Source organism: Canis lupus, chromosome 11 (genome assembly GCF_011100685.1).
Source record: "Canis lupus familiaris isolate Mischka breed German Shepherd chromosome 11, alternate assembly UU_Cfam_GSD_1.0, whole genome shotgun sequence".
Classification (NCBI taxonomy): domain Eukaryota; kingdom Metazoa; phylum Chordata; class Mammalia; order Carnivora; family Canidae; genus Canis; species Canis lupus.
The window spans coordinates 25599714-26124894 of NC_049232.1; the positions used below are offsets into that span (position 1 = coordinate 25599714).

General features: G+C 41.9%; 15 protein-coding genes, 3 long non-coding RNA genes, 1 other non-coding gene and 2 pseudogenes across 78 annotated transcripts; 13 read left to right on the forward strand and 8 right to left on the reverse strand.

The window, feature by feature from the left end:
* Positions 1 to 8250: 8250 nt before the first annotated feature.
* Positions 8251 to 38609, reverse strand: LOC106559473. The gene is made up of 3 exons (XR_005366721.1): positions 38377 to 38609; positions 10954 to 11108; positions 8251 to 10326 (listed from the first exon to the last, which is right to left on the reverse strand). It is a non-coding gene; the product is annotated as an uncharacterized LOC106559473 (long non-coding RNA).
* Positions 18410 to 37095, forward strand: MYOT (myotilin). 3 transcript variants are annotated; one of them, XM_038552272.1, is made up of 11 exons: positions 18487 to 18564; positions 20915 to 20986; positions 21131 to 21694; positions 26730 to 26904; positions 28009 to 28113; positions 31191 to 31240; positions 32065 to 32197; positions 33434 to 33641; positions 35539 to 35704; positions 36129 to 36262; positions 36487 to 37095. In XM_038552272.1, the coding sequence occupies exons 3-11, from the start codon at positions 21339 to 21341 to the stop codon at positions 36657 to 36659; spliced, it is 1500 nt and encodes a 499-aa protein (XP_038408200.1). In that variant the 5' UTR covers positions 18487 to 18564; positions 20915 to 20986; positions 21131 to 21338; the 3' UTR covers positions 36660 to 37095. The 3 variants fall into 3 exon arrangements, with proteins under 3 accessions (XP_038408199.1, XP_038408201.1, XP_038408200.1); XM_038552271.1 differs by lacking the exon at positions 20915 to 20986 and having other exon boundaries at positions 18410 to 18564; XM_038552273.1 differs by lacking the exon at positions 20915 to 20986 and having other exon boundaries at positions 18410 to 18564; positions 31194 to 31240.
* A 73-nt stretch (positions 38610 to 38682) lies between the features above and the next one.
* On the forward strand, positions 38683 to 72861 carry PKD2L2 (polycystin 2 like 2, transient receptor potential cation channel). Of its 10 annotated transcripts, XR_005366717.1 has the most exons (16): positions 38683 to 38775; positions 39485 to 39586; positions 41399 to 41532; positions 43417 to 43673; positions 46206 to 46499; positions 49842 to 50070; positions 51871 to 52041; positions 52320 to 52501; positions 61763 to 61883; positions 63061 to 63162; positions 64566 to 64627; positions 65230 to 65281; positions 68830 to 68942; positions 69534 to 69654; positions 70725 to 70842; positions 72567 to 72590. XR_005366717.1 is itself a non-coding variant. In XM_038552266.1 (15 exons), the coding sequence occupies exons 1-14, from the start codon at positions 38745 to 38747 to the stop codon at positions 69628 to 69630; spliced, it is 1947 nt and encodes a 648-aa protein (XP_038408194.1). In that variant the 5' UTR covers positions 38683 to 38744; the 3' UTR covers positions 69631 to 69654; positions 72567 to 72705. The 10 variants fall into 10 exon arrangements, 6 of the variants coding, with proteins under 6 accessions (XP_038408194.1, XP_038408197.1, XP_038408195.1 ...); XR_005366718.1 differs by lacking the exon at positions 65230 to 65281; XM_038552266.1 differs by lacking the exon at positions 70725 to 70842 and having other exon boundaries at positions 72567 to 72705.
* FAM13B (family with sequence similarity 13 member B) lies at positions 70945 to 157481 on the reverse strand. Of its 16 annotated transcripts, none has more exons than XM_038552250.1 (25): positions 157347 to 157481; positions 132221 to 132387; positions 130776 to 130967; positions 130090 to 130302; positions 128931 to 129108; positions 128489 to 128630; positions 123668 to 123763; positions 121113 to 121273; positions 105254 to 105295; positions 104235 to 104390; positions 102431 to 102563; positions 95036 to 95100; positions 92823 to 92868; positions 92056 to 92206; positions 89287 to 89352; positions 87691 to 87901; positions 86455 to 86584; positions 85779 to 85860; positions 83379 to 83608; positions 81354 to 81437; positions 81028 to 81123; positions 77004 to 77087; positions 76751 to 76914; positions 75028 to 75129; positions 70945 to 73306 (listed from the first exon to the last, which is right to left on the reverse strand). In XM_038552250.1, the coding sequence occupies exons 3-25, from the start codon at positions 130930 to 130932 to the stop codon at positions 73183 to 73185; spliced, it is 2913 nt and encodes a 970-aa protein (XP_038408178.1). In that variant the 5' UTR covers positions 130933 to 130967; positions 132221 to 132387; positions 157347 to 157481; the 3' UTR covers positions 70945 to 73182. The 16 variants fall into 16 exon arrangements, with proteins under 16 accessions (XP_038408178.1, XP_038408180.1, XP_038408179.1 ...); XM_038552252.1 differs by lacking the exon at positions 157347 to 157481 and adding an exon at positions 153690 to 153769; XM_038552251.1 differs by lacking the exon at positions 157347 to 157481 and adding an exon at positions 152902 to 152991.
* WNT8A (Wnt family member 8A) lies at positions 151634 to 200321 on the forward strand. 6 transcript variants are annotated; one of them, XM_038552276.1, is made up of 7 exons: positions 192194 to 192444; positions 192536 to 192569; positions 192803 to 192941; positions 194327 to 194452; positions 195344 to 195486; positions 196795 to 197252; positions 200131 to 200321. In XM_038552276.1, exons 1-7 carry the CDS (start codon positions 192377 to 192379, stop codon positions 200177 to 200179), a joined length of 1017 nt encoding a protein of 338 aa, XP_038408204.1. In that variant the 5' UTR covers positions 192194 to 192376; the 3' UTR covers positions 200180 to 200321. The 6 variants fall into 6 exon arrangements, with proteins under 6 accessions (XP_038408206.1, XP_038408205.1, XP_038408203.1 ...); XM_038552279.1 differs by having other exon boundaries at positions 192196 to 192444; positions 200124 to 200272; XM_038552278.1 differs by lacking the exons at positions 192194 to 192444; positions 192536 to 192569; positions 200131 to 200321 and adding exons at positions 151634 to 151759; positions 179704 to 179858 and having other exon boundaries at positions 196795 to 198237.
* On the forward strand, positions 173639 to 174555 carry LOC100855733 (annotated as a pseudogene).
* Positions 200322 to 219311: 18990 nt separating the features above from the next.
* NME5 (NME/NM23 family member 5) lies at positions 219312 to 240078 on the reverse strand. Of its 3 annotated transcripts, XM_038552282.1 has the most exons (7): positions 239941 to 240078; positions 239217 to 239391; positions 231080 to 231285; positions 230055 to 230155; positions 224174 to 224292; positions 223024 to 223060; positions 219404 to 219512 (listed from the first exon to the last, which is right to left on the reverse strand). In XM_038552282.1, the coding sequence occupies exons 2-6, from the start codon at positions 239343 to 239345 to the stop codon at positions 223043 to 223045; spliced, it is 573 nt and encodes a 190-aa protein (XP_038408210.1). In that variant the 5' UTR covers positions 239346 to 239391; positions 239941 to 240078; the 3' UTR covers positions 219404 to 219512; positions 223024 to 223042. The 3 variants fall into 3 exon arrangements, with proteins under 3 accessions (XP_038408208.1, XP_038408209.1, XP_038408210.1); XM_038552280.1 differs by lacking the exon at positions 223024 to 223060 and having other exon boundaries at positions 219312 to 219512; positions 239941 to 240077; XM_038552281.1 differs by lacking the exons at positions 223024 to 223060; positions 239941 to 240078 and adding an exon at positions 239857 to 239924 and having other exon boundaries at positions 219312 to 219512.
* A 536-nt stretch (positions 240079 to 240614) lies between these two features.
* On the reverse strand, positions 240615 to 273282 carry BRD8 (bromodomain containing 8). 5 transcript variants are annotated; one of them, XM_038552283.1, is made up of 28 exons: positions 272934 to 273281; positions 271875 to 271971; positions 265902 to 265971; positions 265043 to 265092; positions 264707 to 264829; positions 264501 to 264581; positions 263506 to 263570; positions 262698 to 262834; positions 261945 to 262163; positions 261402 to 261546; positions 260314 to 260523; positions 259628 to 259908; positions 258836 to 259288; positions 258424 to 258517; positions 258176 to 258222; positions 257202 to 257416; positions 256928 to 257020; positions 256671 to 256739; positions 256133 to 256310; positions 254916 to 255020; positions 254398 to 254442; positions 249801 to 250082; positions 248493 to 248756; positions 247662 to 247819; positions 243322 to 243411; positions 243155 to 243223; positions 241565 to 241742; positions 240615 to 240996 (listed from the first exon to the last, which is right to left on the reverse strand). In XM_038552283.1, the coding sequence occupies exons 1-28, from the start codon at positions 272950 to 272952 to the stop codon at positions 240946 to 240948; spliced, it is 3888 nt and encodes a 1295-aa protein (XP_038408211.1). In that variant the 5' UTR covers positions 272953 to 273281; the 3' UTR covers positions 240615 to 240945. The 5 variants fall into 5 exon arrangements, with proteins under 5 accessions (XP_038408211.1, XP_038408213.1, XP_038408214.1 ...); XM_038552285.1 differs by lacking the exon at positions 260314 to 260523 and having other exon boundaries at positions 272934 to 273282; XM_038552286.1 differs by lacking the exon at positions 261945 to 262163.
* LOC119873901 lies at positions 252383 to 254387 on the reverse strand. Its single transcript, XR_005366723.1, has 2 exons — positions 253155 to 254387; positions 252383 to 252773 (listed from the first exon to the last, which is right to left on the reverse strand). It is a non-coding gene; the product is annotated as an uncharacterized LOC119873901 (long non-coding RNA).
* Positions 273042 to 285022, forward strand: KIF20A (kinesin family member 20A). The gene is made up of 19 exons (XM_038552288.1): positions 273042 to 273530; positions 273939 to 274127; positions 275449 to 275538; positions 275636 to 275755; positions 276347 to 276485; positions 276600 to 276787; positions 276874 to 277000; positions 277182 to 277376; positions 277484 to 277595; positions 277699 to 277767; positions 277988 to 278131; positions 278281 to 278446; positions 278555 to 278716; positions 278844 to 278983; positions 280860 to 280962; positions 282083 to 282281; positions 282529 to 282620; positions 282859 to 282996; positions 284470 to 285022. The coding sequence occupies exons 2-19, from the start codon at positions 273960 to 273962 to the stop codon at positions 284785 to 284787; spliced, it is 2670 nt and encodes an 889-aa protein (XP_038408216.1). The 5' UTR covers positions 273042 to 273530; positions 273939 to 273959; the 3' UTR covers positions 284788 to 285022.
* CDC23 (cell division cycle 23) lies at positions 285020 to 302383 on the reverse strand. Of its 2 annotated transcripts, XM_038552289.1 has the most exons (16): positions 302191 to 302383; positions 302036 to 302108; positions 300073 to 300210; positions 298054 to 298096; positions 296684 to 296789; positions 296445 to 296577; positions 294723 to 294900; positions 294539 to 294636; positions 294309 to 294390; positions 288048 to 288201; positions 287808 to 287927; positions 287482 to 287557; positions 287113 to 287174; positions 286916 to 286994; positions 286719 to 286838; positions 285020 to 286528 (listed from the first exon to the last, which is right to left on the reverse strand). In XM_038552289.1, exons 1-16 carry the CDS (start codon positions 302349 to 302351, stop codon positions 286358 to 286360), a joined length of 1794 nt encoding a protein of 597 aa, XP_038408217.1. In that variant the 5' UTR covers positions 302352 to 302383; the 3' UTR covers positions 285020 to 286357. The 2 variants fall into 2 exon arrangements, with proteins under 2 accessions (XP_038408217.1, XP_038408218.1); XM_038552290.1 differs by lacking the exon at positions 302036 to 302108 and having other exon boundaries at positions 302191 to 302328.
* Positions 302384 to 309447: 7064 nt separating this feature from the next.
* On the forward strand, positions 309448 to 309606 carry LOC119874105 (annotated as a pseudogene).
* Positions 309607 to 332964: 23358 nt separating this feature from the next.
* Positions 332965 to 348930, reverse strand: GFRA3 (GDNF family receptor alpha 3). The gene is made up of 8 exons (XM_038551616.1): positions 348780 to 348930; positions 343296 to 343577; positions 338470 to 338562; positions 336991 to 337303; positions 334175 to 334278; positions 333873 to 334007; positions 333398 to 333486; positions 332965 to 333197 (listed from the first exon to the last, which is right to left on the reverse strand). Exons 1-8 carry the CDS (start codon positions 348871 to 348873, stop codon positions 333108 to 333110), a joined length of 1200 nt encoding a protein of 399 aa, XP_038407544.1. The 5' UTR covers positions 348874 to 348930; the 3' UTR covers positions 332965 to 333107.
* A 5946-nt stretch (positions 348931 to 354876) lies between these two features.
* CDC25C (cell division cycle 25C) lies at positions 354877 to 391918 on the reverse strand. 15 transcript variants are annotated; one of them, XM_038552296.1, is made up of 17 exons: positions 391901 to 391918; positions 391075 to 391189; positions 389687 to 389768; positions 386490 to 386732; positions 384766 to 384971; positions 383867 to 383964; positions 383136 to 383181; positions 380649 to 380682; positions 380444 to 380533; positions 375460 to 375615; positions 360950 to 361102; positions 359734 to 359835; positions 358610 to 358672; positions 356817 to 356915; positions 356139 to 356272; positions 355654 to 355765; positions 354877 to 355452 (listed from the first exon to the last, which is right to left on the reverse strand). In XM_038552296.1, exons 5-17 carry the CDS (start codon positions 384957 to 384959, stop codon positions 355303 to 355305), a joined length of 1431 nt encoding a protein of 476 aa, XP_038408224.1. In that variant the 5' UTR covers positions 384960 to 384971; positions 386490 to 386732; positions 389687 to 389768; positions 391075 to 391189; positions 391901 to 391918; the 3' UTR covers positions 354877 to 355302. The 15 variants fall into 15 exon arrangements, with proteins under 15 accessions (XP_038408224.1, XP_038408223.1, XP_038408226.1 ...); XM_038552295.1 differs by lacking the exon at positions 391901 to 391918 and having other exon boundaries at positions 391075 to 391416; XM_038552298.1 differs by lacking the exons at positions 391075 to 391189; positions 391901 to 391918 and adding an exon at positions 390650 to 390856.
* Positions 386304 to 390202, forward strand: SLBP2 (uncharacterized LOC474694). Its single transcript, NM_001168345.2, has 6 exons — positions 386304 to 386497; positions 387641 to 387736; positions 387844 to 387948; positions 388813 to 388965; positions 389109 to 389229; positions 389995 to 390202. The coding sequence occupies exons 1-6, from the start codon at positions 386304 to 386306 to the stop codon at positions 390121 to 390123; spliced, it is 798 nt and encodes a 265-aa protein (NP_001161817.2). The 3' UTR covers positions 390124 to 390202.
* FAM53C (family with sequence similarity 53 member C) lies at positions 390658 to 401770 on the forward strand. Of its 2 annotated transcripts, none has more exons than XM_038552308.1 (5): positions 390658 to 390971; positions 394324 to 394553; positions 394944 to 395001; positions 396893 to 397677; positions 398706 to 401770. In XM_038552308.1, exons 2-5 carry the CDS (start codon positions 394476 to 394478, stop codon positions 398961 to 398963), a joined length of 1179 nt encoding a protein of 392 aa, XP_038408236.1. In that variant the 5' UTR covers positions 390658 to 390971; positions 394324 to 394475; the 3' UTR covers positions 398964 to 401770. The 2 variants fall into 2 exon arrangements, with proteins under 2 accessions (XP_038408236.1, XP_038408237.1); XM_038552309.1 differs by lacking the exon at positions 390658 to 390971 and adding an exon at positions 391275 to 391426.
* KDM3B (lysine demethylase 3B) lies at positions 399091 to 475497 on the forward strand. Of its 3 annotated transcripts, none has more exons than XM_038552292.1 (24): positions 399091 to 399210; positions 420183 to 420350; positions 425093 to 425206; positions 426458 to 426563; positions 428533 to 428657; positions 430898 to 430972; positions 433443 to 434042; positions 438715 to 439951; positions 440859 to 441060; positions 445265 to 445479; positions 446392 to 446544; positions 456837 to 456944; positions 458618 to 458745; positions 459866 to 460142; positions 460867 to 461123; positions 464345 to 464611; positions 465585 to 465756; positions 466127 to 466217; positions 466355 to 466485; positions 468986 to 469105; positions 470602 to 470741; positions 471235 to 471411; positions 471920 to 472054; positions 474068 to 475497. In XM_038552292.1, exons 1-24 carry the CDS (start codon positions 399196 to 399198, stop codon positions 474146 to 474148), a joined length of 5094 nt encoding a protein of 1697 aa, XP_038408220.1. In that variant the 5' UTR covers positions 399091 to 399195; the 3' UTR covers positions 474149 to 475497. The 3 variants fall into 3 exon arrangements, 2 of the variants coding, with proteins under 2 accessions (XP_038408220.1, XP_038408219.1); XM_038552291.1 differs by lacking the exon at positions 399091 to 399210 and adding an exon at positions 404822 to 405040; XR_005366724.1 differs by lacking the exons at positions 399091 to 399210; positions 471920 to 472054; positions 474068 to 475497 and adding an exon at positions 404822 to 405040 and having other exon boundaries at positions 468986 to 469187; positions 471235 to 471374.
* Positions 475498 to 477349: 1852 nt separating this feature from the next.
* REEP2 (receptor accessory protein 2) lies at positions 477350 to 483071 on the forward strand. Of its 4 annotated transcripts, none has more exons than XM_038552312.1 (8): positions 477350 to 477437; positions 479099 to 479171; positions 479458 to 479534; positions 480679 to 480799; positions 480973 to 481086; positions 481446 to 481593; positions 481697 to 481827; positions 481912 to 483071. In XM_038552312.1, the coding sequence occupies exons 1-8, from the start codon at positions 477406 to 477408 to the stop codon at positions 481978 to 481980; spliced, it is 765 nt and encodes a 254-aa protein (XP_038408240.1). In that variant the 5' UTR covers positions 477350 to 477405; the 3' UTR covers positions 481981 to 483071. The 4 variants fall into 4 exon arrangements, with proteins under 4 accessions (XP_038408240.1, XP_038408241.1, XP_038408239.1 ...); XM_038552313.1 differs by lacking the exon at positions 477350 to 477437 and adding an exon at positions 478520 to 478539; XM_038552311.1 differs by lacking the exon at positions 477350 to 477437 and adding an exon at positions 478604 to 478845 and having other exon boundaries at positions 481700 to 481827.
* Positions 483072 to 496439: 13368 nt separating this feature from the next.
* EGR1 (early growth response 1) lies at positions 496440 to 500283 on the forward strand. Its single transcript, XM_038552314.1, has 2 exons — positions 496440 to 497003; positions 497724 to 500283. Exons 1-2 carry the CDS (start codon positions 496703 to 496705, stop codon positions 499049 to 499051), a joined length of 1629 nt encoding a protein of 542 aa, XP_038408242.1. The 5' UTR covers positions 496440 to 496702; the 3' UTR covers positions 499052 to 500283.
* Positions 500284 to 509463: 9180 nt separating this feature from the next.
* TRNAK-UUU lies at positions 509464 to 509536 on the forward strand. The gene has a single exon. It is a non-coding gene; the product is annotated as a tRNA-Lys (tRNA).
* A 7708-nt stretch (positions 509537 to 517244) lies between these two features.
* Positions 517245 to 521084, forward strand: LOC106559474. 2 transcript variants are annotated; one of them, XR_005366726.1, is made up of 3 exons: positions 517245 to 517391; positions 518168 to 518388; positions 520760 to 521084. It is a non-coding gene; the product is annotated as an uncharacterized LOC106559474 (long non-coding RNA). The 2 variants fall into 2 exon arrangements; XR_005366725.1 differs by lacking the exon at positions 520760 to 521084 and adding an exon at positions 520533 to 520602.
* Positions 521085 to 525181: the final 4097 nt, after the last annotated feature.

The following is a 525181-nucleotide window of genomic DNA, read 5'->3' on the forward strand; positions in this document are numbered from 1 at the left end:
TAAACAAAAAAGCAGAGTCAGACCTACAAATACTGAGAAATAACAGCTGCCAGAAGGAAGGAGGGTGAGGAAATAAGCAAAATGGATGAAGGGGAGTGGAATATACAGGCTTTCAGTTACAAAATAATTAAGTCATGGAAATTAAAAGCACAGCACAGGATATACAGTTGATGATATTGTAATAACATCATATGGTAGATAGTAGCTACATTTGTGATGAGATTAGTATATTAGAGATGTGATATAAAGGAATCCCTACATCGTACACCTGAAATTAATGTAACATCGTATGTCAACTATGTCCAAATAACAGTGAGTATTTTACTCTAACATGGAAAGACATGACTGATACACTCCTTGATACAGATACTCTGCTTGGCACAGTGTGAAAGCAAGAAATCTGACCAATTCTGGGGAAGACCCAAAACATTAAGTATGATCAGGTAGGGATCCCTGGGTGGCGCAGCGGTTTGGCGCCTGCCTTTGGCTCAGGGCGTGATCCTGGAGACCGGGATCGAATCCCACATCGGGCTCCTGGTGCATGGAGCCTGCTTCTCCCTCTGCCTGTGTCTCTGCCTCTCTCTCTCTCTGTGACTATCATAAATAAATAAAAATTAAAAAAAAAAAAAAAGTATGATCAGGTAAAATTTCTAGTCATCTGGAAAGCAATAGCCTATCCTTCATATTATTTTAACATGTTGAAAATAAAAACAGGTTATTTGGGATCCCTGGGTGGCGCAGTGGTTTGGCGCCTGCCTTTGACCCAGGGCGCGATCCTGGAGACCCGGGATCGAATCCCACGTCGGGCTCCCAGTGCATGCAGCCTGCTTCTCCCTCTGCCTGTGTCTCTGCCTCTCTCTCTCTCTCTGTGTGACTATCATAAATAAAATAAAAAAATAAAAATAAAAATAAAAATAAAATAAAATAAATAAAAACAGGTTATTTCTTTTTTCTGAAAAGCAAGGGAAAAAGAATGACAGAGCCAAACATGAAAGTAGTATGGTAAAGCACAAAGACATAATAAAAATAAAAACCCACTATCGCCAGAAAATGGTCTAGAAAATACAGGGAAGAAATGATACAGTGCATTTGTAAAACTTCCTATATACTAAAACTTCCTTCAGAACTTTTTGAAAACATCATCAAAATACTCAATTGGGGCAACTGGGTTGGGCATCTGACTCTTGGTTTCAACTCAGGTCATGATCTCAGGGTGGTGAAATCCAGCCCTAAGTCAGGCTCCATGCTGGGTGTGGATCCTGCTGGAGATATTCTCTCTCTCTTCCTACCCCCTATCAGCTTGTATGCATATTCATCCTCTCCAAAAACAAAACAAAAAAACCCTCAATGGATGTCAAATATCATCTTCTCTTAAAACCTAAGTATGTTCACAAGTCAAATTCATTCATTTTTAAAGGGACTGATACTGGTGGGCCATATTTCAAAAAGTGACAGAAATCATCACACATACGTACAACTCATCACCTCCTTTCTGACTGGCCTCATGTACTTCTTTCATCAACTGTTTTTTTTCCTCCTCTTGCTCTGTTAGGTATAATGTGAAAATAATGTCTTCCACAGTTTCTGGTGCTTTGTAGACAATGCACATTAATTAGCTTTCTGTGAACATAGGTTATTTAGTACAGCATTTGTTATCAAGCAAAAGATAAATATTTAAAATAAACACTAAGTCATAAAATAGGCAAACAAAAGAAAGCATATTGTAACAACATAGTAAACTTCTCATCAAGTCAAATAAGTAACACTTAGTAAAGATACACCAACTTTAGCTTCTTATGTGAATTTTACTAAGTTTTCTTTCATGTGACATTAAAACATGTGAGGGATGCCTGGGTGGTTCAGTCAGTTAAGAATCAGACTCTTGATTTTGGCTCAGGTCATGACCTCAGGGTTGTGAGATCGAGACCTATGTTGGGCTCTACACTTGGCATGGAGCCTGCTTGAGATTCTCTCTTCCTTTGCCCCCTCTCCACAACTAACATACACATGCAAGCTCTCTCTCAAACAAAAAATAACAAAAATAAAACATTTTATGTTGCTAATCTGCCTTATATCACACTTCTCTTTGCCCAAATTTTGCCTGATGCAGCTTCTATCAGATTCTTAGCTGTTCACTTTTAAATAACTCTAACATTCTACTTTTCAAACCATTGAACCTACATTATATCCATGAAGCTAGTAGAACACTGCAGATATCCTAGCTATCCAGGCAATGTTATAAGGGCATCAGCATTGTTCATTTGTGTGATCTCTATGTATCTTGTAATCTTTCCAAGGTAAGACTGCCAAGGTCTTGGACTCTTCATTTGGCGGAGTCTAATTCTGTTCTCTTTACAAAGAGCTAGGGTTACACTCAGCAAAGGTTACCATTTACGTGAGCCATGAAGCCTGCTAGCATAACTCATCATGAAAGTAAAATCCCTAGCTATTTTTTCTCTCAAGGACATCCCGAGTGCTACCTAAAATCAAGAAGGAACACTTCAGGACAGGTCACATGTAGGGAGGGCCCACACATACTGAGAATCCACATTTTCACTCTAATATTTTGGAGGGTGGCATTATTTCACAGCAGCCAAATAAAGGGTTGTTGGTTTTCTTTTTTCCTCTGAAAACCTCCTTTTCTATCCCCCAGAGGAAAATACATGAGAACTGAATGTAAAGACTACAGTAGCTTTAGCAAGAGAAGTCAATATTTTAAAATGAACTCTGTTTTAGAAATTCATCCTTTTCTGGAAGTGGTTCTCATGTTCAGTTTTGTTTTACCACTGAACCAAATGAGTTCTGAAAGGTTTGCTTTCATAATAACATTTTAAACTGTTTAAGTAGTTTCTAAGGCTCAGTTCATCTTTCAAATCTCAGGGTTTGAGAGCAGCCTAAACTCTGATCACTTCTGCTTTTAGGTCCAATGTTTATCTTTCTTTCTCTTATCCTCTGATGTGACTTCATCTGCTCTGGTAATTACAAAAATCAGAGATTTTTAAAGCACAATCAGATTCTGAGAATTTAAAAATATTTAAAAAGAGCTAACAGACTTAGAAGAAACCTTAGGGACCATTTCACTTCTCACTTCTTATTAAACATGCAATAACTAGGACCCCAAAGAGTCTTCCCCAAAGTCATATAATGAGTTAACGACTAATCTAGAATCATAATGTAGATTTTTCTCAAGTCCTGAATTAGTGCTCTCTCTCTCTCCCAAACTACCTGGCCTCTCTATATTTTCATCCTTTTCTTTTCTTTTCTTTTTTATTTATTCATGATAGACAGAGAGAGAGAGAGAGGCAGAGACACAGGCAGAGGGAGAAGCAGGCTCCATTCAGGGAGCCCAACGCGGGACTCGATCCCGGGACTCCAGGATCGCGCCCTGGGCCAAAGGCAGGCGCTAAACCACTGAGCCATCCAGGGATCCCCTATTTTCATCCTTTTCTATATAATCTTCAGACACAGATTATCTAATTCATGTTAACCAGTGGTGTATCCCAAAGTAAGTGCTGGGTAGTTCTTGGTTCCATTAGTTATCACCATCTCCTTTCATTGGCTGGAAGATCAGGGACAGGAGAGAAGTCCTGCCAGGTCTCCTCACTCCGTGGATTAAATGACAGTATGGGCTATCTGGTGCCTTGCCCAGGAAGTTCGATTGTTCCTACTTACAACAGGAAGCATCTGGGATTTAGGAGGCCCAGTATTACTGAAATTTCCTTTATAAGGACTGGAGCTTCTCTTTGTTCTCATTAGCCTAGTACATTGGACATGTCAAGGTGGGCAAAAAAAAAAATAAAACCTCAAACTCATGTGCCACCAAAACTATTCTGTTGATATCTTCCAGCTCTCCTTTGAGATGTGCCAAGGGGCTTAGAAGAAACTCTAGCCTCTTGAACCAATTGACCTTATATTTAATTATAAGGTATGTTTCTTCCAAGAAGTCCCAAAAGTTTCATACACACTCTTTCATTTGATCCTTCTCTTCCCATGAGGGAAAGCACTTCATTTTTATCTTCCTACCACAGCCAGAGTGTCCCTGATGTATACAGGGTTTCTCTCTTCAGGGTCTAACACGCCAAGGTTAGAATCTCTAGAAGCCACACAAACATTCTCAGCTCAAGTCTCAGCCAACTCCACTATACTAGGCAACCAGGGATATACACAAAACAGACTAAGTCTCTGACCTCAAGCAGGTTATACACAAAGTAAAAGGACTGTTTGATTACCCACTTAATTCAGAACCATGAATACACTGTACCTAACAGAAGAAAAAAAATCACTGCAGGCTCAACTACTCAGACTAATATCCAGTTTTACATTTATCTGGTAATACAGAATCCATTTGCTAGAAGTGTATATGGATTGCACTAGAAGACAGGAGATTTATATTCTCATCCTGACTCTTGTACCAAGAGACTACATGACGTTTAGCAAATAATCTAACCTCTCTGGCCCTTAGTTTTATTCTTTGAAGATGTCATTAGACAAGATTTCAAAGTCTTTTCTTGGTCTGCAATGATTGGTGATTGGTTAACTCCACCTAAGATGGCTGGTGTGGTATGAGGACTTATATCAGAAGAGGAGGAATCTATTTCAACTGCTTTTATTTGTAGGATGGAGTTGAAGGAAACAGCACAATACAGCACACATCTCCTATGACTAATTAATAGGGAGATTAATAGCATCTCCCTATGCGTTAATCTATGAAATCAATCATCTCCACACCTACTATGTGTTTCAACCCTAGGCAAGATACTTTGAGGATGGGACACATTTGAAAAGATCTTTAATCTTAAGGAACTTCTAAATGAAAATATACAATAATAAATAATGAAAACAAAAGCATATGAAAGAGGTTTTAAGTTCATAAGAAAAGAAAATCAAAGAGAACTAAATTAGAAACTTGTGAGAAAAGGTAGAACTTCATCTGGATCTCTATAGAACCACGATAATAATAATAATAGCAGCTAACCTTTAATAAGCACCTGATAACATGGCACATGGCATGCATTAAGTGCTTCTGTGGGCTATCTCACTTAATCCTCAAAACAACCCCAGAAATAAATACTATTATTGTGCCTATTTTACAGACTGGGAAACGTGACACTTAAAGAGAAGCCTAACATACCTTAAGAGTAAATCTGGACAATCTGAACCCAGAGCATCTCTCACTACTGAATGGCTATGGGATGCTTTCTCCCCATGTGACATAAAGAGATCAGCACAGTGTCTGGCACACAGTTTAATGTTCCCTAAATGTCATTTACTTCCTTTTTCTATCCATCCCCCACCACTATTCACCCCACCACTATTATTTTTTACCCCACCACTATTAACTCACATTCTCAACTCACATACCTACACATCTCTGGTTTCCCAATTTTAACATTCTTCAAAGTTCAACTGAAGGTCCCACTGTGGGCGAGAAGTTTTCCTACACCAGTCGAGCTTCAGTCTCTGTCAGTGATAGCACTTATTTCCAACAGCCTATTGGGTGATGATGTGCTGTCTTGTGATGTCCCTGAATATTATTTAATGTCTACGACATTAATGTTATTAATGTCTTATGACCCTGCTTAGGTAGTTTCTATATTATCGTTGTTATTATTATGCATCTTTTGCACAACTTATCTTTTCATACAGTTTGTGTCAGCTAACTTTAACTCCTTTGTGTTACTCCTGGGGACCTGGCATAGGAGACATCAGGAAGTCGTCTACAGTTCAAAACCTGAAGTGTTTGTGAAGTTTTCATTCATTACAAAAATGATTCAAGTCAAATAAATAAAGCCAACACTTTCAAGTTTGATTCTGCCCTGTTTCGACAGTTTATAGGTATAGATCCTATGATCAGTTTTGGACATAAAGGTAATCTATGCATGTCTGTGATTCCTCTAGCACATGTATACTCACAGAACTGAACTCATCTTCTTCTGAACTACAAGAGAATAATTACCCTTTCAAAAAAGAAAAGGCAGTTCCAGTTCACAGATTTTGTTTTTAAGATTTTATTTATTTATTCATGAGAGACACACAGAGAGAGGCAGAGACACAGGCAGAGGGAGAAGCAGGCTCCATTCAAGGAGCCTGACGTGGGACTCGATCCCGGATCTCCAGGATCAAACCCTGGGCTGCAGGCAGCACGAAACTGCTGAGCCACTGGAGTTGCCCCAGATTTTTTTTTTAATCTGACAAATTATAAAATACTATGTACAGACAGTAGTAAATGTAATGTATTTGCACTTTTTTAAAAGGACTTATTTATTTATTTGAGAGAGAGAGAGTGTGTGTGCGGGTGACCACAGTAGAGGGGGAAAAGAAGAGAATGTTCAAGCAGACTCACTGCTGAGCAGGGAATCTGACATGGGGCTCAATCTCATGACCCATGGGATCACAATCTGACAATCTGATCCCAGAGCATTCCTCACTACTGAATGGCTATGGGATGCTTTCTACATAATAATACGTACATTCTGTAGCCACTGTCCACCTTTAGAAATGAAGCATGAAATAGTATTAGCACATCTTTTACATGGCTGAAATTTTAGCCTAAAGCAAATTAAGCACAAAATGGTTATTAAACTTCAAATTAAGGGAGTTTTTATTTTTATTTTTATTTTTTTAAAGATTTTATTTATTTATTCATGATAGTCACACAGAGAGAGAGAGAGGCAGAGACACAGGCAGAGGGAGAAGCAGCCTCCACGCAGGGAGCCCGATGTGGGATTCGATCCCGGGTCTCCAGGATCGCGCCCTGGGCCAAAGGCAGGCGCCAAACCGCTGCGCCACCCAGGGATCCCTAAGGGAGTTTTTAAAGACTGAAAAAGCCAGCAAGAATTATGACACTATATATTAAGATTAAAAGGATATTAGATAAATCTAATACAAATGGATGATATCAAACATTGTATGTACAAGATTTTTTTAAGCAGGAAATAATTTTTTCATTAAAGCACTGTAGTATAAAGTCACATTACAGACTAGGTTTTTCTAGAATAAGTACAATTTCAAATATTCTATTTACATAAGCCAACGGCTTTCTGAAAATTATAGTGTTTTGTTATTCAGGCTGGTCTATATAACTTCCAACCTATCTCTTTCACCTGGAAATAACATAGAAGTTCTTTATGGGGTCATGTGATCTAACTATCAATTTAGATAAATAAATCATTAGAGGCATAGTGAGGAAAAAATATCAGGTTACAAATTTAGGAGATCCTGACTCCAAACTCTGTTGAATTACTGGCTATGAGATGAACACCAGACTTTCAAATAGCTAACAGTAAATATAACCAATACTAAGATTTCCAGTATCTCCGAGGAAAAACTAAGCTAGTAGCACAGAAACATAATTATATGGGTTTTTTAAATATTTTATTTATTTATTTGAGAGAGATTGTGTGTGTGTGTGGAGGCACCTGAGTGAGGGAGAGAAGGAGAGATAAAACCTCAAGCAGACTCCATACTGAGCAGGGAGCCTAACATGGGACTCAATCTTACAACCCTGAGATCATGACCTGAGCAGAAACCAAGAGTTGGAAGCTTAACTGACTGAGCCGCCCAAGTGCCCCCTGATTATTCTCGATACTCAGAATTGAGATAGATTTCTCTACTGAGTACTTATATAGAGATAATATGAACATTGATAATATCCTTCATTGCAGCAATCTGTCAACAGATTTCCTATTATAACAAATATGCTGGGGCGCCTGGGTGGCTCAGTTAGGTATCTGCCTTCAGCTTGGGTCATGATCCCAGGGTCCTGAGATTGAGCCCCATGTCAGGCTCTCCACTCGGCAAGGAGTCTGCTTCTCCCTCTCTCTCTCTCTGAAATAAATAAAATTTAAAAAATAAATATACTGAAGACGTCAGACCAAAACAAATTCACAAGACAACAATATCTGCCCTATAAAATGCTGCTTTGGGGAACTAAATACCTGTTCTGGGTGCAACTACTATAGCTCTGTAAAGGTAAACATCTGGATTTTTAAAATTAGGAATATTAAAGTAGTCCCATGTTTAGTCAAGAATTCAGACAGCTGAGTGAAGTAAGTCAGTCGGAGAAGGACAAACATTATATGTTCTCATTCATTTGGGGAATATAAATAATAGTGAAAGGGAATATAAGGGAAGGGAGAAGAAATGTGTGGGAAATATCAGAAAGGGAGACAGAACGTAAAGACTGCTAACTCTGGGAAACGAACTAGGGGTGGTAGAAGGGGAGGAGGGCGGGGGGTGGGAGTGAATGGGTGACGGGCACTGGGGGTTATTCTGTATGTTAGTAAATTGAACACCAATAAAAAATAAATTAAAAAAAAAAGAATTCAGACATTCTGGATTGATCTGCTGCCTGTAACTAACTAATTTGCTAGTTGTACTGTGCATACAATACAAGTGGAACCACGGTTTATTAAATTACAAGGAGATCCACACAGAATTTTCTTTTTTCTCTTTCTTAGAAGGGAAGTGGGAAGAAAACATTTCTCTAATTGTGCTTGGAATATGCTACAGAAATGTCAGAGTAAGTATAGAACATGCATGTGAATGTGCATTTGTTGTCATACGAATATACAGGAAATTCTACTTTGAAAAAATAACCAAAAAAAACCCTAAAATTTCCCAAATTTTAAAGTGATTATTTGCCTTATATATTATTTCTTCTGCATAATTTGTGTTTAGTAACAGCTCACTGATTATCAGACTAAGACATATAAAATTTAAAGCAAAACTATTAAGAACTATAATCCACTAGCTGTTCAAAAAGAAAAAAATGGAAATTATTATGCAAATCAAAAAAATAAGGACTATAAGTAAAAATGTGATACATGCCAAATGAATACAGTGAGGCATTTCTATCAAAGCTGCCTCTAATCTTTCACCGGACTGTGTTTGGTTTTGTTTCCACAATAGGATAAAGAAGAAAACCACTAGAGTTTCTTTGACCATCGGTTCCCTGGTTAATGAAACCTCCAACATCAGATCAAGTTACTCTACCTTAGTTCAACCATTGTGTATTGACTCCCAAAGGGTATGTTCAGTTTTAAAAAGCCTTCTGAGAGGTCCCAGTAATGGAGACAGAGGCCCAGAGAAAAAGGAATCAATGTAACTTTCTTGAAAAGCATACATGAACAGAGCCTCCAGCTGTATGACCTCAAATAGAATAAGAAAAGAAATTCATTGATCTCAGAAATAACTCCATGGTAGTTCTGTGGGTTGACCATTTGTCTATGTGCCAAACCATAAGACAGTTGGTTTCTAGGAGTTTAGTCCATAACAGAGCATTGCAACTATTCATGGAATGAATTCCCTTTTAATTAAAAAGTGGGGGAGGGGAGATGCTTTTACAGAAACCTAACAGACAAGAGCAACTGTATAAAAATCTAGGGGGAAAATATCTAGTCAGTCAAATTTACAAGTTATTTATGCCTTTTACATACAGTCTCTAAATAACTGCCAAAGTTCATTTCTCAAATTAATTGCTCGGTGTTATATTTCACCATCTCAGCTAATGGAATGATGGAGGACAGGGAGGTAAAAAGGGTGGCACTGGAGCAGATAAGCAAAATGACATTTAAATTAAAAGCATTATCCTTTTCAAAGAGGACACTTGGGGTATGGCTGGTAGCATGCTAAAACTCACTGGGTGCAACTACTACCCACTGGTAGCAGCTAAAACTCACTGGGTGCAACTACTACCAACTACTGATTCGGTTGGCTCATTAGCACGATCCTCCTAGGTCTCAGGGCCTTGGCCGTATGGATGAGAGGGTCTCTTTTTCTTAAACCAGATGCAGAGTCCCTGCAGTAGCCTGTCCGGATCCACCTATGTTGTGGCCCCTGTGTTCACCAAGGTAATCTATCCATCCTGCATGGTGCAGTTAGGATTTTATCAATAAATTGTGGGCATCATCAAAAGGGTGAGAAGGAAAAGGAGAAACTAAAAAGAACCTCAGAAATTATTATTTTATGTATCAGAAAACTGAGTCCCAGAAGGGGTGAAATTACTGTTCAATGTCACAGAGCAACTCAGGGTCTTTCATATACTCTTTAGGCTTTTGCTGTCATCAATCCGTAGCTCTGAAGGGCGATGCTCAGACTGTCCTCCCCATGCAGACATTGCTCTACCTGACTACAAGGTTCATCTGATTCTCCCAACTAGCCATAAGACACTTTTTTGAGGTAGTCAATAAGAAAAGCAATATTTATTTCCTCCTTGGGTAACAGGGCTGGTGGTCACTGTGTCTCACCTGGTAGAATACTCAGAATACTCCCTCTCAGCCAAGTTATAACCTGTAAGGTTATTCTAGATTCTAGAAGACTCTGCAGCTGCAAACAGGAGAGAAGGGAGATCTGAACTTAACAGCCATATTTACCACAAATGCCACCCATTCATCTGTGCTCTGGGAGACCAAACCACCTATTTTTATAGACTTTTATGTAACAATGTAACTTTTCACTCCTTAAAGAAAGTCCTCAGATTATTTACCTGAAGTGAGCTTCAAAACCTCAAAAAAGGCTGAGTATCTTGCCAGCCCTATTTTGCAGATAAAAGTACCTGAGTTCCACAGAGGTTAAGAGTTTCTGAGTTCGTTCCTATGATTGGCTTCAACCAGCTAGTGGCAGAGTTGAGATACTGGTCCAGTCCTCTAAGTCATGATTCAGGATCTTTAACAAATACAATACTGCCCACACTATCTGACTGATAATGAAGGTTATATCTATGACTGTACGTGTACTCAATGAAGCAAAGGTGAGAGTTTTCAACTACTCTGTTTCGTATTTTGAAAAATGGCCCTTGGGGAAATGAGTAATAACTTTCTCTATGAAGTTAAGTAAAGATAACTTATACATGACTGTAAAGCACACTATAAAGCACTAGAAAATCCCAGCAATTCTTTGTTTTGATTAAAGTACAGAAGGGTTGTCAATAATTTTGGCAAAAAGCCTACTTACTGAAACTGGCATTCCAAATCATTGTATATGGTGAAAGTTTCTTCCATTCTGTGAATTCTGTTTGTTCTTCAGCATCTTCAAGACATTTCTACAACCAGCGGTCAGTTTGTCGCATTTGAATGCCGAGTCCAGGCAACAACCACAGTTCAAATTCACTGGTACAGAGAGAAAGAGCAGATAGCAGACTCTGAGGACTTCCAGATTCTGAGAAGTATTGTGATAAGCTTTTCAATTTGCTTTTTAATTTCAATTAACCCTGAAATCTAATTCATGTTTTAAAGTTTAATAGCTGACTTGTTACAGGCTCAGAAATTTCTATTGTTAAATAATTATGATTTCAAATCTAAAGGATTCCTCAATACAATCAGAAAAGACAGCAGTGTTTCTTTGATGAAACAATAGTTTTAAAAGCTGTGAAAAGACTGGTTTATTTTCGTAAATTAACTATTTTCTTAATGAGTTTTTAACATATAAACAAGAAATGTGAGAATAAACATTTTTTAGAGTAAAACAAATAGTGATGTATAGCTTTCTACTTTATTATTAATGTTACCTAATGTAAATTTAGAGAATAACAAGTATGATGACATACTTCATGCTAAACATGAAGTTCATACTTTATAAGCAACCTTTCATTCAATCTTCATGTCAAAATTTTGAAGTGTGCATTGTTATCTCCAATTTATAAGAAAACTGAAATCAGAACTATTAAATGCCTTACCCACAGTTACAAAGCTAATAAATGCTGTAGCCAGGGTTCAAGCCCAAAATAGTTCTCACCCCAAGTGAAGAAAATGTATTCACTTAAATACTGATAAAGCACAACTGAACTTTTGCACACCACATCCAGGGAAGAAAAACCTCTATTACACAATGTAGTATTAGCATAAAGAAGAAATTTTAAGTCACTCATGCCCACACCACCCAAATTATTAATCTTTTGTATATTTTTCTACAGTAATACTACATTTATAATGTAATATTCACCTGTATTTTAATTAGATTAAAAGAAAACATTTTCTTGGGAAAAAGAGAGCACCACAGGACCAGGGGTTCAGTAATTGGTTCCCATTCAGAGAACAGATAATTTCTTCATGTTAGAGATGAAGAACTAGAGCCCAGAGAAGTAATTTTCATAAAATCACAGAGCAAACAAAGACAAAAATACAGTTTTCCTGGCACCCTGCCAAGTGTTCATTCCATCATGTATTTTTTTCTGGGTTTCCACACAGTTTATAATCTGTGACTCCAGATTACAGTCAATCTTCTATGTGCTTTATTTATTCAAGATTTTTATCATATACACATAGTCCCTTCTCCAAATTAAATTAATTATCAACTTTTAAATTCTCTATTCCCTTGTTTTATTTTTCAGAAGCTTCTTTATCATCCGTTCCCGGTAAGCACAATTTTTCATCTCTTTTTTTTAAGACTGATTGATTTCAGAGAGAGAGAAAGAGAGAGAGTTCAAGCAGGGAAAGTAGGAGAGAGGGAGAGGGAGAAGCAGGCTCCCCACTGAGCGAGGAGCCTGACAGGGCTCGATCCCAAGACCCTGAGATCCCAATCTGAGCTGAAGGCAGACGTTTAACCGACTGAGGCACCCAGGCGTCCCCAATTTTTCAACATCTTGACAATAAATGATTAAGTCGAAATTACCATCAGAAGACTTTGTGTCCTTTAATCACTTTGCCTTCTTGAGTAGTTTTGAGGCTATAACAACTCTTGAGCTGGCACAACAAAAGCAGCAAGATAACTGGGATTTGTCAGTGTATTTATTCATCTATTCATTCACTCAACTTAGTTCAGAGGATACCACATTCCATTCTGGGCACTGAGGAGGTCTTTGCACTCATAGAGCATGTATTCATCCTCTAATCTGGGACTCATGAGCTCTACAGAGAGACAGTAAAGAGGTATGCTGACATCAAACATCCAAGTTGTTGGCTGTCCAAGAAGTAGGTGTAATGCTCATCACAATGTGGCTATTACTATACTAACAAACTATCCTGGCAATGACAATTTTTAGATCGGCTCAGAAAATTTGTCTATAGGACCCTGAACTCACAGTAGTAAGCAGAGGTGTCAGACAGTTGATAGGCACATTGTTGGGATTGTTTTAGGTTGCATTTTTAAGATGTATCTTCAGGAGCTCACTCAAAAATAACAAGTCTAATCAGATGGATTTTTTTTAAATCTCAGAAATACTGAGATTTGTATTTCTAGTACCTACTTTCCTGACATTCATCCACACTATTTGTTAATTTGGGGTCTCCAAATACTCTGGTCAAGTTGAATCTCTTGTCTTGCCAGAGGAAGTCTGCACCTTGATTATCACAGAAGCATTTCCTGAAAATGCTGGGGAATTCAAGTGCGTTGCAGAAAATGAGGCTGGGACTGCAGTCTCCACAGCAAGACTCTTCATTTCCCCAGGTAACTACTTTTCAGGATCTCCTTGCTCCAATTCAGCCAAGAGGAGGAGGAAGATTCTGTTTCTATCTAAGGTACATAATTATATTTTTCAGGAGGAAAAGAAGTGGAGAAATCAGAGAGTTCTCCAACATTACCCATGAGGAAACTTTCTCCAAAACTGGCCTCCTTTCCCTGGAGCAATGATACCCACACAAAGGACAAAAGTCCAGATGATATCCCAATGAACATTACTTCAACTATTACTGAACCAGCCAGTTTCAATGAACATGAGATCCAGGTTCCAAAGGAGGATCTCTGCAATGAAAATTTCCCTGAGCTACAACCACAATGGTAAGGGCAGACAGACCTCACACTCTGCTCATTCAACAAATGTTCTTGGTCCTGCAGATACAACAGTGGACAGGACAAAGTTCCTGCTCTTAGGGTGCTTGCCTTCTGAGCTGAATCACTTAATTCTGTCATTTCTCCCTTGCCCTCCATCAAATCTTTCACCAGGGCTGAAATAGTAAATCATGTGCTTAGATTCACATTTAAAGGTTTGTTACAGAGACTTACTGGGGGGAAAAAAAAAACAGCAGTGCTAAAATAGCACAAGACTTTGAATAAGTAGAATCTTTTCCCCCAAAATAATTCAGGGTTCTATCTCAATATAAACACATAAAACATCTTGTGATACAGGTTTCTTCTTGTTGTCTTAGAAAACGGACAGAATTGTCCTTGCATTTAGAAGGCAAGTATATAAATGGAAAGATAATTCAGTAGGTGAATTTGCCAACCAGGCTATATTCAGAACAATCCACCATCATCCCCAACCCCCAAACACAAACCTCAAACCAAAAGAGGGACTGGGATGGTGGAGGACCTGATACTTAAAAGAGTCATTCAAAATTTTTGTTTTACCAATGTCTAACATAGTACACTGAATATTTTACAAATCTAAAGTTACCTTTAGGTTGAATTTAGGTTAAATACCTTTAATAAAACCTAATAAATAAACATTCCTGTTTTCTAGTATAATTAAATGTAGATAATGAATTCTCTTTGAAGAAAAGATTTCTTGAGTAGTATCTGGGTCTATCAAGTGAATAAATTTATCACATTAGAGAGGAAAGGAATGGAGGTCACCTACATGGAAGTTCCTTATTCTGCAAATGACTAAAATTGTAGATGACTGGCTGACTTTTTTTTTTAAGATTTTATTTATTTATTCATAAGAGACACACAGAGAGAGGCAGACACACAGGCAGAGGGAGAAGCAGGCTCTTTGAAGGGAGCCCGATGCAGGACTCAATCCCGGGATCACGGCCTGGGCAAGGCAGAAGCCCAACCACTGAGCCACCCAGGCATCCCGACTGGCTGATACTTTTGAGGGCTGTTTTACCATTCTTCTATGACCTGGGGATAGGTACTTCCTCCACATTTTTCTCAATGAAGACAGTGAAGGAAAGAGTTTGTACTTGGAGAGTTTGTATTAACAGATATCCAACATATGTGAAGTACAGAGTAGGGATTCATAATAGTCGCCATTACTTCACTGCATTTTTTTCTTAGGATCAATGAATCTCCAATAACAGTCTATGACTGTCATTTCTCAGTTGGTCTCCTGGAACCCCTTTACCTTCTGGGATCTCTAGTTGCCTGGATATAGCTACCCTTCTAAATAAAGATTTCTCATGAGGTCAAAGAAGAATGAGTGTGTGAGACAAAAGACTGCAATTTATTCAACAAATATTTATTAAGCACATTCTATGCGTTTATGTCAGTTTCGGTGCGAGACTTCCCTTGAGAAGACAGCCAACACAGATATCTAAAACTTTTCTCCATGACTACCTATGTTTAGTAGTGAGCCTTTAAGACCTAAAAAGACATTGAATTTATGTGATCTTTCATAGGAGATGACCATCTTTTTCATTAAAAAAAATCATCTGTGGAAAAAAATTAATGCAAGTTCCAAAAAAGTTAGCCAGTTTTTACTGAATGTCAACTATGACCCACAATGTCCCAGGCTAAGATAAAAAATAAATAGTGTCTCCCTCAGAAAACATTTAACTTGAAGAGATACATTAAACCACGTAAGAGTCCATTATATGATTTCCTGTTTCATTTGAGTCTCTCAGCAAGCCTCTGATTAGGTTAGTAAAACAGATACTATCTTTGTTTTTCAGTTAATTATTAAAGCTCAGAGAGTTTAAGCAACTTGTCTAAAGTTACATCGCAAGTATACGGTATACGGCATAGTGGGCACTTACACTCAGGCCTCCAATACAGATAATAAGATTAATGGGTCTACAACATTACAGAACATTAACGAAAGTAATGTAACCATTTTTACTGCTGGGGTCCAAACCTAGTGTAATGTCCATTATTTCTCGCTTGAAAACAATACAAGATCAAATCAAGTGCTCAAAAGGAGATTTCAAATTACAAGTGCTACATTAGGACAGAACTCCAGTAATGATAGTGAATTATGCATAACCTGAAAATAAATGAAGTGGTCTTCACTCATTACTTCTTTCATTGCAATGTAGCATTTGCCTTCTCTCGGTTGATACAACAGAAAGTAGCCTCATCACATACATTTGACATCTGACTTTAAACAAACCTCCAAGCACCATTTTACAATAGTGTGTGTGTGCGTGTGTGTATAGTTTATATTTTAAAAAAACAAGAGCTATAAACTCTCTGAATGAGTGACAGCTAAAGAGCCAAGCCATCCTTCCACTGACGACAGGACAATAAAGAATTCCCCTAACATGCAACAAGAGATGGTTCCGTGAGACAGTAGGAAATTACCTACAGGGATCCCTGGGTGGCACAGCGGTTTGGCATCTGCCTTTGGCCCAGGGCGCGATTCTGGAGACCCGGGATTGAATCCCATGTCAGGCTCCCGGTGCATGGAGCCTGCTTCTCCCTCTGTGTCTCTGCCTCTCTCTCTTTCTCTCTGTATGACTATCATAAATAAATAAAAAATTAAAAAAAGGAAGTTACCTACATATTGTTAGGCACTAGAATGATTCACCAGAGGCCCTTACTGATAATTCAGAGAAATAAATGGAAAAGGTTGTCTTTGAGGATAGGTTGGAATATAGTTTACTCACGTGACATCTTATGGATTCTTTCAGTTTTGGGACAATTTTTCTTAAATAAGCAACTAAACCTTCAAATAGCCATATTTGTGAGGAAACAAAACACCATTCAAAAAAGTAAACCAACCGTTATAAAGAAGAAAAGTAGATCCATAACAGATTATTAAATATAGACCATTATATTGAGCATGGGGCCTTCAAAGACTTTCTTTACCTTTGTAAAATCAGTCCTTGACTCCCTTACTGTGGCAAGAACTTTAGACTAGACGTACCACAGAGCTACTACACTGAAACCAACATTACATCTTACACAGGCATAGGGGAAGAAAAGAGATAAAGCTTAAAGGATAAACAGTAAATGGAACTAAAATTCCTCAACTATAGTATGTTTAGAATCTGCCCTAGGCAAAGTTAGGGACTTCATAGTTTGTCCTGGGCATCTTCCCTACTCACCTGGTAGCATAACAACTTAAACTTTTAGGTACTAAGATACCTCAAATCTAGTATCCCCTCTTCCATACCATTCTGAACCAAGTATCAGTCACATATACCATACTTAAAGTGCTTACATCAAAGCCCTACTCATAGTAAATGCTATTACTTGTTGGTTATTCTTGCTACTTTGATTGTCACTTGCACTTACATTTTAAGTCTCCTTAATTTGGATTAAAACACTTTGTCCCTATTAATGGAATCTGAAATATCAGTAAACAGATGTAGAGAAATATTTTGGGAAATTCCTGAAATAAGACTTGGTAGGCAAACACCTACTCGTCCAGTCTAGTGTGCCTTTTCCACTAAGTAATGGCTGTGTGCCCAGGAAGCAATTATCAAACTTTCTCTGAACACCAAAAGAAGATACACCTACATGGTCAGCTGTGAAGAATTTTATATGGCTCATAAGCGCTCAAACATCAATTGGACCTTAATGTACATGGTAATTAAATCAATACTGGAGCACCCATTAAGGAAGTTAATAAATAGATATGCTTTAAACAGAAGAAACATACCAAAATTGAAAACACTAAATGGTGATAATTCCACTCAACTGATCTGATACTCATGCCACCTACCCCTCTTTACTACTTCTGTTGTTGATCTGAAAGTTTCTTCCTCTGTAATTATTTAGTTCCCTAACAAAAATGGAAACCAAAATACCAAGACAGTCTCCTCAGTTAAAAGAGAAAGGAAATTGTTTAACTGCTAAGAGTTAAGGGAGATGAGGGAAAGAGTTGACAATATAAAGCCCTAAATTTACAGAATGCTTATTTGTCTGGTAATTTCTTTCTTTCTTTTTTTTTTTTTTTTTGGTCTGGTAATTTCTTACGTGTTTCAAAACTCTTGAAGAACAAAAGAACAAGGTCATAGAGGCATATGCCATACAGATTCAGAAAACTTGCTAAGAAACCAAATCATGTTTTTCCACTTCACCACCTTCCCAGTGATACATCACCATCACCATGCTCTCTTGCTTTGCCAAGACCACACCCTGTCTCTTGAAACAAACTGCTTGGACTTTGCTCCACCCCTACTTCTATTTGGCAAGGGGGGTGGGGAGCCTTCAGAAGAACAACTACCCAATACAAATCAGTTTGGAACCCATCAATCCCTGTCTTGTTTCTGGAAAATTTTTTACTAGATAGAACATCAGTCTTGGAATACAGTCTCCCCTTTAGTCCTTTCTTAAATAGGAAAGATTCCAAGCCCTCATCACAATAAAGAAACTTGAGTTTCTTTAGACTTTTTTCCACTTCCCAACTCTTTGCTCTTCCTCCTGCATGAGCTTGCTAAAGCTCACAGTCAAAATTCGCATCTAAAATAAAGAGGCCTGCAAGAGAAGCTCATGTAATCCCACTCCTTAAATATCACTGAGACATCTGAGATATTGTTTAGATTGTGGACTCTTACTTTGACATGCCAGCATAGGTAGATGGACAGGCAAGCACATCAGATGTCACTGTTTGGCAGCTGATAAAAGTCAGTGGCGCTATAATACTAAGCACAGAGCCACTAGATTAGTCTGTGAGGGAAGGGGTTGCCTCTTCCTTCCCTTCAGTAGTGGGTTAAACCCAGCTGGCACCCTCTGGAACGACGGGTAAGTCCCATCTTTATTTCTGCTACAGTTTTGGGTTTTGTTTTTGTGTTTCTGTCCAAATCAGAGGAATGTGCACAAAGATGATTTTCACATAAGATGTTTGAAAGTCACAACATCATGTTGTTATACAGAAATGTGAGGAGAAAGTAACTTACTCATTACACTGAAACTGGAAGGCATTATAGAAAAGGTACAAGGAAAGATGGTCATGTGTTAGTATTTTTAAATCATTTTTTCTGGGATACTTGGTCTGACTGTAATTGATGTCCTGGGAAATACCCTCAATCAGTTTTTGTGCAAGTCTGAACTATATTAGAAAGAAAAAGTTAAGATTTTTAAATAGGAAACTGCATAGTATTTTACTTATAAAATCTTTGAAATGTATTTACGATTATTTGGAATAAAATGATACTGTTGTGTAAAAGAATCTATTATAGAATTAAGTCTGGACAGTGACTACAAATATGAAGAAAAGCTTCTCAGAGTTATCTATTTGAGCAACTGCATAAAATTTTGTTGAAACATGGGAACAATGAAACTTTTGAAAGAACATATTTTCAATTGAGCTTTGAAAATAACAGTAATTGTTAACTATGCTGGCTGATACCAAAATGTACAAGATAGTTGATATTCTAAAAACATATATTAAAAAAAAAACAGGGAACATTTGGAAAATATCTACTGGCTATTTGTTAAACAGTTTATTACTTGCTATATGAAATGAATCTGAATGATTTGCCTTCCTAAAAAGGAATTTAAGAACCAAATTTGAATTTGATTCTGCAATGCAATGAATAAGCCCATAACTATAAAACTACTGCCTTGAAATAGAGCCCTTTTTTGAGAAGATCTAATTAAAGCCTCCTTCTGGATGTTTTCCTCCAACAATTTAAAGGCCTAATATAGTTAATTACTAAAATGCACTCTAATTGAACATGTTTGTGTTCATAAACTTGAAATTAAGGAATATATGGATTTTTAAGTGTTCTTTTTCAACAGAATCTTCCTCTTCGCTGTTAAGTCACATTTGTTCTTTCCTAAAACTGCTAGTTTTAATTTAACTCTAAACTACATGCATAGCCTTAGGATAAAGCTATTTGGTCTGAATTTTGTTCATTAAAAATGATACGTTCTTCAAGATAGGAAATTAAACAACTTTAAGATTTCATTTTGATGATGACAGGTTAGCTTTATCAATTAAAAGTTTAATTTATCATTATCTCAGAGTTGGCTTATACTATGTAAAATTAAATGTATTTTGAACTAAATTACCTGATATTTTGATTAGAGACAGAATTAACGCCACAATTCATAGGGTTAGTCTGTGTGTGTAATGTCTACATATAGTTCCGCTTAGACTTACCATAATAATGGAAGAAATCAGAGACAAATATAATCCTTCAAGGTTGATTTTAGGGGCAAAAGATTCATCTAAGGAAAAATGGGGATCATAGGAAGTCAGAAGAACCAATGCAGAATTAAGTCAGAGAAATAGCACCCATCCTTTCTGGTAAGGCATAACTAGCTTCATACTGCCTTACATCCTTCTATACATCCTTGTCTGCCATTTTGGGAAAAAAAGTAAAAGAGAAGCTGAAACAATTTCAGAATTAGTCTAAAATACACATGAAATATGAAAAAATAGAAAGCAAACTAAGAATATTGACAGCAATAACTAGATAATCTAAAAATAACAAGAATTTATATAATGCTCTGGAATAGACATACATACATACACAAAGAAAGACACAGATTCCTTAATTATCATTTAGTTTGGCACTATGGTCAATTTGGAATCAAGGAAAGAAAAAGAGGCAGTACATTGAAAGGTAAAAAAAAAAAAAAAAAAAAAAGATTACACTCCAAGTTGACAACAATGATTTATACATGTTCCTTCTACTTTATGAAATTCTAAAAGGATGAAGGAGTAAATGCAGACGCTCATGTTCTTTATAAAAAAGCTTACTGTTCCCCTTGATTTACCAGGACATCATTCATCACAGATCACCAGGACATTAATTAACTGATGTATCAGAAGAGCTTTCATTGGTCTTCATGAGCAACAGGAAAAATACAGACTGAATGGGAGTTGACATGTTAGATATTTAACAGCTAATAATTTAAATCATTAAATCTCTGTGGTTAATAAAACTGAATCTTCTGGGCAAAAGTTAATCTTAAAACCATAAAATTATCACACTGAGCAACATCACAGAACTTCTTTCCGTAAGTAACCAACCACTTGGCAAACTCAAACTTCCCACTCCTTTATCTTGAAAGTCACTGGGCATGCTTTAAGAATTACCCAGAGGCAAACAAATATTAATAAATCATTTCTTCTTGTTCTCAGGAGAAAAGTCATTTGTACAAAGACAGAGAGCTAAAGGAAGAGGCCTAGAAGCCAGGGAAGTTCCACCTTGAGGTGACCTTGAAAGCATATAAGAAAAAAAAAAAAAAAAAACAAGCTGTATACGCTCCTAAAGATGTAAAACAAACAATAGTTTTTTATGAAAATATTTTAACTGAATCTTTTTTTTTTTTTTTTTTTTTTTTTTGCCTTTTGAAGGAACAATATTCTTCAAGAGAAGTCTACTCCATCAAAGACAGGAACACAATATTCCCAAGATCTCAACGAGGGGCAGACCAAGACTGCTTCTGATTCCTTGGGACCGTCTGTGATTCCAGGCTTGCCATCCCAAATTAAGGACCCCACCCTTCCAGGAGCAAATTATTACAGTAATAAATTGCCTTCATCTTCCATATATCAGCTAAGCATGTTTAACTACGAACGTCCAAAACACTTCATTCAATCCCAAAATCCATGTGGCTCCAGACTGCAGCCTCCCGGACCGGAAACCTCCAGCTATTCTAGCCAGACCAAACAGTCTTCCATTATCATCCAGCCCCGCCAATGCTCAGAGCAAAGATATTGTGCCTCCTCAACAGTGAGCTCTCATGTCACCATGTCCTCCTCTGCTTTCCCTGCTTCTCCCCAGCAGCATGCTGGCTCCAACCCAGGCCAAAGAGTTACAGCCACCTATAACCAGTCCCCAGCCAGCTTCCTCAGCTCCATATTACCATCACAGCCTGATTATAGTAGCAGTAAAATCCCTTCCAACGTGGACTCCAAGTAAGTGAATTTCTTTTATGTATAACTATATATTGCATATACACTGACCTTGCATCTGAAGAGTGGGGGGCGGGGGGATGTCCTGGTTCTCTATTTGTTATCTAAACAGGCAACTCGACCTCAAGGTCTCACATCATTCTCCTAAGACACCTTGAATCAGGATGCCGGCAGTAAGAGGTTTTATCTGATCCATTCTTTAGTGCTTATATTAAGCTAGACCCAAATTACCTATTATCACATACTATTACTTACCTATTTTCCATCTTCAAAAAAAAAAAAAAAGATTCCTAACATACCCATGAACAGTGAACTATTCTCTCCCAGTTCTAAGTTAAGGTTCTCATGCTGTAAATTTAATTCCTCTGGTTCTGGGCTCAGCTGAGATGAAGAACACCTGTCTGCTCTTCCTCAGATAGGATTTCCTCTCACACAAGCAGAGGCTATTAAATGTCTTCTCGGTCTCAGTCTTTTCTTCCTATTATCCATTTCCCCTCTGACCCTGAATATCCAGTTGGCTAAAAAAAAAAAAAAAAAAAAAAAAAAAAGTTTTTGTTTTTTTTTTTAAATAAAAACCTGGGATTCAGATGCTGAAGTGTATGAATTTTCCTTACTATAATCAGAAGAAAGGCTTGAACAGATACATGACCTTAGGATTCCCTTTGGTAATTAAAACCACACTCATCCAAACTGGTTGAGCTGATTGTTCTGTCTAAATAAAGAGAAGAATACCTGGTGCCTTATGCAAGCATGTACTACTTGCAAAGTCCCAAAACTATCCTAGGAGAACCTGATATGAATAAGGACACGGTGGCTGTGCTTTTTTTAAAACATGAACTAAATACTTTGTGCTTATGCAAACCTAGAGATATCAGTTTTCCTATCCCTTGGCTGGCTAAAACACCGGATAATTAATTCAGAGGCATCTGAAAAATTGTCTGATGGAATATGTTTTGTTACAGACTTATCAACAAATTTGCTGAGATGCTTGATAATTTCCCTCAGTCTTCTATGGAGGCTAATTTTTCTAGAGATTCCTATTGTTGGTGACAACTCTGGAAACAGTTGAACTACAGCAAGTCAATCTGCAAAAAATACAACATCTTAAAAAATCAAAATGAAGAAAGCCAAAAATATGTTAGAATCCTATATATATTAGGTTGAACCACTTGAAATGGCTGATAGTCAACTATTTTTCACCTACAAAAAATGGCATTCATTTGACCTAATATTTTTTTAACAGATTTTATTTATTTATTCATGAGAGAGACCCAGAGAGAGAGGCAGAGACACAGGCAGAGGGAGAAGTAGGCTCCTTGCAGGGAGCCCAATGCAGGACTTGATCCCAGGACCAGGGATCACGACCTGAGCCAAAGGCAGATGCTCAACCACTGAGCCATATAGGCATCCCAACCTAATATTTTTAAAAGATGCCTTTAAGAATTAGGAGCCCTCTCTTTCTCTTCCCTCCAAAATTTCCGTTATACCCATCATCACACATTGTAGATTTTTCTTGTTACATTTTACCCCAATGATCATTTTTCATCTACCTTTCTATTATTTTCAGATCTCCTATTGAGCATTTTTAATCTAAAATCATCTTTTCTGGGGACCCAGGCCAAATAAATAAACAACCTGTTCTGACTACACTCTTTGCCTTAGTCTTTCAACCCTATTCCAAATATCTGCCCAGAAAAGAAAGCTACAAATATTATGGAACCTCAATCATGTTCCTGGCTCTGTGCACAGAACTAAAAGAAAAAGGCAAAAATGGAGAGGATAAGAAATAAGCATAGGAAGTCCCCAAACCAGAGATCAAAGATACAGCTTTAGCTGCTCCATTTGCAGCAATCATAGATAACTCTTTTAATCTTCCCACAGCCACTTGATATCCATTGGGTGTCCAGCTGCACAGGGTGGAAAGCTCTGGCCCTTTGAACATTTGTGCACAGCTCCCTCATTGTTATGGTGGCCTGAAGTTCACCCTGCCTTCAAAAGTAATCCCTTGGATTCTGACCTAGATTGCTTTGAAAGCTTTATTTAGCTTTTCATCAGGAGGAAACCCTTAAGCAAACATTTTATTCAGTCGATCAGAAATTGAGGATATCTCTAATTCTAATTATTCCATTCAAAAAGCCTGCTGTGTGACATTCAGCAAGTGTGCCTTACCTGCTCGGTGATTCAGTTTTATGATCTAGAACAAAATTACTAATGTGGGTGATTAATGATAGGGAATAAAAAGACCTATGAAGCAGGGTTCAAGAATAATATTAGTTTATAAATATGAGCACATATCTAGTCTTAACATTTAGGCCATCTAAACTGATGGGAGGTGGGGGGGAACACCTGAGTGGCTCAGCAATTAAGCATCTGCCTTTGGCTCAAAGTGTGATCCTGGAGTCCCAGGATCAAGTCCCACATCGGGCTCCCTGCATGGAGCCTGCTCCTATCTCTGTCTGTGTCTCTGCCTCTCTCTCTCTCTGCGTCTCTCATGAATAAATGAAATATTAAAAAAGAAAAAAAAATCATGAGAGAGGGGCACCTGGGTGGCTCAGTGATTGAGCATCTTCTTTTGGCTTACATTGTGATCCTGGGGTCTTGGGGTTGAGTCCCACATCAGGCTCCTCAAGGAAGCCTGCTCTCCCTCTGCCTATGTCTCTCCCTTTCTCTGTGTCTCTCATGAATAAATAAATAAATAAATCTTTAAAAAAAATAAAAAATAAATTGATAGGGGAATTCAGTGAATAATGTGACTAGATCACATACATATCAGTGGTTCTCACACTTGGTTCTGATAATCCTTCAAGATTTCTTAGATATATTGCATTATATTATGACAGTATAAAAACAACTTTATTTGATTCTAATTCACTTTAACAAGTGTAAATTTTATAAAGATGGTAGGCTAACATCAAAAAAAAAAAAAAAAGAAAGAAAGAAAAGAAAAGAAAACAGGCTATGGGGCTCCTGAGTGGCTTAGTTGGTTAAATGTCTAATTTGGTTTCAGCTCAGGTCATGATTTCAGAGTTGAGAGATCAAGTCCCACATGGAATTCTGCACTCAGTGCAGAGTCTGCTTAAGATTCTCTCCCTCTCTCTCTCCACTCTCTAAAATAAATAAAAAATAAAATCTTAAAAAAATAGGCTATCAAAATTTCATATAGTAAGAATAATAGATCTGTAAGACCAAAGGAATTTTACCATTTTGACATGAGAATTCAATTTTAAAAAATAATAACTATTTAAACACTTGATTTATTTACTTAACTGAACAAATTAGACTTTAGTTAAGCATTAATATAGACAGCCCTGAAGACCTAAAATGTAAAGGGGAGAAATGTGTACCATCAACCTTCAATACAGAGCATCCTGAATACAATTAAAAACATTCATTCAACTGATAGAGTAATGCCTATACCATAACTTCTTGTGTGAAAATAAACATTACAATGGTCAGTAATAAGCCATCTTTTTTACTTCAGAATGTTTATAATCTAGAGATTAACCAAGTCTCCAAAGCCTGCAAGAATTAAAACTCCATCTCCTCTCAAATGAGATAAATTTCCACTTAGCTTGTAAGTTCTTTTATTTTTTTTAAGATTTTTTATTTATTTGAGAGTGAGCATGCATATGGAAGAGAGAGCAGAGAGGGAGAGTGTCAAGCAGACTCTCCACTTAGCAGGGAACCCGACACAGGGCTCCATCCCAGGGCCCCCAGATCATGATCTGAGGAGAGGGCAGACGCTTAACAGACTGAGCCAGCCACGGACCCGCTTGTAAGTTCTTTTAATGCCTTGAAAATATCTGGACAGGAACAGGTCAGAAAAGAGATCCAAGCTGCCTCATCTTGGTAACTAGAGGTTTATTATGAGACTGCTAAAATATTCAGTGAGGGTAGTGACCAGTTATCCTGCATTAAACAGATTTAAGTGCTTACCTGCTGGGCCCTAAATGAATAAACCAGGTGAAATCTGAACAAACAACTGGTAAAGTACAAGCTACCTAACAAATCTAGTAATACAGGAATCCCTACCCCCTGCACTCTGTCACAATCAACCGGGGAATGCAGGGAGGGGTTAAAACATCTTTCAAGATAACTTAGGATCAGAATTTGGAATACGGATTTAAACCAAACTCTTCAACTACTATTCAAATTTGCTTTTTTCCCTCCAACTCCCCTTTTCATTCAGGTTACATTTCTTACTCCTTCCTCCTCTAATCATTCCTTTCTTTCTCTAAAAATCATGTCAGCAACATTTAAGAAATCAGTTACTGTAAAAGCTATTTGTTACATAGTACCACATTTGAATTGTGTAAGCTAACAAATTAATAGGAATTGGAAGTTAAAAGAAAAGCCAGACTATGTCAACTGTAGACTACATTCAAATCAACAGAATATTCACTAAATACCAGTGGTCACGCTGGTAAATGTTTAACAATCAGCCCTGGAGAAAGGAGCTATGATTTGTGCTATTTTACCAATTTTCCTGTTGTACATACTCCCATCATCACCAATTTCAAACTTCAACATGAGATCATAGGGAGCTGAGAATGGTATTCATTCATGAAACAAACTTACCAAATTGAATTATAAGACTGTAAGAACTCTCAAGCAGCCAGTAACTAGACTTACTCTCTCACTACTTTAGGGAAGATCTTCCAGGAAGGACATCCTCCTTATGCCTAATCTAATTCATTCCTCCAGCCGCTAAATTTTAATTTGCCAAGACAAAAAAAAAAAAAGCTAGTAACCATTCTTATTAAATCCCTCTTGACTGTTGCTAGAAAATTGTTTTTAACAATGCTAATAGTACTAAGTGGTAGTTTCAACCTGTATAAAGGTAACTGACAGAGTAAGGTCAATTCTGTTTTAGTACATCTTACTTTGAAGACCTTTTTAAAAAAAATCTTTCTGGGGTGCCTGACTGGCTCAGTCACAGACCATGTGACTCTTGATCTCAAGGTCCTGATTTCAAGCCTCATGTTGGGTATAGAGATTAAATAAAAACTTTATTAAAATATATTTTTTCTTTTTAAAGCTACCAACAACCCTCATTTGGCCAACCTGTAAATGCTAAGCCATCCCAAAGTACAAATGCTAAGCCCATCCCAAGGACTCCTGACCATGAAATACAAGGATCAAAAGAAGCTCTGATTCAAGATTTGGAGAGAAAGCTAAAATGCAAAGACAGTCTTCTTCATAATGGAAATCAAGTAAGCTAAATGTCTATTTTACACAAAAAGCCAATTAAACTATAAAATCTAATCTAAGAAAGTTCTATCTCACAGATCTATGTCCATATAATCCGCAAGGGATAGGATTATCTAAAATGAAGAACTATTTGGATCCAATATCAAATACTACACATTAAACCACCTCTTGGTTTTCAGTAGTAGTAGAATGACACAAAAGAAGTAGAGAATGTAAAACAATGTAAAAGAATGAAGCAGGTAGCTCTGGTGGCTCAGCGGTTTAGTGCTGCCTTCAGCCTGGAGTGTGACCCTGGAGACCTGGGATCGAGTCCCACATCAGGCTCCTTGCATGAAACCTGCTTCTCCCTCTGCCTGTGTCTCTGCCTCTGTGTGTGTGTGTGTGTGTGTGTGTGTGTGTGTGTGTGTCTCGTGAATAAATAAAATCTTTAAAAAAAGAATGAAGCACGAGAAGAAAAAGAAATCTGAAAAATTTAATAGAAATTTTAAGCATTACTCTCTCATAAAATATGTCTGATGACCAAATAACCAACAGGAAATACTCTCGACTTCTTCGTATGCTGTGGTATTTACTATTGGACATATTAGCTATTGGACATATAACTATGAGATTTATGAGACAACTCTTCTGTACCTACTATATCAGTCACTTATCTTTGAAACAGTACTATACACCTTAAATCCAAATACATTTAACATACCAGTTGCACTGCTTTCAAACAGAAATTAAATTTAATATTTAATAAAAGTTCATTTAATAAAAGTTATTTCTCCATGTGAGGATATGTTGTACAATCTTCAAAGATGGAGCAAACGAGAACATCCAGAACAAAAAGGAAGGTGAAGAACTTCCCTTGACTTGGGATAGCCTTACTTAAGGGTGGTTATGCCTGCGTCTCCTAAGAGCAAGAGGAAAACAGATGAGGGAGGTAGCACTAGAATGGAAGGGAAATGCTTTGAATGAAAACAAAGTTTTAAAACATAATAAATAATTGTAATTCGACAGAACTATACTTCTTTAGTGTAATTCTTGGTAGTTTTAAGGTAAAGATATGCAAACAAGTTTTATTACATCTCATTACTATCTCCTTAATGATTTATTTAAAGCGGCTAACATATGAGGAGAAGATGGCTCGCAGATTGCTAGGACCACAGAATGCAGCTGCTGTGTTTCAAGCTCAAAATGACAGTGAGGCACAAGACTCACCACAGGTAAATTATAATCATCTTTACCTACTTTTCTTTGGTGTGATTTTTAAATGTCTTGTTTTCCAAATGCTTACAAATACCATTTGAAGCAAAAGTCAATCATTTCCATGCTCCATTATGTATAAAAAGGAGAGGCCACATGGGCTAAAATATACAAACTTAAAATTTTACCCCATTTTCTTGCCTTCTAATATCAGCATATGAAATGTCACAAAGTCAAAATATCAAAAGGCTAAGAGTGTCACTTTTCATCTGGACATTTAGTAGTCTGTTACACCTACAACTCTTTTTCCAAGGTTTGCAGGGATAGACAATTTATGAGTTGTAAATCTTTAATATGACAGAAGTTAAAACTCTAAGCTATAGTAATTATAACCTTTTCTCGTAAGCTGTTAATCATTTCAACGTTTTAAAATATAATTGTGAGGGCACCAGGGAGGCTCAGTCAGTTAAGTGTCTGACTTCAGCTCAGGTCACGATCTCAGGGTCCTGGGATTGAGCCACACTTCCAGCTCCCTGCTCAGCAAGGGAGTACACTTCTCCCTGTCTCTGCCTCTTTCCCTCCTTGTGCTCTTTCATAATTAAATAAATAAATAAATAAACAAACAAACAAATAAAATCTTAAATAAAATTGTGAAACTAATGAAACATCCAATTCCCTTTGTTCCTGTATTCAAAAATTCTTAGTAAAAACAAAACAAGCAACAGCAACAATAAAAAGGCCTTGAGTAACGGCTCTAAGATTAACAAAAGGATCCTTTCAAAGAACAGATAAACTTCATGGAGGGCATAAAGTGAATATCCCACAGGCTTGTTCCTGATCAGCTTCATTCCAACAAGTAAACTTAACCCTGAAGACAAATACACAGTTGAAGAACAGACTGAACTGTTACTGCTGTCTTCCTTGTGTAGTCACCTCTCATTTCTTGCCAAAAACTCCACAAGAAACTGGGAGCCAAAGGGATAAGATTCGACACCCAAGAACCCCAAGCCTCTAAGCACAGGAAATTGAAAATAGAATTTTTGTTTTGTTAAAGGTGATTAGACCTACTAAAAAGGATAGAGCAGGGTCTAATAGGGCAAGTAATGAGAAAATGAAAACAGAACTTGAATCTCTTTTCAGCTACTCAACAGTCCATACATTCATTCGATTAGTTCATTTATATGGAGCACCTACTCGGAGTTGGGCTCTGGACTGTACAGATTACAAGATGTGAAACTAACTCTGTTAGAAGGAACTCAAAACAACATTATATTGATGGCCAATGTTATAAATTCAGTGTATGGTTTTGAGGGCACCAATGTATCATTTTTCTCATACATTCCTTAAATACATTAAAATGAAGGTGATGATACCAAGAAAAAAGATAGCAGCAAAATATTATGAAATCAGAAAAAATAAACCCTAGATTTTGTATGCTTCAAACATTCTAATAACCCAAGATGTCATCAAATTATGTAAAACTGAAATATTAAATTCTGAAAATGAATATATATATTCAAACCACTACTATAGGAAAAAGTCAAAAAATTGGATATTTGAGGTTTAATCAGATGACTTCATCAAAAACTCAGCTGATTTGATAAATGAATTTTTTTGACATTTTGCTTAGATAACCTTAAGACTAGTCAAAATTTGTTAGTTTTAAGAATTTTATTTTAAAATGACCAAATACATTAAACATATTCATTACAAAATAACTTATACTCAGATTTGTTGCACATATATATATGTGTGTGTGTGTGTGCAATTTTTATATATATAAATGTTTTCCAGGTATTTGGATACATATATATTTTTCACTTGTCTTGCCTACTGTGCAATCCCACAGGCTTGTTCCTGATCAGCTTCATTCCAATAAGTAAATTTATCATTGCACATGTATTTTGTGAAATACACAAAATAAGTACTAAGTAATGAGAAGATATTTAATTATGATTTCCATCAATCTCTGGTTTTATTCCCAAATGGAAATAATTTCCTGGGGCTCAAATATAAATCCTAAAAGATGTTTCCTTGGGATGCCTGGGTGGCTCAGTGTTTGAGCACCCGCCTTAGGCCCAGGGCGTGATCCTGGAGTCCCAGGATTGAGTCCCACCTCAGGGTCCCTACATTGAGCCTGCTTTTCTTTCTGCCTATGTCTCTGCCTCTCTCTCTGTGTGCCTCCCATGAGTAAATAAATAAAATCTTAAAAAAAAAAAAAAGTTTCCTTAAATATACCTTTATTAAGCAGGAAATATTTAATGTTTCTTCAAACCTTCTCATAGCTCTACACATACCTTTCATGGTGTCCATCATGATTTTGTGCCATAAGCTAAAAAGAGAAGTATTTTCCAGTCTAATATGTGTTAACTGCTGCTAGTGCACTTTTGAACAGTAGGCATAATACCCTGAATAAATTGCCAACACAAGTGACTTCATGTCTATTCCTGTTTTACTAAAGGACAATCTGTACTATGTGCTCTCATTTCAAATACACCAGGGGGACACATCACCCTTTGTTGTAAAATACTCATATGAAAAATGAACCACCAAAAATTCCAAGGCTAGCTAATTTTCATATACCATGCCTGTTGAATAGTCCTATTAATTACGGGGATTTCTTGCTAGAGTATTAGAAGGTCAGTGTACTATATTTCAGTTGTTTTTAATACTTAACCTTTGAACAATGCAGGAGTTAGAGGTGCTGAGCCCCCCCAACAATAGTTCAAATCCACATATAACTTCTGACTCCCCAACAACTACTAATAGCCTACTGTTGACCAGAAGCCTTACCAATAAGTAGATTAACACAGATCTTGTGTGCTATATGTATTATATACTATATTCTTAAAATAAAGGGAAAAGATGCTGAGAAAATATAAAGTACTGTGCTGTACTATATTTATCTTTCAAAAAAACCTTCATATAAGTGAGTCTGTGCTGTTCAAACCAGTGTTGTCAAAGGATCAACTATATATGTGATTAACCATGACTGCCCAAATACAGTCAACAAAGAGATGTTCAACTATGATACTTAACTCTGCTTCATTTCAAGCTAACAATCATGTTGACAATCTCACTTTGTTCTAATTTCAAGCAGCACAACTTAGAACATGCACGACTGCAAGTTCCTACATCACAAGTAAGGTAAAAATAATTTTTCTTCTCACTTTTTTTTTCTTCTCATTCTTAAAGAAACATTTATTTTGCTACCAAAAATATTTTCAGCTTAAAAATGTAGTATCTATAAAACCTTACAAGCTTTCTACACTTTTTATTTTTAAAAATGTGAATTTTCTAATGCCTAAGAGGATGATCAAAATTTTTATCTGTTAATTATCAGAGCTAGATCTCAGAGGAAGTTTTTTTTATATGTTTTGGTCAAATAAGCCAGGGCCACATGTCCATGTTAAGCAACTTTCTCATGGTAATTGAAACCCAATTCCAATTACTAAATCATTGCACATAAGAACTGTCCATGGGAAGGGAGACAGAACATAAAGACTCCTAACTCTGGGAAGTGAATTGGGGGTGGTGGAAGGGGAGGAGGGCGGCGGGTGGGGATGAATGGGCGACGGGCACTGAGGGGGGCACTTGACGGGATGAGCACTGGGTGTTATTCTGTATGTTGGTAAATTGAACACCATTAAAAAATAAATTTATTATTAAAAAAAAGAACTGTCCATGGGGTACTCTGCATTGTAATCAGTTTCTTCATCAATTTATAGCATTGTATAGAAAACACAAAGATATATAATTTGTACCAGATGTTTCTAGATTGCTACCATTTCTAATAATCAACAAATATGCCACTGCTAAATAGGAGTTCCAAGGCTTCTCTCTATTGTTATTACACCAACATATCAAACACTAGACACTCTGGGTTCCAATCCAGTGGCTTAACTATATTTGTGTAAAAGGAAGAACAATGACAACTTTCCTACATAGTGATTATTAAAATATTTTTGTAGAAGTAGGTCGTCTTCAAGGGGAGATGTGAATGATCAGGATGCAATCCAGGAGAAATTTTACCCACCTCGTTTCATTCAAGTGCCAGAGAACATGTCAATTGAAGAAGGAAGATTCTGCAGAATGGATTTCAAAGTAAGAGCTCAAAAACACTGGAGGAAAATTACCAAGACACTACGTTTTGGAAAACGTCCTCTTGCTCTTCATATCTTGCTACACACCTGGGGCACATGGGTGGCTCAGTCAGTTAAGTGTTCAACTCTGAATTTCGGCTCAGGTTTTGATCTCAGGACTGTGAGATTGAGCCCCGCGTCAGACTCTGGGCTGGGCATGGAGCCCGTATAAGAGTCTCTCTCCCAGTCTGCCCCTGCCCGCCCCAACCCCCCCCGCAAAATAAATAAATAACTTACTGTACACCTTAACAAATAACACGTACAGTGGGTAAGAACAAAAATTTTGGAGCCAAGCTTACCTGGGTTTTAATCCTGGCTCTGGCACTATCCAGCTGTGTAACCTCAGATAGGGCAATTAACCTCTCTGTTTTCTGTGTCCTCTGTAAGATGGGAGTAACAAACGTACCTCCTCATAAAATTATGAGGCTTAACTGAGTAAACAGGCATAAAGTACTCCATAAGTGAAGCTACCAAAACAATAGAATTTTTTTTTTTAAAAACAATAGAATTTCTAAAGCCAAATGCCTCTTTAATTCTTCTCCATTAAGAAATTCAAGCTAACCTACTCAGTTGGCCTAGAAGAGTTCTTTAAGCTAGAAGGGATCTTTAGAAAGACCTCCATTTTTTACTATCCTCATTTTGGAATCCTTTTCTTATAAAATATTTTTCTGGATTCCTTATGAATCAAAGTATATGGATTTAATTATTAAGGGTTAAAGAAAAACACTTAAACTGGCATTTAAAAACCAGAATTATAGCTCAAGAACACTCTGTTTTGGTAAAGTCATTCATTAGATCAGCAAGCGTCACATGTATGTCCCCGTGGGACTTCATTTGCAGTCACCATTAGTGAAAAATGCCATAGCACTTCCTATTTCTTGTGGAGACCTACATAACATAAATTGATATTCTAAATATAGTAACTGAGAGATCTTAAGGAGCCTGAGGTTACATACAAAAGGGTTAGATCTGGTTTGAGGTAGTCTGAAAATACTAAGTTAATTTCGAGTTTTAATTTCCACTGTTTTGTTAAAAAAAAAAAAAAATCGTTGAAACCAAATACCTTTTTAAGCTCTTGCTTTGCATTTTGCATCACAAACCCACTCATATACTAGAATGGTTAAAATCTGTAAAAGGACAAATAGGTTCCAGTGATGATATAATTTAAAATACTGTCATCTTCTGTTTTCCTTTCCAGGTAAGCGGATTGCCAGCTCCTGATGTGTCATGGTATCTGAATGGAAGACCAGTTCAATCAGATGATTTTCACAAAATGATAGTGTCTGAAAAGGGTTTTCATTCACTCATCTTTGAAGTGGTCAGAGCTTCAGATGCAGGTGCTTATGCATGTGTTGCCAAGAATAGAGCAGGAGAAGCCACCTTTACCGTGCAGCTGGATGTCCTGGGTAAGCTTCAAAGAGATCTACAAGAGCTCCTTAAAATCTAGCAGTATTTTTAAAAGCAAGTGTTAAAAAAGAAAAGCCCAGGTGACTTCATATTTAAGGTTAATGTCTACACAACCCAGCAGAATACCAATTTTTATCTAAAAGCCACAGAGTAGTGGTGGTAGAAGAGAAGGGAGCATTTTTGAGGGAAACTCAGTGAAACTTCAATGACAGAGCTACAACCAAAGTTTTTCAGGAAAAGAAATAAAGAAATGGTGCAATTTCAGACAAAATAAGGCATACAGTTGACCCTTGAACATCAGTTTGAACAGCACATGTCCACTTACATGCAAATTTTTAACAACACAGTACTGAATATGTTATTTTCACTTACTCATGATTTTTTAAATATTTTCTCTGGTTCATTTTAGGAATCCAGTATATAATACATTTAACATACAAAATATGTTAATTGACTGTTTATATTATCATTAAAGCTTCCAGTCAAGCGTACGCTATTAGTAGTTAAGTTTTTGGGGAGTCAAAAGTTAATGCAGATTTTCAACTGCATAGGGTGGGGGGTGCTCCAACGCCCTAGCATTGTTCAAGGGTCAACTATACAAGCATTTTTAAATTTAACTAAAGGATCTAAAGTCTATTAGTCTAATCATTTCTCTGACATATAGTCCAAAATAATCTGATTCCTATTTTTACAGAATTGTCATGAACACACATAATTTAAAACTGAGGAATTAACGTTAACTTTTAGCCTTAGATTATGTTTTCTTTACTATGAAACTAGTCTCTAATTATAACAAAAACATGCGTACTTGCTTTAGAAAACAGGTATGGCTAAACTCATGCCTCGGATTTCTTTTCAGTAAGGCAGTTTCTTAGAAAACTTATGCAGTTACTTTAAAATATTACAGCTTAAGTACTTTAAATATATATTTCATTTGTAATGGTTTAAGCCCTAGTATATTGCAGAAGAGATATTTTGCTACAATTCACTGATGATTATATAAAATCTTGATCAAGTTGAAGGATGGACAACTTCCTTGAGTTTGCATTCTACTCGGAACAACGAAAAATCTTTAAGATTATTCTATGATACAATTAATAAAGGGCCTCAGCCTAACGGAAAAACTAGTGATCTGGGAATCAAAAAAAATCCAATTCAGGTGATTAACTTTGGGCAAATCCTTTTTGTGCCAAGAGCTCCAGAAATACTATAATGTTAGAGCTGAAAGAGGCTTTGGCAGGCATCTGTCCAATTTCATTTCTCCTTCAGAAAAGCTAGGGTTACAGTAGTATAGTATCAATTCCTCTTTTCCCTCAGGTAATTAAAGAAATGACGTAACAATTACAGACATTCGTATACTATTTTACAGTTTACAAAATGCTTCTTCATTCGTCATCCCAGCTGATCCTCACAGTAGTTTTGAAAGGTAGTGGTAGGCAGAGCAGTCATTATTACCTATATGTATTTTAGAGTGCATTATCTATTTAACTATTTTACAATAGATAAAACTGAGCTTCAGAGAAACTGAACAAATTTTTCCCAATTTGGCATAGCTGGTGGAGCAAATGGAGAATTTGAACCTAAGCTGTCTAGTCTTGCCACCACTGATGATGTTTCCTTATAGAAGAGACATAAATGAGAATATAACTTAAATTCTTTGAATGAAACATGATTATAAATTCAATACATTACATTACTGTTTTAGAACTCTAATTGGTATATTACCAAATAGTATTACTGTATGTTGTTTTAACTAATGCTAAAACATAAAGCTTCCAATCTTCTTGAATTAGTGTTTTTTAAACTTTTTATGTCAACATACAAATTTCATAACACCTTGGTTTGACTTATATTTTTATAATATTTCCAATACTTGAATTTTTTATTAATATGTAGCAAAAGAACATAGAAGAGCACCAATGTTTATCTACAAACCACAAAGCAAAAAAGTTTTTGAGGGAGACTCAGTGAAGCTAGAATGCCAAATCTCAGCTGTACCTCCACCAAAGCTTTTCTGGAAAAGAAATAATGAAATGGTACAATTCAACACTGATCGAATAAGGTAGGATAAGTATTTTTAGATGTTCCTCTAGTTTATTTGGGTGAATGCAGTTGCACTTGAAATGCATTATAAATGGCATGCATTTGTAATCTCACTGTCTAGTTCTTAAACCATGTGTAGAAATACAATAAACCTCATTAACCCTGATTCTACTAATAAAAAATTTAAGGCATAAAGCTAGGATTTACCTTTTTACTATCAATAAAGAAAGATGGCTCAAGGAAATTATGACACAAACAAAATTAAAGGGGGGATTAAACTCCATAAAACCAATACCTATTTGGCATTGACTAGGTGCAGTCTCAGAATTTCCAAATGCTTCGTTTTCTAACAATCAGACCCCCTGGGTCAGAGGCATCATAAATAAACATTCACAGGAAACTTAATTCCTATACTTCAATTTTTTATTATTGTTTCTTTTCAGTTTATATCATGATAACTCTGGAAGAGTTACTTTACTGATAAAAGATGTAAACAAGAAAGATGCTGGGTGGTATACTGTGTCTGCAGTTAATGAAGCTGGAGTGACCACATGTAACACAAGATTAGATGTTACAGGTATGTCATGCTATAAACCCAAGCATTATAAAGGACTAATCAGAAACATTTAGTTAGAAACACAAATCCCAGCAAAATATAAAAATGTATAGTATAAAATATGACATTTTCCCCATAATCAGTTCTGATTTTTTTTTTCTTTTCCTGTCTGATACTGAATACCTAGTGCAACCCATTTGTTTAGAACAGGTTTTCTGAATTAACCTCTATTTGATCTATTTCAGTCCGTCAAAACCAAACTCTTCCGGCCCCTAAGCAGTTACGTGTTCGACCAACTTTCAGTAAATATTTCGCACTTAACGGTAGAGGTCTGGATGTGAAACAAGCTTTTAACCCTGAAGGAGAATTTCAGCGTCTGGCAGCTCAATCTGGACTCTATGAAAGTGAAGAACTTTAATGAGGTTACCAACACTGGAAAACACAATAACTACATTATTAGTAATATATTCAATTAAATTAAATTTTTAAAATAAATAAATCCATGGCAGTATTAACAGATTATGGCTTTAATTAGGTAATATAACTAATATACATTTATATTTATCCTTTGACTCTTGCACATTCTATCTTCTTCTCTGGTTTGCGAAGCCTCTGGAAAATCTGGGCATATGAGTTTGTAATTGTAGAATCCATCTCAAAATGTGAGATTTTAACATTTAAGTCATACACATCAACTTTTTAAGCACATCTAATGCTTGTAATAAGGTTTACCGGTACTGCTTTCTAAATACCGTTTTACCTGTTTTCTCTTATAGGAATACTAACAAGGCATTGATTATCTGAGTGTTCCATAGTTCAATGTCAAAAGAGAATAAAATTTCAAATATTTCAAAGACTGTCTTCTCTTCACAAAAGTCTAGATATTTAAAATGTAACTTTCTGGTCTTTACATACTATACAACACTTAGCAAAACCTAAGAACAACAAGGTCCCAAAAAGCAACAATATCATGTTCTAGAACTGTGTCTCAATGAAGCTCACTTACAGCTCAGTCAATTCCTGACATTAGGCTAGACTTTTCTATGGTTTTCACTTCAAAAGCAAGCAACCACAATAACTTAAATTCCGACAGATCTCTCCTGAAATTGTGATTTTGTTTTAACCAAAAAAGTCCCTAAGCCTTCAAGATCTTGGAGCCTACTGAGCTCAACGGCTCAGTAAGAAGTTTATAGAGCCACCTGCCGAATTTTTGTATCTTAAGTAAATTTTGATGCCAGTGGGGGGAGGGGGGGTTCTTCCTACATTTCAAGTGCAGATAACCTATAACATTGGAAGGCATAATTTTGTGAGCATCTGAGAATCTAAGTACAGGAAGGGAAAATCCTTTTATTACACAATTCTTAAGCTAGGACATTAGCCCTTTCTTCTTAGGCCTCCTGTCCACTCGCCATGGCCTTTTGCTAGGCCTCTATTTCTTTTATCATTGGTAGTCTTTGACCCTCACTGCTGTGTGGCCTCGTTTTGCTTTTTATCTACACATGAAATAGCATTTATCAACATCACTCAACATCTCTTTCAGAGAAATCACAAAAGCGCCTTTTTTTTTTTTCTTTTTTTTTTTTTTTTACTTCCCCAACAGCTTGATGGTTTTTCTTTGCTGGCCAGCCCTAGGGCCTTTCTACTGAATTCCATTTCATTTTCCCTTTTTCCGACATGAGAGTCTCTCCTGTCTCATATCCTGGTGGGGTTTTGGATGCCTTCATTTACAGCCATTTTTTTTTTTTTTTTTTTTTTTTTGGTTTACAAACGTTCCCCATCTTTGCAAAGCTTCTGGGCCAGGTAGGAGTCTGGGCTCCCAAGGTCTCCTGTTTGGCCTCACTCATCCAAGACCTAATCACTTCAGAGCTGGAAATTTTTTTTTTTTTCTTTAATTTATCGCCTTCTTTAGCCACACTGGGTGGCAAGCGGGGTGGAAGCTATTTCCAGCAGCAGCTCTCGGTTAACGAGAACCGGCGTGGGCTCTGGCGTCCAGCACACCTGCCCCGACCACCTGTGCACTTCGGTAAGTCACTGACTCTCTCTCTCTCTCTCTCTCTCTCTCTCTCTCTCTCTCTCTTTCTCTCTCTCTCGGCGCCTCAGCGTCTCCAGACCTAAAATGACGATAAAACACCTACCTTTCAGGAAGGGGGATGTGAAGACTAAACAAGCCAATAAATGTAAAAGGTGTTCAAGACACAGTAGCCCGCTAGAATTAATTACTACGATTTTTACGACCAACCCCAGGCCCAAAGCCAGATTCGCCCGAGAAGCCGAGTCTCCCTCCGCCAGAGACAAACGCCGCAACTCCCAGCCCCGCCTCGGCCGCGGGCTTTCCAGAGCATCCTCGGTGCGCACGCGCGCTGGCCACTTGTAGCGCGGCTTGCGCCGGGGCAGGAGCGTGAGGGGGCGCGCAGGCGCAGGAGCCAGGGAGCGCGCGTCGCAAAGTTACGCGCAGGCGCGGCCAGCCGGGCAGGCCGAACGGGCGTCGTTGTCCAGGTCCGCCATGGCGGAGGCGTCGAGGTGGCACCGAGGCGGTGAGGGGTGACCCTAAGGCGTGGTGGGGCTGGGCCGACTTGCAATTGCAAGGAGCGTGGAAGGAGCGGCGGAGCCCCGTGTGTGCTCACGGGAAAGCTAGGATTCCCAGCACGTTTAGCCCGCACAGCCTTCCCGTGAGGAGGGGTGGACACCGGTCCCTTTTCACAGATGGGAAAACTGACGCTTGGAGGCGATATGGCGCCGGGGCTCGAGTTGGAGGCTCCGGGCTGCACACAGGCCGTCGCTAGGCCCTCCTGCGATGCCCTTTCCTGATCTGGGGAGTCTTCCCTTATAAGACCCAGGCGGGGTCCTTCCTCCTCCAGCAGGATCCAGCCCTTCCCGAGCAGCAGTGTAGACGGTAGAGAAAACGACTAGGGACAAATGGGTGGGGTTTTTTTTGTTTGTTTTTTTTTTTTGTTTTTGTATTTTGCTTTTTTCACTTTCAGACAGGGCTTCTGAGGAAACGTAATACATAAAATTCATTAGTGTTGAGTCGTAAAGTGACCGCCCGCTCACCCTCCGTGAGAAATGTTAGTAATTATTCCTCCTAAAAGTGACAGTAAAAAAAATAAATAACCAGAAGCCCTTGGAGCTCTCCTTCACAGAGTGTTATCAGCTAAAAGTGGCCGTGTTTTCCCATCATCGTAATTTGTATACATTATAAACTGCGTAATAATGTAAGGAACCAGTTTGTTTTGTGTCTCGCAGGGACTCCGAAACCTAAGCTGCATTACAGAAAGGAAGTAGAAATTAGAACCACACTTCAGGAGTTGGCACTCTACTTTATTTTTTTAATAAACCTATGTATATGTAAGTATGCAGATGTAGATGAAGACACTGTTTGAACTAAGACGTTATGTGGAGGTGAAAAATAAAACACGCACTTTATGAACCATAGGCTCTCAGACTAAGACCTGTGCAATAAAATAGCGACCACATTTTAGACTTACCTCTAATTCATGTAGATGGTACTGTTTCCATTTCTTAAAGGGCAAAGCTTTGCTGAGGTCACAGATGTAATGAAAACCTTTCATAGACGACACTGAACTGTTCCTTTCAGTTTTCAGTTCTATCCTGAATATAATTGTACCCTTGACTTGGCAATGTTGACACGATTTCTGCTAGAGCCATGTGAATACATTTGCTCAGTTTCATAGGTCATTCTACACACGAGACCAAAGAAGTTAGTCCTGGTGTCTGCTTTGTTCTTTCTCTGGCCTATTGCACAGTTAGTAAAATATGCTGGTGTTGAGTCGCAGAAGGTATGTATGGATCAATGCAAATCTTTAAGGAGACTGGGAAAACATCTCAATCTGCATTTCTCCTTTCTGTGGGTCAAGAGCATTGACTGACTCAGTAGTAAAGAGCACCTCATCATTAGAGCACCCAGCAAATAGTAGGTATAAGCTCATTGGCCAGACTTCTCTCACGTTGATATGGCCTGCATACTGGCAATTATGTTATCAGCTAACTAGTTGGAGTAGGAGTGAGTTTGAGTAAGATCTTGATTAAAAAGACAATTCTAGATCTTATAAATTAAGACAACTTAGACTGGTTTTTAAATGCTTCTTACAGAACATTAAGGGAATGGAAAAATATAAAAATCAAAATCTCACTATTCAGAAACATTTTAAAAAATCTTTATAATTAGGAAGAACTGAAAGCAACTTAAATCTTTATCAACAGAGGATTTGTAAAAAAAAAAAAAAAAACAAAAAAGACAGGATTTGTTTAACATTTTGGTATTTACAATGAAATAATATGGAACATTATAAAGTATGGCATAGGCTTATATGCTATAGAATAATGTTGAAGATAGATATTGGTAAAAACTAAAAGGCTTCTAGCAAAAAAAAAAAAAAAAGACCTAAATAGGTCTAAATATGACTAAATAGTCATACTGAAGAAAGACCCTGGGGATCCCTAGGTGGCGCAGCGGTTTGGCACCTGCCTTTGGCCCAGGGCGCGATCCTGGAGACCTGGGATCGAATCCCATGTCAGGCTCCCGGTGCATGGAGCCTGCTTCTCCCTCTCCCTGTGTCTCTGCCTCTCTCTCTCTCTCTCTCTGTGACTATCATAAATTTAAAAAAAAAAAAAAAAGAAAGACCCTGCTATAAAACCTACCCACCTACCCTTGAAATAGAACAAATACTAGTTAATTTTTAAAATTATTATCATATGCCAAAACATGGTTTTAAATGTTCCATATGCATTACCTCACTTCTCAAAACTATGAGGGAGGAGATGTCATCCTTATGTTAGGATTCAAATCATTATCTGTTTGAATTTAGAGTCCATAGCTTTATTCACTACATTACATTGTCTACTCAAAATAGAGAAAAAGCTTGGAGAATAGTATGCATAATGTGATCTCATTTCTGTAAAAATAAATTTATTTTCTTTATAAATGTGTAGGCATATGGGAATATCTGAAGAATACATGCTAAACCTAAGTCTAGCAACTTCTTCCTGTTTTGTATATTTCTGTTTCCTTTTTTAATTACTTTTATAATTAGTCAAAAAATTTGAATTTTCGAAACAAAATGGGGAACAAAATTTAATTTTTAATCCTGATAAACAGTTTTTAAAAATAAATTTTTAAACAAAAATTCTTTTCTTTAGTGACTTTTGGGATGGTAAACCCACATATGTATTACTTAAACAAAGTTATGTCATCTTTATTTTTGGACACTTCTGTGCCTGGTGATGAAAGAACCAACTTTAAATCTATACGCAGCATAACTGATTTTTGGAAGGTAAGGTATCATGTGACTGAGAATGAAGTAGCTTTTGGTATTGCATAAACTAACTCTTGGCACACATAATAGGCACTGGAGACATTTGTTGAAGGAATGAATAAAAATGAATATCGTTCCTTTAAACTTTTAGAATCAGCCAATCAGTGTATATTGAGAACGTATGCTCTCATTGTAACAGAGTTCTTAGAATTTTAAAAATTATCCCTTTTTTAACATTATCATTGCATAATTTAAAAAATTATCCTTTTTAACATTATTATTTGGAAAATAGTAGACTTGCTTATGTGAGGTTAGGATATGTGTCACACTGTAATTGTATACAGTGAAAATTATTCTTAAAAAATCCTTAAGTGTGGGGCAGCCCCAGTGGCTCAGCGGTTTAGCGCCGCCTTCAGCCCAGGGCCTAATCCTGGAGACCTGGGATCGAGTCCCATGTCAGCCTCCCTGCATAGAGCCTGTTTCTCCCTCTGCCTGTGTCTCTGCCTCTTCTATCTCTCTGTCTCTCTGTCTCTCTCTCTGCCTGTCTCTCATGAGTAAATAAATAAAATCTTTAAAAAAAAAAAATCCTTAAGTGTGAATGCCTCACTGGCTTAGTTGGAAGGGCATGGAACTCTTGGTCTCCGGGCTATGGGTTCAAGCCTCACTTTGGGTGTAGAGATTAATAAAAAAGTAAAACTTTAAAAAAATCCTTAAATGGCCCATTAAGTGAAATGTATATAATTTTGGTATACAGCCCTGTACTGTGTGTATTACAGTAGTGTACAGTATACAATCAAGTATAATAATAAAGTACATATGCAAAATATAACTTTATAGTGTTTTTAATTATGTGAGAGTATAACTCCTTCAGCTTTGGAATAGATTTGTTTTTTCCATTACATTTAACTTAGCAAGATGCTCACATTATTAGGAAAGAACAATTAAGAGAATGGAATTTTCAGGTACCAACTCACAAACATTAGGACATATAAGGAAGAGATAGGAAGGTTTTCCAGAGTTGATTACAATTCAGTTGCGTTTTCAAGGATGCATACCAGGAGGGCGTTTTAGGTTATGTGCTATAAGTAATTCTACACATGGAGCTATGTTTGGCATTATAGGAATATAGAAAATGAGGTTTAAAAAAACAGGCCAAACTATGAATTGAACAGAGGTCAAATTATGAATGCCATGCTGGGAATCTGAAACTTAGGAAGGAGGCAGGGTCCTTCTTTAGTGTTAGAGGGGAAGTTCGAGATGAGAAGCAGATGATTAGAGGTCATTTGTATAGGCCAGATGAAATAGAAAAGAACAAGGAGATCTTCCCCAAGACTAGGAATAGAGTTCACCCTGCTTTTTTTCATCGTGCTGTCTTGAAGTATGCATGGCCAATGACAAGACAAATGCAGGAGAGAAAAAACAGAATCCTGGGTTTAGGATCTCTTACAAGGGCAAAGCCAGGAAGGAGTAGCAGTCATCACCACTGGAGCTGGTGGGAAAGGAGAACAGACAACTTTGAGGGGAAGTCATGATTTGTGGCCATGACACCATGAGTGTGTGACTATGGGTTTATATACTCATGTATTGGGGACAGTTTTCAATATACCCTCAAACAGAGAAGAAGGGTTGTGAAATTAAATGAATTAATATTTGTAATTTTAAAAATCCTTAAATGGCAATGCTAGAGCAATGCATAGTACACAGAGCTTAGTGAATGTTAACCATCTTCATTATCATCATTGAATTCATTTCCTTTAATACTAGTGGTGACTTGGTCAGTAGTTTTCATACTCCTGAAAATCACTGATTTTCATGGTCTTAAGATAACATTTTGAATGTAGATTCTCTTATACAATTGACATGAAAATATTTTTCCTATAACATTTATCTTTCTATATGAAGTTTATGGAAGGACCCCTTTTGGAAGGTCTGTACTGGGACTCATGGTACACTAACAAGACGTTGTATGATTTAAAGAACAGCAGTCGCATCTACTATGAGAACATACTTTTAGGAGTCCCCAGAGTTCGTCAACTAAAAGTCCGCAACAACACATGCAAAGTCTATTCATCTTTTCAGTCTTTGATGAATGAATGTTATGATAAATATACTTCTAAAAGTGAAGACATGGATGAATTTGGCCTTAAACAGGAAACTGAGTAAGTAATGTAACTTTTTCTAACATCTTACCATTGTATGTTTTTTAAAAAATTAGGAAAATATATATTTTTTCCAAATAATACCAACAATGGTCTGACAGGTAAGGAGACTATTTTAATAATAGTATCAAAGGAAGGAGCGGTGTTTAGAAAAGTAAGAGTGAATGTGTTATTTTGATTACCAAAGGATATTAAGAGTATTTTTTCTAACAGAGTGTGAAGTGCTAAGTCATTTTGGACATAAGGTAAAGCATCCATTTTTGCTTTTACAATACTCAATCAGTTTTTCTGTCTCTGACCAGACTCCCTCAAACACATCCCAAAAGTGTCTTGGGACCCCTAGGGAGTATCTTAGGTGTGCCCTGCTGCTTTCCTCCTTCCTCACTCTGGCTCACTTCAGTGATATCTTGTGTTACTGCCAATATGGAAGAGGAGCAGTTATGCTCTGAAGGCATTGCATTTGATGATGTCTTCTAAAGATATTACAGCAGTGTTCTCCAAATTGGCTGAGGCTAATGCTGATGTACACTCATGTCTATACTGAAAACATAAAACCCAAAACCACTGACATTGCCTCCCCTTAATACAGAAGATTCTGGTATCATTGCTTTTATGATCCTATGAAAATCATAGGGAGAGGGAACAAATTTTTTAATGTAATATTTATCAAAATGATACAATTTTCTAGAAGCAGCTTCTTTGAGCTCTTCTAGTTATTTCTTCTGGTGTACTTCCTATTTCTAAATGATGTGCTTATCCTGCTGTTACTTGATTTTACAGTTATATGTATCTGTTGTCTCCGTCATAAAAGGTGTCTGTCCTGTGTCCCTCCCTCTACACATAACTTCCCATTTCTCTTGGCCTGTAGTTAGATCTTAATTTTTGCTAATCATTAGTCAATGTTTATATTATAAATATGAGCAATGATTACATTGCTTTTCTTCAACAACCTCTTCTGTAGCCCCAAGATTAATCACTGCTTTGCAGTTTTTGTTGACTCATTTTTTCTTTGTGTTAAGTTTTTGGTTATACTTTAGAATAATAAAGTGCTTGTATAATTCTTAGAAATATAATAAACTCAAAAGCATGGTGACACATTATCTTAGATACTACAGTACTATATACTACTCTTTCAATGAAAAATTACAAAATAAATCAGTTATTCAATTGCACATCTTAAATTGGAATCTGAAAACTAATCTGTTAGGTATTCTATTATTCCAAAATCTCCACAAACAACTACAATTAATTTAAATATCAAAATTAGGGACACTTGGGTGGCTCAGCAGTAGACTGTCTGCCTTCGGCCCAAGGCATGATCCTTGGATCCTGGGATCGAGTTCCGCATCGGACTCCCCATAGGGAGCCCGCTTCTCCCTCTGCCTGTGTCTCTGCCTCTCTATCTCTTATGAATAAATAAATAAAATATTTAAAAATAAATAAATACCAAAATTAACACCACAGATTTGGAATTACAGTACTTGTTATTCCCTAACAACCAAAATAAGCATCAGTCTGGGCATGTTTGTCTATCTAAAATGTAACATTCACTAATTAAAAACATAAAAAATTGGAAGTAGGAGAGGATTGGTGTAACAAATGTTTTTGTTCCAGTTTAACAACCATGTGGAAAACACTCAAAAATACAATGGAATTTTCATTAAATCTGAGTATTTTTTCTTAGTGGTATCACTTTTCCCCCCTCCTGAAAACAAACACAGTACTATTAATATTAATAGAAAAATTAGTTTAAGCAGTGCAGTGCACCTTTGGGAAATCATTCAAATCCTGTTTGGGGAGACCGAACAAGGACTTAAATGAGGAGTCAAGACTTTATTTTTTGATATCCCATAATTAAAAGTAGAAAAGATGGGGCGCCTGGATGGCTCATTCAGTTGAGCATGGGACTCTTGATATCAGCTCAGGTCATGATCTCAGGGTTGGGGGATCAGACCAGCCTCCCGCTCCACACTAAGCATGGAGTCCACTTGGGATTCTCTCTCTCTCCCTCTTCCCCTCCCCACCTCACGTGTGCTTGCTCGTTCTTGATAAATAAATAAATAGATGGAAACAAAATTCAGTTATGCATATTTTACTTTGATTTATGAACTTTCATTAAAATACCTATTTAACGATCTAGACATTGTAGGAAAGCCCTTGTTTATTGACATTTATACATGGCATATGACCTGTAGAAGACAGACTACGAAGCTCCTCTTTTACTGTATGGAGACCAGTATTTCTGAATCATAGTGCTTGATATTCTTGTCCTACAAAAAGACTAAAGATCTCATAAGACAACAGAAACATGTATTAAAGAAAAAAAAAAAACTCAGTCATGGTTTTCTAGATTATAAATTCCTTGAGGCAACAGATGGATTTTTTTAAAACCTTTTCTCATAGCATCTAGTCCAGTGTGTTGTCCACACTAAACACTAAAAAATGAAAACATACTAAATCCTTAACTCATTGTCTTGCTTCAAAACTACTATAATACTTATAAACTTAATACTGCTTTTTTTTTTTTTTAAGGTACCGTAAATTCTTAGAATACATCTCAGTCAGGCTTTCTCGTCTCTCCATTATTCTTTTTATACCTAACAGATGGAAGTATGCTGCTCCTACTAGTTCCTCCCCTTGGCACTGGGGATTTGTTGGTGTTTACCAAAATGGGGGATTTATTTTCACTTTATCAAAATCAAAATCTGAAACAAAAAACAAGTTCGTTGACCTTAAACTGAACAGCTGGATCACAAGAGGGACTAGAGTTATTTTTATTGATTTTTCATTATACAATGCTAACGTAAACCTGTTTTGCATTATCAGGTAAGTAACTCAAAACCTCTTTATTAGCCTCTTGAATTTAAAAAGCTTCCAAAGGGGTGGTTGGCTGGCTCAGTCACTGAAGCAGAGGACTTTTGATCTCAGGGTCATGAGTTTGGGCCCTACATTGGTGTGTAGCCTATTTCAAATACATGCATGCATATATAACATCCAGATACCTCATTAGGGTTTCCAGTTTGTGTGTGTACTGAGATTTAAATCATAAGCCCCAGGGGTGCCTGGGTGGCTCATTTGGTTAAGCATCTGACTCTTGATCTCATCTCAGGCTTTGATCTCACAGTCATGAGTCCAAGCACCATGTTGGGTTCCACACTGGGCCTGGAGCCTACTTAAAAAAAGAAATCATAAGCCTCAAATATAATGTAGTTATGCCAATAATGAAAACTATGGTAAAGCAACATCATATTCATTGTTTCACTGTTTTGAGATATATTCAAGAAAATGGAGAATTATAGTATGTTTTATATTAATGATATATAGTCCTATTGTCATTCTGCAGCTGTGCAGATCTAACATTTAGTCTTGATTTCTTCCTCTAGATCATTCAAATCTGTTGATGTCCTTTCAGAATGAGCTTCTTCATTAAGTTATTAATTTTTGTCTCAAGAATGAACAATATAAGTTCCAAACAATATACACCAATAGCCCATATCCTAGAAATGATTAGAGCCTGTGGTGATTTGCAAAAATGGCCCCCATTCTTCACATCTTCACAAGCACAATAACCTTGCAGTGCTCTGCCACCCAAGGCCAGGTACACTTACACCCAGCTCCTGATGCTGGGCTCAGCCTTGTGACTGGATGTGGTCAACAGAATGGGAACAGATGAGATACAAGCAGAAGTTTGAAATGAGTTTGTATTTTAAACCTGTTCCCTTGCATTTCTATCATTACATGAGAAGGACACACCCAGGTGATTTGGACCCAGGGAAGATGATAAGAGGTATTCCCTTATGAGGAAAAGGAGGAGGTGGTGGAGGAGAAAAAGGAGAAAGAGAAGGCAGGGGGAGAGAACCCTCTAAAGAGAAAAATTCTTTCCATTAGTCTGATGATCTTAGGTCATTTGCCTAACGTGGACCATGTTAATTGGCTTTAGGCCCATGTTCTAGAATCAAACACTGACAAAGGAAAGAGGATTACCATGATTGGATCTGTTTGATCCATGGATCCATTAATCCATGATTGGATCAGGTTGAATCAGCTTCCTCTGAGTGATCTGGGAATGAGTGGATACCTGATACAATCAGGGTTCTGTTAGAAAAGAGGAATGGGATAATGACCACTAGACAAGCAAACAGTAGTATCTACTGAAATCTCAGTGAGCCTTACATCTCTCCCATGAGTCTTACATTTTTACTCTGAATGGAATATGGAATTGGTGTCTACTCTGATAAGGGGATTTTGTTCAACAGGGACAGTGAAACACAACCATGGCCTTTAAAATCTGGAAAAATGAATAAAATGAATAAAACAAATCGATTGTCTTAAGTAGCCAATGGACATTATGTCATTTATAGTTTTTTTCTCTTCTTTCAGGGAATCAGAGTTTTTTTCTTTTTTTTAGTTTTTTAAAAGATTTTATTTTTATTTTTTAAATAAATTTATTAAATCAGAGCTTTTTTACCAACATTAATCACTTTTTCCAACAGTCCTGTTCAGAATAAAGTGAAGAATACAAATCATTTTTATGTTTTAAATATGAGGAAAAACATTGGGATAACTGGCTTAAAATCATGTGGAGAACTCCTTGTTACACTAGACTAAGTGCAGCTTTCCTGTCTCCGGGGTTTCTGCTTATTCTATGTTTCTGTCTTAAATGCTACTTTTTAGAAACCAGATTTTGAAACTTTAAACGGGTTGTATACCTAGTAAGTAGTTATATGGGAACACGTTACTTAAGACTTTATCCATTGATTTTCCTTTTGTAAACATGTCTGGCAAACTGAACTGAATGCTGTTCTTTTTTTCCCTTTCCACGAGTGTACAACTTCAGATCAAAATCTTGAATTCCTCTCACTGCACTCACTCACCATTCCACACCTACTACATGCAAAGCAAAAACAAACAGTTCTGTTTTCTCTTTAACTGGTTTTTGGGGTTTTTTGGCAGCACCTTCTTCCACTACCAGTATTTGCTAATATAGGAGTAACAGTCGGGGGATCCCTGGGTGGCGCAGCAGTTTGGCGCCTGCCTTTGGCCCAGGGCGCGATCCTGGAGACCCGGGATCAAATCCCACATCGGGCTCCCGGTGCATGGAGCCTGCTTCTCCCTCTGCCTGTGCCTCTGCCTCTCTCTCTCTCACTGTGTGCCTATCATAAATAAATAAAAAAAAATTAAAAAAAAAAAAAAAAAAAACTTTAAAAAAAAAAAAAAAAAAAAAAAAAAAAGGAGTAACAGTCGGAATAATTACATTGTGATAGAGATACTGGGTTCCTTAAATTACTGCCAATTCTTAGTTATTTGAAGTTACAGAGAAGATTAGACATACAGTGAACAACTTCAAAACCTTTAAATTTAGTGTTGGAATTCATTTTTATCCTTGTATTTGCCTGTAGATCCTTGAATCCAACATCGTGTGCCTAAAGTAAACAAGAAACATTTGTTTTAGTAGAATATGTAATCTTGACCCTTAGAAGCAAGACATGTCTCTGATAATCTAAAGGGGGAGAGGGTATTTTCCTTTTCTGAAATATTCAAGAATTATGTATTCTGGGCGGGGTGGGGGAGGAGTACTGATTAATAACAGTAAGTAACAGTGGGCAGCCCAGTTGGCTCAGCCGTTTAGCGCCGCCTTAGGCCCAGGGCCTGATCCTGGAGACCTGGGATCCAGTCCCACGTCGGGCTCCCTGCATGGAGCCTGCTTCTCCCTCTGCCAGTGTCTCTGCCTCTTTCTCTGTTTCTCATTAATAAATAAAATCTTAAAAACAACAACAAAAAAAAAAACCAGTAAGTAACAGTATAGCATTTTCTTGAACATCATCTCATTCTCCTGTGGAGATAAAATAGTATTCCCTGTTATGACCAAGCAAGCTGAACACAGAGTAGAAAGAATGTCTGGCTAAAATCACATCTTACTTTTCTCAAGTACATTGGTCTTTGGCCACTGAATATTCAGAGTACAAAAGAAGCGGAGCCATTAAAAAGATAAGTGAGTGCACTAGAATTCCGTGTGTATTAAACAACATGATCCCAAGAGGACATATTTTGTACAAAATAACCGATTATTACAGTACACATCATCCCAGAAGTTTCACACTGAGCTAGGCACTGAAATCGAAATGCTTGAAATAAATGCACAGTCACCCTCACAACCTAATTTTACAGATTGGCGGCAGAATTCCCGGCAACCGGAGGAATAATTACTTCCTGGCAGTTTTATTCTGTGAAGCTCCTCAGATACGTTAGCTACTATGATTATATCATTGCTTCCTGTGAAATCACATTTTGTATTTTTCTTATTGTCTTCACAACACAAGAAGCCCAAAAAATAAGAGAATTTAAGTCTGCCTATTTCAAAAGTGTTTGGAACTGGCTAGAATTACTACTCTTGGTGGTAAGTATACATTCCTGTGTATGGTTGGAGGGAATCACATCTGAACTCTCCAGGGAGGGAGGTATAAAAAGCAGGATTTTCTGTTCATCTGGGACTTACTTTAAAAGCTGCAAGTATCGATCATAAAAAGAACTGTCACACCATTAGTATGCTTCCAAAACTAAGAAGTCTTATTTTTTTTTAAATATTTTATTTAAAAAAATAAATAAATAAAATAAAATAAAATATTTTATTTATTTACCCATGAGAGACACAGAGAGAGAGAGAGAGAGAGAGAGAGAGGCAGAGACACAGGCAGAGAGAGAAGCAGGCTCCATGCAGGGAACCCGATGCAGGACTTGATCCCAGGACCCCAGGATCACGCCCTGGGCCAAACTGAGCCACCCAGGGATCCCTAGAAGTCTTATTTCTTTTTTCCTTCCTGATTTGATCCTTGAAATAATCAGCATAAACTTAGAAGAACAGGTGATTGTATAGGTATTAGGATTTAATGTGTACAGGTCTCCCTCCCCTCAAAAAAAATGTGTTTCTTATAGCACCTCATGTTGAAAATTGTGGTTATTTTTGGACATGTGCTCTGCTATGTTGCCTTAATCCACTTTCCTCTTTACACTGAATTTTGAAAGAATATGCAAAATCAAGCCTAGAAAGAATACTGAGAGGAGGGGCAGGTGGTAGTGAGCAACAGAGGGTAGCTCCTAGGTACAGAGAACACCAGGACTGGGGAGACAGTCTCTGAAAGAAATTCCAGAAACTGCCAGTTCTCATCACTGGAACGTACTAAAATACAAAGAGGTCGGCAGATGGCAAGACATTAGTCTTAGGAACAATGAACAAACATTTCTGGCTTCTACGCTCCTATTGACACTTAGAGCCAATCCAGGATACAGGTTTTGTTTCTCAAAATGAGATTAAAAGTTTCTTGGCCAGCATGGGTGGCTCAGCGGTTTAGCGCCACCTTCAGCCCAGAGCGTGATCCCGGAGATCCAGGATCGAGTCCCACGTCAGGCTCCCTGCGTGGAGCCTGCTTCTCCCTCTGCCTGTGTCTCTGCCTCTCTCTTTCTCTGTGTCTCTCATGAATAAATAAATAAAATCTTTAAAAAAAAAAAGTTTCTCATAGTGAGGAAATGTTCCATCTACATCTCTGGTGTCCTCATTTAGCATTTAACACACAACATGACATTGAATGTTTAACTATGATCATTTCAGGCCAAGGATGTTAAAGGAAGATTTTCATGACAGTTAGAAAGCTGTGATGCCTGACATACCCTGGTTCTGAAATCCTCTTCCAGAAGAATTGTCAAAGGGCTCTCAAAGGGCTTTTTTTTTTTTCCCCCACAGGAAAAATTCTTTTTAGTGTGGCAAGGTAGAAGATATTAAACTTTTAGGTATCATGTGTATGGACGTGTTGAACTACTACACAGTACACCTGAAACTAATATAACACTACCTGTCAACTACATTGGAATGAAAGACAAATAAAAATAGGCTTCTAAGAATCACATGGTTACATGAGGCAGAAATGTAGTCTTATCAGAATATTATATAAATTTGTGTTTCATGACTCAGGCAGATAGATTAGGTTGGTCAGGTGATCAGTATTTTTATACTTTTGTGATCCTGATGCTATCATAAACTTAAGTTGAGGTTTATTTCCATTCATGTAAAAGCCTTCACCTTAATTCTCCCTTCTTTTTTGTTAAACTTCTGGGGAACTTTTTCCTGTGTCTGTTCATAGGCTGCAGGAGATTTAGAAGTAGAAATTGTCTCTAATTTAACTTTTCTTATTTTTCCACTCAGTTGTGTTTTGTGACTGTTACCTTCAACATATACTGTAATGTACAAATTTTTCTCTTACTTGGAGACCTGTTAAAAAATACTGAAAAATATTCAGACTTCTATTTTCTTGCATATTGGCACACTTATTACAACAATGTAATTGCTATCACCATCTTTTTTGCATGGATAAAGGTATTTATAATTTATATTAAATACACCAGATATATTTTTTACTGTATTGGATAGCAAAACAGGAACTAAAGCTGCAAATTAGGGGGGAGGGGAAGGATTTTCTTAACTACAAAGTAATTTTAAAAGTAGCTTGGCCTTGCAATGATTGCGGGCAAATCCTCAAACACTCCTATCATTAAGTACTTCCTTTAATTTGAAGCAATTTTTTTCTGAAATTAATTTTACTCACTCTAAATAATTATATTATTCTTGTTTCAATTAACTTTGTTCTTTTTCAGATATTCAAATTTATAAGCTTTAATAAGACAATGTCTCAGCTGTCATCAACCTTGTCTCGCTGTCTCAAAGACATAGTAGGATTTGCCATCATGTTTTTTATAATATTCTTTGCTTATGCTCAGTTAGGATTTCTCGTTTTTGGATCACAAGTTGACGACTTTTCCACTTTTCAAAATGCCATGTAAGCTGCTAGTGTAAATGTAATTGTATTTACTAGCTTCTAAGAAAGAAAAATCATGGAAAGGCCTATAATAAGTAGTAACATATGTTTTAATAAATTTAGATTTGGCTTTTTATTTTCACTGATAGCAAAATACCTGGTCACACTCAAAGTAGTATTTAGCATTAAAAGATCCAAATGGATAGTACAGTCCATTTTTTAAATGTTAAGAGGTCAAGTTAGAAAAATAATTTTTCACTGGTAAAAATTTTATCAGATATAACAGAAATTGGCCTCTATGTCTCTATGATATTTATTGTCTGGAGAAAAGAAAGCTTAAATGTTTTTCTTTAAGGGCTCTACCTTCAGAATCCTTTTACTGATACTCACCTGATTGTTCTTTGCTGACCTGGCAAAGCTGTGTTTTGAAAATATTTTTATACACATAAAGCAATCAGCATGCAATGAACTTATACCACTTACCAGGTAGAATCCTTAGAAAGTATTCAGGCTTTTTTTTTTTTTTTTAAGTGAATAATTTAAATAAATTTGCTCTCCTTTTTGGGTAAAGTAAGTTCTGTTTGTGTAAGAAAATTACAATAGTCTGAAATATCAATTCTCAAAATATGTTCTGTGTAACTTAGATCAAGATTGGGGGGAAGTGGCTTCATATTTAAATAAGTTTTTCAAATTTGGCATCACTCTTTTGAAAATTTGCAGTGCATATTAACATACAGCCTTGAGGAAAACTGCAAGAAACTTCTTTAGGTTAGAAAAAATTACTTGTCGATTCCCTTTTACTTGGTTTTGGGAGAACTTTGGTCTAAAGAAACGTTTTAGGTTGCTCTCTCTTCACCATCCACATGGAAATCCTTGAAGTGCCAGTTCTAAGAAATACCATAATAATTTCTGGAATCCTTTATTAATCAGTGGACTAGGAACCAAGGGGATATAGCTCTACTCTCCAATTCTGCCACCAGCTATTCAACTTTTCTAGACCATTATTTCTTTTTTTTTTTTTAAGATTTTATTTATTTATTCATGAGAGACAGAGAGAGAGAGGCAGAGACACAGGCAGAGGGTGAAGCAGGCTCCATGCAGGGAGCCCGACGTGGGACTCGATACCAGGACCATGGGATCATGCCCTGAGCCGAAGGCAGATGCTCAACCACCCATCAACCTGGGTGTCCCTAGACCATTATTTCTTTATCTGCAAATGAAGAGACTGAACTAAATTAATCCCAAAGATCCTTTCCAATGTCAAACAGCCTATAATCTGCGAAGTTTAATTAGCTTTCTCATGAGTGAATTATGTTTGCAGTTCCTACTTCTTGGTCCTTTCCTAGGATCTTATTTCAAGCATTACTTAATAATAAAATGTAGTAGTATTGGACATTGAATATAAATGCAGTAATTTAAAGAACCTGGAGGGATGCCTGGGTGGCTCAGCGGTTGAGTGTCTGCCTCCGGCTCAGGTCATGATCCCAGGGGATCTAGTCACGCATTGGTTCTCCCTCTGCCTGTGTTTCTGCCTCTTTCTGGGTCTCTCATGAATAAATAAATAAAATCTTTTTTAAAAATTAAAAAATAAAATAAAGAACCTGGAAATTGGTCTTACTTGATATAGTGAGGAAGAAAGGAAGTATAAGGCGCAGAATAAATAGGTAGACAACTTTAGATTGCATTAATGAAGGGACTTCTGCTTTTGGTAATAATGTGCTAGGTTATTCAGATCAACCTCCATTCAGACAATTTAAAAAGCTAGATGAGGGGCACCTGGATGGCTCCATTAGTTAAGTGTCTGCCTTTAGCTCAGATCATGATCCCAGGGTCCTGGAATCAAGCCCCAAGTTGGGCTCCCTGCTCAGTGGGGAGACTGCTTCTCCCTCTCCTTCTGTCGTTCCCCCTGCTTGTGCTCTCTAGCTAGCTCTCTCTCTCTCAAATAAATAAATAAAATAGTAAAAAATAAAATAAAAATAAAAAGCTAGACAAAATCAGATAACATTGAAGAACTAACCAAAAAAATAGATAGTGGATCAGAACCAAAGAGCAAGAACCCAGAGAACTAAGCTCAGCATCCAAGGCTTCTCTTGCCCCAAAGGCTTTTCTTTAAGTTGATAAGAATTTCTTTTATTGTGTTAAAATATATATGCCACCCAGGCATCCCTCCAGGTTCTTTAAATTACTGCATTTATATTCAATGTCCAATACTACTACATTTTATTATTAAGTAATGCTTGAAATAAGATCCTAGGAAAGGACCAAGAAGTAGGAACTGCAAACATAATTCACTCATGAGAAAGCTAATTAAACTTCGCAGATTATAGGCTGTTTGACATTGGAAAGGATCTTTGGGATTAATTTAGTTCAGTCTCTTCATTTGCAGATAAATATTTTATATTTTTAGTCTCAAATAGTCAATATTCAGTCTCTTCATTTGCACTTAACCATTTCTAAGTGTACAATTCAGTGATATTAAGCACATTCATATTGTGCCACCATCACCACAATCCATCTCCAGAACTCTTTTCCTTTTGTAAAACTGAAACTATGCCTATTAATCAAGAATTCTCCATGTCCCCTTCCCCAGTAACCACCATTCTACCTTGTGTGTGTGTGTGTGTGTGTCCCTCTTATTAACTCTAGGTTCTTAGTGGGATCATACAGTATCTGTCTTTTCATGACTGATTTACTTCACTTAGCATGTCTCCAGGATTCATCAGTGCTGAGCAATATGTCAGAATTTCCTCCCTTTTTAAAGCTGAATAATATCCCATTCTATATATAAATCTCATTTTGATTATCCATTAATCTGTTAATAGCCACGTGGACTTCTTCCAAGTCTTAGCTTTTGTGAATAATGCTTCTATGAACATGGGCATACAAATCTCTTCGAGACTCTGCTTTCAATTCTTTTCGGTGTACACCCAGAGGTGGAATTGCTGAATCCCATGGAAATTCTATTCTAAATTTTTTTGAGGAACCACCATACTGTTTTCTACAGTGGCCGCATCATTTACATACCTACCAATGGTACACCAGGGTTTCAATTTCCCTACATCCTCATCAACACTTGTTATTTTCTGGGCTGCTTTTTTTTTTTTTTTTAATAGTAGACATCCTAATGGGTGTGAGGTGATATCTCATTGTGGTTGTGATTTGCATTTCCCTGATGGTTGGTGATATGGAGCATCTTTTCATGTCCTTAGGATATGTTGGTCTCTTGATGGTGTCCCAGAGGCTCTGTTCATTTTTCTTCAATCTTCTTCCTTTCTGTTTCCCAGGCTTGATAATATCAATCATCCTATCTTTAGGTTCACTGATTTTTTTTCTTCTGCCTACTCAAATATCCCTCTGACTCCCTCTAATGAACTTTGATGTCAATTATTGTATTTTTCAGCTCTACAATTTCCTCTTGGTTTCTTTTGGTTTTCTATATCTTTATAGATATTTCCATTTTGTTCATAAACCATTTTCTTGACTTCCTCCATGTCTTAGAGTTCTTTGAGCATCTCTAAGATGGCTGTTTTAAAGTCTTTGTCTAGTAGGCTTGCCATCTGGTTTTTCTCAGGGATAGTTTTTGTTGGTTTATTTTTTTCCTTCGATGGGTTCATAGTTCCCAGCTTCTTTGTATGTCCTGTCTTTTCTAGTTGTTGAAAACTGGACATTTGAATGCAGAATGTGGTAACCCTGGAAATAAGATTCTTGCCCTTCACCAGGTTTCCTGTTTTTATTATTATTATTATTATTATTATTATTATTATTATTATATACTGTCTTCATACCGAGGATTAGCCTAAAGTGTAAAAGTTCTTTTGTAAACAAATTTTATTCATTTATTTGACAGAGAGCATGCATGCACACAAGCAGGGGGAGTGGCAGGCAGAGGGAGAGGGAGAAGCAGGGATCCCGACACAGAGCTCGATCTCAGGACCCTGGCATCATGATGTGAGCCGAAGACAGAAATTTAACTAACTGAGCTACCCAAGTGCCCCATGTAAAGGTCTTCTTAGGTCTTTTCTGAGCCTGCATGTTTCTTGGAGATGCATGGTGACTTTCTAATTTCCTCTATATATGCAGTTGCTTTTGATGTCTTTAATGTCTGGCTCCTTTTCTTTAAAAAAGGAAAAATGAAGGAGGAGGGGAGGGCACCAGCCATTTAATCCCAAGGACATTTCTTCAGCAAGAGGGAGAGGGACATGCAACAGACAGGGGAATATGCCCACCTCTGTCTGCACCCCTACGATCAGAAGGAGCTATCAGCAATCAGAACACAGACCCTTAATGTTTGGAGAACAGTGTCCTGATTGCCCACCCTCACTCCCAGAGGTTGCATGCAAGCTGCCCCAGGGATACATGCATGGCTGTCTGCCATGGGCTCGGGGGTGGGAGATAGGTAGTTTTTGCCAACCTGAAACCTGAAATAGACCAAAGTTGTCTAAGCCATCCCCTGACCATTGCTAGCCTTAACGAGGCTCCAGAGCTCCAAAACAGTTACACCAAATTCTGCCTATGTCATTGTTGTCTAGGTGGGGACTTACATTAGTAAGTCCTAATGTTTCTTACTCCACCACCTTCCTCAAACCCTCCACCATGAAGGCATTTTTGATGATCCAGAGAAATAGTCAAGAAACTGTGCTCCTCTGAGGTGGGCACTTGATGGGATGAGCAGTGGGTGTTATTCTATATGTTGGCAAACTGAACACCAATAAAAAACAAATTTATAAAAAAAAAAAAAAAGAAAAGAAAGAAAAGAAAAGAAAAGAAAAGAAACGAAACTGAGCTCCTGGCCACCTCTCCCAGAAAGGAAACAGAAGGCAAAGTCCAGAGCTTGCCTGGGGGGTGTCAAGGAGAGGGCTTATCTGAGAACTTCTCCACACATCAGGCAAGGAAACTGAAGTGCTAGTGCCTCAAGTTAAAGGTGAACCAATCCCTCATAATTACCCAGTATCCAGGGAATTTCATGTCTTAAAGTTGGATTAAGATGGTCCTGGGCTAGAAGGTCTGTGTGCATCTGCAGAAACAAACAAAAAACCTCTCTGGAGAAAGGTTTATTCATTCTAAGTCTCAAATTACTTCTACAAGCAATTTTTCAAATATAACTTACTATTGATAGTCAAAACCAACCTGGTACAGAAGGGGTAAGAAATCATAAGCAAGAATTAGCAGATAACAAACAACAGACTCAAAGACTTCTGATACTGGAATAACCATGCAATACTTCCTATATTTAGAGAAATAAAACATAAGTCAGAAAATATCGTTATAGAACAGGACAGTATAAAAATTACATATTTGAAAAAGTATCAAAAACAATTCTAAAACTGAAAATTGTAGTAACTGAGATTTAAAACCTAGTTGACATGGGGCACCTGGGTGGCCCAGTCAATTGAGCTTTGGACTCTTTATCTTGGCTGGGGTCTTGATCTCAGGGTTGTGGATTTGAGGCCCACAGTGGGCTCCATGCTGCACATGGACCCTACTTAAAAATAAAAAATAAACAAAAAAAAAAACCCTAGTTGGTTTGACAGCAGGTTTGACAGCAAGTAAGAGATTAAGATAATGAATAAAGTAAAAAATAGGTCAGCAAAGAATTACTGAAAATGTGGCGTAGAGATACATCAGGTGGGAGAAGGTATGAGATAGACTGGAACAAGAAGGCCTAACATGTTTAACTTGAGTTACAGAAGACAGATAGTGGACTAGGCAATATTTGGAGAATGCTGAGAAATAGCTAAGTATCCAGGCATGTGAAGTCGTATTAACCATAATGATATATTATTATGGAATAATCTGTTAGCTGGAAGTTTTCTCAGTAAAAGAGAACTATAGAAAGTTACCAAGGGTAAAAATAGTATTTTCATTCAACATAACCCTGTATGCAAAGCAGTCATGGTGTTCCTTTTAGCTTAGGGTGGGAGGGTGGGAGGAGATAAACTCCAATTAGGAGGAGAAAAATGACAATTACATTGTTTGAAGTCTCCTGATTATAACCATTCAGCAAATTGGTTAGGGTTTTGTTATTCACATTACTTACACAGCAGGGGTATCTGGATATTTTCCTGATACAGAAGGGCTGAATGGGAGCTGTAGTTAATGAGCTAATTTCTGGAGAAGAGAAATGATGCCTCCTTAACGTTTCTCCTATAAATACACCTCAAAGATTACAGATCAAGCTTGATCTCCTATACCAGAGAGGAAAAAATATTTGTTAAGAGACTTTGTTCTTCTTCCAGGTCAGCTTATCTTTTTCTATCTTGTATAGAAGAACATTATGAAACAGTATTAAAAGCTGAATAAATGGAGTACCTAGGTGGTTCAGTCAGTTAAGTGGCCAACTCTTGGTTTCAGCTCATGTCATGATCTCAGGGTCGTGATCTCAGAGTCATGAGATCGAGCCCAGTGTCAGGCTCCGGGCTCAGCCTGTAGTGTGCTTAAGACGCTCCCTCTCTCTTTGCCCCTCCCCCCTGCTCTCTCTTGCTCTAAAATAAATAAATCTTTAAAAAAAGAAAAGAAAAGAAGGAAAGGCTGAATAAACACTTTAAGTATGATTTAATTGTGTCTTAGGTACCCAGGATGAAACTCCAGGTAACTCTTGAGTCCAAGTAGCCAATTTCTTTAAATACATTTTCTTCCTTCATTGGTTTTTTGTCTTATTCAAATTCAATTAATTAACATATGATGTATTATTAGTTTCAGAGGTAGAATTCAATGAATCATCAGCCTTATATAACACCCAGTGCTCATCACATCAAATGCCCTCCTTAATGCACATCACCCAGTTACCCCATCCCTCCACTCCCTCCCCTCCAGCGACCCTCACTTTGTTTCCTATGATTAAGAGTCTCTTCTGGTTTGTCTCCCTCTCTGGTTTTGTCTTATTTTTTTTCCTCTCTTCCCCTATGATCCTCTGTTTTGTTTCTTAAATTCCACATATGAGTGAGATCATAATTGTCTTTCTCTGACATTTCACTTAGCATAAGGCCTCTAGTTCCATCCACATCATTGCAAATGACAAGATTTCATTTTTTTGATCGCTAAGTAGTATTCCATTGTATTTATATTCCACATCTTCTTTATCTATTCATCTGTGGATGGACATCCAGGCTCTTTTCATAGTTTCTTCCTTCATTGTTTACAGCTATATGCTCCCTTTACATGCTGGGCAAAAGCAACCAGGAATAAGAAGACTTCCTCCTTTTGACTGACAAACCAATCAAGCAAAGTATCTACATACTACTAAAAAATTCCATCCCAGGCTTCCCCATAAAATAAAGAACTCATTTTAAGCATCTAATAGCAGTAACAATGGCATCAAAATATATCAAACATATATTCAAATAAGGCAAAAGTATCAAATGTGGTTATTCCTTTTTTCAAAATGTGGTTATTCCTAATTAGCTTATGAATTTTTAAAACTTTTTCTTTAGTACTTTCTAAAATTTCTCCCATGAACATGCATTATTATTATAATTAGAAAAACCGGACTGCTTTTTCCTCTTTTAATTGTCCAATATTAGAGTCCTGGCTATACATATGAAACATAAAATAGATGTTATCCATTCCAGAAAATATGAGTAATAAAGAAGCATGTTACTGTTACAAAGCAAGAGTAACAGAGATTATTTTCCTATGTACTGTTCACATAATACAAAGAAAAAGAATTTAGTTTCATCTAATTATTAGTAATTTTTAAGTTATTAATTTAAAATGATCAACTCAGGAACCTGGGTTTTAAAAATGGAAACGACAAATCTTTTTCTAACTTAATAACCTACTGACCCAATGACCTCCTTTGGAATATAGGTTAAATCTGGTATCATTTCCTTTGGAATTTAGTTTAAATCTGATTCCTGGGACTGTTGGCTCTATTAACATTAATTAAAATAATGCTGAAATTTAATTGCTGGTATAATACAGAACCCAAGCAACAATCCTTAACTATGTTTATCACCATTTATGCAAAATTCTAACTTGCTTCCGCAGATTGCTCAGTGTTTGTATTACAGCTAAAAAGATAATTATTCCTAAGAAAACCATTTTAACTTGTAAAGAAAGATCCAAATACTTTTTTTAAAATTTTTTATTTATTTATGATAGGCACACAGTGAGAGAGAGAGAGGCAGAGACACAGGCAGAGGGAGAAGCAGGCTCCATGCACGAGGAGCCCGATGTGGGATTCGATCCCGGGTCTCCAGGATCGCGCCCTGGGCCAAAGGCAGGCGCTAAACCGCTGCGCCACCCAGGGATCCCCCAAATACTTTTAAAATTAATTGTTTAATATATGAATAAAGATGAAATGAAACAGTTCTCAACTTAAAAAAATGAATAATCTACATAATGTATAACATATGCCTGGCATGTCTGGCAATGCCATTGCAAATTAATGATGAGAAAATAAGGTGTTAAATAATCCTAATTCTACCTCTCCTACTACTGTGCTCATTCAAAGCCTTAATTTCTTAATTTTCCACCTTTAGTATTAATAAAATGAAGATCTGTAATATCTTAAATATTATTTTACATCAAATCCAAGATTTACAGTTATTGAAGAGAATAAAATAAACCTCAGGGGGCGCTTGGGTGGCTCCATTGGTTGAGCATCTGACTCTTGATTTTGGCTCAGATCATGATCTCAGGGTCCTGGGATTGAGCCCTGAGTTGGGTTCCGCACTCAGCTGGGAGTCTTCTCTCTCTCATCCTCTCCCTCTGCCCCTTTCCCTGCTCACTGGCATGTGCTCTCCTTCAAAAAAACTAAAGAAAACAAAAAAACTCCAGATCATATTTGAGGATCATTACCAGCACTTGAGACTCAGCAAGTGACAAATTGTTGCATCTTATTTTAGCAGAAGAGGTGTATAATTTAAACAGCACATTTTTGATATTTGAAATTTTAGGGTTCTTGGGTCTAGGTACAAGTTGAAAATCCTGATTGGACAAGGTCAGGTATTCTAAGTTTTAGAAGAGCACAGGAAAGGCTAAGAAAGCTATAGCCAAGATTAATTGGTAAGCAGGTATCTCAAGGGCCAAATCTTGCAGGTGAACATTCAGTATGTGGCAGCCTGTCATTTCCTGAATCACCGCTGAGCTATTGAAGTACTTTGTCTTAACTGTGGGGCGACTTTCCACACCTAGTTTTATAGGACTGTGCTAACATGACTAACACCAGAGAACCTATGCCATATGCAGCTGGATGGATATTTTCCTAGACACAGTGGTAACCCCCATCAGTTGTCATTTATGTATGAGGGGATATAATGTTTTCCTTTCTTCCTATCAAAGATTTGCACAATTTCGAATTGTTCTTGGAGATTTTAATTTTGCTGGTATTCAGCAAGCCAATCGTATCCTGGGACCCATTTACTTCATCACTTTCATCTTTTTTGTGTTCTTTGTCCTGCTGGTAAGTATGACCGTATATGTTCCCTTTTTTGCTTATATTTTTTTAGAATAAAAAAATGAAATTGACTTAGAAGAAATTACAGTATCACTGCTTAGCTGTCAGAACTTTTTACATTTATTAGGAATTGTGTGGATTCCTAAGAATCCAGGCTATGTCCTGTGTCTAGATGTTTTCAATTTGTCCAAAGGAGACCATAATCACAGTAGTTACCATCTTGGTGTCTCCCGTGTGCTAGTCATGTGCTCAATCTTCTCCACATATAACTTGAATATCCCAGGTCTCTCCAGCCCGAGACATCCCACACTGGTAGGGATGAATATGCTCTGCCCATAGCTAAAAGCTCCTTTGTGATTTTTAGAAGTCTCCAGGATGGGTCTTCCATGTGTGCTCAGGACAAATTTATTTGGTCTTCCTAATCAGGAAAACTTGTTTTCCTAGTCCAGGCATTGCTGTAGTCCTCCTTAAAAACATTTTGTCAACGTGCAGCAGTTATGCCCTGGTGGTGGCCAAAAGTCCTCAGAGTGACAGAGTTGGGCCTCAGCGAATGGTAGGCAGAGAGTAAAATACCCTTACCACAGCTGTTTGTATTATCTGAACAGAGTATTCTTAAGAGCTTTAGTATGGCTGTGCATTTAAACAGCTTATGGAATTTTAAAAAAATACTCTTATGAACATATAGTTACATTATTCTATTTTCTTCTGATATGCAATGTTTACCAATTAGTGTATTTGCATGTGTGTATATATACATATATACCAGTTCATATGCATATTTTATATTTTCTCATTTACCATAAACATATTTTCCTATATCCACACTCAATACATTCCTCATTCTACTATGTTATAGTCTGCATGGCCATTTCTCTATTACTGATCATATGAGCTACGTTATTTTTATTTTTTTTAAAGATTTTATTTATTTATTCATGAGAGACACAGAGAGAGATAAAGAGCGTGATAAGCAGGCTCCATGCAGGGAGCCTGACATGGGACTCGATCCCAGGTCTCCAGGATCACGCCCTGGGCTGAAGGCAGCGCTAAACAGCTGAGCCACCAGGGCTGCCCCATATGAGCTACTTTAAAATTTTAAATCTAATTTTACAAATCCCAGCACTCATCAGAGTCACTAACATGTAAGTTTTTACTGAAATAATTATGTGATTTTTTTTTTCAGAACATGTTCTTGGCAATTATTAATGATACCTATTCTGAAGTGAAAGCTGATTACTCAATAGGCAGACGACCAGATTTTGAACTTGGTAAAATGATTAAAAAGGTATGTCCAAGTCTTTTCCTAACTCAAATTTTTTACGCTTTTATGTATTTATTCATGAGAGACACAGGAGGCTTTAGTTCACATTTGCAAGATTCAAGGACATGTTGAATTCTCACTGCCGACACTGGATTAGGGCCCCCCGCATATTCTTCACCCAGCCTTGAGTATAGTAACATCTTCTGGCCTCATTCCTGCGCCCGCCCAGCTATGTTATCACTTCTCTGCCAAAATTCTTCAGAGTTTCTCCGGGCCCATCAAATAAGTCCAAGGGCCTCCTTAAGTCTCACAGTCCCAACTTCTCTCTAATCACTATCACTGAACTACATATAGCGTTCCTACCTTCAACTCCATTTACAGCATTGTTATGTCCCAGCTCATGTTTAAGCACAATGCTGTGTACCATCTCTTGCTGTACCTCTCCCCCTGCGCCTCTGCTCATGTCACTCACTGACCCCAGCAATGCTCCCTCCATCCTGACATTCTGTTCTCCTTGACAGATTGGCATCTTCCCTGTCTTCTTCAGCACCTACTTCACTTGAGTTCTTAGCAGAGTCATGAGTGTGCCATCTTGCCCACCTCTGCATAGCCATGGCTCTAATCACATCACTTCACATAGCAAAAGTCCTAAAAGACGTGAGGTTATTAGTGTTTGAAAACCGTCCCAGAACTCACTTGTAAAATGAAACTATTAATATGCCCTCCAGTGAGCTAAAGTGTAGGTTTTTTCATCTTTTTAAAGATTTTTTTATTTATTCATGAGAGAGAGGCAGAGACACAGGCAGAGGAAGAAGCAGGCTCCATGCAGGGAGCCCAGTGAAGAACTTGATCCAGGGACTCGAGGATCACGCCCCGGGCCAAAGGCAGGCGCTAAACTGCTGAGCCACCCAGGGATCCCTCATCTTTCATCTCTTGATTACCATGCTGCTAATGTGCATTAGAGTGTTAACATTCTTTTTTTTTTTAAAGATTTTATTTATTTATTCATGAGAAACACAGAGAGAGGCAGAAATGTAGGCAGAAGGGAGAAGCAGGCTCCACACAGGGAGCCCAATGTGGGACTCGATCCCAGGACTCCAGAATCACAACCTGAGCTGAAGGCAGACACTCAACCACTGAGCCACAAGGCATCCCAAGTGTTAATATTCTTAAATGCAATAAATGTTAATAAAACTTCTTAATCATTTTTTTCAAGTGTGATGCCCACAAGAGCACCCCTTTTTTTCACTAGCAGGCAGAAAACATATGCAGTGACAAAGTGAAGGAAAGAAAATCATAGCATTGCCTCCATATTTCTTTAGGGTTGTAGTAGTCCCTAGAGACAAGCATTCCATATTTCTTTTTCCTTGATCAGAATATAGGATATTTATTTGCTGAAGTTTTAAACTATTTTTAATTATGTCTAGAGTTACAACAATGCTCTTGAAAAGCTCAGATTAAAGAAACCTGAACAGGATGAAGACATAAGGTAGGGTTTTTAACTTACCATTTAAGACTGTATATTATATGAGAAACTCACAATAAGTGAGGTCTTGATTGCAAAACAATCACCATCCAATGTGTTGATTCCAAATATGTTGTCAATACATCCTCCAATAGTGCCTAATTCTGAGAGTGCTATGATATTCTAAGCTAAGCTAATTAAAAATTAATAGAACATATGCCATGCCACTCAGAAAAAGCTTTAGCAGAAAACTGGACAGGACAATACAGACCCCCCTAAAAAGGTAGTTAAAAATTTTAGTCTGCACTAAGCACACTGACTTAGCTATCAAAATAAAAACATTTTTATACAAAATATTTAAGGATACCTTTATATTTAATAAATCATTTTGCTGCCAAAATGCTTCCCAAGACCAGGCCTGTGGCCATGGGACATAATATAAACACTTTTTTATATCTAGAGATGTGACACTCTGGAGAACTTATTAATGACCACATTTTCCAAATGACTGGTGTTATCAAAAAGACCAAAAATGCAGTTCAGAGCCTAACTATAGAGCTGATATTTTATGTTGGCATTTCCTTTTCTACTGTCATATGTCTCTGGTTTTTATTTTATATTCTTAGTATGAAAGGAGATTTGGCTGAGCAAGCCAGAAGAGAAGGCTTTGATGAAAATGTAAGATTTTAACTTTCTCATAAAGATAGCTTTATTAGAAATATGCCTACAGGAGTTCTGATTAATAATTGAAATGATCTGCATTCTTTAGAGCAGTAGCTGCCACCTCCAAAAACGTCTCCCAGTCTAGCTATTTTGTTTAGAACAAGTCATTTCAATGCTACAAGCTACCTGTCTTATTGTTGCTCTCAGCCAGATTCCTGGTCCTACAGCTGTACAGTCGCTGTGGGATTATCACACAGGATTTAGTGAGTATACTCTTATTGACATGATTATATAATTTTCCTCTTGATATCATTAATGTGATGAATCACTTTAATGTTTTATACAGTTGACCCTTGAACAACAGAAAGGTTATGTTTACAGTACTGTAAAAAAAATCCATGTGTAAGTGGACCCACACAGTTTAAACTTCACGGGTCCACTTATATGTGGGTTTAAAAAAAAATACAATATTTATTACAAATGTATTTTCTCTACCTTATGATCTTCTCAGTACCTTAATACAGTATATAATACATATTATATACAGAAAATGTTTTAATCAACTGTTTATAGTATAGGTAAGGCTTCAATCAACAATAGTCTATTAGTTAAGTTTTCAGGGAGTCAAAAGTTACACACACATTTTCAACTGCACAGGGGTTGGTGCCCCTGTGTTGTTCAGAGGTCAGTGGTACATGTACTGGAGTGAGGTTTCCAACTGTGAGGTAAGGGAGTCCCAAAATGGAAAGGCTGAAGGTTAAAATGAACTTTGTGGTGTTGGATTAGAATTGTAGATGTGCGTGTGTATTCTATAGCTCTATCTACGCACTAAGTCTAGAAGTAAAAACTAGGTTAGTTGCCCAGACCTTGGTTTCCAAATACCATTCTCTTCTAAAAGGAACCAGGGCCTCTGAGGAGATATGGCTACATTCCAGGGCTGGAAAATACAACGTGAGTCTGGAATATCTGGTTGAGCCAGAAAGTAAAAGCGCTCAAAGAATGATGAAGATCTGTTAAAAAGACAAAAGGTCAGGTTCAAGGGGCCCTCACTAGCCAAATCTGGGAATATTTAAGCACCATAATGAATAATATGTGTAACCCATTGAATAACATAGGATTCCACTGACCTAAACATATACATGGACAAAAATTGGAGGAAAATGGAACTTCTGCATACTTCTCCACAAAATGCATATTAATTACAAAAAAAAAAAAAAAGGAGTTATGTCAGGGTGGGGGAATCTGGCAGACAGTGCCTTGGTCAGTATGGGAAAAAACTGAAATCATACATCTTTTGATAAGATGCTAAGAGAACACAGCTTTTATAATGCTCTTGCCAAAGATGTGTAACATAACAAAATATCACACAAAACTAAACTACTGGCCTGTATTCTTCAAAAGTATCAAGAAAGCCAAGGTAAAGCTGAGGAACTACACCAGACTGAATGAGAGTAAAAGACAAATCATTGTAATGCCTAATCCTGGACTCTAGATCCTTTTACTATAAAGGGCATCACTGGGACAACCGGGAAATTCGAATGGGAGACTCAGCATTAGAGGATAATAATCTATCAATATCAATTTTCTGATTCTGATGTTTATGCTGTGATTATAAAGGAGAATGTCCTTGTAGCAGCAAATACACACCGATGTGCTCAGGGACAATGGGACATTCGTGTTGGCAACTCCAGATAGTTCGAAGGAAAAAAAAGTGTATTGTTTTCCCTAAGTTTGAGAGTCTTTAAATCATTTCTGAAATAAAAGATGATGTAAATTGAAAATCATACTGTGTTCCCAGGGGAAATCAGCTAGAATGAACATAATACTCATCCAAGTAAAATATGGACTTACAAGAGAGAAAGAAAACCAGGTTAGCATGACAACATTCAACACCATAATCAAAAGAACCATATCTACAATATGCAAGGAAAGAAAATGTAAGCCAAGCATATTTATATCCAGCAGACCTCTGCTTCAAGTGTAAAGGCTCAAGTAGTTTTAAACATGCAAGAAGACAGCGCTGGACACTTAACAAGCGCAGAGACGACAGTAAGAGGCAGCTGCTATCCACAGGGAAGATAGGAGATGATTAGGACCTTAGACCCGGGAGAAAGAGCCCCAGCATCGCTGCTTGGCTCGTGAGGGAAAGCACCACTTTGCCGTGAACATCAAGGCGGGTTTCACAGAAGTAGTGATGGTTGAGATGTGGTTTTTTTGAACAATGAGTCAAGTTAACTAGGCTGTCTATTTAACTCGTAGCACTGATACAGTCACATTTTAACAGGCCTGGTCATTTAGAAAGAATTGCAGGGCCTGCCACCTCAACACCACATTAAAGTGTAAGTGATTATGTCAGAACACGAATGCTTTGTGGGCAAAGTAAAACTAGCAGGATTGGAAGCCATCCTTTCCTACTTATGCTATGTTGGCTAAAGACAGACTATCTGATGGAGTAGTTTCTCCAACCAGAACAGCACACACTTATCCCGTAAACAGTGTACAAATTTGGTGTCACCATCCTCTCTGGGGAATGTAATCAGAATCCTCATAAAGGGATCCCTGGGTGACACAGCGGTTTGGCGCCTGCCTTTGGCCCAGGGCGCGATCCTGGAGACCCGGGATCGAATCCCACATCGGGCTCCCGGTGCATGGAGCCTGCTTCTCCCTCTGCCTATGTCTCTGCCTCTCTCTCTCTGTGACTATCATAAAAAAAATAAAAAATAAAAAAAAGAATCCTCATAAAGGGATCAACTTCGGTAACTTTGGTACTTCACATTATTGCTGGAGTAGGGCAGTATCATACTGATTCACCAAGAAGTCTTTGGATCACCTCTGGACACAAGGTGTCCTCTTTCCTATTTTTTTTAAAGTGCTATCCCTATTTTTTTACAACCTAAGAGTGCATTTTTTCTAAAGCTGGAAAAAAGTTCTTTGGACACGAAAAGGGAAGTGAGTGGTGGTGAGGACAAAACAGGAAGGACTCTGTAGGAGCAGAGACAAACGCAGCAACAAGAATTTTCTGGTATGCCGAACTTATTTTGGGGTCTGTGGACAGATTGGGAGTGCGCAGATTGATGCAGTAATACGGAAAAGGCGCCTGGGGACTCTAGTCAGGTAAGGCAACAGGGGTGTGGCTTCCAAGCAGCTGGGAGGGCAAATACCCACAGATGTACTCAGAAGTACATTGACTTCATTAAACAACAGAAGTACAGAAAAGAACAGCTTAGCCTTAGCCAAGCGAAGAACAGGGAACATCAGAAATTCAGCCAGAGAAGCAGAGAAGAGGCAGTAAAACAAGAATAAGCTGATGATTTTAATTAAAAAAAAAAAACCCTAGTTCCAACGAACAGTTCTTACACCAAGTCCTCTCAAATGAATCTGCCGACTCACAGACCTGAAAGCCGGGTAGGGCATCCATGGGGCTCAACATCACAGCCCTGGAGAGTGGACTAGTTTAAGATTCTCAACCCCATGGTGCTTGTGTGCCAAAGACTTCATTAAGACAGAAAATTTTAAAGGCTGCAGCTACAAATGGCAACTATATTTGTCCTCTGCCTTGACAGGAGATCCAAAGTGCAGAGCAGATGAAAAAGTGGAAAGACAGGCTTGAGAAAAAGTACTATTCCACAGAAATTCAAGATGACTACCAGCCTGTCACTCAACAAGAATTTCGAGAGTAAGTAACTTCCAACCAGGGCACTGTGGGCTATCATGATATGGGGGGACTGGGGACACAAGCTACAGTACTTTCCTGAAACTAGACCTTTTGGAGATGCCACCCCTTTTTCTCATTTTTACCCAGCTTTTTGTTTTTAAATATTTTTTTATTTATTTGAGAAAGAGCATGACCAAGAGGAGGGGCAGAGGGAGAAGCAGGCTCCCCGCTGAGCCGGGAGCCCAATGCAGGACTTGATCCCAGGACCCTGGGATCATGACCTGAGCCAAAGGCAGACACACAACTGACCACGCCACCCAGGTGCCCTTTTTACACAACTTTGAAATTGAACAGAAAGCACAACTCTACTTGTTTAGATCTAAGGTGAGAGTGAAACCAATTGTTTTTATCCTTTTATCTCCAAAGAGGACTGCTATTTATATTGGATATGAATGGCAGAAACTCTTCTCCAGTTTTAGAATAGAAGATCCATACTTGGCCACACTAGGCCATGTTTTAGAAACTCCCAAGTACTTCACGGTAGGTACTAACAACCTGCTGACTCTTTACGCACAAACGTATGTTACTCATTCTCTGTTACTCATCCTCTAGACTCTTTTTATATGCCGTGGAGCTGGAGAAGGAATTACACTATGTCAGTTTAAAACTAAACCGAGTGATGCGAAAGCTTTCAGCTCTACAATCTTGAGACAAGGGCATGTGAGAACATATGGTATGATCACTGAGCATTTCTAACAAAGATTTCTCCTTGTACTGAATTATTTGGTAAACATGTGCCCATTATAGATACACTGTAAAAACACTACACCTATCTATCATCAAACTATTTTCAGAGCCAATGATAATCCCAAGAGATTTCCAAATATTAAGTGCCCTTGAATGGGACCTCCTGTTCGATCCATGCGTATTACAGCAAGCATCCAGAGTACACACACTGTAACACATAAAGGATTTTATGAGATTTATTAAATTCTAGCAATGTGAAGATAAAGTACAAAATAATGCTGCTTATGGTTTGTGGGGAAGATCTCTAATAGGTCACTAAGTAGATAAAAACAGTTTTCTTAATGTTACCTAAAATATAGAAATGTTGGTGCTTTTATCATGTACCATACGTTGTAACTTCTTCTAGGATAAATTAATAAATCCTTAGGATTCTGGAAAACCATTATATAATATGGACCCCAAATAAAATAATCTCATCTCCATTCTTCCCAATTTGAGGTCACCTAGAAAAAGTTAAAATGTAGAAGAACAAACTTCCCAATTTCCTACAGAAATTTCACTAATACTGGAATACACACTGGAAATTCATCTAGAAAGCTTCTAAAGTAACACATTTAAGGTTTCCTAAAAGTGTTTCTTCAACTACTCTAAAAGCAAAATATACTTTAAAAAACAAAGAACTAGGTAGGAGTATCAGGGCTAAGAGAAGTCAACTTAATGTAGGAGAAGTATGAATAAGGGCACCCTGCTTGGGTGGTTGGAAAAATGTGTGAAGTAACTCTTCTAATTTCTTTAGTAGGTTCCTTCCATAAGCCCCCTTAAAAGAGCCATATGTTCTCTTGGCCCAAACAACAACATGAGACCATAACACTCAACTTCTACGTTGGTGCTCAATCAATTTTAAATCTATCCACCTCAGTCAGGGCAACCTTTTCTCTTAGAAATAGTACCTCAAGTTTGCTTATTAGGATAGTTCAAAAAAAAAAAAAAAAAAAAAAAAGGATAGTTCACTTGCAGTAAGAAGTGCTGACGGTTCTCTCTGCATCTTCCCCCTAGATTTCCACAAAGCTATCAACAAACAGCGTGGCCTTTCCTTGTCTTACCAATCCTCAGAGCTGCTGCCAGCCAAGAGACTTAGTCACACTCTTGTCCCCCAACATGGTCCCTGGTTGAGGTAACTCAAACAAAGCCTAAGAACATTAAGGGAAGGAAACACTTAAGGTCTCCATTTTCTTTAACTTCTAATGAAAACAAAACAAAAAACATTTACAATGACTTAGAACACTCAAGTTCTTTTATTACAAAAGTCTATACAATGAAGTGCCAGACACAGCAATGCAATTATATTGGTGGCCATATATATCTATATATTATTTGTATATAGATATACAGCTTCTACTTGTACCAAATAAAACTATCACAACTGCCTAATTCTACCACCTACTGCTCCACTATGACACACAATACTGTCACGCAGCAGGTACGTGCCACCATGCCACTTTTGACTATTCTACTCGCAGCCAAACATTAACAGTGAATAACCAATACCATGAAGCAGCTGTTAATTCTAAAATGAAACCAATCAGGCCACTGACTTATAAAAATATGGTACTCATATAGATTTAGCATTATAAAGAAGGAATATATTATTTAAAACATTTAAATAGTGCATATGGACATTTTTGCATGTGGTATATAAAACATTCATATAAAACAATATACAGTGCACATTAAATCAGATGTTTGGATATACTCCTGTCTGGAGACTGAAAGAAATTAAATGTACACTGCATGCTGGATTCAAATCAAAGTGATAATTTCTTTTGGCATTTTCAATTCATTTTTCTAGGTATACATTATGAATAATCTAGCTGTTATCAAAAGGAAATCACACGGAAAGGGCTGGATTTAGTGCTTTATTCCCGAACTACATGTTCACCACGAATGAACATTCCTTCCCCCCCAAAAAAGGCATTGCACACACAAGTGAAATGTGAAATACTAGAAACACTACTTATTCTCGAGCTACTTCATGTGCTTACTATGTAATAGTGCCAGAAGTATGAGGTTCATGCTTCCCTCACTTGATTAAAGTATGTTGCAGAAGTCCCATTTTTATATGGAACTGTTAGTATTCTCTAGTTAAGAAAACCATGCATGAGTCAATGCATGCAAAACATGGGCACAAAGTGAGACACTCATCAATCCAAAAAAGCACCAGGAAAAAAATTAACACTTAGATTAAGCCTAACCAGAATACACTGTTATGAACTATATTCTTAGCCCAAATAAAGTCACCGATCTGTGAAAATGATTAGCAGAATACCAGAAGAGTACCTGAAGAAAAGCCATGCAAAGCTAAAGAAAAAAAGATAAGCTTAGAGTATATGACAAGGGGCATACCACTACGCATCTCTGAACACCACTACACAACTGCTTTAAACAGCATGTGACTGAGCAAAGTGTTCCTGTTAAGAGGATGTTTTATGGATTTTGCTGATTAAAAGAGGAAAAAAAAAATGATGCAACCCCCTGAAGGTACATGTAAAAATGCAGTGGTATAGCCCTTGTTAAGAAAAGATTTAATTCAGGCATAATGATTCTTTTTGCCAACTTAGACCCATCTGACTGAACACACAAAGCTGAGCACCATCAGTGTTCCTACAGACACATGGCTATTTTCTCACATTTTCTGGAGGTGGATGGGGGAAAAAATACAGGATCTGATTCAGACAAAGCACATCATCACCAGCTAATAAACAGTAACTGAGGAAACAGTAACTTATGTCCCATAGGCAGCATGTGATATGATTCAGTTCTGTGTTGATGTGTGGTGTGTGTTTTCACTATACTAAAACAAGGTCACTTTTTGGTCTACCCTCTGTTATCTTCATCCAGGAGCTGTGTGACCAGTGAATTGGAAAATTTTGCTAACATACGACCTGTGAGAAAGTGTCACTTTGGAAATCAAACAGAAATGTGTTCCACAGTAGGACTTGAAATTTCAGTTGATTTTGGTTTTCTAAGAAAACATAGGACATAGTTGCATTTGTGCACATTTATATGCTTTTCTTTCAAATTTTCAGTCATTCTGTAAGAAAAAGGCAACCGAAGAATTCAATGTGAAGATGTTCCTCTGAATTTCCTTCAGTAATTAAAAAAATAATAAAAATAAAGTTGATGATAACAAAAAGCTTGTATCTCCAAAGTTCTTGAAGTTGAAAGAATAAAGTACTAGTCTTTTGCTAACAGGATGTATCTGTAGTACAAAACAATGAAGAAAACTGGATGTTTGCTAAAGGTGTGGAGAGGACAGTCTGTGGTTAATATGGAACACCACGCTCCCTAAAGAGGGTCTACTTACCCTCCCATTTTTCTCTAGTGGCACCACAACCAAGTACAAAATGATACTCCCGGAGTGCCTGACAAAATGAACTCAAGTACCAGCCAAGTACACACGATGATAGCTTCAGGGAATACAACTGATTTTTATGATGTTTTCAAAGAGCATACTTTATATGGATTTTGAAGAATCTTGTTTGCTGATAAGAACTTCAAGAAGCCTAAGTTTGGCTTTAATTTTCTTGTACTCCCTATACTCTTCAAGCACTGGAACACGATCCTCTTTCTGGGCATTCCTAGGGAAGAAAATAAAATCTGTAATATTCTAGAGATCATCTGAAAAATAAAGTTCCAGAAGCTGTCCTAATATGAGACACAATGTTATCAAATATAAACTCCAGTAAAAAATTCCTCTGCAAGAAAAAAGATTACTGGACTAATTCCCCCCATCTCCAAGAAACATTCCTAAAAAACTTCTATTTCTGACGAATTTCTCTGCTGACAGATTAAATAATGCTATATTTTTATCAATGATCATTGCAAAGAACTAGGAAGTAATTAAATATCTTATTAAGATATGCACTGCTAAGCTCAGTCAGGTCTATGAGTGTATGTCAAGCGCCAGAGGTTACAGTCATTTCATACATTTACCAAACTGTGGCTTCAATGAAGTGACATGTAAAACATCTTACCCACAGAAAAAAGTAGTTTCCTCACTTTGTATTAATGACCCAATGCATTTCAGTTTAATCTCTAGGTAAAGCATCAAACCATCCTGAGTATAATTATAAGCAAAGTTTTCTTCCATTCAGACAAAAAAAATAAGAAGATACTTGAAAAATGCATTCTTACACTGAGGGTTTTGTTTGTTTGTTTGTTTGTTTTTTTAAGATTTTATTTATTTATTTGAGAGCAAGAGAGAGAGACATGAGCAGGCGGGAAGAGTAGGGAGAGGGTGAAGCAGACTTCTCGCTGAGCAGGGAGCCTGATGTGAGGCTCGATCCCAAGACCCTGGGATCATGACCTGAGCTAAAGGCTGGCACTTAACCAACTGTACCACCCAGGCACCCACACTGAGATTTTTTTTTTTAAACCATTTTTGCCAACTACACAGAAGTTTCAAAGTAAACACATTTTGGAATTTGTAATGTAGCTACTGGCTTGGTAAGACCGCCCAGTTACAAACATGGAAAAACTTTTCTGAGGCCTGAGATAACACTCATTTCTGGCCACCATCTGATTTAGAATGTACTTTCCTTAAAAAAAAAAAAAAAAAAAAAAAAAGGAATATTTTTCTTACTTTTCAAAGAGTTCCACTGGGTCAGCTGTGCCCAATTAGATAAAAGCACATGCCATATTGTATTCTAGAAGCCACACTGCTGACTGGCACCCTGTTACATATCTTAGAAATGGGGAACCTGGAATGGCCCAATAGGTAGCCTAACCAGCGATGGTCTTAGTATAAGATCCACACTAGGTGACAATACCAATCATGTTAAGGGACCTTTCCTAAAAAGGAAAAATAGGGGCACCTGGGTGGCTCAGTCAGTTGAGTGTCTGACTCTTCATTTTGGCTCATGTTGTGATTCTCAGGGTTCTGAGAATGCTCATCTGGGAGTCTGCTTGCGATTCTCTCTCCCTCCCTTCTCTCCCCTCCCTCTCTCTAAAATAAATAAATAAATCTTTAAAAAGAAGGAAAAACAAAAATAAAAGGAAAACATCTTATTTCACAAACATTTCCAAAAGGGTGAGAATGTAGAATTCAAAAACACAACATAACTGCCACTCAACCAAGCCTAGAACAACTCTGAAATACTGTATCAGATGTTTACTCTGATTTTTTCTTGCAGTTAATAGCAGGCCTTCAAAGTAAGAAGGTATGTTTTATACTTTTATTTTCAATGGTAACATCCTTACATGCACCATTTATTTCTATTCCTATACATTCTTTTAATTTAGCATATAGGCACTTATAAGTTTAAGGAGAAAGGACTCAGTTTTGTGATGTTCAACAAACCTTCCATTCTGTTGATAAAATGCTTCTTCAAATTCCCGTAATGTTTTACGTAGTTTCTTTTTTTCAGCTCTGGCTTTCCAAAGTTGTTCCAGTAATTCAGGCCTAAAATTTTAATAGGAAGAAAACATTACTAAAAGAGCACTATGGTTCTTAGCAGAGGTCCAAACCCTGGCTGCAAACTAGTCAGCTGGGGAGCATTTAGAGTATCACCCATGCCTAAGCTACAGCCCAGACCAACTAAAAGGGAATAGCTCCAAGTAGGGTTCTGCATCAGTATTTAAAGAAAAATTAAAGTGAAACCAAGGCTCCTATGGAAAATAATATGGACGTTGCTCAAAAAATTGAAAACAGAAGTACCATATGATCCAGTAATTCCACTACTATTTACCCAAAGAAAACACAAACATTAATTCAAAAAGGTATCTGTACCCCTATGTTTATTAGGTCATTATTTAAATAGCAAAGATATGGAAGTAATCCAAATGTCCATCAACAGATGAATGGATAGGGACGCCTGCGTGGCTCAATGGTTTAGCGCCTGCCTTCCACCCAGGGCATGATCCTGGAGTCCAGGATTGAGTCCCACATCGGGCTCCCTACATGGAGCCTGCTTCTCCCTCTGCCTGTGTCTCTGTATCTCTCTGTGTGTGTCTCTCATGAATAAACAAATGAAATCTTAAAAAAAAAATAGATGAATAAAGAAGGTATGGTATGCGTGCATGTGCACACAAACACACACACATACCACTCACACTATGGAATATTACTTGGCCATAACAAAAGAATGAAATCCTGCCATTTGCAACAACATGGATGAACCTAGAGGGTATAATGCTAAATGAATTAAGTCATAGAAAGAAAAACAAATACCCTATGATTTCATTTATATGTGGAATCCAAAAAATAAAACAACCATATAACAACAGTATCACTAATATCGAGAACAAACTAGGTAGCTGTGAGGGAGAGAGCTGGGTGGGGAGCTAAGTAAAAAGGTAAAGGAGATTAGGAGGCACAAACTTCCAGTTATAAAATAACAGGTCACAGAAACAAAAAGTACAGCACCAGGATGTAGTCAATAATACTGTAGTAACATTGTATGGTGACTACACTTATTGTGGTGAGCACTGAGTAATATATAAAATTGCTGAATCACACACTGTATATCTGAAACTAATATAACATTTTATGCTAATTATACTTTAATATAAAAAAGGCGAAGCAAGGGTTGAAAATCACCATCACACACCGTTAACAGGGAAAGAGGCTGGCAGAGAACAAACCTAACTTTCAGCTAGTTTCAGCACTGTGTTATGAAACAAATGTAGGATTTTAGTTTAATTTTTAAAACACACTAATGTTTGATAAAGAAAATGTGAATGACAACATGTATTTGTAAATCACACCCTTTAAGAAGGGTGTATCTCTCTCTCTCTTTTTTTTTAATATTTTATTTAGTTATTCATGAGAGACACAGGCAGAGGGAGAAGCAGGCTCCATGCAGGGAGCCTGATATGGGACTCGATCCCAGGACCCCAGGATCACGCCTTGGACCAAATGCAGAGGTTCAACTGCTGAGCCCCCAAGGTGCCCCAAGAAGGGTGTATCTCTTGAGCATTACATTAATTCCCTCCAAGTGCCTGATTATATAACACTGAATTTCTTGCCATGTAAATTTCATTATACAAATAGATTAAAAAAAATCACAAACCAGCACACATACATAGAAGCTGCTCGAGTACTTGACAATCGGAGATCCAGAGCCAGTTTTTCTGGATTTTCTTCAACATCAGATTCAGAGTTTTCCAATGAAGATTGTGCCTGTACAGCAGTTTTCAAGATATCAGTTAGCTCAGAGGACAGGGTAACACCATCTTCTTCTTCTTCCTAAAAAGATATCAAACAAATCATCAAACAGGCCACGACTCTCAACTTTTTAAGGAAGATACGAGAGAAAGATTTCTCTTAAGGATTACCTTGATTTCTTCAAAAAAATGGGCAGTTTCTCCTTCTATGATTGGTTGTAGCATCTGACCCCTTCGCTTAGTAGATGGAGATCCCTGTAACATTAAACATGGTTTATACTTTAAATATCTAAATCAGGGATGCCTGGGTGGCTCAGCGGTTTTTGCGCCTGCCTTCGGCACAGGGCATAATACTGGAAGTCCCGGGATCGAGTCCCACATCAGGCGCTCTGCATGGAGTCTGCTTCTCCCTCTGCCTCTGCCTCTCTCTCTGTCTCTCATGAATAAATAAAATCTTTAAATAATAATAAATATCTAAATCATTCAAAGAAAGCTTCATTCACTACGGAACAGATACTAAACTTTATTTTCAAAATCTTAATCATACAATTTAAAATTTTTCAGCAATTCCTTACTAAATTCATTTTTGCTTATGTTTAATTGTTGTGTACCCACACAAATGCTAATTGATCATTTATGTCTGGATAATCTAAAATGGCTCATTCAATAAGTAAAAAATAAAGTATTACATGTAATTTTATTCAGAGCATTTTCCTTTTTAACAAGAGCTGTCAACTTTTTTGGTCTAGGACACCTTTTAAACTCCTTTTTAAAAAGTAACAGCTTCAGGGAGCCCCAGTGGCTCAGTGGTTTAGTGCTACCTTCAGCCGGAGGTGTGATCCTGGAGACCCAGGATAGAGTCCCACGTCAGGCTCCGCCCATGGAGCCTGCTTCTCCCTCTGCCTGTGTCTCTGCCTCTCTCTCCTTCTGTGTCTCTCATAAATAAATAAAATCTTAAAAAAAAAAAAAAGTAACAGCTTCATTGAGATATAATCCACATAACATAAAATTCACTCCTTTAAAGTGTACAATTTAGTGGTTTTTAGTATATTCAAAGTTGTGCTACTACCACCTCTAATTCTAGAATAGCTCAACACCCCCAAATGAAACTCTGTACTTATTTAGCTATTAACTAATTTGCCCTCTCTCCCTACCTACCCTACTTTCTCTCTATGGGCTGGCCTATTCTAGGTTGAATTTCACATAAATAAACCCTACAATATGTGGTCTTTTGTATTTCATTTCTCTCACTTGGCATGTTTTTAAGGTTTACTCATATTGTAGCATAGATCAGTACTTTCATTCCTTTTTCATGGCTAATATTCCATTATATGGATATACCACATTTTGTTTATCCATCAGCTGCTGCACATTTGGATTTCTTCTACATTTTAACCATTATAAATGATGCTATGAACATTTGTGTACAAGTTTTTGTGTAGACGTGTTTTCAATTCTTTCAGGCATATACCTAGGAGAACTGCTAAGTCAGATGGTAACCCTATGTTTAACCCTTTGAGGTACTGACAAACTATTTATCAAAGTGGCTGTACCATTTTCCATTCATCAGCAGTGTGTCATGTAAGCATTCCAATTTCTCCACATCCTGTCAAACTGTTGTCTTTTCGCATTAAAGCTATACTAGTGGGTATAAAGTGGCATCTGAATGTGGTTTTTATCTGCATTTCCTAGTAACTAATGATGTTGATCATCTTTTCACATGCTTAATGGCAATTTACTTATCTTCTCTAGAGAAATGTCTATTCAAGTCCTTTACCCAATTTTTTTAAAGATATATTTAAAAAAAATTAAAATCAAATGAGAGAGCTTGAGTGAGCAAGTGGTGGGAGGGGCAGAGGGAGAGAGAATCCTGAAGCAGAATCCCTGCTAGGCAGAGCCTGAAATGGGGCTTGACTCCAGGACCCTGAGATCATGGCCTGAGCTGAAATCAGTAGCTGCTTAAAAGACTGAGCCACCCAAGGTGCCCCTCCCCAATTTTTAATTGATTTATTCATCTTTTTATTACAGAACTATAAGAATTCTTTATATAGTCTAGATACCAATCCCTTATCAGATACATGATTTGCACACATTTTCTCCCATTCTGGGGGTTGTCTTTTCACTTTCTAAAATGTACTTTGAGGGATACCTGGGTGGCTCAGTGCTTGAGCATCTGCCTTTGGCTCAGGTCGTGATCCAGGGGTCCTGGAATAGAGTCCCACATGGGGCTCCACGTGGGGCATCCCAAGGGGAACCTGCTTCTCCCTCTGCCTGTGTCTCTACCTCTCTGTGTCTCTCAAGAATAAATAAATAGGGCAGCCCGAGTGGCTCAGCGGTTTAGCACCGCCTTCGGCCCAGGGCCTGATCCTGGAGACCCGGAATCAGTCCCACATCAGGATCCCTGCATGGAGCCTGCTTCTCTTTCTGCCTGTGTCTCTGCCTCTCTCTCTCTCTCTCTGTCTCTCATGAATAAATAATAATAATAATAATAACAATAATAATAATAATAATAATAAACAAAATCTTTAAAAATAAATACATAAATAAAATGTCCTTTGGGACACCTGCGTGGCTCAGCGGTTGAGCACCTGCCTTCAGCCCAGGGTGTGATCCTGGAGACCTGGGATCGAGTCCCACAACAGGCTCCCTGCATGGAGGCTGATTCTCTCTCTGCCTGTGTCTCAGCCTCTCTCATGAATAAGTAATTAAAAAAAATGTTCTTGATGCGCAAAACTTTTTAATTTTAATGAGGTCCTATTTATTTAATTAATTTAATTAATTAAATAAATTAAATAAATTAAAGGTCCTATTTATTTAATGAGGTCAGTGTTTTTAGTGTCATATCCAAGAAAACACTGCCTAATTCAAGGTCACAAAGATTTATTCTTCTATTTCCTATGAGTTTTAGTTCTTACATTTAAGTCAATGAACCATTCTGAGTTAAACTGTGTCATATAAGGATCTACATTTATCTTTTTTTGCATATGAATGCCCAATTGTCCCAGTACCATTTGTTGATAAACTGTTCTTTCCTATGCAACTGTCTTGGCTTAACTTTTATACTTCAAATTTCTCTGTATGATAGTCATATTTAGGAGTCCATAAGATCTAGCAATACTTGCTATTCCTTCAGTTTAAAAACAAACTTGTGGAGTTCTAAAATGGTTTTCATAAAGAAATTCAAAGGCTAATTGAATTTGAATTATGAATATGTCAATGATACACAAAAAAGCTTTGTAATCAAGGGTCAAAACTGTATGAAACTGTCTTATGTGCAAAGAACATAACCTATACAGGATTTCTTGTTCAAAATAATTGATTATATATAGTGTTGGGATGACCAACTCAAAAACAGCCATTTAAAAAGAATCTGTTTCTGAGGGTTAAAAAATGCTCAGAAGGCCAACATGAACCTTCTAATAATGAGTAGTCAGGTAGTCAAAGCCTGAAAGAAATGCCCATGCAAGTGACTATCGATTTAAAAATGACCTTGCATGCCTAAGCAAACCATATCTCCACTGAATTAATTCCTACAAGATGATTCAGAATGGGCTACATGCTGTTTTCTATTTAAGCCTAAGAGAAATCTAGAGCCATACTATCTATTGGTTAATTTGGAGACAGCACTTAATCTGCACATAAGTATTTGAGTTTTACTTTTTCTCTAAAAATATACACAATTGTAAATACGCATTAATACTTTTTCATTTAAAAAGATGAACTTAAAAAAAATAAAAATAAAAATAAAAAAAAAATAAAAAATAAAAAGATGAACTTGAAAAAAAAGGAATTTATTAGACTGTGTAATTAAGTCAATATCATCATAAGAGCCATCACAAAACTGGTATGTTTTCAAACACAATAATTTAATTTGAAAGAAACTAGGCCAGGGTCTGAAATATGTTTTGTTTTGTTTTCTTTTTTTAATTTCACAAGGTAGATGACCCTGGCACATCACTTCTTGCCCCAGTTTCATCATCTGTAAAATGATGCCATCATCTGCTACTTGTTGTGACTTGTCAGGATTTAATGACATCTTCATTTAGTGTCATACATAAAATGCTTTTACATGAGCCTGAGAGATGGTAGGTAGGCACTGATTATTAATTGCTTATTCTTTTAAAAGTAGTAACCTAACCTTACATAGTAGGTCTTGATAAAATGAACTAGATAAATCTTTGTGTGTTTTACTCACAAGGACAGGAGTGATGCTAGCTCTTGTCAGCATCTGTTTTACAAGTCTGTATCTCTCATAAAGAGGTTTCACAATGTGCCTTTCTTCCCTGGTCACCTAAAGTAAGAAAAATGGAAATTACCTAGTCATAAGAAATTCTAAATGTCCAAAACATTAAGCAATATGACTTTCTACCAACTTTTAAGAAGTTATTTTAAATAAGTAGACAATCTTATAAATGCAGAAAACTAGTCTCTATAAACTAGCTCAAGATGTGGGCCACAAAAGAAATTCATGCTCTTTTTTAAGGTAGAAAATGAAATTTCTTTAGCAAAAGAGACATTTACCGGCCTTCCATGCTGACTTTCATAGTAAAGAAGACTTTTTTGGAGAGAAGTTTTCTCTTCTATCAAATGATCTTTTGTCATTTTCTAGAATTTAAAAGAAAAAAAGAAAAACACTCATTGGCACCATCATTATTTTCCTCAATATCACAATGTAAATAATTAGGGTGAAAAGGGCAGCCCATCACCACTCCAGCCTACACTAATAAGGATACAGCCTTTCCTTACAAATTTGCAGACAACAGTTTTCAGTCGCCTGTAGAATCTGGTCTTCAAGTAAGTAGATATCCACTCTTGGTGAGCTTGGATAAGTTACTGAAATGCTTTTTGTCCAATATTCTAATCTATAAAATGGGGATACTTCACCCTACCTATCAGGGCTCTAATGAGAACTAAATGAGCTGATATGTTAAAAGGCATTTATAATTTATAACAGTGCCTACCTACCACACAAGAAATACACACAAATGCCTACTGTTTAATTTTACAGTCTTTTATTGGCATTATTACTCTAATTGTTTTTTTTCTAATTTTGTATAAACACACAAAACATACATATACCAACAGCACAGATCTTGTAATTCAGTATTTCTACTAAACTATTAAGTAAATCTGGCAGCAGTGTAAGTGGAAAAGATCCTGAAAAAGTACACTGCCAGTTTATGACCTAAACTTCTAATCTATGAGCTCAGCTTCCTTTCCTATGACACTTTCTTTACATTGCAATACTCATCTCCTATCTTTTAGTACTCTAAATTACAGAGGAGGAAGGGTATCCCAAATTTATTTGTCCGCAGAACCTTCCCAATTTGTTCCAATGGACCACCTTTAACATTCCATAAAATACCCTTTTGAATCTAGACATAAACTCTCTACTTATTCTCAGGATTAGATAATACTATCTTATTTCTCATCAGAGTGGAATAGAGGTTAAAAAAAGAAAAAAATAAATTTTCCTCTAACAAATATAAATTTAGATTATGTATAGTATATTCCTCTAACAAATATAAATTTAGATTATGTACATCCAGTAGAGGATAGCTGGGGTAAACTGCAAAACACTGACTTCAACCTCAAGCATGCACCTTAAATCTAGGACAATAAATGTGAATAAAGCTAATCCAATCAAAATCATTTCTAGGAAAAGGGGTGGAAGGAAGGGAAAGAAGGTTGGCTGATTCAACCCAAAATTAAAAAACAAAAAAAGCTAAGGGAAGGGAGTGATTAAAATTTCTAATCCAGCCCTGATCAAGGGAGATAAAACACTCCAATATTTAAACCATGAAAGAGGTGTACTCTGTTGTTTAGATAGGAATGAGCCATAGGGCTCATTACTGCCAAGACAAAAGTTTACATGAGGCCATCTCTGTATTCTTGCAGCAAACCTCATCTGATAAATAATTTGGGTTTCCAAGTGCTTTGACCAGGACTGCCCTAGGCTTGGGCTTTGAGGAATGGTTCTTCAAAAAAATTCATTTATTCAATCCTCATAACAACCATATTGTCTTAGTATTTTAACAGACATCCATATCTGTCATAGGACAGTTGAAGGGACTCAAGGGCAGAACCCAAATAAAATAATGAGTCAGGGCCTGGCAAAAGCTAAGAGCTCAATACATGTAACTATTAAGATACAAGGCCCAAGATTCAAGCTCAGTTATGTTTAAGCTTTATACACACTCATCTTGCCTATTGTTTCTAATATATATGAACAGATCACGACCTTTTTCTTAAGATTTTATTTTTAAGTAACCTCTCAATGCAGGGCTTGAACTCACAACCTTGAGATCAAGAGCCGTATGCTCTACCTACTGAGCCAACCAGGTGCCCTTTAGTTTTACTATTATGATTGTGTCCCAGAATGACTGGGCATTTCTGGTGTTCAGATAAAAACATGTTGTTTATCTATAAACCTGGGGAGCAGACTCAGGCCAGTAAGACTACCTACACATCTCCATGACACTGGGTAATTTTTTTGTTTTAGGGACTCTAAAGGCTAGTATGGGCAAAATCATAGCTCAAGATTACTTTGATATCTTCTGGAAGACACCGCTCAACACGTTTTTCTTTCAGTCTTTTCAGAATAAGTTCAAGTGTTGCTTCCTTAGATGGCTTCTTCTCCTTCGGAATGACCCTGGATTCATCCTCATTCTCTTCATCTTCATGGTCTAGAGAAGAGCCAAAGCTTTTCGGAAGAGTGTTACTACGTGGGCGTGTCTGAGGTACAAATTCTCCATCAGAGCTTTTGTGTTTTGCATCTATATTTCAGAACCAAGAGGACAGATAGATCAGTAATGATTTTGCTAAAGATCCAAGGGTTAAAAAAAAAAATCCAAGGGTAATAAGCAAGATATGTAACAGGATAGTGGACATTAACAGCACACAGGCTCAGATATTTCAAGGTTATATGAAATACTGAAATCTATATGTGGCAAGCTATACCATTCGTTCTTTCAATGACAATTCATAGAAAGCCTACCATAAAGTAAGATTCTCTGATAAGCACTGGTAATACAGGAGTAAACAGAGACATGACCCCTGTTCTTTTGGAGCATATATTCAAGAAAGTAAAAATAAAAACCAAGTAACCAGATTCATAAAATAATTTCAGAGAATGCTAAGTGCTATAAAGGAGAGAAGACACAATGGCATCACAGTGCTAAAAGGAATGTGCTTTGGGAAGAGCAATTATATTTAATGGACTGAAACAGGACTTTTTGAGATGGTAACACCCTAAGTGAACATGGAAGCAGCAGCAGCTAACCCAGCCTAGAAGATTTAGGGAAAGAGATCTTTTCCAGTTGAGGCAATAGCCAATGCACAGGCACTGAAACATGGCATGTTTAAGGAACAGGAAATGAGAGTGGAATGTGATAAAATGGCTAAGGACACAGTAGGCAAGGAAATGAGGTAGCTAAGGATCCATATAATCTCAGATCTACATGATCACTATTTCTCTCCATTATAAGGAGTTTAAGTTAAAAGGGAAGCTTACTGAGGGGTCTAAAGATAGTTAACAAAGTTTTTTATTCTGGCTGCTATGCAGAGAATGAACTTTGAGACAATAAAAGTGGAAGAAAACTGGAAAATTAGTTAAGAGACTAATGCTTGTCAATTTAATATAACCATTAGTAACACATTTAAGGTAATGATTTTGACTGATGGTTGGAAACTGGCATTTTATAAGAAACTGCTTCATAGAATTGTAGGGGAAAGTCTAAAGAGGTAAGGAAGCTTATTTTAACCACAGGGATGTTAACTCAATGACAACAGGGATACCGTCTTATTCACTGCCAAAGGCCCAGATGTCTACAAGTACTTGGTACTTAATGACAGTAAAAATTTTATTGAATAAACTCAAATGAATACACCAAAATGTGATGCTACAAATTATAAACCCATAGTAGGTGCAGATAATTTTTAAGTATTAACAATTACTAAAAAACATGCTGATTAAACACGCACAAAGTAAATATAAATTAGCAATTGCTGTGCTAGGCCAACACCCATAACACAGAACTAGTTTTTATTTAAAGACTTATAATTTTTGGTCTCTGTAGTATAAACAGTTGATTGTGATAGTGTTAAATACCCATCAAAAAATTTTTTTAACATTTTATTTATTTGAAAAGGAGAGAGAGTGAAAGACTCATAGTACAAGAGCAGGGGGAGGGAGAAGCAGACTCCCCACTGAGCAGGGAGCCCAACTCAAGGCTTGATCCCAGGACTCTCTGATGACAAGCCAAAGGCAGACAGACGCTCAACTGAATGAGCCACCCAGGCATTCCCCCATCAAAAATTCTTAATTCTTAATGAAATATCTACCAAAAATCAAAACCGTTTAATATGAACTATATTTCAGATAAACCTTATTATATCACCTATAAATATATAATCTAGGGCACCTTTCAAAAGACTATTACTAACAGAAACACCAGAACGACATATAGGAAAAAAAAAAAAAAAAAAAAAGACATACAGAAGAATATAGTAGTATAACTTTGACCATACCTAATAAAAGAACAGGGCCACCTGGGCGGCTCAGATGCCCTTGAGCATCTGCCTTCGGCCTACATCATGATCCTGGGGTCCTGGGATTGAGTCCCACATCAGGCTCCTGCAAGAAGCCTTCTCCCTCAGCCTATGTCTCTGCCTCTCTCTCAGTGTCTCTCATGATTAAATAAATAAAATCTTAAAAAAAAAAAAAACTAATAAAAAAAAGGAAACTTTTTTTTTGCCAAACAGCATCTCAAATTTAAATTATCAAAAATTATAACCATAATTGTCGTAGAATTTAATTCTCATTAATTCATGTCATAGAATTATTAATTCATATAATTCTCATGCAATTATGAGAATACTGTAATAATGAGAATTAAAAATACATTTAAAGCACATATAATATTATAAAAATGATATATTTCCTACCTTTAATTTGCTTCCGCAGTTTGGTAAGCTCTGTCATCCATTTTAATACCTTTGGATTGGCTGCAATATCACTGTAGGAGGGCTAAAAAATTAAGGAACACTGACACCTCTGTGGTAAGAGATAATCATTAAATTTTTTTTTTTTTGTTATTTGTTTTGGTTTTGAGGTTTTTTTTTTTTAATAATTATTAATGTATGCCTAAATAATACTTCACAGTTCCCACAGCAGAGATTTCACTCCATCCTTGTTTCATCTTATTTTATTTGTATACAGATGGTATATAAAGTAAAGCTCTCTCAGAGCAGAGTCTAGCCACTGACAAAAGCCAGATTTGAATATGAGTCTTCTGACTCCAAGTACAGGATTCTTTCCACTTCACATGTTCTAATTATTAAATCTCTCTCCCTCTCCCACTCCCCTTGCTATTTGTGGTCAATGTAAAGTATTTCCTTTAAAAATTATACAAGCTTTTTTGCCAAATGAAATATAAAGATGCAATGATAAGAATAGTGGTGTGGAATTAGAGTGCTAAGGATCTGTATGATCTCAGATCTACATGATCACTATTTCTCTGCACATCTCAACTTCATTATATAAGGAAAGAGATGGACTAATGCTCTCTAAGGAACCTCCTCCAATAGATCTACCAAATCCTGAACAATGTTACACACTTACCTTGCTATTTCTTTCCCTTTCAAACTGTTCCTCAAATTGTCTAATTTTTTTCTGAAATTTCTTCACTAATTGATATGGTGTTCTGTCTTCTCTTTTTTCATCTTTTGAACTGAAAGACGATCTCCGAATCCTGAATTAAAATTAAAACAAAAGGCAAACACTGTGTTAAAATTTCGAGTTATTACAGATGGTAGGGCATGATCTATCATGGGGTTCATTTCAATGTACAAAACTATCAAATTACTATGATGTACACCTGAAAACAACAGAATTTTTAATTTAATTTTTATATTTATTTTTAAGCAATCTCTATACTCATAGTGGGGCTTGAACCTACAACCTTGAGATCAAGAGTTGCCCACTCTACCAACTGAGCCAGAATGGCACCCTGAAATAAAAGAATAGTGTATGTTAGTTATATGTCAAAAAAAGGAAGAAGAAGAAGAAGAAGAAGAAGAAGAAGAAGAAGAAGAAGAAGAGGAGGAGGAGGAGGAGGAGGAGGAGGAGGAGGAGGAGGAGGAGGAGGAGGAGGAGGAGGAGGAGGAGGAGGAGGAGGAGGAGGAGGGAGGAGGAGGGAGGGAGGAGGAGGGAGGAGGAGAAAGGAAGAAGAAGAAGCAGCAGCAGCTGCTGCTGCTGCTACCCAGTCAAAAAATTTTTTTCCAAGTTATATCTCTTATCACTCTGATATAACATAACGCCGTTGCCAAGAAGCAAATCTTTAAAGTAAAAAATTAAGTACCTAACATTAAAGGACAGGTAGTAGTTAAAAAACAAACACTTTACACTATAGTTTTTAGAAACCACACCATTAGCTAACATCAGTACTGTTAAAAACAATTTGTAATCACTCAAAAGTTGTTTGGACAAAAGCAGAAAAGAAACAAATGCCTAGCAGCTCAGAATTCTTTTTGTCTTCAAACTGCAAAGGAAAGGTTTTGACATTTAGAATCAATTTTAAGTTTTAATAATAAAAATGCTAGAGATTGGTGGGCTCCACCTGCCTCCCTTCCAGAGTTCCATATTTCAGTCATAGGTGAATAAATGAATATGTATACTGTGAGAAAATGTCTATTAGAAAGCAAACCCCTACATCTCAATGCAGAATTAGAGGAGTCCCCTCCAAAAACTTACAAAAATATTTTTCATGATACAGGGGGGAAAGTCTGGATTAAATCTTTCAAAGGATTTAATGACATAATAAGAATTGCCTCTCGTAAATATGTAAGAACAATGTACCTAGTAAAAGAAAGTGCCTTCGATGAGGAATCCAATGTTTCTGGATCATGTAGGAAACGCTGACTTTGCCCAAAATCTAAACTACGGTGTGATAATACTGGAGGACAGTCCTCTTCCAAGGGGTGATGATTCATTCTTCCAGCTTGTGGAGAAAGCTGAGCTTCTCCAGACTCAGAGTCTTCCTGCCAAGACTTAAAAGCAGGAAATGGCTCTGTAAAACAAACACAAAGAATAGTACCCATGGGTTTCTTGGTTCCACATGAGAAAAGAAGTCACACAATTATCAGCTGTATTTTCTTTAAACCATATTATATAGTGGTTTATATAATATTTATTATATGCTTTAAAAAAACAAAGGATTTAGGACTTTCATAAAGCTACTGTCGTTTATAATTTTCTATGCTTCTTTTTTTTTTAGCTTAGAGTTCTATTTTTCATATAAGGAGTTATACTTAAATTTCTAAAGCCAGTCACAAAGCAAGAAAGGACACTGTCAAGCTCTTTAAAGTTATATTAGTTATATTATTTTTCAAGTGCTGTTTTATAGAGTAAACACGCAACAGTCCTCAATAGTTGCCAGGTGAATAAACTATCACTCATTGTCAAGTGACTGTTTTAAAAGTGGAAAGAAGCTATTCCCCATTCTATTCACAACACTCACTAAATGAAGCTCTCTGACCCCAAAAGAATTCTTAACATTTCCAAATGAGCAGCTAACTCACCTGACAGCACTTGGCCTCTAACATTAAATGTGGTTATTTTTTATTACAGAATTTCTGTTTAATATATATCTTAACAATTAAACATTCAACAGTATTATCAAGACAAAATTTAACAGCATTAGTCTTTCAGCACATTTATCTTACTGGAGTTATCCTGTATGTTTGCAAATGAAACCACACCGATATATTTGATGTCTGTGCACAGATGAGGTTTGATTACATACAAAACACATACAGATAAACATACAATCCACAAATATACTCCAAGAACAAAAATACAAGTATCACTGGAATCCAGAAGGGGGAAAATTTTTCCATCTACATATTAACTTTATTTATAACTACAATTTAAAACTTTGATATATGGCTATTAGCAATAGTAAAAGTGAGTTTTTAAGTATTTTTGGATGCAAAGATGGCTTGACAGTGTCAAAAAACAAGACTGATGTTTTTTCTTCACACAATAGCTAAGGATCGCTACTTTAGTAATTTAGTTTTAATTTATATATTAGCAACTAAAAGCATTACATAATTTTTCCAGGGTAATAAGAACATAATTTAGTTTTTAAAGCCCAGATCAATCTGATAACTAAAAATTGGGTAAAAGCGTGCAATCCCACAATAAACCCAGCAATAAAGTGATTTTCAAAGCAACCCTTGTACCTGCTTCCCAGCAAATAACTTGTAATAAACATTTTATGAGAAATCACCTGTTTTAAGAGGGAAGTAACAAAAATGAATTTTTCTGGGTATCATTTTTAACCCAGAACAGTTTTCCTAATATATGTGGACAGCAGGAGAAGGGCTCATAAAAAGGCAAACAAAGTGAACCATAAAAAGGCAAAAAAACTAAACTATGGTGAACCATACTTACCCTCCCCATCTCTCTGCAGATGCATTGTTTTGAAATCAATGAGGGGAAAAGTGATAGGGCATGACGCTAATAAAATGGAAAAAATGGCAAAAAATACTAAAGTGAACACACAGCACAGTCAGAACAAACCATACACATAACTAACACAAAGCCAAAGATACCAAAAACATTTCCCTAAAACCAGTTAGGCATTCTGCTCAAAAACTTTATTCAAAGAAATTACTACTAACCAAACTTTAAAAACAAACACAAACATACATTTCCATTTCAGCAAGCAAGGCAAAAAAATCAAAGTAGTGCTGTTTTATTAAAACTCAAACATAAAACTGAAGAAATGGAAACTCTTTAACACCAAGTACTGTTTGAAGCTTTTTAGTTTAATCGATTTGACAGAAAAATATCTCCCTTAGTTTGCTCTTTGAAAAGACACCACTTGTATTTCATTCAAGAGTTTTAGCAGGAGAGAATCTGAAGGAAAGATATTGCCCACTTCCATTAAAAGCCAAAACCTTTTGATTGGCTGCTACAAATTCAAACCGGTGGGTAGACGTGCACTACCTGCTTGCCAACTGCATTCTGTTGACTATCCTTTGAGCAATACAAAAAACAAAACCCACATACTAAGGAAGAGTAAGGTGGGCTTCTATGTGGAGACCCCAGTTCTCTATTAAACAAGGTAGGTCTCTGATTCCAAAGTACCTAGTGTCTAAAATTAACTTGGTCTCTTAAGGAAGACTTTCATTAGAGCATCCTAATTCCTAGATACAGAAAATCAATCTTTGTGTTGGTAGCAAAGTTGGAAGGAACAAAATGGTCTGCTAACAGGCATTCTTCCAAGCACATGCAGGGTTCATGGCAGAGAAGTTCACCCAAATGTCTATTGCCACTGGCTCTCTGAAAGTCATTGACCCCTATTCCTGTAAAAACCTGCAGGCGGCCTACATGGATTTGTCACAGCTGTTGAGCCAGGTTTCTAACAGGGCAGTTGAGGCACTGAAAATTAGAAGTCTATAGTTAGTTTCTTTCTGTACCACAAGCTGCAAGAGGTGGATTCTGACAGGCAAACAGTGAGCCCGGCATTAAGTTCTCTTTAGGTAAGCCTCCAGAAAGCTGAAGCTGAATACAGAAAAATCTATCTCCTCAGACCATGGAAAACAAGTGCTCTTCTGTGCTTAAAACTTAAGATCAATTTGGCCCAGGCCACAGATTATGAAAGGCTATTTATCTACATTCTCCAAAAAGGGTGAAGCATCCGCCCTCTGTCAGAATCCCAGCCTCATCTTTCAGAGACTGCTTTCCTACTACGGCTGGCTCCAAGGATGCTCTGTTGACCACCACTTCTTTTCAGGGACTATGCCAGGGTAAATAAATGAAAGGGACGGTTGATCTGTACTGCCACCAGGATGCTAACATATCCCCTAATTCTGGGGAGCATCTTCATAAATTCCAAACATCCTAATGACCCAGAACAAAGCAAATGAAAGACAACTTCCTGATTTAGTCTAAGTTAAGACACATAATATGCCACTTGGCATGCCAAACATCTAATACAAAAAAGGAAAAAAAAAAAAAGGAAGGGGGTGGAGAGACAGCAGTAAAGATTGGCACAGACGATGACTTGGTTGGGGCTTTAAAAAATTAGCTATACCTTAAAAAATAAATAAATAAAATTGAGTTGTGATCAAATGAGTAGACTTGAGGTGGCAAAACGAGCCCGTAGTATTAGCACTGCAATTCTTGTTATGGCTACTCTATGTCATCAGCTAACTTACCAAATGTGACATAACCAAGGGGACTTCAAGTGAATAAATAAGTAACTTGAAGATTCCTGAGTGTCTCAAAAACTCTTTACCTAGGAAGGTGTATGATCCAGGACTCCTAAATTCAAGTTTGTTGCTGGCTTCCACTCTCCCACCCCAACATTTTATTTCAAAGTTTATAAATATACCATAAACTTGAAAAAATTTTACACTGAACATTCAAACATCAATCACCTAGATACTACCATTAACATTTTACTATACTTGCTTTTTAACATTTATCCATCCCATCAACTTATTTTTTTCATGGATTTCAAAGTTAACTGCAAGTAATGATACATTCCTCATAAACATTTCAGCATGCAAATCATTCACTGGAGTTCAATATTTATTTAGGTTTTGCAACTTTTGATTAAAAAAAGAAAAACTTATATACAACGAAATCCGAGTCTTTACACATTTACTGAGTTCTGACAAACACATACACATGTGGCGTGCTTTTTAAACTTTTCTCTTTATGTAAAAACTGTTAGGACTCTGTATCCATGCTAATACACAGGTGCAGGGATATGGTATATTTGCTTAGAAATGCCTTTAAAGAACATTAAAAAAAAAGTATTCCTGATGATCATAAAGGAAAGATAGCTACATATAAGCCCCCTGTTTAAAGTGAAATCTCTAAGCCCTAACATATGAAATTTTCAAAGACTGGGAGACAGCACCGGTTTAACAATTAACAAAAGCCTATCCTGGAGATTTTATTTTTTTACTTCTAACTTCATCTTCAAAGCTAACGGATCAGATAAGAACTTCTAGTATATATGAGATAGTCACCCTACAATCTCGTTAGTGCATCTGAGTAACAACACTCACTCTTCTTATATGAAAGAAAGAACTGAAAGTCAAAATGAATAAGGCTGTCCAGAAAAGAACAGTAGTCTCATTATTGCTTTAGGTAATTTCAGTTACAAATAAGAGTATCAGGAAAATAACGTGTGGCTAAAATTACCTTCCCATTTATCACCATCAGAAACATTCTTCAGATCTAAATGTGGAATTTGGGTTCCACATGCTGCTTCCCCTTGAACACCAACACTTTGACCTCCTGGTACTTCTGATTCAGTGTTGGCATTCAAATCACATATCTTGCTACTAGAATCCTGTATTTTAAAATAAAGAATACATTTCATAACCACAAAGCTTTTCTCAATCAGCTTAAAAACAAGCAGCATATATCCTTGTATGGTCTCCATTAGTGTATTATTGTGCCTATCTATACTCAGCTGTCCCACTCCCACCATCGAAATTATTTTCAAATACATATTTGCAATTTTATAATATGTAGTGCTGGAAGACAAAGTCTGGATCCCAAATTCAGGGAAAAAAAATTTTAATATATTTTTTAAGATTTCTATTTATTAGAAAGAGAGCAAGCAAGCACAAAGGGGGGACATGGGGAAAGGTAGAAGGCTTCCCACTGAGTAGGTAGCCCTATGTGGGGCTTGATCCCAGGACCCTAAGATCATGACCTGAGCCAAAGGCAGGCACTAACCAAGTGAACCACCCAGGCACCCAAGAAAATGTTTTTATAACCAAGTTACTTATAATCAAAAGTGACTAATTAAGTCGCTGCTTAAATGTAAAATACCTGGTAAGAGAATCTGTATTTACATCTCCTTTAACCTATTCAACCTAAGAGTTGAAGGCCAGATATAATAATTGGTAGGTTAAACCTAGTCAAATTTGTAAGAATCACAAGAAAAAAATAATTCTTACCAGAATCAAGTGTGACAATGTATCACTGTCAAATGACACACATTCCCTAAAAATACAAGTACAGTTATTAGTCTTTTAGGAATAAGTAGGTTACTATCATTGCACATTTCTTACCTAGATTCCTCTCTTCCCCATATAGTCAGCATTTATAATGTGAGAGAAGAAAATGACAACTGAACATATGCCCATTCTTTGGAGCCCTATATCTGAAAATCACACACTACTGAAAAGATCCACAGAATTACTTCAAGTTTAGAAAAATTAAGTAACATTCACCACCCTCCCCCACACAACCACCCCCCAAAAGAAAAACATTTAAGAGTAAAATTAAAATCCACAATAAATAGAAACCAAACGGGGTTGACTAAATAATGGAAAGATTTTGTAAAGTAAATATTAGCTTTAACCAGAGCTTTATTATCCCCCACTCTGGGACTTCTTTCTCTTAAAGACTTTTTTGTAAAGGTATAGCGATGGTTCTTTATATTTTTTTATGGTCCTGTATTTTAAATCTGATTGTTTTCTATCACAATCAAAACAAGATTTCTACTTCTAAACTTCTCCTTCCTCAAAACATAATGGTAACATATAAAAAGGAATCTTTTTAAAATTTCAATTCACCCCATATTCTCCCCCATAAAAATGAACCCCTATTTAGAACAAGTAGTAGAGCAAGCTGTCACAAATGATCTCTACCTATTTGACCAACAATCCACAGAGCATCTAGTATCACAGTAGGTTGGCAATATAACTAATACAGTGGGAAAGTTCTTCTCCCCAAAGATATGGTGGCAATTTACAATGATACACAGATGTGGTTTCTCTCCCAGTGTGTACCAAGAAGACATGTCTTGACCTAACTATGGCAAATCATCTCATCATATGCATAATTACCTTATTCTTGCTGAGCATAAGAAATGAACTAAATTAAATTCTCTGGCAAGCTCAAAGGCCTTCCCTTGCTTAGAGTGGGAGCAAACGGTGGAATGAACTACATTCTACCTTACGACTACAAAAGACCCAATCACCTAAATTTGAGAAACATGAGTGTTAGGCATGCAAAATGTAATCCAACTAACCAAGGAACTCTTTGGATCTAAAAACAAGTTTGCTAACCTATACACAAGTTGAAGAGGAAAGAGCTTTTCCAAAAAGATTGAGTCCTCACTAAATGGATCCTTATTGTTCTACCAAATCCAGATGTCATCATTCTGGGGATGCCTGTTAATCTTATATCTTCAGCCCATAGCTCCAATACTCCCTGGGCTGGAAGAGGATCATTCCTGCCTCCTGAAAGGAAGCACAAGGAACTGCTGTAAGCAGGAAATCTGTGGACCTTCAGAGTATGGAGACACTCCAGAGACATGGCTCCAAAGAATTTACTTACCCTCAGAAAACAGGTTTCCTACTCACAATTAAGAGAGACAATGGCATTAACACAAGTTTACCTTTGCCAACAAGCTATCATCAAATCAGTAATATTTGAGAATCCTTAGTATTTATAATCTAGTCTGCATTTATTACAGATCTGTTTTCTGAATATCAATCATCCTTCCTAAGAAAGTTATAGTAACTGGCAATGTTCAAAGAATCAGAAAAAGGGTAACAAGATCCAAAACCCATTCAGTGACTGAAAACATTCTAGAAAGCTTCTGTTCAAAGGACTGTATCTGTTGAGTATCTATGGAGACTACATATGGCTGAAATACTCATTGCCTTAGTATCTCCCTCCCATTTTTCCTGGCCAAGGAAGTAAACAAGCACAAACTATGTAAGACTATGCTGGGATAAACCAAGGTGGAGCTGGAAAGGGAACAAAAATATCCTATACAAATGTGGTAAAGCAAATATGCTATAATCCTTCAGTTAGTTATCATAGTTCTAAGACTATGAATTAACTCACTGAATGGTATATTAATATCAACAAACTCCCAATTGTGCTACAAATCAAGTGAAAAATTTTGAGTGTCTCCAAGAAGGCTCAGTTTTCCTCCCTCTGAACATTTTCCAAGTTATAACTAATGTCTGTCTGAACCTGTGGCTCCCCTGAGTATTTATGAATATACTTTATATTTACTACTAAAACAAGAAGTTGGTTTTTTAGGTTATCAAAAATATATGTTATGACAGATTCATCTAAAAATCTCACCCCCAAATCTGTAAAGTGCTCTAATTCTCAAAATGATTAATTAGTAATGAGAGAAAATGCTTACCCCTCAAGGCAGCCATCTTCACTATCACCGTGGTCACTGCATGGCTCTAAGAGTATACCTATAGACTGACAAAAAAGAACACCACCACTGTATTAATGGAGCTCCCAATATTCACATATGAGAGAAGTTTCCCATCTAAATTATGGTATTAGATCACAAGTTAGTCAAATTCTTCATAGTAGTCTATAGGTGTTGGCATCTCTTTTTAAAGAGAGTAATTGGGCAGCCCTGGTGGCTCAGCAGTTTAGCACTGTCTTCAGCCCAGGGTGTGATCCTGGAGACCCGGGACTGAGTCCCAGAGAGAGAGAGAGAGAGAGAGACACAGGCAGAGGGAGAAGCAGGGGTCTCCAGGATCACGTCCTGGGCTGAAGGCGGTACTAAACTGCTGAGCCACCCAGGCTGCTCTAGAAGATGTTTTATTTAAAAACAAAGTTTTATATAGCTTTTTATTTTTATTAAGTTAAAAAAAGCAATAGTATTTATGGTACCTTGAATGAATTTAATAAACACTTTCTAATTTTTAAATTTTATTTTCTAATGTGGTAAATACTGATACACCTATGTAAACAAAACCCTTCTGGGATACTCAACCCTTTTAAGAGTATCAAGAAATCCTGAGACTCAAACTTTGAGAATCACTGATCTCCATATCAGACTTCATCAACCTTTCTGTCTAGGATATAACTTTACTTTTTCAAATTTGGGCCCATGAAATAATCATTACTAGACACAATATTTAAAATAAGCCTTGATGTTTTACTCAAAGAACCAAGTTCAAGTCCCAGCTCTACTTTTCTCATCACAAATATGAGAATAATCATTTATTTGCCTATCTCACAGTTACTGTGAATCAAAAGAAATAGCTTAGAAGAAAAACAAGGTTTTTTTTAAATTTTATTTATTCATGAGAGACACAGAGAGAGAGAGAGAGACAGAGAGAGAGAGACAGAGAGAGACAGAGACACAGGCAGAAGGAGAAGCAGGCTCCATGTGGGGAGCCCGACGCGGAATTTGATCCCAGGACTCCAGGATCAGGCCCCAGGCTGAAGGCAGCGCTAAACCGCTGAGCCACCTGGGCTGCCCACAAAGTTCTACTATAAAAACATACAATCATATCTCCAACTCTATTTAACCTACAATTCATTATACTATGAAATAACGGAAACAAATATAAAGACTGCTATAATACTTTCTAGCCAGATTTAGACAACATAATTATTTTTAAGATTTTATTTATTAGAGAGAGAGCGTGAGCACACACACACATGAGTTGGAGGTGAATAGAGGGAGAGCGAAGCCCGACACAATAACAGAAGACAAAAACTGATACACTAACAGTGAAGAAGGCAGATGGAATTCAGAGTAAGGTGCAGAGTTATCTTCTACATTATGCCCCAGGACAAAAAAAAAAAAAAAAAAAAAAGAGGTATTAAGGTCAGGTTAAAGTATGTCCAGACTTCAATTTAACAGATGAAAATAAACAATACTTTTTTGAGAACTAAAACTTTGAGTTTTATCACTTAAAGGAATTTTACTTCCTCAGAATTCACTCTACATAAAACATTCATTCCTTTGTAGATGGGTAGAAATAACTTGTTTTCTCTAAAACATTAGCCGGTAAACAAGCCCATACCTCCTCCTCCTACCCCTCTCTTCCCCCAAACCATCAGTCCTCAAAAGGAAGTCTAAGGTGCTCTAGTCTCCGTTAAGGTAAGCTAAAGAGCTTTGGTGGTGGTGGTGGTGGTGGTGGTGGTGGTGGTGGTGGTGGTGGTGGTGGAGGCAGTACTCTTGAGAGCAGCAGCTGCAGCATAATTGTAATGCCAATGTTTAGGGGCTGTTGGGGCTCAATTCCAGGAGCTAATTAAAGCCTAATGGGCATTTCTAGTAATTTTTCTGGCTTCCCCCCAGTCCTTATCCATCCATTACTGATGATTTCACAATATTTAGTTCTGCATCTCCCCATCTCCACCCACCCAATATTCCAAGCATGCTAAGGTACTTTCTTTTAAGTAAGCTAAATATCCCCACTCCATTCTACACATTTAATTTGCTTAGTAAACCTTACTACACAGTATATAAAGTATACTTCTAAGCCAATTTCTTCTACTGATTAAGGTGTATGTAAGTCACTACAGTAAAGGAAATCATCAACAAAATGAAAAGGCAACTAAACGGAGAAAATATTACCAAACAATATAGCTGACAGAGGTGCTTGAGTGGCTCGGTCAGTTAAGTGTCCAACTTGATTTCAGCTCACAATCTTTGGATTGTGAGACTGAGCCCCACATCAGGCTCTACGCTGGGCATAGAATGTGCTTGCAATTCTCTCTCCCCCTATGCCCCACCCCCAGATCAAGTACATGTACTCACGCTCTCAAAACAAACCCACAATATATCTGACAATGAGTTAATATCCAAAATGGATAAAAGAGCTCCTATAATTCGATAGGAAAAAACAACAGGATTTAAAAATGGGCAGAGGATTGGAAGAGAAATTTTTCCAAAGGCATATAAAATGTCAAAAGGTACATGAAAACATGCTCAACATCACTAATCATCAGAGAAATGCAAATCAAAACCACAATTAGATAGCAACTCACACCTGTCAGAATGGCTATTATCAAAAAGACTAGAAATAACAAGTGCTGGCAAAGATGTGAACCACAATATATTGTTGGTAGGAATGTAAACTGGTCCAGCTACTATGGAAAGAAGTCTAGATATTCCTCAAAAAATTAAAACCAGAACATATGATTATCAGCAATTCCAATTCAGGGCACTTATCCAAACACTTAAACAAAAACACTGCTTCAAAAAGATAACTGCACAGCCACTTTCACTGCAGAATTATTTACAAGAGTCAAAATGTGTTAACAACCTAAGAGTCCATCAATGGATGAATGAATAAAGAAAATGTAGTGCACATACTTATACAACGGAGTATTATTCTGCCATAAAAAGAGAAGCAAATCCTGCCATTGGTCACAACATGGATGGACCATCAGTGCATTACACTAAGTGAAAGAAGTCAGACAGAAAGACAGATGTCACATGATCTTACATGTGACATCTAAAAAACAACCTCTTTTATCATATGACCGCTACTCAAAAAATGCAAAGAACTCCTAAAACTCAACAGAAAACAACCCAATTAAAAAATGAGCTTGGAGTTTGAGAGATTAAAAAAAATATATATATATGGGCAGGGTCGCCTGGGTGGCTCAGTGGTTGAGCGTCTGCCTTTGGCTCAGGGTGTGATCCCAGAGTTCTGGGATCAACTGGGCTCAGACTGGGCTCCTGCATGGAGCCTGCTTATCCCTCTGCCTATGTCTCTGCCTCTCTCTCACTCATAAATAAATTAAAAAAAAAAAAATGGGCAGAAGGCCTGAAGTCACTGAAGATATAGATGGAAAACAGGCATATGAAAAGATGCTCAACATGGTATATCATTAAGGAACTGCAAATTAAAACAATGAAATACCACTACACACACTTATTAGAATGGCCAAAATCTGGAACACCAGTAACAGCAAATACTGGTGAGGTTGTGGAGCAACAGGAATATGCATACATTACTGATATTATATAAAAATGGTACGGCCATTTTGGAAAACAGTTGTGGGATTCTTATAAAACTTGTACCATATGATCTATCAATCATACTGCTTTAGTATTTACCCAAGGAGTTAAGAACTTATGTCTACACAAAGAAACAGATTTTTGTACCAGTATTATTCATAATCACAAAACTTGAAGCAACCAAGATGTCCTTCAGTAGGTGAATGGATAGAAAAGCTGTGGTACACTGAAACAATGGATTATGATTCAACATTAAGAAGAAATAAGCTATCAAGCCATGAAGAAAACATGAAGAAACCTTAAATGCATATGACTTAAGTAAAAGAAGTCAATATGAAAAAACCAAATACTATATAATTCCAACTATATGACATTCTGGAAAAGGCAAAACTATGTAGACAACAAAAAAATCAGGGTGGTGGGAGAGAAGAACAGAGTACAGGGGATTTTTAGGACAGTTTAAAAACCAGAGTATGATATTATAATGAATACCTGTCATACATTTGTTCAAATCCAGGAAATATACAACACCAAGAATAAACTTTTAGGTAAACTAGACTTTGAGTGTTTACAATGTGTCAGTGTAGGTTCATCCTTGGTAAAATATGTACCATTCAGGTGAGTGATAGTGATAATGCAGGAGGCTGTGCATGTGTTGCAGCAGGGAGCATATGGGAAATTACTTGTACCCTCCCTCTCAATTTTGTTGTAAACCTACAGCTGCTCTAAAAAACCAAGTTTTTGGAAAAAAAAAATTCTTGCATTCTTATCAAAGTAATCGATACACTACTTTCATTCAACACATTTACTTAGGGGGTGCCTGGCTGGCTCAGCTGGAGAGCATGACTCCTGACCATAGGGTTTAGAGCTCAAACCAAACATTAGGTGTGGAGCCTACTTAAAAGACAAAAGAGAAGAGAACAAGAACAAATTTACTTAGTTGTTCTAAGAGCCAGATGTTCTCCATTTGTTTGGTCACATATTCCACAAGTACTTAATGAATACCTATGTGTTCTAGATAATGGGGATGCAATAATGAACAAAACAGGTAAAAATCTCAACCCTCATAAAGGCTTAGGGTTTTACAGTCTAATAGTGGCAGAAAGACAATGAACTAATAATTTAAAAGATATGTACAACAGTAATAACACTACCAAGTGCAAGGAGGAGAAGGACAGGAAACTCCAGGACTAGATGGGAGTGGGTCAATGGGAAGACCCCCTAATACTAAAACAGAGTGATGAGGAGATTTAGCCTTACTGAAAAGGTAAAAGTGAGAAAACATCTGCAGGATCAAAGGAAGAAGCAAATCATGGAACACCTGGGAAAACAGCAATCCATACAGGACCTTAATACTAAGATGTCCATCAGTCAGTGTTTCTGAGTGCCTACTCCTATATGGCATTGGAAGAGTCTGAGAAGAGAAGTGACATTATATAATTTTCCTTTGAAAAGAATCGCTCTGGCTGCTGTGCTGAGAAAAGACCACAGGGAGTCAGAGATGATATCATTCAGGAAATTATATCAATCTATTAATCTAGGTGAAATATTGGTTTGGACCCACATGTTGGCAACAGATTCCATATAAACTTTGAAAGTATAGCCAAAAGGCCTCTCTGTAAAGGACTAGATATGCAGTGAAAGAAACCAAGGATGACTCAAGGTTTCTGGCTGATGCATATGGAAGAAATTCTCCTTTACTGAGATTGAGATTTGAGAAAAGCAGATATGTGGACAAGATTATAAATTCAGTTTGGTGCCTGTAAAATTCAAAATGCTTATAAGATATTTAAGTGGAAATGTTAAGCAGAGCAACTTGACACAGGAATTAAGTTTAAGAGAAAGATCTCACCTAGATATATAAATTTGGAAATCTTTAGCAAGTAGATGCTATTTTAAAAACCATTAGCCTAAATGAGATTATGGGGGGAGTGAATGAAAATAAGCAATATTGAGAACTGGGCACTGAGCCATTCCAAATTTCAAAGGTTCAGAACATGAAAAGCAATCAACAAAGAGAGCAGCCAGTCAAGTAGAAAAAAACCAGAGGAGAGAGAGATCCTAAAAGTCAAGGAAAAAAAGGTATCAAGGTAGTGGGAGTAATTAATTGAATTAAACTGTACTCATATATCAAGTAAAATATGCAACAGACATTATTGGTAACTTGCAAAAGCAGTTTCAGAAGAATGATGGGGGCAAAAAGTTACCTGAAGGAGGTTCAAGACAGAGTGGGAAGAGAAGAATTAAAGAGACAACACATTCAAGTTATTTTATTATGGGGGAAGCAAAAACATAGGGGCTTAACTACAGTGGGGTGAAGAGTCAAGAGAGAGTTATTTCCTAAACATGGGAAAATAACATTTTATATTGGTGGGAATGATCCAATAGATAGGCAGAAACTGATAATCCAGAGAAGGGCAAGGAGACAACTACAGAAGCAGTAACCACGAATAGATGAAAAGGGATTGATCTAACATATCAGTAGAAGTAAAAGCATTAATATACAAGTACAGTGAAAATAACATGAACAGCTTAACTTCTGTGAGCTTAACTTCTGTGAAACGTCTCCTAGCTTATAAAATAACTGTATACTTCTACTTCTCTGGATATCTCTAACAATCCCCTAATATAAATATTACTCCCCACCTGTCTATGGAAAAGCAAAGAGGAGATAAGGAAAGTTGGGTAATGTGGCTAAAGTCACAGTGCTATTAAGAGGCAAAGCCAGGGATCCCTGGGTGGCACAGCGGTTTGGCGCCTGCCTTTGGCCCAGGGCGCGATCCTGGAGACCCGGGATTGAATCCCACGTTGAGCTCCCGGTGCATGGAGCCTGCTTCTCCCTCTGCCTATGTCTCTGCCTCTCTCTCTCTCTGTGTGACTATCATAAATAAAAATTAAAAAAAAAAAAAAAAGAGGCAAAGCCAGAATACAAATCTCAGCTGACAGATCCTGAATTCTTTATTACACCTACACCTAAAGTTTATGCTTTAGTATGAAAACATGCTGAAGAAAACCTCCTTATTCATTAAGAATCTTATTTTAGGGCAGCCCAGGTGGCTCAGCGGTTTAGCACCGCCTTCAGCCCAGGGTGTGGTTCTGGAGACCTGGGATCGAGTCCCACGTCGGGCTCCCTGTATGGAGCCTGCTTCTCCCTCTGCCTGTGTCTCTGCCTCTCTCTGTGTGTGTCTCTCATGAATAAATAAATAAAATCTTAAAAAAAAAAATCTTATTTTAAAAAGTGTTATCAAAACTAAACTTTGAAACACGTCTTAGGATACTGCTTTGTATATTTATTGCCATTTTAAAAACAATGTTACCAATGCCAATTATCATCAATGAAAACAATTTACTTTTAAAATGATGTTCACCAGTTTTCTTTATGAAAAGATCCCATGCCAACGACCCCAAAATTCTGAGGCACTGAGGCAGCAAAACAGTACCCTTTGAGGAGCAGGAGGCCAATAAAAGGTTCAAAGGTAAAAAAAAAAAAAAAAAAAGAAGAGATCTCACATTCTTCAGAAAAAAATTGGGAAATAGAAAAAGCTATTAAAAGTAAGAAAATTCAACCATAACATCACCAACCACCTCAGCTAACATTTTAATGTTTCTTTCCAGGAAAACTATTTTTAAATATTTTATATATAATTCTCTACCCAATGATGGTTCTAGATCTTTACAGAGAGAGTTATGTTCTTGGGATTTATAATTAAGACAAGTATGTGTGTCAGTTTCTGGTATCAAAGGAACACATAAAGCAATCAGAGTTGTATGTTTAGCATACCTACACAAAGATTTTTTAGTCTGTGCATTTCTTACCTGATTATTTTCTTCATCCTCAAATACAAAATCTTGTTGCATAACTTCATTGTCTAAATTAGTGCTAGCCACAGGTTCTGAACAGTCTCTGTTACTTTCACTGGCATTAATAATATCATCAGCAATATCAACCCTAGTAATGAAGATTAAAAAATCAGATCAGGCCAAATGTTGATTATGTAATACCTTTAAAATAAATAAATACCAATGATCTCAAACTTACACACTAAGTTTATTTTTGTCTCTCAAGGGAATGTTGTAAGAAAATTACCTTGTTTGTTATTCTCTTTGATAATTTTTTTCTATTTTTTTTATAATTTTCAAAAACAAATCTGAAAAGATAATTTATGTGCCAAAATAATTTTCCTTAAAAATGTATACTCTCAATCATAATGATCTGTTCCAATAAAATATAAGCCTAGCACTAGACACAATAATATCAAACACTTTACCAAGTACTGTAGGAATAGCTTCCTATTGTAGATTTTTCATGTTATAGAATTTAGAATATGCAAAAATCCTGCAGCAGGCTTTGATTTACAAAGATGATACTACCAATAAAGTCAGAACATAAGTTACTTCCCCAGAAATAAAAATAAAAATATTGTCTGAGCATGGGCAAAGGTTTTCAGGATCTCTAGCCAGAATAAAGACAAACACTAAGGAATCTACTTATATTCATTTTATCCTTTGGAACACTTTCCCATTATTTCCAACTTCTAACTACTGTTTTTGGGGGTTTTTTTTCAGATACTGCTTTTTTCCTTTATATTCAGCCCAATAGTCGAGATCAATCCAGTTTTATTAGTTCTAATCATGCATTCAAAGCAACACAAATCAGGGCCATGGAGGTACACAGGCTAATGATGCCATCTATTCAGACTACACAGCAAACCTGCAGTTGTACAATATGGTATTTCTAAAATAAACATATTGTAACCACTAGTTTTCATATCTATTAACTTTTTCAGTTTCATTTAATATTTAATAGCTATTCTAGAGTGTACTATATATATTTGGCCTTTTAAAAATCAAACTCTTCAAAAGAAAAATCACTCTACCCATTTTTTTGTACATCTTTCTCATATGTCCTTCAAATAAAATCTGATAAATAAAAACAATGAAATTATTGTATTATGGTCTCAAAGAAAGACACCTTTATATCCCTCAAGTACAGGGCTGAGATAACAGGAAAGGAGAGGAGACCTTTCATCCATTTAAAGGTAACAAGTCAGATGAAGAGTGAAATAACCTCACAAATCGCATAGCACACAGAGGTACTTTTTAACTGATACAAAATTCAACTATTAACAGCTAAACAACAAAAAAGTATGGAGGGAGGGCAGCAGGGTAGTAGCTGGTGAAGGGATAAAATGTAAATTGCAAAAAATGATTCTGCTCACCATTTCACTCAATGACTATGACTGATGCCGATCTGCTGTCCCTGCACCCAGCTGTCTAGATCATTTCATGTCTCTCATTGGTGTGACCATTTGTTTCAAATAGTATGGGTCTAACTTTTTTAACATTTTTCATACAGCATAGTGAGGTAAGTTCACTACTTTATCTGGTGTTCAGGGAGGAAAATCTGGCAGTATTGAACTTAATGTCTACTAACTTAATTGAAGATTTAGATTTTCAATGTTAAGTGAGCATATACAATTTATATACAAAGTCACTTTCCACACACACCGAGAAATTCCCAAGATGAGATCCCATTATGTAAGTAAACTATGGTTTTTAAAAGATCATAAAATAATTTTATAACTGTTAATAATAGTAAAATGTTATAAAAGTTTCTTACTGGTTATTAGATCCTTCCCCATCACAATTAATACTTTCTGCTTCATTATTACACACCAGACTTTGCTGTTGTAAATTCTTAAGATCATGATCTATGCTGCTCTGCAGATCAAAAAGGTGCTGTTCCACAGCTGCTCTAATTGTTCTTTCTAAAATGCTACAAAATAGAACACATTTTAGTGAAAACCAGTCACCGAACTGGGCATTTGTCCACATAAATACAAACATTAAAACGTGGACTAAGGAGACAAATTAACAGGGTATTTAAGTGGGTAGAGTATAAAAAGAAACATAAAAGGAATTCATGATACTGGGCTAAAAGTTTAAAAGAAATTTACCCAAATAGATATTATACAAATCAATCACAGTATCACTATTACTACTTAGGTGGGAAGGATCAGTTGTCCCAGTAATTCATTCCTTGCTAGTATACCGAAAAACCATTTAAATACTTTTCAAAGCTACATTTATAAAGCAAAATAATTTGTCAATACTCAGCTAAATCAAAGAAACTAAGAGTCCTGCCCATATTTTTTACATGAAGTTTACTTCTTTAAGAAAATTTAATAGAGATGACATATCTCAATCATCTCAAAAGATTAAAAAAATCCTTTGTGGCAGCCCCGGTGGCACAGCAGTTTGGCACCTGCCTTCGGCCCAGGGCATGATCCTGGAGACCCGGGATCAAGTCCCACATCGGGCTCCCTGCATGGAGCTTGCTTCTCCCTCTGCTTATGTCTCTGCCTCTCTCTCTCTTTCTCTCTCTATGAATTAATAAATAAAATCTTTTAAAAAAATAAATAAATCCTCTGAAGAAAATTCAATTTTTATTTTATATATTAGGCAATGCATTCTTTCTTCATTTGTTCCTACTGCAGTACATAAAATATTAACTAGGTTCACTGCCTTATGTATAATCCTTCCCCTAAATTAAGCACAATAAATACATGATTTTCATTTCTAAAGTGAAGTAATATTTTTAAATTTTAAAAAATGGTCTTCTACAAGTATACTACTTACTCCGCAGAGGCTGGTAAGATGCTGATGGGAGATAAATGGGCACTGTAATTAAAGAAAGAAATTAGCTATAAAACTTTGCAATACTAATGACAAAAAGTGTTGAAAACTGTCACAGTTGCACTACCTTGACACAATCAACTTTCACATTCATTTCTGGCAGAATAGGATTCTAATTTTCTAAAGAATTTATTTCCACACAAAAAAACTAAATATACATATCCGTGTGTATGTGTAGCCAACTATTTCACTTGGTGCTCACTTGGAGAAACACTGACCTATATTCCAAGGCTGAAGGGAAAAAAGTGTACTACTAGCCCAACAAAACCACCTCATCTAGGATGGTATGAAGGCCTCAATGTTCACTCTGTACTCCTTGCCCGAAGTAACAGCATATGCTACTACTCAGAGGATGTACTCAAGTGACGAAAAAGGCAAAATTGATTCTAAAATTAGACTACTTCATTCACTGTAGCATTAACAGACTTTCCTTAGCAAATTTCGCACCACACTATCTACTAATACTTACAAAAACATAAATAGCCTCATCTTCATCATAGTTAAAAATTCAAGTGAAACCCATGAGATACGAATACCACTTAAGTGTTTAAAATTAAAATTGGGGGCACCTGTGTGGCTCAGTTAAGCATCTGCCTTAGGTTCAGGTCATGATCCCAGGGTCCTGGGATCAGGCTCACTGTTCACAGTCACCCATGGGGTGACTGGGTGATGGACATTAAGAAGGGCAGGGAATGCAATGAGCACTGGGTGTTACATAAGACTGATAAATCACTGAACTCTACGTTTGAAACTAATAATACACTATATGTTAATTAATTGAATTTAAATTTTAAAAAAGAAAAAAATATATTCTCAAGATTCTCTGTAGAAAATCCAATAAACATCATGCAGCAATCTTCAGGTCTCCCTTAGAGCAAACACATGAGTAGCAAATTGCACAACTGCTTTATAAGACAAAAGTAAGTCACCCTGGTTTGGCACATATAACATCCCTCAGCATTTTTTTTTTTTTAATATCTTGCATCCACTTTATTTTTTTTTAATTTTTATTTACTTATGATAGTCACAGAGAGAGAGAGAAAGAGAGAGAGAGAGAGGCAGAGACACAGGCAGAGGGAGAAGCAGGCTCCATGCACCGGGAGCCCAACGTGGGATTTGATCCCGGGTCTCCAGGATCGCGCCCTGGGCCAAAGGCAGGTGCCAAACCGCTGCACCACCCAGGGATCCCACATCCCTCAGCTTTATAAGAAAAATTTAACTGCCAACATTAGGCTAGTTTTCATGAATGGATTATTCTCAGCTCAAAATACTTTCAAGATAAGTACTTAAACCTAAGTTTTCAAATTTAAATGACATTTTTTGGAACTTTGTTTCTGAAGGAAACTGGGGAGAAAAATCACATGTATGTGCACAAAGAAGAGTTTAGCTGTGGGTCTGTTTCTAGTAGTTTCAGGTTAAAGTCAGTATTTAGTGACTTCTGCAGAAAAAAAAACAAAAACAAAAAAAAAGATAAATGAAGCTCTTCCTATAGCTTAAATGTTAACTAAGGTTAGATCTTTCTCTGTTATTTTGCTACAATGATTTGTTGTTTATATATGAGGTTGCCTATTTAATCATAAAAGTTAAATCTTTACATGGTCTGATCAGTTATATTTTACTCAATAATATTTGTAATTCCTAAGCTTAGGTATTAAAAGTAATTTTAGGGGGATCCCTGGGTGGCTTAGCGGTTTAGCGCCTGCCTTCGGCCCAGGGCGTGATCCTGGAGTTCCGGGATCGAGTCCCGCATCGGGCTCCCTGCATGGAGCCTGCTTCTCCCTCTGCCTCTTTCTCTCTCTCTATGTGTGTGTGTGTGTCTCATTAATAAATAAAATCTTTTTTAAAAGAAAGTAATTTTAATACCTAATTATAATCCACTGACAATGTAGTTATGTTGAATGGTGTAAAGAAAATTCCTAAATCCGGGATGCCTGGGTGGCTCAGTGGTTGAGCATCTGGCTTCGGCTCAGGTCACACGGGGCCCCCACAGGGAGCCTGCTTCTCCCTCTGTCTCTCTCATGTATAAAGAAATAAAATCTTAAAAAAAACAAATCTAAATCCAACATCCTTCCCTTCACCATTTAATTTGTGATTTCTAGTGTGCTTTGGTTTTTACCTTACACAAAAATCTCAAGAAGTTCTAACTCTCAGCTACTTTGTCCAGAAGTATGTTACTAAAGCCTAACACCATATTTTAACTTTTGTTACAGTTTATATCCTTTCTGTTCTTTTCCAAATTTGCCATTATTAGGCATCTACTTAATCTCCCAGAGGAATTATCTCACCTTTTTTGTCAGATTAGGTTATTACCAAAATGCTAGTAGAAAAATGGAAACACGACAACTAGAAATACAAATTTAAAATAGGATTAATATAAAATTAATATTTTTTGATGTTAATATACCATTCATGATGAGAAAGGCTATGAAACTGACAATTATACATTGCTGGTGAAAAAGTAACTTAGTACAATTCTTAGGGAGATCACTTTGGTGACATGGTTTCTGTTTGTTTTTAAAAGATTTTATTTATTTATTTGACAGAGAGAGAGAGCACAAACAGGGTGAGCAGCAGACAGAGACAGAGAAGGCTCCCCACTGAGCAAGAAGCCTGATGCGAGGCTCAATCCCAGGACCCTGAGATCATGACCTGAGCCCAATGCAGACACTTAACCATTTAACCAACTGAGCCACCCAGATGAACCTTGGCGAGGTGTTTTTAAAAGTAATGCATGCTCTTTGACTCAAAACTTCCACATCTGCACTCTATTTAGAGCCTATCAAGGGACTCCTGGGTGGCTAAGCGGTTGAGTGTCTGCCTTTGGCTCAGGGCTTGATCCCAGGGCCCATTCCAGGGCCCGGGATTGAGTTCCACACTGGGCTCCCTGCAAGGAGCCTGCTTCACCCTCTGCCTGTGTCTCTGCCTCTCTGTGTCTCTCATGAATAAATATATAAATTTTTTTTTAAAAGAATCTATCAAATCTCTCAAAATCTAAATTAAAAAAAATAATAGTATTTTGTGCCATAAAATTTTCTTTGAAACATTTTTCCCATTATTTTATTATAAAAACTTCCAAAAGCATGAAAAAGTTGAAAAATGATAAACACCCTCAGATATACCAACTCGATTCTTTTTTTTTTTTTTTTTTTTTTTTTTAACCAACTCGATTCTTAATTAATATGTTACCACAGGGCGCTTGGGTGGCTCAGCGTTTGAGCATCTGCCTTCGGCTCAAGGCATGATCCTGAGGTCCTGGGATCGAGTCCCACATCTGGCTCCTTACAGGGAGCTTGCTTCTCCCTCTGCCTGTGTCTCTGCCTCTCTCTCTGTGTGTCTCTCATGAATAAATTCATAAAATCTTTAAAAAGGGGTGGCCTGGGTGGCTCAGTGGTTTAGCGCTGCCTTCAGCCCAGGGCCTGATCCTGGAGACCTGGGATCGAGTCCCACGTCGGGCTCCCTGCATAGAGCCTGCTTATCCTTCTGCCTGTGTCTCTGCCTCTCTCTCTCTCTCTCTCTCTCATTAATTAATTAATAAATAAATAAATAAAATAAATAAATAAAAATAAAATCTTTAAAAAAAATTTAAGTTACCCTATTTGCAAAATTATTTTTAAGAAATATCAGAAAATAGGGGTGCCTGAGTTGCTCAGTTTTGTTCAGCATCCAGCTCTTGATTTCAGCTTAGGTCATGCAAGTCCTGTGGTGGGCTCCTGCTGGGCATGGAGCCTGCTTAAGATTTTCTCTTTCCCACTCCCTCTGTACTTCTCTCCCTCATCCCTTCTCTTTCTCTCAAAAAAAGAAAAGGAGTAAAACAAAGAAATAAATATATAAAATGGACTAAAGTACACACAGTCAATGGCCCAATTTGAAATTATCCATGTTCATAAAGATCAGGAAGTAACATGAGAAAGTGTTTTTGTATGTGCATAAATAATGTGTGCAACTATGTATCAAATGGCTACATTTAATAAACGTGTTTTTTAAAAAATAAAAAAGATTTTTAAATGTATTTTTAGAATTCTACATACAAGCTACTAAAGACTGTCAAAATGCGGGGGCTTTTCTACTACCCCTACCCCTAATACAAGAATGTGACCCAATGGCCACACTCTCCTGGAGTGGCAGTGTTATGTTATTTTATTGGAGATCTAGACCCCACTCCAGACCTAAAAATCAATAAAGCCAAAGTAAATAACAGCACTAACACAAGAAGAAACAAACAGAACACAAGTGGATCCATGCATACACACTTGCTTAAGAACAAAGGTAGCACTACAGAAAGCAGAGCAAGGGCAATCTTTTCAAAATGAGTACTGCACAATCTGGTATCCACACTGAAAAAAGTACTTTGGCCACACTTCCCACACCAAAGACAAAAATCAATTCCAGGTAGATTACACACCTAAATATGAAATGTGAAATAATACAGCTTTAGAAGTTAATACAGGAATGTTAACTATACTAGAATTAAAATTTAGAAATTAAAAATAGAAATAAATTAAAAATAAAAACATGTATATAAGCACTGGTAAAGAAAAAAAAGAATACGGAAATATATGTTCAGGAAAAGATCTCTTAAAACACAAAAAGCATTAACCAAAGAGGGAAAAGTATAGTAAACTTGATTAAAATTATGAATTCTTCTTCAGAAGACATAAGATGGAAAAGGCATAACATAAAATGAAGAAAAGATTAGCACAATACATATTTTTAAAGGGCTCCTACAACTCAACAAGAGAAAAATAGGAGGGGTGCTTGGTTGGCTTAGTCTAAGCATTCTACTCTTGATTTTGGCCCAGGTTATGATCTCAGGATTCTAAGATGAAGCTCCATGTCAAGCTCGACACTGGATGGGCAGCATACTTAAGATACTCTCTCTCCCTCTCCCTCAGCCCCTCTACTGCTTTCCCCCCCTCTTAAAAAAAAAAGAAAAATAGGAAACAATTGAAGAGCTATTTCAAAAAAGAACTGACGACAATACACATATAAAAAGGGGATGAAAAAAAAGGGGGGGATGAACCTATTAAAATGACAAGGAAATATTATTTCTATTCCTTCAGAATAGTTAATACCAAGTGTTAGCAAGGATGTGAAGCAATGGGAATGCTCAGACACTGTTTTTTTTTTTTAATTTTTATTTATTTATGATAGTCACACAGAGAGAGAGAGAGAGAGGCAGAGACACAGGCAGAGGGAGAAGCAGGCTCCATGCACCAGGAGCCGACGTGGGATTCGATCCCGGGTCTCCGGGATCGCGCCCTGGGCCAAAGGCAGGCACTAAACCGCTACGTCACCCAGGGATCCCTGCTCATACACTGTTAATGAGGGTGTAAACTGGGACAAGCACTTTAGAAAACAATTTGGTAATATTTACAGAAGTTAAAAGTCAAAAAAAAAAAAAAAAGTTGAAAGTCAGGTTCATGTCTTCATGTGCATGCATGTGTCACCAGAAGATGTATAGAAGAATGTACCGGGCAGCCCTTTCTGATGGTGACGACCTCCCCATGAGAACATGCCCCTCACAAAGGACCTCCTGCACCCATCCCCGGAAGAGAAAAGGAAGCACAAGAAGAAGCACCTGGTGCAGAGCCCCACAAGAAGTGCCCGGGATTCTACAAAAGCACCACCATCTTCAGCCACGCAGACAGTAGTTCTGTGTGTCAGCTGCTCCACCGTCCTCTGCCAGGCCACGGGAGGAAAAGCAAGGCTTACAGAAGGATGCCCCTTCAGGCAGAAACAGCACTAAAAGCTCCCTGAATCAAGATGAATAGGACACTGTCCCAATAAAAAGATTTTGAATTAAAAAAAAAAAAAATGGGGGCAGCCCTGGTGGCGCAGCAGTTTGGCGCCACCTGCAGCCTGGGGTGTGGTCCTGGAGACCGCGGATCGAGTCCCACGTCGGGCTCCCTGCATGGGGCCTGCTTCTCTCTCTGCCTGTGTCTCTGCCTTTCTCTGTCTATGAATAAATAAATAAAATCTTTTTTTTTAAATAAAATCTTAAAAAAAAAAAAAAGTAGCCAGAAAAGCTATTCAAAAAGTAAATGATCAAAAAGAACCAACTGGGGATCCCTGGGTGGCGCAGCGGTTTGGCGCCTGCCTTTGGCCCAGGGCACGATCCTGGAGACCCGGGATCGAATCCCACATCGGGCTCCCGGTGCATGGAGCCTGCTTCTCCCTCTGCCTGTGTCTCTGCGCCTCTCTCTCTCTCTCTCTGTGACTATCATAAATAAATAAAAATTTAAAAAAAAAATTAAAAAAAAAAGAACCAACTGTCCACCAAATTTAAACTAGATCACTGAGGCATAATTATATGATGGAATGCTTTACATCAGTGAAATAAACCACAATGACGTACAACATGGATAAATCTACAGTATTTACTGAAAAGGAGGAGGATGGCAGAGTAGTAGGGGACCCGAGTTTACTCTGGTCCCTGGAATTCAGCTTGACAGCTATCAAATCACCTGGACATCTGTGAACTCAACAGGTTTTGAGATGTAAGAAAATAATTACTGCAATTCGGGATCCCTGGGTGGCTCAGTGGTTTAGCGCCTGCCTTTGGCCCCGGGGTGTGATCTTGGAATCCCGGGACTGAGTCCCATCATATCGGGCTCCCTGCTTGGAGCCTGCTTCTCTCTCTGCTTGTGTCTCTGCCTCTCTCTCTCTTTCTCTGTGTGTCTCTCATGAATAAAATCTTAAAAAAAAAAAAAAAAAAAAAAAAAGATTTACTGCAATTCTACCAATAGAAAAGCAACCACATTTTCCAAGGTAGGAGGTGCAGAGAAGTAAATCTGAGAGGATATACTAGGAGGGAGCCCTTGGACGCTAGCTACTGGAAAGTGATATAGCAGCAGCAGAGGGCGAAATCCAAACTTTTAAAAGTCTGCTCTGGCGAAGGGGCGTCCCTGCCTGAAAGCTGTTCAGGTGGTGAAGTGGAGCATAATCCTAGATAAGACAGTGTGGTCTCGGGATCCCCGGGATCACAGTAAGAACCGGCATGCCTGAGTGCAGCAGAGTTCTCAAGCTTCAGAGCAGGGAAGCTAACTGCAAAGAGCCCAGAAATGGGCTTTCTGCTTAACGTTGCCATAAACCTTAAACTGTGGCGCAGTCCAACCTCTGTTCTCTGAGAAGGGATCCAACAAGTGGCAGAGGAGAAGCCCAACAGGTGTGTGCACCACAGGAGTCTGTAAAGTTTGGACACTTGAAAGGGGGTCCGCAAGCCTGAGATAAAAACATCTGGTCACAGGCTAGGCGAACAGAGTGTGGAGTCTTGTCTGTGAACAGTCAGACAAGAATGACTGACTGCTTTTCCACGAGGGCACAATGAAAAGTGAGGGTGTGTGAACTTTCAGCTCCTTGGCTCTTTCATTCCCATCACTCAAAGCAGCATGGGAAAAAAAAAAAAAAGCAGCATGGAAAGCCTTCCGGGAACAAGAGCTACACAGAGCAATCTGAAACTGTTTACACTGAACCCAGCCCCGTGGCAAGAGGGGGGGTGCAATTCCACCCAGGGAAAGATACCTGAGATTAGTGTAATAGGCCCCTCCCCCAGAAGACCAGCAGAAACATCCAGCTAAGAGACTAAGTTTACTGATCTCACAGAAGTATAAAGCAGAGCACCAGCACTAAGGGAAAAAAATACATAGAATTCATGGGTTTTTTTCTCATGATTCTTTTAGTGTTTCAATTTTAAATTTTTTTCCTTTTCAACTAATTTCTTTTTATCAACTTTTTAAAATCTTTTAAAATTTTCATTTTTACATTTATATATGTATATATATTTCTCAATTCTGGTTTCCTTTCATTATATTCAACTTTATTTTTTCTATATATGTAAGTTTTTCTTCTATACAATTTTGGCATCTAGTTTCTTGTAACAAACAGACCAAAATACACCAAGGATCTAGAGTATTGCTCTGTTCTGTTCACCTATTTGATTATATTCTCTCTTTCCACCACTACCCCCTTTATTAGTTTCTGGTCTCTTCTGATTTGTTTAGTGTCTATTTTTCTGGGTCCTTGTTGCTATTTTATTATTCTGTTCTCTAATTCATCTGTTCTTCTCTGGATAGAATGACAAGACAGAAGAACCCCCAAAAAAGAGAACAAGAGGCAGTACTGACTGCCAGGGACCTATCAGTAGGGATAAAAGTAAGATGTTAAAAACTAGAGTTCAGAATAACAATTATAAACATACCAGCTACGCTTGGGAAAAAACAAACAAACAAACAAACAAACAGAAGACACTAGAGAATCCCTCTCTGAAGAAATAAAAGAACTAAAATCTAATCAAGTCAAAATTTAAAAAGGCTATTAATGAGATGTAATAAAAAAAAATGGAGGCTCTAATTGCTAGAATAAATGAGGCAGAAGAGAGAATCAGTGATACATACAGAAGACCAACAGAGAATAAAGAAACTGAGAAAAAAGATAAACTACTGGATCACTAGGGAAAAACTCGAGAGATAAGTGATGCCATAAAACAAAACAATATTAGAATAATTGGGATCCCAGAGGAAGAGGAAATAGGGAGAGCAGAAGGTATAATTGAACAAATCATAGCTGAGAACTTCCAAATCTGGGGGAAGAAGCAAGCATCCAAGTACAGGAAGCATAGAGAAACTCCCCTCAAAATCAATAAAAATAGGTCAACACTTTGACATTTAATCGTGAAGCCTGAAAATCTCAGGCACAAAGAGAAAATCTTTAAAGTAGGTTGGGTCAAGAGATCCACAACCTACAAAGGTAGAAACATTAGACTGGCAGCAAACCTATCCACAGAGACCTGGCAGGACGGTATTCAAAGTGCTAAATGAGATAAATATGCAGCCAAGAATACTTTATCCAGCAAGGATGTCATGCAAAATAGAAGGAGATAAAAATAGAAACTAGGGATCCCTGGGTGGCACAGCAGTTTGGCGCCTGCCTTTGGACCAGGGCGCGATCCTGGAAACCCGGGATCGAATCCCACGTCAGGCTCCCAGCATGGAGCCTGCTTCTCCCTCTGCCTATGTCTCTGCCTCTCTCTCTCTGTGTGACTATCATAAATAAATAAAAAATTAAAAAAAAAAAAATAGAAACTAAAAGAATTTTTGATCACTAAACCAGCCCTGCAAGAAATGTTAAAGGGGATCCTTTAAGCAAAGAGAGAGCCCAAAAGTAACACAGACATAAAAGAAAAGAAACAATACATAGCAACAGAGACTTTGCAGGTAATACAAAGGCACTACATTCATTATCTTTCAATAGTTACTCTGAATGTCAATGGGCTAAATGCTCCAATCAAAAGACACGGGTTATCAGATTGGAAAAAAAAGCAAGACGGGGCAGCCTCGGTGGCTCAGTGGTTTAGCGTCGCCTTCAGCCCGGGGTGTGATCCTGGAGACCCAGGATCGAGTCCCGAATCAGGCTCCCTGCATGGAGTGTGTTTCTCCCTCTGCCTATGTCTCTGCCTCTCTCTCTCTCATGAATAAATAAATAAAATCTTAAAAAAAAAAAACAAAAACAAATACACATGGAACATTCTCCGGAACAGATCACATACTGGGTCACAAATTGACTCTCAACTGGAACCAGAAGACTGGGATTATTCCCTGCATATTTTCAGACCACAATACTTTGATACTTGACATCAATCCCAAAAGGAAATTTGGAAGGAACTCAAATACTTGGAGGTTAAAGAGCATCCTACTAAAGAATGAATGGGTCAATCAGAAAATTAAGGAAGAATTTTAAAAATTCATGGAAACAAATGCAAATGAAAACACAACTTTTTTTTTTTTTAAGATTTTATTTATTTATTCATAGAGACACGGCGGGGGGGGGGGGCAGAGGAACAGGCAGAGGGAGAAGCAGACTCCATGCAGGGAGCCCGATGTAGGAATCGATCCAGGGTCCCCAGGATCACACCCAGGCTGCAGGCGGCGCTAAACCGCTGCGCCACCAGGGCTGCCCCAAAACACAACTATTTTCTAAGAAGGAAGTATATAGAAATATGAGCTTTTCTCAAGAAACAAGGAAGACCTCAAATACACAACCTAACCTTACACCTAATGGAGCTAGACAAAGAACAGCAAATAAAGCCTAAACCCAGCAGGAGAATAATGATTAGAGCAGAAATCAATGAAATAGAAATCAAAAGAACAGTAGAACAGACCAATGAAACCAGGAGCTGGTTCTTTCAAAGAATAAGATTGATAAATCCCTGACCAGACTTATCAAAAAGAGAAAGAATCCAAATAAATAAAATCATGAACAAGAGAGGAGAGATCACAATCAAACACCAAAGAAATACAAACAATTGGGCAACCCCAGTGGCTCAGCGGTTTGGCGCCACCTGCAGCTCGGGTGTGATCCTGGAGACCCGGGATCGAGTCCCACATCGGGCTCCCTGCATGGAGTCTGCTTCTCCCTCTGCCTGTGTCTCTGCCTCTCTGTGTGTGTGTGTGTGTCTCCCATGAATAAATAAATAAAATCTTTTAAAAAAATAAAATAAATAAAATAAACCACTGGTTGTGAAAAGGTGGTCAGTCAACCAAAACACACAAACTATTTTCATAATATTTACCTTTTTCACTGTGCTGACTTTTGCATGATATACCAAATCAATGGTAGAAAAAAATGCTTGGGGTCTTAGCATAAATCAGGCAAGTGGTACCAGACTGAACCATGGCCACTGCATTCTTTACCACTACTCACTTGCAATTTTTTAAAAAGAGGACCAGTCCTGATGAAGGAGCAAAAATTATTAATTTTACCTCAGCCCTGAGTATAATTCATTTTTGTATTTGGTATGACAAAATGGGAGGCACATTTAGAAAAACACTTCTGCACAGCGTAGTACAATGCTTGTCTTATTTGAATTGTGAACTCAAGTTTTATCTGGGATCACCGTTTTCACTTGAAAGATAGGCTGACAAACTATATATAGTTATTCCAACCTGAATAATCTGGCAGACATTTTCTCAAAAATGAGCAAGACTGAGACTTCAAGAAAAACAAGTGACACAGCTGATAAGATTTGAGTTTTCAAGTAAAAAATTGAATTCTGGAAAACCTTTATCTTTACCATAAACTCATTAATGTCCCAGGACTTAAAAGATGTCTTTAATACAATCAGTGGTAATATTAAAGAATGTGAACTGTTGATACTATGTAACAAAATGTATCATCATTTGGAAGATCCAAGTAACTCCCTGAAGCCTCATTTTCTGAATGCCTAATTACCATGTTACAAAATCAAGCATGAATAAAATCACCACAGCACAAGACAGACCGACCAAAAGACCAGAGCATGAAAAATTCTCAGATATGGTTTCAAGTTATGCAATACAAATAACTTCTAAAACGCTGCTACTTACCATGTTTTGGCATATTATCAAGAAAGAATGGACACAATTATCTGAAAAGACTATGAATGTTCTATTTCCAGCTATATACTGGTGTGATGGCAAATTTTCTTCATATACTTAAACCAAAATAACATACAGCAACGAATGCAATGCAGAGGAAAATGAAAGAATTCAGCTGTCATCTACTAATGCCAGACATTAAAGAGATTTGTAAAAATATAAAACAAGTCACTAAAAAATTTTTCACTATGATGTTTTTTGGAGATTTTGGAAAACAGTTAACATTTTAGAATTTTACATTAACATGTAATGGATTTATTACTACTTTAAATATATATGTAAATCTCTCAGTTTTAATTCCTAATATAATAAATAACAACAGTTACAAGCTACAGAAACAAAAGTTCTTTGGATCCTAAATAATTTTTAAGTGTGTGAGGGGGGTTATAAGACCAAAGTTTGAGAACTAATGACCTAAACCTAATAGAGGAGGAGTAATCTATCAACCAAAAAACTGTTAGGTAAAAAAAAAAAAGAAAAACAAAACACAAAAAAGCCCCTTAGGTCATCAATGGCTATATACAAGCATCTTCCAAACTACAACTCAACAAAGATATACTTCCAATGGCTTAAATATGTTGCTTTAATTTATAATGTGGTAAGTGCCTGTAGGTAAAATCAACATTAACAGAGGTTGCGGGGGGGGCGGGGGGGGGGGGGGGGGCAGCCCTGGTGGCTTAGCGGCTTAGCACCACCTTCAGCCCAGGGTGTGACCCTGGAGACCCGGGATCAAGTCCCACGTCAGGCTCCCTGCAAGGAGCCTGCTTCTCCCTCTGCCTGTGTCTCTGCTCTCTCTCTCTCTGTGTCTGTCATGAATAAATAAATAAAATCTTAAAAAAAAAAGAAAAAAAGGTCTTGGGGATCCCTGGGTGGCTCAGCAGTTTAACACCTGCCTTTGGCCCAAGGAGTGATCTTGGAGTCCTGGGATTGAGTCCCACATCAGGCTTCTGCATGGAGTCTGCTTCTCCCTCTGCCTGTGTCTCTGCCTCCCTCTCTCTTTTCTCTGTGTCACTCATGAATAAATGAATAAAAATTTTTTTTTTTAAAAAAAGGTCTCTGGAGTTGTAAATAATTTTTAAGAATGTAACATTTAAAAGCAAAAAGTTTGAGAATTGCTATTTTTAAACTATCACTAAATGTTTATTCCCTTAGGTTTCTAACATATTTTCCCATAGTTACTTGTGAAGAAAAACAGAGTAGCTACCTAATACTCCAGTAAATATTTATAAAGTACCTCCCAGAAAAACTCAAAAAGATGGAACATTAAAAGTTACCAAAAGTTCAATCTCCAGTATCCACTAATTCCCTAAAACAAATTTATTAATAGCTCCCTATATCCTAGGGCTTATGCTTATGCATTCCCCTATTTTTCTTTCATCTATGGTAGACAATCAAAGAATGTATTTTTTGGGCAGTTTAGGTGGCTCAGCAGTTTAGCGCTGCCTTCAGCCCAGGGCCTGATCCTGGAGACCCAGGATTAAGTCCCATGTCGGGCTCCCTGCATGGAGCCTGCTTCTCCCTCTGTCTGTGTCTCTGCCTCTCTCTCTCTCTGTCTCTCATGAATAAATAAAATCTTGAAAAAAAAAAAAAAGAATGTATATTTTTACCTTTATGCAAGCAATCAGCCAACACTACAATAAAAGATTAATATATATATATTAACTGAAATTTTTATCATTACTAATTCTCAAAGACCACTTTGGTAGACACACCTGTTTTTGCTGCCTGATATCCCCAATCTTTTCTTTTGGTAAACAGCCCCATTTTTCTGTGGCAAATTAATCCCTCTTCTCATCCAATAATCTTGATACATAAATTACAATGACCAGCTCTATCTAACCAGACACTTGACCCAATTTAGACCAGACTCTCTTCCCTGCCACCCCACAGGAATCTGGTCTTGAGCAGAATGAGAGTAGGAAACAACTGGAAGGAACTCTCTGAGTAACAGCCCCATGCTAGAGATTCTCCCATAACCCCGCTACTAAATTCTCCAGGGCTTCCTGTGTTATCTCTGCTTTATCTGCAGACTCTGCAATCTATCCAGGATTCTTCTAATAAATTGCTTTTTTTCTTTCCTTTAACCAAGGTCCATTTTTGTGACATGTAATTAAAGGAATCCTGACTACCTATCTCCAAATCTCCAATGAATCTAAAAATTAGTTGGAAGGACTGTCTACAAAACTAGAAAGATAATCAAAAAGACGAAACTATTAGAAGTATCCATTTAAAATAATAACTTTGCTGATAATAAATAAAAATACTGAAAAAATTTCCCCTCTATCAGCGCTACTCAATAGAAATTTCTGCAATGACAGAAATGTTCTGTATCAACACTAATACAGTGGCCACTTATATGACTGTTGAACACTTGAACTGTGGCTAGTACAACTGTGAGAGTGATTTTTAAACTTTATTTAATTTTAACTGGTTCAAGTTCAAATTTAAATAGCCACATGTAGCTAGTAGCCACCTATTAGAGATGTAACTCTAACTTACCAAATTAAGAATATTCATTTAATCTACTGTTTTCAGGTCCTGGAGGAAAAAAATGCTAATGGCAATATAAATCAGGATAAGTCTCTTACGCTTGCTGGAAATACTTACTAGGCCAAAGAAAAGTTCACTATTTGAACCTAATAAATGAATGCAAATAATTCAAAAGAAGGAAAAAGGGGCCTAAGAAACCTAAAAAGGTTGTTCAGTAGCAGTTTAGTAGAGAGAAGCTAGCTACAATAATTCAAAACTTCCAGAAAAAAGGACAGGAAATATATAATTAAGATATAAACAGCTCAGCATATAATTTCTAAATATCTTAATATGTAATTATACTTAAGAGGCTCCCCCCTTCCCAAAAGTAAATTAGAAGAGCATGTACACAGGGATCCCTGGGTGGCGCAGCGGTTTGGCGCCTGCCTTTGGCCCAGGGCGTGATCCTGGAGACCCGGGATCGAATCCCACATCGGGCTTCTGGTGCATGGAGCCTGCTTCTCCCTCTGCCTATGTCTCTGCCTCTCTCTCTTTCTCTCTCTGTGACTATCATAAATAAAAATTAAAAAAAAAAAAAAAAAGAAGAGCATGTACACAGAAAAAGCACAAACATAATGTTAAATCAGGGGCAAAAGAGTAAACAAACATGTTGATATACCACAATTACAATCATGTTTGAAGAAATCATTTATAATATATAAAGATCCAGAGGCCCACAAAGAAATTTAATAGTTCTGTTTGGCAGTAAACATCTCAAGTTGTTTTATAATTTTCCTATATGAAATTGGACAGTTTCTCCCTTAGATATGAGTTATTTTATGTAATGAGTTAAATGACATTTTGCCTTCTGTTAAATTATTTCCTCTGCTTTTCAATCATTCTACTGAACATGGATTTAATAAAAGATATCTAGTGATTTAAATATACTGGGATCCCTGGGTGGCGCAGCGGGTTGGCGCCTGCCTTTGGCCCAGGGCGCGATCCTGGAGACCTGGGATCGAATCCCACGTCGGGCTCCCGGTACATGGAGCCTGCTTCTTCCTCTGCCTATGTCTCTGCCTCTCTCTCTCTCTCTCTCTCTCTGTGACTATCATAAATAAATAAAAATTAAAAATATATATATATATACTGCTGCTCTCCTAATTAGAAAGGGCTAGTTGACAAAACATGAGACACACCTACCTCTGGGAAATGAACAAGGGGTAGTGGAAAGGGAGGTGGGCGAGGGGTTGGGGTGACTGGGTGATGGGCACTGAGGGGGGCACTTGGCAGGATGAGCACTGGGTGTTATGCTATATGTTGGCAAATTGAACTCCAATTAAAAAAAAAAGGGTTAGTAAACCATAGAACTTTACAGAGAACTAACATACCTAGAGCTATGGGATTCTCGAATTCTCCAACGCTTCCTAAACAGTATGTTCAATGACTCCAGCTATGCATTAACATAGTGCCTCTACCCTACCACATTTATAAAGTACACAGTATGCCACGTAAGTAGTATTCCTTAACACACAAAAAAAAAAAATTGGAAAGAAATATCTTAATGCATCACAGAGTTCTCTTCTTACAGCCCAACTCAACCTAGTTCTAGTCTAGAAGCTGGAAATACAAGTTAATTTGACCACTTTATCTTTCCATTTCCAAAGGTCCTGAAATTTTACCCAACTCAAAAAAAAAAAAACTTTAAGAAGAAATGTAAAAGGCTGTATTTTGAAAAAAATATATAAATGCTGACACCTGAAATTTTCTTAGCAAGTTTGCTTAAAATTTTCTTGTTGCTCTTTTTCATACATAAATCAATCTTTCACACATCATTAAAATTTGTATGATTCAGTGCTTCAGTGAATCTACATCTAGAATAAAAAGTTCAAAGGCTAAAGTTCTTTCCATTGAAACACTACCTTGTTGATGCTGTAACACTATTTGGTTCCAGGATATTTTCAGTCATCCTTAACTGTACCACCTCTGCCATGTCACTTGATTTTTCTGCACCCTCTTCTGGAAGTTCTTCTATCTGTTCCAACTTTTCATCTTCCTCTTCTTCCTCAGAAAGTTCATTAACCTATATAAATAAGAGAAAATTGAAAATAAAAAATGAATACAACTGTTAACTGACATTAAGATAAACTAAGAAAACGTTCAACAGAACTCATTTTTTACTTCATTTCCTAGGACCAATTTTACTAATGGAATAAGTAATTGCCAACTCTCTCATATTAGAAGAAAACTGCAAACCAAATGTAACGTTTTAAAGCACAAAGCAATGATGACCTTCGTCTATCACTAAGAACATGAGTAAGACTGCAAACGATGAAAAGCTTGCACACTGCAGTTAGTTAACATTAAGAAAGCTTCATTTCCTAAGCATTCAGTTTTACAGACTGAATACGTAGGAAGATTTCTAACTGACCTCTCTGATTTCCAGGTGCATTTAACAAGTGATTTTAATATAGGGGAAGTGTCGGAAAAGGGCAGATAAATTTTGCCTTAAGGTGTTAACTTTATTTTAGAAAATGCCAGCTAACTTCTAAATGATTCAGACGGAATTTTTCACGAAAAGACTGGATCTTACAAGGGAGGACTCATTGTTTTGGCCAATAAGCACAACTGAAAACATTCAACACAACTCATTTTTTAGGTTAGAAGGTTATAATTCTAATTTTGGGAGGAGCTATAAAATGTCTTCCATTATCAAGCTGACTACCTAAATAAATAATCACTCTAATAATAATATCAGAGAAGGAAAACCAACAAAATATTCCCAAATGAGAAATAACTTTTCAAGCTATCCCAAAGAAGAAACCAGTCATAAATTGTCTTGACATCTTTTAATTTAATACTAGTCATTAAAAACACAGAGCAGCAAAAGTATATACCTTTATCCATTCTAGACAAGTGCACTGGAAATACCTAAAATAAATTCACCACTATGTGTAACAGTGGTGCTCCTTCCAGATAGTCAAACATATTCTCTGGAATACTCCAGAGAGTAAACTTCAACCAGAAGAAAAGTGATTTCCCTGTGGTATTCTCTACCACACTCGTAATAGGCAAGGACAGATGGCCTGCTTTCAAGTGTAATACAGTAAGTACTTAAAAGCCAGACTCTGAAGGCAGAAAGTTGTATGTCCACACTCCTACTGTGCCCTTAACTATCTCTCAGTTTACTTAATTTTTCCAAGTCTATGATTAAAATGGAGATGTCATATATACTATCTACGTCATAAGGCTAGTTGAAAGGATTAAGTAATATATGCAAACTCTTATACAGTGTCTATACATAATAAGCAATAAATAATAGCTATCACTATAACTGGAATTGTTATTTCTATATAGCACAGAGCCTAGTTTCTACATGTAACATCACTTCTTTTGAGAAAGACAGGCAATATTTGCCACCCAAACTAAAGCTGGAGCTCTCAACCACTGGTGTATCAAGGTCAGCAGTCAGCTGGGTCACTAAAAATTCCTTATTAATAATAATACTTAATAATTTCAATTTGTGAACCACTTATTTTATATATAAAGCATACTCAGCAGATTCAGCTGAATTTGTTGTGCTCCTAAAAGCTAACCCTCATCTATCCCCTATCATGTTGAACAGTGATGAAAAAGACTAAAAAACAGTAAATGATTATTAACTGAAAGGTAGTATTTATACACGAAGGTGAAAATTTCATATGATAAATCAATATTTAAACTGAATCAAATGGAAAATAATCCTCATTTCCATATATGTATTTAATAAATGAAATTAAAGAATATACTTAGTATCTACCTGATAATTCAAGAAAGAAAAAAATGCAAGAAAATACTGATTTCAGTAGTATTAAATGGGAATTACTGTGGCTGATCAATGAAGGTTTGGGCACCACAGAATTATTTAAAAAAAAAAAATTTAAGATAGCTATTTAAGCCGAGAATAAGTATTTATTCAGTCCACATATTTTTGGTACAGAGGTACTACTATTTTAACATGCACAACATATGTTTTAAAAACAACTCTGTGCCTGTAGTCAATAGCTCTCAGGAACTACAAATACCTTATACTCAATTATATTGAATATATTATATTCAATTCAATAAGCTTTATGTAAACTAATTGACATTGCCCACTATTTTCACCAATAATCATCCAATAAGATATGACATGAAAAATACCCTAGTGGGATTTCTTTTTCCCCTCTTCCCATTTCCCAGGCCTCCCAATATAACTTCCTGCAGTAAGAAATGATTAAATAACTTTGAGTGAGAGTATTAAAAACTTTAAAAATGCCCTCTCTCACTCCACACTTCACAAGTTCTTAATCCTTTCCTGGTCAGCCTGACCTTCTATTTATCATTGCTCTAATCTGTTCCTAAGTTATTCTGAACCTAGCCTATGTACGCAACTGCCTCAACTCCACTTCTAGAAAACCGCTCACTCCACTTATGGAAAATCCTCATCCATACTTACATCTCTTCTTTCTTTGACTGCTGTAATTCCCTTCTCTAGGGCCTCGTGAAATGCCTGCTCTCCAGACTCCAGCTTGTGGAGAACGCTGCTACCTGCCTTCTCAAATGTATAAAGAAACATAATTATCACCTACATCTTCAAACCACTCTACTGAATTTGCATTCATGTAGGGATCCCATACAAAGAACCTGTCCACCAACTCTGGGTCATTTCTCAAACACTCCCTATTCATCATCCCCAGTCATCTCTCTCACACTATTAATAAAAATATCTACCACCTTGAAAAGGCTCTAACAGCCAAATACTTGCATCAATGGTATAAAACTCCAAGAGAATAGAACACTAGATTAACTTTGCTTCCTTCAAATATAAAAAGTAGAAAAAAAATAATCAAAGCACTGCAAAGATGGGCCTGGTTTATCCACATCTTTAAATATGGGGAAAAGAAATGAGCAGCATTTAAGTCAGGTCGATTTAAAAATACAACCAAAATGTGCTAAATTTGAGGAAATTTTACTTTCACTCACTACATTATCACTTCAGTCTCACAAGTCAAATTAAAGTTACCAGATCTGCTTTCAAGAAAACAAACTTTCAGGTATCTGAATTCTGAAATAATTTGGTTGATTAGTAATGTGGGCCAAAATAATTAAATATGCATCACTGTTTCCTAGGACCCACAGCACTACTCCATTTATTGAGCATATTCTATTCAATATGCTAACATCCCTTTTTTCTTCCCCAAAGATTTTTAAATTTATTTGAGAGAAAGAGAATGTGCAAGAAAAGGAACAGAGAGAGAGGGACAAGCACACTCTGCACTGAGCAAGGAGCCCAACATGGGCTCGATCTCATAATACTGAGAATGAAAACCTGAGCCGAAATCAAAAGTCAGATACTCCACTGACTGAGCCACCTCAAAGAAAGAGGCATTAAGAAATGATTAAATGTAGATAAATGTGCAGAATTCAACATTACGTTTTGGTGTTAATTAACCACAATTCTATTTAATGTAAAGCACAACACTTGTTAAGTCAATTTTTCTAAATTTTTTTTTTAATTTTTATTTATTTATGATAGTCATCAGAGAGAGAGAGAGAGGCAGAGACACAGGCAGAGGGAGAAGCAGGCTCCATGCACCGGGAGCCCGACGTGGGATTCGATCCCGGGTCTCCAGGATCGTGCCCTGGGCCAAAGGCAGGCGCCAAACCGCTGTGCCACCCAGGGATCCCTAAGTCAATTTTTCTAGTGCTTAAACAAATATAAAAATACAAATGCATTAGATGTGAATTATTTGACCATACATAAGCTGCAAGATATCAGAAATATCAGGGAATTAGATCACAACATAAAACATAGTTAAGGCATACCCTGAAGCCTTCAGAGTCATCAAGATATAAATATTAGGGCAAACTGGCATCATCAGTTTCTTACAAGTCAAATCATCTTAGAAACGTAGGAAATGAGTAACACAAATGTATGCATATTATTTCATCCTGAGCAGCCATAAATTTTATCTAAAAAAATTACTAAACTAAAATATATTTTTTTTATTTTATTTTTTAAAGTAATTTCTACACCCAACTTAATACAGCTTGAACTTACAACCCCAAGAACAAGAGTCACATGCTCCACCAGCCAGACACCCCTAAACAAAACTAATTTAAAGAAAAGAAAGGTAGCATACAAGTCCCCAAAGATGGGATTTCTCATGAGCATCAAAAGATATTAAAGGTTTGGGACGCCTGGATGGCTTAGCAGTTGAGCGTCTGCTTTTGGCTCAGAGTGCGATCCCAGTTTAGGGATGGAGTTTCACATCGGGCTCCCCACAGGGAGCCTGCTTCTCCCTCTGCCTGTGTCTCTGCCTCTCTCTCTGGCTCTCTCTAATGAATGAATAAAATCTTAAAAAAGAGATATTAAAGGTTTAAGGAATATCTATCTCCCTGCTCTCTTCTTGTCATTTTCTTTAACGCAAGAATAATCTTGAAGAGGGTTCTGAAGAGGGGCACCTGGGACGCTCAGTAGGTTAAGCAGCTGCCTTCAGCTCAGGTCATGATCCCAGGGTCCCGGGATTGAGCCCTACATCAGGCTCCCTACTCAGCAGGGAACTTGCTTTTCCTTCTGCTTCCCCTCTTGTATGCTTGTATGCCTGTATGCGCACGTGCGCTCTCTTTCAAATAAATAAATCTTAAAAAAAAATTTTAAGTAATTTTGAAGAGATGTACCAAATTTTTAAGTCAGGACCTGTATATGATAGAAATTCAAAAAATATGCCAAAAGTTCCATGATCACTGATTCTGGCTATGAATTTCATTCACTTGATTTTACTTTAAATATGTATACATATGCATGTTTTCATTCTCAGATCATACATTACAAACTGCAATTTGGCTTGTTACTGTTTCCTTAAAGTTTCTAATACTTGAAAAGAAAGAGAAAAGAGGTGGGGAGAAGGAAAAGGGAAGAAGGGAAAGAGGGAGAGAAAATCAGACAAAGATACAAATGCCTACATGAAGAAAACATGAAAAACTAAGGAAGGTCTCAACACCAAGTATTTTAAAAAGACTTATCCATAGAAGTTCACAATAGTACAGAAACTGTTTTTTAAAAACGATGGGCTATCCAGAAAATAAAACTATTAAATTCACATTACCAGAATCAACACCTATAAAAACTAATGAAAATTTGTATGGTAAACTAACTTTCAAGAGATGCTGCTTCTTAATCTAAAAGCAAATGAGGGGCAGCCTGGGTGGCTCAGTGGTTATGCGCCACCATCAGCCCAGGGTGTGATCCTGGGGACCCGGGATCAAGTCCCACATCGGGCTCCCTGCATGGAGCCTGCTTCTCTCTCTGCCTGTGTCTCTGCCTCTCTCTCTCTCGCTCTCTGGTTTCTCATGAATTAAAAAAAAAAAAAAAAAAAATCTTAAAAAAATAAGTAAATAAATAAAAATAAAATAAAAGCAAATGAAGTCACCCAATGTGCATCAATAAATAATGACCATAAAATTAATCCTCAAAACGTGGATATATACAAGTGAAAAGGGGAGCTACTAATAATTACATGAGAAACAAATATAAACCAGAACTCTTCTGAAAAAAAGGGGTATACTATCATCTTTTTTAATGGAAATCAGTATACTAAATCAAATTATAATGTTGCATCCATACAATAGGGACCTATGCACATGTAAACAAAAGAGTATGTTCTCTATATTCCAATAAGAAAAGAATTCCATGGGCAACCCATGTGGCTCAGCAGTTTAGCACTGCCTTCAGCCCAGGGCCTGATCCTGGAGACCTGGGATCGAGTCCTGCATTAGGCTTCCTGCATGGAGCCTGCTTCTCCCTCTGCCTATCTCTGCCTCTCTCTCTGTATGTGTGTCTCTCATGAATAAAAATCTTTAAAAAAAAAAAAAGAAAGAAAGAAAAGAATTCCACAGTACACTGTTAGCTGACATACTTAAAAAAAAAAAAAAGGGACGCCTGGGTGGCTCAGTGGTTGAGTGTCTGCCTCTGGCTCAGGGCATGATCCTGGAGTCCTGGGATTGAGTTCCACATCAGGCTCCCTGCATGGAGCCTGCTTCTCCCTCTGCCTGTCTCTGCCTCTGTGTGTGTGTGTGTGTGTGTGTGTGTGTGTGTGTGTGTCTCATGAATAAATAAAATCTTAAAAAAAAATAAAAATAAAAAACTGAGCAAATATTTACTTTGCATAACAAAACTCTAAAAAAACATACATAAAAAACTAATGGGCCAAAGGAGTGGGTATGGGTAAAATCAAGAAATTTCACTATTTTACTTCTTTTTTTTAACCAGGTGAATGATTTACTCATAAAAAAAAAAAAATAGCAGCCCCACCCCATGTCCAAAATATAAGTAACTGCATAGGTTTTAACCTAATAGAAGTTTTTTGGGGACACCTGGGTGGCTCAGCGGTTGTGTGTCTGCCTTCGGCCCAGGGCGTGATCCTGGAGTCCTGGGATCGAGTCCTACATCGGGCTCCCTACATGGAGCCTCCTTCTCCCTCTGCCTATGTCTCTGCCTCTCTGTGTCTCTCATGGATAAATAAATGAAATCTTAAAAAAAAAAAAGTCTGACAAATTATTTCACTTAAGTGCAAAAGAAAAACCTGCACACAGACCTAAATTACAAATCCTAAAACATGAAAATTCTGAATTAATATGGCTTTACAATAAATTAATGACTCTGCATCAATATTCTCATTTCATGAAGGAGAAAGTAATCAGGTCCTTGTACCATCTCAACCATTAACGCATAGCAGAAAAACAAAATATAACGTAGCCAGAGAAATGGATGCTAACTTTCCAAAGACATAAAAGTTAAAAAACTACCGTGATGCTTCCCAGTAATGACAATGATTGCACTGCTCTATTGACTTGTGACTTTAATCCAGAAAAGCTTCCTATTTTTAAAAGTTTGTGTGAACTTTGTATTCAATCTTTCCCTCCCCCTTCTATTTCTCACCCTTTGCCTACATTCCTCCATGCTGGTTCTTCACAAAAGCAAAAAAGAACACCCTATTCTTACAAAATAAACAATGCTTAAGTTAGAAGAAAAACATACAAACCCCACAAAATATCTCAACATATACTCTGCTTTCAATGCCTTTTCCTTACTATTCAAATTGAGAACAAGAAAAAAATCACATTCATATATTACATGGATGTGTCACTCCATATTATTACATATAATAACCAAGAGAACTGCTTTGTTTAGTACTTTAAAATTTCACCTGAGTTTGCGTCAAGCCCTAAAGAGCATATTCTTTAAATATGCTCCGAGTATTTAAAATATTCTCACCTGTTCAGTAATTGAACTCAAATCATTAGATGAGAAATCTTCCTCTTCATTCTCAAAAAACTCATAGTAATTTTCCAGAAGTCCAGCCATTATCCTGCTCACTATTTCTTGTTCTTTCAGATCTTCCACATCTGTATAAATGCTACGAATAAAAGTCCACATTGAATTGAGAGTCCTTAAATCAAATACACGTAAAATTAGAAGACAACCAATGACTCACTTTATAAACCTGAGCAATTTATGTCATTCTGTGCCTCTGTTTTCCCATCTGTTAAGCCTACCTAATTTGTACCCTCTTCACAGAAATGCTGGGAGGATTAATCAGATCTACTATAAAAAATAATGGTTTACCAAGCAACCTATGATTCTTGGGAAATAATATAATGACTCTATTTCACAAATTCAATTTTTTTATTACATAAAAATTTCTGGAAAAACTTACTGGAAGACATCTGGACCAAAGACAGCAGCCAAAGAGTTTGCAGACCAAATTTCTTCATGATGTGATGCTACATTGGCTAAAAATCTACACAGAAACTTTAACAAACTGTAATTAACAGGTGGAAGCTGCTGTAAAAGGAACCTCAACTTTCTTCCAAATTCATCTTCATTATTATAATCTATAAAACATAATGACAGGTTTTTTTTTTAATGAAGTAAAAGTAAAGCTCAGATATTTTGCCAGGTTCACATTACTCCACCCACATCACCTTTTTACTATTAACAATTCAAAACCTCTTCACTTCCTCCACCAGAGGCCAAATGCCTTAGAGCTTCGCATTTCACTTAGGTGGAAGAGAAGAGTTGGAGAGAAGGAACTCAACCCCTCAATTGCTGAAGGATGTTTTCCCCTCAGTTACTCATCGGTCCAAACTCTCTAATTTAATTACTTTTCATTCTCATCATATTGCCTCTTGCATGACTGTACCTGTGTTTTAAAAGCAGTGCCAACTACAAGAAGTCAAAATGCACTGGCCAATGCTAATCAACAACTATGAGTGAATAAAAATGATTTAACCAGCACCACCAAAAATCTAACCCAACAAATACAAATCAGCCTTTTTCTCCTTTATTTGAAGTCCAATGTCCAATTTGGTATTTTACTTCCTTCAGGCATGAACCCAAGCATAAGTTTCAAGTATATTCTGAATCTGGAATCAAAGTTGTCTTCTGGTTTTTGCTAGAAGCTCTATCAAACCAGGGATAAATAATATCCTATAGTAACATCATCACTAAGGAACAGCACTGGCTATTATTGGAATAGTATGCCACACATACCACTTTATATGTATTTCTCTTCTTTCCCAACCATCCTATTCCTTATTCTTGTCTCTTGCCTTTCTTTCTCCTCCCCCTCCTTAACCTTAGCTTAGGTTTCTTGACCATCATAAAAAAAAAAATAGTACTACAGAGATCTAAGAAATTGCCATTCCTGTAGCTAGACCATATAGACCCAAAGAGCGTTAAGTCCCCAAATGGGAACATAAGCAATTAATCTCAGAACTATTATAATTACTGTTTACATGTCAAGATTTCCACAAGATAAAAAGACTTTGAAATTAATGGTAAAGGACTGATTGGTAAGAATCAAATTAGACTACCTTGAGAAAGCTGCATCAAGTGAATATGCAAACTGCCAGGGATAACAGGTTCAGGAAGTTCCTGAAGGAAAAATCTAAGAAGACTAATAGCTGAGGGAACATCTGCTTCCTTAACCAAATCCACCTCTTCTCCGCTGTCGTATCTCTGCCGAAGCCACTCCACTGTCTCAGCATTTCCATTGACTTGAAAAAGTCCTTGTTGCTCCAGACCTCCTAATTAGTTGACAGTAAAAATTAAGTAAGCTTCAACTTCAACTACCTGGCCATATATATTCATTTTCCAATCAACTTAAAATATTCATACATTTGAAAAGTCCTTCTTGGCTCTCCTGATTGGGCTAAACACCTTCAAATCACACATTTAGAAACATACTATCTCTGTCCTGAGAGAGATTCTATTTTATCCACCCCACCTCCATTAAAAATATTCATATCACCATCCCACTAAAAAATGCTCTATGCAAAAAAAAAAAAAAAAAAAAACACACACACAAAAAAAAAAAACACAAAAAAAAACTCTATGCTGGGCATGTCTGACTTTATGTAAGAAACTTCTTTCATTTTTCCTTACTGTATTTTGGACTTTCCATACTAGAAAGAAAAAAAGGAAAAAAAAATCCAAGGTCAAAGGGATAAGCTGTGTTTATTAAAACAAAGGCTAGCCCTCAAAGTAAGGAAATATATACCATGTTCCTCAATATAGTCCACAACGTGGCGGACTATGAACGGAACCTCATTGTCTGGATGTCCTCCCTGCTGCAGCTCATCAAGTGGAATTCCAAATATTTTGTTAGCAAGAACGGAGTTGCAGTTACTCAAGGAAGGGGAGGAGCTCTTCCTCATATCTTTTTTGCAGCCAGAAATCAAAGCTGTCTTTTCTGCCAAATGAAAGACAGAGATAGAGATAGAGAGAGAGAGACTAATAATCAACAGATGACAATATGCTTAAATACATTACAAAAAAAGCTTTACACCTGAATGTGTTTTCATCATTACATATGTTCCTGTTGTCAGACCCACAACATGTTCTACAAATAAAGCTCAATACAATCATCCAAACATTTTCTCTAGTATGTATAGTTAATTTTGAAAGCTGCCTTCAGTGTTTGAACATTTATCAAACAATAGCAAATACATCATTAAACTTAACAAAGGACATTAATGTCCCAAAGACAAATTAAGGGGCAAATGTGGCTCCAAGAGGACCTTTATTGACCAAGCTTATTGACACAGGTAAAAAAAAAATCAAACCCAATCATTTCTGCATTGTGCTATCTGAAGCCCATCTAATCCTGTAATTTATAAACACCCAAAATAGGAAAGAATCATTTTTTATAAAGTGATAAATAATCACTTTTCATCAACAACAGGCTAGTAAGAGCAAGATTAACCAGTTCTTCTTTCTACATGACAGAGCAGCCACAATACATTTTTATAAATGAAAGAAACTTTTTGGTTTTAGACATCAACTTTCAAATGAGAATGTTCTTTCATCAAGCCTGCTATTTCATTAATTATTTCAAAGAAAAATGTCCATAGCCAGTCTTGTTCAGAAGAAATAAGTTATTTGTCTTAACTTCGTAGGAATAGCGATCAGTAAAACAGTGAGAGAAAACAATGTTTTGAGTATCTGAAGCACAGAGAACAAGTAATCCCAAGAAAAAATTGTTTCCTAAAATAAAAGTTATTACTTTAAGTGGGAAATGGGTATTTTGAAAGAAAAACCTTTCAAAAGTTATGTTAACGAACAAAATGACACCAACTGGGCTGGCTTTTTTGATCACACCAGAGAAACAATTCCTTTTCTCACCACAAGAAAGAACAGAGCAAAAAAATAAAACTACTCGATATTCTAAAGTTTCCAAAAATAACTTCTATATTTATTACATAATAGCCGTACCAGTGGATCAAGAGTGTCACACTTACTTACAGAAACAAAAGAAATTAACTTAGGGGAAGCAAAATGCCATAAATTTACATAGCTTTAAACAAGCAAGACCCATTCTTCAACATATCTAGTGCCAGCTAATAACTACAAAACCTCAAGTTAATAATCAAATAGCAACAGGAGATAATCTCCAAATTTTTTCTGGATTTATACAGCACAAGAGTTATCATTTTAAAAACTTACCTTTGAGTACTTAAACACCTAAGTTTAAAAAATGGCTTCTGCACCAGCTACCCTCACTGAGCAAGCATTCTTTTGTCATTTATGGCTGTTTGAGATTATGGCAGAAGATCAGCCTGTAGTTCCTCATTGAAGAAACGCAGAACTCGATCAGTACTTCAGCAGTTAATCTAGAAGAAAAAAACAATTCTTTTCATTTTCCAAACCATCTCTTACTATGAGAAAGGACTAGAATAAGCAGTGAAATCCATTTAGGGAGGGCACCTACACTGAAAATCATTCTTCGGCCTCAAAATTTGCCTGTGACCTAGTTAGAGGGAAAATCTTGCACAAGATTTCAAATTATGATGGCCAACCTGGACAAGAATCTTTCTGGTAAAAGCAAATAAAGGAATTGCAAAGGAGAATCTTTAACAGTACAAACCTTCAGAGATTACACCACTCAAATAATCCATTTTCCTCAACAGATTCTTCATTTGAACACATATGAGGACCCACCCATCTCCACTGGGTCCCCACATACTCAGAACAAAATGCAGAAACATTTTCAGATCATAGAACAGAAGAAAGGATTTTAAGCTTGGAAAAGCACTCTATGTACTTTATTATTTTCTTTGTATACAGCAAATATTTTGTTTAGCAAGAATGTAGTTGTCTCAACTTTATGGCTTGGAGAAACAATAGCACATGCTGGGAAAAAAGCACCAAAAATGTTGACGTTCAAGTATTAAATACACCATCCGATAGATGTGAACCTGAACAACTTCCATGTCTTCATGTCTCTAATGTTAGGTTTCCTTTATAGAAGAGTAATACCTATATAGCTGTTTAACTGAGATAATACATGCAGGTAGTAGAGAACCAATTTTCTCTCTTTGTATTAAATGTTAAAAGGCTAGCAAACAGACTGAAGAGAGAGATCTGTACGACAATACATTTAATATATGATCTCATCTGTGAATTGTTGTTTCATCACCCTCTGTGAGTTGCAGTAATCTACTTTAAAAATCTTCTAATAAAAAAAAATCTTCTAATAAGCTCAGGAAACTACCCTCTAGCACTCTACTCAAGAGTCCAGGTAAGCAGAAGAGTATTACCATTCAGTGTGGTTTTCAAAAATAAAAATGTCTTATTAGTAACATATACGTCCAGGAAGAACATGAAAAATGGAGAGGAAGGAAAACCACATTCCTACAACAAATCTTCAGTAGATGATTACTTTCCAAACATCCTGAAATGCCTGCTAAAACATGTAGGCTATTCATCTGAAACACAACTTCAAAGTTAAGTTGCAGTAGATCCTTTAGAGAGGTTAATTTCAGAGATAAAATGTTTAACGCACTTACATTAAAGTCAGGTTGATACCTTCACAACAAAAAGAAAAAGAGGATTTGCTTGATGAACAATAAATGAACACTCATTAGAAGAGTCTTGTCAGAGGCAAGTTCTATGTATCATTAAAATGGGTACTCAGTGTTTCTGTATCTTGTTAATGAAACCAGGAATCAGCACCGTGCATATTTAGACTAGTATTTATTTTTTTTTTTTTTAATTTTTTTATTTATTTATGATAGTCACAGAGAGAGAGAGAGAGGCAGAGACACAGGCAGAGGGAGAAGCAGGCTCCATGCACCGGGAGCCCGACGTGGGATTCGATCCCGGGTCTCCAGGATCGCGCCCTGGGCCAAAGGCAGGCGCCAAACCGCTGCGCCACCCAGGGATCCCTAGACTAGTATTTAGTATTTAGACTAGAGAGTGGCCCAAAATAACATTTCTGCAAAATGCAAAGTAGTTTTTGACTTTATTTAATACTGTTCCCCACTCCTTGTCAGAGCTTATATCATGTAAATATTCCCTTCCTATCTGTAGTGGATTCAACTGTGCTCCTGAAAAAACGCATGTTCACCCAGGACTTCAAAATGTGAACTTATTTGGAAATAGGGTCTTTGCATATGCAATTAGTTAAAGATCTCAAGATGAAAGCATCCTGTGGGGCGGGGGTGGGGGGGGTGGGGCATGGGTAACTCAGGCCTCTGCCTTCTTCAGTTCAAGTCATCATCCCAGGGTCCTAGAATCAGGCCCCTGCTGGGTGGAGAGCCTGCTACTCCCTCTCCCTCTGATGTTCCCCCAGCTTGCGTTCTCTCTCCTCTCCTGACTCTCTCTCTCCTGACTCTCTCAAATAAATAAAATCTTAAAAAAAAAAAAAAGAAGTCATCATGGTTTTAGAATGGGTCCTAAATCTAATGATTGGTGTCCTTATAAGCAGAAGACAAGACACACAGAGAAACACAGAAAGGAAGAAGGCCATGTGAAGATAGAGGGAGAGACTAGGAGTTATGCTGTCATAATACAAGAAACACCAGGAGCCACCAAAGCTGGAAGAGGCAAAGGAAGATTCCTCCCCAGAAACTTCAGAGAGAATATGGCCTTGCCCACGCTTTGATTTTAGCCTTCTATCTAGCCTCTAAATTTGTGAGAAAAACAACTTCTGTTTTAGAGTTCTGTTTGTATTAATTTGTCATGGAACCCCTAGAAAATTCATGTGATATCTAAACTACAAAATCTAATTCTCAAAGAAAATAGTGTCACGTACCATAGAAAAATGTCCCAAAGAGATGTCTGATGAAATGTCTTAGCAGACAGGATCAATAAATGCAAAGAAAGCAGCTAATCAATAAAAAGGCTTGACACAAGAGATTACAATGTGCACACTTTCAAAATAACCAAGGATTTCCAAAAGCACAATTTTATTATAAATCAAAACAGCAAAACCATTTTAAGACTTTTAAAAATTTTAAGTACACTGTACCACCGCCCGCCAACATGGGACTTGAATGTACGACCTCAAGATCAAGAGTTGGGTACTCTAATGACTGAGCAAGCCTGGCACCCCTAAAACAGCAAAATAATCTTATATACAAATGACAGTTGCCTCCCACAGTGCTAATGACGAGTAAGAAACCATTTTGAATTTTACATGATGAGACAAAAGTGATTTAAAAAACCTCAATTAAATACCAATTTTCAATAACAGTGGGTGATAGGTACATTCAGTAAAGCGTACCTTCACATACCAGGCTATCAACTAAGGAGCAAGATATTGCTGCATTCCATTTAGTCCCACTTATACACACACACATATATATATGACAGCAAGATATACCTTTTTTAATAGCACAGAATCTTTTAAGTACCTAATAAAATTATCAGAGAGGGCTGGGGTTTTTTTGTTTTGTTTTGTTGTTGTTTTTTTAAAGATTCCATCCATTTATTCACGAGATATAAGAGAGGCAGAGGGAGGGCAGCCCTGGTGGCGCAGCGGTTTAGTGCCACCTGCAGCCCAGGGTGTGATCCTGGAGACCTGGGATCGAGTCCCACATCAGGCTCCTTGCATGGAGCCTGCTTCTCCCTCTGCCTGTGTCTCTGCCTCTCTCTCTCTCTCTCTCTGTGTCTCTCATGAATAAATAAATAAAATCTTTAAAAAAAAAAAAAAAAGAGAGAGGCAGAGGGAGAAACAGGCTCCCTGCAGGGAGCCTGATGCGGAACTAGATCCTGGAACCCGGGAATCTGGCCCTGAGCCAAAGGCAGACAGATGCTCATCCACTGAGCCACCCAGGTACCCCAAAAGGGGCTTTTTAAAAAAGGTAGCAGGCAGCCCCAGTGGCTTAGTGGTTTAGCACCGCCTTCAGCCCAGGGTGTGATCCTGGAGACCCGAGATCGAGTCCCACATCAGGCTCCTTGCATGGAGCCTGTTTCTCCCTCTGCCTGTGTCTCTGCCTCTCTCTCTCTCTCCGTATCTCTCATGAATAAATAAATATAATCTTAAAAAAAAAAAAAAAAAACAAGGTAGAATACCAACATCAATACGATGGACAAATAACTGAGCTCTTACAATAGGCCAGGAGCTATTTTTTTTAAGATTTTATTTATTTACTCAAGAGAGTAGGAAAGAATATACAGGGAAAGGAAGAAGCCAACTTCCTGCTGAGCCAGAACCAGACATGGGGCTCAATATCAAGACGCTGATAGGGGGCAGCCCAGGTGGCTCAGGGGTTTAGCACTGCCTTCAGCCCAGGGTGTGATCCTGGAGACCCCAGATCGAGTCCCACATCGGGCTCCCTGCATGGAGCCTGCTTCTCCCTCTGCCTGTGTCTCTGCCTCTCTCTCTGTGTGTGTGTCTCTCATGAATAAATAAATAAAATCTTTAAAAAAAAAAAAAAAAAGACGCTGATAGGATGACCCAAGCTGAAGACAAATGCTTAAAAGACTGAGCCACCGAGGCACCCCTTAAGGGCTTTAAATGTATTAATTCCTTTATCCTTACAACAATTCTATGGATGCAGATACTTTCATTATATCCATTTCAGTGACAAGAAAACCAAAAAAAAACTGAGAACTTTCTGGGGTGACAGAAATGTTCTATGTCATGACTGTGATAGTGGTGGTTACATGCATAATGCACATGTCAAACTTACTGAACTGAACTTTTTTTTTTTTTTAATTGAACTGGACATTTAAACTGATGAGTGCTACGGTACATAAATTGTTATTGCGGGCAGCCCCAGTGGTGCAGCGGTTTAGAGCCGCCTGCAGCCTAGGGCGTGATCCTGGAGACCCTGAATCGAGTCCCACATCAGGCTCTCTGCATGGAGCCTGCTTCTCCCTCTGCCTGTGTCTCTGCCTCTCTGTGTGTGTGTGTGTGTGTGTGTGTGTCTCTATGAATAGATAAGTAAAAATAGAAGAATAAAAAAAAATTGTTATTGCATATAAATGATACTTCAAAAAAACTGAAAATATTAAAAAGAAACCATACAGGGATCCCTGGGTGGCGCAGCGGTTTAGCGCCTGCCTTTGGCCCAGGGCGCGATCCTGGAGACCCGGGATCGAATCCCATGTCGGGCTCCCAGTGCATGGAGCCTGCTTCTCCCTCTCCCTGTGTCTCTGCCTCTCTCTCTCTCTCTGTGACCATCATAAATAAATAAAAATTAAAAAAAAAAGAAACCATACAAATCAAGACATAACATCACTTTAATAGGTTAACAAATACCAAGCTATTTTCATTATAGGGTATGTCATTTTTAAAATGTACTTCCCCATCCAAAAAAGAAAAATTAAAGATCTATTTTAACCAATTTCAAGAACCTATCCTATTCAGCCCTAGTAAATTATCCAGCACATTTAGAAGCTACTACATTTTCTATATCGCATTAAGAAAAATTAAAATTGGACTGAAGATAAGTCTTTTCAAAGCAAATAATGTAACAGAAAACTAATAGTAATAAGATTTGATCTGTGATACACAAATAAAGTTTTATCATTCTGCAAATAAGCAATCTAAGAGCAGCATCTGCCACGATAAAACCTCTACATTCAAAATGAGGAGAAAGGAACAGGAAAATTCACTTTTGCCCTAAATGCTTTTGACAAAATAGGACGCAATTCACACAGAAAAATTTAAAAGAGGTACCTTAATAATTGCTAATGCCAGAAAGAAAAAAAACATCCTATCACTTGTTTACTATGAGAGAAAAGCCAACAGGGAGCTGGGCCTCAATAAAGACGGTAAACTTTGGGAACAGAAATTTAAGTATGTAGACAATTACACTGCCTAAGTCAATGAACCAAAGCTTAAGACAAATAAATTTACCCCTGCTCCACACATTCAGCTTTTCATTAGCAAGCTCTAAACATTTCATCAAAGCACCTCTTTCATTCAAATTGAACAAAGATGGCTCTACAAAGATTCCCAAAATGCTAAATCAGTGTGTTCCTTCCTGATGTAAAAAACTGAACAACGGGGGGATCCCTGGGTGGCTCAGCAGTTTGGCGCCTGCCTTTGGCCCAGGGCGCAATCCTGGAATCCCGGGGTCAAATCCAGGGGTCAAGTCCCGTGTCAAGCTCCTGGCATGGAGCCTCCTTCTCCCTCTGCCTGTGTCTCTGCCCCCCTCTCTTTCTCTATCATAAATAAATAAATAAATAAATAAATAAATAAATAAACAAACAAACAGACAGACAGACAAGGCACTAATTTGTCAGAAACCCTTAACAATACACCCAACAAAAAGGAAGGCTGAACAAATGTCCCAAGAGCACATAAAGTTACCTGTCATGTGTTCATAGATGCTATTTTGATCAGGAAAAACACCAAGTCAATTAAATTATTAAATTCATATTGACTATGCCATTAAGTGACTATAGTATAAAACAATTCAGTATTAGAAATTTTTTTAAGTTAAAGAGCTATTATTACACTCAAAAGTTTAGGAACTTCTTTACCTTAAAAAACAGAAAAAAAGAGTATGAAATACTTCTTGTGACAATTTTTACCCCTATGCCTGAGGACTTGTTCACCTGAATGCACTTTAATATACTACTTGAAAGTACAATCTTCCTCCGTGGTGATTTTACAAAACTAAAATGAGCAATGGAATTAAGCCTATTTTGTAAGACAACAGTTGCCAAACTATACTAGATATAGCACATATACTTCAAATACTAAAACTCACTAAATGTAACCCATTTTACCTTGAGACAGCTTATTATTCCTCTCTTATTTAACATACTCAAGCAAAAATTGGTTGCCCTTGGAAATAAGCTATTGGTAAACAGCCTGGTTCATTCTGAAAAACTCTCAAAAGGGTTTCATGACCACAGTCAATTATTTTATAACCTCCAACCACGACTTCAAGCTATTCCAATCAAAACAAAGTAATAAAACCAGAGGGAGATGAAGTCTCCTGTAACTAAGTCCCCTCATCTCTTCTCCTCACTAATCTCCTCAAAACTAAAATCTAACCCAAATCCCCCTGGCACAAAATTCCACAATTGTGTTCCACTGCCTAGAGTCCTGGACCCCAAATTATTGATAAGGGAAAGAGACAGGAATTCACTCTTCATTTTTGTATTATATGCATATTTCTAAAGTAGAGTAGTAAATAATATACTAGTATATTATACATAAAATAAACATACACAAAAATAACTTTAAGATTAAAATATACATAAAAACACAAATTCTAGGGCACCTGGGTGGCTCATTTGGTTAAACATTAGACTCTAGGTTTCAACTCTGGTCATTATCTCAGGGTCGTGAGATCAAGCCCCACTTCAGGGCTCCACCCTCAGTGCAGAGTCAGCTTGGGAATTTTTCCCCCTTCCTCACTTTCCCCCTCTCCGTCCTCCTTCCCTCTCAGGCTGTATCTCTCAAATAAATAAAATCATTAAAAAGTAAACAAAATAAATAATTAATTAAAAACTGTAAATTTTACTACTGCTACACACACACATTTTTTTTTTAAAGATTTTATTTATTTATTTGACAGAGAAAGAGAGAGACAGAGAACAAGTAAGTGGAGCAGCAGGCAGAGGGAGAGGGAGAAGCTCAGCTGGGAGCCCGATGCTGGGCTCAATCCCAGTATCTTGGGATAATGACCTGAGATGAAGGCAGATGCTTATCCAACTGAGCCACCCAGGCACCCCCACATGCACACTTTAATATATCATCTTGTCCTTCCAAAGTACAAGAGCATCTCATGACATCAAAAAGCAAGCCAATTAAAAAATGAGCAAGGGACCTAAACAGACATTTTTCTAAAAAAGGCATACTGATGGCCAACAGACATGAAAAGATGCATAACATCAGTCTAATCGGGGAAATGTAAATCAAAAATACAATGAGATATCACCTAACACCTGTCAGAATGGCTAGTATAAAAAGAAAGAACACAGGTTGCAAGTACACAGACAAAAAGGAACCCTCCTGCACTATTGGTAGGCAAATAAACTGGTGCAGCAACTATGGGAAATAGTATTCCTCAAAAAAGTTCCTCAAAAAATTAAATACAGGAATACCATACAATCCAGTAATTCCACTCATGAGTATTTACCCAAAGAAAAAGAAAACACTATTCTGAAAAGATACATGCAACCCAATGCTTACTGCAGCATTATCTACAGTAGCCAAGACATGGACACAACCTAAATGTCCATCAGTCAATGAAGAAGATGTCGTGTATAGGGGATCCCTGGGTGGCTCAGCAGTTTAGTGCCTGCCTTCGGCCCAAGGCGTGATCCTGGAATCCTGGGATCGAGTCCCACATCAGGCTCCCTGCATGGAGCCTGCTTCTCCCTCTCCCTCTGCCTGTGTCTCTGCCTCTGTGTGTGTGTGTCTCAAGAATAAATAAAATAAAATCTTAAAAAAAAAAAAAAAAAAAAAAAAAAGATGGGATCCCTGGGTGGCGCAGCGGTTTGGCATCTGCCTTTGGCCCAGGGCGCGATCCTGGAGACCCGGGATCGAATCCCATGTCGGGCTCCCAGTGCACGGAGCCTGCTTCTCCCTCTGCCTGCATCTCTGCCTCTCTCTCTCTCTCTCTCTGTGTGACTATCATAAATAAAAAAAAAGAAAAAAAAAGAAAGAAAGAAGACGTAGTGTATATAGGCAATGAGATATTACTCAGCCATAAACAAAAAAGATCTTGCCATTTGCGACAACATGTATGGACCTGGAGGATATTACATTAAGTGAAATAAATCAGAAAGAAAGACAAATACCACACAATATCACGTGTATGTGGAATCTAAAAAACAATCAGAAACAGATTTGCAAACAGAATAAAATGGTAGTTGCCAGGGGTTGGGGAGGGGGGTGGATATGGGCAAAAAACTGGAGATAAAGAGGTACAAAATTCCAGTTACAAAATAAATTAAGTCACAGAGATGAAAAGTACACCATAGGGAATACAGTCAATAATAATGTGATAACTCTGTAGGGTGACAGATGGTAACTATACTTACTACAGTGAGCATTTCATAATGTATATAAATGTCAAACCACTATGTTGTACACTTGGAACTAATACAATATCATGTCAACTATACTTATGTTTAAAAAAAAAAATAGTGCCAGTACCCTCACTTCTGAGACCAGTGACCTAGAGCACTATTTCTCTCACTTGTCTGGGGATGGGGAGGGGCTTTGCTCAATATACAAAGTACAAAGCCACAACCCCAATCCAGTATCCATTGAGAGTATGGCTTGAACCTCTGTATGTTTAATAAGTTCTTCAGGTCATTATATCGCTTAGAAATATTTAAGAACTTCTGGTATACAAACTTAACCCTAAATTCCATTGCATGGCCTACAAGTACTTCACCCACCAGTACAATCTCCCTTCCTGCCACTCTTTGACCTCACTCTACTCTCCAGCAATACTAAGTTACATGACATTCACAATCTACACTTCTCAGGCTCTACACGTATCATTTTTTGTGCTTAAAGCCATAACTCTACACCATAATCAACCACCACTCTGACCAATCCTATCTTACTCACCAAACTTCTATTGATCTTCAAGTCCAATTCTAATTTCCTGTCAAACCTTGCCTAATTGCCAAAGCAGTTCTCCTTCTCCTTTGCTCCAGATGGACCTTACCTTTTTAGCAGTACCATAGAATTTAAAAGTATGTCTGTCTCTCCATAGATAGGATCTGTGAAGGTAGGAACCCTGTCATTTCATCTTTGTAACACTAAACACCTCACCCAATGCCTGACATACAGTTTTTTAAATATTTATTGAATAAAGACTTTATTCAATAAATACTGTCTATTCAAAGTTAAGATTAACAAGGGGAATCTCCTTACATGATTAAAAACTAAATAAAAATAAATAAATAAAAATAAAAATAAAAAATAAAATAAATAAAATTAAAAAAACTAAATAAAACATCAAAAATGGCTGCCATATCTACTTTCCACAATAACAATAAGCAAAGATAATCAAGTCATGAAGGGAAAGCAACTATTAGTTATGAAAATATCTAAAGCACTTTACAAGTTATTTCTCACACCTAGAATAATTCTGTGAATCAGACACTTTTACATATATAAAAAGTGAAAGTGGGGCACCTGGATGGCACAGTCAGTTGGGCAACTGACTCTTGTTTCAGCTCAGGTGATCTCAGGATCTTAAGATCACGAGATCCAGGCCTGAGTGGTGCTCCATGCCAGCAGAGTCTGCTTAAGACTACCTCTCCCTCTGCCTCTGCCCCTCTTTACCCTGTGCTGTCTCGCTCACTCTCCTCTCTCAAATGAATAAATCTTTTTAAAAAAGCGTAAGTGGGGATGCCTGGGTGGCTCAGTCAGTTAAGCATCTGCCTTTGGCTCAGGTCATGATCTCAGGGTTCTGGGATGGAGCCCCACATTGGGCTCTCTGCTCAGTAGTGTGTCTGCTTCTCCCTCTCTTTCTGTGTGATCTCCCTGGCTCTCTCTCAAATAAATAAACAAAATCTTTATAAAAATAAAAATAAAATTTTAAATATAAATTTAAATTTAAAAATAAATTTTTTAAATAAATTTTTTAAAAGTGAAAGTAGTATGAGCCTCAAGTTACTTACCTAACTTCAAATTTATAAATGGTGATGCTAAAATATGCTGCTGAATCTACTGCACATCTTTCTAACCCAAGTGACTTAAAAATCTTAAGAAGGGATCCCTGGGTGGCTCAGCGGTTTAGCACCTGCCTTCGGCCCAGGGTGTGATCCTGGAGTCCCGGGATCAAGTCCCACATTGGGCTCCCTGCATGGAGCCTGCTTCTCCCTCTGCCTGTGTCTCTGCCTCTCTGTGTGTGTGTGTGTCTCTCGTGAATAAACAAATAAAATCTTTAAAAAAACATAAAAATAAACTCAACAACAAAGAAACAATCCAATCATGAAATGGGCAAAAGACATGAACAGAAATTTCACAGAGGAAGACATGACCAATAACCACGTAAGAAAATGCTCCACATCACTTGCCATCAGGGAAATACAAAACAAAACCACAATGAGATACCACCTCACATCAGTGAGAATGGGGAAAATTAACAAGACAGGAAACAACAAATGTTGGGAGAGGATGTGAAGAAAGAAGAACCCTCTTGCACTGTTGGTGGGAATGTGAACTGGTGCAGCCACTCTGGAAAACTGTGGAGGTTCCTCAAAGAGTTAAAAATAGAGGGGATCCCTGGGTGGCGCAGCGGTTTGGCGCCTGCCTTTGGCCCAGGGCGCGATCCTGGAGACCCGGGATCGAATCCCACATCGGGCTCCCGGTGCATGGAGCCTGCTTCTCCCTCTGCCTGTGTCTCTGCCTCTCTCTCTCTCTCTGTGACTATCATGAATAAATAAATTAAAAAATCTTTAAAAAAAAAAAAAAAAAAAAAAAATAGAGCTACCCTAGGAATCCCTGGGTGGTGCAGCGGTTTAGCGCCTGCCTTTGGCTCAGGGCGCGATCCTGGAGACCCGGGATCGAATCCCACGTCAGGCTCCCGGTGCATGGAGCCTGCTTCTCCCTCTGCCTATGTCTCTGCCCCCCTCTCTCTCTCTGTGTGACTATCATAAATAAATAAATATTTTTTTTTTTTTTTTAAAAATAGAGCTACCCTACAACCCAGCAATTGCACTGCTGGGGATTTACCCCAAAGATACAGATGCAGTGAAAAGCCGAGACACCTGCACCCCAATGTTTATAGCAGCAATGTCCACAGTAGCCAAACTGTGGAAGGAGCCTCGGTGTTCATCGAAAGATGAATGGATAAAGAAGATGTGGTCTATGTATATAATGGAATATTACTCAGCCATTAGAAATGACAAATACCCACCATTTGCTTCAACATGGATAGAACTGGAGGGTATTAATGCTGAGTGAAGTAAGTCAGTCAGAGAAGGACAAACATTATATGGTCTCATTCATTTGGGGAATGTAAAAAATAGTGAAAGGGATTAAAGTGGAAAGGAGAGAAAATGAGTTGGAAATATCAAGAGAGGTGACAGAACATGAGAGACTCCTAACTCTGGAAAACGAACAAGCGGTGGTGGAAGGGGAAGTGGGTGGGGGAATGGGGTGACTGGGTGATGGGCACTGAGGGGGGCACTTGACGGGATGAGAACTGGATGTTATGCTATATGTTGGCAAATCGAACTCCAATAAAAAAATACACAAAAAATAATAATAATAAAGTAAAGTAATGCCTGTCTCCTGATTAAAAGGTAAGCCTGTAATGTGCTAGAGGAAGATGCCTCCCAACAGGTTCCCTTTTCCCACAGGCACTCCAGCGTCACTGGTCCACTAATATGGCATGATTTTCCATTAACTCAAAGTGACTATCAGCTAAATTAATCCTTCACACTAAGTATCTGTACAGTGAGTGACCCTTTTTTAAAAATAGCACTATAGGGCAGCCCGGGTGGCTCAGCGGTTTAATGCTGCCTTCAGCCTAGGGCGTGATCCTGGAGACCCGGGATCGAGTCCCACATCAGGCACCCTGCATGGAGCCTGCTTCTCCCTCTGCCTGTGTCTCTGCCTCTCTCTCTGTGTGTGTCTCATAAATAAAATAAAATAAAATAAAATAAAATAAAATAAAATAAAATAAAATAAAATAAAATAAATAAATAAAATAAAATAAAATAAAATAAAATAATAAAATAAAATAAAATAAAATAATAAAATAAAATAAAATAAAATAAAATAAAATAAAAAATAAATAAATAAATAAATAGCACTACAATTTAAAAGGTGGCAATAAGGCATACCTGGGTGGTTCAATCAGCTAAGTACCTGTCTTCAGCTCAGGTCATGATCCCAGGGTTCTAGGATGGAGCCCTACATGGGGCTCCCTGCTCAGCTAGGAGCCTGCTTCTCCCTCCTTCTTCTCCCCACTGCTCATTCTCTCTCTCTCTCAAGTAAAACTTTTAAAAAATATATAAAATAAAAGGTAACAAAAAAACATGTGAGAAAGCATATATACTGAAAACACATACTCTAGACAGTTAAATGTGTGCATGTAATCTCAATTTTTACAAATTTTGATTCTCCCAAACTCCTCTATCCTAGTAACCTTTCACCTCTTTTCCACTGGAAATATGCACAACCAGTGCCTACTGCAAACTAATGAACAAGGTTTTAGGAAGACTAGTTTATCATTTCCTACTGCACATAAATAAAAACCGTAACACTTCATTTTTTTCATGTAAGGGGCATTGTCGGTATTTCACAACTTTTTCTTTGGGTCCCTTGAAATCAGGATATTTCTCCTTTTGCACAAACTTGTGAAGAAACTTCTCTGGGGAAAAAAAGAAAGAAAAGCTAGCATATGAACAAAAAAACACTTAATATACTTATTTCTGTATGCGTTGTCCCCATTAGATTATGAACCTTGAGAGCAAAATATATGACTTCACCTTGTTTACCCATTTGTGAACACTAAACAAAAGGAGAACTCCAATATCTAAACTGATGCTATCATTTCTGGTGTACTTTCCATTTCCAGTTCACTATCCAAATGAATCCTCACAACCATCTTCTGTGAGATAAGCAGGATAGATCATCATTCCCTCTCTCAGAATAGAAACAAACAAACAAAAAATCTCAGAAAGCTGAAAAAACTAGTTCAAAGTCACTGAACTAGTGACTAGAACTCTAAGACTGCTATCTTTTAAGTGGATGCTCTCTTTCAGGCAACAATGACTACAATCATCACTGAAAATTTTGTTTAAAATTTCACTGAGATGTTTGAAGACACACAGGAGGTAAATTATAAAACACTTGGGCAGCCCCGGTGGCGCAGCGGTTTGGCGCTGCCTGCAGCCCGGGGTGTGATTCTGGAGACCCAGGATGGAGTCCCGCATCGGGCTCCTTGCATGGAACCTGCTTCTCCCTCTGCCTGTCTCTCTGCCTCTCTCTCTGTATGTGTCTCTCATGAATAAATAAATAAAATCTTTAAAAAAAATTATAAAACACTTAAATATTTTGTACCTGCTACCCAAAAAATCATTATTCAAACTACAACATTCCTTAGTAGAAAAAAGTTTATCTTTTGAAATTATAAGTTTCAAAAATGATTCTACAATCAATCATAATATGGTCTGCTTTTCCTATAAAAATTCTTTCATCTTATCTGATTCTAAATTTGAGTTCTTTTGCCTTTCCAATTTCTTTTCTTTAAGTAGGCTCCAGGCCCAGTATGGAGCCCAATGTGGGGCTTGAACTCACAACCCTGAGATCAAGGGCAGTCCCGGTGGCTCAACGATTTAGCACCACCTTCAGACCAGGATGTGATCCTGGGGTCCTGGGATTGAGTCCCATGTCAGGCTCCCTGCATGGAGCTTGCTTCTCCCTCTACCTGTGTCTCTGCCTCTCTCTCTGTGTGTCATGAATAAATAAATAAATAAAATAAAATAAAAATACTGTAATAATGTTGTGGCATATGGTGATCACACTTACTGTGGTGAGCACTGAATAATGTATTGAACTGTTGAGTCACTGTAATATACACCTGAAACTAATTTAACATTACAATGTCAACTATACTTCAACAATAAAAGAAATTTTAAGTTGTTTCTGCTATTTTCTTTTTTAAAGATTTTATTTGACAGAAAGAGGACGAGAGAACATAAGCAGGGAGAGTGGCAGACAGGGGGAGAGTGAGAAGCAGGCTCCTGGCTGAGCAGAGAGCTGGAAGTAGGCTCCTTCCCAGGACCCTGAGATCATTACCTGAGTGGAAGGCAGATACTTAACCAACTGAGCCACCCAGGCGCCCTTAAGTTTTCTTATTTATTTTATTTTATTTTATTTTTTACTTTTTCTCTCCAAATGTACGGAACAGCAGCTTGATAAACAAAAATAAATGTTTTAAGAATAAGTAAACAGCTCGATGTTTTGTTTTTAAATTCCCTAAAGAGGACAATAATAAACTTGACATTCCTCTGAAAGTTGTTTAAAATCAAAGAGATATGAATTATCATGCATCATATACACAAGGAAAAGAAAATACACACTAGAGCTAAGTAATAACCTGACAGAAAAGATTAGAGTATTTCCCTCTAACAGAAATCCAATAAATTTCATTAAGTTATCCCATCAACGCACCTCATTTTTCTCAACTGAAGACTTTCATGCATTCTGGTTTATCTACCTAAAACACTGTCCCCACTTCACCCTACTCATCTTCAGCTCTTACTCAAGTACCATTCTTGGAGAGGCTTTCTCCAATCCATTCAATCTAATGATCTCTGCCTGTTAAATTTTCTCAAGGTTTATCATTCCTTAGCTCCAAATCATTCACCACAGGTTTTACTATATACTCCTTTCATATTATATGTCTATTTCTCCCAAAACAGTATAAGCTCCATGAAGTCTGCTGGTGGGTTTAAAAAAAAAGGCTTCATTAAGGTATAATTTACATACCACAAAATTCACTCTTTTCAAGTGTACTATTTGAAAGTGTCTAGTAAATTTACAAAGTTATATAACTGTTACCAAGTGACTACTTGTTAACTCTGGAATTTAGAAGGAGATAAATATCTGATGAATGAATAAATCAATCTGATAATGACTTACTCTACTACTATGTGTTCAGTGTACCATGTGATTTCATAGGCAAAATTGCCTTTATTACTATTCTATTTCAAATTATCCTTCCTTATTTCCATTTCCAATCAAAGTCAGCTCTCCCTTAAGGCCCCAAATTGAAACTATTCACCTATTAGCCTACTGCCTCCCTTGGGGAACCATGACTCATTCAGGTCAAGTTCATGTATGCAGGGCAGCCTGGTTTAGCGCTGCCTTCGGCCTGGGGCATGATCCTGGAGACCCAGGATCAAGTTCCACATCAATTCCACATCAAGTTCTGCATCGGACTCCCTGCATGGAGTCTGATTCTCCCCTCTGCCTGTGTCTCTGCCTCTCTCTCTCTCTGGTCTCTCATGAATAAATAAATAAAATCTTAAAAAAAAAAAAATTCATGTATGCATACTACAATTCCTTTTTCTCTACCAAGTAATCTCCTCCTTTGCTCCCAGCCACATTAATAAAACACTCAAAAAACAAAGTTAAGTTTAGGAGCACTAATGTTACTCACTGGTGAAGACAGGACATTTATTTAATGGATGTACCTTTGTAATATTGAAGTGATGGAAATAAGTTCTTAGTACTGATATACATCTATTTGGGTTCTAAATAAAGAGTGACTTACAATATAATTGGAAATATTTTTCAGATATAATCAGTCCCTTTGTTGTTTATCCAACGTATAAAACAGAAATTTTCTAGCTGTTTTTTTTTTAATTTATTTATTCATGAGAGAGAGAGAGAGAGAGAGAGACAGGTAGAGACACAGGCAGAGGGAAAAGCAGGCTCCATGCAGGGAGTCCAATGTGGGACTTGATCCCAGAACCCCAGGATCACCACCTGAGCCAAAGGTAGATGCTCAACCACTGAGCCACACAGGTGCCCCTCTAGGTCTGTTTTTTAAATTTCAGTATTTCATTCACTTTTGGAACAGTTTTCAGATAAAAGATTTAATTCATGTATAAAATAACCTTAAGAACCTATTTTTAGGGATCCCTGGGTGGCGCAGCGGTTTGGCGCCTGCCTTTGGCCCGGGGCGGGATCCTGGAGACCCGGGATCGGATCCCACGCTGGACTCCCTGCATGGGGCCTGCTTCTCCCTCTGCCTCTCTCTCTCTCTCTCTCTCTCTCTGTGACTATCATGAATAAATAAATAAAATCTTTAAAAAAAAAAAAAAGAACCTATTTTTAATTAATCTTGTTTTAAAAATAACAAAGAAACAAAAAAATTCAAAAATGAGCAAAGGACAGGAATAGACATTTCTCCAAAGACACACATATGAAAAGTAGCTTTCTGACTTAAGGAAATGAAAATAAAAGCCAGCTCAACTCCATTAAGATGGCTATTACCAAACAAATAAATCAACCAAAAAAAAGGAAGAAAGTAACAACTGTTGGGAGAGGATGTGGAGAAAATGGAACCCTTGTGCTTTGCTAATAGGAATGCAAAATGGTACAGCAGCCCTGGAAAACATTTTGGATGTTCCCCAAAAAGTTAAACATAGAATTACCATATGATGCAGCAATTCCACTGCTAGATACATACCCAAAAGAGTCAAAAATAGGGACTCAAACAAACACTTGTATATCAATATTCATAGCAGCATTATTCACAAAAGTCAAAACGTGCATTAAAAAGGAAGACAACATGGTCACCTTGCTGGCTCTGTCAGTAAACATGCGACTCTTGATCTTCAGGGTATGAGTTCAAGCCTCACATTAAGCATGGAGCCTACTTTAAGAAAAAGAGACAGACAACAGGCCCAAAACAGAGTCACCTAGACTAAGCCTTCATCGCCAAACCAAGACTCTATATCTACCTAGCTGCTTCCCCAAAGAATGTAATCTTAACCAGTCAGTCTGGAATTTCCTGGTCAGCACTAGTGAAGTAATCTGCCTGAGAGACTCAGGCTGTCCAAAGTATGGTGACCTGCCCGAAACAACCCACTCTTTGCTAGTAACTTCCTTATCCTGCCTCCTTCTGCCTATAAGCCTTCCATTTTGTACAGCTCCTCAGAGCTCCTTTAGATCTGCTACATGGGATGCTGCTCATGAATAGTTGAATAAAGCCAGTAAGATTGTTAAAATTTGTTCAATTGAATTTTCTTTTTTAACAGGTAAAAACAATCCAAATGTCCATCAATAGATGAATAAACAAAACGTGGTATATGATACAATGGAATTCAGCCTTAAAAAGGAAGTAAATTCTGATACAAGCTATAATATAGATGACCATGGTCATCTAACATGGTTAAATGAAATAAGCCAAACACAAAAGGACAAACACATTCCACCTACTTAGGGTACCAAAAATAGGCAAATTTAAAGAGACAGAAGGTAGAATAAAGGTTATGGGGCTAAGAGTAAGAGGCAATAAGTAATTATTGTCTACTGAGTCTCTGGGATGATAAAAAAAAGTTCTGTAAATAGATAATGGTAATGGTTGCACAACACCGTAAATGTACTTAATGCCGTAAATTGTACATTTAAAAATGATTGAAATCGTAAATTTTGTTAAGTATCATTTACCACAATTTTTTCCAAGCATAGTTACAGTAACTTCTATTTTTATATCCCCCAATAGCAAATGTTAGTGTACAATGAAGGAGAAGCCATGCACAAAATGAGTGGTTATTCATAAACGAAAATAAAAATAGCTGTCATTTTACTGGTAAGGGAAAACTGACAAGTCGCAATGCATTCAATTTCAGCCATTTTCTGTCCTAAAACAATGGCAGTCTAATAAAAAAAACATACTGTAACATTTACTTCACTCGGTGAAAAATCTTCTGACACTGTTAATATGCCTTTCTACATCTTTCTAAGGACTTAGGTTGTGTCAAAATCCCTAACTGGTGACACAAACTGGAAAAAATACTGCCCTAATTTTAAAAACAGCATAGATTAATAAAGGAGCTCCCAATGGATATACAAATAGTGACCATCCAATTTCAACAAGTAATTAGTAAATGCACACACAGTACCCGTGAGAAACCCAGGCCAACAAGTATGGCTACTGCACTTGCAAAAAGGAAAGCTGAAGACACAGCCTCACATTTAACTCAGAGTCATTACTTCAAACTATCATTTAATGTCTGCCTCTAAAAGTGCATCCCAGTTATTTAACGTCCATAGTATGCATTACCTTGGTGCCGACTGTTATTTTTAGATTATCAGCTCCCTGAAAGGAAGGTAAATGCCCAACTTGAGGTACTTCTCTCGACAATTAGATGGCATAATGAGGAACCGAATGAAATTCTGCAACTGCCTAAAATTCAGTGATTTTTAATTGATCACAGACAAAGGTTACCAATTTCTCACTTCTCAAGTGTGCCAACCGATTCAATTTCCTATAACCTTATTTCGGAAAAGAGTCGCCCCAACTGAAACTTAAGGCTGTACCCCTCTCTGGGCTGCGTATTCAGAGTGCATTCTAGACAAGTCCCCAATATACCAATTTTGGCTATATTCTCTTAGCAATTTAAGGAAGTCAGAACCACTCATCTCACGTGATCTTAAAACGGGGCGCAGCTGAGCCTAGATTAAACCACACTTTTTTTTTTTTTGCATCAACTTCACCGACCAGCATCAAGGAAGTGGGCAGGGAGGTGGCGCAGTCTGGTGTTCAGGCGAGACTAGAAAACGCGTGGGCTGCTGTGCCTCGGACTTTGGGGGAGCTAGGAGATAAGAAGGCACACCAGCTCACGCGCATTGCAGCGGCTGAAAAATCGAAGATTGCCACACCCCCTCCCCCCCCACCCCCGCTGAAGCAGGCACTGCTTCACCTCCTCAAGCTCAGGCAGGAAGGGGGCCCGCTCTACGGGCTCGCCCACCGCAGGGCACTGCCGCTAACCCCGGCACCCCGACGTGCAACGCCCTTGAGCATCGCGCGGCTGGGACAAGGCGCTGGGGGGCGCAGGGCGGGGGGGGGGGAGCCGCGGCGCTGGGCGACCCGCGCATGCGCAGAGAAGGGTACCCGCCCGTTCACCTACCGTTGGAACCACGACGCCCCGTTCCCCGGCCGCGGCCGCTTCTCCAGGACCTGCGGCGACGGCACGAGAGAGAGAACTGAGGCCCCAGGTGGCTCCGCGGCCGGCGAGCCTCCTCCTGTGGCGGCCACTGGCGGGACGCTGAAGCGACGGCTGCGGCGCGGGGCCAGCCCGGTAAGCGACCCCCGGATGCCCCCGGCGGTGGCGGCGGCGAAGACGCGGAAGAAGGGGCAAGAGCGGCGACTGAAGCAGCGGCTGAGGCGCAGACCCTCCCTAACGGCGAGCGGGAGGAGAGCGGAGGGCGGAGGGCGGGCGGAGGCCGGGCCGGACGTGACGTGCGTGGGAGGGGGCGGGGCGGGGCGGGCCGCGGGTGGGGGCGGGGGCGGGGGCGGGGCGTGCGCGCGGGCTGGTGGGGGTCCCCGAAGGCCCTGGCCGCGGCCGGGGGGTTTGTGGGCGTCAGAACCACGTCTGCTTTTCCGGCCCCGAGCCTGGGCCCCTGCGCTAGGCTGCGAGAAGCCCGGCGCGCGCTTGAGGGAGGCGTGTGGGGGTCCTCAGCCCGGGGAGGCTGGAAAGAAGAGAAAACTCGGGAGGCGACGTAGGAGGGACACAGTGTCCATGTGTTAGACCGAGGCCCCCTGGTCTCTGCAGAGGCGGCCGTGGCCTCCTGCAGAAGCCCAGGAAAACCCGGGTGCCCTTGTCCAGGTGAGGAGCACGGGGTATGCCGAAAACCGCCAGGGAGGCCGAAGCGGTGACTCACGTGCCCACTTCCCAGCGTTGGGGGTCAGATCGGGACCCTGCCCCCGCCCCCACCCTTCCTCTTCACCGAAGGACCAGACCTTGACTCCAAAGAGAACATACAGGCCTCTAGCGCGGAAACCGTCTGGGAACATGCGCGTCGATAGGCGACATGCTCTCAGGGAGTTTCCTATACTGAACCAGAGTCTGAAAGCAGAGCTGGAAGGCGGAATCAGGCGCCCTGTGAGCTTGCATAGCCACCCAGACCGACCCTGCAGCTCCCACGCGCTCACAGAGGTGTGAATATTCAGCCAATCTCCTCTTTGCTTTAGTGTGTTAAGGGCTTTGAGATCTTCCGCTAAGTAGAACACGGTATTCCTGTTTTTGGACTCCTTGATGCCTGGTAGATCCACACCTGCACAAAGAACTCTGGGTGTCTGTAAAAATATAAATGGCTACAATTCGGTCGTCTCCTGTCTCCCGGAGGTGCGAGTCACCTACCGAGAACCAAGAAAATGCCAAACAAGAACCCTCACAGACCTTGGGACGAGATTTTAAAAAAAAAGAAAAGAAAAAGTCACCCTATGAGATGATCTGTAAATGTGTTACAGAGGCCAGGGTAGCTCCCAAATTTCATCAGAGAGTAAAATCACCTGTAACTTCAGTGTCACCTGCCCAGTGGATGCTGTCATAAAAGAAGGGTGGGGTCCATCAAGAGCCTAGAACCAGCAGAATCTGAGTAAGAATGTAGTGTGGGCCCCCACTCTGTCCAGAAGAGAGGCTACTGATTCTAATGACCAGGACCAATAGCTGTTATCAGGACAGGTAAAAACCTAATTCAATTTAAATCCCTCACTCAACAAATACTCACTGAATACTTACTGTGTTCTAGCCTCTCGTACTCCTCAGCAAGTAAGATCTCTGCCTTATTGAGTCTCTATACTAGCAAACCTAAGTTCTGGATATCCTTTAAGAACATGCAAAGACCCAGGCTCTGATGCCATACCCATGAAGTAGTCTTCCCATCACTTAAGGGGTCTCAAGTAAATAAACCCACTAAGAAGCAATTGTCCAAGGCACATGACTAGTACTAGTTAAACTTGCTATACACTCTTTCTCAATTAATAAATTCACATCAGGGTTATAAAATCAGCTTCTGTTCACTGGGTTGAATTATAAAGGTGTTTTATTCAAAAATAAATTTGTTTTATCCATATTAATTTTTCAGAGCCTGATTAAGCTTAAGTGAAGGGAAATATAAGTTTCTGAATATTGCCAAACTGAGGACCAGACAGGCCCAGTTTCATAGCAGCCCAATCAAGATGCAGCCTAGGCATCTTTCTTTAAACATCTTAAATGGAAGCTTTACCTGTGGTTCCATACTTGAAGAACAGGGGCAGCATGATTGCTTCTAAAGCTTAATCATAAGCCAGTGAAATTTAGAGTAAATCCGTAGCATGAAAACCTTCCTGTACCTGTCCTACCTATGCAACACAGGCTCTTGTTGACATAACTGACTGTAATAGATACATTACTCTGAGTATGCAACCTAAGACTAAGCTCCCAGGGAACAGAGAATGCTCTGCATTTATGGCCCTACTCCCACAAAGTAAGGGCTCCCAAAAAACAAACGAATCAGTTGAATGACCATTTTCCCCTGTAAAACTCAAGAACATGTCCTTGGAAGATATCTTTTCTAGATCCTGCTTTATAATATGTAACCAGAATGATATGTGACCAATATGAATCCGTGCAAGATTCAGGAGTATCATTTTAAAAAACAAAAACCCTTCATTTTTATCTTTCACCATCCTTTTAAACCTGGGCAGCAGTAGTACATCTGTTATATATTTGATTAAGGCAGGTTTCATGAGTTCCATGGTCACCCTCAGGAACAGAAAATTCCTAGGGTATCTGAGGGACGTCTGGCTGGCTCAGTCAATGGAACATATGACTCTTGATCTTGGGATCATGAGTTTAAGCCCCATGCTGGGCATAGAGCTTACTTAAAAATAAATAAATAAATAAATAAATAAATAAAGTCTTATGGTACTTGAGTCACAAAGAGTGACCCTTTTGCCTCTTCACCTGAGGCTAGCTCCCGCACTGCTCTCCCTAGAGGGGCACCAGGCCTGGTCATTCTAGTGCTCTCCCAGCTTCCCACCCAGAGGCAAAGGGAGGGAGACAGAGGTAAATCAGGATTCTTTACTTTCACGTGATGGTTTCACACTTGAGCAGATGTTTAAAGCCACCCATGAATATTTGTATGGTTACTCCAGAAACCAACCCCATCCCCATTCTCTGGTGGTTTCCTACCCATAGTTCCCTTGATTTGCACAAAAGTGTCTGTTCTGGCAGTTCTTTTACTCCCTCTTTCAGTCCCTTGGAATCTGGAGGTCTACCTCCAACTTCTTATCTGTTGAAACTTGTTTTTCTCTGTAAGGACCTTGTCGGTTAGGAGCTAAGGTCACTCTTGACACTGATCAGTCCATTTGCAAGTGGCCCTGGGGGCCACGCCTTCTAGTTGTGCTTGGGTCTCCACACCCGAGGGAGTGCCATTCACAGCATCCTTGTTGTAGATTTGTATCTTCATTTTGACAGTTTTCCAGCAGGTGGCAGTAAAGTGTTTTGTCCAAAGTAAACGTATTTTCCAATAAATGGAAAGTGTGAAGTGTCTGGATGAAGGAGAACTTCTTTCTCATGGTGCTGTTTATGCTCGAGGTAGCACTGTATGGTCCACACCTGGTCTGCGTGAATCTCTTATGCACTTCTGGCCCAAACAGACTGGGGAGCACAGGTCAAGCCCAGTGTGGTTTCAGCATTCCTCTGCTCTTTTGCCAAAACAGTTGCCAGCCCTTCTCTTGTCCTCTGTATTTTCCAGGCAGGAATCAGACAGAGGTCCACTGTGCCTCTCTCACCACAAGAGTACTCTGAGTAGTTCCATTGAAGGTTCCCTCCCTCAGCTTGAGGTAAAACTAAGGCAGGTGTGTAGTAAGAATTCATGGCATTGCAGCAACAGTCTCCAATGAAATAATATTCTCACTTGACTTTTTACAACTTGCTCTAAGCATTTAGAGTTATCTACGTGATTCTGTCTAAATTTCTAGGGGGAGTCCATCTCAGAACTCACTGTAATGAGTATTTTGGAGGGAAGGGGCAGTTGTTGGATATTTTTTGTAATATCCTGGTGTTTCATTAAAAACAGTAGTTCTTAACCATGGACAATTTTTATAGCCATGTCTAGAGACACTTCTATGAGCTATTGGTGCTGATGGCATCTAGCGGGGGAGGTGCTATTGGGCTCTAGCAGGCAGAGGTCCAGGACACTGCTAAACATCCTATGATATAGAGGACAGCCCTCTCCACAACAAAGAACTATCTGGCTGAAAATGTAACATCTTGTGACAGATAGTATTTCTACACTTGGCAATCACTGTAAGTAAGAAAACACCTCAAAATTACATCACTTTTTTCTTCCTTTTGCCTCCAAGTGTTTCACCTATGGATGCAGAGGTTACATTTTAATATATCATTAATGTCAACAACAGCATTTCACATAGCTGTATGGCCAGGATGAGAAGTGACTGGTGTGTTGCCAGGACTACCTCTGGAAGTGAGGCGTGCCAACAAAATTATTATTTCAGGTGAAATTTTTTTAGGTATTTCTCTGCAAGATGATTTTTATAGTCTAGGAAAATAAATACCTTACCCAGCTTCTCTGAGCAGAGGCTTTCAGCCCCTCAGAAGTAGAGTCAGGAGTCAAATACTATAGAAGAAATATCTAGTTGCTGCAATGCCCAGAACACATTCTAGCTGCTGGCTGGGGGGATGGGATGGGTTTTGGTGGAGTGGGGGGGACTTCAACCTGTCTGCTTCCCCGGGGTCACCAGTGTCACCGGGATGAGACTGAACTTAGGGAACAGCTGTCTCTAGACACTCTACCATGGACACCCTTACTATTCCTGGAGGATGCAAATGGACCCCGCCCCCCACCTCACCCAAGGAATACTTTGAATTCAGCTCTTGTAGATATAGCAGGACATGGAGTCCTGCTCTTGTGCCTCCAGTAAGGAAACTTTGATTATTTAGGTGTCCTCCTCACCCTTACTGATCCCCTATCTAGCCAAGGCTATTTGAGGACTAGCATAGAGATGAACTTTTGTTCACTCAAGGCTGCTATTATCTTTTTTAATACAGTGTTCACAAGAAACTGGAGCCATGCTAGCCAGCAAGAGCCAAAGAGGCATAATCCATCCCCACTGATCCTATCACTTAAAAAGTAAAACATTCAACACCCACAAATGTCGGACCTGGAATGAGAACATGGAACTTGTAATAAGAAAACCTGTATCTGAGTTCTAGCCCTTTCACTTAGTAGCCATGTGACTCTGATCCAGGTACTTAACCTAAATGCACCTTAGAGTCCCCATTGGTAAGATAGGAAAGAGGATACTGAAATTAACTGGTATGCATAAAAGCGTTTTATAAGCTGTGTACAATTCTTTTCACTCCTCCCTCCTGTGCCACTTTCAGAGACCTGAAGAAGTCTCTGGACATGTTTTGCCACCATCTGGGTTTTTATTGCTAGCAATGAGCCCCATGTGGAAGCCTTTCTTGGCAGAAGTTGCTAAATACTTGTAAATTTATTTTTAAGTGAAAACCAACAACCACTAAGAACCCCCAAACTCTTGGTGTTATTTTTAAGATAACCCTGAACCTTGTGAATTCTAATCCATATGAGCATACCGCCTCCCTACTTAGGATGCATATTTACACTGCCCACTTATAGAAGAAGACATGCATAGAGATAAGAATGGGAAACATACACAGTTTTATGTGCAGGAGAAACTATGGCACAGGACACAATGCTATAATTATGTGGATTCCCACAAAGCAGTAAAATGTTATCAAATTTCAATCAAACTCTGCCAATTGTCTCTTTCCTGAAGTATTCGTGTATATTGGGAAAAAAGAAAGGACTAAAAACTCCACAAAATTAAAATTTTCTCATAAAGAAGGAACTCACCATTAGACAGTGGTATTGCTGGCTCTCCTGAGGAATGCAATGGAATCTGTCTGTGCCACTTTCCCCAGGACCACTGTGCCAGCGTGCAAGAATGCATGTTCTTCACAAACAAAAAAAATATTACTAGCTGCAAAGAGAAGAAACTGTTCCAGGGTGTACAAATCCCACGCCAACATCCAAAATAATGGCAAATACTGTTCTGATCTTAGCAACCTAAAGTAACCTTTGAGCCATTTATTTATTCAACACATATTTCTTGAGCAACTATTAGGGGTCCAGCACTGTGTTAGGGGATATAATCATGATCTCTGCCCTGAAAAAGCTTCATCTTACATATCTCTGGAATAGAACATTTCTGGAATAGAACCAAAGCTAACATAATGTTTATTTCAGCTTCCATATTCACTCACACAGCTTCTGGTACCATCCAGTTTGGGGAGCTAGAACAATTAACAGTAACTCTCATCTTTGCCAAGTCCACATTTTTGGCCTGATCACTCAGAATTCACTGTATGACTGGGGGGTGGGGAGGCGCCTGGGTGGCTCAGTTGGTTAAGCATCTGCCTTCAGCTCAGGTCATGATCCCAGGGTCCTAGGATCAAGACCCCATTAGGCTCCCTCCTCATGGGGAGTCTGCTTCTCCTTCTCCTTTTGCCTGCTCCCCCCCCCCCCCCCCCCCCCCCCCCCCCGCTCTCTCCTCTCTCAATAAAATCTTTAAAAAAAAAGAAAAAGAAAAAGAAAGAAAGAAAAAAGACCTAAGTGTTTTGGTCTCTCTCTCTCTTTTTTTTTTTTTTTTTTTTTTTTAGTGTTCTGGTCTCTTGATTAAATTCCTGTAGTCAAGTAGGTATTTTTTTTCCAGTCAGAACTTTTCTGCTTTAAAAAAGGAAGGTTGGGGGCGCCTGGGTGGCTCAGTCAGTTAAGCATCTGCCTTTGGCTCAAGTCATGATCCCAGGGTCATAGAATCAACAGGGAGCCTGCTTCTGCCTGCTGCTCCCCCTGCTCCTGCTTACACTCTCGGGCGCTCTCTCTCTCTCTCTCTCTCTCTCTCTGTGTGTCAAAAAAATAAGATCTTTTAAAAATAAATAAAATAGGGCAGCCCCGGTGGCGCAGCGGTTTGGCGCCGCCTGCAGCCCAGGGCGTGATCCTAGAGACCTGGGATCGAGTCCCACGTCGGGCTCTCTGCATGGAGCCTGCTTCTCCCTCTGCCTGTGTCTCTGCCTCTCTCTCTAGCTGTGTCCCTATGAATAAATAAATAAATAAATAAATAAATAAATAAATAAATAAATAAATAAAATAAAATAAATAAATAAAATTAAAGCGGGGGATGGTACATGGCTGGCTTATTTGGTAGAGCATGTAAACTCTTGATCTCAGAGTTATGGGTTCAAGCCCCACATTGGAGGTAGGGTTTACTTAAAAAAAAAAAAAAAAAGATATCCCTTTCTCTTCTCCCCTCTCCCTATATCCATGTGGGGGAAATTTAAAAAGTGCTCAGAGATTCGATGAGATTATGACCTTCACAAAACCCAGGTAGGACAAAGAAATCCAGAAATCCAGGTAGGAAGATCTTGCCATTCTGCATACCCTTCCTCTTCCAAAGGCCTTAGGCTTTTGGATCTTCCTACCATTTGACCAGCCAGACTCCTCAAACTCATTAGGGCCACACCTTCTCTGGCAAACTAACAGCCCAAATATTTGCAGATTACAATCTAAATGCAACCACATTTTTGCCAAATATTTACACCTGACTGCTCTTTTCCACTAAAGACAGGATATAATGATTTACAGAAGCATCTAGTGTTTTTCCAGTTCCCAAGCTCCTCAGCAGAAAGACTCTGAAGTATGAAGGCTCACACTCTCCTTTCAGCCTTTCACAGTGACAGAAACCAAACTGTACATTGGACAGAAGTATCACAGTTATTATGCATGTGTCCTATCACCCTTTTAGAGAACGGCACTGCCTGTATCCTGAATGAGTGTCTTACCAAAAACAAAACACTTGCTGGAAAAAGAAATGGCCCATAGCGTAACCAAATTTGTTGTCTTTTAACAAGGTTTTGCTATTGGTTTCTTCATTTGCTTTATGTGTATTGTTTTCCTTCACCTGGACTACTTGGATGCTTCTTACTCATTGATACATTTAAAAATATTTATTGAGGGGGATCCCTGGGTGGCGCAGCGGTTTGGCGCCTGCCTTTGGCCCAGGGCGCGATCCTGGAGACCCGGGATCGAATCCCACGTCGGGCTCCCGGTGCATGGAGCCTGCTTCTCTCTCTGCCTGTGTCTCTGCCTCTCTCTCTCTCTTTCTCTCTCTCTCTCTCTCTCTCTGTGTGACTATCATAAATTAAAAAAAAAATTAAAAAAAAATTTATTGAGGGCAGCCTCGGTGGCTCAGCGGTTTAGCGCCGCCTGCAGCTCAGGGCGTGATCCTGGGGACTCGGGATCGAGTCCCACGTCGGGCTCCCTGCATGGAGCCTGCTTCTCCCTCTGCCTGTGTCTCTGCCTCTCTCTCTCTCTCTCTCTCTGTGACTATCATAAATAAATAAAAATTAAAATATATATATAAAAAATAAAAATAAAATAAAATCTTAAAAAAAAGTTTACTAAATAAATAAATAAATAATAAAAATATTTATTGAGCACCTAGTATGTACTGTGCCAAGTGCTGGAGAAATAGCAGTGAACACATTAGACACGATCCCTGCCTTGTGGGGAACACAGTGTAATTATGTCAATAAGCCTAAGTCCAGTTTAAATATCCTAAGTATGACTTTATCTGGGCATCCGTTGTGACCTCATTTAGGTTAGATAAAACATCTGTCTTCTCTGGGCTTCAGGCATCTTCCCCATATTTCACATTGGAGACTTCCCCCTCAACAGGAGAACATGAAAAAAATCTGACCTACCAAAGGAAAGGGTAAGGAAACTTGATGGTCTCTGCCTTAATTGAGGATGGAGTAAAGAAAAAGAAAACTCTCCTCTGAGATTTCCTAAACAAGTTTTATGAGCACATTGAGGGGAGCAAAATTTCATACAACCTGTGTGAACCAGAAAACACTGAGATGAAAATTCAAAAGCTGATCACTTTAGTGCCCCAGGCACCTCGCATAAGCAAAAGTAAAAATCCTCTGTGGAGATCCCACAGGTAAGGTTCCAAGAAATATGACTGATAATAAAATATTACTAAAATAACAAGGAAATCATGCATTTCATAATAATACCAGCAATGACTGCAAGGATTTTAGTTACCAGATATGGAATATAAATAAAATATGTGTGACACTGTAATATAATAAATAAATATTTGTTCTTTTCCCTAGTTCTTGGCACAGAGCTCCTAAAACCCTTGTCATTTCCTCAGTAATAGGGGTAAAAGGAGTGTATTTCATTATTCACAAGTCCCTTTTTCCATCACACCTGAGCTTATGCTAAGTTGAATTAGAGTGGGGCCCCTAAATAGGCCCATATGAGGCCGATGCCAGAAAGACCAAATGATTAGAGGGTTAGAACTTGGCAGCCCCACATCTGACCTCCTGGGAAGGAGAGAAGCTAGAGATTATAAGCTCTATAAAAACTGGAACAAGATTTGATGAGCTTCTGAGTAGGTGAATGCATCCATGAGCTGTGACAGTAGTATAGCCCAAATTCCTCAGTTTTTTGAACTTAGGATCCTTCTGTACCTTGCCCTAAGTACCTCTATCTGGCTAATCATTTGTATCTATTATAATATCCTTTACAATAAACCAGTAATAGAGAGTTAAGTGTTTCCATGGGTTCTGTGAGCCATTATAGGGAATTATTGAACCTGAGGAGAGGGTAGTGGGAACACCCCTGATTTGCAGCCAAGTCAGACAGGAGTGAGGGGAAACCTGGGGACCCTCTACTTGCAATTGTTATCTGAAAGGGGGAGTTATCTTTGTTTTGGAGTGATTAGATGTGCATTGCTGTCTTGAAAAAGGAAGGGGGTGCCAGTGCCATGAGCCAAGGTATATGGACAGCTTCTAAAAGCCAAGAAAAGCAAGGAAACAGATTCTCCCTAGAGATCTGAGAGCCCTGATTTTAGCCTAGTAAGATCCAAATGAGACTTCTGACCTACAGAACCATAAGGTACCGAAGTCATGGTTGTTGTTGTTTTTTTAAAGAAAAATAACTTTATATCTTGGAATAATTTCAGGCTTACAGAAAAGTTGCAAAGAAGGGAGCCTAGCTTGCTCAGTTGGTGGAGCATGAGACTCAATCTTGGGTTGTGAGTTCAAGCCTGATGTTGAGTATACAAGATTATTTAGAAATAAGTTTTTTTCTTAAAAAAAGTTGCAAAGGGGCAGCCCGGAGGGCTCAGCGGTTTAGCGCTGCCTTCAGCCCAGGGTGTGATCCTGGAGACCCAGGATGGAGTACCACATCAGGCTCCCTGCATGGAGCCTGCTTCTCCCTCTGCCTCTGTCTCTGCCTCGCTCTGTGTGTGTGTCTCTCATGAATAAATAAATAAAATCTTTAAACAGAAAAAAAGTTGCAAAGATCACACAGAGAGCTCCCAGTTTCCCTTAATGCTAGTACCTAATGCCTTTTTAAAAAACAAAAAACAAAAAACATGGACATTAGAGCAGTTTTAGGTTCACAGCAAAATTGAGCAGAAGGAAGAGATTTTGTAGATATCTTCTGCCCCCACGTATGAATTTGTATTTTTTAAGCCACTAAGTTTGTGGCAGTTTGTTAGAGCAGCAGTAAAAAATAAATATAAAGGCAAGTGGCATTTTGAGGAGGAAAAAAAAGAGAGATGTAGAGATATATAGAGATACTGTAAAATGCTGTTAAGAAACAAAATTGGCTTCACTGAACAATTCATGAATTGAGTAGCATCCCATCTAGCAAAGAGAGGGAGGGGAGCGCTGAGTTTGAAATGGAAGATTTTTATAGGCAGAAGCAAGATGGGACTAGGAAGTTAAAAGACTGGATTATTTCAGGCAAAATTACCTTCCCTTAGGAAAAGGCTGAGGTTTTATCAGACAGATTACCTCATTAGTGCTGACCAGGAAATTCCAGATTGACTTTTAAAATTCCACTCCCGAGAGAGGCTGAAACTGCAATTATGTGAGCTAAGTATTAAGTCTTGGTGGGGCTATACACAGGTGACTCCATGGGCCTGTTTTTTCTTTTTAACAACGCTAACAAAAAAATGAGAGAATAATTCATTCAAAATCCAATATAATTGTTACTTCTAGTGGAGGGTATGGAGCATATAAGAGGGACACCCTCCCCAAGAACAGGGCCACACTAGCCTGTAAGTCATCTCTATGGGAACTAGGAAAAGGGTTGTTCTTGAGCAAATGAATTAAAAAACAAGAGCCCAGAGGGCCCACAGTCTGCCCCGGCAGCCTTTGTACGCAAGGAAAAGACCCCATTCTCCAGGAGATCTCCCTCCCCTTGGCTAGGACCTTTATGAAGGTCCAACTCTCACCACAGTGCTGGCAGCCCCACCAGGGAACTTCAGAGTTTCTATAATATTTTACTATTCAAGCTGGGTAGAGGGTTTGTTTTTCATAATTAACCTTCAAACTCTATATACATGTATATACTATATACTCTTCCATTCGTACTGATCACAGTTTTTAAAGTGTTAAAATATTCAGCTATGTGATAAAATGTATACCATTCCATCCCATGCAGAGCTTTACCAGTACTTGGGCACCATTCTTGCTCTTTGTACAATCTAAGAATCAGGGGGTTCTGAAGAATACTGGAGTGACCCTTTCTTTTAATATATATTTTTTCAATTGTTCAGATATATTTTCTATTATCATTATTTCTCAGATATATTTTCTTTTTATTATCATTACTTTTTAAAAGTAATCTCTATACCTAACATGGGGCTTGAACTCACCACCTCAAGATCGAGAGTTATATGCTCTACTGACCAAGCCAGCCTCATGTCCCTAGGGTAATACTTTTCCTAACTCCACATAAGCTCTTTTCAGAGTAGGGGCAAGTCATCCATGAGCAGGAAAACAGGATTCCCCTTCTTTCAGCCCTTATCCCTATCTTAAATAAGAGATTTTGTCTGTGTTCTCACCCAGATATTGTACACAGTGGTAGGAGCTGAATGTGCAAATCACAAAGAAGTTAGTGGGCACCTATAATCCAAGAATGCTTCCTGAGACCTAAGAAAAATTTCATTATTAGAGATCTGGTATGTCTGATAAAATCTGACATGCTGACCTGAGAATAAGCAGACAGATGAACTTAGAAGGTTCTATCCCAGCCTAGGAGTCTTGGATCCTGGGATACTACAACTCCGAGATTGCCTTGACTCTTCCGAAGAAACCCAGGACCTTCTCTTTTCTTTTCTTTTTTCCTTTTCTCTGCTTTTCCTTTTTAAAAGGGCACCTGGGAAAAGGACAGAAGGCTACTGAAACACCTCTCCTTTATTCCCATGCAGACATGCTATCTTCAGAAGGGGTCACTTGGGTTCACTAGTCCATCAATCCAAACCTCAAACCAAGTTTTCCTACTCAAATACAAGCTTCTGCACCCTTCCAGACCTAAGAAGTGCATGGCTCTACTCAACTGTGATGTTGGATCTAGAGAAGTACTCAACTTACACAGTAGCTGAAAGATGGTCTAATTCACACTGCCACGCTTTTTTAAAAATTGTGTTTTTTTCAAATGGAAAAATAATACATAGTGACTGAGAAAATTTCAAAAAATTTAGAATAAAGAATAAATGGGACACCTCGGGGGGCTCAGTGGCTGAGCATCTGCCTTCGGCTCAGGGCGTGATCCCAGGGTCCTGGAATCGAGTCCCACATCAGGCTCCCCATGGGGAGCCTGCTTCTCTCTCTGCCTGTGTCTCTGTCTCTCATGAATAAATAAGATCTTTACAAAAAAAAAAAAGGAAGAAAGAATGAAAAGCAAAATTCTCTACCTGCTCATTTACTTTCCTCCCCACAAGTAAATTTTATGAAGTATATTCTCCCAGACTCCTTTCCATACATTTATATAATGCACACACTCACACAATTGCTTTTCTTGACATAAATGGGATCATACTGTAATATTCTATAATATGCTTTTTACACATAATTTTCCATAGAAATTCATCCATATTAGTAAAATATAGGTTGTTTCCAGTTTTCTCCGTTAAAAACCATAGTGAAAAAAATTCTTGTACCAAAAAAAAGGTCGAATGAAGAAACCTACATAAGCCACACAATAAAATTCTTTACAAAGGAGAAAACAAAGCAGTGGAATAAATGTTTGTATACTCATGTATATACTTGTGTATAACAGATTCCTAGAAACAAAATTGCTGATTTGAAGAGTAACACATTTAAACTTGGTAGATACTACCAAACCTCCCTCAGAAGAGGCTTTCTAGGAGATGCCTATTTGCTTAAACTTTCACCAACAATGGATATAATGTGTATTTTTATTTTTGGTCAATTAGATGAGCACATTATTTGACTTGCATTTCCCTAATTACAAAGAGTCATATATATGCTTCCTTGCCTGCTGTATTTCTTATTCAGTGAATTACCTATCCAACTCCATGGCCGATTTTTCTGCTTGCAACTTCCTCATTTTGATCATAAGTGTAGCTACTATATTTCAAGCACTTGGCTGTGTTCCAGACACCATGCTAGATGCTTGAAAATAAAGTTTGTCTTAAAACAACCCATGCTGTGGATGGGAAATACAAGAAGCATACAGAAATGAGATTCATACCCTAGTCTTTTTTACTCTTGAGGCTGCCCCTTCTCTCCTATGTCACTTTATCAAAAAGCCTCATTTTAGGGGCACCTGGCTGGTTCAGTCAATAGAGCATGCAACTGTTGATCTCAGAGTTGAGTCCAAGCCCCATGTTAGGTGGGGAGCCTACTTTAAAAAAAAAAAAAAAAAAAAAAAAAAAAGCCTCATTTTGCCCAAATGTGGAAACCGAAAGGGAAGTGACTCACCCAAACATTCATAGCCTCGTAGCTAGATGCCTATCTCAATGTAGACCACTGGTGGGCTTTTCACTACGCTGGTCTTCCCAGAAAACAACATTTCCCAGAGGCGATTCAGGCAAATATTTCAGATCGGCCAGCCTATTACCTGTGTTCTTAGAAATAAAGAACTAACACAAACTACAAAGGTCAAAGATAAATAAAACAGAAACCAAGAAACAGAGACTTTGGCCCCATTCCATCCATATCACATAGTCCAAGAAGAGGACTGATGGCCCTTCAAGTCAGCCTTAGGGTGTAAAATGGTCTCCCAGTTACTTCCCAACACCCACCTGCCAAATTACAGTTTTTTTTTTTTCAGATTTTATTCATTTATTTGAGAGAGAGAAAGTATTGGGAGGGATAGACAGAGAGAATCCCAAGCAGACTCCATGGCGAATGTGGAGCCTGGCATGGGGCTTGATCCCTCCACCCTGAGATCACGACCTAAGTCAAAGCCAAGAGTCCAACACTCAACCAACTGTGCCACCTAGGCGCCCCTTCAGCTTTAGAGTCTTAAAAAAAAATGGGGGCGAGGTGCAGTGGGTTAAGCGTCCAACTCTTGATTGTGGCTCAGGCCCTGATCTCAGAGTCATGAGATTGAGCCTCGGGTTGGGCTCCACACTCAGTGCAGTCTGTTAAAGCTTCTCTCCCTCTCCGTCTGCCCCTCCCACCCCTCTGCATGCTCACACTCTCTGTCTCACATAAATAAGCAAATCTTTAAAAAACACACACACACACACACAAAAACTCTGAATCTGAATGAACTATTAATCACAGACATGAGTAGCAAATAGTTTGAGTTTCTTCTTTCTATAAAGTTGAAACGTTCATTTTACAGTTCTTTATTTAATAATCCAGAATTCCAAGAATTCCACTCCTTTTTTTTCCTCAAAGTGATTAACCCAATGAGAAATACAGGAGGGGTGACTGGATAGCTCAATCAGTTAAGTGTCTGCTTTTGATCTCAGCTCAAATCTTGATCATGGGTTTGGGCCCCATTTAAAATATATATATATATATATAAAGCAGGATGGGGTAAATTATTTCTAAGAAACTGCTAAACTCTCTTCCTTCCAAAAGCATTGATTAAATGCCTATATAATGACTTGACAACAGTTTGAAGCCAGTTCATGGAGGTGCATTAAAATATTTTCTGGGGGGATCCCTGGGTGGCGCAGCGGTTTAGCGCCTGCCTTTGGCCCAGGGCACAATCCTGGAGACCCGGGATTGAATCCCATGTCGGGCTCCCGGTGCATGGAGCCTGCTTCTCCCTCTGCCTGTGACTCTGCCTCTCTCTCTGTGTGTGTGACTATCATAAATAAATAAAAATTAAAAAAAAAAATTTTCTGGGGATCCCTGGGTGGCGCAGCGGTTTAGTGCCTGCCTTTGGCCCAGGGAACGATCCTGGAGTCCCAGAATCGAGTCCTGTGTCAGGCTCCTGACATGGAGCCTGCTTCTCTCTCCTCCTGTGTCTCTGCCTCTCTCTCTCTATGTCTATCATAAATAAATAAATAAATAGTTTTTAAAAATAATAAATAAAATATTTTCTACCTTCAAAAAATTTAATTTTTCCAATCATAAAAAATTTTATTTTTTTCTTGACGAAATTGTCTTTATTTTTTTTTACTTTTTTTTTAATAAATTAATTTTTCATTGGTGTTCAATTTACCAACATACAGAATAACACCCAGTGCTCGTCCCGTCAAGTGCCCCCCTCAGTGCCCGTCACGCATTCATCCCCACCCCCCACCCTCCTCCCCTTCCACCACCCCTAGTTCGTTTCCCAGAGTTAGGAGTCTTCATGTTCTGTCTCCCTTTCTGATATTTCCCACACATTTCTTCTCCCTTCCCTTATATTCCCTTTCACTATTATTTATATTCCCCAAATGAATGAGACCATATAATGTTTGTCCTTCTCCGATTGACTTACTTCACTCAGCATCATACCCTCCAGTTCCATCCACGTTGAAGCAAATGGTGGGTATTTGTCGTTTCTAATGGCCGAGTAATATTCCATTGTATACATAGACCACATCTTCTTTATCCATTCATCTTTCGATGGACTCCTTCCACAGTTTGGCTATTGCGGACATTGCTGCTAGAAACATCGGGGTGCAGGTGTCCCGGCGTTTCATTGCATCTGAATCTTTGGGGTAAATCCCCAACAGTGCAATTGCTGGGTCATAGGGCATGTCTATTTTTAACTCTTTGAGGAACCTCCACACAGTTTTCCAGAGTGGCATAAAAAATAAAAAAGTCCTATGTGCCAAACACTAGATTGGACACTAGAAGTCCAGGGACAAATAGAACATAGTTCCTGTTCTTTTGAGGAGCAATAATCCCTCATGTTATCACGTTAACATGTTACACGTCATGAAGCACTTTAAATGTATTTTGAACACATAATACATTTGCAATTTATTGCAAATTTAACTTGGAAGCCATCTACTTTTTATTTTTCCTATGTTTTTTGTTTTGTTTTGTTTTCTGTGATAAATCCAGATCTCTAAAAGACCAGAACATGGTTTCAGGTTGGAGGGATGGGCTAGACCAGGAAGGAGAGATCTTTCTTTCTTTTACAAGTGGGACCCTGGTAAGAGTTGGTTTCAGGATGCTTCAGACAGTATTATCAAAATCTTTTTTTTTTTAAGATTTTATTTATTTATTCATAGAGACACAGAGAGAGAGAGAGGCAGAGACGCAGGCAGAAGGAGAAGCAGGCTCCATGCAGAGAGCCTGACGTGGGACTCGATCCCGGGTTCCCAGGATCACGCCCTGGGCTGCAGGCGGCGCGCTAAACCGCTGCGCCAACAGGGCTGCCCTATTAACAAAATCGTAAATGGCATCTCCACCCTTTTAAATACTTAGAGGGAGCCTTTCACTCACAAAATCCTTCTTTGAATTCAAGGTAATTCTCCTGTTTCAAGACAGTTAAACTGGGTCACAAAAAAAGAGCCACTTTCCCAGGATTAGATGGCAAGATGGAGTAAAATTTCATTACCTTCAACTCCCAGAGTCTCATTCGGTGAAGCCCAACCATGAAGGGCAGAGGACTGATGCTGACATCTAAATTATGTTTCCAATCAGATTGATCACGTGCTTGACAGAGCTGCTAGATTAGCCCATTAACCTCTGGAATGCTGTCAGCCTCAGGTCTCAGAGTCCACATGAATATGTCCTGCTGCAATTCTCTTTTAGAAGTTTCTACCTACTGGGGGGGCCTCACTGGCTCAGTCAGCAGAGCATGCAACTCTTGATCGTGGGTTGCAAGTTTGAGCCCCATGCTAGGTGTAGAGATTACCTAAAAATAAAATCTTTTAGGGGCACTTGGGTGGCTCAGTCAGTTGCTTAACTGACTCTTGATTTCGGCTCAGGTCATGATCTCAGGGTCATGAGACAGAGACTCAGGTCAGGCTCCATGCTCAGCTTAGAGCCTGCTTGAGATATCCTCTCCCTCTGTCTGTCCCCACCCTCTTTTTTTCTCCAAAACAAATAAGTAAAATTAAATAATCTTTAAAAAAATATTTTTTAATTAAAAAAAATAAATTTCTACATATCAATTCTCTCCCATGTGATTATAAATCCTTTACTGTATACAAATGCTCAATCAGTGAGCCATGAAAAACTTCTTTAAGGAGACCAGCTATATTGGGTGTGTTGTCTTGCTTTTTTGTTGTTGTTTTTTTCTTTCTTTCTTTAAAGATTTTAAGTAACCTATACACCCAACACGGGGCTCAAACAGTGCTGAGATCAAGAGTCACACATTCCCCCAACTGAGCCAGTCAGGCACCCTATTTGTTGTCTAATTCTTTTTTTTTTTTAAGATTTTTTTAGTTTGATTTTTTTAAAGATTTTATTTATTAATTCATAAGATACACACACAGAGAGAGGCAGAGACATAGGCAGAGGGAGAAGCAGGCTCCATGCAGGAAGCCCGATGTGGGACTTGATCCCGGGACTATGGGATCACGCCCTGAGCCAAAGGCAGACACCCAACCACTGAGCCACCCAGGCATCCCAAAGATTTTTTTTTTTAATTTGAGAGAAAGAGGAAAGAGAGTGGTGGGAGGTGAGGAGAGAATTTTCAGCAGACTCTGCACTGAGCCCAACATGAGGCTCAATCCCACAATCCCGAGACCATATCCTAAGCCAAAAATCAAGATTCGGACACTTCACAGACTAAGCCACCCAGGCACCTGCTGTCTAGCTTTTTTTTTTTTTTTTTTTAAGATTTTATTTATTTATTCATGAGAGACACAGAGAGAGAGGCAGAGACACAGGCAGAGAGAGAAGCAGGCTCCATGCAAGGAGCCCAACATGGGACTCAATCCCTGAACTCCAGGATCACGCCCTGGGCCGAAGGCAGCTGCTCAACCCCTGAGCCACCCAGGCATCCCTATTGTCTAGTTCTTAAGTGTGTGAGTTTATAAACACAGACTAGCCGGACTGTCAGAGATAAGCACTCACCTATTACTCCCACCTCATCCACAATTACTTCATTCTTCCTGTCTCGGTTTCCTTATTTGCAACCTAGAATTTGATCCTGCCTTCCTCCTTCCCAGGAAGTTTAGGTAGATTTTTGATGCAAAAGCAGGGCCAAGAGCTCTCCAATTTTTTTTAAACCAAATATCACCAGACAAACATTCTATTAGACTTAAATCCTATAAGGAATAAAGCTCTCAGTAAACCCGTCTTCCTGCTATCAAAACCCCATTATTTAACAGAATCAAGAACAAAAGATTGTTTGATGTATGCTTCAAAAACTGTTTGCAGGGGCGCCTGAGTGGCTCAGTCAGTTAAGCGTCTGCCTTCAGCTCAGGTCATGACCCCACTGAGCCCTGATTTGGTCTGCTCCCTGTTCAGGGGGGAGAGAGTTTGCTTCTCCCTCTCCCACTGCCCCTCCCCCTGCTTGTGCTTTCTCTTCTCTCAAATAAATAAATAAAATCTTTTTTTTTTTTAGATTCATTTATTATTTATTCACGAGAGACACAGAAACACAGGCAGAGGGAGAAGCAGGTCCCTGCAAGGAGCCCGATGCAGAATTTGATCCCAGGATCCCAGGGTCATGCCCTGAGCCAAAGGTAGATAGACGCTCAACCACCGAGCCATCCAGGCATCCCTAAATAAATAAAATCTTAAAAAAAAAAAAAAAAAACTATTTGCAGTTAGTGATGAAAGTCAAGGGAAAGGAAGGCAGAACTCCTGAGACAGACTTGTTTCCATGGTAAAAGTTCATTCTCACCTAAGAACTGATAGGCAAACAGGCATGAAAACCACTCTAATATCAAATATTGAGAACTGAATATTGGAGAAGGGAGCCCTGTTTCCACACTACAGGCAGAGGCTATTTGGAAACATAATTATACCTTTTATTCTAAATTGATTTAAACTTAAAATTGATGGAATATAGAGCGCTGGACTGTTCCATGGTGTTGTTTTTTTAAGGGCTTAAAAACAGCTGTTTTCTTTCTTTCTTTCTTTTCTTTCTTTCTTTCTTTCTTTCTTTCTTTCTTTCTTTCTTTCTTTCTTTCTTTTAAAGATTTTATTTATTTATGCATGAGAGACACACACACAGAGAGAGGCAGAGACACAGGCAGAGGGAGAAGCAGGCTCCATGCAGGGAGCCCGACCCAGGCAGGACTCGATCCCGGGAATCCAGGATCACGCCCTGGGCTGAAGGCAGGAGCTAAACCACTAAGCCACCGAGGGATCCCCCCCTTTTTTTAAACAGCTGTTTTCTAGGGAAAGAGACTAGAGGAGGATTGACTCCCTTTGGTACAGTGTAACTCCCACACAAGACTCTCTCTGCTCTGTGGCCAGCCTATTTTAAACCCAGTCCAGACTGCACCTAACAAGTTCCAATTGTCTCCGAATCTGTGGCAAACTCTCCAAACTCGAATTCTACAGAAGAGCAATGTTACCACATTGAAACAGGACTAAAAGATGGAGGGATAGGGTAACGGGGTGACGGGCATTAAGGAGGGCACATGAGGGATCCCTGGGTGGCTCAGTGGTTTAGTGCCTGCCTTTCGCCCAGGGTGTGATCCTGGAGTCCCAGGATCAAGTCCCGCATCAGGCTCCCTGCATGGAGCCTGCTTCTCCCTCTGCCTGTGTCTCTGCCTCTCTCTGTGTGTGTCTCTCATGAATAAATAAATAAAATCTTAAAAAAAAAAAAAAAAAAAAGATGCAAGTGTCTTAAAAAAAAAAAAAAAAAGGAGGGCACATGAGGTGATGAGCACCGGTGTCATACCCAGATGATAAATTATTGAACACTACATGTGACACTAATAATGTACTACATGTTAGCTAATAGAATTTAAACTTAAAGAAGAAGGAAGGAAGGAAGGAAGGAAGGAAGGAAGGAAGGAAGGAAGGAAGGAAGGAAGGAAGGAAGGAAGAAAGAAAGAAAGAAAGAAAGAAAGAAAGAAAGAAAGAAAGAAAGAAAGAGAGAGAGAGAGAGAGAGAGAGAAAGGAAGGAAGGAAGAAAGAGAGAGAGAGAGAAAAGAAAAAAAAGAAAACAAGACTAAAGACAAATCCTCTGGAGAGAATGGACTTGTATTTGGGGATTCCTGGGGAAATACACTGTGCAAAGTATAAACTGTGATGAAGAGACGAAGGGACCCTGAAAAAATTATTGCTCACCTTGGTGGTTTTGTCCCAGGTGCTTTATAAAATCTTTCACGGGGCACCTGGGTGGCTCAGATGGTTAAGCATCTGCCTTCTGCTCAGGTCATGATCCTAGCGTCCTGAGATAGAGCTCTGAGTTGGGCTCCCTGCTCCACCTTTTTCTCTGTCTGATTCTCTGTCTGCCTCTTCCCCTCTCCTTGCTCATGTGCTCACGTGCTTTCTCTCTTTCTCCCTCTCTCTTTCAAATACATAAATAAAATCTTTTTAAAAACCCAAACTTGGGTCACCTGGGTGGCTCAGTTGGCTGAACATATGCCTTCAGCTCAAGTCATGATCCTGGAATCCTGGGATCCAGCCCCATTTCGGGCTCCCTGCTCAGGGGGGAGTCTGCTTCTCCCTCCAACTGCTCGTGCTCTCTCTCTCTCTCTCAAACGAACAAAAATATTTTAAAACTAACTAACTAAAGAAATAAATAACCCAAACTTTTATCTGTGACACCTTCACTCATTCAGGTGGCCTGTATGCAGCACCTCCATGTGCCTAGTACTACTATTATAAAGATATGTCAAACACCTCTTGATTCATGCTTAGCTCCCACCACCACCAGAAATAAGCAGAGATAGCTCCCTGTTCCCTTTTGCGAGCTTCCTTAATAATTTTTACCATTTGGGGCACCTGGGTAGCTCAATCAGTTGAGCACCTGACTTCAGCTCAGATCATGATCTCAGAGTCCTGGGATCGAGCCCCAAGACAGGCTCCACACTCAGTGGGTAGTCGGCTTCTCTCTCGCCTTCTGCCCCTCCCCTCCATGTCTTCTCTCTTTCTCTCCCCTTTCTCTCTCTCTTTCTCTCAAATAAATAAATAAAATCTTTTTAAAAATATTTTTTACCATTTGTTGAGCACCTACAGTATGCCAAGTACTTTCCATATCAGAGGTCCCCAAAATTCCTCTGTTCACAGAACCATAGGAAAATTCAATAAGCTTGCCACCATTCCCTTGGGCCAAAGGAAATACCTAACAGCTCCATGTAGTAAATAATTAGATCCAAAAACACTAAGATGCATTAATATACTAACAACTTAGTAGTTGTTTGAAAAAATATTTTTATTTTATTCTTAAATAACTACAAGTATTTACAAATGGGATGTTCACACCTATAGTACACTGCTCAGCTTCTTAATCGGATTGGATACCATCGCCCTCCTTTTGTGTTCCACGCAGATTTTCACATGCTACTTGCCTTTTATCGTACTGAAAACCTCGCTTTGTGAAATAATACACAAAGCATCACAAGGCGTCAAGTAATATAGTGCAATCTAATGTTGAAATGACAAGCTACCTCTGCTTCATTGTGTTTGCCTCAGAAATTTGAAAAATTCCTCGGTGGTCTGGCGTGACTTCACTGCAGAGCTTTAGGGTGCCTGAACACACAGTTTGAGAACCATGGACATACACTGCTTCCCTTCAACTTCAAAACAGCTGTGAGTACAGCTATACATTTATAGATCTGGGCAACCAGGCTGAGGACAGTTGAATAATTTGCAAAGTTCACATAGTTAGTAGGTGGTGCTGGATCTAAATCTAGGCCTGGATCTTGCGTCCCCGCGTGTGTGCGCCTAACCTCAGCTGGTCCGCCCGAGACCCCCTCCGAGCGCCAACCCTAGTCCCCTGCGCGGTCCCATTTGCGCTCCAACAAGATGAAAGAAACTATCACGAGCCAGGAGAAACTCGCCAAACTGCAAGCACAACTGCGCATTGGTGGGAAAGGAACTGCTCGCCGAAAGAAGGTGGTTCATAGAACAGCTACAGCAGATGATAAAAAAACTTCAGTTCTCCTTAAAGAAGTTAGGGGTAAACAATATCTCTGGTTATTGAAGAAGTGAATATGTTCACAAACCAAGGAACAGTGATCCATTTTAACAACCCTAAAGTTCAGGCATCACTGGCAGCGAACACTTTCACCATTACAGGCCATGCTGAGACAAAGCAGCTGACAGAAATGCTACCCAGTTTCTTAAACCAGCTTGGTGCAGACAGTCTGACTAGTTTAAGAAGACTGGCTGAAGCTCTGCCCAAACAATCCGTGGATGGAAAAGCACCACTTGGGGGATCCCTTGGTGGCTCAGCGGTTTGGTGCCTGCCTTTGGCCCAGGGCGTGGTCCTGGAGTCCCAGGATCGAGTCCCAGGATCGAGTCCCAGGATCGAGTCCCACATCCGGCTCCCTGCATGGAGCCTGCTTCTCCCTCGGCCTGTGTCTCTGCCTCTCTCTCTCTCTCTCTCTCTCTGTGTGTGTGTCTCTCATGAATAAATAAATAAATCTTAAAAAAAAAAAAAAAAAGGAAAAACACCACTTGCTACTGGAGAGGATGATGATGATAAAGTTCCAGATCTTGTGGAGAATTTTGATGAAGCTTCCAAGAATGAAGCAAACTGAATTGAGTCAACTTCTGAAGAAGATAAAACTTGAAGAAGTTACTGGGAGCTGCTATTTTATATTATGACTGCTTTTTAAAATTTTGTTCATGGATCTGATAAAATCTAGATCTCTAATATTTTTAAGCCCAAGCCTCTTGGACACTGCAGCTCTTTTCAGTTTTTGCTATACAAAAACTTTATTTTTTGTATATTCATTCTTTGCAGCTAATTAAGTTGAAGAAGCCTGGGAATAAAGTTTGAAACAAGGTTAATAAAGTTCTTTACCTAGGAAATAATAAATAAATAAATAAATAAATAAATAAATAAATAAATAAATAAATTTATCTAGGCCTACTGGACTCAACATCCTGTTAATCGTGCTACCTCTCACCAGCTTTGCAGGATATTAGAATCACAGACTCTCAGATCTGGAGGGGATATGAGGCATGATATAGTCTCAGCACGTGGAAAACCAATGCCTGAAAAATGAAATGATCTGACCAAGGTGCACACTGCTTAAAGGCAGAGCTGGGGCCCAGGCTTCCAGGCTCCTAGTCTAGAGCTCTCTCCATTCCAACAGCCTACCATCCTTTTAGGAGGGTTTAACAGGAGGAGAAGTGTCCCCAAGAAGAATCTGCCCAATAAGTACCCATAAGTGGGGTCTCATGGGGTCCTTGGAAGCAAAGAAGGGCTACCCTCCAAAGATCAGAGGCTGCTGTTGGGGTACATATGGTAACTTACTTTCCTCCCTCTGGTGTCTTCCATTTGGAACTAATCTTCAAGCTAATCACTGCTCTCTCTGCTCTTTTTGGGCATCTTGTCGCTATCAAGTAAAGCCCCACCACCTGAGTCCCCTCTCCTCTTGACCTTCCTCCCATAGTTCAGGGCAGGGCTTCTGAAATGCCCAGGAGAATGATGGTTCTTCTTCTCATTGGTGGTCTTTGCATTTCTGTTGCAACAAGGAACCATTTGTGCAAGAAATGTTTCTGCAGTTTTAAGAAGCACTAAAATAAGCAAATGGCAAACATGTTAAGGTCATGCAAAGGTATATCTGAAATTTCCAAAGGAATTTTAGAGTTACAAATTTTTCATGAAAACAATAGCTCCCAGAAAACATCTTCTTGGGTTCCACGTTCCCACTGAGCTGTTCATAAGTATCAACTGCAGGTAAGAACGGGGACATAAGAGGTCCCTGGGTGGCTCAGTGGTTGAGCATCTGCCTTTGGCTCAAGGGGTGATCCTGGGGACCTGGGATGGAATTCTGCATCAGGCTCCCCTTCAAGGCTCCTGCTTCTCCCTCTGCCTGTGTCTCCTGCTTCTCTGTGTGTGTCTCTCATGAATAAATAAAATCTTAAAAAAAAAAAGGGGGGGAATGGGGACATAGGATAGCAGATCTTCCCATCCTACTATCCACCTGACAACTATCAAAAAAACAGAAAAAATAGAAAATCCCTTAATTTTCTCTCTGCAGTTTTATGTTTTCAGAACAGGAAGCTCTGGATTCAATTTTTTTCTGTGCAGACATAAAACCATTTCCTGGCTGGGCATTAATCCTCCCCTGCTTTTGCACACTCCTCTAGAAGACATCCCACACTCTTCTTCTATAGAAGCCAAGAGCTGAAAGCACTTGTTCAGGAATGGACAGCAAGGTCAGGATGATGATGATGATGATGATATTCAACTCTGGACATGTACTGTGTGCCAGGCCAGGCACTGTGCTAAGGGCTCTACATTTATTATTTATTTTCTTTTAATCCGAAATTTTATTTTTAAAAAATTTTTATTTATTTATTTATTTGATAGAAAGAGAGAGCTCAAGCAGGGGGAGCAGCAAAGGGAGAGGGAGAAGCAGATCTCCACTGAGCAGGGAGTTTGAAGTGGGGCTGGATCCCAGGACACTAAGATCATGACCTGAGCTAAAGGCAGATGCTTAACTGACTGAGCCACCCAGGTGGCCCTCATATGAAATTTTAAATGACTTATTTTCAAATATATACACAGAATATGGCATAAAGCATATATATAAAGTATATATATAAACATAATATATATATATATTTTTATATATTTTAAAATAGTTATAAAGCAGGTGCCTGCCTGGCTGGCTCAGTCAGTAGAGCATGTGGCTCTTGATCTCAGGGCCATGAGTTTGAGACCCATGTTGGGTGAAAAGCTTACTCAAAAAAAAAAAAAAAAAAGTTACAAAGCAATAGTCATGTAACATCACTCAGATCAAAAAAACAAAACATCACCAACACCTCAAAAGCTCCTCTCCCATCACAACCCCACCATTGTTTGTAGAGGTAACTTCTATTCTAATTTTTATAATCATCATTTCTTCATTTTTCTTCAAACTTTTACCAACTTTGACATAGCCATAAATAATATGTGGCTTAGACTATAAATCGCTTCCCTCCAGGATTCAGCCTCCTATTCCAGGGACCTTTGCTGCTCAGACTTCCCTTCACATCTTCCTGGCAAATCCTCTACTTCCTGGATTCTTCATCTAGCTGCTTCTTGAGAAACAGTAAAAAGCCAAAACTGCATATCTGAAATGTCTTTACTGTATCTTCAAACCTGATTGATAGATAGACTCAGAATAGAATTCTAGGTTAGAAACCAATTTCCATGGGACATTTGAAGGCATTTCTCCATTGCCTTTTAGCAATGGGATTTGCTAAAAATCTACTGGGATTTTTGAGATATCTGATGTCATTCTTATTCCTGTTCCTTTCTGGATGCCCTGTTTTTCCCCTCTGAAAGCTTTCAAGATCTTTTGTTTCCTTTTTAAGTTTGTTTGTTTGTTTGTTTGTTTAGTGATCTCTATATCCAAACGTGGGGCTTGAACTCACAATGCTATGATCAAGAGTCACATGCTATTCCAACTGAGCCAGCCAGGCGCCCCTGAGATCTTTACGCAGGATCTGGAATTTGGGAGTGATGAATGCTATACTGTACAATCCAGATCCCACTTCAAGAATGCAGGACTTAGGGATCCCTGGGTTGCTCAGTGGTTTGGCACCTGCCTTTGGCTCAGGGTGTGATCCCGGAGTCCCGGGATCGAGTCCCGCATCGGGCTTCCTCCATGGAGCCTGCTTCTCCCTCCTTCTGTGTCTCTGCCTCTCTCTGTCTCTTTTTGTGTCTCTCATGAATAAATGAATAAATTAAAAAAAAAAAAAAAGAATGCAGGACTTATCTCCCTCAGCTTCTGGGAATGCTGCCATGACCCTCAGCTATCAGTCCTCTTTGGAGAATGCTTTGGCTGAAGAAAACCTCCAGGACAGCCTGTACTGCATAAGCGACAAGATGGGAGTACGAAAGGTCCAGCTCCCTCACCACAATTGGCAAGTTCTGAAGGCTCATCCCAGCTCTACAGCTCCCCATGGGAGGTCAGCTGAGGTCTTCCCTGGGCCTGCAACACAGCCCACTTCTTCCTCTGCCCCATCTTGTTTCCTTCTCCTTCCTTCTATAAGTGTCGACCCCAAGAGCACTGTCTCATAAACACCCTGCCTGCTACTCTCCATCTTAGAGTTTGCTTCCTGGACAACCCAGCTTGAAACTACAACATGCTTTAGGTCCTTCTGCATTCACCATGTTGAACAATCCGTTGGCCGCATATTATTAGCTAATGTTTACCTTTACTGTGAGTCTGATGGCATTGTGCCTAGTTTATAGATGCACAAACCCAAGCTGTGGAAGCACAAAAACTTGCACAACAAGGCCACCCGGGTAGTAAGTAGCAGAAAGGGGATTTGAAACCAAGTCTGCCTCAGTGCAAAATCAGCACAGTGTTTGGGGCACCTGGGGGCGCTCAATGTTTGAGCATCTGCCTTTGGCTCAGATCGTGATCCTGGGGTCCTGGGATCGAGTCCTGCAACAGGTTTCCCAAGGGAGCCTGCTTCTCCCTCTGCCTATGTCTCTGCCTCTCTCTGTGTGTCTCATGAACAAATAAATAAAATCTTTTTTAAAAAATCAGTGCAGTGTTCATTTCTGGAGTAGCTGGGGAGTTTTGGCTATGCACCCAGGGTTTCAGGCTTTCTGAGGAAGGAAAGAGAAGCAGGCATCAGAATGAGTGGGTACACAGGAGTTAAGCACCCAGTATGAATACAGTTCTCCATCTTCTTTCAGGGCAAGGCATTTTGTTCCTATGGGAGAGCACTGACTCCGCAGGCTATGATGGATGTTGTGCCATCAGGAAGCATGGCATCCACTCAAATGAAAGCTGCATGTTTCTCCATGAAAAGTTATAATAAATATTGGACTGGTAAAAAAAAGAAAGAAGAAAGAAAGAAAGAAAGAAAGAAAGAAAGAAAGAAAGAAGAAAGAAAGAAAGAAAGAAAGAAAGAAAGAAAGAAAGAAAGAAAGAAAGAAAGAAAGAAAGAAAGATACAGTGGGGAAACAGAGGTTCTATCTAGCGCTTTTCTCATCTGACAAAGATTTAATATTTAATTTTATTGCCAGCCAAGTTCACGTGACATTGGAAAGAGTCCTTCTGGACCTCATTTTTTCTTTTGGCAAAATTTAAAAAGTGAAAATAGACAAATCCCATGGGTTTTAAATACTTCAAGAATCATGGGATGCCTGGGTGGCTCAGTGGTTGAGCGTCTGCCTTCAGCTCAGGTTGTGGTCCTGGGGTCCCGGAATCGAGTCCCGCATTGGGCTCCCTGCAAGGAGCCTGCTTCTTCCTCTGTCTGCGTCTCTGCCTCTCTCTCTATCTCTCTCATGAATAAATAAAATCTTTTAAAAAAAAAAGTCCTAATCTGTAAGAAAGGAGAGTCTTTGTAAGAATTTGGTGGTCCTCTAGCCCTTGGGTGAACCTTCTGGTGGTGACACTGGTTCTGCCCACACTCAAGACAAGCTCCCACAGAAAGTGGATGTCAGGGCAGCCTGGGCAAATTTCTGTATTGTTCCATTAGTGCTAGAAGGGCTCTCTGATATCACGTGGTCCAGGTACTATACTTTACCAAATGAGGGGGAACCCTCAGGCTCAAAGGGAAGACTCAGTGGCAGATGCAGAGATAGAAACCAGGCCTCCTAATGGGATGATCAATTGCCTCAGTTTTCCCAGAATATGGAAACCTTGGTGTCAAACTTGGGCAAGTCCAGGGAAAAACATGATGAGTTGGTCATTCTGCTTCTTGATTTTGCTTGTCCAGTGCTTTCTATAAATATCTTCAGGAAGCTGCATCATTCCCTGCTGATCCCAAGCTCAAGAAGAAAGTTTGTTTGTTTCCTTTAACTTCCCTTTCAAGTCTTACACAGAATTTTTGTGCACTGTGTGCTCCTCCTTATTGCCTATTTCTCTTCATTTCCTTTCCCTTGTTTTCTCTAGGAAAGTTGAGTCTGCAGGGCAAGCAGGGTGACAGTCCTTGAGGAATTGGGAGGGCATGAGTTTATCTCCATAAAACCAAGAAGTCCTATGACTGCATCTCAGTGGTCAAAATGATGTCCAGAGAGCAAAGCAGTATTCCTCATATCACATGGAAGGTAAGAGTTAGCCTTTGAGTAAGTAGACAGCTCCTGAAAAGGTGTTATTTCAGGGCCAGGGATGGTTCTGTGCTGTCCCTCCAACAAACACCTCTTCTTACTCCCTCAAGTCAATAATTCCATCATCAGGGCAGCGCCGGTGGCTCAGCGGTTTAGCTCTTCCTTCGGCCCAGGGTGTGCTTCTGGAGTCTCGGGATCAAGTCCCGCGTCGGGCTCCCTGCATGGAGCCTGCTTCTCCCTCTGCCTATGTCTCCGCTTCTCTCTGTGTGTGTCTCTCATGAATAAATAAATAAAATGTTTTTAAAAATTCCATCGGGGGGACACCTCTGTAGCTCAGTGGTTGAGTGTCTGCCTTAGGCTCAGGGCAGGATCCTGGGGTCCCAGGATCTAGTCCCATATGGGGCTTCCTTCATGAAGCCTGCTTCTCCCTTTGCCTGTGTCTCTGCCTCTCTCTCTCTGTCTCTCATGAATAAATAAATAAAATATTTTTTAAAAATTCCATCGGGGATCCCTGGGTGGCTCAGCGGTGTGGCGCCTGCCTTTGGCCCAGGGCGCAATCCTGGAGTGCCGGGATCGAGTCCCTCATTGGGTTCCCTGCGTGGAGCCTGCTTCTCCCTCTGCCTGTGTCTCTGCCTCTCTCTCTCTATGTCTATTATGAATAAATAAATACCATCTTAAAAAAAAATTTCCATCATCAGAGTTTAATTCCTGCAGCTTAGCCAAAGACTTTACTCTCATTACATGCAAATGTCCCTTGCAAAGGTTAATGAATCAGCCATCCATCTCTCCGAAGAAAAATACTTTCTCAGAAAGTATTCCCTGCCTTTCCAGTGCACCCATCCTAGTCTATGTTCACAGTTCAGGCTCACATGCACATGCAAACTCTTCACCAGTCTGCATCTCCTCTACCTACACTCCCTGTCATGTCCCCACAAGCTGGGGACATCCTTCCAACCAGCTCCCATTATAGGGTCCCATGAGAGCAGTGTCTCATAGAATAAAGTCTGAACACCTCTGCTTGCCTGTGAAGACCTGTCTGATTTGCTAATGGGTGTGCTCTGACGTACAGAGCCTTGGTTTCTTGGTTCACAGATATAGTCACAGAGCCTGACCTGGGGCACAGTTTGCAGGGATGCTAAAAAAATATATACATGTTGATCAACTAACTGATTCAGCTCCTTCTACACACATTTATCACTTATGATTTCCTGACTGAAGCCTCCTCTCACAAACTCCCAACAACACCCTGACTTTGCACACATACTCAATAGTCAGAAATTTCTGTTATACCTTGGTCCTTGGGCTTTTTTTTTTTAAGATTTTATTTATTTATTTGGCACAAAGAGAGAGAGAGTACAAGCAGGGGGAACAGCAGAGGGAGAAGCAGACTCCCCGCTGAGCAGGGAGCCCAAAGCAGAACTCAATCCCAGGACCCCAGGATCACAGCCTGAGCCAAAGGCAGACACTTAACCGACTGAGCCACCCAGGTGCCAGTTCTTGGGCTTTTTAGCCTGGAAATCCCTGCTTTCATCTCCATCAACCTAGTCAGTCTACCTGTCCTTCAAGATCTGTTCAAGGGGATCCCTGGGTGGCTCAATGGTTTGGCCTTTGGCCCAGGGCATGATCCTGGAGTCCTGGATCGAGTCCTGCATTGGGCTCCTTGCATGGAGCCTGCTTCTCCCTCTGCCTGTGTTTCTGTCTCTCTCTCTCTCTGCGTGTGTCTCTCATGAATAAATAATAAAATAAAATCTTAAAAATAAATAAATAAATGAATAAATGAATAAATAAATAAATATCTGTTCAAGTCCTGTTTCTGCCGCAACCCTTTGTGAGGATTCCAACCTGGCATAGCTCCTCCTTTGCTGTTGTGTTCACCTCTCAGCCGGCACTCTGGCTTAAGTAGTCCTGCATTTCTGCACTGCCCTGGTGCTGCAACCTTACAGTACTGTCCCTCTGCTGCTTTTGCTGGCATTGCTTCGGTCTTCTGCTCTTTTCTCTGAATCCCCTCTCTCAGATGGTTCATACAATCTCACAGCTTCAACTATTCCTTCTCCATAGGAGATCTGAAATCTAGACACTCAAAATTCTGTCCTTTCTCTGCAGCTCCTCAGCCAAATTTCCAGCTCCCAAACATTTCCATTGGGCTTTGCTGCCATCACTTTTTTCACCAAAAGAAGCCCTGATTTCTCAGGTCATGCTATCGCCTTTCTCTCCAGTCACATAGGCTGGAAAAATGCTAGGACTGAGGAGGAACGAGGAAGAATGGTAAATTAAGTAACGAGAACTGGTCAGTTCTTCTTAAGAGAGATCTGCCAATATCTTTGGCACCACCTCCACCACCAACTCATTGTCCACACAGCAGTCAGAGTAATCTTTTAAAAATGTCAGTCAGGGGCAGCCTGGGTGGCCCAGCAATTTAGTGCCTGCTTTCGGCCCACGGTGTGATCCTGGAGACCTGGGATCGAGTCCCACGTTGGGCTCCCTCCATGGAACCTGCTTCTCTCTCTGCCTCTCTCTCTTTTTCTCTGTGTCTCTCATGAATAAATAAAAAAATAAAATCTTTAAAAAAAAATGTCAGTCAGGGTGGGACACCTGGATAACTCAGGTAAGCATCCAACTCTTGATTTCCACTCTGGTAATGATCTTATTGCCAACTAAGCCATTCAGGCACCCCAGAATATTATTTTTTAAAGCATTATTCAAAGAATAAGATAAAACTCTTAGATATTAAAGATTTGATGCAGAAATTAAAAGAATGTAATCTAAAGGTTGGAAGATGGTGTGCCAAGGTGAGTCAGTCAGTTAAACATCTGACTCAATTTTGGCTCAGGTCATGATCTCTCAGGGTCATGAGCTTGAGCCCCATGTCAGGCTTTGCACTGGGTGTGGAGCCTGCTTAAGATTCTCTCCCTCTGGGATCCCTGGGTGGCGCAGCGGTTTGGCGCCTGCCTTTGGCCCAGGGCGCGATCCTGGAGACCCGGGATCGAATCCCACGTCGGGCTCCCGGTGCATGGAGCCTGCTTCTCCCTCTGCCAGTGTCTCTGCGCCTCTCTCTCTCTCTCTGTGACTATCATAAATAAATAAAAATTTAAAAAAAAAATTAAAAAAAGAAAAGATTCTCTCCCTCTTCCTCTGCTCCTCCCCCCACTCTACCCAGCACACACACTCTCTATCTAAAAATAAATAAGTAAACAAAAATAAATAAAGGTTGGAAGAAAAGTTGAGGAATTCCTCCTAGATAATAAACCAATAAAACAAAACAAAAACAGATGGAGTCCAGGCAAGAAGAGATAAAATGATAAAATGAAAGGATCAGCCAAGGAAGTCTGTTATCCTCACACAAACATACAAATACAATTGTAGAAAAAGAACATAGAAAATGAAAGGAGGGATCCCTGGGTGGCGCAGCAGTTTGGCGCCTGCCTTTGGCCCAGGGCGCGATCCTGGAGACCCGGGATCGAATCCCACGTCGGGCTCCCGGTGCCTGGAGCCTGCTTCTCCCTCTGCCTATGTCTCTGCCTCTCTCTCTCTCTCTGTGACTATCATAAATAAATAAAAATTTAAAAAAAAGAAAAGGAAAGGAAAGAAACTATCAAAGAAATAATACAAGAAAGTTTACCAAAACAAAAAGACATATGTTTACAGACTGAAAGAATGCATGAGTACTAAACAAGAAATAAAAAAGTTGTAAACCAAAGCCACATCATTGTGGAATTTCAGTATGCTGAGGAAAAAGAAAAGTTTCTACAAGTTTCCAAAGGGAGTAGGGGGAAGAAGCACAGGTAACCTATATAAGACTAGCATTCAAAATGGCATAAATTTCTCAACAGCAATACTGGAAACTAGAAGATATTGGAAAAATGACTTCAACATTGCATGGGAAAATTATTTCCAACCTACAACTCTATACCCTACCAATATATTAATCTAAGAAAAAAATTAAATATCAACAAGCGAGAGTAGAATAAAGATTTTCAGACATGTGAGGTCTCAAAAAATGTGTTTCCTATGCACCCATTCTCAGGAAGCTACTAAAATATGTTACCCACCAAAATGAGGGAGTAAACAGAGATTAAAAAACATAATATTTAAGAAACAGGATGCATAACAAAGTGGAGAAGCAAAGTGAACCCTATCCTGATAGTGAAAAAAGATACTCAAATGACAGCTTTTCAGTATGCAGAGAAACAGCTCAGCCCGACTGGAGCGGGTATGAGAATTCAGTGTCTTGAGAGGCATTTTAGAAGAGTGGCACAATTAGGGGCTGAAGTGGTAATAACTACATAGAAAAGAAGCAAACAACAAAAGAAAAGAAAACTATTCATTCCAGGCAAGACAGAAAGACTTGTAGGGAAAGAAAAGTAAGGCTGGTTTACCACATGCCCCTCCTCTAAATAGTATTTATATAATCATAGTGTAAACACTGAACACTTTCCTTTTTTTTAAATTTTTATTTATTTATGATAGTCACACACAGAGAGAGAGAGGCAGAGACATAGGCAGAGGGAGAAGCAGGCTCCATGCACCGGGAGCCCGACGTGGGATTCGATCCCGGGTCTCCAGGATCACGCCCCGGGCCAAAGGCAGGCGCTAAACCGCTGCGCCACCCAGGCATCCCACTGAACACTTTCCTAAGTAAAATTATAGTTTAACTATCTTGGGAGATGAGAGAATGAAAAAGATGGATTTCTATTTGGTAGATGGGGAAAGAAAAGAGAGGCAAATCCTCAACTTCCATGGTGGGAAGTCAACAGGTAATACCTAAAATTGAGGAATTAATAAATAGGATTCAAATATATTTTGTTTAGAAATATAGAAGTAGGGGTACCTGGCTGGCTCAGTTGGTTGAGCATGTGACACTTGACCTTGGGGTTGTGAATTCAAGTCCCAATGAGTGTAGAGTACTTAAAAACAAAATCTTAAAAGTAAAATTAAAAATTTTTTTAATTAAAAAAAAATTTTTTTAAGTTAAAAAAATAAATAAATAAAAACGTAAAATAAAATCTTTTAAAAAAAGAAATGTGGGGCAGCCCAGGTGGCTCAGCGGTTTGGCGCCACCTTCAGCCCAGGGCGTGATCCTGGAGACCCGGGATTGAGTCCCATGTCGGGCTCCCTGCATGGAGCGTGCTTCTCCCTCTGCCTGTGTCTCTACCTCTCTCTCTCTCCTCTCTGTGTTTCTCATGAATAAATAAATAAAATCATAAAAATTAATAATAATAATAATAAATAAAAATATAAAAAAAGAAATATGGAAGTAATACTAATAGCAACAAATAAAAAGAATTGAAAGTGGTTGCTTCTTAAGAAGAAAAAAGGGGGTATAATTGAAGGCTGTGCTTTTCTTAAATCCTATAAAACTTTTAACTCTTAGGAGCATGTTTTTTATTTAATATAAAAATTAAGAAAAAATAAGGTCGATTGTTTTGTAGTGTCACAGAAAGGGGTCCCTGAGGAAAAATTCAAAACCAAGCTGAGGAATAATAACACAGTTCTACTTTTTAAATTACATATGTATAAGGGAACCTGGCTGGCCCAATTGGTAGAGCATGTGACTCTTGGACTCAGAATCATGAGTTCTATCAAGCCCCAAGTTGGGCATGGAGTCTACTTAAAAAATTAAATAACAGAGCAGCCCAAATGGCTCAGTGGTTTAGCTCTACCTTCAGCCCAGGGCCTGATCCTGGAGACCCGGGATCGAGTCCCACATCGGGCTCCCTGCATGGAACCTGCTTCTCCCTCTGCCTATGTCTCTGCCTCTCTCTTTCTGTGTCTCTCATGAATAAATAAATAAAGAAAATCTTTTTTTAAACAATAATAAATAAATAAATAAAGTTAAATTAAATTAAATTAAAATAACATGTATATATCAACATGCAGAAAAAAGAATCCACACTAAAATTCATAATGGTTATCTACAGGGAATGGATGGGTGAGACTCATTTTTTAGATTATGTATTTCCATTTTGTTTAATTTTTTTGGTAACGAGCATGAATCATATATACAAAATTTTTTAAAGTTCATTTGTTCATGCATGCACATCAAGTATTTATTTGGCTGATAACTACCTTAATTATGCCTTACACTCACAAGCACAAGTTTTTCAAGGATGGAGATCATTTTAGAAGCTTTACTGTATGTGCCCCACCGTGCCAACCAATGGGCTGGCCATCCATCAGGCAGGTTCATACAGGCTGAAATTACAGTAGTGAAGCTTCCATCAGAGCAACAAGAAGCCTGTTGTACCATCTACTGTCACCAGATGGCAGGTCTCCATCAGAAGTCCCATTCTATGGACTTTTTCTCATTATTTTCATTCCTTACTCCACCAAAGTAATTTATCTCATTGTATTATTATAAATTGTTTAAACGTCTCTTTCAGACCAGACTGAAAACTTGTCCAGGATAAAAACATCAACTAAGAGACTCCTGGGTGGCTCAGTTGGTTAAACATCTGCCTTTGACTCAGGTCATGATCCTGAGGTCCCAGGATTGGGCTCTGTGTCATGGTCCCTGTTTCTCCCTCAGCAACCACCTCCCTCCCACACACACACACTGCTCATGCTCTCTCACTCACTCTCAAATAAATAAATACAATCTTTAAAAAAAAAATCAGCTAAGGGTAATTCATATTAGACTCATAAGTGTTGAGTCCTGGCCTGAATTCAAGTAGATACATTTTTTTTAGAATGAATAGATGGATGAATACTTCTCTGAAAACTAAAAATCCCACAATCATCTCCATACTTTCTTCCCCAACAATCAACTGAAAAACATTAATTGGGAATTTCTGTGTCCTATCCAAGGCTCACAGATGGGAGTTTAGAATGGTGAGAGAATAAAAAAACAGAATAAAGAAGTTTTAACCACCTGATATCTCTCTTCAGAGGAGCTCCTCCAACTCCAAACCTTCCAAGGCTAATAGTGAAGATATACCTTCTGCCATCTGGGCTTCTCCATCCAATGGGAGAAACTGCTGTTGTCCCTTGAGAGATCCCCCTGTGATTGGGATTTACAAAGCCTACCCTACAGAGCTTTCACAATGATGAAGGAAGCATCTTCAAACATGAAACAGTAATAGCTTGCAGATTTAGATCCTCTGATGGACCCCAGCCCTCACAAGCCCATGTGTTCAACAGACAACTAACTGTTTCCATTTCCCATACAGGAGGCCCCCTTTTTTTCTTCCCCACACCTGGAACTCTGGATCTGAGAGCCAGAGAACTTAAAGTATGCTCCTCTTCCTTCCTTGGACATACTGTGTGTGGAGGAACTTTGCAAGTCATTGAGAAGTTAAATTGGGGGGACCAAAGGGAGGGTCCAGGGTTCAAGCAGCTGTGGCATTTCGACTGGGAGTTGAGGATCCCCAGGGAGTGGGAAGAGAGCAATCTCCAAGGAGAAGGGGTGGAGACCAGAGATTGAAAGTCCCTGAGCTCTGCTCAGTGTCACACTTTAGAAGAATATGCATGGAGGTATATTCTCCCCCCCTGCTCCATCCCCCCTTATCTAATTAGCAGAGGAGTGTAAAAAGTCAGAAATCCTATCTCTCTTTCTCTTCTGTTATTTCTGGCTACCTCCACTCACTCACTCTACTGCCCCCATTCCAACTTGCTCCACAATCTAAGTGGTGCTAGTAGGGTCAGGGCCCTGGAAGGAGCCTGGAAAAGAAAAGTAGGGGAACCAGGAATTTGGGAGTTTAGTGAGAGTGTGCATTCGGAAAGAAACATTGGTCTAGGATGCACACCATCATCGTTGTAGGGTGACCAATCACCCAGCTTGCCCAACACTGCCGGGATGTAAGCACTGCAAGTTCCACTCTATGGGAAATCTTTCATCTAGAGCAAACCAGGATGGTAGGATCCAAGTGTTCTTGGCCTCAACTCACTGTGTAACCATGAGATGTCTCCTCTCTCTGGGCTTCATGTAGTTCAGAAAATGGGACCCTCTAGCTCAGATACTCTACTGTTCTTTGGATGGCCTCTAGATTTCCTGAAGCTGGGCACCACAAGGGCAACTCTGGCTTATTCCTCATTGATTATAATCCCCAGAGCTTTCCCTAGGATTCTTGAAACTTCAACATCCTTGAACAGTAGAGGTAGAGGGGGCCTTTAAGACTATCTGATCCTGGGCAGCCTCTGTGGCTCAGCAGTTTAGCGCCGCCTTCAGGCCAGGGTGTGATACTGGAGATCTGGGATCGAGTCCCACATCGGGCTCCCTGCATGGAGCCTGCTTCTCCCTCTGCCTGTGTCTCTCTGCCTCTGAGTGTGTGTGTCTCTCATGAATAAATAAGTAAATAAAATCTTAAAAAAAAAAAAAAGACTATCTGATCCTACTTCCTTTCTAGTTCTATGAACACCTTTCCAGAGGTACATGCATTTGTTCATTCATCATAGTTAAATATACACCTAAACCTCTATTTACTGTTTACTAGGTACTAAGCTCCTTGAGGGCAGGTAGCAAGATTTATGGCTCAGCAAGAGTGAAAGCCTTGCATATAACAAAATGATAAATAGATGGTGTTCAATTCCACATCGAAATCTTTTGCACTGTATCTCCCAGTGGCCTAGAGGGAGGACACAGGGCTCTAACGGTGTGCTGTGGGGTAGTTTGTCCCAGTTCAGAAAGCTGGGACAGGAATTTTGCAAACTGGTTGTTAAACACAGTCATTATTAAAAATTAAATTACATGGGGGAGCCTGGTTGGCTCAGTTGGTATAGCATGTGACTCTTGATCTTGGGGTCATGAGTTCAAGCTCCATGTTGGGGATAGAGATTACTTAACAATAAAACCTTGAGCAGCCCGGGTGGCTCAGCAGTTTAGCGCTGCCTTTGGCCCAGGGCCTGATCCTGGAGACCCGGGATCAAGTCCTACGTCGGGCTCCCTGCATGGAGCCTGCTTCTCCCTCTGCCTGTGTCTCTGCCTCTCTCTCTCTGTGTCTCTCATGAATAAATAGATAAAATCTTTTTTAAAAAATTAAGTTTCGTAACCAATAAAAACAAAGAGAACAAGTACTCAAAATTCATCTTTTCCTGATTACTTTCTGATATTTTACTACTATCTACACTCTTTTTTTAAAGATTTTTTATTTATTTATTCATAAATAAATAGAGACACAGAGAGAGAGAGAGAGAGAGAGAGAGAGAGAGGCAGAGACACAGGCAGAGGGAGAAGCAGACTCCCTGCAGGGAGCCCTACAAGGGACTGGATCCCGGGTCCCCAGGATCACGCCCTGGGCTGAAGGTGGCACTAAACGGTTGAGCCACCCAGGCTGCCCCTATTATCAATACTCTTAAGGTAATTTACATCTATTATAGCTATATGATAGAATATTACATAATGATGTGGTACTGTTCATCTCTTCCCAAGCCCACGTTGGTAGTTTGAAAAAGGCCATGGTGGGAGTATTTACACCATGGAAATCAGCAAACACTACCAATCATGGCTCCTGACACACCAGAACTGGTTGTTAAATACCTGTCTACCAGCACATCACTGGTTCAGAGACGTTATGGCCTTGTGATGGTACCACTCTATCTCCCTGTCATCATCTGCTCTGGTCTTCAGATCCAGATCTCCCTCTCTGGAAAAGAAAAACGAAGAGTTGGATCATCACTTAAAAACTAAAGAGATAGGGATGCCTGGGTGGTTCAGTGGTTGAGCATCTGCCTTTGGCTCATTGCCTTCGGCTCAGAGCATGATTCCAAGGTCCCAGGACTGAGTCCCGCATCAGGCTCCCCATGGGGAGCCTGCTTCTTCCTGTGCCTATGTCTCTGCCTCTCTCTGTGTCTCTCACAGAGACACAGAGAATAAATAAATAAAATCTTAAAAAAAAAAAAAAAAAAAAAACTAAACTAAAGAGATAGGAGCATGTGGCTGGCTTAGTCCATAGAGTTTAGTCTTAATCTTAGGGTTGTAAGTTCAAGCTCCACGTTGGGCATGGAACCTTTTTTTTTTTTTTTTTTAAAGGAGAGGGACACCTGTGTGGCTTAGTCTGTTAAGCAGTTGAAGGAAAAGTTCAACATTCTTTTCTTTTAATTTATTTTTAAAGATTTTATTTATTTATTCATAGAGAGAGAGAGAGAGAGAGAGAGGCAGAGTCACAGGCAGAGGGAGAAGCAGGATCCATGCAGGGAGCCCAACGTGGGACTCGATCCCGGGTCTCCAGGATCACACCCCGGGCTGCAGGCGGCTCTAAACCGCTGTGCCACCGGGGCTGCCCAAGTTAAACGTTCTTAAGAAGGAAAAGTTAAACATTAGATTCTTGACTGGAGAAAATAGTAAGCAAACTTCGGGGCTTTTCCCAAGTGACTCAAGTCTCAGATACTTCTTTTCCCCAAGGAGAGGAGCCCACAACCAAGCAAAGGAAGACAGCTTGCTGGGCTCAGAGGCCGAGCTTTAAGTCCATTAAGGACATTTTGCTTTTGTGACATTTGCGCCCATCCTCTTAGAAAAATGTAACAGGAAAAAATATATACAAAATAGGAATCCAAACGTCTTATTATTAGATTCAACATATCTAAAATTATACATCAGGGCACCTGGGTGGCTCAGTTGGTTAAACGTCCAACTCTTGATCTCACCTCAGGTCTTGATCTCAGGGTTGTGAGTTCAAGCCCTATGTTGGGTTCCAGGCTGGGCATGGAGACTACTTTTAAAAAAATTAAATTAAATTAATAAAATTGCATTTTAAAAATAGTAAAAAAAAAAAAAAAAGTAAAATAAAATCACTACATCAAATCATTGTAAAAATTTCTAAATACTGGGACACCTGGGTGGCTCAGAGGTTGTGTATCTGCCTTCAGCTCAGGGCATGATCCCAGGGTCCTGGGATCGAGTGCCACATCGAGCTCACTTCATGGAGCTTGCTTCTCCCTCTGCCTGTGTCTCTGCCTCTCTCTATGTCTCTCATGAATAAAATAAAATCTTTTTTAAAATTTCTTAATATTTTCATTTCTGTACTTAGTAACAGGTAGCAGTTTACAGAATGACACCAATCCTAGCCCATAATTTGAATGCACTGCCCTAAAAAGTAAAAAAGCCAGAAGACTCCTTGGCTCCTGGAACTCCTTTGATGAGGGGATGTCTGAGCTCCCTTTTTCACCAAATCAGGCCCTGGGGGGCTGGGATGTAATCTGGATACCATGGAAATGAGTCATGATGGTGACCTCCTGTTTGTATTTTCCTCTGAGTCTCTCTGGACTGCCTTCCCCAGTCCTAGAAAAGAGCTCCATCAACCAAGGAAGATCTTGACTCCTTGACCCCAAACCTATCTAAATGGTGCCTCAGGTCCCTATTAGGTAGTGGTCACAAATTTCTTTCATTAATTTGTTTGTCATCCAGGCATCTTCTCAAGCACTTAAGTGAATCTAAAGGAGGGATTCCTGGGGTGCCTGGCTGGCTCAGTTGGTAGATTGTGTGACTCTTTTTTTTTTTTAAGATTTTATTTATTTATTAATGAGAGACACAGAGAGAGAGAGAAAGAGAGAGAGAGGCAGAGACACAAGCAGACTCCATGCAAGGAGCCCGACATGGGACTCGATCCTCGGTCTCCAGGATCACGCCGTGGACTGAAGGCGGCGCTAAACCACTGAGCTACCCAGGTTGCCCAGATTGTGTCACTATTGATCTTGGGGTCATGAGTTCAAGCCCCAAGTTGGGCACAGAAATTACTTAAAATAATAATAATAATAACAAAAAATTAAATAAAAGAGAAATTCCTGCCTAAGGAGCTGATATCCTAGCAACAAAGTGATGTGAAAAGGGCATTCAGTTTTTCAAATACAGCCCTGGGTGGCCCAAAGGTTGATTTTCACATATAAAATGATAAACCCTCCTAGGAATGAAGGAAATTAGCCAGAACTTAGAATGTGGTAGAAGGGCCTGTTATGGAGATGGGCTCTGAAATGTTTCTGCTCCATGGTCCCATGATTCCACAACTTTACAGCCACCAAGGAAGGAGATAGGAAAGGTGTATCCATGTACTTTGGTAAAATGAGTAGGAGGGTGCACCAAATAGGGTTCCCCCTGTAAGTAGGAACACTTGGGGAAGAAGGCAGGACAAAGAGTGAAGTCTGGGTGACAGATGAGGACACGGTAGCTCACAGGAACTAGTGACCTACTTTCAGGGTTAGGAATCTCATCTGCTCTAGGCTCCAAGACTCTAAGAAATTGAACCATGTAGCAGAAAGAGAGCAGTCTGATCTATAGAGGAAAGAAACCTCAAGGGTAGGGAAAGGCTTCAGCCCCTCGGTCAGCCTGGGAGGGAAGAAGGGCTGGTGGGGCGGGGTGGGGCGGGGCTTTCCTTGGAGGCTTTGGGGCTGAGTCCTTCCTTTCTGGTCCCCCATTGGGTCAGTGGATCCTGCAGCCCTGCCAGGGAAGGACAAATGAGAAGAGCTGTTGGTTTTTCCCCTTTAGCCATTCAGAATTTTCCCACATAAATACCGAGAAAGACCCTGCTCTCCCCTCACTTCTCAGGAGTTGCCCCTGGGCTGGACCTGGCGCCCTCAGGGTGAGCAGGGCCATGGGGGACCTGTTTATGCTCAGGGTGGCCATGGGCATATGCTACGCCACCTTCAGTGCCTCTGCCTGGTAAGTACTTTCCATCCACCTTCCCCACCCAGGAAGCTCCCATGATCTCATTCCCATTCACCGCTGCTTCATTTTTTTCTCTTTTTGACAGGTCAGTGAACAATTTCCTGATAACAGGTCCCAAGGTAGGATGATCTCTGGCTTCTGTTTTTAGCCACCCAGGTTCCTAAGGGAACTCTTTTTGAGGAAAGAAAAGAGGGAAGGGGAAGGAGACAGTGACGGAAGTTCCCCACCCAGAGGAACCCATAATTGTTCCTTCATGGAGAGCGAGCCCACCTGAGTCCTGCTTGCCCCCCAGCAGCCCCGGACGACCTGACCCAAGTCAGGACTGACCTTCATAGTACTTTCCCTTTGCCAGGCCTATCTGACCTACACCACCAGCGTGGCCCTGGGCGCCCAGAGTGGCATAGAGGAGTGTAAATTCCAATTTGCTTGGGAACGCTGGAACTGCCCGGAAAGTGCTCTCCAGCTCTCCACTCACAACAGGCTGAGAAGTGGTAAGTTGTGCACTCGCACAAAGGGGTATATTGTGCATGGTGATAGTGCGCTTGCTGCACGTGTACGTTTTGTGTGTACGTTTGTGTGACATGTATACGCACAATGAAATGAAAACGTTATCAGTGATCTACTGACCTGCCACTTCCTGGCTGTGAAACCTTGACCGAGTTACCCCTCCCCTTTTTCAACCCCAGTGTTGTCATTGGGTCAATGAGGCCAGCTCTATTTAGCTCCCCAGGAATACTAGGAGGGTTGCATGGGGTGGATACAAAGGTATTTCCATACAAATGTCATCATTTCTCTATTTTTTTAAAATGCAGGGCTGTATGTGTGTGTTTGTATACACTTACCTTGCACTGAGTTGCATGAAATAAAAACAGGGAAAGGGTTCTGTGTTTGCAGCCGCTGAGGGGTTTCCCATCTGCCCAGCTGTCATAAACTCCCAACAACAGAGAAGCTGAAAGATCATATTGAGCTGTATCTCGTGTGTGTGTGTGTGTGTGTGTGTGTGTGTGTGAGCGCGCACCTGTTGGTTCTTTATAACTGTGTGTAGTAGTTTGCATAAAGTTCGTTTATATACAAAAAATACAGAGTTGCCTGAGAAGGGGGGCAAGAAGGGAGTAAAGAAGATGTGGAAGAAGAGAGTCCACACTCTCTTTACAGATTCCTGTGGGAATGTGGAGTGTGTGGAAATGAAACGGAAGAATGTTTTTTAGTAATATATGAGCTCAGTAAGTGGTAGCCATGATCATTATTATTATTAAATAGTTCCTGAGTTATATCAGAAGGAAGAAAAGGCCCTTCTCTCTTTGCTAAGTCAGCTTCATGGCCCTTAGTCCCCACTGCCCAAGGACTGGAAGCAGTGGCTAGTGAACAGAAGCCCAGGCTGGATTTTAGAAGAGCAGTGTCTTGGTCCCAATACAAGTGGTGAGGAGAGTGGCCTTGGTGCCATCACTCCCTCTCTGGGTTTTATTATCCTCACCCCCATAGGGATACTGTCTACCTGAATGAAGTAAGGATGCTGGAAAGACATGCATTGTTCTCTCAAGTAGAAGAGCATCCTCTCTCTCTCTCTCTCTTTTTTTTTTTTTGTAAGATTTTATTTACTTGAAAGAAAGAGCATGAGTGGTGGGGGGAGGGTCAGAGGGTGAAAGAGAAGCAAACTCCCCACTGAGCAGCAATCCCAATGTGGGGCTCAATCCCAGGACCCTGGGACCATGACCCAAGCCAAAGGCAGATGCTTAACTGACTGCACCGTCCAGATGCCCAGAAAGAGCATCCTTTTAAACCCAAAAGGGACAGGGGACAGAGGAGAGAAACAATTGCTTTTCTAAAGCCTCTGCTTTGAGTCACCAAGTTTCCAGTCCCCTCTTTCTCTCCAAAGCCACCAGGGAGACTTCTTTCATTCATGCCATCAGCTCTGCTGGAGTCATGTACATCATCACCAAGAACTGTAGCATGGGCGACTTTGAAAACTGTGGCTGTGATGAGTCAAAAAACGGAAAAACAGGTAAGCTGTGCTCTGTGTGGGTAGGAAGAAGCGAGGAATGCAGAGCTACATGCAGGTTAACGTCTTCCAGGGAAAGGCTAAGGGACACAGGTCCCTCAGATACCGAGATGCTAGCAGCAACTTCTTGGTGGGAGCTCCTGGACCTATACTATTCCAAGAGTTGAGCCCGGGTCCTTGATTCCAGGATCACAAAGTAGCACTGAGCTCTAAAACTAATAAGACATCGAGGAATGAGAAGGCCAAAGACAGTTTAAAGCTAACCCTCATATTTCAGGCTGAGAACAGCTTGGCCATAATCCAGAGCTACTCAATTATTTGTAGACGATCTAAGAGACTCGGATTTGTCATCAAAGAGGGAGAAGATGGCTCTAACAAGACTACTGTAGGATAATGGTGCACAATTACAGAATATTTGAGCTGCAATGAACCTGTAAGATCATCTTGGTCAGGCTCAGTATGCTTACATTTACTGTGCGTAGAAAGACTAATTGCCTAGAGATGGAAAGTACCTGAAGGGTAGGCAGTTGGCTTTGGGGAAAGGACCTTACCCACTCACCTCCACTTCCCTCTCTCACCTGCAGCTTTACATGCTTCTAGGGCTCTTGGAGAATGGTTTGGCTATGTTAGCTAAAGTGACCTTGACCCTTCTGAAACTTAGCCAGGAGGAGTATGTAGGACTTGGGCAGCCCCGGTGGCGCAGCAATTTAGCGCCGCCTTCAGCCCAGGGTGTGATGGAGCCTGCTTCTCCCTCTGCCTGTGTCTCTGCCTCTCTCTCTCAGTCTGTGTCTCTCGTGAATAAATAAATAAATCTTTAAATAATAATAATAATAAAGTTTGATTTACTTATAAAATAAAAGAAGTATGTAGGACTTATTGTTTCCTTATGTGTAGGAGGTCATGGCTGGATCTGGGGAGGCTGCAGCGACAATGTGGAATTTGGGGAAAGGATCTCCAAACTCTTTGTGGACAGCCTGGAAAAGGGAAAAGATGCCAGAGCCCTGATGAACCTTCACAACAACAGGGCAGGCAGGCTGGTAGGTATAGGAGCCCCCCAGTGAACTATCAGGATCACTATTGGCAATAGCCTCACATGTGCACAGCCCTTTACAACCTAGCAAGAGCTGTCTCAGACCCATGTGCCATCCTCATACCACCTAACAGGACTGGGATGGCCACCGCCATTCTCTGGATGACAAAGTCAGTTCAATACAACTAATAAGCATCAGAACCAGGCAATAAACTCAGATCTTCTACTTTAGTATTATTATGAAACATTACCATGTAGCCCCTTCTGCAGGCAGGTTTCTGAGAACACAGGACAATACGGTAGCAATGCCTTGCTTTCATGACAAAATTTTAAACATTTCAACTGTGTATTCTAGGAAATTAATGGGGGAGGGGAGGGAGATCATCCAAATTGTATCCTAAAATCTGTCTGGATTTCTAGGGATTGGGACTTATCTAGACTTCTCTGGAGGGGCTGTTTTCACCCAAGACTTCTGGAGTGTTCTGAATTCAAGTGCAAGCAAGTTGGATTTAAAACTAAGAGCATAAAAATTTCCCCGTGAGCCCATACCTGGAAGACCTGATTGCCCAGGGCAAGGGGAAGAGATTTTCAAGGCAATTACACACACATGGGTAATTGCCTTGCCGGTAGAGGTCCAGACTGCATGAACTCCCCTACCACTGGGAGAGGACAAACCCTCACCAATACTCCAGCCTCTACCTTCAAGACAATAACAGTGCCGATGATCATATTTTCTCCTTTAATTTACCCGGAACTTTCTTGATCATTCTTATTCCAATGACAGAGAGAAACAAGCTCAACAAGGGATGGAGTTGGGCCTAGAGCCTCGGTTTCCTATTCCTGCAACTTCTTCAACACTTGCTTGATTTTCCCATACAATACCCAACAGCACTTTAAAATTACCCTTATAGGGACGACTAGGTGGCTTAGCGGTTGAGCACCTGCCTTCGGCCCAGCATGTGATCCCGGGGTCCTGGGATCGAGTCCCACATCGGTCTCCCTGCATGGGGCCTGCTTCTCCCTCTGCCTGTATCTCTGCCTCTCTGTGTGTGTCTCTTATGAATAAATAAATAAAATCTTTTAAAAATAAATAAAATTACCCTTATAAGGCCTTTACACCCCTGAATACTCTAATTGAGAAGATCTGAGGTGGGGCCCAGGAACGAGCATTTCCCACAGGCCTCTCCAGTAATTCTGATGCTCTTCCAAAGTTAAGAAGGACAACTCTAAAATATCCCATTGAATTACTAGCCTTTGGTCTTCCCTACCCAATGTCATTTTATTTTTTGTCCTCTCTCACTTCCTCTCTCTCTAGGCAGTGAGAGCCATCATGAAAAGGACCTGCAAATGTCATGGCATCTCTGGGAGCTGCAGCATCCAGACATGCTGGCTGCAGCTGGCTGACTTCCGGGAAATGGGAGACTACCTGAAAGCCAAGTACAAGCAGGCCCTGAAAATTGAGATGGATAAGCGGCAGTTGAGGGCTGGGAACAGTGCTGAGGGCCACTGGGCCCCCACTGAGGCCTTCCTTCCTAGTGCAGAGGCTGAGCTGATCTTTTTAGAGGAGTCACCAGATTACTGTACCCGTAATTCCAGTCTGGGCGTCTATGGCACAGAAGGTCGGGAGTGTCTGCAGGACAGCCACAACACATCCAGGTGGGAGCAACACAGCTGCGGGCGCCTATGCACCGAGTGTGGCCTGCAGGTGGAAGAGAGAAGAACTGAGGCTATCAGCAGCTGTAACTGCAAATTCCAGTGGTGCTGTACAGTCAGGTGCGACCAGTGTAGGCACGTAGTGAACAAGTACTACTGCACAAGCTCCCTGGGCAGCGCTTCGGCCAGAGGCAAGGGCAGTGCTTCATAGCAAGCACTTGCTTAGTTGCAAGTGAATTTGACAATGGGAGGGGACATGGTTTCTTTCTCAGAAAGAGTGAATTAGAAAATCACATAGTTGGTCTGTAGCTCTCTTCATATCTGCTATTGATGGGGAAATGGAGGCCCAAGGTTATATAGCATATTCTTGACAGAGTTGAAATTGGAATGTGGCATTCTAACGTGGGCAGACCTCATTTAATCTCTCCTGCAAGCTGTTTCCTGGACTTTGTGTCTGTACTTTTGCATCTTGCTAAAGGGGAGTTTGGCTTGGGGGTCTTATCCAGAGGGACCCTCAAAGTACTTGTCACCATAAGTTTCAGAGGGAATGGAAGCAAAAACCAAAGAGTTCTGTTCAGACTTCTGAAGGAGCAAGCTTCCCCGATGCTGGCTAACTCCAGAAAGAACAACTATGTGTTCACGCAGATCATTGAGGCAGAAACCATATATGTACCTAGTGGGTGGCTTTTAAGGTATTGAGTTTTTCATCTGAGTATGCACTTTTAAAAAGTTCTCAGGGCACCTGACTCGCTCAGTTGGAAGAGCATGTGACTCTTGATATTGGGGTTGTGAGTTCAAGCCCTACTGGGTTCAGAGCTTACTGAAAAAAAAAGTTCTCCCCTCAAAACCCTGGGAAAACCAGGAAACCAGGACCCAACATAAACTGAGGACTTTCCCAGCTCAGAAACCACCTCTGTAGCCATGGAAAAAGAATGGTCATAGCAAATGGGCAGGTGACCCCAACTTATCTAGAGGAGGCTCTCCTCCATTACCCTGCCCAAAGAGAGAGATTTTTGCCCCCAAGAGCTGTGAAAGGACTCTTTTGTTATTTTCCCAGATTGGGAATTCAACTTCATTTTGCAATAAATGCTAGAATATACATCTACCTGAGACGTTTTATTTCTCACTTTGGTAACCTTAGGATAAGAAAGGGAATTGAGGGATCCCTGGGTGGCGCAGCGGTTTGGCGCCTGCCTTTGGCCCAGGGCGCGGTCCTGGAGACCCGGGATCGAATCCCACGTCGGGCTCCCGGTGCATGGAGCCTGCTTCTCCCTCTGCCTGTGTCTCTGCCTCTCTCTCTCTCTCACTGTGTGCCTATCATAAATAAATAAAAGTTTAAAAAAAAATTAAAAAAAAAAAAAAAAAAAAAAAAAAAGAAAGGGAATTGAAAACCCTGCTTGTATATTCCAGTTGTGCACAAAACTAAGGGAAAAACTGGAAATACACAACCCTCTTGGTATAAGTGTTTAAGAGATGATATAATTGAGAATCAGGAACTGGTCAATAGGAAAACAATGTAGACTCCTGGATTTAGGTGGTGTTATTTTAATGCAACCTAAGAAACTTGATGAACAAGGAAGCCTTTTGAACTTGAACCATATTCAAAGTGTGTTTGCTCTCTTAACTTGGGCTTCCTGGGGTGTCTGTATGCCTCAGGGAGACCCTGGGCTAGAGAGACTAGGAAAGTTGTGGATTCTACCTTCCTCATTTGCACTTCTACATCTTCCACTGGCAATCTTGGGGTGGAGAGCCCTTGGGGGCTCAAAAATTGGTCTCCTAAATTTGAGCATCTCAGCTTTAGGAGTCTCCCCTTTGTGCAAAGGCCAACCATAAACAAGTACAATGACTGATCACCAAGAGTGAAGAAACCTCTCAGCTTAATGTTTTAAATTAGAAAACAATTTAAATGTTCAACAGTAGGGCAAAGTAGTTAAATCATGGCCCCACAATGGAATATCAACCATTAAAATCATATTTTGGAGAAATACCTGGCAACATGAAAAACATACATGATATATTAAGTGAGTAAAGTTAATTACAAAACAGCATGTTCAGGATAACTCAATTTTGTTTTCAAAAACTTGAAAAAACTGGGTCACCTGGCTGACTCAGTTCTTAGGTCATGCCACTCTTTTTTTTTTTTTTTAAGATTTTATTTATTTATTCATGATATTCACACAGAGAGAGAGAGAGAGAGAGAGAGAGGCAGAGACATAGGCAGAGGGAGAAGCAGGCTCCATGCAGGAAGTCCGACGTGGGATTTGATCCCAGGTCTCCAGGATCGCACCCTGGACCAAAGGCAGGCACTAAACCGCTGCACCACCCAGGGATCCCATCATGCCACTCTTGATTTCAGGGTTGTGAGTTCAAGCCCCACACTGGGCATAGAACTGACTTTTAAAAAAAAAAAAAAAAAGAGGGATCCCTGGGTGGCGCAGCGGTTTGGCGCCTGCCTTTGGCCCAGGGCGCGATCCTGGAGACCCGGGATCGAATCCTACGTTGGGCTTCCAGTGCATGGAACCTGCTTCTCCCTCTGCCTATGTCTCTCTCTCTCTCTCTCTCTCTCTCTCTCTATCATAAATAAATTTAAAAAAAATTTAAAAAAAGAAAGAAAATATTTGCTATTGTGTAGTACCAAATAGAGTAATATGTTTACCTGTTTGTGTTTTTCTGTGTTCTTACACTTGTCTACGATAATAAATATTTTTCTTATCAAAAAGAATCGTTACTGGGGTACCTGGCTGGCTCAGTCAGTACATGTAATTCTTGATCTCAGGGTGGTGTGTTCAAGCCCTCGAAAGAAAGAAAGAAACCAAGAAACCAAGAAAGAACAAAAGGACAAAAGAAAAAAGGAAGAAAGATAGATTTAAAAAATACTTTTTATAAAATACTTCTGGAAAAAAAGAATGAGTTATTTTTTTTTTTTTAAATGCCAACAGGAAATAACCTTCTTCTTCTTCTTCTTTTTTTTTTTTTTTTTTTTTTTTTTAGTGAATAGAAATGTGAAATATTCATTAAGGAAGATGGCATCTCAAGAGAAACCATAGGGGATGCCTGGGTGGCTCAGTGGTTGAGCCTTTGCCTTCAGCTCAGGTCGTGGTCCTGGGGTCCCGGGATGGAGTCCCTCATCGGCTTCCTGCATGGAGCCTGCTTCTCCCTCTGCCTATGTCTCTGTCTCTCTCTGGGTCTCTCATGAATAAATAAATAAAATCTTGAGAGAGAGAGAGAGAAACCATAAGCAGGTACCTTGAAAGCTTACTGTGGTCTTTATTTCTTCTGGTGCATTTACAACTCCCACGGATGGTGGAAACAAGAAAAAATCCATTAAAGTACAGCCTATGTCAAGAAAATGGAAGATTTCTTCTACCTTTCTCCTAAGAAAGTTTACAGAAAGACACTACAGTTATTGACAGAGAAAGTGTGTGTGGCGGTAGTGAAAAGGGGAAAGAGACACCATCTAAGCGTAAAAATTATGGTGAAGAAATAGGCAATCAAAAGAAAAGATTAACCTGGGGCTCAGAGAAAAACAAAAATCATAAAATTATGTGGCATTGAGGTCAATCCTCCAGTGCACACAGATGCCAAAGTGCCCGTCATAAAATCTGAATTGTGAAACTGTGCTAGGGAAATGAACAAACTAGATTTTCTCCCTTCATTCCTAACGGAATCTCCATCCAAAGGACCCAGGTACTTGATGCTTTGCCATCAATCAATCACATCAACAATCTTCCTACATAGACCCTGAGCCAGAAAGGAAAGGAATTCAGATTTCTTTACATCCATCACCTTCCTGTCAGGGATCCATTCCATGGCTTACGGTGTTACTCAGCTTCCTTAGTTACAACCCTCCCCTCCTTCCCTTTTGGCTCACCCTGACAAGTGGGCTCTCATGGAGGTGACAGGACAGTAAAACTCCTATGTTCAGTACGTTCAGGACCCCAGACAGGCAGACTGGCCATAATCTATGGTGGATCTTGAAAACCTGTTGAAAAGAGAATCAGCTCAATAAGGGAAACCTGTCCACAAGCCTATTCACCCATTTCAAATCCAAGCACTGCTTCATGTGGCCTGGAGAACAGAAGCCTGTATTTTCTGTCTAGATTAAAAGGAAAATATGCTTATGCTTGCCAGGCCCCTATAAAGTTTTTTTCTCCTCCCCCTCCCACCTCTTTTTCCTCCTTCTCTTCCTCATCCTCCTTCCCATCTGACCTTTGCCATGAGTAGAACTAGGGATTCCCAAGAAAACTGTGAGGTCTGTTCCTAGAGTCTCCTAAGGTGCCCTGCCAGTCTCCTCAGGGCTTGCCAGTGGTTGTAATAGTAAGGGTGGAAAGGAAATAATGGAGCACCTATTAAGTGTCAAGGGCTTAATATATGTTATATGCTTCATCCCTGGGAACAACCCAATTAAAGAGTTACAATTATTCCCCTCTTATTACTGAGGAACTATGTCTCAGATAAGTTAAGCACTCACCCTAAAATTAAACACAAGGAGGTGGATTTGAATTCAGGCCAGGATCACACAAATCCACACGCTTTCTTTTTTTTTTTTTTTTTTTTCCACACTCTTTCTTGACACCACTTGTGCTCTGGGAGCCCAGCATCTCCGGTGACATTCTTAACTGTCTTGACAGCTTTGCCGAATGACTACCATTCATATGCAGTGAAAGGTGTCCTCTTCCTCCCTCTTCTGCAAGTAGGAGAGTTAAATTTCTCAGCCCTTCTCTAGAATGGGGAAACCTAACTTTTGACTTGCAAAGATCTTCCTTAGAATGATAAAGCAAGATAGCCTGACTCCTGCTGACTTGGGATGGCGAATCCTGGTTCACTAGGGGGTACTCAGAGAAAAAAGCTAACAATTATGGTCTATATTAGAGGTCAAAGTTTCAAAGGAATGTCAAAGGAGGAGTGTTTATTTTAGAGGGTAGAGGAAGGAAAAACAGGATCTAGAGAAAGACAAATTTCTAGCCCCAGATCACAAACTACTTCTAATAATTGATCACAAAAGATAGAGACTCGGCCCAGATACAGATGTTTGAGTTGAGGGGAAATGCAGTGAAAGCGAAAACCAGAGAAAGGGCTTCAGGAGAAGTTAAAGACCTTTGAGTAGAACTACAGCTCTAAAGCAGCTAATCCTGTCGCATTCCCTAACAAAAAAAGGGGAAAGCTGGGTTTAGAGGAGAGAAGTGTCCAGCCCTATGTCACCAAAGAAGATAACTGATGAGATAACACTAGACTCCAAGGCCCTGAACACTCTCCATGGCTGGTGCTTTGCCAACCCTTGTCAGACTGCCGTTTTCATCAAAAAAGGGACATTGGATGAACAATGCGAGTATTGAGGAAATTAGGTCAAGGCTCCAGGAAGCTTCAGACTCTACTTGGTCAATGAGGGAATAGGGAGACTAGGGGTAAGGGAACTAGGCATATGGGTGAGGGAAAAGGCCTGCTGGTATACGAGGACCCCAAACACATTACCACATTCCTCTCAGATTCTCCAGTACCTGTGCAGACCTCTGCTGAGGTGCTGAGGTACTGAGGTCCCTTATCATTTCTTCACCAGGAGCTTCTTACAGCCCAAAAGAGATCACTTGATTCAGCCACATGCTTCTCAACAGAACAGCTCCTAATCAAAAGCCTAAGGAAGAGAAGCACACTGAATACTCTGTTTTGTTTTTTGTTTTGTTTTAAAGATTTTATTTATTTGTTCATAGAGACAGAGACAGGGAGAGAGAGACAGGCAGAAATACAGGCAGAGGGAGAAGCAGGCTCCATGCAGGGAGCCCGATGTGGGACTCGATCCCAGGTCTCCAGGATCACGCCCTGGAATGAAGGTGGTGCTAAACCGCTGAGCCATCCAGGCTGCCCACATACTCAGTTTTGAAAGACCATCAGGGGAGGGGGCACCTAGGGGGCTCAGTCAGTTAAGCATCTGCCTTAGGCTCAGATCATGATCTCCGGGTCCTAGGACCAAGACCCGCCATGGGCTCCCTGCTCAGTGGGGAGTCCGCTTCTCCTTCTCCCTTTTCCTGACCCTTTCATTCCCCACTCATGGTCTCTCTCTCTCAAATAAACAAATAATATCTTTAAGAAAAAAGAAAGAAAGAAAGAAAGAAAGAAAGAAAGAAAGAAAGAAAGAAGGAAGGAAGGAAGGAAGGAAGGAAGGAAGGAAGGAAGGAAGGAAGGAAAGAAAGAAAGAAAGAAAGAAAGAAAGAAAGAAAGAAAGAAAGAAAGAAAGAAAGAAAGAAAGAAAAAAGAAAGAGACTATCAAGGGAGATGGGAGCCAGTCCTTTCCTCCTGTGATAAAGTGCTAAAGTGCTTATCAGGATGTTTGCTACATGTCTAACCTGAGTCATCAATGCTATATTTTAAGGTTACCAAATCTTTTAGGACCTCTCATTATGGATTCAGGCCTTTAAATTCTCCTTTTCTCCAAGCTAAAAACCCCTAACTAGTTTCTCACTATTTCTCTCTCACATTCTTTTTCCTAGACTGCCTTCAAATGCACCAAATCTAGGCTTCTATGAGGAGTTAGGTAGGGTGCAGGCCACATACCCTTCTCAAGCCTCAACTGCCATGACCTCTTTGTCCTCAATTATTTAAAGAATCTACCTAATCTCCACTGTCATAGAGTTTTGATCGACCCATCAGGCCCTACTTGCATTTCTCCATGGCCTGAGTTCATTTCTAACCCCCTTCACTCCAGTGAAGTAGCCTTGATCCCTGCCTCCGTCAGCTGGGACCATAATCATCAAAGTCCTCCTGTACCAGGGGCTGGCAGTGGTGCAGGGGCAAGAACATGCAACTAATATCAGGACACACTTGCTCTCTGCTCCCACCCTTGGAGAGCTTTCTTCTCTTCTCTTCTCTTCTCTTCTCTTCTCTTCTCTTCTCTTCTCTTCTCTTCTCTTCTCTTCTCTTCTCTTCTCTCTCTTCTTTCTCTTCTCTTCTTTCTTTCTTTCTTTCTTTCTTTCTTTCTTTCTTTCTTTCTTTCTTCTTTCAAGATTTTATTTATTTATTTGAGACCTTCTCCTTACCCTTGGGTATAAATGGTAATGGTATGTTTGGGAAACATCATATGTTCTTCTCTTTCCTTTTTTTTAATCCAAAAGATAACAGGAATTGCCTGCCTTTTATTTGATAAAATCTAAATATCACTGCCTATGATATCTAGTCATTACATATTTTTCTGTCTCAACAATAGGGCTGACAAGTTTCCCCTTGGAGGTAAGACCATGTTACTTCTCTGTGCCTCTATAAGCCTCTCACAACACTTTGCATGTGGTAGATGATTAGTGCTCTTCCGACATTAAACAGCTCATGGAATCTCAGAGATGGAGAAGACCTTAATCATCTCCTACAATCCTCTCATCTTGCAGAAGAGGTACAGGGACACTTGGCTGACTCAGTCAGAAGAGCATGGGGCTCTTGATCTCAGGGTCATGAGTTTGAGCCCCATGTCGTGTGCAAAGATTATTTAAAAACAAACTTTGGGATGCCTGGGTGGCTCAGCAGTTAAGCGTCTGCCTTTGGCTCAGGTCATGATCCTGGAGTCCTGGGATCGAGTCCCATATCGGGCTCCCTGAATGGAGCCTGCTTCTCCCTCTGCTTGTGTCTCTGCCTCTCTCTGTGTGTCTCTCATGAATAAATAAAATCTTTTTAAAATTTTAAAAATAAAAATAAAAACAAACTTTAAAAAAATTACTGTAGGGCACAAAGTCAGAGTTACCTTGGATTTCTGATATCTCTGGAAACCCAGTGCTCTTCTATTACTTCATGGTTTATGTCTGTTGTCCCAAGTATAACTGTAAATGTGTCTCCTTTCACACTGAAAAGTACCCTGGCTTGGAGATATGATGCTCCTATTTATAACCTATTTTATTCATTCATTCATGTAATAAATATTTACTGAACACCTACTCTGTTATACACATAATACAAACACAGGGGATACAGAAGTTCATGACATTGACAGGTCTCTGCCCTCATAGAACTGGCATTCTAGTGGAGGACACACAGAATGAGGAAATAAAAAAATAAATTATTACACGTTGAGATAATTGTCATGATAGAAATAAGTACAGCTGTCATAAAAAGGCAGCAAAGTCTTTAGAAAAAGTGGTGAGAAGGGCACCGGGGTGGCTCAATTTGTTAAGCAATCATCTCACTCAGGTCATGATCTTGTGGGATTGACAAGCAGAGAGTCTGCTTCAGATTCTCTCCCTGCCCTCCTGCTCTCTTGCTGTCTTTCTCCCTCTCCCTCAAATAAATAAAAAATAAAATCTTTTTAAAAAGAAAAGAAGAATTGGTCCGATAAGGCTGTGAAGTTGACATGTAAACTGGTACCCAAAGGATGAAGAGAATCCAATTATAAGAGTTTCAGGAAAGCATAATCCGGAAAGTACCCTCGTAAGTAATAAAGCCCAAAGCAGAAAAGAGCTTGAAAAATTCCAGGAGTTGATCAAAGTTTGATGTGACTGGGGCATGGTTTGCATGTGGTGGCATGAAGCGAAATTAGAGAAGCAGGCACTGGTCAGATGGTCTAAGAACCACGGGGTCATAGTAAGAAGTCTGAATTTTGCACCAGAGGAATGAGAAGCCACTAAAAGATTTTTTTTTTTTTTTTTAAGATTTATTTATTTACTCAGAGAGAGCGAAAGAGTGGCAGAGACACAGGCAGAGAGAGAAGCAGGCTCCATGCAGGGAGCCCGACGTGGAACTCGATCCCGGGTCCGCAGGATCATACCCCGGGCTGCAGGCGGTGCCAAACCGCTGCGCCACCGGGGCTGCCCCACTAAAAGATTTTAAGTGAAGTGGTCATAGGATCCTAGATACTTTTTAAGAAAACTCATACAGGCTGCTATATGGAAAATGGACTGAAGAGAGGCAAACACGGAAGCTTGGAGACAAAAGAGCAATTGTATTAAGTTAGGAAAGAGGGCAGCCCCGGTGACCCAGAGGTTTAGCGCCGCCTTCAGCCCAGGGCGTGATCCTGGGGTCCCGGGATCGAGTCCCACGTCAGGCTCCCTGCATCGAGCCTGCTTCTCCCTCCTCCTGTGTCTCTGCCTCTCTCTCTCTCTATGTCTCTCATGAATAAATAAAAATCCTTTAAAAAAAAAAGAAAAAAAGAAAAAGTTAGGCAAGAGCGGATGGTGGCTTGGAGTAAGGTAAGGGCAGAGTGAATAGAGAGAACAGGGAAGATGAGAAGAATGTATAAAGTAGAACCTGATGGACTCAATGTGGTGGGTGAGAGAAGAGGAGGGATCTAGGATAACTCTGGTTTTCTAGTGAGTGGCATAGGCAAAATGAGAGAGGACCAGGTTAGAGCTGATGGGAACATGGGAATTAAGAGTTGTCTTTTTCTTTTTAAGATTTTATTTATTTATTCATGAGAGACACAGAGAGAGAGAGAGAGAGAGAGAGAGGCAGAGACACAGGCAGAGGGAGAAGCAGGCTCCATGCAGGGAGCCTGATGTGGGACTTGATCCCTGGTCTCCAGGATCACACCCCTAGCTGACTGCAGCGCTAAACCGCTAAGCAACCGAGGCTGCCCCAACAGTTGTCTTTTTAATTTAATTTAATTTAGGGACGCCTGGGTGGCTCAGCGGTTGAGGGACTGCTTTGATTCAGGGCATGATCCTGGAGTCCCGGGATTGAGTTCCACATCGGGCTCCCTGCAGGGAGTCTGCTTCTCCCTCTGCCTGTCTCTCTCTCTCTCTTTCTCTCTCTCTCTCTCTCTCGAATAAATAAATAAATAAAATCTTTAAAATTTTTTAAATTAAATTAAATTTATTTAAAGTAGGCTCCACACTCAATGTGGGGCTTGAACTCATGGGACCCCAAGATCAAGAGTCCCATGCTGTACTGACTGAGCCAGCCAGGCACCCCAAGAGTTCCATTTTAACTCAGTCAATACAGCATGGGACTCTTGATCTCAGAGTTGTGAGTTCAAGCCTTACTATGGGTATAGAGCTTACGTAAAGAAATAAAAATTAAAATAAATGGCAGGGTGCCTAGGTGGCTCAGTCAGTTAAGCATCTGCCTTCTCCCTTTGGCTCAGGTCATAATGATCCCATGGTCCTGGGATTGAGCCCCCCATCAGGCTCCCTGCTCCTTCTCCTCTGCCTCTCACCCCACTTATGTTCTCTCACTCTCTCTCTCTCAAATAAGTAAATAAATAAATAAAATCTTTTAAATAAATAGATTGCAAAGAGTTCCATTTTAAGCATGCTGACTTTTCTGAGACATTCAAGTGGAGATATCAAGTAGGCAATTGGCTATTAAATCTGGTAAAGCTGGGGCAGCCGGGTGGCTCAGCGGTTTAGCGCCGCCTTCCGCCCAGGGCGTGATCCTGGAGACCTGGGATCGAGTCCCGCGTCAGGCTCCCTGCAGGGAGTCTGCTTCTCCCTCTGCCTGTGTCCCTGCCTCTCTTTCTATGTGTCTCTCATTAATAAATAAATAAAATCTTTAAAAATAAAAATAAATCTGGGAAAGCTGACTAAATAAATTAGAGAAGAAATTTGAAATGGAGATGTAAATCTAGGAGACATGAATACAGAGTTAGCTCTTGAGGTCATGGGAGTAAATGAGACTTCCTAAGAAGAGGAGGAGGTGAAAGGAAGAGGGTACAGGTTCAAGTCCAAAGAAACACTGCACTTCTCCCACTGATGCCTACCTGTGCCCAAAGAGGAAGCTGAGCAACTGAACCTCTTTTCGACCCCTGGAATCGCTAGGTACAGACTTGCTGGCAGGTAGAGAAGTAGACAAGCTCAAATCTGTGGGTGGCCTCTTTCAATCTATTCGTTCAATGAATGCCTTCTGTGGGCCAGAGATATAAAAACGAAGGGACATAGTCCTTCCCAATCAAGAAGGAAAGCATACTTGTGCACATAAAAATGTGCTATGGTGAGCATTGTAGTGGAGGGACATAGGGAAGCAATGTGAATACAGGAAAGACAGCAAGTAATGTTTGCCTGGTCCAAAGCTGAAGCAAAGCTCTTTCAAGCAGTGAGAGGAACTGACCATTTTGCAAGGGAGCTCTGAAGCCAGAATGGCTTTTTCCCCACCTCTGTTTGGTTGTTTGATTCTGTTTTAAAAGCAAATCTTATGCTTTCTGGAATAAAGGTAAAATCCTGACAGGTTGGCAGGGATAAAACAAGGCTTTGGTTCTCTGACCATTGACAATAGAGAACAGTCCTTTCCGATGGGCCTTAATCAGGTGTGGGGTGGGGTGAGAGTCAGAGGAAAAAGTGGAAGATGAGAGTGGTTTATTGCTGTTCACAAAAAAAGCAATAAAATACTTTGCCCTGAGCTGCATAAGGGTCATAATCAGTATGATAAGCTATCATTTAACATGAGGAGGAAATTGAAGTTTCATTTCCTTGCTTTTGTAGCACCCCTTGAATTGAGTTGATGACACCATTCAGTCAATCAGCATGAGGCCTGCCTTACCAATTTTGTTTTGCAAAACAAAGCCAGTCACGGTCAAACTCAGTTGGTCAATTCCATAGATTAACGTGAGAGGCCCCAAGAAAGCAAGACAGCTGGGATAGCTCCTGGCTGGGAAACGATGGGTTAATCCTAGGCCAGCTTGGCAGGAAACTTCGTAAGATCTTTCAGGTCCCTGGCACCCTCCCACTCCTCACCCCTCCAAGAGCTTCCCACACTCACCAGTGTCCTGGGGTTGACTCTGAATAATCTCTAGAGTTTGAAGGAAAGGGGTGGGCTGGGGTATGGATGCAGTTCCCCACTGTGTCCTATAATCCTCCTTCTCAGGTCTGATTTCTTTACACACAGGGAGGGTAGTATGTATGGTAACAACGGAAAAAGTCTGACTTGAATCTATATGAGTGTAAACTGGGAAGAATGAAGTTTTCTTGAAAAATTAACAATACAAAATTTCTCCCAAATCCTGGGCTCTGAGAGGTGTATAAACACAACCCACAACCTAAAGAAAATAGTGAAGATAAAAATACTGTTAGAAAAAAAAAAAAAAAAAAAAAAAAATACTGTTAGAGCTTTCCTGAACAGGCAGATATTTCTGTTGCCTCTACGGCTAAAACGTTAGGAAAGAATTGTTGATTTTCCTAGAGGATGACCCAAACACATTCTGGGTCCTTCCCATGCCCAGAAGTTGTTAAAAACTGAGGCTACTTTAGAATAGATCACAATCTGGAGCTTTTCAAAGTTCCCATTTAGCTGAGATAATTCCATTTTTCTCTTTTTCTGAATTCTAATGTTTCTGGTGAGAAAACAATTCTGCCAGTAACCCATAAGGGCTATCAAAAAGCCAGGAAAATGCAGTGAAGTTGCCTGAATAATATGAGGGTTCATGCTCCAACAAAGATTAAGGTAATGTTTGATTTTAGTTCCCTGGCTATCTTTTTTTTTTTTCAAAAGGATTTATTTCTGCTATCTCTGGACTATCAACACAATATAATTTTAAGTAATCAAAGGAGGCAATTTGATATTACAGGAAAAGCACTGCTGATTTTGCTGCAGATTTTACTATAACGCCATGCAAATCACTTTCTGAGCTTCAAAATCTTTGCTATAAAAAGAAAGGGATTGGATTCAAATGCATTAGATATGCACAAAACTTTTTTGAAATTCTAAAATTCTATTCTGAGACTCTAAGTGTCTCTATCCTGACAGTTCTGCTCATATGATGTCCCATGCCAATGGCCATATGTTATAAATTAGAATGAATTTCGGTTTCTAGAAACTTACAGCATGTAAAACAGCTATAGTAAGATGTTCTTCATATACATACAGTCTTATGATTAGATTTCAGTAATTTGATTTTTTGTGCTGAAGGAAGCTTATTTGTATATTATATTTTAGAAGGGCTTACTATTAAATTAACACCACAAAAAAAGACTGCAGGTGGAGGTTGTTAACAGTTTCTGATAACAATCTTTTCAAGGGGCTCCTTGCATAATAAGTAGCACTCTGGATGTGAGCCAGGAACCTGGGTCCTCAGCCATTAGCTACATTTGTGACCTTGGGCATGTCTCTTAGCTTCCCTGAGCCCATTTGCTTCAATTATAAATGAAGGGGTTGTATTAGATAGTTTAATATTCATTGGTGAAGCCGAGCAAGAATGAGTAGTGGTTCAAGGTATAAAAAAGCATTCAGGCCTTTACTGATACAGAAAATGAAAAGGAATTTGGAGACACTTTTTAAGTGATAAAGGAGGAGGAAAAAAATGATCTATGATTGTAGGCCCCAAAAAGCAACAGCATAAACGTAGTAAAGCTCCAAGTTCCACTCCACTGATTTATTCATAATAAATCCATTAAATGAATGAACTGGGTCTGTACACAACACTTAGCTGACCCTATGAGAAAAACAAGGTTTTCTTTTTCTTTTTTTAAAGATTTGCGATGCCTTGGTGGCTCAGTGGTTGGGCATCTGCCTTTGGCTCGGGGCCGTGATCCTGGGGTCTTGGGATCCAGACCCACATCAGGCTCCCTGGAAGGAGCCTGCTTCTCCCTCTTTCTGTGTCTCTGCCTCTCTCTGTCTCTCATGAATAAATAAATAAAATCTTAAAAAAAAGATTTGGATATGTCAATTATATCTCAATAAAACTCAAAGAGTTTGAAATTATGAAGCACATCACAGACTGAAGTAGTTAAAAACAGGGTGCTCACATGCACTCTGAGCCAGAGGCAGATGCTCAACCACTGAGCCACCCAGGCCTCCTAGCATACCCAAATCTTTACAGCAGTTTATGTTCATGTCAAGGAATACCAAACCCCCTGATAAAAATAAAGGGAAATGATGAAGGTGAGGGAAAAAAAAAAAAAAAAAAAGATGAACAGCCTTTGAAAATAGTGGAGCTGTGAAAGGAAGAAAAGTCTGAGATCCAAGGGCACAGAGTCCAGTGAAAAGGCCAGCCAGATGGCTTTGGAGAGCCTAAGGCCAAGCCCTCAGAATCAGGCAACTCCTGAAGAGTATAGAGAAGAGGACAGGTAGGGGTGCTCAAACCTATGGGAAGCTACACAAAAGGTCTGGCTATCTGCATACAGCAGTGGATTCAGATTGGGACCTACCATATTAGCAACAGAAAGGGGGACGTGACAATGTGATTTTACCAATGAGTTAATACCTGAATAATATGATATTTTCAAGTATATTTTATTTCTTAGCACAAAGATAACAATGGTTTCAAATATTACATTTTCTTACATCCCTGAGAGGCATGAAGGAACTCATAATGGTTTGCCATTTGTATGTTGAACTTGTATCTCTGAAAGGTGCTAACAGGCTAAACTACACTAGAATTGGGGGGGGGAGGGGCTATTAGATATAATATTTTTTTAATTGAACTTTGAATGGAAAGACTGGAACTTTAAAGCCTAAAAATTTTCAACTGGGATGTTTAGTCTAAAGCCAGTCATCGGATGGTTAGAAGTTTAGCATGACTAATTCTTCACACTCCATTTGCTAAATGACACATTATAAAAGCAAGCATGAGCTTGTTTCCAAGGTTTCAGCTTCATTGTAGACTGTTTTATATTGGTCCTTGTCTAACCATTTTATGGTGCAAGAGGCTCTAACCACATATATTTGTTAAAGACTCCTTGAAATGTTCTCACATTGCAAGGACCAGAAACACTGGATAAAGTCCAGGGAGGTTGTCATTCAGGCCTGAACATAAAGGCCACCTAGAGAGATCAGGATTTTACAATCCTGATTAAGATAACTTATTATTTTTGTAAAAACAGCTTAACCCTCTCTATCCCACAATTACAAAACTTGTGCTGAAAACTTCGCAGATCCCTGTAGAACAGCTGAGAATGCTAATTAAGTAAGCCCTGCATGGCTGTGTCATAAAAAGCTGAACACGGAGACAGTAATAATAGAAAGTTTAAAGAAGGATCTAGAAATTGTAATTCAGGTTGACACATTGTTGGTAATCTGTGTCTTTCAAGGGCCTTGACTATTTCATCTAGTTTGTCAAATTTGTTGGCATAAAGTTATTCATAATATTTCCTGATTGCTCTTATAATTTTTTTAAGATTTTATTTATTTATTCATGAGAGACACAGGGGGTGGGGGGAGAGGCAGAGACACAGGCAGAGGGAGAAGCAGGTTCCGTGCAGGGAACCTGATGTGGGACTCGATCCTAGGACTGCAGGATCATGTCCTGGGGCGAAGGCAGGCGCCAAACCGCTGAGCCACCTGGGGATCCCGCTCTTATAATTTTTTAAAAGATTTTATTTATTTATTTGAGAGAGAGCACAAGCAGGAGGAGGAGCAGAGGAGAGGGAGGGAGAAGCCGACTCCCCGCTAAGCAAGAAGCTTCAAGAGGGGCTAGATCCCAGGACCTCAAGACAGTGACCTGAGGCTTAGTCAGACACTAAACTGATGGAGCCACCCAGGCGCCCCTGCCCTTTTAATATCTGTAAGGTCTGTAGTGATCTGACAATATCGGGCCTAATAAACAGAGTTGGTTTAAGAAAGAAAAAAATTTTTTTAAAATTGAGCCTGATTTGATAGACCATATTGAAGCCATAATTCTTCCAAGGAGCATTCCACCACCTCAGCTAAGAAATGCAGATGAGGCAAGTAGAAAAAAAAAAAAAAAGAGCGGGGAGTTTTTTATGGTTCTAGTGACGGGGCTGTTGGTCAGATTAGTTGCCCATTTGTCTGCAAGCTGCTTTCTCCTCCCATTCCCTGCTCCTAGCTATCACAGTGCAGCTGCTGGCCAGGAAGCCTGAGGAAAGGGCTCCCTCTGGAGCTGATGGCGGTGGCACTTTGGAAAGTGCTGGCAGGGGGTAGGCTATAAAAAACAATTTGGTTTGGGAACAAAAGGCATCAATCAAAGCAGTGTCATCCACCCTTGATTTGGATGGGAGAGAACTTTTTGAGTCCTCTTGGGAGCAGGAAAGGAAAGACAATATCATTTTATATAGTCATCTTAGTCCAATGGACCCAAGGGTCTAATTTAATAGGAAAGCTATGCATGACTGCTCCACAAAGATCTCTTTCTTTAGTCATGTCTTGTGGTGAGGTGGGAGAAAGCCATCTTGCTTTTACTTTGTACCTGAAATTGCTAGAAATCACTGGATTCTACCTTTAGAAGTAAACTCTGTTAAAGGCTCTCTTAAGTCCAACAGTCTAGGAAATTTAACTACCTTTTGGAAACCAATTATAGATCTAAAACGAAAGGTATAAAGTTAGGATAGGGCCTGTTGTTTTAACAAAATAATCCAGGAAAAGGGGAGCCTGGGTGGCTCAGTGGTTGAGCGCCTGCCTTCAGCTCAGGTCATGATCTCGGGGTCCTGGGATGGAGTTCTGCATTGGGCTCCCTGCAGGGAGCCTGCTTTTCCCTCTGCCTGTGTCTCTGCCTCTAAATAAAATTAATTAATTAATTAATTAAAATAAAATAAATCTTAAAAAAAATCCAGGAAAAGCATCTGAAGTCCAAGAAGGAGGAAACAAAAAATTGAGTCATCTCTGAATCAAAAGTCGAAGCTTAACATACATAGGTCTTACAAACAGTTAACTGCATAAAACCAGTGGCAGTATTTCTGAGCTAGGAAAGTACTTGTCAAAAGTCATCTGTGACACTTTGACATCAAGCTAATCTGTGGTACCCTTTTCCCAGGGCAGACACACTACTGCCCTGGACTCTCTTCCTCTAGCAATATTCTAGTCTTCAAAATGCCCCCAACAGCAGCTGAGGTAGGTCTGCCCAGGTTAGACATAAGGTACCATGTTTCCTGGCCAAGTTGAAGAAGACTGGTAACAGGCATAGGAGTTTCCAGATGCCATCCCAGATCTAGACTTCCACAGAAGTAAAGAAACATCTGAAATGCTTAGTTGAAAGTCATAATGGAGTTGCCTGCTTGCCTGTTATCTTTGGTTTCTTCGAGTCCTGGAGAAAGGAAATAAATGAAATAATATATATTGGTTAATACGGATACCACACTACTATTCAATGTAAGAGAAATGCATTGAATCACCAGCACTTAACTATGACAAATGTGTGCATAGCAGTGCTTTGGTTCTGCCTCAAAGATTGTGTCGGAAGGTGCTCTTTCTCTCCTCTCCAGTTACCTAGGAAATAAATAAGAAGGCAGTCTTCCCGTTTTTCCTATTCACCCTATGCTACACTTCCCAGTTGTGATCAATGAAATAATTACCTCAAATGTGTCTACAATTCAAGAATTCTATAGCTAACTATAAGTTTTTCCATTTGCCTATTAGTTTTGTCTATTCCTTCTCCAAAATACATCTATTTCTCTTGTTACCCCCTCTCCATTTTTAAAAATTCTTTTTTCTTTTCTTTTTTTTTTAAATTTTTTTTTTATTATTTATTCATGATAGTCATAGAGAGAGGAGAGAGAGGCAGAGACACAGGCAGAGGGAGAAGCGGGCTCCATGGCAGGAGCCCGACGTGGGACTCAATCCCAGAACTCCGGGATCGCGCCCTGGGCCAAAGGCAGGCACTAAACCACTGAGCCACCCAGGGATCCCCTCTTTTTTCTTTTCTAAGATGTTATTTATTTATTCATAAGAGACATACAGAGAGAAGCAGAGACACAGGCAGAGGGAGAAGCAGGCTCCATACAGGGAGCCCGATGCAGGACTGGATCCCAGGACCCTGGGATCACGCCCTGAGGCAAAGGCAGATGCTCAACTGCTGAGCCACCCAGGTGCCCCTCCTCTTTCCATCTTTTTAAAAGATGTATTTATTTATTTGAGAGAGAGAGAGAGAGAGCATGAGCAGGGGGAGTGGCAGAAGGAGAGGGAGGAGAAGCTGACTTCCCTTTGAGCGAGGAGCCTAACATGAAGCTTAATCTCACAACCCTGAGATCATGACCTGAGATGAAATCAAGAGTAGAAGCTTAATCAATTGAGCCACTCAGGCACTGCCCACTGCCCACCCCCCACTCCATTAAAAACAAACAACAACAACAACAAAAAACAAGTGTCTGGAGGCTGGAGCTGCCCTTCATTGTGGAATTTTTCTGCCATATACAATACTGCCTTTTTTATGCAAGAGTAGCCTCTTGTGGTGGAAATGACTGCCTTAAGCTGTCACACTGAAATCTCATTATAAAAACTATTTGCTTTTTCCTAAGTGCTCTTGGCCATTGCTCAAAATATAAAATCTAGGAGGTCTCTGGGTGGCTCAGCGGTTTGGCACCTGCCTTTGGCCCAGGGCACGATCCTGGAGTCCCGGGATCCCACATCAGGCTCCTGGCATGGAGCCTGCTTCTCCCTCCTCCTGTGTCTTTGCCTCTCTCTCTATGTCTATTGTAAATAAATAAATCTTTAAAAAATATTAAAAATATATAAAATCTATCACTTATTTTTTATTAAGATTTTGGTTTGGGGACACCTGGGTGGCTCAGGGGTTGAGGGTCTGCCTTTGGCTCAGGGCGTGATCCTGGGATCCTGGGATGGAGTCCCGCATGCAGTTCCCTGCATGGCGCCTACTTCTCCCCCTGCCTATGTATATTTAGGTTTGTCTTCTCAGCCCCCAATGCTAGTGTTCTGAAATGAAGCAGGTATATCAGTCTCAGGAGGAGTATGTCCAAAAATTCATATCTACACCAGCACTAAGAACTTGTAAAACATCTCGGTGATAGATAGCCTATTAATAAAGAACCCTTTTAAGTTGATATCTATCGAGGTGTTTATCTTTTTAGGGGTGCCTGGGTGGCTCAATTGGTTAAGTGCCTATTTTTTTTTTTAGGTTTATTTATTTATTTGAGAGACAGTGTGAACAGGGGGAGGGGCAGAGGGAGAGGGAGAGAATCCTCAGGCCGATTTCCCAAAGAGCAGGGAGCCAGCCCAACACGGGGCTTGATCCCAAGACCCTCAGATCATGACCTGAGCTGCAATCAAGAGTTGGATGTTTGGGCCACCTGGGTGGCTCAGGGCTTGAGCTTGTGCCTTTGCCTCAGGGTGTGATCCCTGTTCCGGGATGGAGTCCCACATTGGGCTCCCTGCATGGAGACTGCTTCTCCCTCTGCCTTTCTGTGTGTCTCTCATGAATGATAAATCACAATCTGGAAAAAAAAAAAAAAAAAAGAGCTGGATATTTAACCAACTGAGCCACCCAGGTGCCCTGTGTCCGACTGTTGATTTTGGTTCAGGTCATGATCTCAGGGTTGTGATACTGAGCCCCACAGTCCTCTGTGTTAGGTGTAGAGACTGCTTAGGATTCTCTCTCTCCCTCTCCCTCTGCCCCTCTGCGTCTCCACTATAATTTTTTTTTAAGATTTTATTTTATTCATTTATTCATGAGAGACACAGAGAGAGGCAGGGACACAGGCAGAGGGAGAAGCAGGCTCCATGCAGGGAGCCCGACGTGGGACTCAATCCCAGGACTCCAGGATCACACTCTGTGCTGAAGGCGGCGCCAACCCGCTGAGCCACCGGGGCTGCCCAACATATATGTATTTTTTTATATATATATTTTTTTCATATATGAATCTTTTTCATCAAAGTGAGATCACATTGAATTGTTTTTTTTTTTTAAGATTTTATTTATTTATTCATGATAGACACGGAAAGAGAGGCAGAGACAGGCAGAGGAGGAGAAGGCTCCATGCAAGGAGCTTGATGTGATCCCAGGAATCCGAATCAGGCCCTGAGCCAAAGGTAGATGCTCAACTGCTGAGCCACCCAGGCATCCCTGTGCATATTGTTTATAATGCATGTTTTCCAGTTACTTATCTTTACCTTCCAAGACGATATATTTTCATCTCATCTAATACTCAGTCTGGATTCAAATCTTCCCAGTTACCTCAAAAAGGTGTTTTGCAGCTTCCCTGTCTAAACAAGGGTCCAGGACATCTGGGTGGCTCAGTAGTTGAGCGTCTGCCTTTGGCTCAGGGCATGATCCTGGGGTCCTGGGATTGAGTCCTGCATCGAGCTCCCTGCATGGAGCCTGCTTCTCCCTCTGCCTGTGTCTCTGTCTCTCTCTGTGTCTCTCATAAATAAGTAAAATCTTTTTTAAAAAGTAAGAATTTTACATTTTCCATTGCAACTCATACCTTATCCCAAAAATATAATTGGGAAACACTAACCTAAGGACTAACCTAAGGACTAAGGAAACTCCAGGATGCATTACTTTCAGTTACACAACCAGGAAAGTAATAGGCAAACCAGGGTGAATTGCTACCCTACTGTCTGGTCACAGTTGGAGGGCACTTGAGGAAATATATATAAATGATTAGTTAAAATCATAACACAGTTCAGACCATTTTAATTATACAAAATAATTATTTAGATACTTAAATACTTTTAAAACTAAATGGTGTGAACTGTGTATCATTTATGCATCTAGATGGAGGATATATGCTTAGGAAAATATAACTAAAATTCTGTGTTGTGGTGTGCCTGGCTGGCTCATTTGGTAGAACATGTGACTTGGGTGATGAGTTCAAGCTCCATGCAGAACTTACTAAAAAAAAAGTTCCATGTCCTACTTCTCGAACTTAAAAAAAAATAATAAGCAACATCTTCTATCAGTCTTCTATCCTTCAGTGTTACATCATTGTTAAAATCATACCGTAAGCTGACAGCCATTGCAGTGTACTGCTCCCAAGAGACAGGACCAGGGCAAGTCAGAGCCAGATGGGCACTGGGTGATTCTGTATTACACTGAAAAAAAAAAAAAAATAACCATACATAGGCAGAGAAGATCCTAAGAGACCAAGAAGCAAAACGTCATCATAGGCATTCTTTGTGCAAACTTGCCAAGAGGAGCACGAGAAGCAACCAGATACTTGTCACCTTCTCAGAGTTTTACAAAAAGTGCCCAGAGAGGTAGAAGGACATGTCTGCTGAAGAGGAAGGTAACTTTGAAGACATGGCAAATGCAGACAAGGCAGTTGCAAAAGAAATGGATAACTGCATTCTTCCTAAAGGAGAAACAAAAACAAAGTTCAAGGATCCAGATGCACCGAAGAGGCTACATTGAGTCTTGTTGAGTAATGCCCCTGATCCAAGGAGAACATCCTGCCTATGCACTGGTCATGCTGCAAAGGAACAGGGAGAGATGTGGAATAGCATTGCTGCAGATGACAAGCAGTCTTAGGACAACATGGCTGCTGAGGAGAAATAGATAAAGCAGATAAATTGCTGAAATATGAAATATAAAATATAAAAATAAGTTTATGTGACAAAAAAAAGGAGTCCTCAAAAAAAAAAAAAAAAAAAAAAAAGAGTCCTCAAAGCTGAAAACCAGAAAAAGGATTAGAAAAAGGATTAGAAGATGGAGAGGATGAGGAGGAGGATGAAGATGATGATGATGATGATGATAAATAAGTGGGTTCTACTTTCTTTCTCATCTCTAAAGTATACAACTTACTCCTTTTGAAGAAAAAAAGTGAAATGTAAAACTGTGGGAAACTTGTTTTTAAACTGTACAGTGTCATTTTCTATATAGTTAACACCCTATCAAATGTGTCTTTAGCTAGCCCTGTCCTGGTGGCATTTTCAGCAGCCACTACCCTTGCCTGGCACAGTAGGGGAATGTCAAGCAGCAAAGAAATCTAAAGTAGGTTTTTGTTGGTACATGGACTTTTCATCTTCAGTTGTTTCTAATGTGTGTTTTTTATTTTTAAAGATTTACGAGGGGCACCTGGGTGGCTCAGTGGTTGAGCATCTACCTTTGGCTCAGGGTTTGATTCCGGAGTCCCAGGACCAAGTCCCACATCAGGATTCTTGTATGGAGGCTGTTTCTCCCTCTGCCTGTGTCTCTGCCTCTCACTCTCTCTCTCTGTCATGAATAAATAAATAAAATCTTAAAAAAAAATTGTTCGTATCTTAAAAAAAAAAAAAAGATTTACGAGAGAGAGAGAAAGAGATTGCAAGACACTCAAGAGAGTGGCAGGGAGAAGGACTCCTTGCTGAGTAGGAACCCTGATGTGAGGCTCAATCCCAGGACCCCAGGACCCCAGGATCAGGACCTGAGCCAAAGGCAGACACTTAACCAACTAAGCCACCCAGGCACCCCCAATGTGTCTTATACAAATTAATTGCTGTTCTCTTAATTGGATACCACTTTACGATCACAAGAAATTTACATTTGTCTCATTAATATTCTAAATACTTCTGGATAAAATCAATTTTTTACTGGAAAATAAAAATCATACCCTAAAGCTATATTTTACCTTAGAAAATGCTATCCTATACACAAAACACATTCTTTAAAACTTATATTTTTAAAAACAATTTATTTTGCACGTAGTTACTTAAACCGTTAGGAAGGTTTGTTTGTTTTAATGTAGAAGCATGTATTTTACAATAAGATAGTGATTTGTTCTTTGAGGAACTTTAGGGTTCTTCTGCAGCTGGATTGTGACAAAGCTTTGGTTTGTTGGGATTATTTTTCAGTAGCCAATCAGCTAGCCAAATCTATGGAAAAAAGAAAAAAAAACTCTTAATAAACATTTCAATATATATACTATATAAATAATAAATATATACTATGAATGATATAAATTTATACTATATATACAAACTTACACTATAAGTAGTATAAATATATATCAATTTAAAACTTAGTTTTCAAAATCACTGAGAATGAGAAAATGACCATTAAAAAACTGAAACACTAAGTTTTGCATTATGCAAGATTGTGAAGTATAGATCCAAATTGGAAAAGAAGTAAACTATCTCCTTTTAACAGATGGCATGATCCTACATATAGAATCCCAAAGAATCCACAAGAAAGTTACTACAACTAATAAATGAACTCAGCAAAGTTGTAGGTGAAAAGATAACACAAAAATAATTTGTGTTGGGCAGCCTGGGTGGCTCAGTGGTTTAGCACCGCCTTCAGCCCAGGGCATGATCCTGGAGACCTGGGATCGAGTCCCGCGTGGGGCTCCCTGCATGGAGCCTGCTTCTCCCTCTGCCTGTGTCTCTGCCTCTCTCTTTCTTTGTGTCTCTCATGAATAAATAAAATCTTTAAAAAAAATCATTTGTGTTTCTACATATCAGCAATAACTCAAAAAGGAAAATAAGTAATAACTTTCATTTCAGTAGCATTAAAAAAAAATCTGGGAGTACATTTAACTAACTTGTATACTGAAAACTTTAAAATGTTGCTAAAAGACATTTAAAGACCTGAGTAAATGTAAAGATAACCTGTGTTCATGGATAGAAAGACTTAATACTATTTTTTCTTTTTTTTTTTTTAATGTTATTTTTAACGTAATCTCTATACCCAACGTGGGACTTGAACTCACAACCCTGAGATCAAACATCCCATGCCCCACCGACCAAGCCAACCAGGTGCCCCAAATGACTTAATACTGGTAAGACGTCATTATTATGCAAAGTGAGCTACAGATTCAATCCAATCCTTATGAAATTCCTAACAAATGGTTTTGCAGAAATGTTAAAGTCAATCCTCAAATTCATATGGAATTTCAAGAGGCTCTGAATATAGAAAACAATCATGAAAACAAAAAACAAACTTGGAGAATTTTCTGATTTCATTCCTTTTTTCTTTTTTTAAGTTTTTCATTTATTTACATAGTCTCTACACCCATTGTGGGGGTTACACTCATGATCCTGAGATCAAGAGCTGCATGCTTTTCTGACTGAGCCAGTCAGACACTACATTTTTTTTTTTTAAAGTAAACTCTACACCCAATGTGGAGCTTTAAGTCATGACCCCAAACTCAAGAGTCATATGTTCCAACGACTGAGCCACCCAGGAGCCTCCTGTCATCCACTTTTTTTTTTTTTTAAAGATTTTATTTATTTATTCGAGGCAGAGGGAGAAGCAGGTTCCATGCAGGGAGCCTGATATGGGACTCGATCCCTGGATCACACCCTAAACTGAAGGCAGATGCTCAACCACTGAGCCACCCAGGTGTCTCTCATCCACTTTTAACCAGAGTATAGAATGGTATAATCACTACAAAATTTGGCAATACTCATCCAAGTTAAAATTGTACATATCAAACACATCAAACAACATTATTTTAAAAATAGCATTTTTTTTTTTACTATTTCCATTTGTAGGAATTTATCCTATAGACATAGGGTACACAGACATATGAATGAAAATATTCACTGTTGGCGGTTTATAATAACAAAAGAGTAGAAACGACCTAAACTATTATCTATATGTGATCAATTAATAAACTGTAAAATATCAGTTCAAGAAAATGCCATAAGCTCTTCTTTTAAAACAGAGCAATTTTGTTTGTGGTGTTATTTAATAACTTATAATAAATATTGAGTATACAAGGTAAAAAGTATCAAATGGTGTGTTTAGTAGCTAGCATTTGTAAATGTTAATGTTAGGTAAAAATAAATATTGGGATCCCACATCAGGCTCCCTGCAGGGAGCCTGCTTCTCCCTCTGCCTGTGTCTCTGCCTGTGTCTCTGCCTCTTTCTGAGTCATGAATAAATAAATAAAATCTTTTTTAAAAAATTGCAGTTAATGTTTGAGCATGTATGCACCAGACATTCTAAGAATTTTACATGCATTCATACTTTTTTCTTTTTTTAAGATTTTATTTATTTATTCATGAGAGAGAGAGAGAGAGAGAGAGGCAGAGTCACAGGCAGAGGGAGAAGCAGGTTCCATGCAGGGAGCCTGACGTGGGACTCGATCCCTGGTCTCCAGGATCATGCCCTGGGCTGAAGGCGGCGCACTAAACCGCTGGGCCACAAGGGCTGCCCCTTTTTTTCTTTTAAGTAGGTTCCACACCCAGTATGGAGCCCAATGTGGCACTTGAACTCATGTTCCTGAGATGAAGACCTGAACTGATACCAAGAGTCAGATGCTGAGCACCTGGGTGGTTTAGTTGATTCAGCATCTGACTTCAGCTCAGGTCATAATCCCAGAGTCCTGGGATCGAGTCTTGCATTGAGCTACCTGCTCCAAATGGAGCCTGCTTCTCCCTCTCCCTCTGCCTTCCATTTCGCCTGCTTGTTCTCTCTCTTTTTCTGTCAAATAAAATCTTCAAAAAAAAAAAAAAAAAAAAGAGTTAAGTGCCTAACTGACTGAACCACCCAGGCACCCCCTGTACATTTATACATTTAACCTTAACAATATCTCTATTATGTAGGCAGGTATTAATCTATTTGCATTGTACTGGTGAGAAGAGAAACACTCAGAGGTTAGATATCTGGAATCAGAGTTGAATCCAGGCAAAATGACTTCAAAGACAGGCTTAGGAAATGGAGCCAGGGGTATCTTTTTCTTTTCTTTACATTTTTCAGTAGTATCAGGTTTCTTACTAAATAAACATATGTTTTGTCACGATGAAAATGTCTATTAAAGAAATAACCTATCTAGGGGCACCTGGCTGGCTCAGTCAGTAGGGTGTGTGTGACTCTTGATCTCGGGGGATTATGAGTTTGACCTCCACATTGGGTATATTTAAGAAAAATACATAAAAGGAAAAAAAAAAAGAGAAAAACCTGCCTATCTTTTATTTTTGGTAAAAGTGACAAAGTTAGTAGGAGAGATTAAATCTTTTGTCTTCCAAAGGGGATTCCTTTTTATTTTTATTTTTTTAATTTTTTAAAAGATTTTATTTATTTATTTATGATAGTCACACAGAGAGAGAGAGAGAGGGGCAGAGACATAGGCAGAGGGAGAAGCAGGCTCCATGCGGGGAGCCCGATGTGGGATTCGATCCCAGATCTCCAGGATCGCGCCCTGGGCCAAAGGCAGGTGCCAAACCACTGCGCCACCCAGGGATCCCCAGGGATTCCTTTTTAGAATGGTAACAGAGGCTAGAGATATTTTGTCACGGTTGGTAATTATAATAACCTTTACTGAGGTGACTGGCTGGCTCAGTGGGAAGAACATGTCATTCTTGATTTTGAGGTTGTGAGTTCCAAGCTCCATGTTGGATATAAAGCTTACTTAAAAAATAAATAAGTGAAATAACCTTCCTTGATTATCTCTCAGTCTTCAAATGAGTGGGAGGACCTGCAAGGAAGGAGCAGAGAAGACATATGGCCCTGGACAACCTACTAGTTCCTCTTACCCAACTATTCTTCCACCTGACTGAACAATGCTGAGGTACCTAGGGACATGAATAAATATATTTTCAATGGAAAAATTTAGATATCATTAAAAATTAAAATGTTGAACAAAATTCAAATATATATCTAATTTTATCATTTGATTATATAAATTATACCCCAAAACAATGCTCTGCATTTGAAGGCCATAGTAACTGAAAATGTATTTAGAAACAATGTTGTTGGGATCCCTGGGTGGCGCAGCGGTTTGGCGCCTGCCTTTGGCCCAGGGCGCGATCCTGGAGACCCGGGATCGAATCCCACATCGGGCTCCCAGTGCATGGAGCCTGCTTCTCCCTCTGCCTGTGTCTCTGCCTCTCTCTCTCTCACTGTGTGCCTATCATAAAAAAAAAAAAAAAAAAAAAAAATTTAGAAACAATGTTGTTGATGGTTGATGGGACACCTGGGTGGCTCAGTGGTTTGGTGCCTGCCTTTGGCCCAGGGTGTGATCCTGGAGTCCCAGGATTGATTCCCACATTGAGCTCCCTGCATGGAGCCTGCTTCTCCCTCTGCCTGTGTCTCTGCCTCTGTCTCTCATGAATAAATAAGTAAAATCTGTAAAAAAAGAAAAAATAGAAACAATGTTGTTGTTTTTTTGCTTTATAGGAACAATGTTCTTAAAGAGTTAAAATGCAACAAAAGAATAAGTAATCAAAAGTTATATATAAGTATCTAAAATGTATATGAAATGGTTTTTATTTTTTTTAATTTTTTTTTAATTTTATTTTTTTTAATTTTTATTTATTTATGATAGTCACACACAGAGAGAGAGAGAGGCAGATACATAGGCAGAGGGAGAAGCAGGCTCCATGCACCTGGAGCCCGACGTGGGATTCGATCCAGGGTCTCCAGGATCGCACCCTGGGCCAAAGGCAGGCGCTAAACCGCTGCGCCACCCAGGGATCCCTGAAATGGTTTTTAAAATGCTCTTAATACTTCCACTGTTTCAAAAAAATACAATATTCTAAATATGAAAACTATAGACAACTTCTTTAGTGTGAATAAAAAGAGTTCTTACAAAAGGATCCGCTGGTTTCTCCTTACAAAGTGTTGTGAGTCCTTGAAGCAGAGTTGGTGTTACATATAAATTTAAATAGTCCTTAGCAGCTTGTCCAACTGGAATGGGCTCAATAATCACTGCAAATACAAATGTATTCCCCTTAAAACACAAATGATGAAATATTATATAATCATTACAAAGAAAGAAATTTTAGTAGATGATACTTATAAAAGTTTTTTTTTTCATAAAAAACAGAACTAGACACATAGCATACATAGTTTGTTCAAACACACACAAGCACTGGGACACCTGGGTGGCTCAGTGGTTGAGCATCTGCCTTCGGCTCAGGGTGTTATCTCACGTCTTGGGATGGAGTCCCATTTTGGGCTCCCTGTAAGGAGCCTGCCTCTCCCTCTGCCTATGTCTCTGCCTCTCTCTCTCATGAATAAATAAATAAATCTTTTTTTTCAAGATTTTATTTATTCATGAGAGACACAGAGAGAGAGAGAGAGAGGCAGAGACACGGCAGAGGGAGAAGTAGGCGCCGTGCAGGGAGCCCGACGCAGGACTTGATCCCGGGTCTCCAGGATCATGCCCTGGGCTGAAGGTGGCGCTAAACCACCGAGCCACCCGGGCTGCCCTAAATAAATAAATCTTAAAATAATAATAATAATAATCTTTTTTAAAAATTGAAAACTTCATAAACTCTAGATAAACGTCCCTTATTTCATATGATTTGCAAATATTTCCTACTAGTTTGTGGCTAACCTCAATATTTTTATTATTTTTATTATTTTTTAAAATATTTTATTTATTTATTCATGAGAGACACAGAGACACAGGCAGAGGGAGAAGCAGGCTCCATGCAGGGAGCCTGATGTGGGACTCAACCCGGGACTCCAGGATCATGCCCTGGGCCGAAGAGAGGCGCCAAACCGCTGAGCCATCCAGGGATCCCTTCTCAATTTTTTTTTTTTTTAAGATTTTATTTATTTATTCATGAGAGACATAGAGGGAGAGAGGCAGAGACACAGGCAGAGGGAGAAGCAGGCTCCCTGCAGGGAGCCTGATGCGGGATTCGATCCCTGGCGGGGTCACGCCCTAAGCTGAAGGCAGATGCTCAACCTCTGAGCCACCCAGGCGTCCCCTCAATATTTTTAATGTTGGCTTTTGAAACATTAAAAGGGACATATTCTTTTTTTTTTTTTTAACATTTTATTTGTTTATTCATAGAGACACAGAGAGAGAGAGAGGCAGAGACACAGGCAGAGGGAGAAGGCTCCATGCAGGGACCCTGATGTGGGACTCGATCCCAGGTCTCCGGTATCACGCCCTGGGCTGGAGGCGGCACTAAACCCGCCGATCCACCAGGGCTGCCCAAAAGAGACATATTCTTATTCATCTTCATATTTCTTTTAATTTTGAGGTAGCCTAATTTATCAATAGTTTTTTGTATCATGTTTTTGATGTCATATTAAAAAAAATCCCTTTGTCCAACCCAAGATCATGAAGATTTTCCATGTTTTCTTCTAGATATTTTTAGCTCTTGTGTTTAGGTCTATGATCCATTGTTAAGTTTTGTATTAGGTGTGAAACAAGGATCTGAATTCTTTCTCTCTTTTCTTTTTTTGCATGTGGATATTCAGTTGTCCTAGCATCATTTGCAGAAAAGATCATCCTTTCCCCATCAGACTGTCCAGGTGCCTTTGTTGAAAATCAACTGACCATAAATGTAAGGATTTATTCCTAGATTCTCACTTCTGTTTCATAATCTAAATATCTAGTAAAATACTGTCTTAATTATCTCTTAATTATTGTCGTCTCATAGTAAGATTTGAAATAAGATTAGTGGAAGCTCTCCAACTTATTTCTTCTGTTTAAAAATTGTTTTACCTTGCCTAAATCTTTTGCAATTCCATATAAATTTTCGAATCAGCTTGCCAACTTCTACATAAAAGAATGTATGGATTTTGATAGGAAGTGCATTAAATTAATTGGTCAGTTTGGAAAGAACTGCCATCCGAACAATACTGACTCTTCTAATCCATCAATACGGGATGTCTCTTTATTTTAGATAGTCTTTCACTTCTTTCAGTAATTTTTTTTAAAGATTTTATTTAAAAAAAAATAAAGATTTTATTTGTTTATTCATGAGAGACACAGAGAGAGAGGCAGAGACACAGGCAGAGGGAGAAGCAGGCTCCATGCAGGGAGCCCGATGTGGGACTTGATCCCAGAACCCCAGGATCATGCCCTGAGCCAAAGGCAGATGCTTAACCGCTGAGCCATCCAGTGTCCCTCTTTCATTAGTGTTTTATGCATTTCAGTGTATAAGAATTGCATTTCTTTTGTTAAATTTATTCCTAAGTATTATTTATTTATGTAATTTCAGTATAAGTGACACACAGTGTGTTATACTAGTTTCAGGTATACAACATAATGATTCAACAATTCTATATATTGCTCAGTGTTCAAGTGTACTCTTAATCCCCCCCTTTGGGATGCTTGGGTGGCTCAGTGGTTGAGCATCTGCCTTCAGCTCAGGTCGTAATCCCAGGGTCCTAGGATCGAGTCCCACATCAGGACCTCTGCATGGAGCCTGCTTCTCCCTCTGCCTGTGTCTCTGCCTCTCTCTCTCTCTCTCTCTGTCTCTCTCATGAATAAATAAATAAATCTTAAAAAAAAAAATCCCCCCTTCACCTATTTCATCATCCCCCACCCAGCTATTCTTTGGTAACCAACAGTTTGTTTTCTTTTTTCTTTCTTTCTTTCTTTCTTTCTTTCTTTCTTTCTTTCTTTCTTTCTTTCTTTCTTTCTTTCTTTCTTCTTCTTTCTTTCTTTCTTTCTTTCTTCTTTCTTTCTTTCTTTCTTTCTTCTTTCTTTCTTTCTTTCTTTCTTTTTCTTTCTTCTTTTTTTTTAACAGTTTGTTTCTAAGACTGTATTTTGGTCTCTTTTTTCTTTGTTTATTTTGTTTTGTAAATCCCACCTATGAGTGAAATAGTATTTATTATTTTGATGCTATTGTGAATGACATTATTTCTTTCATTTTTAGATTGTTTCTACATTTTTTTTAAGATTATTTGAAATAGAGTGCACATGAGCAAGGAGGGGTGGGTGGGTCAGAGAGAGACAAAGAGAAAGAGAGAATCCTGAAGCCGACTCCCTGCTGAAAGCCTAAACCCCACAACCCTGAGATCACGATCTGAGCTGAAATCAAGAGTCATTAGCTTAACTGACTGAGCCACCCAGGTGCCTATCTACCTCTATATATTTTTGCTGGTTATTTATTATTTGTCTAGCAACTAGGTTTGGGTAAATTAATGTGAAAATAAAGAATGTTTTCATGTTTCTTACACAGATGAACCTTCATGGCAGTTTTTGAAGATTTCTAATGACATTTGTAGTTTATATATTGTATTATTTTTATAGATTTTTAAAATATGCTCATCTTGAGAGCAGGGACATATTCTTATTCATCTTCATATTTCTGGCACATAGTAGGTAATTCAATAAATTTGTTAAGGAATGGAATATAGCAAAGCCATGAATTAGCCATCTCTATTGAAAGGGAGAGGTAAGGGCACTACTTTTTTTTCAAAGGTTAGGAACATGTCTGAATATCTTTATGGCTTGCTTGAGGGACTCCTCATACAAGATTTTGCACATGATTCTTGACTGATTGGTAAGCAAGAGGGAGCTCATACCCCAAACCCTGAGAATTTACTCCAAAGAACTTCACAATCTCACAGAAAAGATCTGCAGCATGGCAGGTAATCATTTATATTTATCTTACAACTGCTGCTTCTCAAATGTCTAACTATGTCTCTTAAACTCATGTTAAGAGGACAAATTAATGGGTAAAATCAAAAGCAATCTAAAATACCAGTTTAGGGATATAATCCTATGAGTAAGAAGTGCTTCCCCCCAAAAAGGACTAGAAAAAACAAAACAATAATAGCAGTTAATAGTTGAGCACATATGCACCAAACACTCTTAAGAATTTTACATGCATTTATACGTTCAACCCTAACAATATCCCTAGTAGGTAGGAAGGTACTAATAATATTTGCATTTTACTGATGAGAAGAGAAAAACTCAGAGGTTAGATGCCTGGAGTCAGAGGAAAGATGTAATTCACTAGTAGGACTAAATCTAAAGTACTATCACATTAAAAAGACATTTCATGTTTGAGATGTACTTTAAAATAATATGGAAGCATGAGAAGTTGAAGAGATTATAGATGAAATAAGACCGATCATAATTATCTAAGTTGGGTGATAGGTTCATTAGGAATTTATTATAGGAATTTATTATATTATTTTGTCTACTTTTGATGTTTGAAATTTTCCACAATAATTCCAAAGAAAAAGATACCCTAATGGAAGAGACATATGATAAAAATTAGATCAATAACAATAAAATATGTAAGTAGGCAAATCCTTTCGTGTACAGATACCTATAAGACAGTTTTTGTGAGGCATCCAGCAGGCTCAGTGGGTGGAGCATGAGGCTCTTTATCTCAAGGTCATGAATTCAAGACCTACATTCACTGTAGAGATTACTTAAAAATTAAAAAATGAAAGTAAAATAAATAAAAATCAATAGCTAAAAAACCAAAACAAAACCCATCAGCTTTTGTTTGTCTAAGAATCAGGACCTATAGTGCTGCATGGGTGGCTCAGTTGGGCTCAGGTCATGATCCCAGGGATGAGCCCCATCTGGGTGACCAGTAGGCTCCCTGCTCAGGGGGAGTCTGCTTCTCTCTCTCCACCACCCCATCCCACACTCATGCTCTCTCTTAAATAAATAAATATCTTTTTAAAAAGGAAAAAAAAAAGATTCAGGACTTTTATTTTTAAAAATATTTTATTTATGTATTCATGAGAGACACAGATAGAGAGAGAGAGAGAGAGAGAGAGAGAGAGAGAGGCAGAGACAGAAGCAGGTTCCATGCAGGGAGCCTGATGTGGGACTCAATCCCGGGTCTCCAGGATCAGGCCCTGGGTGAAGGCGGTGCCAAACCACTGAGCCACCCGGGCTGCCCACCGATTCAGGACTTTTAAATCTCCAAGACTGATTTATTTTCTTTGAATAAATCATCAGTAGAAAATACTAAGGTATAGGCCTAAATGACTTAAGAGAAAAATAATAGGCCAAAAAAATATTTGAAGCTTCCCAAGGCTTTACATCTTTTTCTTTGTAACAGAAATCACCAAGTTTTCTTCTGGATATAAAAATATTATTATTTTTAAATTTTATTTATTTATTCATGAGAGACACAGAGAGAGAGAATGAGAGAGGCAGAGGGAGAAGCAGGCTCCATGCAGGGAGCCCAATGTGGGACTCGATCCTGGGTCTCCAGGATCACACCCTGGGCTGAAGGCAGTGCTAAACCACTGAGCCACCTGGGCTGCCCTAAACATATTATTGAAAACAAACTAAAAACCTCAATGCTGTTCCTTACTATGCCCACATCTAAAGATTTACAACTTCCATAACAGGAAGGGAACAAAAAAGGGCCTGAGACCTACTAATTTCACAATAAACTATGAGAGAAAGTGAGAAATCTATCATAATTTCCAAGGGAGACTGCTTTTGTCATGTGTAACAAACTTATGCATTAGGGAGAACTTCAGGAATTGCAACAAAGGAGAAGAGAAACCCTAAACATGGCTAATAAAAAAGTAAACATCAAAAGATTCCCCACAGGACCAATTTAGTTCTGAGGGAAATATTGAGTTTTACATTCTTGGTCTCAAGACTGTAAGTAACTATAACTTGAAAATATGACAAAATATACAGAGAAAAACTCTGTTCTTTCCTAGCTACATCACCCAAATGAAAGAAAAAGCAAGCAACAGGGACATGTACTTGACTAAATTACTCATCAGTAACTCACCATCAGGAAACATGAATTGAATTTCTCTTTCTGCTGCGGCAAAATCATTGCTCCCGTGAAGTGCATTCCTTAAGTCATCTGTGCCATAAATTGCCCTTAGACTAAAAGTACGTTAGAAAAAATAAATAAATAAATAAATAAATAAATAAATAAATAAATAAATGTACGTTAGAGATGATGAACACCCAATGTGATAGCCTTTCCTTACTCTTTACATATGCATTCTACTTAGGAATTTTACAGAAGCATTGCCACTTCTCTCACATATGGAAGTTTTAATCTATTTTTTTTAATTTATTTTTGTTTATTTATGATAGTCATACAGAGAGAGAGAGAGGCAGAGACACAGGCAGAGGGAGAAGCAGGCTCCATGCACCGGGAGCCCGACGTGGGATTCGATCCCGGCTCTCCAGAATCGCGCCCTGGGCCAAAGGCAGGCGCCAAACCGCTGCGCCACCCAGGGATCCCGGTTTTAATCTATTTTGAATTTAAGGTTAAATCTATCTAGATGAGTGTCAACTATATTTAAATCTGCAGGAGGGATACATTGGAAAATAGGAATTTGTTGGGTGAAGAGGTGTTGCTTTGTGAGAAGTGAAAGGGCAACATATATTAAAAAATGTAAGAATTCAATGTCCTCCCTGGTTTCCAAACTTTGATGATAATGCTGAAAATCTGGTTTTCCGGCCTTCTACTACCAAAATTATTTTAAAAAGCCATGCCAATTTTCCTATGGAAAAATCCTATGTCAGTGGCAGTTTAATTCAAGGATGAGAGAATTAGTCTAATCAGTCATAAATCAGACATTCCCTGAGGACTTTTGGGGTACTTGGTATTAAGATAAACATTTCTATACCTAAAATGTAAAACTGACTCTACCCTCATCCCAAATAAAAAACCAAAAAGTTGGCTTAGGAAAACTTTCAAATGAAAATAAACTGCTATTACAATCAGTTTTGGGAGTGTTTTTTGTTGTTTTTTTCATTTTTATAGTTGGATTCCATTTTTCCCCGTTGGAAAGTTACCTGTCTGGGTGTGTCTCCTTAGCTACTAAGGTATTAGTTGGTCCCAAAAGTTCTTTCCAGTAAGAGATGGCTTTATGTCTAGCTAATATCATGGCAACAAGTGGTCCAGAACTCATGTAAGCTGTTAAATTGGGGAAAAACATTTTCCCATACTGTTCCACATAAAAGTTACTACAGTGCTCAGGGCTGAGATGCAGTTTTCTTCTCTATAAGAGAAACAAAGTCAACAAAAGTATTTAAAATGACAGTTCAATAATAATTAAGTCATTAATAACTTGAAATTAATACTAATCTGATTATAAATTTGAGATTTTTGTATTACAAAGAAAGGGAGAGGTAAGAAAGCTAAATGTAGGGCAGCCCGGGTGGCTCAGGGGTTTGGCTCCACCTTCAGCCCAGGGCCTGATCCTGGAGACCGGGGATTGAGTCCCATGTTGGCTTCCTGCATGGAGCCTGCTTCTCCCTCTGCCTGTCTCTGCCTCTCTGTCTCTCATGAATAAACAAAATCTTAAAAAAAAAACAAATTGATAATGAGGGGCACCTAGGTGAGTCATTTGGTTAAGTGTCTGACTTCAGCTCCGATTTCTCAGGGCTCTGATGTCGAGCCTTCAGCTGGGGGGTAGGGAGGATTCAGCTCAGCAGCGGGTCTGCTTCTCCCTTGCTCTTGCTCTCTGCTCCTCTCCCTGCCTCATGCTCACTCTCTCAAAAATAAAAAATGGATAATGAATCAGTAATTCTGGAGTGTCTAGGTGGCTCAGTTGGTCTGCCTTGGGCTCAGGTCTTAGGGTCTTAGGATGAAGCCTCCCATGGGGCTCCCTGCTCAGCAGGGTGTCTGCTTCTCCCTCTGCCCACAGCCCATCCACTGCCCCCACCATGCTGTCTCTCAAATAAATAAATACTAAAAAAAAAAAAAAAATCAGGTCAGGAAGCCTGGCTGGTTCAGCCAGTGGAGCATGTGGCATGTGACTCTTGGTCTTGGGGTTTTGAATTTGAGCCCCACCCTGGGTGTGAAGACTGATTAAAAATAAAATCTTCAGGAGTGCCTGGATGGCTCAGTCAGTTAAGCTTCTGCCTTGGGCCCACATCATGATCCCAGGGTCCTGGGACCCAGCCCTGCATTAGAGCCCCACATCAGGCTCCCTGCTCAGTGGGGAGTTTGCTTCTTTCTCTCCTGTTCCCCCTGCCTGTGCTCCCTGTCAAATAAATTTAAATAAATCTTTTTTTTTTCTGCCCCTCCTCCCATTCAAATTTAAATAAATCTTTAACAAAATAGGACCAGGTAAAATATTTTGGAATTTGGGTGAATATTTTCACAAAAAGAAGCAGTATTAAATAGTATCAGGAAAGGAAACTTTTATTTTGCTTTTTGTTTTTTGGGTTTTTGGGGAAACTTTATTTTGTAACAAAGCATAGACCGCCACCTACTGAAAGGATGCATCATTTTTCAGAGTCTCCCTAGGTGCAACAAGAAAGGTTCAAGTTCAATGGACTTCCAACTACAAGAAAGTCTTTTTTTTTTTTTTTTTTTTTTTAAGATTTTATTTATTTAGCAACGCCTGGGTGGCTCAGCGGTTGAGCATCTGGCTTTGGCTCAGGGAATGATCCCAGGAATCTGGGATTGAGTCCTGCATGGAGCCTGCCTCTGCCTCTCTCTCCCTCTGCCTTTGTCACTGCCTCTCTCTCTGTCTCTCATGAATTAAAAAGAAAAAAGAAAAAAAAAAAAAAAATAAAAAAAATAAAAAAATAAAAAAAAAAAAGAAAAAAGAAAAAAAAATATTTTATTTATTCATGAGAGATGGAGAGAGAAAGAGGCAGAAGCAGGCTTCCCTCGGAGCCGGGAGCCCGATGTGGGACTTGATCCCAGGACACTTGGGATCATGACCCAAGTAGAAGGCAGATGCTTAATGGACTGAGCCACCCCAATTGCCCCTAAAGCTTATTTTAAAAGCATACAGAACAAAGAATAAATATTGTACAATTCCACTTACATGAGATATCTGAAATAGTCAAAGTCAGAGAGACAAAAAAAAGCAGAATAGTGCCTACTATTCTTCCCTGTCTGGGAAGAGGGGTAAACAGAGTGAGTGAGTAATGAGCACAGTTTCAGTTTCAGATGAAGAAAAAGTATAAGAGATGGATGGTGATGGCTGAACAATAAAGGGAATGTACTTAAGATCACTAAACTGTACACCTAAAAATGATAAATTTATGTTGTATATATTTTATCACAATTAAAACAAGAATGAAGCATACACTATACCAAAGCTTTCTTGGGTATGAAATTTACTGCTGAAAAAAAAAAACACGAAATTTACTGCTGATTAGGAAAAGTGTTAAATATTAGTATTTATGCTAATTAACATTCTCACCAGTCAAGGACCAACTACTGCAAAGTAGGTTTTCATATTGAAATTCATATAGTCAAGAAAAAGAAATCTGAGAAATTACAAAACCATCTGGTTTAGTATAATCCTTGATTCTATTATTTAAAATTATGATGTGAGGCGCCTGGGTGCCTCAGTCAGTTAAGTGTCTGCCTTTGGCTCAGGTCATGATCCTGGGGTCCTGGGATCAAGTCCCAAGTCGGCTCCCTGCTCATCAAGGAGCCTACTTCTCCCTCTCTCTGCCTCCTCCCTCTCTTCATGCTCTCAAATAAATAAATAAAATCTTAAAAAAAATAAAGATGTGTCAGTATTTGTGATTCATAGGCATATTTAACATGAGCTACTTAAGTTTTTCACTGTTTCTAAAATACGGACTTCTAAAAAAAACTTAAATATGTTATCTTTATCTTATTTGTAGACTTCATTTAATATTTTTTCCCCCAAAACTTAATGGGTAATAAACTTACAGGGATAGGGCAACCCGGGGGGCTCAGCGGTTTGGCGCTGCCTTCAGCCCAGGGCCGGATCCTGGAGACCTGGGATTGAGTCCCACATCAGGCTCCCGGTTTGGAGCCTGCTTCTCCCTCTGCCTGTGTCTCTGCCTCTCTCTCTCTCATAAATAAATAAATAACATCTTTAAAAAATAATAAAAAAATAAATAAACTTAGAGGGATAAGAAATTCAAAACACTATAGAAAGGCATATTGAAAAATCAGATTTCCATTCCTGTCTTAATTCACCCTGTTCTTCCTTGCCCTCAAATAGGCAACCATTTTTAATCTCCTAGTGCTTCATTTTGCAAACACTGGCAAACATGAATATGTATTTTTCTATCACAAAAGATTGCTATATACAGCTGTCATCTTCCTTTTTGTAACAGAATGTGGAGAAGTTCCTCTTTTTTCATTTTCAATTAGTTGCATAGTAATCAATTTGGTGGTTTCATCAGGTTTTTTTTTTTTTTTTTAAATTTTATTTATTCATGAGAGAGACAAGCAGGAGGAGAAGCAGGCTCCTCACCTGGAGCCCAATCCTGGAGCCCAGGATTCTGGGATCACAACCTTAGCCAAAGGTAGACGCTCAACCACTGAGCTACTGTATTGCCCCTGTCAGAGTAAACTTAACCAATCCCCCCCCTCCTTTTTTTTAAAGATTTTATCTATTTATTCATTAGACAGAGAGACAGAGGCAGAGACACAGGCAGAGGGAGAAGCAGACTCCATGCAGGGAGCCCGACGTGGGACTCGATCCTGGGTCTCCAGGATCAGGCCCTGGGCAGAAGGCGGTGCTAAACCGCTGAGCCACCCAGGCCACCCTCCCTTTTTTTTTTTTTTTAGATTTTTTTTTTAATTTTTAAAAATTTGTTCATGAGAGATACAAAGAGAGAGAGAGAGAAAGAGAGAAAGAGAGAGAGGCAGAGACACAGGAGGAGGGAGAAGCAGGCTCCATGCCAGAACCCAAGGCGGGACTCGATCCCGGGACTCCAGGATCGCGCCCTGGGCCAAAGGCAGGCGCCAAACCGCTGAGCCACCCAGGGATCCCCTTTTTTTAGATTTTTAAAAAAGTGATCTCTACACCCAACATGGGGCTTGAATTTACAACCTCCAAATCAAGAGTCACATCTCTACCAACTGAGCCACCCAGGAGCCTCTATTCAACTAATCTAAGGCTGTGTTTGTTTTCAATCTTTTGCTCAAAAATAAACAAAGCTGCAAAAAATAACCTGTATATGTGTCATTTCATATTAATACATGGGTCACAGCAGGGATTCCCACGTTAGAACTGCTGAACCAAAGGATAGATATAATATTGTTAGGTAACTGCAAGATTCCCTTCCATACTTGTACCATTCACTTTTATATTTTTGCTAGATGGTATTTCAGTGGTGGGTTTTTAAAAAGATTTTGTTTTTGGGCAGCCGCGATGGCTCAACTGTTTAGCGCCGCCTTCAGCCCAGGGCATGATCCTGGAGATCCGGGTTAGAGTCCCACGACGGGTTCCTTGCATGGAGCCTGCTTCTCCCTCTGCCTGTGTCTCTGCCTCTCTGTGTATATCTGTCTGTCATGAATAAATAAATAAATGAATAAATAAATAAAATCGGGATCCCTGGGTGGCGCAGCGGTTTGGCGCCTGCCTTTGGCCTAGGGTGCGATCCTGGAGACGCAGGATCGATTCCCACGTCGGGCTCCCGGTGCATGGAGCCTGCTTCTCTCTGCCTGTGTCTCTGCCTCTCTTTCTCTCTCTGTGACTATCATAAATAAGTAAAAATTAAAATAAAATAAAATAAAATAAAATATTTTAAAAAATAAAAATAAAAAAATAAAAAGATTTTGTTTTTAAATAATTTTTACACCCAATGTGGGGCTCAAACTCACAACCCCAAGATCAACAGTTGCATGCTCTACCAACTAAGCCAGCCAGGCACCCTCAGTGTTTTGTGTTTTTCCTTCTTAGAGCTTGGTCATCTTTTCGTATGTTTAAGACATATTTGTTTTTCTGTGACCATCCACATGTTCTACCCATTTTCAACTTTTTATCTTTTTTCTATGAACTCTTCACATATTGAAAGATTAACCCTTTGTGTTAAGAATTGAGGATCTTTTTTCCATGTTTCATTTGTTCTCAAGTTTTTACTTTATGATGTTTAGTTGGCTATGCAGTTTTTTATGTTTATCGTTTTGTCAATCTTTTCTTTTATGGCTTCCAGACAATAAATCATAGTAAAAAAGGCTGTCCCCCAAAGGCTATCCCACTCGAAGAATAAAAAGAAATTCATGTATCTTTTCTTCTAGAATTTATACCATTTAAGTTTAAATATCTAAATCTTAGATCCTTTTGGAGTTTACCCTGGTTATACAGTATATTTGAATCCAACCTTTTTAATGGCTACCCAATTTTCCTAAAATTTTTATTTTTTTTAAGATTTTATTTATTTATTCATAAGAGAGAGAGAGAGAGGCAGAGACACAGGAGGAGGGAGAAGCAGGCTCCATGCCAGAACCCGAGGCGGGACTCGATCCTGGGACTCCAGGATCACACCCTGGGTGGAAGGCAGGCGCTTAAACCAGTGAGCCACCCAGGCTGCCCTTTCCTAACATTTATTAAGAAGTTCTTTACCTGAGTCTCTTAACTATATTAAATATTTCATTATACATTCCTGCACTATTTCCTTACACTTTCTTGTACCATTCCTATCCCGAGCTTTTACCTATGCTTCTAAACTCAAATGAAATTTCTTATCTTCCCTGAAGATGAAGTTTTCTTTTTAAAACCCTGACAAAACAGGGGCACCTGGGTGGCTTAGTCAGTTAAGTGTCTGCTTTAGCTCATGTCATGATCCCTGAGGCCCATATCTGACTTTCTGCTCAGCAACAAGTCTGCTTCTCCCTCTCTCTCTCCCTCTATGATCTCTCCGGCTCTCATTCTCTCTCAAAAAAATAAATACAATCCTTTTTAAAAGATAAAAACAAAGCACTGACAAAATAGACAATATGACACTTTACAAATATAAGAGAATTAAAAACCTGGAATTTCAAATAGGAATAATACAAAAAAGGAATATTCAAAATATTCCATTCTATTTGATAATCTTCATTTTTAAAAAGATTTTATTTATTTATTTATTTATTTATTTATTTATTTATTTATTTATTTATTCAAAAGAGACACAGAAAGAGAGGCAGAGACACAGGTAGAGGGAGGAGAAGCAGGCTCCATGCAAGGAGCCCAATGCGGGACTCAATCCTGGAAATCCGGGATCATGCCCTGAGCCAAAGGTAGACGCTCAACCACTGAGCCACCCTGGCGCCCCAAGATTTTATTTTTTATGAGAGATACAGAGAGACAGAGACAGAGGCAGAGACGTAGGCAGAGGGAGAAGCAGGCTCCTGCGAGGACCTTGGGATCACAACCTGAGCCAACATTAGAGGCTCAACCACTGAACCACCCAGGCATCCCTGTTTGATCATCTTTAACACTCTTCTTACATACATTTTCAAACTTTTACCAATGCAGGATAAGGCTTAAAACATTAAATGGTTTTGTTTTTGTTTTTGTTTTTTTAAGATTTTATTTATTTGAGAGGGGGAGAAAGAGAGAGACAGGAGCAGGAGGAGGAGCAGAGGGAGAATCAGGCTCCTCGCTGAGCAGGGAGCAGGAAGCAGGATGAGGGACTTGGTCCCAAGACCTGGAGATCACAACCTAACCAAAAGGCAGATGTTTAACCGACTGAGCCACTCAGGTGTCCCGAAACATTAAATGTTTGTTGTTGTTTTTTTTAAGATTTTATTTATTTATTTATTATTTATTTATTTATTTATTTTTATTTATTTATGATAGTCACAGAGAGAGAGAGAGAGAGGCAGAGACACAGGCAGAGGGAGAAGCAGGCTCCATGCACCGGGAGCCCGATGTGGGATTCGATCCCGGGTCTCCAGGATCGTGCCCTGGGCCAAAGGCAGACGCTAAACCACTGCGCCACCCAGGGATCCCATTTTATTGATTTATTCATGAGAGACAGAGAGAGGCAGAGACACAAGCAGAGGGAGAAGCAGGCTCCCTGTAGGGTGCCCAATGCAGGACTCGATCCTGGGACCTTGTGATCACAACCTGAGTCAAAGGTAGATGCTCAACCACTAAGCCACCCAGTTGCCCCCATTTTGAAAAAAAATTCCGGGTGCCTGGATGGCTCAGGGATTGAGCGCACCTGCCTTTGGCTCAGGTTGTGATCCCGGGGTCCTGGGATCGAGTCCCACATCGGGCTTTACACAGGGAGCCTGCTTCTCTCTCTGTCTATGTCTCTGCCTCCCTGTCTGTGTCTCTCATGAATTAATAAATAAAATCTTTAAAAAAATAATTGAAAAAAATTCCAACAATCTAAAAGCCCATCAATTGAGGAACAAGTAAATAACTTGTGGTTCATTCACACAGGGGAATATTACACAGAAGTTAGGAAGAATGAGAGATTCAGATATAATAACTGAGCAACTTTGTAAAAGGGGTCAAGGGAAGAAGACTGTCCTATTTTATAGGGGGAAATGTTTGTAAATGCTTACAAAAATCCTGCAAAGAAAAAAAATATCCTGCAAAGACAGAAGGCACTAAGTAGTTGCCTTTTCTGGAGATTGAGACTTGGGTGAGAGAGGAGAGGAGGAAAAGGAATTTTAATTCTCATTTTAGGGATCCCTGGGTGGCGCAGCGGTTTAGCACCTGCCTTTGGCCCAGCGCGATCCTGGAGACCCGGGATCGAATCCCACGTCGGGCTCCCAGTGCATGGAGCCTGCTTCTCCCTCTGCCTATGTCTCTGCCTCTCTCTCTCTGTGTGTGTGACTATCATAAATAAATAAAAATTAAAAAAATTAATTCTCGCTTTATATCCTTTTGAAAAATGAAAGAATTTATTTAATTTTTTAAAGATTTTATTTATTTGATAGAGAGTACAAACAGGGGGAGTGGCAGAGGGAGAGGGAGAAACAGGCTCCCCACTGAAGTGGGGAGTCCTATGCAGATCCTGGGACCCTAGGATCAAGACCTGGGCAGAAGGTAGATGCTTAACCAACTGAGCCACCCAGGTACCCCCTGAAAAAAACTTTAAAACTAACACATATAACTTTTATACTGAAAAATTAAAATAAATCTAAGTTTAGTACTAAGCACTAAAGCACTGAATAGGTTAACATATTTAAACTTTTTCTTTTTTTTTTTTTTAAGGAGCAAAGAGAATAAAAACCATCATCATCATGCCCAGAAGTTACCTGAACAATGGTGAATCCAGATCTGAGAATAATATCCTGTATCTCCTCCTCTTTGTCAGCAATATCTGGTTTGATAATAGCCAAAGTTTTTTCTACATATATCTGAGGTGGGGGCATTGATAGCTCCATTCTGCCTTTCCAGGGTACAATTTAGGAGATTCTCCACAGGTATCAACTGCAATGACATGCATCACCCCCACCCCAAATTTAATGTAATTGTGATTATAAACAGCATTATTAGGCGCTTGATTTTATTAGCTTATAAAGTTAGAAACTGCCGAATCTTTTTCGATAAGCAGTCTCAATAATACAATGGGGGGGGGGGGTGCGCCTCGCCTCGATGGCCCAGTCCAGGGAGCAGGTGCCTCCATCTCTGGATTGGGGTTCGAGCCCCAGGATGGGTGTAGAGATTACATAAATAAATAAACAAAAAGTACAATTTCTACTCTATGTCTAATTCATGCCCTTGGTTTTCCTAAACACTTTCGTTGAGGTACAGAGGCCAGGGGCAACCCGAAGGCCTGCGTGCGGCGCAGACTCTCGCAACTGCTGGTGAACTGTCTACCCTGCCCCCGCCCCCCCCCCACCCCCGCCCTTCTCCCGCCCCTCCCAGAAGGTCTTGCACTGGATCTGGCCTGACTGGAAAGCAGCATTCCCAGGTCCTAGTGCCAATTTGAAGTGCACTCGCAGACCCCACGGGAGCAGCCCTTCCGTACGCACTCACCCTGCCGCCCACTCCTGCTGGGCCACCGCAGCCTGTTGCTAAGAGACCCAAAGCAAAGTTCAGGGACGGTGGCTCCAGAGGGCCAATCCCAGCACAGCGCGTCACAGACTTTGGGTTCCTTTATAATGAAGAGAAGGGGCCACTACAAGTCTCTTTATTCCCCCCTTGCCAATCTTAGAGTACTAGACGTTTTCCAACATTGTCCTCATCTTATTTATTTTTTATTTTTATTTTTATTTTTTATTTATGATAGTCACACACACACACACACACACACACACACACACACACACACACACACACAGAGAGAGGGAGAGAGAGAGAGAGGCAGAGACACAGGCAGAGGGAGAAGCAGGCTCCATGCACCGGGAGCCCGACGTGGGATTTGATCCCGGGTCTCCAGGATCGTGCCCTGGGCCAAAGGCAGGCGCTAAACCAATGCGCCACCCAGGGATCCCTGTCCTCATCTTATTTAACCCTCATAGCCATTTCAAGGACACTTTAATTACATCAACCTTATAAATAATGAGACAAATCATAAGCACTCTCCCCTCATCCCACACCATCCCGTTCCAGACATTTTATGTAAGAACCCATGTCAAATACCTTACAGTCATTCTACCAGATGCTGTCCCATTTATTCCCTGATTCTGTAATCATTAAAAAAAGCAATCTTCAACTTGTGAAATAACATTTATTTATAGAGCAGTTATAAGAGTTGTTTAATTACATCTAAATCAAGCCTATGAAACAGAAAAAGTGAGCAACATTTACTGCATCACCCCAAATCTCAGCTTTCCCCATTTTTTAAATTGTCTACAGGCACCTTTGACTCCTTGGTTGTGACTTTAATGCATTTTTCTTACTAGAAAAGACAACAAAAAACTGGTAAACAAGTATTGGGATCTTCTCTGAGTCTCATATAAGAGGTCTCAATTCCAGAAAAGGTCAGGATAGCAGCTCTTGGTTAAGAGGTTTTCCATCATCTACAGGGTTGGCTGGTTCTCATTCCAAGCTATTTAAGTCTCTTCTTTTGTCTAACCAAATACTCAGCACCTACAGAGTCAAGGCAGATAGCAAGCTATGAATCTATGGAAAACTATAGAGATTAGAATGCAGTTTTCTTTTTTCTGCAGCAAGGTTTGACTATGCTTTTTTTCTTTCAAAGTATGATCCTGCCCAGAAAAGAAACCCTGAAAGGTCATCTTCTGGCTACAATGTCTTATTATTGTAGACGGGACAGTATGAATCTATATCAACAGGTAGCAACCAAAAAATGGATAGTGATTCCAGCCTCTGGTTCGCATGTTTAGCTCTCTGACTTGAGGCTCCGGAAGCAGGAGCTCCTATTACTTAGCTATCCCCAGCTCCCTTGAGACTTCTTTACAGCTGCCTGTCTTCCTATACTACTTTACTTCATTATCTATGAAAGCTAGTCCTACAGAGGCTTAGGGTTTTCCAAAGCAATAGGTACAATGTCATTATCTATGGGCCCTTAACCATGTCTAAACATAAATTCTGAGAACATAAAGTCACTTTAACACTACTCTTATTCTCATAGACTTTCTAAAATCAGATTCCAGAGACTGTACTCCTTTTTCTTACAGCTCTCTACATACAGTACCTGAATCTGCTCCAAGACTTCTCGCTGCATCTCCACAGCCATATGGTACACATGGTGATCAGAGTCATTGTACATCACAGCATTTTGGAACATCAGCATCAGGTCTCGCTGGAACTGAGCCATGGTACGAATCCGTCCCTTAGACAGATTCCTTTTCAGGCTAGTTAAGTCCATAGGTCTACAGATGGCCAAGAGAAACCACAGGAAATCAAACCTTTATGTGGGACCTAACATTATCTCTTGGAGAACGAGCTCTTAATGAAAACACAGTAAAGATAACAATTCCCATCAGATAATAAAATAGCAACAGCCGCTAACATTTGATTTTTTATAATAGACTAAGTGCTTACCATGCCAAGTATGAAGTACTTTCTATATTAATTCATTTGGTCCTCTCAGTAAACCTATAAAGCTAGGTACCTTACTATCACCAACTTGCAGGGAAGAAACAGAACTAAAGAGGTTAAGTACTTGCTCAAAGTCACACAGCTTGGATTCCAATTTAGAAGCAGCCTGACTCCCACAAACTTAGCCACTATACTCTACCACTGTAGGAGAGATGTTGGTCCCTTGTACCAAAGTTGTAAAGAGCTCCAATGATTAGTATGTCACATGGGAGTTATTAACTGTTCACAATATGTAGTCATATACTAATTGTTTAATCTGCTTCTCTTACTACACAATCAAAAGCTAAGAATTTTTTTTCCTTTTGTGGAGATGAAAAGATTATGAATCAAGTGAATGTTTAAATAACTATTTAATGAGACACAGAGAGTGTGTATTATAAAGGAAAATACATAGCAGTGTAGAAAGAGGACTAAACTGGGAATCTGGGGTTTAGTTCTAGTTCTGCTATTCACTGTTGATCACCCCAGTCAAGAGTACCTCTGAGCCTTACCTTCCTCATCTATAAAATGAAGGAATCTGTCTCTAAACATCCTTTTCTGATCTTTTACATTCTATTAATACAATGGTTTATGACTGCATTTTAGATGAACTATGCTATAAAAATCCAAAATAGTGCCAACAACCAATACTTACAAGCATTTGGATTACCATCTTGGCCTTAGCATATTTATAATGGCTAGTTGAATATAGTGTTCTTTTAAAAATTTTGCTCCAGAAGCTATCAAAAACTATCAAAGGCTAATATAAGATTATAACGAATGGATATTACTTAAAAATGAATACTGAAAAAAAAAGGTCTATCATTTTCCTTTTGTTCCCTGCATTCCTTCTCAAATGAAGACCAAGCTTACCATAACTTTACAAACTTGTTCAGATGTAAAATCTATCTTGAGTTTGTAAGTAATGTAAATGAAATAAAGAAAAGATCAGGGCACCTGGCTGGCTCAGTTGGTAGAAGCATGTGACTCTTGATCTCAGGGTTCTGACTTTGAGCCCCACATCAGGCATAGCGATTACCTAAAAATAAAATTGAAAGAAAGAAAAGAAAGAAAAGAGAAGAAAAGAAAAGAGAAGAAAGGGAAAGAAAGAGAGTAAGGGAGGGAAGGAGGGAAGGACTGATCTAATGGATTGGAAAAAAAAGTATGAAAAGACAGATATAAAAGCAACCAGCCTTTCACTGACCTTTTCACCACATCCTTGTATCCTGGGGCCTGCCTTTCTGACACAGGCTTCAGAAAAGGACTGCTGAACCTGTTAAGGGACAAACTCTGAGAGGATGAGGAAACTCATCAAAGTCACTGTAAATGAGAAGAGTGGCTGTGAAGACCAAGGTAGGCTTGGAGACCTACCTGTGACTGGCAATCATCTTCCAGACTGGCAGGAGAGTCTTCTTAAATAGCAAGTGATCCTGAACAGGGTCATTCTGGCCTAGATCAGACCTATGGGATAAAACAGGACACAAAGGAAAGAGTAACTTCACAAATGGTATTCTGTCTCTCCCAGGTAGGTAAAGAGATTTTCTCAATATATAATGCTCTTAGTTAATATGGGAAAGAAGTAACACCATAGAAATTAAAACATATTTAATGCTTCCATAAGAGACCCCAAACCCTACAAATATTCTCTTACTGGTCACTATTATCTTTTTTTTTTTTAATTTTTATTTATTTATGATAGTCACACAGAGAGAGAGAGAGAGAGGCAGAGACACAGGCAGAGGGAGAAGCAGGCTCCATGCACCGGGAGCCCAATGTGGGATTCGATCCCGGGTCTCCAGGATCACGCCCTGGGCCAAAGGCAGGCGCTAAACCCCTGCGCCACCCAGGGATCCCTGGTCACTATTATCTAATGGAGTAGTTGCTTTCTACTACCGAACTACAATTGCCTCTGTCTTTTGAACTCTTGCTGATTTGCTCTTCAGCACTTGTGACTCTAAAAACACTGGTGTATGAAAGTAGTCTTTGTTCACTGATGCTTCCCAAGGGCCTGACATATAGTAAGAGCTCAAATATTTCATAGTATTAAGTATTTTTTTTAAGATTTTATTTATTCATGAGAGACACACAGAAAGAGAGAGGCAGAGACCTAGGCAGAGGGAGAAACAGACTCCATGCAGGAAGCCTGATGTGGGGGACTCAATCCTGGGACTCTAGGATCACGCCCTGAGCCAAAGGCAGACACTCAACCGCTGAGCCACACAGGCATCCGTATTACGTATTTTATAAATGAACCTATGATCCTATGTTTATGCCGAAATATGCCACATTAATAAGTATTTTTCCTACATTTCCTGAGAAGGAAATACTTGGTGTCACATCTCATGGAAATCTCTTATGTTTCATCTGAATGTGGCACAATTTACATATTTCTCCTTTTCACTAAGAAAATACCTAAGAAAAATTCATTTTTCGTCATGGCCCTTTCTTCTCTGGGCTAAATTGTCTAGTTTATTTTTTCTTCCAGGTGCTACTGTCCAATGTTTTATTTGATCTTATGATTTTCCCAGTTGACAAATTTTCTCTTTACTCCAAAGTTTAACACTATGTTAAACTTCCCACTTTTTATATACTGCATTAATCTCTCAAAACGGGTTCTTCTCACACCTCATGTTTCACACCCTCTATGCTTTATATACCATACTGTGTGTGTCCATTTGAGCACATCTCATTTTATCTTTCTCCAAGTTGAACAATTCTAAACAACTATCTATTTTCAGGATATAGTATCTTACCTGCATCTGAAATATATACACAAAAATCAACTTGTCCTTAAACCAGAACCCTATCAGAATAAGGCACTTAAAAACCAAAACCCCCTTCCTTTGTTTCTGATCAGTTAGCCAAAGTGAATAATAGTTCCCTGGTACTAGGGAAATTTTGTTCATACATCCACACAACAGGTATTAAGTTTCCATTATATGAAAGATACTGACTTAGGTTTTGTAACCTCATAATTGATCACCTTTGCAGTATTTTAAGAAATAATCCCTTGCTTACCTTTATTTCCACTTATTTGGAAATGCATGTCAAGCAACTACAATTAAAAATGTAGAGTGGTACTCCAGAGGCCTTCTTTCTATGTATTCCTGAGAGTTAGTACCAACTAAGGGACAGCCAAGAAAAAGAAGAGCCTGGAGTATGTTCATCTTCTAAAGTGGTCTTTTTTTTTTTTTTAAGATTTTATTTATTTATTCATGAGAGATACACAGAGAGAGAGGCAGAGACAGAAGCAGAGGGAGAAGCAGGCTCCATGCAAGGAGACTGACGTGGGACTCGATCCCCGGTCCCCAGGATCATGCCCTGGGCCAAAGGCAGGAGCTAAACCACTGAGCCACCCAGGGATCCCCCCTCCAAAGTGGTCTTAAGCTTATGTGATTATAATACAAAAACTCAGCTTCTTAGCTTCCCTTAAGCCATCTGGTCAGGTAGACTCAATTACTGTTATCTATTGCTTTCCAATAATTACTTCATGTTTATCCTAAATCCTAAAATAAGACCATGGATTTTGCCATTCAAGATGCTAAAATGTCATGAGATAAAATGTCCCAGATTAGATTTTCTGTTTTATGAATAGTCATCATATGCCCTCTGTTCATACTTACAGAGAGTTATAGAAAAGCAAAGAAAGCAATTCCTCAACAACATAGGTATTAAGCTGTGTTCTACTTGTGTAACAAAACTTTGAAATCCGCTACCTAAAAAACAACCTTTCATGCTATCTTCTTTTAGTGGATAGATACAAGACTAGGCTCAGAAAAGGAATTACTTATTACTATAAGAAAAACAGTTTTTCTTTTTTTTAAAATTTTTTTAAATATTTTTTATTTATTTATGATAGTCACACAGAGAGAGAGAGCGAGAAGCAGAGACATAGGCAGAGGGAGAAGCAGGCTCCATGCACCGGGAGCCCGACGTGGGATTCGATCCCGGGTCTCCAGGATCACGCCCCGGGCCAAAGGCAGGCGCTAAACCGCTGCGCCACCCAGGGATCCCAGAAAAACAGTTTTTCTGATTTAAAAAGAAATTCCCTTTACTAAAAAAAAAAAAAAAAAAAAAAAGATTCCCTTTAGTCTCATAATTATTTATAAAAAGACAAGACAATTATATAAACAATTTCCCAAGATCTGTGGGAAAAAAACAAAGGAGCTCACAACTTCAAAATAATTTTTAATCTCAAGTTGCAAGGAGCTTTTAGTATTTTTGAAAGAAGTATAGTTTCAGTATTAGACTTTGAGGGACAATCTGACTGAGCAATATTTTCTGAATAAATATAGTAATTAAAGAGAAAGGTTACTGGGGCACCTGGGTGGCACAGTGGGTTAAGCATCCAACATTTGGTTTTGGCTCTGATTGTCATCTCAGGGTTGTGAGACCCAGCCCCATGTTAGGCTTTGTGCTGAGCACACTCTGCTAAGGTTTCTCTCTCTCCCTTTGCCCCTCCTGGCCTCGCATGCAAACACTCTCAAATAAATAAATAAATCTTTTTAAAAAGGGAGGGGTGCCTGGGTGACTCAGTTAAGTGTTTGCCTTGGGTTCAGGTCAAGATCTCAGGGTCCTGAGATGGAGCCGCATGTCGAGCTCCCTGCTCAGAGGAGTGCCTGCTTCTTCCTCTACTTGTTGCTCCTGCCCTCTTCCTGCTGCTCCCCGTTTGTGCATGCACAGTGTGCACTCACGCTCTCTCTCAAATAAATTAAAATCTAAAATAATAAATAAATAAGTAAAAATAAAGAGAAAGTTTATTTATGAAAGAGATTTTCAATGTGGACGAAACAGACTTTTTTTTTAAAGATTTTATTTATTTATTCATGATAGACATAGAAAGAGAGAGAGAGAGAGAAAGAGGGGCAGAGACACAGGCAGAGGGAGGAGCAGGCTCCATGCAGGGAGCCCGACCCAGGACTCGATCCCAGGACTCCAGGATCCCGCCCTGGACCAAAGGCAGGCGCCAAACCGCTGAGCCACCCAGGGATCCCGAAACAGACTTTTTTTTAAAAAGTAGGCTGAGGGATGCCTGAGTGGCTCAGAGGTTAGGCATCTGCCTTCAGCTTGGGGCGTGATCCTGGAGTCCTGGGATAGAGTCCCACATGGGGATCCCTGCATGGAGCCTGATTCTTCCTCTGCCTGTGTCTCTCATGAATAAATAAATAAAATATTTCAAAAAATATATAAATAAAGTAGGCTCTATGCTTAACATGGAGCTTGAACTTATAACCTCAAGATCAAGATTCACATACTACTGACTGAGCCAGTCAGGAACCTGAGACAGATTTCTTTTATTTTTTTTTTTATTTATTTTTTTTTTAATTTTTTTTTTATTTTTATTTATTTTATGATAGTCACAGAGAGAGAGAGAGAGAGGCAGAGACACAGGCAGAGGGAGAAGCAGGCTCCATGCACCGGGAGCCTGACGTGGGACTCGATCCCGGGTCTCCAGGATCGCGCCCTGGGCCAAAGGCAGGCGCTAAACCACTGCGCCACCCAGGGATCCCCAGATTTCTTTTATAAGAGGAAAACAGAGACTTCTATTTATACAATAAAATTACATTTAATTATATTTCTAGTGTTTTCAAATTTTAATTTCCTTTTTTTAACTTACAAATTAATCCATGTTCATGGTAATGAATTCAAATAGGCATAAACAGAAGTAAAAATTTGAATCTTAACAACCCTGGATAGAAATCCATACTTACAATGTTGAAGAGGTAGCACGGCTGAAAAGGATATCCACCAGAGGAGTCTCCTGAATGCTGAACCCATCATCACACTCTGTTGAAGAGGGCTGGTCTTCCATTTCTGACACATATCCTTCACCCTGGTCTTCCTCTTTGGATTCTTGCTGAACCTCCCCCTTGGAATGCCAAGTAACAAAGAAAAGTTTAGAAAGAGATTTACTATCTGCAAGGTAATTTTACATGGGGTAAATGAAGGCTGACCTTAACGTGGAGTCAATTATATAAAGCTATAAAAGAGAATCAGAGAAAGGTGACTTAACTACACCGTAGTCAATGAATTCTTGGTAACAATTTGGCTAGAAAACTGAGATTCTGTATCTCAAGAAAAAAAAGAATAATATACTCATTTCGTTTTTTTTTCCTTCTCTTTTTTTTTTTTTAATAATATACTCATTTCTAGATGGATGCTGTATTCTTTTAAAACTGTCAGTATGACCTGTGGCCCTGAAATTACAGATAATATTCATCATAATGGCATTCTAAATTTTATTGATTGCTCACTGTGAGCCAGGCAGTAAGCAAAATGCTTTCTTTACATGAAATGTCTCACTTCAACTTCATAGCAAACCTAAGGTAGAGAGAGCACCACTATTCCATTTACAGCAGAAAAAAAAAACGAGGTTCTAAGATGTTTACTGACATACTTAAGGTCACACAGTTAAGCAGTAAAACCCAGATTTGGACCCAGGCATCTAAACTCTCTGGAGTTAGCTTATGTGCCCTAACTACTATGTTCTGCCTCCCTGGGCAGAGGACCAATCAGCCAGCTAGTTTAAGTTACTCACTTACCTCTTCACTCTCTGTGGATAGTCGCTGAATTACACAAACATCTGAGGGAGCTGGAGCCACCTCTGGCCTTCCATTTTTTCCCAATGGCTTCTCAGCTACCATGGGGTCTAGCCTAGCTGAAAGCTGTTCAGGCTCTCTGCATGGCTCTTCTCCTTCAGTAGCTTCCATTTCTCTTTCCTCTTGTTGTCTGGTACCAGATGAAAGGCAGTGACCTTCATTTGATTCTTTGCTGCTAATGCACAATGGCTCCATTAAATAAGCTACCTGCAATCATAGTATGCATACGAACACTAGTGGAAACCATTATCTACATATCAATAATGTTACATGATTACAGTGACCCAGTTTGAGATGCAAACAGATTACTCATTCATTCTACCATTTAAAATGTATAAAGTAACTCAGATACCCAGACACTGAACCACTTATTAGGAACCTAATGGTAATAGATATGGTTCTTGCCTCTTCAGAGAGCTTGAGTTCTAGTTTTTCATGTCACACGTCAACTTTGATCAATTGGGAGTGGGTATATAGAAAACTACTGAAAATTTTGTCTGCCACAGGCAATGCAGAAAGAAGTAACAACATGTTAAAATGGATTCTTGCTGATCTTGACCTAGGTTCTCCTGATGTGTGAAGTTGCCACATAAATATAAACTCTGTCCAACTCGGTTTATTTCTGGCCCTCAACTCTAAAACCAGTGTAATAAGGACACTGTAAAATAATGTCTTGAAGTCATAATGTTAAAACCTTCAAAGAGTGTGGATGTCACCTCCCAGGACTCCAAAAAATGAATTGCAACAGATATTCATAAGGCAAAACAAAAACAAAAGATATTCATAAGGCAGTCCTGCATATGGAAATTCTACTTCCTATGACCCTGGGCTCTTAATTAATTAATTAATTTTTTTTGGGGGGGGGCTCTTAATTTAGACTGAGATCTTAGAACACTTGGTCAAAAAGTATTCAGCACATATTTTGTATTATTAGCACCAAGTGCTACAGACACAGCAATTAGTTTCTGCCACTGTGGAGCTTGCATTTTAGTGAACAATATTAAGAGTAGTAGAAATATGTATGGGCAAGCACTCTCTTAGAAAGTTGAGACTTTTTTATTTTTTTTTTTAAGATTTTATTTATTTATTCATGAGAGACACAGAGAAAGAGAGGCAGAGACACAGGCAGAGGGAGCCCGATGCAGGACTTGATCCCGGGACTCCAGGACCATGCCCTGGGCTGAAGGCTAAACCACTGAGCCACCCAGGGATCCCTGAGACTCAACTTTGGAAATAATGGCTTCCCATTACCTCAGAGAGAAAATGGAGGAGATTCTGGCGGCTGACTTGCTCTGCCTCTTCCTGAGATTCCTCACTGCCTCCGTCCCCCACAAGCAGCTCACTAGGTTCTCTCCCTGGGCTGCTTTCCTCTAGTTCCTCAGCCCCTGGCTCCTCAGTTTCTCTCCAGCTGCCCACATCAAGATCCAGACTGGAATCCCATGAACTGAAGAGGGACCTGCAGTCGTTGCTCAGCTCAGAGTCATTGGGATAATAATCTGGCTCCGAATCGAACCAAACCCACTCATGCCCCATCTGTAAATACACAGAAAAATGCATTAAGTTCACTCATATTACAATTTCTTAGGCATTTTCATGTCTAAAGTTCAGTAGAAAGATAAGAGATCAGAAACTTCTTTCTACTCATCATCACACATAATAAAAGCTAGCTGAAGGGAGACATCAGGGGATGAAATCTTTGTCATTGGGAATAAAATGAAAAAGCCCCAAGTCAAACAGTTGTTTTTGTTTTTAGATTTTATTTATTTATTCAGGGGAGGCACAGAGAGAGAGAGAGGCAGAGACACAGGCAGAGGGAGAAGCAGGCTCCATGCAGGGAGCCTGACGTGGGACTCAATCCCAGGACCCTGGGATCAGGCCCTGAGCTGAAGGCAGGCACTTAAACTGCTGAGCCACCCAGGGATCCAAGTCAAACAGTATAAAAGAGGTATTACCCGGTAATTTTTTCTTGGGTTTCCTCACACTCCAAAAGAAAAGAACAGGAGCATATCTAGCTCCTCTAGCATAGTAGTTCCTCTATCCCAAATCACCCTTAAACTCAACTGGAAGACAATACATTTGAGGAACAAGAGCTATTTTGCTCAGTGTGTAGACATCTATCAACCACTAAGTCCTCAAAATATACTTTAAAATTATCTGTGGCATCCTTCTGGTCATATCCAACTCACTTCGCAGAATGAGAACTGTATCAAGTTTTAAAAGTATCTTCCTTTCCTCTCATTACACTACACGATCCTGTTTTTTTTACCCCTTTCTCCTATTTTTAAAGTAGGCTCAACACCTAGCATGGAGCCCAATTCATGTCCCTGGGATTAAGACCTGGGCTGAAATCAAGAGTTGGATGCTTAACTCTCTGAGCCTGAGAGGACTGCTCTTTTTCCTTTTACAAGTTTCAGTGTTCTTGCTTGTCCTTTGCTTCCTCATTAATACTCACTTAAAATAAGGTCTACGTTTTGAGGTTTCAACTTTGTTCCCTACTGGAATAGTTCTCAGATCTCCACCTTTACTTCTTATGTGCATTCTGGTCTCATTTTTCCATGCACCCAAAGGACTATTCCCTTTAGGTGCCCTACCATCTGCTTCAACTCAACATTTCTAACTAAAATCACTTCTGTTTCTATCTTAAAAAGCATTCGCTTTCTCAAATTCCCTTATCCCCCTTATCAACACTATTTTCCCAATTCTCTTTACTTCTCTTATATTCAGGAAGTAACCCCACTTCCCAATTTTCATCCACAATAATTTTTCTCAAAACCCATCCTCTGTTCTTGAATAAAATGTCATAGCCCCCTGGTTTCTGGATTTTTAATCCAATCTACCGTTAAGCATACCCGTCATGTTCTCTGTCAACCCAAACTCTATCTGCATCCTTTAATGGAACTCCTCTACAATCTTCTCCCATTTTTAGGGCTTCACTGCTTGTATCACATGCAAGTTTGTAGACTGCTTTGGGAATATATTGTACTTCCTTAAAGTAGTCTCCACTCCCAGAGTGGCACTCATTGAGGGGCTTGAACCTGAGATCAAGGCCTGAGCTGAGATCAAGAGTCAGATGCTTAACCGACTGAGCTACCTAGGTGCTCCTATGCTATAATTACTAATCTTTAACTCCTGGATTGACTGAATTCCTATCACCCCGTAAGACTATCTGCTACTGCCTTAGCATCCTAACAAGCTTCAGAGTTTAAGCCAGAAAGATCTGTGACTTATATTTCATAAACATATCTTTTTCAAGAAGGCTCAACATATGAGACAATACCCTATTAATGTCCATTTCTTTATAATAAAAGGCTCATGACTAGTTCATTTCACACAATTTTTATTTAGTAACAAAAACTGAAACTCAAGTAATAAATTTGCTAACTCTGAAACTGATTTTGCCTTCAAGTAGCAATGAATTCTAAAATACACAAGAACCCTACATAAAGGATGAGGAAGGAAATAGTGCTATACTGTCCTAGATATACCATCTGCAAAGATAGGACACTAAGTAGGACAAATGTCTGAGATAAAGGTCAGTGCTACTTATGTCCACGTTCTAATCTTCATTAAAAGCAATGCCATGAACAGAACTCTGAAAACATTTAAGTTTTCCCAAACATTCCAGAAAAACATATCATCCTCATTGCACAATGCAGCACTTTAGAACATTAGTTATAATTTCAATATTGATTACTTACCTTCTCCAAGCTGAACAGTTCATATCATAATACCACTTCCCCCCCAATCATCTTATTTCCACAGACAAAACAATTATCGCACAGAAAAAAAACCACAAGTTTTTCACACACACAAACACAGAACACACCAAAGGCTAAAGTTTTCTTTTCTCAGTTTATTGTGTATACATATACACTTCACAGGTGTTTTGTTTTTGTTTTAAAAAGTCTGTACACTTCACAAGACAGTACAAACTAGCTACAATCTGCTAGCTACGCATTAGGACATTAACACAGCCCATGATTTTTGCCCTAAAACAGGCAATTGTGCTACTTCAACTCTCTGAGAGAGTTTCCCCAGCTCATGTCACATGGCCCAGATGCCTCCTCTTCTGTATCTTCCACTTCTGGAACTGGGCCGACAAGCCCAAGCTCTTTCTTGTTTACTTCTACTTCAGGTTCAGCTCAATGAGGATACTCTGAAGCTTCACTTTTTCATCTTCATATCTGCTTCAATGGCACAGCGGCGCCCCCTGGTGCCCCCATCCTAGATGATAGGCAGACAAAGAAATTGAGCATGAGTGAGTTGATTAGAACCTGAGAGAGAAGTTTCAACAATGCTGGGGGATTTGGTTTCTTGGGGGAAGGAAGAGAATCAGCAGAAAAATCCAGGAAATAAGAGGTACAGATCTGTCTTCCCACAGAGTGGGCTAAAAATTCCTGGCAGTAGTTTGTGAGAGGAAATGTAGGACAGAGTATTTTGCTCCTGCCCACCACAGAGGTCCCTGGGGTTTCATCTGGGGTCCCAAAGAATGACTATTAGTCATCCCACCCAGGCCCTAAACTGTGTTCAAAGAAACAGAAAGAGTAAAAGAAAGGTGGGAGGGTCAGAAAGGGCAGTGGATAGTGATATTCTTGGCTAACATACCTGTCCAGCTTGTTGGTCCCTATAAGAAAGGCCTTTCCTGCAGACTGACCCTGGCACTAGTTCCCTAGCACCTCCTGACAGTTGTTTTCCATGAGATCAGGACAATCAGAAGGCTTCTTTCCATCTGCTGCTCTCTCCCTGCAGCCCAGCTCCTTCCTCTTGTGCAATACTTTGCTGTCTTCAATAGATAAAAGATCCTATTAACCAGCTTTGCAACAGCCAGCCAACTGCTTGGGGATCCAGAGTCACTGTTGCAGGCCAGTAAGAAAGAAGGGAGATTACAGTGTTCGGTCCGTGGTACAGGCTGATGCCTGTAGGCAAGATGAATTGGTGAACACTTTTGCTGGGCTAGGCCATTTTTACATTTCTAACATGCAAGGACTCTAAAGTTTACAGAGCTCATGAACACAAGCTGCCTTTGAGGCGACATTAAAAATAAAAATACCACCTTGCATTTGTTTAACACTTTAATTTTTTTCAAGCCAATTCCATAGCTTGATCTTATTATCCTCACAACATCCCTGTGAGGTAGGCTGGACAGGTACCTGGTTATATTAGGTCCATCACACAGATAAGGAAAACAAGGTTCCAAAAGATAATCCAGTGAGTTTAAGATCATGTGATTTTCTAGCCTGATGTCTTCCATTACATCATGTCTCAGTGCCCCAGAGTGTCATTCAATTCACAGAGGAAAACAGTAAGTGTTTAGGGCTAGCTTTATTAAGTTTATCTCTAATTCTACCAGCCACTACTGTATGTGGTACTCATTGTTAGTAAGATCCTTATCTTAAATTTTACCGAATATTTGTGTTATCAGGCATCAGTCTTGTAACTTACTATTAGGGAAAAGGAGAAAAATGATGTGCTGGGTATCTGTTGGTATGAGGAACACTTAAAAAAGGCAGCTAGCCGCTACTGCTCTAAGCAATCTTTTATTTGTAAGAAAAGAATTGGCAAAAGGTGGAATCAAGAAATGAGGAGCAGGTGCATCCTAGATCCTTACCAAGAATACCTCATTTCAGCATAGTGAACTTATAAATAGTCCCTACCCAGCCCACACACGCACACATGCAGAAAGACAGGAATGCAGAAGAAGAGACAGACTCTTATTCAATGATCTGAATAAAGATAAGTTCAAGACATTGCCACGGTCTGCATGTTGGACTTCCCTCTGCCACCCACCCCCAGCAGGAGCTGAGAATCTTTGTGGCAACACCACCCCTTGCAACCATTCAATACTTACAAAGAGAGAGAGAAGGAAGGCAGGAGAGCCCATGGGGACACTGTCCTGTTAGAGGACAAACAAACACTGATCAGGTTCCACAGAAACTCTCAGCCGCAAGCACCCCAAACCTCAGGACAGAGACACAAGCACCACACACACAAAGACAAAATTTAAAAACTCAAGAACAAGAGGAAAGAGATCCAAAAGCAGTCTGGCCATAATGCTTTCTGGAACAGGAACTGACGGTCCCCAACTGCTGCAAAAATCATTTCCCCTACTTTGAAGGCACTCACTCAGAGAAAGTAATAATCCACTCATTCAGCTCACAATTTCTCATGTGACTGGGTATTTCAGGCACAGCGAGTGTGTTTCAATGTTTGGATGAGTACATCCAAAGATTTACGTATGTTTGAACACCACTGGAATATAAAAGCCCAGCAGTTACCAAGTAGTAAGTAGTAACATAAGGTTCCTTGGATGCTTCAGACTTCTAGCTCTGGAACACTGGCATACAGGCTCTTTCTTGGTCTCCTCACCTTCTCTGAAGAATCCTGTTTGCGGGTAGAATCTCTCCCACGAAGACTTTTAGCACTGATCCCAGATTCAGATGTCTGCATAATCAACTGTGTGGCAAGGAATTGCTATAGTGAAAAGAAAGACAGTTGACCCTTGAGACCTGATCCAGTAGGGAAGAATTAAGACTCTTTTGGCTTTGTAAATAGGACTTCATGTCATATCCTTCTGCAAACAGCATTCTAATACTTCTCAACTGAATCCAAGTTTAGCATATTAGGTTGTTTTGTTTTGTTTTTTTTTAAGATTTTATTTATTTATTCATGAGAAGCACAGAGAGACAGAGAGAGGCAGAGACACAGGTAAAGGGAGAAGCAGGCTCCCTGCAGGGAGCCCAATGTGGGACTCGATCCCAGGACTCTGGGACCATGCCCGGAGCCGAAGGCAGACGCTCAACTGCTGAGCGACCCAGGCATCCCTAGTGTATTAGGTTTTATTTTTTTATTTTTTTATTTATTTATGATAGTCACAGAGAGAGAGAGAGAGGCAGAGACATAGGCAGAGGGAGAAGCAGGCTCCATGCACCTGGAGCCCGATGTGGGATTCGATCCCGGGTCTCCAGGATCGCGCCCTGGGCCAAAGGCAGGCGCCAAACCACTGCGCCATCCAGGGATCCCTGTATTAGGTTTTAATTCTAGTTGTACATGCTAAAGGATGTAAAAATGCCAAATGTCTCTGAATTTTTGGCTATAATCCAGAATCAGTATCTCTCAAGAATGGGAAAGAGAAAAAACCTAGATGAACCAAAGGCCATTAGGCAATTTAATTTAGCAGACTATGCAGATATAGACAACCTCCCTTGAAATTCAGTATCTCAAACGGTGCCTGATAATGCAAACTATAGAAATAGATTATCTGCGATGAACAGAAATCATTTGTTGACAGTCAACTATATACATACTTAATGTAATTTAAAAATACAAATTCACCATTTTATAAAAAATTTACCCCCCAAATATTAAAAAACTTCAGGAAACTGAAGTATTTGCCCAAGAAAGGCAGAATATTCTCATAATTCTTTTACCAAACAACACGAATCCATCAAGAATAAAATTTAATGTTCCTGTGTCTGATTACTATTCTAATAAAAGCCAAGCACCCTTTCCTGACATCAATATAAATCCTTCCCTTGAGTATTTTCCTTTCATCGTTACTAAAACACTGAAGATCCTCAAAGTACCTGGATTTGCTCTAAGACATCTCGCTGCATTTCTACTGCCATATGATAGACATCATGGTCCGAGCTATTATACATTACAGCATTCTGGAACATCAGCATAATATCCCGCTGAAATTCAGCTGTGCTGCGGATCAGTCCATTTTCAATGTTTTTCTTAATAGTTGACAAATCCATAGGCCTAAAAACAAAACAAAAACAGGTAAATGGAGGGGAAGAGGACTCAACTGGATCCAAATATATTATTATCATACATGACTTCTTAAATATGCCCTTAGTCTTAGCTGCCAGGACTGAAGTACCAACCCCTCACCGCACAACATGCACTTAATTAAAAACAAGGCATCTTTTACAGTAGGTATTGGCTAAGAATGGTAACAGAAGTCTATCTTTTGTGATCCAGCCACTGAAATGATCAATTTACCACTTTTACTCAGATCAAAAACATTTGCTTTAAACATTCTGTGTAAAGCAAAAATCCACTAAGACTGAACAACTTACAATTCAGGCAAGTCAGCATGCTGAATGGATCATGGCTTACCTCTGTACAATGCTATGGTAGCCAGGTGCTATATCATCTGTAACAGGCTGCAGGAAGACATTGGCATATCTGTCCAAAAAAGAGTAAGGTGCAATTAATTACTGACTTACCCTTCAGAAGCACAGGTAAGGGAACTTGATTTAAGTAGCTGAAGGCTGTAAAAGTCAAAGCCACCGATCCCATATAAACCCAGCCAGACTTTCTCCTAACATTGAGAAGAAGCATGAGAAACATACTGACTGGTAAAGCTCACTCACCTATGATTAGCTGCAGCTCTCCATACAAGCATGATAGCTTTCTTCCAGATTTTCTGTGCCTGAATGGCTTCCTGATCTTCACTACAGACAGAGCTGAAATAAAAGAAGGGAGTCCCACTAAGCCTAAGTCCAAAAAAAATCCTTATCATTTCTTGTGAACTATTAGTTCCAGGCCAAGAAAGGGAAGATGAAAAAAATAAGACTGAAGAAAAAGATCCTCTCCTACTTCTCACCTTCACGGTCTTGAACTCAAAGAAGAATCTCAGATACTCACAACTGTGAAGAAGCAGGGCTGCTGGGGATGGAGTCTGCCAGTGTATGGGACTGCAGTGTAGCATTGTGAATGCTAAAGCCATCATCGCTCTCGCTCACAGGTGGCTCATTATCCATTTCTGACAAATAGCCTTCTCCTTGATCTTCTTCCTTAGCCTCCTCTAGGCTGGCAGCTTCGCTGACTCCATCTTCCTCCTCATCCTCACCTGGGGCATCCTTAGACACAGTGTACTCCAGTCAACAAATGCAAGCAAAGCTATCCAGCAAAGCGTCATTAAACATGGTCTTTTGGATTAGATCAGTTCTAGAAAATGACCTCACACTGCTTCCTGACTGAGCCCTCTATCACTTACACTACCACGTACACTCACTGATCAAGTAATATAGAACCTGGACAAAGAATAAGACCAGGATCTTTTTCTTGAAAGGAAGAAAAAAAAAGCTACTTACTTAAGACTAAGCTAAGAGGCGTTCCTTCTTTCCCCTTGCTCTTGAGAGGAACTCTGACCCTGGGTACAAAGTTATCAAAAATAGTTTTTATTTTGTGTCTCCTCTGATGGAGCAAGCTCATATCACAATACTTTAAATCTGTTACCACTACTTTAGTAATTCTAAAAAGAATATTCCAGGGAATTTTCTTTGGATAGTGTAATTAATAATCTGATTTCTTCTATGTTCTCCCTGATTCTGGCAGCCCTATTTACTCTAAATCACTCTGGAAGTATCAAAGCTTTGTTGTGCATTATGTGCGAAAGAAAGCTCTGTGTGATGTTCACAAATTCTTTCAGATGGGAAGCACATGGCCATAGTACTGCCAGTATGCCTAACTGTCCACTGCCAACTTTTTTCCATGCAACTCCTTAACTAGTCTCATCTCAGAGAATCAGATGCACGTTTACTATAATTCTTTAAAAAGGTAGTGCTATTGGGAGATCTAGTCACACAGCAAGAGGAATAAAGAAAAGTCTGAAATACCTTTATCTGGCTTCCAAAAATAGTCCCTGATTCTTCTTTCAATGAGTCTGCAGAGGAGAGAAAGACTACCTGAAGATTTTTCCACCTCAGCCTTCCCCTTCCTATGGACAATCATCCCCTGCAGCTCTCCTTTCCATGCTGACCTATACTACCTCCTCTACTTTCCCACAGCCCACAATCCCTCAGAAGCCAAAGCAAAGGATGTCAAGTTAGTTACAGAGAACAGATTTCCTGGCCATATCATTTACCTGACATTTCAAACTTGTGCTGAGTCTCTGCCTCTAAAGGATCTTCGATGGGATTGGAGCCATGTGATGGAGACAACATGCTTTCAGGGGATGCCTGAAGACCAAAAAGAATAATTACCCTAAGTACAGATACATCACTTCAGCTTACACAGTGACGAGACTACAAAAGAAATTCTAAGTTTTCCAATGAAAAGACTACAAAAGAAATTCTAAGTCCTAACAGGACTAACAGGAATCTAATGGTCACCGTAAAAGGAACAGGATAAGCACATGTAGCAATCATCTTATCTGTGGCTTTGGGCGTATCAACCATGTGAGAATTCAGGAATGCAAGAAGAAAACCAAAGGCCTGAAAAGTCAGCTCTTACCTAAGGTATAACCCTTCATCCTCCCAGCCCCTGATTTTAAATACCTCTGTCTTCACAGTTGTAAGTGGAGTCTCATCGCCTTTCCCACTGGAAACATCTGCTTCAGCAATCTCTCCAGTGGCAATACTTCTGGGTTCCTCATCTAACTCTTGACTCCTGAGTTCTGGTGGCTCCATACTTGGGGCTGGAACAACTCCAGCTACTATTTCAGGACCTGAGATGCCTTGTTCTGGTTCCGCAGGTTCCATTTTAATCTCAACACTAGGCTCTCTGATGTCTACCAGTTCATGGATTCCTTTGTTTTCTGTTTCCTCAAAGTCCAGCCTTTCTTGCTTGACTGTCATCTCTGGTGCAGGAAGAGATACTGGCTTATCCCGCTCCTGCTGGATCGGGTGCTCCCAGGGGCCAGGCAGGGACTGGGGATCATCATTCTCTTCACAGAATGACAGTGCCGCTTCTACTGCTGCCACATCCAGCACTTCAGGATGATCATCTACCTGTACCATAATATATACCGTTGAAGTCCCCCCAAAAAGCAGCCCAAATCCCTCAATTCTATAAGCACCAAATGAGATAGCCTCAATCTGCATCTTCCCTCTACATGTAGTAGAAGCAACCAAAGGACAGGTACCTATCCTGTGCAAACCGAAACACAAGGATGGCTGGGGAGATGACCAATGTGAGCAACAAAGGGCTTTGGGATTAAGGAGATGGAAATGGGCAGAAGCAGAACTGTCTGTTTATGTAATTCTTACTACAAGAAGCAAGAAGAAGCTGAGAAGAGAAGCCTATGCAGAACTCACGAGAAATTCTTTTGGGCTTTGCTGAATAGTTACCTTGTCCTCAATAATGGCAATGATGTCGCCAACAGTCTCAAAGTCAAGCTCTTCACCTGTGTAAGACACAGCAATATCCATCTTCTCAGCCAGATCTAAATCTTCCTTCCCATCTATGCTGGGAGCCTTTGACCCCCCAGGGGCCTCTGCTACCCCTGATCGGAAACACTCTTCTTTGATAGAATTGATGATCATGGAGATTTCGCTGCTATCCATGGAAACAGTCACAGTATGTGGATCCCCCACAGCCTCCATGGGGACACAAGTGTCAGGCTGACTCACTGAGTAACAGGAAGAGAAAAGCATTTCATTTGATACCAAGTGACAACCTGGAGATCAACCAAAGCTATAGACAGGTATCAAGTACCCACACACTTAAGCTCAGAAAAAGTTTCTCTTAGATCTACATCTTCATATGTTCTCTTGTCCCCGGTTTTATCTAGAAAGTAGGGTGAGAACACTTTCTCAAGCCCATTCATATGTATACTTAGTCCTTTCCCCTCAACATGTAAATGCCCACCCACATCTTCTCATTCTTGTTTTTCTAAGGATAAAGATGGTACATGTCCATGGAGAACAGAAGCATCTGAATTGGAATCGATCCTCTTGGGTCAGCTTTCTCTAACTGAAGCTCAAGATGAAATTTTGGACCTAGTGGCTGCTCAGGGCGTGGGTCAGGGACGCACCTGGAGCTACACTCTCAGGAGTGGAGACAGCCGGAGCAGAGGATGGTGTTGGCAGCGCAGGCATCATGACAATGGTAGCCTGGGACACAGACTCTACAGGGGGTGGCACAAGTTTAACTGGAGGTTCACTGGCAACAGTAGTGAAGGAAGCAAGAGGAGTGGTGAACTGTGTAGGACCAGCTTCTAAAAGCCGGGAAAGAGTGGGAGCACCTAACAAAGAGGTACACAAAATAAGGTAAGAGGAAAGCACGTGAACAAGAAGCAATCGCCACTTTAAGACTCAACCAAGAAAATTTTCAGTCTCAAAGAATGAAAGGAACTCCTCTGTTGAATTAAGCTCATTATCTATATCCTTTCTTTTTCCAATCTTACTAATAAAGATCTTCTTCCAAGTTAGGAATGACCCAAAAGCACTAGACACACAATGCATGTGAAAAACGGGTGGTAATTTTTCCCCAGAAGAAAATTAATTAGTATCAACAAAGCCATGAAAAACCAGTATGAACAAATCTGTCGCTTCTGCAGTTAAGCATGCTATAAACCATCCAAATTCAACACCATTCAAATATCCATATCTAAAGTTTGATATTTTATAAAACTTTTTTTTTTTTTGCTTTACTTTTTCTATCTCACTTAATCATCATGACATCCTTGTGAGGTACACATACTGCAATTAATCAAAGAGCACATTGATGTTCAGGAGTTAAATCACCTATCCAAGGCCACAGAATCAGTATGTGGCAGGCCTGACATTCCAAATCCCAATTCTCCTGTACTTTAACCTCAGGTAGTCTTTAGCACCTTTCCATAATTTTGCAAGCCCCAGAAAAGCAGCTTCACTAGTAACTTCACAATTTTTCTCATTGATATCTATGCTGTGGTCATTCTGGGGTATCAGTATTTTGAAGACAGAATAGATTTACAATCTGAGGCACTATGTGGTTTAACAGGTTAAGTAGCTCCAAAAAAAGTTAGGCTTCACATCTACAATTGACAGTTGCTTACTTCGAAGGCTAGAAACCAAAGACAGTCAATACTATGATCAACATCTGTGAAGTAAAGTAAGTAATGGAAAAATGCTGACTTACCTGAGGCAGCAGGGGAGGCCGCAACAGTGTTGGGTGTCTGCTGCATTTCCCCACCATGTATCATGGGAAGAACCCCGCCTACCTCCAGGAGGACACCTGTACTGTTCAAGTGGCCAGAAGCCACAGCCATTTCACTCTCATTGACCTACCAGGGAAGAACAGAGATGAAGGCTACACTCAAGCTTTCCTTTACTACCACTTCCCAAAAAAGTTCCAGCAGATGATCAAACTTCATGAAGTTAATAACCAAAGAGAATAATTTCAGACCCAAGGGAAGCTCTAATTTTTAACACTTATTTGACAAGAGTTCTCTGGAGAAGAGAACCAAAGTAATTGTGGTTTCAGATAACTCAGGACCCAAGGATACTATCAACTTACTGGTTTTTTGTCTCTGGTTTTGTTTTTTTAATTAACATTTAATTAGGAGATCTCTTTCTCTTTTGAACTTTTTTTTTTTTTCCATGTCATATTTTAGGTCCCAGGCACTCCCTTCCAAAGTACTAAATCACCACAGCTCTCAAACACCCACAGAAGTCTCCATACCAGTCTGGGGCTAGTAGGCAGGAGGCTGCCCTTCTTCAAGAGCTCTGACAGCAGAGGGGAGGGGGGTGGAGTTGCTTTCTGTCCAAGCATCTTTTTCTGGGGTGAATCATCTGTTACTGGGGTCATGGGGGCTTCTAAGGGTGCAGAGCCTGGAGGAAGGGTGTCAGGAATCCCAGGAAACGAGGTGACTGGGGTACTCGGCAAAGTCCCAGGGGTTACCTAAGAGACAACAGAGAACCTTTATCTGACTTCTCAAACTATGGAAGGTTCCCTACTAATCTGGATGGGTTAGTGTGTCTAACTATTACTTTATTAGTCCTGAGTGAAATTGCCCAGAAACCCTCTATACCTCCTGCTCTCAGCCATTCCTTTCTTCCTGTTTTATCTCTTCCACCCACTCAAACCCACAATGACCCAAAAATTCCACCCAACCTGCCTTTCACAAACTGCTTAACCACTGCCAATATTCTATTTACAAGAAAACTATCCCTTATTTCTACAGGAATTTTATTAAGACTAGTTTACTTACAAACAATTCCTTAATATTTTACCTATCTCCCAAAAGGTCAAAAGGCTCAATGTTTTTAGGTCCATTCTTATCTTAGAGCACAGAACATGGTAAGTTAAAGTCTTTAGCATTCAGACCAAGAGAGGAAATTGCCTCTCGGCCAAAAGAGGGTTCCTCATCACTCAGCTCTCTGCTGGCTTATTGCCCCTTTGCTGATCAATTCCTACAGATGAAAATATACTCACTCCAGAGGTGGCCTCTTCCATAGTGGTTGCAGTCAAGTCTCCGAGTGGATAATCACCTCCTGGGGAGGCAGAATCTATAGGAGAGCGGACCATCACAGTGGGTAATCTCCGAGGGGGTGTTTTTACTGCTTGACGAGCTAGAATGTAAGAGACAACAATTACTAAATCTTTAAGATTAAATACATGAAATGACTCTACTGTCTTATTATATAATAAAGGGCATATGGAGATGTTGCATAAAGCAGTAACAGGAGTTAGGATTAGAAATCTTTAATACTTCTGGAAGACCAGAAAACTGTTTAGACTTGTTTTTCCTAAACAGAATTCTCACATAAGCAAACTCACTGAACTGTCTCAAAGGTCCTTGGAGTAGGAAAGTGATTTAAACATTCCTCAATATCTTCTTCAACTAATAATTAATATTCTGTTTTTAACACGAGGGAACGACTTCACTGGCTCAAAGGATGTATTCCTAAACTTACAAATGTTTAAGTTCTTATCCAATAAATGGACTATTTTCTTAATCTTCTTACAGGGCTTTGAATTCTAAAAACTTAATTATATTTAACATCTATATTATAAAGCCTTTGCATCCTAAAAGGACAAAAAGTGAGAACTTAGCAGAACTCCTATTCCAAGAGTTTTTCCTGGATATAAAGGAATGTTTTTATTCTGGTAAAAGAAGAGGACATAGAAAAGTGCACAAGTAAATCAGCATCGGTAGATTCTATGTTACAATACAGTCTCTGTTATTAGCATGCAGTACCATATAGTTAATTGTTAAACAGAGTCACAAGGTTCAGGTTACCCTGATATGCAGCATCCGTAGCCTTCCTCTTTACTTCAGCCTCCTCTTCCTCCAACTTCTTTTTCCTAAAGAGGTAAGTAAGAGTAAGATCCTAGCCAGTTCTAGCTCTTCCATAGGTCACAGTGCCCTCATAAGGAAGTTTTTTGTCAGGCTAGCACTTTCTGGAGGAAAGGCGTAAAAAAGAATCCTTGCCAGCAAAACAGGAAATGTTTTTAAATTTTTTTTTTTTAAGATTTTACACTATTGGTTCACCTGGGTGGCTCAGTAGTTGAGTGTCTGCCTTTCACTCAGGTCATGGTCCCAGGGTCCTGGGATCAAGTCCCAGATCCAGAAGCCCGCTACTCCCTCTGCCCCTCTGTGTCTCTCATGAATAAATAAATAAAATCTTAAAAGAAAAGGTTTTACACTTTTAAGTAATCTCTACACACAATGTGGGGCTCAAACCCACAACCCCGAGATCAAGTCACATGCTCTTCTGAGCCAGACAGGTACCTCCAAAACAGGAAATTTTTAGTGTACTGCCTAACTACCAGTTTTTTGGTTTTTTTTTTAAAGATTTTATTTATTTATTCATGAGTCTCTCTCTCTCTCTCACACACAGAGAGAGAGAGAAGGAGAGAGAGATAGGGGTAGAGACACAGGCAGAGGGAGAAACATGCTCCATGCAGGGAGCCCGATGTTGGACTCAATCCCGGGACTCCAGGATCACGCCCTGGGCCAAAGGCAGGCGCTCAACCACTGAACCACCCAGGCGTCCCACTACCAGTTCTTCATTTAGGTAAACTAAACTTTAAGTTATGTCCTCACACTGAGATAATACATCACATTACCTTCTACAACTCACTCCTCCCTCCCAGCTACTAGGCCAATATGCAGCTCTTCCCATCTAGAATCACTCAAGTCTAAAGGGATGGCAGATGGAAGAGATAAACCAGATTGAGGGTGAAAAAGCAGTAAAAAGAGAGGTGTACGAAAGGAAGAACAATATAACCCACATCACAATGTCATTGCAAAGTTCATCCAGTCTGCTGTCCATGTGCCCAGCTTGAATTAGTTCTGCATCTCTTTTCAGCCGTCTAGAAAGAGAAATAAGTAATCTAGGTTTTTTAATTTAAATCTACTATTTAAGAAATTCTGACCAGTATCAGAAGTCAGCCCCTTTGGTCTCTCTCAACCATTTGGTATTCTCTCTGACAAGTACCTATATTTTTCTTGGGTTTCCTTTATCACTTTCTTTAGTTCCTCAACTCGTTCAGCAGTCAATTTCCGAACAATGACATCTTCAACAGTTTCGACCACTTCTCCCTTTTCACCCCGTTTCCTTCTGTAGAAAATTTAAAAACAAAAACAAACATACATTTGAATAAGAGAACATCTGTTCCCAATCCCAACTGCTTTCTTTGAGCCTCTCCACCATTTAACCATAGATAACTTCTCTATTTCGAATCACCTAGTAATTAATAGATGTAAACCAGACTTCCTCAGTCAACACTCTCCACTGAAGAGATGTGCCTTGAATACCTGTCTTTGTACTCACTTTGGGGTCTCAGTGGTCTCTAGAAGCTCTGAGTACTGGGAAGCACAATGCTATGGAAAAAAAGTAAAAATATGATGAACAAGCCTGAAATGAACGACCTTTCAAAGTTTTACCATATCAGACTAAGGCTTATAGAGGAGAATATATGTAAGATATGAGTGGTTTCTAGGAGGGGAAATTACTCTGCAGTCAAGTCAGTTAAAAATACTCAACACGAGTACACAGAAAAGGAGTCCTCTGACCTAGAATTTGTATATTTTGGGGAAACAACCCAATAGCCAATATTTATAGTTAATATCTACTGAGTAATTACCATATGAGGCACTGGGCTAAAGGTTTTATAGGTATTACTTCAACTAAAGCTTTACAACAATCCCGAAGCAACTTTATAAATGAGAAAACCGAGAATCACGGTCCCAAGATTCTAGGTTAAGTCATATTAAACTCAGATCTTCAGGGATGCCTGGGGGGCTCAGCAGTTCAGCATCTGCTCCAGCTCAGGGCATGATCCCGGGTCTAGGGATCAAGTTCCGCATCAGGCTCCCTCTGCCTATGTCTCTGCCTCTCTGTCTCTCATGAATAAATGAAATCTTTAAAACAAAACAAAACAAAAAAAAACAACCCAAACCAGAGCTTCTAACTCCCAAGCTGGACTCTTACATGTTATGTTACAAAGACAAAAAAGTTTATAATACGAACATACATGGATGAATTGGCAAAGAGTGGGAAAAAGGAAAAGGTATTCTCAACTATTCCGCCTCTTTGAGGTATAAAAGCTTTTTGATTAAAGGGCAAGGCCTGGAAGGAAACCCACTTCACATCTCTAAGACTGTTGTAAAAGAGTTGCTTGTGAACTTACTTTTTGAGAGAACCAGTCTGGAGGGCGGCCAGGTTCTGCAAAGGGCTTGATTGCTCTGCTAACTGATACCCTACACAAAATGAGAAAAGCATATTACAAACTAAACAGGAAGAAAAAAGAGAGTGGGGAGGAGGAGGTATGCTAAGAGTTCAAGATTTGGAGTACAAAATTTAGAATGAAAAACTGCCACGAGGAAGTATTCTGAAATATGTGACTATGAAAAACGATACAACCCACCTTAAATTCATCTAGATGGAAACAATCATTGTGAAACAGTTTTCCTACGTGATATATTTCCTGGGTGAAGTGAGGTATTATAACAAGTACATTATCATTTCTATTCATTTGGTAAAGTATTTTTATGTTGTTTTGGTTTTTTTAGAAGAGATGTATCTTTTGAAAAGCAATTTGTAAGACGTTCTGGACTAAAAAATTATCTTTTGATCCACTAATATAACTCCTAGGAATCTATTACTAAAAATAATCTAATCTTTAAAAAAAATAAAAAGGGACGCCTGGGTGGCTCAGCAGTCAAGCATCTGTCTTTGGCTCAGGTCATGATCCTAGGGTTCAGGATCAAGTCCCATATCGGGCTCCTGCAGAGAACCTGCTTCTTCCTCTGCCTATGTCTCTGCCTCTCCCAATCTCTCATGAATAAATAAAATCTTAAAAAAAAAAAAAAAAAAAAAAAACATCTAACAAAGTGGCAAGTACCAAGAAGAAAGCATGTAGACTTGATCAGACTGACAGGTTTTTCCTAAATAACTGCAAGAGATGTTTAACTTATGGCATTTCACCTCTATAAAATATTAAACAGATCATAAAAATAATTAGAAAATGTGGTGAAATGGAACATATATACTACATAATATTAACTGGAAAAAAAAAAGACACAACTTTCTGCTATGATGCAATCGTATCACCTTCTAAAAAGTTGTAAAGACAGGCAAAAAATAAAAATAGGACTAGAATGGGATCAAGGAAGAGCATTTGGCTTTAATTGTGTCTATGTTTATTTCTTTAAAAAGATCCAAAGAGGGGCATCTGAATGGCTTAATCAGTTGGGTATCCAACTCTTGACTTCAGTTCAGGTCATGGTCTCAGTGATCTGAGATTTGAGCAGTAAGCTTGGAGTCTGCTTGAGATTCTCTACCCTTCCCCTCTGCTCCTCTCTCTGTTCATACGTGCTTGCTCTAATAAATAAATAAAGTTTTAAAATCTTGAAAAAGATCCAAAGGAAACATGATGAAATATTAAGATTTGTTAAATCCAAACTGGATTTAACATGGATACTCTTTTTAAGATTTTATTTATTCATTCATGAGAGACAGAGACAGAGACAGAGAAGGGAGAGGGACAGACACAGGCAGAGGGAGAAGTAGGCTCCACACAGGGAGCCTGATGTGGGACTCGATCCCAGGACTCCAGGATCACACCCCGGGCCAAAGGCAGGCACTAAACTGTTGAGCCACCCAGGGATCCCTAACATGGATACTCTATATTATTCTCCACACTTCTCTATGTGAAACTTCTCTTAGTTGAAAAACTAAGTAACTTTAAAAAGAAAAGAGTTTTTATATTTGTGTTGAGATAATGGTATCACACAGCTCTTTTTATAAAGTTCAATAGTTATATGGATAGCTATCAGTAAAAAATAAAGTCTGATCTACAATTTACACCTTAGACAAAGAAAAGCCCCCAAATGAAGCAAAGATTTAAATATTAAACAAAAAAAATTAACCATCAAATATTAAACAAAAAAAAATTAACCATCAAAAATTAACCATCAATTAGCCATCAAAAAATTAACCATCACCATTACTACAAGAAATCACGGAATTATTTTATAATCTCAGACTAAGGAAGACTTTTCTAAATAGGTCACAAAATCCAGGAACTTTTGAAAAAAATTAATAAACTACAGTTTAAAAGTCTTAAAGTTGGGACACCTGGGTGGCTCAGTGGTTGAGCGTTTTATTTTTATTAAAAAATAAAAAAATAGGGGATCCCTGGGTGGCTGAGCGGTTTGGCGCCTGCCTTTGGCCCAGGGCGCGATCCTGGAGTCCCGGGATCGAGTCCTGAGTCGGGCTCCCGGCATGGAGCCTGCTTCTCCCTCTGCCTGTGTCTCTATGTCTATCATAAATGAATAAATAAAAAATCTTTAAAAAAATAAAGTAAAATAAAATAATAAAAGTCTTTTTTTTTTTAAGATTTTATTTATTTATTCATGAGAAACACAAAGAGAGAGAGAAAGAGACATAGGCAGAGGGAGAAGCAGGCTCGATGCAGGAAGCCCGATGTGGGACTTGATCCCAGGACTCCAGGATCACACCCTGGGCCGAAGGCAGGCACCAAACCACTGAGCCACCCAGGGATCCCCAAAAAATAAAAGTCTTAAAGTAAAAATGTTACCATAAGCAAAGCCAAATGGCACACTGGTTTAAAAAAAAAAAAAAAAAAAGCAATCCCTGGGTAGCTCAGCAGTTTGGTGCTTGCCTTCGGCTCAGGGCATGATCCTGGAGTCCTGGGATCAAGTCCCACCTCGGGCTCCCTGCATCGAGCCTGCTTCTCCCTCTGCCTATGTCTCTGCCTCTGGGTGTGTGTCTCTCGTGAATAAATAAATAAAATCTTTTTTATTTAGGTTTAATTTTTTAAAAGGCTTTATTTATTTATTCATGAGAGAGACACACAGAGAGAGAATGAGGCAGAGACACAGGCAGAGGAAGAAGCAGGCCCCATGCAAGGAGCCCAACATGGAACTCAATCCTGGGACTCCAGGATCACACTCTAGGCCAAAGGCAGGCGCCAAACCTCCGAGCCACCCAGGGATCCCCAAATAAATAAAATCTTAAAACAAACAAACAAACAAACAAACAAAAAAACTCATAGCTCAAATGGCTCATCTTCCTATAAGGAGCTCTCTCCTAACTGAAGAACTAAAGAAAAAAAAAAAGGAAAAGGTAGTTTACAAAAAAGGAAATAAGTGGCCCTTTAACACATGAAGATATTCAACCTTACTCATCATAAGATAAATATAAATAAAAAACATGAGAACTATTTCTCACTTTTTTAACACTGTCAAAGATCAAAAATATCTAACAACCAGGACACAGAAAAAGAGGCATTCTGATACATTACCGATGGGATTGTAAACTGAAACCATTTATGAGTACTTATGAGTAGGACATTATGAAGTACTCATCAAACTCTATGAACACATACATTCTTTGACCTAATAATTCCACCTTCAGTTTGTATATAATTATGCAAGGCTGTATTTGTACTAGCAAATGTCCATCAGAGTACCAGTTCAATCAATTATGGTATATCTGTATCATAATACCACGCAGCTGCTTAAAACAAGAGCCTCATGTATTCTAAAGTAAAAAAGAGAAGCAGTGGTAAGACAAAGAACAGTACATAAAGTAGGGGGAGAAAAAACATGTATTTACTCATGTATTTAAAATTAATGCTAGAGAAACACAAGTAATGAAACTCTAAGAAAATGCTAACACTGGTAGAGTGTTAGAATACGTTCAGTGTGGAGTTGGCATGTCCCTCTACCTCTTCCTCTCCCCCTCTACTCTCTCCCTAAATAAAACTTTTTTTTTAAGATTTTGTTTATTAGGGGCAGCCCCGGTGGCACAGCGGTTTAGCACCGCCTGCAGCCCAGGGCGTGATCCTGGAGGCCTGGGATCGAGTCCCACGTCGGGCTCTCTGTATGGTGCCTGCTTCTCCCTCTGCCTGTGTCTCTGCCTCTCTCTCTCTCTGTCTCTATGAATAAATAAATAAATAAAATCTTAAAAAAAAAAGATTTTGTTTATTAGAGAGTGTGTGCATGCATGTGCGAGATAGCATGAACAGGTGGGAGGGGCAGAGAGGGAGAAGTAGGCTCCCTGATGAGCAGGGAGCCTGATGAGGGACTCTATCCCAGGACTCCAGGATCATGACCCAAGTGGAAGGCAAATGCTCAGCTGACTAAGCCATCTAGGCGCCCCTAAATAAAATGTTTTAAAAAAATAAATAAAACTTCATTTTTACTTAAGTGTTCTTACACTTTTTTTAACCTGATATTTATGTAATTAGCAACATTCATTTTCTCTTGGGGTTTTTACCATTTAATTTGGTTCAAGAACAGCCATTATCTAGGCTATCCAGAATTCACCTTTAAAAAGTTATTTGAGGGGATCCCTGGGTGGCTCAGCAGTTTAGCGCCTGCCTTCGGCCCAGGGCATGATCCTGGAGTCCCAGGATCCAGTCCCACATCAGGCTCCCTGCATGGAGTCTGCTTCTCCCTCTGCCTGTGTCTCTGCTTCTCTCTCTGTGTGTCTCTCGTGAATAAATAAAATCTTAAAAAAAAAAAAAAAGGTTATTTGAAAAATATATAAAGCTGCAGAAATGCTAAGTGTAACCAGTAATGGTGCCTCAATAAACTCATTTGAACAATTAGAGACGTGCCACATAAACATTTTTATATTAAGTAATTTTAAGGCTTAAGACAATTAAAAGATGTCCTTAGGGGTTCCCGGCTGGCTTAATCAATAGAGCATGCAACTCTTGATATCGGAGTTGTGAGTTCAATCCCCACCCTGGGTGTAGATACTACCTAAAATTTATAAAAAAAAAAAAAAGTGTCCTTAGATCCTGAAGAAAAATAGACAAATGTTAAATATAAAAAAGGAAGGGCACTTGGGTGGCACAGTCAGCTAAGTATCTGACTCTTGGTTTCCACTCAGGTTGTGAGCTCAGCCTGGAGAGATAGAGCTCCCCCATCCCCCTGCACTCAGCACACAGTAATCTGCTTAGGGCCCTTTCTGCCCCTCCCCACTCCTCCCCTTCCCAGTAGGCACTTGCACACTTGTTTGCTTTTCTCTCTCAAATACATAAATCTTTATTAACAAATAAATAAATATGCACTAGAGAAAAAAAAGGGCTGGAAACCACAGTTCTACTTTATGGTCCTTAAAAAGAAATACTGAATGCCAAGACAATTTCAATAGGGAAAGAACAGTCTTTTTAACAAATAATGGATACTGGGGCATATCAACGTGCAAAACAGACCCTTGTCTTACAGCATACACAAAACTTAATTCAAAATGGAGTGCATAGACCTAAATGTGTAGAGCTAAAACTATAAAGCTTTGAAAAGAAAACACAGAAGTAAATAGTTTCTTAGCTATGACACCAAAAGCATAAGCAACACAAGAAAAAATAAACTGGACATATCAAATTAAAAACTTTTGTGCTGGGACACCTGGGTGGCTCAGCGGTTTGGTGCCTGCCTTTTGCCCAGGGCATGATCCTGGAGACCAGGAAACCAGTCCCATATTGGGCTCCCTGCGTGGAGCCTGCTTCTCCCTCTGCCTATGTCTCTGCCTCTCTCTGTGTGCCTCTCATGAATAAATAAAATCTTTAAAAAATAAAAATAGAAACTTTTGTGTTGTAAATGATATCAATCAAGAGAGTGAAAAGACAATACACAAAATAGAGAAATATTTGCAAATTATCTGACAAGTAATTTGTGTCAGAAAATACAAAGAACGCTTAAAACTCAGTAATAACATAAATAATACAAAGGATCTAAGCAGACATTTTTCTAAAGAGATACAAATGACAAATAAGCATATGAAAAGACGCTCAACATTAGACATCAGGGATATGCAAATCAAAACCAGGGATATGCAAATCAAAACCAGAATGAGGGACTCAGAATGAGGGCCTGGGTGGCTCAGTGGTTGAGCGTCAGTCTTCGCTTAGGCTCAGGGCGTGATCGGGGAATGGAGTCCCACATCAGGTTCCCAGCATGGAGCCTGCTTCTCCCTCTGAGGGTCTCTGCCCCCCACCCCCAACCCATCTCTCATAAATAAATAAATAAAACCTTAAAAAAAAACCCCACAGGAATCCACCAGTTAAAAAAAAAAAAAATCCAATAGTTTCTAAGATTCAAAAGAGCAGCTATCTTAGATACTTTACCAATTTTGATCTCCACTCCTCATGACCGAAGAGGCTAAGCAGAGCTTCTCTCGGATGGACCATGGCTCTGTAGGGCCAGTACTCAACAGCTTGTGTTCTAAAAGGAGAAAAATCTTAGAGAACAACCACTGAAGCACTAGTTCTAAGGCCCAAAGGGAGGACGAAAAGCCTAATGCAAAACATTCCACCTTCCAGGAACAAAGTGAGTTACCATCACGGAATCCTGATTTTCATCTCTACTAAAATATTACCACTAGGCAGGTACCTATTCATTCCACGCATATTGCACCGAGTGGCAAAACATTTCACTTCTTCAAATGACGTGGCTACTTTGTTTTATTTTTTAAAGGGAATGAAAAAACATCAGAGTAAGATAAGGCCGTTCTCCCGACAGGCCCAGTTTTAAGAATACTTTATACCCATCTGAACGCCAGGGCTTCTTTCCCAGGATTCCGAGCGGCCGCTGCCTTCCTCTCCCCTCCCCTCCCCCACCCGCGCCTACAGCCCAGCCTCCCTAGCATAAACTTGTTTACTTCTCGCAGTACTTTCACCCCCATGGAGCCGTCGGACCTCAAACGCCTTTTCAACGTATGAAACAGGAAAATGTGCATCTCAATGCACAAAACTCAATTTCCCTTGCGGCCGAAAAAGCTAAGAGTTAAAGTACCCTATTTCTCCGGGAGATCGACTACGGGCCTCAGGAACGCTGGCCAGAAAAAGAACGGCTATTGAGAGCAAGTTACTCCATATGGCTCACAGCATCTTTGTCCTCACACCCAAGTGTCCACAGCCCTTTGATCTCGCACCCCGCAGAGCTCGCAAACACACAGGCATTCGCTGAACGGCTTCTCTCAAATCTCCGCAGCTTTCCTGAGACACAAAACCCTAGACTTGTGGGCCTCTTGATCGACAGTCTTCACGATACGGTCGAGCGCAGGTCTCTCAAGACCCTAGGCCCTTGGGCAATCATTGCCCCTACTCCCCAGGCGCATGGCAGAAGTCTAGTACCTAGCTTCTGGTCTAAAAAGCCTTCCACGCAAAAACAGCCGACATACTTACTACCCGTTCCTGTCGCCATCTTGGCCCTGGAGTCGCCTGCCCCCCGCCCCCTCCCCGCGAAGACAGTCTGGTACCGCCGAAGCCCAGGATTCTGGGAAATAGAGTCCGTTCGTTTGCTCGCGATGTCTCCTGGGAAATGTAGTCAGCCCCCAGGACGAGGAAGCCCTAAATCAGGCTTGTTGAGGGCTCCCGGGAAGAATCATGCTAAAGAGGATGGCGCTGAGGCCCCAGAATTTCCTTCAGGTTTCTTAGTAAAGAAGTGCCTTAAGGTCCAAGGAACGGTGTTAAGCGCCAAGAACTGCAGGCGGCCCAACTCCTAACTCCGGCAGTTGGTAACCCGGAGCCACATGGGAGGGGAGTGGCCGAGCGAGAGCAAACCGCCTGCTAGGCTCCTCCGCCCCCTTTCCTTGCGCTGATTGGCAGCTGCAGGTTTCCCTCTCTGATTGGCCGAACGAACACAGCGCGTAATTTAAAACATTGTATCAGTAACAAAGGTGCGCCTCATGGGTGGAGCTGAGCTCTGCGACGGCGAAAGTCCAGGTTCGGCAGCTGGACGTGTGAGTCGGTACCCGAGGAGGAGCGAGTGTCGTGTGTTGGGTGAGTTTGCGGCGGTCCCAGCCCTTGCCCTCGCGGGGTAGGCTTTTAGAAAGCGATGCGGCCGCCATCCCCTTTTCCCCTTAATACCTCTGTCCTCCCTTTGGGCCTGGAGTGAGACTGGAGAAGGAGGCCGGTGGGCGAGGCACGCTAGAGAGTGGGCTTCTGCTTTTGGAGCGAGGTATCTATTCATTCCTGTTGGCAGTCGGAAATGCCTAAGACTGGATTATAACCTGATTAACTGCTTCTTTCGCGCCTACCCCTCTCCTGGCATTTGAAGGGCCAACGGAGGAGGAATTCAAGGAGCGAAAGGAAGGTGTCCTGGAGCGAGGAAATGGTTTCCTACCTAGAAGTTGCGGACCCACCTGTCCCTTAAGGTTCTCCTCCCTACCCATTTTTGTCTCTTTGTAGACCTAAGCCGCCCCTGCTGCCATGTCGCAAGGGATCCTTTCTCCGCCAGCCGGCTTGCTGTCAGATGAGGACGTTGTAGTCTCCCCCATGTTTGAGTCCACGGCTGCAGATTTAGGGTCTGTGGTACGGAAGGACCTGGTATCAGACTGCTCTGTCATCTCCACCTCCCTGGAGGATAAGCAGCAGCAGGTAAAGGGGTTGGACAGTGGTTTGGCAGCAGAGCGATAGCCTCAGCCTCCCAGTTTTCCGCATTCCTATTAGGTCAAAGACTAGCAATCCCAAGGGTCTGAAAGATTGATTTGAAATTAAGAGCAGGGCAAGAAAAAAATGTAAATTTGTGTGTCCGTAGGAAGAACTATTATTTGCATTCCATTAAAAACACTCTCAAGTGCCATGCTCTCAGTCCTGTGAGGGAAGGCTAATAACAGTTCTCTCTTCACCATGAGGCCTAGATATGTTAAATAACTTGCACAAGACCATACAGCCATTAAGTATGGGTTTTTTTTTTTTTAAGATTTATTTATTTATTTATTTATGATAGAGATAGACACAGAGAGAGAGAGGCAGAGACACAGGAGGAGGGAGAAGCAGGCTCCATGCTGGGAGCCCGATGTGGGAATCGATCCAGGGACTCCAGGATCACGCCCTGGGCCAAAGGCAAGAGCTAAACCGCTGAGCCACCCAGGGATCCCTCATTAAGTATGTTTTTAATATCAACCATAGCTTCCATTTATGGAGGCTTTATGCTAAGCTGGGGTATCTCAGCTGCAGCATTATTGACATTAGGGCCCAGTTAATTCTTTGTTATAGTGGTCTGTCTTGTACCTTAAGATGTTTAGCAGCATACCTGTCCTCTACCCACTAGATGTCACTAGCTCCTTCCCACTGTGACAACCAAGAACCTTCCCCTGACATAGCTAAATGTTCCTTGGCGTGGGGAATGGCACTGGTTGAACACAACTCTACTAGGAAGTCTCTTCTTTCATAGAGAAAGTTTCATGAGAGCAAGACCTTGATAATGTTTCTGTGGACCACCAAAGCCTCTTAGAGTTCCCAGATGTTCTTTAAACATCTGTTGAATGAATGAAGTGGGTTCTATTGTTAACACAATTCTATAGATACATAAACAGAGGCAGACAATCTAAAGAACTTGTTCAAGATCACATAGTTCTAAATGATGGGATTGGAACTCAAATTTAGGTTTGTCTGCCTCCAAGGTGCTTAACTACCGAGTTTTGCTGTAATATCATATGGTGATTTTCTTACCAATTAACCAGTTCTAATTCAGAAAGTCAGTGTGGCAGGCTGTGTTGCCAGGATACTGAAGACAGTGAAGGGTGATAAAACAGTGAAAAAACCCATGTGGGTTGGAATGATTATGGAACTGTAGAGTAGTGTATAGACATTTGGGTTGAAATGGTATAGCGTCAGCATGATTCTCTGGAAATATGCTATGCTTGCCCATCTGCTTGGAGGTAACTGCTGATTCTGGCCTGGAATTCTGCCACAGGTTCCATCTGAGGATAGTACAGAGAAGGTGAAAGTATACCTGAGGGTCAGGCCCTTGTTACCCTCAGAATTGGAACGACAGGAAGATCAGGTGAGTGTCTGAGAAGGGAAGATTCAAGATGGAATGATGCAATACAGGAAAGGTTCCCAAGATTATTTCTTTCTGTGATTTCTTTACTGCTTCTCAGGATTGTGTCCGTATCGAGAATATGGAGACCCTTGTTCTACAGGCACCCAAGGACTCCTTTGCCCAGAAGAGCAGTGAGCGGGGAATTGGACAAGCTGCCCATAGATTCACCTTTTCCCAGGTATGGAAGTATTTATTGGTTTATGAATAAGGGACCAACATATTAGGGGCAACTTTATTCTCTCTTTAGCGGGGAAGGTTTTTACTTCACTGTGAGTTCCTTGAATATGCATGTCTATAATTTTGAGGACTCATGTTATGTGCTAGTTAGTGCATCAAGTACTTTTTGTGCATTAATTCCCAACATCTCCATTATTATTATCATTCTTGTCCCTATTTTCCTGATAAGGATATTATGACCCAGTGAAAGTTATGTTGCTGAAGCCATGTAGCTGGTCAGTGGTAGAGTTAGGCCTTGCATCTATAACCATCCATCTCCAAAGCCCACACTTGTGATTACTATGTTGCCCCATTGTGTGTATAGCATCAGACATAGTGGTTAGCATTTCTTTGATTGATTTTGACGAAAGATGGACTGGCAGAGAGTGGTTAGTCTTCAGTGTTTAGAGAGCAGCTAATGGCACTGCAGGAAGAAGTTACTTGACTATAGTCTCCAGAGCCAATCACCCAGGAAGGGATGCATCTGCTGGCTCTGCATAGGAGCAAGTGAGAGATGAGGGATGGACCTCTGAGAAATTGGGTCTGTCTCTAGATCTTTGGGCCAGAAGTGGGACAGGCATCTTTCTTCAACCTGACCGTGAAGGAGATGGTAAAGGATGTACTCAAAGGGCAGAACTGGCTCATCTATACATATGGAGTCACCAACTCAGGGAAAACCCACACAATTCAAGGTGAGTAGTAGGCCTCACAGAATTGCTGATTGGCCTATAATGGTATTTTCTTTGCCTTTTGATGCTTTGAATTGGGGAAGAGCTCTCAGTTGTCCATCTTTGACATACTTCCAGGTACCATCAAGGATGGAGGGATCCTACCCCGGTCACTTGCTCTGATCTTCAATAGCCTCCAAGGCCAACTTCATCCAACACCTGATCTGAAGCCCGTACTCTTCAATGAGGTGATCTGGCTAGACAGCAAGCAGATGCGACAGGAGGAAATGAAGAAACTGTCTCTGCTAAATGGAGGCCTCCAAGAGGTGCAGTGTTGGAGTTCACAGAGGTGGGGATAAGAGGACAAATCTGTGGAAAGTTTTGTGCTTATCTTCTTCCTGGGCCCCTCCAGGAGGAGCTGTCCACCTCCTTGAAGAGGAGTGTCTACATTGAAGGTCGGATGGGTACCAGCAGCAGCTTTGATAGCGGTGTTGCTGGACTCTCCTCCAGTCACATGACCAGCAGTAGCCAGCTGGATGGTATGTACCACGACTGGACTGTGTGTCAAGTAACAGTAGAAACCTACTCCCTTGCTCCCAATAGCTGCCAGGAGTATAAACCAGAGGTTTCAACCTAAGCTGCTCCTTCTAAGGCCCCTGCAGACCAAAGAGGAGATGGACTACTCTAGAGTTGATGCATTGTACATGGGTTCTTCCCCAGAAACGAGTCCCCGATGGGCACAGCCAGACACCAGCCCTGTGAGTGTCCCTGCAGACATCCGCTTCTCTGTCTGGATCTCCTTCTTTGAGATCTACAATGAGCTGCTTTACGACCTGTTAGAACCACCTAGCCAGCAGCGCAAGAGGCAGACTCTGCGGTTGTGTGAGGATCAGAATGGCAACCCCTATGTGAAAGGTATTAGAAGGTGGAAGGCTGGCAACAACCCAGAAATGGGACTTGGGAGAAACCCAGAAAAGTTAGGTGTTCCCATCTTATGTATGCCTTTCTCTTCTTTGCCTCAGATCTCAATTGGATTCATATTCAGGATGCTGAAGAGGCCTGGAAACTGCTCAAAGTGGGTCGTAAAAACCAGAGCTTTGCCAGCACCCATCTGAACCAGAACTCTAGCCGCAGGTGAGTGGGCTGTGGGAGGTCAGCTTTTCACTGTGTTCTAGGAAACTGTAGTCATCTATCTGGTCATGAGGATACACAGTGACTTTTTTTTCTTGATTTACAGTCACAGCATCTTCTCAATACGTATCCTGCACCTTCAGGGGGAAGGGGATATCATCCCAAAGATCAGCGAGTAAGTTTTTCCATTCAGAAATCTGGGCTTCTTGGTCATAAATGGTGTTGGAGGTAGGGGGTAAGGGAGGTCCTCAGAGGAATTACTTCTATTGGAGTCTGGCTCCACTTTCTTGGGTACAGAGATTCTTGGTGGGTCCTCCCCTTCCCAGAAGTATATGAAGGGCTGGAAAGCTCATAACATGTGGGGTCCTTATGTCAGATATTGTCCACCATTCAAGGTTGTCATTCTGTGATCTGGCTGGCTCAGAGCGCTGCAAAGATCAGAAAAGTGGTGATCGGCTAAAGGAAGCAGGAAACATTAATACTTCTCTGCACACCCTGGGCCGTTGTATTGCTGCTCTGCGCCAAAACCAGCAGAATCGGTGAGCTTCTGACTATAAGCCCTGGTTTGGGATGGTCTGGAATCCACTGCGTTTTGCTAAGAGACTTCCTGGTCATCACTAGGTGTGATGCTAGGATACTCTAAGGGCTGGAATTCTGCTCACAACTCTGTTCTCTGATCCCCTACTAGGTCAAAGCAGAACCTGGTTCCCTTCCGTGACAGCAAGTTGACTCGGGTATTCCAAGGCTTCTTCACAGGTCGAGGCCGCTCCTGCATGATTGTCAATGTGAATCCATGTGCATCTACCTATGATGAGACCCTTCACGTGGCCAAGTTCTCAGCCATTGCCAGCCAGGTAAGAAACTATAGGTGTGATGATTGTGTTCACTTAGGGCTGGTACCTTTACTTAAGGAAACTATTAGGTTATGAATTTAATTGCTTTCCCACCCCCTCCCCACCTAGCTTGTGCATGCTCCACCTGTGCAACTGGGATTCCCATTGCTACATTCATTTATCAAGGAACACAGTCTACGAGCATCTCCCAACTTAGAGATGGTAGCTAAGACAGATCCAGGCCTTGATGACATTGAAAATGAAGTTGACATCTCCATTTATGGCAAGGAGGTGAGAGTACAAGAAACCTCTGGTGTAGTTGCTTGATGGCTACGTATTTTCCATGCTGCCTTCCAGGTGGACTTTACATTTGTGGGGCATGGACATCCAATCACTTCTGACCTGTGTGTCCCTCCAGGAGCTCCTGCAGGTGGTGGAAGCCATGAAAGCATTGCTTTGTAAAGAAAGGCAGGAAAAGTTGCAGCTGGAGATGCAGCTCCGTGATGAAATTTGCAATGAGATGGTGGAACAGATGCAACAACGGGAACAGTGGTGCAGGTATTAGCTGAGTGATAGCTCTTGGTCTGTCAACTGGTCCAGAGAGAGGGTGAGGAATTGGGATTAGGATAAAGTTGTGCCTCAAGATCTGTCCTCCAGGGCAGCCTGGGGGGGCTCAGCGGTTTAGCGCCGCCTTTGGCCCAGGGCGTGATCCTGGAGACCCGAGATCAGGTCCCACATTGGGCTCCCTGCACGGAGCCTGCTTCTCTCTCTGCCTGTGTCTCTGCAACCCCCCTCCTGTGTCTCTCATAAATAAATAAAAATCTTTAAAAAAAAAAATCTGTCCTCCAAATTTACTCCTCAGAATCTTCACTCCCTTTTCTTCTTCTTCTTCTTTTTTAAATTTATTATTGGGGCTCCTGGGTGACTTAGTCAGTTAAGCCTCTAACACTTGATTTTGGCTTAGGTCATTATGTCAGGGTTGTGAGATCAAGCCCCGCACTGGGCTCTGCACTGGACATGGAGCCTGCTTTAGATTCTCTCTCTCCCTCTTGCACTGCCCCGACTCACTCTTCCTCTCTCTTTTTTAAGATTTTATTCATGAGAGAGACACAGCAACAGAGACATAGACAGAGGGAGAAGCAGGCTCCATGCAGGGAGCCTGATGTGGGACTCAACCCTGGACCCTGGGGAGCCACCCTGAGCCAAAGGCAGACACTCAACCACTGAGCCACCCAGGCGTCCCCCACTCTTCCTCTCTTTAAAAAAAATTTATTATTGAAGTATAATTGAGGGCATCCCTGGGTGGCTCAGCTGTTGAATGCCTGCCTTCAGCCCAGGGTGTGATCCTGGAGTCCCAGGATCAAGTCCCACATCGGGCTCCCTGCATGGAGCTTGCTTCTCCCTCTGCCTGTGTCTCTGCCCCTCTCTCTGTGTCTCATGAATAAATAAATGAAATCTTTAGGGAAAAAAAGTATAATTGACACACAATATTAGTTTCACGTGTACAACCTAGAGATTTGACAATTCTATACATCATTCAGTGTTCACCACAGTAAGTGTAGTCAGCACCTGTCAACCATGCATTATTACAATGTTACTGACCATATTCCTATGCTGTACTTTTCTGTGACTTACTTATTTTATAATTGAAAGTTTGTACCTTTTAATTCCTTTTATCTATTTCATCAATTCTTCCCACCTCCCTGCCCTCTGGCAACCACCAGTTTGTTCCCTATATTTAAATACATTAAGTCTGTTGGGTTTTTTTTGTTTGTTTTGTTTTGGTTTTTTTTGGGGGGGGGGGGGTTGTTTGTTTTTGTTTTTAAGATTTTTATTTTTTATTTTTTAAACATTTTATTTATTTATTTATGATAGTCATACAGAGAGAGAGAGAGAGGCAGAGACACAACAGGCAGAGGGAGAAGCAGGCTCCATGCACCGGGAGCCTGATGTGGGATTCGATCCCGGGTCTCCAGGATCACGCCCTGGGCCAAAGGCAGGCGCCAAACCGCTGTGCCACCCAGGGATCCCAGATTTTATTTATTTATTCATGAAAGACAGAGAGAGAGGCAGAGACACAGGCAGAGGGAGAAGCAGGCTCCGTGCAGGGAGCCCGACATGGGACTCGATCCCAGGTCTCCAGGATCATGCCCTGGGCCAAAGGCAGGCGCTAAACCACTGAGCCACCCAGGGATCCCCAAGTCTGTTTTGTTTTAAGTGGCTTTTTCGTTCATTTGTTTTTTAGATTCCACATAAAAATGAAATTATATGGTATTTTGTTTTTCTCTGATTTCACTTAACGTACTATTTTCTCAGTCCGTCCATGTCATTGCAAAGGGCAAGATTTCATTCTCTATAGCTGAGTAACATTCCACTGTGTGTGCATGTGTGTGTACATACCCCATCCTCTTTATCCATTTTTATCCTCTGACAGTGAACATTTGGACACCCAAAAGGAACTATTAGAGGAAATGTATGAAGAGAAACTAACGATCCTCAAGGAGTCACTTACAAGCTTTTACCAAGAAGAGCTTCAGGTGAGTTGCCCTGAACCAGCCCCAACTAGCCACTGATTCCCACCTTTAGCTTGTCTGATGTAAACAGATTTTATAAACTCTGGTAGGGCAGGAATATGTAACTCAGTTTTTTCTAGTCTCCTTAGTACTGTATATGTGTCAATCTATGAATTCTTTTTTTTTTTTTAATTTTTTTTTTTAATTTTTATTTATTTATGATAGTCACACAGAGAGAGAGAGAGAGGCAGAGACATAGGCAGAGGGAGAAGCAGGCTCCATGCACCAGGAGCCCGATGTGGGATTCGATCCCGGGTCTCCAGGATCGCGCCCTTGGGCCAAAGGCAGGCGCTAAACCGCTGCGCCACCCAGGGATCCCTGAATTCTTTTTTTTAAGACTTTATTTATTTAGGGATCCCTGGGTGGTTCAGTGGTTTGGCGCCTGCCTTTGGCCCAGGGCACGATCCTGGAGTCCCGGGATCGAGTCCCGCGTCGGGCTCCCAGCATGGAGCCTGCTTCTCCCTCTGCCTGTGTCTCTGCCTCTCTCTCTCTATCATGGATAAATAAGTAAATCTTTAAAAAAAAAAAAAAAAAGACTTTATTTATTTACTCATGAGAGACAGAGAGAGAGAAAGAGGCAGAGACACAGGCAGAGGGAGAAGCAGGCTCCCTGCCAGGAGCCCGATGTGGGACTCAATCCAGGGACTCCAGGACCTCCCCCTAAGCCAAAGGCAGACGCTCAACCACTGAGCCACCACCCAGGTGTCGTCCCAGTTTATGAACTGATTAAGGGTCTGGTTGGCCTGGAAATGGTTTAAGTGCTAACAGGCTTTTATTGTTTGTTTAAGATTTTATTTATTTGTGAGAGAGAGGGCTGGCGCATGAGCAGAGGGAAGGGGCAGAAGGAGAGAGAGAAGCAGACTCTCCAATGAGTGCAAAGCTTGATTTGGAATTCAATCCCAGGACCGAGATTATGGCCTGAGCCAAAGTCAGATGCTTAACCAACTGAGCCAGCCACCCAGGCACCCTGTTAACAGGCCTTTGAGGCATAATTGTCAGGGAAGGTTTTGTTCACCATTAAGTCATCTGCCCTGCAGGATTTGTCTGACTCTGGATGGAACTGTGCTCTCTGCTTCCCTCTTAGGAACGGGATGAGAAAATTGAAGAGCTAGAAGCTCTTTTGCAGGAAGCCAGACAGCAGCCAATAGTCCATCAACAATCAGGGTCTGAATTGTCCCTTCGGCGGTCACAAAGGTTGGCAGCTTCTGCCTCCAGTCAGCAGCTCCAGGAGCTCACAGCTAAACTGGAACAGTGCAGAGCAGAGCTAAACTCCACCACTGAAGGTAAAGGAGAGAGGGCACAAAGCATAAAGTGGTTCAGAGAAGAATTGTTCTTCAAACTTGGGCCTTCTGACTCCCAACTCCAAGATAATTTCCTCAACTCTGAGCTATATCCCCCTGACCTTTCCACTGTAGGATGCATATGGCCTCATTTTTTATGTATTTGCTGCAAGCTACTATTAATTCAGTTAAGAGGTAAGTCCAAGGCTAGAAAGCCTACATGTTGAAGTTTCTTGTTTCCTTCCCTCAGAACTACAGAAGTATCAGAAAATGTTAGAACCACCCCCCTCAGCCAAGCCCTTTACCATTGATGTGGACAAGAAATTAGAGGAGGGCCAAAAGGTAATTTACACCTTTCTCTGTTACCAAGGCTCATATACCTAAAGGCAACTTCCAACCCTGTGTCTGTGGCTTATGTGAAGAGCAGGGGGCCTTTGTGCACAGTCCTGCAGAGTGGTTGCTTCATAGAGCTGACCAGCCTTTCTAAGTTTATTTCTCTTCAAATGGCTGTCCAACTCCTACAGATCATTATTCTGGTCGATCATAGCCACAATGTGGTTCCTACTCTTATTCTTTTCAGAATATCAGGCTGCTGAGGACAGAGCTTCAGAAACTTGGTGAGTCTCTCCAGTCAGCAGAAAGAGCCTGTTGCCACAGCACTGGGGCAGGAAAACTTCGCCAAGCTTTGACCACTTGTGATGACATCTTAATCAAACAGGTTAGGACACCCTGTATCTCTTCTCTCCCATCAGCTTACTCCAGAGTATATGTGAGTATTTACTAAGTACAAGGCACTGTAAATAATTTATAGGCATTTTCTGTTATAACAACCCTATGGAAGTGAGCTGCCAGCAGCCGGGCCGTGAGGCGGAGGGTCCATCGGCCAGAGGGCGGGGGTGGGGGTCCGTGCACAGCTTCCCCGCTCAAAGTCTGGGGAAGGACCAGTACCCGCGATCCCCTTAGCCATGGCTTCTCCCACCCCCACCCTAGGACGGGGTTCCATCTGCCCTCTGCACTTCTCATTCAGTACGCTCGTCATGACTGATTCTATCTGGTGTCATTAACATCCATCCATTCCTTGTACCATAAACAAAAATTAGTTCAAAATGGGTCATAGATGTAAATGGAAAACAAAACTATAAAACTTCCTAGACAGAAAAAAAAAAAAAAAACAACCCTATGAAAGTAGATATTATCATATTTCATCTAAAATATGTAGATTTTAAGGGGCACCTGGCTGGCTCAGTCAATAAAGCATGTGACTTTTTTTTTTTTAAAGCATGTGACTCTTGATCTCGGGGTTATGAGTTCAAGCCCCACATTTGATATGGAGCCTACTTAAAAAAGTAAAACTCTACATTTAAAAAGACAAAAGAAAAAGCCAAATGCATAATTTTTAAGACAATGTAATTTTTGGGCAGCCTGGGTGGCTCAGCGGTTTAGCACCGCATTCAGTCCAGGGCCTGATCCTGGAGACCTGGGATCAAGTCCCACATCAGGCTCCCTGCACGGAGCTTGCTTCTCCCACTGCCTGTGTCTCTGCCTCTCTCTTTCTCTCTCTCATGGATAAACAAATATAATCTTTAAAAAAAAAAAAACCTGTTATTTTCCAATAGGACAAAACACTAACCATTAAGCTATGACGGTTGTTATTAGTGCACCCTGATTCTAGAGTGAAGAAAAAAAAAAAAACCTCTTAGATTTAAAAAAGCTGTGTGTGTGTTTTTTAAGTTTATTTATTTATTTTAAGATTTTATTTATTTATCCATGAAAGACACACAGAGAGAGAGAGGCAGAGACACAGGCAGAGGGAGAAGCAGGCTCCATGCAGGGAGCCTGACATGGGACTTGATCCCGGGTCTCCAGGATCAGACCCGGGGCTGAAGGCGGTGCTAAACCACTGAGCCATCTGGGCTGCCCTATTTATTTTTGGTAATCGCTGCACCCATCAGTTAAGTGTCTGCCTTCGGCTCAGGGCATGATCCTGGAGTCCCCAGATCAAGTCCTGCATTGGGCTCCCCGCATGGAGCCTGCTTCTCCCTCTGCCTGTGTCTCTGCCTCTCTCTCTGTCTCTCTCATAACATCTTTAATTTAAAATAACTGGGTAGTGGATAGCATGTATTAACTTGCCCTTTAGTTTCTCTAATACACCAGACTAAAGGTTTTCTTTAAATTTATTCATGTTCCTTAGGATCAGACCCTGGCTGAGCTACAGAATAACATGATGCTAGTAAAACTGGACCTTCGGAAGAAGGCAGCATGCATCGCAGAACAGTATCATACTGTACTAAAACTCCAAGGCCAAGCTTCTACCAAAAAGCGCCTTGGCACCAACCAGGAAAACCAGCAACCAAACCAACAGCCCCCAGGGAAGAAACCATTTCTTCGAAATTTACTTCCCAGAACACCCACCTGCCAAAGCTCCACAGACTGCAGCCCTTATGCCCGGATCCTGCGCTCACGACGCTCCCCTTTACTCAAATCTGGGCCTTTTGGCAAAAAATACTAAGGCTGTGGGAAAGGAGAGAGTCATTGCCCTGAGGCAGGTCAGCTGCTTGAGAAATAGGTCTCTTTTAGGCTTTACCAATACCTGGAACTGTATCCAGAATGCAATATACAGATACTAGTTATTTTCCTCCCTTTTGTATTATAATCCCCTATGTAATCTCATACTTTTTTACTTATATGCATATGCTTTCTCTGCACACAAAAAGTTATATTAAATAAACATATTATTCACATTTTTTGTGTTTTCACATTTTTTGTTTGAATTCCAAATTTAACAAATTCATTAAGACAGAACTTACAAAATAGGAAAAACAACTGAAAATTAAACATCATTCAGGCCCCTTGGAACCTTGCACAGGAATGGCAGTGGAGCTGTGTAACTAGTGTACAGCTAAGCTAAGAAAAGCTTTGTAAGAAATGAATTCAAGGGACATTAGATACTGTAAAACTTCCTTAATATAAAATAAATGTCATGCCTTAGGAGGTGAGTGGGTAACAAATTTGTTCTGGAAACGATAAAGGAAGGCTAGGCCCTGAGCTCAGAATAATCCATGGCATCTACAATTCAAATTTAGTACAGGAGACATCATAGTCATAGCATATTAGCTCCTACTGAATACACATACCCAGGCCTGAAACCTTCCAAGAACACAGCAAGAATGATTCCCTTTACCTTGTCTAAATAGCTGAAGGCTGAAAAGAACCATTTTGTTGAAGATAAACAGGGAGGAGAAAAATAACTACATCAAAATACTTATTACAACAGACTAGCTTGAAGTGAGTTTATTCTTGTCTATATAGTCACAAAACAAAACACGCCTGAATGTTCATGAAATTATCTGTTAATCCTGCCTCCTTACTTTGCTTTAGGGGAAAAAAAAGCTAACGCTATAGGCTTTTTTGCCATCAATGGGGTTCCACACAAAGTAAGATCCTTTTTGTCCCTTCTTTCATTCAACTACTAAGTTCCTTCCTATCAAAAGTTTCTAGGAAGAGTCCTTAAAATGTTTTGGAAGAACGTCCCCACAGAGCAAGAACGAATTACAACTTCATTCTGTTCAACTCTTGCCTCTTCCAGCATAGTCATGTTCAGTAAGTCCAAGAATGATGAGGTCATTATCTATCCAGTGCCCTGACCTTCCTGGGGTATCCAGTGCCTCTACTGCCTGCAGGGTAGAATGGCACTCTTTTCTCCCTTCCATGCCTTTCTAAAGAAATCTCTCACTCCCAGCAGCATTAAAACTTTGTAAGCCTTGCCTGTGCTAAAGTGCTGTTAAAGGGATGTCTTTTAGAGGGGGAAAAAGGTCTGGGAAGAAGGCCAAGATCCGTAGCCAGGCTCTGAACAGAAGGGAAATAGAAGTGCTTCTAACTGGCAAAAGACAATGTCTGTTGCTGCCAGGATTCTTCCATCAGTCTACACCAAAGGTGATTCTATAAACTGTCCCCAAGGAGCTGTATCCATTTGTACAAACAAAAAACCAAGGTCCTTGGAAGAGCAGATGTGGCCATTCCTTACATGGAGGTAAGGCTTAACATGAGGTCTAGTAATGTGCTGGCTTGAAAGTAGCCAACTATGGTGTGACTGAAGATAGGTTGAGTGGAGAAACTCTGCGTGTGGGAGTATTGTTAGCAGATAAGGAAGCAGGGAGGAAAAAGGGAGCAGGCATCTCAGTAGATGGAGTCTCGCCTTGGTTCCGAAGTTGTAGGATTTGCCGGAGCAAGGCCTTCCCTTCTTCCCGGGTCTGAAATAAAGTCAGGCGACTGTTTCAAAATATATCCAAGGCTATTTTCAAAAACAAGTTCTAAAATGCTGATACGAAAGTTTCATAGGTCCAGGTACCCTTTCCACTTGGCTTTTTACCCTCAGATCACAGAAAAGATCATATGGTTGAGCTTAAAATCCAAACCCTTTAGTAAAGAACTGCTACTCACATCATTGAATGCACAACATTTCTGGGCACAAGTTGAAGCTTCATCCCACAGCTTGCATTTAAAATAGTACTGGGCCAAATAGCGGAAAGCAGTGCTCTCCTCCAGGTGCTCCACTATCTCCTAGACAGGGAAAGCAGGAGTGACTGAGGTGGTCAGAATGAGATAAATAACCCAATTCTCATGCTCATGACACATACCCCACAGGAATAGATATCTTGGATATATTTGATGTAACACTGGGCAGCTTGTTCTGACTCAGTCAACTGTTCATGAAGCCTACAAAATAAATTGGTCTGTAAGTACAAACTGGATCTCAAAGTGTGCTAGTGATAAAATTAAAGCACATGATGCACCATACCAGAGAAGCCAACAGAAATAACAGCATTTCACTCACTTTGCCAGTTTCACCAGAGCCATTTTCTCCACATCTCCCACGGCGTAAGCTCTCCAATAACACTGTCAAAACAATAAACTGGTCACTTTGACAGTTGTCCCATGTGCCATGACCTACCACATAAAGGGTCAAGTCCTCCAAGCCGTGCCTGAAATGTGGATTTGCAGAATGCAAAGCATTTTGCCTAGACTGATATTCCCACTGATGATGTCAACACTGCTTTGCTTTTTTAGCCTATCCGCCTATAAATACTTAAGACTTTTGCCTGTAGATAGATCAAAATGAAGGATGATTAGAGCACAGAGGGCCCAACCCTTCATCCAAACTGCTGATTTCCACTCAAATTTTCCAGGACCCAACTGCAGGTACCTTTTTGGCTTCCACTAGTTGATTGAGTTTCTCATAACATTCTCCTAAAGCAACCAGCATACGAGAATCATTGGGCCTAAAAAAAGAGAGGAACAGTCTAAGCAAAGACTTTAAAAAAAAGTCCTCCCCACTATTTCAAATCTATACAGTAATTGATCTTTAATCTCATATTTCACATAATTATATATTTTGTGTTCATAACTATACTATTTTTTTAAAGATTTTATTTATTTTTTCATGAAAGAGACACAGAGGGATAATAGCAATCAAAAGGTAAAGTATCAGCTCTTCTCATAACAAACGCATCATTAACTGGTCAGACTTACCGAAGCTGATGTGCCCGTCTATAATAATAAAGGCAATAAAACGGCATCTTAAGGATTTCATAGGTCTGTCCAAGCCCATACCAGGCTCTGTAGTCTCGTTTATTGACCTCAATGGCATGTCTAAGAAATGGAAGAGAAACTGTTAAGAAGGCAGAGTCAAGGTTAGCAACTTGTAGGTTCAAGAGAGGTTCTGAACATCACAATCATCCCCTCCACCTCACCCCTCAAGTAGAAACTCACCGATAAGCCTGAATAGCAGCAGATGTGTTCTTCATTTCCATGTATTCATGTCCCATCAGTGTCCAGGCCCCAAGATACCGAGGATTCAATTTCAGGGCTCTCTGGAAATATAAGGCTGCTTTTTCATGTTGAGAACGTAAACTATAATAATTCCCTGATAGAAAAATTAAAAAAAAAAAACATATGAATAACTAGACAGATAAAAATAAAAGTCCACTAAAATAGCATTCCACAGAGCAGGCATGAAACTCTAACCCATTCCCCCAAAGCATTTGCTGAAAAGCCAAGTTGTACATAAAGGGAACATCATCATTCCAACATCATGTACGAAAGGGAAATATAGTGCATCTATCACACATTCTGGCTTAAAAAGAAAAAAAGCTTTCCCTAACACTTCAAAGTTTTTCTTCATTTCATCTGGATATTGCATTTATCCACATTTTCTTAACGAAGGATAGGAAATTTCCACAGTATGCTTTAGATTGGTAGTTTTCAAGCTATATTCCTAGGTTTCTAAAGAAGTACCTCAAGGGATAAAAAGGCAGAGCCCTGAGCTCCTCTTTCCCACAAGAATCAAAGGTCTATTAGCAGTGGTCTTGAAAAGAATAAGTGAAAGCTTCTAGGTTGTGTAAAAGATTTTATTTGCAGGAAGAGTATAGAAGCCATCTGTCTATGTCAACTGGTAAATGGATAAATAAAATGTATACATCCAAACAAAGTAATACTAGTCAACATTAATTAAAAAGGAAAGAACTAGGAGATCCCTGGGTGGCTCAGTGGTTTAGCGCCTGCCTTTGGCCCAGGGTGCATTCCTGGAGTCCCGGGATCGAGTCCCACGTCAGGCTCCCGGCATGGAGCCTGCTTCTCCCTCTGCCTGTGTCTCTCTCTCTCTCTCTCTCTCTCTCTCTCTCTATGTCTATCATGAATAAATAAATAAATAAATAATCTTTAAAAAAATAAAAAATAAAGGAAAAAAACTACTGATACATGCCACAACACAGGTAACCTCAAATACAGCTAAGTGAAAGAAGCCAGACAATAAGATTAAGTATTGCACAATTCCATTTATGTGAAAATTTCTAGAAAAGGCAAAACACAGTTAGTTAGAAGGCAAATCTGTGCGTGCTGGAGGATGCAAGGGGGGCCGACAATAAACACACTCAAGGGAACTTCCAAGGGTACCAGAATATTATAAACTGGTTTTATGACTATGGTTATACAAAAAATCATTGAACTGTAAACTTAAAGTTGGTAAATTTTATGGTATATAAATTATACCTCAATAAAGCTGTTTTTTTTCAATAACGCTATTTTTAGAAAAAGAATAAATTACTTTAAAAAAAAAGAATGACTGGATAGATAAAAGGGACAAATTTCTGGTTATAAAATAAATAAGTCACAGAATACAAAGTACAGCATAGGGAATATAGTTAATAATTCTGTAAAAACTTTGTATGGTGACTACACTTATCATGGTGTCCAGTATTACACAGAATTGTCAAATCACTATGCTGTATACCTGAAACTAATATAACATTATGCTTCAATAATTATTTAAAAACCGCATAAATCCTGTTTCAAATGTAGCTATGAAGCAGAACGTTTCTAATAGTAAAAAGGAGAAAATAAACTAAATGGTCATTAGCTGGGAGTAGGGAAAGGGAGGGAGTGAAAGCTATATATCTATCAACATGGTACATTTCTAGGCCAAAATACTAGGCCCCACCCAGAAAAATGGATATAGCCCTATATAAGCCCTAGCTGCTAAAGGAGTGAGGACAATGGAGAAATTAAAGAAGTCAGAACAGGCCAGGTTTTGAACAAAGATCAATAGATAAGATTTTTTGGGGATCCCTGGGTGGCGCAGTGGTTTAGCGCCTGCCTTTGGCCCAGGGCGCGATCCTGGAGACCCGGGATCGAATCCCACATCAGGCTTCCGGTGCATGGAGCTTGCTTCTCCCTCTGCCTGTGTCTCTGCCTCTCTCTCTCTCTCTCTCTCTGTGACTATCATAAAAAAATAAAAATAAAAAGATTTTTTGTTTTTAATCTCATTTGGGAGAGCTAAAATACAACGAATGGTTACAACATGCTGGGCAACCTACTTTGTTATAAATGCTTTCTAGGCATTAATTTATCTAATCCTTGTGACAATTATCTGAGAGAAGGATCTACTGTTAACCCTTTACCAATGAGAAAACTATAGCATAGACAGGTGAGGTCCAAAGTTAACTAACTACTAGTTAGTAGTAGAACCAAGATTTATTTTTTTATTTTTTATTTTTTTTAAGATTTATTTATTTATTCATGAGAGGCACAGAAAGAGAGGCAGAGACACAGGCAGAGGGAGAAGCAGGTTCCATGCAGGGAGCCTGATATGGTACTCAATCCCAGAACCCCAGGATCAGACCCTGAGCCGAAGGTGCTCAACCACTGAGCCATCCAGGCGTCCCAGTATATGCTCTTTTATATATACATAAAGTGCTGCCTATCAGGGATTGGGACTCCAGAAAAGACACAGAAGGAAACAATCAATTCACATCATAAGAGCAGAAGCAAGGATTTAACAGGAGAATCCTGCCACCACTCTATTCATAAGAGGGTTCATTCTCTCTCAAGTCCTTAGTTTTTCTTTCCATCCTTCTTTCTCCTTTTAATTCCTCTAAATTTTTAGGCTACAACGTATAAACTGAAGTATATTTCTTGTCATAAACTAATATTCTTTATTTTGTACTTTTAAGGTAGGTGGGTTGAATTCAACAGTTACTGATCATATGTCAGGCACTGTGCTAGGCATTTATAGATAATGGTGAGAAAAGAAAAAACAGTTCATTAAGGAGTTCACCTCAAGAGGCACCTGGATGACTCACTTGATTAAGCGTGTGCCTTTAGCTCAGGTCATGATCTCAGGGTCCTGGGAATCAAGCCTCACACATCAGGCTCCCTGCTCGGCAGGGAGTCCGCTTCTCCTTCTCCCCCTTGCTCATGCTCTCTTGCTATCTCTCTCTCTCAAATAAATAGAATCATTAAAAAAAAAAAAAAAAAGTTCGCATCAAATGATTAAAAAATAGTAAACTTCTGAATCATTACTCCTCAAGCATATGTCTCCTTTGATTTTAATTGGCTTTAAGTTAAGGTGAAAAAAAAAAATCAGGGATCCCTGGGTGGCGCAGCGGTTTAGTGCCTGCCTTTGGCCCAGGGCGCGATCCTGGAGACCCGGGATCGAATCCCACGTCGGGCTACCAGTGCATGGAGCCTGCTTCTCCCTCTGCCTGTGTCTCTGCCTCTCTCTCTCTCTCTGTGACTATCATAAAATAAATAAAAATTAAAAAAAAAAAAAAAAAAAAAAAGATCATTCCTCATGTCCCCGATCTGTTTCCTTTCTTCGTGCGCAGGACACTGTTACTCATCGGTTACCCAGTTGGCATTTCCTATTTGTTTTATTTCCTAAATATCTTCTTAAAGATTTTATTTATTTATTAGACAGAGAGAGAGAGAGAGAGAGGCAGAGACACAGGCAGAGGGAGAAGCAGGCTCCATGCAGGGAGCCTGACGTGGGACTTGATCCCGGAGCCTCCAGGATCACATCCTGGGCTGAAGGCAGCACTAAACCGCTAAGCCACCGGGGGGAGGGGGGGGCTGCCCTATTTCCTAAATATCTTTTAAGTCCAACAGCCTCTCTCCATCCCTCCTGCCAATACTTTAGTGTAGGCTCTCATCATCCCTAGACTGGATTATTGCAAAAGTCTCCTAGCTGGTCTCCCTGCTTCTAGTCTTTGTCTTTTTCTAACCCTCCCAGCACATTGTCTCCAGTCATCATCTGAAAATGAAAACCAAACTTTCTGGTTTAAAATCCTTCAGAAGACTCCTATTTCCTTCAAAATAATAATGTTCAGCAAGGCATAAAACACTCTTCAAGAGGGGCACCTGGGTGGCTCAGTGGTTGAGCCTGCCTTCAGCTCAGGTTGTGATCCTGGTGTCCTGGGATCAAGTCCCACATCAGGCTCCCTGCAGGGAGTCTGCTTCTCCCTCTATGTCTCTGCCTCTCTCTGTGTGTCTCTCATGAATAAATAAAATCTTAAACTTTAAAAAGAAAGAAAAGAAAAAAAAACTTCAAGATTTGGCCCCTTTTTGAACATTCCTACCTCCCAGACCATGCTTCCAGATGTGCAGCTACTTTAGGCACAATGCCTGTTTCATACTTCAGGGCTTCTGCAATGCAATGCCTTTCCCAAGTCAATCCTTTACCTCCCCTACTGAACTCTTTCACTTCTGCCCAGCCTTCAAGCACCACCTCCTCAAGACTTCCCTAATCATAGTCTAGATTAGATATCTTTCCTATGTACTCTCTTAGTATCTTTGGTTTACATCAATTCTAACACTCAACCCATTGCATTATAGTTATTAGTTTATTAGTCTTGTCCTTAGCAGGCAGTTAGCATAGGTACTACAATATATGGCACAGTGCCTGGCACTCAGAAGCTCAAAAGATGTTTTCTGAATAAAAGAGAGCTCTGCCTTCATCTTAATGGACTTTACTGAAAATATCATTTATTCTTACCCTCACCTATGCTCCAATAGGCCCTATTTTTTTTTTAAGGCTTATTTCCCATACTGAACTACAACTTCCTCAAGAGCTAGAAATATTGAATTGGTGGACTGAAATTCTACCAGTTTATTAAGAACTTCCTAAAAAAAAAAAAAAAAAAAAAAAAAAAGAACTTCCTAACCTAAAGAGATATGAATTTATGATCTCAATGCGGTGTCATCAAACACCAAGCAACAGACATCTCTCTTTCACTTCCAGGGAACCTAGGCTTTCAATCACAAACAACCAAGCTTCCTTTTATCCAAAAGTGGCCACTGATGTGTTTATGTCAAGTGATCAGGTCACAACTAGTGTGAAAGAGCACATAGGATCATGGATGATTCATCAACCACTAGATGATTCTAACCCCAAGAGTTGGCAATATTTGCATACGTTTTTCGTTGCCACAACTAGTGGAAGGGGGTTGCTGACATCTAGTGGGTAGAGGAGAGGCATACTGCTAATACCCTACAATGGACAGGACAGCTCCCCACAAAAAAATTATCAGCCAAAAAATGTCAATAGTACAAAGAATGAAATACCCTTACACAGAGAAACAGGGACTCTCATCTCCTTTCAGAGGTTTGGAAATTCTAAAAAACTTTTTAGTAATAATAAGGTTAAAATATACACTCTTTTGAACCACCCTTCACTGTTAAGAATATATTGCAAAGAAATAGTTGCATAAATATGCAAAAACAAATGTACACATACAAAGATGGTTCTTGAAACTATTTTTATATATTAACAAACAGTGGCTACAACTTAATAGACATATGATTACATAAAAATGATGGCACATTGGGTGCCTAGGTGGCTCAGTGGTAGAGTGTCTGCCTTTGCCTCAAGTCATGATCACAGGGTCCTGGGATCGAGTCTCATCTCAGGCTCCCTGCAGGGAACCTGCTTCTCCCTCTGCCTATGTCTCTGCCCCTCTCTCTGTGTCTCTCATGAACAAATAAATAAAATCTTTAAAAAAAAATGATGGCAGATCAATGTAATTAAATGCTAAATAGGCATCAAAAATAATATAAATCTGGATATACTAAATAAAAAGATGAAAAAGATATACTGTTAAGTTAAAAAAAAAAAGAGGAAGTTATAAACCAGTGTGTATAATGGCACACTTTTTGCAAGCAAATTATACACACACATGCACCCACACACACATTTTTAGTATTCACACAGAAAAATATCCTGGAGGGATATTTTTGGAGGGATGCCTGGGTGGCTTAGCAGTTAAGCGTCTGCCTTTGGCTCAAGTCATGATCCTGGAGTTCCAGGATCGAGTTCCACATCAGGCTCCCTGCATGGAGCCTGCTTCTCCGTCTGCCTGTGTCTCTGCCTCTCTCTTTCTTTGTCTCTCATGAATAAACAAATAAAATTAAAAAAAAAAAAAAAAAGCAAGAAAAATATCCTAGAGTCATGCTCACCAATCTCAGGGGTAGGATTATACCCAGATTTTTACATTCTATAGTATATAATTTTGTTATCCTTGATGCTTTTATACTGCCGTTATTTTTGCACTTGCATTACTTACAATAAAAATAAATCTTTTTTTCCTTTTCTTTCTTTTTTTTTTGTGGGCAGCAAAGTTTATTGATAGTACAAAGGTCCTGAAGAGGGAGGGGACCCAATAAAAATAAATCTTTAAAGAAAAAAGTAGTGACTCTTACCAATTACACAGCATGTCTCTACACGATACTTATCTATCTCACAGAGGTTGTGAGCCAGATAACTCAACTCAGATTTCATGCTCTGAAAGAAAAGAGAAAGACAATCTAAGCATGAATGAGGAACCCTCTAAATAATTTTTCTCATAGCTAATGCAACTCAGTGACAATCCAACCCAGGAGATTTAAGCACAAAAGAGCTTGGTCAAGTCCAAGCAAAGGAAGCAGCTCACCCTGACATATAGAAGGTTGGAGAATGTGTCCATATTTTCAATCCTGTAAGGATCTTGTTTCCTCAGCTCATTAAAAATAGAAAGGGCTTTGTCAATATCTGTAGAAAGAAGATAAGAAAGGTTAGAAAACAACATAGTGCTACCTTTAGGATTTGATGGTATTTCATTGTCCTTATTCACTCACCTCTGATATTGTGATAGGCAACTGCAATTTGGGAAACAATATATGAGCTCTTAGAGAAGCCCACATCAATGAGATTCTGATACTTTTGCAGAGCCTCCTCTATCAACTGCAACTCTGTGTATATATGAGCCAGAAAAAACTCTTTCATCCAGGTGTCTGGCAAAGACAGGAACTTCAGCTGGCAGCAGGAGAGAGAGGGACAGACTTAATATACTTTGACCTCTCTCCCAAATGAACATCAAGGAACTATCTTTAATGTCAAAAGAAACTTATCACCAAAACATTATGAGATCATCTAAAAATGAACACAGGGTAATTTAATTAAGTGAATAGGACTCACAAGCACAACTGGGAGGAATGATCTAGTTGAGGAAGACTTCAAAGAAAAGCTAGGATTTCAAGTGAGTCTTAGAGGATGAATAGAACTTGAAAAGAAGAGAGAGGATAAGAAGAAAAGACAACATTCTAGGCAGGGCAACAACATAAAGAGGCAAAACAATCCTGATGAGTGTGTATGAATAGGGTGAAGAAACTAGCTTAGTTTGAAGGGGAGGCTATGTGCTCAAAAGTAGTGCAAAAATAAGAGTAAACTGGTAGGGCAGGTCCTATGGTGCAACAGGAAGTGGGATGTGATAGGAAGCCACTACAATATTTAGCAAGAGAATGACACGATGACATGGGTGTTTTAAGGGTAAGTTTGAAAACAGTATACATGAAAGCTTGGGAATGGGAGTGTACAAATGGAAAAGCTAGATAGAAAAGTAGGTATTAATTACAAGTAATCCAAATCCAAGATGAAAACCAAGATGAAAGCAAAGAAAACCAAGAGAAAGAGATGCGTACAAGAAGAAAACCATGGCGAGGTCTGGCAACTGATAATAAAAGGAGATTAAGAGACCGAGAACAAATATGACTATGAGGTATCCTGGTGTCTTGAGAAACAGTGATGCTATCAAGAGCGCCTCTTAAGCTGGGAGGAAGAAAGAATTCGACAGGCAAGATCAGAAACTTGGTTTTGCATATTTAGAGTTCAGAGATAAAAACATTCAATGAAAGTTTAGTAGGCATTTAGAGATAACAAATAGGAGTAAACTAAGATAAGATTTCAGACACAGATTTAGCAGCATATATCATTACTGGGGGAAATCAACCAGCTTTTGGCTATTTAAAACCAACAATGAAGCTTTATTATCAATTCCATTAACTACTGAAGTATGGCAAAATAAACTCAATAGACAATGTCCTCTAACAATGACTAATAAAATGACTAAATTTTATAAAGCTATTTCATATATATTATTGCATTAATTGACAAATCTATAAATCTCCACAGAGTCCTAGGACAGCCCAGAAGAGACCTTAAAAATGTTAACACAATCCGTGGTATCAGAGAAACCTTTCCTATGGCATCTTTGGAATGAGGAAACAAAATATACTAACATATAGCCTATACAACAAGTTACAGTAAAACTTGAATGTGAAACATTAAATAAAGAGAAGATACTCTAATATAACTACACACAAATCCAACAGCAACTTCCAGACAAGAGCCAGACATGGGTCTTTCGAATGAAGACTGAAATTCCCACAGTGGAAGACATTAGAGAAGGAGTAAAGACCTAGCTACAAGCAAAGGTTTAGCAAACCTCTCTCCTCCCATCCCATTACAGAATTACATAAGACTTGGAGCAGAGGATCTTTCACATAAATTTCTCAATTTACCATCTCTTTGTCTGTAATCAAGTTACAGAGTTCTAGCCAGGCTCCCCAATGCAAAGGCAAAACATGAGTAGCCTCCACAAACACATCAATGGCCTCTTTCACCAGGTCCAGTTTTCGAAGCACCACACCATATCTAAGAAGGAAAGGAACAATCACAGGAGAAGTTAATGTTTCATAACACCTTCCCGTCTATTTAGATGAAAATTTTATAGAAAAATCCAAATTACTCTAATGCTTACAGATAAAGGCCAAATCCATCAAGTTCCCGAGCCTGGTGTTTTTTGCTGAGCTCCACTCTCAGTTCTCTAAGTGCCTCATTTTTTACTTGTCCTTTCTCCAGGGGACCTGGGAAACAAAATCTCAGATCTAAGAAAAGACTAACAACGTTCATTTCATAGGCCTAGACATTCCCTTTGGCATCAACCAAAGTTATACCTGGAACCTCCAGCAAATACTCAGAAGTGGCCAATAACACCTTAACACAATCCATTTACTTTGTCCCAGAAATTACACCCGATAACTGGTCTGCAGTCATATTTTGTTAGTCCCAGAGGGTTTTCGTTTTTTTTTTTTTTTTTTTTTAAAGATTTATTTATTTATTTTAGACTGAGAGAGAGAAAGAGTGCAAGCAGGGGAGGAAGGAAGAGGGAAAGAGAGAGAATCTCAAGCAGACTCTTAGCTGAGCGTACAGCTTATAAGTAGGGCTCAACTTCATGACCCTGAAATCATGACCCAAGCCAAAATCAAGAGTCAGATGCCCAACCGACTGAGCAACCTAGATACCCCAGGCCCACAGAGGTTTTTAAAAACTTGAAATAGGGGGATCCCTGGGTGGCGCAGCGGTTTAGCGCCTGCCTTTGGCCCAGGGCGTGATCCTGGAGACCCGGGATCGAATCCCACATCGGGCTCCCGGTGCATGGAGCCTGCTTCTCCCTCTGCCTATGTCTCTGCCTCTCTCTGTGTGACTATCATAAATAAATAAAAAAATTTAAAAAAAAATAAAAATAAAAAAATAAAAAAATAAAAAAAATAAAAACTTGAAATAGGGATCCCTGGGTGGCGCAGCGGTTTGGCGCCTGCCTTTGGCCCAGGGCGCGATCCTGGAGACCCGGGATCGAATCCCACATCGGGCTCCCCGTGCATGGAGCCTGCTTCTTCCTCTGCCTGTGTCTCTGCCTCTCTCTCTCTCTGTGACTATCATAAATAAATAAAAATTAAAAAAAAAAAAAAGATTTAAAAAAAAAATAAAAAATAAAAACTTGAAATAGTTATCAATGTTTAAAAATCAAAGCTTCAAAAAAAAAAAAATAAAAATAAAAAATAAAAAATAAAAATCAAAGCTTCAACTAAAAACCTGAATTTCCAGCTTCAGGTTCCAAAGAATGGGGTAGGTAGAGCTGAGGGAAGAAAGCCTTGACAACACTAGGCCTGCATTTCCTCAAGGCAGTCCTCAGCCGGAGGTATGTAACAAGCAGGAAGTTGTGCTCCCCAATCTGCAACAGTCCTCCTAGGTCCACTTCACAAGTTTCTATTACCTGTCTGGCTCAGATAGGCATTTAAGTGTGCAACCCCTACTTTAATCCAAGAGGTAAGGGAAAGAAATTCATACCTAGGCTATCAACTGTTTCATCATCCTTCTTCTTTTCTCCAGACTGAGAAATATAAAAGAGAAAAAGAGAAAATCAACATAAAGGTCTTTTCTGTTTATTTTTAAACTCATTCTAAAACTAGCAACCTGGAATCCCTGGGTGGCGCAGCGGTTTGGCGCCTGCCTTTGGCCCAGGGCGCGATCCTGAAGACCCAGGATCGAATCCCACGTCGGGCTCCCGGTGCATGGAGCCTGCTTCTCCCTCTGCCTGTGTCTCTGCCTCTCTCTCTCTCTCTCTCTCTCTCTCTGTGTGTGTGACTATCATAAATAAATAAAAATTTATAAATAAATAAATAAATAAATAAATAATAAAACTAGCAACCTGATTCCAGCTAACAGGCCTAAGTCCAACCAAAATGGCAATTACTACTAATCACTACTCTTATTTTTTTATTTTTTTAAAGATTTACTTATTTTAGAGAGAGAGGGAGAGAAAGTCAGAGAAAGAGTAGGGGGAGAGGAACCGAGGGAAAGAGAGTCCCAAGCATACTCCTCGCTAAGTGCAGAGCCTGCCATTGGGGAGGGGATCTCATCATCCTGAGATCAAACCAGAGTGGAAACTGGGAGTCAGAGCCTCAATCAACTGCACCACCCGTGTGCCCCAGGGTCACTACTTTTAAACAACAGTACCCCACTGTTCAAATCTGGAATATTTTGAGAACCAAAACAATTAAGTACAGTACTAAATTATAAACAAAAATACAGGAATCTTCTAGTTCATAATGATATTAAACAAATAAATGGAGAAGGGGAGGGAAAGCTCATGCAGAGTAGAACGCCAAGTAGCAAGTAGTAAATGTGGGGAGAACACTGGCATGAAAAATCATCATTTGCAACATCATAGCAAAGAATACTTTATGCAAGAATTAACAATGACTATTTAGGTTACTGGCATTTTATGGCTATTATAAAAAATACTTTAATAAACATCCCTGTTCATATATCCTTGTACATATATTGAGGTATTTCTACTGGACAAGTTAAGTTTCTTTAAGTAGAATTGTCTGGTCATAGTATTTCAAATGGACATAATATGACAAAACTGACTACCAAAACATCTTTACAAACTTTTACTACTAAAATAAGGAGTCTATTGCCTCACACCTTTGTCAATAATGAGTAATATTGGGGCACATGGCTGGCTCGGTTGGAAGAACACATGACGTGTGAGTTTGGGGTTGTGAGTTATAAATAAAACAAAAAAAATACATATTGTCAAGGCACTTGGGTGGTTCAGTCAGTTAAGCATTTGCCTTTGGCTCAGATCATGATCCCAAAGTCCCGATATTGAGCCCAACGTCTGGCTCCCTGCTCAGTAGGGAGTCGACTCCTCTCTCTGACCCTCCTCCACTACTGCTCTCTCTCTCTTTCTCTTTCAAATAAATAAAATCTTTTAAAAAAAGGAAAAAAAAAAAAAAAAAGGAAAGAAACATTTTGTTTAAAAAGAAAAAATATGTAGTGTCAATTTTGTTTAAAGATTTTATTTTTTGGGATCCCTGGGTGGCGCAGCGGTTTGGCGCCTGCCTTTGGCTCAGGGCGCGATCCTGGAGACCCGGGATCGAATCCCACGTCGGGCTCCCTGTGCATGGAGCCTGCTTCTCTCTCTGCCTGTGTCCCTGCCTCTCTCTCTCTCTCTCTCTCTCTCTCTCTCTCTCTCTCTGTGACTATCGTAAAAAAAAAAAAAAAAAAAAAAAGATTTTATTTTTTTAAGTAATCACGATACCCAAAGCAGGGCTCAAACTCATGACCCTGACATCAAAAGTCACATGTTCCACTGACTGAACCAGCCAGGCACCCCTATCAATATTTTTAGTATTTTCTTTTATACTGTCACTTTTTAACTTTATGATACCTTCTTTATTACTGTTAAGTATTTATAAAGTACAGTTAACAAGTAGACTACTTGTTAAATGTATTCCTCTTGGTATTAAATATGGATGCTTCAATAAAAGCAGAATGACATCTTAAAATCGCCCTCACCAGATATCTGGAATACATGTATAGGAAATAGGCTTTCTTGCTATTGCAGCCATGCAGGAAATGTGCTGCTCGATCATATTCTTTAACATCAAAGTAGGCTTTGGCCAGGGTGTAAGCATCCATATCCTGGGCATCCTCCTAGAAGAGACACAAGTTTATGTAAGTGTTACAGAATAAGACAACAGAAAATCATTTTCAAGAAGCATATTCATTAATTTCAAGATGTAAGCAATAGTATTTTCTCTCTCCCAAAAACCTAGCATATATATGTGTACACATATACAGATTTACATATACAAAAAAAAAAGATTTACATATACTTACATATATATGTAAGTTACTATTGTATATTATTTTATTACAAACTAAGGTCATGGAACTTCTTTTCAAAATAAAAAGTTGGGGAAAAAAATAAAACTTAAAAAACTAAACCAAGATGGGATGCCTGGGTGGCTCAGTGGTTGAGCATCTGCCTTTGGCTCAGGTCATGTGATCTGGGGATCCTGGGATGGAGTCTCACATTAGGCTCCTCGCAGGGAGCCTGCTTCTTCCTCTGCCTATGTCTCTGCCTCTCTCTCTGTGTCCCTTATGAATATATAAATTAAATATTTAAAATAAATAAATAAATAAATAAATAAATAAATAAATAAATAATAAACAAACCAGGACACTCAGAAACGTGTATTATTTCTTTAAATGCAGTGGGAAGTTGCATAGGCTTTAGTGTTAGGAACCTGGATTCAAATTCTATTTCCTTGATTTCCTAGTTTCATGACATTAGCAGGGAAGTTACTTAGTTTCTCTGAGAATTCATTTCTTCATCAGTAAAATGGAGCAAGTAGTAGAAATCTGATGAGGAAAAAGTAGAAAAATCATGGAGAATGTCTAGCATTAATATAAGACATTTGCTTCCTCTTCTAGGTTTTCAAATATGTACAAAAAATGCAATAAACTGTCCAATTACTTTTATTTTTTATACTTCAAAAGGTTGTGACATGTTAGTATTGCAAAAAGCATAAGACACAGACATACTTCTTTATGTAAATAAATGATGCACATTTAAGTTTAAAAAGCATACAATCCCCCCAAATTCTAGGGGTAAGTTGATTAAAACTTTAATAACTTCATTCTCCTCTTCTTTCTTGCCCCAATTATTACCAGAACAAAACTGGAACCAAAACGTATTCAGTGTTTTCTTCATTGGAGTAACAAGTCTTAAATGTGTCCATTCAGCTTAGGAGTCTAGTGGCCTTTTTCACATTCACTCATCATCTTCTTATACCACTCCCCACCCCACCCCCGCCCACATGTGCATTATACCTTTTGGGGTAGTAAATATTCAGTCTTTTAGTGTATGCGTTTTGGGGGGGGGGGGTGTCAAGAAATGGCATCTTCAGGAAAAACAATGGATTATGATGAAAATCATTCAGACTACACAGACTATATAAAAATGCCTGCTCTATAGATCATACGTAAAATATATTCATTATCTCATTTGCTTTTCTCAATATCCCCTTAAAGTAGATACTATTATTATCTGCATTTCACAGATGAAAAAACTGTGGCTGAAGATGTTATGTAAGTTGCCAAAAGTCACTAGTGTAGCTGAGATTTGAACCCAGAGCTACGTGAATCAAAGCCAGTTTCGCACTGTTGTTAAAACCTCTGATTCTTCTCCTCGTTGAGAACATTGTCGGGGCTGGGCTACGAAACCTCAAAAGGCTGAAATCTTAAGCAAGGGTTATTTACTAATTCTCTCCAGCTTAAGTAAAGCACCACCAAATCTTTACAAAGATCAACAAAACCACACAAAATCGCTTAGAACACTCAGCTCCTTGAATACTTGAATTCCCTCCACAAACATTCCTGCCAAGCAGGATGCTCTCCCATCCAGCGACGGGACACTCGGTAACCCTTCGGGGTTGCGGAGGGGCGCTGCGCTCGCAGTGACGGGAGTCCTCACCTCTGTAATAGGCGGCGGTGGCTGCAGCTCCGCCAGAGGCAAGGCGGGGAGGGAAAAGGCCAACTCCGCGGACCTGGAACACCCAAACTGTATTAGCTCCAGAGCCCCAAAGGCCAAGGATCCAAGCCCAGCCCCTTCCGACCCCGACATCTCACCATTTGCTACTATGCAGTAGGCCCCGCTCCCGCGTAAGGCCTGCGATGAGTAGCAGCTGCTTCTTAATTTCTCGCAAATTTGAGAAATCGCTGCTCGATGACAAGACCGGCACCACCGCAGCAGTCACAGCCACCGGGACTACAGACGGACTCGCAGCCATTTTCCCGTCTCGCCACTCCAGCCAATCAGCAGCGATATTACTAGCGGTCCGTCGGCACCAAAAAAGTCTGCCGGTTATTGGTAGGCTTCTGCTCTAGGATACCCAATAAGAGGTATTATTCCTCGTAACGTCACCAAGAGGTGGGGAAAGATAAGACAATTCCATCTCTGATTGGTCAAGAGCTACCGGGGCGGGAAAGTTAGAACTAGAAAGGATGGAGGGAGAAGAAAAAAAAAAAAAAAAAGTCTACGTCTCTGGGCGGGGCAAAGAGGGAAGAGTGACTGGAATAGGTGGGCTGGGGAACGCGACTGGGAATAGGGACAGAAAGGGTGCAAGGGAGAGTGCCCTGCATCTTAGTGGTGATGTGGTGGGTCTGTGGCGGATTCTGTGCTCCTGGACGAGGAAATGATGTGTGTCTAGCAAGGTTGCCCTTTATCCTCTGGATTTTTCTTTGAGTAAGAGGATGTATGGCCATAGGTGGAGAATCAATCCTCTTCATCCGCCCCAGAGGCGTAAGGATAGTTAACATTTTTTGAGGCTTTACCCTGTAACAGGTTCTGTACTTTTACAAGTATAGTCTAGTTTAACCTTTAAAGTAGCTCTTTGGGGGATCCCTGGGTGGCTCAGCGGTTGGGCGCCTGCCTTCGGCCCAGGAGTCCCGCATCGGGCTCCCTGCACGGAGCCTGCTTCTCCCTCTGCCTGTGTCTCTGCCTTTCTCTCTCTGTCTCTCTTTCTCTGTCTCTCATGAATAAATAAATAAAATCTTTTTAAAATCACATTATATCATACCTATGTGTATATATACTGAGTATGTAGGATGAAATGTAATTGTTTATGGCTTTATAGATAGTCAAATAATGCTTTCATGACTTGTTTAGAATTCTTGCCTTTTTCCTTTTAAAATACCACATTTTTTACAATAGTGTATGGTTTTATAATTTATTATAACTTTTAAAAAAATAAGAAAATAGAGAAGATTTCAAAATGCTTTTGGCAAGTACTTACCTACAAACAACACATTTTGAGTGGAACCAGTCTTTTTGTCCCACTAAATGAAAAGCTAAACTGTGATACATTTTTTAAACTATTTAAAGCCACAGTTGTTCTAGAAGTATTATTTTGTATTATGGTTTGTTTTTGTTTGTTTTTGTTTTTTAAGATTTTACTTACTTATTAGAGAGCACAAGCAGGAGGAGCAGGAGATGCAGGACTTGATCTGAGCTGAAGGAAGATCCTTAACTGACTGAGCCACCCAGGCGCCCCTGTAGCTTTCTATTTTATAATGCATTTTTTTCTGTTACAAAAATAATGTATGGCCAATGTGGAAAACTTGAATAAAGTAACTATAAAGAGTAATACACCACTACACACCTATATCAGGGTGGCCAAAATAGAACACTGACAACACTAAATGCTAGCAAGGATGTAGAGCAATAAAACTCTCATTCATTGCTGCTGGAATGCAAAATATAAAACCACTTTGGAAGATAGTTGGGCAGTTCCTTACAAAATGTACTGTACACTTACTACACAATCCAGCAGTCGTGCAACCAAGAGATTGGAAAACTTATATCCACACAGAAACTTGTTTATAGCAGCTTTATTCATAATTACCAAAACTTGAAAACAATCAAGATGTGCTTTGGTAGGTGAATGAATGGATAAACTGATACATTCAGATAATGGCATATTATTCAGCACTAAAAAGAAACGAGCTATAGGGCATGAAAAGACACAAAGGAAACTTGAAAGCATTTTACTAAGTGGAAGGGAGTCATCTGAAAAAGCTACATTTGCATGATTCCAACTATATAACATTCTGAAAAAGGCAAAACAATGGAGATAGGGAAAAGATTAATGGTTTCTAAGGGGTGGGGGGAGAGAGGGATGAATAGGCATAACAGAGGATTTTTAGGACAGTAAAACACACTGTATGATACTGTAATGCTGAATACCTTCATTGTATGCTTGTCTGAACCCATGGACAACACCAAGAGTGAGTCCTAAAGTAAACCATATGCTTCAGGTGACAATGATGTGTCACTGTAGGTTCACTAGTTGTGCACCACTCTGGTGGGGAATATTGATAATAGAGAAACTGTGCATGTGAGGTAGGGAGTATATAGGAAATCTCTGTAACTTCCACTCAATTTTGCTGTAAAGCTAAGCCACACTCAAAACATGAAGTCTATTAAATAAATAAATGAATAAATAGAACATTATCATATTAACTCCTACAGAAAAGAAATAATTGGATTCTATATTTTGTCATCCATCTGTGTACATAGCTTCATAATATCTTGCCCACATTTGTCACCTAATTCACTATTAGCATTTTCTCCACATTTATAAATATTCTTCCCAGGGCACCTGGCTGGCTTAGCCAGTAGATCATGCAACTCTTGATCTCAGAGTTGTAATATCGAGCTCCACGTTGGGTGTAGAGATTATTGAAAAATAGAATCTTTGGTGTGTCTGGGTGGCTCAGTCAGTGGGGTGTTTGCCTTCAGCTGGGGTCATGGTCTGGAGGTCCTGGGATTGAGCCTCACATAGGGCTCCCTGCTCAGGGCTACTTCTCCCTCTCTGTTTTCCCCTCTACCCCCTCCTGTGCACTCTTTCTCTCTCTCAAATCAATACAATCTTCAAAACAAAATTTTTAAAAATTAAAAAATAAGAATAAATTAAAATAAAACCTTAAAAAAAATTCTTCCCCATCATATCCTTAAAAGTTGCATGGTAATCCACTATGTATATTTATCATAACCTACATAACCAGTCACTGTGTTGGACTTGTATCTTATAATCATAATTTTATAGCCATAATTTTATTTTTAAATTTTTTTCTAAACATTTTATTTATTTATTCATGAGAGACAGAGAGAGAGGCAGAGACACAGGCAGAGGGAGGGGAAGCAGGCTCCATGCAGGGAGCCCGATGTGGGACTAGATTGATCCTGGTAATCCAGGATCAGGCCCTGAAACAAAGGCAGACACTCAATTGCTGAGCCACCCAGGCGTCCCTTATTACTGATTTCTTATTGTTTTAAACCATGATACATTGAGCATCATCGTGCACAAAGAGTTTCTTTCTTTAATATTTAGGGTTATTTCCACAGGATAGATTCCTTGAAATAACAGTGGGTTTTGTTTTTTTGTTTGTTTTTGTTTTTAAGTGTCAATTTTATGCAATGATTTAGGGAAAGTTACTTTCATATGAAGATAATCATATTTTTTTTAAGATTTCATTTATTTATTCATGAGAGACACACACAGAGAGAGAGAGAGAGAGAGAGGCAGAGACACAGGCAGAGGGAGAAGCAGGCTCCATGCCGGGAGCCCAATATGGGACTTGATCCCAGGACTCCAGGATTACACTCTGGGCTGAAGGTGGTGCTAAACCCAATAGACATATATTCTTGATTAGAATGCAAAATTCAAATGACTTTGAAAAATAACAGCTTTATTGAGATAAAATCCATATGCCACATGGTTTACCCATTTAATGTGTACAGTTCAGGGTTTTTTGTTTTGTTTTGTTTTGTTTTTAATTTATTTATTCATGAGAGACACACAGAGAGAGGCAGAGACACAGGCAGAGAGAGAAGCAGGTTGCCTGCAAGAAGCCCGATGTAGGACTTGCTCCCAGACCCCAAGATCATGACCTGAGCCGAAGAAAAACACTCAGCCACTGAGCCAGACGTCCCAGTTCAGTGGTTTTAAATCTATTTACAAAAAAAATAAATTAATTAATTAAAAAAAAAAATCTATTTACATAGTTGTGCAACCATCACTACTATCTGATTCCAGAACATTTTCATCACCCCAACAGGAAACCCCATATCTGTTAGCAACCACTTCCCATTATCCCTACCTCCCAGACCCTCACTGTATTGTCTCTTTGTAATGTTGCTTTCTGAAAACCCAGAAATTGCTTGATGTGCTAGATAAGATTTTTTATTAGATGAATGCAATTCACAGCAATGTTGAAGAGTACCTTAAGGGCACATTTGCAGAGCTATCATGTGTAAGCTCATTAACTAGTATTTCAACATCAAGGTGGCTTATGCTTTAACTATTATCCATTGTGGGTACGTTTTTAATGTATATATGACTCAGAATAAAACACTACAATAGTCAAAAGCGCCTCAGAGCTTCCAGTGTTCAACTGAGTAAGAAACTGTTTCATGTTCATCTGACCACCAGGAGCCAGCTCACATTCCTTTCATTTAGTCAAGACTCAAAACTGTTCCTTTTTTCTTTTAAAGATTTTATTTAGGGATCCCTGGGTGGCGCAGCGGTTTGGCGCCTGCCTTTGACCCAGGGCGCGATCCTGGAGACCTGGGATCGAATCCCACATCGGGCTCCCGGTGCATGGAGCCTGCTTCTCCCTCTGCCTGTGTCTCTGCCTCTCTCTCTCTCACTGTGTGCCTATCATAAATAAATTAAAAAAATATAAAAAAAAATGTTTTAAAAAAAAAAAGATTTTATTTAGTTACTTGGAGTGAGAGAGCAAGAGAGAGAGAGAGAGAGAGAGATAGTGTGTGTAAGCAGAGGGAGGGGCCGAGGGAGAGGGACAAGCCAGCTCCATGCTGAGCAGCTGAGCACAGAGCCCGCCTTGGCCTTGGGGTTGATCCCACAGACTCTGAGGTCATGACCTGAACCCAAACCAAGACTTGGATGCTCAGCCAAATAGCCAACCAGGCACCCTTCCACTTTTTTTTTAAGGATTTTATTTATTTATTTAAAACAGATTGGAGGGAAAAGCAGAAGGGGAGAGAATATGAAGCTGACTCCATGCTGAGAGCCCAACGTGGAGCCCCATATCAATATGCTAAGAACATGACCTGAGCAGAAACCAAGAGTCAGATGCTCAACCCACTGAGTCACCCAGGCACCCTCAAAATAAATTCATCTTATTTGCATGGTTTACCATTTACAAATCATTTTCAAAAGTTATTTTATCAAATCCTGTGGAGTAGACCTCTTTTTTTATTTTTTAAAAATATTTTATTTATTTATTTATTTATTTATTCATGAGAGACACAGAGAGAGAGGCAGAGATACAGGCAGAGGGAGAAGCAGGCTCCCTGTGGAGAGCCCGATGCAAGACTTGATCCCAAGACCCCAGGATCACTACCTGAGCCAAAGGGAGACACACAACCACTGAGCCACCCAGGTGCCCCCATGGGTGTTTCTTTTAATATTATTCTTTAAACTGTACTTATATACTGTATGCCGTGTACAAGCACACTTATGTACTATATGTGATATCAACATATGTTTCACAATTAAGAATTAGAAGAAGAAGGAAACCTGAGTGGTTCAGCAGTTGAGGTTCTGCCTTTCGCTTAGGGCATGGTCCCAGAGTCCCAGGATCCAGTCCCACATCGGGCTCCCTGCATGAAGCCTGCTTCTCCCTCTGCCTATGTTTCTGCCTCTCTCTGTGTGTCTCTCACGAATAAATAAATAAGATCTTTAAAAAAAAAAAAAAATCCAAGAAGAATAAGAAGTTGCTAAACACGTTGAAACCCTAAATACAATAATCCCACGCTTGTCACGTAAGACAGCTTCAGTAACATCTTCATCTACTCACATGCTGTCCCACTTACAGCTCTCCCCCTGCTTTGGAGTGTGTGCCCTGGTGAAGGCACACCTGAGGCCTCGCCTGGAAAAATCTAGTGCCTGCCCTGTTGTGATGTGGGCTCTGGCCAACAGATGGAGCCATTTCCTCCCTACACTCTCTTCAAACTGCTCATGCAGAAAAGCTGTTGTTCAAAGTTGCGTGGTCCAGGGATAGGAGGACTGTGGCCATCGCCAGACACCAGAGGCTAGAGCAGGGCCAGGGAATGACTACTGCCAATAATTGATTATATCTAAACCTGATGAGGATTGGAGATGCCTGGGTAGCTCAGCGGCTTAGCGCCGCCTTCAGTCCAGGGTGTGATCCCAGAGACCCGAGTCCACATTGGGCTCCCTGCATGGAGCCTGCTTCTCCCTCTGCCTCTCTCTCTCTGTATCTCTCATGAATAAATAAATAAAATCTTTAATAATAATAATAATAATAATAATAATAAACTGGGTGAGGACTGAAAGAACAGTCAGTTCCAGCCCAGTTTGGCCCTATCAACATTATGGGCCAGATAACTCTGCTGGAGCTGGGGGAGGGCTGTCTTGTATACTGTGAGATATTTAGTGTCTATGGCTTTCACTCACCAGATGCTAGTAGCACGCCCCTACCTCCAGCTGTGACAATCCAAACTGTCACAAACATTGCCAAATGACCTGGGCACGCAGGGGCCCAAATCATTCCTAGTTGAGAACCACTGGTTCACAGCCAGTAGTGGTGTTTGGACAGTGGTTCATATAGAATGGACTCCTGGTAATCTTTGGGGAATGTACTATGCCCTGAAAACCCAGTTTCCAATGCTTTCGAGGTGTGGGAAGGCCCTTAAAATAAAGGGACTAGCAGTCCTCACTTTATGAGTAAAAAGAGCTAAGAGGGTCTCAGAGAAAAGGAGGTGGGGAGAATGAATGTGGAGTTGACTGTGACATGGGATTTTTTTTCTTATCCCTACTTTAAAGATTTAAAAAAACAAACACCTGAGGCTCAGAGAGATTAAGCAACTTGCATAAGGTCAAACACGTAGGAAGTGGGCACCTGGGTGGCTCAGCAGTTGAGTGTCTGCCTTTGACTCAGGTCGTGATCCCAGGGTCCCAGGATCAAGTCCTGGATCGGGCTCCCCTGCAGGTTCCCTGCTATGCTATGTCTCTGCCTCTCTCTCTCTCTGTCTCTCATGAATATATAAATAAAATCTTAAAAAAAAAAAAAATCCAACACCTAAGAAGTGATAGAATTGAGATCTAAACCTAGGATTTATGGTGCAACTTTGGAACTCCAAGAATCTTATCTTTCATTTTTTCATTCGTTCATCCATCCACATGTTCGTTTACAACAATTCGTTAGCTCTCACTGTGTGCCAAGCTCTGGGAATAGACTGATGAATGAGACAGTCAATCCCCACATACATGGATGTTGTCTAGTGGGGGATAAAAACTATAAACAAGCATAGAAGGAATTATATAATAATAGTTTGGGAGCTTTGTGTAGTGGCAGTATCGTAGCCAATGAGGTTTATCCAAGGCGCGATTATTGCTGATTGATAACAGTTTTGGTAAGAGTGGTGAAAGTAAAGCTCACAGAGCTGTCCGTGTTGGCTTCGCTGGGTGTGTGCCCTTTTGCAATATGATTTTGCATCAAGAGGTCACACTATCTCCCTGCCCTTAAATTTGTGCTGGTCTTATGAGTTTCTTTAACCAACAGAATGCAGTGGAAGTGACTCTGTTAGGTGACCTCTGAGTCTTTGTCTCCAGGAGCCTTGTAGCTTCTACAGCCATGGTCTTATTGCCTGAAGACCCAGGGGAAACCCCAGGGTAGCCTCCTAGCCATCCCAGACACTCCAGCTGTTCCAACTGTTCCCATCATTCTGGCTGAGACTCCTGACATATGAGTGAGGCATCCAGTCAGCCCAACAACTGATAAGCAGCTCATCCCCAGCAAGACTGAGCCCAGTCAGAAGCACAAAGCACATATATGGCTGAGGGTGGTTTGTTACCCAGACAGAGAAAATCAGTTCAAAGCCCTATCCTGGTCTGGGGGTGGGGAGTGGGTTGGGGGTGGCTTCCTCAGATTCAAGCTGAGACCTTGAAAATAAGTGGGTGTCAGTCTGTGAGAAAGTGGGAGAAGAGCATCCAGGCAGCAAAGATACCAGTTTGAAGGCCTGGAGCTAAAAATGAACCGTGTATGTACGAGGATCTAAGCAAGGAAAGGGCAATGTAAGAGGGTGTGAAGACAGAGGTAAGCCCACATGGTAAGCAGTGACAGTGAGGGGTGCTTTACTGACTATATACTGCCCATCTCCAACCCCAGGTCTAGGTTTTTAAATATTTTTAAATTTTTATTTATTTATTTCAGAGAGGGAGTGCACGTGCACCAGAAAGCATGAGCAGGGGAAGGGGAAGAGAGAGAAGCAGACCGACCCCCTGCTGGGTAGGAAGCCTGATGTGGAGCTCCTTCCCAGGCTGCTGGGATCATGACCTGAGCTGAAGGCAGACGCCTGACCACAGAGCCACCCAGGCACCCCCGCACATCGATCTACTTTTTATAATATTCTGGTTACATCTACAGGCCATTTCAAACATGTAAATTTCATATACCATGTACATTAAAGAATTAAAAAGTTGAAAATATAGATGGAGATTAACCTGGCTCCCAGAAGCTTAGGAAAGGTTGAGTCACAGTCTCCTGGGGATGAACAATAGGAAGATGACAAGGCAGCCTGGGTACAGGGGAAAAAATGTGTTTTTAATAGCTGTGATGGCCATCTAAGCTATTATGGCCGCACCTTCACTGATCTAAGCTAATACTTGAATGGAAATTTACTTGAAAAGCCCTTTCTTTGCATAATGGAAAGGCAGGCTTGTCTAACTCCATTTCCTCAAGGGAAAGGAATGGCGTAATGGGCTGCCTCCCTACCAGCTCTGCTCACCAGGACCTCCTGGGCAGCCCCCTTCTCTGTGTCCTTCATCCCTGACTCCAGCAGGTCCCCCCAAGGACGCCTCACCTCAAGGTCACTGCTGAGAACTGTAGGGAAGACTGGGAATTGATGGGACCGACATCACCGTGTGGTTCATTTTCCTGGGGAAGATGACCCTGCAGGAGCTCCCTCAGCACGGGCACCAGGCTGAGCCCCAGTAGGCAGGCTTTCCGAAGGACAACAACCAGACCCCACATCCAGGCACTCCCCATGGGATCCAGCTGCCTGCGAGAGGAGGGCCTGCTGGCTGTGGCTCCATCCTTATCCAACCTGGCAACTCCTGCCTTTTTTCCCTGTTGGGAAGAGGGTCCCACTGCTACACCCTACCAAAGAGGGTGGGGTTTACATTTTTTAAACCGTAAAAGTGAATAACTCAGAATCACTCAGAATTACTCAGAATAACACAAGAAGTCACGAAAAAATTATACATTTAAGAAAACTGACAAATCCCCAAAGCATGACAAAATTCAGGGATGAACCATATGCGTTTATTTATTTATTTATTTATTTATTTATTTATTTTAAAAGATTTTATTTATTTATTCATGAGACAGAGACACAGGCAGAGGGAGAAGCAGGCTTCCCGTGGGGAGCCCGATGTGGGACTCCATCCCAGGACCCTTGGATCACGACCTGAGCCGAAGGCAGATGCTCTGCCACTGAGCCACCCAGGCGTTCCCCGTATGCGTTTATTAATTAACTGCCTGACATATTTCCATAATACATTTTCCCTACATCTTAGGCTGGAAAGGTTTTGTTGTTGTTGTTAAAGATTTATTTATTCATGAGAGACAAAGAGGCAGAGATAGGCAGAGGGAGAACCAGGCTCCCTGCCGGAGCCGGATGTGAGACTCCATCTGGGACTCCAGGATCACCCCCGCCCTGAGCCAAAGGCAGACACTCAACCAATGAGCACCACCAACAACAACCCCATCCCCAGCCCCCACCCCCGCCCCGCGCGCCTGAGCCATTTTTAAAATACAAACAGAGCAGCATTTTGAGGAACAGTCTCACATGTCATGTTTTCTAAATCTTTGAACTGGACCAAATCGCCAACGTTCCCAGAAGTCAGCAAGAACGAGAAAATCTTGTTCGAAAAGACTGATAGAAGTGGACTTTTGCGCAATCACTACTTTATCTGACCAGTGGAGCACAAGCCTAGTCCCCCAGTGCTTTGCCTTTTGAATTGGTTTCTTGATTTAAGGTTGACATTCCAATTCAATGATTTTTTTTTTTACATATGTACACATTCATACAACCAGCACTCAGATTAAGATATAGAACATTTCTGAAAGGTGGCTCCTCTTAACCCAATTTTATTACTAATAATACCATTTTCCAACGTTGACTGAGGTCTAGGTGTTAGACTAAGTGCTTATGTGCATGATATCATTTGATCCTCACAAGAAAGTGCTATTATCCTCTCCATTTTACAGATGATGAGACTGAGGCTTTGATAATTTAAATATCTTGCCTAAGGTCACCCACAGAAACAGATGCCAGTGTGGCAACTGAACCCAGGTCTGGCGGACTCCAAGGCCTATGTGCCCAACCATTGTCATAACAGGACACATCTCCTGGTACCACTTCGAAGTAACCTTCGCCTCCCTCATCTTTGTTTTATTTGCTTATGTTCTCCCAGAACTTCTGGGTTCCTTTTAAAACTTGGTTGCAACAATCTCCACTCTCAGCATCCCTCCTCCTGCAAGCTCAGGGCCTGATTTCTGTCTCCTGAGGTAGACATCAGGGGACTCCCTACCCCCATTGTTTCTGAAGGCCACGAGGCCACTCTGGTGGGCTTTTAGCCCTCTCCTGAGGAAACAACATGGCCCTCACACTTCCCCAGGGTCCATCAGGGTAGAAGATGCAGCTCAGAACCAGGAATGCTCTTTATCTGGAGTTGGAGCGGAAGTATCACAGGCTTTGGAGTCATGTGGTCTTTGGACAAGACCTGCTGCCACCACTTCCTAGCCAGGTGACCATGGGCAATTTGTCTTATCTCTTAGAATGAGAGCTTCCTCATCTTAAATAGGAGGACTTTAAGAGAAGCTTGCTTGTAGAGTTGTTTTGAGAATGAGATGAGATCATGTCAGGCATATAGGAGGTACAGAAAGACCATTGCAATTCCAACAGGCTCAGGATCTGGTGTCCTCTCACACATGCCAAATGTGGCCCACATTAGCGAGTGGGCCCCGGACGGGAAATAATCAACCACAATAAATTCAGAAGTGGTGGCAAATAAAAACAAGAGGTAAAGGAGAAACAGGGGATCCAGGAAGCCTAAAGACTTAGGAAGAGAGAATGAAGTACAAGCTGGGAGTCCTGAGTTGCTACCCCAGGCTCCAGACTGAGCCTTTGCTGGGACAGCGTGGCTCTGAGCATTTAGGCTTTGCTGTCTATGGAAGGCCTTGCAGATAGCTCACAGCTTGTATCTCCCAAACCCACCTGATTGGTGAAAGCTAATCCCTCCTTCTCCCTTTCTCTTTGCTCTGTCCCTGGAGCTGAGGCTGGTCCCAAGCCCACCCAAGCCCACCCAAGTTCTGTAGTTCATCTCCAAGTTCATCTCCACACAGGTGACCTCACATTGAGGTGGCATCCAGTTCAGTCAGGGCTTTGGCCAGGGCACACATAGAGACATTCACAAAGGGCCTTAGCAAGAGAAGTGCAACTTCTCTCCTGTCTCTCCAATTTGGGAAGGGAGATGAGAAGGCCACCCTCCACACTACCCTAAGAAGAAGAAAAATCATGAGGCCTATTGACTGAACAGCACTGGCAGCAGGGTGGGGAGGGCCACGTGTACAGGCCCACTTGTCAAAATCAAAGCTCACTGTTACACCGGGTTTTCCCTAACCCTCACAACTTTGGGGGGGAAGTGGTTACTTCCTTCTTTCAATCTAAGAGGAAATTGGGGCTCTAAGAAGTTAAGAGCAATGGGACTGACCAGGCCAATGGGTGACCAAGCCAGGACCCAAATCCAGACTTATCACTGAAATCTTTTCCTTAACTAGTACATTCCCAACACTTTAACCTTTGTAGTAAATGCTAGTGTTTCCAGTTGAGAGTTGAAGACTCAGAGAAGTTTAGCGACTTCCCTGCAGCCTCATTACATTGCTTTGCCTCATTACTCCAGTTACTGATCTCCCACCTCTCTGTCCACTACTCCCAAGGAGCCTATCATCTGTTGCCCTGGATTGGAGCTAGCTGGATAAATGTCCAGTCTCTGATTTGCTACCCTGTGGTGCCTCCTGGGTGCCTGGCTGTGGCTGCCATGCTTGGTCATGCTAATTGAAACTAATCCCAAATGGCTGGGGGAGCTTCTCCTCCACTCCTGCCTCTGCAGATCCCTTGGGCCCATATAAGTGTGATGACCTCAGATTGGGCCAAAGGCAATAACCAGGAGCTGCCGGCATCCAGCCTGAGGTAGCAGCCAGAAGGCCCAGAGCAAATCTGATTTAATCCCATAATGGAATGTGACTCAGATAAGGCTTTTATCAATCATTCCTGAGCTGTAGGGGGAAAAGGACCATCCAAGAGTCATGAAGACCTGCTATCTACTCTCCTGGGGCTGTGCAAGGGTATCCAAAGCCCTGGCTCCACTGGCAGGCCCAGGGGAAAGTAGGAGTGTCAAGGAGACACTTGGAAATACTTGGCTCATAGTTTCAGGACTGAGGGAACAGGATTTATATATTACATTCCTATATTTAGCCCAAGAGGACATCAAATCCTAACAATAATAATAATGGCAATTATTTCTTAGGTGTCGTACTAGGCATTTCCGTGCCTGTGCAGTAGATACCATTTCATCCTTATTACAGAAGAAGAAATCAGACTCCAGAGGTCAATGATCTGCCCAAAGTCACACAGCTGCTGAAATGGAAGAGCTGGGATTTACACCTAAACCTGCTGATCCCTGCACTCCTGCCTCACCAGGGCACTGACTGCTGGCGCATAGTCACTCCAGTTCACACGCACCTCAGCCCCCAGAATTTGCTAGCACCTCATGAGCTTGTCCTCTTCCTGGAAGAATTCCAGGAAGCTTTATGTAACCACAAGCCGCAGCCTCCCCATCACCCCAAAAGGGAGGAAGGAGAGAGTAAACTGACCAACCAATGAGGAGCAGAGAGCTGCACACACCCCACCTCCCAAGCCCCAGGGGCAGCCTCAGTGGAGGCAAAGTGGAGTCTGGCCTTCTGCCAACTGTTCTCTGTGTCCTGCTCTCCCTTCCTCACCTCCCCACCCTCGCCCCTCATTTTCTCCTAGATCAACTTTACTTTCCAGGTCCCTATCCCACTAGCCTTGTTCAGGAACACGCCTAAATATGCACTATCAGCAACATACTAGGTTTCAGCATCCTTGCTAGACACGTACAATGCAATATTAATAGTGATCATAGCTGACATTTACTGAGCACTTACTACGTGCCACTCACTTTACTTTCATTCTGAGCTGGAAGCAGACGGAATGAGCAGTAGCTTTTAAATCAATCTCAAGACAGAGACAAGGGGAGAGAACTAATACTCCACAAGCTCTTGCCGTGTGCTAGGCTGAGAGACAGAGCAGCATGGTATTAACTGGGACTTGGGGCTCAGGCCACCTTGGGTCCCAGGTCAGTTCCATTACTGACTAGCTGTGTGTTTATAGATAAGCCAATTCGCTGAGTCTGTTTTTCCACCTGTAACCTGGAAATAATAGTAGCTCTTAACTCCTAAGGTTGTTGAGAGGATTAAAGAAATGAAATTCTAAAGTGGTTAGCAAATTCCCCGACACAGAACTCAATGAGTGTAAAGCAATTATCATTACTTATTCAAATAACAGTAGGGTAAAATACCTAAATAATTTTAATATTTTTCTAAGACTTATTTATTTTATTATTTTTTAAAAAGATTTTATTTATTTATTCATGAGAGATGCAGAGAGAGGCAGAGACATGGGCACAGAGAGAAGCAGTCTCCCTGTGGGGAGCCTGATGTGGGACTTGATCCCAGGACCCCAGGATTGTGCCCTGAGCCAAAGGCAGATGCTCAACCGCTGAGCCACCCAGGTGTCCCTATTTATTTATTCTAAAGAGAAAGAGCACGAGGGTGGAGGGAGGAAGAGAGGGAGAGGGAGAGACTCCCAAGCAGACTCCCTGCCGAACAAGCCTGACAGGAGCTGTTAAAACAGAAAGGGTGTGAGGCCAGCCCACATAGACCTAGACACCTGGGCTTGGGGGTGGGTTACCGCTGGAGACATGGAAGGCAAGCACTTTTGGATCTGCGCGCTCTATCAGTTTGCTAGGGTTGCAGTAACAAAGTACCACAAACAGGGTCTCTTATTAAATAATAGAAATGTATTGTTCTCACAGTCCTGAGGCTAGAAACCCAAAATTAAGCTGTCACTGGAGGCTGGGAGGGAGAATCTGTTCCAGGCTTCTCCTGGGCTGCTGGTTTGCTGGCCATCCATGGTACTCCTTGGGTGGTAGAAGCGTCACCTGGATCTCTGCCTTCATTTCACATGATGTCCTCCCTCTGTGCTTCTGTAATTGTCCCCTTTTCATAAGGTACTGTATTAGAAGCCCATGCTACTCCAGCAGCACCTCATCTTAACTAACCACATCTGTGATGGCCCCAGCTCCTTTTTTTTTTTTTTTTTAATAAATAAACTTTCTCAGGACACCTGGGTGTCTCAATGGTTGAGTGTCTGCACCTAGGCTCAGGGGTGGGATCCCAGTGTCCTGGGATTGAGTCTGTATTGGGCTCCCTGCCAGGAGTCTGCTTCTCCCTCTGCCTGTGTCTCTGCCTCTCTCTGTGTCTCTCATGAATAAATAAATAAAATCTTAAATAAATAAACTTTATCTCTCTCCTTTTTAAAAAGATTTATTTATTTGAAAGAGAGAGAGAAAGCAGGGGCTAGGGAGAGAGAGAATCTCAAGTAGACTCCCTGCTGAGTGTGGAGCCCAGTTCAGAGCTCAATCCCAGGAACCTAAAATCATGTCTTGAGCCAAAATCAAGAGTCAGAGGCTTACCAGACTGAGCCACTCGGGTGCCCCTGCAGTGGCCCTATCCCCTAATGAGGTGCTTCTGAGGTACTGAGGGTTAGGGTTTCAACATAGGAATTTTGAAGAGATGCAATTCAACCCATAACATGCTAGGAGTTTTCAACTAAGTCTATGACCCCAAACTTTGAAAATTTCAGACTTTGCTGGTGTTGCTTCTTGTGGCCCTTTTGAAGCTGTAAGTCCGTGGACAGCTTCTCTCCACCCTTCTCATCTATCTACTTTTCAATACTTCAACCCTAAAATTAGAATCCACTTAAAAGTCATTATTTTAGGGCAACCTGGGTGGCTCAGCGGTTTAGCGCCGCCTTCAGCCCAGGGGACTGATCCTGGAGACCTGGGATTGAGTCCTGCGTCAGGCTCCCTGCATGGGGCCTGCTTCTCCCTCTGCCTGTGTCTCTGCCTCTCTTTCTCCTTGTGTCGCTCATGAATGAATAAGTAAAATCGTTTTTAAAAAAGAAAGAAAAAAATAATTATTTTACTTTCTGAAGCTTTCAAACTCCTTTTCAGTCCTGAGATGACCATACTGAAGTCTCAATGTTTATTTGAAAAATGATTTCTTGGGAACCCTGGGTGGCGCAGCGGTTTAGCGCCTGCCTTTGGCCCAGGGCGCGATCCTGGAGACCCGGGATCGAATCCCACGTCGGGCTCCCGGTGCATGGAGCCTGCTTCTCCCTCTGCCTATGTCTCTGCCTCTCTCTCTCTCTGTGTGTGACTATCATAAATAAATAAAAATAAAAAAAATGATTTCTTGAACAGGCACTAAGCTCTGACAAAACATAGCAGCCAAGATTCAATCCCTACCTTCACAAAATTACTAAGTTGAGTGGACCAGAGCAATTACCTTTTTTTTTTTTTAAGATTTTATTTATTTATTCATGAGAGGCACAGACAGAGGGAGAAACAGGCTCCATGCAGGGAGCCCAACATGACACGGGATTGGATCCCAGGTCTCTAGGATCCCAGGCTCCACGCCCTGGGCTGAAGACAGCACTAAACTGCTAAACTGCTGAGCCACCCGGGCTGCCCAACTTTTTTTTTTTTTTTTTTTTTTTTTGAGATTTTATTTATTTGAGAGAGAGTGAAAGCATGAGCAGGAGGTAGGGCAGAGACAGAAGGAGAAACAGGATCCCTGCTGGGACCATAACCTGAGCCCAAGGAAGACCCTTAATCAACTGAGCCACCAAGGTGCCCTCATTTTATTTATTTTTAAAAATTGCATGTATTTTAAGTAATCTCTACACCCAACATGGGGCTCAAATTCACAACCCAAAGATCAAGAGTCATGCACTCTTCTGACTGAGCCAGCCAGGCATCCAGAGAGCATTTACTTTAATTCTAATTTTAGAGCTTGTGAGTCCTTGAACCCCACCCATGCTTGGGTCCTCAACACCCTTCTAGAAACTACAAGATCATGTAATATAATTCTTTGGGAACTTCCAGGCACTGTTGCAAAGCAAACAATTTGGGACCCAATACAATGACAAAATGGGAAAACGTGTTTGTCAACCAGTTTCTTGTTGGCACTCTGGTTCATCATAACTGGTCTGACCAATTTGTGCTTACTACTTTCTGATGTAAGGGTGTATTTTATATAAGCTCATTCCTAAGAAGACCACCTGAGTTTTTAAAGAAGCATTTTTACTTCATAAAAGGACAGCATTGGGATCCCTGGGTGGCGCAGCGGTTTGGCGCCTGCCTTTGGCCCAGGGCGCGATCCTGGAGACCCGGGATCGAATCCCACGTCGGGCTCCCGGTGCATGGAGCCTGCTTCTCGCTCTGCCTCTCTCTCTCTCTCTCTCTCTCTCTCTCTCTCTCTCTCTCTCTGTGACTATCATGAATAAATAAATAAAATCTTTAAAAAAAAAAAGATAAAAGGACAGCATTGTTCTCATCCTAGTGTGGTCTCTGTGGTTGAAAGGAAGAGAGATGCACTCCTGCTAGCTCAGGAGAAGGTGGGCACTGGTGGCTGGGTAGAGACTACATAGACTCCAAAGAGAGGATATTAGCAAAGGTAAACCTCATGACACTAAAAACTCACCAGGACCAGGGCCGTTTCTCTTTTTCACACGGACTAAAGCTAAATGGTCTCTTTCTGTGTATTTCTCGTCATACATCTCCATATGTGTTTCCTCAGCTTATCTGTCAACTGTACATACTTCAAAGTGGTGGTGGTGCTCATTCTGGATTCTTCATGGCTCCCCACAATTGACTATTTCAGCTCTCAGGAGAGGGATCTGATTTGTCCAACAAGATTAAGTATTTGCCCTTGGTCCAATCAACAGTGGCCAAGGGGAGAGGATACAAACGTGGCTGCCCAGGTCTAGCTTTTTCTTCCTTTTAAGTAAACTCTGCTCCCAACGTGGCACTCAAATGCATGACTCTGAGATAAAGGCGCCCCTCAGGTTTAGCTTTTTGGCAGGGACTATGAGTGGGAATAACTCCTGAAGTGGACCAAGGGATGCCAACCAAAGCATTTGATTTGTAGAGAGTTCTTTATTTTATTTTATTTATTTATTTATTTATGATAGTCACAGAGAGAGAGAGAGAGAGAGGCAGAGAGAGAGAGAGAGGCAGAGACATAGGCAGAGGGAGAAGCAGGCTCCATGCACCGGGAGCCCGACGTGGGACTCGATCCTGGGTCTCCAGGATTGCGCCCTGGGCCAAAGGCAGGCGCTAAACCGCTGCGCCACCCAGGGATCCCCTGATTTGTAGAGAGTTCTGAAGACTGTAGTGACCTAGTTGACCAGACTACCTATTTTATTCTAGAATACTAGCTGGTGGATAAATTTGTGAACAGCTTAAGTGTAGCTACCATTTCTTAAGCTTTCACTCTAGCATCTAATTTAATCTTCACAACAACCCACCCAGGTAGGTATTATCATTTGTGGTTTTTTTGTTTTTTTGTTTTTTTTTTTTTATCATTTGTGTTTTAACAGATGAGGAAAGAAGTGCTTAGAAAAGTTAAGCGAGAAGTAGTCAAGTTACAACAAACCAGGATTGGAATCTGGGTTTATTTGACTCCAAATCCTCTGCTCTTTACTTCTAGGGGTACAGGCTTATGCTAATGTGGTAAAAAGCATTTTTTTCTCAAGAGAGTGGGGGTGAAATGGGAAGGGAGAGATAGAGCCCCAAACAGGCTCCATACCCAGCACAGAACCTGGTGCAAGGCTTGATCTCATGACCCTGAGATCATGGCATGAGTCGAAATCAAGATTCGGTCGCTTAGCTGACTGAGCCACTCAGGTGCCCCATAAAAAGCAATTTTCAGCTGCTGAATAGCTTAAAACCATCGCATCAAATACACCTTACAAAGGTCTACAAACTTCCTCAAATTGCATTTACATCAGTGACTCCAAATAAGCACCCGGCACTTCTGAATAGTCAGGGCAGGCTCAAATGAAGTTCCTTGTCCAAGGGTACAGGTGCGACTCTACAGCCCCAGGCTCCAGGCTGTGCTTGCTGAGGACCAGACCTACCCACTGCAGTTGTTGTGCTTGCTGAGGACCAGACTTACCCACTGCAGTTGTTCTGTCATCAAGGGCAGTTTCTAGTTTCCTGGTTCCCCCACATCATTGGGATTGTGTAGGTTAAGAAGCCCCTCTCCCTGGCTACCAACCCACCCCTAAATACCCTTCCCTGGCAAACTTCAGGTAATAGGAGATCCGCCCCCACCCCCACACCCGCCAAGTTCAGAAAGAGAAGCACAACAAGGATTTCTGGTTGAGGACAAAAACTATCTCCTTTCCACTTGGCTTCTTTTCCATTAAGATTGAAAGTTGCAAATCAATCAGGAGAAAATTGCCCTCGGGACCGTTGAGCAGACATCTTCGCTCAAATCAGATCCTGGATGTGTGTGTCAAAAGCACCTCACACTCTCATTCATTGCCAACCAACTCTCTGGGGCAGTCCAATTGATTTAGGAGCATTCACTCAGAACTAACGATCATTGCACACATCTTCTGCTGCTGGGCCGGCCCTCTGCTTACTACTCCTCACTCATCAGTCCAATGGTCAAGGTGGATCTACAGCGTGATAAGCACAATGCTGGGAAATGGACAACAGAACTGCTGTCCTCCATACGCCAGCATTACCAAGCAGGAAAACCTGTAGATGCTAAAAAATCTTTCAGGTTTTAAAAGGGGGGGGGGGAGTTGTTATAGAACATCTACCACATGCCAGGTGTTTAGCATACATTAGTCCATTTAATGTTCACAACTCTAGCAGGTAGATGTTATTAATATCTTCACTTATAGGCATAAAATATTTTAGCTATGGACAGTAGACTTTCTTAAACATAAAAATAAATAATGAATAGGTTTTATAAGTGGACCATTAACTTTGAAACTAATTTCCTTCACAGAAGAGACTCTCTGGAAAGCTCTCTGGAAAGAGCTGTCTGGCCAGGATGGTTAAATGGTCATCACTCTCTTATGCTTTACCCACCCTTGATCTTCTGTAAAATGTTTTAAGCACCCCCCCGTGGTCAGACAGATTGGGATTCAAATCATAGCTCTTACAAATAATCAGGAAAATGAATTCACTCTAAGTATTTCAAACAGAGAGGTTTTTTGTTTTTTGTTTTGTTTTGTTTTGTTTTGTTTTTTTTTTTTTTTTTTTTTTTTTTTTTTTTTTTTTTTTTTTAGAGAGAGAGAGACTGAGATAGTGTCACAAAGAGTGCGAGCAGGGACGCCAGAGTGGTTCAGCGGTTTAGTGCCACCTTCAGCCCAGGGCATGATCCTGGAGCCCCAGGATCGAGTGCCACATCGGGCTCCCTGCGTGAAGCCTGCTTCTCTCTTTGCCTATGTCTCTGCCTCTCTCTTTCTGTGTCTCTCATGAATAAATAAAATCTTTATTTTATTTTTTTTTTAAATAAAATCTTTAAAAAGAGAGAGAGAGCAGGAGCAGGGAGGAAAGGAAGAAGTGGGCTCCCTGCTGAGCAGGGACTCAGATGGGGGACTCCATCCCAGGACCCCCAGAACATGACCCAACCAAAGGCAGAAACCAAACCAACTGAGCCACCCAGGCACCCCTAATACAGAGAATTTAACACACACTGGAGCCACTCAGGTGACAGAAGAACTTTAAAGCCAAATGGGGAAAATGAGGTAAGCCAGAGATTAGCAAGATAAAATAACTGCTACCATCCTGGTCTGGAGGTCAGAGGAAGGGGCCCAGAAGCTGTCGAGGCAGGTAACCCGTATCCTCCCATCCTCAGTCCTCCAGTCTTGGACAGTGGCAACCATTGTCCAAACCGAACCAAAATCTAGCTGACAAGGGTGCCAGAGAGGTGCAGCCTGATGGGAAGAGGAATCACAGGAAAGAGGTGGGGTGGCCCACCTGTGACACAGAACATCAGAAAGGGAGCAATGGACTTGAGAGTAAACAGGCAAACGATGGGCCTAGCTCTTGCTTGTTTCTCCTTTATTATAAATGGTTTCAATCTCATGGGGTTCTCGTAAAAATTAAAGGAGCAAATCCAAATAAAGGCAGTGTGGAGGCAACTGTAACTAATTTTTTCCTAGATGGAAAAACTAGGATTCAGACAGATTAGGTGATTTGTTCAAGGAAAGAGCTTGGGAGCTGGCGAATGGCTGTGATCTTGGGCAGGTCACTTCATTTCCTTGAGCCTTAATTTCCTCATCCTACCAGTTAATTTGCTGTTGCTGAGGGGATTAGGGGATTCATTCTTCCTGCGAATATTTCCCGAGCACCTGCTGTGCGGGAAAGGCCCGCACTGCCCCGCTCCTGGAGAGTCTGGTCAGGAGACAGGCATTGCCCAGAAAGTTGTACAGATAATGAAACGATGATAACGGTGGTGAAGAAGGAGTAAGTCCTGGGAGGATAGGTCACAGTGTGGCCCTGCCTAGAGGAGGTCAGAGCTGCTTCTCTGTGATGACGGTCCCTGGGCCTGAATGAGTGGCAGTGGGCCTAGTGAGAAGCAGGGGTACAGCGAGTTGGAGAACTGCAGGAGGAGCTCCTCATACTGCTTCTTTTTAAAAAATATTTCATCTATTTATTCATGAGAGACACACACACACACACATACAGAGAGAGAGAGAGACAGAGACAGAGACACAGGCAGAGGGAGAAGCTGGCTCCATGCAGGGAGCCCGACGCCCCGGGACTCGATCCCAGGTCTCCAGGATCACACCTGGGCAGAAGGCAGGCGCTCAACCGCTGAGCCACCCAGGGATCCCCTCCTCACAAAGTTTAAACGTTGACCCAGGGGCACCTGGGTGGGTCAGGGGTTGAGCATCTGCCTTCAGCTCAGGGTATCCCCGGGCCTGGGATCGAGTCCCAGGTCGGGCTCCCCGCCTGGAGCCTGCTTCTCGCTCTGCCTGTGTCTCTGCCTCCCCACCCCCTCTCTCTCTGTGTGTCTCTCATGAATGAATAAACGAAAATCTTAAAAAAGTAATAATAATAAAACGTTAAAAAACTAAACGTTGACCCAGCATCCTGCCCGCAGCCTCCCCAGCCTGGCGCTCCCCGGCGATGACCTCCGGCCTCGCACCCCTCGCACCCCGCGGCCGCAAGACTCGGGGCGCAGAAGGCGTCCACGACCAGCCCCTCCCCGCAGGGCCCCGCCGCCCGCCCGCGGCCCCAGGCGCCGCCCCCGCCCCGCCGCCCCTCGCCCCGGGCGGCCGCTGATCCTCCGCTAATGCGTATCGAATTTTTGTTGACTTCGGCCCGGGCCCGTGCGGAGAGCGCGGCGGCGGCGCTGCCGGGGCCTTTAATCCCCTTTGCATCGATCCCGCCGTTAATGACACAACCTTCTCCGCTAATTAACCGACGCTGCATTAGGCGCCGCGCCCCCCGCATGCGGCCTGCGGCTTCCCCGCCGCCACCGCCTCGCTAGACCCGGGCTCCGCCGCGGGAGCGGGTGCGGGACAGGCTCGGTTAGGGTGTCCCGGGAGCTGGTGCGGGACAGGCTCGGTTAGGGTCCCGCGGGCAGGCTCAGGGTTTGGGTGCCCCGCTAACAAACGTTTGCCGCCGTTGCTTACTTTGCGCCAACACTGCGCAGAGCAGAGCACCGAAACATGATTTAGCTGCTGATTCATTACAGCGACCCAAGAAGCAATGGAAGAAATGAAATCGGGGCTCGCAAAGTGGAGGATTTACTGAGGGAGGTGGGACTCCCAACCCTGCCTAGCCAAGCTGCTGCCTTTTTTTTTTTTTTTAATTTATGAGAGACAGGCAGAGACAGGCTCCCTGCAGGGAGCCCGATGTGGGACTCGATTCTGGGTCTCCAGGACCAGGCCCTGGGCTGAAGGCAGCGCTAAACCGCTGAGCCACCCGGGCTGCCCCCAAGCTGCTGCCTTTAACTCCTAAACTTCCCACCCTCCAACGTGTAATCGAAACTGTATTTAAATCTGGAATTTAATTTAATTTAGACTAAATTTAAATGTGAAATAAGCAAAATTTGAAGTGCTTAGCAGACTAGCTGGCTGATAATAAGCGCTCAATAATTATTTTAGTGTAACTTGAAAACCTGCTTGGGGTTGGTTCTCCGTTGCTACCCCTCCCCGAACGCCCATTCCAACCACACGGTCAGGGTTATAATCTCTCCGCCCCAGAGAAAGCAGAGGCAGCTGCTTGTGGTCTCCTGCCAAACACAAGGATAGCAAATGCTGTACTTCGTTATAATTTTCAAAGGATTTTTCCTCCCTCCTCTTCACACATGCATATTATATGCTGCAACATGGGCGAGACTTACGCTCAGTTTCATTTGTAAAATAGAATGTGTAGTTCTAGGTTAGATACATTTCCTAACGTCTACTACTCGCAAACATGATATGCTTGGTTCTGTCATTAATGGGAATTAATCAGGGCAGGACCCTTTCACGTGTTTACTGATTACTGAAATAATGTGTCTGTCAATGTTTTACTCTGATTCCCTCTGCAACCTGGTTTCTGAGCCTTTATTTTCATTTTGTTGTATTGTGAATTTTTTAAAAGATTTATTTAAAAAAAATTTTTAAACATTTTTTATTTACTTATTCACGAGAGGCACACACACACACACAGAGGCAGAGATACAGGCAGAAGGAGAAGCAGGCTCCATGCAGGAGCCCGACGTGGGACTCGATCCCGGGTCTCGTGGGACTCGATCCTAGGTCTCCAGGATCGCCCCGGGCTGAAGGTGGTTCTAAACCGCTGAGCCATCTGGGCTGTCCAAAAAGATTGATTGATTGATTGATTGATTGATTGATTGATTGATTTTTGAGAGAAGGAGGAACGGGAAGGGCGGGAGGTGCGGAGGGAGACAATCTCAAGTCGACTCCTTGCCAAGCTCCGGGAGGCCTATGCAGAGCCAGAGGCTTGACCTCACAATCCATGAGATCATGACCTAGCTGAAAGCAAGAGTCTTTTAGATTTTATTTATTTGAGAGAGGGTGATGAGCAAAAGAGAGAGCATGAGCAGGGAGAGGGCCTAGAGGGAGAAGCAGGCTCCTTCCTTGCTTGGTAGGCAGCCTGATAACAGGCTGGATTCCAGGACCCCAGGATCGTGACCTGAGCGGAAATCACCAGCTGGTCACTTAACTGACTGAGCCACCCAGGTGCCCTCAAAAACAAGAATCTTAACAGGAGTCTTAAGCAAGAGTCTTGATTGATTGAGCCACCCAGGTGCCTTTGTATTGTGTATTTTTAAAAGTCACCTCAAATCTCTTCTGGGACAAGGCAAAATATGGAAAAATACATTTAAAAATAAAATGGATTGGGTTACTTGGTGGCTCGGTTGGCTAACTGCCTTGGGCTTGGGTCATGATCTCAGGGCCATGGGATGGAGTCCCACAGAGGTGTCCGTCCACAGCGGGGAGCACGTTTCTCCCTCTCCTCTCAGATTATGCTCTCTTGCTATCTCTGTCTCTATCTCTCCCAAATACATAAATAAAATCTTAAAAAAAAAAAAAAAACAGATGAAATAGCAGTTCAAGCATTTAGCCAATATTCAATAAGTTGAATTGGCTTCTCCAAGTGAGGAAGCTGAGGCTGGGAGAGGCTCATGGAACCGTTCCAGCAGGACAAGACTCCAGGCCTGGGAACTCTCAGTCCATGCCTCAGCCACCATCTCCTCTTACACTTACCGAGAGTCGCCTTCTGCCCACCTGCCTGACATCTGCTGTCCACCTCCTGCAGGAGAAACGGGGATTTGACAAGTCCCTGACACTCAATACCGAAGTGAATATTATTAGATCCCTGTATTTCCAGCCAACCTGTTCCTCTTCCTCTCTGACAAACATATCAGGCACCACATTTTAGTAATAGTCATTTTTCTAGATCAAGAGACTGAAGCTTCACGAGATTAAGCAATTCGCTTGACTTTCCCCAGCTGATAAATAGCTTTGCTGAAATTCAAACCCAGATCAGGCTGGATCCACTTTCCATTGTACTCTTTTCACTATAACATGTTTTTCTTGAACAACTAGAGAGCTGCATTGCCTAATACAGTCTTGACATGTAATTTCTGAAGAATTAAGTGATCTGATTTGGCTTAGGAAGGAATTCTCTTCCCCCATGGGGAGGGGGGCAGCCTGAATCAGATGGTCTCTTTCAGAAGCCACAAGGCAGCTTTGTGATGGAGGCTGTTAAAGGGCACAGGCAGGATCAGCCTGGGGAAAAAGTTGGGAAATAAAGCAAGTCTCTCAAATGTCAGGCCCACCACTGGTGAGAGGAAGAGGAACAAGATTGCCTCTCTCTGGGCAGCCCAGTGTGTGCTGTGCTCACCTCCTGGGTGTCCCTTCCTTCCTAAGAAACACTTCTATTGCCCATCTCTATTTGTTGAGCTTCTTTTTTCTTTAAGATTCTACTCAGAGGTTGCTTCCTCCAAATGAAGCCTCCCATGAACGCACTGTATCTTCCTCCAGAGTCTCCTTTGCTGGTGATTAGCTGTGTGACCCTGGGCAAGAATTAACTCTAGACATCTGTTTCTCCTTCTGTAAAATGGGGATAATAGTGCCCGTCTTCAGGGGTCTGTGAGGGTTTCAGTTGGATGATTCACAAGATGAAATATTAACTACATATATTCATGACATAAACCTCCACTGAGGAGCATGGAGACAGAAGATTGTGTAGAGACGGCTGCTTGGTATATACAATATGAGACAGACGGGGAAAGAGGATTTTAAGTTTTGCTGTGTATTTTTTCCAAAAGACTGTGGAATAATTATTTAAATTTGTTTCAGATATTGTGGGTGCCAGACTGATACCATGTAGAGACAAGCCCTGAGACAGCTCAGCTTTAAAAAAGATGTGCCTGTGAGGCTCTTAGTGCAGCATTTAACACATACCAAGTGCTCAAATGATGATCTCTTTAGAACTTGTCTATCCATCTCTACCATAAAATGTGTCCTTATCTCTGTGCCAACCTACTGCCTGCCTTACAAGGCCCACAGTAGGTGCTCAGCAGGAAGAAGTCTCTGTGGGAACCCCAAAGCCAACCAAAGTCTGGGAAGACCATAGTCCCAGAACAAATGCCCTGATCCTTAAACTGACCGCAGCCATGTAACGAGGTCAGCAAAAGGGAGGGGCTGTGCTGTAACCCGCTGTAGGGGTGGGTTCTTCCTTTCTACTTGTCACTACCCCTAGCCCAGACACAGGCTCATTTCATCCTCACCCCCGCACTCTGACTTCTGTGCCCTGGGAGGCACTCAGGGGCAAGGGGCCATGGAGTTCCCTATGGCCAGGGATGCTAACCATGCCAGGCCACAACTCCTCGCACCAATTCCCCAGGATTCCTGCCTGTCCCACAGGCCCTGGCTTTCAGAACAGCAGCTCGGGCAGTTGGGTGTGTTTGCAGAGGATACCCCTCCTCCAGGTCAGCTGTGGGGGGAGATGAGTGAAAGGAAGACCTGGGAGCCTCTCCCCTCACAGAACTCCAGTCACAGCAAACTACTTGGCATTCCCTCAACGCTTCCTGTCCTTTCTAGTCTCTGTGTTTGCTCGCTCTGGTTTTTGGGGTGCCTTTCCCCCATATCCACCTAATTAAACCCTATTCATTCTTCAAGTTCCAGCCCAAATACCTTTCTTCCAGGAAACCCCATCTTCATCCTAAAAGAGCTCCTCCTCCTTACCCTACACTCCTCATCATAACCTCTGTGTTAATTTAGGTTACAGGATCTCACCCCAACACTGCACAAATGCCATGTGGATCAAAGATGGTGCCTGGGAGTCAGGGAGATTGAGGTTTGATTCCTGGATCAGTTGCTTGTCAGCCTTGTAATCCGGGACAAGTTTCTTGGCCTTGTTAAGCCCCCTTGTAAAATAGGGGGAAAAATAGGATAGTTCTGAAAAGTAAATGAGATCATGCTCATTCGGCCCTCAGGATTATGCTTTGCACACACGAAGCTCTGAATAAATGTTAGCTGTTATCTCTGGCTCTCCTCTACCTCCACACTCACCCACAGTATGTCATGTCAGTTAGGCCTTGACCCTCTCGATAGGTGAAAGAATTTTATTGGACCGAGTCTCCCAAGTTCCAGATGTGAAGAGGCTTCCTTCTGAGAGGAACAGAGATGCTGACAAGAGGCTGGAATTTCTGAAAACCAGAGATCCCAAGAGAGAAGAGGGTGAGAGACCATGACTGTCGGTCAGATGGGATGTAGAGGTAAAGATGGAGGGTTATCAGCCAAAGAAATAGTAATGCTTTTGTCAGGGGAAAAATCTTTTCTTCTGCCCTCCTACATTCAGTATCTGGAAGCCTGTGAATATTTACCTGCATGGATGTTTACACAAAAGAAGTGAAATCAAATAAGACCCAGGGTTAGATTAGGGGTCTTAGGTACCCTTCCAACAAACTAAGAGAGTTTGGGGCCAAAGGGCAATGAATTGTGGGGAAGTGACTAGGAAATACACAGGGGAACCAATGGAAGAGAAGGGCTGTTAGGAAGGTCTGTTTACACACATTCATCTTGGTGTTGAATCCCCATCTTCAGTTGTGCCCTGCTCTCAGACTGCTAAGGGGAGGGCACAGAACTCTTCCTGCATCTATTGATTCTCGATTGCCTTCGGCTCAAAAGAATCCTTACGCCAAAGTAGCGTATTTTGGAATGGCATGCTCTGAGCTCCTTCACTTTACCTGACTGTTCAGCTGCCAGAACCAAAAATCTAGCTAAGCCTCCTTCTGCAGCCATAAAGAACCTCCACTCAGATTTAGCTCCAAAGGTGCTTCTCAGACCCAAAGAGTCACAGCACCTGGCCTGTGTGCCTACATTCTCATCCCTTCAGGGCATCCAAGAAGGAAGTTCAGAAAAGATACTCCAAGGCTAGGAAGGAAGCCACAAAAGAAGCAAAAATGGTCTTTGGGTGACTAAGATTCACCCCAATTCCCTGACAAGAGTCTATGCCTCTGGGGGTCCTGCTGAGCCACACTGTGTTTTCTGAGAAATGCCCTCCACTAATAGACTTGGACCCTGTAATTACATTAGTAGTATGTGGATCTGTTTGTTCTCTTTGCCCATCTGGCAGGCCTGGGATTGTGCCTTGACCCAGAGCAGCCAATCAAGAACCTATGCACGGAGATTCAGATTTTCTGTGAATTTGGAACTAGGATAGGAAATCATTTAGGTGAAGCTGCTTAAAAGGTCATGCAGAAGAAGGTCTGCAGAGAGAATATAGTAGATGGTTCAAGATGTCCAGGCCTTCACCAGAGGGCAATCAAGACTAGTTCCTGACTCACCAGTCCCAGCACCCCAAGGCCTGGCTGGATTTCTTGGGATTGAAGTGCATAACATTCCCCCTTTACTATGTGATTCCAATTTTCTGTTAGCCAAAAGATCCTTGACTGAAACACTGATTTTCTTTGACTCTATGTCTTCTTGTCCAAGTTCTCTCAGACCAAATATACAGACCCAGAGCTCTGGTTTCCATCGTGGAGTTCAGAGCTTCACTCCATCCCAGGACAGCTCCATCCAGAATTCAGCCTACAATTGGAAGGAGAGCCAGTACCATCCCTAATCTGCTCCAGAACGCCGGGCACCTGCAGATCCCCTCTCAGAGGTAACAATAGTAATAGCTACCATTTCATCCTGCATGAGATGCTGTGCCAAATATTATTTTCAGTCCTCAAAAGAATACTGATTGGTTTTTTAATTGTTTTAAATATTTTTACTATGATTTAATGTACATGTACACGGAGAGGAAAAAAGCATAAATTCCTCACACTTACAAGCTTTTATAGACATAGGAAGCCAAAAACTTGCCAACCAAAACCATTAAAATTAACATAAACAATTGAGATCTGGCTGTTAGAGTCCTGGGCTGCCCGTTCACCAAAATGGTAGCTCATGAATGGTCAGGGAAAGATCTTGAAAAATACTCACAACCAGGCACAGGGAAGCCCTTGTTAAAGATTTGTTGAATGAATAAATGACTAAATGGGTGAGTATGAAGATAGTTGTTTGTTTGTTTGTTTATTGGCACAGAATGTATGGTTCTGTCCCTCTTTTATTCATTCATGAGAGACAGAGAGAGAGAGACAGAGAGAGGCAGAGACACAGGCAGAGGGAGAAGCAGGCTCCATACAGGGAGCCCAACGTGGGACTCCAGGATCATGCCCTGGGCTGCAGGCGGCACTAAACCGCTGAGCCACCAGGGCTGCCCAAAGATAGTTGTTTAAAAGACAGTCTGCTCTACCCCAACCATGCAGAAGCCTGTAATTCAGCATTTCATATTCACCACTGCAGCCAGTGGCTCTTCCCTCCTTGTTACCCAGGGGCTAGTCTAATGGCATTCACCATTGCAGTCAGCCAGGATACCATTAAAAGCTTCAGTCCAGCCACTGTTCCCCAACCCAGGTCTTGGCTCTGGGCCCTGGGTTCAGGGAGTGGTCTGGTTGTTTACCAGAAATTTGGACCTTCTTCAGAGAAAAGCGCAGATGACCTATTAGTCTAATTCAAGCACTTAGCAAGGAATGACTGTATTATTCACACCCCCAGCCCCAGGCTAATGGAGCTGGAGCAAATGGAGAGGCTTTGCCAGCTCCAAGATCTTCCTGGGAGGGGAGGAAGGGAAGGTCCACCCAGTGCCCCACTGAAGTTTGCAGGCAGGCTTGTTGGCAGAGCATTTCCTGGAGGTAGGGTGGGCTATGGGAGTACAAAAATGTGTAAGGAGAGGCCGCCCTAATTCCACCCACCACTCTGGCAGCAACTCTGCTCATCCACCCTCAGTCACCTCCTCACGACCTTGAAACTTGGTTGGGAGAAAAATGGGGAGACAACCAAATATCTGTCGATGTAGTACTGGTTAAATAACCCATGTATGAAGGAATATGCATTTATACAAGTCCATGTTCTGCAGCTGATAACAAGAATGCTGTAGTTCAAGCTCTACTCATGCATGCCGAAAGATATCTGTGACTTACACAGCGATATCCAATTTACATGAAATTATATACACCAGCAGATTCTCACATGCACAGGTATACAGAAAGCATTTGGCAGTTTGCAAGGAGGATTTTAAAGATTTTACTTTCTTTTTTTTATAATTGTCTGTATTGTTCAAATTCTCTACAAAAACCACTTACTATAATTGCTACCATTTTTGAGTTCTTACTACGTGTCAGTCCCAATGCTTTTCCATGGATTATCTCACTCCTTATGAAGTGGGTTCTATGCTTTTTCACATTACCGAGGGAGATAATGAGATTAGAAAGGTTGAACCCAAGGTCATGTAGCTAGTAACTGACAGAGTCAAGTGTTTTTGGAGGATCAAATGAATTAATGCATGTAGTAGGGGCTCAATAAATGAGGGTTATTATTATAATTATTGTACAGCAGTCATCACACTACCTTGTTCTTCTTATCTTGTCTATTTCCCAGCTCTGGTGTGTGAAAGACTTGGAAACAGGCTCTGAATTATTACTTCAGAATCTCCTACATCCAGCACAGTGCCTTGCAGAGCCAGCACGCATCAGATGCTTATGGAAAGAGTGAGTGAATGAATTAAGAGGCAAATATCCACAGCTCTATAAATATATTTTCCCAACTACTTTGTTTCCTTATCCCAACAGGATTGCAAATTATCATCTGGAGCAAACCAATAACCTAAGCAGGTGCTATAGATGGACACTCCCCCTCAGCTGCTGTGGCAGATCCTAGGCAGTACCCCAGAAATGGCTGGGTCTGGGACAGATACCTAGTCCACAGCCTCACATTAGCTATTTTTTCTTCCAACTCCATGTTAAGTACACAGAGAGGTTGAGAGACTTGCAGGAAGTCACATAGCAATCGGCGGCAGGGTTTCTGTCTCGCCTGGCCTCTACTCTTGTGTCTGTAACAATCCTAATTATAAATTCACATTGTGAGAAAATAGGAAAAGAGCAAAAGTTTTTTTTAAAGATTTATTTATTTATTCGTGAGAGACACAGAGAGAGAGGCAGAGACACAGGCAGAGGGAGAAGCAGGCTCCTTGCAGGAGCCCAATGTGGGACTCGATCCTGGGACTCCAGGATCACACCCTGAGCCAAAGGCAGATGCTCAACTAGTGAGCCACCCAGGTGTCCCAGAAAAGAGCAAAATTTTAAGTCAAATGTTTAATCATGATCCAAGGAGCTGGGGGGTACTTCAGGACAGTAGCAGGAAGAAAGCAAGACCCAAACGCTCTGGCTCCTGCTCAAATGTTCTGCAGGATCCCTGGGTAGGGGAGGCAGCAGGTTCCCATTCCCCATTCAGAGGAGGAGACAGAGGGGTAGGAGTCTTGCCTCAGTCTTCCTCACAATGGGGAATGTCTTTCTAGGCTGCCTCAGAACATCCAGCCCTGCCTACCTGGAGAATGCAACAGAGAGTGACTGATTTGTTAGAGCCTGGGTGATTCTGGTGGGCAGGAGGAAGGGCTCAGGAGACAGCTAGGGAGAGGTGGCCTCCCCCAGAAGACATGGTAAAACCAAAGTCCCTAAGTCCTAAGGAAGGGCGCCTGAGTCAGAAGCAGAGGGAATGAGAACCTAGCTAGTCAGTTTCTGCTATGACCCCCTCTGGAGCCATCTGGATATGGGGGCGGGGTGCAGGGTGCAGTCAAGGTTGCCATGTTGTTTAGGGCATCTCTTTCCTGATGTTGCTCTTTCCTCAACCCTTGCAGGCTGCAGGTCAGGCCTGGTGTGGTAGAGGGGAGAGGGGTCCAGGGGAAGTCCAGCTACCAGAGGCTCAGGAGCAGAATCAAGGGAAGTGTACTGGAGAAAAGAGAGGGTACCCAGGGCTGTGGCCTCAGAGCAGGGCTTTTGTTCTGTAGAAGAAATGGAATGGAGTCAGCTCCATACTCTTCACCACCTTGGCCTCAGTCAAGGCCTTGTCCACCTCCCCTGAGGTATCCATTAGAAGCCTATAGTTCATGACCAAAGTGAGGTCACCCTCTCAATCCCCTTTCCTGGGTTTCCCCCAGCTAGTCCAGTAAAGGCAAGAGGTGTGTAATGGAGGTGGCCCTACCTGGCGTTCCATCACAGAAAAGGTAGGGTCTGCCCCATCCTGGGAGAAGAGTTGACTGTGAAAACGCATCTTAGCTGCAATGGCCTCCACTAAGGAGAGGAAAGAAGGTAGAATGGAAGCAGGCAGATGCTGGAGATCTCTCGGGATCCCATGGAAAGGGAATATCTCAGGGCCCTGGTATATAACAGGGCAAGTGGGAGTGGGATACTGTCTCATTCTGCTTGCTTATTTCTTGAGCTAAAGAATGTCCCTGGGGCCGAGACAGGTAGAACAGGCACCATGGGGGGTCACTCAGGGAGTGGGAGAAGGAAGAAAGGCCTAGACTTGGGGTGATATAAACCTGTGCTGAGGAGGGGTCAGGAGATACCTGCAGAAGAAGGATGGACCCAGTGTGGACCACAGAGCTGACCCCTCTCCTCTCCCTTTGCCCAGCTGACAGGACCACGGGGGCTGGGGGCAGGTGGAACACACTCACTGAGGCAGGGGTTGTGGGAGAAGGACTCTTCCAGCTGCTCACACTCCTCCTGTAGGTTGCCACTGCCTCGGCAGGTGCAGCTTAAGGCAACACTGGTGTTGACGTTGCTGACAAAGTTGGGAGTCATGGCAGTCCCTGAGGGTAAAGAGAGGATTATCAGGGCTCAGGCCAACCCAAACTTCAACCCCCACTCTTTGACACTTGTCTCAGGACCACTCCACCTGGGTTCAATCTCCAGAGCATTTTCATCCCCAGGGACAGTCACCCTACGACTCCCATTACACAGCACTCCAGCCTCTCACCAATGAGCCCCATGTATGAGCGTAGACATCTGGACTGTTCTGTTGCACAGGTCCCTAGGATGTCCAGAGGATGGCAGTGGGTCTGAAAATCCACCAGACGAGATCTGGAAAAGAGAAATTATGAGTCCTCATTGAGGGCCTGGTCTGCAACCTTCACCCTTGTTACCCCTTCAGCTCACATGCCCACCTTTATGCCAGATCCTCCTCTGTTTTCAAGACCTGGTCCAGGGCACCCCCCTCAGTGAAGCCTGTTTCTGTCGCGGTTAAATGCACTATCACCCTGTCCCTCAGAGCATACCACTTTGAATTCAGGTTCCATAATACCTAACTATGAGATTTCAGGCAGCTTCTTTAACCTCAATCTTCTCAACTATGAATAGAAATGAAAACAGTACTGGGGGCCTGGGTGGCTCAGTCGGTTGAGTGTCTGACTTTCGATTTCGACTCAGGTGGTGATCTCCGGGTCATGGGATCCAGCCCTGTGTCCGGCTTTGCAGCCCTAGTGCAGTCTGCTTGTCCCTCTCCCTCTGCACCTCCTCCTGCTCATTCCCTATCTTAAATAAATAAATAAATAAATAAACAAACAAACAAATAAAATCCTTTAACAAAAAAAAGAAATGAAAACAGTACTTCCTCCTGGGTTTTTGTGAGGACGAAATAAGAGATTGCAAATACAGCATTAAGCATAGTGGTTGGTACAGACTAAGTGCTCATTAAATGTTAGATACTGTTATTGTTCACACTGATTCTGTAATAGGTAAAGCTGATTATCTTTGGGTGATAGAATTACAAATAAATTTTTCTGTGCATACTTCTGCAGCTTTCCTTACATTTTGCATTTTATCAGATGGGTGGTTTATTTCTCTCTCACCCCCACCCAAATGCAAATTCCTTGGAGGAAAGGACAGTATCTTAGTCATCTAGCCCCACACTAGCTCCATAATGGGAATAGCTAGGACCATAACAATAGGCAGTATATCTGAGTAGTTAGGCCAGACTTTATTCCAAACCTCATTAAGTAACCTGACTTACTACCTGGATGAACCTCAACAAGCTATTTACACTTTTTCTGAAAATAAAATAAAATAAACTTTCTCTGTCGTGATTCCTTCTTTGTAAAGTGAGGATAAAAAAAAAACAAAAAACAAAAAAAAACACAAAAAACCACCATCTATCTTACAAGGTTCTTGTAAGGGTTATGTGAGTTAATACTTATTAAGTACCCAAAACTGGGCAGCCCTGGTGGTCCAGAGGTTTAGCGCCACCTTCAGCCCAGGGCATGATTCTGGTAACCTGGGATTAGTCCCACGTTGGGCTCCCTGCATGGAGCCTGCTTCTCCCTCTGCCTGTGTCTCTGCCTCTCTCTCTCTCTCTCTGTGTCTCATGAATAAATAAATAAAATCTTAAAAAAAAAAAAAAAAAAACCTACCCAAAACAGTACTTTGCTCATAGTAAGTATTCAGTAAGTGTTAATGAAATGATGATTGAGAGTTTTATGTGATAATTTAGAAAAGAAGAAAGTAGAGCTCAGAGAGGTTGGAGAGTTAAGTAACTTGCCCAAGGTTACAGAGAAATAGGGGGTAGAACCAGGCTGCAAAACAAGCTTGGGGTGACTCTCATTGTTAGCAAATGCTACCTGAATGGATAATAACTTCAATTCGGTGAGTGTTTTGTCCTGAAGAGGCAGAGGAAAGCCAGATCAGAATTTCAAATTTTGTGGGGAATTATGTATCAAACGTCTTACAAATCATCATGTACTTTGATTTGGTAATGGTATTTACAGCAACACGTCCTAAGTAATTAGATTTATGCACAAGAATGAACAAGAGTGATATTTACTGTAGCATTATTTATAGCAGGAAAGAAAGAAACCTAAATATCCAACAATAGAAGAAGGATTAAATAAAGTATGGGGCATCTATAAAATGGAATACAATGTAGGCATTTTGTTGTCCAAGGAGAGTAAAAGACAAAATAAGCACCACCATTTATTGAGCACTTACTCTGCACCAGTAAGCTAAGCACTCTGCATAAATTATGCCATTTAACTCTCACCAGAATCCCATGAGGTCTGTATTATTACTCCACTTTTTACAGAGGACTAAGAGGAACGTTAGGTTAAGTAATGGAGTTTTAGGTTAAAGGGATGGGCTCAAAGTCGCAGAGTCCCAGGATTTTTTTTTTTTTTTTTTTTTTTTGGATTCATTTATTTGAGAAGAGAGAGGCAAGGGGAGGCAGATGAAGAAGGAGAAGCAGATTCCTTGCTGAGCAGGGAGCCGGATTCCGGGCTGGATCCCAGGACCCTAGGGTCATGACCTGAGCTGAAGGCAGCCACTTAACCAACTGAGCCACACAGGGGCCCAGAGTACCAGGATTTAAATTCATATCGGTCTGCCTCGGGAGCCTGTCTTCACCACTAGTCCTTCCTGCCTTGGCGGGTGAGATGTGCACATAAGTGAAAAAAAGCGGGATACAAGTATATTTCTAGAATATCATTTTGTTTCTCTGTATACAAAAAAAGACTAGAAGGAAAGGTTCCCCGAAGTGTGTGGATCATCTTCAGGGGATGGATTCTGAGTGTTATTTTATACTTTTTTATATTTTCTGAAGTTTTTACACACAGTTGTGGGTTTTTTGTTTGTTCGTTTTTTTGAGAAAAGAGTTCCCCAAAATACTGATGGGAGCTCCCAGGTGAAGTCAGTCCCCAGTCACCAGGGGGCAAGCCCAGCGCAGCCCAGGAAGGGGGCTGGGAAGGACCGGTGCGCACTGGGCCCTCGGCCCGCCCTGCCCACCCGCACCCGCACCCGCACCCGCACCTGCACAGCGGGTCAGAGACGCAGTCGCGCCGCAGCTGCAGGCAGTTGGGGGCCCCCGCCGGCAGCGCGCAGCCGGGGGCGATGGTGTTGCGCCGCCGTCGCCCGCAGCCCTGGTCGGAGGGCGCGCAGGGACACAGCAGCAGGCCCTGGGCGTGCGGCTCCGACGCCTTCGCAAAGAAGGCGCGCAGCTGCCGGAGGCAGGTGCGGCGCTGGCAGCGGGACCCCGAGCACGCCTCCGCGTAGGCCTTGCGCAGCCGGTCACACTTGTCGTTAAGAGTGCACAGCATGGCGAACTTGAGGCAGAGATCTGAGTCTGCGGGCAGAAGGGCACCAGGTCACCAGTCGTCTCCGCAAACGTGTGGCCCAGTGTAGCCAGGAACCCCTGCGACCCTGAATACGGCCGCCGCTAACCCGGGGCTCCTCGGGGCTTTCCCACTACCCACAAACTCTGGTATTTGTGGTCCTCCCTCATCCTAGTCTTCAGCTTGCCTGGGTGTAAAAAAAAAAAAAAAAAAAAAAAAAAAAAAAAAGGAGAAGTAGCAGCAGCTCTATAGATATAGATATCTCTCTCGTTTATCTAGCATTAAAGTGGCCAGAAAGCTAAAAGGAAACTCCTCCATCCTCAATCCCACAAAATCTCATGGTGGAAATCACCATGTTTGTTTTGCATCCATTCTGTACCCTGTCTGTCTTTAATGATTGATGCATGATGCCTAAAAACTCCCTATACTCTGAGTCCCGGGAAATTATGGTGATATTTCTATTAACAGAATATTCCAGCAGTCAAAACAATAAAGTATTCCCAGATTCCTTGTAACAAAGAGTTTATGTATTAGTCTCTATGCTTTTCTCTGAAAATTCTAATCCCACTACAGGCTTGACTGTGCAACAAAGTTCACATCTTTCTCAAAAAGTGAGTGCATGCGTGTGTGCTCCTTTCCAATTAACACAACAGCCTCACTTTCCTGAAAAACATGCATTTTAGTCCTTGCTAGACAGATGGTTCCCACCCTGAGTCACCCCTGAGGAGTCACCGTCTCTCTCACCATGTTCCCTGCCGGATACCTCACCCATTTCATTAGAATGGTTTGAAAACAAGCAATTTCCTAGTCTTCAGGGACAGATAGCTACTTTCCTGGCTGCCTCGAATAAGGGTAAATACTACATTTCAGCATATTTTTTCTGGGATGGCTGCCACCCCACCAAACCCTTTGTAGAGACCGATCTTTTGGAACCTGGGAGCCCTAATAGGCTACCTTCAAATGCCTCCCTAATACCTATGGCTCTTTGTTGACTTACAAGACTATGCCATGCCTACAGCTCAAACTCCCACCCTGACACAATGCTTCTTTAGTCACCTGGCAGACTAGAACTTTCCCCCATGGCACCCTTTGGTTTTTGTTTCCCACCAGCTACCCTCCCTCCTTGCAGGGTCCAAGGCCTGCCCCTCACTCCCCAGCCTCAGCTTGCCCTCCACACCTGGTTTGAGCATGTTCAGTTTGCTGAGATTCATTTTCCAGGGTTTTCTGGTCACTGTGTCTTCATAGGGGAAGACATCCAGTTCATAGTCACCTAGAGACAAGGCAACAAGAATCTTGAGGACTGGGCTGAGGGAGTGGCAGCAGGAGGGGCTGAAGCTGCTAGGTCAGCCCTCAAAGCCCTGTGGAAAAAAGGAAAAGTCACAGTCTCTACCTAACTAGCTGCAAGCTGTTCAGAGGTGACAAAAAGCAAAACAAGGACATAAAGTTGGAGGCTGGGCTCAATGAATACACTGGGTTTAACTACAAGAAGAATAAAGTTACCACGTGTTGAGTACACTGTGTGCTGGGTACCAGGGTATAAGTAAAGAAGAAGAAAGAATTCAATCTCACTTAATTGTCCTAGAAGCTTTTGAGTAGGTAAGAAGAAATAGGCTGAGGAGAGGTTAAGTCACTTTCTCAGGCTCACAGAGGCTAAAAAGTAGAGCTGGGTCTTGAAACCTACACTATCTGATTCCAGAGTCTCCACTCCTAACCACTAACCACATGGCCTACGGGTACATAAGCAGGCAAGGGAACTCTCTCTTGTTTTCTTCTACTGTTGAGGAAGGGGCAGTAGAAGACCCTGTTTGAGGCCTGACCATGTAGCTATGGATTCATGTTGAGGAGGCAAAGTGAGGCTGAGTCTCAAAGCACAGAACTCTGGGAGAGACAATGATCTCAAAGGAAACATATCTTTCCCAGTCACACCCAGGGTGCTGTGGGTTCCTGCAGGGGACATAAAAGGTCCTATAAAGTCACTGTATAGCTCATACACATGGTGGACCCTCAATAAAAGTTGGCTAATAAATCTTGTTGGAAGAGAGAGGTGAGACAATGCAAGGTGTCACCCAATATGCCTTTGAGAGTGCATCTTTAGGAGAGAAGAAATATGGATGAGATCAAGCAAACAGGAAAGGGTGGTCAAGATATTTGGGGATATCTGAAAGCTCCCAAGGGAAAAAGTGGGAAGGCAAGAGATCCAGGGAGAAGTCTCTGGGGAAGTTCTGAAAGAGAACTGATTAGGATGAGGAGTAGAAACAAGGAACAAAAAGTATGGTAAATTGTATTATTGTTTCCAGTTATAGCTAGGTATGCACCCTGTGAGAGGATTATACACCCAGCCCTTTCCCCCTTGCCATGTGACTCTCAGGCCCCCTAGAAGAGGAGTACACTTCCACACCCTACTGCAAGCAAGGATTGCCTGTGGGACCTGCTTTGGCCTATGGATGGTGAGCTGAAGTGACATAAATCACATCTGAGGAGAAGCTTTAAGAACCATCATGTGGGGCAGTCCCGGTGGCTCAGTGGTTTAGCACTGCCTTCAGCCCAGGGCCTGATCCTGGAGACCTGGGATCGAGTCCCATGTCTGGCTCCTTGCATGGAGCCTGCTTCCCCTCTGCCTGTGTCTCTGCCTCTCTCTCCCTGTGTCTCCCATGAATAAATAAATAAAATCTTTAAAAAAAAAAAAAAAAAAGAACCATCACGTGGTCCTGTGGCTGCTCTTTTCCCTCTTTCAGCCTGGGTCCTTGAAAGAAGAAGACAGGTAGAGAGCAAAGACAAAGCCAACTCAAGGAAGCCCACAGCAGGTGTGTAACATGAACAGAAAAGAGATTTTTGTTATAGAAGGCCCCCATACGTGGGGGTTGGTTAGTTTTTACTACAACATAATCTAGCAAATTCTTATTAAAAATGTAACTGATATTTAGAAATGAGTGCGGCAGTAACAAAAAAAAATCTAGGGATCCCCGGGTGGCGCAGCGGTTTAGCGCCTGCCTTTGGCCCAGGGCGCGATCCTGGAGACCCGGGATCGAATCCCACGTCGGGCTCCCGGTGCATGGAGCCTGCTTCTCCCTCTGCCTATGTCTCTGCCTCTCTCTCTCTCTCTCTCTCTGTGACTATCATAAATAAATAAAAATTTAAAAAAAAATCTAAAATGTTTGGTATCGCCTTTGGGGCTGGGCAATGAATGGTTGGTGAATAAGCTGTGTCTGGGATAATGGAAAGTAGGAGTCTTCAATATGTAGTGTCAAAGCCTTTGGTAAAATTGTTGCCTGCAATAATTTGCAAGGAAGATGTACTGAATGAGAATGCGCTTTAAAGGAAAGAAATGGAGAAGCAGTCCAGTATGACTAGTATGTCTTGATTGCTACTGGCTGCATTTTGCCAGGTACTACAAGAAAGATAAAAGTTCAGGGCAGAACTGGCCAGTTTGCAAATAGGGAGGAAAAAGAAAAGAAAAAAATCCAGAAATTCCAGGATTTGTAGGATTAAGAGATGCAATTGCATATCCTTCAAATAGTAAAATATAAAATTGAAAGAGGTTTTGAGTAATAAGATGATCCCAACTCAGCCTTGGGGCATGCACCAATTCAATGATTATGACTACCACGCCCTTTGTGATCTCTCACTGATGAAGATGGTATTAATAAATCCTGCCAGACAGACAAATATGCTCAGGGAAAGAAGACTAGGGTAGTGGCCCTTCCACAGAAGCCTGACAAGAGCAAGATACTTTTTTTTTTTTTTTAAGATTTTATTTATTCATGAGAGGCACAGAGAGAGGCAGAGTCAGAGGCAGGAGAAACAAGCTCCCTGTGGGGAATCTGATGCAGGACTCCCTGAGACCCAGAGATCACAACCTGAGCCGAAGGCAGATGTTCAACCCCTGAGCCACCCAGGTGGCCCTCCCCAAGAGCAAGACACTTCTAATTAGATCTAGAGACACGTCTTGAATTATAGGGAAGGCTATTGGCCCATGAGGTGACAGAAACCAAAGATACAAAAAGCAATTAAGTTTTGAGAATGTTGTACTGCCAAGAGCCACCAGCCTGAATTCAAATAGACTCTCTGGGAGTCTTAAAATGCCCCAACATTCCTCAGGTAGGAAGCCTCAAGGAGGTGGTAATCTCCAATACCCTTCTCAGACAGGGCCAAAGAAAACAATGGAGAAGGAAGGACCTGCCAGGGGCACAGGGGCTAGGCCAAGATTGTTGGAGAACAACATATAAAGCAACTCTCATAAGGAGCAAAAGCAGAGCCTTATTAAGGAGCAGCACCACTACCAAGGGAGGATGGCCCCTACGAGGACCAACGACGTGCATGCAGTAGGACCTCAGCGGAACAGCTCTGGGGCAACGTCTGCCATGTGCTCCTCACTGCTCCCCTTTCTGAGAGTTCATTGTGGTTCTCCTGTCCCTGTTCCACTGTTGTACAAGGAGTATATATTAGAGGCAGGTGACCTGTCTTTTTTTTTTTAAATTTTTTATTTATTTATGATAGTCACAGAGAGAGAGAGGCAGAGACATAGGCAGAGGGAGAAGCAGGCTCCATGCACCGGGAGCCTGACGTGGGATTCGATCCCGGGTCTCCAGGATCGTGCCCTGGGCCAAAGGCAGGCGCCAAACCGCTGCGCCACCCAGGGATCCCAGGAGTATATATTAGAGGCAGGTGACCTGTCTTTTTTGTCCATAAGTAGCTAGATCAGATCAAGAGGAGTCATATCCAGACCCAACAGAGAAATTATCATAACGTCCTAGACTGGTAGCCTGATACAATGTTTGGCTAGAACTCTTAGGGGATCTTCCTTAGAAAGTGAGTTGATGGGTGCCTGGCCGGCTCAGTTGGAGGAGCACACGACTCTTGATCTTGGGGTTGTGAGCTTGACCCCCATGTTTGGTGTAGAGATTACTTAAAAATAAAAAATCTGAAAGGAAGAGGGGGGAGAGAGGGAAGGGGGAAGGAAGGAAGGAAGGAAGGAAGGAAGGAAGGAAGGAAGGAAGGAAGGAAGGAAGGAAGGAAGGAAGGAAGGAAGGGAGGGAGGAAGTTGATACATTTTGCTTATGGAAGAGAGAGAAATGACTATTTTAACCTGGGACTCTGGGAAATTGTATATTATCTCCGACTATTTTTGCCCTCCCTGTAAGATTAGATGTCTTCACTTATTGCCCCGTGATTTTCAGGGTCTCCTGTGGGAGAAGTATACTTCTGCCCACCAGAGATTTCAGGCTTGGTCACCTGATCTGCTTTGTTCATGGAATGTGAGGCCCTATGTATTTCATGTAACATTTGAGTAGAAGCTTTTAAAGGCACCTGCCATTGCTCATTCCCCTCTGCCATGAAAAAAGAACATCCCAGACAGAGGCTGTACCTTCAGCCTGGATTCCAGAATGAAGTGCACACATGGCATAGCTAACACAGCACATGAGCAAGAACTAAATCTTTGTTTTACAGGTCACGGTTCTGTTACTGCAGCAGAGTCCAGTGAAAGCTGACGAACATGGAAAGGAATCGCTGGAAAGAGTCAAAGGAAGCTCCCCTCTCTCTGGTTCTTCCAGTGCCTTCTCTCTTACTATCTTTTGTCTGTTGATGAGTGTCCTTTCTGTGAAAGGCAGGACCAGGACATCACCTCCCCGTCTCTCTGAACTTCCTGATTCCACTGTATTTGGAATCTGTGAAGGGGTTAAGATCATTTCCCTCCTTGTCCTGTCCATACTCTGCTATTCCAGGAGCCATCCAGGTTGGGCCTCAGCCTGGTACAGAGCTCTGCTAGGAGGCAGCTACATACTATTAGGCAAGAAAGGGGGAAGTGGGGAGGAGAGGGCAGTGCTGTGGATGCCCAGAAGGATACTGCCAATTCCTCCCTCTGCTCCTTACTGATATCAAATGCAGAGCTTTGTTACCACCCCAGTCAGAATCCACCCATCTAGCCTATATTCTGCAGGATTAAACAACAACCCACAAGAACCACCTTCTTTAGCCAAGTTCACTCTACAACAGGGGCCTCACCAAGGCTGCGGGCAAGGTGAACGGTCCAGTAGATGTCCAGGCAGGCGACTTGGTTCTTCATGTGCCGGTGGCATGTGCAGCTCATCAGAGAGCTATTCTTGAGGTGCTGTGCTGCCTCCCTGCACTCTTCAGGGACCAGAAACTCCTGCACGGGTGATGGGGTGCTTACACTAGAGGTGCAGGAATTCAGGTGGTGGTAGGCAGCACTGCAAATAGGATCGACTTGGCATTTCTTCTTGGCCTGGATACAGTTTACCAGTCGGCCTTCGGTGGGGAGGGGGTCTGTGGTGGAGAAAGAGAGACCAGGTGAGGATCACATATGGTCGCAGGAGCTACCTGGGAGTGGCAAGTTGTAGAGTAGGGTAGGGGGAGGGATTCAAGACAACCTTGGACAGCAAAGTTTTGGGGTGGCCCAAAGGCCTTTAGGACTAAGTGAGGAGAAAAGCCCTATAGGAGTCAAGAATCTGTAGCTGTCACAGTATGGACAGAGCAGATCAGGTCCAAGAAGAGGTGGGTTTGAAGAGAAGCTGCTCAGCCTCCTGGGAGAAGGAGGGGGACTATTTTTTGAAGCTAAACCTGGTGACCCTGCCAGGCACAGGAAAGAAGGCTCTTGGCAGAGGAATGCATGGGCAGGTCTAGTATCATAACCAGAGACATGGCAACACGAATGGGAGTGCAACAACTCTGAGGCTTCCACTCAAAGTCATTTAAAAATACCTTCCAGAGGGAATGAGCTGGTGTTGGGGAGCTGTTGCTGATTCTGTCACTCAAAAATACCAAGGTTGGTTATGGTTTAGCCTTCATGGAAGGCCCTACATCCTAGGACTTAGCACCTCTATCAAATGGTAACAAAAATGCCATCATGTCATAAACTTTACAAGGTGAAACTTCTATGAGTCATTTTTAATTCTTCTCTTTCCTTCACATCCTATGTTCAACCCAAGTCCTGTCAACTCCGCAAATATTAGGAAGCTGTCCGCTTCTCTCCACATCTAACACCACCTCCTTAGCTCAAACCACCATCAACTCCTGTCCAAACTACTTCCAAGATGATTGGTCTCCTCAATTTTATTTTCCAAATTCATTCTCCCATACCATTCGGCCATCTTTTGTTGTTTTCCAGCTTTATTGAGAAATAATTAACATCTAACATTGTGTAAATTTTAGGTGTGCAATGTGATGATTTGATTCGTGTATATATTGTGCAGTGATCAACCCAATAAGATCAGTTAATACATCCTGTACCTCATGTTAACTCCTCTCCCACTTCCTTCCACCCACACCTGCCTTCTGTTGCCACTGACCCAGACAAACCTGTGTGAACCTTAGCATTTTTGCTTTAGCCTTTCTTTCTGCTTGGAATGCTCTTCCCCTGATCATCACATGGCTGGCCCCTGCTGGTAATTCACTTTTCAGCCTAAATGTTACCACAGAAAGACCATCCACAACAAATCAGTGTAAAATAACCCCCTAGCTACTCTATCACATCATTACTCCAAGACCCTGCGTAGCACTTTCTATCACTCGATTTTTTTTTTTATCACTTGATTTTTTTAACTTGATTTTTTATGACATATATTTTTTAAAAGATTTTATTTATTTATTCATGAGAGACACACACAGAGAGAGGCAGAGACACAGGCAGAGGGAGAAGCAGGCTCCATGCAGGAAGCCCAATGTGGGATTCGATCCCGGGGTCATGCCCTGAGCCGAAGACAGACGCTCAACCACGGAGCCACGCAGGCATCCCATTAACTTGATTTTTTACTGATTATCTCCCAGTCTAGACTTCTACATCTCTCTTATCACTGCTCTGTCACCAGTGGCTAGGATAGTGCTTGTTTTTTATGAGCTCCTACTATTTATGAAATAACCAAATAATAGAGAAATTCTGTGGGCCACCTCTCTAACTTCTCTGAGCCCCTTCACTCTACTTAAAATCAAAGTGCTAAAATTAGGAGGGGCCTGAGTTTAGTTATTCCAAACTTCTCTTCCAATCAGATGATAATCAAGTAGATTACTTATTAAAATGCAGATTTCTTTTTTTTTTAAAGAATCTTTTTTTTAAATTTTTATTTATTTATGATAGTCACACAGAGAGAGAGAGAGAGAGAGAGAGAGGCAGAGACATAGGCAGAGGGAGACGCAGGCTCCATGCACCGGGAGCCTGACGTGGGATTCGATCCTGTGTCTCCAGGATCGCGCCCTGGGCCAAAGGCAAGCGCTAAACCGCTGCACCACCCAGGGATCCCTAAAATGCAGATTTCTGATGCCACCCTAGAACTACTGGATCAGAATTTCTGGTGATAAGGCCTGAGAATCTGAGTTTTAGCAAGTTCACTGGAAAATATGATGCACCCTGAGAAGTGATCATATCCAATGCACAAACAAAGGCAGGATCAGTAGTATTGATTACACCTTTTGCTTCAGGTTCCAATAAGCTTCACCGTGGCATCACATTTTTATTTAAATTTTTGATATTTTGCTCATCGTGCATTTTGGGGGGGATCATTGGTTTTGATTTTTAGTATACATGCTGCTGAAGTGAGCACTAATTTTGACTTTAAAAAATACTGCACTGGGCAGCCCTGGTGGCGCAGCGGTTTAGCGCCGCCTGCGGCCCGGGGCGTGATCCTGGAGACCCATGGTCAAGTCCCACTTTGGGCTCCCTGCATGGAGCCTGCTTCTCCCTCTGCCTGTGTCTCTGCCTCTCTTGCTCTCTCTGAATGAATAAATAAATAAATCTTAAAAAAAAAATACTACACTGAGAGGCACCTCGCTGGCTCAGTTGGTTGAGCATGCAACTCTTGATATTGGGGTTGCAAATTCAAGCCCCATGTGGGGTGCAGAGATTACATAAAAAAAAACGAAATAATTGGGACATCTGGGTGGCTCAAGCAGTTGAGCATCTGCCTTTGGCTCAGGCATGGTCCTGGAGTTCTGGGATCGAGTCCCACATCGGGCTCCTGCATGGAGCCTGCCTCTCCCTCTGCCTATGTCTCTGCCTCTCTCTGTGTCTCTCATGAATAAATAAATAAAATCTTAAAAAAGAAAACAAAGAAATAATCTTTTTAAAAATACTGCATTAAAATATTCTTTATCTTGACTACTATTTCTTGGTATCTCCTTCACTCCTTCACCTCAGTTCCAATCTTGCGTAGGGCAATTTACTTCACTTTCTGGACCTTAGTTGCCCAAATGTAAGGTGAGGGATTTGGATTAAGCCAGTGTTTCTCAAAGGAGGGCTAGGGAAGAGACAGGTTAGCCCCCTTTAATAGGTATATAATTTCCCAAGGTGGCTCAGATGGTTAAACATCTGCCTTTGGCTCAGGTCATGATCTCTAGGTCCTGGGATTGAGCCCCACATTGAGCCCCACATTAAGCTTCCAGCTCAGTGGGGAGTCTGCTTCTCCCTCTCCTTCTGCCGCTCTCCCTGCTTGTGCTCTCTCTGTCTCTCTCTCAATCTCTCAAATGAATAAAGAAAAAATATTAAAAATATATACATAAAAAGTGTCCAAAGGTAATGGGTGGTTCAAAAAAGCTATTTGATCATTATATACGTGGAAGACGAAAAAACAACTTTTGAAATTTCAAAAACAGATTTTTTTTTTTTTTTTTTTTTATGATAGTCACAGAGAGAGAGAGAGGCGCAGAGACACAGGCAGAGGGAGAAGCAGGCTCCATGCACCGGGAGCCCGACGTGGGATTCGATCCCGGGCCTCCAGGATCGCGCCCTGGGCCAAAGGCAGGCGCCAAACCGCTGCGCCACCCAGGGATCCCTCAAAAACAGATTTAGGGAAGGCATGAGATATTTATCTTTACTAAAAGGAAAACAGATTTAAACAGTTTGCAAAATACTAAATGTTTAAGATGTTACTTCTGGTAGGTATATCTAGTAAGTGCTTAATGAAAGAAATGTAAAAAAAAATCCAAATCTCATTGCTTAAACTGGACTTAATATTGAATCAACAATTCTCAAAAGTAAATCTCTCCGGGCGCCTGGGAGGCTCAGGTCATGATCTCCAGGTTCTGGGATCAAGCCCGACGGTACCAGCATGGGGCTTCCTGCTCAGAGCGGAGTCTGTTTCTCCCGCTCTCTCTGTCTCTCTGCTCCTCATTCATGCTCACTCTCTCTCTCAAATATGTATTTTACTTTTTAAAGTAAATCTCTCTTATTTCATAGCTGATAGTTCACTGGATCCGAACAGCAGTGGATTTAGGAGCAATTGCAGCTCAACAAAAGAAGGTAGGGGCAATGTTAAATTTCATCATAAGTGGGGGAACTTGTTCCACTTTTTTTTTTTTTTTAAGATTTTATTTATTTATTCATGAGAGAGGCAGAGACACAGGCAGAGGGAGAAGCAGGCTCCCTGCAGGGAGCCCGACATGGGACTCGATCCCCGGTCTCCAGGATCAGCCCTGGGCTGAAGGCCCTGCTAAACCACCGAGCCACCCGGGCTGCCCATGTTCTACTTAATTGGTTAATGAGGAAGGTGTTGCCTGTTTATCCCCGATCTTGATGTGCAGCTATACGTTGAGGTTAATGAAATTTTCTGGGCGGTCAAATCAGCCTGGCGATACCTTGCTGATGGAACCACTCGGGACAGACCAGCGCTTTCCCTCTCCCGTTTCTGTTTTGCAGTAAAGACTGCAGGTCTGCGGTACCACTTCGTGGACGAGGTGATGGTCCCGCGCGGCGTCTGCCTCAGCACTGCCTCCACCCAGGCTCTGTGCAGGAGCCCCACGATGAGATTCCATGCACCCCTCCCACCCCCAAAGGTCTTGGGCATGTTCCCTGGGATCCTGGACCCCACACTACCCTGCCGGGGAACTGGCATGGTCCTAAAGCCAGGCCTTGAACTGTACGTCCACAAACTGTCCACTGTATGTAGAATAGGGCAGGCACCGTGCTGAGCCATTTTCCACTATAGCGAGTTTTCTGCTCCGGCTAAAACAATAAAAATGGGTCCTGAAGGCGGGAGGGGCGGGGAGAGGTTGGTGGAGAGAAATATCCTCCAATAATGATGTTAGCAAGTTCTAGCAGCAGTCTACAACCCGCATTTGTGACAAGTCAGTTTTAGCAAAAACTCGTCTTTCTTCACCTGTACGTCGTGCCCGCGTCCCCAGTCCCTACGGGAGGGGAAGCGTTGAACCCACGCGGGGCAAACGGCGGTCCCGCCTCCTCGGGATGCGGTCGTGGAGCGGCCCGGCCCCGACGCTTCTGCCCGTGCAGACGCAGCTCAGCAGAGGGGCGCGGGGTGGGGGACGGCGAGGAGATGCTGCTGCCCCGGCCGCCGCGGGCCTTCAGTCCGCCGTAGTTGGTGAAGTGTACCCGGAGGGAGGGCATGCCCTTCCTGGCGCCCCGGGGCTCCTCCCCCCGACAGCTGGGACCCCGCGACGCGGTGCCCGAGCCCCCGGGTGCCGTGAGCCCCGCTCCCGCCCTCCCGCTAGCGGCCCGGCCCGACCCGCGCACTCGCCACTCACCAGCCCGGAGCGGCCGCGGCAGCAGCAGCAGCAGCAGCAGGAGCGCGAGCAGGAGCGCCGTCGGCGGGGCCCGCGGGGTTGGGGGACGCCCCATGGCTCGGTCCACTCGCCGCCCCGCAGCTTCCCGGCCTCCGCGAGCCGCCTCCGGGGCCGCCCCGCCTCCCCGCGCCCGCCCGCCCGCTCTCTCCCGCCCGGGCCTGGGCGCCGCCCTCCGCCTCCCGGGCGCACCGAGCTCCTCGCCGCTCCCGCCGGGGGCAGGAGGCGGCGGGGCGGGCGGGGGCACCTGCGAGCTGCTGGCCGCCCCCCGGGGGAGGCTTCTGCCCCAGACACTCTTGGCCGCTGCTGCTGGAGAGTCGCCGCCTTGGGCGACTCCAGGATTTATCCAGAAAAGCGCTGTTTCTCACTTGCTGGAGCTCCCACCCCCTTCCCTACACTCGCTCCAGGAACCTCAAGCGGAATCTTGCAGCAAAACTCGAACTAGCACAAGGGCAGTTTAACTTCTAGTATTTATTTTTCCGATTGGAATTTGCACACCCATCCTCCATTTCCCCTCGTAAGTAACTTCAAGGATAAGCTCAGGCTGTTATCATTAACCCCACAATTCTGCAAAGGTAGGTCCCAGACAGGTGAAGTGGCTGGGCGGAAGGCGGTCCTGTGGCCAGACCCAGGATCTATGTCAGACTAGCCTCCTCCAAAATTCAGTGCAAAGAGGGAGCGTGGGAGGATCAAACCCTCCTCAGATTAGAATATTCCCTGGAGGAATGGATCGCTGGACAGGATCGCTGAGGAAGGTGGCTAGAAAGACCTCCTCATCTTTAGGTAATGTTCCAGAAAGCACCTGCTCTACCAGGATTAAACAGCGAGGTAGAAACCCATCTGTGCCCAGAGCCCAGGATCTCTCCCCACAAGGGTAAGGGTATTTGTTGGATCTAGGGTTGATTCCCACCTGCTGCCCGGGTAAAAACAGAGGCACAATGACTTGGAAGAATAAGCAGTGCTCAGATAGAAAATGATGAAAGCAAGTGGGGGTCTTTGCCCCCTACCTCTGAAGCCCAAGCCCTCTCCTCACTTGTACAGAGGCCTGGCGGAGGGCCAGGAGTGGGGTACTGAGAAGTGCAATATAAAGCTCTGAGATTTATTGGCTGCTGCTTCTGAATATGGCCATCCTGCTGTGGCCTCTGGGGGGCATTTGTCGATGTAATCAGCCCAGAAAGAGAGTCATTCCGGCCAGGGGTGTAAATCACCCTTCACAAAGCTAGGAGGGAGACATGTGGCCCTAGATAAGGAAGAAGAGATGTGGCCTCTTGTGCCCTTTCCTCCCTTCTCCTGCCCAGGGGGAGCTAGTTCCTGAGCTGTAATGCACTTTAAATGGAGTTTGTGCTTCGCTTTAATCTCTATCTGCCCTGCCAGTCTTCCAGAAGAGCTGTGAAAGTGAACATCTGGCTACTCAGCTTTTGTACAGGGCCTGTTTTCCGCCAGCTCCATACTACCTCCTTATAACTTCTCCTCCAGTAAGATTAGAGAGCTGACCTGGGGACAGATAGCCCCCCACTGTCCACTCCACTCTGGCAATAGTTTCAGAATGGAATTTAAAAGCAAAGGGTAACAACATCAAAATTTTATTTACTTATTTGAGAGATATAGAGAATATGGGTGTATGTGGGGAGGGGTGGAGTGGCGGAGGGAGAGGAAGAGAGAAACTCAAGCAGACTCCGAGAGCTTGGAGCCTGACTCAGGACTTGATCTCATGACCCTGAGATCTGACCTGAGATGAAACCAAGAGTTGGACGCATCACCAACTGCACCACCCATTCACCCTAAAAGGTAACAATTTCAGATGGCTGGGATGCTAGGAAACGGCTCAGAGATGTATGAATCAACAGAGGCGGGAGGGCAAGATGAGGGGTGTCACCTCTGCTCTCCCCCTCCTTCAGCAACCAAGCCTAATCAAGTTTGGCGGCAGAATAGGCTGGGGAAAAAGCATGTGCTCAGAATGCATACTCTAAGTGTCTATTCAGTGCCATCCCTATGGAATGGACAAGGAAGGTAGGAACAAAGTCAAAATGCTAGGCTAAGACCAATGCCCAATTCCACCTGTTAACAGGTCAGCCTTTTTGTGAGAATGAGATGCTGGAGCAACTTTCCATGTGGGCAGTGGAGTGGAGAGCCTGACATCGCTAGGCCTTGAATGATGATTGGAAACCAGAGGTAGGAGAGGGATGAGGAAGACTCTGCAAATAAATAGGACTCCAACATTTATACTGACAGCTCTTCCAGCACACACTCTCCCTACCAACCATGTCCCCTGTGACTGCCAACACCTGCTAGATAAGCAGCATTGCCTTTGGGAACCTTGTGGATAATGACAAATGAGTCTGTCCTTTCTACAAAGACGATGCTGTCATTCAGTTCAATGTCTTTTGAGACTGGTTATGGGTTTAACTTTGTACCAGGTGCAACAATGATTAAGACACAAATCCTGCTCTGGGAGGCTTTGCAATCCACTGATTGGGTTCAACAGTCTAAAACCTTGCATCTTACTCCACCTTCATTTGTAGTCATGGTTTTCTGCATTCTAGCAAGCCCTCTCTCACTGGAAGCCTTAACTCCTGCTGCTAACCTCACCTAGGATGTTAGCAGTATGGTGAATAGTTAAGAACACAAGCTTTCTAGACTGTCTGGATTCGACTGCCATTTCCAACAAAGGCTAGATGGCCTTGGGCACAGCACTTAATTTTCCTGTGCTTCAGTTTCTTCATAGGTAAAATTAATAACAGCATCTATTTGATGGAACAGTTGTGAGGATTATACAAATATACATAGTGCCTGGCACAGAGCAAGCGCTGAATAAATGGTATCATTTCCAGGGGGCACGCAGGAGTTAATTTTTCTGTGATCTTGGCCTGCCCCCAACCACCAGACTTGCTGCTTTGGAGCTATAGGCTATAGTACCTCTATAGTACCTCTTTCCTTTGCTAGTGGGCCAGACTGCTTATAGGGATGGGGGAAAAAAGGGAGAATCATTTCCTACCTTGTCAGTCTCTTGAGGGCAGGGACAGTGTCATAATTGAATACCTGTGGTACTTAGAATTGACAACCCCAGATATATGTTTAAGGGAATTGGTGTTTCTTCAACATTTGCCTGAACTGAATGGGGAAAGAGAATCTTCTATACTTCCTCCCAACTTTATATTGATGAGGAAAGGAAAATGTTCCTCCCCTCTCTATGGCAGAGGTCAGCTGGGTCCTGAGCTGAGATCGAAAACCATGTTTTTAGAAAGGTTTCCAACCTTCCTTTCTTGACTTTATGATGAACAAATACAGTCAGTGTTAGTGTAGAGCTAACCGGCTCTGTGCTTCATGCCAAGGTCTCTGGGCTGGGGTCTTAGCCCTTAGCCTCACCTGCTAAGCCCATGCAACCCTTATGGCCCTGACTTCTTAAGAAATCTATAATTGAGGCTCTTATATATTTAACATCTAATACAAGGCCACTCTAGAAAGGCACACTGCTCTTTGATGAGGATTTGGTAACAGTGAATCCATTCAAGGTACAAACACTGGAGCCATACTGCCCATATTCAAATCCCAACACTGTCATCATTAGCTGTGTGATCTTAAAAAGTTACTTAATCCTTGTTTCTCAATTTATCTGTAAAATGTGCACAATAAGTACCTGTGTCACAGAATTATTGTGAAAATTAGCTTATACATATAAAATGAGTTTGTAAAAAGTCTTGCATATAGTAAGCACCTGAAAAATGTTTACTATTATTATTCCTGAAAATAACACGAATCAAATTACATGGCACCTATGCAATGGAAGGATATTACAAGATATTATATAGGAAAATGGTGCCTTTTGGGCAAATACTATTTTTTTCACAAAGCAGATAAACTAATTAAGCCCTAGTTTTCATTTTGCGACTCAGAATTTCCACTTAATTTTTTTAAAAATTTTTATTTATTTATGATAGTCACACAGAGAGAGAGAGAGAGAGAGAGAGAGAGAGGCAGAGACATAGGCAGAGGGAGAAGCAGGCTCCATGCACCAGGAGCCTGATGTGGGATTCGATCCCGGGTCTCCAGGATCACGCCCTGGGCCAAAGGCAGGCGCTAAACCGCTGCACCACCCAGGGATCCCGAATTTCTACTTAATTAAGATTACTGAAATGTGAACCTGTGTAGCAGTCTCTTCCCAGGAGAGGGAGGGGCTTGGTTCTACTTTTCTGAAGAAAATGATCAGGTCATTTCCTAGTGGAAATGACCCACTAGGTTAGGCAATGAATCAGGGGACCCCCTCCTCATACTTGGAGGTGGAAGTGCTTCATTTTTCTCAGGGTGCCTGTTTGGCAGTGGTAAGTATGTGGTAGTGGGATGGAGGAGCAGAATATTCTCCAAATCCACCTAATATGGAAACAGCTTTTCTCTCCTTGCCCCTCAGCCCTGAGCTCTGAGCTCAAAGGCTCCAGGAGAAGGCCAGGTAGCTTCGCTCCAGAAGCTGCTTTAAAGAGTACAGCAGTGCCCTCTGCTGGGTGGCGCACGCACGACAGTTCAGGAGAACCGCACTGGCGAATCTTAAAAACACCAGTCCAGCCACTGCCCTGCTTTCCTCCCACTCACCTAAAAAAGGTCTCCGTGGGACACCTAGCTGCCTCAGTGGCTGAGTGTCTGCCTTTGGCTCAGGTCCTCATCCCGGGGTCCCGGGACCAAGTCCCGCATTGGGCTCCCTGCATGGAGCCTGCTTCTCCCTCTGCTTGTCTCTGCCTCTCTCTCTCTGTGTCTCTCGTGAATAAATAAATAAAATCTTAAACAAAAACAACAACAAAAAGTCTCCCTGCTCCAGAACCTGGGAAGAGGTCACTTTTGTCTCATCTCAGCCAAGCTTCAGAGCCTCTCTGTCCTTTTCTAGTTCTGGGCTATCATTGCTACTAGGTTAATGCAGGACAGTGACAATACTTAGTAAATTCCACTGCCACCCTGGGCTATACGGCTGTATCTCACTACGAAGCCTACTTGCCTTCAAGAACTCTAAGAATGGAAAGCCTGCAATAGTACTGAAGAATGCAGTTTAGGTGGTCTTCCTTAGGGCGACTGCGTGGCTCAATCAGTTAAGCATTTGCTTTGGCTCAGGTCATGATCCCAAGGTTTTGGGATTGAACCCTGAGTCAGGTTCCCTCCTCAGCGAGGATCTTGCTTCTCCCTCTCCCTCTCTCTCTGCCTACTTGTGTTCTCTCTCAAGTAAATAAATAAAATATTTTAAAAATTAAAAGTAAAAGGTCTTCCTTAAGTGCCCTTGCCTGCTACTTTTGTATCCTTTTATTTCTATCTTCAGACAGCACAGATCTCTATTTCCAGCTATCCCAAGTCTTAAGCTTATCTCTGTGAAATGTGAAATGAAGTCAAGGAAAGAGTTGGGAAATGGAAAAAGTCAAAATTCCATTGAGGCTGGAGATAAGGAATCTTTTCAAGCCCAACTCAGATCTATAACCTGCCTTAGAGATGCCAATCACCTTGGTTTTCTGAGCCTAGTTATCAGGCTGCTGAGTGTGAGGCACACTTTCAGGTAATTCATACCATAGAAAGGAAAGCTGGGATATTGCTAAAGAATGCAATTGAAACGGTTTTCCTTAAGGGGCACCTGGGTGGTTTAATTGGTGGAATGAGTCCTGCCTCCAGCTCTGCACTGGGCAGGGGGATTCTCTCTCTCTTCCTCTGCCCCTCTTGCACCCCTCTCCCCACCCTACCCCCTACCCTCACTTAAAAAAAAAAGTTTTCCTTAATTCCACGGCAGTGGTTCTCAAGCCTCAGCATACATCAGAATCACTTGAAAAATTTTAAAACCCAGAATTCTGAGCCCTCAGAGGTTTTGATTTAGTAGATCTGCCGTGAGGCCTGAAAATTTACATTTGAAAGAAGTTTAGATGATGCCCAGGGTCCAGGGCCCAAACTTTGAGAACCATTGGTCTAGAGAAAAGCATCTTGGTTCCAGCTATAAATCGAGATGGTTATGCCTTTGCTTGAAGGAGTCTAACTTGGTGATCTCTTCCTTGTAAAGATCTTCTAGGAGCGGAGTGGGCCCACACAATCAAATCTCTCCTTTTGCAGTGTTTATTTTCCCATTTATTTTTTTTTATTTTTTTAATTTTTTTTTATTTTCCCATTTAAGAAAAAGGGAGAGAAGGAAACAAAGAAGGCAAGAAAGAAGATGGGCAACTCTCTTATACAGGCAAAAGCCCAGGAAAAGAGCTGGCTGGCCTGCTAGAAGAGAAGTCTAATTAGGAAGAGAATGTAACTACTTCCTGAAGCAACACAAATCTCCATATAATTCAAGGCTACTCTCAGACTCCGTCACCAGCCAGCAGCTCTGCTAAAACCAACCCTCAGGCCTGGAATTTCATTAGCTTGGCAACTTGTTGGTTTGCAGACAATCTTGGGTTTAGCCACATACAACATGGACTCTTTCTGCTCAGGGTTTCTACAGCGTCTTTTGGTGACTCCTAAGCAGCCAACCACTGACCCATTATCATGGGCTCACATCCTTCACCAGTAAGGCAATCTGCTCCTGCAGCTGCCGCTCCCCTTCCCATGCTTTGCTCTGGCTTCGACATCTCAGCAGCTCAGCTTTATGGTCTTGGTGATGCATAGGGCAGTAGCTCCGTGGTTCGCACAGCTCCTGAAAGGTAGGGGACAAAGTAAAGGATGCTCTAGTATCCAGAATTCTGCCTACTATGTATAATAGAGATGCTGTTTGGTGGTGGCTAAGAAGGAGCAGTAATTTCTTCTCAGAGGGCTTTGCAAGCCCTGGAAGTTGCATGCTTAAGTTGGCTCCCCTAAGTCTGAGCTCTCCTATTGCCCCATGTGTCCCATCCTTTACCGTATATTCTGGAAAGAAGTCTCTGTAGCCCCCTTTGAGGATATATAGTTCTGGGTAGTACAATGTAGGATACTGGTTCAGAGCCCTGTCCTCTTCTCTCAGAGAGCGGCACCTTTAGAGAAAACCCAGATGTGGGTGGGGTGGAAAGAAGCAAGGTCAGGATTCCATGGGCCATTCGCTGGGGAGGGGAAGGAAGAATAGACTATGGGTAACCCAACAGACCTCCAGATCTCACTGTTTTTCCAAAACAAGATTCAAGTAGTCATTCTTTCTCCTCCTCATTCCCAATCATTTTTCCTTTTCTGCACCAAACTTTTAAGTTGTAGAAACCTTTTCTTCCACCTCCCTAACCTTTAAACTACAATGCAAAGAATGCATTCATTCATTCCAGTCTCTGTCTGAACTGGTCTGGCTAGGTTCCCTGGTTGTAAGTCCCAATTCAAGATCCATTTCTAACCCCTGCCCTACCCCATTTAGACACTTACATTCGGGGACCCCTCTCTGAGGAGAATTCACAGTGGAACACGATGATTATTCTTTTCTGGGTATCCAGAGGAACAATGGGCTTCTTCAGAAAGAAGGTATACAGTTCTTTCTGACTGTATAAGTTTAAGGCTCCCTGCAGAAGAATTTCAGTATTTTCTTCTTAAGGGCCTGCGGATAGTTTCAACACTTAGAAATAACTAGGATACCATCTTGGGATATTTGGGACAGGAAGTCTAGACTGTAAGCACTTTCAGGGTATAGCTCTAATTAAGTCTCTGTGTCCATCCTCAAAGACTAGCATAGAGCTTGGCATGTAGTAGGTATTCAAATGTTTGTAGAACTGACCACCCCCTCACCCCCAATGTGTAGGAATCATTGTGAGGAATGTTTATGAGTGTCTACAAAGTGCTTCTCAGTCCTTGGATTAATATTTTATTTCCAAGCAGGAGCCCCTGGCTCCAATAGAATAATGGGAGGTTGGTCTAGGAGGGAAAGGAAAAGTAAATTGCTCAAGGTATACAGAATTAGAACAGGAATGAGGATGTGTAGCTCTGATGTGCTCTAAATGTAGAACCTCTTCCCTGGTTCTGGAGTTCATAGGATCTTTGTCCATAGACCCTTCTCATTAAAGAGCTACCTCCAACTCCTCCCCACCAATGGCCTCAATGTAACCTAACCTGGATGTGTCCTCCCAGGTACTCGTATGGATAGCGGCAATCGATGATATAAAACTTCTCAATCAGACTCTGGAACTTCCCTGTCAGTAAGGCAGCCACCTGTATAGAAATGATCGAATACTCTGTTCCTCATCACTCTGGGAGACAAGAGTCAATCACACAGTTCCTGATTTGCATTCCCTTTAGTCACCCAGGATTCCACTCTATCCCCAGTCTCCAAAAGCCCCCTATATTTGAAATGGGGCAATAGTTCATCTCTACCCCTCAGTCAGGAGGATAAAATATAAAATGGTCTTTTGGAGCACCAAAATAGCTGGTATTGCCAAGATACCAGAGAAAACCATATTCAAGGCATTGCAATCAGCCTCTCAGGACACCCAAGGACTTCTGCAGTGGTACAGGTAGCAGGTAGCAATTCTGACTTTGCAAGAAGAAATGGGAAATGGGTTCCCCATGCTCCATCGTAAAGGAAGAAAGCAAGCTCTTCAGAAAAGGATATGGAAGGAAAGGGTTGATATCCTTAAGCTACTTGTAGGAGTGTAACTTGGTTCAACCTTCCAGGAGCTAACTTTGTAAATGCACATGTAATTAACTTTGACTCAGCAATTTCTTTCCCAACATCTTTAGCAAACAGAAACGTATGCAAAGATATGGCACAACAATATTCATCTCAGCCATCATTTTAGGTTATCAAATAGTTAATAGTTAATATCAAATATTAACTATTAAATATTAGTTAGCTTAAGTTATCAAATAATTTTTAAAAGTTACAAATAACTTCAATATTCAAAAATAGCAGTTTGGTTAAATTATACATGTCAATAAAATAGAATATTATATAGTCATTAGAATGATAATATAGTTTTGTTTTAACAATGTAGAAAGATGTTTACAGGGACGCCTGGACGGCCTAGCAGTTAAGTTCTGCTTTAGGCTCAGGGCATGATCCTGGAGTTCAGGGATTGAGTCCCACATCGGGCTCCCTGCATGGAGCCTGCTTCTCCCTCTGCCTGTGTCTCTGCCTCTCTCTCTCTGTCTGTCATGAATAAATAAATAAAATCTAAAAAAAAAAAAGGGCAGCCCGGGTGGCTCAGCGGTTTAGCACTACCTTCGGCCCAGGGTGTGATCCCGGACACCTGGGATCGAGTCCCACGTCAGGCTCCCTGCGTGGAGCCTGCTTCTCCCTCTGCCTGTGTCTCTGCCTGTCTCTCTCTCTCTCTCTCTCTGTCTCTCATTAATAAATAAATAAAAAACCTTTAAAAAATCTAAAAAAAAAAATGTTTACAATGACTCGCTAATAAGCTGACTTTACATGTTACTATACTATTTTTATCAAATATATTCCAGAATAAATTCTGGAAGGCCATAAGGAAAATATTGCTAGTAGTTATCTCTAGCAATGATATTATGGGTAGGGCAACCAAATAATTATTGCACAAACTAGGACACTTTTGAGAGTGAGAGAATACTATTAATAATTACCATGCACTAAAAGGTGTCAATGGGACTAAACCAGGATATAAGGTTGCCAAAAGTTGAGTGATTTTGACTTTTTTACTTCTCTCTCTTCTTTCCTTGCTTTCTTTCCTTTGTAACAATTATTTATCATTTGTTGAATTAAAAACAAAGGCAAAAGAATGGGATAAATAGGAGTTCTTCAATACAGCTTCAGATGAATGAGGAACCTAATGTAAGTGAACACAGTGAAATACAATGGAAGTGGGGATTTTAGGGACAGAACAGACCAGATGGTAGCTTATGTAACCAGTTACCATCTCCAGAAATCTGCTTACTGTTTCTGGGTTGATGTACTTCAGATCTTGGTGTCTCCCTGACACGGTTGGCAACACACATACCTAGAAATACCGAAAAACTGAAATAACAGCAAGTTTTCTATACCTCAGTTTGAGATCAAAGACCCATATATTGTTCTTCATTTGTGGGATTTTACATGAGCCGCCTGGGTGGCTCAGTCAGTTGAGCTTCCGACTCTTGATTTCAGCTCAAGTAATGATCTCAGGGTCGTTACATACAGAGAACTCTGAGAAAGGCTCCACGCTGGGAGTGGAACCTGCTTAAGATTCTTTCTCTTTCCCTCTCCCTCTGCCACTACCCACCCCCAAAGATAAATAAATAAAAAACAAAAACAAAAACAGATGCCTTCAAAAGAACCAATGGGAAAAAAAAATCATTGACATGAAAAGATGTTCCTGATACATTAAATGATGGGGGAAACAGTATAACAAAACAGTATAACAAAATCATTTTTTTGTGAGAAAATAAAAAAATGTATTTGGGTATGTGCATGTGTGTTTGTGAAAATACATAGGAAAAGTCTGGAGGTATTTTACATATACCAAGATGTTAAAAGCAATAATATTTTTATAAGATTTGAGGGCAGCCCAGGTGGCTCAGCGGTTTAGCGATGCCTTCAACCCATGGCGTGATCCTGGAGACCCAGGATCGAGTCCTACGTCGGGCTCCCTGCATGGAGCCTGCTTCTCCCTCTGCCTGTGTCTCTGTCTCTGTCTCTCTCTGTGTCTCTCATAAATAAATAAATAAAATCTTTAAAGTATATATATTTTTATAAGATTTGAGGTATATTTCATTTTCTACTCTTTCTGTAATGACCAGATATTATTTACATAATTTTAAAAGATATTTTTAAAAAGAAAAAAGTAAAAAAAACGTAAAAAGCCTTATACTTTCCCACTGCTCTGGATTTTCCCAGAATGAATAGAAATACTTTTTCACTGGAGAGGCTTAGGATCTAAATCTTCCACCATAGCATCTTCAGTTTATCAAATAGTACTTGGTGAGGATGCATATTATACCTACCATCCTCTTCAAGAAAAGAAAAAAAGACTAAGATCCAAAATGACTCAATGGAATATAAGATGAATGTAACCAAACTCACCTTGGAGAAATCACCAATCAGAGATCCCTGGTAAGAATCTTCCTCCAGCATCTGAATGATATTAATGTCACAGAGAGAAACTGTCTTCTTTAGACCTAAGCCCTGAGAATGACAAGATTTCCCCCAACCCCATTTCTCATGTTAGAGGTTTAAAAACCAAGAGACAGAAGGAGTGGAGATTTATTAAAAATATGCATACCCTTTGGAAAAAAAAATATGCACACACATTGATCAAATATTTCCATTTGTTTTCCTAGGGAAATATAAATATGCACAAAGATCTGGCTGTAAAAATGGATATGCCAGCAAGTTTATAATAGAGAAAGATTACTAATAAATAACAGGTTCTTGGTTAAACAAATCATATTTAATACATTATATGGTATACACATATGCAAAAAAAGTTATGCTGTAGCTTGACAAGAAAATAAGTTCATGATATCCTTAAGAAAGTGAGAAAATGAGTGCTTTGTGACCCTACTCTAATAAAAGAAAAAAATCTACATCAAAGAGACTAGAGGAATATATTTACCAAGTGTTGAAAGTAATTAACTCTGGCCTATGGGATTGCAAGCATTTCACAAGAGCTTCTTTTGTTTATGTGCATTTCTACACTGCCATACGCTGATTTTATTATATAGTATCTAGGGTTTTTTTTAAGGAGGGATAGGGAATAATGGCTAAATTTTTCAGAAGTTACCTCCCACCAAACCAGTGTGTTCCATGATGCTGTTTCTGTCAGAATACAGGTAAAACAGCATTAAAAAATTTACATTTCTCTGTGTCCTCTCAATCTCATAAAAGAAGGTTGGGAAGACAGTATGCCAACATCATTTCCAGAAATATAAGAGATATTTAATGTTAAATATTTTATATAGGGGTGCAGATGTGGAAAAGAAAAGACATAAAGAACAAAGAGATATAAATTAATGAGAAAGAAGATAAGACATCGTAAAGCAATCCTCATACCAAAAAAGCACAGAACACAACAAGGTAGAGGATTAAGTTGATTCTCATCTTTTTTTTTTATTTAAAGATTAAAAAAATTTTTTTATTTACTTATTCATAGAGACACACAGAGAGAGGCAGAGACGCAGGAAAGGGAGAAGCAGGCTCCATGTAGGGAGCCTGGGACCACACCCTGAGCCAAAGGCAGATGCCCAATGGCTGAGCCACCCAGGTGTCCCAAACAGATTTTCATCTTAAAAGAGCTTACCTTCCCGAGCTCTTTGTGGCTAGAACAAGACTCCTTTTTGTCTTTATGTGATTTTGGGCTGTCCTTGAATTTTACAGTCCGCTTCAGTCTTGGCCTGTTCAAATTCTCTGGCAACGAAGGGGAGCGATACAAGGAGCTTCTATTCAGAGATGCCTGTATGGGAATATCAACCCCATATGTTCTTACTCCTCTTCAGGCCTGCAGCATGAACATTTCCTGCAAACTTGTTAGAAATGAAGAATCCTAGATGTTGAGCCTCACCCCAGACCTACTGAATTAAAATCTGCATTTTAGCAAGCTGCCCTGGCGATTTCTAGCAACACTCAACTTTGATAGGCAAAACCTTAGGTAAGGAACCACTCTTCCCTACCTCATTAACATCTTTCTCCTCAGGGTGTGTGATGTTCCATCTCCCCAAGATGTATTAACTCTAGCCAAATCAAATTCACCACCTGACCATCTTATATGTACCAATTCTTATAGGAGAAAGCAAATGCAAGCTCAGTTCCTCCAGTCAAGTGAAAACCAAACAAACCAACCTAATCCCACAGTCTCTCTATGGGATCCTAAGACTCTGACAATCAAGATTTAAGAACCCCAACAAAATGGAAGATGACAAACCAAAAGGGTCAGTCTAGGTGAAAAAATACTAGGCAGCAAGAGTATGTGTCAGTTTCTTGGGGTAATGGTTTCTTTGAGGGAGAGAGGAAAAAATAACTCAGCTCTCTTATAAAGCAGGTTGTTAATAGGAAAGAAAAATAGCAAAATAAGCATCATGCAAGGGAAAAGGGAACATTAGAATCTGGCATCAGGATGGCCATTATAGGATATTATGAAGCCCATCAGGAAAAAAATGGATTAAATACCATAAAGAACTGGCCTTGGAAGTTACTAACTCAGACTAATGTTCAAGAAGGTGGACCACTATCTCCTTGAAAGCCATGATTTGAGTGTTATAACCAGAGGCAGGGGGATATATTAAATGACCTCTGATAATAACTTTCAAATAATCAAGATTTTTTTTTAATTTTTAAAAAATAATCTCTATTTCCAAAGTGGGTCTCAAACTCATGATCCTAAGATCAAGAGTCCTGTGTTCTATTGACTGAGGCAGTGAGGGATCCCTCAACTAATCCAAAATTCTTATCCTTGTTCCCAGATACCTTCTACCTCTGGCCTACACGAAAACCAAGAATTCCTACTTTATACATTCATCTCACTAACTAATGTGTATTGATTTAGAAGGGGGCTAGATAATAAGAGAGCCATAACTAGAAAACAAATTGATGGTCAATGGTTTCTGGGAGACTAAAATAAAAACATCAATATTTTATTTTATAATAACTTTATCTATTGCAGCATTTGTAACATCCATGGTCCCATCTAAGGGAAACTCCATGGTTCCTAATACCAGCTGAAGGTACAGTTCACATTTTACATTCCAATATTTTATATCTACCTCTTCCCTTGGATCTCTGCCAGTCAACTCCCTATGTCCCCACAACCCTACTCAGAGCCACTGACCAGCCAGTGCTAGTTTGACGCATCCATCCAGTGGCCTAGAACATGTAATAATCTGGGCCAATTAGGTTTCCTCTCCTGGGAGTCTAACTTAGAAAATGGCAAAATAACTAGGCAGCAACAGATGCCAAAGCTTAAAAGGAAGATGCCAAAAGATACAGTCAAGGCTGTGAGGCCAATGATGACTACATGGCTGAAACAAAGTTATAGTGGCAGAAGAGATATGGTGAAAGATTGAGGAACAGGTTACCCAGACCTCTTGACAGATTTCCCTTCAGATAATTTCATTTATACCCTGAGAAGGCAGGAGGAAGCCAGATCAAAATTTCCAATAGGATGGCCTTAGTTGCGATCTTTGTTTCTTTTAACCAAAAGAGCCTCTCTAGAACACACCAAATTCCTAAGCTAAGGGCTCGTTGTAATTTATTTTATTATTTTTTAAAAAAGATTTATTTCTTTATTATTTTGGGGGGGAGGAGCAGATGGAGAGAGAGAATCTTAAGCAGACACCCCACTGAGAGTGGGGCTGAACAAAGGGCTCGATGCCAGGTTGGATCTCATTACCCTGATATCACAACCTAAGCCAAAATCGAGTTGGAAGCTTAACTGACTGAGCCACCCAGGTGCCTCTAAGGGCTCATTTTAAAGAGTCTAATGATTTAGCTAGTAAGGGAAACATATCCATTTTTTATTTTATTTTTTTAAATTTTTTTTATTTACTTATGATAGTCACACAGAGAGAGAGAGAGAGGCAGAGACACAGGCAGAGAGAGAAGCAGGCTCCATGCACGGGGAGCCCGACGCAGAATTCGATCCCGGGACTCCAGGATCGCGCCCTGGGCCAAAGGCAGGTGCCAAACCGCTGCGCCACCCAGGGATCCCCATATCCATTTTTTAGTATTATATCTAAGAAATTGTTACCTAACCCAAGGTCACAGAAATTTTCTATGTTTTTTTCTTCAGATATTTTATAGTTTTAGATTTCATATTCAGGTCTATTAACCATTTTGCACTAATTTCTATACAAGATATAAGGTACGGATTGAGGTTTTTTGTTTTTGTTTTTTATAAAGGTTTCATTTATTTATTCATGAGAGACACACAGAGAGAGAGAGGCAGAGGGAGAAGTAGGCTCCTTGAGGAGAGCCTGATAGTGGACTTGATCCCAGGACCCCAGGATCATGACCTGAGCCAAAGGCAGATGCTCAACCACTGAGCCACCCAGGTGCCCCAAAGTTTTTGTTTTTCATATAGATTGTCAATTGCAGCAGCACAATTTGTTGAAATTGTTTCTCAGTTTAATTGTGTTGTATCTTGGGCTAATTATCAATTGTCCATATATGCATGCGTCTATTTCTCAAGTCTATTCTCTTGCATCAATGCTTTAGGTTTCTGGTAGCTGTTATTATGATAATTAAACTGATAAACAACTTTTTGGGTTTCATATAGTCTAAAGGCAAGAATCCAGAAATAAATAATAGGAGAAAACTACTTTAACAAATAGAAACAGCCACTACTGTTCTGATAGTGTCTTTTTAAAACATGTATATAAAAACAAACAGCAACTTACTGCAAAGAGCATAAATGTTTGGTCATGAAGGGATGATGACAGTGATGATACTGTAGCTTTGTCTAGCGAATTTCCCAGTTCTCAGAAGCAGTGATAGATAGGAGGAACCCAGGACCAGCTGGATTAGATTGCATTCATCATCTATGCATTAGAGACTTTTCTTCTTTAAGGAATCAATAAACACTTTGAATATACGGGAGTTTTAAGGATTGAAAAGGCCAAGAAGAAGAAAAGAAACTTGCTAAGCTCGATTCTACCTGCATATTTTATAAAAAGGTCTAAATGAATAATCATTATTTTGTAAAGTGAGGAGGCATCATCATTTCCTCATGGCCTACACAATCTTCAACACACACAGGCTTGCTTCTGCTTGCACCATACTACTGCTCTTGTCAAGGTTCTCAACAGTCTTCATGTCACCATATCTGACAGTCACTCTTTAGACATAGACCTCTCTGAACTTCATAGTGGCTTCCACTGAGTTGGCTATTGCCTCCTTCATTGGCTTCAATGGCACCTCCCAATTTAGTTTAGTGCTAGTACAGGCAATCCCGAAACTAAACGAACCATGATGCTTCTACCTTTCTGTTGCTCCTTCTCAGTCTTCTTTCTTGGGCCTCCTTACCTGCCAAAACTCTAACAGATGTTGGATTCGTCATGGTTAGGTTCTGGCCCTTTTAAATCCCCTCATTTTTGCCTTACATGATTTTTTCTATCTGTAAATTCAAATTTTCCCTCTATAAAGAAGACTCTCAAATAGCTATTTTCAATAAAAATCATACAAAGTATGCTCTCTGACCACAATGGATTAATCAGAAATTAATAGCAGAAAAAAAGGGGATCCCTGGGTGGCTCAGCAGTTGGGCACCTGCCTTTGGCCCAGGGCGCGATCCTGGAGACCCGGGATCGAATCCCACGTTGGGCTCCCGGTGCATGGAGCCTGCTTCTCCCTCTGCCTGTGTCTCTGCCTCTCTCTCTCTCTGTCTGTGACTATAATAAATAAATAAAAAAAAAAAAAAAAAAAAAAAAAAAAAATGAAGACATGGCACACCAAAACTTACATAAGGATAAAGCTAAAGTAGTATTTACATGAAAACTTACAGCTGCAAAGGCCCATAATAGAAAAAAGAACAACCTGAAGACAATGACCTAACCTTCTATCAAAAAAGAAACTAAGGGACCCCTGGGTGGCTCAGTGGTTGAGCGTCTGGCTTTGGCTCAGGTCAGGTCATGATCCTGGGGTCTCCCTCTGCCTATGTCTCTGCCTCTCTCTCTCTCTGTATGACTATCATAAGTAAATAAAATTAAAAAAAAAAAAAAAAGAAGAACAGAAAAATAAAAAACAATAGAACCAAAAGTTATTATTTGAAAAAGTCAAAAATTGATAAACTTTTAGCTACACTGACCAAGAAAAAAAAGAAGACTCAAATTACTAAAACTAGGAATGAAAGAGAGGACATTACTAGCAATTTTTCAGAAATAAAAAAAAAAAAAGTCTTGAGGGATACTATAAACAACCACATATCAATGAATGAGAAAACTCAGATTAAATGGGCAGATTCCTCAAAAGATAAAAATCAGTGAAAGTGAATCAAGAAGGAACAGAGAGTCCAACTAGATCTACAAAAAGTAGAGGCTGAATTAGTAATTAAAAAATTTCCCACAAAGAAAAGCCCAGGTCACAATGGCTTTACTGGTGAATCTGGCCTAACATTAAAAAAACAAAACACACACACAAAAAATGCCAATTCTATTCCAGAAATTGAAAAAGAATTCTTTCCAAATGATGACATTACACTGATTCAATAAGAAAGACATTACAAGGAAAACAAAACACTAAAAATCAGTATCTCTCATGAACAGAGATACAAAAATTCTCAGTAAAATTTCAGTAAATCAAATCCAATAATATATAAAAAGGAAACTACATCATGACCAAACAAGGTTATCATGGGAATGCAATGTTGTTTTAACATCATAAGATCAGTGTAATTAACCATATTAATAGATTAAAAAAGAAAACTCACATGATCATCTCAGCAGATGCAGAAAAAGCATTTCAGAAAATCTATTATCTGTTCCTGCTAAAATCTCTCAGCAAACTTAGAAGGGAACTTCTTCAGCTTCACAAAGGGTATCTCAAGGAACCTGTCACTACAGGTGCCTAGGTAGCTCAGTTGGTTAGGCAGCTGATTCTTGATCTCAGCTCAAATCTTTCTTTTCTTTTTTCTTTCTTTCCTTTCTTTCTTTCTTTCTTTCTTTCTTTCTTTCTTTCTTTCTTTTCTTTCTTTCTTTCTTTCTTTCTTTCTTTCTTTCTTTCTTTCTTTCTTTCTTTCTTTCTTTCTTCTTTCTCTTTCTTTCTTTCTTTCTTTCTTTCTTTCTTTCTTTCTTTCTTTCTTAATATTTTACTTATTTACTCACAAGAGACACACAGAGAGAGGCAGAGACACAGGCAGAGGGAGAAGCAGGTTCCCTGTGGGGAGATCAATGTGGGACTTGATCCCAGGACCCTGGAGTCACGACCTAAGCCAAAGGCAGACACTCAACCACTAAGTCACCCAGGTGCCCTCAGCTCAGGTCTTGATCTCAGGGTTATGAGTTTGAGCGTTGGGCTCCATGCTAGGCATGGGGCTTACTTTGACAAAAAAAAAATAAAAACAAGGGGTGCCTGGGTGGCTCAGTCAGTTGAGAGTCTGACTCTCGGTTTCAGCTTAAGTCATGGTCTGAGGGTTGTGAAACCGGCCCCGTGTCAGGCTCCCTGCTTAGCCAGGAGTCTGCTTGATTCTTTCCCACCCCCTTCTCCTCTACTCCTCCCCTTGACTCATACTCTTTTGCTTTTTCTCTCTCTCAAATAAATAAATAAAATCTATTAAAAAAAAAAAAAAAGGAAAGAAAGAAACCCATAACTAACATCATATTCAGTGGAGAAAAACTAGATGCTTTTCCCCTAAGATCAGTTACAAGGTAAAGTGTTCTCCATAATTTTTAAGATTGCAAAGGAGTTCTCATACCAAAAAAAATTTGAAAAGTATTAATCTAGGAAAAAGGAGAAAACTGATAATACAAGAGGGAGAAAAAGAGCAGATTACTGCAGGAGCAGGCAAGAGGAGATGCTTCCATGTGACTCAGGGTTTTTGCAAAATCTTTATAATGGCCTACAGTTTCTCCACTGAATATGATGTTAGTTATGGGTTTCTTTCTTTCCTTTTTTTTTTTTTTTAAGATTTTATTTATTTGAGACCTGTCCTGCTACCTGCTCTCTGCCTTCATCTACCACTCTGTACCTGCTCACTTTACTCCAGCCACACTGACCTTCTTGCTGTTCCATGAATATGCCACGCACAGCCCCACTTCTGAAGCATTGCATTTGATCTTCTTTCTGCCTAGAAAAACTCATCCCTTCTGATAACTGTTTGGCTCCCTCACTGCTTCAGAAGTCTGCTCAAATGTCATTCTCAGAGAGGTCTTCTGTAATCTACACAACTTATAAAAAATATCAACTCCCACTATACTCCATCCCAGGCCAGGTGCTCCCTATTCTCTTTAACCTGCTTTTTTACTGTAGTATTTCACCATCTGTCATATTATAAATGTGTTTCTTTCTTTTTTTTTTTTTAAGATTTTACTTATTTATTCATGAGAGACACACAGAGAGAGAGAGAGAGAAGAGAGAGACAGAGACACAGGCAGAGAGAGAAGCAGGCTCCATGCAGGGAGCCCGATGTGGGACTTGATCCCCAGACTCCAGGATCACTCCCTGAGCTGAAGGCAGGCGCTTAACCATTGAGCCACCCAGGCATCCCTGTATTTGTTTCTTTGTTTCCTCCTGACCAGAATATAAGCTGTACAAAAGCCCAGACTTTATCACTACTGTATCTGCATCATTACTGAATGAATGATGGATGGATGGATGGATGGATGAATAGGAGGAAGTGCAGAAGGGGAGGGAGTTCAGATAGGAGAAGGGACACTTTGTTCAGAATAAGAGGGAAGGCAGTTATATGGGTATGAAAGCAGATAGGATGCTATATTTGGTGAGAGAAAAAGGTAGTTTTCTTCTGACTGCTTTTGTCTTCCCTTAGAAATAAAAACACTTCAAATTTCTAAAGTCATCCTTGATCCTATCCTTCCTTCACTGCCTATATCCAACCCATCAAGTCTTGTCTGTTCTGTATTCAAAATACCTTCTAAATTCATCCATTTCTGTCTCTGTAGCCACCACCTTAGTCCAGGCTACAACCAACCCTCCCTGAGACTACCACAATAGCTTCCCATCCTATTCTCACCTGATTCCAACATCTCTCCTCCTTCGAACCCTTAATCCTCTCTAATCCCTTTTTCATCTAGCAATGAGAGGACTTCATAAAACAAACCAGGTCCCATCATTCCTCTGATGAATACCCGCTAATGGCTTCCTAATGCACTTAGAATAAACTCCATACACTCACCATTGCTCTAAGGCCCTGCACAGTCTATCCCCTGCTTACCTCTATCGTCCCACCTCAGGCAACTCTCTCCCTTCCTCACACTGGCTTCCTTGTACACACCAAGATCTACTCAACCTTGGGACCTTTGCACCTACAATATTCCCTCCTCATGGATTGCTCTTGCCTCGAGTCATGCCATATATGTTTCGTGCACAGCTAGCGTGACCAACCCATCTAAATCTGTCTGGGATTTTCCAGTTTCAGCACTGAAAGGCCCAGGTCATGGGAGCCTCCTCAACGGCACACAAATGGGGACAGTTTATCAACCTGTTCTCAGCTAAATATCTCTTGCTCAAAGAGGCCTTTCCTATTTATTCCCACTTAAAGGTCCCCTTTTATTAGTGTTTATCTCAGTCCCCATTTTGTTTCCTTCATTATACTTGGACAATTTGCAATAATTAAATTATCTTGTCTCTTATGGCAGCCATTTGCAATTTGGCTAAAACTGGAGATTTAGTAAAATCTTAAATTAGATGGAAGGCAGCCCTGACTCCTGATAAGGAGGCCAAAGGGGGACAGATATTCCCTTTTCCATTCTCTTATAATCAACCAGATATTCCTGACTGGATTTTGAAACTTGAGGAATAATACAAAAGTATAGGGTTGGCTGAGTCTTTTTTATGGTTGTAGCATCACAGTGGAGAATATAGAGGGTGGCAGCAAATGGTCCAGAGCAATAGAGTCCAGCAACAGGTTGGATTATCTTCTGGGGCAGGGGGCCAGCAATGGTGACACTAACTATTCAGCCAGCAGGTGGTGATATCCCAAGCATGAGGACCCCACAGCAGCATTTGGCCAGGTCTTACCTTGTTTTCCAGCCTTCCTGGTAATTCTGAATTCCTCAATACCCTCCAGAAAATCCCTTTTCTGCTTAAGGTAACTAGAAATCAGTTTGTTTTATTTGCAACCAAGAACTCTAAACTAGAACACTTATCAACTTGACAAATGTGAGTTTGTTGTTTTTGTTGATGTCTCCTTGACAAGCATATGAACTCCAAGAGGACATAAACCTAGTCTGTATTGTTCATCATTGTACTACCCGTGCCTAACACAGGGCCTGACAACCTGCACTTTATAAATATTTTTTAAATGAATGCATCAGAAATCACTAACGTTATACAAATCTCCTTGCTTTGTCAGGTATCTATTTCCACTGAGCATCAAAGTGATAAACTCAATAATGAAAATCCCTACTCCTTTTCTGTTCTAAAACTTACTGCTATGCATATTCATATACAGTATGCCCTCACCTGAAAATGATGTTGTAAGAGTCACAATGCATTAAAATGAGCACATAAGGGGACTTAAGTTTTTTAAACACCAAAAAAAAAAAAAAAAAAAAAAAAAAACCCTCAAAAAAATACCTGAAAGCCAGATGCTTTTCTTCCACATAAACAAAATTTCCAGAGTACTACCTGGAGTTAGTCTATTTTAAACCTACTCTTCTATACTATGTTAAACAACTCAGAATGACGTTTCTAAGATGATAAAAGACCTTTAGGAAGGAAAGAACCAACCATATCCCCTGTACTGATTGTTTCTTAAAAACAGACTAACCACATAAGACAAATTTTCAACAATAGAATTGAAAACAAAAGATTTTCTTTTTAATCAACATTAAATTTAATTACTAGTTAATCCTAGTTGAGATTTGACTATTTCAGCTACATTTTACAAATATGAAGACTAACATATATTCGTAAGAGTCCCACTAAATGTTCGCTTTCCATTGCTCTTTTTTTCCCCAGAAGGCCTAGCAACTTTTCTCATGCTAACTATCCTTAAACTTGCTGTTTTTCCGCATATTATCCTCCATTATCAGCGAGTCCTCAAAAATGTTTGTTTTAGGAAGGTCGCTGTCAATTCTCCCAATACTCATCTTGTCTTTTTCAAATTATACCTTGGTTCTGTTGTCTTCTCACAAATCAATAACATTAAACCAAAACAGGATTTAATACTGCATTATACACCTAGGATTTCAAACTTCAGGGCACGTCAAAATCACTTGGAGGGGTTGTTAAAACAGACTGCTGGGCCCCACCCTCACAGTTTCTGATTTAGGAAGTCTGGGATGGGGCCCAGAAATTTGCATTGCTGAGAAATTCCTATCTGATACAGATGGTGCTTCTCCAGGGACCATACTTTATAGAGGGCTCTAGATCTGACTACCCACTATACTAACACTAACCACACATGGCTATCTGCATTAATTAAAACAAAAAATTTAAAACTTCAGTGTCTAGTGGCATTAGTCACATTTTAAGTGCTCAAAAGCCATAGAGTGGCTACTATATTGGATAAATATAAAGATTTCCATTATCTCAGAAAGTTTTACAGCATAGCAGTGTTCTAGATAATTGATTCACCATCCTTCCTAACACTTCAGTCAATTTAAACTCAGGTATTTAACCTTACCATCTTTACGCAAAAAGCAAATGTTGGGGGCAGCCCGGTGGCTCAGCGGTTTAGTGCGGCCTTCAGCCCAGGGTGTGATACTGGAGACCTGGGATCGAGTCCCACGTCGGGCTCCCTGCATGGAGCCTGCTTCTCCCTCTGCCTGTGTCTCTCTCTCTTTCTCTCTCTGTGTTTCTCATGAATAAATAAATATTAAAAAAAAAAAAAAAAAAAAGCAAATGTTGGGATGCCTGGATGGCTCAGTTGTTTAAGCATCCAACTCTTGATTTCAGCTTAGGTCATGATCTTGGGGTCCTGGGATGGAGCCCTGTGTCAAGCTCCAAGTTTGGTGCAGAGTCTGCTTAGGATTCTCTCTCCCTCTCCTTCTGCCCCTCCCCCTGCTTGCTCTCTCTCTCTCTCAAATAAATAAATAAAATCTAAAAAAGAAAAAGAAAAAAAAAGGGGGCAACCCAGGTGGCTCAGTGGTTTAGCGCCGCCTTCAGCCCAGGGCCTGATCCTGGGGACCCAGGATCCAGTTCCACATCGGGCTCCCTGCATGGAGCCTGCTTCTCCCTCTGCCTGTGTCTCTGCCTCTCTCTCTTTCTCTCTCTGTGTCTCTCATGAATAAATAAATAAAATCTTTTTAAAAAATTGAAAAAAAAGAGAAGGAATGCTCAATGGCCTTGATGTCTTTAGCAAAGTGAAAGTTGCAGTAATCTGATGATTCAGGCGAGAGTGTTAGGTGATGGTCTTGAAGAGTTTGGAGAAAGTTATAATCAACTTCTGGAAGCCACAGAAGGGAATTATTAAAAGGCTAATGAAATGATATTTGTAAGGTTTTATGTAATAGACTGCATGGCATAGTGTGCTATTGCCTAGAAGCAAGATTGGAGACTGGAACTCCCGGGATGATTAAGTTATGGTAGGAGGTTACTAATGGCAGATGAAAAAGGGGTTGACTTAGCATAGGTGATGGTGAAAGTAACAGAGAAGTAGATAATGATGGATCAAAGCCTGGATAAGGAGCCAAATGTCTCACTGGGTAGACTCAGTAAAATAAGAACAGTAATATGGTTGAAAGTTGCTGAGGAGGAAGAAGCATCTGGTTTGGGAACTTTTGAGAACTAGGGGAGATTTTAGTTAATTAAGGACATGCCAAGTTTGAATTCTTGATGGTAGAGTAATAGAGGAGGGTTGCAAAATTTTGTTTTTCTTGGGTTTTTGTTGTTGTTGTTGTTGTTTTTTGGTCCCTGTTTGTTGAGAAACTGATATGGAGTGCAGGAGAAGCTTGGTGCGATTATTTAAGAAGTTATGGAGTCCCTCTCTGAAGGGTTTTCAGTTTTTAGAACACTGTATGAATGTGGAGTATCTTGAGAGACTAGAGTGGGAAAGAAAAAAATGAGAGGCAAGTAATAATAGTAGGTCCAGTTTATTGACTACTTGTACTGGGCATTGTGTGCTAAGCTGTTTACATTCATTATCACATTTCATTTTCATGTCAGTCCTGAAATAGAAGCATAATGCTCTTTTATTTTCTTTCTTCTCTCTCTTTTGTTTTTTCTTTAGTATGATCCCTTTGAGGAGGAACATCAGACCATAGGATAAAGGCTGTTAACTAAGGTCACAAAGTTAGCCATTGGCAGAGTCAGGATTTAAGCTGAGATTTGCTTGACTTCCTTCTGAGCTGGTATTTTTAGCAGTATTGTAATGTCTTTTGCTGAATATACCTGGGAGGTAAAAATTGTCCCAGGAACATGTTATAATGACATTTGCTTTTTTTTTTTTAAGGTTTTATTTATTTATTCATGAGAGACACAGAGAGAGAAAGAGAGAGAGGCAGAGACACAGGCAGAGGGAGAAGCAGGCTCCATGCAGGGAGCCCGATGTAGGACTCGATCCTGGGTCTCCAGGATCAGGCCCTGGGCTGAAGGCAGCGCTAAACCACTGAGCCACCCGGGCTGCCTGAGCATCCCTTCTCTACCAGTCTTTATAACTCCACACATTTCGGTCCTTATCCTACAATAATTAAGCACTTATATCACATTATAATAATCCAGCATTAGTGATTGGCAAGTATTGTTCTAAATGCTTTATGTACAATTAACTCATTTCATCATCACAACAACCCTATGAAATAGTTATCAAAATCTTTTCTTTTATGTAGATTAAGAAATTGAAGCATAGGGAAATCATATGACTTTACCCATACTGTTAGAGAGCCAAGTTATGGAACCCAGGGAGCCTGGACCCAGGGTCTGTTACTTTCTAGACCAATATGCTCCATTGACTCCCATGCTCTTGACATTTCCCTATAATCCCACATAATCTCAAAGTCACCTTTCTTTTTTCTTTTTTTAATTTTTTATTTATTTATGATAGTCACAGAGAGAGAGAGGCAGAGACACAGGCAGAGGGAGAAGCAGGCTCCATGCACTGGGAGCCCGATGTGGGATTCGATCCCAGGTCTCCAGGATCGCGCCCTGGGCCAAAGACAGGCGCCAAACCGCTGCGCCACCCAGGGATCCTCAAAGTCACCTTTCAACAGGGGCTAGGAATGGTGATCACACAGGGTTAGCTTTAGCTATTATGTTTTAGTTTTTTTCAAGGAGAATATATTTCCTACTAACGCCTCTAACTCAAATGTCCAAAACAGAATGCATCTGATTCCCTTTGAATCCATCCTTCTTTTTCAAATTCATTGCAATGTCAGGACTGCTCTAGTTACTCAAGTTAAAGTTAAAAGCAGCACCCTACTAAACATCTAGGTCCTTTTTCTTTCTTTTTTTTTTTTTTTAAGATTTCATTTATTTATTTATTTATTCATAGAGACACAGCTAGAGAGAGAGAGAGGCAGAGACACAGGCAGAGGGAGAAGCAGGCACCATGCAGGGAGCCTGATGTGGGACTCCATCCCAGGTCTCCAGGATCACACCCTGGGCTGCAGGCGGCGCTAAACCGCTGCGCCACCGGGGCTGCCCTCTAGGTCCTTTTTCATGCCACTATGACATTCTATTATTGTGGGTATTGTTTTGCTTCTGTTGTCTATCTTCTAAACTAGAAAAAATAGGGGATCCCTGGGTGGCGCAGCGGTTTGGCGCCTGCCTCTGGCCCAGGGCGCGATCCTGGAGACCCGGGATCGAATCCCACATCGGGCTCCCGGTGCATGGAGCCTGCTTCTCCCTCTGCCTGTGTCTCTGCGCCTCTCTCTCTCTCTGTGACTATCATAAATAAATAAAAATTAAAAAAAATAAAATAAATAAATAAATAAATAAACTAGAAAAAATATAAGCTCTGTGAAAGTTAGGAATCTTGACCATCTTTTTTTTCTTTTTTTTTAAATCACTTTTTTTTATTTTTTTAAGGTTTTATTTATTTATTCATGCGAGACACACAGAGAGAGGCAGAGACATAGGCAGAGGGAGAAGCAGGCTCCATGCAGGAAGTCCAATGCCGGACTCGATCCTGGGCCCCGGGCCGAAGGCAGGCGCTAAACCACTGAGCCACCCAGGGATCCCAAATCTTGACCATCTTTTTTTTTTTTTTTTAAGATTTATTTATTTATTCATGAGAGACACAGAGAGAGAGAGAGAGAGAGAGAGAGAGAGAGAGGCAGAGACATAGGCAGAGGGAGAAGCAGGCTCTTTGCAGGAGCCTGATGTGGGACTCGATCCCAGATTCCAAGATCACGACCTGAGCTGAAGGCAGCCGCCCAACCCCTGAGCCACCCAGATGTCCCCCAAATCTTGACCATCTTAATCATGACTCTGTCTTCAGTTCTAATATAGCACCTGGTGCATATCAGTCTCATAATAAATATTTATCAAGGGTTTTATAGCTTACATTTGTTTTTATTAACAATAATAAAATATATGAAATATTATAAACTGCATTTAATACCTAATCATATTCACAGAAATCCTACTGAGGAAGTATATCTCATTATTATGCTCTCTATCTTACAAGTGAGAAACTGAGCCTTAGACTGGTTAAGTATCTTTCTCATGTTCATAACACTAAATAAGAGAATGACCTGGACTACAATCCGAGGACTTAACTATAGCACATTTGCCTGTCTAATCAATAAACTTAAAAAACACTCTCCTATACATATTTATTTTGAAGGAATTAAGTTGATTTGGAAACGCTAAATGTTTCAGAATCTCTTTGACATATCAGTACATGACCAATAAGCCACAGGCTTCCAGTATGCCTCCCAGGAACAGGGAGGATATATGTAAAACACCTGAAAAATCATGCTAGGTATGTTCCAATAGTAATGACTATTATTCTGGAAGCATCACTTATGCCAAATTACATTGATGGTGATGTACTCAAACTACTAACTGGAAACTTCTCAGCAGTAATATGGTTAACACATAAATCCCACCATTCAGGTAGCCCTTAGAGTACAGAGACCATGTCCTCTTGATCTCTGCAGACCTACCACTTAGTACAGTGGCTAAAACCCAATAGACACACAAGATTGTTTATCCAAGATTGAAGGAATATGGAAATGCAGATATCAGACAGTACTTTACCTTGCCCTCTTCTTGATCTTCCAGAGAAAACGTCATCAATTCCTCAAAAATCTCCACTGCCTGATCTTCTAGTTCTGGATTTTTATCCAATTTTGGAAGTGTAGTAATGGGACTGCCCAGATATTTTATTTCACTTTCCAAAATGTTTCCATGGTCCTGTCAATCATATTAAAATTATTCACAATATTAATATTAAAAGTTATTCAGGATCCTTACCTTATATAATCCACAAAAACTAACTCAAAATGAATCAAAGACCTAAATATAAGAGCTAAAACTATAAAATTCTTAGAATGGTGGGCAAAGTTCGTAACAATGGATTTGGCAGTGATTTCATGAATATGACACAAAAGCATCAGCAACAGAAAAAAAAAATGGACAAATTAGACATTGAAATTAAAAACTTCTGTGCAGGGACGCCTGAGTGGCTCAGCGGTTGGGCGTTTGCCTTTGGCTCAGGGCGTGATCCGGGAGTCCTGGGATCAACTCCTACATCAGGCTTCCTGCATAGAGCCTGCTTCTCCCTCTGCCTGTCTCTCTCTCTCTCTCTCTCTCTCTCTCATGAATAAAAAAACAGAAAACAAAACAAAACAAAAACTTCTGTGCATCAAAAAATACCAAGAAAGTAAAAAGGCAATGCCCAAATGGGAGAAAATATTGGCAAATTATATGTCTGATAAGGGATGATTAATATCTAGAATATATTTAAAAACTCATGCAGCATAATATAGTAAAAAAAAGATTTAAAAATGGTACAGCTGCTATGGATAACAGTAGAGTGTTTTCCCCTCAAATTAAATATAGAATTGTCATATGATCCACTAATTCCATTTCTGGGTATATACTCCAAAGAATTGAAAGCAAAGATTTGAACAGATATTTGTACACCAATATTCATTATTCACAATGAAAAAGGTTGAAACAACCCAAATGTCCAACTAACAAATTAATAGATAAAAGGAATGTGGTATAGACAGACCATGGGCTATTATTCAGCCATAAAAAGGAATGAAATTCTGAAACATGCTACAACAAAAATGAATCTTTTTTTTTTTTTTTAACAAAAATGAATCTTAAAGACATTGTACTAAGTGACATAATTCAGAGACAAAAGGACATATAATTTATGACTCCACATCATGAAGTACCTAGACTAGTAAAATTCATAGACAGAAAACAGACTAGAGGTCACCAGGGGTGGAAGGCAGGGAGAAATGGGGGAGTCATTTTTTAATGAGTAGAGACTTTCTATTCTAAATGATGAAAAAAAAAACCTGGAAATGAACAGTGGTGATGGGTGCACAACATTATGAATGTATTTAATGTTGCTGGATTGTACATTTAAAATTGGTTAAAATGGCAAATTTTATGTTATGTATACTTTACCACATTAAAAGATACACACACATAGAGGAGACTATCCAATAATTTACCATGCTCCAAGTCTTCTTTATCTCCAAGAAATAAAAAACCTAGGGGGTTGGGGTGACTGGGTGACAGGCACTGAGGGGGGCACTTGTTGGGATGAGCACTGGGTGTTATGCTATATGATGACAAATTGAACTCCAATAAACAAACAAACAAAAAAAAAAACAACAAGAAAACAAACAAAAAACCTAAAACACAGTCAATCTATGTAGGATGGGCCACGTTAAAATGACTTTTCCTTAGGATTGAGATTAGACTCTAAATCTCTGGAGTATCTTGAATCCACTGTCTATTAAAAGCAAGTTAAGTGCCTGGGGAACTTAAGACTCCAGTAGCTAAAGGGACAAAGGAAACACAGTCATTTACAAGGGGAAATGTACATGGCTAATATTCACATGAAATTACTACTAATTGTTTTTAACATAAAATAAAACATTTTACCAATCTAATTAGCAGTTAAAATAATAAAAACATTTAGGGCAGCCCCGGTGGCGCAGCGGTTTAGCGCTGCCTGCAGCCCAGGGCGTGATCCTGGAGACCCAGGATAGAGTCCCACATCAGGCTCCCTGCATGGAGCCTGATTCTCCTTCTGCCTGTGTCTCTGCCTCTCTCTCTGCCTCTCTCTCTCTCTCTCTCTCTCTCTCTCTCTGTCTCTGTCTCTCATGAATAAATAAAATAAAATCTTTAAAAAATAAAAAATAAAAACAGATCATTTATCCAAAGACCTATAGATTGTTAACAAATATGTAAATTCTCACAACTTTTTGGGAAAGGAATCTGGCCATATATATATCAAAAATCTTAAAAATATATGCTTTAACCTCCTAATTATAATTCTTGGTACTAATCCTAGAGAAAATATTTTGAAATATAGGTAAGGATTGATGCTCAAGAACTTACATAATAACGTTACTTGTAAAAGCAAAATATCGACACCACTAAGTGACCAAAAATAGGGAAGTACATATATTATGGTCCATTTGTTAGAGTAAAAGCATCTATGAAAAAATAACGTTTACTAGGAATTTCAATATTAACTCTAAAAAATGGGATACAAAGTTATATATACGTAATATGACTTTGGAAAACTATACCAAAAGATTGTAAAGAAACGAAGTAAAATGTTAACAGCAGTTTTCCCTCTAGGAGGTAGCTATCTTCTTTTTTATACTCTTATATTTTTAAACCATTTTCACAATGGGCACAAAGTACTTTTAAAATTGGGGAGGGGGATGCCTGGGTGGCTCAGTGATTGAGCATCTGCCTTTGGCTCAGGTCGTGATCCTAAGTCCAGGAATCGAGTCCCACATTGGGCTCCCTGCAAAGAGCCTGCTTCTCCCTCTCTGTCTCTCTCTCAGTGTCTCTCATGGATAAATAAATAAAATCTTTAAAAAAAAATGGGAGGGGAGGGAGCTACATGAAGAATAAAAGAAAATATGTAAAAGGCCTAAAAAATTTTTTTCCTCCTTAAATTTAAATAAAAAGATCAGAAGATGTGTCTCCTCCCTTTTCTAGAGTTATTTCTCCAACCCCTTTTCTCACCCAAGCAAGCCTAGAAAAATTCAAAGGGTTGTAAACGCGATCTGCCATCCTATAATCCACAACACCTTAGCAGACCCTTGATGAGGATGTTCAGTGACTCACTGGGAGAGAAAGCGGAGACATGTAAGGCCCCCCTGGTGTCTTTCGAAACTTAAGGCTCCTGGGTGCCCACCCCAAGGACTTCAAAGTGTTGTTCTCCTGTACAAGAAGAACTACTTTGTCTGGAGGAAGACAAGTGTCAGCAAGCCCTGCCAAACACATTTCATCAGGAGAAGCCATGAATAACCCTCACAAAACACATTGAGAGTAATCAAAGTTGATCCTATATCCTGATGATACAAATTATGGTTTGAATTTGACGTATGATATTTAGATTTGCTTTGGAGGATACTAATTTTACAATCACAAGCCAAAGGAAGGGAGAAGAGGGGAGCCTGAGCGGGAAGGGGATGGTGAGATTTTTAAAAAGTCATCAGAAGGACAGTATCAAATCATCTAGAAAAAGCGGAGTAGAACAGTCAAAAACATGGGTATAACTTAGTCAATGTGAGGAAAGAACAGCAGCTATCTTTTATATACATTGACATGAGGGAAAGGATGGGAAGCAGGGAAAAGAAAAAGATGGCTAGTTGAAGGGATTATTTAGACAATTATCTTGGTGATTAGGTAATGCTGTAGAGCCCAGTTAAACTTAGAACTGATGGTGGGGAGGGCACCTGGGTAACTCAGTGGGTAAACATCTGACTCCAGGTTTCAGCTCAGGTCAAGATCTCAGGGTCATGGGATCAACACTGCCTCAGGCTCTGTACTCAGCAGGAGTCAGCTTGTGGATTCTGTCCCTCTCCCTCTGCCCCTTCCCTTGTACTCGCTCAGGTGTGCTCTCTCTCTGTCAAATAAATAAATATGGGCACCTGGGTGGCTCAGTTGGTTAAGCATCTGCCTTCAACTCAGGTCATGATCCCAGGATCCTGGGTTCAAGCCCCATGTTGTTCTCCCTGCTCAGCGGGGAGTCTGCTTCTCCCTCTCTTAGCTTCTTCCCTGGCTCATGCTCTCTCTCACTCTCTCTCTCTCAAATAAATAAAATCTTTTTAAAAATAAACAAATCTGGGGATCCCTAGGTGGCGCAGCGGTTTAGCGCCTGCCTTTGGCCCAGGGAGCGATCCCGGAGACCGGGCATCGAGTCCCGCGTCTGGCTCCTGGTGCATGGAGCCTGCTTCTCCCTCTGCCTCTCTCTTTCTCTGTGACTATCATAAATAAATAAATAATTAATTTAAAAAAAAAAAAAAGAAAATAACTTTCTTTAAAAAAAATAAAAAATAAAAAAAAATAAACAAATCTTGGGCAACCAGGTGGCTCAGTGGTTTAGCGCCGCCTTCAGCCCAGGACCTGATCCTGGAGACCCAGGATTGAGTCCCACATCGGGCTCCCTGCATGGAGCCTCCTTCTCCTTCTGCCTGTGTCTCTGCCTCTCTCTCCCTGTGTCTCTCTTGAATAAATAAATAAAATCTTAAAAAAAATAAAATAAAATAAACAAATCTTAAAAAAAAAAAAAGAAAGAACTGATAGAAGGCCTGAGGCTCACACAAAAAGGCCCATGGCTTTCTCAGAATATGGGCTAATAAGCTGGACTAAGGGAGAAATAAAAATAAAGAAGACCTATGCATGAAGCCATTCAAAGAGTATGTGAACAACTTATATACATTACCTTTATCTGTTTAAAGAAAATAGTTCTAAATTCCCAAACTACAGTAACAGAGATTTTTGTCCTTAAATCAATCAACTGAACATGGAGTAATAATGATGACCCGCTGTGGAAGACTTGCAGCTAAGTTTATGTTCTAGGGTCAAGTCCTGAAAAAACAAACCATAAAGAATTTTTTGTCTATAGTGTTGCAGTTTGCTTGTTTGCAGCACTTGACACATAGGGTCCTAGGCTCTCATAATGATACTGATGAGTTGCTGCCCTCACAGCAAGAAAAGTGCTAATGTATATAGGTTTCCGTTTAACACTCACATTTTCTTTCTTTGCGGATGAGCGACATATTGCATCTTTCTTTCTCTTGCCATGATCCAAAGCATTTGGAGTGCTACAAAACAGTTGTGCCTACAAGAGAATGTTTTCTGAGAAAATCCAGCATCCAAGAGCCACAGATAAGCTGGAAAGCTTCTGTCTCCCAACTGAGAAACAAACCCAAACCCAAGAAAGAGGTGCTACTCACTGGGCTGCATTTTATAAGGTGCTGGTGATGACTCCTGTAGACCAAAAAAAAGCTGTGCAGTTAACACCAAATACTATTCAGTTATTCGTCAGTGGCTTGAAGCATCCCAACTTTTCCTTTTTTCCATGCTGGGAACCCTATACCTAGTCGATGGGTCTCTTTCAGTAACAATGTGTCTCTACTTCTGTGTTAAGTATGAAAATGTTGAGTGACATCCTGGGAATAAGGCACTCATTTCACATGCATAATCATACAAACAGATATGCGTCAAAGATGATGAGTTTATTCTACATCTTACAGTCACAATTGACTAATTTTTCAGCATTGGCTACTGGGAGCTAATTTTTTTTTAAAGATTTATTTATTTATGATAGACAGAGAGAGAGAGAGAGAGGCAGAGACACAGGAGGAAGGAGAAGCAGGCTCCATGCCGGGAGCCTGACGCAGGACTTGATCCAGGGACTCCAGGATCGCACCCTGGACCAAAGGCAGGCATTAAACCGCTGAGCCACCCAGGGATCCCCTAATATTTATTTTTTATGAAATACTATCCTTTCTGCCAGGATTTTATCCAGTCTACATGGGCTAGGACATTTTAAATAAGCCAAAGAAACTACAAGCAATCCAAAATGAAACTTTCACATGTACTATTAAAAATAGTCATGGAGGGGTACCTGGCTGGCTGTCACTAGAGCATGTAACTCTTGATCTCGGAATTCTGAGTTCAAGCCCCACGTTAGATGTAGAGATGCCTTAAATATAAAAAAAATGTTTTGAACCGTTGGGTGGCTCAGCGGTTGAGCATCTGCCTTCAGCTCAGGATGTGATCCTGGAGTCCCGGGATTGAGTCCCATATTGAGCTCGCTCTTTGCATGGAGCCTGCTTCTCCTCTCTGCCTCTCTGTCTCTCTCATGAATAAGTAAACAAAATCTTTTTTTAAAAAAATTTATTTATTTATTCATGAGAGACACAGAGAAAGAGGCAGAGACATAGGCAGAGGGAGAAGCAGGCTGCTCGCAGGGAGCCCAATGTGGGACTCTATCCTGGATTCTGGGATCACACCTTAAGTCAAAGGCAGACTCAGCCACTCAAGCATCTGCCTTTGGCTCAGGTCATGATCCTGGGGTCCTGGGATCAAGTCCCATGATCTCGGCCTATGTCTCTGTCTCTTGTTGTATCTCTCATGAATAAATAAATAACATCTTTAAAAAAATAATAAAAAAAATTTTTGGGATGCCTGGGTGGCTCAGCAGTTGGGCACCTGCCTTTGGCTCAGGTCATGATCCTTGGATCCAGGATCGAGTCCCACATTGGGCTCCCTGTGAGGAGCCTGCTTCTCCCTCTGCCTGTGTCTCTGCCTCTCTCTCAGCCTATATTTCTCATGAATAAATAAATAAATCTTATAAAAAATAATAAATAAATAAATTTTAAAGATAAAATCTTTATTTTTTTAAAAAAGATTTTATTTATTTATTCATGAGAGATATAGAGAAAGAGAGACAAGCAGAGGGAGAAGCAGGTTCCATGCAGGGAGCCTGACATGGACTAGATCCTGGGTCTCCAGGATCAGGCCCTGGGCTGAAGGCAGTGCTAAACCGCTGAGCCACCCGGGCAGGCCCTAAAGATAAAATCTTTAAAAAAAAATAAAAAATAAAAAATAAAATAAATAAATAAATAAATAAATAATTTAAAAGTCATGGAATGCTTCCACTAGTGCACTATAGTGGCACCCAATTCACCTACACATGGAAGGATAAAGTTCTAAAAAGATTAAAACAGGGCAGCCTGGGTGGCTCAGTAGTTTAGCCTGCTTCTCCCTCTGCCTGTGTCTCTGCCTGTCTGTATGTCTCTCTTGAATAAATAAATAAAATCTTAAAAAAAAAAATAAAAAAATAAAACAGTCAAATGTAAACTTTACAAATAAGCCCAGGTAGTTAAGAAGTTGAATTAAAATTACTTTTCATTTCTTAAGGATTCCCCAGTTGAACATTTGGATCTCCAACAAAAAATCCCCATGCTGTGAATAATAGTACTAAACATTATAAAATGCTTGGGATGTACTAACTTTCATCCTTAGAAGAGCAGTTATGAGAAGTACTAGTATTATCTCCATTGTTATGCATTACAAATAAAGAAACTGAGGTCCAGTGAAGTTAAAGAAACTCTTCGGAGTCATAGCTGGTGGTGACATAGTAAGCCACTGGAACCTAAGTGCTCTAACATAGCACTATTCACATGCAGGTAAGAGCTGATGCCTAAATACAATTTGCCATTTTCTTTCATTTTTAAAAATAATATGGATTGTATATAATGGTTAAAATGAATTATTTAGATCCAGGAAATTTAAAAGACCTTTCAAGGGAAGGATCCAGGCCTTCAAGCCCACTTACACTCAAAGCAAAAGGTTCCAGAGTCTGCATAGTATAAAAACCCTGTGCCACTGCTAAAAAGGCTTTAGCAAGGGGTTCATTTAGTAAAAGAACTTACATCCCAACTAAACGTATTTCCTGAGGTCCTTTAGAATCCAAGTGACCTGTAATCAAATATGAAGAGTTATTCTTGTCCTTGCATCCTGTCTTTTCTTCTGGTTATCTTCATTACCAGTAAGCCATATTAATTTCAAAAGCTGATGTTATGAACACAAAGTCTCTTGATAGGTACTAAGTTTATGGTACAAGGTACAAGTTCATGGTAACTTAAGAATTTACATGTGTCACAAAGAAAAAAAAATGTTGGGAAACAGTGCCCTACCCTAACCAAAAGAGGTTTTTTTTTCATGAGTAGAAAATAATGCTTATCACTCAGAAAATCTAAAAGTAGAACAAATACTAAAATGGTTGACTAATTACTCCTTTTGAGATCAGACCCTACAGAAACAGAAGGTTTAGTTAACAAATATTTATGTTTACTTCTTTGCCTTTCTTAAGACTAGACTAGGACGTGAAACGTCTCATTTTAACTACTACTTTCATTCCCACCACCAATCAACAAAAAATTCCTTCCTGTTAAATTTTTCAAATGCAAAGTAACTCCTATTAATGATATTACATTTCTCTTCTTGGCTTATCATTCTCAAAAATCCACCACTAGGTACTCACAGAATTCCAACTTCAGGGAACTCTACCGACTTTTAGCACCTTTCATCTCTATCCAACTACTCTGTTATCTCCCTTAAAAGTTGTTCTTTCCCTTGAGGCTTTTACCTCCCTTCCCCTTACCAGTTTCATCAAGGTCTGCAGAAGTGGTAAGTTGATTGGCAGATATCTCTCCGCTACTGCTAAGATTCGAAAGATCAAGGCAACATTTGGGGGTTCCTCTATTGAGACATAACAATACATCAAGATTCCTATTAGATTGTAATATCCTTAAAAGGCAAAGATCAAAAAAAAATTTTAAAAAGAGGCAAAGATCACATTATCCTCTCAATTTGAAGCACTCCTCCATAGTCATTCACACAATGTGAACAATGTCCAAATAAATCTAGCTGCCTTTTGTAAATATTTCAGAGTAGGCTGAGAAAAATCTCCCACTTTCCTCTACTCCAATAATTCACCATTTCCTCCTCACCAACATACTGAGACAAGTAATTTTTTTCTTTTTTTTTAAGTAATTTTTTTCTTAATTGAGAACCAATATTATTGGCTGAAGTTGGCCTTGACCCCACATCTTCTGCCCAGTGCACTGTGAGCACACAGATTTATTTGATTTCTCTTTGGAGTCTCTAGTACTTCTCAGATTTATAGCTCTCCAAGTTTGTTTGCTAGCTGAAGCGTCAGAGCATGGCATGACCAGAATTTAAAATACAATAACACTAGTATAAATATTAATAAAACAACCAACTCATATAATGCAATATAGAGTTTTCAAAAACTTCTCCCAGACATCAGATCATTTGATTCTCACAAGATCCTAGTAAGATAGGAAGAGATTATTTCTATGTCATAGAAAAGAAACCTGAGATTCAAGAGTCACACAATTAGTTAAGGGCAGGGTTTAAAATTTCACCCCTGATCTTCGAGCTGGGTTAATTAAAAAAAACAACAACAAAACAAAACAAAACAAAAAAACAAAGACTTCAGAAAAGCAAAGTCGATAAGGTGTGAAAAGATGAATTTACCCAGACAAAACGCTTAGGTTGGCAGAATCACCAAAGTGTTTGTTCACTGGAGTTCTAGGGAGGTCTGGGCAGGTGGTAAAGGAAGTCTCTCTCTCCAGGAGCAGGTTTAACATCTTCCTCTGACTGGATCTAAAACTGGGTCCTGAGCCGGGGCATCCTTCCTGTCCTATGGATGAAATGAATTCTGCAGACATGGCCTCTCAATCCTAAGGGGGGAAAAATAATAATAAAAATTAGCTAGGAGGTGAAAGTCACCTACATAGGTACCCCACAGACTGTCCAGTTTTCACACCTTCTACACCCTTCCCAGCACAGGCCGAGTGGTTCGCAGTGGAGGAGGGGCATCTCAAGTGATAAATCACATAGCTCCACCTGAAGGTGAAATCAAACGCACCCCAAGCGGCTTGCCCTTTTCCTTGGAGCCTGAACTTTTAAAAATCATTAAAAAAAAGAAAAAAATACTTTTTTCCATTAAAAAAATACTTATTTATTCATTTATTCATGAGAGACACAGAGGCAAGGCAGAGGGAGAAGCAGGCTCCCTGCGGGGAGCCCGATGCGGGTCTGGATCGCAGAACCACTGGGCCAGGACCCGAGCCGAAGGCAGATGCTGAACCACGGAGCCACTCACCTCCGCCCTCTTTTATTTTTTTTTAATTTTTAAAAAAGATTTTATTTATTTATTCATGAGACACACAGAGAGAGAGGCAGAGACACAGGCAGAGAGAGGGGAAGCAGGCTCCCTTCACGGAGCCCGATGCGGGACTCGATCCCAGGACTCCAGTACCACGCCCTGGACCGAAGGCAGACGCTCAACCACTCAGCCACCCAGGCGTCCCTCCCCCCTCTTTTAAAGTAAGGCCTACAACCCAAGGTAGGGCTCGAACTCACGACCTCAGGATCAACAGTCCCACGTTCCATCGACTGACCTAGCCAGGCGCCCCAAAACCAAGACGTTAAAAAAGGAATGAAAGAGGGCTTTCACTTGTTCGGGGCCCACACAGCTCGTGACTCGTGAAAGGAAGGAATTTAGGTTTCTTCACTCACGACAAAGACCATTAGGTCCCCTGGAGTTCTGTTTGTGGCGCCCCGACCCCAAGGGGACGCTGGGGTCTCCGTGATCCCGGCGGAGACAGCTCCGAGCTTACCTCAGGTTGGACCCTGAGATTCACCTTCAGGACAAACGCACCTGGGAGATCAATCACAAGCGAACACTTGAGCAGAATTAAAAGAAACCTGAGGAAAGGAGTGAATTAACCAGCCTACAATTCTGCTTCTAGACAAGAGGCTGGAGTCGGGCTTTGCGCTTCTCCCAGGAAACGACCAAAGTGGCGGCCTCCGGGGAAGAGTCCAGAGTCCCAGGGCCTGGCTGTTCAAACCTTCCGCCTTCCCAGTAACCCTATCCCATTCCCCGCAAAGCTGCGCCAGCCAATCTGCGCACGCCCCCACCGCCACAGCCAATCGTTTGGCCCTACGTCACCAGGCGTGAGCTTGCTTTGGAAGGAGCACAATTTGCCCCGCCCCGTAGGCGGAGCAGGATGCCCATTGGCCCACCAGCGTCCAGCAAGCTGGGCAAGCCCCGCCCCCTGGACGCCTGGCACACCATTGGTTCTCCCTCCAGCCAATCGCCACCGCGGGCTCGGGCGCTCCCTTTCCTGTGCCCCTCCAACCCCGGGAGATTTAAACTGCACTTCGAGAGCGATTATCACTCTTTAGGATATTACCTAAGGAGGTTTGTTTGGATGCAAGGTGTCTTAAAAGGTTCTCTTTCCTTGCTTCTTTCTTCTGTCGTTACGTGGGTCTTTTCCTCTCCGTTTTGCTTGCCTTCGGTCGGAGATGGAGCGTTTTCCGCTGGTGTAGCAGATGTTGAGCCAAGACAGGTGTGTGTGCTTATGTCGAGCAGCACTGGCCCCTTGCAAGAGCTTTCCTTGTTCTGTGTTCTTGTAGAGCGCAGCATCTATTAGAAGCTAGGTTATGTAGGATAAAGGAAATATCTTTTGAAGGAAAGCGGGGGGATTGAACCATCTCTTGGCGTAATCCTTATTACAGACTAAAGGATCGCAAACCGGTCGTTTATGGAAATTTGAACACTGATGAGGTGATATTAAAGAATTATTCCTCCCCCCCCCAAAGTTTATTTACTTTTGTAATCTCTACACCCAATGTGGGGCTCAAACTCAGGATCCCAAGATCAAGAATCCCATGGATTTCCGACTTAGCTAAGCCAGATGACCCTCAATATTTTTTTCAATAATTCTTAATATTGAAGATTTGAAGGAGTACTCCAGTGGGAGTAGTGGTGGGTATAGATGAAACAAGGTTTGCCATGAGTATTACGTGATGGGTGAGTGGCGATCCATTATATTATTACTCTCAAAGTTTAAAATGCATACTAATCATCTGGGGATCTTGTTAAAATGCAGGTTCTGATTCAATAGGTCTGGGTTGGAGCCCAAGATTCTGCACTTCTAATAAGCTTGCAGCTGATGCTGATGTTGGTGCAGCTGGTCCTGGGACCACACTTTGAGTAGCAAAACATTATACTGTGTTCTTCTCTGTATTTTTGAAATTTTCTGTAATAAAAAAAATGATCAAAATAGCCCAGAAGCTTTTTAAAATGCAGGCCCCAAAATTATGATTCAGTAAGTCGAGAGCGGGGCCTAGGAATTCTCAAGGCTCCCAGGGGCTACTCATGCTGATGGCTTGCAGACCAGTCTGAGAAACAAATCAGAAAAACAAAACAAAACAAAAAAAAAACCTTTGTCTTTGAAAAACAGTTAAGTCTGGCATACAACCTTTACTGGTGTCCACATCTTGGTGGTGGTGCAGTGTAGTCAGCCAGACTACACTATCCTAATACTCTTTTCATCTGTAGAATCTGCTTCCCCAGAAAGAAAGTATGTGAAGAGTCTTTATTCTCTGGGATTGAGATGGTGAGTGTGGGCGTCAGCACAGAGCCCTGCCATTCCAGGTGAGTTTGAAAATCAGACTGGGGGTTAAAGGAGTATGGGATGAATTGATTTCTGCTTTGATAACCCTAATCATACTTCATGGGGCCACTGTATAATTCCCCCACAGGTGGGAGGTAGAGACAGATGAAACTGTTCTACAGCGGCGGCAAAAACAGATAGATTATGGCAAGCGCACACCTGGTTACCAGTGTTTCCTGCAGCAGGTCCCCAAGTGAGTGCAGTTGTGGGTGGTCACAACAAAAGTGTCAGCCAAGCTGTTTGTTTCAATGTAGGATGACGGAAAGATACTAGAATCTGAGTGCTCTCACAAAGTTCTATCATTACTACAACTAATTCTCCTAAAATGTAGCCCCAAAAATAAATTTTCAAGATTTTTTTTTAATGGAACAAATCATACTTGAGCCCTGAGAGTTTTTAGAGTTCTATTCATGTTTGCTATGAAGTTTTTTCTTTCTAACCATTACCTCATACCTTCAGCTGACTTCGCTAATTACAACCTAATTATATGTAAGTTTCCATGCATACACACAAAAATGTATTAAAGGGTAGTATGTATTTTATTTTTTTAAATATTTTATTTATTTATTCATGAGAGAGACAGAGAGAGAGAGGCAGAGAGAAAAGCAGGCTCCATGCAGGGAGCCCGACGTGGGTTCGATCCCGGGTCTCCAGGATCATTCCCTGAGCTGAAGGTGGCGGTACACCGCTGAGCCACCCAAGCTGCCCGGCAGTATGTATTTTATTTTATTTTATTTTATTTTATTTTATTTATTTTATTTTATTATTTATTTTTGGTAGTATGTATTTTAAAGGGATGTCAGATACCATCTTATATCTATCTTGACTTCTAGGGGAGTGAGTTTATCTAAATTACCTTTCTCAGAAGAATATTAGAAATTTAGAAAGTTCAGTGCTTAATCCCATCTGAAGATTTATTTTTTTCCCATTGAATTGAGGACACTGGTCTTACCTTACTCTCAGGAAATCCCTAATGAATCTCTGAATTCACTGTGATAAACAATGCACTGTGCCCCTTTATTTTGGCCTGAGTCTGACACTTATTTGCCATCGCCAGGGCAAAGCGACAGCCAGGACTTCACCCTCAAACACCAAACAAGAAGAGGAGGTACAGCCGCCGCTCCTGGGATGCCCAGATCAGGCAGTGGAGAAGAGCCCTGCATTCCTGGGATCCCCCCAGCCAGCCCCCGAAAGGCAGGAGGTCCGAGGGGTGTGTGTATTATTCTTGGTTCCTTGTTAGGAGTGGTGGACTGAGCCCTACCTCTCCTCACTTTGCAGAGGTTTAGCTTTTTCTGGCTGAAAAGGGATAGTCTGAAAGAGGTGCATATTCCTCTGACTCTGCCACTTTCCCAGCCAGGGAATGGAGCATCTCTTAGAGCCAATGGGTTCCACACCTACGGATGACCTCCTGGATGACTGGTTCCAGGCCCTGGAACCATCAGTGAATCTGAATGAAGACCAGAAGGGAGCCCAGGTAGTATCCTTTTCTAAAACCCATTGGAGCAGGGTTAGAGTAGGGTCTGGCCCACAAGGTAACAATTAGGATGGGATTCAAGGTAGTAGTCGAAAAACAAAAGAAGAAAAATTGGGCAGCAAGAAAAAATAGGACATGAATTAAAATATCTAAGAAAAAGGTGGCATAAGGACATTTAATTGTAGTTAACAATGGTGGGAAATTGGGCTGCATTGGGGGTTATTTTATACTTGATGAAAGGAGTACAATATTTCTTGGAATTGAGGCCTTGAAACCTGATATGGCTTTTTTAATGTCTCCTTTTATTTCAATATTTTGCAAATGAGCCAATGCTAACTTTACTTCTTATTCTCAGTCACTGAACTTTAATAAAGTATGGTTGATAATAAAAACAAGGATTACCAAGTGGAATGAAGACCAAGGGCTTTAGAGCCTCAGGACTGCTTTATAATATTACCTTTGTCCACCACATGGACAATCACTTCATCTCTCCAACCATTTCAACTGTCAAATAGGGAGATTTGTCTCATTTGATGATTCTAAGCAAAAAATAAGAATACATATTAAAGTATGTAGCACGGTGCCTGGCACATAATAAGTGCTCCACAACAGCAATTATTGGAAACTAGGTCTCCCCACTTCATGGCCCCTGTCCCCTCTTTTGCCAAGGAGAAATGTGCAAGGAAAGGAAATGTGCAGTGCATCTTCCTTCCACCCCCATTTTCTTCATAAGTAGCTCACTCTGCCTCTACTCTTCTTTTTCAGTTTGCAGACTTGGTACCTCCTGCCTACTCCTTTCCCTGGCTCTATGAGGAAGAACACCACTGGTTCTACTTTCTAGCTGATCACAGTTACATACCTGTCCCAGATTTGAATGAGGCACAAAATATTTAGAGAAAGCATATGTCTTTCAAGGGACGTGTTGCTAAGTGTAACAGTAAAGATTACCTGCATTACTGCTACTTCCCAATGGATTAAAAAAAAAAAAATCTAAAACTGCCCTACAAAGAGATCACAACACGAAAGCATTGTTTAAAACTTCTTTTTCCATTTCTGCCTGCTTTTCTAAACCTTCTTTGATAGCTGAGCCTCAAATTTACATAAGAGCCAGTAACCATTTTGCTGTTCCCCAACCTCCTCCCTACTAACGTCTACATTCAGGCTTCTCAAAAAAGACTTAAACTTTGGCTGAGGTGGGAGGTGATGGTAGTGGTGGAAATTTAATAAAGGGTGGCATCCTCTTCCTGAAGAGGAAATACAAAGCTATCAACATCTTTTACCCAGCTGCCTGTTTCCTTCCTCCCTCCCTTTCTGTCTTAAGGAAAGTGGTCCAGCTGTAACCACCATACTCCCCCCCCTCCCCCGCCCACCCCCGCAAGCAACTGAACCGCCTATGATGTCATAATCACAACCCCATTACCTCATCCTGCTGGGGGGTGGGGGTGCGTAGAGGAAGGAGGAGGAGTGAGCAGCCCTGGGCCCTTTTCAGCTTTACAAAGTGTTTTGGGTGAGGGCTAATTACAGAATCAATTGGGAACGGCCCCGCAACCGTTACAAGTCCTGGGTTTATAAGGTTGGAGGGTATCCGGCAGCTGGAAGAGGGGCTCCCGGGACTCAGAGCAGGCCCTGATCGGCTCTTGGACTACATTTCCCAGAAGTCTTCACGCCGCGGGCCGGTCCTCTGCTGGCGGAAGGGGGATTCCTTCTGAGAGGTGCCCGTAGAGGGCGGGAGGAGAGAGCAGGTAAGAGCAACTCTGGCTATTTCTGTTACGCGGCCCGAACCGGGTAGGGGGCCGTACTAGGGCCAATGTTGGAATGGAGGGCGAGGAGAATCGCTTTGTTTACCTTCGTCCGACACGGTCTCCCCCGCGGGTTTGGAGCTGTGCCGCCAACTGGGTCCGTCCACCTTCAGCAATATTTTGGAGGGGGTGACTCGATAGTGAAGAAGCCACCTTCATCCCTAAATCAAAGAGCTTGGCTCATTCCCGACAGCACTTTCCAAAAAAGATTTTGGGAGAGAAGCGACGCGGGGTTCGAGCCTCCCCGGGCGGTTCAGGGCGATTCTGCGAACCAGAGCGATTCCCCCACTCTCCTTCGGGGCCCGTTGGTTCGCGCCGGCGCCTTTTAAGGGCACCGTGGGGCGAACGGAGCGCTCAGAGCTGCTCCGGCCGCGGCCCAGGGAGCTGGAGGAGCCGCGGTAGGTGGCGAGGGCAGGTGGCGCTGGGGCCTCGGGGCGGGCACCTCGACTGTCCCTCCCTCCTTCCCTCTTTCCCTTCCCCCAGCCCGGCGGCGCGCGCGGCACGGCCTCTCTGGACGCCTCCACGGGGAGAGCACGGGACCCGGTGGGGGAGGGGTTGGTGGAGTGCTAAGTCCCAGACCCTTTCCATCTCCTGCGTCCTGAGTTCGCTTCCCGCGGCCAGATGATGGAAGCTGATTGGGAAGAGGCGAAAGACAGCCCCCCTGAGCGAGCCCTGGTGCCCCCCTAGGGGCTAGCGGACGCCCCATGCCCCACCCCGCGGGGACAGGCAGGGCAACCGAGGGAGAGGTTGAAGACTGGAGGGGGGCCTAGCCTTTTGCTTCTTCATCGGGGTGGGGGGAGGGGTGCTCCCCACTTGTCACCCCTATCCCCGCCAGAGCCATATGGAGGAAGAGCAGTCAGTTCCCCACTTACCTGTTCATGTACCTCCCTGCCTCCCTCATGTTTTTCTTTAGTGTCCCCCAGAGGTGTGGGGCTGGGACCTGGGGGGAGGGTCCCCAGGGGATTTGTGACTCTCCTCCCTCTTGGCTTGATTTGATCCTGGGTTCTCCAGGTTTCAGCACAACCTTAGCATCCCTGAAACCCCAACGTCAGGGGTTACTACCATCCAATAGTAGATGGGGTGGGGGTCCAGTCTTTATTTTAGGGGGCTGTTGGTGGAGGGAAAGCCTGGATTGAGAGTTGGGCCTGGTGGGGTCGTAGGGAGGGCCTAGCGGCCTGCTGCTCTGTGAAGGGCTGAGCCCTGTGCCAGTTGTTAAGCTGAGAAGTTTTAACTTGTTTAGTGAACATTCAGGGCTGTCTCTGCCCCTCAGATACACAAAATGGAAGGGGAAGGAAGGCGGCAAGAGAGGGTTTCTTACACTTTTTTCTATGCCTGCCTGAGAAAGAGGAGGCCCCTCGCGGAGCTGGTTTGCCTTCTTTTGTGTCCTGGTTTGATTCCTTATGGCTTCCGTTCTGTTCCCCCTCTCAGCCTGGCCTGTTTTAGGAAACTCAGGCTGAGAGTATCAGTTGCGTGGTGGTAGTTGCATTGTTCCAATTACCGCCGTGTGTGGCCACATCCCAACAATTAAAATGCAGAAAAACACAAAATCACTCTCTTCACTTGATCCCAGAGAGGGCTGGGAGTTTGCTGTTTGGCCAAATGCCTCATGAAAAGCTTGAAAGACTTTGCTTCACTCCCTGCTCTTCATGGCTGGTGAGCCTGAGGCCTGGGATCTCTGGGGTAAAAGCCTGCAGTTAGGGTCCCTCTCTAGTTGATCTTTTGGGGGCAGAGTTAAGAAACCAAGAGCAATGTGATATAAGCTTTAGCTTTTCCCACAAGATCATAGGGGAAGCCGCTGAAGGGAGCTCTCAGGAAGCTAGAACTTCTTTGAGGGTGGTAATAATAATTATGCATGAAAATGATAGTTAACTGTAATGATGGTTGATTTCTCCCACAGCTTCCAAAAAACTGCAGATACATCAACACGTAGTTCTTTGCTTTTCTTTACTTACTTCTCTCCAAGGTGGAACGGGGTAGAGATGATTCCCTCTTTTTGCAAAAGTAGAAAGTACTCTACCTCCAAGGTCACAGAAGAGCTGTTTGGGGCTTCCCTGGGTGTTCAGGTGAGGGAGGTTGGCATCCAGCCAAATAGATAAACCCAATTGTCCTCTTCAGATTAATGATATTATCACATGTGGCATTCTTAGGCTGTGTAGAGCAACAAACAGGAGAGTTTGAGAAACAGTCTATGTGGACTCCTGATTTGTGCAGGTTAGATGGTATGCTTTTTACACTTTGATATTTCACATTATATTGTACCCATGACACATTAAGACATTTATTCTGCCCATTTTACATGTAGGTTAACTAAGGCCAAGAAAACTCCAGTGATTTCCCAGAACTGTCCCAGCAAATTAACACAAGACGTAGATTTCTTGAATGTTTGTTATATCTACTGGAGAATGCTACATACACCTTCTGATGAGCTGTCTGCCTGCTGGTCATTTCTGGGAATAGGCGGAACCATATGGAAACACTAGGTTATCCTCCCCTCCTCCATTGAGCAAGGCCCCTCAGGCAATTGTGTGGGCTTGAAGCCTGTTCTCTGATGGAATTAGTTTGCTTATACTGAACTTGACCATGGGAAGGAGCCTTGATTAATTGAATCCATGGTCTTTGAGTAAGATCAGGCTAAAAACTTAGTTGAATGAAGTCATACAGTTGGTGTTTTTAACATGTATAGAGTTGAAATGTAATTGGAAAAATCCTGGTACCATTTCTCTATCTTCTTAACCCTTTTAGAGAGAATATTTACAGTATCTGTTGGAAAACAATAATATATCAAACACTGAAGCTTAGGGAGAACATAAAACCTTGTTTACTCTGATTGATCTGAAGCAGAAAGTCATTCCTACAACCAGTTCTCCTTGCTGTTCCCTGTTCCTTTTAATGTAGTTTAGGGAAATGGTTACCTCTCTGATTCTGATTGGAAGATAAAGTATTGGGGGAATCAGGATGAAAGTAACCATTTGGATATCCCTCTCTCACTTGAGCTGTTTTTTAAGTGGTGCTGGTACTCTGGGTAGGCAAAGCCCAGCATGAACCAGGTTAGGGGTGGCAATTAGGTCTCAACTTGCTTGCTTACTCTAGTTCGTTTTACTGGTTAACTAAAGTGTCAAGTTCAGGATGTTTCCAAGGCTGTGTTTAGGCTTAGTAGGAAAGAGCTGTGATCAATTAATGATGTCTGCCAGAGGCCTGGCATAGGGATGCTGTGGTATGTGTGCCATGCATTTTCTACCTTTGGGCCAGGTACATCTCTAATATCACTTGGGGCTGGTCCCTCTGTAATTGGCAGACTCAGCAGGCATGACTGGAGAGGGAAGTCCCAATGGTGCTAGGATGGTGCTGCAGTGGCAGAAGACGGCCCACGAGTGAGGTCTGGAAGAACGACAGGGAAGACATCCATCATTTGCTCCAAAGTGTGCAAGTCAGATCCTGGGGAGAATCATGATAACCCTGATCACTGAGCAGCTACAGAAACAGACTCTGGATGAGCTGAAATGCACACGCTTCAGCATCAGTCTGGTAAAAGACCAGTCTTCCTGCTTCTCTACAACCCCCTCCCCCTTTTTTCTGAGGCTGTTTGTTGCTACTACTCTACCCATGTCCTGTGTCATATGAGTCATTGTACTTGTACTGGAAAAGCCCAGTAAAGGCTCAAACCCAGCCCAAAAGGAAGGGGGCAGGTACTTTTCCACTGGTAGAGAAGGGACACCAAAACTGGGGTGGAGAAGGGTTTGAGATGTTGGGAGATGTGGATTATTTTACTCACTAACTTTGGGAAGACAAGGAGAAGAGATCACTAGGAGTTCCTCCCGTCCCTATAACCCATAGACTCCAGGGGTGAGCCATGGAGGGCTTCCTGGAAATCTGTGTCCTGAGCCTGACTCATTATGGGTGTTATCTTTCCCTTAGCCCCTGCCTGATCATGCAGACCTCTCCGGCTGTGGGAACCCCTTCCAGCTTGTGTCTGGTAAGACATCTGTGTGTGTGCGTGCGCGTGTGTGCACGTATGCGCTCACGCGTGTACATACCTCCATCCTCATTTTTCTTGCGCTGGTTTCCAGTGACCCTGGCTAGCCAGCCTACCTCCATGGCTTTCTTGCTGGGGTTACCTGCTAAGGTTGTCACTTGTCTCCTCCATTTTACCACCCCAGCATGGGAGTTACTTGTTTAGTTGGCTCTTACTCAAGCCTTGATAGGACTTTTATAATCTGACTTTATTTATTTGTTTATATATTTTGTCTCCTCCCATAATCTGATTTTTTAAAAAAATAAGTAGTATGCTCATGTAGTTCAAAATTTTTGAAATAAAAAAAATTTTTTTTGAAATAATAAGTTTAGGGATCCCTGGGTGGCGCAGCGGTTTGGCGCCTGCCTTTGGCCCAGGGCGCGATCCTGGAGACCCGGGATCAAATCCCACATCAGGCTCCCGGTTCATGGAGCCTGCTTCTCCCTCTGCCTGTGTCTCTGCCTCTCTCTCTCTCTCTGTGACTATCATAAATAAATAAAAATTAAAAAAAAAATAAAAAAATATGAAATAATAAGTTTATAGTGAGAAAAGTTTCCTTTCTCCATCCATCTCCCACCACCTCCTTAAAAGCAGCTCTTGTTATTACTTTGTCTATCCAACTAGAGTTTTTTAATAGAAATAGAAGCAAACATAAGTGTGTTTTTTTTATTTCTGTAAAAGGTTGCATACTATATATATTATTTGTGCTTTTTTTTTTTTTTTAACTTAACTATAATAGAGCTAGAAGATCTCTGCATGTCAGTGTGTTAATTTCAGTATTTCTTTGTGGGTGGCCAGACACAAAGGAACATGGATAGTCTCAAGGTCTCCCAATCACAGGTTCTACTGTCAAAGGCCTTCCCTACCCTATTTACACTCTTGAGGAATAAAAATGATCTTTTACATGCTTGATTACCTCTTACTCCTTGACAGCCCTAACTCCTATTTTGGAAGGGGAGAGACCAAGGAAGAAGAGCGTGGGCCTGCTTTCCCAACTTGAGGGGTTAGTGGGTAGGGGAGCAGAGTAGGGTTAGGTGGAGATAGGAAAGAGCAGGGCACACATGCATTTGCTTCTCTGAATTCATCTACCTTTGAGAGGGAGTGACAGGCAATATAGGACACTTTTGAATTTCAGCTGGCTTCTCAGAATGAAGGCAGTATCATCTAGTGGTGAAGAGCCCTACCCTTAGCATCAGACAAACCTGAGTTTGAATCTTCCTTTGACCATTTCATTCCTTTTTTTCTTTTCTTTCTTTTTTTTTTTTTTTTTTGTTTTAAGATTTTATTTATTCATGAGAGACACACAGAGGCAGAGACACAGGCAGAGGAGAAGCGGGCTCCATGCAGGGAGCCCGATGTGGGACTCAATCCAGGACCCCAGGATCACGATCTGAGCTGAAGGCAAACGTTCAACCACTGAGCCATCTACGTGCCCTGGTCATTTCATTTCTATATGACTTTGGATAAGTTACTGGACCTCTGTCATCTGTGAAATGGGGATAATAGTACCTACCTTATGAGTTTTTGAGGAACATCACATAAAGTGTTCATTACGTTGTGTGGCACATAGTGAGCCCTTAAAAATAGCTAGCTATGAATCTTAAAAAAAAAAAAAAAAAAAAAAGGGGGGGGGATGCCTGGGTGACTCAGCGGTTGAGCATCTGCCTTCTGCTCAGGTTGTGATACCGGGGTCCCGGGATCAAGTCCAGCATCAGACTCCCCGCAGGGAGCCTGCTTCTCCCTCTGCCTGTGTCTCTGCCTCTCTCTATCTCTCTGTGTTTGTCATGAATAAATGAAATCTTAAAAAAAAAAATGCTATCATTAATACTATTTTACTATGAATGCTTTCCAGAAGGTGCTTCCTGGAGGGGCCTGCCCCACTGTTCCTGTGCTGAGTTCCAGGACAGCCTCAACCTCAGCTACCACCCCTCAGGCTTGAGCCTGCACCTCAGACCACCCAGCCCAGGAAGTTCCCCACAGGAGCAGCCCCTCTCCCAAGTCCTAAGCCCTGAGCCCCCAGACCCAGAGAAGCTTCCTGTGCCCCCTGCCCCTCCATCCAAGAGGCACTGCCGCTCACTCTCAGTGCCCGTGGACCTGTCTCGCTGGCAGCCGGTGTGGCGGCCCGCCCCCTCCAAGCTGTGGACTCCCATCAAGCACCGGGGCAGTGGTGGAGGGGGTGGGCCGCAGGTGCCTCACCAGAGCCCCCCAAAGCGGGTCTCCAGCCTCAGGTTCCTCCAAGCTCCCAGTGCCTCTTCTCAATGTGCCCCAGCCCACAGACCCTACAGTCCCCCTTTCTTCAGCCTGGCTCTGGCCCAAGATTCCTCTCGACCCTGTGCCACCTCCCCCCAAAGTGGCTCCTGGGAGAGTGATGCTGAGTCCCTGTCACCCTGCCCACCCCAGCGCCGCTTCTCCCTGTCACCCAGCCTGGGCCCTCAGGCAAGCCGCTTCTTGCCCTCTGCCCGGAGCTCCCCTGCATCCTCCCCAGAGCTGCCCTGGCGACCTCGAGGCCTCCGCAATCTTCCCCGAAGCCGCTCACAGCCCTGTGATCTGGATGCCCGCAAAGCTGGAGTCAAGCGGCGCCATGAGGAGGACCCCCGGCGGCTGCGGCCTTCTTTGGACTTTGACAAGATGAATCAGGTGGGACCAGCAGAACTAGGGAAGCTTGGTTGGGAGGAGGGAGACTTGCATTTTCACGGAGAGCCATCCTCGAGCTCCATGTACAACTGGCAGGTTCCTTTCTAATTTAAAAAAAATTTTTTTTTAAGTTTGAGTAGGCAACACAGGGCTTGAACTCAGGACCCTAAGATCAAGGCCTGAGCTCAGATCAAGAGTATAACGTTAACTGACTGAGCTTTCACCAGGGTGATTTACCGTCCTAGTTGCCCAGGACTATACCCAATTTAGTACTCAAGGTCTCATGTCCTGTGTCACTCCTTGGGCCTGGGGGTTCTAAAGAAATTGAGATGAGACCCATGTTAAATCTTCCAACAGGGATTCCCAATTGTTCTGCCAAGGGCACTTTCCTTGCACTCTGAGGATGCATAAGCAATACAAGTCCCATCATTAGTGCCCTGCCCCTTCTTGACCTCAGGGCTCGTTTGCCACTTGTCCTTCACAGCTTCCCCTGGGTCTGTGAGGGCTTCGCAGAATGGGTTGCTGCATCATTCATGTACAGCAAACACATTTTGACTTCCCAGTGTGAATACGGCTGTTGTATGCACTTGCCGACTCTTCATATTCTTCCTTCTAGTCTCCTGGGTCACAAACCTCTTTGAGAATCTACCTGCTTATTCATCGTGTCATTCCTCCAACGAGTCAGCAAATGTTACTGAATACCTGCCATGTACCAGGTTGTGACTAGGCACTCACAGTATTGTAAAACATCCAGAAAATGTTCTGCCCACATGAAGCTTATAAATGAGCTCCTAATTTTGAATGTGATAGAAATTATGAGCTATTTCCTCAAAGAATTTGGAAAAATTAAAAATTTTCCAAATGTTATCTGGGAGTTCACATACCTCACCCTAAAGCCTACAACTCCTGCCTGCAAGGGTAACCAGGAAGGACACTTGGAAATCCAGCTTGGGCCAGGGTTCTGTGGAAGTTGGTATCTTTTTTTTTTTTTTTTTTTTTTTGCATTCTTAACTTTGTTGTTTGTTTGACAGAAACCATACTCAGGAGGTCTCTGTCTCCAAGAAGCAGCCCGGGAAGGCAGCAGCATCTCTCCACCGTGGTTCATGGCCTGTAGCCCCCCGCACCTCTCTGCTTCCTGCAGCCCCGTTGGGGGTTCCTCCCAGGTGCTGAGTGAAAGCGAAGAGGAGGAGGAGGGGGCCGTGCGGTGGGGGCGGCAGGCACTGAGCAAGCGGACACTGTGCCAGCAGGACTTTGGGGACCTGGACTTGAATCTAATTGAGGAGAACTAAAACTGAGAGGCTACTTCCTGGGGCCACACAGACTGACTCTCTCTGGCTACTAACAAGTGTCGAGGCCCCAAGGCCAGGGGCCCAGCCTGGGAATGGGGGTGAGTGGAGGGCTCCGACTCAGGGCAGCCTGAAATCTTCTTGCTCCAGGAAGCTCGACCATGCCAAGAGACTGGCCGGGACAAGATTAACGGAGCTGGTGGCGGGAGGGACAGCCCCAGAGCAGACCCTTCCCATGGCGGCCCTGAGTGTGAGTATCCCTGCCACCGAGAAAGCAGTGGGCAGGGAAGGAAGGGGTCTGCTGACCCCAGCTCGGGGAATTTCACTAGCCCCTTTGCTTCAAAGGGCACTTGTGTCTTAGAATTTGGCCAGGGTGGGGGGTTCATTCAGCCTCCTCGGAGAAATTGTGTGAGAGTGTGTGCGTGCATGGGAGTATACTTGGGGAAAGGTGTGTTTGCGTAGCCTTAGGGAAGGAAGGCAGTTGCTCCTTAACAGCAGAGCATCATGATACCCCCAGGATCTTGAATTTTCACAGGACAGCAGGCTTACTCAAGGAGTCAAGAGGATAGCACCAAGTTTTTCTTTTTTTCTAAGTAGCTCTGGAACCAGGCTTATAATCCATAAGCACCACTGGCTCTGCAGAGGATTCTCTTTTGGGGTATGGCAGGGTCTTTAAGAGCTGTGACCTCAGCTAATGGTCTTTTTCTTAGGCCCATCCCCTCCCCTAGACAGATCTAATATTAGGACTGGAGAAGGCTCTTTACATTGATTCTGAGCTGGCCTTTTTTCCTCATCAGATTGCCTAGGCTATATACAGCCTTTGTCTCTTAAGTAGATGTAAGTGCATGTCGGCAACTGAGGCAGAGTTAGAGGGGTCCATCTTTCTCTTTCCCTCTCTATTGATGGGACGTTTTCCCCCTCACTGTCTGAATTTCAAGGGTCAAGAACATGGAGGGGAGGCTCTGTATTGGTCCTTATCATCTGAGGCCCACCTGCAGCAGAATTGGCAGTCAAGTTGACTTACTTTGTCAAGTAAGCATGGGTAAGCTCATCCCAGCACTGCCCTTTGGAAGCAGACTTTAGGAAACCTGTTGTTAGAAGATCCAGGTCTAACCTCTTTTCTGACTTGCTTGAGAAAGAGGAAGAGGATGTCAGCTTTTACCAGTTTGCTTGTCTTCCATTCCTGCCAGGAAATGTTTATTTGCCTCTAATTGGACCTGAGAGACATCAGTGAGGTTGGGGCTCAGTGAGGGTTGGCTGAGGATGTGTAAAGCAAAGGCTACGAGAAGCAGCTGGGAGTTTGTTGTTGGGTTGAATTTCCTTTTTGTTTGTTTCTCACCCGTAACTTGAGCCGGGGCAGCAGGTCCCGGTGGCTGCAATGATGGGTTTAATGGCTGCCGGACCCTTGGTAGGACTGGCACCAGTGGAGATACATACTGACGTGGCTGCCAAGTAGCTTGTGAGGCTTTGTCCAGCTTTGGTTAGACGCTGCACAACTGAATTGGACCCGCCCTTCCTGTTTATTGGAGGAAGGGCATTCTCATCGATCCTCCAGGGTGTCTTAGGATCCAGTTTCTCATGTTAGGGAAGAAGACCAAAGTCCACATGTTTTCTTCCTCCTGGAATTGAACCTGTCATTTTCTTGGTTTCCCACATGTCAGATAGGAGTGTCACCAAGCCTGCAGTCTCCTCACTTCCACTCCAGAGGAGGTGGCCATTTCTTCTTGAGCCTCTGGCTCTAGAGGTTCTACCCTTCCGGGGCTTTCCTCCTCTGCTCGTTACCATGTATTACCAGTGAGCTCCCAGGTCTGTAGAGGCCTGAGAGAGGCTCTCTGGAGAATCCAGGGAATCTGTGAGCCCAGGAGGTGCCCATCCTTGGTTTCATCCCTCCCTTGGCTCTTCTCCTTCTTTAGGCCATAATTTCCCTGATGCCAGCTTCTTTTTCTCCTGGGGCATCCTTATCCCTGGGCTCTCTGCTGCATATTGGCCATGCCAGCTTCCAGTAGGCCACTGGCAAGACCAGTGCGGTCTCTGCAAGCTCCAAGCTGAAGAAGTAAGGGCAGTAATTCTGCCTCTACCCTGGCTTCCCCAAAGCCCTAGGGGTGCGATCCTTAGGGGAGAGGGTCTACAGAGAGTCTATTTGAATTCTATCACTGTAAGATCTGGAAAGTTAAATTAGTTGAAACTGTCATCCTGCTTCCCAATCTAAGCGCCCATGACCCTGGGACAGGCCTTTTTAAGAAGTGGTTCATTTTGCTTTACACAGTGGATCTGTTCCAACAGTTCTGTGTAAGCCAAATGCTATTTTGCGATGCTTTTGGACTGCTGACCATTTAAAAGCAGCCTGTGTGATTGCTTCTTTTGTAAAGCAAGCAACCTCCCTCTACTTTAGCTGTTTTAACTATTTGGATTTTCACCTATTGGGCTTACCCAGAGTGGAGCACACCTTTACAGGGCTGTGGTTGACGCTGGGTAGACATCTGCATCTGTGTTGTGTGTGTGGTGTGGCTGACCAGTAGGTGAGTATTCCTGCGTGTGTGAGTGAAGCCACTCCCAGGCTGGTGCTCTCCTCCTGTGCCCGGTGACTGCCCAGTGGCAGCTCCAGCTGCCCTTCACTCCCACCTGCTGCCAAAGTCCCTGTGCTAATGGGATTACAAATACAAAAAGTGGAAAAAAAATTTTTTCGTAAACTTTGTTTTATATTAAAAAAAAAAATCCATAAGTCTGTGTGTGTTAAACATGAGGTCCTGCCTCTGTGGCTGTGTTTGAAAAAATAAAGTTTTATTAGAATAATTCATTTTCCCAAGCAATCTTGTGTACTACAGTGTCTTCTTCCCTTCTCCACAAAGAAAGGCAAGGAGTAAGCAGGGAGAAGGCCATCTAAGTCTAACAGCTCTTTCCTCTAGTGCATGGCTGGGCCTTCACCCCTTCCAGGGCAGTGTCTTGGTCCCTAGGCCCTTTGAAGCCACTGCAGTCATATCCTGTGGCCCAGGCTTGTGTTAAGGCCTTGGTTATTTCTGGCAGTCTGATTTGGTCTTTATTTCCCTGGTACCTATCTCCTCTTCCCTCTGGTCATTCTTCCAGCAAGTTGAAGTCAAGTATTTATACATTCTAGCTCCCTGGGAAGTGTTTCATGGTCCAGTTAGGAACTTGTCTAGATTGGTCTGTGGGCTTTAGGAAGTGGGGGAAAGAAGGCTGAGAGACTTGACTGGGAATCTTTTTCTTTTTTTAAGAGTTTTCACATCTTATACCCTGGAGAGATGGAGATTTAGTCATCAGAATTCAGATTCCAAAGACCTCGGCAATTTCTCCATTCTAAAAATACTGCTTTTGGAAAATTATCCTAACAGCAGAGCTTCTCTTTTGCCCTAGAAGTTGGTATTTTCCATAATGCTTCAATTTGGGATGTTTGTGTTCAGGGAAGCTGTGTGGTTCACTCTCGTTAGACGTTGCTATTCCACCCTTTTTCCTATGTTCGCATTCTTCCAGTTTGTGTGGGTGTAACTGATTTGCTTAGAGATCCAGGCGGGAGCCTCTGTCCCGAAGGCATAGCCTTTCTTTACCAGTTGGGGTCCTGACTTGCCAGGCACAAGAAGAGTCAAGTTGCTTAGCCTCCGTCCCAGTTTCCTGCTTGAAATTTGTGGCATTCATCATTGAATACCCATGAAATGTGCAGGAGGACAGGATTGGCTTGATAACCTAGAGCAGGAACCTTTAGGGGATGAAAATACACTCCAGAAAGAGTGGGGGTTGCCACCTGCCCCCAAAACAAAGGAAGGGCTTTGAGGAGGATGGGGCTTTGGCATGTGGTTAAAGAGGGCTCAGTGTTAGGAGTTTTTTCTTTCTTTAAAACTTGCTGTTTTATTTCACCTACTGTTTAAGCAGGCATAAAGTTTAAACCATCTAAAATGACTTTCCTTTTTTTCCTTTACGTTCATTTTGTTGCTGTTGTTAGATTTTTACTGTTTATTTTCTGTGAGGCAAAGTGAGATTTCCTCTTCTGTTCCTCAAGTCCTGGTAGGATAGGAAAGAATGTAAACTCCATGAGGACAAGGGTTTTGTTCATTGTTGGGTCCCCAGCATGTTGAAAAGTTACTGGTATGTGAAAAGTGCCTATCCTATTTGTTGAATGAATTTCTCATCTTTGCCTTTCTGTCCCTGAACTTAGGCACATTTCTGTCTCTGGTGCTGATAAGTAAGCTTTAGAACACTGGGGCAGTAATTAGAGCTCCATACAGGAGAAAATCCCAACAGTGAATTTTGGTAGAAAACCTGCAAGGCAGCCAGGTCTTAAGAATTCACCCTTGTTCTCCTTTTACCGACTATTGTTTGTGGGCCATGTGCTTTAAGGGATGTCTCTTGGCCCAGGAAAGCATTGGGATTTAGGCCTGTTTGGCTTATAGATGGACGGATGTTCCAAGGAATAGGGAGAGAAGAAAATCCAAGGAAATGTTTCCTTGGTGCTCAAGAGGGTTCTAGAATGACTTCCCTAGAGGTTTCCTACTTTTTCTAAAGTCAGCAGCTGCTGCCTGCTCCCCCTTGAAACTCCTGACCTTTGCTACAAGAAAAATAGGTCAAGGGTAGAGAAAAGGTATGGGCAGGAGATACCCATGTAGACATATAAGTCTTCTAGAAAGAACCAGCTGCTGCTCTGTCTGTAGGGGAGGTCATTGAAAGAAATGGTCACTTTTAGGACAACAACCAGGGATTATTTCTAGACCCTTTGTCTTTCTGGTTTGTACTACTTCCATATATACTCATTCTGCATCCATAAGACCCTGCAGCCTGTGGTAGTCTGATACCACCAATGTTAATGATTGAGGTTTCCCAGTACCTGGTGTGCAAGACCATCTAGGCCAAAATTTCGTTATCTCCCCTTCTCTACAGCCCCTTTTCTATCAGGAGTTATCAATCTCCCACACCTGTATTACAGACCGGAGAGGTGGGGCTTTCTCTGCCCCCACTCCCACTACTTCCACGGTAAGATGAAGTGCTGTTGAACCAGAGAAGATAATTTTGCTGGTCTCTTTCCAATTCCCCTCAAAGTTTAACTGAGAAACACCCGTACTTAGTAACATTGGTCAACTTGGAAAGGCAAGAAGTTCCATGGGTTTAAGTCCAAATACCAGGATGTTGGAAGCACATGGGCCTTCACCCAGTGAAAAGGATGGTATTATAACATCCATTGGATGCAGCACATTGGTCAATTGGTCATTTGGAAAGGAACCTATGAAATACTGGTGGTATAGAATAGGATGGTACTACGTTACGGGCTAGTGAGAAAAAAGATGGACCGAGGGGGGATGGGTTTTCTAAAAGGAATGGTACGGCATATTTTCAGGATGGGAAATCACTAGGTATCGGGGCGCTAACTGTTTGGCTCAAACACCAACTCTAGGTACCTTGCCCCTCAAGCCCCCCACCCCCACCCCAGTAAAAGTCTTTGGTGTCCGAGGCGGGTAAGCTGAAGCCTCTTCACATAGGGCACCCCCAGGACGCGGCTCGGGCCAGGGATGGTGCCACGAAGACTGAAGGAGCCGCCCACTTCCCCACCCCGGCCTAGGCTGCAATTCCCCTCCCTGCCGCAGGGGGCACTGCAGGCCCCGGGGAGGTTGGGGCGGAGCGCCGCGAGGGGCCCGGAGCTGCCGGCCCGCTCCGGAGCGCGGGGGGCGCTGTGCGGGGCCCGGGCTGCGGCTCCGCTCCCGGCCACGGGGGGCGCTGCGCGGCGCCGGTGGTTGGTGGTGGCTGTTGGGGGGGGTGGGGGGGAGCCGCGGCCGCGGGTGGTGCGGAGGGAGGCCTTGCGGGCGGATCGGGCGCTCAGCGGCAGAGGTGGTGGGAGGCGGCGGGCGGGAGCGCGGGTCTGGCCGGCCCTGGCGATGGCGGACGCGGCGGCCTCCCCGGTGGGCAAGCGGCTGCTGCTTCTGTTCGCGGATACCGCGGCCTCGGCCTCGGCCTCGGTCCCCGCGGCGGCGGCGGCGGCGGCGGCGGCGGGCGGAGATCCGGGGCCTGCGCTGCGCACTCGGGCCTGGCGGGCCGGCACGGTGCGGGCCATGAGCGGGGCGGTGCCCCAGGACCTGGCGGTGAGTGGCGGCCGAGGCGGGCACTTGAGGCCGGGGCTGCGGGGCCTGCGGGCGGCCTCCCCGGGGGCCTTTGTGAGGGGGCGGTGGGGTGGGGGTGACCCAGTTCCGCGCCCCCAGGTCTCCTTAGCGCCCCCCACCGGCTCCTCCGCACCCCGAGCTCTGGCCGGCATGGCTTCCGCGTCGGGGTGCGCGCCCCGGTTTCCCCCGGGGGGCGGCCAGGGCGCCGGGAGCTGCTGCCTCCGCCGGGAGGCCCCGCCTCCGGAGCGACCCCTTTCTCGGCGCTACCCCCTCCCGCCCCCCGCCGAGCACGCCTGGGGCGCGGGCTCCCGCACCCTGGGCTCCGGGGCCGCTCAGAGTTGGGCTGGTGCCGTCGCTGCCTCCCGAAAGACGCGGACCTGTAGTCCCAGCCTCCCTGGAAACCTGCGCCCTGTTCGCTCCTCCCGGAGCCCCGAGTGGGGCGGGAATGTGGGCAATTGTGGGAAGCACGGAGGCTGCAGTCGGAGCGGCTCTGGGCTTTTTTATCTGGCAGTTACTTCCTCCTTGTCTGAGCCTGACTCGGCCTGGCGGTCTCCAGAAAGGCCACCTCTCGGGACGCTCTCGGGGCTCCTTTCTCTTTGAGCTTCTGGGTGACAGGGGCTGCAGTTGTGGCTGTTGTCGATAAGTTTGAGATGCGTCTTAGCAGCCGAATGGGGCTGCTAGGTGGTGTGCCTTTTTTTTTTTTTTTTTTTTTTTTGCTCCCAGCTCGGCTACTCCCTCAGCCCTGGGAGAGGTTTTGTTTTGAAACTTTGTGTTGGAGCTCGGCGATTTGAATGCTTGCCTTGGTGCATTTTGTGATTAAAGTTGTTCGTAAAATAGAACTTAACTAGTTTTTGGTGTCATGTTGTGTTATTTTTGTTAATGTGGCCGCAGAATACTGTCTTTGAGCTTTGGCCAGCCTCTCCTAGTTCCTCATTCTCATAGCGGCCCTAGCTTCTCTGTTTAAGATAAGACCGAAAATAGGGAGATTCCTTTGGAATGTAATCATCAGCAGGCAGAAGGTAAATTTTCGTGATGAACTTGCTCCTGCAGATGTGTTATTTGCTATTTTTGCAATTGGAATGATTTTCTGAGATTTGGTACTAATATTGTAGGTTTCTGATTATCATTTTTCTACCTATTGATTAGTGGTGTTAGGCTTCTCCCCCTCCCCCTTAAACGCAAGCTTTATAGGTTTTTTGGCTTGCGGCTGGCGTAGTCTTTGCCTTGGCTACTTGAGTTCACATTTTTTTATCTTTCTCCACGCTAAATAAGAAAAGGCTGCTTGGCCATTTAGAGGCTTCAGTGGGGCGAATTTGTAAAAAGATGCCACGAATATAAGGGGATGAGGACGATGATTAAGGAGGGGATTTGGATTTAAATTCCTCCTTTCTTTAAAAGACTGCTTTCTAGGTTGGGGTGGGGGAGAAGCATCTTGTCTCAGATCCAAAAATTTACCCCTGCTAATTGCAAATCATAATGAAGATCCACTGTTCCATGTATACTTGGACTTAAGGCCTAGCCTGCCCTAGCTTTTCAGTTGAAATTTTATATTCTAGTTGTTTCCTCCATCAGATGAATTGCTAATGAGCTCTGCACCTGAAATGGCTACCCATTCACTTTGTTGTTTGCTGGGCTCCCTAAGGGCAGAGGTTTTTGAAGCTTACTATAATGCTGGACACCTACTAAGCTACATACTGAATCATTTTGCCACTGGGCTCATTGAATTGGTTTCTCAAACCAAGTGAAAAAAGTTGCCGTGATACTTGGAAGTTAAAGCAAAGTGCACATTAGATCTGTGTTGAGATCCTGCGTGGAGCTGTATACATACAGAAGCAAAGGCAGATTAGGGTTTTGAGAATAAACAGGCTTGTCCTGTGTGTATATCAAGGTACGTGGATGAGAAAACAACCATAACAAAACTCAGAACTTTTAGAATTTTTCACCAGTTTGCAAAATTGCTCAAGAATTGCAGTTGCTATGTAGAGGTTCTATTAATGACAATGACTAGTCTAGGATGAGAACTGGCCGTTTGTTTTTCCTTTTCATTAAAGAGATTTTCTTTGGACCCCAGACATGTGGGCCTTACCAATTTGCACCACACACCGTAGTAAACACAACCGTCTTCCAATCAAAAGTGTTCTTCCTGTACTCAAGGGTGGAGTTTTCAAGCAGCTGGCCTGTGATTGGGCAGATTTTCATTCAGTTAGTTTAAGATGTTTTCAGGCATGCTTGGTTTTGAGTAATGCATAGCAGGGCGCCCCCTGTTAAGGTTGAGTAATTGAGGTTGGATGAATGAGTTTTTGAAGTGATTGAAAACACTTTTCAGTTTTAGGCTCCATTAATACCCTCTTTCTAAATACTTTTTGATCCTGAAATCTTTCAAAATGTAGCCCTGCTCCATTTAGTGAACCCTTTTCTGGAAAACAATACCAAAGCCATGTATTTCCTTAAGATGAAATACGAAAAAAGAAAAGTCAGGATCCTGTTGATTGGGAGTTTTGGTTGATAACGGTTTGATAGTGGGCATTTTCATCAAACATGCTGACAGATAACTGCTGAGATTTTTAGACGTAATAGGAAAAAAAAAAACCTCTCCCCCCTCCCCCACGCTGTGGAATAGTAGCTTAATTTGTATTTCAAAATAGGCCTGTTTAAAAAGAAAACAGTCTTGCTGCAATATTAGTTTAATGGATTTTTATGCTTTCATTTCAGACTGGTAAGGCTGTCCTCTTTGTGTTCTGAATCATTATTGGTCCATATGAGTTGCAGAGACCTTGGGACCTTCATATATGTAGGTGTGGTAGATAAAACAAACAGACCAAAAAAAAAAAAAAACAAACAAACATGGGTTTTCCTTCCTTTTTTTGGTTAAAAAGCAAAACTATTTTGTGAAATGTCAAATAACCAAAAGCATATACAGAAAAAGCCAACAATCTTTCTTTCACAGGCTTCCAGTTGAAAAAGGAGGCTTTGCTTATCTTTCTTAATACTAGTACAAAAAATATAAAAACATTCATCCATATACAAAGAGTTGCCCTTTTTTTTTTTTTTTTTGGCAAATGGTATCACATTGCACAGTATCTGCATCCTCTTTCTCCCGGCCTCTTTTTTTAAGTAAGGACTTTTTTTTTTTTTTTTTTAAAGTAATTTCTATATCCAATGTGGGGCTCAAACTTAAGACCCCGAGATCAAGAGTTGCAGGCTTTACTGACTGAGACAGCCAGGTACCCCTCTAGTTCCATTTAACGTTATACAATGGGCATCAATACCTATAGATCTTACTCATCCTTTGAAGTGACTACATTATATTTCATAGAATGGATGATGTACCATCATTTGTTCAATCATTCCTCCTTAGGCTGGACATTCAAGTTATTGGAAAAAAAATTTGGCACTACAAATAATGCTGTGGTCAGTAAACTTGTGCATATATCTTGTGTAATCATGGTTTTATTTCTATAGTTTAGACATCCAGAAGTGGGTTAGGAGTTACAGGAGTATATACATCTTTTATTAGGTAATGCCAGGTTGTTTTCCAATAAGATGATAGAATTTCATACTCCCACCAGCAGTGCTGGTTTCCCTTCACCTTTGCCATCATTGGTGTCATCAGTCTTTGTCATTTTTGGCAATCTGATGGATGAAAAATAATACATCATTTTCATGACTCCTAGTCTTTTTCTTTGTCAATTTGCTGTTTATATTTTTTAATGAGTTAACTGCCTATCTTGCTCATTTGAAAATGGTTGTTGTCTTATCACTTTGTATAAGTTCTATGCATTTTCAGTATATGACCCCCTTTACTTCACAAGTGTATTGCATTTATTTTCTCTCCTTTGTCTTTTGACTTTATAAGTTGTTTATAGAGTAAAACAAAATGTTGATATCATCAGATCTCTTGGACTTTTCTTTAATGGCTTCCGGGTTACTTGCTTGGGGATAGCTCCCCCATCTTGAGCCTGTAAAAAGGTTGTTCAGTTTTTCTTTGTTTTTACCTTTAGATCTTTGATCCACCTGAAATATTTTTGTAAATGGCATGTGAGGTAACTTGCCAATTGTGGCAGCACCAATTTTATTCAGTAAACTGCCCTTTTCTTGCTGTTTCTTAGAATTAAATGATGCTTTTAGTAGCATTGATTTGTTTTGAATGTGTATCGTAGCTATCACAGCTATCTAGAACTTGGAAGAGGAGTGAAAGCATATCTGCCTTATTTTTTTATCCCTTAATCTTGCATCTCTATCTGGTGGAAAGGTACACTGTAAAGTACTCCTTTCCTTTGATTCCAGATAATGTAATAATTGTAGCAGTGTCCAGGCTAGTACCATGATTCTTCTATCTGGGAGTCTTCCAAGAAGAATGAAAGCATATCTGTATCTGCCTTACTTTTTAACGTCCTCCTCCAACCTTTCCTCCTTGTCTCAGGTTAGGTGGACTTTAAAATACCTCTCTAGTTTGTTTCTGGGTAATGTAATGATTATAATCAGGTCCAGGACAGGACCATGTTTCCAGTGCACAATCTCACACAAACCTAAAACTTCAGCCCTAATTGAAATGGGAGTTATGGATTTTAATGATTATCCTTAAGTGTCCTTTTCTTATAATTCCACAAGTTCAATAAAGATCTGCATGATACATGATAAGTTCTTTATTAAAGTAAGTAGAATATGGTTTTGTGGGTCACTGTATGGTGTAGAGAACATTAAATGAAAGTGAGACTGTACAAATGAATATATAATGTTTAAGTGTGAGCCCTTCTAACTGCACTTTTCAACTTAATACTCTGAGCAGGAGGTCTGTTTTTGAGACATTGAGCCATCTTTAAGTTTTCCCGGCACTTAGATGTTCATTGTTTTAAAAGTTCGTCTTGTGTGGATGTGTGTAATTGTTAACAGTTGTCTCTTACTTTGTGTTTGCATTCTGCTTGTTCATTTTTAAAAATTTATTTATTTATTTATTTTTTTAGAGAAAGAGGGACAGAGGGAGAGAGACAATCTTTTTTTTTTTTTTTTAAGACTTTATATTTATTCATGAGAGACACAGAGAGAGAGAGAGAGAGAGAGAGAGAGGCAGAGACACAAGCAGAGGGAGCAGGCTCCACGAAGGGAACCCGACGTGGGACTCGATCCTGGATCTCCAGGATCACACCCTGGGCTGAAGGCGGTGCTAAATGCTGAGCCACCGGGGCTGCCCTCTCTTTTTTTTTTTTTTTTTTTTTTTTTTTTTAGGTTTGTCTTATATGTGTATAATTGTTAAATTGTTAATTGTCTCTTACTTTGTGTTTGCATTATTTTAGAGCTGTGCAGTATATCCACCAGTGATCACATACTCTGGTCATTTTGTCCATCCAGCATCCTCTTCCTTTACAACACAATCAGATCTTTCCTTTTAATTACCTATTTGTTTCTAAGAATTGCTTCACTAATTCCCCACCTGCCGTGGGCTCATTGCCTCCTTCAGTGCTCACTTGTGCAGTTCTTATTTCCAACTTGTTATGGTTGATTCAGTTCTCCACTTTGCTTCCCCTAAGTGGTGGGTAAGTAATGTGGCCTTTTCTGTTGTTAGTGATTTTCTCAACAGCTGGAGTTGATTCCTGTAGGCTTTGCTTCCACAAGGCCTGGGGGACATAACACCTGTTGCTGCTTCTCAGTTTTCCACTGCCTTTGACAGGTTGGTGGTTTTTAAGCCCTCCCTACACCACTAACCCAACTGCCAGAATGTCTTTTACCCTTGTACTGTAGATGGGTAAGACTTGCCTGATGGTTCAGTAGTGACTCATATAGTATGACCTCTCTCTGTTTAGGAAGGGCAAAAACTCCATTTTTGTGTGTGTGTACAGGGGTAATCAGGCTCTAGGGAACTGATTCTCACCAGACTCTCTGGAGACTGATTTGTAAATCTGCATATAAGGTTATTAATTTACAATGGGAGATATACCTATCCAGAGATATGCACAGAGCCCCCTCCTGGTGTACTCTAGAGACCAAATTACAGGTAAGAAGGATCCTTGGTGTGCAAAGAATTGTATGAGGGAAATTGAGTGTTACCAAAAGGATATTTATAGCAGACAACCCTGATTCAGTGATCTTCCACTTACTTAATACTTTCTGGCTTTTCCCTTTGCTCTTAATGTTCACCATCGAAGTCCTATGAGGAGTTGAGAAAGCCTGTCCATTCTAGGTTCTACCACCTATAAAGCCCAGCGTGTTTTTATTTTTTTCTTTGCTCCTTTAGTACTTTGTTATATACCTCTTTTGGAATATTAATCAGAGTTTTTTTTCTTATAGATATATAACAAGATATATACCTTATTGCCCCTACTAAATTGTAAGTTCCATCAAGAACAGAACATGCATTTTTCTGTTACTATTTTAAGAGGCTTTCTCTATTATATCTTAAAAAGAATATTTAGAAGCCGATTCTAGATGTTAACTTTCACATTTGATTTATTATGGAATTTCTACTCTGGCCTCCTGTTAATAAGGTGTTTATAATCTTTAAATTTTTTGTTACATATTTCTGTTGATAGGGACTCAGTACTAATTTTTTTGTCTTGAGATTATTGGAATCTTACTTGAGACTCCAAGGTCCAATGTCCACTGGTTTTTGTGACTTATACCTAGCTTGTTAGATTAGAAGCATTAGATGTTTTATTTTTGTGATTCTCAGGTAATGCATGCCTGTGATACAAAATGAAGAAAATATTTTGATAATTTAAAATGTAGCCCCTGTAACCAATTAGAAACTGCTGTTTATATTTTGATACATATTCATCTAATCTCTTTTTTAGGATTGTTAGAAGTCGAATTCATACTGTATTTTCAATTTTGTGTTTTGCTCTTTCACTTAATGTGGCAATTTTCCTGTGTTACTGAAAACTCTTGTATATGGGTGATTTTAATTTTCCTGGTGCTTTTATTTTCTATAGGTAACATGTATTGCTCCCACAACTGAAAGGAAAACAATAAAATGCTAAGAAAAATCTTATTTTTATTGGCTGGAGAATTTATTTAACTATTCCTCTTTCATTGAATATTGAAATTGTTTCAGAGGCTCTATCAATAATGCTGTGATGAGCATTTTTGTGAATAAAGCTTATACTATATTTAGGGTTATTTCCTAGGATTATTGCCAGGAGTGTTATGGAGACACAGAGCGTACATGTATTTAAGATTCTTAGTAGATAACATTTTTTTCTTTTTTGAAAATCATACCAATTTATAATCAGACCAGTAGAGTGAGTTTCCTAAGAAATGCATGTTTATCAGGATCCCAAAGTCTGCTAGGCCTTTTATGCTTTTATTTCATTTAATCTTCAGACAATCCTTTGAGGTACTTATTGTCCCTATTTATAGGCAAAGGAAGTGAGGCTCAAAGAGGCTAAAGTGACTTGCCCTGGGCTACACAGCTAAGAAAGGAGCAAGATGGGATGCAAATCCAGATCTTTGTGATTCCACAGCCCCTAAAAGCACTATATATGTATATGCTTGAGTTTTTATTCGGGTTATCTCTATGATACTCAAGTACTTAACATTTAATTTATTGTGGATATTAGAAGGGGGATGGGGAATGAGGTTAAGTTAGAAAGCTATCTCTTAATCAAAGGAATCCTATAGGGGCACCTGGGTGGCTCAGTGGTTGAGCCTCTACCTTCAGGTCAGGTCCTAGTCCAGGGTCGTTTCTCCCCTCCCCCCCCCAGCAAGGAGCCTCCTTCTCTCTCGACCTAGGTCTCTGCCTCTCTCTGTATGTCTCTCATGAATAAATAAATAAACAACTAAAAAAAATTTTTAAAGGAACCATATAGAGAAAATTATTTTTTGTTTGAAAATTGCCATCTTCTAAACATGCATCATTCCCCATCTTAGCTGTCAAGATAGCCCACAATTTGAAATCATTTGTAAAATCATTTGAATCAGAGTTTATATTTTGTTTAGAATTGTTAAAAAAAATTCAACTGGCAAATTTTATGGATCTTAATGGCTTTGTTCAACAGTATCTGACTCAGGCAGCATCCCTTGTGGCTGATAGAAAGGAACTCCAGAGAGCTGTGCAAAATGAAAGACTTAAGGCCAAAGGAGGTGGAACAAGGAAGTTATTTTAGCAAAGAGCTGATTGTTTCAGACAAGGTTACTTTTCTTGGGGGACACCAGGGGTCTACCAGGCAGATTACCTCACTAGTACTGACCAGGTAATTCCAGATTTACTGCTTTAAGATTCCATTCCTGGGAGGGGTTTTGTTGTGGTTTGAGGACTTGGGTTTAGCACGAGTGACTATTTTGGACCTGTTGTCCTTTTTGAACAGAATGTAGGTAGGAAAATTGGAAGAGAAAATTTAGGACCTTGGGAGTTGAGTTAGTTTTCCATTTCCCTTACTCTCAATCATCACCATATCCAGTTATTTTTATCTCTGTAGTTTCTCAAATACCCTTTTCCATTCCTACAGTCTTATGGGGTTAATCCTTTTTCATCTCTTTCCTGAGTTATCATGGCTTTGTTTAATCTTCCACCCTGTTCCCAAAGTTAATTCTTTCCCTTTTAAAAAGTTTTAATTATTTGAGCATTATATGAGTACATTTTTTTTTAGAGAGGAACATTTACTGATTAAGGCTAAAATACTATTACTACCCCTTTTATTCCCTCACCACCACCACCCCTAAAATCTGCAACCAGCTCTTTTTTTTTTTTTCTTTTTAAGATATTTATTTGAGAGGGAAGGAGAGAGAAAGAGAACAAGTTTGGGGGGAGGGGCAGGGACAAACAGACTCCCTGCCCACGCTGAGCTCTATCCCAGGAACCCTAGACTACCACCCTGCTGAAGTCAGACACTAAACCAACTGAGCCACCCAGTCACCGCTGCAACCAGTTTTTTTGTATATAATATATCCTGGAAGTCTTTCCTTGTTAGTCTTTTAGATGTATCTCATTTTTTAAAAAAAACTTATCAATACTGCTTAAATAGTATGAGTAAAGTGTGTTTGGCCATTCATCTAATTATTAAATACTTTGTAATTCTATTTTGATTTTCTGTTTTAAACTGAGCATTGAGAAGTTTTTTCCCTGTGTGGCATTGTCTTTATAAAACATTTTACCATGTCTTGAAAAACTATCAGTGGCTCCCCTAAGGCCTATATCAGGGAACATAAACCCACATATATCCAGGCTTATGAAAATAAAATAAGCTAGGTGATAGACCAAAGGGTATAGTGGCGATTGGCAACTGGATAGGGCAGACACTGCCTAAAGATGTTTGATGCACGTTAAAAACATACCAACAACAACAACAAAAAACCACTCTGCTGGCCAAACAAGACACTTTGCCACCAGATTTCAGTGTATCATACATTAACATGCCAATCAGAGCCCTTACAGCTTGCTTACTGACAGCTGTGGATGCAGCCTGAAGCACTCTGCTTTTATGTTTCTTTTTCTTCATACCTGCTGGAAAGTCTTCTCTCTATTCTCTGCCAGAATGGTTGTCCTTTAAGACCTAACTTGGGTACCACCACCTCTTCTGTGAAATTGTTCTAGTTTCTCAAGGCAGATGCCTTTTCTGACCTAATATAGCATGTTCAGATCTTTGTTACTGCCCTTATTACATAGCTTTGTAATCATTTCTATACCTCTCTGTTGACTCACCTGGGGTGTGAGTCCTTCCTGTCAATTGCTGGCTTTATTCACCTTGATATTCTTGGCCCCAGTAAATGCTATATGTTAACATAAGAGGTGTTCTATTTTTGTTGAGAGTGAATAAATTAATAATTTTATTAATTGTAGTAAGCATGGCTTTAGGGGGAACCAGAATCCAAACTGATTACACAATAAACATGAAAGCTTATTTGACTCAGGTTACTACTATCAGATGTTATCAAACTTAGGAGAAATTAATTGATTTTATCAAATAATTTATTTGATTTTAGTGTCACTAAAATATATCACATACTTAAAAGGAATTTTGAAATAGAAAGCAAGAGTGTTACCACTAACTCTTTGACTAATAAAATATTTTATACCTAGTCCTTTGATTTTTGCTGTAGCTTGTATAGTTCTATTTGCTACCTCTATTCTAATAGAATTTTTTTTTAAGATTTTATTTATTAGAGAGAGAGAGAGCACGAGCAGGGGGTATAGGGAAAGGGAGAGGAAGGAGAAGCAGACTCCCATGCTGAGTAAGGAGTCTGGTGCAGGGCTCCATCCCAGGATGCTAGAATCATGACCTGAGCCCAAGGCAGACACTTAACCAACTGAGTCACCCATGTGCCTAATTTTTAAAACACTTTTTAAATAACTCAAACTGTTTTAGTCTTACTCTGTTCAGATGATCAACCTGCCCTGGTCATCTCTGACTCAACCCAACCATAATCATTGATTTTTGTTAGTTTATATCCTTTCCTCCTGTTTTCTGGCCTGGCCACTACCATTTTAAAAGTTTGTGTTCTAGGTACTTTGATGTGAAATGATTCTTTACCTCATATGTTCTAACTTTTTCCATTACTTTAGCTAGGAAGTAAAGCATAGCGCTAGGGCCAGAAATAAGCCTCACTTATCCAAAAACATTTTTACATTTTTTTTTAAACTTTTATTTATTTATGATAGGCACACAGTGAGAGAGAGAGAGGCAGAGACACAGGCAGAGGGAGAAGCAGGCTCCATGCACCGGGAGCCCGACGTGGGATTCGATCCCAGGTCTCCAGGACCGCGCCCTGGGCCAAAGGCAGGCGCCAAACCGCTGCGCCACCCAGGGATCCCAACATTTTTACATATATCCACATTCCATATTGCTCTTTATTTTACTTCTAAAGACTTACTTGTTTTGGGGAGAGAGAGACCGCGTGTGGTGGGGAGGGGCAAAGAGAGAGAGAGAATTCAGAGCTGACTCTGCATTGACTGCGGAGCTCCATCTCACTACCTGGGGCTCAGTCTCAGGACTCTGAAATCAGGACCTGAGCTAAAACCAAAAATCAGCCACTTAACCGACTGAGCCACCCAGGCACCCCTCCATGTTGCTCTTAAAACAAATCATATTGTTAGCTTTTAGGTATAACAATCCCAGAATATATAGCACTGTTGTCAAAGTAAACACTTTAGTCCATATGTGTCCTTTGCCCAGGTGAGTTGAGAGACAGTTTCCCCTAAATTAAGTGAAATGTGGCTTTCTTAATTGAATTTTTCCCTGATGTGTTTAGATAAGTGATGCTAGGATTCCTGAATATGAACTTTTTGAATGTTGAAGTTCTTTTGTACAAAGAGTAAAAATTGTTACAGTTGTAGTAGTGACTCCTTTTAGTGTTGTTCTTTTATTTGTGTGTTGCTATAACTTAGAATTTTGTGACTCATGGGCCAATTTTTAATGTGGTTGGTGGACTAGAACCGCAGCATGGTACCTGGTTGTCAGTAGCCATGGAGCCTCAACCTCTGGTTTTCTTTTTTTTTTTTTTTTTTTTTTTAAAGGGGACAATTTCTTTTTTTTTTTTTTTTAATTTTTATTTATTTATGATAGTCCTACAGAGAGAGAGAGAGAGAGAGAGAGAGGCAGAGACATAGGCAGAGGGAGAAGCAGGCTCCATGCACCGGGAGCCCGACATGGGATTCGATCCCAGGTCTCCAGGATCACACCCTGGGCCAAAGGCAGGCGCCAAACCGCTGCGCCACCCAGGGATCCCTGGTTTTCTGAGTGATGCCCAGTACAGGAGTGTGTCCCTCAGCCAGGGCATTTAATGCTTTATGCTTCTTTTCTTTTTTTTTTTTTTCTTTATGCTTCTTTTCAATACCGAGCAAGGTCTTGCGTGTTTTTTAGTCACCTCCTCCTCCTGACACCAGTTATGTAATGGTACCACTCAGGTTCAAAACCCAAGCCATTTTTGCGTTTTCCTTTACCCTTCTATCCAGCCAGTTATCAAGCTTGGTGTTAGAATTCATGGATTCTCACAAGCACGAGTCATTTTTTTCCTAGTCTCACTGCTCCCACTCTAGGTCATGGAAGAATCCCTGTTACTTTCCTCCAACTCAGTCCATTTATATCCACTGGTAGGTAGCTGAATTTCCGTAAAACCAACTGAGCTGTTCATATCCTGACCTCGGTTAGAAACCTTTCAATGGCACTTGTAGGCACGCACGCACGTGCACACACACTCAAGTGCACACACGCTCACCTCGCCCAGTGGCAGCTGGATGAAGCCCCAGTTTTTTATCCCAGTATTCAGGTCTACATGGACTCCTAGTTGTTGTTGTTTTTTTTTACTGTCATCTCCCACTCCTTCCCCCGCAGTCTGCTTGTATAGCTCCTGGCCATCTTAGAACTTGATTGAGACCTTTTTTTGGCCTCAGCCCATGTAATTCCCTCTTCACTCCTGAATGATCTCTCCTGCCTCTGAACATTCCCCCATACTTTATTTTATGGCATAATATTGCCTGAGTAGTGCTTTGCAATGACCAAAGTACTTTTGAATCCATTACTTTATTTAAATTTCATAACCCGTGTATGAGTAAAGTAAGAGATAGATGTGTCTTATCACAATGGAGGAAGCCAATGCTTGAGGAGGGAAGAGTGATTTATCGGGTTTTGCAGTTCATAGAATACAGCTAATACTCAAATCCAAGCCTCCTGGAACATAAGCTCCAACCTCTGTTTATTATGCTGCTACTACCCTTCTTGGTGCTGAGTCAGCATGTGAGTGTAAGTGTGATTCCCATTTGTCTGCAAGTTATTTGAAGTTGTGTTTTAATCCCTTGGAACATATATGTATATATGAGTGAGGCCATTCATATGTTAAATACCTTGCCAGTTCAGTGTTTTCTTTCTCTGTAAAAATCGTGCTTCCGATTTCTGAGACTTGTTTCCCGTGTGTGTGTGTGTGTGTGTGTGTGTGTGTTTAAGTAGAAGTGAAGCCTACTTGTTATAATAATAAAACTAGTGCTTTATATAACGAATTTAATTCCTGGGATAACGTTTCAGCAATGCACTCTACATCCACAAGTATATATTGCCTGCGAAGAGATTAAGCCTAATGGTAGGCTATTGAGAAGTAATTTCACACTTTTCAAGTATAACTATCCTGAAATTTCATATAATTGTACCTAAAATTTTGTATGTTGACTGGATGAGAACATGTATACCAACAAAAGCTGATATGAATTCAGTAACATTTTTAAAGGATTTAAATTTTATTCATTATATCACCAGCATATTTAAAAAATAATAGTACAAAAAATAATAGGACATACATGTACAACACATGTAGTATTCACTCTATAGGAAATGCTTAGTGCTCCTCCTACTTAAAATCTTGGTAACTTCAGGGTTCCTTTCCAGTTGAGGGTCGTTGCTATAGGGATTCTGGCTTTGTCCTGCATCACTCATTGTTGCTTTAGGAAACTTCTTGTGAGAAATTCTCTACAGTGCCGAGGGATTGGAAAAGCATGGCTTCCCTGAGTGATTGCTTTGTTTTCCTTTTATTTTTTTGTTCAAATATTTTATTTATTTATTTGACAGAGAGCACAAGCAGGGGGAGCAGCAGAGGGAGAGGGAGAAGCAGACTCCTTGCTGGGCAGTCTTAAGTGGAGACCGACGTGGGACTCCATCTCAGGACCTAGGGTCGTGACCTGAGCCGAAGGCAGACACTTAACCAAGTGACCGCCCAGGCACCATGCTTTATTTTCCTTTTAGACAGTGGGAGGGGCGACTGGTTGGCTCAGCGGGTGGAGCATGTGACTCTTGATCTCTAGGTTGTGAGTTTGAGTCCCAAGTTGGGGGTAGAGTTTAATTAAAAAAACAAACAAAAAAAAAAAGATGTAGGTCAGCCCCGATGGCCCAGCAGTTTTATGCTGCCTTCGGCCCATGTGCTCCTAGAGACCTGAGATCGGGTCCCACTGTCCGGCTCCCTGTGTGGGGCCTGCTTCTCCCTCTGCCTGTGTCTCTGCCTCTCTCTCTCTCTCTCTCTCTCTCTCTCTGTCATGAATGAATAAATAAAATATTTTTTTTAAAAAAAGATGTAGACTGTGGGACTTATGCAGGTGACCTCCCATTTTCAAATTGGCCTTTAGGAAGCTGAGAGCCAGAAACATGGCTCAGTTGTATAGCTGTGTAGATACTTAGGGCCAGCTTACTTTTCAGTTTTATACCTCAGTAGTGACTTCCTGTTGTAGTTTGCTTGGTCTTGATTCTTTGAATTTATATTTTATCATTTTATTGCATGAAATGTTTCTCAAAAGCCAACTAAAATTCAATGAACATGAATAAACACTCTAGCCCTTCTATGACCAGCTATATTTTAGGTCCTGGGTATATCTATTCTAAGTACTAATAACCTATTTGTTTATGTCTTGCTCTTTATGCTACATGTGAAACATGTTCAGAAGTCACAATGTATATGGAGAAGCCAAACCTAAACATTGTATTTAATAGAAAAAATGTAATTTAATTTAATATGAATCACTTCCAAAAACTTCTTACATTGTCTGCTTTAACCATATCTCAAGTGAATGTCTCTTGTTGGAGAAAGCAAAGCCTTGATGATGATAGCATTATGCCTCCTAACATGTATGAGATCACTCCTGGCAGGAGTCATTTTAAAAATCCACAGGCTGGACTGGGAGGACAGCTTCCTCCCCCCCCCCCCCCCCCCCCCGCCCCAGTGTTTATCCTTTTGAATTTTGTACCACATGCATATATCACCTATTCAAAAAAAATTTTCAGAGAAGTTCACATTTTCAGTAGAAGTGTAAAAGATTCCTCTCCATCCTATTAGACTATGAGCTCCTTGAGACCAGGAAATGTACTAGATTTCTCTTGGTATTTCTGAACGTAGTCCAGTGCTTTATACATAGTAAGCCCCCAGCTGGTGTGTGTAGATGTAAATTAGAAACCTAGAGTTACAAATTTCAATAGGATCATGGCTAAAAATTGCTAACTGTAGATGTGCCCCCTTAACTCTGCTAATCCTTTTCACAGTGAAGCTGAGCTCAGCTTCCTTGCTCTGAAGTAACATTGATTTTTATTGAAATTCATTAAAAGAACTTAAAAATAAGTTGTTAGAATTTTTCCTAGTCACAGTTTATGTTTGTTAAATTATTACACTGTGGGCTTTTTCCAGATGTGACCTCCAAACTCCTTTTTATCTCTTTTTGCAGATCTTTGTAGAATTTGATGGCTGTAACTGGAAGCAACACTCCTGGGTTAAAGTTCATGCTGAAGAAGTTATTGTGCTGCTACTGGAAGGGTCTCTGGTATGGGCACCGCGGAAGGACCCAGTCCTTGTCCAGGGCACTCGAGTCTCAATCGCACAGTGGCCAGCCCTGGTGAGTGGCTTATTGGCTAGGAACATATTTGGGTTTTGCTCCTATGCTATAACTGTAACTATGGTGTTTATCCAAAGCTGAACTCTTTAGAATTCCCACAACTCCATGCTTGTCCCTAACATTTTTTTATTCTGAGGTTACTAAAGCAAAAGTTTGGAGATCTTTTCTCCTTTGTTCTAAAACTTTATTTTATTGAAGTATAGTTAACATACAATGTTTATATTAGTTTTAGGTGTACAATACAGTGATTCAACAATTCTATACATTATTCAATGCTCATTGTGATAAATATACTCTTAATTCTCTTTATTTCATTCCTGCCCCCACCTGTCTCCCCTCTGTTCTCTGTATTAAAGAGTCTAGTTTTTTCTTTCTTTTTTCGTTGTTCATTTTGTTTCTTAAATTCTACATATGTGTGAAATTATATGGTATTTGTTTCTCTTTGTCTGACTTCAATTAGCATTATACCCACTGAGTCCATTCATGCTATTCCAAATGGCAAGATCTTATTCTTTTTTTATGGATGAGTAATATTCCATTTTGTTTGTGTGTCTCTGTGTATATGTGTTCTTTATCCATTTATCTGTCGATAGACACTTAGATTGCTACTGTATCTTGCCTATTGTAAATAACACTGCAAGAAACATTAGAATATATGTATCTTTTCAAATTAGTGTTTATGTTTTCTTTGGGTAAATACCTAGTAGTGGAATTCTTGGATTATTTGGTATTGTATTTTTAATTTTTTGAGAATCTTCCATACTGTTTCCACAGTGGCTACACCAATTTATGTTCCCACTAACAAGTCAGGAGAGTGCCTTTTTCTCCACATCCTCACCAACACTTGTCATTTTTGGTCCTTTCGATCCTATCCTTCTGACTGGTGTGAAGTGGTATCTCATTGTGATTTTGACCTGCATTTCCCTAATGAGGAGTGATGTTGAGCATCTTCTCATGTGTCTGTTGACCATCTGCAAGTCTTCTTTGGAAAAATGTCTGTTCAGGTTTTCTGCCCCTGTTTAATTTGGGCTTTCTTTTTTTTTTTTCTTTTTTTTTTTTTTTTTTGGTGTTATGTAATTTGAATATTACCCCTTACTGTATATATCATCTCCCATAGTTGCCATGTCATTTTGTTGATGATTTCCTTTGCTCTGCAAAGATTTTTTATTTTGATGTAGTCCTGATAGTTTATTTTTGCTTTTGATTTCCCTTCCCTGAGGAGACCTATCAAAAAAAAAAATGTTTCTAGGGACACTTGGGTGGCCCATCGGTTGAGTGTCTGCCTTTGGCTCAGGGTATGATCCTGGAACCCCCGGATTGAGTCCTGCATCAGGCTTCTTGCAGGAAACCTGCTTCTCCCTTCTGCCTGTGTCTCTGCTTCTCTCTGTGTGTCTTTCATGAATAAATGAATAAAATTTCTAAAAAAAAAAAAGGAAAGAGAAAAATGTTTCTGTGGCCGATGTCCACAAAATTATTGCATGTTTTCTGTTTCTTTCTTTCTTTTTTTTTTTTTTTTTTGGTTTCAGGTCTTAACATTTAGGTGTTTAGTCCATTTTGAGTTTATTTTTGTATTGATATGAGAGAGATGTCCAGTTTTATTATTTTGCACATAGTTTTCCCAATATTATTTGTTGGAGAGACTGTCTTTTCCTCATTATATAGTCTTGTATCCTTTGTCAGAGATTAATTCACCATAAATATAAGCTATAAGCATGAGTTTACTTCTGGGCTCTTGATTCTGTTCAGTTGATCTTTGTGTCTACTTTTGTGCCCATTGTGAAACTTTTTATATTTTAGATAACATTTGATACTTCTGATACTTATGTTTCTAAAGAATTTTTTCACCTTTAGTGTGTTCTCATAGTAAGGTTATGAAACAATTTAATCCCTAACATCATTTCTTTCCCTAAGAACTGTTTATTTTTTCCCAGTTAGGTAGAATTGACATACAACATTGCACAAGTTTGTGAACAACATAATAATTTGATATACATATATATTGTAAAATCATTGCTACGGTAAGATTAGTTAATATATCCGCTGGTTCACATAGTTGATATTCTCTATATGTGTGGTCAAAACTTTTAAGATTTACTTTCTGAGCAACTCTCAAGTATATGTTATTATTAACTTTAGTCACCATGCTGTACACATTAGGCTTCCTAGAACTTATATGCAGCCTTTGACCGCCTTCACTCATTTCATATTCCCCCATCCCATGGGAATTGTCAGTCTTCTCTGTATCTATGCGTTTTTGTTTTTTTTTTTTAGCTTCTATTTGTAAACAGAATCATACCTTATTTGTCGTTCTCTGTCCGATGTATTCACTTAGTGTAATGCCTGCAAGTTTCATCCATGTTGTTGTAACGTGTGGGCTTTCCTCCTTTTTTATGGCTGAGTAATACTCCAGTGTGTGGACACATGCACACACCACATCATTTTCCCTATCCATTCATCCATCACTGGATTCTTCTTGTTTCCATGTCTTGGCTATTGTGCATAATGATGCAATGTGGGGGGTGTAGATAATCTTTTGAGATGGTAATTTCATTTTCTTCAGATATACACCCAGAAGTGGGATTGCTACATCATATGGTAGTTCTGTTTTTAATTTTTTAAGGATCCTCCATGGTGTTTTCCATAGTGGCTGCACCAATTTACATTTCCTTCAACTGTGCACAAGGATTCCTTTTTCTCTGCATCCTTGGCAGCCCTTGTTATTTTTTGTCTTTGATGATAGTCCCTCTAACAGGTATGAAGTGATGTCTCCTTGTGGATTTATTTGCGTTTCCTAATGATTAGTAAGGTTCAGGCCCTCCTCCCTCCACTTTTTGAGAGAGAGAGCGAGAGAGAGAGCCCACATGGAAGTGGATAGGATGCCAAGGAAGAGGGAGAGAGAATCTCAAGCTGGCTCCATGCTCAGCATGGAGTCCAATGCAGTGCTCAGTCTTATGACCCTCAGATCATGACCTGAGCTAAAATCAGGAGTTGGACACTTAGCTGACTAAGCCACCCAAATGCCCCTGTTCAGCCTCTTTTTGTGTACCTATTGGCTATTTGTATATTTTCTTTGCAAAAACCTCTATCTGGGTGATTTGCCCGTTTTTAAATAAGTTATTTGTTTTTTTTTTTGCTTTTGAATTGTATGAGTTCCTTATATATTAGATATTAACCCCTTACCTAATATATGATTTGCAAATATTTTCTCCCATTCCTTATATTGCCTTTTCATTTTTTTGGTCATTTCTTTTGCTGTGTGTAAGGTTTTTAGTTTAATATAGTCTCATTTATTTTTGCTTTTGTTGTTTGTACTTGATTTTTTTAATTATTAAGTTTTATTTTCTGAAGTGACAAAACAGTGCTCTAAGTTTATTTTATTTATTTATTCATAGACACACAGAGAGAGGGAGAGGGAGAGGGAGAGGCAGGCTCCATGCAGGAAGCCCGATGTGGGACTGGATCCCAGGTCTCCAGGATCACACCCCAGGCTGCAGGCGGCGCCAAACCGCTGCACCACTGGGGCTGCCCACAGTGCTCTAAGTTTAATTCTGAGTTTACATCCTATTAGCAAAGTAAAGACATAAATGGTTACTTTTTTTTTTTTTTTTAAGATTTTATTTACTTATTCATGAGAGACACAGAGAGAGAGAGAGAGAGGCAGAGATGCAAGCAGAGGGAGAAGTAGGCTCCATACAGGGAGCCCAACATGAGACTCGATCCCAGGTCTCCAGGATCAGGCCCTGGGCTGAAGGTGGCACTAAACCACTAAGCCACCCGGGGCTGCCCCATAAACGGTTACTTTAAAAAAAAAAAAAAAAATCTAATTCTCCTATGGCTAACCAGATTAAATAAATATTCAAAACAAATATTTTTTTACCTAATATTTTTTTACCTATTGATTATACAAAACATCATTTACTCTAATACTGTCTTTTTGTTTGTTTTTAAGGCCATTTCCAATTGAACTTTTTGAAGAAGTTCAAATGGACACGCGCCCCTGGGTGACTTTTGAAGGCTGTTTATGAAACAGCAATATGAATTTACCCATGAACATTTATACCACTGGTTATTTTACAAATCTCACAAAGATTTTAGGAGTTCTAGAGATGATACTGGTGTCTTTTTTTTTTTTTTTTTAAAGATTTTATTTATTTATTCATGAGAGACACAGAGAGGAAGAGAGGCAGAGACACAGGCAGAAGGAGAAGCAGACTCCTTGCAGGGAGCCTGATGTGGGACTCCATCCCAGGTCCCCAGGATCATGCCCTGGGTGAAGGCGGCGCTAAACCGCTGAGCCACCCGGGCTGCCAGGTGTAAGTCTTTATTCTGGGAATTCACTGTAATTTAGCTCTCTCAAAGCCTGACAAGATTAGTCAGATCCCTAGAGGGATTAAGGAATTTCTTATTTTTTGTGTCCTTTTTAGCTGTAAATAAGAGTATTAAGTGGACTTTCTTTCTGCTCTGGTTTCCTTCCTATGAGTTTTTGTGGGGGAGATGGTGGGTTGGGAATGTTTTTAGGGACTTAGACTTTATATTTACTGGGGTAAAATATATTTATAGTAGATATTTTCTGTGAAGCTGAGATGTGGTTGAATTGTTACTTATTTTCTTTACCAATTTTTTTTTTTTTTTTAAGATTTTATTTATTTATTCAGGGCTGAAGGCGGTGCTAAACCACTGAGCCACCCGGGCTGCCCATCTTTTCCAAGTTCTAATCAATTTCTGTCCTTTCTGTTTCACAGACTTTCACTCCCCTAGTAGATAAACTTGGTTTGGGTTCTGTGGTTCCAGTGGAATACCTTCTGGATCGAGAGCTTCGTTTCCTGTCAGATGCTAATGGATTACATCTGTTTCAGGTACTTGACATTTGCTCTAGTCCTAAGCTGCTCTCCTTGCTAATTTCTTTGTTAATTACAAATATGTTCCCTCTTTTCTTTTAGCATTGAAAGAAGTACTTCCTCCTAATAATTCCCTGTGCCTTTTAAAGTTTCTCTGCTACCCTGAAAGTTCATTCACTGGCTGAATGGCTTGTTTGTTTTCCTACACACCCTACCCTATCCTGAAACCACTTAAGACTTAAGACCACAATTCTGAGGATCTCTTCAGAAGGTGGCTTCCCAGAGATGGCTGCTTGTGTAACTTAAAGGGGCCTATACTTAGGTCAGTGGCAGAGAGACTGGGAGTTTGGGCTGATTCCAAGCAGCATTAAATATTAAAAAGCTTAGATTTATCTCTACTTAGAAAGAAAAGGGGTATGTTAGTAGTTTAAACAAACTAGCTTCCAAGTTAGAGTTTCAGAATTTATGGATGGTAATATTTATTTTTCACTTGTAAGGTTTACTGTCCAAAGGTTAAAAATTAGGAGACTTCTAAGAGTTTTGTTGTCTTATCAAAGCAGCCAAGAACATTATTTCCTAAACTCTGTTGTGTGAAATATTAATGACGATTTCTTTGTTGATACGTCTTCCTCCCTCTTTAGGCCTCACTCCCTCTCACCACCCGTGCTTTATTCATCTTGGCAGTTCTAGTACTTCTATGAATAGGCATTTGGTAAAAGTCAAATAAATACCAAAATATGCCAAAAAAATTCACATGTAATAAAATATTCTGTGGTCAGATATGTATGAGAAACACTGACCCTAAACAGTTTTTTTCCCCATGTCTCTTCAGAGCCTTTAATATACTACTGTGTATAGAAAGATACAGTAGGCGTGCCTGGGTGGCTCAGTTAGTTAAGCTTCTGCCTTTGGCTCAGGTCTTGATCTCAGGGTCCTGGGATCAAGCTCTGCACTGGGCTCCCTGCTCTGTGGGAAGCCTGCTTCTCCCTCTCCCTCTGCCTGTTGCTTTCCCTGCTTCTGCTCTCCCCCTCTCTCTGTCAAATAAAATCTTAAAAAAAAAAAAAAAAAAGATAGAGTATATATTATTTCCTAAACCTAATTGATCGTAGCATCGTTATTTTTTGCAAAATATCTCATGAGACTAGGGTTCTACAGAACATTCTTTGGCCATGCTGGCATAGTTCCTCGAGGATATGATTTTTCTAATCTGGTTAGATATTATTGCTATTCATTTTATATTTGGTTGTTTTCTTCTTTTATCTTTACCAGATGGGAACAGATAGCCAAAACCAGATTCTTCTGGAACACACTGCACTGAGAGATACAGTTAATGCTTTGATCAGTGACCAGAAGCTACAAGAGATATTCAGCCGAGGTAAGAACAGTTAGTCTTCTATCCCTGAATCCTGAATCACGTATGTGATCAGTGTTGAAAGTAATAGAATGGAGAAGACACTATGCAACTCTAAACATTTGTGTTTCTTTTTTGTGGGGAGAGTCAAGTGTATCTCCACTTAGCTAGATCTAGAATAGTTTGGAAAAATAAGATCTCACTCAAACCACTATTTCCTCTTTAAATTACATTTCAAAATATCCAATTTTGTTGTGAGTTTTTTTTTTTTTTCTCGTTTCTTAAATATTTATTAAGGACAAACCTGGAGGAGCACCTGGGTGGTTCAGTGGTTGAGTGTCTGCCTTTGACTCAGGTCATGATCCCAGAGTCCTGGGATCAAGTCCTGCATCAGGCTCCCCACAGGGAGCCTGCTTCTCTCTCTGCCTGTGTCTCTGCCTCTCTGTGTGTGTCTCTCATGAATAAATAAATAAAATCTTTTAAAAATAAATAAATAAATAATAAAAGCAGAAAGAATGAAAACAAAAGGGATGCCTAGGCGGCTCAGTGGTTGAACATCTGCCTTTTGCTCAGGTCATGATCCCAGGATCCTGGGATCAAGTGCTGTGTTGGGTTCCCCGCAGGGAGCTTCCTTCTCACTCTGCCTTGTGTCTCTGCCTCTCTCTGTGTGTGTGTCTCTCATATAGAAATAAGTAAAAATCTTTAAAAACAAAACAAAACAAGGAAACCTGGGTGGCTCAGTGGTTTAGCACTGCCTTCAGCCCGGGGCATGATCCTGGAGACCCAGGATCGAGTCCCAGCCACATCAGGCTCCCTGCATGGAGCCTGCTTCTCCCTCTGCCTGTGTCTCTGCCTCTCTCTCTCTCTCTCTCTCTGTCTCTAATGAATAAATAAAAATCTTTAAAAAAAAAAAAATAAATAAATAAATAAATAAACAACAAAAGAATTATTAGCTTTTTCCAGTTCAAATACAGATTTTGCCAAGATTCCACAAAAAGAATAAACCTTGTGGTGCACACCTACTCCTCTTCCTTTCTGAGCCTCTTAAATCGTGATTTTCAGTGAAATAGGGTCTTTGGTTGTCTTTTCTCAAGCTGTGTCTGAATGAGTAAAGGTAGGAAAACTGGCTAACTGAGGAAAGGAGACTATCAGGATAAAGTGATGTTTAATAATCAAGGAAAGATATGGAGGCATAAAGAATGTGAGGGAAAAAATTATAGCAGAGAGAAGAAAATTGAGTGGACAGAATGAAAGGTGGAGGTATACGGGAGTATGTATAGAAAAATTGAGGAAACTTATAGTTCTAAGATAATAAATAATTTAAATCAGTAATGATTTAGCTATATATTCTCAAATATATGAGATATGCAGAAGAGAGAAGCTATCCTTATTGGAAGGCCTGTTGATATTGTAGAGTGACATTATCTGCTGATAAAGTAATATCTTTAAGACTCTTTGTTCCTCGGAAGACAGGTGCTATATTTGTTCAGACTATTATTAGTGCAAGGGCTGGAAAATTGAACTCTTCACCTACTGTTACTGAAAGTCAGCAGAATGTAAATGGTTATCTATCATTCCTATGGTCACTTAACAAAATAGTATAGTCAACTTACTGGCCTCTCATTTTTTTATATGTATATGTCAGATCAAATGTATCTGGTAGGTTTTCTTAGTAACTATAGTTGTTGCTTGTAAGGTTTCTTTCTCTTCCTAATATTACTTTTGGAATTAGATTAAAAGAAGGTGAAATCAGATCTGGGAGATGGTAAGACATCTCCAAATAAACAAGAATTTACAAAGATTACTAGGAAAAACTGTTTTGTTTTTAAATTGCTGAGTATGATAAATCTGAAATTGCTTATTTATATTTAACTCCATATAAGAGAACTGAAAGTGCTAAATATTTACACCATATAGTTTTCTTTATGCTTTTAGAAAGTCATGAACTATAGCTTAGCCAAGCATACACAGTACTGACTGATCTCTCCTTTAGGTCCCTACAGTGTTCAAGGTCACAGGGTCAAAGTATACCAGCCAGAGGGGGAAGAAAGTTGGCTCTATGGTGTTGTTAGCCATCAAGACTCCATCACCCGCCTTATGGAGGTCTCTGTAACTGAGGTGAGGTTTTGGCTTATTTCCTCTAAAAGATTCATTCATCCCCTTACAGAGGGCAGTGTAGAGGAAGGGAGCACTTGACTGTGTATACAAATTTGAGTTCTGTCTCACTCTTTCACTTAATGACTGTATGACCTGGAGAAAGGCTGTTCAGTTTTCCTAACCTCATTGTTCTCATCTGTAAATTAACAGATAATTGGGTACTCCCCTAACCCCACCTCAGCACTGCTTTGGGGAACTAAGATAATATATTGGAAAGTGCTTTGAAATCTGTTAAACATTAATGTTAAAATGTGAAGTGGTATCATCCTTCTTTTATCATATCCATAAACGTTAGTAGTTTAAAATCTAGGCAGTGAGTATTTGCTTCTGTAATACTTAACCACTCCCCTTTAGATGCTGAAAAAAAATGAATCCTTTCTAATGAAGTAAATAAAAATAAAACAGCATCTAGAGCTACCTGGAGAATTGTCTAGGAAAAAGTAACAGATGAGTGTTTTGAGGCAAACAGAAATGTACTTGTGCTGTCCTTGGTTTCAGATTTGGCCTTAACAGTCACATGTAGTATAAGCATAAATGATTTTATTTACTTAATTTCTTATTGTGTTTTCAAAAATATTGCTATTTATCTTCATTTTAAAAAGAAATACATTAAGTAGATGTTAGAAGTCACCCCTCTCCCCAGGCAAAATCACTCCCTTCAGTGGTAACTACCATTAATAGATTGGTATGTATTCCATATTCTTTCAAATACAGTGTGTCTGTTGTAATATTTACATGTTATCTATTTATGTGATAAGTATATGAGCCATGCTTTATTAACAAAAGGGATTATACAATACATATAGTTCTGTAATTTACCTTTTTTGCTTAGCTGTAGGTTATCAACATATTTCTATGTAAATATATGTAGAAATTTGCCTCATCCTTTTAAAATAGCTGTGTGGGGATTCCTGGGTGGCGCAGTGGTTTGGCGCCTGCCTTTGGCCCAGGGCGCGATCTTGGAGACCCGGGATCGAATCCCACGTCGGGCTCCTGGTGCATGGAGCCTGCTTCTCCCTCTGCCTATGTCTCTGCCTCTCTCTCTCTCTCTCTCTCTCTGTGACTATCATAAATAAATAAATACATAAATAAATACATAAATAAATACATAAATAAAATTAAAAAAAAAATAAAATAAAATAGCTGTGTGTTTTTCCACTAAATGAGTATTTCATAACTAATCTAAAATTGATGGACATTTAAATCACTGCCTGTATTTTCAGTAATACAAATAATGCTACAGTGAATAACCTTGAACATATTGTTGTACGGTACTTCACATTATTAATCGGAATAAATTTCTAGGTATATAATTGCTAGATCAAAGGATATGGATGTTAAATCTGGCAGGGTGTCGAATCAGCTGATCCCAGTGGTTTTATGGTTTATTAGTAGAGTGGTTCTTTTAATGATTTTTGGTTCTGTAAGTTTTTACCTTCTGGTATGTACAGAATAGGAAGATTTTAGAGATGCAGAATTTGAAATTAATGTCCCTAAAAGAGACATTTGGGGGGCACCTGGGTGGCTCAGTTGGTTGGGTGTCTGCCTTTGGCTTAGATTGTGGTCTCAGGGTCCTGGGATCGAGCCCTACGTGGGGTGGGGCTCCCTTCTCCGTGGGGAGCATGCTTCTCCTTCTCCCTCTGCTGTACTCCTCTGCTTGTGCATTCTCTTTCTGTCGAATAAATAAATAAAATCGTTAAAAAAAGAAAAAGAGAGAGAGACATTTGGGCATTGAACTCAATTCTTTCGTTAATTTAACAAATATTTGAGTGCTTATTGAATTCCTGACCTTGTTTTGGATGTTATTCTGGCAGTGGGTAAGATCGTAGAGAACCCTGCTTTCATGGAGCTTTCATTATATTGGAGTAGAAACAAAGAGATAGGAACGCCTGGGTGGCTCAGTGGTTGAGCATCTGCCTTTGGCTCAGGTCGTGATCCCAGGATCCGGGATCAAGTTCCACATTGGGCTCTTTGCATGGAGCCTGCTTCTCCCTCTGCCTCTCTCTCTCTCTCTCTCTCTCTCTTTCTGTGTCTCTCATGAATAAATAAATACAGTCTTTAAAAAAAAAAAAAAAAAACAAGAAAAAAGAAAGAGGTAATTGCATGGATTAGAAAAATATATAATTATGTCCTTGGACAAGGCTTAAATCTTTCTTTTTCGTCTCCCCTTTTTCATATTTTCTGCTATCCTCCTACTCTAGAGTGGTGAAATCAAGTCCGTAGATCCCAGACTGATCCATGTGATGCTGATGGATAATTCAACTACTCAGAGCGAGGTACAGTAATTGACTGAGTCTCTGTGCCGACTAATAAGCTTTCTTTATCATGTTAATGCAGATTCTTCATATGTGTGTTATCCATGGATGCCCTTTGGGTTTCCATTCTGGTCATTGTACATCACTTTCTCTCTCCACAGTCTTGTCTAGTTAAGGGAATATAGTCTAAAGAAGGAAGTATAGTCTGAGCAAACTCATCTAATTATGACTGTATTGCCTAACCATTTAAAAAAATCTATGGCCTAACTATTTCTCCTTACATTGTTTCAGGACAGGTATATTTCGTATATTTGAAAGATAGAGTACTCAGTTAAAGCTGTAACAAGCAGTGGTAATATTTATAACCTACCCAGTTGTAGGAAATGGAGAAGCCGCATCCTCTTTTTCTTTCCATTAGATAGTAGTGAGCTCCAAGGAGTCCGATATTTGGTATCCCAAGAAGAATCAAATCAAATAGGTGCTTAAGTCAGTGCTCAGCACACAGTGGATTACTCCATAATTACTGTGAATCATGCCAGCTCTTGGTTCATTCAGAATTATCATAACCCCCAAAAAGATAGTAAACTAGTACCTGAACCAGTCAAGGAATCCTGTGTGAATTTCCTTCACTAAGACATTGACTATGATAGTCCTCTAGCCACATGTTCCTCATAATCTCTTAGCATCTCTGTAATACTGCTGTCTTGGCTACTCCTGCTAAGTATTATAGTTCTTCTCATCTTTATCCAGTCATTCTTGACTTGATAAAATAAGATGAAATTAGGGGGAAGAAAAATCAGGGTTAAATTTAATAGCTCTTTACCACATATTGCCACAAGTGGGATAAGTCTGTGGACTGTTTACATGACTGAAAATACCTTTTACTTTTGATAGTGTGTTGGGCCCCTTTTTAGTTCTTTCTTTCTTTCTTTCTTTCTTTCTTTCTTTCTTTCTTTCTTTCTTTCTTTCTTTCTTTCTTTCTTTCTTTCATTACCTCTTACATGCAATACACTATTTAGATGGTCAGACGTAACTGGAGAGTACTGGTCTCCATGCCTTATGCTGTCTGTTCACATGTGAGGAGCTCACTATAAGTAGGACATAAATATAAGTTATTGCTCAGGGAGGTTGCTATGAGCCAAGATCAGCAACTTCACTGGATGCATTAAAGATTAGAACTGTGGTTTTCAGCAGTAGATTACCAAAAGTATGAGGGAAACAGAAGGGAATCTTGAAGTGTTAAGAGCTGTAGAAGGAAATCAAGGGAGAAAAGATGGAAATAAAAAAGAGCAAAAAAGAGAGAGAATAGAGAAACTAAAAAAGAGAGAGAATAGAGAAACCAGAACTGGCCAAAAGAAATATAAAATTTGAAAAAGTTCCAATTTTAATAGGTATAGTAATGGTTATGACAGAAATGATCTATGTAAAGAAGCTATAAATATTCAAGGGCAATAAGATTAGTTTAATGAAGTTGGTAAATATTAATGGCTAAATAACTGTGTGTCACTAGCTTATTGCCACCCCAACACATGTTACCTGAGTAAAACTATCTGAAAGTTACCTGAATAAAGCTTAAAAAAAAAAAAAAACACATTGCTTCATGATAGGATATGATTCTGAGAATATTCTAGATAAAATTTCTTGCAGCACAAAGATTGCTTGAGAGAATGGTAGCTGAGTTCTAAGTGCCCTTCCCCTTGCCCTTGTCAGGGAAGGAATTTATTTAGAGATAGAATTGTGTCTTCTAATCTTCTATCTTTTAAGGTTGCTTGGCCTCTCAAGTAAGACACAAGTCAGATTTCATGAGATAGGCTGAAATTATTGGAAGAGCTAAGGGATTTAGCTGTTTGGTCTATGGTAGCCTGCTATGGTAGCCTGCCTTTTTTGCATTCCTTTATCTAATACCTTCAAAGAAGTTCTAGAGATTGTTTGTGTATTTATAGTGCCCATAAGAATAATCCAGACCTGTCTGTATTGGACTCACTTTTCCTTTGGTCACGGACTCAACAAATGTTGGTCTTCCTAATGTTGTCACCAGTTTTTTTAGTGACATCTGAAAAGAGGAGATTTTATATTTCAATACTTGAAATGCTATTTTCAGTCCAACAAGAAGAAAAATATGAAATACAGCAGATTTTTTTTTCCATCAAGGGGCAAATGAGCTCCTAGCCTACCAGTAACAGTCTTCTTTTGTAAAAGAAATTCTAAATTTTTCAAACCCTCAAAAAAGTCCATTTGAGGAAGCCTTTTATTTAAGGAAAGGTTTGCCAAGTGAGTTAATCTCTCATAATCATTATCTTGTATATGTGTATAAATTGAGTCACAGGAAGGTTGGAGCTTTCTGACTAAGGGGATATCTTAGAGCTGGTGTCGGAATGTAGCAGTCTGCCTGCTTTGTCTGCTTCTAGAGATGGGAAAGAACTAATGGTGTATGGTTTTCACAGGATGGAAGGTTCCTTATAATAAATCTTTTTTGAATTTTGTTTTGTAGGGGGGTACGTTAAAAGCAGTAAAATCTTCCAAAGGAAAGAAGAAGAGAGAGAGCATAGAGGGGAAAGATGGCCGGAGGAGGAAAAGTGCTTCGGACTCTGGGTGTGACCCTGCATCAAAGAAATTAAAAGGAGACAGGGGTGAAGTAGACAGTAATGGGAGCGATGGAGGTGAGGCAAGCCGAGGGCCCTGGAAAGGAGGGAATGCCAGTGGAGAGCCAGGGCTGGATCAGAGAGCCAAGCAGCCACCGACTACATTTGTTCCCCAGATTAACCGCAACATTCGCTTTGCCACTTACACCAAAGAAAACGGCAGGACTCTGGTGGTGCAGGATGAGCCTGTAGGTGGGGACACACCTGTACCTTTCACTCCATATTCTACAGCCACAGGTCAAACACCTTTGGCCCCAGAGGTGGGTGGAGCCGAAAACAAAGAGGCAGGAAAAACACTGGAACAAGTTGGCCAGGGCATAGTGGCTTCAGCAGCTGTGGTCACTACCGCCAGCTCCACCCCAACCACGGTGAGGATCTCAGACACTGGCCTTGCAGCAGGGACTGGGCCGGAAAAACAGAAAGGCAGCCGATTACAGGCCCCAGGAGAGGTGAGTTGTTTCAGGGGCAGATTTGCAAGATTTGGGTTCATTCTTTTAATGTTAACACATTAAAAAGCATCTAAAATGCCACAGGGAGGGAGTATTTCTGAGATGTGCTTAAATTGTACGAATACTCCTTTACTACTCATTGGGCAAATGTGTATATTTTAATAACTTTGTTAGCTCTTAAAAGTCACCTGAACAATTGCATTAATCAAAAACTGATTATAAAACCCAATTTAATGAGATGCTCAAATAGATCTGATGGGGAATCTTTTTAATTCAATTATCTATTTAGTTCACATAATGGTTGAGCCTCCACCTGGCCTATGAGAGGCAAGGTTAATGAATTACAGTGTTGGTAACAGTGAACACTATAATTAAGGCTTTGTGAAAGCGACTATTACCATCCCCTGTTTTCAGTTCATCTTTTTCTAGGATATTTTCCTTTGAGGCTGGGCTTCTTCCCATGATATAATATGGCTATGAAAGTTTTGCCTTTTTTTTTTTCCTAACTTACTCTTTAAGCCTTACCTGGAAAATCTGATGGAATTAATCACAGTAGTATCCAGCTCACTATGTTCTTTATATGATAAACATGTTTGTTGCTGAAATAGAACTTCTGTTAAATACAAGTTAACATCATGTTGGCTCTCCAGTCAAATTTAAAACAATATCAAAATCATTTCTTACAGTCTTTTCACTCTTACTTTGGTCACCGAAGAATGATTTGTGATGCTAGTCATTTTTTTTTTCAGACTGGCTGTTTCCTCAAGTTGGAATATGAAATACAAAGACAAAATACTAAATGATTTTTTAAATTATGTATAGGAAACTACTGTGTGCTAAGTACTGTATATTATAAACAAAGAATTGAAATCCCTATTTGAAGGAGCTCACATCTTAAGATGGAATCATTTTAGGTATAACAGTGCCAGGTAAAGCATGGCATATGCATTTCATCTGAGTTCTTCTAGCAGATGCAATTTGTGAATCCTAAGTGTGCAGAGATGGGGAGGGAGGTGAAAGGTCCAGGCAGAAGAGAAGACCTATAAATGTGAATTTCACACTATTCACAGTTTGTCCTCTGTGAGTTGACCAGCATTCCCAAGAGAACTAGATGAGGGTCTTATGTGGATTTCCTCTGTCAACGTATTGCTCAAATTAATTAAAATCCCCTCCATGTCAAAGACGGTATAGATGTAAAGGGGGATTTACAAAGTAGACTAAGTTTTATATGCTACAAGAGGAAGCCCACTGAATGGTATTATTCTTGGGGTAGCAATGCTGGATAGAGGAAATATGGTTTCAAAGGGCATTTTCTGAAGAGGTTGGAGAAGTTTCTGTGACTGTATCAGTGACTTTAGTAGTGTGTCAGCCTAGGTATTCTCCTGGGATCTGATTTAAAAGTACAGAAATGGATGTTTCCATTATGGTGTCAAATCTAAAATAGGGACACAGCCCCCAGGAAACTTCTTGCCCTAAAAATTAAATTGAAATCAGTTTGTCATCACTTTCTTATAAGAAGAGGATTTAAAATTTAATCATTTGAAGGAAAATGAAAGGCCATCCAAATTATTTTTCATTCATGTGATTTATTTTTAAAGGGTAACTTTAGTAGTGAAACCTGAGCTACCCATGCTGGATCCTTGGAGTCATGCAGGTGTCAAGGCTCCTGGCCAAATTCTGCTAGTGAAACAACAGCCAGGGGTTCCTGGGTGGCTCAGTTGGTTAAGTACGTGCCTTCAGCTCAAGTCATGATTCCAGGATCCTGGGATCAGACCCCTATATCAGGCTCCCTGATCAGCGGGAAGTCTGCTACTTCCTCTGCCCCTCCCTCCGTTTATGCTCACTCTGACTCTCTCTTTCAAATAAATAAAGTCTTAAAAAAAGAAGAAGAAAGAAACAATAGCTAGCCAATCCTTAGGGCTGTGTCTTTCTATTCTCTTTTTTGTTGGGAGGGGTTTTAAGTCAATAGTTGTAGATTAGTGGGAAGGAAAAGAAAAAGAATAATGGGGTGCCTGGCTGGCTCAGTCAGGAGAGTATGTGACTCTTGATCTCCAACCCCCAAAACCCCATGTTGGGCTTCAAGTTTACCTTAAACAAACTTCCAAGTTGTTAACTCTAAAATGCCAAGACAACCTCTGTAGCAAATATCAACTGGAGGCAAGCCTTAGGTGGCCTTCCTGTTTCTCATGTCTCTGTTCCACCCTCAGATAAAGTCCTAATGTAGGTTCCTCTTGCGTATTTAAGAACACCTTAAGTAAACAATCTCCTCCTCACCCCCCTTTTTTTAACAATAGCCCTTTTGAATATCTGGAATAATTTGAAGATTGATTGATTGATTGATTGATTGATTGATTTAGGAGAGAAAGCACACACACAAGCAGGAAAAGGAGCAGAGAGGAGAGGAAGTATATCCTGTCAAGCAGACTTCCTGCTGAGCAGGGATCCCTACATGGGGCTCCATCCCAGGACCCTGAAATCATGACCTGAGCCAGACATTTAACTAACTGTGCCACCCAGGTGCCTCTGTAATAATTTTTTTAATTGTGGAAGAGTAACCATTAAATTTACCATTTTAGCTATTTAAAGTGTTATAATACTGTGGTATTTAATACATCCACAATGTTGTACAACTGTTTTCACTTTCTAGTTACAAAAAATTTTATCACTCCAGAAGGAAGCCATTAAGCAGTCCTGGAATAGTTTTTGTTACCAATGCTTTAAAATGACTGATCAGGGCACATGGGTAGCTCAGTCAGTTAAGTGTCTGCCTTGGGCTCAGGTCATGATCTCAAGGTCCTGGATGGAGCCCTGTGTCATCAGGTTCTCTGTTCATTGTGGAGCCTGCTTCTCCTTCTCCCTCTGCCACTATCCCCTGCGTGTGCTCTCTCTCTCTTTCTCTGTCAAATAAATAAAGTCTTTTTAAAAACAATTTAAAAAGAATAAAATGAATGTTAACAGATAACATCCTCAGGGTGCCTGGGCAGCTCAGTTCATCTCCCTTCAGCTCAGGTTGTGATTTGGGGGGGGGGGGTTCCTGAGATCCAGCCCCGCATGAGGCTCCCTGCTCAGTGGGTAGTCTGCTTCTCCCACTCCCTCTGCCCCTCCCCCCTGCTTGTTGTCTGTCTGTCTGTCTCTCTCTCTCTCTCTCTCTCAAATAAATAAAATATTTTACAGAGAAAGAGTATGTCCTCTACAACCTGCAAGTTAATTTTAAGTGTTCAGACCTGTTAATGGAGGTTTCTCTCTGTGTACATATATGGAAGCAAACCTGCCCTTTTTTTTTTTTTTTTTTTAATTTTTATTTACTTATGATAGTCACAGAGAGAGAAAGAGAGGCAGAGACACAGGCAGAGAGAAGCAGGCCCCATGCACCGGGAGCCCGACGTGGGAATCGATCCTAGGTCTCCAGGATCGCGCCCTAGGCCAAAGGCAGGCGCCAAACCGCTGCGCCACCCAGGGATCCCAAACCTGCCTTTTTTACACACCTTTTATCCACATGCAGAAGTTAACAATTTCAAGGTGAAAAAAAAGGAAAATGTTTTTTCATTAGCTAATTTGTTAAGCTGAATGCTTTTGTTTGGTGGATGTAGGAGTATCTACCGTTTTAGTGTTTGGAGGCTATTTGGAATCTAATGATAACAAAAGAGTTCAGTAATGAGTATGCCTTCTTTCTTCCTTTTTCTTTTCTTTCTTTTTTTTTTTTTTTTTTTTTTTTTTAAGTGGGCTCCACACTGAGCGAGGCTTGAACTCACAACCCTGAAATCAAGACCTGAGCCAAGATCAAGAGTCAGATGCCTAGCCGACTGAGCCACCTAGACACCTCATAAGTGTGCTTTCTATAATTTAACATCCTTAGGTCTAACTTTAATTGAAAGAAATACTCAACTTTCAGGTTGATTTGGATTCAAATGGCCAAAATCTGACATGGTCCATCTTGCGGAGTTTCAGACTAATAAAGAATATTTTTCCTCATTGTCATGGGACTGAAGTCACTTTTGTAAGATGGGCTGTTAATTTAAATAAATCAAAACACTTTTATTTCATTTTATTTATTTATTCGTGAGAAACAGAGAGAGAGGCAGAAACACAGGCAGAGGGAGAAGCAGACTCCCTGCAAGGAGCCCGATGTGGGTCTCAATCCCGTATCCCAGGATCACACCCTGAGCTGAAGGCAGACGCTCTGCCACTGAGCTACCCAGATGTCCCAAAACAAAACTTTTAAATAAATCAGAACTTTGATGATAGCTGAGATCATTGAAGTAAATTAATATTACAGGGCCACCAAATGCATGTCACAATGAAAGCTCATGTTTGTGTATTCAAGAACCCTTTCTTTCAATTCCTGGTAGTGTTTTCATTTCCACATAGAAACTAAGAAGCCTACACAGCCTCCTAGTGCTTTGACAGCCACTTGGCTAACAACCAAAGGAATGGCAGGATGAATGACATCCTGTTATCTCTAGCTCACCTTGTTAAAAGATGCCCTCTGTGTGGTCTGTGGCAGGTTCCTTGCCTAATGCTGGTGAAATGTAGTTATAAGAGCAATTTTCATGGAATTGTAGGAGAGAAAAGTTGATTTGACCCACAAGAAACGTTGGCCTAGGTCCAGGGAAGAAACAATAAGGTTGTCCAGAAAAACCAGCATCACTAACTCAGGCTATCTTTTTTTCAGAATTCAAGAAATACTGTTCTGGCGTCTTCTGGATTTGGAGCACCTCTCCCAAGTTCATCACAACCTTTAACTTTTGGAAGTGGAAGGAGCCAGTCCAATGGGGTTCTAGCCACAGAGAACAAACCTTTGGGCTTCTCTTTTGGCTGTAGCTCTGCACCAGAGTCTCAGAAAGACTCTGATCTCTCTAAAAACTTGTTTTTTCAATGCATGTCCCAAACTTTACCTACCAGTAACTACTTCACTACCGTTTCAGAGAGTTTGGCTGATGATTCCTCCAGTCGAGACTCATTCAAACAAAGCCTTGAGAGCCTGTGTAAAGGCAGATCCACTCTTGGAGCAGACCCTAAATCGGGCTCTAAGGCTGGCAGCTCTGTGGACCGGAAGGTGCCTGCAGAGTCCATGCCCACCCTCACGCCAGCCTTCCCACGGAGCCTCCTAAATACCCGCACCCCAGAGAGTCATGAAAATCTATTTTTACAGCCCCCTAAACTGTCCCGAGAAGAGCCCTCTAACCCTTTCCTGGCATTTGTGGAGAAAGTTGAACATAGCCCTTTCAGCAGCTTTGCATCTCAGGCATCGGGTAGCTCTTCCTCTGCTACCACAGTCACCTCTAAGGCAGCACCCAGCTGGCCCGAGGCTCACTCCTCTACAGATTCGGCATCTTTAGCAAAGAAGAAAACCCTCTTCATCACAACTGACTCCTCTAAACTGGTATCTGGTGTTCTGGGCTCAGCTCTTACCACCGGGGGTCCCAGCCTCTCTGCCATGGGGAATGGCCGCTCCAGTTCGCCCACCAGCAGCCTCACCCAGCCCATTGAGATGCCTACTCTCTCCTCCAGCCCCACAGAGGAGAGGCCAACTGTGGGGCCTGGGCAGCAGGACAATCCCCTCCTCAAAACCTTTAGTAACGTCTTTGGCAGGCACTCAGGCAGCTTTCTGTCCTCCCCAGCAGATTTTTCACAGGAGAACAAAGCTCCTTTTGAAGCTGTGAAAAGGTTCTCACTGGATGAACGAAGCTTGGCTTGCAGACAGGACTCGGACTCCAGTACCAACAGTGACCTGTCGGATTTGAGCGATTCTGAGGAGCAGCTGCAGGCCAAGACTGGCCTGAAGGGGATTCCAGAGCACCTGATGGGGAAGTTGGGCCCCAATGGGGAGCGAAGTGCTGAGCTATTGCTGGGCAAAGGCAAAGGGAAGCAGGCTCCAAAGGGCCGGCCGCGGACTGCCCCCCTAAAAGGTGATCTTGCTGGGATTATCCATTGGCTTGGCTCTGGCACTAGCCTTTAATGCCTTTTGTGCTCTTGGGCAGAAGTCCTTTCTTTGATGGAAAGTTCTATAATTTCCTCTTCCAATAGAGGCCGCACCTCAGACTTTTTGGTTCAGGGCAGGATTGCATCTAACCAGCATCCTTACTAAAGAAGGAGATCTACCTGTGTAATGATAATTCCACAAAGGAGGAGCCTTGGTACTCCTTCTGGTCAGGAGCTCTTTCCTGGTGTTTTTCTCAACCCTTTTTCTTTTCTCTTTGGCTCATCTTCTTTAATTTACTTTAGAGGTATTATGGAGTATTGGATTTTATTCTCACATAGCAGCCTTTCATAGACTTTTTTTTCCCATAGACTTGTTTAAGCAAAAAGAATCACCCCTCATATTGCTTCACTCTGTTACATATATAGGGTTTTAACACCTCTTCCAAAAGCCATTAAGTCCTATGCAAAGCTATGGTCCAGAATTGTGTAAGCGCAAGTATCTAAGAGAAAGTCTAATAGTAAAAGTAACTGTTAACATCAGGAATTGGTGTCCCGTGGGGACATAGGAGTTGTTGATTAGTAAAACAGTCATATCCCCAGAGGCTAGAGGCAAATGGCTTCCTTCTACCTTCTTGGGTTTTCCTCACCCATGCCAGAGTTGTTTCCTTGTAATGGGGCCCTTGCCACAAATTCTCTCCATGGTCCTTAGCTTCCAGTTGAAGCCTCTTTCCTCCCTCCCTTTCTGTCAAGGATGAACACGATAGGCACAAGCCCAGCCATGGCAAGGAAGAGTGAGCCAGGTCAGAACAAGAATTCATCTCCGGGAAGATCATGTTATTGGGTCTTATTAATACCACTCATGACCAATTGTTTCTCCTCCTTCCCTTGTCACAGTTGGCCAGTCAGTGCTGAAAGATGTGAGCAAGGTAAAGAAGCTGAAGCAGTCCGGAGAGCCTTTCCTGCAGGATGGGTCATGCATCAATGTAGCCCCTCACCTGCACAAGTGTCGGGAGTGCCGCCTGGAGCGGTATCGGAAGTTTAAAGAACAGGAGCAAGATGATTCCACTGTGGCCTGCCGCTTCTTTCACTTCCGGAGGTACCCAGACCCATCTCCATCTCCTTCCCAGTTTCCATTAGTGATACATAACTGTTGCTCTTTCTCTGAACCTGTAAGGCTGTCTCACATGGGGTTTTTTAGGATTTTGTTTATTTATTCATGAGAGACACAGAGAGAGGCAGAGGATGAAGCAGAAGCAAAGCTCCTCTGTGGGGACCCTGATGTGGGACTCAATCCCAGGACCATGCCCTGAGCCAAACGCAGACAATCGCTTAACCACTGAGCCACCCAGACATCCCAGCCTGTCTCACATCTTTTCCTTAACTGCTTTGCTCTGAGTCTTCACTGAGGCTCTGCCATAGGAGTCACTCAGGTGTTTGGATTGTAAAGTGACTTGGTGGCTTTGTCCTTAAGGAACAGAAGTTAACAGTCCCAGCTGCTGGCCCCTGAGCTTCACTGAGTTATTCCTAATTTGGGCTCCATTTGAAAATGGTATAAGCAGAAGGATGCCATATTGTAATATGGATCTATCTGTCTGACCACTTATTCCTCTTTGCTGCTAGAGTAACTTGAGTCTCCAAGAGAAGGGGAAGGAAGATTAGAAGATAATAAGTGTCTTTGAAATAGAGATAACTGATGAAAATCCTGAGAATATCCCCTGCTTTTACCAGACACCAGATATATAGTCACTTTTCTTCTGCTTGATAAATTAGACAAATTTCTTCTAAATGATCTTTAAAGAATTCTTAATTTTTAAAATAAATCCAAATGTTTTATCCTCATGTGGATTCACTCATTCAGCAAATATTTACTGAACAGTGTTGTGGGCATCGAGGATTAAGTGGTGTATAAAACCATAAAGATCCATCCCTTAAGAGGTTTACTGAGGAGGCAGATGATAAAGGGAGAAAGATTAAATATATGGCATGTTACCTGATAATAACTGAGAAAAATAAAGACAGGAAACAGGATTGAAGTGACGAGAGGTTTAGAGAGGCTACGGTTTAAATAGGATGCTTTGAGAAAGTGAGATTTGAGTAAAGGCTAAAGGAGGTGAGGAAGTAATCCACACATTGTTCTGGGAGAGTATTCCAAGCAGAGGGCACAACAGGAGCAACTGTCCTGAGGCTGGAATATTCCTGGTGTGTTTGTGGAGCTAGGGTGGCTAAAGGATAGAGTGGGAGCCGGGGGAATTGAAGTTACAGAGTTAATGATAGGTCCATATTTTAAAGGAATACTCCTGAGGGCTTTAGCTTTTGTGCTGAAAGAGAAGCCATTGAAGGTTTTGAGCTGGTGAGTGACAGGAATGTTTTAAAGGATCACTGTTACTACCTTCTTGAGAATAGATTATGTTGAGGCAAAGGCAGAAACATGGAGAAATTAAGATGCTGTTGGAATTATCCAGGTGAGAAATGATGGTTGCCTTGCGATGAGTCTGATTGGATTAACGATACATTTTGAGAAGGTGGCTCAGTCAGTTAAGTTGTCTGCCTTCAGCTCAGGTCATGATCCCATGGTCCTGGTCAAGCCCCACATCCAGCTCACTGCTCAACAGGGAGCCTAATACTCCCTCTCCTTCTGCCTGCCACTCCCCCCTGCATGTGCTCACTCGCTCTCTGTCAAATAAATAAAATATTTTATTTTTTTTAAAGGACATATTTTGAAGATTTTATTTGTCTGTTTATTGGGGTGGAACAGAGGGAGAGAACCTCAAGCAGACTCCTTGCTTAGCATAGAGCCTGACATGGGGCTCGGTCTCACGACCCCGAGATTGTGACCTGAGCCAAAGCCAAGAGTTCCAAGAGTCGAGCATTTAACTACTGAGCTACTGAGGCACCCCTAAGGATATATTTTGAAGGGAGAACTCCCATGATTTTCTGATGGGTTAAATATGGAGTTTGGAAGAAGGAATGGAGTCAAAGATGATTCTACAGCTCTTGACCAAAAACTACAAGAATGGAATTGCCATTTACTGATAAGATTTCTTGGGGGAAAACAGGTTTGGGGAAGAAAATGGGAACTTTTCATTTGGGCGTGTTAAATTTGAGATGCCTATTACGTTTCTAAAATTTTTTTTTTAAGATTTTATTTATTCATGAGAGACAGAGAGGCAGAGACACAGGCAGAAGGAGAAGCAGACTCCTGCAGGGAGCCTGATGTGAGACTCCATCCCAGGACCCCAGAATTACACCCTGAGCCGAACAAAGGCAGATGCTTAGCCATTGAGCCTCCTATTAGATTTCTAGATGGAGATATTGAAAGGGCAGCTGGAAACTTGACTTTCAAGTTGAGGGGAAAGTCCAGGCAGGAGGTTAAATATTTGGATACCACAGGTATTGAAAGCTGTGTCTACTTGAGAACCTTGAAGGAGTCCAAGTGTAGGTAGAGAAGAGAAGCATTCCTAGGACCAATCCTGGAATTCTCCAACGTGGAGAGACAGGAAAGAGGAGAAGGAGCTGGTAAAGGAGATGGAGAAAGAACAATCAGTGATGTATCCTGGAAGGCAAGCGAAGAAAGTATTTCTAGGAAGGAGTAATGAACTATGGCAAATACTGGGGACTGGGTCAAGCCATATGAGAACTAAAAGTGACCATTGGATTTAATGGGGGATATGACCTTTTCAAAAACAGTTTGGTTATGTTGGTGAGGGAAAGCCTGACTAGAGTAGAGTAAGAGAAAAGAGAAGAGGAACTGGTGACAGTCAGTATAGAAAACTGAGGAAATGTTGCTGTAGGGGCGCCTAGGTGGCTTTGTTGGTGAAACATCTGCCTTCAGCCCAGGTCATGGTCTCAGGGTCCTGGGATCGAACCCCACATCGGGTTCTATGCTCAGCCGGGAAAAGAGAATATATGGTATGATGCCCATGCAAGTGGAGAGGATAGGTCTCCAGATATAGGTGGAGAGATTGGTCTTGTCTAGAATCTAGCTCATTCCTAGCAGCAGAAGCAGCAGCAGGTCAAATGGAACATGGGCCCAATTGCAGGAAGGCCCAGTAGTATGGTGATGAGGACTTGGGGATATCTTTTCTGGCTTTTTGTATTTTTCTCAGTGGAATACATTGCCAGGTCTTCATGGGGAAAATTAAAGAGGTTAGAAAAGAGAGGTGAACGGGGGGATGCCTGGGTGGCTCAGCGGTTTAGCACCTGCCTTTGACTGAGGGTGTGATCCTGGAGTCCCAGGATCAAGTCCCACATTGGGCTCCCTGCAGGGAGCCTGCTTCTCCCTCTGCTTGTGTCTCTGCCTCTCTCTCTGTGTCTCTCATGAATAAATAAATAAAATCTTTTTTAAAAATTTTTAAAAAAAGAGAGAGAGGTGAACGGGACCTGGGTGGCCCAGTCAGTTATGCATCTGCCTTCGGCTCAGGTTGTGGTCCTAGAGTCCTGGGATTGAGTCCCACATCTGGCTCCCTGCTCCGCAGGGACTCTGCTTCTCCCTCTGCCCTTCCTCCGCTCATAGTCTCTCTCTCTCTCTCTTTCAAATAAATAAAATCTTTAAAAACAAGAAAGAAATGAGAAGTGAAGATATGAAACAGGCACCTAGAAGAGGGAGTGTGTACCAGGAAACTATTGTGATTGTAAGGCAAAATGAAGGGCTCACTTGACATAGATAGACATGAATTTCAAATGTGACAGTGAACATGGCTATTTTCCTCTGGTCACGTTCAGTGGTATGGGTGTATAGGTGGAACAGGCAAGTAAAGAAACTGAAAAACATTTCTGAGGGTAGCTTTTTAAAGAATCCAGATATAACTAAGTGTTCACAAACCTTTCTGCTAGTGCAGAGAATGCATACTATGTTGGTCAAATAGGGTGGAAATGCCTTTTTTTTTTTTAAGTATGTCTACACCCAATTTGGGTATTGAACTCAAAACCGCAAAATTAGGAGCTGCATGCCCTTCTGACTAAGCCAGCCAGATACGCTCTAGGGTGAAAATTCTTTTTTTTTTTTTTTATTTATGATAGTCACAGAGAGAGAGAGAGAGAGAGAGAGGCAGAGACATAGGCAGAGGGAGAAGCAGGCTCCATGCACCGGGAGCCCCACGTGGGATTCGATCCAGGGTCTCCAGGATCACGCCCTGGGCCCAAGGCAAGCGCCAAACCGCTGCGCCACCCAGGGATCCCTCTAGAGTGAAAATTCTTAAAACACACTGATTCCTTTTAAGTTTCATTTAATGTTTTTAGCTCCTAGGGTTTTAGGTGTGTATTAGTTTGCATGTACTTGACTGTCTACCTTCCTGTCTCAGGTTGATCTTCACTCGGAAGGGGGTACTCCGTGTGGAGGGGTTTCTGAGTCCCCAGCAAAGTGACCCTGATGCCATGAACCTGTGGATTCCCTCTTCCTCCCTAGCAGAAGGGATAGACCTAGAAACCTCAAAATATATCCTGGCCAACGTTGGGGACCAGTTCTGCCAGCTGGTGATGTCCGAGAAAGAGGCCATGATGATGGTGGAGCCACACCGTAAGACACCCTCTTGCTTGTTTTCCAGGCACTCCTACTTGGGAACTTTCATTTTCTGTTGCTTAAAGGAGGAGTGGAAGGAGTGGCAGATGGAATTTTCTGTGGATGAATTAAGACTGACAAGAGTTTTCTTGTAGCAAACTAAAAGTATCTGAAAAAAGTATCTGAAGCCCTAACTATCCAGCAGACCTCATTCCTTCCTTGATCCCTGTCTGGGTTTGGGTCACTGAATATTTTCAGTTTGCTTTGAACCACTTTATAATAGTAAGTGATATTACATGGTTTGTGAATAAATGAAGCACTACTGGGTACCATGTTTCACACCTGGAACCCACCGTTATTCAAACATTTATGATATTTCTATGTCTGTGAGATACTGTACCCTATTTCTACGCCAAGGAAAATTATACTATGAAATTATTCCCTACACTTCAAGTGAAGAGTCCTCTTATTTCCAACTCCCCCAAATCGAAATTTTTACATTATTTTAAGTAACAACATGGCATTTATTTTCACTGACACTTGTTCAGAAATGTTAGCAATTCCATTTTGTTTCTCTTACATACATACATACATACATACATTTATTTATTTATTAAGATTTTACTTATTTTTTTTTCATGAGAGACAGAGACAGAGGCAGAGACATAGACAGAGGGAGAAGCAGGCTCCACGCAGGGAGCCCGATACGGGACTCCATCCTCGGACTCCAGGATCAGGCCCTGGGCTGAAGGCAGGTGCTAAACCACTGAGCTACCCAGGCATCCCATATTTATAGAAGCACTAACTTCTTGCATTTTTGAGTTTTTCTGCTGGACAAAACAGTTCGAGTAGCAGTCAGTGGGTCTGGGTCTTTTGCTTGTTGTTCAGGATGATCAATGCCAATATTATTTCTCTTCCTCTTTCCACCAGAGAAAGTGGCATGGAAGCGAGCAGTGCGTGGTGTACGGGAAATGTGTGATGTATGTGAAACAACTCTCTTCAACATCCACTGGGTTTGTCGCAAATGTGGATTTGGGGTCTGCCTTGACTGTTACAGGCTCAGAAAAAGCCGTCCACGCAGTGGTGAGCAAATATTGTCCTGTTCAATTCTAAAGGTAACCTGTCATTGGAGGTATGGGACTTGAAGCCAGAATGGGTTTGTGCCCCCTCTTGAACTGCTTAGCTTCACTCATTTTTGTTGCATTGTGAGGCCTTTAACAATTGCCAGTATTCCAGCCTAACTCAGCAGGCTAAAAGAAGCCAAGAAGTGTTATTCTTTACCTTCCCTTGCTGTGTGTGTGAGTGTGTGTGTGTGTGTGTGTGTATGAGTGTGTGTGTGTGTTTTAATAACTTCTTTATTGAGGTATAATTCACATGCCCTAAAATTCACCCTTTTAAAGTGTACAATTCAAAAGTTTTTAGTATATTCTCAAGGTTTTGAAACCATTTCCACTATCATATTTCACTGTGGTTGCTCTAGAAAGATTGTACGCATCAGCAATACCTCCGTATTTCTCTTCCTGTCAGCCCTTAGTAACCATTAATCTACTTACTGTCTCATCTCTGTAGATTTACCTGTTTTGTACGTGTCGTATAAATGGAATCATACAATATTTGGCCTTCTGTGACTGACCTCTTTCACTTTGGCATACTATTTTAAAGCTTCATCCGTGTTATAGCACATATCATTAACTCATTCTTTTGTATTGCCAAATAATATTCCATTGTATGGATATATACTACATTTGTTTGTCTATTCATTAGTCGGTGGACATGTAGATTGTTTCCATTTTGAGCTATTATGAAAAGTACACTATGAACATTTGTGTACAGGTTTTTGTGTGAATATAGGTTTTTGTTTCTTTGGAGTATTTGCTATAGAGTTTAATTGATGAGTTATATGACAGTTCTGTGTTTAACCCTTTCAGGAACTGTAAAGTCGTGTTCCAAAGTAGCTACATCATTTTATAGTCCCACCAGCATGCACGAGGGATCCAGTTCCCCCCACCCACGTCTTTACCGAAGCTTATTATTGTCTGCCGTTTTGGTTATAACCATCATAGTGGCTAGGAAGGAGTCCCTATCTCATTGTGTGATTTTGATTTGCATTTCCCTGACTATAAATAGTGTTGAGCATCTTTTCATGTGTTTATTGGCTCTCTGTTTTCTCTGTTTATCTTTGAAGAAATGGCTATTCAAGAATAATCTTTTGCTTCCTTCTGTCCTCACCTTATCTTACTTTTTATCAAGAAACCTTCTTGCCCCTTAACCTCCTCACTCTTCCCTCTTCAGAGATAATTGTGCAGCCATTGGAATACAGTGGTTTAAAGCTTATGCTACTGGGATTTGAAACCTACTTTCACCACAGCTGGTATAATCTTATTATATATCTTAATATTAATATATAATCTTAATATGTAATCTTAATATTATATATATTATATAATCTTATACCAGCTGTGGTCTCTTGGGTTAGTTTTTTAAACCCTCAAAGCTTCAATTTCCTCATCTTTAAAACACAGCAGTGTTGTGAAAATTAAATGAAATAGTGTATTTAAAGTGGTTAGCACAGGGCCTGACATCTACTAGGTACTATGTGTTAAATAGCTATCAGATTTTCCACTTCTGCTCATGAAAGGTCAACTTCTATAGGAATTGCCTTCTTGCCATAAACGAGAAAGCCAGACTAAATATATGAAACCATGGTTTTAGACCTTGAGCAGCAGGCCGCATGAACCTATGATCCCTAAGAGAAAGGAAGAAACAGGACAAATTCTACAGTTTCTCCAATTTACTGCCTATAAGCAGTTTCCAGGCTGTAGTAGATGGAAAAGCAATCTCACTGAGCTGAGACAGAGATGAGAGTCTAAGAGTGAGGCAGTATGCTAAAGACAGTAGAGCTGCACAGAGAATACTAGAGGTCTGCAGAGAGGTCACCTCAGTTTTTTACTATATAGTGATCTGCACACATATGAGGTGATATTCTGTGAGGCCCTAAAAGGAACATTCAGAAAGCAACTGACTTAATAATTTCCAGAACTTACCATTTGTATTGTTACCAGCCAGAGTGAAAAGTAGAGTCCAGAAGGGTCACAGTTTGACAGTGGGATTAATGTAGTCCCAGAATAAAGGCTGCTCTGGAGATAACACAGTGTAGAGCAAGTCTTGGAAGGATCAAACTGATCTGCAGGTTACTTAACTGCACTAGACTAAAACCAAACATTCTTTAAAGGATCACAACAAAATCCAGTACTCTGAAACATTGAAGTCACAAAGCTCTTCATTCAACCATGAATAATCTGGGGGCACCTGCCTAGCTCATGCCACTCTTGATCTCAGGGTCATTAATTTGAGCCCAAAGCTAGGGATACAGTTGACTTTGGGGGAAAAAAAAAAAAAGAATCAGGTATGAATCTCTTTGGTAAATGGTGCTGGGAAAACTGGACAGCTACATGCTAGGAATGAAATCGTACCTACTCTCTTACACCATACACAAAAGTAATCTCAAAATGAATTAAAAACTAAATGTGAGACCCAAAACTATAAAACACCTGTAAGAAAACACAGACAGTAATCACTCGCCTTAGCAACATTTTTCTGGATATGTCTCCTCAGGCAAGGGAAACAAAAGAAAAATAAACTATTGGGACTCTACCAAAATAAAAAGCTTTTTCACAGCAAAGGAAACCATCAACAAAACTAAAAGGCCACCTTCTGAATGGAAGAAGATACTTGCTGGTGATATATCCAATAAATGGTTAATTTCTAAACTATATAGATAACACCAAAAAAACAAACAAACCTGTCTGCTTCAAAAATGGGCAGAGGACCTATGTAGACATTTTTTCAAAGAAGACATACAGATGTCCAACAGACACACGCAGACATGTTCCACATCATTCTCACCAGGTAAATGCAGACAAAAACCACAATGAGATACTATGTCCCACATGTCAGAAAGGCTAGTTTCAAAAAGCTAAGAAATCACAGTTTTGGGGGAGGATGTAAAGAAAAAGGAATCCTCATGCACTATAGGTAGGAGTGTAAATTAATAGAGTCACTGTTGAAAACAGTATGTAGGTCCCTCAAAAAATTAAACATATAAATGTGATCTGGGGGATCCCTGGGTGGCGCAGCGGTTTGGCGCCTGCCTTTGGCCCAGGGCGCGATCCTGGAGACCCGGGATCGAATCCCACATCAGGCTCCCAGTGCATGGAGCCTGCTTCTCCCTCTGCCTGTGTCTCTGCCGCTCTCTCTCTCTCTCTGTGTGACTATCATAAATTAAATAAATAAATAAATAAATAAATAAATAAATGTGATCTGGTAATTCCACTACTGAGTATTTACCCAAAGAAAATGGAAATACTGGGATCCCTGGGTGGCACAGTGGTTTGGCGCCTGCCTTTGGCCCAGGGCGCGATCCTGGAGACCCGGGATCGAGTCCCACGTCGGGCTCCCGGTGCATGGAGCCTGCTTCTCCCTCTGCCTGTGTCTCTGCCTCTCGCTCTGTGTGTGACTATCATAAATAAATTTTAAAAATTTAAAAAAAAAAGAAAGAAAATGGAAATACTATTTCAAAAAGATGCACCCCAATGTTTACTGCATTGCTATTTACAATAGGCAAGAGAGGGGGATCCCTGGGTGGCTCAGCAGTTTAGCGCCTGCCTTTGGCCCAGGGCACAATCCTGGAGTCCCAGGATTGAGTCCCGTGTTGGGCTCCTGGCATGGAGCCTACTTCTCCCTCCTCTTGTGTCTCTGCTTCTCTCTCTCTCTCTCTCTCTTTCTCTCTCTCTGTCTAGATAGATAGATAGATAGATAGATAGATAGATAGATAGATCTTAAAAAAAAAATACAATAGTCAAGATAAGGAACCAACCCAAATGTCCATCGATAGATGAATGGATAAAGATATGTGTGGGTTATGTGTGTATATACATATACAACTACATATACACTATAGAATAATTCTGCCATAAAAAGAAGGACATATTGCAACAATGTGGATGGACATGCAGGGTATTGCACTAAGTGAAATTAAGACAGACAGATAACACGTTTTTCACTTATATGTGGAATCTAAAAAACAAAATACCTAGCTGTCTCAATCAGTAGAGCATGTGAGTCTTAATTTTGAGGACATGAGTTCAAGCCCAACAATGGGCATAGAGACTACATTAAAAAAAATTTTTTTTTTAATTAAAAAATAATAAAAGGGCACCTGGGTGGCTCAGTGAGTTAAGAGTCTAACTCTCCTTATTTCTGCTCAGGTCATAATTTAGGATCATGAGATTGAGCCCCACATCAGGCACTACCCTGGGCTTGGAGCCTGCTTAAGATTCTCACTTCCTCATCCTTTGCCATTCCTTCCCACCCCCACTTACATGCTCTTCCTCTATTGCTTGCTATTTCTCCAAAAATACTATAATAATTTAAAAAATAATAAAAACTAGAGTGAACGAGTTAAGTAAAACAAACTCATAAATAAATAGAACAAACTAGTGATCGCTTGAAAGGAAGCAGTGGGAGGTGAGGGGTTAAGAGGTAACAAAGTTGGGCAGCCTGGGTGGCTCAGCAGTTTAGCACCGCCTTCAGCCCAGGGCATGATCCTGGAGACCCGGGATCGAGTCCCACATTGGGCTCCCTGCATGGAGCCTGCTTCTCCCTCTGCCTGTGTCTCTGCCTCTCTCTCTGTCTCTGTGTCTCTCATGAATAAATAAATAAAATCTTAAAGAAAAAAAGAGAGATCCAAAGTTCTAGTGATAAAATAAGTCAAAAGGATAAAAAGTATGACACTGAGAATATAGTCAATAACATTGTATAACATTTTATGGTGACAGATGGCATCTACATTTATGGTGAACACTGCATAATGTATAGAATCATCAAACCACTATGTTGTACACCTGAAACTACTTCAACAGATCAACTTTATGTCAACTACAGTAATAAAAATTTTTTAAATAAAAGAAAAATCAGGTATGCAAAAAGGCAGGATAATATGACCAGTAATTTGGAGGAAAGAAACAGTCAATAGAAACAAATCCAGAAATAACAGTGATGATAGAATTACTATAAAAGGACCTTAAAGCTGCTATTATAAGTGATATAAACATATTTCAAGACATATTTCAAAAAGGGAAACATGAACATGATGAGTAGAGAAAGGAAAAATACATAAGAGACCCAAGTGAATCATGTAGAGATGAAAAATACTTCAAGGAAAGTATACTAGGTGGGGTTAATGGCCAATTAGACACTGCAGAAGGAATAGAGCTTAAGGACCCAACAATGGAAACCATCCAAAACTAAACACAGAGAGAAGACAGACTTAAATTTAGAAATTGAAGAGTACCTTGTTGAACTATCAAGTGGTATCAGGCAGTTTACCAAACATGTAATTGTTGGGAGTTCCAGAAAGAGAAACACTGGGAGGATAGATACAAAAACTAAAGCCATAGATTTGTCAAATTTAATGAAAAAGGTATAAAACCACAAATCTAACAATGAATCTCAAACAGAAGAAGCATTAAGAAAACCACACCAAACCAAATCATAACCCATCCTACTGAAAAGCAGTGATAAAGAGAAAATCAAAATCATAGAATGGAGGGACTCCTGGGTGGCTCAGCGGTTAAGCGTCTGCGTTTGGCTCAGGGCGTGATCCTGGAGTCCCGGGATCGAGTCCCACGATCAAGTCCCACCCTGGGCTCCTGCATGGAGCCTGCTTCTCCCTCTGCCTGTGTCTCTGCCCACCCCCCACCCCCCCACCCCCGTCTCTCATGAATAAATAAATAAAATCTTAAAAAAAAAAAAAAAAATCAGGAATCCCTGGGTGGCGCAGCGGTTTGGCGCCTGCCTTTGGCCCGGGGTGCAATCCTGGAGACCCGGGGTCGAGTCCCACGTCGGGCTCCCAGTGCATGGAGCCTGCTTCTCCCTCTGCCTGTGTCTCTGCCTCTCTCTCTCTGTCTTTCTCTCTCTCTCTCTGTATGACTATCATAAATAATAAATTTTTAAAAATCACAGGAGGGAAATAAGGCATTATATACAAAGTAACAAAGGTAAGACTGACAGCCAACTTGTTCCAAACCCTCTTTACTCGAAGACAATGGAGCAATATTCTCAAGTGCTACAAACAAACCTTTTTTTTTTTTAATCATTTTTATTATTTTATTTTTTTATGATATTCACAGAGAGAGAGAGAGGCAGAGACACAGGCAGAGGGAGAAGCAGGCTCCATGCACTGGGAGCCCGACGTGGGATTCGATCCCGGGTCTCCAGGATCGCGCCCTGGGCCAAAGGCAGGCGCCAAACCGCTGCGCGACCCAGGGATCCCCAAACAAACCTTCTAACCTAAAAATCATACCTAGTAAAAATATCTTTCAAAAATGAAAGTGAAATAGTTTGTCAGATCAAGAAAAGCTGATAGAAGTCATACTCAGCAGATTCATACTCTCTAAGGTAGTTATTCAGGAAAAAATCTGATACAGTAATGGAATTTGGATTTGCATTGAAGGAATGAAGAACTTCCTGTGTGATAAATATGTGAGTAACAAAAAACTTTTTATTTTTAATCTTTTTTTTTTTTTTTTTTTAGATTTTATTTATTCATGAGAGACACAGAGAGAAGCAGAGAGGGAGCCCGATGTGGGACTTGATCCCAGGTCTCCAAGATCATGCGCTGAGCTGAAGGCAGAAAGATGCTCAACCACTGAGCCACCCAGGTGTCCCATAATCTTTTTAGAAGATAGTTGCTTAAAGGAAAAGTAGCAATGTAATGTGGCGTTTATATGGTCTATAAAATTAAAATATGTAGTAATAGCATAAAAGAAAGAGGAAATGGAAAAATAGTTTTATAAGAGTCTCACACTGTGTGTGAAGAAGGGTATAATATTTGAAGATAGACTGTGCTAAGTTAGAGATACTACAAACCGTAGAGCAAACAGTAACAAAGAGATATATATAGCTAATAAGCCAACAGCAGAGACAAAATCAAAACATAAAGCAATTAATTTTAAAGAAGTAGGAAAATGAAACAAGGGATGCCTGAGTGGCTCAGTGGTTGAGTGTCTGCCTTTGGCTCAGGTTGTGATCCTGGGTCCAGGGATTGAGTCCCTCATCGGGCTCTCTGCAGGGAGCGTGCTTTTCCCTCTGCCTGTGTCTCTGCCTCTCTCTGTCTCATGAATATATAAATAAAATCTTTAAAAAACCAAGAGAAAGAAAATGAAACAAAAACTGGAACAAATAAACAGATACACAGTATATCTTATATTCTGTTTTCTTGGGATGGGTATCACAATTACAAAAAATATCTAGAAAGAGGCAGCCCGGGTGACTGAGTGGTTTAGCACTGCCTTCGGCCTGGGGTGTGGTCCTGGAGACCCGGGATCGAGTCCTACGTCAGGCTCCCTGCATGGAGCCTGCTTCTCTCTCTTTCTGTGTCTCTCATGAATAAATAAATAAAATATTTAAAAATCCATATATCTAGAAAGGTCTTTGAGGGAGTGATAAAGAAATAAAGGGTGAAAAAAACACTGGACCTAGGTATAGGTAGAAACATCTTATGTATTGCAAAACTGAATTTTTCTCCCTAAGATCAGGAGCAAAGCAAGGTACCCACTTTTTTACAATTTAATTCAACACTAAGCTTAGTTACTAGCCAGCATGAAGAAATAAAAGCATATGCCCCCTTACCCCCCAGAAAAGGCATATAGACTAGAACAAAGTAAAATATTTTTTATTCTCAGGTGACATCATCTATATAGAAAATCCCAAGTACAATGTCTGGCTGGCTCAATCGGAAAAGTGTCTGACTCTTGATCTCAGGATCATGGGGACACTGGGTGAAGAGATTTGTTTTGGTTTGGTTTTTTAACTTAGTGGTCTTTTTTTTTTTTTTTTTTTTTTTTTTAAGATTTTATTTTTAGGGCAGCCCCGGTGGTGTTTAGCGCTGCCTGCAGCCTAGGGCGTGATCTTGGAGACCCTGGATCGAGTCCCACATCAGGCTCCGTGCATAGAGTCTGCTTCTCCCTCTGCCTGTGTTGTGTCTCTGCTTCTCTCTCTCTTTCTCTCTCTCTCTCTCTCTATCTCTATGAATAAATAAATTATCTAAAAAAAAAAGATTTTATTTTTAAGTAATCTCTACACTCACTGTGGGGTTTGAGCTCACAACCCCCAGATCAAGAGTCACACCATCTACCAACTGAGCCAGCCAGGCATCCCAGATGTAGAGGTTATATAAAAAATAGAAGAAGAAAAGAAAACCCCAAGAAATCTACAAAAAAGCTACAAGAATTTCGCAAGACTGCAGGACAAACTCAACAAAAATCAATTCTATTTTTATATGCAGTCAATGAACAATTAGAATTTGAATTTTTAAATCCATATAATTTACAGTAGTAGATGAAGGATGTAGGGATAAATTTAGTCAATATGCAAAAAGCGCATACCTTAAAAACTACAACATATTTCTGAGAAAAATGAAAAAAAGACTAAATAAATGCAGAGATGTGCCATATTCATAGAAAGAAGGTTGTGTACTAAGATGTCACTTCTTCCAAATTGATCTATTAAATGTAATTCAAATCAAAATCCAGTACACCTTTTTGTAGAAATTGACAAACTGGTTCTAAAATTTATATGAAATTCAAAGGAGTAGAATAATCAAAATAATTTTGAAAAAGAAGGAGGCAGTTGGAAGATTTTATATTACTCTTTGAGACTTATAAAGCTGCAGGAATCGAGGCACTGTGGTAATACAATAGAACAGAAATATACATACATATATAATTAACTGATATTTGACAAAGATGCCCCAATAATTCATTGGGGAAAAGAAAGTTCTTTCGAAAAAAATAGTACTGGAATAATTGTGTGTCCATACTCAAATAAAATGAACTTCAATTTTTACTCAGGCCATATATTAAAAGCTAACTCATAGGCTTAGACATAAAAGCTAAAGCTATTAAAACCTTTAAAAAAATAAAACTATAAAACCTCTAGAAGAAAAAATAAAAGATCTTTGTTTCCTTGGGTTGGATAAATATTGCTTAGATAGGACACAAAAAGCAAAAGAAAAATTGGCAAATTTGAAAACTTCCACTTCACAAGACAGGTCAAGTAAATAAAAAGACAAGGCACAAATTGCAAGAAAAGATTGACTGATCCCATATTTTCTTAAAGGACTTGAATCCACCATAAAGACCTTTTAATGACTCAATAAGAAAACAACCCAGGGATGCCTGGGTGGTTCAGTGGTTGAGCATCTGCCTTCAGCTCAGGGCGTGATCCTGGAGTCCCCGGATCGAGTCCCACATGGGGCTTCCTGTATAGAGCCTGCTTCTCCCTCTGCCTGTGTCTCTGCCTCCCTTTCTGTGTCTCTCATGAATAAATAAATAAAATCTTAAAAAAAAATTTTTTTAAGTGAGTGAAAGATTTGAACAGATACTTTATCAAAGAAGAGAGATCAATGGAAAATAAGTACATTTAAAAAATTATCAGTATTCATTAAGAAAAGGAAATTTAAAACCACAGTGAAAAACCCATATATCCACTTGGAAGGTTAGAATTTTAGAAGATGACAGTTCCAAGTCTTGCCAAGGATATGGAGGAACTGGAACTCTTAAAAATGCTGGTAGGAATGCAAATTGGTGCCGTCACATTGGAAAACTTGTATGGTCATTTTTTTTTTAATTTAAACATAAATTTAACAAATTATCCACCATCCCACTTCTGGGTATTTGTGAAAAATAAAAATGTGTCCACACAAAAGATTATACTTGAATGTTTATAGCCCCATAATATTCATAATAGCCCCAAATTGGAAACAATCCAACTGTTCACCACCTGGCGAATGAGTAGTAAAAATAAAAGTAATAATAAAGTATATCCATACCATGGAATAGTACTCAGCCATAAAAAGGAATGAATTACTGATACATGAGTAATATGTATAAGTCTCAAATCATGCTTTTTGAAAGAAACCCAACACAAATGACTGTATACTGTATGCTTCCAGTTATATAAAATTCTAGAAAAAACAAAACATTAGTATTAGAAAGTTGATCAATGGTGGCCAGAAAAGGCTAGGGAACTTGAGGAAGAGAGATGGAAATGTTCTATATAACGATTGTGGTAGTGTTTATAACAACTGTATATGTTTGCCAAAATTCATTAAAGTGCACACTTTAAATTACTGCATTTTTTTATATGTAGATACAATAAAGAACAATCAGTGAAGCAGATTTTTTTTAAGTTATTTGTTATCTTTTCTGGCCCATGAGAAAATTGGCCTTTAGGATCTGAAACTCTGACTCACAAAGAGGAATATATCTTGTGACCCTTGTAAAATAAATGAAGTCATTTCATTTCTGTTTCAGAGACGGAAGAGATGGGTGATGAAGAAGTTTTCTCCTGGTTGAAGTGTGCAAAGGGGCAGTCCCATGAACCAGAGAATCTCATGCCCACACAAATCATCCCTGGCACAGGTAAGGGAGTTCTGTGTTAAATTTGGTGAAAGAAAGGCTCTGGCTGGCTCAGAGGAGTGGTGGCTCTTGATTTCGGGGTTGTGAGTTTGAGCCTCCACTGGGTGTAGAGATTACTTAAATAAATAAGCTTTTAAAAAATCTATTGAAGAAAAAAAACTTTGATGGGGAAAAGTGTTTTTAATTTAATTGAGGTATAATTCAGATACCATAAAATCTGGTGAAATGGTTTATCTCAGCCTGATTTTTGTTAAGCCTCCCCAGATGTTTCTGATCATTTGAATCTTGGATATGTGTTGGATATTATGCAGCCAGTGCACACACTTTGTCTCACCTTTCTGGTTGGATAACTTGGATAGTTTTCCACGTAACATTTTACATTCCTGTGCTAGGCAGGACCAGAATAGAAAATGTCCCATGTGCTTCCAGAAAGACCTTTAATTTTAGGTTGGTAAAAATCCAGCTGAAGCTAATCAAACCTCTTGAATCCTTGAAGAAGGGAGCTTAACAGCAGGAATGGATGGTCATGTTTATGTCACAGCCCCAGCTTACTTCAGTGATTCCTCCAGAAAGGCTGTGTCCAGCTCCCATACTTCCAATAACACATACACATTGAAAACGGTCAGTATACTGCCTGTGTTCTCCTCTGTGTGAGTGAGTGCTCTTTGGATCCTTGTGCAGGGAGTGCAGGGAGTGAGTGCTCTTTGGATCCTTGTACCCCAGGGCTTCCAAGCAGAAGAGTTCCCTCAGTGCACTGCTAAGATACCTGCTCCCTACTCATCTAAGCGTTGGTTAACGGTTCGGTTCGTGTTAAGTTTACATTGGTCTGTTTTTTCCCCCCACTTTCTCTTTTCTTTCTTTTTTGTTAGGTAAAATTTAAGTACATATATAAATCTCAAGTAAAAATTCAAAATGTTTACATGCTCCCGAACACTAAGGAATCTACTCCTAGAGTTTCTCCTGCAGGTCACCTTGTTAAAGTTTACTAGAAGAGGGAGAGAGTGTAGCTTAGTAGTTGAGTGCACAGAACTGGGGCGCCTGAGTGGCTCAGTGATTGAGCATCTGCCTTTGGCTCAGGGCGTGACCCCAGAGTCCCACACCTGGCTCCCTGCATGGAGCCTGCTTCTCCCTCTGCCTGTGTCTCTGCCTCTCTGTGTCTCTCATGGATGGATGGAGTACCCAGAACTTTGGGGCTGTGTATACCTAGGTTAAAGTATTAGTATCTCCATTTACCAACTATGTGTACTTCAGCAAATGATGTGTAAACTTCTCTGAATATCAGTTTCATCATCAAAAATTGGGAGTATGGGCTGCCTGGCTGGCTCAGTCAGCAGAGTGTGTGACTCTTCATCTCAGGGTTGTGAGTTTGAGCCCCACATTGGGTATAGTAACTACTTAAAAAACAAAATCTTCATGAACACCTGGCTGGTTCAGTTGTTAGAGCATGTGACTCTTAATCTCAAGGTTGTGAAGTCAAGCTCCACGTTATGTATGGGCCTACTTTAAAAATAAATTAATAATAATAATAAAATATTTTTCCAAATAATTAAGGATAAAAGCTGCTACCTCAATGAAATGTGGTAAGAGTTGAGGAAGATAATGTAAATGAGATCCTTAGGACAATACCTGGCACATAAAACATTCTGAGGCTTTGGTTTTTGCTGTCTTTCTTCCAGCTCTTTACAATATTGGAGACATGGTACATGCTGCCCGGGGCAAGTGGGGAATAAAAGCAAACTGCCCTTGTATTAGTCGGCAAAATAAATCTGTGTTGAGACCTGCTGTCACCAATGGGATGTCACAGGTAAAGTGGCATATGTGATTATATGTGATTATAAGTGAGAGAGACTACTACTTAGTACTGTGAAATGCCCCATTGTCACCTGTGTTGTCCTAGGCTACTGCAGGGTATTTGAGGAATTAGGGGATGGAGAAGTCTATCTAGAGGGAGCCCCCAAAAAGTTACTCAGGTTTGAATTCCCTCTGCTTGGTATGAGTTTCTCTTCATTCATCTTTAAAAGCAATTCAGGAAGGGTTGCTAAAGAACAAAAAAAATTATCTGCATCTTGTCAAGATTTATACTTCAGTGTCCTTGTATAGGTGAAGTGTATAGAAAAGGTTACTGGGAAGGCAGTCCTATCTGTGTGCATGGTCCCTGTCCTTGTCATGTTAGGTACTGAGGACAGAAATATGAAGATTGGCCTGCTGAGCTGGGATCATTCTACCCTGAAAACAATCCCAGGCCTCCAGAGAGGCCGTGGTTTGCTCATTGCTCTGTCAGAGTGGAGGTCATTCCAGTTTGATGGTAACTGTTTTGAACAAGAGGCTGTTTCAAAAACACACGCACGTGCACACACATACACACCCCTACCTCCAAGGGTCTGGTGGGCTTTCCAGCAACACAACTAACACATGGTCAGTAGGAGGCACAGGAATTAAGGCTAACAGACCTCATGATATATTTTCAGTAGACTTTACATATTAGAGCAAATCATCTGGAAAATTCAGTAATAGAGTAATAAACATTTGTGGAGTAGTTATGTGTGCGAAACACTCTACTGAGCTCTTTGTATATACTATCTCACTTAATTCTTAGAACAGCTTTATGAGGTCACATTCTAATCACCGGTTTGCCATGGCAGAAATTGAGCCTCAGGCATGCTAATTAAATGTATTTTAATAACATTCTAAAATATATTATTTACTGTTATGCTCACTATTCTTTCCACAGAACCAAGCATAGTTTCTGTCACATTGTAGGACTCCTTAAATATATGCCAAATTAATGAATGAAAGAAATAGCAGTTTATGGGACAATTTCACATTGTTTTCCCAGACTATTTTAGTGTCAGCAGCTCTTACTATGCTTTTTTTTTTCCTACTCAAGGACAGCACTTTAACCATGTTGGCCTTCTGTGCTTTAGCTTCCTAGCATAAACCCTAGTGCCTCTTCTGGAAGTGAAACCACCTTCTCAGGTGGAGGAGGAACTGCAGCAGTAACATCAGAGACCGACCATGTTCCCAAAGCCGACAGCACTGACATCAGATCTGATGAGTCTCTGAAAGCAGAGAGTTCGGCTTCAAATAGCAATAGTGAGCTAAAAGCCATCAGGCCCCCTTGCCCCGACACAGCTCCCCCGTCTTCTGCCCTGCACTGGTTGGCCGATTTAGCAACTCAGAAAGCTAAAGAGGAAACAAAAGGTGAGATAAACACAAGCTTGTGCCCTGCCTGTGGGTGGAACACTTAAGTTATTCTGGGATTCTTCAGACTCACACATTACCATCCACATTGATGAAACATGCTGTTTGCTTTCTCTTGCTAATTGCATACAATGAGGGAGTCTCTTTCATTTTCTTTCTAGAAGTCGAGCTTTTTAAAGGCACATGCCTGGGCTCTACCCCAGACTTCTGTAGTCAGAATCAGTAGGAGATTTTTAATAAACTTACAGGTGGTTCTGTTAATTCAACCAGGGTTGATTTTAATGGGCACAAAGAGTCACCTGGGGAATTGTTAAAAATGCAGATTCCTGTACCCCACCAGAACTATTAAATGACAGTCTCTTAAGAGTACAATCAAGAATCTCCATTTTGAATGATCACTCTAGGTGATTCTAGTACAAGTGTTCTGGAGACCCCCTTGCGGAAACACTATCTTAGCAAGTGAGGGTGATGAAAGATGGGTGGGAACAAGACGGAATTTGAAACCCAGATCTGGGAAAGGAAGAAAGAAGTAGGAGAGCTTCTTGGCCATGATCCTGCTGTAGTCATACCTGGTCAGCCTTGGCCCAGACAAACTGTATGTAGTTTGGGGGTTAGGGAAGGGGAATGTATCTCCTACCTTCCTACTTGGCTGATTTTTAGGAGTCAGTTGCCTGCTGGATATTCCTTGTCATGCCTAATACTGTTACTGGTTATGTCCTTACAGAAGCAGGGTCCCTGAGGTCGGTGCTCAGTAAAGAGTCTCATTCACCCTTTGGGCTGGACTCATTCAACTCCACTGCAAAGGTCTCTCCGTTGACTCCAAAGCTTTTTAACAGTCTGTTACTGGGTCCTACTGCCTCCAACAACAAAACCGAAGGCTCTAGCCTTCGAGACCTCCTTCACTCCGGGCCTGGGAAGCTTCCTCAAACCCCCTTGGACACAGGCATACCCTTCCCCCCCGTCTTCTCTACGTCTTCAGCAGTAAGTGTGCTTTCTACAACTCTAGCTTTTGCAGCTTTTCCAAGGAAAAGCTAACCGACATCTGTTAACTGGTTAGAGTGTATATGGCTGACTTGTGTTCTCTACGTTGTCTGTCCAGCTTACAAGATCTTTCTTTACATTGGGTTTAGGGAACATTTGAGATCCTTTTAAATCGTGAACTTTTTGTGCTGTGTTAAGAAGTCAATAGAAATTGAGATATTGACATTTTTAGCAAGCAGAAATCACTAGTTTCTTGACAATAATGGGTATTAAAGTGTTTTTTTAACCTAGGCAGTACATTCATGCTAACTTCTCTTGGATATCTAATAGACACCTCAAACCTGACACGTGTAAGACCACATTCCTTCCTCATCTTCTGCCCATAAGCCTACTTCTTTAGTTTCCTCTCTTGGTCATGGGCATTTGCATTCTTCCTATTGCTTGGCCAAAAATCTTGGAGTCATTTGGTACTCTTCTCTCTCACATTTCACATCTAATCTGCCAGCACATCCTTTCAGTTTGGTCTTTAAAATGTATTCAGAGTCCACCCTTCTTTTTTTTCTTAAAGATTTTATTTATTTATTCATGAGAGACACAGAGAGAGAGAGAGAGAGGCAGAAACACAGGCAGAGGGAGAAGCAGGCTCCTTGCAGGGTGCCTGATGTGGGACTCAATCCCAGGACTCCAGGATCATCCGTGGGCCAAAGGCAGGCGCTAAACCACTGCGCCACCCAGGGATCCCCAGTCCACCCATTTCTCATTAGCTCCACCACTTCCTCTCCGGTCCAAGCCAACATCCTCTCTCTCCTGCGTGTTTGCAGTAAACTTCTTACAGGTCTTCTATTTCTTTCCTTTTCCACTCTGTAGTCTATTGTCAACACAGCAGCTAGTGTGATTCTTTTATATAAGTGATCTCATTGACATGATTGACGTCAGCTCTGCCTAAAATCCTTCAAGGGCTTCCATTCCTCTCATAGTATAAGCCTTTCAGTGGACCAGAAGGCTCCAAGCCTGTCTGTGCGTCTTCACTGCACTTCTCTGACTTCACCTCCCACTCTCCTTAAGATCTGGCCACACCCACCTGCTTGTTCCTTGAACATGATGGAGCAGGCTCCTTCTTCAGAGCCTTTGCCCTTGTCCTTTTCTTCCACCTAGTACAAACTTCCCCATTTACCCATGGGTCTGCTTCATCACCACCTTCATCTCCTCCCTCCTGAAATATCACATCTTATAAGACTTCTTCTTAAATCAGTCTTTTTTTTTTTTTAAAGAGTTTATTTATTTATTCATGAGAGACACACACAGAGAGAGGCAGAAACATAGGCAGAGAGAAGCAGGCTCCATGCTGGGAGCCCGATGTGGGACTTGATCCCAGTACTCCAGGATCACGCCCTGGGCCAAAGGCAGGTGTTCAACCACTAAGCCACCCAGGCATCCCTTAAATCAAGTCTTTTTAAAGTCCATCTCACTCCCATCCTCTATTTCTGTTTTCTCTGTGCTTAACTATTTTTTCCATAACATTCCTTACCATTTTTTTTTAATATTTTTTTTCAATTTTTATTTATTTATGATAGTCAGAGAGAGAGAGAGAGAGAGAGAGAGAGAGAGAGGCAGAGACACAGGCCGAGGGAGAAGCAGGCTCCATGCACCGGGAGCCCGATGTGGGATTCGATCCCGGGTCTCCAGGATCGCGCCCTGGGCCAAAGGCAGGCGCCAAACCGCTGTGCCACCCAGGGATCCCTCCTTACCATTTTTTATTTATTTTCTATCTTATCTCTCCTTAAAGGACTTTTGACGTTTCTATTTGCTTCTAAATTGCTAGTGTCACAGTTTGATACATATTAGGTGTTTGGTAAGCATTTACTGAATAAAAGAATTCACAAGAAAAAAAAAAAAGAATTCACAAGATACAAAACTTAAATGGTAGAGTGAAAAGTCTCCTTCCCATCATCCTCTCCCAGCCACCTGTTTTCCTTTCTAGAAGTCAGTCATCATTGTTTCAGTGGCTTAACATATATGTATAGTTTTTCCCCCTCTTTTGACATACATATTCTACACTTTGCTTTTCTGTTTTCAGTTTGTATTCTCTTTGAGATCATTTCAAGCAAGTATATAAACATGCTTCTCGTTCTGTTTTATAAGTAATGACTGAAATTCAATGAGCTGTGGGTGGTTAAGCCCTGTATGATAGGAGTTATTTGTTTTTCTTGGATTTGTGACTTTTAAAAAATTACTTTTGGCTCTGTTTTATTGTACGTGCTCTGACCGTCAGTTCTTTTTCTTTTTTAGTTTTCCCAGGAAGTTACATGATTACATGTACTCTGTACAGATAATGATTAGTGATACGTCAGGCATAGGAATATCAGGTTTACAAAAGCCCTCTCAGTTCTGTGACATTAGGTATGTCACTTTGTTTTCTGAGTCTGAGCTTTCCCAATACCTGGAAAATGTGAGAGATTCTCACTTGGATGATAAGCAGGGGAAGAATTGGGATTAAGAGACTTCTCTCAGGGGATCCCTGGGTGGCGCAGCGGTTTGGCGCCTGCCTTTGGCCCAAGGCGCGATCCTGGAGACCCGGGATCGAATCCCACGTCGGGCTCCCGGTGCATGGAGCCTGCTTCTCCCTCTGCCTGTGTCTCTGCCTCTCTCTCTCTCTCTCTCTCTGTGACTATCATAAATAAATAAAATAAAAAAAAAAAAAAGAGACTTCTCTCAGAATATACATTTCCAATTGGGTACTTTGTCCTTGGGTACTTTGGTTTACCCCTTTATTGGGGTATACTCCCTGGTTTAAAAAAAACACTGCCTTGATAAATTACTTTATTGTTTAATTGAAGTGTTGTATCCTTTGGGCATACTGGCTAGAAAAAAATTCATAACCTTCAAAGTCAATGAACTTTTCGACTCAGTTACAGTATTTTGTGAGCCCTGTGGTCTCCATGCAAATCCTTAATACTAGGCTGGATGCCAAAGTTATTTCTTAGGTCTCTAGTTTCCTGAGACAGAAGGGATCTTTCTGTACTTTTCTTTCATAAATGTAAAACATAACATGAAGGAGAGGGAAATTTAAGATATCAACTTTAGGTATTTCAGTAACTTTTATGAGATTTAGTGATGTAAATTAGAACTCCCTCTCATTAAGACAACTGTTGAGACAGCTTTATGAATGCTCTTGTCATGATGCCTCAATCAGACTTACCCAGTGGAATTGTGTGTGACAGGGAGTGAAGAACAAGGCCAGCCTACCCAACTTCCTTGACCACATCATTGCCTCAGTGGTAGAAAATAAGAAAACCTCAGATGCTGCAAAGCGGGCCTGTAACTTGACTGATACCCAAAAAGAAGTGAAAGAAATGGTGATGGGGTTAAATGTTCTGGATCCCCATACCTCTCACTCATGGCTCTGTGATGGCAGACTTCTCTGTCTTCATGACCCCAGCAACAAAAACAATTGGAAGATCTTCCGGGAATGTTGGAAGCAAGGCCAGGTAAGTAAGAATAAGTGGTTACCCTGGGCCAGCTGGCTGCTTGTCCACCACAGCTGCCAGGATACTTTCATTTCTGTCTGGGAGACTTTTTACCGGGGAGATTAAAACATAGTAAGTTCGTTGTAGACAGCCTTGCTGCTTGGATTTTAAAAATATCAGAAGATTCTTAAATATATATTGTGGTTCCTTATATTGCTAACCTGTGTAGCTCTGTAGTTCTTAAAAGGGCAGTTGATATTTCTGTGAAGTGGTGATTTGCTATTAATGACACCTTTAGAGGACAGTCCTTAAGTGTGACATAGGGGTACATACAGCAAAGGTGGTTGGAAGTGTGTGGTGCTTTTCTAGGTAAATATTTCAAGGCCACACAAGTTTGAGTAATAATGTGATAACACTGAGTAATGTTTATACTTTAGCAGGTGCTTGAGAAAGGGGAAGGTTATGGAATTGTCCATATAGTTTTTCAATCTATATATGAGGACTTAGTCTTAAAAGTGGATTTGTCAGCTTTTGTTCTCTCACCCCAAAATAGTGGTAGATACCAGAGCAACAGGGACGCCTGGGTGGCTCAGTGGTTCCTGCCTTCGGCCCAGGGCATGATCCTGGAGTCCCAGGATCAAGTCCCACATCAGGCTCCCTGCATGGAGCCTGCTTCTCCCTCTGCCTATGTCTCTGCCTCTCTCTCTGTGTGTTTCTCATAAATAAACAAAATATTTTAAAAAAAGATACCAGAGCAACAGAAGTGATTTCTGTGGCATGCCTCCCAGGGTGAGAATCAAGAATAATGATGGAGTAGAAGTAGTTTCCATTTCCTGCAACTGCCATGTTCAAAACTTGAGATTCTGAAAGTAGCAAAGAACAGTAAATCACCTTGAAGAAGTAGAGGTTGTCCTCAGGAAACCTATTCTGTCTCTTAGCCCTGAGCTAAAAGCATTCCTAAATGGTTCTGATTAGGATATTTTTGTTTCTGCAGCCAGTGCTGGTTTCAGGGGTACATAAAAAGCTCAAGTCTGAACTCTGGAAGCCAGAAGCCTTTAGTCAGGAATTTGGAGACCAGGATGTGGACTTGGTGAACTGCAGGAACTGTGCGATAATTTCTGATGTGAAAGTTCGGGATTTCTGGGATGGCTTCGAGATCATATGCAGTAAGTAGCTTTGATAATGGCAAACTGAGCATCTATATTCCCAGTCATGCCCCTGGATTCAAATTATATCCTCTTAGGGGCAGGGGGCTTGTTCTGTCCTGATGCCAACCAGGTAGCTCCCATGGCAATCACATGGTGCGAGAACATTAAGTACATGCTCCCATGGGTTGTGTGGAGCACTTTCATTGAGGAATGGGGCTGTGGAATCCCTGTGAGATGGAAAAATATAGCATGTACTGAAGCAGTGGGTGAGTAAAACAACACTCAGTTATGATAAGTTACAAGTCTGAAAATAAGAAATTAGTCTCCTAAAACTTTTGATCACTGAAAAATCAGGCAGCAAATTGTGGGAATGCTTTCTATCTTCCAGAACGATTAAGATCAGAAGATGGGCAGCCAATGGTGCTTAAACTCAAGGACTGGCCTCCTGGGGAAGATTTTCGGGACATGATGCCAACAAGGTTAGTGGACTACAGTGAGTCATCTTAAGACACTTAGGCCTTGCTGAAGCATCGCAAAGTAATTCTAGAAAGGGGAACTTTGCCTCTTTGCTTTTTTCCCCTGTAATAAGCAAGTCATCTTTCCTGATCTTTTGTAGGTTTGAAGATCTAATGGAGAACCTTCCTTTGCCAGAATATACCAAACGAGATGGCAGGCTCAATCTGGCTTCTAGGCTGCCCAGCTACTTTGTAAGGCCCGATCTGGGCCCCAAGATGTATAATGCCTACGGTATGAGGGATAAGCCATAATTGCCCATTTTGGACACTACTGTTCCCCATTTTACCTATAGAGGGAGATAGTTAGTTAGGGTCATGTGTAGAGATAATAGAGGGCAAAGTGACAAGTGCTAGAGAAGTTAACAGTGTCCAGGATGGTTTGGGGTTCTGTTTATTTTGTTTTAGAAGGAGGAGGGGCGCAGGGAGAAGGAGAGAGAGAATCTCACACAGACTCCCTGCCCAGCACAGAGCCCGTTGCAGCACTTCATTTCATGACCATGAGATCATGACCTGAGCCAAAATCAAGAGTCTGTGGCTTAAGACTAAGCCACCTAGGTGCCCCTTTGTCTTTATTTTATATTTTAATTAATTTATTTATGAAATTATTTGATTGATTTCAGAGCATGAGCCGGGGGGCAGGGAGGAGATGGGGGGTGGAGAGACTCTTAAGCAGACTCTGTGCTGAGCATGGAACCCCCATTCGGGGCTTAATTTCATGACCCTGAGATCGTGACCTGAGCTGAAACCAGGAGTCTTAACACTTAACTGACTGTTAAGTGGGCACCACCCAGGTGCCCCTGTTTGGATTTTGGTTTGTTTATTTTTTAAGATTTTATTTATTTGACAGAAAGAGAGAGAGCACAAGTAGTCAGAGTGGCAGGCAGAGGGAGAAGCAGGCTCCCTGCACAGCAGGGAGCCCGATGTAGGACTCAATCCCAGGACCCTGGGATCATGACCTGAGCTGAAGACAGACATTTAACCGACTGAGCCACCCAGGGACCCTTGTTTGTTTGTTTTTTTAAGATTTTTTTTTATTTTTAAATAATCTTTATGGGATGCCTAGGTGGCTCAGCGGTTGAGCATTTGCCGTTGGCTTGGGTCGTGGTCCTGGGGTCCTGGAATCAAGTCCTGCATCAGGCTCCCTGCAGGGAGCCTGCATCTCCCTTGCTTGTGTCTCTGCCTTTCTCTCTGTGTCTCTCATGAATAATTTTTTTAAAATAAAATTTTTTAAAATAATAATAATCTTTACACCCAACATGGGGCTAAACTTGAAACCCTGAGATAAAGTCACATGCTCTACCAACTGAGCCAGCCAGGCACCCAGGATGGTTTTGTTTTTTTTTTTTTTTTTTTTTTTTTTTTTTTTTTTTTTTTTTTTTTTTTTTTTTTTTTTTTTTTTTTTTCCCAGGATGGTTTTGAATGTGTTTGCTTTTGTCATATTGATTTGTGTCACATCTATAACTTGTAAATCTCCAGTAATTGGAAAGTTTCCTCTCAAATATTCTGTGCAAGAAGGCATGATTCTTAGTTTTTAAGAGACTTATTAACCATGAAGAAGGGACTCCTAGGTGGCTTAGTGGTTGAGCATCTGCCTTTGGCTCAGGTCATGATTCCGTGGTCCCAGGATCGAGTCCTGCATTGGGCTACCCACAGGGCGTCTGCTTCTCCCTCTGCCTATGTTTTTGCCTCTCTCTCCCTCTGTGTGTGTGTGTGTGTGTGTCTGTCTGTCTGTCTGTCTGTCTCTCTCTGTGTCTCTCATGAATAAGTACATTTTTTAAATCTTAAAAAAAAAAAAAAAGGGGGCAGCCCTGGTGGCACAGCGGTTTAATGCCGCCTGCAGCCCAGGGCATGATCCTGGAGACCCTGGATCGAGTCCCACGTCAGGCTCTCTGTATGATGCCTGCCTCTCCCTCTGCCTGTGTCTCTGCCTCTCTCTCTCTCTCTGTCTCTATGAATAAATAAATAAATAATCTTTAAAAAAATAATAATAATAACAGTGAAGATGTCTGAGTACCATGCCACCCAGGCTGCTCTTTGTGGAGTCATAATAAAGTCCTAAATCACTGTGAAAGCCAAGTCAGTAAGGCCTGTATCTGTTTTGCTTTTATTTATTTATTTTTTTAAAGATTTTATTTATTTATTCATGAGAGACACACAGAGAGAGGGGGAGCACAGAGACACAGGCAGACACATGTAGGGAGCCTGATGCAGGACTTGATCCCGGGACTCCAGGATCACATCTGGGACAAAGGCAGGTGCTAAACCGCTGAGCCACCCAGGGATCTCCGTCTGTTTTGCATTTTTTTTTTTTTTTTTTTTTTAATTTTTTAGAGAGAGAGAGAGGCAGAGACACAGGCAGAGGGAGAAGCAGGCTCCATGCACCGGGAGCCTGACGTGGGATTCGATCCCGGGTCTCCAGGATCGCGCCCTGGGCCAAAGGCAGGCGCCAAACCGCTGCGCCACCCAGGGATCCCTGTTTTGCTTTTAAGGAAGAGATTGTTGTGGGGGATGATGGATCGGTTCAGTGGCCAAATTTAATGATAATGTCAGCTGAGCTCAAACTCAGTCTTAAAATACTAGAAAAGAGATGAGAATGATTTCTTAATGAACAGACTTCATTCTCCCACTGTTACACATTTAAGAACATCTTTGAGTATGTTTGCACTTGTAGGGTCTTTGTGGATTTTTCACAATATTACCCTTTGACTTTGCATATCCTCCTTTTCCCTTAGGCTTGATAACCGCGGAAGATAGAAGAGTTGGCACAACAAATCTTCATTTAGATGTGTCTGATGCAGTTAATGTGATGGTGTATGTTGGGATCCCCATCGGGGAGGGTGCTCATGATGAAGGTATGATTTCTAGAAGCCACTACTTCATGATGATGAGCTTTGGCCTCGGAAGTAGAATCAAATGTCTTCCTCCTCACTTAGGGCAAGTGGCTTTTTCTTAACTCTCTCCCAGACCTAATATGTACTATACGCCCAGTGGATGTTGCTAGATGAAAGGAGGTTTTGGGGGAGAGGAGTGGTACTCGTGGTACTTGTTTATCTTTGGTCAGAGTCATTCTCTTTCTGGGAATGCTTCCTTTTCCACTGAGTGGAAAGAGGAGTGAAAAAGGAAGAGCTAACCGTCTCACTCGATCATCAGCCAGATAACCTTCGAGGCAACAGATGATAAGGCCAGCTTGCTGGCACAGAATTGAAGCATCAAAGGGATACTTTGCTGCATATGTGCTGCCATCCACCTCAATGTAAAATTAATATGCGTTAATTATGGACATCTTAGAAAACAGAAAATTTTAAAAAAAATAAGTAACTCAAAATCTCTTGGTTCAGGGATTATCAGTGTCATTATTTTGGTATATTTGCTGCCACACATTTGCTTTCAATGCTACACATCTGCAGATCCTTCCATTATGTTGTCCTTTAAGGGATTATAATAGACAAGCATTAGAAGCTTACCCTTTTAACTTGCCAGAGAAGTTTTACATTTCATGGCCTTAAATCCATAGAACCCGGGGTTCCCTGGGTAGCTCAGTGGTTTAGCACCTGCCTTCGGCCTAGGGCATGATCCTGGAGTCCTGGGATCGAGTCCCCCCATCAGGCTCCCTGCATGGAGCCTGCTTCTCCCTCTGCCTGTGTCTCTGCCTCTCTCTCTCTCTCTCTCTCTCTCTCATAAATGAATGAATGAATGAATGAATGAATGAATGAATGAATAAATAAATAAATAAATAAATAAATAAATAAATAATCTTTAAAAGAAAATCCATAGAACCCTAGAGTTTGAAGAGATCTTGAGAAAGTATATGGAGTCTATCGTCTTATAGTAAGAAATGACCTGCAATTTGAACATAAGATGTGGCTACACAGTTTGAGCAGGAAATATATATATATATTTTTTTTGTTTTGTTTTGTTTTTTAAGATTTTATTTATTCATTCATTTTAGAGAGAGAGAGAGAGGCAGAGACATAGGCAGAGAGGAGAAGCAGGCTCCATGCAGTGAGCCCAATGTGGGACTTGATCCTGGGACTTCAGGATCACGCCCTGGACTGAAGGCAGGCACTAAACTGCTGAGCCACCCAGATATCCCAAGGAAATATATTTTAAAAGAAAACTCTAGCTCCAAAAAATGCTGAGTTTCCATTAGGTAAGGAAGATTTAGGGTTGCTGTTCCTGTGCATAGGAAGCTTAGACAAATATGAGTTTTGATTCTTTGATTCTCTTTTATATTATTCCAGAGAAATGGAGACTAGTAGAGACTAAACTTGTTTGTATTTGATATTTCACTTTACTCAGAGGTACTGAAATGGCTGGTTATGTTGAAAAGTACTTTTGCTCTTTTCAGAGGTACTCAAAACAATTGATGAGGGGGATGCTGATGAAGTGACAAAGCAAAGGATTCATGACGGAAAGGAGAAGCCTGGTGCTTTGTGGCACATCTATGCAGCCAAGGATGCAGAAAAGATCCGAGAGTTACTCCGAAAGGTATGCCCCTGGGTAGGGTCCCAGCTCCCAGATCAAGGATCTGGGGTTGCTGCTGACATAGCCTGCTTAGGGTTTCTCCTGTGGAGTCTCTTGGCTTTAAAGACCTGTACTTTGGGATCCCTGGGTGGCGCAGCGGTTTGGCGCCTGCCTTTGGCCCAGGGCGCGATCCTGGAGACCCGGGATCGAATCCCACATCGGGCTCCCGGTGCATGGAGCCTGCTTCTCCCTCTGCCTATGTCTTTGCCTCTCTCTCTCTCTCTCTGTATGACTATCATAAATAAATAAAAATTTTAAAAAAATAAAAATAAAAAAATAAAGACCTGTACTTTTTGTCAAAAAGCCCCGAAGGCCTGAATCCACACCTGGAAGATGTTGAATAGAATAAAGCAGAAGATTTGGCCCATTAGGAACATTGGTCCACTAAGCTAGATTTATTTATTATTAAAAATCAATGTATTGATTTTTCCATCTTTGGGATTGGTTATTGCTTCAGGTTGGAGAAGAGCAAGGCCAAGAAAATCCCCCTGATCATGACCCAATTCATGACCAAAGTTGGTACCTGGACCAGACCCTCCGGAAGCGACTCTATGAAGAGTATGGTGTGCAAGGCTGGGCCATCGTTCAGTTCCTGGGAGATGCTGTCTTTATACCTGCTGGAGCCCCACACCAGGTGGGTTCCACTTGGTTCCATGGGCTTCCCTATTGCTGAGTTTCTTAATAATTTGGCAGTAGATGTGAGTAGCTGGATTGGACAGACCGTTCTTAAACTGCAACTTATTTTCTACTTTTTAGTTTTCTTCTGTGTAATTTTAAATGTACATTTAAAAATTAAGGGATAAAAATAAAAATTAAGGGAGACCATTTTTTAAAAAGTGTGAGTCCCAGCTCACCAACCTGTGCCACACGTGTTTATAGTCTCCTCTTCCTGCCTTCTCAGAGGTAGCATACTATTAACAGTTTGGTGTTATTTCTCCAAATCGTTTTCTGTGCAGTTACTAACATTTTCATGTATAAATTTATACTTGTAATTTTTCTGCATTTGTTTTTATGAAAATGGAATATTTTAAGTATTTCTCAAGTTTGGGGGGTTTTTGTTTGATTTTTCAACTGTATCATAAACATTTCCCAGGTGTTGCTGACTCTAATGGCTCTTGTGTGGCTGTACTTTCCCCTCCCAGGTGCACAATCTATACAGTTGCATAAAAGTAGCAGAAGACTTTGTATCTCCAGAACATGTAAAGCACTGTTTCCGCCTGACACAGGAATTCAGGCATCTCTCTAACACCCATACAAACCATGAGGATAAACTGCAGGTAAATAACTCCCCCTTTACCACACGGTCTCCTCGTCTCCTGCTCGGCCACAACCACAGAACACACATTTTGCATCAGTCCTCGTCACATTTTCTTTTAAAGAATACTCCTGTTTTAGCCTGCTCATTTCTGCTGTCACCTGCCATTTCTCAGCCCCGGGAGATACAGTATTTCAATGCTGATAACTGGCCAGACCGACTTTTCCCAGTCAGGTGGCGAAAGCACTGTGGCATCCTGCTCTAGGCATATTTCCAAGAAGGGCACTTCCCCAGAGCTGCTTCTCACAATACATTTCTGTGCAAATTCAGTTCCGTAAAGCCCTACTAGGACTGCAATCCATGTCCCTCGAAGTATTGGGTGCTTTAGTAGCATTTAAAAAAGAAGGAAGCCAGATTCCCCAGGCAGAACTTCAGCAACCTGCATAGGCAGTGTCTCAGCCTCCCGCTGGTAGATCCAGTCACCTTCAGCCCTGATCTGATCTTTTTTGCTGTTCCTTTTAAAAAATATAGAACATTTCAACCATAAAAGTTCAATCACATTGATAAATAGATAACACTGATACCATAGAGAAAGTGCAACTCTGCAGGCCTACATATTTCAGTCCTCACCTCTGTTAGTCTCTGCCTGTCACATGTCACCTTCAACACTCCCAGGCCTCTGGCACTGTTTTATTTTTTTGGTAGTATTTTTCAGTAACCAGTTATGTATTTCATCTCTTTGTTTCTATCCCTGTAAGCTATTTAAGTTCCATGAAGGCAGAGATTTACTGTTTTATTTCACTGGTGTTTCCTAGCACAATATTTGATACATAATAGGTACTCGGTAAATATTTGTTAAATTATTACAAAAATGTAATAAAGAGGACATCTGAGTGGCTTAGTGGTTGAGCATCTGCCTTAGCTCAGGTCGTGATCCCCAGGTCTTGGGACCGAGTCCCACATCAGGCTCCCCAGAGGGAGCCTGCTTCTCCCTCTGCCTTGTGTCTCTGCATAAGAGAATAGCAAAAGGGGGCTTGTGTGCTCATCACTCAGCTTAAGGATTAAAGCATCCTGTACACAGAGATGTATAACATAACACCTATAGAGCACTACATTATTGAAGCTTCCATGTACCCTTCCCTGTTCTGTCTCCTTACTTTCCCTCCCCAGAAATAATCACTATTTTGGTTTAAAACTCTCTTTAACTTGTTTGCTTTATTTTAGTGACTCTTAACTGTTCCTTCCTGCTTGATGTATAATATGTCTTCCTCTTAGACAATTAGAAAATACATACAAGCACAAAGGGAAAAAATATCCAATAATCCAACCTGCCCACTGTTGTTTTAGTGCATTCCTATTAGCTCTAGGACCTTAGGACAGGTTCTTAACCACCAGGCCTCGGTTTCTTTAGTTTCTCGTCTGTAAAAATAGGGATAATAATAGAATGGACCTCATAAGGTCATATGGTAAGGATGAAATGAAAGTCCATGTAATAAACTTAGCAGTAGGGGCACTTAGGTGGCTCAGTTGGTGAGGCATCTGCCTTCAGCTCAGGTCATAATTCCAGGGTCCTGGGATTGAGCCCCGAGTCAGGCTCTCTGCTCGGTGGGGAACCTGCCTCTCCTTTTGCCTGCTGCTCCTCCTTGTGCACTTAGTCTCTCTATCTCTATCTCTATCTCTATCTCTATCTCTATCTCTTGCCCTCTCTCTGTTTCTTCCTCCTCTGTGTCAAATAAATAAGTAAAATCTTTATTTAAAAAAAAAAGCTCAGCAGTAGTGCCCAACACTTAAACTAAGCACATAGATGAAAGTGATTATGAGCCTTTCAAATGATTTCATCATTCTTTTTAAAATACAGACCTTATATTCTCTGTGATTTGTAAATTGTCTTTGGGATTGATTTGGGAAGTATGCAGTCCTGGCTGAGGGGCTTCCTCACTGACTAGTAGGCTTTATAGGCTGTATAAAACACACATTTTTGTTTGAGAGTATAATATAGGGCTGACCTGAACTGACTGGTGATTGCTCTCTCCAGGTGAAGAACATCATTTATCACGCAGTGAAAGATGCTGTTGGCACCCTCAAGGCTCACGAATCCAAACTGGCAAGGTCTTAGGCATGGAGAAACTCCAGACTCCCTGTGAAGCAGGTCTTTCACTCACAACACATACAGGGAACGGCGGGCTACTCTGCTGGAGCAGAGGCCCTTCACTTGGAGCCAGTGTGGTCAGTATTACAAACTCTCCAGCCACTCTTTCTACGCTGCCTCAACACTGAAGGTTGACACAGGAAAGTCGCACTGTTCACACACACAGTTTCAGACTCCAAGCCGAGGGTGCCATATCCCCATCCTGTGGTCTTTTGGGACTCTGAATTGCCTGAACATTGCTGGGCTTTCCTGCACATTCTCGTGACTTGAGATCCACGGAAACCGGGAATGTGGGCACACCTTTCTTTTCTTTTTTCTCTTGTGCCTAGTGAAGTGGGAATGTGTTTGGAGGTAGGGGGAATCACACAACTGGTACAAGTAGGGGCTAACTGCTTAAACATGCCCGGTGGAAGCCTGACAGTGTCTGCACGTGACCTCTGACACAGCCTATCCCAGGAGATGGGGTGAAGCCATTCCCCACAATCTCTCCCGTGAACACTGGAGTCTTGCAGGACCCAGGGAGAATCCACTGCTTTTCCCAGGAGGCTCCAGGATTAGGAAATGTGTGTATTTAGTGAAAAATAGGTTTGTAGTGAAATAGTTACTATTTCATGAAAGTAGATATTTTTAGAATTTTTGAAATACCACAGTTGTTTTCCTGGATTATGAGGAAAGGCACATTACATTTAGTCTTCCTTTCGATAAAAATCTTTGAAGAAATATGATTTTTAGAACTCAACTACCCATTATAGCACAAAATCAGCCAAAGCAGAATTTTTAAAAATTGGCTTTTTAGGATTCTTTTAGTTTCTTCCCCTCCCATCTCAGTCCTATCTTGAGGGAACAGCCAACTGAGAAAGAACTTTGTCATGTCTGAGCTGTGCTGTGTTTTAAGAATACACACACTGGTGACACAAGAACCATTTTCACCTATTACCAGCGTTCCCTTGGAACTCCTCTTAACACTTCCAAATGCGAAGAAAAGTTTGATTTCCTACATGAGGCTTTTTGGTTTTTTGGGTTTTTTTTGTCCAGAAATATTTTCAGCAAAACTTTCCAACTCTGTGGAGTTTTATTAAGAATTTATTTGAAAATGATGGAATTCATTGGCCCATAGATACATTGGAAAATGTATCTATCTTCTTTCCAGCTGTACTGTAGTGCCCTGCAGGCTTGTTTATATGTTCACAGTTACTTTTTTTTTTTTTAATAAAAGTCATTTACTGTAGAATACTTTTAATTTCACTTTCTGTATTTTAATTTTGTTGAAGGGCTGATTGGGATTTCCATGTTCTTATTAAAAATCTAACAAATCAGTTTGGAGTGGACTGAATTCTTTATGAGCCAGCCATTCTGTAAAGGCAGGTGGAGTACAGGTAGAGGATGGTTTGTTTTCAGATCTTTATTACATTGCTGCTTCCGATTACCCTTTGCTTCCTGAATTTGTGCCTGTTTGAGAGAGGGAAGTGCCAGGTCATTGTGGCTTGTGGGTTTGCGGGGGGAAGGAGGAGGTGGGTGGTGAAGGGGAAAGGTCACTTGAGTTAGAAGGTGGGAGAAAAGATGGGTTTTCCATAGTTTATGCTGTGTGAATGGAATGGGAAAGGTGAGGTCTTGACCTTCCGGAGGCAGTCAGGAGTGAGCGAGATGGGGCATGGCATGAGCAAGGTTTTGGGCAATCAGTAATGAGATTCCTCAAAACAGGGGGCCTGGCTGCCCACATATGAAACATGTGGTCCTGTGTCCACCTCTGAGTTGGTGGAAAAAGACCCAAATGGCAATTTTTTTTTTTTAAGTCAAGCAGCAATTACAGTGACTTGAGAAGTGAGGATAAACTACATTCCAATTAGAAAAGGCCTTTTGAAGAGGAAATTGTAAAGAATAGCAAGAGAGGTCATCAGAGGCTGCTTCTCCAGACCCTGTTGGAAAACATCTTCCAAAGTGTTTGAGCCTGGAAATACAATTATCAGGGTGGAAATAGACCATTGTGTGGTTCAAGGATACTAAGTTTGAATAGTACCATAACCGAAATACAGAGCTCTAACCGTGTCCTTTCAGCCTGGGTGGGCACGGGTCGAGGCTGTGATCACCAGAAGACTTACACCTCCACTTAAAGAATGCAGAACCTTTGAAATGGGACAGGAAAGGAAAGCAATGGGGAGAAAGGGGGTTGCAGAGGTTGGAGCTTTGTTGCTTTGGTGAAAATCAGGAGGCGGGCTAGCCTACATTCTGGATATAAATGTCTTCAGAATTAGGGCATACACTGCTGCCAGCGTTTGCTGATGGGGGTGGAACTGGAGCCCCTGAATCCATCTCCAACATCAGACGCCCCAACTCTTCTGTTAAAAGAGGGTCCATCTGGGGTAGTCACCTGGAGAGCATGGGCTCCTTCCCCCTGCAAGGCTAAGCAATGACAAAGTAAAAAAGAACATCAAAGGAGGCGGGGGTCCTCCTCCAACTGGGGTAATTGGGGATGGCTGGAAGGGTAAGGTGGACAGGTGGAGCTATACTTTTGACTTCAGGAGTTCTTGGGTGGGCGTCTTTACAGGGCCTGTGATGGGGGAGGACAACTAGTCAGCAGTTGGGAGAAGTGGCCTGATTAAAGTAGACCTCATGGGTTGGTTATATCTTAGCAGCATGACTTGGTGGTTTTGTGACCTTGGCAAATTATTGAACTTCCTAAGCTTCCCATTTCCTTATCTTTAAAATGAGGATAATTATAACCTCCTATAGGAAGGGCCCTAAAGATTCAGTGAAATGATGCGGGTGAAGGGCCGGGAACTCCCTAAGCACTCAGGAAGCCCTAGCTAGTATTCCTCGGGGAATCTTTAAGCCTTTCAGCCTAGTGTGGGCAAGGCGGGAGGAGGGCCTGGGGCTGGGGGCTGGTAGGTCGGGACGGAGCCTGGAGGCCTGCGAGGACCCCAGCCGGAGCTTGGAACCCACGCCAGAGGAGCGGGCGGCGCGAGGCGGGCGGGCGCCGAGGGTCAGAGGCGCATGCCCGGTGGCGGCAGGTGCGGGGCGCGCCGGCCTCCCCTTTAAGAGCCGCCGCCGCCCACGGCCCCGCTGCGGCAGAGACCTCCCCTTTAACCGCCGCGGCTCCCCGCTCCGCGGCCCCCGCGGCGGCTGCTGCTGCGGCTGCTGCTGCTCCTGCGGCTCCCGCCGCCGCCGCCACCTGCATCCTCGGCCCGGGCCCCGCGCCCCGCGCCCCGCGCCCCGCCGGCCCCGCCATGGTGTCCTGGATCATCTCTCGGCTGGTGGTGTGAGTGCGGCGGCGGGGTGGGGGCGGGGGCGGGGGCCTGGACGAGCCGCGGCGGCTCGTCCCGCGGAGTCACCTACAGGCGCGTCGTCCGCACCTGGGCCCGGCGACGGGGGACCGGCGGGGGATGTTGGCGGGGCCGTCGCACGCCTGGCTTCCCACCCCGTTTATTTTTCTCCTCTTCGTGTGCCCTCGCCCCCCTGCATCCCGGCGCCGGCGTGGCCTGTTGATGAGGGGGTGGCGGTGCCCTCCCCCACCTAGCGGGTCTGGCCCCCTGCAGGGAGCGGCTGATGGCGGGGAGCGGGGCAGGGCCGGAGCTGCGGCCTTGGCCTCCGCCCTCTTCCCTGGGTCGGGAGCCGGGAGCCGGGAGCCGGGAGCCGGGAGCCGGGAGCCGGAGAGGAGGGAGAGGAGGGCACGTGCCCCGGGGCCCAGGGCGGGGGTGGGGGGTGGGGGTGTTACATCTGGGTGCCGGGAAGCAGGGATGCTGAGGACAAAGTGTGGGAGGTACCCGGGAGAGGACATGCGGGCCCAGCCAGGATCTGCGGGAGCCACGGGGGGCAGTTGGTAGCCTTCAATGCGCTGCCAGCCGCCCCCAGGCCCCGGCAGGGAAGCCCCCACGTCCCACACCCTGCCCCCAGGAGTCCCCCACCCCACCCCCCACCTCCACAGGTCAGTTGGGCCGTGTCCTGTCCCTACGAGGCCAGTCCGGGAGAACAGGCAAACACCTGCACATTGTCCTAGGGCTGGGCCTGGCAAGGCCTTTGCGATGGCCTCAGCGCCCCCCCCCCCGCCCCCCGTAGGGGACTGGCACCCCAGGATTCCCCCCACCCCTGCCTTCCTCCCATCCAGTGCCCTCATGTGCTTGCTCTGGCTCCTCTGGACCCAGCAAGGTCTCCCTCGGTCCTCCCCAGCCCAGCCCAGAGGGAATCCCTCCTACATCCTGTGGCCTTCTGAGTGGCAGCTTCTCTCTTACCTGGATGAGCTTCCTGGGACCTCATTCCTCTTCCCACACCTGTGTCCTATGTATGGCCGCTGAGGAGTTCGCTACCAGCTTGTACTCCAGCCAGGGCCTCCGCTGAGCTGGGTCCCGAGGCTCTTACATGGGGTGATCAACCTTTGTGCCCCCCAGGGCCACAGGGCTACAGAGGTGCCTCTGGCCGCCACATAGATTGCCCCGATAGGAGGCGTCATGTTCCAGATGGACCCGGCCCTGCCCAGCCTGGCTCTGAGATAGGAAGTAGAGGTTCAGGGCAGATGGGTGACAATGAGCACAGCATCTGGAGAAGAAAGACATTGGTGGCAATGACCAGACCCCCCCTTCCCCCCATGATAGGTTTATGTACAATCAACGATCGTGGCTAAAGAGACCACATTGGATGCTGTGGGCTCTGGGTCTTTCTTCACCTAAGGGGTAGAGACAACCTGAACAGTGGAGGGGAAGAGGCAGCACCCTAACCAGCTGGGGGCCCACATGCTTGTGTATCACCTAAGGCTGCACCACTGTGACCATGATCACTGACCTGAGGTCATCGATCCAGCTGATGTGGCACTCTGGAGTTCTGTCCTTCTCCCCTTACCTACCCAGGGACTGACTGATGGAGAGCTGGGAGGGAGAGGCCACTGCTCTTGGCCGAGGGGACCAGTAACCCTGCCTGCCTCCCTAGGCTCATCTTTGGCACCTTGTACCCAGCCTACTCTTCCTACAAGGCCGTGAAGACAAAAAACGTGAAGGAATATGTAAGTTTGTGACACTTCATCCCCCACCCTCCTACGTGGTGGAGGTAGGGGCAGACGGAGGGTCACAGCACAGACAGTAGTACCTAACTGTAGCTGTGCTTAAGCACTCATCAGATCCTGCCTCCAAGAGGCTCCTCTGTGTCCCTTTCCCCTGGCCCTGCTGTGATCCACAGGCACAGTGGAAGCCCTGAGTGTCCCTCCCACCTCCAGCATGGTTGGCAAGCAGTCTTGGGGGCCCTGGGTGTTCCCTTGAGGCCCCAGCTCACGCCGCCCTCTGTACCTGTAGGTAAAGTGGATGATGTACTGGATCGTCTTTGCCTTCTTCACCACGGCTGAGACGCTCACGGATATTGTGCTTTCCTGGTGAGATCCAGCATCCCTGCCCCACACCTCTGGGCCCAGGGTTTAAACTCTCTACCCCATCTGCCAAACAGAAGATGGAGACCTGGGGTGGAGTACCCCTGCAGTTCCCTGGGGTCCCAAATGTTCCCCTCCCCTCCACAGGCCCGGCTTGATCAGTAGACTAAGAGACATAGCCCCGCCTTTCTTTCTGGTGGCAGCCGAAGTACCGCCACAGAAATCAGGAAACCTGTTTCTGCCAGCCGTACTGTGTGGCCTGGGGCAGGTTATAGCTTTTTGGGGCTCAGTTTCCCTGTTTGTAAAGTAGGATTCAGTCTTAACAACACCCGATGCTGGTATTTCAGAGCACCACTAGGCTACATTGGGAGCACTCACAGGACAGAGAATGCCTTCAATAACTGTATGTATATTCATAGCAGGAGCTCAAAAAATGTTTATCGAGTGAGCAAATGCCTCTTGGAAGAGAGGACTAACAAAGCACAGAACATTGTAAGACAAAGAGAGTTTTATGGAAGGTAGAAGACAAAGGATGATTGCATTCGTAGACTGTAAGGGCCTGTGGCCTTTGAGAAAAATAATTTTAGCACAAGTTGAAGTTCTAATTTCTTCAGGTTAGAAAAGAATATTGGGTTAGAAATCAAGGACAGTGAGCATAGATGCTTCTTGACATGAAGGCAAAACTTTGTGAGGATGTAGGAGGCACAAAGGAGTCTGTGGCCTGAGGAGAAGGAGCCGGGAATGGACAACAATCCTTAAGAGCAAGAGGCGTGTCCTGACTGTTGGGACAGGATGGGGTCCAGAGCACAGCTGGAGAAGCCTCAGTCTTCCTCATGGGAAGCTGGGCAAGCTGGGTGGGAAAGGCCTGGAAGCTTGGGGTGGGGGGCGGGGTGCCCACCCTAGGACAGAAGAGTGGGGCCCTCTGTCAGGGGGCAGGGGGCCCAGAGTGCTGAGGTTCCTGCCAGGGGCACGTCTCGCTCTCTCAGCTGAGCCCCCCTTCCCCTGGGGGTTAGAAACGCCTGGGTGCCTGAACCTTGTGGGGACCGCAGTACAGAAGGGATGAGGGGCTGTAGCCGAGGGCCCGCGGGCACCAGCGCACCGCCCAAGTCCCTATCCCAGGCTCCGCCGCTCGCTTCTGTCCCACCAACAGGTTCCCCTTCTACTTCGAGCTCAAGATTGCCTTCGTGATATGGCTGCTGTCCCCTTACACCAAGGGCTCCAGTGTGCTCTACCGCAAGTTCGTGCATCCCACGCTGTCCAACAAGGAGAAGGTGTGCCCCCATTTCCCGCCACAGGCCAGGGCAGCTCTCCCTGGGGCACCTAGAATCCGGAGGCAGGACCTGGGCCTTTGTCCAGGTGGGGGTGGGGGCAGGGAAGGGCCTGGCCAGCCAGGCCTTCCCCTCACCCCCTACTCCTTCTCCACGACCACCACCCTGGCCCCCAGGAGATCGACGAGTACATCACACAGGCCCGAGACAAGAGCTACGAGACCATGATGAGGGTGGGCAAGAGGGGCCTAAACCTGGCTGCCAATGCTGCAGTCACTGCCGCTGCCAAGGTGAGGTGGGCACACCAGCCTCTGGGCCCCCGCCCTGCTCACCCAGGCCCCTGGCCAAGCCCCTCTACCCCCCTGCCCTCCCCCCCCCCCCCCCCCCCCCCCCCCCCCGCCATCTGTGGTGCTGTGATGCGCCAGGGCTTGTGCAGCTCAGGGTTCCAGGCCCGGCGCCCCTCCAGCTAAGTGACTTCCGTGCCCCGGGCCAGTTTCCTCATGTGTCCCAAGGGGAAGGGACAGCCCCAGCCTGTCACTGCTGCCATGGGACTGAGTGAGGACAGTGCAAGGAAAGCATGGAGCTCCATGGTGACACTGTCTCCACCCGCCCTGCCCCTGGTTCTCCCGGTGCGTGGTGGTGACCCCAGGGCCAAGGGGTGCTGTCAGAGAAGCTCCGAAGCTTCAGCATGCAGGACCTGACCCTGATCCGGGACGAGGATGCGCTGCCCCTGCAGGGCCCCGACAGCCGACTGCGACCCCACCCCAGCGGCCTCCTGGACACCATCGAGGACCTGGGTACAGGCGGGGCCCAGTGCCGGGCACAGGGAGGGACAGCCACAAGGGCTACGGGCCAGGGTAGACAGCCACCAGACCCGTGCTCTCCTTTCCTCCCCCAAAGCAGATGACCCTGCCCTGAGTTTGCGGTCGAGCAGCAGCCAGGCTGACCCCCGCACAGAGGCCTCCGAGGATGATATGGGGGACAAGGCCCCTAAGCGGGTCAAACCTGTCAAAAAAGTGCCCAAAGCTGAGGTAAGAGCCCAGGCCAGGGCTTGAGGACGTGGGAGGCGATGTGGCCCTGGGCTGGGCCCTCTGACTTCTCCCTCTGTCCCACAGCCCCTGGCTTCCAAGACACTGAAGACTCGGCCCAAGAAGAAGACACCTGGCGGGGGTGACTTGGCCTGAGGTCCTGAGCCGCAGGCCACAGAGCCCCTGCTCCACACTGTGCCAGGAGCCCACGTGTCTCAGGTCCCGGCGCCCCTCAGATGGCTGTTTCCGGTGCCTGCCCAGTGACCGCGCCTCTGGAAAGACTTGGAGTCGAAGAGGGGGTCCACTGTGGGGGTGGAGGGTAGAGGCTGGAGGAGCTGCCGAGGACTGAGCCACCTGCGCAGGTGGGGTCCTCCGAGCCCATGTCGCTCTCCTCCCTGCTTCAGGCCTGCCCCACCCACCCAGTGCCTTGCTGAGGACCATGGCCACCCCCTTACTGCGGCCCTAACATGCCCCACCGCTCTCCCTGGGGTGGGGGTGGGGCAGTCCCAGCCCCAAATGGCCTGTGGTGGGCCTGAAGGCAGCTGGGACAGCAGGACGGGGTGGGGAGGCTTCTGAGAACCTGGCCAAGGGCTCCTGGCCACAGCTGTGAGTGGAGGCCAGGTGGGAGCTTCAGCTGGGGCCGTGGGTAGGACTGTAGGGCTGCGTGCTATCCGTGCCCACTAGACGGAAGCAGGTTCTGGGGCTGTGCGTGTACGTGTGCGTGTGCGTGTGCATTTCTGGGTCTAGGGCTGGGGGTGTGGGGTAAAGGACTTTCCCTTCTGCACTGACTACCCCTCACCCTAAGCCCCAGCTGGCCCCCTCATGGCTTTCAGGCCTCCCTCCTCCTGTTGGATCCTCAGGAGCCCAGCCCAGCCCTGCATGGGATTCTGGGGGCCTCTGCCCTCCTCTGCCCTGAGGCCCTGTTGCCTCCTCCCACCCCCACCCGCCCCAGCCCCCGGCAGCTGGAGAAGCCTCTGCTGAGCCAGCCCCTTTCCTCCCGACCTGGGGCCCAATTTCCTTTGCCCCAGAGTCCTCCTGTGCCAAGCAAACGGGGCCCTGTGTGAACGGATGCTCAGGAGCCCAGCCTTTGCCCCACGCTCTTCCCAGCTTCTGCAGTGGTTCAGTAAGGGCCAGGAGAGGAGGCATGTGCGAAGGACAAATGTGGGAGCCAAAGGGCTTCAACTCTGGAAAGGGGGTGCCCACTGGACCTCTGGCACTGGATGAGCCAATAAACGAGATTCCCGCAGCCTCTCTGCCTGGTTCTTGCCTCTCAGTTGGTGGGGGACCAGGACCTCGGGTGAAGAGCAGGGCCCAGCCGTAGGAGAGAGATAGAGACTGGGAGCCCTGGAGTCCTGCTCCCCAAGATAAGTAGGCTTCCGCTGCTTCAGTCTGTGAAACTGGTTTGGAAGCTCAACATATGGCCAGGGAGGGGGGGCCCCTGGGTGTCTCGGTCGGTCAACTGGGTGGGTGACTCTTGAATTGGGCTCAGGTCCTGGGATCAGGCCCTGCTCCATGGGGAGCCTGCTTCAGGATTCTCTCTCCCTCTGCCCCTGCCCCGCTCGTGTGCACTCAAGTGCGCTCACTCTCTCCCGCAAATAAATCTTGGGGCCCCTGGGTGGCTCAGCAGTTGAACACCTGTCTTTGGCTCAGGGTGTGATCCCAGGAATCCCAGGATCAAGTCCCAAATCGGGCTCCCTGCACGGAGCCTGCTTCTCTCTCAGCCTGTGTCTCTGCCCCTCTCTCTCTCTCTGTCTCTCATGAATAAATAAAACCTTAAATAACTAAGTAAATAAACAAATAAATATTTTTTAAAAAAACACAGGAGAGTAGAGGGGCCAGGACTTGAGGGCTAAAAGCCCCAACCCTCAAGGTTGTCTTGTCCCTCAGAATCCTGCCCCGAGGCCTCCTCCCCCAGTGGACCTTCTTCTGGCAAAGTGCCAGTGAAAACTCTGAGGACAAGGACCCCCATGAGGTCTTCCAGGGAAGAAAGGACAGGATTTGGGGGCTTCTGGGCAAGGGCTGGGGGTTGGATGGCTACAATGCCCAGAAAGGCTAGAGACTGTTGGCAGGGAGACGGTGGACTGAGGGAAGAGGTGATGACGGGGAGCAGCCTCGGGGTGCATGTGTAAACTGGCAACAGGAGGACAGGGGACCAAAGGCTGTGGCACCAGGAGGGAAGATGTAAGCCCAGGACAGCCCGGCAGGGTAGGAGGAAAGAAAGAGGGAGGCTGCAGAGGAAAGGGCCTGAGTCCTTGAAGGGGGAGCCAAGGCCATGGGCCGAGGGAAGGGGGAGCATGGCCAGGAGTGAGGGGGCAGGCACTGCCCCATGGAGGGAGGTGAGAAGGCAGCCCCCCAGCGGGCACAGGGCAGTGGGGACCCGGCCCAGGCTCTGGGCCCCGAGGTCCGAGGAATGCCCCGATTGCAGACGTTCCTCTCCCTTCCCGGCATCACAGGGGTAGGTTCTCCCACCACGCTTGTGCCATGGAAGCCTCACATCACAGTGGGTGTGAGGAGAGAAACATCCTTGTCACCTTCCCCGAGTCCTCCAGACCTCGGAGGAAGGTCATTCCCTTCACCATTGGCCTCTGAGTAAATTGGCCCCTTCCACTCTCCCAAAGGAGAGGATGTGTCGGGGTGAAATTCAGGGGAAAGACTACCTTGTTCTAGAAAGCTCTCTAGAGAGTAAGATGCCGCAGTCTCATGCTAGCAGCTGCCATATGGCCGGGAAACCAGGGTCGGCCCTCCCTAACCTAAAGCCGGCTTGCTGCAGAGTACACACATGCACACGTGGGCCCACACACCCACACACATCCATGGGCCTGGTGGCTAAGGAGGTCACTGCCAGTCCCCCACACCAGGCTCCCCAGGCACATCTGGGTTTCTCTGTGTCAACAGGAACATGCTCAGTTTTCCAGGCTCCTTGGTCCGTTGCCATGGAAACATTCAGGCAGTCTCCTAGAGCTCGGCTCAGGGCCTGGGACCTGTGGTACAGGAAAGGAGAGGAGGGTGGAAGGTGGCAAAAGATACAGGCAAAGACTCCTGGGAGGGGCTGGTGGGACGCATTTGGATCTAGGTGACATCCTGCTGTCTCATCCTGCTGTCTCATTCCTTGGGACCACCTGCCTTGTGCCCTCTGCCTCAGTAGGACCCCTAGGCCAGGGCATGGGGAAGCAGTGTGAGAACTGAGGCCAGAGCCATGTGGAAGTGGCTTGATTATGGCCGGGGTCCCCATTGGGCATAGGGGACGTCGGATTGGGGGTGGGAGCTGAGGTCTGGCCCTGCGTCCCATGCTCAGATCATCTTGGGGACACCACACGGCCCTCCAGGCCTCAGGTCCCTGGACAGAGTGTCCTCCGGGCTGGAGCTGCCTCAGCTGGCTCCCCCTCCCTTTCTTGCGTGTGTCCCACACCCTGAGAACCTGCTGAAAATGGGATTTCCAGGCTGTGACGTCAGAGGAAAGCCGGCAGCTCCAGCCTGTGCTAGCCCTTCTCCAATCAGCAGAGCTGAGCCCAGTCCTGCTCGGCCTGGAGGAAGGAGGGCTGATGGGGAGCCAGGGGCTGGGGACTCTGGGCCTGGCAGCGTCAGTGCATCCATGACAATGGGGAAAAACTGCAACCAGGAGATGCAGGCCAAAGGCACTGCTGGCTTCCCACTGCCTGAAATCTCAGCCAGTTCGTGGTCGTTTCCCTCCCAAATCTCTCCACTTTCCCCTCTCTACGCTGAGTCAGGCCTGCCTGGCGAGGGAGGGCCCCTCAAGTATGGAAGCCTTTGAGTTCTGCCCAAGAACGTGTCCCACACTAAGGCAGGAGGCAGGGATGAACACGGGGGTGGGGGTGGGGGTGGGGGGGCCTGCAAGGAAGGAAAGGCCCACCAGGTGGCGCGACTCACTCTCACTATGGCTTCCCCCCCTGAGGGGAGCACCACTTCCCACAGCCCACCTGGGGTCTGGCGAGCAGAGTGCCTCACGCCCCGCTCCCTGGGGTTGGAGGCTCCTGAAGAGAACAGCCTTGCAGGTGCATGGAACACCTATGATTTCCTAAGCCCAGCCTGTGTGCCCACCCCCTGCACACTCCCCAGGGGACGGTCAGCCCCAAAGGGCAGGTCCTCCCTCTACAAGAGGAAGTAGAGGAGTTGCCAAGATGATTTTGGAAGCACCCTGCAGTCCAAGGACCCAACAGAGGTGTCTGAAATGGCATCCAGAGGGGCTCCTGGAGCTAATGTCAAGGTCATGTGAAGAGAAGGACCTGAGAGGTGGCACGGGATAGGGCCCTTGGGAGGGGCAGGCTAGGCCCAGAGAGGGAGAAGCCCACCTGGCTGCAGGACCGTCTGGATACGATCTCCCTGATGGCCACAGTGGTGGTCCCAGGCCTGCCCCAGGTTTTACTATTCCCCCAACCTTCCCTCATTTTCATCTGGGGCACTGCCAGATTCAAAAAGGAGAGGAAGTGCTTCTCAGCCTTTTGGCTAAGATCAAGTTTAAAAAAGGAAAGGAAAAAAAAAGACCCTAATTTCCAAAAGCTGGAATCCCAAGGTACTTTTGCAAGAGCCGAGGTTGGGGCTCCTTAGTGACCTACTCCTCCCTGACCTCTTTCCCAAATGGACCCCACTCCTAATGAATTACCATCTCCTTTTGTCCCAGCCAGCTGAGTGATCAATAAATAATGCTGCCTGAAATATTGATGGCAAGTTTTACACGAGCATCCCTTACTGTGCCTGTCATTGGGGAACTAGAGCTGACAGGGAAATGCATGGCCCCAGAGAACCCTCTCCCGTCTCTGCCAACAGAGGGTCTGTCTCTGCCAAGATTTCAACCTATTCCCATGTCAGCCAGGAAAGGTCCCCCAGAGACCCAGCCAGCAAGCTCCAACCTGGGGAGACTCAGGTGAGTTAGGCCAAGCAGAGAGCCTTCTTGGTACTTTTGTCTCCAGACAAAGCGATCCCATTTCCTCTGTTCCATGTCCATCTGGGGCCCACCAGCTCCTGCTCTCTGAGTGGCAGCTCGGAAGGAGACCTGCTGGTCCTCTGTCCTCCAGATTGCCTGCTTAGAGCATGAGCATCAGGGACACGCATGTTCCCAGACTTCTCTGGGTTTGCTCTCTCTGGAAGAAGGGGAGGAGAGAAGAGGAGCAGGTGAAAGCTCTCGAGCTCACCTGGTGCCAGTGCCCTTCCCTGGGAGAAGCCAGGCACACTCAGGCCTCGTGCCCAGGCAGGGCACACTTCAAGCCTCAGCTCAGCTGCCACCCCTGCCCCCTCCTACCTGATCCCTGTGGCGCCTGGCTCTCCCTCCTGCCACCTCCCCCTGCTTGGTCCCTGCTGCCGCCCCAGCAGACCCCAAGCCAGGATGTCGGTGATGTTCCCCGGCTGCACTACAGTGCCCCAGCATCTAGTAGGGGGCATGAGAAAGCACCAGCCTCTAAATCTGGGAGTCTCTGTGCTGGGCTGTCTGCCTGCACCTGAGGACGGCATCTGCCCCGATGGGCTTCCTCCCTGCTCTGCCTCCCCCTGCATGTGCTCCTGCTCACTTGCTCTCCTTTCTCTCTCACACACACAGATGGGAGTCAGCGTTCCAGCCACATTCAGTTCTCACTTTAATTCAAAAGCTAAATTGGGAAGAAGAGCAGCTTCACACTCCCGATTTAGCCTGGGAGAGAAAAAGGGAGACAGCCTGGATTTGCCAGTAAAAGGAGAAAGCTGGGTGTGGGGTAGGGGAGTGGTGGCATACGTACCCAGAGCTGAGGGAAGACAATGAAACCCTCACCACCCAGCTCCCAAAAATAAACCATCCATCGCTATGACCCCAGAGTGACCCCTATTAAGCCTCTTTCCCATACAAGTGCAGCCATTCAGGGCATTACCCCAGCCAGGGTAGGATTAGGGGAGGCAGAGGAGATTGTGGTCATTAAAACTATGAAAAGAGGGAGATGCTGCTGCTTTGGTCAGAGGAAGGACAAAATCAGGAAGTCCTTCTTAAATCTAACTTCAATCCCTCTGGTGATGGCTGGTAGATGATGAATGAAAGCAGAGTCCAGGGATGCTTGCCCACTAATATTCACAGCAGCGTTATTCACGGTAGTCGAAAGGGGGAAGCGGTCCAAGTGTCCACCAACAGAAGAAAGGGTAAACAAAGTGGTGCATCCATACAGTGGAATATTACTCAGCCTTAGGGGGGGAGTGGGATTCTGACACATGGATGTGTCAACATGTCACTACAACAGGGATGAACCTTGGAAACATTACGCTCAGTGAGACAAGGTGGTCAAAGAAGGACAAGTGTCAGAATTCCATTCATATGAGGTATCGCGAACCGACAAATTCACGGAGACAGAAACTACAACAGAGGGTATAGAGGCTGGTGCCAAGGGGCAGGATGGAGGGGCTTGGCTTCGTGGGTACAGAGTTTCCGTCTGGGGTGATGAAAAAGTTCTGGAGTTGGATGGCGGTGATGGTTGCACGACATTGTGAATGTATTTAATGCTACTGAATCGTACACTTAAAAATGATTAAAATGAAAAAAAAAAAAAAAAAGACTACAGTGGTGGGGTGCCTGGCTGGCTAAGGTGGTGGAGTATGCACCTGCCTCTTGATCTCCTCTGTTCAAGCCCCGGGTTAGGGTATAGAGCTTACTTAAAAAATAAAAAAAAATTTAAAAAAAGGTTAGTAAAATGGTTAAAATGGTAAATATTATGGTTTGTATATTTTATCACAATATATATATTTTTAAAGACACTGAGTCCAATGTCAGTTTGAAGACTCAGTCATCCTGCCATGAGGGCTCTTCTCTGAGGCTTGGCCAGGGGGCAACTGAGCCCTTGAGGTTCCAGTGATCCCTTCCTTTGCCAACAGGAACGGAAGAGCTGCTTCTGCCTGGGGTACAGGATCCCCCTGTGGACAGTCCTCCCAATAAAGACTTATTTATTTATCTATTTTTTTTAAGATTTATTTATTTATTTATGATAGACATAGAGAGAGAGAGGCAGAGACACAGGCAGAGGGAGAAGCAGGCTCCATGCTGGGAGCCCGACGCGGGACTCGATCCAGGACTCCAGGATCGCGCCCTGGGCCAAAGGCAGGCGCCAAACCGCTGAGCCACCCAGGGATCCCCTATTTTTTTTTTGAGAGAGAGAGAGAGACAGAGCCAGCTCCCAAGTCAGGGCGGCTGGAATAGAGGGAGAGAATCTTCCAGCAGACTCCCCACCGAGCGCACAGCCCGCTGATCCTATGGCCCTGAGACTATGACCTGAGCCAAAACCAGAAGCCAGCCGCTTGCTTGACTGACGGAGCCGCCCCGACGCCCCGTCCTAGCACAGGAGCTAACTCTTCCTATCTCATATCTCCTCCTGTCAGTGTGATAATTGATAATCAATAATCGGGAGGGAAGCTCTTCTTCCTCCTGTGTTCCAGCCTCCCCTTCAGTGGCTCATTTTGACTTTGCCCTAAACAGAGTTCCCACCCAGGTAGAGTGGCAGGGGGTGGCTGGACGAGGAGAAAGGGAAGACCTTGCAACCAGCCGCTCCCCCGGGCCCCCCGGTTGCCACTGCACCGAGGGCAGGGTACATCTTTGGGCCGAGCTGCCGGGCTGTGAGTCCGGGTATCCAGGTGTCCGGCGTTCGTTCCCTGCCTCTGGCCGGAGGCCCCTGCAGGCACGTGGGCAGCCGGAGCCGAGGCCCCAGGCCTCACCCTGTCCTGCGTGACGGCGGGCTCCCGGCTGCTGTCACACCCGGACTCCGCGCCCGGCCTCCTGCATGATGGCCAGATGGCTGTCCCTGGGGAGCACATCAGCCATGCGGGTCAGAGGAGTTCCCGCAGTCCCTGCTTCCTCTACCACAGCACACTTACCACTGCTGCCACTGCCTGTTTATTTGTCTGCCTCCCTCACCAGCCCATGACCTGCAAACAGGGAATCACCTTCTTACCTCTCTTCTTATCTGTAATGCCTAGAGGAGCAGATGTTTCATAAGTGACTGTTGAAATGACCTTTCACGATAGGCCAAACCCTATGTGACTTGACTGGAGAACCCCTAGGGGGTGAAAGCTTTGTCCAGTGCATTCTGGGGCCCCAGGAAACATGTGGCTCTTGGCACAAGCTAGGTTTCAGCCCAGAGGTTCTGAAGCCAGACTATCTGGATTGGAATCCTGGCCACCCCACCGCCTGGCTCTGAACTTAATCCAGCCTCCCACCCTCTCTGAGCCCCTTCCTCATTATTGAAGTGGGGGTGACAATGGCGCCTATGTCACTAGGCATTGTGAAGACAAGCGCCCATCCAATGTTTAGCACAGAGCCTGTCACGTTGTGTGTCTGGGGGTAGGGAGGGGGCAGAGAGTGCATTGAGAGACCAAGTAAAATCAGAAGAAACATGCACCCTCCGCTGATTGCTGCATCCTGGTGTGGGGGGGGGGGTGAGGCCAGCACTACTGTGGGGTAACCCCAGGGGGCGGCCTGGCCCCTGCTGCCCTCCCCCTCCCAGCAGGTCTGCAGAGTCCGAGCTCACCCACCATGAAGCTGAGCGCCCCGGCGCTGGGATGGGCGGTGGTGAGGGGCCAGAAATAACCGCCGTTGCTATTCCTGCTTTTCTAGGCTGGATGGGAACGCTGCCTTTCTCATCTAAAGGCTGCTCTAGACTTCCTGCACATCAGTGGGCTCTTATGTAACACACCCCTCCCTCTGCCTGCCCAACGAGCTTCCAGAGCTTCCAGAGATTTCTGCAGCCAGCTTTGCTGCACACTCAGCTGGGGGTGGGGGGAGCAAAGAAGGCACCACAGGCCACATCTTCCTGGGCCTGGGACAGGGGTCACATGGCACAGGGTCAAAAGACTGATGTCTGAGGATGGCAACCTCTTTCTGCATCTGCTCATTAAATCCGGGGCAGAAAGGACGCAGAGGCCTGAGTGTTCACCCACTGCCTCCTCCCTTAACAGATGCTCTGGGCCACCTCCCCAGGGCTCTGCACTGGAGGCCTAACCTAACTCTGGCGCATGACACTTTAGGCTGACTCTGAGGACAGCAACCCAGACCCCGACTCTTTTAAGCAGATCCCCCAACCTTAGCCAAATCCTCCATGGTCTGTCCCTGCAGCTCCTGGATCCATCAGAGCAGGTCAGGTTCCCCCGTCAGAGCCCCGAGACCCCTTCTGCCTCAGGCCTCAGCATCCCTTTCCATGGGCCCTCCTCAGAACCCGTGAGTCTCCACCCGCCCTAGGCCTCGGGGTTGGCGTCTGGAACCGTTTCCCCATCTGTAGCTGGAGCACCTGAGATGGCCTCATACTCCAGCACTCAGGGGTGATTTTCTCTGTTGTCTCCTGCAGTCATCCTTCCTGTCTGTGCCTCCTCTTCTGTCATAGCACCTCTACCCCACCCCGACCCCAACCCCGCACCAGACCCGGCCTCTTCTGGGGTTTCTCCTCACCCCTCACAGCCCTTCGCAGGGTGGGAACAGCGCTGTCCCAGGACAGACTGAAGGCCTGGCCCTCCCTACTTCCGGCGGAGCCCCTCAGCTACTGGAAAGAGTGACAGGCAGCCCTACAGAACTGAAGGGAAAGTCACTTCCTGAGCCCCAGGCTGGCCACAGCGGAGGCAAACCGCGATCTGAGCAGCACATGTGGGTGCTGACGTAGCCGGGGCTGGGGAGGAGGAAGTGGCAATGGAAAAAGGGGCTTGTTTTTCTCTGAGAGCTGCAGGCTGCTCAGCCATGGCTCGAGTTTCTGAGGTTCCCACTGGCTTTCACCTGGAGCCTCATCTGCCGTGGGCAAGCTTCATTCTGCTCTCACCTCTGACCCTTCGCCTGTCCTGTTTTCAAGGAAGACTGCAGACAGCAGCTCAGACCTGGATACCCACCAAGCACCTCTCGTCTCTCCCAGGTCTTCTGGCACCCATCCCCAGAGGGCCAGGTGTGAGAGCCCTGGACTCATCCCAAATGCCCCTTCGAGTTCTATGGGCACTCAGGCCAGGTGCAGAAGTGGCTCTTCCTCACCCTCCAATCTTCCTTAAAGTCTTTCCTTTGGGCACCAGGCTGGTTGTCAGTCACTAGGTAGGGACTCAATACCCCTCCCCCGAGATCTGGCTCCTGGGGAGGGGCACCATTCTTTTCATCCTGTCTCCTCCCCTTTCAGTCCCCCAGTCACAGCAAAGGAGCATGTGCCATCGGCCAAAAAATAGACCAGAGGAGAACGGGAATGACCTAGGTGCCTCCAGCCCTATGGCTAAGAAGGCAGGTCTAGGGATAACCCACCCAGGGAGGAGGTCCAAGGCACTGGTTTCCCAGTCATGGAGAGGGCTAAGGTCTGGGTAGTGTGTAGGGGCTTGGAGCCAGCTCCTCTCACTGTTCCTATGGAAGTTGTCTTCGGGGCATACACCATGAAGCAGAGCAGGGCTGTGAAGGCCACCTCCTGTCCTGCAGGAGCTGTAGAGGGCAGAAGGAGACGAGGGTAGAGGCCTACAGGTCATCCTATCTCACAGCCCACATCTCAACCAGAGGCCCTAAATGTCAGACCATGGCCTTCTCCTTCCTGAGGCCTTGACGCCACTGTCCCCTTTGCCTGGAATGCCCTCCACTCACCATCCCCTCACCTCACCTCCTCTAGGTAGCATTGGTTTCCTGTCATCCTTCATGTCTCCACATAAATTTCATCTCTTCTGAGACACCTTCCCTCACCTCTCTAGTATGCTATACTCTCCATAATCTGAAATCATTTTTATTTACGTATCTGTTTACTTAGACACAAGTATCCCAATGAATGGCAGTTTCCAAGAGGGCAAAACTATACTTCTTCACTGCAGAATTCCCAAGACTTAGCACTGCTTCTGATACAAGCGGTGGCCAATAAGCCCTTTTTATGAAGAAAGAAGAAGAAGAAGAAGAAGAAGAAGAAGAAGAAGAAGAAGAAGAAGAAGAAGAAGAAGAAGAAGAAGAAGAAGAAGAAGAAGAAGAAGAAGAAGAAGAAGAAGAAAGAAGAAGGAGGAAGAAAGAAGAAGAAGAAGAAGAAGAAGAAGAAGAAGAAGAAGAAGAAGAAGAAGAAGGAGGAGGAGAAAGAAGAAAAGAAGAAGAAGAAAAGAATGCTTTACTCAAACCTACTTCCTACTATCTCCCCCTTGGAACCCTCTCAACTCCAGCCCATTTTTTCCAGACAGACCACACAAGGACTGTCCTGGCCTCCCTACCCTCAACCCTGGCCTGAAACTGCCTCACTTCCTCACCACAAAATTTGGTCCTTCTCATGTTCTCTCTCCTCCAAAATCTCATCATCCCTGCCCCCTTCCCTGGAACCTCTCCCTCCTCTTATCTTCTATGTTCTTCAGCATAACTGACATTTGGTGGCTAACAGGACCACCATTCTTGATTTTCTTGCAACATGGAATTCAGTCTTCCTTCTACCCAATTGTAAGCTCCTTAGAGGCAGGGGCCGATGCCCTGGGCCTTCCCAGGCCCTGCCCACAGAAAGTCTTAAGAAAAATTCTTTGTTGTTGTGGATAATGAGTGTATTAATCAGAAACTGCTGGGTTGTAACAGAAACTGAAACGAGCCCATTCTATTAAATCACAAAGGAATGCATTGGACTGCATAACTAAAAAGCCCAGGTTGTATCCAAAAACTTATTATCTGCAAGTAGATACCTTCTATGTTTTTCTTCCATTGCCTTCTTGTTCAGGTAGGCTTTGCAGTCCAAGGCAAGATGGCCTCCAGGCTTACATTCCATTGGCTTAGTAGGAGAAAATTGCCCTTTTTCAAGAGTTCCAGAAATATCCCAGAAGTGCTTCTTACTGGCTTGGTTTGGATCATATGCCCATCCTGACTCAACCGCTGTGGCTAGGGATCTGGAATGCTTGAGACTGGAGCATCCTAGATGGTTGTCTACATGTGAGTGACATACCCACTCCTAGATCTGGGTTGGGGTTATCTTCCTCTAACCACATGGACTGGACTGGTTCCCCAAGGAAATCACTGGCTAGGAGCTATTATGAAAAGAAAGGGGAATTGATATTGCATATGCAAAACAAAAGATGCAGACTATAAGGATTCCCAGCGTCCACCTTCAGCAAGAAGGTGAAAGGTCATTTTGCATATTAGAATCAGAGGGGAATTGGTTTGCTTTGGCTGGGGTTGGGAGATGTGCTCTTGGGATCTGGGCAGCTCCCCGGCAACAGAAATAGGTTCTTAGGATGAGGAACCCACTCAGTTCTGGCACTCACAAGTTCAGAAAAAATCTGATTCCAGTGCTCTAGGGTTAAATCCCTCCCCCCCCCCCCCCACCCCGGGAGTTCTACAGGTGATTGTTAAACCAGCAGGGTAGAAAAATTCTGCTCTGGGAAATGATGTTCTACTTCAGCAAGAAAGATTCAGATTAGCTCTTCAGGACAATGTCCCCTGTGATAGAATTGGAATGTTCCTCCCTCTCTGTACCTCTTTTCAGAAAAGGGTCCCTGGAATTTACCTGGAGGCTGAAGATGGGTGGGTGAATTTCCTGAAAATAACAATAGCCAGTGTCTATTGAATAGCAATTGCAAGGTAGGCTCTGTGCTTTAGGGACTTCAGAGACTCAATCCATCTAAGTTTCAGTTTTTTCACAGCAATCCTCCCACTTGGGTACCAATAACATTAGCTCTATTTTACAGTTGAAGAAAGCAATATACAAAAAGCCTAGGCAAGATACCCCACCAGGGAGTGGCAAAAGGGGCATTGAGATCCAAGACCATCTGACCCTGGCTGGCGGGAGGCCTCGGAGAGGTGCATCACTCAAGCTCCTAAAGAAAAACTCCGGTGGGCGGTGGGAGTGGGCCCCCCACCCCACCCTAGGCTTTTGGGTTGGGGAGTTCAGACTTGAGGGCAGACAGGGTTCATTGCTAGATTCCTTAAATAGATTTTTATAAGAAAATGTTATGTGTATCTCTGCCTGTGCGTGCGGGTAGGGAATACAGAGGAATGAAGTCCAAGAGAGTTGCGCCCCCCCCCCCAATTTAACTCCCCTGACTCCGACCAGTTTGGGTTCGGAGACCCCAGCCCCAACCCGCTTCTGTCCCAGTGTCCTCAGCACCCCCCTTCCACACACATACTTTCTGCTTCTTTTTTTAAATTCACCAAAACAACACCTCCCCTGGACTCAAAGCTAGAACAGGAACCTTCCCCCTCGGAATCCCTGTTTGCTTTGGGGTGCACCCTTGAATGCGGGGGGTGGGGATGGGGCCGAGGGGCTTCCCCGTCACGTCCGACTCCGCGGAGACCCCAGAACTGGTTCCCGCCTGCCCCGCGCGCCCCCCGCGCCCCCCGCGCCCCGGTTCCCCGCCCGGCTCGGGGAGGGCAGCGTCATCGCGCGCGGAGTCCGGGCGCCTCGGCGGCGGCGGCGGCGGCGGCGGCTCCCCGGGGGCTGCGGGGACAGCCCGGGCTGCGGCGCCTGCTCAGTTCGCGCTCACTGCGTCGGAGGCTCCCCTGGCCTGGCTCGGTGCCCGGCACCAGACGGGGGGGCGGGGGGCGGGAAGGCGGCGGAAGAGCCCGCTCGGCCCGGGGCCCGGGGCTCCGAGCTGCAGAGGGGGCCTCCAGGGGGCAGCACCAGGCCGCCAAGCGGGCTTCTCGGCGCTGGCCTGGAGGGGTCCCCGCACAGCCCGCAGGGAAGCCCGGTTTTCCGACGGCCGCACTGCCCGCCCCGCCTCCACTGCTTCCGGAGAAGGTGGGAAAGTCTCCCACCCGCGCAAGGACCGCCAGCTCCCGGCTGAGGAGCAGGTGGCCCACCACGACGCAAAGGGACGTAGGGGATCACCTGGCGGGTATTTTCCTAGCCTCAGTTTCCCCGATGACACCTGGGAAGGCAGGGTGCCAACGGTCAAGGCCGAGGGGTCACGCTCCGCCTCTCCTGGGCGGCCTCTGCCCCGGCGAGCCAGTCCCTCCTCCCCTTAGCTCCCGCCCCGCTCCCACGGTCCCAGAGGTGGGCGGGAGGGCCCGGGATGACGGTGGCAGAACCCCGGCCCGACTCGCCCTCGCCCCCGCCCCCGCCCCCGCCCCGGGCGCGGGCTTCCCCAGGCCAGTCCCCGCGGGGGAACCGCCTGAGCCGCGGTGCTCCTAGCTCTCGGCGCCCCGAGACCTCCACCCGGGCGTCCCCAGCTCCTGCGCACGTTCGGGCTCCCGGCTCGGAGCCCGGGAGGAGGGAGGGAGCCAGGGAGCAGCCAGCAACGACCCGGAAACGCCATATAAGGAGCAGGAAGGATCCCCCGCCGGAACAACCCTTATTTGGGCAGCGCCTTGTTTGGAACGGCCCGATATGGCCCGGCCGCTTCCGGCTCCGGGAGGAGGGGAGAAGGCGGAGGGAAGAGGCGGGGGCAGTGCTGGGAACTCCGGAGCAGCCCGGGCCGGGGAGCCCGCAGCGGAGGCCCGAGCCCTAGGCTTTCTCGAGGCCGGGGCGCCCAGGGTGCAGGAGTCGGCGAGGGGGCCGGGGTGCGGGACCGCGGTGCTCCCCGATCTCGGGTAGGGGGCTTCACGTCACTCCGGGTCCTCCCGGCGGGTCTTGCCATATTAGGGCTTCCTGCTTCCCATATATGGCCATGTACGTCACGACGGAGGCGGACCCGTGGCGCTCCAGACCCTTCAAATAGAGGCGGATCCGGGGAGTCGCGAGAGATCCCAGCGCGCAGAACTTGGGGAGCCGCCGCCGCCAGCCGCCGCCGCCGCCAGCTTCCGCCGCCGCAGGACCGGCCCCTGCCCCAGCCCCGGTAGCAGCGCCGCGTCCGCACCGGCCGGCGGCGAGGGCGAGCCTGGAGGCCCCACCTGCCCTGGCCACAGTGTGCCCTGCGTCCCGCATGTGACCCGGCCAGGCCCCCGAGAGTGTGTCCCCCGCAGCCGCGGCTCCGGGCTGCGCCCACCCGCCCCAACACTAGCTCTCCAGCCCGCCCGTCCGGGATGGCCGCGGCCAAGGCCGAGATGCAGCTGATGTCTCCGCTGCAGATCTCCGACCCGTTCGGCTCCTTTCCTCACTCGCCCACCATGGACAACTATCCCAAGCTGGAGGAGATGATGCTGCTGAGCAACGGGGCTCCCCAGTTCCTCGGTGCAGCCGGGGCCTCGGAGGGCAGCGGCGGTAGCAGCAGCGGCGGCAGCGGGGGCGGTGGAGGTGGAGGGGGCGGCAGCGGCGGCAGCAGCGGCAGCGCCTTCAACCCTCAGGGGGAGGCGGGCGAGCAGCCCTACGAGCACCTGACCGCAGGTAAGCGGTGGCCTACGCCGAGGATTAGCCCCTTCGCCACCAGCCCGGCGACCAGTCAGTCCTTCCCCCGCCGCCTGGCAGCGCCCCCCTTCACCGCAGCAGCGTTCCCGGACCTCTGGGGTGCAAGCGGGGCTTCCCTTTCCGTCCTCGGGGGCATGTGTTGGCGAGATACCTGCGGACGTCCGCCCTCGCCCTCGCCCTCGCCCTCGCCCTCGCCCTCACCCCCCTCGCCCCTAGCGGTGCGCAGACGAGCAGGCTTCTGTTTGGGGTGGAGAGCTCGGGCTGCGTGGGTGGGTGGAGGTGGGGGAGGGCTTGTTTTGAAGAGCTGGGCTGCGCCCCCTTTTCTCCAGACGGGCCGGCGTTTCCTGCCGCCTGCCCCGGGGGAGGGCGGTGGTGCGGGCCGGGGACGTCCTGGCAGCCCGGGGTCGGGGCGCTGGCGGGAATCCCTGCGTGGCGCAGCCGCCGCTGCGGAGCGCCGTGCGCTGCAGTGGAGGGGGATTCTCCGTGTTTGCGTCAGCTGTTGTCGAAACGGGCTCCGCCGCCGGAGCGGGGCCGGGAACACTGCAATCTGCCGCTATCAATTATTAACCAGCTCGCGAGCCCATTATTGGGTCAGGTGGCCAGCCTGACCTCTTGCCTGGCAGCTCGGGTCCTCCGCGGCCTCCGGTGATTGCTCTCCAGTAACCAGGCCTCCCTCCTCTCTCTCTCCCCCCCCATCAGAGTCTTTTCCCGACATCTCTCTGAATAACGAGAAGGTTCTGGTGGAGACCAGTTACCCCAGCCAAACCACGCGGCTGCCGCCCATCACCTACACTGGCCGCTTCTCTCTGGAGCCTGCACCCAACAGCGGCAACACCTTGTGGCCAGAGCCCCTCTTCAGCCTGGTCAGCGGCCTCGTGAGCATGACCAACCCACCGGCCACCTCGTCTTCGGCGCCGTCTCCAGCAGCCTCCTCCTCCTCCGCCGCCTCTCAGAGCCCACCCCTGAGCTGTGCCGTCCAGTCCAACGACAGCAGCCCCATTTACTCGGCCGCGCCGACCTTCCCCACGCCTAACAGTGACATCTTCCCGGAGCCGCAGAGCCAGGCCTTCCCGGGCTCCACGGGCGCCGCGCTCCAGTACCCGCCTCCCACCTACCCTGCGGCCAAGGGTGGCTTCCAGGTCCCCATGATCCCTGACTACCTGTTTCCACAACAGCAGGGGGACCTGGGCCTGGGCACCCCCGACCAGAAGCCCTTCCAAGGCCTGGAGGGCCGTACCCAGCAGCCTTCGCTCACTCCGTTGTCTACCATCAAGGCCTTTGCCACGCAGTCGGGCTCCCAGGACTTGAAGACCCTCAACACCACTTACCAGTCCCAGCTCATCAAACCCAGCCGCATGCGCAAGTACCCCAACCGGCCCAGCAAGACGCCCCCCCACGAACGCCCGTACGCCTGCCCGGTCGAGTCCTGCGACCGTCGCTTCTCCCGCTCCGACGAGCTCACGCGCCACATCCGCATCCACACCGGCCAGAAGCCCTTCCAGTGTCGCATCTGCATGCGCAACTTCAGCCGCAGTGACCATCTCACCACCCACATCCGCACCCACACGGGCGAGAAGCCCTTCGCCTGCGACATCTGTGGGAGAAAGTTTGCCAGGAGCGATGAGCGCAAGAGGCATACCAAGATCCACTTAAGGCAAAAGGACAAAAAAGCAGACAAAGGTGTTGTGGCCTCCTCAGCTGCCACCTCCCTCTCTTCCTACCCGTCCCAGGTGGCTACCTCCTACACGTCCCCGGTTACTACCTCTTATCCCTCCCCAGCCACCACCTCCTATCCGTCACCTGTACCCACCTCCTACTCCTCTCCCGGTTCCTCAACCTACCCATCCCCTGTGCACAGTGGCTTCCCCTCACCCTCAGTGGCCACCACATACTCTTCCGTCCCCCCTGCTTTCCCGGCCCAAGTCAGCAGCTTCCCTTCCTCGGCTGTCACCAACTCCTTCAGCGCCTCTGCAGGGCTTTCGGACATGACAACCACCTTTTCTCCCAGGACAATTGAAATCTGCTGAAGGGAAAGGAGAAACCAGGGAAAAGAGAAAGAAACACAAGAGACTTAAGAGACAGGAGGAGGAGATGGCCACAGGAGGGGGTTCCTCTAGGTGAGATGGAGGTTCTCAGAGCCAAATCCTCCCCCTCTACTCCACCCCAGGGCTGGTGTGGAAGGTCTGTTGGCCTGCGATCCTTTCTGCCCACTTGCCCTTCCTCTGCAGTTCCTACTGCCTGTGACTTCAGCTGCCTGAAACAGCCATGTCCAAGTTCTTCACCTCTATCCAAAGAACTTGATTTGCATGGATTTTGGATATATCATTTCAGTATCATCTCCATCGTATGCCTGACCCCCCCCTGCTCCCTTCGATGCTAGAAAATCAAGTTGGCAAAAATGGGGTTTGGGCTCCTCAGAGCCCAGCCCTGCACCCTTGTACAGTGTCTGTGCCATGGATTTTGTTTTTCTTGGGGTACTCTTGATGTGAAGATAATTTGCATATTCTATTGTATTATTTGGAATTAGGTCCTTTGGGGGGGTAAAAAAAAAAAAGAAAAGCCAAGCAAACCAACGGTGATCCTTTATTTTGTGATGATGCTGTGACGATTAAGTTTGAAGCTTTTTTTGAAACAGCAGTCCTTGGTATTAATCAGAGCATGTGTCAGAGTGACGTTCCGTTAACTTTTTGTAAATAGTGCCCGACTGTACTCTCACACGTGACAAAATATGGTTTGGTTTTTCTTCTTTTTTTTTGAAAGTGTTCTTTTTTTCCGTCCTTTTGGTTTAAAAAGTTTCACGTCTTGGTGCCTTTTGTGTGATGCGCCTTGCTGACAGCTTGACATGTGCAATTGTGAGGGATGTGCTCACCTCTAGCCTTAAGGGGGGCAGGGAGTGACGATTCGGGGGAGGCTTTGGGAGCAAAATAAGGAAGAGGGCTGAGCTAAGCCTCGGCTCTCCAGAATGTAAGAAAACAAAATTTAAAACAAAATCTGAACTCTCAAAAGTCTATTTTTTTAACTGAAAATGTAAATTTATAAATATATTCAGGAGTTGGAATGTTGTAGTTACCTACTGAGTAGGCGGCGATTTTTGTATGTTATGAACATGCAGTTCATTATTTTGTGGTTTTATTTTACTTTGTACTTGTGTTTGCTTAAACAAAGTGACTGTTTGGCTTATAAACACATTGAATGCGCTTTATTGCCCATGGGATATGTGGTGTATATCCTTCAGAAAAATTAAAAAGAAAATAAAATAGCTGCGGTTGGGTGCGTGTTTCCTGGGTTGGGGGCGGGGGCCCTTTTGCCATCTTTTTTTTTTTTTTTTTTAAATGATTTTATTTATTTATTAGAGTGCAATGGGGAGGGGCAGGGAAAGAGTCTTAGGCAGACTCCTCACAGAAACCCATGGAAAGCTCCATGAGGGAGTTGGAGGTGGGGTGTGAGCTTGAGGCTCCATCTGACGATGGGAGATCAGGACCTGAGCTGAAACCAAGAGTCTGTCACTTAACCAACTGTGCCACCCAGGGCCCCCAATTTTGCCATCTTAATTGAAGGCTTTGAAGGGCTTTTACAGTCATGGAAAGTTCTTTTTTTTTTTTTTTTTTTAAGATTTTTTTTTTTTTTTTTAAGTGATCTCTGCACTCAACATGGGACCCAAACTTACAACGGGGAGATCAAGGGTCCTGTGCTATACTGAGCCAGCCAGGCACCCCCAAGACAGGGAAATTCCATTCAGAGTCCTAGCTGCTGTGTGTCACTGGAGTGAATTCTTTGAGAACTATGTGGATCTCTTCTTGATACTGGGCCTCTTCCTCAATCTGGTGGACTGCCTACTTTATCTGGTTAATTAAAGTGGAACATGAGTGCCCAGAGGCCGTGCTATTTTCCTGGCCCCACATAATTTGTCTGGCCCTGCCCCATGTCTCTACCCAGGGTTGGGGAAAGCTGTGTTCTTGGGAATCCTTGCTATCTACACTTGGGGGAGGTAAAGGGTGGGCACGAAGGCTCTGAGAAGTAGTAACAAGACTGGAGCTGACTCAGCCTCTCCTTCCCATCCTCCATGTCCCCAGAAACCTGAGGGCATCGAAGAAGCCTAGAAGAGGCCAGGGCCAGTTCTCAAGCCAAGAATCCTTCCAGGAAGAAATCTCACCACTTGCCAGCTGGAGCTGTGATCCTTGGCAGCTTCCAGGAGCACAGGGCGGAGTGGGCAGGAGGATGGCCTTGTATTTAAGGTTCTCATACAGATCAAGTCTGTCCCCATTGTGTAGGAGGCCTGAGGTAGTAGGTTCCCTGGCTCCAGCTCCCTGATGGCGCACACTAATGGCTGAAGCAATCCTTGTGAGCCTTTTTAGCATCTGTGTACTCTTTGAGAGGTCTTGAGCTGGTCATAACAATGCAGATTGTTGGTTAAGAAGACAGAGATGTAAGCCAAAAATTATTACATGATGTTATGTTACATAATGTGGACAAGCTTGGGACTCAGAGCATGGAGAAGGATGCTGAACCCACCCAGGAGCTTAGGAAAGATGGAAAATTGAGTAGGGAAGAGTAATAGTTAACTCAATTCACTTGCTTTGTATGTTAACCAGGGAGGGTGTTGGTGACTCTTTGCATGAGAGAGTGAACAGATAGATTATGGAACATAAGCACCACCTTCAGCCTTGATTAGAGTCTTTTAGGAATTGGTCAGACATGACCATCCAGTGATCATTTGGGTCCAATAGATTTGATGTCCCAGAATTCCCAAGCCTTGGCTCCCCTCTCAATTTCTGATCCTCCCAGTCAAGGACAATGAAATATCTTCCCGGCTCAGTATGGCTCTCAGGCCTTGAGTGGGATTGAGGTCTCACTTGGTCCACTCTTCCCTCTGAGGGTCTCCCAGGTTAGCCACCAACACCATTCCTGGAACCAGGGGAATTCCAGCAATCTCTTGGCATTCGCCCAATTCTTTCTCTTCCATTCTAGCCCTCAACCACCAAATCTATTGATATCTGCCCTTTCCCAGGATACTAGACTCCTTAGCCTGGAGCAGGAGAAACCAAGCCACCTTCTCTAGCTGAGGGCACATTCCTATGAGCCTCCTGGCTAAATTGCCAGGTCCTGATGAGACAACATTTGCATTGGCACACCTTTTCCCAGCCCCACCTACCCCTCCCCATCTCACTCTGGGCCCAGGATCACCAGTCTGTACTTGTTACACATTCTTAATAATTTCTCACCACAGACTACCTAGGTGGGGGAGGGGGCAGCGAGGGAAAACATGGCAAAAATAAAATATGAAAAAAGGAGCAGAAGGACTCTGTTCCTTTAAAGCAAAAAATCTCTTATGTCATTATTACAATATCTCAGAATCAGATTCCCAGACCCCCTTCCTGTGGCATTTTATTTATTTATTTATTTATTTATTTATTTATTTATTTATTTATTTTGACATCTTATTTTTGAGGTCTGTGATGGGGGCCTGGAACCTGCCTTGATAACAACCACACCGGGCAATTTTGATGCAGATGGCTCATTGAGAAATTCTGCCAAGATTGCTAGCTAATTTTTATTAGTCCTGTCACCAGGGTTCCTTTGGCTTCTGCCACTTGAAACTCAAGTTTCTCTGCACAGCTGAAATACAGCAAGACTCAAAAATTGCCCCATTTTACAGTCCTATAGTATTAAAAAGGAAAGAAAGAAGAAAGAAAGAAAGAAAGAAAGAAAGAAAGAAAGAAAGAAAGAAGAAAGAAAGAAAGAAAGAAAGAAAGAAAGAAAGAAAGAGAAAGAAAGAAAAAAGAAGAAAAGAAAGAAAGAAAAAGAAAGAAGAAAGAAAGAAAGAAGAAAGAAAAAGAAAGAAAGAAAGAAAAAAAGAAAGAAAGAAAGAAAGAAAGAAAGAAAGAAAGAAAGAAAGAAAGAAAGAAAGAAAAAGGAAAGTGTTCAAAGGAAAGTGTTCATTTTAACTCCTGCTCCTGTGAGGGAAATCTGAAACCAAGGGCATAGGGCATTGCTGATAAAAGCTCTATCATCATCAAGGCTGAGGTTTAGGAAGGCACCCAGATAGTGTGAACAATTGATTGTTACCTGGGGACATTGTGTGGGGCTTCAAGGATGTGGAAGAGGCGAGGGGGGCAGGAAAACTTGGCCAAGGCTAGGTTTAGATTCTGCAGGAAAAAAAAGAACCAGGTTTTAAGGACCCTTGACCCTGCTTCCTAGTACCTGAGGGATACTCTTTTCTCTTGAATTCCAGGAATGTTGAGCCTCACCTTTTTGGAAAGATTCTAAGCACTCAGAAAGACATAGCTTAGCCTGGTTGTCAGGCTGGGTTTAAGGTATGCTTCCTTCTACCTGGCCCCTCTTGGAACCTCCAACCCAGGAAGAAATGGGGTCAGGAATGCATACTATGGGGTCAGAGATAGTTCCTGCAACATCCTCCTCTCTCCCCATCCCTGCTGTTTTCCCTGGTTCAGCCACGATTGGTGTAGTTTGAGAGGGGAAGATTGAAAAGAGTGAGATCACAATGGTCCCAAGGGAAATGAGGCCAAGTCTAAAAGAAAAGAATCAGGCATTGAGTAAATATGGTTTCAACATTTTACTCATAAGTCTCCAGGTGCTAATAAGACTTTTGTGCCCAAATAGCAAATCTAGCCCTCCACTGTAGTGATTTTTCTTCCCAAGTCCCCTTTCCCATTACTAGAGCCTGGGTAAGTCTTTTGAGGCAAAGCTTACAGGAGACATTCTCTTAGGATCCCTGGTTGGGTCAGCCCAGGTGGCTCAGCGGTTTAGCCCTGTCTTCAGTCCAGGGCACGATCCTGGAGACCTGGGATCAAGTCCCACGTTGGGCTCCCTGCATGGAGCCTGCTTCTCCCTCTGCCTGTGTCTCTGCCTCTCTCTCTCTCATCTTTGTGTATTCTCATGAATAAATAAATAAAATCTTAAAAACAAAAACAAAACAAAAAAAAGGATCCCTGGGTGGCTCAGGGGTTTAGCACCTGCCTTCAGCCCAGGGTGTGATCCTGGAGACCTGGGATGGAGTCCCACATCGGGCTCCCTGCATGGAGCCTGCTTCTCCTTCTGCCTGTGTCTCTGCCTCTCTCTCTCTCTCTCTCTCTGTGTCTCCATGAATAAATAAATAAAATCTTAAAAAAAAAAAAAAAAAAAGGACGTTCTCTTAGATCAGGTTAGCAGCTCGGCTCCTCATTTGCAAGAAAATCTATCTTAACTCTTTTTTGGGGCGCTGTCTCCAACAAGGCCATCCTCCTCAGTGCTTAGGTCGTTTATTATGATTATTATTATTATAGCTCTATTGGAGTATAATTGATATAGAATAAACTGTACAATTTGATGAGTCCTGATATATGTGTTCACAGGTGAAAAAACCATAATCACAGTTAAGATAATGAACATATCTGTTACTGCCAAAACTTTGCTTGTGCCCCTTGGAAATCTTTCCTTCATCCATCCCTGTCCCCCGGGGCAACCACTGATTTGCTTGCCTTTTTTTTTTTTTTTTTTTAAGATTTTATTTATTTATTCATGAGAGACACATAGAGAGAGAGAGAGGCAGAGACACAGGCAGAGAGAGAAGCAGGCTCCACACAGGGAGCCTGATGTGGGACTCGATCCCAGGACTCCAGGATCACACCCTGGGCTGAAGGCATGCACCAAGCTGCTGAGCCACCCAGGGATCCCCTGCTTTTTTTTTTTTTTAAGATTTTACTTATTTAGTCATGAGAGACACAGGGAGAGGCAGAGACACAGGCAGAGGGAGAAGCAGGCTTCCCACAGGGAGCTCGATGCTGGGACTCCATCCCAGGACCCTGGGATCACTCCCTGAGCCAAAGGCAAATGCTCAACCCCTGAGCCACCCAGGCATCCTTATGTTGTTGCTTGTACAAAGAGTTCCCTCCGTGTTATTTCTGGGGAGTATTTCACTCTATGACTATAGCACAATTTGTTCACTCTTTCACCGGTGGATGGACATTGGGGCTGGTTCCCTTTGGGGCTGTTATAAATAAGGGTGCTGTGAACATCTGAGTACACATCTTTGCATGCATGCGTTCCCATTTACTCCAAAGCCCCCCATTCTTGTTCCTTGTTTCTACCATGTTCCCATTTACTCACCTCCCTCTTACTGGAAGCAATAATCACCCATGTTCTCCCACACTCATGTAGTTAGGGCTCAGCCTCCTAAAAGATCTGCTTTGTTTACATTTTCCTCAAACAGAGCCAGTCTAAGGCTAAGCCAGGTACACTGTTGTTATTTACTCAGCTTGGCAAATGTACGTGTGTCCTTGGCGATACTTTTCTAAGGTACCTGGTAGTCAGGGGAATGCACACTGATGAGGCACTTTGACCTCAAGCAGAGGAAAAGGCTAAGCTCAAAAGGTGTGCAAGCTGCCCTGGGATACTTGTCCTGAGAGGTTATCTGTCCACATTATCACTGTCTCCTCCTTTTTTTTTTTTTTTTCATTTATTTATGATAGTCACACAGAGAGAGAGGCAGAGACACAGGCAGAGGGAGAAGCAGGCTCCATGCACCGGGAGCCTGATGTGGGATTCGATCCCGGATCTCCAGGATCGCGCCCTGGGCCAAAGGCAGGCGCTAAACCGCTGCACCACCCAGGGATCCCTCACTGTCTCCTCCTGTGAGTCTTCTTCCCTGGAAGGGTTTCCTGGAACACAGGCCCCACTCACTCACTAGCTGTCAAAGCCCCTATCCTATGGAGTTCTCAACTCTCAGTTCTGAGGTAATGCTGTAACTACAAGTTCTCTCTCTCTCTCTTCTTTGGGCCCAGAGAGCCTGGAACTGCAGAGCGGCCTGAGAGTAGAAAAGGCCACTGAGGCTCCATGTTCTCAACTGTGTTAACTTGGCACTCATTGCCGGCCTGAGTTATGTGTCAGGGTCAGGATGAGGACAGATGGCTTTACATATTTTAGAAAATTATTTAGAAAATTATCCTTAACATTTATCCTTTCCAGACAGACAATAACAAGTGTTGGTGAGGATATGGAAATGCTGGTGAAGGGCAGCCCGGGGTGGCTCAGCGGTTTAGCACCGCCTTTGGCCCAGGGCGTGATCCTGGAGACCTGGGATCGAGTCCCACATCTGGCTCCGTGCATGGAGCCTGCTTCTCCCTCTGCCTGTGTCTCTGCCTTTCTCTCTCTCTCTCTCTCTCTGTGTGTGTGTGTCTCATGAATAAATAAAAATCTTAAAAAAAAAAAAGAAAAAAAGGAAATGCTGATGAACATGTAGAAAGGTACCACTTTGGGATACCTGGGGGGCTCAATGGTTGAATGTCTGTCTTTAGCTCAGGCATTATCTTGGAGTCCCGGAATCGAGTCAGGGAACCTGCTTCCTCTCTGTCTGTGTCTCTCTCTCTGTGTGTCTCTCATAAATAAATAAATAAAATCTTTAAAAAAAACTATTTTTAATGCCTTATAGTTCAATAAATCTAGACTTTAAAAATCCTTTACTTCGCTGGTCTTTGAATGCCCATTTTCCAGGTGGGCTTCACAATGTTAATTCTACCCTATAGGTCTGTTCTCCATCCTTGAGGGTGAGCTTCTTGGAATCTCTCTCCTGCTAGCTGCCTTGGCCTGTGCTCTGACCAGACCCTCTGCTCCAAGGAGGGAGCCCTCTCAGATTGTGGTGCTGATTTGCAAACTGGAGGCTGAAGAGCAGGCCCTAGGGTAGTGGGGTGGGGGCTGGGGGAGGTCCTCCTGACTCTCACTTAGGGATTCATGTTGAAGGAAGGTACTCTTATTTATTTCTTTTTTTAAGATTTTATTTATTTACTCATGAAAGACACACAGAGAGAGAGAGGCAGAGACACAGGCAGAGGGAGAAACAGGCTCCATGGAGGGAGCCCGATGTGGGACTCGATCCCGGGACTCCAGGATCATGCCCTGGACCAAAGGCAGGCGCTAAACCACTGAGCCACCCAGGGATTCCCAGGAAGGTACTTTTAAAATCTGGGGAGTCGGGACACTTGGCTGGCTCAGCAATTGAGCATCTGCCTTTGGCTCAGGTCGTGATCCTGGGGTCCTGGGATGGAGTCCTACATCAGGCTCCCTGCAGGGAGCCTGTTTCTTCCTCTGCTTGTGTCTCTGCCTCTCTCTCTGTGTCTCTCATGAATAAATAAATAAAGTCTTTAAAAAATAATAAATAAAAATAGAAAATAAAAATAAAAATCTGGGGAGGCAAATGGGTGGCAATGGGTCTATCCTGAAGTGTCTTCTCTCATCTCTGTGACCCAGGTAAATCAGTCTGCCCATCTGGGTTAGAGTGCTTCCTCACTTCCCAAACAAACCCAGAAGTCGAGTTTCTACACAACTAGCAGTGGGTGCCCTCTTCAGAGAAAATGATTTCAGCTCTTCCCAGAACTCATGTTTCCTCAGAACCAAATTCTTACCCCAAAATCTTTTCAGATCCAATAACCAGACTCCTGAGAACCAAACTGTACTCCCTTTATTCAACAAATTAGTGGAGCTTCTACTGTGGGTGAGTTGCTCCAGGGAATTTAGAGGTGGTCTGGGAGAAAGAGAAAAAAAAATCCCTCCCAGCCTGCCAATCACCTTTAAATCTCTTTATTTTTGAAAGATTTTATTTTATTTTATTTTATTTGTTTGTTTATTTATTTATTTATTTATTTTAGAGAGGGGGGCGAGCAGAGGGAGAGGGACAAGCAGGCTCCCATGCAGGGCTCAATCTTATGACCCTGAGATCATGACCTGAGCTGAAATCAAGAGTCACTCTTTTTTTTTTTTTTTTTTTTATTTTATTTTATTTATTTTATTTATTTTTTTTTTTAAGAGTCACTCTTTAAGGGACTGAGCCACCCAGGCTCCCCATCTTAGAACCAACCATGAATTTCCTCAAACTGGCTTCTCAGAGACAGTGAATCTCCTCTGGCTGCCTTATCACAACCAATTTCCAGTCACTTCAACGCCAACATCTTCAACTGTCTTCTCAGAACCACCTACTTAGTACTGTCAGGTCCATGTGACTTGGAACCTTCTCAACTCAGTGATGAGGCCAACAGTACCTTGGGAGTATCCCTAACCTTCTATGAATGATGTAAACACAACTCTGATTGCCCCTAGGTCCCTATAAAACAGAAACTCTGGAGTCGGACTGTTTCTAGTTCTATTTCAGCAACCTCAGAACTGATTTTGTTCCCTCATATTTGTGATGACTCCCTCAAATTATCGTCTCAGAATCATCTTTTATTCCCTTCAGAGCCAGATTTCATTTTTGGCTAATGAGACTGCCAAGGTCCTGAGAATTGTCTTATCAGAAGTGTCTTGTGTCTATCTAGAAACACTGTTTTCAATCTCCTCAGGCCCAACTATTAATTAGGCTTCATAAAGTTTTTATTCTCCCTTCCCTTCCCTTCCCTTCCCCTCCCCTCTTTTCCTTCAGAGGAAGAGTGAGCCTGTGCAGGGGAAGGGCAGAGGGAGAGGAAGAAACCTAAGCATGCTCCTCGCCTAGCTCACCCAGCTCAGAGTCAGCTGCAGGGCTCCATCTGGTGACCCTGAGATCATGACCCAAGCCGAAATCAAGAATCACTCAACTGATAGAGCCACTCAGGCACCCTATGTATTTTTCAAAAAAAATTTTTTTTTAAGATTTTATTTATTTATTCATAGAGACACAGAGAGAGAGAGGCAGAGACAGAGGCAGAGGGAGAAGCAGGCTCCATGCAGGGAGCCCGACATGGGACTCCATCCCGGGTCTCTAGGATTACACCCAGAGCTGAAGGCGGCGCTAAACCACTGAGCTACCCGGGCTCCCCTTCAATTTTTATCATCAGAAGAATATCATTCTAGGGGCATCTGGCTGGTTCAGTTGGTAGAACATGCGACTCTTGATCTCAGGGTTGTGAGTTCAATCTCTACATAGGTTGGAAAGCTCACTTAAAAACAAAAAAAGGGACGCCTGGGTGGCTCAGTGGTTGAGTGCCTGCCTTCGGCCCAGGGCGTGATCCTGGAGACCTGGGATCAAGTCCCACGTCGGGCTCCCTGCATGGAGCCTGCTTCTCCCTCTGTCTGTGTCTCTGCCTCTCTCTGTATCTCTCATGAATAAATAAATAAAATCTTAAAAAAAAAAAATCTTAAAAAATTAATTAAAAACAACAACAACAAAAAAATCCCCAGAAATAACAAAAAAAGTTGTATGCTTTAAACTTTCACAATCTGGGCAGCCTGGGTGGCTCAGCGGTTTAGCACTGCCTTCAGCCTGGGGCATGATCCTAGAGAACCGGGATGGAGTCCCAAGTCAGGCTCCCTGCATGGAGCCTGCTTCTCCCTCTGCCTATGTCTCTGCCTCTCTCTCACTCTCTCTGTGTCTCTCATGAATAAATACATAAAATCTTAAGAAAAAATAAATAAACTTTCACAATTTTAGTATATTAATTACATCTCAGTAAAGCTGGGAGAAATGTAAAAGAGGGGTGCCTGGTTGGCTCAGTTGGTAGGGCATGGGACTTTTGATCTCAGGGTTGTGAGTTTTAGCCCCACACTAGGCATAGAGCTCAGTTAAAATATAAAATCTTTTAAAAAATGTAAAAAAAAAAGAAAGAAAGAAAGAGTCATTCTATTGATGGAAGTAAAAGAAAAATACAAGACAAAGCAAATAATTATTTTCTAGAATCTGGTGTAATGAATGTAGGGGTCTTCATGAAGTTCCTCTGGTAGAGTATTTTCTCTCCCCCGGCAAGGCCTTGCCTCTTTATTTGTAAGGTGTTAAAGAAGAGTGCTTAAGAATATAGAATCTCCAGAGACTCTAGGTTCTAGGTTATTTGCTGTGTGGACACAAACTGCCTGTTTCCTTGCAGGTCATCTATTGGGGCTAAATGGATAGAAGCACTAGGGAGCTATCGCTGGCTTCTAAATCTAACAGCTGTAGGTTTTTCTAAAAATCAGGAAGGGTTGTTATTTTGTTAACTTGCTGAGCTCACTCAATTATGCCTTAGAAAAAAAAAATTATGCCTTAGAGAACTCTTGAGATCTTGACCCATCATTAAATTATCTCTACACCCATTTCCGATATACAATCCAAGCATGCCACTAGGCTCAAGTCTTTCTCTTAAATTTCTTTCTTCTGTTTATTGCTAAGTTGATATTAACCAGGTGGTTTTGCTGGTTATTCTTGGGTCAGACTGTTTGGTGTGTCCCCACTTACTGGGCACATAAAAGGAGGAGCTCAAGTCTGGTAACTTCTGTGGGGCTGCTCAGCACTGGGCCATACAAAGTCTATGCTGTTCCTTCAGGCCCCAGAATGTTATCCAGAAAACATTTATTAAATATCTACTTTATGTTAGACCCTGAGTGTGTAGAGGTAAATGAGATAGAGTCTGGGGCAGCACAGAATTCGATGTGGGGGAGATTTGGACACAAATAAGTATCTCACAGTGTGATACATTAGAGGTGTGTATGAAACAGAGAATGACTCGTTCTGTCAAGGAGAAGGAGACATAGGAAAAGGGTATGGGGGATGCCTGGGGGACTTGGTGGTTGAGCGGCTGCCTTCTGCTCATGTCATGACCCCAGAGTCCTGGAATTGAGTCCCAAGTCCCGCATGGAGCTCCCTGCAGGGAGCCTGCTTCTCCCTCTGCCTTGTGTCTCTGCCTCTCTCTATGTGTCTCTTATGAATAAAAATAAAATCTTAAAAAAAAAAATGGAATCATACAATATGTAACCTTTTCTTTTTTCTTTTTTTTTCAAATATTTTTAATTTATTGATTCATGAGAGACACAGAGAGAGAGAGAGAGAGAGAGGCAGAGACACAGGCAGAGGGAGAAGCAGGCTCCATGCAGGGAGCCCGACGTGGGACTTGATCCCGGGTCTCCAGGATCACACCCTGGGCTGAAGGTGGCACTAAACCACTGAGCCACACGGGCTGCCCTATTAGCCAGAATCTAACAAAAAATTTAGACTAAATTACATTTGTTAAGGGGTGCCTGGCTGGCTGTCAGTAGAGCACGTGACTCTTGATCTCCAGGTAATATGAGTTCTAGCCTCACGTTGGGGGTAGAGTTTACCTAATTTTAAAAAATGATACTTGTTTTAAAAAGGGGGGGGGGGATAAATACTTGCTACTTTTTATTTTATCAAAGAATGATATTTTGTACTTTCCTGTATGGAGCCCTAATAAATTCCGGGTCCTTATATGGTCAAGGCTCTAGGTGGAGTTACAAATAAAGAATTATAATGCTGGAGCCAGAAAACAAAAATTGTATTCCAATCTCTACTTGAGGAATTACAGGGGATCCATTTAATGCCCCATACTTATACTTCATAAAATTCCTCCAACTTTTCCTTTTCCAACTCATCTCCTTCCCTTCTCCTTCTTTGTTTCTTTATTATTATATGTTTCTGTATTATCAGTTTTGCTTCTCTGCCCAAGTTTTTTCCCCTCCCAGCCTCTCAGGCTCTATACATCTCCTTCTCTCTCTCTAACCAGCTGAGCCCCTTCCCCCTTCCTCAGCATTTCTGATTCTGCATTTAAAAAGATCCAGGAACTGGGCTGGCAAAGACCAAACTGGAAGCTTGAAAGTGGAATTGGATTCCAAGCTGGAAAACTTTTGATGGATAGATAAAGGGAGAAAGAAAAATGAACATTCACACTAATAAATCTTATCATCACATGTATTTTCTGCAACAAACATGCATAAAAAATACACAAATGGAGTAGAAATTGCATAGATAAAATGTTTTTAAGCATAAAAAAGATGGTAGGGAAAGAAAGAAAGGAGCACTATCACTCTCACTTTCCAGTTCCCGTTTCTCTCTAGATTGACTGACTGCTGGGTCCTTGACGTGCTTATTTCAGGAAAAGTGAAGTGGAACCTTCTCTCTGACTCAAGGTTCAAACTGTTTCCCACCACCACAGCCCTGCAGCCTGCAGCAGGGATGGGAGCACCAGAGTCTGCTCCTGTACCCGGCAGAGGGTCCTCTGGGAGAGACCACTGGGAGCCCCCCACTGCCGCCCCCCCAGCTGGAGAGGCTGCCACTCTGTGGTCGCCCTGATTGAGGTGCTGGGTTCTCCAGCCTTTTCTCCAACAAGCACCTCCCTCAGACATTAAGGAGACCTCCTGAGGGCTCTTGGGTTTAGACATTTTTGCATCTCTTAGGGAAATGTCAAGTCTTGGGGTTGGGGGGACAGGTGGTGAACCCCTCTCCATGTTTCCTTTTGTCTGGGGAATTGGATTGGATTTGACCAGAGCCCCTAGTTGCAGGGCCCATGTGACCCAGGTCCATCTGTGTAGACCCTAGAAATATTCATTCTGGCAGCAACTCTGAACTAATCAAGTGAACACTCCCAGCCAGGTTCTGGCTTGTGTGGCAAGCACTATAGAAATGTAGGTATGGGGAATCCCTGGGTGGCCCAACAGTTTAGCACCACTTTAGGCCCAGGACCTGATCCTGGAGCTCCAGGATTGAGTCCCACATTGGGCTCCCTGCATGGAGCCTGCTTCTCCCTCTGCCTGTGTCTCTGCCTCTCTCTCTGTCTTTCATGAATAAATAAATAAGATATTTAATTTTTTTATTTATTTATGATAGTCATACAGAGAGAGAGAGAGAGGCAGAGACACAGGCAGAGGGAGAAGCAGGCTCCATGCACCGGGAGCCCGACATGGGATTCGATCCCGGGTCTCCAGGATCGCGCCCTGGGCCAAAGGCAGGTGCCAAACCGCTGCGCCACCCAGGGATCCCAATAAATAAGATATTTAAAAAAGAAAAAAAGAAATGTAGGTATGGGCAGACTTTTGTGGTCTCAGCCTGTGTGAGCAGGAGCCCCAGAATCCATGGAGAAACCATGGTGGCAGCACGGACAAGTAGTAAGGCCCAGATGATTTAGAGTCACACAGTCAAATTTTCAGCCTTCACTCCACCACTTACATTACTTATTGATTACAGACAAGTCTCCTACTTCTATGAGCCTCAGTTTTCACCTGTAGAAAATGGGCATAATGGTCCCATTTCTTGGGACGCCTGGGTGGCTCAGCGGTTAAGCGTCTGCCTTCCGCTTAGGATGTGATCCTGGAGTCCTGGGATAGGGTCCCACATTGGGCTCCCTCTATGGAGCCTGCTTCTCCCTCTGCCTGTGTCTCTGCCTCTCTGTCTCTGTCTCTCTCCCTGTCTCTCATGAATAAATAAATAAAATCTTAAAAAAAAAAAAGGTCCCAGGATCCCTGGGTGGCACAGCGGTTTGGCACCTGCCTTTGGCCCAGGGCGCGATCCTGGAGACCCGGGATCGAATCCCACGTCGGGCTCCCGGTGCATGGAGCCTGTTTCTCCCTCTGCCTGTGTCTCTGCCTCTCTCTCTCTCTCTCTCTCTCTGTGTGACTATCATAAATAAATAAAAATTAAAAAAAAAAAGGTCCCATCTCATTGGTTGGTGGTGAGGATTATATGAAATAATGTCTACAGAGTGCCTGGCCCACTCCCATCAATTGGGAGCTCTTGTTATTGGGGAGTCCACAAATTTCAGTTTCTCTTTTTTTTTATTAAAAAACATTTTTAAAAAAAGATGTTATTTATTTATTCATGAGAGACACACAGAGAAAGGCAGAGACACAGGCAGAGGGAGAAGCAGGCTCTCTGCAGGAAGCCCAATGTTGGGACTTGTTCCCAGGACCCCAGGATCACACCCTGAGCCAAAGGCAGACACTCAACCGCTGAGCCACTCAGGCATCCCAAACTTCGGTTTCCATATCTCTAAACTGGGATAACAGTAGGACCTACCTGAGGGAATTGATTCAATAAGATAACAAAGGAAGCAGGTTGACACAATATTTATACATAAGTATTAACTGTTAATACTCTTAATCATTCCTTTGGTCTGCTTGAGGTCAATACCTACTAGTGCCCTTCTTTCCCTATTTCTTCCTCTTCCTCTTCCAGTTGCCAGGACTCTTCTCATATTTTTCTGGGCAGAAGACCTGCAGAAAGAAAAATGATCCAGGAGTCTGTCTCTTGCCTGAGACCTGCCTCTCCTCCCTCCCATCACAGTCAAATCCAGGGCTTTCCTACTAATGTCTCTCCAGGGCAAAGCTCTTGCCAAAGGGTTCATTTTAGAGACTTCGATAATCTCAAGAGGATCAGTCTTCATCTTCCCCACCTACAAGATGAGTGACAGCTTGAAGCCAAGTGCTTCCCAGCCTCCAACCAGGGAAAGAAATGGAAGTTTCCTCTTTTCCTTGGTGTCTGTCTCCCCCTCCTTTTTGCGGGGGAGCTGGGCGTGCTCACTCTGGAGGGACTGAGGGAAGCCGGGCTGGCTCTAACGCAATCCTGCCTAGACGAAGCTGGCAGCTGGGAACCACCTTCCCTCAGCTTGCCCTCTGCCGGGGAACTCCATGACGGAGAGGCGGCAGCTGGCGGGGGGAGGCCTTGATTTGAGGACGCTGCTGTGGCTGCTGCCGCCTGGCCACACAGAGACACACGGGACCCCGCGGCCGCGGTGGCTGATGCCAGTGCCCATTCTGTTCCCGAGGACCTGCCACAAGAGCAGCGGCTTGGCACCTAGAGGGAAGGATTGCTTCCTCGGTAGCAAGGTAGCAAATACAAAGGAACACAAAACCTAGGATAAAGGGTGTGAGATTGGGAATCTGAAGACCTGGGTTCGAGTTCCGATGCCACCGCTCCACAACCCTGTGATTTTGGGTCACATCTCATAAGATCTTTGCCCAAGTTTCTGTTTTCCCATTTTTTAAAAAAGATTTTATTTATTCATTCACGAGAAACACAGAGAAAGAATCAGAGACACAGGCAGAGGTAGAAACAGGCTCCCTGTGGGGAGCCAGATATGGGACTAGATCCGGGACTCCGGGATCACGCCCGAAGCAGAAGGCAGACATTCAATTGCTGAGCCACCCAGGCATCCCTCCCATTTGTAAAATGAGTGTCCTGATACGTCTCCCATAGGGACTGTGGGAAGAATTAGTTGAAATAATGTATGGGAAACGGCAGCACAGAAGATGGTTAATAAATATTCATGTGTTCCACAGAGGGACTGAGGAGAGAGGAAGTCACTGGATTCTGGAGGCTTTATGATTTATCAGCTTATTCTACAGAATTAAGCATTGGGCGTCATGCCATTTGTCGGGTGCCTCATTTTAGTGAAGACATGTTTATCATTCACCACAAGATCTGGAGAGGCTCCCTACATATTCTGGGCCTCAGAACTGGTTTCTCTGGGCCATGAAGGATCAACAAACACATAAGGCAGAAGGAACCTGTTCCTTGGAGATCTGATCAGTGTCTCCCTGAAGCCCTTTGCTGCCCTCCACGAACCGGACCTACTTTTGTGCCACCAGCACCATGTTCCCATTCTGGGGGAGGCCATAATGACACAGCTACGTGTCACCCCATGATCTACAGCGCAGGGAAGGAGCTGTGTCCCTGCTGGAACTGAAAGACATCCTTGAGGGCTGCAACTTTTATAGGAAAGGTTACCATGCCAACGACAGCCTCCTTGCCCAACTCGGATGAAAGGAAACAAGGCCGTGGGTGACACACATCTATTGTGCATGTCCACAAACTTGCCTCCAACCTCTTGGGGGCGGCTAACTGCAGCTCTGCGGGATGGGGCTTGGACGGAGAGGCAGGAAGATTCAGGTTAGATGTAAGTGGGACTCCAGGACAGATGGAACCGACAGGGCAGGGCAGGGCCAATAAGGGAGGATTGGGAAATGGATTTCTGAGATTGATACCCACCTCTTGTTGAAATGTGTGGGTGTGGTACTGCCAGCAGGCATGGGAGGGGATGCTGTCCTAGATACCAGATTCTGGCTGCAAGGGGAACCTCAACTTCCAATTAGTTCTTTTTGCCCTTGCAGGATGGTTGGGGTCACCTATGCTCTGGGGCAGGTAGAGAAGAGCAGCAGCAGGGAGGACAGGTCATTTGGATGGTGGCTGAACGGAGAAAGGTGAGCATTAGCGCCCCCGCCCCCCTCCTCAGATAAAGGTTCAAACCTTGGCAATAAAGCTCCAGAGATGCTAAAGAAGGGGCAGAAGAATGGCCAACTCCTCAAGCCCTTCATGTCCTCTCCCCCCGCCTGTTAGAAAGTGCACAGGGACCTGAGGAACTGATATCGAGCATATGTGCACACAGACTCCATTTCATTTGATCATCACTACAACCTCGCAAACCAGGAATTATTATTTTTTAAATATTTTATTTATTTATTTATTTATTTATTTATTTATTTATTTATTTATTTTTTAAAATATTTTATTTATTTATTCATGAGAGACACAAAGGGAGGCAGAGACACAGGCAGAGGGAGAAGCAGGCTCCCTGCGGGGGAGCCCGATGTGGGGCTTACCCGGGCCCCGGGGGTCACGCCCTGAGCTGAAGGCAGCTGCTCAACCAATGAGCCCCCAGGTGCCCGCAAATCAGGATGATCTCCATTCTACCTCTGAAGAAATTAAGATTCAGGGAAGGTATCTTTGCAGCATCAAGCAGTTAGTAAGGGACTGGAACCCTCTCTATGGGAACCTCACAGACTTGAAGGGAAAGCTGGACCTTAAAGTTGCCCTATTTTCTTCTAGAAAGATCTTTTCTGAAGCCGTCCCCTCCCCTACAGCCCTTCATCCAGGTCCCCAGGAGCTGGCTGGGGAGAAGCTTAAGGGACCCAGCAGGTGACTGGAAAAGCCGCCCCCTTCAATTGCCGGGGTGATAGGACCGCGCCGAGGGCCGTGCTCCCCGCCGAGGGCCGTGCTCCCCGCAGGAGGCGGTGGACGGACATCCTCTCATTTTATCCGCTCGACCCTCGGAAGACGAATCGGGTTCGGAGACGGAGCTGCTTTCCCCAAGGTCGCAGCGCGGGTGCCGGGCGGAGCCGGGGATCCCGCCGAGCTCGGCCAGGCGTCCCGGCCGGTCTGGGCGTCCAGCCGCGCCGCCCGGGAGCCCCCGCGGCGCCCCCCACCGCCCCATTGCTGTGCCCCGCAGCCGCCCGAGGAGGGGTGGAGGACGGGGGCGGAGGAGGGGCGGAGGCGGCGGGGACCGCTGGGGCGGGGGGGGGGCCGCGGCCCGGAGCGGCCTGGAGGCCTGCGCGGGGGGGAGGGGGAGGGGGAGGCGCGTCGCGGCGCCGGAAGCCGCCTCCATTCCCGGCCGACTGCCCTCCGGCCCCGCCCCGCCCCGGCCCCGCCCCCGGCCCCGCCCCGGCCCCGCCCCCGGCCCCGCCCCGCGCCATATTTGGCGCTTCCTCCCCGGCGCTACGAGGCGCTTCCTCCCTGCCCGAGGCCCATACAAGGCGCTTCCTTCCCGGCCGTCTGGCCGGCGGCCCGCGGGCGGCTGTGGGCGGGAGCCGGCGGCCGGGGACCCGCTGCCAAGGAGGGGGCGGCCGGCGGCGCTGGGAACGCGCCTGGCTGAGGTAAATGCGGACCGGCAGGCCGGGAGCCCGCATGCAGGCAGCGGGCCGTGCTTCCTCCCCCGCAGGCCGAGGCCCCGTCGCCCCCGCCCGTGCGGCCGCACTTCTGCGCTCGGCAGGCGCACCGCGCTGAGAACCCTCCGCCGCTCCTACCCGCCGGGTCGGCCTGCCCGGCCCCCTCCCGCGGGGCTCCTCTTTGCTGTTGCAAACCGGTGTTTGCTGTTTGTCCTCTCGTCCCCCCGTGCTGTTTTTGCGCCTTTCTGCCTTTCCTGGAGCTGTCGGCCCCGCCTGGAATGCCCTTCCCACACCACTCTCATCCTTGACTTGGTTGGGGCCTGTGGCCACCTGGAAATCCTCCCCGCCCCCAGCTCCTAGGCGTGTGGTGCGAAATAACGCGGCACCTATCGTACGCCGTCTGTTTGCTGAGGCTGCTATTTGAGCCAACTCCTTTTTGCGTTCCTGGTGCCTGGCTCCGTGAGAATGCTATCTGGGTGAGACGAAAAAGGGAAAGGACCCCGTTTTAGACCCCAGTGCCGTGTCATCACGGACAGGGGCCTTGACTGTCGTTCTGGCCCCTAACACGCTGTGCTCCCTGTGGTGTGGAATTTTGTGAGCCCCAGAACTCTACACAAATACTGTGACTCTGCAGAGAAGGTTGGAGGGGTGGCGTGGGGGGAGCCAGAGCCGGGGGAGGTGACGTCTGGAGCAGTGCACACCGAGTGCCCCGCTGCCTGGAATGGCCTTCGCTCAGCCTGACAACTCTGGTTTATCTACTGCAGGAACCGGCAAGTCCTAACAGGCCCTCCCTGCAGCACTTCCAGGGACTTAAACCTGGCCCAGCCATGTGGTTACCCTGATCTATCTGCCTGGAGATGAGCAAAGGTCAGAGAGAGGGACCAGACCTCAGCAGACCACACCACCAGCAACTCCCGAACCCCCACCCCCCAGCTCTTCCAGAAGTGCAACACCTCAGCATACAGGCTGTCTGCTGGACCAACCGGTGAGCCCCTGATTGTTCTGCCTCAGGTGAGGCAGGGAAAGAAAAGCTCAGAGGTTGAACTGAGTCACAGAATATGCCCAGGAAAGGGCTTCTAGTGCCAAGCAGCTTTGGCCTTGATTCCTCACAGGCTTCCAGTTTTTTGGTTATGCACGTGTGTATACAAGCACATGAGTGCAGGCACATGCACGCACGCGTACACACACGTGCCTGCACTCTCTCTCTCTCACCCTCTCCCTCTCTCTGTCTCTCTGTCTCTCTCTCTCTCTCTGAATAAGGCTAAACGATAATGAGCTTTGTTGGTCTCCCTGACTCCAGGTAGGCTGTGCCTGTGTACTGGATGCAGGCAGAAGAGATGATTTCCAAGGTCCAGGACTGAGGGTTTAGAGGTTAGATTTTGATGGAAAAAAAAACTGGGTTTCAGGGCCTGGGCTGCATACCCAGGGCCTAGATGCCTCTGGCCTTGTTTTCCCATGTAAGGCTGCAGGCCCCCAGCAGCCTCCTCTTCCGAGCTGTTGTCTAGGATTATGGGTAATGTAGTCCAGAGGCCAGCTTCTCTGTGGTACTGGTTCCTGCCCTCCCCTCATCTCCTTCCCCCCTGCCAGCCACCACCCCCTTCTGCTCCAAGCTGAGGGCAGCGCAGGGTGAGAAGGCGGTGCTTGCTCCTTGCAGGGCTGGGAGATCCCCTGCTGGAAACCAGCAAGCTATTTATAGCTGAGCCTAGCCGTGGGGGAAGGCCTGAGAGAAGCCAGGGAGCTCCAGCAGCCGCCTCTCCAGCTACAGGATTTGCAGGAACCCCAGGCCTCTGCTGGGCAGGCCTTGTGTTCTATTCTGGGTGAAAAGGCGTGGAGCCTCAGAAAGCCCTATAAAAGCAGTAGGGGTCCTGGGTTGCTCCCTGCTTTGTCTGAGAGAGGTAGGTTACTACGGTGGCTCTAGGGCCTGGCTTTTCAGCCTTTCTAAGGTGAATATTTGGAATTTGAGAATTGATAAGCTGAGACTTTTTGCAGAAAAAGCCAGCGTGACATGCAATATGATGGTTGCCTGGTATTTTTATGCATTTTTGTTCTCATTGTTTTTCTCTGCTTGTTTTCTCAGCCAAGTTGTATTATCTTGAAGGGCAGGAACAGGGTCACCTGGGTGGCTCAGTGGTTTAGTGCCTGCCCTCGGCCCAGGGTGTGATCCTGGAATCCCACATCGGGCTCCCTGCTTGGAGCCTGCTTCTCCCTCTCTGTGTGTCTCTCATGAATAAATAAAATCTTAAAAAAAAAGAAAAAAGAAAAAAGGACAGGAACTAAACTCCGCCCCCCCGCCCCGCCCCCCTTCATGCTGTAACAAGTGATCTTGCCAAAAGAAAAACCAAACCCTCCCTTACCAAAACTGGGTTGGGTGTGCTTTTTATTCCCCCGACCACCCAATCCTTCTCTCAGTGTCCTGTGTTCTCATCAAAGCATCGGAGTTTTACTTGACTAGGTCTCTCACTAGTTTGGTACTCCTTGTTGACATGGATGGTGTCTGTCTTGTTGACTATGATAGTCCTAACATCATGAACAATTGTTGGATGAATGTGAATGAATGAAAATGAATCTATGATAGCCAGTACTGTTTGTGGAGTACTTAATACATGCTTTCACCAAGATCTTTGTTAAGTGGTAGAGCTGTGATAGGAACTGGTGTCTAACTTAGGAGTAGGGCTTAACCGTGGTAAGTGGCTGCCTTTATGCTGGCACCCAGTAGGTACATCTGGCTTCCAGACAGCTGATGGATGAGACTGTTAGATGAGGTGGGCAGGCATGGTTGAACTGGCCTTGCCCCATGACACAGCTAGTGCAGCCAGCCGGGAGAGCTGCCAAGGAATTCTTCTAAGAAACTTAGTGACAAAGACCTGCTCTGATCTGCCAGAAGGGAAGTCCTGAGGCAGCAGCCATGGGGGTTGGAGATAGCAGACAGGCTCTGGAGGCTGAGCAGTGGTGTTTGGGGGGCTCCTCAGATGTTACCAGGGACCTCTTGTTTCTGAATCCAGTAGATTTTTTTTTTTTTTTTTAGTCCTCATCTTCCTTCAGTAATTTTCAGCAGCATTTGACCTGTACATGATCATCTCTTCTTTTTTTTTTTTAATTTTTATTTATTTATGATAGTCACACACACAGAGAGAGAGAGAGAGGCAGAGACACAGGGAGAGGGAGAAGCAGGCTCCATGCACCGGGAGCCCGACGTGGGATTTGATCCTGGGTCTCCAGGATCAGGCCCTGGGCCAAAGGCAGGTGCTAAACCGCTGCGCCACCCAGGGATCCCTGATCATCTCTTCTTGAAGCCCTCTCTTTCATGGTTTATATGTCTTTTTTTTTTTTTTTTTTTTTTTATTTATTTATGATAGAGAGAGAGAGAGAGGCAGAGACACAGGCAGAGGGAGAAGCAGGCTCCATGCACCGGGAGCCCGACGTGGGATTCAATCCCGGGTCTCCAGGATCGCGCCCTGGGCCAAAGGCAGGTGCCAAACCGCTGCGCCACCCAGGGATCCCCATGGCTTATATGTCTTGATGAACAGTGTTCTACTTGGATGTTAAGTGTTTCAGGACTGAGCCCCACCGTCTCTTCTCAAATGTGAAACAAATTTCAAAAATCTAAATCGTTATCCTCCTGCCTAACACACCTGAATGGCTTTTCATAATATTCAGAATAAAATTTCAAGTTCTCAGCAAGGTGTTGAAGCTTAGCCTGTTCTCACTTGCTGGCTTTTCTTCTAGTTTCATCTTCTTTTGCACCTCTCCTTCATTCTCTGAGCTTCTTCCACACTGCTCTTCACCTACCTCCTCAATTGTACTCTCCCCACCTCCCAAGTTGTTGGGATGCTCCTCCTCCTCTTTGCCTAGTTAACACCTTTGTGCTCAATTCAAGTATTATTGTTTTTTTTTTTCTTTTTTTTTTTTTAATTTTTATTTATTTATGATAGTCACATAGAGAGAGAGAGAGAGAGAGAGAGGCAGAGACATAGGCAGAGGGAGAAGCAGGCTCCATGCACCGGGAGCCCGACGTGGGATTCGATCCCGGGTCTCCAGGATCGCGCCCTGGGCCAAAGGCAGGCGCCAAACCGCTGCGCCACCCAGGGATCCCTATTATTGTTTTTATAAAAGCTTTCTCTGGGCTCTCTGGCCCGGTCAGAGTCCTGTGCAACAGTCTGTCAATGTGTGGTCCTCTCTCAGGTGTTCATCATAATAGGAATTTCACATTCATTGGAGTGATCCACTAGCCTGGGATGGCAATTGTGTATCTTTTGCTCCTGACTATAATTTAGGGTCTAGGACAATGTTTGGTTGTGGTAGACACTTATTTTATGTAACAAATGGAATAAACAGTTTATTTAACAAAATGCCCTGTGTTAAACTTGAAGAAAGTGAAAGAGAAGTTAAGTAAGGTTAAGTAAAATTATTTCCAAGCTCATGTAGTTAGTAAGTGCCAGAGTGAGACATAGTCATCTGGTTCCAGTCCCTGACCTGTGTTGTTTCCCTACCTGTTAAGTACTCTTTGGAAAATAAAGAGAAGGGGAAGAATGGGAAGAAAGGTAACTGAGAGACAAAGGGCTTCCTCCTGTCTCCATTAATGGAAATGCAGAGTTGGAGATTTAATAATGGAAGATTAGGGGCCCCTGGGTGACTCAGTCAGTTAAGTGTCCAACTCTTGATTTCAACTCTGGTCATAATTTCAGGGTTGTGAGATTGAGCCCTGTGTCAGGCTCAGTGCTGGGCATGGAGCCTGCTTAAGATTCTTTCTCTCCTTTCTTCACTGCTTTCTCTCTTAAGAAAAAAAGAAAGGTTAGGATGATACCTAACTTATGGTGAGCATGTATAATTATGGAGTTGTGGAATTGCTGTGTTGTACATCTGAAGCTAATGTAACATTGAGAGTCAACTGGTTTTCAGTTAAAATGAAACATTAGAATAAACAGGTCTGGGGAAAAAAAAAGTGAAAGATTACATTCTGCCAAAGAGCTACATGAATGGCTAATAAGCACATGAAAAGATGCTCAACATCATTAGTCAGTAGGAAAATGCAAATGAAAACCAGAATGACACAAGCAATGAACAATCCAAAAAAGAGATTAAGAAAACAATTCTATTTATAGTAGCATTCAAAAGAATAAAATACCTAGGAATAAACTTAACCAAGAAAGTGAAAGATTTGTACACAGTTGAAGGAAACTAAAGACCTAAATAAAGACATACCGTATTGTGGATTGGAAGACTTAATATCTTTAATATAGCAATACTACCCAAAATAACCTACAGATTCAGTGCAGTCTGTATCAAAGTTCTAGTGATCTTTTCTGCAGAAATGGAAAAATTGATCCACAAATTCATATGGAATTAAAAGGAGCCCTGCCAGTGCCTCAGTGTATTCACTAACCGGGAAGCTCTCTGAACCCCATAATTTAGGGCTTTTAATGGAAGCACCACTACGCAGACATTATTGGTTAAATCATTGGCCATTGGTAATTAACTTAACCTCCAGCCTTTCTCCCCTCTAAGTGGGGCTGAGTGTTCCAAGGCCTGATTAGGCCTTTCCGGCAACCTGGCTCCATCCGAAGCCACCAGTCATCTCATTAGCATATGAAATGTACTCTTATCACTGTGGAGATTCCAAGGGTTTTATTTTTATTTTTTTAAAGATTTATTTATTCATGAGAGACACAGAGAGAAGCAGAGAGAGAGAGAGGGAGGCATAGACACAGGCAGAGGGAGAAGCAGGCTCCTCTCAGGGAGCCCGATGTGGGACTCCATCCTGGGACTCCAGGATCATGCCCTGAGTCAAAGGCAGATGCTCAACGGCTGAGCCACCCAAGAGTCCCTATTCCAAGGGTTTTAGGAGCCTGTGCCAGGAGCTGGGGACAAAGAGCAAATATATATTTCTTAATGTATCACACTTCTCAACAATACAAAGAAACAAACATGCAACAACATGAATGTATCTGAAAAGTTCATCTAAAATGAAAGGAGCTAAATGAAAGAAGTGTGATCATGTAAAAGATTACATATTGTACTAGTCCAGGAATACAGAGTTTCTAGCAAAGGCAAACTAGGGAGACAGATCAGTGGTTGGCTAGGGCTGGGAGTGGGAGCAGGATTGACTGCAGAAGGGCACAAAAGGCCTCTTGCAGTGATGACACTGGATTGTGTGTTTTTTTTTTTTTTTAAGATTTTATTTATTCATGAGACACACACACACACACACACACACACACACACACAGAGGCAGAGACACAGGCAGAAGGAGAAGCAGGCTCCATGCAGGGAGCCCGACGTGGGACTCCATCCTGGGACTCTAGGATCATGTCCTGGGCTGAAGGCGGCGCTAAACCACGGAGCCGCCCGGGCTGCCCTGGATTGTGTTATTTATACAACTGTACAACTTTATTCCAAAGAATCACTGAACTATATTTACAGTGGGTAAGTTGTATGGTTTGCAAATTATACCTCAATAAAACTGCAAATAACAAAAATGATAGCAGGGTGAAGAAATCAGTGTCCTGAAATCTAAGTGGCATCCTGGTCTTTGGGTCAAGACAGGACCAACTCCTCTCCCTCTCCAACCTTCTCATCTATTTCTCTCTCCAGGCTGCCCACCCCTGCTTACCAGGCAGGTCAGGCACTCCCAGATGAAGTGGGAGCTATCCTGCCCATCCCTTCTCTGACACTCCTGTCATTCTTTGCTAACTGCCTTTGCTGCTAAAGAGCAGGGATAATTAGTGCCTGTTGTTCACCACTGTATCCTAGCATCTTGCACAGGCCCAGCACACAAGAAATGCCTGTAAATTTTGAATGAAAGAATAAAAACTGGGTTAACCCAAGTCTCATTTAAGGAGTTGGGGTGGCAGCGAGCTGAGGAAACAGAAAGCTGAGGACACTGAGTTTCAAAGGGCCTTTGCTCAGCTGCCCAGGTAGTAGGCAGAGCCCTTTCCATGCCATCTCTCTTCAGAGTCAATTTGACAGGAGTGCAAGGGAGGGCCTCTAGCCCTAGCACAGGAATGTAGCTTTGTCTAAGGGAACTGCATGCAGCAACTCTTCGCTGGATGACATTCTGAACTATTATTGATAGAATCCTCTTCTGGAGGCCTTTCAGTGGGGATTGTGTTATGAGGTGGTTGGTCCATCCTACTCCTTGGAGAGCCTAGGCTGAGAATGTACATGGCTCTGGACAGCCATGTAACATGGAGTGGATTGTACTGTATCACGTCCTGATTTTTCCTTCTTATTTATTTTTAATATTTTTTTCTTTATTTATTTATGATAGTCACAGAGAGAGAGAGAGAGAGAGGCAGAGACATAGGCAGAGGGAGAAGCAGGCTCCATGCACCGGGAGCCCGACGTGGGATTCGATCCCGGCTCTCCAGGATCGCGCCCTGGGCCAAAGGCAGGCGCCAAACCGCTGCGCCACCCAGGGATCCCTGATTTTTCCTTCTTAAAGCGAGCTCCCATCTACCTTCTCCTATGTAGCACAATATCCCTGCATTTTTGCCTTTACCTTAGAAGGTCCTTGCCATTCTTTGGAGAGTCTCTGAAGTTTACACCCTCCTTTCCTGGTGTCCAGGCTTCCCTGGGAAATGGGTTTGCCCTCTAGATTTCCTTTGGGGATGAAGAACTGAGCAGAAGGGGCTGAGCCCATGGTATCTCCAGCTGAGTGGAAGAGCTGGAAGTCTGACAGGGAAACCTAGATTGGGGTAATTTGGAACCCTGGGGGCTGGAGAAGCAAGTTAATCTACCCACTCAAGCCAACCCTGACTCACAGGGAAGTGACTTCAAAA

Coding starts and splice junctions, on each gene's coding strand:
- EGR1 (XM_038552314.1), top strand. CDS start 496,703: ATGGCCGCGGCCAAGGCCGAGATGCAGCTGATGTCTCCGCTGCAGATC. Junction 497,004..497,723: donor CTACGAGCACCTGACCGCAG/GTAAGCGGTGGC, acceptor CCCCCCCATCAG/AGTCTTTTCCCGACATCTCT.
- FAM53C (XM_038552308.1), top strand. CDS start 394,476: ATGATAACCCTGATCACTGAGCAGCTACAGAAACAGACTCTGGATGAG. Junction 394,554..394,943: donor CACGCTTCAGCATCAGTCTG/GTAAAAGACCAG, acceptor TCTTTCCCTTAG/CCCCTGCCTGATCATGCAGA. Junction 395,002..396,892: donor CCCCTTCCAGCTTGTGTCTG/GTAAGACATCTG, acceptor AATGCTTTCCAG/AAGGTGCTTCCTGGAGGGGC.
- CDC23 (XM_038552289.1), bottom strand. CDS start 302,351: ATGGCTGCGAGTCCGTCTGTAGTCCCGGTGGCTGTGACTGCTGCGGTG. Junction 294,391..294,538: donor CCAACCTTCTATATGTCAGG/GTGAGCTGCTTC, acceptor CTTTTCTTTCAG/AGCATGAAATCTGAGTTGAG. Junction 286,839..286,915: donor AAGATATCTATTCCTGTGGG/GTATGTGTCATG, acceptor TTCCCTGTCTAG/GAGATAGTGGAGCACCTGGA.
- REEP2 (XM_038552310.1), top strand. CDS start 478,772: ATGTACAATCAACGATCGTGGCTAAAGAGACCACATTGGATGCTGTGG. Junction 479,172..479,457: donor CAAAAAACGTGAAGGAATAT/GTAAGTTTGTGA, acceptor CTGTACCTGTAG/GTAAAGTGGATGATGTACTG. Junction 479,535..480,678: donor ACGGATATTGTGCTTTCCTG/GTGAGATCCAGC, acceptor TCCCACCAACAG/GTTCCCCTTCTACTTCGAGC.
- NME5 (XM_038552280.1), bottom strand. CDS start 239,345: ATGGAGCTATCAATGCCCCCACCTCAGATATATGTAGAAAAAACTTTG. Junction 231,286..239,216: donor CTGGATTCACCATTGTTCAG/GTAACTTCTGGG, acceptor TTTCTCTTATAG/AGAAGAAAACTGCATCTCAG. Junction 230,156..231,079: donor AAGGAGACACACCCAGACAG/GTAACTTTCCAA, acceptor ACGTACTTTTAG/TCTAAGGGCAATTTATGGCA.
- SLBP2 (NM_001168345.2), top strand. CDS start 386,304: ATGCCCATTGGCCCACCAGCGTCCAGCAAGCTGGGCAAGCCCCGCCCC. Junction 386,498..387,640: donor TTAGGATATTACCTAAGGAG/GTTTGTTTGGAT, acceptor TTTCATCTGTAG/AATCTGCTTCCCCAGAAAGA. Junction 387,949..388,812: donor TTCCTGCAGCAGGTCCCCAA/GTGAGTGCAGTT, acceptor TGCCATCGCCAG/GGCAAAGCGACAGCCAGGAC.
- PKD2L2 (XM_038552265.1), top strand. CDS start 38,745: ATGGCGGAGGCGTCGAGGTGGCACCGAGGCG. Junction 39,587..41,398: donor TTTAATAAACCTATGTATAT/GTAAGTATGCAG, acceptor TCTTTTCTTTAG/TGACTTTTGGGATGGTAAAC. Junction 43,674..46,205: donor GGCCTTAAACAGGAAACTGA/GTAAGTAATGTA, acceptor TTTTTTTTTAAG/GTACCGTAAATTCTTAGAAT.
- KIF20A (XM_038552288.1), top strand. CDS start 273,960: ATGTCGCAAGGGATCCTTTCTCCGCCAGCCGGCTTGCTGTCAGATGAG. Junction 277,377..277,483: donor TGGCAACCCCTATGTGAAAG/GTATTAGAAGGT, acceptor TCTTTGCCTCAG/ATCTCAATTGGATTCATATT. Junction 282,621..282,858: donor AATTAGAGGAGGGCCAAAAG/GTAATTTACACC, acceptor TATTCTTTTCAG/AATATCAGGCTGCTGAGGAC.
- GFRA3 (XM_038551616.1), bottom strand. CDS start 348,873: ATGGGGCGTCCCCCAACCCCGCGGGCCCCGCCGACGGCGCTCCTGCTC. Junction 338,563..343,295: donor TCACCTTGCCCGCAGCCTTG/GTGAGGCCCCTG, acceptor CCTTGTCTCTAG/GTGACTATGAACTGGATGTC. Junction 337,304..338,469: donor ACTGAACATGCTCAAACCAG/GTGTGGAGGGCA, acceptor TTCTGCCCGCAG/ACTCAGATCTCTGCCTCAAG.
- WNT8A (XM_038552274.1), top strand. CDS start 192,377: ATGGGGGACCTGTTTATGCTCAGGGTGGCCATGGGCATATGCTACGCC. Junction 192,570..192,802: donor TCCTGATAACAGGTCCCAAG/GTAGGATGATCT, acceptor TCCCTTTGCCAG/GCCTATCTGACCTACACCAC. Junction 192,942..194,326: donor TCACAACAGGCTGAGAAGTG/GTAAGTTGTGCA, acceptor TTCTCTCCAAAG/CCACCAGGGAGACTTCTTTC.
- MYOT (XM_038552271.1), top strand. CDS start 21,339: ATGTTTAACTACGAACGTCCAAAACACTTCATTCAATCCCAAAATCCA. Junction 21,695..26,729: donor CCTTCCAACGTGGACTCCAA/GTAAGTGAATTT, acceptor TTCTTTTTAAAG/CTACCAACAACCCTCATTTG. Junction 26,905..28,008: donor TTCTTCATAATGGAAATCAA/GTAAGCTAAATG, acceptor ATTTATTTAAAG/CGGCTAACATATGAGGAGAA.
- KDM3B (XM_038552291.1), top strand. CDS start 404,837: ATGGCGGACGCGGCGGCCTCCCCGGTGGGCAAGCGGCTGCTGCTTCTG. Junction 445,480..446,391: donor GATGATGGTGGAGCCACACC/GTAAGACACCCT, acceptor TCTTTCCACCAG/AGAAAGTGGCATGGAAGCGA. Junction 464,612..465,584: donor AATGTTGGAAGCAAGGCCAG/GTAAGTAAGAAT, acceptor TTGTTTCTGCAG/CCAGTGCTGGTTTCAGGGGT.
- BRD8 (XM_038552283.1), bottom strand. Junction 262,164..262,697: donor TGGAAGAGGCCACCTCTGGA/GTGAGTATATTT, acceptor GTTGTCTCTTAG/GTAACCCCTGGGACTTTGCC. Junction 250,083..254,397: donor CCTTCCTTCTCTCTCTCTTT/GTAAGTATTGAA, acceptor GTGTATTTACAG/ATGGGGCATGAGTGGGTTTG.
- CDC25C (XM_038552296.1), bottom strand. CDS start 384,959: ATGTCTGCAGAATTCATTTCATCCATAGGACAGGAAGGATGCCCCGGC. Junction 356,273..356,816: donor ACCTGGGAGGACACATCCAG/GTTAGGTTACAT, acceptor ATTCTTCTGCAG/GGAGCCTTAAACTTATACAG. Junction 355,766..356,138: donor TCAGAGAGGGGTCCCCGAAT/GTAAGTGTCTAA, acceptor TTTTCTCTAAAG/GTGCCGCTCTCTGAGAGAAG.
- FAM13B (XM_038552250.1), bottom strand. CDS start 130,932: ATGAGGAAGAGCTCCTCCCCTTCCTTGAGTAACTGCAACTCCGTTCTT. Junction 92,869..95,035: donor GAAGATGGCTGCCTTGAGGG/GTAAGCATTTTC, acceptor TTGTATTTTTAG/GGAATGTGTGTCATTTGACA. Junction 81,124..81,353: donor AAAGTCAGCATGGAAGGCCG/GTAAATGTCTCT, acceptor TTCTTACTTTAG/GTGACCAGGGAAGAAAGGCA.